This window comes from Furipterus horrens, unplaced genomic scaffold, assembly GCF_987537825.1.
Source record: "Furipterus horrens unplaced genomic scaffold, mFurHor1.1.pri manual_scaffold_8, whole genome shotgun sequence".
Lineage (NCBI taxonomy): Eukaryota > Metazoa > Chordata > Mammalia > Chiroptera > Furipteridae > Furipterus > Furipterus horrens.
The window spans coordinates 26,600,613-27,077,103 of NW_028327178.1; the positions used below are offsets into that span (position 1 = coordinate 26,600,613).

The 476,491-nt window shown below is 48.8% G+C and overlaps 1 protein-coding gene and 2 pseudogenes across 50 annotated transcripts; 2 read left to right on the forward strand and 1 right to left on the reverse strand.

Annotated features, from left to right (window-relative positions):
* Nucleotides 1-43,041: 43,041 nt before the first annotated feature.
* On the reverse strand, nt 43,042-44,491 carry LOC150002640 (keratin, type II cytoskeletal 8 pseudogene; annotated as a pseudogene).
* Nucleotides 44,492-112,206: 67,715 nt separating this feature from the next.
* Nucleotides 112,207-112,305, forward strand: LOC150002641 (U6 spliceosomal RNA; annotated as a pseudogene).
* A 59,857-nt stretch (nt 112,306-172,162) lies between these two features.
* On the forward strand, nt 172,163-464,688 carry CELF4 (CUGBP Elav-like family member 4). Of its 50 annotated transcripts, none has more exons than XM_090285580.1 (15): nt 172,163-172,864; nt 247,159-247,241; nt 390,934-391,012; nt 435,308-435,436; nt 435,793-435,872; nt 436,280-436,423; nt 437,513-437,660; nt 439,345-439,494; nt 443,267-443,332; nt 444,259-444,339; nt 448,894-448,977; nt 453,568-453,643; nt 454,060-454,231; nt 460,486-460,572; nt 462,535-464,688. In XM_090285580.1, exons 1-14 carry the CDS (start codon nt 172,579-172,581, stop codon nt 460,537-460,539), a joined length of 1,632 nt encoding a protein of 543 aa, XP_090141706.1. In that variant the 5' UTR covers nt 172,163-172,578; the 3' UTR covers nt 460,540-460,572; nt 462,535-464,688. The 50 variants fall into 50 exon arrangements, with proteins under 50 accessions (XP_090141706.1, XP_090141707.1, XP_090141708.1 ...); XM_090285581.1 differs by having other exon boundaries at nt 443,267-443,329; nt 444,256-444,339; XM_090285582.1 differs by having other exon boundaries at nt 443,267-443,329.
* The last annotated feature ends 11,803 nt before the right edge of the window (nt 464,689-476,491 follow it).

Here is a 476,491-nt window from a genome sequence, read left to right on the forward strand (position 1 = left end):
TCAGACCACATGGCTCTCTCTCCTTTCAAACTGTGTGGCCCACTCCTGCTTAATGGCTGCCCCCTTATTTTTAAATCTCTGACCAAGGCCTGTGATGCAATGGGCAGGACAATCAATCATGGCCACCCATGAAAATCTTGCAAAGGCCCTGTAAGCTTTTCATCACCATTCTACGGTCAAAACCCCTCCCATCTCCCTTGTGCCAGGCAGAGGCAATAGCTATTTGCATAACTAAGAAACTAGCTACTAGCTATAGATATGAAAGTACATTGAAAGCTGTCCCCTTCCCCATCTCCCAAACCACAAGCTGTGGAGAATTTTGGGATCCCTGTTACAAAAAGACTGAAAGGAATTCAGAGAGTAACATAATCCCCCCCACTCCTAGTCAAGATTCACTTAAATTAGCTCAAGTGGTCTTTACCTTTCTTTTAAATAAAAGTTAAACCCATCTTGAAAATCCCAGACTCTTAGAAGTAGAAGGGACTCCTTCCTGAAATTCAGCATCTTTGACAGATGGTTATACAGGCTTGAAGGGTAGAGGGGATGAGTTCAAGAGCTGCATCCCACATCTTTAATTTTCAGAAAGTTTTCATGTCAAACTGAAATCTGCTTCACTGTAACTTCCATCTGCTGTCCCAGTTCTGCCATTTAGAGCAACAGGACAGGTCTGCTCTTTTCCATTTGACATTCATTCATTCCTGATCCCCATCTCCCATCATCTCTCCTCTGTACTAAACACTCTCCTTCTCTTTGAATCTTCTCCTTGAATTCTGTGGCTTTATGCCCTTTACTATGCCAGTGATCTCCCTATGAAACCACTGTTCAGCTATGGTTTATCTTAAAATGCATCTACTAGAGCTGAGCTCAAATGTCCCAGATGCTCTCAGAGCCACATAGAGCAGTGAAGCAATCAATAGTTAAGAACAACAGCTTTTACAATTGGATATTCTTGGTTCCAACTTGTCCTAGCTTTGAGTCCTGGTATAAGTTAAATATTCAGAACCTAAGTTTCTCCATCCACAAAATGGGCATAACAATAAGGTTGTATAAAAAGCATTAAGTACAGTTCCTGGTACATAGTTAGTACAAAATAAATGGTGGCTACAAGGAATTTTGGTGTTATTTGTATTCTTAGACATGATATTCCACTAACTGTGTGAAATTTTTAACAGCTACTCATGCTGTTCATGCACAAAGTATGAGTTACCCAAAACACATTCTTCCCATAACATTGGGGAACACAATTTTTGTTGAGTTAGATCTGACACTTGTTTTTGACTAATTTTTGGCATCTGAATCCAAAAATGAGCTCAGTTTTTTCTAACACATCAACTTTTTAAGGTACAGGATACCCTCCCCTTATCCCAAAAATCATACAAAATGTACATACAAAGGAAAATAAAGAAAAAAAAAACCTGAATATACAGTTTCTTTAGAGTTATTTTATTCATATAAAGGCTATATATTGTTACTGTAAGTCAAATTGTGTACCAGTAGTAAAGTTCTGCTACCAAACATACATATTAAGGTATTTTATCTTTTCAAACAACAGGCTAGGAAATGCCAAAATGAGGTACTTGAAACAGTCTCCTTCAGTTGGCAAAGCTTTAACAAATGGCTTCATGAGATCCAGTTTTATGTGCAGAAGTGGGAATATAATGTTCTTTCTGTCAACAAGTGGCTCATATAGAATGTTTGAATCACCAGGTTTGAGGTCAGATTTTGGAGGCCAATTCAACTCCACCCAATGCTTCTCGTGGGCTCTGCTGTCCCACATACACAGAAAACAGGGATACTTGGTGTATCCGCATTGCTGACCAAGAAGGAAACAGAGCATTTTAAGGTCAACACAGATGATCCAATTGTGCTGTGATATTGCAACAGATCAACGACTCTCTTTATGTCTTCATTTTCTTCATGAAAACAAACTGAATGGCCAATTGGGACTGCACCAAATAAATTGCCGTTGTGGAGGAGGACACACTTCAAGCTCCACTTTGAGCTATTGATGAACAGTCGCCATTCAGTTGCATTATAGCTTGGAATTCCCAATTCCTCCATTAAACCATATATGTTATGGCAATACAGAAAGCTACCATCACTTCGAAAGTACTGCAGAAATGCACTTTCTCTTGACTGAAAGTAGGATGCCTTTGCTTTTTCAAGCCAGTTTTTCTCATGCAATCTTGATGCTAGGAGTTCTGAAGCCTTTTTGGATAGTCCCAAATCTCATGCCAAATCATTCAATTCATGCTGACCAAATCCCTTATGAACTGAGTCATCTTCAATTTCAAAATCTTCATCATTGCTGTCACTTAGTTCTTCACCATACTCCTGTTTTTCAAAAAAGGGTAGTTCAATGAAAACTGGCACTGGGATTTCAGCTGAATGAGACACTGGTAGACTAGGGTACTCTATTTTACATTTTATTTTTCTTCTTATATCCTGACATTTTCACTATACAAAAGTAACAGTCACTTGAATGATCTCTGTGCTCTTGCCAAACCATAGGTATACCAAATGACAATTTATCACGTGTTCCCTTTGTCCACATCCATAAACTCTCAACACACTGCTTTCACACCTTGTGAGGGGCCAAAGACTTATCTTGATCACCAAGTTTTACTTTGAAATATGCAAAATAGGCTTGCATGACAAATGCACTGATGTTTGTCCTTTGACTGGGAATGGTGGACTGCCACAAATATAACAAAACAAATCAGGGTTGTTTAGGCACTTACGATGAGAAATAGCAGAGGCAGACATGATCTGAAGGAAAGGAAATAGTACATATGTAAATAAAGAAATAAATTCTGCTAACTCCTTGTATACAGACAGGAACTCAGACTATACTTCGGAATATGACTCACTAAATAGAGTGGCACACAACCTCTCACCACACTGTCTCACGTGTAACTGAATAGTCTAGACAAGTATGAACCTGTCGCTGATCTCCAAGGTCATCCCCCACCCTCCCCACTCGAGGGAGGTTTGCTCTCAGCCAATAAGAAAGCACTAGTGCTTCCCTCGATCCAGATTCGATCCAGCCTAGAGTGGTTGCATTAAGATAAGCTGTACAGAAAAAAACTTGACATGATAGAAGAAAACTAACTGCAGTTTTGATATCAGCATGCCTATTTAAGTCTAAAACAGCTGAAAAATCGAACTCAATAGGAATTATGTTAAAAATTGTTCCCCTGTGTAATGTCAAGCAAATATCTCCCCTATCTTATCTTTTTGCAACTTGCAATTTTGACTGTATTCATGTCTATCTTCTGGTTCATCGTTTCAACATACAAATATCATCTATTTTGAATAAAAAGGAAAAGACCCTCCTTTGGCCAAAGCCCCAGAGGCTAGAGGCTTTTCCAACATAAGCGAGACCCTCATGGAGCTGGGGTCATCCTGCTTCATGTTTTCTTTCCCCACCTGGTACTCCAGTGTCCTAACGCCCACCATTATAAACATAACCTATGAGTTCATTGAACAAGTACAATGTATGTTTGTTGAATGGCTCATCTATGGCAGACAGTTCTCTTAACTGGCACTATGAGCTACACAAGATGGTCAAGAGCCCACTCTCATGGAGCACACATTCCAGAGGAGCAGATGGACAAGCAGAAGTGCATGCACCAGATAGCTCAGACCATGATAAGTGTTACAAGAAAACAAAGCTGATGGAAAGACAAAGAGGGACATAGATGGAGAGAGGATGACTAGACTGAGCAGTTCCAGAACATACTACCTAAAGCAAAGCTAGTAACTGCCAGACCCAAAAGATACACAAATCAGCACTTACTGGACTGTCTACCTGTTCCTTTTTTATGGACATGAAAGACACCGAAACATATGCCATAGAAAGGAGATAAATTGCTCTGTCTTCAAAACTTCTGAAAGCCTGGCCCAGGTTGCCCACTGCAAGCTCCTTGGGCCCATCAGATAGAACCTCCTTTGCCATTGCCAGGAAGGCCAGCAGCTCGGTGTGGTAATCTGGAGCACTGCATGCTCTTCAGAATCTATGGGAGTAATTAAAATGGGAAAACATACTTTCACTAAATTGATTCACTTGGAAAACAAATCTAATGGTATCCATAAGGATCTGGAGACAGTAGGTTTAATTGGTGAGGAAAAGTCTGGGAATTGTTTCTCTGGAGCTCAAACCAGGGAGAGCCCAAGCTAATTCCCTGACTGTCTCTGGGTCAGTCATCAGAGTATCACCATCATTGGACAAGTTGATTTCTCATGAAAAGAGGGTTCCCTCTTTTCTAATTAAAAGATTAGAGGTGCACTGGTGAAGAGTTTCTAATTCATATTATTATTCTCTCCTGGAGTTCCAGACAACCTTCCCACTAATAGCAATTTGGCCTGCTTTCTTCCCAAGGGGTCTCTAGCTTGCTAAGTGTAGGACTTAGCTGTTTCCAAACCCTATTGAAGTCACATGAGAAAATGAGAGAAGTTAATCGTGCTAATAAACACACCTTGGTCAGAACCTTGGGAGAATCTCCACTGATTACATGAGCTCTGGAGCTGAGATGCAGATTAATTTGGCAGGTAAGCTTAACATACAAAACAGGGCCATGGGTTTGAGGAGCTGGCCTTACTTTTTCTTGTAGAGTAAGTCTCACAGGTCTACGATCTACCTCAGCAGACACTGAGCAATGTGCCCGCTGTTGCAGAGAGGGGTCTTCTTTCTTAGGTCACCAGGTTGCTCTGTGCCCCCAACCCCACCCCACGACAAAGCCCTCAATGAAGCCTTCAATATACTTTTCAGAGTACCTCATCTCTGGAGTAATGCTAGGTGTTGTCCATAGCTACAGATACATGTATGTAAATTCATAACAAACTTTCTGGAAGGATTCACACAAAAATGCTCACAGTACAGCAGGTCCTCAAATAATATTATTTCATTCAACATTTTGTTATAATGCTGATGAGATGCATAGGAACTTGACACTTATTTGTATCAATTAGCCTATGGTAAATTGGTTTTATTGCATGTCTCCTCACTTGATGTCACAGAACCAGCAATGGTAAGTGAGGACTTACTGTAGTTACCTCAGGGGAAGGACTTGAATTGAGCGAAAGGTGATAAAATAGATTTTTATCATTTTTAATATAAGATCTTAATATTTGAAAGAAGAATATTTCAAGAATTTCTTATGCTATAAAACTTAATTGTGCAAAATCACACACATACTACTGGTATCTGGATAGAAATAAACTGGACAGACTATACAGGGGATAAAATAAGAACAGCTCAAACTCCCACACAGCACTGAATATGAAAACATAAAAGAATACATAGAATTACTGGAGAATTTTTACAACCAACCAACTGATCATTCTATTAAAACAACATACCTTCTAAATAAAATTTCTCAAAATCTATCAGTTAACCCAGTAGTAAACTGTTAATAACTTAGAATAAAAGACTGGGGTTCAGAAGAGACGGTGGTATTAAAATCACTTACATGTAGAACAGAGTCTATATTGTTGTGGGGAATGTGTATTCAAACAAAATGAAACATTTTATAATTGAAAGAATATACATACTATAAAAATAATAAATTAATAATATTCTGGTTCTGAAATTCCCCGGTAACCACAAAAAACGAACGAACAAACAAAGGGAAGTGAAAACATAACATGAAGTGAAACAGCACTACTTTCCTCAACTGCAGAGGAGGTTGTTGACAGTTTCTGCTCTATTTAGAGAAGTTACTTATACTTTCTGTGCTTCCTGCAGGGAGGACATAATGAATGTATATATATATATATATATATATATATATATATATATATAGATAGATAGATAGATAGATAGATAGATAGATATAGATAGATAGAGAGAGAGAGAGAGATACACACACACACATTGTTTAGCACAGTGTATGGCATATTTAAAACTCAATAAACATTAGCTGTAAATAATAATATAATTATCATTATTACATTGCTTTTGGTACTTATAAATATATAGAGGTAAATATATGTTAAACTACTCAATTTTTACTAGAATTAAAAACCAGATGCACACTTAGCAATTCACAAGAGAAAACAAGAGCAAATAAAATTTAATCTATATATGAATATCAGAAAGCCAAAAAAGAGAGAAATAATAAATTAAAATCATGAAATAAAGGTAAAAAAAAAATGAAAAACACACTGTGTCAGCTGGGTGCTCCTGGCGACAAATAGCAGAAGCCTTGATTTTAAGTGGCTTAAAGAATAATAGAGACTTCCAGCCAATATGGAGGCATAGATAGACACACTGCATCTCCCTCCACAACTAAGAAGGAATACAACTATCTCAAAACTAGAAACAACCAGAAGTTCCAGAAAACCAAACTGCATGTAAGTCCAGCAAACAAAGATATAAAGAAGAAAAACTCATCCAGACAGGTAGGAGGGGCAGAGCCCAGGCAGAGAGGACGCAGTGTGGTGGTGGCAGCAGCGACAGCAGCGGGAGGCTGGCATAAAGTGCCATCACATGTTTTAAAAAGTCAGCAGGGACACCTTGGGAGCATTTCCCAGCTCCTCATTGGACCACTCAGCTCACGTACCAGCACCAGGGAAAATTGGGCCTCATTACTTCTGACTGTGCAGACCAGTGGGGGTTAGGGTGGAGGCAGAAACTGCCTATCTCAGCAAAGTCCTCTTGTTTAAAGGGCCCCCATGATCCTGGACCATCCACAGACCCACCCACTCTGGGAACGACAGCCAGGGCAGCAGCTAGAGGGGCGCCACCCCAGTGCAGAAGTGGGAGAAGTGCCTGGAAAAGGGGCGAGTGCTGGGCTGGCATTTTGTTCCCTCTCAGACCCCTCCCCCACATACAGCGCCACAACGTGGTAAAACAGGTCGCCCTGTACTGATGAATTCCTAAGTCTCTGCCCCTTACAACATAACAGGAGCAACAGCTCTACCTGGGACACGGAGGCAAACAAACACAGGAGCCTGTCAGAATGAGGAGACAGAGAAGTATGGCCCAAAAGGGGAAATGGATCAAGGTTCCAGTGGGAGAACTAAGTGATGAGGAGATAGCCAGCCTAACAGATGAGGAGATAGACAACCTAACAGATGCAGAATTCAAAACACTGGGGATAAAGATGCTCACAGGCTTGACAGATATGCTTGAGTATGGCAAACACATAAGAGAAGAAGTAAAGGCTATGCTAAGTGAAACAAAGGAAAATTCACACAAAACCAATGGTGAAGGGAAGGAAACTGGGGTTCAAATCAATGATTTGGAACATAAGGAAGAAAAAAACAGTTAACCAGTGCAGAAAGAGGAAGCAAGAATTGAAAAAATGAGGAAAACTTCCCAAATTTTTTGAAGGAGGTGGACATACAAGTCCGGGAAGCACGGAGGGTCCCAGGTGAGCTGGACCCAGATAGGACCACACCGGGACGCATCATGATTGGGATGTCAAAGGTGAAAAATAAAGACAGAGTCCTGGGGGCAGCGAGAGAGAGGCAGAGAGTTGCCTACAGGGGGGTGCCTATAGGACTATCAGCTGATTTCTCAGAGGACACTTTGCAGGAGGAAGGGACTGGCAAGCAGTATTCAATGTGTTGAAAATCAATGTACAACCAATATTACTCTATCCAGAAAAGCTATAATTCAGAATGGAAGGGCAGATGAAGTGCTTCCCAGACAATGTGAAGCTAAAGAAATTCATCATCACCAAGCCATTATTATGAAATGTCAAAGGGACTTACTTAAGAAAAAGAAGATCAAAACTATGAACACTAAAATGACAACAAACTCACAACTATCAACAACTGAATCTAAAAAATAAAAACAAAATCCAACTAAGCAAAGCAGAATAGGAGCAGAATCATAGGTATGGGGATCATTTGGAAGGTTATCATGTGGGAGTGGGGAGGGGGAGAAATGGGGAAATGGTGCAGGAACTAAGAAGCATAATCAGTTGGTAAAAAATTAGACAGGGGGGTGTTAAGAATAATATAGGAAAGGGTGAAGCCAAAGAACTTATATGCATGACCATGGACATGAACTAGGGGGGTGGGATTGCTGGAGGGAAGGGGGGTACAGAGCAGAGGGGAACAAAGGGGAAAAAATTGGAACTACTATAACAACATAATAAAATACACTTTAAAAAAAGAATAATAAAGAACTGCCTAATTTTATACACTATAACAAGGATGCAAGATATAGGACAGCCACAGGGCCATTCATTCAGAAGCTCCAGGATGCCTCCAAGAAACCAGGTTCTTCCCCTCTCTTTGCTTTGCCATCTATGTGAGGACCTCACCCTAAAGTGAGCAGCAAAGAGCTCTATGCTCTATAGCAAGTTCAAGAGTCACATCCAGACATGATGAGGTCTAGCAGCAGAAGAGAGACTGCTCTTTCCTATAGCTTTCTTAGAAGCAAAGAAAATTTTTTTCAGCCCCCCCCCCACACACACACATACAAACCCGTTTCCTTTCTCACTATCTTGGTCAGAATGGAGTGCCCATTCCTGAGCCAGACACTGGCACAGGATAGGATTACATTTGGACAAATCGGGCCCACCTTGGAGCTGGGGTGGAATCAGGTTCTCCTGAAGCTAGAGGGGTGGACTCCTGGAAATATCTGGGCTCTCTTAGGACAAAAATTAGGGAAGATGCTGGGCAGGAAACAGCAAAGTCCACTGTATGTATCAGTTTTAAAAATAACTATCAATCTAACTAACTCCTTCATTAATCCACTACCTTTTTAATACACAAAAGCTTTTTATGTTTGGTCAAAATACAAAATACACAAGATACAACTCTAACAAGGTCAGAAATAAAGATTAAACACTTAACCGAGATATACACACACACACACACACGCACACACACACACAAAAAGCAGGGATGGAAATTGCAAACAAAGCATTAACTAGGCCAGGAGGGGCATTTTAAGTTGACTACAAGTGTAACTCACAATTAGGATACAACAAACACGTGTCTTCATCTGATATTATATGAGGTCTCTCTAGAATATAGCCAGTCATTGTTAATACAATGAGAATAGTGTGTATAACATCAAGGTAACCTGGCAGCCAAGGAGAGTGGACTGAAATGCACATGTGTGAACAATGACAACTTCACTGTACTAGTCAGTGGGGATGGTAGACGCCATTGAGTGAGCATGTGTACTGTGTGGCCATCACATTCAAAAGGACTGAGCAAGTAGAGCAATGAATCTGAATCAAATTTTGCATTAAGTTTGAATGTTCCTCTGAAAAAACTATTTGGATGATTCAAAATGCCTCAGCTATGGGCAACTGGTGATTAGCAGCTTCCCCACCACAACATGCTCACTCATGCATCATGTCTTGTGCAGAGATTTTCGGCAAAACTTCAAATCACCCAGCTGACTCAGGCCCTTACAGCCCAGCCCTGCGACTTCTGGCTTTTCCCAAAACTAAAATTACCTTTGAAAGGGAAGAGATCATTAATGAGACTCAGGAAAATAGGATGGGGCAGCTTCTGGCAATTGAGAGAACTGTATGAGGTCCCATGATGCCTACTTTGAAAGGTACTGAGGTGTCATTGTCCTATGTACAACGTTTCTTGTACCTTCTTCAATAAATGTCTCTTTCTCATATTACATGGCTGGGATACCTTCTGGACAGACCTTATATTATAGCATCAAGAAAACTGACACAAGGATGGAGTTGTAATAAAATGAAATAAAAAAGAAAATTGAGAGTGATATAATAAATCAGAGAAAAGCTGGACATGTTTCTCCCAAGTTTGAGCTGATTGTATTGTCAGAAGAGTAGAGGGTCTCAAATAATAATGTTTATTTAAATATTTCTAATTTAAATGACTCCTAACCACACTAGTCTGGCCTAAAATAAAATTTAATCTACAGCTCCATTTATCATCATTGTAAGCACCATGTGCCCAGGCAGCAATAACACCCTTGAAGTGTTACCTTATGGTCCTTTATAATCCTTCAAAGCCCCTCAACCCCTAGAGCTGCCTCATCAATACCACTGATGCAGCCCTCATACTCATCTGCTCTGGCTGTGTATGCCACTGCTTAGCATTCATCTTATTTGTAGCTGAGCCTGGTAAGGGTCAGCTCAGTTACCCATCTATCTTGTGGGGCCATTTCCCTTTTCCTTTCTTTTAAGATACATGGCTGAGAGCTCACTACAGCATTTAGCAAGTATTTACTCAGAGTACTTGCCAACAGATGCACTCACTCCCAGAGGATCTTGTCAGCTGCCCTTCCTGAGATTCACCTTCCTGTCCAGTTGTGCTCTATGTAACTCCCAGGCTAAGCTCCGCCTCCCCAGTCTTGACCACCCTCAGGCTGAAACCCTATCCCATGCAATAAATGACCATGGGAAGGTCAGTTAGATTCAGTTGAATCATTCCCTTCAATGACTGTATGTCATCTGGTCTCATTAGTGATACCAAACATTTATCTTCTATATATTATGTTTACAAAACTCTTAGAACTAAATTTTATCTTAGGGATCCCATACTGACACATACCTTATTCTACTTATTACCAATAGAGAATACAATATCTTTTCAAATGTTTGTCTCATTTTGGCAGCCTCCCTGTGTCTATTTCTATGTATTACATAGAGCTGCTTTGACTTGGTAGTGTAGCCTAATGTAGCAGGTGTCCTTTAGGGTCCAGTGGCACAGCCTCCCCTATCACCCAAGGGAGGTACGCAAGGTGTGCTCTTAATGAGAGGTGAGTACACCCTTCTCTTGTAGTTCAGCCTTGGTTGCTGTTGGCAGATCAATGAGTGGGACTCACCCAGGCTAGTCAGCTGCAAGGATTGGTTGTGATCACTGACCACCAACCTCAGCCCTCCATGGAAGATCAGCTGTATGGAATCAGGATAGCAGTACTCCAACGTAGGGTGTAGCTGTCCACTAGGTGCACAGGCTCTAGGGTTTCCCAGGTGTTGTAGGTCAAGGCCAGCCCCAACCTGTGTTTGACCCAGGACCACCCTGCCTGAGCTATAGAGCAGTGTGAGGTGGCTACTACTTGTGCTGGGCTTGGAGATTCCCAGGTGAAGCCAAGCTGTGAATCTAGACTAGTTGCTGCTAGTGCCAGGCCTGGGGCCACTTAGCAACAGGTACTACCATACATGGGGGCTCACTGAGGCTGGCTGTATAGCTTGTTGGAGAGGATTTAAGAAGTTGTGAAGCATGAGCCAAGACCAGCCATTCATATGGAAAAGCAACTTTGGTGGGCCCATAAGTTGGTTGTGGCAGAGTCTCTGGAAATCTCCAGGATGGGACACACAGTGTTAGCCAGGTTGATAGAATCTCAGATATGGCCCCAGCCTGCTGGTTCTGTGGCTCTGTGCAGGGAGGGTTTATAAAAGGGACAAGGGCCTCTGCTTGCCTTGATGCCAGACATTTTAGTTTCTGCCCATATGCTGCTAGTGCCTTCAAGCTGATTCCCTGGTGCTGGAGCTCAGAGGGAGTGAGTCTGAGTGGGTGAGTTCATGTGTTGGTTCTTTAAAAGGAACTGCTTGGGATTTCAGCAGTTTCTTCTATGGACTCAGTCCTTGCTGGTTTCTGTAGCCTAAAGTTATGTGGACTTATCTTCCTGGCACTGAAACCCTGGGCTGGGGAGCCTGGTGTGGGGCTGGGACTCTTCACTCCTGAGATATGCCTCCCAAATTTTTATTCACCACACATGGGTGTGGAACCAGCCCGTTCCACATCTGTGCCCATCCTACCAATCTAGATGGATGTGATTTCTTTAACTCCCGAGTCGGACTGCACAGCCATTCTCGGCGGTGCAGATAGACTCTTAAGAAGCTACACCATCGTCTCTCGAGACGGACGGCTGCCGACGACGACGTACTTGTCAGACTTCCATTCAACTCAATGTCTGATGGTTCTGAGTGATAGTTGTTCTCTATTTTAATTATAATTTTGATGTGTTTGTGCAAGGAGGTGAGCCATGTCTGCCTGTACTGCCATCTTGACTGGAAGTCCTATTCATAGGTTTTTTAAAAATGTACACAACAGTGATGAAAGGGGCAGTCCTCTAGGAAAATATAAGTGAACAAAAACTCAATCATAAAGAGAAAGAATATCTGAGCTGATCAAAAGCAAAGTGAAAAATCTCAAAATATTTATTACTTCCTAAATGGCACAGAAAAATATATGAGTTTTTTAAAATGCTCAAGAAACTAAAAATTTCCAACCTATATAAAGTATTCTAGAGTTCAACTTTATTGGGACATTTCCAGTTTGTTTTGCGCAATCCTGATACCCAAACTTGAAAGAGAAAGCACACACTTTCATACCCAGACATCCCACATACAACCATTTACAAACACCTACAAATGCTACTTTCTGACAATATGAATGCAAAAATCCCAAATAAAACAGCACAAATTAAAATCATAAGCCTGAGCTAAGAAATTTAAAGTTGCTATGATTTCAAAAATCTACCAATATATTAATTTTTAAAGAAAAATTAATATTTCTGATATATAAAGATACTAAGAAATAAAGCTTTCTTCCTTTAAAAAAATCTGCTTTAAAAAAAGTAGTGGATATTTGATGACATGATGAAACACTGAAGGAATCTATATTAGAGTGTGTAGCAGTACAAAGAATACCAGATATTACTGCTTTTACATAATATGTTTGAAGATATAGTTAGTGCCACACAACAAGAAAAAGAAATGTATTACATATTTGTTTGAACAAAGGAAGCAAAAGAAAAACTTAAGGGAAGCAATCAAAATATTTGTAGACAAATAGAAAATACACACATGTGCACACACATTCATATGCACACACCACGCAATAGTTTTCTGCAAAAATAATAGCAACTATATGAAATATCTCACAATAAATGTAGGAAGTAGGTAGCATTTGATAAAGAAAACTATTATACTTTACTGAAGTGCATAAAATGGCCTTGAATAAATTAAAAACAAATAGTATTCCTGAATAAAAAATATTTTTTTAAATAATATGTGTCACATTTCCTCCAAAAAGGACAAGTTTCAGTTCATTTCAATCAAAGTGCTCAAATCCCATGGAAAGGTAATACATAAATCCATCCAGAAGAACAAAGTCCCTTAAAAAGAGAGTAATGAAAGGAGACTAACACTACCAGATAATAACATTACTACATCATAAAACTCAGTAATTAAAGCAATGTGGTACTGAAACAAGAATTGTCAAATGAATCAATGGCACTGAGAAGCAGTTCTAGAAATAGACTCTAATACTAATTAAAGTTCAGCATTTGACCAAGATCACACTTTAAATCAAGGGAGAAAGAAGAGAATATTTAATAAATGGCTCTTAGACAACTGATTACATATTTAAAAAGAAAATGTTAGATGTCTGCCCTATACCGTACCCCAGAGGTATTGACCCATTAATTATAAAATGGAAGGTATAAAAAGAGGAAGAGAAGGAGGGAGAGAAAGAATATAAAACAGAAGTAAATGTGTATAATTTTAAAATGTGGTATAAACCTAAAAACAAAGAAAAGCATTGTTAAAGAAAAGGATAGCTACATTTTAATTCGTAAGTATCAGGAACTTTTGATGAGGGGTGGAGATTCGCTATGTAATTTTTAAACATAAACAAATACCTTGGAGAAAAATTTATATCATATATTAGAGCTCTACAAAGAAATAAGATGAAGTGTTTACAAATCAATAAAAAATGGCAAAAAAAAATAAGCTGGCCATTCACAAAAGGGAAACAAAAAATAAGCAATGATAAAAAGAAAGCATTTAGTATTTCATGCAAATTAAAACAATGTTATTTCTTTTTTGCCTATATTTTTATAAAAATACTACTTTTCCCTTTTTTAAATTCCATGCTTCAACCCTGGCTGGTGTGGCTCAGTGAATTGAGCACCCGCCTGCACACTGAAAGGTTGCAGGTTCGATTCCCAGTCAGGGCACATACTTGGGTCATGGGCCAGGTCCCCAATTGGGGGCATGTGAGAGGCAACTGATCAATATCAATGTTTCTCTCTCTCCCTCCCCCTCTCTCTAAAAATAAATAAATAAAATCTTTAAAAATAAAAATAAAAAATAAATTCCATGCTTCAATGCTGACAGGATTGCATTGGAAATATGTATCTCCAAATATTGTTAATGGGAGTCTAAACTGGTTCAGAATTTCTGGAACAACAATAAATATCAAGACACTTACTTTTTAAAAAACAAAAAGTCTACTTTTAGCAATATTTCTCAAGGGAATAATTTGAGATTTTCCCCCAAATGTATAAATGCACCCACAAATGCTATATTTCTAATTTTTAAAATTAATAAAGAACAACCTTCCTGCCTTCAAAACAGGGCTTTGGTAAATTACGTTCCCCAAAATTTTACAAACATCCTCATGATATAATGTATTAAGTAAACAAGTCTGATGAGTCATTGTATCATGTGTAGCATGAATATGAAATTACATTTGCAAAACAAAACGAAGGTAGAGGAGAGAGAGAGAGCAAAAGAACAAGAGAGTAAGAGGGAGAATAAACATACGAAATATTAGCTAAAAGGTGAGAATATAGATGTGTTCTGTTTTCTTCTTATAGCTTCCTGGATATTTGGCTTTTTGTTTTTAATTTAATAAATAAGCATTGTTTTTAATATTAGAAAAAGGGTTTTGTTTTAAAAATAGTGATTGTTTGCCTCACATCCTTTATGTAGGTGAAGTATTTGGATTAGAGTCAAATCTCCTGAACTCCATTTATGCCTTACATGTTGTGCCTACAAATAATCATCACCATCTTTATCCTCATAAACACACCTTTGTTAAGCCCATCTTTATTTCTGGTGGATGGTACGTACTGGAGACACAAATGTATAATAAATTCACCAACCTGAAGGAATTTGAAGCCCTGTTTGGCCTTGTAGGTGGGACTTGATGCTCCACTGAAGATTTTGCTTGTATTTATCTTACTTATTTTTCTTTCTCTGAGCTAGAAATAGTCTTTGTCTTCCTTAGGAAGTTAAGGAAGAGAACTGTGTCCCAGGAACTACAGCAAGGGTTAAGCTTGACTTAGTTTGTCCCAGGGAGCAAACTATTCCCCATACAAGATCCTGCTGAGAGTCTTCCTGCCTCCCAGGGCAAATATGACAAAGATTAATATAATTAATATAATATAACATAATATCTCAATCAACTTGGGCTACTATAACAAAGTACCACAGATTGGGTGGCTTTTAAACAACAGAAATTTATTGCTCACAGTTCTGGAGTCCGGAAGTCCAGATTAGGGCCACGTTCTGATAAGGGACCTCTTCCCAGTTCCTAACAGCCAACTTCTCCTCTGGAATCCCTTTAATCAGGGCACTAACACTCACCACGATGGCTCCAACCCTCATGACTTAATTACCTCTCAAAGGCCCCACCTCCCAATATTGGCAATTAGTATTTCAACATATGAATTTGGGGAAACACAAACATTTACTTCATTTATTAAGTGAAGAAAGCTGATACATAACTTTATTATGTATAGCATGAACACAAACTTAAATTTGTAGGACAACGCAAATTTTCCCCCATCCAGAAGTGGACTGCCAACAAAGGACTCTGGGGGAAGGGCTTTCAACAGCATCAAATGTGAAGAGCTGGACTAAGAGGAGAAGCCCATTCATAACCAAAGTACCCCCTCTAAAAGTCTGTCATTTAAGAATGAGATCTCCCCTTTCTGATTCTGGAAACTCTTCCAATTTAACTTTTTTTCAAAATGTAATCATACACTCAAAGTCTGAGGAGAGATCCCAGTAAGGATAACTACATAAGCGAAAGTGATGAACTTGAAATTCTATTGTATCTGTAAAGAACAATAAATGCTTGCATTCTCTTCCCATGTGTTTATTATTACAGTTTGTCTCTGCTCTAAATTTAAAACCTGTTTATCCCTCTTCACATCAGCATGTGTCAAAAAAAAATTCCATAAATTGCACTTACCCAATGGATTTGTTAATATAGAAACCATTTTTTTTCTTTTTTCCTTTGTTTTCTTCAAGATGTTTGGTCCTCCTACTTGGTTCCCAAATGGGAGAAAATAATAATCAATGATTGATTTATTTGTGTGGACAAAATGATTTGATGCTGTTTCTTGTCATTGACAGAATGATATGGGTGGAATTGCATTTCATTGATAAAACTGTGATGAAATGTTATTCGTTGGATAAATAAAGTTAGGAATCAAGAGAAATTGCTTTGGTTCGCATGATATTTTTTCAGCTGTCAGTCATTTCTTGGCATTTGATCACATCATTGTCTCTGCTCCCATCCTATTGACTCAGTTGTCTGTTATTAATTGAAGCATGACTTTTCTTTCAAAACTACAACAAAGAGCACAAGCTCAGGAAAATGGAAGAAGTTTCACTTTTACTTTTCCTAGCTCTTTGACTGTCTGTCCTCTCCAGAGTAACTCACCTTCCTTATTGATCTACTTCAAATATCACAAACAGATATGTCCTGCTTTTAAAGACATACACTAAAGGGAAACTTCCCATGATTTGACCTTATTTAGGATGGCTTCCTGAAGACATCAACTTATATAATAAGATTTTCTTGCTATGAAGAATACTACATGGCACCGAGAAATAAAAACTTGATAACATATCATAGCTTAAGTTCACCTCACCAGCATCATGTTGAGAGAAAGAAGCCAGATTAAAAAGATGCCTACTAAATGAGCTCATTTGCATAAAGTTAAATACCAGATGAGACTCATCATTGATGTTAGAAGTCATGAAAATGGTTACCCTTGGAGGCAGTAACTGGGACATAGCAAGAGGGTACATTTGCTCTGGTGAAGTTCTGTTTTTTTATCTGGATGGTGGTTACACAGATATGTTCACTTTTAAAAATCCCATCATGCTATATACTTATGACAGTTTTTTGCACATATGTTGTATTTTAATAAAAATTTACTGATTAAAAAATTTAGTTACTATAAAAAAGAGATACCGTTTTCCTTTTTCAGCATTCCACTGATACGATGTGGATGTGAGAAGAAAGCCTGTAGGGCAATCTCCAAGTTTCATTAGTGGATATGTGGATAGAGGACACAATAGAGGATTTTGGCTGGGGGCATGGGGAGGACAGGTTGCTTTAGAGAAGTTAGAGGTGTCTGCAAGTCAGGATACCCAGTCTAACCTTCAGAAGACAACTGAAATGGATATACATATAAATTGGAGCATATATTTAGGAGTTATCAGTACAGTGATAACTAGAAGCTGTAGAAGCTGTAGAAGCTGTGAAGGGATGGAACTACGAAAGGAAAATAGCAAAATGAGAAGAGGATGGCTGAAGAAGAAGCAGGAGGAGGCCATGTAGTAAACTACAAGTTTCTATCCCAGGGAACATAGGCAAAACCTGCCCCTGGGGCCCATCCCATCCAGCAGGAGATGGGACTAATCCTAGGGTCAGTCCCTTCCTCAGATTACCAACTGGACCTTGATCTTGACTTTTCCCATTCACACCTAAGCTTCTTTGAACATATTTGATGAATGAAGGAATGTCGCCAGATGAGTCTGCAGTCATATCAGCATAGCAAGGCTTTTCCAATGCCAAACAAAAATGAAATAGAAACTACAGGTGAATGCAATTGATGTGTGTATGTGTGTTGATGAAATGAGGGGAGAAATTTACAGCACATAACTGGAGGGAAATTATGAGCCATAGGTACAGGAGTTTTATATGGAGTTTAGGCAGAGTGGTAATGTATAGAAAGAGGCACAATTATTAAAGTTCTCTCATTCATAATTTCTTGTCCCCTTCTCTTAGGTCAGTTCAATAAGGACACCCATAAAATAAGTTTTTTATTCTATAGGCAGTCAATAATATCTGACAACAGGCAGGGCAGCAAAAATGACAGTTTTATCCACAACATGGAAATTACCAAAGGAAACCATTGTTTGTTTTGAAATTAATGCCTTTTAGAATCAATAATACTTTGGAAAATTGATGCTGATTACACTGTATTTTAATGGTTTTCAGCAGGGTTGCAGGGTCCATTGGCTCCCTTGCTACCACAGAGGTTAAATTAGTAAGAACACTAGTTATCTTACTATCCATCTCATTCTTGTAAGCTGCCCAACACCTAATAAGAGCTCGGGAAATATTAATAAGCATTGGCCAATTTGCATTTTGCATATTAGTGTTTTATCATTTGTTCGTAGGAAGTCACTGTGAATTAACCCTGACAACTATATTAAGGATTTGGTGTGTCTGTCGATGCCCACCTTGGATCCCACTCTGTGCTGCAGACCCTAAGGAAACTTTTAGATGAGACAAAGCCTCTCTCAGGGTCAGAGCCCAGCCTACCTGAGAAGGGCTTAGGCCACACCTTTTTGTTTTCCAGATGAGGAGAATGAGGACTGAAGAGATAAACGACCAAGTCTAGAACTCAGATTTGCTGAATCCCAGTTTAGGACATTTGAAAATATAGCATCAGATCTCTGTATCAGGAATTTTCATAATCACATCAGAGGAAACACAAAAAATATTTAAAGCGATGAAAACTAATGTGTTCATGGTGTGTGATTCATGCTGCACTGCTGATATAGCACTCACAGAGGGGAGGACCCGCAGCGGCAGGGTGGGGTAATGGAAAGCAATGGTAGTCTGCGAGTCACGATTCAAATCACAGCTCTGCCACCTGCTAGCAGAATGACCTGAGATAAGCTACCTAACCTCCCTGAGCTTCTTTTTAAAAAGGAGATAAAATATCTTCCTTACAGGTAGCTCTCAGGAATAAATAAATAATGTATAAAAAACAACCTACAAAGCACCTGGCACATTAGACACTCAATATATGTTAGTTCCTCCCTTTTTTTTCTTTCCCTCCTGGAGCAGCCAGTCAGAGGTTCACAGTGACTATAGACTGGAGATAAACCCCAAGCTATTTGTACGTTTTCTTTTTTCCCCTGAGTTGGCAGGTAGAATGTTGCCATCTCATATACATGGCTACCTCAAGACCTGAGCTGTGAATTCCACCCCTCAAAGGCATCCCTTGTTTGACCCTGCTTGCCAGGGTGTGGGGTGTCTCAGTCACACCCCAGCCTCCTTCTCTGAAACGCAATCCAGAAGAACAGAAAGCAGTTGTCCACCAGCCTTCCCGAGTACTGCATGCCACACCACTGGCTGTCAGCACACAGACCAACCATGCAAGACCAAGGTTTCTGTCTTCGTGTCTTCTTCAAAGAAATAGGTAACTTCTCCTAGGAAGCATTGAGAAAATCTGCATTTCTTTTATATATTCAGAGAACTGTCCCCTCAAAAGTCAGTGAACCAAGAAGAAGTTCACTGACTGCACCCAGGAGTTCTTGGGGGCTCCCTGGGCCTCTGGGTCACTGGGAACTGACTTGAACCTCATCCATGTGGGGCCTACATGGGCAGTCCTCATCACCATGCCCCACCCCCCACCCCTGCTGTAGGCTCCTGTTCTCCTAAGAATGACAGAAACATTTTGAATCCAGCCCCCTCTTCCTAGGCTGCAGACTGTGTCTCAGGCCTTCCAGCCTGTAATGGAGAGAATGCAGGGTATCTTCACTCTCTGTGGGCACTGCACGGCGATAGAACTGAGGAGTCACTGGCAGCACCCCCTGAGCTCCGCCTGTTGGGTGGTCTGCCCCCAGCACCTCCAGAAGGAAGGGTCCTGGGCTCAAAGCCCCTGTCTGCTCCATACCAGGGGACCTTTACCCAGGGATACAGGGCAGAGGGAACTGGCTGTGGCAGAGACAGTGCTAATTGGAGCAAAAGATTCTGCCGACTGGAAATAGTAGCTCTAGGCAAACTTAGACGCAAGGAACCCGGTGACACTCTCAGGGCCTGACTCTGGCCTGCGCCCCCACCCCCAACCCCCTACCCCTACTACACACACACTCTGGGGAAGATGGGACTGAATCTTCCCTAAGGCAAGGCATTAAAAAGCTCAAATGACTCAATTAATAGCAAATACGAAGCAATAAATACCTGTAACACTTTTTCTTTCCTCTCTCTGTGAGTTTTAAAGTCTTTATAAGAGGAGGAATACTTGCTTCAGAGCCTCAGGACTTGCCAGTCAGGCTGATTCAAGGTTCACCACTGAAGAGACTAACAGGGTCACCGATGGCCTTGGATGGGAGCTGTCACCTCACTCTCTGCTGCCTGCTGGGGCTGTGCTGACCACTGAGTTGGTTACTCTGCAGACCCGAGGACTGGTTTCGGTAAGGCCCAGCTTCTTCAGAATGACACCTTCCTGAGTCTCAGGAGCCTCCTCGCCTGGCTTACAGCCCTGCCTCTGAATCCCACAGCATGCGCTACACCTGGTCCCTTCCAGCCACCGTCACAGATGCATGAGGGGATGTAGGGTACACATTTGTATCCTTTTAGCCACTCAGTAGCTAGTCCAATGCTCTGCTCTGAAATATTAGATGGATGAAGGAGTGGAAAAATTAATTAGGAGTGACAGCTACCTCCCCTTTAAATATACATGTTTGCTGTCTCCTTCATCTTTCAATAGCATTATAGGGCCCGAAGGATTGCAATTATTAAGCTCATTTTATAAGCTAGAAAACAAGATTTGGATCTCTGACTTTTCCCATGGGCTGTGACTTATCAGTGGCAAAGCCAGCCTGGTGCTCCCCACCCTGGAGCACTGCCTCACACGGCCACTGGGGTTTGAAGAGCATGCTGGACACAGATCCCCACATGTTTGACAGCAGTCACTAAAACACCAAGACCAGATATGATTCATCTCTTCAATGGCAAATAAATAATTAATAGGAATAGCCACGTCAGAATTTTAAGGAAAAGACAGGAACTTCAATGTATGTCATTTGAGTAAAATATACAGACTGAATTCTACAGAATAAAAATTATTTTCTGCTAGAACTCATTTCCAAGGAAGAAAAGAAAAGCATTCTAAACCTAAAATATCTCTTGGAGGTGCCTTTATTTGCTGAGTCATTGACTAAAGACTCTCCCAGTGGCTCTCTGTGCCAGGCATGGCTTTGAAACTGGGATGTAGTGGTGGGAGGGGGGCATCAGAGCTTTCTGTCCTCATGGAGCTGACCTTCTAGTGGGGGACTTGGTAGACCATACAAACTAAATCAAATAAACATGTAACACAGCGTCAAGTTGTAATGAGTGCTGTGGAGAAAATAAAAAGGGTGGTATGATATAGGGCAACTGAGGAGCTGCTTTAAACTAGGTATCAAGAAAGGCCTCTTGGAAGAGGCGACATTGAACCTGAGACCTCCCTGACAGGGAGGAGGCAGCCTCATGGACATACAGAAGAAGAACATATAGGCAGAGGAAAAGACCAGCACCAACGATCAGCAGTCAGGACAACCTGGTGGCTTCTTAAAAACAAGGCCAGAGGAGGGACAGCCAAATGAGTAAAAAAGAGAGGGGAATAAGGAGACATGGAAGAATTGGGCAAGAACAGACCCCATGAAGCCAACTATGTGATGGCCTTGCAGGCCAGGGTAAGGAGCTTGGATCTTTGTCTCAATGTAATAGAGCAACATTGGAAGGTTTCGGCAGAGGAGTGCATGATTTGATTTATATTCTAAAAATGTCATTGACTTTGTGAAGAATGAATTTAAGTAAGAGGTGGAGGCATGAAGATGATTTAGGGGAAAACTGCTGCAATATTCCACATTGTGAAGATTGTGACCTGTCTCGGGTGGAAAAGGAAAAATTCATAAAGTTATAGAATATGATTTTAAGAAGCCAGTAGGATTTGCCAGTGAAAGTATCCAGGGACTAAATGAATAAGTTAAGTCAGAATGAGGTTTCTGAAAAGACATCCAGGGTATAAAGGAGCAAGCTAAATTAGGATTGGGCCTCTTCTTGGCTTCAACAACTGGACATAGGGTGGCATCAGTTACAAAGACCAGAAAAAAGGAAGTTAATGGAGGAACTCAAAAGCTTCCTTTCTGGGTGTCTGAGGTCAAAGATTCCTATTAGGCATCCAAGTGGAGATGAGAAGACTGTTGGATACATAAGCCTCAAGATCATAGAAAATGCCAGGCCTACACATTTGAATTTTTCAATTCTTGACATAAGCTTAGTAATTAAGGTGAAGAAATTTCCCTGGAAAGAGATAATATAATTAAGGAAGAAAAGAAGGCCCAGGATGATGCCCTAAGCACTCCAACATTTGGGTGAGTGAAAAGAACCAATATAGATGAGCAAGATATGAGCAGTGAGGCAGACGGAAACTTGGAAGAGTACAGGACCAGAGCACTGTGGGCTAAAACAATCATAAAAGCCTGTCCGGAGTAAGTGGTACTGAGGCCAAGCCTTGGAGACTGTGTAGAATTTATATCAGTGCAAAGCAATAAAGGGCACTGCAAGTGGATGTAAAAGTGTGCACAAAGACCTGGAGTGGAGTTGGGGCAGTGAGAATCAGTAGCAACATAGCAACAGACTGAAAGAGGGAGAGGATCTAGGATGACTGCCCATGTGTTACGGGCCCCCGGTGAGGGTCAAAGCGAAGGGCTGAGTGAAGGCAGGGAGAAGCGAAGGCCGACTATGTCTCCCACAGCCTACAGTCTGGCCTGTGCTTCACACACTTTAAATGCCCTGGGAGTTAGGCCTGAGCATGCAGGGCCATCGTTTCCTCCCTCCATAACCCCATCAGCAAAGGACCGCCTAGAGGGCTTTCCAGGACCCAGGTCCCTTGGCTCACTGTGCAGCCAGACCACCAGCCACCCTGGATCAACCCCTCCTTTAACTGCTGTCTGCTCATGGGAGGGATGCCATGGGGAGTCTTTAACCCAAGAATTCAGGAAATTAGCTCCACTTTAAGCTCTACTCTTTCCAGCCAACTTTCTGTAAACTCCTCTCTGCCCCAAATTAAGGTACTTTCTTAATTAAGGTCATCTCCCAGTCCCTCTGTAAGTGAAGGTGACTTGTCTCCAATTTTCCCTCTTACCCGCTTTAAAAGTTTGCTCAACAGACCAACTTTCTCCAGATTCTGCTTATTTTGTAGATAATTTACATTCTACTCAAAGAATCTGGGTTCCAGCTTGGGCAGATCACACCCCATCTGTAGTGTTCCCTAACACCTGTCAGTTGGTGTAAAGTTTCTCATCTTCATGCCTGAAAGCAAAAAAGAGTCTAGAGCTGGGCCTGAGATCCCACAGGGAAACTGGCAGACAGACCTATGGAGGTGGCTGCGTGGTTAAGATGGAAAGCTTCCTGGAAGAAGAGAGAATAAACAGGATTTCTGTATTAGCATTTCTAACCTCATTCCAGTGTGAAGGAAGTTCCTATAAATATGTGCGCACACACACACGCAAATGTGCATACATTACACACACAATCATGTTCACAAATCATAAACTTGTGCATACAAACCACTCAACTGATGCTATCAGAGGCCCCTCAAATATGCTCTCTTAATAATGTGCACACACACACACACACACAACTGAGCGGTATTCACTTTCAGCCTGACGTTCTTCCTTCAATAAGGGAGTACACTGAGTTTTCTGCCAACTAGTATGTACACTGTACCTGGGGCTATCTAGAGCTCCTCCTGCTACATTGCCACCTGACCTGGCTAGGAGCTGATGGGCTGACCCCACATGTTTGGGACATCCTGATCTTGGCTCTGACTCTGTCTAGTTCATTGGTTCTGGCTCGTCAGCTATAACCGTTTGCACATGTTAATGTCTTACTTGTGTTTTTTCTTGGGTCTTTTAAGTTTGCATGTATGTCCTAAGTACTGGCTTGTGGCAGATAGCACATCTTTAAAACTAGGCCAGGTGATCTGGGACCTCCCAATGTGCAGACTATTTGTCTTCCACCAAACTTGAGACACCTGGTGATGGTGCGCCACTTAAGCTGGAGTCTGCTCCGAGGCTGGGATCTTCACTTCTCTTTTACCACAGCCAGTTCATGGCTCAACACACAGCGGATACTCCCTAAGAGGCACAAAACTGTCTGAGGTCAGGGGAGTTATGGACTCCCTCCTCCCAAGTGCTGGTGTTCCATCCAGTCCTCTTTTCAGCCACCACACACAAAACAGTTGTAACAAGGTCCCAGTCCAGGTTGTGCTCCATAACCAGCTGTGACCTTGTGCTCCACATGACCCTGTGTCTGCATGGGTTCAGTTTCAGACATACCAGGAAAAGCCCTTGGATGTTCCTAAACCTTGTCCACCTGCTCACTGATGCCCATTTCTCTTCCATCACTAGGGATAAAACACAGAGGGCAAGTCTCCCTTGGAAGTTGACATGCTGATGCTGACTTTATCCCCTTTCACAGGTCAGTGCCTGATTTTAGCACCTCCTGGAGGAAAGAGTGTAGTACAAAAGATCTGAGGGCCTAATCTCATTGATGGTTTATGGAAACAACCTCCAGGGAAGGATGACTGAGTAACAGACCAAGACCCAAACCAAGCCCTCACACTATGTTGTACCTACCCTAGTCCTTGCACTTCTTCCTTTGCTACCTCTCCTCCACTGACAAGTTTCCCCCTACCACCCACCCAAAGTGTAATAAGGAATATCTAGAAGAGGCAAGATTATGAAGGTAAGCAAGAGTATTCACTGCTTCAAGAAGGTACTCCGTCTCCTAGACAAACTGCTCAGAAGAGTCAGGAAGTATAGACCAGAGTGGTCTGGGGTGACTTCTCCAGGCAGAGCATCAGCACCTCCTTTCTAGAGTGCTCTGACATCACTTTCATCATCCTGCTATTATAGTTGCTCATACATGGCATTGGATCCATCTGTTGACTGTGAGCAGCTCTTATAAATGGCAAGCAGCTTGACTAGGAACTGGATCTTATTCCTCTTCATATTCCAGGTGCGTAGCATGATCCCAACATGGTAAGCATTCAGTTAGTACTGATGAAAGAAATATGAACACAAGGAGGACTCAGAAAGCAGACTCTGAGATGAAGATTGGCAAACAGGAGGTACATTGGGATGTCCTTGGGACCCACACCAATGTGCCAGTATAAGAAGTAGGATTGGGCAGAGGGAGGAGTTAAACTGCAATACAATCATTGCAGGGAGTCCTGGAGATGAGAGGACCCTTCAGAGTTATAACTACCCCAGCTTTATTCTCCATCATCTACCAATCTCCACATGAGGGCTGGTCCAGGGCACCAACGCTCCCATCAGCTGGGGGAAGGAGTTCTCCAGTGCTGGACACCTGCCACAGTAACCTTAATGGAGTATCAGTAGTAAGGAAATGGAAAGAAATGTACTAGAATAAGAGTCATAGGATCCTAATCAGGAGCCCTGTGTGCCTGTTCATACATGTTTTCTGATCTTGGATAAGTGATAGGACTCTCTGGCTATTCCTTCTTTAGCTGTAGAATCAGGATATGGATTGCATTGGTGGTTATAACTGCTATTGTACACTAAAATCTCCTGAGAGATTTTTAAACATTACCCAACTCTGGTTCCCACCTCAGATCAATTTAATCAGGATCTCAAAAGGTGGAAGTCCAGGCATCAATGTTTTTAAAAATTTCCTGGTTTTAATGGGAAGCTGAGTTGGAGAACTGATAAATATGGTCCTTCAGACCCCTTCTAGATTGATTTCTACTGTCTAAATATTAAGTTTCTAGTAATCAATACTCTGTAACCAAGACCTGGCCCCATCTGTGTGTAGAAAAACCTAAGTGACTTGTAGTAGCGGAAGCCCCTCCAAATTCATCTCTTTTTATGGGCTGAATTGTGACCCTCCCACCAAAATTCATATGTTGAAGTCTAACCCCCAATACTTAAGAATATGATGGTATTTGGAAACAGGATCTTTAAAGAGGTGATTAAGTTAAAAGGTCATGAAAGCAGACCCTAATCCAATAGGACTGGAGTCTTATAGAAAATGAAGTTAGGACATAGATATGTGCAGAGGAAGACCATGTGAAGACACAGGGAGAAGACGACCATCTACAAGCCAAGGAGAGAGGCCTCAGGAGAAACGAACCCTGCTGGCACCTTGATCTCAGACTTCTAGCCTCTAAGACTATGAGGAAATACATTTCAACCCAAACCCCTCTGCCTTCTCTCTATTTCTCTTTCTGATTCTTTCCTCTACTGCCTCCAGCAACCAGAGCTTATAAACACCCTCAAAAGTTCCTTCTCCCTCCAGGCTCAAATACCACAGGACAGAATTTAGGAAATGTCCATCCCTGTGAAAGATTAGTGAGAGCCACTTGGCAGAACTGTTTCCTGGAGTCCTACCCTTTCTTTCCAGTCCATCAGTGAAGACACAGTGCATCAAAGCCCTTTCAAAACAGCGAGCCCCTTGGGCCCATTCTTAGTACAATCATGGAGATGGGTAAGAGGACATTTATAAGGGAAGTTCTTTTTTATGTGGCGCAGTGGTGCTATTCAAAGAGTTTAAGGAAAGCCAGCCTGCCCAAAATAATCCACACTACCAGTCTGTGACCATTGCCTAAAATTCAGCCATCCAGGATATCCTTGCTGTATTAGTCAAGGCCTCTATTACAATGTCAATGCCAAAGAAATGAGGGAACAAAGTCATTATACTTTAGGGTCAATTTGAAGTGGTCTCCTATGAGCTAGTTTGATTAATGGTTATTAGAAGAGAATTAAGGCATTGGCCACTTGGAAGAAAAACAGATTCATAGAACGTCTGCTGTTCACAAAGGCTGCCTGCTCAAAATATTGGCCACCATTGCCTTTCTTGTTTCACAAAAATTCCCCTGACAAATAAGCAGGAAGAGTTTCCCAAACTGGACTTATACTAAACAACCTTGGACAGGCATTCTTAAGTTTCTCCAGTTACACTCAAAGGGAGAACAATTGATTTGTCCAAATAAAAACTGTAAGTACAAAGTGTTTAAAACACAAAGGTGGGGGTAGAAGGGACTTCTGGTCAATAATCTATGGTAAGTAAATTTTGGTTTTGAACCCATTCCCTCAATGATCTGAAAGTCATGTGGGCACAGCCATACATTTCATAGGAAGAGTTTCCCCCTAAAAATGCACTCTCCTAACCCATCGCTTTGCATAAACATGAATAAAATGCAGAAAATTATGTTCCAAACAAGAGATGCAATTATTTTAGGTTCTTTGCCACAAAAATAAAAAAAAGAAAACATCATCCTGCTTTAATACTCTCTTTACTTCCCTCCCTCATTCTCTTCTTCTTTTCTACCCACTGTTTAATGAGCCCTAGAATTTTTCTCCAGAGAACTTTTCCCCGTCCTATAACACAACCTTGGAAATAAGCACTGGCTCCAATTACATGGCTTGAAAAAAAAACAAAAACCAGAATGGGTCTAAAGGAAAGTATCTACCATAAGGAAATCAAGCAAGTCTGTGCATTAGATAAAGCTGGATGGTTTCTGCTTTTTCCCATTCCCTTATTCAGGTAGTTACCACTTTAAGAAGGCATTCTAAGACTGACATTTGGCCTCACCCTCATACTTAGCCAACACCAGTCCTGGAGAGGCAGAGTTGCAGAGGCTCTTCACAATATCCTGGGCTCAGCACTGTTAACTTTAGTTAGTATACCAGCCCTTGAGCCAGGGAACTTTCTTCCATGATTCTGGTCACGGCTTTATTGCCTGGTTCCTGCGTGTGAATCCCAGTCCTGATCATCAACCCAATATCATGCCACTCCAGGATATGCCTCTCTAGACGCCAGCTGCTACCCACAGGGATGGCCTTGCTGTTGACTAACCCCATGCTTGCTTGCTGACTTGGCCTAAATTGGCTGACTGCTGGGTCCATCAGTTTTAAGCTGCCTACCCTCAGGGCCCCACTGCAGAGAAATAGTGGAGGGAAGTTGTAAAGAGCATGCAATCCAGTGAGCTAGCCTGGGATGGAGTCCTGGTCCCATTTACCAGCTGGGTGACCTGAGAATGTCACTGCCTCACTCCGACTCTACTTCCTCATCTGTAAAAGGAAGAGCCATATTACCTGTCTCTCGGGTTGGCTGTGAGAAGAGTAAATAGTTATCCCGTAGATTGCTGAGAATTGAGTCTGACACACAAAAACACTCTTGGACTGTTTGTTCCCTTCCTACTTGGTATCTGGCCACCATGGGCTGCTTGCCCACTGGGACAGTCCTGTTGCTGAGCACCCATGGCCACTAAGTATCAGAGTTTCTATCTCCTGGACTGAACTCCCCCCAGAATCTGCCATATGCAGTAGGGCCAATCAAATTCCAGGGCCTACTCCCTTCCAAGTCCTACCTACAGCCCCACCTAAGTTACTCTAGGTATAAATAGCACTGAATATAAACCATCTCACCCCAAAAATCATGTATTGAGCATTTACTATGTGCCAGGTACAATACCACATGTGAGAATATACCATGAAAAAGTTATACTGTCTTTTCTTTTTTGTTTAATTTTATTTTTTGATTTCTCAATTACAGTTGTCCCATTTTTCCCCCATTGCTCCCCCCTCCCAGCCCATCCCTTCTCCCACAATGATATCCCTCCCCGTTGTCCATGTCCATGAGTCCTCCATATACGTTCCTTGACTAAACCGTCTGTCTTTTCTTCTCAAAAAAAAAGCTTCGAATCTAATCTTCTATAAAACATCTCTAAAATCACAATGGAAGCTTATAGCAAAAAGAAAGCTTACTTCCTACTGAAATGGGACTACTGCATACATTTATATTCTCCCCCAAAGTTGGATATAGTGGTTCGGAAGGCTGAGTTCTCAGTGTTGACTGAGATGAGGATCATTGGGTCCCCTATTCTAGCATTTCATCTGAAGACTTACTTTCTCTGGGTTGCAGGATATATGGACCTATGGGGAAGAGACGCTGAAGAGGAATCCCTTTGGTGGTTCTCCAGGTCTCAGATATAAAGCCCTTGCTGCCAGCAAGAGATTGTGTTTGTGGTGGCTGTGCTGGGAACCAGAATCTTGCTGTAAAATTAGAAAACTAATGACATTGGTAATCCTTGCTTCTTTTCTGATTCATTCCATCACTGCTATTGACTGAAGGTTTGTGTCTCCCCCAAATTCATATGCTGAATCTAATTCTCAACATGTTAATATTTGGAGGTGAGGCCTTAGGACAGCCATGAGGTCCTGAGGATAGAGCCCTCCTGAATGGAATGAGTGACCCAGGTTTCTTATTGCCTTCCACCACAGCACTGCCTGTGAGTCTGAGAAATCACCCCTGCTACCCTGATTATTAAAGTACTGGGTGTTTGAGGTTGATTCCCCTACTCAAAGGATGGATCTCCAGGGTAGGCACAGAGTCTCTGCTGCCTTCTCTGAATCCTCAGAAGGAGGGTAGGCTGGACTCATCATGTACTTTGAAAGTTCTGCTTGGCCCTACTTGAATTAGAGCTGTAATCCACTTTCCAGAGGCCCCTTCTCAGGGCCACTTCTGAACTGAGAGCAGTGGCCTTAGACCCTTGACCACCATAGACCCTCCCTCAATTTGAACCAGAGGCACCTGGAGAAATCATCACTGTGCAGCTGGACTCCCATTTATGCCACAATTATGTTGCCCCAAAACCATGTGCAAAGTGGCTTTTCTAAATGAAACCAGCATATAGTGTTTCAGAAGTGCTCTCCCTTCTACAGAAAGACAGAAATCCAAACTCCTACTCACAGTCAAGGCTTTGCATGCCACAGGAAGGTGATGGCCTCTCATCTTTCCCAATTCCCATCTGTTCCCAGACAACCCTGCCCTCCCCCACCCACCCCACTCTTGGCCCTGCTAGGATCTGTTCTGGTGACAACATGTAGAAGCTCCAAGTCCCTGCTCTCAAAGTGCAAGTGACCTTTCTGTTCTCCCTTAACAAAGTCTGATTCATTGTCAAACCTCCCATGCCCCTGAAGTCTCCCTGGATTTCCCCAGCAGAGTTCGTCCCATCCTGACCTTTTTCAAAACTACAGTCTATGCCAGATTTTCCCATAGGACCATTCATACAGTTTGGGGGACTAAATAGAGTTTTTGTAGCAAGAGAGACCCCTTCCTGAAGCAGTCCTATAGGCAACTTTTAGGGAAACCACCTTCTCCCTCTGACACATACCCCAGCCCCAGGGTTGGCAAGTTGGAGTCTCCCACAGGGCACACGGAGAAGCTGGCTCTTGTACACCAGTGCCTACCACTAAGTCAGTTGATCCTCCAGAAACGTACCTTCATCACCAACCACCTCCTTAGCCCAGCCAGGCACACAAGTCTTACCTTTACTCTGCCCAGATGGGAACACAACAAGACTCAGGGATTGCATACGGGAAATAAACCGAGAGGCTGTGCACCTGAATAGTCTGGCAAACCAAGATGGTGACGGTGGGGACAACAGAGCCAGGGTTGGGACGCTACCTGTACTCCCTCCACACGTGGGTGAATTTAAGTGCACTGAGACCCTCACATTCTCCACAGTCAAGAGAGGAAGGCTGGAGAGGCCCAGACCACTGTACTCCCAACCAATGTTCCCATTTCCTGCGAAGAACTCACTTTTCTGCAGTAAACCAGAAATGACTGTGCCCTGCAAAAGACATCCAGAGTGTGGGCTTGCACTATGACTTCAAGGGCCCACCATATACAATACAATAATCAGTGAGTCCAACAATTATCCAAGAAGAAATTTCATTGAGGCAGGTAGAGGATATCATGATCTTTTCTTAAATCAGTAATTTTCAGAAAAGGCAACAGAGATGGCCACTAAATCCAAATTAATTAGGGACAAGTTCTACCATGTGAGTCTGGGTTTAAGAAAGGAAGCTGAGGTGTGTGGATAGTAAAATGCCCACCAAGAAGTGACAGAGTCAATAGAATGCACTGGTTAGTCTGGTTAAACGATTCCAGCTGATTTGTTAACGGGCTGGGCCCAAGGAGCCTCCCCACTCCTTTTCAGTAGCATCTGTGCATTCATGGGGCCATCTGGAGGGTGTCCTCACCTGATGATGATGGGATTCGATCTGAATAGCAAAGGGTAGCGCCAGCTGGTCCAGACCACAGGCCGGGACTGCCTGGTGAACAGATCTGCATAGCCTCCCCTATGACCAGGACACACAGGCTCAGCTCCAGGGCCAAGGGGGAAATGAGGGGCCGAACCGCACAAGGAGAGTCTAAGTATCAAGTTGGACATAGAATAGAGGGCAGCACAGGTGTGAGAACCTCATGAACAAAGGTTTAGAGCAGGGAATGATTGCACTGTCTTCTGGGCAAGAGGAGAGATTAGCTTGTTCTTCACGGGAGAAAGAAGAGTGGGGTTTTCTCTTGTCCCTTAAAAAGAAATTAAATATTCTTTATTGATCTCCCAGAAAGACCACTCATTCAATTACAAAACTTAAAATCTATTAGTAAACAGAAGATAAAATGTATCATAATGCAGGCCTGAATATGAAAACCCCTTAGGATATGAGGGAGGTGGCGTGGCGAGGATACTTTCAAGCAGAGGCGGTTTCCAGTGAGGTCAGAAAATGCCAGCATTTAAGAGTGTTGTGATGTAAGGATCATGTCAAGAAAATTTTCCCAGGACTTGAGAATGCTGCCCCAGGGAACAGCTCCTCTGAGTTTGCCCCCTGAAGTCCCATGTGTGTGGAGAAAGCAGGGAAGTCATCTTTAGGTAAGATAGGCCCACAGTTGCTGCTTCAGTGATCCCACAGGTGGAGACTCATATCTTTCCTATCTGTGTGATTTATAATAAATGCTGAGGGTTCCTGGAGCCATCTCTCTGCATTGCTAAGTGTGTGGTTCAGAGCTCTTTGGGGAGAGATGGAACAGTTGAGCCAGGTTTCCAGCCCATACAGGAAAGTGGACAGGGGCTATGAGATTTGCAGGGTAAAACCAGAAAGATCTTTTCCCCTCCTCCTTCCCTTGTCCCTCTTGTGACTCCCACCCCACACTCAGCCTCCTTACATCAGAGGCACAGTAGAAGGAAGGGTTGTACTCCCAACTTCCTGGACCTTTCCTGCTGTAAAGAGAGAGGAACAAGGTCTGGACTGGTGTCCTACAAATGAGGGACAGGGCCTACCTGGGTTGGATCTCCATTGAGATCCACCCCTATCCTACAGAGTAGCGCTGCCCAAATCCAGTTCATACAAGCAGCGTTGCTGAGACTGTGAGATTCTGCATCCTGTTCTGCTACCCCTTTGGTGCCTGTCTTCCTGGCCTTGGAGGTTGCTCGGTGATTTCTGTAGATTTCTGTTCCTACCTAATCTAAATTCCTCGTCTTAGTATTGCCAGCCAGTGCTCGGCCTGCAGGGAGCCTGGGAGAGACATTTGGACAAGCAAAGACCTGTGTAATCCACAGATAGATGTTACTTCAGATGGCCACTCTGTGTTGGCCTTTGGGATTTTGGACAAATTACTGCTTATTTCCTCATCTGCAAAATGGGTGTCAGAAAACCTAACTTGTCAAATAGCTTAAATGACTGGGATCATGCATGTGAAGCTGTTAGCCTCACGCCTAGTGCATATAGTTAGATCTTTCTTTACATTACTTATCAAATAAAGCCTGGATGGATGAAAGACTTCGTACTTTTAAAAAAAATAGAAGAAAAAATATGTTTATGATGCTGAGAGTAAGGAGAGTCTTACTTATAAACAGCATACGAAAGCAAGTCATTAAAGAACAGTGATATAAATAGACTAAATAAAAATTAAGTACATGTATAGAGCAAAAAAAAATGTATGGAAGAAAATATTGTCACCATATATAACACAGAAAGAATTATCCAAAATATCTTTTAAAAGATCTTCAAAAATAATCAAGAAAAAGAAAAGTAACTCAACAAAACAGTAGGCAATGAACACAACAGGTAAATCTACAAAAGAGAAAATGTAGTCAATAAATATATCTATAGTGGCTCAACTTCATTAGTAATAAGAAAAGTTGTAGTTAAAACATCAATAAAATTCTGATTCCTTTTACATTGCTTACTTGGCAAAATTAAAGTTAGGTAATGCAAAAGGATAATGACGTGGCATGAAAACACATCATTTATATAGAATTGATGGGACTGTATGTCTGCACAACCATTTTGGAGAGAAAAATGACAACCTTTGAGAAAAGTTTAAGATATATACATATAAAGATGTTTATCATAGCATTGTCTCTAGTTAGAGAAAATTTTGAACAATGACTAACTTAAATGTGGTATCCTCACAATATACAATAGTACAGAATTGCTAAAATGAATGTGGTACACCTCTATATTCGGAAATAAAATAATCTCTAAGACACATGTGAGTGAAAAGGATATATAAGTATACCATTTATACTAGATTAGATAGATACTTATATATGCTCTATTATTTTCTACAAGTGCATATGTGTGCATAAGTGCCTTTATAAAAATCCTAGAAGGCTGCATAACAAACTGAAAACCAATAAATCCTGGGAAGGAGCAGGAAATGGGGACAGTAACATAGAATATAGTTTTCACTGTAGTGTTTTAATTTTTTACAAGAAGAATGTAGTCATAAGTAATTAAAGTAACTAGATAAGTAATTAAAATTAATTTTAATTGAACAAATAAAATACAATAAAAGTTATACCTCATCATAAACTTCAAATTCTGATCTAAGGGATATATAATGAAAAGAGCTAAAGTTAATTGAGAGATGATCAAATACCAGCCCAGTTCTAAGTGATGTCTATGTGTGCCTCCTATCCTTGTATGTTTCTATATTTTCTATGTTTTAACTTTTACCTACAGAGCAACCTGAAGAGGAGGCACTGTTCTCATCTTTAATGTAGGTAAAAGTGCTAAAGCCATAGGAGATTAAGTACTGCCTACCTCACCACCCACAAGGAGTCGTAGAGCTGGGATTTGAGTGTCTCCAGTTGTTCTGGTTGGAGGATCCCAGCTCTCTGTGCCCTATACTGCCTCTTGGCAGATGGAAAAACATCTGTGGCAGCAGCCTCCTAGACACAGGGAGGGGGAGCCCTACCCATCTCAGGGCCTGACTCTTCCCAGAGGAAACCCGGTCTGCCTTCTTATGGCCAGGGCACCTCACAATGGGAGGATGGCTTGCTGAAGGGTGGACCTTGAAGAGTAAAAATAAATGGAGAGCCATTACAGGCAAATGGGACAAAGAGGAGGGACAATCCGAAGGCCCTGCATCAAACAGCCCATGGGAGCAGAGAGAGTCTGGGGCCCGGGAGGGCTCCCAACAGCCTGGTCTCTGCCTTCTCTGAGAAGCCAGATTTTCACCTGTAGTTCTTGATGGAGTGGGAGACCACACCATACTCAATTCTTCTAAATTGAACATGAATTATTCAAACAAATTTAAAAAGAAGAAAACCTCTATTGTAGTAAATGTGACTCTTATGGACTCTAATATCTGGTGATTAACAAGGGGGAAATGAAGCATTTGGCACAGGGTGAGAAAAATAAGTGAAATGTTTCAGTTGAGACAAATTCAGGGCCGACTCCAGCCTCAGGCAACCAAGCACCAGGGACTTCTCTGATTGCCATCCCCCTGCCAGTCAGACATAGCTCCCAAACAAAATTTGTTAACACAATTCCTCTCTCAGAAGCGAACCTCTACATGGGGATCAGGGGGCAGCATACATGCTATTTAGGAGCCACCACAAAGCACTGCTTCACCCAGATATGTCCTACAGTCAAAGCTTCCATGATTGGAAACCCTACCATAGACCCTATGAGGGTGGAGGCCATTGTCTCAAGAAGCCCCATCAAACAGTACCTGGCTAGGATACCAGAAGAAGAGGTTGCTTTAGAGAAGTTTCTCAGAACTCCTACAGCAGAATACTAATGAGTAGCACTTATTTAGTGCTTACTAAATTCTATGTGCTTTACACATATCACCAAACTTAATCTTCACACTAATATGTAAGATAACTATTAATATTAGCCCCATCTCACAGATGATGAAACTGAGGCACAAAAAAGCTAGGTAACTTGCCCAGAATTGTATATTAATTTGTAGATGTCAGTGAAGGGATATGAACCCAGGAAAACTTATGTGAAAGTCCACCATGCTCTACTTCCTCTAATCATGCAGGACATCATTAAAGTAGAAAGTCTAGGGACAGGACCAGGGAAACTGCAGTTTAATAAGCTACTCAGGTGATTCTCATGCACCCAGGATGAGAACTTTAATATATCTTGTGCCTCAGATAAATGAGTTGTTTCTTCGGAGCTAACTCTGCTATCTAGCTCATCTTACTATGTAGACTGTATTTTGTAAAGGAGCAATATTTTCACTTCATGACACCTTTGGCTCCTGCCACAACCCCAGACCCCAAAGCACAATTCCAGGCATGGAATCCAGTGAGTAAGTATCAATCCAGGGAGAGGTTCTGGACCCAGCATCCAGAAGCAGAAGCTCACATTCCAGCTCTTTATGAAATTAGCTTGGGCAGGTCCCTGCAGCCGAATTAGCCCCAGCAACCTCATCTATTCAATGGAGATAATGTCAAGAGGGGATTTTAAAATAACATTTGTTAAAACAGCTATCTTTTATTAGGTGTTTATTCTGTGACAGGCACTATACACTGACCCTGATTCTCAGGAACCTTCAAGGTAAGTATTATTATTCCCTTTTTTCAGATAAAGAAACAAGATTTCAGAGACACTGGGCCGCTTGGCTAAGCTTGCACAGCCAGCAGTGATGGAAAAAGCATTTTTACTCAGGTCTCTTTGATTCCACATCACACTCTTTCCCCCATACCACCCAGTGTGATAAGCCTTTTCTTTATCCCATGGATATAATGAGAGCCAAATGAGATCACAGATATGTCAGTAGGGTGGGCTGGGCTATGCTGTGATTTAAAAACAGCTCTAAATCTCAGTGGCTTAAAACAGCAAATGTTTATTTCTTGCTCTCGCCACACATCCATCAAGAGTCAGCAGGGCGTTTCTGCGCACTCAGGGACCGAGATGGAGCAGTCCCCGTCCTGGGTGTCTCTCAGGGGAGGCAGAGCCCAGACATGCAAGCCGCTGCTCAGTTAAAGGAGGTGTATATCACATCTACCCATATCTGATCAACCAAACCAAGTATGGACCAGGCCCAAAGCCAGTGGGTTAGGGCAGAGGAAAAACAATAATTCTGAACAATAATTAATCTACACAGAAGACCATCAATGTACAGAACAGTTTGAAAGGTACTCAAGTGAAACATCATGAAGTATGCTTTCTCCCACGGAGGCACAGTGGCGGCCCCATGGCCCCAAGCTGAGCCTCCACATCTGTAAACCCATAGATATCTCCTCTGTTATCAGAAATCTAATTATAACTCTCGTTTCTGCTCAATTATTAAAGACAAGGCAGTGAAGAGCCATGGAAGAGGGGGAAAGTCTGTTTTACAGCAATGACAAACCATATTTCATATGCATAAAGGGGAGAAATAAAAGAGCATTGCTTCTACTCTTATAATTGCAATTTCCTGCTCGTTTCCTTTTCAAATTAGTGGATGTAATTGTTTGGTAATAAAATATCAGCATAACATATTAGAGGTAGAGAACAGACGGGCTTAAGGGACAATTGCCAAGAACAGGAGGGAGAGAAAAGAGTAAATAAAATCAGGGTGTAAAACCGGTGGGTCTTCTGTAAAATGTATACCAGACTACATCCTGACCCTCTCTGTTCTCTTGCTTCTTGACTCTTCTTGAAGCAAATGCATCGTACAGACAAATCAGTATTCTCAAGCTACCTTAAAGTTGATGTCAGTACCAAGTTCATACCAGAAAGAGTTAGAGAGCAGTCATGAGGGTTCAGCAATGACAGAATGCCTGGGGGACAGAACAGTGTTAGGATCAAGCTTCAATTTAAGACCAGCTCCACTCTCCTTTGGCTGGGCCACCTTGGGAGGATTATTAACCTCTCTGAGTCTCCACTCATTCATTTCTAAAGGAGAAATAAAAGTGTCCTGTCTCAAGAATTAGGTGCTCCATAAAGAGCAGCTACTCATATTTTAGAAACTTAGAGCAGGTGGTTTAATATTCTACAGAGAGGACAGTGATGGACCATAGGGGTCACCGTTGGCAAAATGTCAAAACTAGGGAAGATTTTATTTGTGGACTTTGATCTATCATTAGCTTCCTTTTCCTCCATGCTGGCACTCTTCCCCACTTAACTGCCCCATTTTACCCCCAAATCTATTCCATGTCCTTGTGTTGCTTTCAGGTCAATGTCATATGCTGTTTGCCGTGTCATCCACTGACAACCAAGGTGCTGATGAAGAAATCCCAAAGAAGACTGTCATGAGGAAATGCAAGGCTCCTGGATCGAGGACATGTTTCCACCTCCCACAACACACTGTCAAAGCAGCCACCCTTTAATGCCTGCCCTAATTGAGTAGTTGGACCCCATAGGCGAGGCCTAAATTGAGAGCCATGGGAGGTTAGAAATTAAACAGTAGATTCAGTCTGTAACCTCAGAAACCTCCAGGCTGGTGCAGGGAGGAAAGGAAGCCAAGTCCGTCCAGTGTGGAGATTCGTTGCTTTGCTGCTCTTAGGTGTGGCTGCACTAGAAAGGCACTGGTTGTGAACGCAGGGGCCTGGTGGTCTTCCAGCTGCTCACATGGGGCTCCCAACCTTTGATGGTGGCAAATCCTTTCCTTATACAAACAGAGGTGAATGCAGATGGAAAGTATTCTCCTCTTACCCGGAATTTCACTGGCCGATTCCAAGGGAAGGGAGTGCAACAGCACCCTTGCGAGGAAGGTCACAGTGAGGGGAAGCTGGATCCCAATGAGAACTTCCTGGTTCAGCCCTGAACACACCAGAAGAATCAGAAATGGAGAAAATGACCCTCAGTCCCAGGTAGAGAAAGTTAGCCGACACATAAATTTTCTCACAATAAAAAACTGAGGCTGTGGGAATCTGGGAGTTCTCTCTCACTCTATCCCCAAATTTACCTCAATTAAAAGTGGCCCTAGTGGCAATTTGGTGGGAGTTTTAAAACAAATACAGTCATTTTCCTCCAGAGGTAGAAAGGCTGTGTAACAAATACCCAAAGGAAGACACCAGATCAATACCTGAGAAAGGAATGGGAAAGTGGAGAGATATGGTCAAAGGACAGAGGTTCCTGAGGAGTATCTCTGTTCTAGTGGGACCACTCCCAGAGGAGTTACTCTGTATTTCCCAACGCATCCCCTAGGGCCCATCACAGTCAGGGTCAAAGCCGGAGCTACCCTACATCAGCATGACCCCAAAAGTTCCCTCTCTAGTTCTCACTCAGTCACCCACAGATACTTACAGTATACCTACTATGTGCCAGGAAAATACACTAGGTACACATTAAGCAGAGCATAAAAATCCTGGAAGCATTGGACTCCTCGAGTGTAAGGACTGGTGAGTCCAAGGCCCTATCAAAGTCTTTGCCAGCATTAAATAGTTAATACCTATGCATTTGGGGAGGCCAGGACTCTGCACAGCCAGGAAGCCTGCACTTGATTAGGCAGTGAATTCTGGGGTGATAAACAATGGGTTCCAATCTTTTGGTGAACTTTTCCTGGACTACAGCAGCAGGCGGGTATTTCTCCTACTGAACCAAGCAGGTACTCGCTGTGCTCACACTCAGAGGGGTGGTTCCACTGTCCCCAGGAGTGACTATAGTTATTGAGTATATGCCTCTCATCTCCTGAGCTCCCTGAGAGACTGTACTTCTATCACAATGCCTGTAAGAGAGCCGTAAGTAAGGTGATACATGGTATATACATTTATATAACAAATATATTGATATACTGAATGAACAATTGGGAGTCTAAATGCCCCCACAACTGTCAGTGTGGGCACCCACACAGCTGCTTGCCCATGCTGGACTCTTCCTACAGATGTCTGCCCCAAGGGACCCTCCAGGATCACTGCTTTCAATGCCCCAAACTGTCTTCTGTCCTCTCATCTCTCTTATTTGCATCTGAGTTTTACATTTCAAGGGTCTCAGCTTGCTTGAGGATGAAAGGCTTCTACAAAGAATTTTTTTCTGATAAAATCTTTCTATCTCAACTTGCGAGAGGTGAGGGAAATCTTTTTCAAAGACCAAACCAAGCAACCAACCTAAGAAAGAGGCTGTTGGAATTCTCTGCTAGTTCATCTGCTTTAACACCACCAACAACAGCAAAGCTAACCATTATTAAATCATTATTTTTAAGTTTTCTTTTTACCATTTTTGACCCAACCTGAAGTCACAGTTAACGGAGTATTCCTACTCTTAGCATCAGTTTCAAAGGCTAGTTTTTGTCTGTTTGTTTTTGTAATCTTTCTTCCTCAGATACCAAATCCTCCTCACCTCCCCTACTCAAGATTTGCTTTACACACAAGAGAAGGTGATTCTGATACATGAGGAATTTGTTCAGATAGGTCACTAAAACATCCCTGATGCTCACATAGGAAAAAAAGAAAAGAAGAAGAAAGGGCAAATGACTGAAAACAACAACAAAAATAATAGTCTGGTTAACCTGGGAACTTGAAAGAGAAATGCAATTAACTGGCTCAGAAGTTGAAAGAATCAGGCTTGATAACCAAATGCAAATAGACCCTCGGCAGAGAAATTCTGTAGGAGGCAATAGAGAAGTGGAGAGAGGCAAGAAGATGGGGATTTCATTGGTACTTACCTGTGTGGCATCAACTTCAAGTTGTCTTTAAGTAGAACTGACGGCATTACAAACACAATAAGCACTTTTAGACAAACTGGAATAGCAATCACTTCAGGAGCCAGGAAGCATTCACAATTTTGCTGTTGTCAACGCTTTCAGTGGCTCTAATTTTCAATGGTAAGCACAACTTCTATATAGTGTTGTCAAAACCGCAATGAAGTTATGTCATTGAATATTAAAGGCCCAGCCTGCGGAATGCCAACACACAGATTTGAATTTCATGCTCGCTTCTAAACATCAAGACAAATATGTCTAATTTCATAAAAACCTGGCCAGCCCCAGGGAGACTGACAATCATATCTATTGTTGCCCAAGTCTGATGGAATAAAACCTGGCCCTGATCAGTGTGTGAGGCCAAAAGGGAGGAGGAAGAAGAGGAGAAAGAGAACTGGGGATTACCAAGAGATGCAACAAAAACTGGTCAACTTTGTATAAATGTTGTTGACTGGGAGCAGAGCTGTGATTGGATTTCAGCTGGTGTCTAACTTGACCACTTTGGATCTCACATTCCACATTGGTGCTATGACTTTACTCAAAAGGAATTCTTTGAGCCTAGAAAAGCGATATACTTCACCTCCAGAGAAATGTGTATTGAGTGTCTCCTACCTTATGTCTGAATGCACTGAACACGGTACCTAATGCACTGAGGTACAACAGTGATTAGAGCAGGAGGGCTGTAATGGAGATGGGTTTTAGGAGCCAGGGAAAGTTTGAGAGGCAGCTGGGAATAAAGGTGGGGAAGAGCTCCACTGGAGACTTTTCAGCAAGTATTAACATGTTAAATGCGGTGTTTTCAAAGATGACTAATTCTAAGATTTACAGGAGTTCAATTTGCTCTAAAAGAAAGAGGAAAAGGCAGGCAAGGACAAGTAGTGAGCCATTTATGAAGAAGATACTCTGAGAAAATGGTTATTAGAAGAGACTCTTCCTGCTCTTAACATTCATTTCAAAAGATAGACCCTTTGTAATCCCTCTTCAGACTCCAATTCCTCCATCCCCAACTGTCACCCACACCCAAGACCCACATCATAATTGGAATGGGATATCAATTATAAAATTTAACAACCAGAGTGTCAGATAATATTTTCAAGCCTTAGTAATCCATTTTTGCATCATGGCATTTAATATCGAAAGGTGCTATCACAGCTCTTATCCTATTGAATTCTCATATCGATCCTATGAAGAAGGTACACGAATGCTACTAATTTGATAATGATTTTCCCCAACCCATTTTTAAGATGCCAATATGATACCCAGAGGATCAGTGACTTTCCCATGGGAATACACTGATTTACTTAAGTAGGACCCCAGGAATTGTAACTCCAACACTAATTATTATTTCACCTCGTTTTCTCTTAGGTAGGGTTCCTTCCACAAACTTTATTTCCTGATCCAGCTGAGATACATGAAAAGGAAACCCACTATTTAATAAAACTTGCTTATTTTGTGAGAACTTGGGTCTTGATTCAGGCATGGTGATGAGGACAGATCTTAGTGTCCATTTAGAGTGGATAAATAATAAGTGATGTTTATTAAGCACTAATATGTGCTGAACTCTATTCTAATGTAGAGGCACAGAAGGCATGATAAATTGCCCGATTAGGAAGTGGTGGGTCCAAGATTCAAATGCTCAGACCCACCTCAACTGGAGTCCATGCTTCTAATCCTTGCACGGACTTGCTCTGTGATAGAGAAAGATAATGAGTCTGAGTTTAGGAGTTGAGTTAGGAAAGGAGAAGATGAAGAACAGAGAGTGAAAGAGATGTACCAAGTGCTTACAGAGAACAGAGAATACTGTAGAGAAAGTGAAGCCCTGGAGATCACAAGGGGAAAGATGTTTACCAAGACCTTGCAGTAAGGACATCAAGGTCATATGCTGCAAAAAGCAAGATAAGAACAAAAAAATTCCTTTAGGTTCAGCCCTCTGTTGGCCATTGGAGAATTCACGTGTATTTATTACCGTAAATTCTTATAGAGACTGCAGGGGATTAGGTAAAAGAGAAGTAATGAAAGAGGTGACAATCCTCAGAGTGGAAGGCAATGTAAAGGAGGAGAGATAAACCATCCTATTCTGAGCATACAGAGGTTCAAGCCATCAAAGAAGGTGGTTAAGGCAGTCAGGATACCTGAGAGATATGAAGAAATGAGCGAGGCAGAAGTGGGGGTGGTCAGTAAACATCTAAAGAATGAGGAGAACCTGGAATGATCATCTTTAGGAATGCGGGTACTGTGGGCATACAAAGCAGCTCCATGTAGTGATGTTTTGGAGCCACCATTGGTATGGGTACGGTAGGATTTTCTCCAGCTTGAGTACAGATATATGACTGGGTCCACAGCTGAGGATGTGCAGGAGGATTTTGTGTGGATATAGAGTTAGAGTGGATAAAGAATAAAGGAGACAGGTACATCAATCTTATTAAATAAATGAATACAGAAACGGATGGCTCCATAGATAGGTGACAAGTTCCTGAGTGTGGCTCCAGGAGTACATGTCCCCATCAGACCAAGATAAAGCAAGGACTAAGGCAAAGCAGAAATTCATGGCCCTCTTTCTAAGCAGGTAACCCAAGCAGTATAAGCTTCTGAAGAGTTCTGAAGAGCTTTTAAGTACAGCCAGCTATGCCTTAGGAAAGCTAAACCACAGCTACACCCTAAACCCCAGCTCAGAGTAGCCGCTACAGCCCAGGGCCTTAGGAAAAATGACATGGCAGCCTCTTCCTAAATTCCTCATGTTTAGGGGCCATTACTTTTGAATATAGCACTGGCATTTCTGTCCTCATTTCTTTTTTTCTCTTTCTCCAATATCCTAACTTCTTTCCTTTAGGTGCAGGTCAAATCTTGCTTCCTCAATGAAATCTCTCCTGTCCCTTCCAGCCCACATGGATCTTCCCTGGGCTGACTGTCCATCCTCTCATCATACAGAGCGTGAACTCCACTCCATTCAAGCCCTAGATTGCATACATTCTTAGCCTGTATGATTTTTCTATTTCATGGGTCAATGTGGCATAGCTGAAAAAACAATCATGGGTTGGAGCCAGAGAGACTTGGTTTTTAATTTCAACTCTGGTCTAGCTAGAATAGTCTCTGGCAGGTCACTTGGTTTCTTGGGACTCAAGTTTCTGTTGGTAAATGGAAGTCATAATACTGACATTGCAAGGTTAGTATGAGAATTGGAGATAATTTACATAGAGTCTACTATATGCTCCAATTTCCGGTACATACTAAATGCTCACTAAATAATAATTATCATTTTTTCATTATCATCATTAATACTGTTTTTCTTTTTTATATATATGTTTTTATTTTTTATTTTGGCAGAGCCAGCTGAGACTTTATTTTGGGAAAGAACACTTGATTTGGCTTTTAGTCTGAGGCATGGGTAAAAGGCTGGCTGCCAGGCAGTGAACTCCCCCATCCCAAGGGTGAGCTAAGGACTGGGGCTGAGCTTCAGGTAGGTCTCCTATGCCTCCTTCCCCACTTCATAGCTCCTTTCCTGCCAGCTTGGAGGACAGGAGGGACCACAATAGTTGTTCACGTGGGCAGGACATCAGATGACTCAGACACCAGCTTCCTATCTCAGGGTTGAATCTTCTTCACAATCACCATCTTGGAGGAGATTGTGCTCATGCAGCTGAAGGAACCAGGGCACCTGCCAGAGACTAAGCTGACCTGGAAAACCAGGCTGTAGTTGAGGTTCCCATAAGCTGGGCTCAGCCCATCTGAGTAGCTGCTGGTGGTCTTGGTATGGATATTCATGTTCTGCATCCCAGAGTCCAGCCAGTTCTCCTCACCCTCCAGAAGTTTGCAGTAGATAGCAATCTCCATGTCTAGGGCCAGCTTGGCATTCATGAGCTCCTGGTACTCATGGCTGCTAGGCCATGTCCTTCTTGGTGGTTCTCAAAGCAGCTTCCAGCTCAGCCACCTTAACCTGAGCATCCTTGATGACCAGCTTGCCACATTGCTTGGCATCAGCAATGGTGGCCTCCAAGGAAGCTCTCTGGCCTTTGAGGCCATCAGTTTCAGCTTGGATTTAGTTAATATTCCAGTTAATCTCAGAAATTTCCATCTTTGTGCAACACAGGTCATTCCTGTGCTTCCCAGACTATCTTTGCAGCTCCTCATGCGTGATCTGGTACATGGTCTCAGCTTCAACCCCGGCTGCGGTTGGCAATCATCTCGTACTAGGCCTTGGTCTTGGCAATGATGCTGTCCAGGTTAAGGGAGCAGTTGTTATCCATGGACAGCACCACGGATGTGTCAGAGATCTGGAATTGCAGCTTACAAATTTCTTCATTCAGCTGCCTGTAGAAGTTGATCTCATCGATCAGTCCTTCCAGATGGGACTCCAGCTCTACTTTGTTCATGTAAGCTTCATCTACATCCTTCTTGATGAGGACAAATACATTTTCCATCTCTGTGTGGTTGCTCATCTCATCCTTGTACTTATTCTTCAAGTCCTCCACCAGCCCCTGAGTGTTGCCAAACTCTGCCTCCAACCTCAGTTTCTCCTGGGTCAGTTTCCAGATGCCGCCGAAGGTGGTTGATGTGGCTCCCAAACATTGTCCATGTTACTATGAATCATCTTCTGCTGCTGCAGGAGAGTCCACTTGGTCTCCAGAATTTTATTCTGCTGCTTCAGGCTCCATGCCTTATTGATGAAAGAAGCAAACTTGTTGTTGAGGCTCTTGATCTGCTCCTTCTCTTGGTTGGGCATGGCCTGGATGTTGGGGTCCACCTCCATCTTTAAGAGGCTCAGCAGGGTCTGGTTCACTTGGATGGTTCTGATGGTCCTTATACTCCCAGCTCTGCCAAAATCCCTGGCAAGATTCATGTTGGTGCCCAGGCCAACCCGGTAGCCACTGCCCACATGGGAAAAGGTCGAGGTGCTGATGTTGGGCTCACTCAAGTACAAGTGGCTGCTGAAGGCCCAGGGGCCAAAGGTGGACAACTTGTAGATATTCTGGGCCACCCTCGTGGACATGATGGAGGCCAAACCAGGGATTTGAGAAGAAGCCAAAAAGCTGCTTATCTAATATTGTTTTCATGGTATGAAATTTCATATATCCCCAGCCAGTCTGGACTCCCCCCAAGGCAATGAACACACCTTCTCACTGACTCAAGCCCATGGCAGGGGACCCTGTGGTTGAAGCATCCAATCAAGCTGTCTAACCGAAAAGGGTGAGGGTAAAAACTAGGAGATGAGAATACTGGGAGCCAAATCTTGTCCCTGACTTCAGAGAAGCAGGACTAGAGACAGGCCTTTTTTAAACATGTTTTATTATTTACTTATTTTTAAATACATTACAGTTGTCCCAGTTTTTTCTCCTTTACCCCCTCCACCCAGTACCCCCATTCTCACTGACAATCCCCCACTTACTTCATGTCCATAGGTCATGAACATAAATAATTTGGCTACTCCATTTCCTATAGTGTTCTTAACATCCCCCTGTCCATTCTGTCTGTACCTACCAATTTGCACTTCTTAATCCTTGAAACTTTTCCCCCATTCTACCCCTTCCCCCTCCCCACTGATAAGCCTCCAAATGACCTCCATATCTATAATTCTGTTTCTGTTCTGCATGTTTGCTTAGTTTGTTTTTCAGATTCAATTGTTGATAGTTGTGAATTTATTGCTATTTTAATATTCATAGTTTTTATCTTCTTTTTCTTAAATAAGTCCCTTTAACATTTCATATAATAATGGCCTGGTGATGATGAACTCCTTTATTTTTGTCTTGGCTGGGAAGCACTTTATCTGTACTTGCATTCAAGTTATAGCTTTGCTGGGCAGAGTAATCAAGGTTGTAGGTCCTTGATTTTCATCACTTCGAATACTTTTTGCTAGTTTCTTCTAGTCTGCAAAGTTTCTTTTGAGAAATCAGCTGATAGTCTTATGGGAACTCCTCTGTAGGTAACTAACTGCTTTTCTCTTGATGCTCTTAAGATTCTCTCTTTATCTTTAACCTTGGCATTTTAATTATGATGTGTTTTCATGTGGTCCTTTTTGTGTTCATCTTGTTTGGGACTCTCTGTGTTTCCTGGACTTGTATGTCTATTTCCTTCACCAAATTAGAGAAGTTTTTTTTTTCATTATTTTTTCAAATAAGTTCAATTTCTTGTACTTCTTCTGCTTCTGGCACCCCTATGATTCGAATGTTGGTATGTTTGAAGTCCCAGAGGCTCCTTAGTCTATCTTCATTTTTTTAAATTATTTTTTCTTCTTGCTGTTCTGACTGAACATTCTCTTCTTCCTTATGTTCCTAATCATTGATTTGATTCTCAGCTTCATCCACTCCACTGTTGGCTCCCTGTACATTTTTATTTATTTCATTTAGTGTAACCTTCATTTTTGCCTGGGTCTTTTTCATGCTGTTGAAGGACCAAATGAATTCATTGGGTATCCTAATAACCAGTGTTTTGAACTCTGTATCTGATAGACTGCTTATCTCCATGTTCTGTTTTGCTGTTTTTTTCCTGGAGTTTTCCCTGTTCTTTCATTTTGGTCATATTTCTTTGTCTCCTTATTTTGGCAGCCTTCCTGTGTTTGTTTCTATGTATTAAGTAGAGACGCTTTGACTCCCTGTTAAAGCTATGTGGTCTATTGTAGAAAAATGCACCATAAGTTGGATGGGACAGAGCAGGGCAATCCATGTGAACCAGGTTGATGGAGTCTCAGTTATGGTGTTGCCATTCTGTGGCTCTGTGGGGGGGAGGGCTCAGAAAGGAGACAATGCCACTGCCTGGCCTCTGGAGTGTTGTCCAGGGGGAAGCTGTCCCCTAGCACTTGCCCTGATGTCAAGAGACACCTCAATTTCTCCCCATATGCCACTGGTGCCCTTCTAGCTACTGCCCCAGTGCTGAAGTCCAGAGGGAGTGAATTTGCATAAGTCCTAAGATTATTGCAGGCCCTCTAAGAGGAGACTCCTGAGAATCTTGCAGTTTCTTCTGCTCCCCCAACACCCACTGGTTTGTATAGCTGGAAGTTATGGGGACTTATCTTCCTGGCACTGGGACCCTGGGCTGCGTGGTCTGCTGTGGGGCTGGGATCCCTCACTCTTAAGGTATAATTCCCAATTTTTATCCACCACACATTGGTGTGGGACCATCCATTCCATGTCTCCATGTCTTCATGTTTCTCCGCCTCTCTGTACGTTTCCATATCTCTGTCCCTCCTACCCATCTGGATGAATGTGGTTTCTTTAATTCCTTGGTTGTCAGACTTCCATACAGCTTGATTTTATGATGATTCTTGGTGATATTTGTTTTGTAATTTTTGCTGTGGTTCTGCAAGGAGGTGAGAGCCATGTTTACCTTTACTTCCATCTTGGCCGGAAGCCTAGAGGCAGGCTTAAGGAAGCCAACAAGAGATGTCAAGGCACCCAAGGATTAGAACAAAGGAGATTGCTGCTACATTAGGCCCAAAGGGGATAGGGGAGGGAAGAAGTGATGTTACATAAACCTAGGAGAGTTGAAGTCCTGGAAGAGGGGCCACCTGGCAGGAACTGCAGGTGCAGAGAAACAGCGACAGCCAGAACTGCTGTCCAAAGTGGGGAGAAAGCAGAGCATATACACCCTGGCTTCACTCTCCCCACCCCACCCCCAGCATCCTGCCAGTGTCTCCCATTGCTGATCCCAACAGGAAGACAGACAGAGGGCTGCAATGGAGTCTGAGGGAAGTAGTGTGTGAGATCAGCATTGCAGGGCAGTGAGTAGAACAGTAAAGAGCAGACAAGGATGTGGTGGGGTAGCAGAAGGAGTGTAATCAGCACAGTTAGCAAGACCAAGAGTCAAGTGAGAGAATGTATGCAACATATCCATGAGGCAAAGAGTTAATATTCTCACAAAGGACTGAACACCAAATCTGTAGATGGTACTGACTGTAGTTGACTAAATATTTTCTTAGTATTTGCTGGGGACACACCAGGAAAACCAAGTTGAGCCCATCCAGACAGAGTAGGAGCAGTGCCAACTGGATGTGGGGATTTCATGACCTTGAGTCTAATTGCAAATTAAGAAAACCCTCTTTTCCAGTCTTGGTCTCATATTTGAAAATCAGCATCACATAGCAATATAATAAATTTTAAAAATTAAATGGAGGCAAGTCCCAAGGAAGGGAAGCAGCCCTAACTTTTGAAGGCTCGAGTTGGTGTCAGACAGTTAAACAGAAAAGCCTAAAGGAATGCTGGGGGGAAAGTGGCCATCCCTCTGGAGTCACTGGCAGCATAATGCAGATCAGGGCCACAGAGGCTCTGATGGCATGGGGAAAGAGGCTTTGATGTAGCTCAAGAACTAGTAGTTATTTTCTTCCTGGAAGGGAAAGCAGGCTGGGAAATAAGCGATGATGCTCAGGGGATTAACGGTGCTGCCCCTGCTGGGAACAGGTGGTGGCTCAGCGGGCTGCAGTGACTGGAGCTCCATCTCCCTTCCCCACAACAACTGCGAGTTTTATTAAGAGATGCTCAGATTTGATGAGAGTGGGGATTATGTGGAACTCATCTCACCACCCATTTGATTTGTTGATTAAGTTTCTTTCTCTAAGACCTTGCATCGTGAATGCTTGGTAGGCTGGTAAGGAAGGAGCCAGTCCCCCCGAATCCCCACCCCTTGGTAAGGACTCTAGGCACAATTTCCAGCTAGACTCTGTACCAGTGATCATCCTCCAAAAAGTGGCATATGGAAGAGAGATGATAATAGTACCAGCCTCTTCAATCTTTATAATTGTTCTTTTGTGATAAAATATATAAAAATGTTTTCTGTAAAGGCAAATACGAGGTACTAAAATAAAGGTCAAGAAATGTATCTTCACATAAAATAAGACATAAAGTTAGACTTTCCTCTGGACTCAAACATACATATACACAATACATGTATAATTATGTATTACTAAGCATCAGAATCCTTTAGTAGTACTTCTCATTTCATTCAAAGAAAAAAACCAAAGTCTTACAATGGCCTATGAGATTTCATGATGTGGTTCCCAATAACTCTCTAAACTCATCTCCTACTGGCTCACACTATCTCACTCCAGCCATATAAAATTTTGTACTATTCTTCAAACATGCTACACCTTAAGGTTTCAGCATAGGCTGTCCCCTCTTTCTAGATGCTTTTCCTGTTATTGCTAACTACCACACCTACTTCTTTTCCAATATCATTTAAATGAAGACTGATATGACAGCTCCATTTAAAATTACTTTCACCTCAACCTTAAGAATCTCTATATTCATTACTGTGCTCTACATTTTTCTCTTATTTCCTCAACACATCACATGCTATAATACTATTTAGTTTCCTTATTTGTTATATTTATTGCTTGTCCTTTGTTTCCTTCTCTAGAATACAAGCTGTGCAAGGACAATGATCAGCACATTGTTCACAAATGCTTAGAAAAGTATAAGGCATGAAATAGGTATTTGCTGAATTAGTGAATGAGTGCATGCATGCATGAATGAATGAATGAATTATTCCATGTGCCAGACCTCAATTACAGGTCTTTATTTTACTCCGCTTATTCATAGTATACATCTAGTCACAGATTAATATGTCACTAAGGTTAACTGATGATATCATTTATTCAACAAATATTGAGACCTGATTTTACCTAAAACATCATGAAAAATTGTACTTTCAACTGCCTTGTAGATGGACAATTGTATGACTAATTGTGCAATAAAATGTGAGCAAGAATGATATGTGTCACATCCAGGATGGGTCCATGAAAAGCACTAGCTACCACTATGACAGTGACCAAAGGCCCTGTACCCCAAGGTACAGTTATTAGATGCAGCAGGGCCACTTAGTGTGGATCATTAAACAAAGACCTGAAACTTCATACTGCTGAGTCACTGACATTTGGGCATTTTTGTTTCTGTATAACTTAGCCCTTCCTGGTTAGTGGGGTTCAGGGGGACTATAAAACTGATAAGAATAAGAACTGAATGAATAACTTTCATGAAGCTGGATGGAACAAGTGACCAGTAAGTGGTACAGATGATCACTGAAGCACCCATTAAAAGGTTGGAATGTTGGAGAACTGTTGGGTAGACTGAATGAAAGAACTGAGAACATTGTGAGGATGAGTGGAACTTAGATAAGCAGAGAGAAAAAGAGAATACTTTTGCTGCATTAACTGCCTAAAGGGAGGCATTAATGATAATATTGATGATGACAGGACAATAAGGGCGGAGTACTTAGTGAGAAATAAAGCTAGCTGAGATAATAGGAACATGCTGATGAACTTACTTACCAGTCAAGCTTGACTCACAGAAGCATCAGCATTGGAAGAGGCCTCAAAAAACAAACACATTTCCCTTCATGTAGTCCCACACACATTTCACAGGAGCAAATGTCACCTAAATTTTAATTCACCCTTTTTTGTTGATTTGGAGTGATATTTTGATATATTTTTAGCATTGCACATTATTTATGGCCATTGTTTCAATCGAAGTTAAAAGTGAAAAAGTTTACCATGTCCTTGATTTATATACACAGTCACTAACTGTTCCAGATTTTGAGCCTCTACCCTTGCCACATTTCTGGTGTAACATTTTCTCTGACCTAGTGAATTTCTTCTAAGTCATATCACTGAGTTTCCTGAACTTCTATTGTATGGCACTTCTCCCCTAAGACAACATTCCTACAGCTGAGAAAACACATCTTTTCTCAGTGTTTGAAGTGATAGAATGTCTGATAAGAAACACAATAAGCCAATAGGACATTTGTTTTCTGGAAATGGCATCAACCTCAGTGAAGAAAATTGTACTAAAAGCTTAAGCTGAGAATTTCACTTTGGAGTCCACTAAGGCTGGTCCCTGAGCAAACCTGACTTGTCCATGAACCAAACCTAACTTGGAGAAGGCTCCAGGCAGAGGCTATTTCTTCTCTCTATAGGTCTATAATGAATAAATCGTGGGGATCAAATATCAACCATATACCAGGCCCTGAGCTGGGAGCTATGGTAGACATAAAGAGAACAGGGTCCGCCCCCACTTCCTTCACAGCTCTATTTGCACACATACAATTAACCCTTATGTAAAGGAGGCCAATGGTGGCTTGACAGCAGACAGGTTACTCAGGCTCCCCTCCTGCTGTCCTCAGCATCACAGCTTCTGGTGGGCCAAAATGAGGAGTGGTCTTAGAATGAATTTCAGAGAGAATTTAAAACATAGACAATGAACAACAATAAAGATTACCTAAAGTTCTAAAAATGAGACTGGACAAGGTTGGTATAAACACAGTATATAAAGGAATGGTCTATTTTAGGAATATTTGTATTAGTGGAAATTGCATAAATTGTTAGAGAGATGTACCCTTTGAAAAAGAGGTTTTTCCTCTATTATAGGGAATCTGTCCTTCCAGTCATATTCTAGTATGAACCCTCTCTCTGTCCTGCATGATATGCACACAGACTGCCTGGGTTCAAACCCAGCTTTATCATTCTTTATATATGAGACTCTAATCAAGTTACTTAGCCTCCCTTTGACTTGGTATCCTCATTTGTATAATGGGGTTAATCATTGTATTTACTCTATAGGGTTCCTGTGGGAATTGGATGGAGTGATATATGTAAAATACTTAGAACAGTACCTGACTTGTACTAGTGTCAAATGTTGCTATTATGGTTTTTATTGCATTCATATCAATTCAGTGGGCAGCAAGATGATTCCTTGCAATATGCTAGAGCTGTGGGCTATAAGAGAATATTTCATAGTCTCCACTTTTGCAGTTGTTACAACTTTCTTGGCAGTGGATGACATTTTTAGAACAATGGGGCTGAGATCTCCCTGTAAAGAACGTGGGCTTTACCCAGGTGGTTAGAGGACAACAGACATCCCTGCAAAGAGGACCAGGGACCAGAGTAAGCAAAGTCATTGATGGCAGAACAGCATAGGGCCACTTGCCTCACTTGAGCCAAGGGGTTTGCATGGGAAGGAGGGAGCATGGTATGAAAGAATAAGAATCGTCAAAACAAATTGATCAGCAACTGTATTTGCCTTGGGGTCCTGGCCCCCTCATGGAACATTCCATGGGGATGAAGTTAAGGGCTAGAGGCACTTGTAGTCAGAACCCTGCCCTTGCACCTGATCAGAGACTACTTTTAAACTTTAAATGGTGCTATTCTAGAGCACACTCCTTCTTAAGAGTTGTATGTATATATGAATCTTACCTGCAAAGAAACCATCAGCTCCTCTAGGATAAGGACTGAATCTTCCTGGCATCACTTTTCCTTCTTACCACCCCCTTTCATCCCAGGGCAGAGCTAGATGCATAGAAATGGAGCTGGGTACACCTCAGAAAAGCCAACTCTTAGAGACTAGACTTGCAGGAGACCAAGGCTTTACTCTTGAACAAAATTTACTTGTGACTTTGAAAAATTCACCTAAATTCTCTGAGCCTTTGCTTTCTCATCTATAAACTGACACTCAGTTTATTACTTCTTTAATAGAAAATCAGCTGGAAAATGCTTTAAACTAATATAGGCTATTCAAAGCTTACATACCACAGACCCTGGCATTCACAGATTCTACTACTCCATCTTTGAGTGCTTGCAAGAGACCCCATATTAGCCCCATAACAGGAAGTCACCATTTTGTTGGCATATGATTTCCTTCGGGGGCCAATCAGGCCAGGTTAACTGTGTACCTCAAACTGAGCCTCACTGACTGTCCAGCATCCATTCCTCCCCAAGGGCAGTTGGTCTACCTTGTTGACAGGCATCCCACACCTCTCATTAAGAACCTGAAGGACCAATGACAGTTTGTATTTGTGGCATCTGTATCTTCATATGATGTCTTGAATTTCTCTGCATGCCACCACCTGCCCACCCTGGTCTTTCTCATCTCCTTTGGGCTGTGGCCACACCCTCTTAACTTGTTGGCTCACTTCTAGTCCTTGTCCCTGATGATATGTTCTTCACGCAGCAACTGGTGTCCTTGAAAATCCTAAGACAGATTCTGCCATTCCTCATTCACACTCTCCCAGGTCTCCCCAGCCTCCTTGTCATGCCCAGGGCTTTCTGAGGGCAGAGAGCACTGTGACCACTCATGGAGGTAACAGAGGAAATGTTTGTAGGACGAATGACTGATCATTGTCCTGCATTTGTAGAAAGGGGAATTATACATGACTGTTTTTCATGCATTTGAGATTCACAGAGGCCTCAGGATATAATCTCACAGATGTCAAGATTTTCCCATACTGCAATTGTAAATAATCCATACATATTTAATTGTATATGGAAATGAATTGAACAACACCTAAATCCACATTTCCAGACAATGCCCAGAATCAGTATACGAATAAATCCAGGATTGTGCATTGAAGCATGAGGTTAGGGCACATGCAACCCAAAAGAAGGTGGGGGTCCTGTGATGGGATGATAGTCCTGGACAGGCACTGAGAGCGCCACCACCCCCGCCCCCCGCCCCTGGAGCTGGCAGAGCAGTGATCACTGCCCACAGGGGAGAGGAGCTGCACCGGGTGACTTGCTAAGAGAATTCTGTGGAGTATGTTAATTTCTGTGGGACTTCAGAGGCCCCATAACTCTTTGAGATTAATAAGAATCTGGGAAGTATCTGTCTTTGCCGGCTGCTTTCGTTTGCGCAGTAATAAAGCTCGCCTTTCTTGTTTAATAAAAACAATGTGAAAACAAATGGTTCTGTGCACAGTGGAACTTTAGAGAAATGAATTCGGTGGCACGAAGGGAAACGTTTCATCACACTGCCGGGTCCCCAAATCTAAAACAGAAGCCATGTTTCCTCTTTCCCAGCCCTTCTCGCACACCCCAGTTCGTATTTTTTTGATGGTGCATCTGGACCACTTGCTGGTGCACAGAGCTGGTGGTTAAAATAGAGAGGGAGGGGCAAGTCCCCTGCCTCTGGGTCTGCACTTGCTCCTTAAACAGAGGAAGCCAGGGCTTGGTTCCTGGGATTCAAGTGGCTAGAAGAAGGTGAGGAAAAGCCCAGTCCCAAGCTGGCAATAAATATGATGAGGAGGAACTAGCTCTCCTTAAAGGGAAACCTGCCTGGATAGAGGAACAGGCTGAGAAGTGGTTTAGAGATATCACTGGAAAATGGATCGCTAATAAGTCACAGGAAAAAAATGTGGGTCCCATTGCCCACAGAGAGGACAGAGAGTCCCCATCCAATTGCCTCAGCCACTAACAGAGTCCAAGGGCCGGTTAAACAAGCCACCAACAGTGCTACTGATGCCCCACACCCTTAGTTTCTCAACTGAGGACACTTGAGCTCCCAGCATAGATATAGAATAAAAGTAACAGACTTTGCTAGAAGGTTATATTTCTTTGGGATCCTGTATGACCACATGGAAAACGGCACAAAGGCTGGTGAGAACTTAAACGATGCTTTATGATAAAGAGAAAGACGAGGGGACAGTCTCCCACTATGGGAGAACCCAGAGAATAAAGGATTTATTAACTGCCTACTATGTGCCCTGCCCTGCTGGCCACCATCCCCAGGGAGACACATGAATCACAGTAATGAATTAGAACCTCATTAAATTAGACAAGTAGGGGGTCTGGCCTATCTGCATTAATGAAGATCTGATTTATTAACTATCTTTAAAGAAATGCAGTTTTATTACTTTCAAGTACAAGCATTGATTCATATCAAGTGCCAACAAGTATTGCCAAGTGGAGGTCCTGATGGCCCTGCCTTAACAAAAAGATAAGATTAATTTGTAATTAACGGCATCCATTTGCATGCAAACAATTAATGGGCTGAAGTCCTCATAAAAACAGTGCAATCTATTAACTAGATTAATAATGCCCCTTTTACAATCTAAGATAACTTATTAGTTTTCTCCAGAAAAGGCAAAGGTTAGGTCTCCAGGAGCTGGGGTGCTATGCTAAGTTCAGAGAAAATGAAGATGCTCAAGCTTGTTGGCATGGTCCCCAGCTCCCTTATCTCTTTTTCCTTCTCAGTTTCTTTCAGTTGCCATTTGTTGAGGGCAACTAAAAGAAACTTAAAGAGAAATGAATAGGATAATCTTTGACCTCAAGGAGATTAAGGCTGGCTGGAAAGACAAGACACAGACATATTAGAATATTAGGGATCAATGCAAGTGCCCCCATCAAAGCAAGGCATAACTAATAAGTTCCAATTATGGCTGCTAGTCACTGTGGAAATCACTTTACATATGTATATTAATATAGAAGTAATCCTGGGACGTAAGCATTATAGTTTTCCTTCTCAGTCCACAGATAAAGAAATTGAGGCACGGAATTCACTATAATTTGTCTACATTCACACAGCTGATGCTTTAACTATCTTAAAAAATGTTACCACAATGAACCACACATCCTGGCATTCACATCACTGTGTGGACTCAGGCTACTAAATCTGGACTAGTTCTGACTTGCTTTTGACCAACAAGAGTATTGCAAAAGAGTGCTATGTGACTTCCGTGACTAGATCATAAGAAGCCTTACAGTGAGTGTCTGCCTGGTCTCTTAGAACATTTCCCCTGGGGGAAGCCAGCCACTGTGGAAGAAGTCCAACCACCCTGAGTCTGGAAGATTATGAAGAAGCCCAAGATAGCCCCATGGAAAGGCTAGGTAGCCAAAGAAAGATGCTGACAGCCCTCAGCTATTGTAGCCATACCCATGACATACTACCGTACATGCAAGTAGAAACTCCATCTTGGACACACAGCCCAACTGAGCATTCAGTTGACTCCAACACCAGCCACCATCTGACTACAACCACAAAAGGGACCCCCAACCAAGAACTACCAGCTGAGCCCACTCAATCCACAAAACTTGTAAAATAATGATTTATTTCTGTGCTTCCCTGCAATAGACAACCAGTCTGGCTGGTAAAATTTGAACGACAACAGTCCAATTCCAGAGTTACAAGCTTAACAGCCATGCCAGACCAGAAGTTGGCTATTATAGACCATTGTGGAATGAATGCATATATCTGTCCACCTTATCCTTCCTTCTTCCCTAAGTTGGAGGATCCCCAACAGGACTGCTCCTTCATTTTAATTCCTATCCTCTGAGAATGGTATTCAGCCTATGAGCATGCCTCAGAGTAGCTGTAGCCCCATCTAGCTCCTGTGGATCAGCATCCATGACACAGGCACTAAAACACAGAACAGAGGGAAACTGTACCTGTTTCTAAGACCCATTTTAATGCCCTCCTTGTGGCTGCTATAAACATCTATCCCAAGTACCCTATTTAAACTTACAACTATCTGATGTGAGTCATGGAGGGTCCTACTTTTAAGTTCATGCTTCCCTCTCCCTAATGCCCTGTTGCCACTCTGGATCCATTAAGGTTAGGCTGTTGGGTTCTGTAGGTGCCTAGGTTTGCTTAAGATGCAGAGCGGTGTTATTTTGAACTTTGAGGAACTTATCCAAAGTTTAACCAATCCCTGGACCTTGGTCTGTACTGGTAAACTTCTCAACAAAAAATGAGTTCTTGCATAAATAAAGCTTTCTCTTGTGGCCTCTTCCGGCTTTGGGGTCAACAGTGCCAACCACATGCTGAGACCTGTGCATATTAAGGTATACAAATAATGACAACATTATTACTGCCACAGCTTGCCACTAGGGAGTTATATTTTGTCAGAGTCAGTTTGTTAGTAATAAACTGCAGCTCCTGTTATAAAATTCCTGATATCCTTACATTGGGAGCTAGATACTTTGGTGAACTAGACACACAGGTATGAGAATCTGGGATGCCATAAAGGAAAGCCCTTCCTATATTCTACATGCATGGATAGGAGCTACTGTAGGTGAGCTGGAAGAACAGGCTTCCTGTCTTTCATACTTTTTCTTTCTGTTGTTTATGTGTGAAATTACTGTCCTACTGGGCAGATATAGCCAATGAGACCCAGGAGAGCCACATTGCTTTCAAAGAGAGGCTAATCCTAGGTTTTTCACCCCACTTTTATCTTGAGCACTAACTCAAGTTATTCACATTAAAATTACTGGAGCAAGGGCAGGGCCTCTGGGTGATGAAGGGTGCAACAGGGCAGAAAAGAGCAAGGAGGGAGCCAAGGGAACAGGCAAGGTCTCCAGACCATGGTCTGAAGGTGGGCTGAGCTGAAGGGCTTCCTGTCTCCATGTTCCAAATTAATATTCAGTTAGGGCTGGGCTCTCCACAAGCAAGGTGACAATGTAAAGGTATCCTACCCCATTCATGTTTGAGTCATATGAGACCTGATGCTGATATGTCTATTCAATACTCTGAGTGAACGGAGTAGAAGTGAAGGAGGTGGGCAGGGAGGGAGGAGAGAGTGCTCAAATGGTTACTCCCATTAAAGCCATCAGCAAGGATAGCCTTACACCACTCATGTCTCACCAGCTCACGGGGTACTGTTGAACAACAAGAAAAGGAGGCACAGTCGAGTCAAGGGACAAGACTCTGAGAAAAGGCATCTACCAAGTATTGTAGAAGCGTTAAATGTCAGGCTGAGTTACACGAAACTGGTCCCAAATGTAAAAACTGAATGCATGGAAAACAGCTCAGGTGGCTGTCGGTCTGAGAGGCTCAAAAGACAGGTGCCATTTGGACAGGATGAGTGGTTGGAGAAAGGTTTCCCAGGTGGAGGAAGCAGCTTGGATAAAGGCAAGAAGGTCAGAACAAACAAGGCATGTGTCCAGGTCAGATGCTCCCAATTCACATCTACAAATATTGACACACACACAACCCTAGTGCTGCCTAAGGTACAGGGAATTGAAGATTAGAAAGACTGCTCTCCAGAAATTGCCAGGTTGTTACCAGCTCTGAGAATCTAGGAGTGGCAAAAACTGAGCCAGGCCTCTTAACCCAAACAAAGATTCTTTACAGAGAACCCCAGAAGGCTGATAGTTTGGCTTCCACTCAGACATCCCCAGATAGATGACATAGGGTCATCTTGATCCTCTCTTGGATAATTGGATAATTGATAGGAAGCTTATTCTATAATAACTTAAATCCTCCCAGTTGTTCCCACAATCTGCTGTATTTGTTATCACAATCATCGTCATCACTATTAGGAGTATGCCTCAGTTCTCCATGCTTACTCCTCTCTGTGGACTCTTCCCCAGAACCTCATGGGATTCTGCAAGAGCACTGGGGCCACTGTTCTCCTGGGCAGGACCTGCACTGATGGCCCCTACCCTTTCGCAGGTGTAGGGGCCCCAGATCAGGCCACCACTTACTCCCAGCCCCCTTGGCCTCTCTGTTTTGGTCACAGTGGAAAGTCCATCTAAGGCTCCAGTTTGCAGCATAGCACATGTTTCTAACATCAAGTGGCCAGGAGTGTCATGAAAATGTTAAGTGGGATATCATGGAGCTCACCCCAGCCCCCCAACTGCTCTCCTTCCCGCCCTTTGGGCACAACCCTTCGAAATCTGTGGGAAGTAGAAGATTGCTTGTCTTCTTTTAATCAAGGACACTCTTTAAGATGCTTAAGTACAATACTATTTAAAAATTGGCAGTTTTATATAAAGGGAGGAAGAAAAAGTACAGCAGGAATGTACAGTATATCAGATTGAATTAGTTTTTGTGCCGCAACATGTAAACAAATCTGTTTAATTAGAACACCTTGTTTTTATTGCATTGTGAGCAATTTTTCAATGATGAGGAGAAAATAAGAGTGGAGACAGCATTTGGGGATTCCTCAGGGACCCCAGAGATCTTCTCTAGTCCCCTGATGACCCCAGCTCCTGGAGTGCTCCCTTGCATTCCCCAAAGTGCTCCCTGGCACCCCCATCCCATTTGTTCCCCTCCCCCAACAGCCTTCAAAATAACAAACTCCATTTGCAGAGATTTCAGCAGATTTTATGCACAGAGGGGAGATAAGATGTCATCTCTGACATGATAAAAATTGAGATACCTGCCCACCCCCGAAATGGAGAGGAAAACCTTCAAAGCCCCCAAGACTCCTGCAGAAGCTGGCAGAGAGGAGCAAGCCCTGAGCGGGAGCCCAGCACCTGGTTCTGAGTCTGGTGTTGGGGGGGGGCGGGGGCTGGGCGCTCTGTCGCCCTGCTCAGGCCTCTGTCTCTGCATTTGCATAGGGGAGAGCTTGGCTGAGATCCTGCCAACGCCCATACTTGGGGATTCAGACTTGTGCCTCGGACCTCATGCTAGCATACACACTTGTCTGGCACACAGAGGCCTAAATATAGGGAGCCGAGGAGGATTTATGGAAAGTAGCTGGTGGCCCCTCAGCCCGCTCAGAGCCCACCCCCCCCCCACATTCCCTGCCACAGCTCTCATCCCCAAAGTGCACAACCTAGGGTCTTTGCATATATACTCGTGCTTCTCCCCTCACCCCCACAGTTGCATTCACACCTGCAGGGGTATGAGTGTTTGTATTTTTGGTTTCTGGTTGGTTTCTGAACAAGCAGAAGATTTAAGCTTTTAATCCATCTGTTGGGTGCAAAGCATAATATATTCCGGGAGTGGATTAGGGGACTAAATTTGGGAAGTGTGCTGTCAAAATGTGGTTTTGCAATGCAAGCTTATTGACGAGGGTGTCATTTGGAGTCTGAAGGCCTTTTTGGGGTTGCTGTATGAGGGAGGGGTGGAGACTAAGGGAGCAACAGAACTCGCCATCCCCTGAATGGTGGAGACAGAAAAATTTCTTTGGGGGGTACCCTAGTAATGACTTTCTGACCCATTCCCCTCTCTTTGTCTGTTCTGTTCTGTAGCAGGTCCCACACCTTTCAGGATCCCTCTCCTCTACTGTAGCACTCTCAGGGTACTGACGTATAGTTAGTCACACTTAGGCATGATGTGTAATAATAAAACATAAACCTCTATTTCTTTCTGGGGTATGTGCATTTCAGTGATGTTCAAAACCTTACATTCTCATAGATGGAAGGGGGGCATCAAGCAATAGTCAGAGGTCCCCGGGAGGAGGGATAGACACAAACTACCGGCAGCCTCCCATTCCAGTGATCCCTAAGAACCATTTGGTCTTTAGAGTACAGACACCCTCTTGTACATGGATGTGGCCAAAAAAATCGCTTCATTTTGTTTTATTTCTGATACTACTCCCTGAGTCCCTCCCCTGTGCCCTTGGTCTCGGGTGGGGTCATGGGATGTGTAGCCTGGAGTGCAGAAGTCTGCTGCTGACTTGGAGTAGTTAAGCAGCAGCCATAAGATTACATGGTAAGAGGGTAGGTGGGACTGAGAGATATGGGGTGGTGATGGGGTAAGCAGCGGGAACCATTGCTCACTCATCCAGGCTAGGCTGGGAGCATCAGAAAAAATGAATAAGGTCCTTAGAGAACAACTACACAGTGTAGGAGGCCCATCCACAGTGTCCCTGACATGCACCAGCCTCAAAGAGACCATCTCCATTGAGGGAGAGCACACAGTCTCTCAGAGAGGCTGAGCACCATGCTGCAGGTGTCAACTGACTAGGTAGAAGAGAAAGGACTGACCCCTGCTGGGGATCATCAGAGATCAGGAAGATCAGATTCCAGCCTCCGTACAATAAGTACAGTAGAAAGGTTGGTGTCAAATCCCCCCATCAGCCCACTCCGCTCTTCCAGCTGACGGAAAGATGAGGCTGAAACGTCTTTCAGTTCCTGGGCTCTGCTCCTAGTGCACCCCTGTAAATCCCCAGCTGTGAATGACCAAGTATGAACCAATCTGCTATCCCACTCCAGGGAAGCACAGTGCTTTACAAAGCTCACAACTGACCTCGGGCTGGGGGCTGGGGTAGAAGCTGCACCCAAGACATAGAGATTGATGTCAAATGAAGGCAGGGGATGGAGGAAGGCTGTAGGGTGGAATTTGGGTGCCAGTTCCATAAAGTTAAGGAAAAAAAGGAAGACCCTTTAGTGGGAAGCCACAGACAATAGAAAGCCCACCCCTCCCAATACCACTGCCTCCACATTGCTTCTGAGTGGGACAGCCCTCACCTGCCCCATTAAAATCTCCAAAGCCACCAATCCCAGTTTGTTTCAATAGGACCTCGGTGTTTTAAAGTAGAGTATGTCTGTATCACCTCATGGACTAAGGTCAGGGAGTCCAATTCTGCTTTCTCACGGCCTTATCTGTGCAACAAAGGAAAACACGGAAAATGGTCAGGTTTCCATATTTAGAAAATAAAAAATGTCCTGCTTCTGCTGTGCCTTGAGTGGAGGGATAATAGACAATGACAGAGGAAACACTAATGCTAATGATGGGACTGAGACTACCAATGGGACTTGATGCAATAATTGGACAGGAGAGAATCATAATAATGTAATAAATATCCCTATCAGGGTAAGGAATACCAGGAGTAAAAAGCCGGAAAAGCTTGAGCAGTTCCTTTGGTGGTTTCCATATCAGTGTCCTTTCTCCTCTTCTCTCCTGCATTATCAGGTTTTCACTCCCTACTGGATTATTACCAACAGCACATAAACATGCCATTATGTCTGCCACTAAAATAAAACTCTCTTGACCCCACTTCTCTAACCACGGACTCATTTCTTTGCCTCTGCAACAGACCGGTGCAGAGGCAAAGGGTTATTTATTCTCTCTCAAATCCCTCTCCTCCCTTTCTCAAACACCTTTTAACCAAAACTGTTTTTATCATGATTCCTAGTGACCTACACATTGATGTACCTGCTCGTCAATTCCCTACTTTTATTACACTTGCCCTACCAGCAGCATTTGACAACACTGTTTACCTCCAGGACTTCATATTCTCTCTACGTGTTGAGTGCTCTGAGGCACCTCCTTGGTTTTCTTTTCTGCCAATATTCACCTCCTTGCTGATATGACCAGGTGCATGACTTCTACCACTGCTGTGGGCTCATGAATTCCAAATTTTTCTCTCCAGTGTGGATTTTGCTCCTGATTTCTACACATGTGTCTCCAACTGCCTAAGACTATCTCCACTTGAATGTCCAAGAGCCCTTTCAAACTGAACATGTCCAAAATTGAACACCTGACTTTCCCCTCCCACCCCAATCCTATTCTACACACCACCTTTCCTATCTCAGTCACTCCAATAAAAAACGACAGAGTATCATCATTGACCCTTTTTTCTCTTTTCTGTCCCAACAACCGTATTTAATCTGCCAGTAAATTCTATTGGCTCTACCTTCAAAACACATACAAATTCTAGATCTCATTACCTCTGTTGTCATCACCCAAACCCATAGTCATTACCTCCAACCTTGATGGTTCTCAGAATCTCCCTATCTCCTTGGAGGGATTCTTAACACAGCAGCCCACAGGCGCTTTAAAACAAACTTCCTGGCATTTGACATAAGAATCATATCAAGACCTTATAGCGGCACCCCACTTCACTAAGAATAAACTGGAGCTCTCACAATGACCTACAAGGCCTTTCATCCCCATCGCCTCTTCAGCTCAACTCCTATTACCCTTCCCCTCAGCCACGGTTGCTAGCCACACTGTCCTCCATGCCGTTCCTCAAACACGCTTTGCATCCTTATCTTAGGTCCTCTGCTCTGGAGCTCCCCTGACTACAACATTCTTTACTCCATGTCTGCTTGGCTCACTCCATCACCGCCTTCCAAGTCTCTGTTCTCACTATCTCAACAAGGCCCACTGACCACCCTATCAAATCCTGTCACCTGCCCCTATAGCACCATGCCCAATCCCCTTATTCTCTTCTACATTCTTTCATAGCATCAACATGCTGAATCATTTATCCTTTTCATGTTTTCATGTTTTTCTATCTGTGCATCTTTCCCTGGTGAAACATGAGCTCTACATGGACAGAAATCCTCGTCTGTTTCATTTTTGAATGTATCTTCAGTGCCTATGGCAGTGCCTGGCACAGAGGTATTCAATTAATATTTGTTGCCTGAGTAAATTTCCCTTCTCCTACCCAACACAGCCTACTTCATCCTCTTAGTCTGGCTAAGGTCTCTATGAGTCTTATTCTTTTGGATAACAAGTGTTTGCAGTTCTGAAAATAATAGTCATATCAGCTACAGTGGCTACAATTTATGCATTGATTACAAGGAGAAGTAACCTACCAACCATATGCAAAGTGCTCACAACATACCAGGTACCAGCTAAACTCTTAACAAGGATCATCCCTTTTTTTTTTTTCCAATAGTTCAGACAGGTAGGATAGTGAGATGCATTACTGGGTCCAATATTTTACCCCCACCTGCAGCATCCCTACTATTGGGTGCCATTATGGTGAACAGGGTGTGTTCCCTCTCCCCTTAACTTTGGGTGTAACCATGTGACTACTTTTGTCCAATAACATGCATGAAAATTATGACATCAAGTTTCAAATCTAGGCCCTAAGAGGCCTTGCATGTTTCCTGTTGTCTTCTTGCACTTTTGCCATCCCTACAAGAATGTGTCCAGGCTGGCCCACTGGTACTAGAGAAAGATGAGGGACATGAAGCCATCTGAGTGATACCCAGCCTAGACCAGATAGTGCTTATTGATCCTCAGCCACATAATCAGTAAAAATGATTGTTGTTTTAAACCACTGAGCTTTGGGTGGTTTGTTACACAGCAACAGTGAAGTAATAGAGATACCCCCATGCTTCCATTTTAAAGATAAGGAAAATGAGGCTTAGCTAAAGCGAGTACCCTACTCAAGATCTCATGGCTGCTGAGATCTACAGACCCCAGAGCCTGCACACTGACCCCTATTCACACTACAAACTCCTTCTTGCCTTCATGTTCTTTGTACCACACATTGTTTAAACACATTCTGAATTCTTCACCAAATGCATTTACTTATTCATTCATTTATACTTTCAAAAAATATAAGTTAAAACGCGACTGAGTACCAAAAACACTGTGCCTATAACTTGAAAGTTGCTGGAAATATTAAGATAGAAGCTGAATTATGTAAAAAGAAATGTACCAGAAAGGGCGTAAATACAAAAGAGTGAAGCTAGAGAGAGATGTGCCCAAATGAAACTGAGAACAATAACAAAGTAGATAGTGCTGGTGAAATTATTGATATGGCTTTTGGGCAAGATGCTTAACTAAATAATTCCTGTCCTGGGTGCTGTGTGGAGCACAACCCTCCCTCCTTACAGATACTCTTTAACCCCCACAATCTTTTGTTTTCCTCTCCCCTGGGAGTAGAATAAGACAAAGGAATATTAGTTATTGCCACTCAACATTAAAAACAGGCCAGCCATTTTCAGGCTTCAGCAAAACAGTCATAATGGGTCACTTATTTTTCAGGATTGTGAATATCCAAAAAATAGTAAAACATTCCCAAGCCAGCAAGGCAGTTTTCATTGTAATAAAATGCGATTCTTTATAAGCATTTGTGACTTGCCTGGTCCCATGTGGTCAATAAGTGGCATAATCAAAATGAGAACCAGAGTATTTAAGGATAAGTAGAGACAATGGATAGAGGAGGGAAGTAGGCCATTCTTTCCTCTTGGGTCAGTTGGAAAACATTTGACTCTCTGTATTAATAAATTAAAAACAATAGTACCTAGTTCATAAGGTTGTGGTAAAGTTTAAGTAAGTTAAAAACTAAAGGACCCGAAAAGATGTTCGGCACCAATTCTTGGGCATAGCTGGAGCATTGTGCCTTTTATTCAATAAATATTCAGCGAATGTCTACCAAGCACCAGGCTTATTCCATGGGAATGCCAAGATGTGTAAAATGGACCCATCCCCTCCATCCTGGAGCTCACAGGCCAGTCAAAGACACAGACAAAGGAAGCAGGCAGACATGACACAGTGAGCCATGGGCTCCATTGGTCTATGAACAGTAAAAGAGGGGTGTCTGACAGTTTGCAGTTTCAGACTTACACTCCCAAACCTGAGGCACTAGTCAAAATCTCAGAGGAAATTCCAAATGATAATTCAAAGAACATATTCATCAGGATGTACTCACCCTGTAACAAAATGAGCAGGACCCATTCCAAGCACTCTGATGACGCAACCATGGAATGAAGATTTCTGACCCGACGGAAAATGGTCCTGCACCATTAGAGCGCAATGAAATACACTGAATTGTATCCAGCTGGGATCTCTGGCTGTCCTCACCTGCATTAATCCCACCTATGTGTTGAATGCATACTTCACCACCTCCTATAATCCTCATAACATCCCTGTGAAGTGAGTGCTGTTATTTGTCCCCTTTTCACTGATCAGTGAATTGGTGCTTAGAGAAGTAACAGCTCAAAATTGACAGCTAGAAACTAGAGGCAGGGACTCAAACTTAGGGCCTCTTAAGCAGTTAGGGTCCTTCTCTCCCTTTTAGTGGGCCTGTCTGGTGGGGTAACTGTCCCTCAGCAGATAGTCTACAGGGTGCTCTTGCAGACCTAAGTCTATTTATGATCGCTCAGTTACCAAGAACCAAATTGGGGTTATAAATATCAGGGCTGTGGATGATCTATGCAGTTTGAGTTATTAGGGGAGACTTGGAAATAGAGTTAGAACTTTGGTTTGTGTCTGGGTAGAGAATAAAACAGCACTTCCATTCTCCCGTTCTGTAATTCTTTTGATAAAGATGCATGTTCTGTGCACTGGGCTGCAGTTTATTTCTTATCTGTCCGCTTTTGTCCTCTTCCTTAGAGCATCTTAGATGCATAAAGAAAGAAAACAACTGAGATGCTTCTATTACTGTAATTACAGCATGACACCATCATGATTGAGGAGTGAACCACCTCAGGGGCTGGGGAAAGAAGGGACAAATGCCAAGGGAGTCACCCATGCCTGCAGGAGGGCAGGTCATAGGGCTTGCAAACAAAGAATGAAAGTTCTCATTACATAAGATTCTTATCTGTTCCTTCTTGCAAGCCCAGCATGACCCTGACACAGAAACTCGTTATTAGTTCATGATTCTATCTGTTCCTGGCCCTCCTAACGGGAATAACTCTCTCTTCTCAGCCCTCCCATAACCCAGTTAACTATGCCTCTTTGGGGGGATTTGGCATTTTCTGTTCTGTATGAAATTTATATATATTTGCAAGCTATTACTGCTCAACTTTAATCTCCCTGAGGGTAGGGTCTGTGTGCGGTATCATTGGGTCCCACACAGCAGATACATGTGCCTACTATTGCATGCTTCACTAATGTTTATTGAAGAGATGGAGATACAGTTCTGTCCCTTAAGAAAAAGATATCTTAATCACATTGGCTTCCTCCGTGGATCTGAATGAAGGGGGAAAAAATTTTTGGCACTGTTCTCAATTTCTACACAAGAATGCCTAGCCCTTGGAAATGTCTTTTTATGTCTCAGGAGAGTGATAACTCTAAGATCATTTGATGAAGATCATGGGCAAGGTCTGAGAGGGACCTCAGATACTTAGACTCAAAGTCAACAATGAAGGAATACTGAATCCAAAAAAACCCGTCAGTGTCCTCCCAATATTGCTGACTCCCAGCTTCTCCTCCTTCCTCTTCATTGTCACAGTCCATTTCCTGACAGCACCTCATAGGCCCTCATCACTGTGTCCTATGGTATTGCAGAAGCTCCTGACCTCAATCACTCTCCTCTTCCTTCTACTTGCTCAGTGTTTCCGGATCAACTTTCTGAAACTCTTATTTTAATTATATTGAGAAAGGAATGCACATAGTGGTTGAACACGGAGCTTTGGAAACAGCCGGATTTGGACTCAGTCCCAGCCCTATCACTTACTAAGTCTCAATCTTCTCATCTGTATGATAATAATAGTACCTGCCTCATAGGCAGTGGTGAGTATTAAATGAAATATCATGTATAGTTACCAAAATATGTGGCTCCATACAAGCCCTTTAAAAAATGTCAAAAAAAGAAAAACAGAAAAATGTTCCTCTTCCCAAACCAGCAATAGTTCTCAGTGCCAACAAGGCACCTCCCTTTGCCTGGACTCCCAGGTCCTCCAGGATCGAAGTGCAACCGTGGGCAGCTCTACCTCTCACCCAGCCTAACTCCCACAAACCACCCTCTGCTTCAGCCAGACTCTCCCCACACTGTCCCTCCCTCAGAGTGCTGGACTCCTCCTCTAATCATCGGAATCCTTTCATCCAACATCTACATAAATATTTGGGAAACAATCTTTTGGAGATCCATACTCATATTTTAAAATATAGTTCAGATCGATTCAAAAATTACAAGTTTTTACAGATGTATGTGGCTACATTAATGTGGGGGTGGATGTTCATGTGAACACAAATAAAAAACAAAGTAAAATTAATCTGTTATGATTGTGACTAATACTTTTCATACATAAGAGCAAAAGAAATACATATAAATAAAAAGATACCTTTTATCACACAAAAACTAAAAATAATTTGTTTCATTGCCTATCTACATCTAAAAACATACCACAAAGCTGGAAAGCAAAAAAATCAAATGAGAAAAAAAACCTGATTGCACTATATATGCTAATCAAAAGATTAGTAATGTATGAAAACCTGTTACAAATCAATACCAAAGGGAAAGAAATGAGAAAAATAGGCAATGGACTTGAACTAGTAAATCACAAAAAAGGAAACCCAAAAGGTACAGAACTATATGGGAGGATGACACCAATACAGTTCTATCAATGAGACAAAATCAGAGTATAGCCGGAAGTGCCCCTCTGGTCTCTCAAACAGAAAACCGTCCTTTGCAGCAAGTGGCAAACCTGCAAGGGAACAAGGACTCTCACGCTGGCGGTGTTGTCAGCGAGCACACCCTGCCCTGGAAACCACTATGACAAGATGCCTGATAGGTTTCTTAAAACATAGATAACTTTTGACCAGCAATTCTACCTTTAGAAATCACTCCTAAAAGAATAATGAAAGATGACCACTGAGATTTCTGCATAAAGGTTTTCATCACAGTGTGTTTTGTAATGAAAAAGAAAGAAAGAAATGGAACTCCTTAAATTTCCAACAGGAAGAAGTTGAAAGTAAGTGGTGGCATATTCACAAGATAGAATGCTAAAGCATTCAAGAGTATATTTTAGAATAATATTTAATAGTTTAATAAAAGTCACAAAATATTTTACTTATAAAAAGTTAGGTAGGATTCCAAATTTATGATATTTTCCCAGGGGTGGGGAAAAACCTGGGGGAGATGTGCATGGAAATTTTAAGCAGTTATCTCAGTAGGAAAGAATTACCAATAATCATTATTTTATTATCATTTCTTTTCTGTGTGAGGGGGTGGTAAATATAAATAAGAATGACTAAATGGATCCTCCCCAGGCTTCAAAATGGGCTCACAGCTCTCCTTCTTCCATTAAGTCTGCTCTCACCGTTCCATACCTCACTGATGTGCTCATCCTTCACACTCTTTGAGCCACTGTTATCCATGTTATGCAATCACCCATTTGATCATATATGCCCTGTGTTGAGATCTAATTATCCGAAGTTTAACAGGATTAATTCTTCAGCGAGATTTTGTTCAAAGACCACTCATATCTGAGTCTATTTCACTCTTGGCAGGTTGTATTTTCCAAGATAGCTGCAACAGTTTCTCCCAACCTACATGCTCTCCTTACAACCGCATTGATATTCCTCCTATGATAAGGTACGGTCTATGTTCCCTGGCCTGGAATCTGAGCAAGACGCTGACTACACCAGAAGTAGTGCCACGTGACTTCTGAGACCAGGATATAAAAGAAGACACAGCTTCCACCCAGTAATCTTGGAATGCTATGTGTTGGAAGTCAGTTGCCATTCTGTGAGGTAGGCCAGGAGGGATGTTCAACAGGCTAAGAGCTGCAGCTGAAGTTTCAGTCAACAACCAGAAACAACCACCAATATGAAAGTAAGAAATCCTTTGTGATGACTCTGGTCCCACCTACTATCTGCCTGAAAATACGTGAGGAACCTTAAACAAGAACTGTCTAGCTGAGCCTTGTCAATCCCTCAACTGTGAGAGATGATAACAATAAAATTATTGCTATATTTTAAGTCATTAAGTTTTGGGGTGATTTGTCACCGAGTAATTGATAACTGAAACTTACTTATACTTTTTTTTTCTTTGCTGCTTCACAGATCTTCTCTCTGAAACACTTACAGTTCTTAGTCCCTTAGCTCTATAAAAATCAATCCATGTATATTTGTTATATAAGTGAATGAATGAATGGGAGTCCTAGCCATTACTGTATTCCTTAGCCCCAAACTTATGTATGCTAATGTCTTCTTAATAACATCCTGATCTAAGAAAACCTACAAAATAAATCCTTTTTATCTTTGTCCTAAACTTTGTTTACTTCTGCATAATTCTTTTCAGTTACACCTCTAGCTACCCCACATACACAAAAGTTTTACTCACTGAAAAATAAAAGCTAATGAAACAAGAGGACCAGTGAAGGAACTGACAGCTCTGAACGTACCCTTTTCTCAGGAAGAAGCCACTAGGGAAAGGTGGGCCCACTTTGGCAACCAACGTGCTGCTGCTATCTTAATACCCTCAGTCAATAGGATGCAAGTTAAAGAACTACAGCTCCAATCAGCAGACAAAATCCCTAGTCCCGAGCTGCTCTTGCCCTAGCCCTAGCACATGGAGCCTCTTATGTGGTGTTGTTTGAAGGGCAAAGGGCCTTCTCTGTGCTAATCCACCATTTCAGATTCCCTCATGGGGAAAGCATTTTCCTTTCCAGGCTCTTTCATTAATAAGAAACTCCCTTGGGTAGGAAGCGTGTCGATGTGACAGAACCGGCAGCAGCATTCTTATTTTTCTACCCTAATGTCTCAAAGTGAATGAGTTCCTGGGAGTTGGTTCCTGGACTGGAGGGTTACTTGTACACCACTTAGGCAGGGGTTTGTGGGAGAGGAGCTCCACAGAGAAGAAAAAACAATGTTTAAGGGAGGTCTAGGAATCAAGCTTCTCATGTTTCATAATTTCACCAAAATTGGTGTATGCTGCCAGTTCATCTCTTTACTTGATGGTAACTGACTAAATTTGGTTCATCATTTATTTTATGTTTTTGGTAATCAGTGAAATTGGGATTACCTGGAATTAGTGCCATTCCTCTCTGTTATTAGGCCTCAGGGCCTTCATTTGTCCCTTGCCGTTGGGGCTGCCACCGATGGCATGAGCGGAAGTCAGCTGGACCTCAAAGTTCCTTTGTCTTCATGCTGTTATCTCACTAGCTGACCCGGTGAGTTGGAAAGGCAAGGATGTTGTGATTTAAGGAAGAAAACAGGGAAATAGAAGAACTTATTATAAGTACAGCTTCACATGACTTGCTCTTGAAAAGCAGTAAGATTGTCTCAGATCCTGAAGAGTCTGATGATTAACTTTTCTCCTCCCTCCTTTCCAGACACTGTTCAAAGCAAGAAAATGAGGATAATTGGATCCTTCTTGTATTAACCCAACATTTGAGAGGTCATTGGTTTACTTGTGGCCACAAACATCAGCTTGAGTTTGTATCTCACCATACTCTGCTCTGGGCTCACTACATAATCCACCAGAAAGCCAGTGTCGTGGTACGTGATATATTTGACAATAAGTATTTGGTTTGACATAACTGACCACAGGCAAAAAAAATTTTTTTCTCCTTTCCCAGGGGCAGATATTTTGTTTTGCCAATAATCTACTTTTCCTGACAAGAAAATGAAGTTCAAGTTAAAGTTTGCTCTCCAGATTTCTCAACAAATTTCTAAAACTGAGCTCCCTGCCACTGTCACCACCATCACTATCACCACCCTCACCATGTGCCCATATGCTCCATCTTTCCCATCACCCAATCAGGTTGGCCTCATTACAGTCACCATCTCGTCATTAGTGCCAATTAATCACCATTATCCTCATCAGAATAATGGCCTTAGCAAACCCCAACTGGGAAAGGCCTGTTCCCACCACTGCAGGAATTTCCATATTAAGACTTCCAAGCCCGCGAGCTCTGGCATACACTAATGGAGAGAAACCGTGTTGGAACGACCCCTGGGAGAAGCTGGGAGGGAAAGCATGCCCCAGTCACCTCTCAAAATATCCAGCAAGCAGCCATCGGGGAGCGTGTGGCCGTTCTTTGAACTCCTTCAAAGTACCTTTCATCTGTTCTAAATCCAGGATCCTCTTTGTACTGGGCTTGCTGTTTCTGGATAAATCCTTGGCCTCTGTTCAAGCCCTGGACTATGGCAGGATGTTCCATAGACCCCAGCAGGAAAGCATTGCTAAACGAGCCTTTCCAGCGGGACCGCTTTCTTATGACACGGATTCCAAATCCCAGCCCGGAGCGTCTGTGCTCAGCAGTACAACGTGGCAGTGAGAGGCATCACATTCTCATTTCAACCCCATCTTCCTGGGGGAGGCCCCCCACACCCACCACAAGACAGTTCTTTCCTGAGGCACTCTATTTTCAGCTTCATATTGTATCACGGACTCTCCCTGTGGAGCAGACTGGTAAAACATTTTTTCCTTGCCTAAGCATTCGCCTCGTATCTGACTCAAATCTCTAACCTGGAAACAGGGAGAGCAAGCCAACGGTGGACCAGGAAGAGGGCCTCCTGCTCTGCCGGCACACCACACCTTGGTCCTGAGACTTGCTGTGTGCTGAGCAGCTGAGACCTTCCCCTCTCTGAGCCCCCATCTCACCTCCTGTTGTCAGAGAAAATTGTGCACCACCTGCTTCCCTGGGTGGGGCAGAAAACTAATCTTGTTCTCCAATGGGTATTATCAAAATTAAAGACTTCCCCCGGTTAGTTTGTTCTTTTTTCTGGTTGCCAAATGATCCTTTTTGAAACATTTTCCTTTGTAGGTTTTAACTAGCCAGGCATTTCACTGCATCACACTGCTGATGTCATCTACAATGTCATGGATGCTGCGGCCATCAATATGGCAACCCTAAGACTGTGCAATCCCCAGGATCTCTTCAATGTTTCCAGAAAGTTCTCTGGCTATAGAGCAGTGGTGGGTCTGCCAGGCAATGCTGACAGTGTCATCAAAAGTGGTATTTCCACTGAGCTTAATGTTTTCTGCTTCTGCTTCTTTCTGTCTCTGGGTGGGTCCTTGAAGACCTGGGTGATCAGAGCCAAGACAGAAATTACCAGTTCAGTCTGAGTCTGTATCTTCTGAATGGTGAGTTCTACTGTAATCCTTAGACCCTCCCAGGCACCTGCTTCCTGGACAAGGTCACCACCAACCTTTTCTGGACACAAGCCCAGGAGGCCAAGAACAGACATGGTCCCAACTTCCCCACAAATGCATCTCAAATGCAGCTCCTGATGTTTTTATACAGCCTCTATTTCTTCATGAGATTTTAATTTAATGTATCATGTAAGTACAACCAACACTGTGGGAAAAAGCAAAGTGGTCTTATTCCCATTTCACATATGAAGAAACAGACCCAGAGTAGTGGGTACCTCTCAAGGTCTGGGCTATCTGGATAGCAGGTAATTTGGGACTGGAACCCTGATGTCCTAACTGCTGGAGCTAAACTTACACTCCCACCACTTCCCTGTGTGGCATGAGCATGAGCAAGTCACAAAGTGAGGCTGAAACCAGCAAAGGGGAGCAAGAACACTATAAATGGGTTGCGTGTAAAACCCGAGTAGACTGTGAAAAGTATCTATTTAAATATGACTCATGGTCCTGTGTGGACACTTTCACTCTAAAACACAGAAGTGCCACAGGTCACTCAGTCACAGACATGCACTCAAAACATCAGTGCTAGAAGACTTAGGACACCTCCAATTTATAAACAAAAAGGGTAATCCCACAAGGTCACTGGCTAGTCCAGGTCACTCCAAGGTCAAAGACAAACTGGATGCCAGTTTTCAAAAGCTTCCCTTTCAGAACCTTTCTCCCTGCTTCTGTGGGAAGGACGTGACCTCTTCACAGTGGTAAAGGCCCAGGCATTTCACTGTGAGCGAGGAGAGTTGGCACTCAGCCATGGGCATAGGCAGAAGAAGTGAACATGCAGCCAAAGAACTTCAGAGTCGCTAGGAGCAGCATTCTATGAAATCATCTCTTCAGCAGCCTGCCACAATGACTGAACTCCCACCATTAGGTACCCAGTTCCGTGGATTATGGCGCAAAGGACTGCAGTCCAAATGTAAAACTGCCACACAGGATTATTGATTGCCAGAGCAATTTTTAGACATCAATAGCCTGGTATAACTTAATCAAATGATCCTTGGCAGAGAGCAGGGCCCTGTGGAGATGGAACACAGGACAGGAGTGCTTTGACAGAAAAAAGAGGGAATAAGTAGCCTCTGACCTGAAACTTTGAGCTTTGACTAAGGAAAGACTCCTCAATCTAGAGAATAACGCTGGATACTTGGGCAGTAAAGGGACCCAGGGCAGGGAAGAACTGATGAACTTACATGAACAGAGAAACCCTACTGGGCCAAGGAGTAAAGATCCACACAAACTGGCTCAAGTATTAATAAAATAAAATAAAATGCATTGGCTTATGAAACCCAAAGGTCCAAAGGTACAATGGCCTTAAGCCCAGCTGACTCTCTTCTCTTTCTGGCTCTGATTTCCTCCTCAAGGAAAACAAGACTGCCCATGGCAGCGCCATGCTCATGCTCTACCAAGTTGGCACCTCCAGCAGCAAAAGAGCTCCTCCTACTCAAAGTGCAGGGGTGGACTCTGATTGGTAACCTCAGTCAAAGTCCCCCTCCTTAACTAATCACTGAGCTCTGACTGGCTAGATATAGATCACATGCCCTCCCCACAGCTCCACTGGGCTGACAGCTACAACTTTCAATCAGAAGCCTAGTTCAATCTGGGCAGCACCCTCATCCCTCACCACCAGCCTTCAAAGATCTTTACAAGGGATGCTGCTACACAGTGAGGATCCTAAAAGACCAGCTCCCCCACCTCACCCCCACTCGGGAACATCGCTGCCTCCAGGACTGCCTGGGCTCCAGCTGCCCCAGGACCTTGGGCCTTGTCCCGGGGTGTAAACTGCTGAAAGAATCCCACTCTGAGCAGAACAGTTCCTCTAGATCTGGAAGGGAAATGCCATCCAGAGTAGCAATCTCTTTGTTGTTGTACCACCAAGAATGGGTGGTACCTGGCCCAAGGTACAGACTAAATAAATGTTTAAGCTCGTACCACCAAGAGTGAAGCACCCCTACTCAGTTCAGGCACTGCTGCTGCCCCTCTGCAGCTCAGGGACTGCTCAGGCACCTGAGCACAGCGCAGACACACAGAGGGGCCCTGTACTCCCTTCCCCGATCAGAGCCTACTTATACTTTGTGGAAGGTAAGCCATGGAGGTCTGCTTACATCAGAGCAATGTGTCTGCTGGGGGACAGCTGAGGGCAGCTCCAGGCGAGGTGGTAAGGGTCTGGGTGATTGAGACCACTGTGGGGCCGAGAGGAACAGTCACAGGCCAAGGGCATTGGGAGCATTCTGGGGCCGATATGGGAGGAACTCTTGCTGGTAGGAGAAGGGAGCTGAAAAGAGGAAGGTGAGATGGCAAATGGCCTAAACAAAGCTTTGTTCCCTCGCCCAGACCTCTCATTTCCGGTCTCTGGGAGACAAGGAGGGAGTGAGGGGAGCTTGCTTCTATTGTCTTCCTTTCTGCACAGACACCTGTAATCGCAGGCTCCATCAAACTCCCTGTCCTTGCCTGGAGGCTGTTCACCACAGTGAGAACCTCAGCTCCTGTCTGGAGTTGCCTAGCAACTCGGAGTCCTGAAAAGAAAGCAAGAAAGCAAAGGAGCCAGACAGGAAAGGACAGAGGGAAGGGGGCCTGGCAGAAGAAGGCGATAACCAGGAGTAAAGAGCCCTAAGTACAGGCTCAAAATGCAGCGTAGCTTCTCAAGTCCTTAGGACCTCTGCGCCCCAGCCTCCTGCCATCTTCTCAGCCTCTGTTAGGTAACCGACAATCCACCACTGGAGATATTTCCCTTTCAAACCACTTACCTCCCTTGAAATGCAAATCCTCTGGACTGGGCTGTCCCACTTCAGTGTAGGAGGAATTTATCTGGGTGAAGAGAAAAAGCAAATGTGGAAATGCAGTCTTATCCACCCTGTGCTTCCCACTATAGCCTATAGCAGTTCATCCATTCCATTCTTCTCCATTCAAAATCTGTCCATGGATACAAAGATGTCAGGATCGAGCATTTGACAGCAATCTGTATGATACTCAGTCACTTCATGGAGACTCAGTCCTATATAAAATAATTTCCAATCATAAAGTTGTCATCAAAGTTAGGCAAAATAGTGTATTTGAGAATACCTGTACAGTATCTGTCATGGAGGCACCACCCAGTATACCCTGGTTTCCCTTCCTGAAGATTGAAGTCATAATGTCCAGTCACTGGGACCCCTGGGATCTATATAGCCCTCCTACTTCAGTGCAAACTAAGCAGACTCTAACTTTGGAAGTGAAATTTAGCTCCAAGGCTGGGGAAATCCCTGGAAACCAACCTTGATTCAAAGGCTTGAATCCTTGCTCTTGAGAAATGCATCTCCCAGTGAGCAAGGTAGAACCTCAACAACCAGGAGTATCATAGAACTCCATAGGCAATGACAAAATGCTCTACTTCTGCATTAATCTGCTGTTCCATCACCTTTATTTTTCTAGCATCATTGGGGTCATTCTTGCACCTGGCTACTTTTGATTAGTCATTTCAGTTAAACTAGAGTGGTATTTATGGCTCAGTCTACCTGTCATCATGGCAGTAGGAGTCAGGGTAGGACCTGAGAATTTTCTTGGGATTAGGTTTGCCATTTTTTGGCTGGTGTTGGACCTCTAGACCAAAACAGGGCTCCATTCCAGATCCTGGGGTCAGGATTTAAGATCAAGATTGGACTAGCAAATGGAATTATTTTGTAAACTAGCAATCTTGTATTTATCCATCCATCTATCATTGTACTTAGTAAGTTGGGCTCAGTTCTGCATTAAATGTAAGGAATACATAAAAAATGTTAAACATTAAACTGATATTAAAGATCTGACTTGAAAATCAAAAGTCCCTAGAACCTTTGGAAACACCTGACAAATATGATTCTTGCAGGGCCTCTGTCTAGCTTTTGTCCTGGGATAATTGTGTGCAGCAGTAAGTCTGAGATCAGAGCCCCCTACCATGGCTATGGTTATAGTTCATATTTATCTCATGTGGGCTGGTCTCCTCTGCAGTGGGTGACCCACTTTCAGGGCAAGACATAAGACTTGGGCATCAGAAGTTTGGTCTCTGCCTGACATCTCTTGCCTTAAGAAAGGTGCTGGTGCTGGCAGGGAAGAATCCCTGTGGGCCACCCCTCTCTGCTCGTCTCTTCTGTCCTAGTCAGTAGAGTTCTCATTATCCCTAGAGTATGGCTTTTCACTCCAACTACTGGCCTTTGGCTGGGGTGCACCTTCCACCAAGAACAGTCTCCTCTCCTGCTTTATCTCTTCAAACTCTCTGTATCCTGTCTGTGGTGTCTCCCCACTCCACAGCTGACCCCTGCTGATCCCTCACTCACACCATCCACTCTCCACTATCTCCCCTCAGACGATGTGTGTGAACTTCTTTGTGTCTTCTTATTGTTTTTCTCTGGATTTTGTCTTTCTCAACGATGCACAAGATTACTGCAGCTGTGCTTCTGTCTTTGACACTTCCTTCCTGGGTAGAGTCCTTGGCTTAGGCCTGGCCCTTCATAAAACTTACTTCCTATAAATTAACTGTAGCAGCCCTGCTAGAAGATTCAAAATTGGATGACCTGAGATTTACATGAGCTGAGGACTTTACTGTTTACATCAACCTACTTCCTGTGAATCATGTAGTTGGAGCCTCACAATACCCCTTTGAGGAAGCCAGAAATGGACTTATTATCCACATGCTATAGATAAGGAAGGTGAGGTTCAGAGAGATTCATGATTTACACTAAAGCAGGTAGGTGGGCTAGGGAATCCAGCTAGTCTCTCTCAATTCTACAGATCCTATGCTCTTCTCTGTACCACAAATAGATAGGTGTTGCCTTGATGCCACTCATGTCCTCATCTCAACACCTGTGCTCACCCAGTGCCTTTGGGGTGACGTCCTCCCAGCTGCCCTTGATAACCAACACCTTACCCATGGGGCCAAATCCTTGGTCATATTTCTACCAAAGCCAAGTGAAAAGAGGTTTAGAAATTTGATCCCTGTTGTTAATATGTTGATAAAGAATTAAAATATCAACACTCATAAGGGGATTTGAGTTAGAACAATAATAATCCCTTAATCTACTCCCCTCCCCTGGCCTAAATGGCAGGATTTTGAAAAAGAGAGATTAGTTAAACCTGTTTTGTCCAATATGGTGGCCACCAGCCACATGGGGCTACAGAGCGCTTGAAAAGTAGCTGATCCCAATTGAGATAAGCTCTAAGTATAAATAAACATGGGATTTCAAAGACTTAGCATGAAGAAAAGGATCAAAAATATCTCATAAATAATTTTTTAATGATGATATGTTGAATTCAGAATATTTCAGGTGTATTGACTTAAATAACAATATATTAATAAAATCAATTTCACCTGCTTTTTACTTATTTTTAATATGGCAACTAGTAAATTTTACATTTCATATGTGGTTTGCATTTGTGGCTCACATTATATCTCCAATGGGCAGTGCTGATGTGGACAATAGGGTTTTTCCAGGACTCTTCAAATAACTCCATACAGATAGCCATATGCTCAGATTGTGCTTGAGGTCCCATAATCTGCAGCAGTAAGAATTCAGGAGAGTCTTTCTAGAAGATGGTGCTTGTCTCCTCCCAAAAGGTGGCCCCTAGCAGTCAGCTTCTCCAGCCTCCCAGGGTTGATGATGTCCAGCCCCACCACAGAAACACTCAGCGTCCCCAGTTGAGGGAGCTCAGACTGAATTCCCCAAGCGAGGTTCATCACATGGGCTGTGGTCTCTCTCACATCTCTGTCTTTCTGCACATTATGGCCTGACCCTGGAGGGAGGGAGGATCCCTAGGTTGTCATGCCTTAAAATTCTCCATGCTGCCATAGAGTACAGAGAAGCTCTACTCTCTACAAAATCTCTGATGTCTTCTACGAGGTTGTTGACTTTGGTTAAAATGAAAATACTAACTCAGACTAGTTCAGAGCCAATTAAGGTGGATCGACAAATAATAACTGACCTCCTGATTGTAAATTCCATCTGACTAGGTACTAGGTATAACATATACCTAGAATCAGTTAATATAGTCCTGCCCTCATCAAATATATAATAGTTAGATCACTCCTCAATAAGTAAAACTTACAACTAAAAAGAAAAAAATCAAGGCAATAATAGATTACTTTTTATCTTAGAATTTAGAAGTCTTCCAGTTAAATGTACAAACCTGACACAGCTTCTGTGGCATGATGGGAAGAGGAATTGTCTACCAGCTGAAGCTTCGAGTCAGCTCTGTCACTCTTGAGCAGCCTCTTGTCCACCTGGGCCTCAGTATCCTCAATCTTCATATCTTAAATGTAAGGCATGGACTTATTGATCTCTTAGACTATTTGTGACTCTGGCCTTCTAGAATGCTACACTCTACCGTTTAGCATCCTCACAAAGGTCCACAGTCACTGTTACAAAACTTTTTGTAACATGGAGCTCCCTCCTTGCAAAACATATCTGGTTATTTTGAAGTTCTCTTAGGGGTTAACATTTTGCCCTCCCTAACTTCCACCTGCAAACTAAAACCAAATGGATGAGCAGATACAAGTTGCTCTGGGTTTCAGAGGAGGCCAGAGCTTATCAAGTTGGAGGAGTGAACAGCTAGTCCAGGGAGGGGAAGAGATATCAGTGGAGCCTTGAATAATGGATACTATTGGACATGTAGAAAGCAAGAGGCTGAAATAAAACAAACCAATGCAAAAAAAAAAAAGAAAAAGTATATAAAGAATGAAAAGAAGAGCCAACATTTGGCCTAAAAGAGAGACTGGAGGGAAGATATAACAAGAGGAAAAAAGAGAGAGAGGGAGAGAGAGAGAGAGAGAGAGAGAGAGAGAGAGAGAGAGAGAGAGAGAGAGAGAGAGAGCTCACAAAGAAAAGAACACACACAACTCTTCAATTGCTCATTTTAGTCTTCAGAGTATTAGCTCTAAGTGAGATAATATTTATAATCATGATATTAAATATCTAACATTTGCTGAGTACTCACTATGTTCGAGGCACTTCATGTTATTTCATTAAAACCTCATAATTACTCCCATGAAGTAGGAACCAATGATTCCCATTTTACAGATAAAGAAGTGAAGTTTACTTGTACAAATGTCTTATTCTGGTTCCAAAAATCTATTATCTTATATGCTTCATAAAAATATTGTTTTTAATCTTCCTTTCTGTTGGCACTGACAGGTATCTGGAGATTGAGGGCAACAGATGGGGATAAAATATCTTCAGCAAATCTCCCACTCAAGAAATGAACATCTGTTTTATCCATCACCTTGGTGTGCATGCTAGTGGACACAGGGAGTGTTCATGGGGAGAGGACCACTGAGCTGAGGTCCACAGCCAAGTCCTGGACAGGAGAAACAGGGTCACTTAGGATGAGGTTCACACTCCATCCTGCATAGATGGCTCCCATTGATTTCTGCTCTAATGTCCACATCACCCTTAATAGGGTAGGGAAAGTCCCTGGACCTATAGTTTGTCTCCAAACACCCCACGTAAACTAAAGGAGGTCACTCTCAGAGTCCACTGCTAATCTCAACTCCAGTAAGAAGCTTCAAATGAAGCAAAAGTAGATACATATAAACAGCCATTTTCCAGTAGAGCTAAGTCTCAAGGCCCCCTGAAACATGAATCCACAGAGCTAAGGAAATCTGTAGATCCCTAGCTGCCCCTCACTCTGAGGTAGGGGTAAGGGTGTATAACAATGTCATTTCATATGATTTTTAAAATATTGCATAAATAGAACCAAGGAAAATAGAATAAAATATAAACTAAAAATAAATGGTTGAGTCAACTCATCTTTAATGCCTTTCCATGTAACATCTATTTTGTATAATGGAATACGACTTTCATACTTCGACTGCAAATTTAACCTTGGCCACAAGTTATGATGTACATTACAATACACTTTTATTATGTTACACAGTATTGTGGTAGGTTTTTTTAATCTATTGCTAAGCCCCTAACAGTATGTCTGCGTCAGTGAAGCCCATCTGTCACAACCACAGTGGAGACATTATTATGTAAATAGTTCTAGGGCCTCCTTTTGGGGGAATTTAATATACTGTCCTAATATCCCAGCTGGAAAAAAAAATGTTTATGAAAAATCCTTTTTTTTTTTTCCTTTGGTTTGTTTGTTTCGTCTACAAAGAAAGGCAGGTTGAGTTGTTGAGGGTTGTTTTGTTTTTTTTCCCCAATAATTCAAATCTCTTTTCTTCTCTCTCTCTCACACAATGTCTTTAAAAGCTAATGATATGGCTCCTAATAAAATAAAATAAAATAAAGTAAAATAAAATAAAATACATGAGAGACTTTTTTAAACACACCAGCTGAAGTGTAGAGCATTAATATCTCTCAGCCTAGTGCATTAGCCATCTTTTCTATATTACAGTCATATTTCAATAAACTAAGTTTTCTTAGCAGGTGCCATCTTGGATTATTTCTTTATTAAACTGAGTTATAAAATATGCAGAATGGTATGCTGAATTTTTTGTTATTTATTGCTGCTTTTATATCTTTGCCAAAATCCATACAACTAAATCTTCCTCCTTAGAGGTGGAGAGGCAACACCTGGAAGGGACCAGCAGGCACTTTCGCTTTCAGAGCTGCCGACCAGGTGGCTGAGGGGACGAGCACAGGACTGAACCTCTAGAGCATGGTTTGCAAACAGAAGATGCCAGTTTTCCAGACTTCTTAGTGCATCTTAATTAACTAAGTCAGGATTTTAGGGCAGCACAAAGAAAGGGGCTAATCATCAGGGAGCACTAGGTTTCTGGGACCTCCCAACCCCACGTCAACTGTGTCCCTGCTTGTACCCATTCTGGCATCCAAGATCTGCTGAGCACTTTTCAAGGGATGAATGCTTTGCAAGAAGCAGGTGAAGCAAATTAAGCACTCCAACTAGGAGCACCTAGTCGGGATGGGAAGAAGTGGCATCAGGCAGAGAACAATTCTGAGTTGTCAATTCTTCATGTTGTTACAACAAATTACCATTAACTGGATGGCTTATAAACAACAGAAACTTATTGTCCACAGTTCTGGAGGCGGAAAGTCCAAGATCAAGGTACTTGTAGATTTGTGTCCAATGATGGTTCATTTCCTGCTTCATACCCATCTTGCAGTGTCCTCACATGATGGAAGGGGCAAGAGATAGCTCTGGGGCCTCTTATAAAGGCACTTATCCCATTTATGAGGGCTCCACCCCCATGACATAATCACCTTCCAAAGCCCCCCCACACCTCCAAATAGCATCACATTGGGGTTAGATTTCAACAAATGAATTTTGGTAGGACACAAATATTCCCTCTACAGCACAAGTAAAAATGGTCACATGACTGTATTGATGGTTCCAACTAAGGACTGTAGGAATTGAACACAGAGAGCTATGGTACAGGACTGAACAATCAAGGGAAGATTCTCGAGGCAGTGATGGGGGCTTAGATGCACCTTGAAGGAGAATAGGATTTAGCTGGTTGATGCAGAGGAAAGATGCCACCAGGCTTTACTACACAGGCAAGCATCTCTACTCACTCACTCCAAGCTGGAGAAAGGGCATGATGTAGCCCTGCAGACAGAACAAGCACAGAGATAACAGAGAGGCACAAGGGTTAGAGTAGCAGACTCCCAGTTTTAGCTTTCTGGGATCAAGACAGGTCTAGAAACCAGGTCAGGTGAACCTATCAGGCAAAAACCTCTTTAAATAGGCAGTAGTCAGGAAGCCAGGCTTGGCCCAGGAAGAGCACAGTAGTGGTTGGTGGAGAAAGGTCATTATGAAGGCAGCACAATCTTTGTCTCTCACATGCACCTCCCTATCCAGCCACGTCTCAGGTCATAGGGTGGGGGTGGGGAGGGGGCAGTGAGCTACAAGTAAAATCCAGAAAAAGCCACTTCACCAAAAATGCTGCCAGCACAGGCTTCTCCTTGTGACCACACCAGAAGCATGTCACACAGGAAAATAGGGAGGCATCTTCTGATAGGCTGACTCCACACAGCTTTGGTCCCTAGAGTCCCCTGGGTCACGGAGGAGGTAGACACAGCAGTGGTGGTGCTCAGCAGCAGAGAGCAGTGGTGTGTGCAACAGGGGTGTTGAAGTGAGATGTGGGGCTCAGAGCAGAGGAGGCAGCAGTGCCCAGCAGAAGTAGGCGTACCCAGCACCAGTGAGAGCTATGCCTGAGGGGCGGGGCCACTCTCCAGACTTAGAGGAAAGTACACATGAAATACCAAAGTGCCTAGGTAGAAGGATGTTTGCAAGCACCAGCAGGTGGCCATAGTGAACATGACTCTATTTACCCACCAGCACTATGTCCTAGGGAAGCTCAGTGTACAAAGATGAGGGCAAAGAAAGGAACACGTACATGTTTCTAGTGTCAAAGACAGGGGTGTTGGCCTGTGTGGCAGCACGAGGCCATGTGGGCAATCCTATGTTCCTCTGCACTTTGCTGTCTTCAGTAAGGATCCAGATAAGCACCTTCATGAAGAATGACCCCCCCCCCCCACATGCCTTCAGAAAACCTGGTTCAGGTCAAAGACAGGCAAACGAGAGCCCAAGAGAAATCCCTGGGGCTTAGCTATGCTCCTGACTCAGTTTCTCCATCAACATGGACCTTAGCAAGAGTGGTCGGGAGTGATACCATGAAAGCCCTGCTGGTGCCAGCCAGGAGCTCCCGACGGAGGAAGGAGCCCCACATGAACAGTGAGCTCACTCGGTTCTTCCTATGCACCCTGCAGTAGCGCAAGACCGTGGTGGAAAAGGAAGGACGTGAAAAGTAAGAATGGGTGACCTTCTCAGAAGGGCTGAGTCTGGAGCTGGCTTTGAAAAGCAGCAAGAATTCAACTTGTGAGTAATGGGGGAGAACAGAGGACAGGCAGTGCCAGGCTGTTCCCTTTGTCTCATTTGCCCAAGCAGTCAGGATCCAAACATTCCAAGTTCTCCCTTAAAATCCCAGGGTCAAAATCCCAGCTCTGCCATTTGCTTGTGGTGTGATCTTAAGCTTACTTTCATAATCTTTCTGAGCCCCAGTGTCCTCATCTGTCAAAGGGACATAATACTCACTGGGTAGGATTGTTATGATTGGGTGGATGAATGATCAAACAGCAAGTAGTAGATGTTCAACAAATGGCCTTGTAGGTTCACTTTGATATCGGGGATTCATATCTCAGGAACTCATTTAAATATCCCTGTGGCATCTAATTACATCCACCTATGCTGCCCCCTGGGGTGGCGAATCCCACAGTTTCTCCCTTCACCGGGGATCATAGCAGGAGCTTCCTGGTGTTCAGACACACTCTTTCCGTGTCTCCCTCCAAGTCCCACTGCTCATCTGAGGACATATAAACTCCTGGGCTGGAGAGCTTTGAGGAAGCCAAAACTAAAGTAGACTGAGAATGCGTGATTTCAAGGGGCCACATGAACCTACACTTGCTGCTATACACAGATAGAGGCCTGAAATGCCAAGAAGAGACCTTTATAAACTTAATTTAGGTCCCACAATGTGCAATACTGCAGGGAGGGCTGAACTCTAACTCCACCCATCACTGCCCCTCTCCCCAAGAGGACCTTGGCAGGGTGGGTGAGACCAAAGAACCCAAAGGAGGGAAAGCTCCCAACAAGGGCAGTATCATTCAGGAATGACAGCTAGGCCTTGAACAATGACTTCACCAGCAGTTTGGCTGTGGCCAGCCCTGGAAGACCAATTACTGAGGCTCCTCTAGGGTTAGACCAACAACAGGAGCTGATGTTTGGAAACCGTCCCCCTGCGAAGTTTCCCCCACTGGACAATCATGGGGCTGAGCAGGTCCCCTGAGATCACCTCCCACCCCACACAAATGAGGCCCACTGTCCAGGATTCTCATCCCTGAAGATATCTTCCTCAGGTACCTCAGAAGCAGGGAAAAGAAGGCAGAGGAGGGAAAGGATGGACCAGGAGAACAGCCATCTGGGGAAAGAGCAGGATGGCCATTAAAAGTGAGACTTCTCAGGGAATAGCTAAACAAGAACTTTTCATCAAATTAGCACTTGGAATCTTCCAGGTCTTGTGTCAGCTTAACAGAGATTAATTATCTGTCAGCTGAGAGGTAGAGTGGGGCAGATGCCTGAGGGTGACACCCTGGGATGAGGGGCCCTAAAAGAGACTAAGAGGACACCATAGAAGCCAGGGGTGACTAGAGGACAAGCTTTTCCTCCTTACTGGGGCTTAAGGTTGGCCCTGACCCTGGAAACCATCTGGCACCCCCAGGAAGGAGATCATGGCAGGGACCCCTCTGGTGGGAATGCACCACAGGCTTGCAATGCTGCAGAAAGATGAAAGGCATTGAGCAGAGGATAACAGCTTTCAAATTTCATCTGAACTCTCTCTAGCCAAATGCAGGGACCAGGTAACAAAGAATGTTAAACTACGACTAAATCATTAGGAAGGACTGCAGCCCCTTACTTTATCGCTGATAGGACTGACACTCAAGGAGATTCACAGCTCACCAAGACCATACAGTGACTCTGCCTCCAGACCCTGACCCCTATGTCTGTCCCTTCTCACAAACTCAGTTATTCAAGAGGTCAGGGCAGTGTTGGTGCAGCCATCAGCTTCTCTGGTGCCTGATATCATGATGTTCAAGAGCAAACACTTCTGCACTTGGCTGACCCCAGGCTTGCTCAAATAGCTAACCCATTGGCCATGTTCAGAGCTGATTTAGCTGTTTGGGCACAAGTGGTTGATTAGTAAGAGGAAAGGCAAGCACTTTGGCAGGGGCATAACTGGGCAGGCATGCAAATGCATGGGGCAGAAGTCCAAGGAAGAGCCAGCTCCATTTGGAAACACCCCCACCAGGATGCAGATGTTCCAGCAGCTGGCTGGGCAGCAGGCCTGGCAGGAAGCTGCTCCAGCTCTGACCCCAAAACCCATGCCTCTTGCCCCAACCCCTTCTTAACCTTTCACTCCAGTTTTATCCCTACCTCTCTCACTCCCTTCCACTCTTTCTACTCTTCCCACCTCTTTCTCTGCCCTTTGCTACATTTCTCACCACCTCTCTCCCTTATACCGTCTCTCCCCACACACACACTACCTCCCTCATGTGTAGATACTCTGGTCCTGAAGAGCTCATCTGGGTCATCTGGAAAGAAGAGCCAACCTGGTAGTAGCTGAATCTTGTTCTTCTGGAAAAAAAGCAGGGCGTGCAGACACAAGCAAAATGTGCTCAGAAAGAGAGGAGGTATCTTATCTAAGAATACACTCCATTTTCATATTCCCTCTATTTGATAGACAGAAAAAGAGGAGATAATCAGCCCACTGAACAGTTGGAACTCATGGGGAACAGACATGAAATGATTTGCTTTTTCCCCAATCTCTGTTTTCAAACAGACTCTGTCGAATCCCCTTTCCCAAACATAATGACAATTCACACATATCTTGTTGCTGTCTAACAGCTTTCAATTATTAAAAAGCACAAATGAGCTGAGCTTTGTTAAGAACTTCATAATATATCCAATAATGCATCATCTCCTCCCTTCCATCAGCACTGGCTAGGGTCTGGCCCAAAGGATGAGCAGATGTGAGGGGGATCTTGGTCTACTCTTTGGACATCTACTCCACCATCTACCCTTGATGTGTTGGGTCTAAAAGGATAAACAGAAAAGATGGAAAGTGTCTTCTACAAGTGTGGTGCTCTAGTGGTCCTTCTTTGAGTTGACTGGCCATTGTTGTCTGCTGGCTTCTAAACCTGAGCTCACTTGCTCTCTCATGGTGGCCACATACAGTCTTTGGAGTCCACTCACAGGGCCTGTTCTTCACAATCTCCACAGGTGGAAGATTCTGCTACCCCTCTCCCTGTGTCTCCCTCTCATTATGCTCTCTACCTCTGCCACTGGGCTCTTCTCCCCAGGCAGCTAATCTCTTGGCAGAGCAATCAAACAATGGGAGGTGCTGTAGAGGCAAGTAATGCAAGATGGGGGTACAACCCAACTTTTACATTTCAGTATATTCTTTGGCTGGGAAATCCAGGGTTCTATGTTCTGGTTCCACATTAGCTCACTGGGTGTCAATTGACCTTTGAAAGTAATAGAGCTGAATTCAAATTCTAAGTCATAACTCACTGAGTGACTTTGGCCAGTTATCAGCTTCCTTTGTACCCCAGTTGCTTCATCTGAAAAATAGGAATAATAATATTTTCCAGTGCTGCTAAATATGGCCATACTTAGCATAGGACTGGCATAAAATCAATGTCCAATAACTACTAGGCACACTCTCTTGCCTTTTGGAACCCTAATGTTCCTCATATCTAAAATAAAGAGGAGGGTTGTGAGGTCCCAAGTTTCTTTTCAGCTTTCAATTCTCTGGAGAATGTATACATTTATATCCTCCAATGGGGTATTAGCTATGTTTATGCTGACAGGGACACAAATCTCCTTCTAGGTCTTCCCAAGTGCATTTATTGAATGATGAGGCTAGGGGGCTCAGCTATGCACAATCCAACCCCTTTGTGAGTCAGTAGCATCCCTCAGGACTTGGGTTACATGCCAAAGCTGGATCCCTCATTAAACCTAAGAAAGAATGAGAATGAACAAATCAGCATTGTCCATGAGCAATACTAGCAATGGGATACCCAAAGCACACTCTACTCAAAGGGGTCAGGACTTCTGTCTAGGAATCTGGAAAACAGTACTTTTTTCTGTGATTCTTTATTTCCTAAGTCACAAACCACACACCAACCATACAAGCTATTTCTAGGAGATGATTCAAAAACTGCAATATCATTCTTCTGCTATATTTTGGGGAAATGTAGAACAAAAAAGGAACTTCTTTGCCCAAGGTCATACAGTATCTAGAATTAAAACTCTCTTTATCCTGTAATTAGTCTAAGGGCTAAATTGCCTCTAAAGCACTTTTATCCCTCTCCTGGGCTATCCTCAGGCTCTGCTAGGAGCAAGGAGAGGAGGTCTGAGACCTTGGGAATGCCTTTTACTTTGTTCTCACACAAGCTGATCAGACTCTAGGAGCCAGAGACTCTGTGAGAAGAGAGCAGAGCTTTACAGGTTTGGGATAGGGCCAATTCATAGCATTCTCCACACTCCCTGGGTTCCCAGTGAAGACAAAACCCAACAACCTTGGGATACCAGAAAGAACTCAACAATGTATTGGGATTTCCTGAAAACCCATGAAGAACTTGGCCAAGCAAAGGACATGTCAACAATTTTTTGGATGAGTTCAATGTAAATGAATTAGAAACAGATGGATAAAGTTTCCCTTCAAGTACACATGTGCTGGAGAGTTACAGCTGAGAAAATGCTTAGACCTGTGCATTTCCAGGGACTGGGTCAACCCCAAACAGAGTGTGATGTTTTGCTGAGTCCCAAACGCTGGCTTCTTCTCCTGTCCCTAAAAATAACTGAGCTGTCCAGCTGCTGAATGGATATTTTCTCTTTTGGTTTTGTTTCACTTGGTTTTCTCACAAAGCACCAGGGTGATAAATGACTCCAAAACCTGATGGAATGTTCCAGCAGAATCAGGCATCCAGAAAAGTTTTTTAAGAATCTGCCACTCTGCTCACATCATTCCCCTCACCAGGCATCCTGACCCTTGAACATTACCTGTCATTACTTACCCATCCATCAATATCAACCCCAAGATATTCTTCCCCTGGGAAATCTTTTGGGATTATTTTGGTAATCGTGGATATAAAAATCAATCATTGCAATAATAGTTTGATCACCTAGTATGTGCTAACAATATTCTGAACATTCAGTGAAGGTCTAAAACAAAATTCTTGCCCACAGTGAGTTTTTTATCAAAATAAGAAGCTCCTAAAAACTTGTGAAGCCATTAAGAGATAATAACATGTGGTATAGAGGGATCAAAATTAATGATGCAAGCATTAGGTGGCTTTAGGAATTCGAAGAATGGAGAAGGCACTGTATATATTAAAGCCAGAAATAATGATAATAACCAACATCCATGAACTGCTGTGTTGAGAGGATCTGTACAAATGTTTTCTTTTTGGATCTTCACAAAAGCCCTTTAATACAGACAGGAATTGGTTTTACAGATGGGAAACAGGGACTCAGAAAGATTAAATGTCTTGTTCAAGGTCACACCACTAGTAGTGGCAAAGCAGGATGAGAGCCTGGCCCATGCCTTCTAGCCCAGGCACCTTTGCCTGTCTCACAGCACTTCTTACAAAGATAGGTTAAAGTTAGACAGGTGAGGCTCCCTGTGTGATTATGACCCTATCCTGGAATCACCCTGTAACTGGAATCTCCTAGACATTTCTGAATCTGTCCCAAGTTGACTTGCACATCCCACCTTAACATTTTGTTACTGAATTGCGCTTACCTGAGATTTTCTACTCTTTGCTCCCATTTTTAAAGATTCAGCAAAACTTTATACCTTGGATTTCCCCAGTCTAAAATGTTTTCTCCTTCTTTGAACAAATAGGACTTACTGGCTGTATCTCCTATCTGTCAAATAATTATGAACTGGGCTGCACATCACTTCTACTGTCATCTTGGACTTTTATTTAAGTTATCTTAGGTTATTGTTTAGCACATCAATGTTTCATCTTCTGTGGAGATTAGCTACTCTCTGAGGAGAGCTTTTAGCCGGATACATAATCCCAACTGTTTCAAGAGTGGCTCAATGCTATGCTGAGTAAAGATATGTTAATAAGAGTAAAAATCTCCACCCTGTGATGATGACTCCCACATCTTCAGCCCCGCCTTATTGTAGGACTGTCCACCTGTTACAGAAACAGGGGTGTTCCAAAAAAAAAAAAAACCCCAGAGTTTGCAGCTGGGGGATGGGGAGAAGGAAGCAGCTTTTCAGAATGCCTCCACATGCCTGAGGCCAGTGGCTAGTGTCTTTTTTATGCAAAATGGCTTTAATGCATCCAAAGCCTCAGGTAGATGGGAGGAGTCTTGAACCGGGGGACGGTATGGAAAGCACACAGAGCCTACGTAAGGGTCTGTGAATGGTCAGAACGGTTTGCAATGCCCACTGCGTCAGATGACGCAGTCAGGGATATATAAGCAGCTGTGGACATTTTAGCTCTCTCTTTCACGCTCACGCGCTCGGTCTGGGGCTCTCGCTCTCTCGCTCTCTTGTGTGCTCCCTCCACGTGGCTTGGTAAAGAGGCCTTCTCCATGTGACTCTGAGAGGGGGTCTCCAGGCTGCTTTAAGAGGCTCTTGCCATGCGGTTTTGAGGAGAGGAGATCCATGCGGTTTGCAGGAAGAAGGCAGTTTGCAAGGAGGCTGAGAATCCAGGCGGTCCTGCATTGAGAGCTGGAGGGCACCACAGCACAGAAAGGACCTCCCCAATCAGAATTGAGTGATTGGCAGCTGCTGGTAAAGCTGAACTGTGTTTGGAAAGTAGGGAAGCGGTTTCTCTAACTTTTCTAAAACTAGCCTGGTTTGGAAGTGGGGGAGGCAAGGATATGTGTTTGTGGGTATTTTAAAGAGCATAAGACTTAACAACAGAAATCCGCAAATAACTAAATCTATATAACTGTTAAATAAACAATTCTTTTTCTTTTCACCAAACTCTGGTATTGAGAGTTATAATTTTGGCGGCGGGCAATCGGGCCCCTAACTAAAGAGCCCGTGGGTTTGTTTTCAACTGGAGCAGCCCAGGGGTTCTGTAACACACCTGCATGTTCCACACACTTGTCAAGCACATGCTGAAAATGCTACTGTCTTTCCCTAAAACTAGCTTTGCTTCTAGAGGTTTCTCTTCATGTAATTCTCCCAACCAGACTCCAAAAGTAACTGTCAGTTTTGATCCTGACCCCCCTGAGTCCTGTTGGTTGTTCATTTGAAGTTTCTCGTGTGCAAAGGGGGCTGGAGATGTCGTGTGCTAGACGATCTGGCAGAGATGAAGTACAGATTCCTAGGTGAGCTCCCTGTCCAATGAAAGGACAAGATACATGGACAATCAGACAATAAGGTGAACCTTGTGCCATGAGTTCACACTACAAGCACCAGGAGGATGACAAATGCTTCCCTGAAGAGGATTCAAGTGAGCCGAGGGAACAAGGAGGGCTGAGTCGGGAGGAGAAGAAAAGGAAGGCTCTGTGGCCTCCCTTGTGAGGAGGGAAGAGAAGAAAAATGTGTGATTCCTGCTCCCAGGCATCGGGAGTCCTGCAGAGGGAAGGCAGGATAAGAGAGGTACAGGAAATGCTGAGATTCAAAAGGAGTTAAGTTATGTCCAATGGGGCTGGCTCGGGGACCTGAGGAAAAAATACTGGACTTCCTTTCCCTTCTCTTCCAGAACACAGCCAGGTGTGGTTTCTCCATGGCAGGATTCTGGGGTTGTTCTTACCTGACCATGACACGTGCTTCAGCAGCTACACTGTCAGATACAGCACTCAGCACAGGCCTTCCACACTGCCTTTGAGAGCCTTTTATTTTTCTCTCCTCTTAGTGGTTAAACTAGAAATTATGATTTGTATCTTTAACTTACCAAAGCCCAATGTTAATTAGAAACTTTATTCTTTTCCTGGGCAGAAACAAGATCTTAGAGCATGATTATTTTATTTATCCCTTGACTAATTTATGTGCCACTTTTTAAAAATCCTCTTCTGAGGACATGGTTATTGATTTTAGAGAGAGAGGAAGTGGGGGGAGGGGAGGGGAGGTAGAGGAGAGAGAGAAAGAGAGAGAGAGAGAAATATCGATATGAGAGAAACATCGATCTGTTGCCTCCTGTACATGACCAGGGATCAAATCCACCAGCTTTTGGTATACAGGACAACATTCCATCCAACTGAGCCAGCCAGGGCAACTTTTTCATTTATTTCAATTCCACATTAATTTTAAACCCCAATTGCAAAATTATCGTTTTTATGCAATCAATACTCATTTGTATTTGGGCATATATTTATTATGTTTTTTACTACTCATTCCTTCTTACATCCTTATTCTTTCATTTGAGGTCCTTTTCCTTCTACCTGAAGAATTCCCTTAGCTTTTGAATTAGTGTAAGATTGCTGGTGACAAGTTTCCTTTGTTTGTCTGAAAAGTCTTTATTTTACCTTTATTCTTGAATGATACCTTCTCAGGGAATAACAGTCTAGATTGGCAGTTATTTTCTTTCAGCAAATATTCAGAAAAATATTATTCTATTGTTTTTTGGCTTTCTTCCTTTCTTTCTCTTTGCTATTGTAACACTTTGAAAGTAATCTATCTTCCACCCATGACTGCTTGTAGAAGTTTCTTTTGTTTTTGGTTCTCTGCCATTTTAAAATGATGGGCTATGTTAGGTTTTATTTTTTGTTTGTGGTTCATAGCATTTTAAAATCTTGGCTTAATGTCTTTTTAAAATGATGGAAATTTTTCAGACTTTATTTCTTGAAATATTTTTTCTGCTTGATTCTTCTATTTCTGGGAATTCAATTAAACATATGAAAGAACATATTACTCTTTTTTCTATGTCACTTGTTTTCTTTTCTGTTTGTTTTCCACCTTTTATATGACTAGGCTTCATTCTAGATTTTCTTCTGATCAATATAACAGTTAACTAATTATTTCTTCAATTATGTCTAATCTTCAAGTAGACCATTCCACGAAGTTCTTAACTAAGAGTATTATTTTTTCCTACAACTTCTATATAACTAACTTCTAAAATCCATTATATCAGTTTTATAGTTGCTTGTTCTCTCCTGAAATTTCCATCCTGTTTAATTGCTTGAAAGTAGAAAATACAATTATTTAAAAGTCTGTGCCTAATGTAGGTTTTCACTCACTTTTTAAAAAAATGTATTTATGTTTTTTCTATTACAGTTGTCCCACTTTTCCCCCTATTGTTCTCCCCCCCCCCACCCTACCCACCCCTTTTCCCTTAGTCCATTCCCACCCTGTTGTCCATGTCCATGGGTCATTCATACTAGTTCCTTGACTAGACCTTTTCCCTTTCATTCACTTTTGCCATATACTTGAGAAGAATAACAACTTTGGATTATCTTAACCCAGTTACAGGTATCAAGAATATCTGGGCCATCCAACGGCTCAAGCTACACAGAGTCCTGAGAGGGTTCTCATATTTCTAGTCACCTGTATTCCTAAAGTATACCCTTTCAAAGTCCCAACCCAAGTTGAGGGTAACTTACCAGTGCTACATCTCTGGATTTTGATCATCTCGTGAGAAATTATTCACTATTTGTTAGCTTTCCAATGTCTTCAAACTACTCCTTTTTGTTGTTTTTGTTCATCTATCCTAACCCTCAGCAGAAGGATTTGTCCAAATTAACTAACTTACCAATTCTGGCACTGTCCCACATCTGACATCTAGAAATCCTATATTGCACTCTGACTCCAGAGAAACCTCTGCTTACATTCACCCCTTCTCTAAAGATATGTCACTGCCAAAAGGAGTTGAAAGAATTGTAGTTTGTTACTCAGGGACTCAACTACAAGTCACCTCTGCACCAATCCAGCCTTGGCTTCACATCTCAGTACTAATAACTGGGCTACTATCTTATTCTTGAGGCCAAATAATACCCACCTTGATTCCGGTAAACTCATCTATGTCCTTTTCCTTGTGCCTAAAGATATTCCCTGTTCTCTATACCTTCAGGACTGGGTTCCTAGCCTTGAACTACAGCAGCTCTGTGGTTACAATAAGGTCAGGACCCTGAGACTTGCCAATGTTCCTGAGATACCACCTGCTGGCCAGGTCCCTCCTGACCTTTCTAGGACTACCCTGAAGCTATGTCAGCACACTAGCTAGCTGCTCCTCAGCACTTTACCATAAGAGTCTCTCTTGCAAAGCTGGCCCTCCACCTTCCCTTGCCCTTAGGTTTGCCCATCCAGAGCTGTCCTCCATCTAGTTGGGATCCAGCTCCAGCTGGACCTGTCCAGGCTACTAAATCCTATCATAACTTCCCTCTGTGCGCCCAATCCCACCAGGAAGCAACCTGACTGCAACACGAGGTGAAGGGCCTGAACCACAATGAGGGAGACTGTCTGGCATTCATTCACTCATTCATTCACTCGTTTACTCATTTTCTTCTCATGACCTGCATCCCATAGTGAGAGGGGGTAGGCACCTTTGTTAGAAAGTAAAACATAACATTAAGTATCTAATAGGTTAACTACTCAGAAGGTATTGGCTTTAATCTTATCAAGCTGACTTTTCAATTTTGATTCTATACTGGTAATACTAGGTTTGGGAGATCAATATGTCCAGGACTTAGCTAAAAACTATAAAACCTTATTTCTATGATGATAACTATTTGAAATAAACACAGTGTCATTTTTATGTAAAGACTTTAGTGGAATATTTGCTTTATTTATTTTTCAACAAACCTTTATTTAGGCAGGCTCTGAACTGGGGATACAGAGGAAAAGGACTGTCCTTCCAGGTTTCCTAGTCTGTTACATCTTGCTAAGGGCTATGATGGAAGGTAGCACACACAGGGGCCCTGAGTCTCTACAGAATAAGAAGTCGGGAGAATGTTTTGAACACTGACACTGGGACTATGCTTGGCAGTCAGCAGTCAGCTGGATCCTTTCCCCATCCCCACTTCCTGCTTTCTTTCTGACACTGCTCACTGACTTTACAGATACCCTTTTCAAACTGCAAACGTAAAATTAGGCTCTGTGAGTCTGAGTTATTGCTTACTCTAAATTAGCAGTTTTAGTTAATGAGGTTTAAGAGGGTTGTTTTTCTCCTAACACTCAAGTGGGCCTATGCACTGCCCATGAATAGTATATTGTTTTGTTTCTTCAGTCCCTTACCCCACCTGCTCAGTTTTCTTACTCAAATGTCCATTTCCTACTGGACACGCTGACCTAAAGTCCTTCAAAGTCCCCATTAGGAAGGCTGGGAGGCCATACCCACTAATAACTCTGTTCTGTTTCTCCATTTATTTACCAAGCAGTGTATTTAATAATCTCCAACTATCTAGTTGGTCCTTAGATATTAAAGATTTTTTAAATTGGGTTCCTATGCTAAATATGCTTATAATCTAGGTAGGTGGAAAAGAGATATTTCATGATAACTTAGGTTGTACAACACACTTATTTATTCCACAAACAGTTTAGGTATTGAGGATGTGCAAGGCATTGCATTAGACATCTGAAGCCCCAACCAGAGGACAAATGGACACACCAACAGAAGATGACAGTGTCACATCAACTCTTGATGTGAACTAAGCATCTTATATCTACCTTAGAGAGTCTGAACAATGAGACCGGAGAGGCCTACTCCTCAGATGTCCAGCTTCCTGGCAGGGATTCAGAGAGGCCTCTCTGTCCGCATCCTGAGGTCTGAGGCCACCATGCACACAGGCTGTGCCCAAAAGCAGACGGTGGATAGAGACATGGATCATAATTCTTAGAACCCAATTACTTGTGATGAAAATAAGGTGTTACTCTGGAGGTGTGTGGCTGACAGAGGGGGCTGTTACAGGCCTGGGAGGGGGAAAAGGAAAGGCTCTCCCTAAGGAAGGCAGAATTTGGACCCTTCTTAGTGGCTGGGAAGAAACGGTCCATCCATCTGTCATCACCCTCCCACACTCTGGGACCCCAGATCTGGGTCAGGGCATGTGGTGATAAGAAGGCAGAGAAGTATGAGGTGACAACCCTCAGGTGACAAACAGGGAAAGGCCATGGGACAGATTGCTTCTCTGGGGGACACTGCAAACTGTGCCCACCCTTCAGGCAAATAGAGCTCGTATTTATACAAATACTCACAAGGGCTGTATGAGTTGCCAGAGGCAAAAAGGCAAGTTCTGAGGGAGGAGGGCATCTGACTTCCATTCTCGTTCCAGTTTTGACCTCCCTACCTTTCTCTCCTATAGTCACAAGGCTTTCACTGTTGGGTCTTTAGGAATCTCAGCCCCAACCACAAACAGACAAGAAAACCTTTAGCAGGGCCGGAGCTCCCTTTTGGGTATAGCCAGCCCCCCTGCATTTAGTCGCCAAACCTAGATACCCCATGTCCCTTCGCTGCCCCTTGCTGGCTCCACCCTGCTCTCGCTTCCCTGAGCAGCACCCCACGTTACAACCCTTTCTTCTCCCTTCTCTGTTTTCCATCCAGCTTATTCCTCACCTCAGGACGCTGAGAAGTGACTAATGCCAACGTGACACATATTTCCTGCTAAGACAGTCAAATGTCATACACATTTGAATAGGTAGCTTAACCTAAAGGATAAGTGTCTCATAAAAGAATGCCAAGCTGATATTAATTTTGGAAGAGGGGAGGCAGAGGCCTCCCCTGGGCTCCCAAGCCAACCACACAAGCAATCCCTCCCCTCACCCTGACACTGACAATGAGGACCCTACCTCAAGCTGACTCCTCTCTTCCTGGGAATCCTCCATTCTGCTTGTTAGTTTTTATTTCCCAAGTGGTTCTGCACCTGAGGCAACTCCCTTGAAGGAAAGAGAAAGACTGAATTTTTAGGAAATAACTTCCCTGGAGGCCTGACCAGGGCTGGCTTCTGGAATTCATTTTCCAGCTAAGCACTTTAGAATCATGTTCCTCGTGGTTATTAGCACGAGTGACAACAGCCTTTTCCTCCCTGAGCCACACAGATTAAGGAAACCTAAGACGACATTTCTAAAAGTGTTTCCATTTCAAGCCACAGAGAATCAATACAAGAGAAGAGCATTGCCTTAAACGCTAATGTTATCCAAACTCAGATTCATTTTTGATGGATTGGTGGTGGCTGGGTTTTCTTAAGGCGAGGCCAGGATAAATTTACACACTTTCTGAGATTCTTTCTTTTTTGCCCCACTTCTACCCCAGCACATGGACAGAGAGCACAGCAAGTGACACACGCTCACATCCTTGGCCCCTTCAGGACACAAACTGTATGGGGGAATTCAGAACCTATTCCTATCAAAGAAGTCCTGGGGCTCTGCAACAGCATCTGCCAGCATTGACTCAATGACTCAGGGATCTGCAGTCTGATGGGAGACAGGTGGAACAAGCTGCAGGGCCTTCGGCATGGGGTGCAGACGCACACACCGGGACTATCTGCCATCGTGGTTAGACCTAGCCCCATCCCAACTCCTCCCCACTGCTGGGATCCCTTGATTCCTACTGCTACCACCACTGTGCATTCAAGCCCAGCCCTCACCTGGTATTCTGGACCAAGCATGGCCTGAAGCAGAAGGGATTAAGAAAGGTCGAGTGCCACATTTTCAGGCTCAGTATCCAATTATTGCCGGCCTCAGATGTCTGCCTGGCTCTGCTTCTACTCCCTGAATGCCCATCTTCACTTTCTTATTCCCCAGGACTCAGCTCAGGCATCAAAACCCTCCTTCCATGACCTACTTGTTGGGTTGGCCTCTTCTGTCTCTCATAGGCACACCTCCTCTGAAATTCTGACCACTCCAAAATGTAAGAGGCCGTTTGTGTAGCTCCTGTGCTGCCATGTGAGCTGCTTTATGGTAAGGTCCACATCTTAGCAGATCTGAGACAGTGCCTGACATACAGTAGATTATTTAAAAAATAAAAAAAGGAAAAAATGAATGAAGGAAAGAAGGAAGGATTCAATGAAGCCCAGCCCAGACCAGGTACCAATTAATAAACAAAGCTTCTGTTTTCATTCCTGATATTACATTGAAAAACTTCAATATTTTTTCATTGTAATAGTAGTTCCTGCCATCAGGAGGTGGATGTTTTCTGGCCTTTCCCTCAGGAGTTGGCTGTGTGACTTGCTTTGCCCAGAGGAACATTATAGCAAATACAACCCCAGCAGAGCCTTGGAAAGCTCTGCTCAATGAACCTTGCCTCTCTTGCTGCTAGGAATCTTGCAGCTGCCACATAGACAAGCCTGAACCTTCCTACAGAAGGATGAGAAGCCCATGGTCAGGAAAGCCTGACCATCACCACCATTGGTGAGGCCCTAGTTTGTGAGTCTATTCTAGATGTACCAGATAAGAAGAACACCACAGAATCATAAGAAATTATAAATCATTGCTGTTTTAAGACACTAAATGTTAGAGTTGTTTGCAAAAACCAACAAACTGATAGAGTCCCCATAGCTATGGCTGCTTCAATAACCTGTTTCTCTCCCTCTTGACCATTCTCTGATCATTCTGAGCCCTTTTGGATTCCTTCAATAAGCCAAGCTTTTCTGCCTCAGGACCTTTGCATATGCTGTTCTCTCTACTGGGTTTCTCTCTTCTATGTTCTAAACCTGGCCAGCTCCTTCTCATCTTTCAAGTTTTGGCTTTCTTGACCATCATGCTAAATTTTGTTCTCTGTACTTTAGGTGGTTGTCCAACACCTCTGCCCCCGCACCACCACCAATTGTTTGCGCTCTTAAGAACTGTTTTTCTTCATAGATATTTTCATAATTTGTAATTATTTTATGCATTTATTGATTAGTTTTGGTCTGTTCCCCTCCAAGCTTCAAGAAAGAATGTCATCTGTTTGTATACCAGGTTGTCCCAGGACCCAGCAGAGTTACTAGAGTGTTCATTAACTTTTTGATAAAGAAAGTGAAGGCAGAAGGGAGGAAAAGAGCAAGCTATCTCAGTCCCTCCTAAGAAGGGATGCTTTTTGGCTGTTGGCATGCCACTTCAAATGCCAAAGGGTGTGTCTCTTGCTATCAGCTGTCCCAGTGCCTTGAGATACTTTCTGCCTTTATTAGTGTTACTTGTTCCAGTAGCCCACTGCTGACTCAGCCCCTGTTGCTGAAATGTAGTCTGTGACTATTGTACCAGTGGGGCACTGGGTTTTATCATCGGCCTGAATCTCTTTCTGGAACTTCCCTTGAGGTAGCTCAGTGCCCCCAGGCCTCTGTTCTCATTCCCTCCATGGGCAGCTTTGAATCCTACTCATTCTAGGTCTTTCACAACCCGATGGTCCCTGCTCATGCTCTGCTAAGTCTTCAGATATGTTACTAACAGAAAAATGACCCTACGTAAATTATAAACATGATACACTGATAAAACCAATTCTATACCCAGGAGGTGCAATATAATATCAGCATTTTTGATACATTGGAGTCAGTTCAGGCTGACCAAAAAGACAGCTTGGAAAATCAACACTAAAGCAGAGTTCTAATGGAAAACAGAAAAGGTTTAAGAAATTAGTGGGCTGGGGGACGTGTGTGAGTGGTGTGGGATGGAGAGGAAACACTGAACTACCAATCAACAAACATGACAGAAGATCTTCTGTGGGCCAGCCTAAAGATATCCATTCAAAAAAAGAAGAAGAAGAAGAAAGAAGAAGAAGAAGGAGGAGGAGGAGGAGGAGGAGGAGGAGAAGGAGGAGAAGGAGGAGGAGGAGGAGGAGGAGGAGGAGGAGGAGGAGGAGGAGGAGGAGGAGGAGGAGAAGGAGAAGGAGAAGGAGAAGAAGAAGAAGAAGAAGAAGAAGAAGAAGAAGAAGAAGAAGGCAAATACTAGCCATAATGAGAAAGTATAGTCACCTGCAGAATAATCACTAATTACTCTAAGCCACTGTGATGCTATCTCATACCATCATAGGGATACAGGGAGGATCAGGCAGAGGCAAATGGGGTGAGGGTGCAGCAGGTGGGCAGGCCTTGCTGTGAGAACGAAGCCTGGGCAGTGGTCTTGCAGAGATGTGCTGGGCCTAACCCAGGACAGGAAGCAGTGGGGTGTAGTGTAGATCCAGCCCTTGCCTAAATCCTAAATGCTAACCTTGGTTCAACCACTTCTCTCATTCTCTGGAGAAAGAGAAAGCTGGGATGCTAGCCCAGAAGAGAGCTACCTCGCCCCAGCAGCAGGACTTCATAGAATGTCCCTGCATTTTATCAGCCCTATAGTATGGCTGGGAAGGACTTACCTGGCAAGATTTCATCTGTGATAAGTATCTCCAGCTGCCTTCTTTCCTCCTGAATCTCCTGGTTTGAGATCCATGCTCTTCCAGTCCTGGAAGCTGTCCTACTCCATGTGAGCATCTGCTGTCCAGCACTAGTGTGACTGTCCTCACCTCTTGGGCTGGGTTTGATTTTTGTCCATTGTTTCTCCAGTACAAAACATACTGCCTCCAATGTGGTCATGCTGGATGTTTACTGAATTATAAAGCCATCACAAAGCTGAGTGATCTGCTTTATTGTCCTTATAATCACCGAGACAGAGCAGACCAGAGGGATGGCACAAGTTGTTGTCATCATCATGGTATGTGGAAAGTGGTCATTCACCTTCTCCTGGCACCATGGTGACAGTCAGTCCAGATGCCTGGCATGGCCATTGAATGGTTGGAAGAAGACCTGAGCCAATGACAGTGCAGATTCAAAGGTCAGTCTCTTGAAAGTTTGGCAGAAGTCTAAATATTCCACCTTCCTTGTTGATGAGAAACAAGAAAAGAAGAACAGATCACAAAAGCATCTTAGCATTGGTCTCAGTCCCAGATTCCTCGCACATGGCTGGGAACTGAGCTTGGGTTTAGGGCTCCTGATCCAAGGCATGGCTGGACCCCAGATCTCCAAAGGAGTAAACTCCTCTGGAGGCTGATGAGGCCTTTTTAAAAATATTTTATTTATTTTTAGAAAGGGAGGGAGGGAGAAAGAGAGTGAGAGAAACATTGATCGGTTGCCTTTCACACGCTCCCAACTGGGGACCTGGCCCACAACCCAGGCATGTGCCCTGACTGGGAATTGAACCAGCAAGTTTTGAGTCCACAGGCCAGCACTCAGTCCACTGAGCCACACCAGCCAGGGCTGATGGAGCCGTTTATAGAAGCTGTGTGACTGCACATTCAGTCACATCATGGAGTTTTAGGATGCAGTGACAAGACTGGGCCCATGGAATTCCAAGAGGACACTGAGTCACTGCATTCCTCCAGGAGACCCTGGCGTCTCTGTTGTATTAAGGGCCCATCCTTGGCCTGGCCTGTAGCTGAATGGAGGGATCCATGGTCCAAGAGAGTATTATTACACAGGGGTCAGAAATACCTAACCCTCTCTCTCAGATGGTTCACACTTTTAAAAGCTATAACCTAAGGAGGTACCACAACAGTGATATTTAGTAAAGAAATCAAAGTTGTACACCTTTTGGATGACATTTATAGATCTAAAATGTATTTCTTCCTGAGGAAACTCCTCACTGCTCACCATCTACAATTAATGACTAATTTTAAGTTCTCAGGAAACAAAGGTGACATCTTTTTAGTTTGGATGTTCCATAGCATCTAACCACGTAAATGGCAGAATGATGGCTGAGTGACTGAATTTGAGCGAAACTATGTGAATGACCATGAGACACAATGGGAACATTGACCCATGATTCAAATGTAGAATTTGTTGTTGGAATACCCTTTCTTTTCCAGTTTCAGATTTGAGATACAGTATTCCCTCACTTATCACAGGTATTATGTTCTAGACCCCCCCCCCATGAAGTAGGAACCTTACATTTATTCTACACTCTTAAACCTACATAACTTTAACAACATACGTATACAGTACCACAAAATCCCATGATATAGTGAAAAATCCACAGTAAATAATTAAGTATAATATTTTTTTAAAATCCTGCGATACAGTGAGGCCACAATAAGTGAACCGCAATATAGAAGGGACTACTGTATACCAACTTTCATCCAGAAGAATCAAAACCAAGGCCTCTGAAATAGTTCAGCCTAGCAGATATATTCCAGACTGTCTATGATTGATTTGTTCACTGATTCAATACATTTGTTGAGCACCTACTAGGTGTATGCAAAGAATTATGCCTGTCCACAAAACTGATGGAGAAACTGAGTGGGAGCTAGAAAATTCAAGCCAGAGACAAACAGTCCTAGGAAGAATGAGGCTAGGCAGGTAGGGAAAGAAGAAGCAAGGGCCTTCTTTTTGCATCACCATCGCATAATCCAACAGTTGATGTTTCCTTACACTTAACGCAAAACTTCTGCTTTCTCCAATTCCTACAGTCCATCCATTTTTTCATTCTACAATATTTATTCTATACTCTTTGTCTGCACTTAATCATGTCAATCTCATCTGGACAATTTCAAGAGTAAAAATCCAGTGTAGATCTCAGCTCCTCCTTGGAGCTAATTTCAGCCCCTTCTAACTCTGCTTCATTCAGTATCAGTATGCAGCTATGTCTATGACACCTGGTCTAGCTCCTAACTGTGATTTATCTTTAATATGCTCTATTGTTTCCTGTGAGGAATTCTAGGTCTCTATTTCTTCAAGGGACCAGTTCTTCTCTTGGTGTCCCTGTATAGGACAGAGTATACAGTTGGAACTTTAAAAAATTATCAAATGTATGAACCAAAGGGTAAATGAATGGATTATCTAATAGTTCCCCAGATGTGGAAGACCTTCTACTTGGTAACTGAGTCATGTAATAGTTAATTTATACTAAAATATAAAGGGTTGATCATTATAAACAGTTATTTCTACAGAATGACATTTGCATTCAGTCAGGGATCTCCAGAGTCTTAACCCAAAGAAATGTGTTATAGCTAGTCATTAAGTTAGACAAATGTAACCTAAATTCACAGTGCTGTCACCAAGTTAACCCACTGACAAATTCTGTCTTCCTTTCACGATATCATCACTGTCTCTAGTTGATTAGATAGTGGTATCATAAGAAGTCTGCATTTTCGATGAGACTCAAGGCTAGGAGACATATAAGTATCCTCAGTTCATGCTAGCAAGCTCTGACTTCCCCAAGGTTATGATGAGTGAGAAAGCAATTACCACCATGCCCAGCACTGCCTAACACACACACACACACACACACACACACACACACACACACACACACATACACACAACCATCCCAGGAACTCTTACTGTTCCCCACAGAACGGTTTCTCTCAGGAGAGAGTGGGTTTTTAAGATAAACTCTTATAAAGGTTGTGTGCCCACCAGCCACTAATGCAAGGAACATAATTAAGATGGAAAACAACCAAATCCTGAGTGAAGCAGAGGCAGAACAAGCCTGGGCTGCCTCGGTGAAAAGGCCTCTCTCCCCTGTGGCTCTGTGCTCAAGTGCTCTCCACAAGCAAAGAAATAAGTGAAAGTGGAAAGAAACACATGAATAAAACAAAAGGTATTATTTATGGAGCTCTGTTGAGTATTCCCTATACTGCTCCCTGCTGGCTTGAGCCCAGGGGTCACCTTCCCATCTGGGGCTGGGTCACCATGTTCCACTGTGTTCTTTCCCATAGGTCCCAGACATTGTGAGCCAAGTGAACTCAGGTGGAATGGTACTGAGAGCTCAGCAGCAGGGCAGGTGGCAAAGGGGAAGATGCCCAGAGGAGGGCTAAGGACATTTTGAGAACTATAGGGTCAACTTCAGGTCAGTGGCCAAGAGCCCCTAAGAGTTGTGACAAAGCCAGCCTTGGCTCCAGCAGGCCCTGGGAGCTCCAGAACTGCAGCTCAGAGGATGGAAATGGTCTGGACATCAGGGTGACCCAGATGGCAAGTGTTATAAAATTCAGGTGTGGGCAGCATCCTGGCATGGGAGTGTTTGAGCCAGAAGCTAGCCACCAGTTTGGGAGACAAGGAACAGGGTCCTGGCCTACAAAGACCAGGCAAAAACTTGCCAGAGAGTCAAGGCCAATCAGATAGCCTGGATTGCAAAAGAGCATTCTATCTCTTCCAAAGAACTGATGGCAAGGTAGAAAACAGTGACAGAAAACTACCCTGAGAATTGTGTCACTGGGCCTGAAGGGAACAAGTTTCAGAATCAGGTAGATGTGGGCTGGAATCCAGTCTGATCTTCATTTGAAAAATGGGGAGAGTAACTCTCTATGGAGCCGTTGTGAGACTAAATGAGAAAATAAATGAAAAGTGATTAATACAGAATTTGGCTCATATTCATACTATCATGATGGTGCTGATGGTAGAGATGAGGCTACTGGTACTGAAGGAAAATTTTTAACAATTACATTTAGGGCTACAGCCACACAATCTATTTCATATTCTACTGACTCAGGGCACAGAGGCACCCAATAGCTGTAAGCTGAAGCCTGCACCACCTCCAGTTGTCCACTGGTGGAGCTGGCAGAAGCTAGGCTTAGGGACACAGGCAGTTCATCTCTCCTTCCACAGATACCGCCACTGGCTCAGATTATAGAGTTAAAAGGCACATTAGCGATCAGTTTGCCCATACAAGGCCAGTGATCTGCACAAGATCATGCAACTGGTTGTAACTGAGTAAGAACCAAAGTTGAGGCCTCCTAACCCAGAGCCTAGTGTTCTTGCAATTCTGGTGGAGTGCCTTCATCCCCATAATGAGCAGGATGCAAGAAAGCATCCATGCCTAATTACCTCCTTTCCTCATGGCCTCTACTATCAGCACACAGATCTGCCCTTCCAGAATTGGGTAAATAGTCCTATGAGTTCCAGGCCTATGCTAATGAAAAGGCCAGGCATGGAGAAGCTACACACATTGTGTGCATGTTTCCTTCGTGGATGTGGAAGCCACCTTCTCACTGAGGCACAGGGACTGGTGATGAATTCCCCAGTGAGCATGGAGAAATGCCAGCTTTCCCCCAGGAATGCAGGTACCAGTCCATCCTCTTCTTCCATATCATTCTCACTGTCGTGAGACACCAGCTACTCTATTCCAAACACGATGCATGAATCAGAACAAAAATTATGTTTCTTAAATTCATAACTGAAAAACAACAGCATTTACATTTGTTATTTTTGTCTAGAATACAAGGGCAGTCTATGAATAAAATATACACAGTTGGAGAGGAGGAGCCTATTCATCCCACAGCTCTCTGCCAACCCAAAGGCCAACTGAACCAAATTCGTGACTTTCCATAGTTAAGAACATACTGCTAGCCAACTAGTGGCTTAATTAATGTTTGGGGTATTGAATTCAGTTCTTACATGAGCTGATTTAAGTTACTGATTTAAAGTAGTTAAATTGAAGTGATTAAGTTAACTTTGTGAGTTGCTTGGTTGAGTACAGGTATCTGAAGTAAAGTAAAATGAAGCGAACGTAGGTTAGTTCACTTTTAGACTCAGAGTAACCAGGGTTTTAACACTGGATTGGTAACCAATGGATATGGATGTTAACCTTGAGAAACTGAGAGCTCTGGAAAATTGGCATCAAGACATGGTCCTGGGGAAAGCTACTGTCAGCTCCTACAGGTAAGTCCCCTGTAAGGAAAGGCAATCTAGATCTGCCTTCAGGGAGTCCATCATGCATCACAGACCCAAAGATTAAGGAGAGACAGGATTCTGAAGGTGCTTCACAACTTGGGCAAATCCTATGAAATGCAGGTCTTGATCATACCCTAACCTCTGAATTTAATTCAATCTTCTCTGTTGCTATAGAATTCAATTGCTGGTCACAAAATTAAAAGCTGTATACAGATGGAGCTGCTGAAAGGAAAGCCCATGTGGAGCAAATCATACGAACCTAGAGACTATTTAAGGCATTCTCTCTGTGTCTTCTACTCTCCTTCTATTAGAATTAAATGTGCCCTACAAAGTGAAAGTTCACATCTACCCCCACCCACCAAGAACATGATTTCTACTTCTATCAATTCTTTCTTCCAATTCCCATTGTTACATAAGCAGAGTATCTTGGAAATAGGCATATGTCTTAAAAATAGGCCTATGTATATAATTTAGCTGTGAATATGGCATTCAAGTAGTCTCCTACTTAAGAGCAGGCTCTGTTCCAAAAGCTTGAGTGTATGTCAGTTTCCTGGTACTCAAAATGTATTTTCCCATAGAAACCATGTTGCACGTGGGGGTTAGGTGCCCAGGCAGCCCACAGATGCCTATTAAAGCCCCATGTACCTTGAGTGCAATTGTGTCATAATAGTACCCTAACCCCTGACATGTTTCTATGGGAGAACACATTTGGAGTTTTAACTGGGGGCTCCTCCCCTCAAAATCCACCCTTACTGCTTGCAGGAGGGGTCATAGGATCTCCCCAGGTTCTCAGAGAGATAGATCCTGCATCACAAGTTCCAAACCCCACCACTGGAGTTTATCAGTCTTCCCCTTGCTTCCACATCTTGCTGTTAACAGTTAAATGTTTTTGCGCACAACACATCAGTGAAAAGCAGGCAATTACACAGACACCCACCCAGGTTGTCCTGCCTTCAGGAAGAGAGAACGATGTAGAAAGGCCTCACCTGGGAAACAGATGGGTGGCTACTCTTCTATGCTGTATCAGGCTTTGGTATCTGGTGGAGAGAGAAAGGGAGGTCCAGAGAAGGTAGGTGGGAGGTTGCTTAAGACTCACTTCATTGTCTCAAAAATCACCCTTAGTGCCCAGAACTGCATCAAACACATCCAAGAAAAAAACAAACTATAGATGGGGGCTCAAGTTCAAAACGTAAAACTGTACATGTCCCTTTACAATGATAATCATCCCTGGGTACATTATTGGGTGAAAAACAGAACAAACAAAACAAAACAAGACAGGGTGAGAGAAGAGATGCCATGCCTGACTATGAGTGCCCTCTTGGGGCATCAGACACATCCATCATGTCCCCAGGGCTCTGTTAGCCCATGGTAGCTCTGGCACCCCACCCTAGAACCTGAGGAGAAGTTCCCTTGGGTTCTCCAACAAGGTGATTTTTCAATTGTTCCTGACTATAGTTTTTTTATTTTTTAGTTTAGGTTTTGTTTGGGTTTTAGCATTTAGCCTGAAGTCACCTATTCAAGGAAGAACTTACATAAATAATGTTTGGAGACATAGAGTCCATTCTTTCATTATTTATGAGCCATAAAGTAGATAACTCACCCTCACAGCTTTCATTAAATTCTTTCTATCTCCAGCTTCCCCTGTAGTATGACAGAAAGAAAAATAATTTCATACCCAAAGTTTTGGGACTACTTCTAATTGTTCAGAATTTCCTCTCCTTGGTAACTAAGCATCACAAATCTGTGGGAGAAACAACCTGATACCTCTTACACATCAAGAGAAACACAAGGGGGTGACTGAGCCCACCTGCCATCTCACACTACCTCCTTTAGGCATCATCTCTTAAAAAAAAAAATACAGGCATCTACCATCATCAGATGAACAGATAAACGAAATGTAATATACACTCACAAGAAACTATTATTATTCAGCTTTAAAAAGGAAGGAAATTTTAACACTTGCTATAACATGGATGAACCTTGAAAACATTATGCAAAGTGAAATAAGCCAGATGCAAAAGGACAAATATGGTATGCTTCCGTTTATATAAGGTAGCTTGAGTAGTCAAATTCATAGGGACAGAAAGTAGAATGGTGGTTCTCAGGGTCTGGGGGAGAGAGAGAAGATGGGGAGTTATTATTTAATGGGTTTAGAGTTTCAGTTCCAGATGGTGGGAAAAGTTCTGGAAGTGAATAGTGGGGATGGTTGCACAACAATGTGAATGTACTTAATGGCATGGAACCGTACACTTGAAATAGTTAAAATGGTAAATTTGATGTCATGTATATTTTACCACAGACAAAAATAATATATGGGCTTCCATCCTCTGCTTAAACTCTCCACTTCATTCCAAAACCACATAATATTGAAAGATGACTACATGCCAAGCGTTACTCCAGGTTGGGAGATGGGGAGGAAGATTGCAAGTTTAAATCTGATGATGAGAGGAAGACTCAAATGAAGGTGAAATCTGATCAAGGATTTGAAGTGGAAGAGTGAGTATGCCTTGCCAATATGTGGAGAAAGAATAGTCAGTGCAAAGGCCCTGAGTCACTTTATGCCTGGACTTTTAGGGACCAAAATGATGCCGAGGGAATTAGCATGGTTGTGATTGCAGTGGTACTGAAATTTCCAAGCAGAGATGTTCTGCAGGCAGTTAATCCTGGATTACTGAGTGGTCAGAGACAGAGATAACCAATCGAGACTCATCTAGGTGGAAGCAAGGAAGCTATGACACAGGCTATGCACGATCTTATTGCTATTTTCACTAAGGCACCACGCACCTTCTGTTGTGGCCAGCGATGCCGAGTTTGGGCCTCTGGTTCAATTCATGCCGAGACAACAGTTTCCTTCTCCTGCCTTGGTGTGAAGCTGGGTACTCCTTAAACAGACTTTCAACAAATCTTCTTTTTAGCCCAGCCGCCTCCTGGAGGAACTGCAGCCTTCATTTACCTTTTGTTAAATAAAGAAGTGAATTGCTTAACAAGCAATGTGCATGACACAAAGCAGAGTCTGGTGCTGGAACAGGTAGTTAGAATTCCAGGGTGCTTGGAGATCAGATGAGAGGGGAGAAATCACAGAAAACTTGAGAAGGATTAGGATTTGTGTTACAGGACAGGGGCTGTGCAAATGAAATACATCGTGGGGCCAATACCAAGCATGTGTCTGGAAAGGTGAGGTTGAATGGGGGTCCCTGTTGAAATTATGTCCTAGGAATTGAGTTCAAAACACCAGAGTGCATCTCATCCACATTCTGAGATTGTACCCAAGGGTCTCATCAAACTCTAAGTCACCTCTTCTTCTTAAATTCATCTTTTCTTGTTGGTGTTCTCACTGGAAAAGGGGGAGTTGGGAGTGCCTAGATATTTTCAAGAATTCTTACTACTTTAGTGAGCAATTCTGTTATATAAAGTTGTATTTGGCATCTGGAGTTCCAAACCATTTTGAGAGTACTTCAGAATATTTAATATATTCTATTTCACTCTGTTTCCAAATTATATATCACTCCCCTCATAAAGACCATGACCTCATCTAAGGAACAAGGATATTGTGTTCATTTTTGTATCCTATGTTCACAGCACAGCATTTAACCATAATTGGTGCTCAGTAAGTATTTATGGAATAAATCAATGACTATTACTGATGCAACCAGAATAAGGTTTCAGTGTGAGACCTTAATACCCCATTCTTTCTGCTATCCTTAGGAGGACTGGTGAGATGGTTCCATTTTACAGATTAGCGACATTAGGGGTTTGTTAGTTATCTATTGGTGCATAATAAATTACTCCAAAACTGAGCAACTTAAAACAATTAACATTCATTATTTATTACTATTTCTATTATTCCCCATTTTCTGTGGGTCAGGAATCTGAGAAAGACGTAGCTGGGTCCTCCACTTCAGGCTCTCTCACAGGCTTGACTCCAGGTGTCAACGGCAGCCAGAGTCATCTCGAGGTTCAAATGAGGCAGGATCTGCTTCCAAACTGACATAGCAGTTATTGGCAGGATCTGCACCTTCACAGGCCATGAGACTGAGGGCCTCCATTTCTCACTGGCACTTAACCAGTCTCAGGTCCTTGCCATGTTGGTCTCTCCATCACAGCAGCTTGTTTCATCAAAGCCAGCAAACCAGGAAGAGAGAATGCCGGCAAGCTAAAAATCAGTTTCTTATAACCTAATCTCAGCAATGACACCCCATCACTTTTGCAGTATTCCGTTCCTTAGAAACGAGTCACTATGTTCAGTCCACACAGGATGCAGGAATCCGTGAGAGCCTTTGAGAAACAGCCTACCACAAGGGGCACTGAACGTACCTAAGTCCTTCAAGATCATACAGATTTGAGGTTGGACTCAGTGATTGGAGATTTGAGCTCTCCACTTTCCTCCCTCCTCTCCATCCTAAATGGTGCTGTGGGGCTGGCCTGGAGTGCGGAACAAGCGGACTGGGAGGGAGAGGAGCAGAATAGTGAAGGAAAGAATCCTTTGACCCATTTAGTCAAATTTATACCAGAACAGAATTTATGTTTTTCAAGTTACCAAACAGGCAGAAATCAGAAGTGACTGCAAGTATGGATTTATTACCATTAATACAAAAGTTATTCTTAATAATATTTTAAAGCATTTTCATATAACATGGCTGTTCGGTTCAAATTTATAGTTGGGGTCTGGAAAGAAGTGTAGTGGCAGTCAAGGACCACAGAAGAGCTAAGTTTGTAGGGTTTTCGATAGGAAGAGGAGTTGATGGGGTCGCTTCAGCCTCTGACAAACCCATCCTTACACCCTTGGCCTAACACCCTTGCTCAGCTCTCGGAGTCCTATATGGAAAAAAAAAAGAGCTAGTACTGAGCCGGGGAATGGGATCTCAAATTGGACACCTAATTTAGATGATTCCGAACCCAATGGCCTTCCTCTCCTCCACCCATAATTCCCTCTGCCAGCCATTGTTGGCTTTGAAAATCAAAGAGCAACATGAGTCAAGGAATGTGGGCAACCCCTAGAAACTAAGAAAAGGCAACATAAAATAAAGACTCCAGAAGGAACACAGCCCTGCCAACATGCAGATTTTAGCCCCCTATGACCTGCATCAAACTTCTGACCTGAAGAACTGTAAGATGATAACTTAGTGTTATTTTAAGCCACTAAGATTGTGGTTATTTGTGAGAGAAGCCACAGCAAACTAACAGGAAACAGTGCATGGTTTTGTAAGTCCAGAGAAGCAGCCCAACTCCTCACATGAGGGGCGCTGAGAGGAGGGAGGCGCACCCAGCCCTTCAAGCCAGCAGACTGGCTTTCAGAGAGTCTGAGATAAATGGGTTTGCTCCTAAGTTATAGGGCTGTCAGTGCGACCCAAGACACAGCAAGAGAGGCTCTCAGCCCCTTTTGGAAAACAATGGAGTCATCATTTAAAAAAGGATTCAGGAACCACTAGCTAGTGACAGCCACCAAGAGCACTCTGCTTCTTTGACCCCTTCACCAGCAACATTGTTTTGCTTACTTCCCCTATAGTGAGCAACAATGGAACACTTTCAGGAAAGGGTCTAGCGATCCATTTCATGGACAACAGTGATAATGAAACCAAACAGCTCCCATTCCCTAGTCAGCCAGCAGGACTGCCAGGAACCTGGGACAGAGGAACAGTGCTGGCAACAGGGAAGACGCAGAATCCTGATAGAGCCTCAGGAGAAGGAAAGCACCTTCAAAGGCCAAGAGAAGGGTGTCCACACAGGCACAGAGCCAGGGCCCCACAGGACACCATGGGTGCGTCCCCAGGAGGGACGACTCCGTGCTCAGCTCGGGCCTGGCATGAAGTTGGCACACAACAAACATGTTCTGCTCTTATTATTTTTATTGCTTAACAAGAAGGATGTCCTTTAGATGATGATCATCAGATAGATCACCCACACATTCAAAAGAAGGCTTTACATTCTTTCATATGGTTATTTGATCTGATTCTCCCACAACCATGTTGACATGGTAGGACAGGTGGCATTTTTCTATTTTATAGATTTTAAAATATCAAAGTAAAAAACACATTCGTTTTACATGGTCTTCAGGGTTGAGGAGCTCAGTGGATACCATTGTCAAGAGTCTCTGGGGCAGAGAAGGAGGAGACACAGCAGGGTCGTGAGGACAATGGTCTTGCAGCACCTGGGAGACACCCTTTGTGACCTCCAGGACTGGCTGGGGAAACAAAGAGCCCAGCAATACTGACCCACTGTCTCCAGATCTCACAACTGGCCATTGATTAGACCTGGGCCCTGAGCTGTCTACTCAAATCCCTCATCACCCTGCTCTGGGGTCCCTTCCTGCCCTGTCTCAAGCTTTCTGGGAATGGGGCTCCCATCTTTCCTCTATGGAGGAAAGCCAACTGTCTGGCAAGGCACCCACCTTTTCAAGGCTCAGAGCAGCGCCCTGGCAGAGCTTCTAGCCTTCTTCCAGTTACCAAAGGGGAAAAAAATACTGATTGTAAACATCACTTTAAAAGCATGTCATCCGACAGCCAGCTCAGCTGCAATACATCAGGCTGAATTGTACTCATTTATGGTGAAGCATTTTATATTAATGTTTTCATTGCTTATCACAGACACTGGCTTTAAAGTGCTTAAGCCAGCTGTACTGAGTTATTTATTAGGATTTTTTCCCCAAGTTTCCTTTTCCTTAAATAAAAGTATTTGTTTTATGTTCATACATTTAAGAATTCCTCTTGTCTTCTGTCAATCATTTATGATGGCTGGTGTGCCTGTATCTCCTATTTCTTCAGGATATACTCAGAACCTGTGGGAGAAGTGGAACTAAGGTAGCAATACCCATGGAAGGAGCAAGGTTTGAGAGAGGAGGGTTTAGTCTGCAGAGCCACTTGGTTTCCCCTTCTTCTCACAAGTAGGACTCAACCTCCACTATAACATGGCAGATCATCAGTGGTACCTAAGGTCAACTGATTGGACTAGGGTCAATGCTATTGATCATCTCTCCCTTCCTTGGTTCACTTCCTGACATTCTGACTACTCCTGTGTCCCCTTCATTAACTTTACCCTGCTTCTCTTACCTTCATGTGGGTGATCTAAGACCTGCCTCCTTCAGAACTAGTAATTTCATAAAGTGAAGTCCACAGACTGAATGGTGAGACATTTTCCCCCTCCTTTACCTACTGGACTCCCAGGAGACTGATAACAGGACAAAAAGCTAGAAGATTTGTCTCTAGAGAGTTTGACATTGGTGAGTTAGCTAAGAAAATTTCCAGGACCTAGTCACTTCACACTGAAGGCCATCAGTCAAAAAGGACCACCCGCAACCCCATAATTCTAATCAGCAGCATGGTTCCTCACTCTGAAATATGAACAGATAGCAAAGGATCAGCAGACATTTAAGAAAAAAATCTAACAAAAAGCAAAAATTGGAAGTAAAAACCTTAGAGAAAACAAAGATAAAATAGGAAGAAAAAGAATTATTTTTAAAAAGGAACTATTAATATCCAGAAAAAAAAAAGATAGGCACCCATGCAACAAGAACAGAAAGCTATTGTAAAAGAACAGCCAGAAAATTAAAAAGAATGCATGGGTACTAAATATGAAATAATCTTAATAAAAACTTAAAGAGATTTCTAGAAGATTAATATAAGAAATCTCTTGAAAGTAGACACAGGACACTAAGATGAAATAAAGAAAAGAAATAATAGAAAAATTAAAGCATCCATCAAGGAGGTCCAATAGTCTCTTAATAAAAATTTCAATGAAAGAGCTCAGAGAGAACAAGGGAGGCAATTACAAAGAACGAATGCCAAGATTTCAATAACTGAAGAGTGTGAAATTCCAGATGTGAAGGATTCATCAAAAGGTCAAATACAATGAGTGAAAAAAGACGCATCCCTAGATATATCATCATCATATTTAAGGGATAAAAGTAGAGATAAAAAATGTTCAGAAAAGGGTGAAAACAAAATCAACACACAAGGCTAGGAACCAGGAAAGCATCAGACTTCTCAATAGCAACACTAGAACGTAGAATACAGTGCGGCAGTGATTTTCAACCAGTATGCCTCCGTACACTGGTGGGCTGCAAGAATTTTTAAAACATTCAGTACCTGATTATTTAGTCAGGGGCACTGACCTCTTTTCCCTTAGGCTGTCAAATTAAAAAATGACAACAGCCAACCCAACAATAGCTCTCTGGTGTGAACAAATCAAAATTATACCTATTCTTGTCAGATCAGCAAAAAGAATATTTTTGGGTGTGCCACAGAATTTAAGTAATTAGTGTATATGTCCCATGAGATGAAAAATCTCTGCAATGGAGCAAAGTATTTCCATCCTAGAAATCTATATCCAGCCAAATGATAAGTCAAATATGAAGAGAGAATAAAGACATGTTCAGAAATGCAAGCACTCTAAAACTTTACCCTATGTGTGTTTTCACGAAAGTTTCTAAAATAATTCTCACCAAAGCAAGAGAGGAAAACCAAAAGGACATGAGATCCAGGAAGAAGGAGCTCAGGAGAGGAGAGCAGTGCAGGGAAACTGAGACATGAGGGGTGCAGCATACCTACGAAGAGCCAGTCTAAATCAAATAGAGCTGGGGTTTGGGGCCCCTGGAGGGACAGTTTCAAGAAAAAATCAACACTATTCAGCCACCCAGCGGGCTTGACTGTCTAGAGGATCTTGGTAGCTCCACTGGAAAGTTTGGGAAGAATCAATGGTAGGTATATAAAAATCTAGGCAAAGTATTAAATTTGACATTTTTAAGTTCTTGGAAAAACAAGAACTAAAATTGAAACGATACAGAGATTAGCATGGTCTCTGTCCAAGGATACCATTAAAATTCGTGAAGTGTTCTATTATTTTTATAAGGAAAAAATTTTTAATTTGTATGAGATGATGAATGTTAGCTAAATTTATAATGGTAATCATTTCACAATACAGTAGTCCCCCCTTCTCTTCAGTTTCATTTTCCATGCTTTCAGTTACCTATGCTCAATCAAGGTCCAGAAATATTAAATTGAAAATTCTAGAAATAAACTATACATAAGTTTTCAATTGCACACTGTTCCAAGTAGCATGATGAAATTTTTCACTGTCCTGCACTGTCCTAGGACACAAATCATCCCTTTGTTCAGCATATCCACCCTGTATATTCTACTTGCTGGTTAGTCATTTAGCAAAATCTCGGTTATCAGATCAACTGTGCAGTATGGCAGTGCTTGTATTCAAGTAGCCCTTATTTTACTTAATAATGTCCCCAAAGCACAAGAATAATGATGCTGGTGATTCAAATATGCCCCCCCCCAAAAAAAGCCATAAGGTGCTTTCTTTAAGTGAAAAGGTAAGTACAATACTATAAAATATTTTAAATTCTGAATGGTGTGGCTCAGTGGGTTGTGTGTCATCCTGCCAACTGAAAGGTTGCTGGTTCGATTCCCAGTCAGGGCACATGCCTGAGTTTCTGGCCAGGCCCCCAGTTGGAGGCCTGTGAGAGGGAAATGACTGATGTTTCTCTCCCTCTCTTTCTCCCTTCCTTCCCCTCTCTCTAAAAAGTAAATAAATAAAATCTTTTTTTTTAAGTATTTTGAGAGGGAGAAACCACATTCACAAAACTTTAATTACAGTGTATTTTTATAATCATTTTATTATTAGTTATTATTGTAGATCTTTTACTGTTCCTATTTTATAAACTAAAATTTATCATAGGTATGCATTTATAGGAAAAAACAGTATATATAGGATTTATTACTATCCATGGTTTCAGGCATTCACTGGGGGTCCTGGAATGTATCTCCCACAGATAAAGAGACAACGATATTTGTAAGTCAAATAATTACGCTGTACATCTTAAACTTACACTGTGCTGTATGTCAATTACATCTCAATAAAACTGGGGGGAAAGAAAGGAAATAATCATATTTTCATTCCTTTGTGACTATCTTCATAGATATAAATATGAAAATCCTAAAAATTCACTTAACAGAAAATTGCAATATAACTGTACTGGGATAGTCGAAGAAAAAGCAGGCACAGTGTGTCAGCTCAAAGAGAGAAAGCCTACCGTTCTACAGATGGGAGTTAAAAAATAATGTCCTGAAGATAGAGCAATATAATAATATTATTTAGAAATATGAAGGTAAATGTCAGCAATAAGAGATTAAGATGTTGAAAATAGTGTTTCTGGGGAGTAAGACTCAGGAGTAAGGATGGGTAGGCCAAGGAAATACTAGGATTTTTTAAGTCTTGTCATAAATTTAATCATGCACATATAGTAGTTTGATAAAGTAAAAATTTAATCCAGGCTTATTATCTTAATGCTATATGCATAGCTGTATATTCTAGAAAGAGCACATGTACAGTGAGGAGCAAAAGCTGGTACCGATCCTGCCCTCCTGGAACCTCTCTTTAAGCATAGCATGCTGTCTCTTAACTATGGACAGAGCTTACCTGCACAGAGCTTTTCCTGACCACTTGTCTGTCTGAAAAATGCTGATTCAATTACCAATTTCCTTTCACACCTTCCTTGACTCCTGCCCCACCCCACACCCCTGCAGCCAGGCCCCTCCTAGGTCCTATTGCTCTTGGTGCAAACCTTCATTGCACCAACTCTCTCATGCTGAACAAGTGTATCTGCGGTCCTATCTCCCAGGTAGTCAAGCAAGGACCTCATTTTAACCCGAGTGTGTCCCTAATGCCTAGCACAGTGTCTGACTCTGTGGTAAAGCTCAGTAAGTGCTTGTCAAATAAAGGCATGTGTGAATGGATGGACAGATGGATGGATGGATGTGTGAATGCATGAGTAGAAGGCCAGGCTATGTTTCCTTGTTGCCATCTAAAAGAAAGAAATATTGGTTGGATTAGAAGACTGGCTGGAAAGAAGACAGAAAACAGGAAGTATCTGAGGAATTGATTGTTCCACCCTTTCTGGGCTAGACATAGAGGCTGCACAGAGTGAGCCATTAGCACTTAGTGGAAACTTAAGTACTACATTATTGCTCTGACAATACTTGGGGTCCAATGTGGTCCCAAACAGTGCACACAGAAGGCAGAAAAGAGGGAAGTGATATAGAAAGGGAAGCCAGGGACACCTTGCTATCAGTGGTAGTTGTCTTTGCTTGTGACTCCCAGTGGGAAGCTCAACTAGCTCTTGGGTGCTGTGGACTGTTGTTCTCAGCTAACAGTGATCACAAAGGAAGGAACCAGGTACCCTCCAGTAATGACATGCCATGTCCAGGACCTCAGGCTTGATGAACTGGTGGAACTCTTCTCAAGTCCAGCCTGGGGGTGCAACAGCACAGCTTAAGTTAATAGTTTGCATTTTTCCACAAAAGTACCCAAATAAATGGGACAAGAAGATGCAGAAATCATTTGTCACCCTCTCCTGCCCCTGCCCCATCCAACAGAGCCATTTCCTAAATCAGAGGCCTCAATTTCATTTCTGAGTCTAAAGGACAAGGGGTGTTTACCGCAGACTCAGAGGAAACTTCTAGAGCCCTACTGATTTCACTGTGTTCCCACCAAAAGGATCTCCAGTAACTGAAAGTTAAATGAATTTCTACACATTCATCCAACCCAGGATGATAGCTGGTCAGCTTTGCAGCATGAGTTAAGTAAGGGCTCTGAAAAGACCACACTGCCCCAAAATATCTCCCCACTGGCCTGAAATTCTTCATTTCACTTTATAACCATGCCTGAAATTCCACCAATTAGAAACGCATTTATAAGCCCCTCTTGTAAAATGTGCAAGAGTGATTAGCTTTATTTGATGCTGCTCCAGAATCTAAAATTAGGACCAATGGCTGGGCCTAATAAAGAAAAATTAATGGGCTTTAGTTTGACTGAAAAAGCCTCTTCTGTCAGTTCTTGCCCTTCAGCAATGGGACTGGCAACTGCCATGAATGACAGATAAACAATTGCTTACGACAAAATCTATTCTCCTTCTGAACAGCTCTAAAGGGGTAGAAAGTTCTTCCTTGCTGTGGATTAAAATTTGCTTCCCAACACTCTCAGCAGTTTGCCCTAGTTCTCTCAACAACACAAAGGGAGTCTAATCACCATCCCCTTGTCAAATATTCTAAGCCAGCCCTTCTCTCCCTTGGAGCTCCATTGGCCCTTCCTCCATGTCTGACAGCTGGGCAAAACGTGTGCGTTGATTTGGTTAAATAAGGATGGTTTCATGTTTCCTTGGACTGCCCACCAGAGAATGGTCTATAGTAGGGTAGAAGTTGCAGGGTGTCTTCAATCTTCAATAATAGCCTTGTAGTCTCTCCTTCCCACCAACAAAGCACTCTAGCATGCACATGGCCAGGTGAGGCTGGAAGACTCACCTGGGTGTTGTAACCTGGCACCGGTCCATGTATGTGGAAGTGAAATCAAAGAGAATGGATCAAGAAGGTATCACCATCTAGGCTGGTTGATTCTAACAAGATCTGTACCAGGGCACAGGAGGCCCTCAGGGTGCCATCTGATGACAAGCCAGTTTGCTCTATATTTCTCAATTAAATTTGTGCACTTGCAGGCCTAAGACCTGGCCCTCTATCCTGGATCAGCCCCTCACTATTTGGAGGCTTTGAGTGAGATTCCTAACTCCTCTGAGTCTCCATTTCTGTATCCCCTAAATTAGAACTTTTCTATCTGGCTCCCTGATGGAGTTTTGGGAGAATTCCATGAGATGACAAACTTGAGAATTCTTTGAAGGCTATAAATGAAAGCATTGTGCAATGGCCAGGGTTGGGGATCATGGTTGGCTTCTGTCTGATTGGGGACAGCCCAGGTTCTCCCATCCAAGTACTAACCAGGCCCGACCCTGCTTAGCTTCCGAGATCAGACGAGATCAGGCGCGTTCAGGGTGGTATGGCCTTAGACAAGCCCAGGTTCTCAACTGGAAATTATGGCCAGAAGGAGAGACAACACCCTTCAGTGAAGTGAATTTCTGATTAAGGCAGGATCCAAGGATCAAGTATTTCAGAAGCATAATGATTGATATATGGTCTCTTGAACCTTTTTGCAACAAAACAGTATCTGATGAAACTTTTCATGTTGTATTTTCTGACATGTTGCATGCAGCATGAATGTTGAGCTGGTGTCACAGTGTGGCCCATTGCTCGGAGATGCCTCCTTTGCCCCATGGGTGTACAGATCACACAGTCAGCCCTGAGTACAGACATCTGCTTGGGTTAATCACTAGTCTCTCTTAGAGAAGAGCCTTACTTTTACAGATATATGGGATATGGGAGCCAGAAAGGGAATTTGGAACTTCTCATAAAGGAGAGTGGAATCAGACACCTGAAAGGGGAAACATAATGAGGTTTGTAAGTAGACTTTCCAAGGTGGCCTCGATGGAGAGAATCTATTTGGTGACTTAATTCCTGGTACAAATCAAAACAGGGCAGTCAGGTGGCCTGGGTTCCTGCTTTTCCACTAAATGTGGGTGCAAAGAGGAGATTCCGTAGGCCTCAGGGTTCTCACTCGTAACTAAAGGAGCAGGACTATGTGATCTTTTTCTATAACTTTCTTTTTTTTTTTAATATTAATTATCTATTTTTTAACAAGGTTACTTTTATTTTTATTTTTATTTATCTGTTTTTAGAGGGGAAAGGAGAAAGAAAGGGAGAGAAACATCACTGTGCGGTTGCCTCTCATGCGCCCCCAACTGGGGATCTGGCGTACAACCTAGTCATGTGCCCTGACTGGGAATCGAACCAGCGACACTGAGCCACAGCAGCCAGTGCTATAACTTTCATTTTTATCTATGCATTCTACTCCCTTCACCCCCAAACAGAGCTATCTCCTGTCATTCTTAAGACTGGGCTCTACCTTTGCCTTCTCAGGAATTTCTTCCTCTTTTCCCTAGACCAGGGTAAAGAGCCTGCCCAACACCAGCACAGCACTGCTAGCCTCTCTCCCATCATCTCCATGGGTATTCTATGAGCAACCTATCTTTTTGTAGCCCAGTGTGCCTGGCAAAGAGTATTTTTGATAAATTAAAATTTAAAAGAGTTAGAGTGTGTGTGCTCTTAATAAAAGTGAAATCACCATCCCTCTTAGAATGCAAATGAAAACTAAGAAAGAGCCCTCTGCCCTAAGCCAAGTGTTTAACTACTCTGATTAATTGCAAGTAACCACAAATTCTTAGCAGCAGAACATATTCCATCAAGAAGTAAATCTGATGAATAGTATGTTTGACATCCAAACTTAGACCTCAGAAATCATGTAGCTCTTATCTTGCCTCCTTTGGAACCCTGAGACAATCCTGTGAGTAAGCACGAGCTAGCCTGCAGGAAGTGGAGACCCCAGCTGAGAAGAATCATAGTACCCCAGGCAACAGTTGGCCAATTCCTGGCCAATAGCCTACTAATGTCCAGACATGTGAGTGAGATCACCCTAAATCATGAAGTCACCAGCCAGCTAACCTACCAAACGACCACAGACACATGAGAAAATCCAGCAGAGATCAGCTGAACCAGTCTAGCACAGCCTGCCCAGTCAAACCACAGCAGTACAAACTAAATGGTTACCACGGCATTTTGTGGTGATTTGTTATGCAGCAAAAACTATCTGATAGAGCTTCTCCTCAGTCCTTTTTCATTTCATGTTAACAAGTCAAACTCTTGGCAAGTGTCACAGGAGGCAAAGGACATGGACTAAGCTGTATTAGTTGTATTGGAAGCCTAAGAGGCTTTTGAAGGGAACACAGCCCACATATACCCTGATCCCTGGAGCATGAGCTTCAGATGAGGGAACATATGGGACACTGTGATCAGTCAGGATAGATAATGGCTAATGGGCTTTTACAGTGCTTATTTTCATGCTAGACACTCTTCTATGGGCTTTATATGTACTATTTCATTTAATTTTCAAAGCAACCGTACAAGATGGGACCAGTTTATTTCCACTTTACAGATGAGAAAACTGAGATACACAGATGCTAAGTAATCCTCCCGAAGTCACAGTGCTGGGAAATGTTAGAGCTGGAATTTGGTGTGAGGTAGGCCACCCTCCAGAGTCCTTGATCTTACTCAGCATGCTACTCAGGCAAGGCAGGATGACTGGACCCTCAAAGGGGGCCTCCTACAAGGAAAGCAAACATGTGAATTCATGACCCATAATCCATCTAAGGGCCTATGGGGTTTCATAAGGACAAGGTGATTTGGGCACAGGATGTAGTTGAAACTGGAAATGCCTCAGGACCCAGGCACTCTGGAGAAGCACTTTGGAGAATTAGTGGCTCAGCATGTGAGAGTAAGGACCGAAGTACAGAAAACTCCATAAATGGTTGTGAGTATGGGGATCTGGACCCACAAGGGCATCAGCAGGGTGCCAGGCAGGAAGTCACAGACAAAACAGGCCCTGTGGGCCAGAATTCAGCAAAGACACTTGCACCCTCCAAGTAGCAGTGTCATAAAATAGACAGAGCTTTCAATTTTCACTCTCCCTGATTTTGGGACAATCTGTAGGTAGCAGGTAGGAAATAAGGAACTGTACTTCCTAATAATATGAGCAGTTGAGGTCTTAAGTGATTGTTGAGAAAAATAAAAAAGATGTTACCGTATGTGCACCTGAAGCAAGTGAAGTGGTTTAGTGGCTTCATAAGTAGTTCTCAAATAGAACCACAGAGTGTATAGTGTTTTCAAATTTTATTTGCTTCTCACAACAACCCTGCAAGGTGAGTAGCACAGGTATCACTGTCTCTGCTTTTCAGATGATGGGACTGCAGATCAGGGGAAATGCCTTGCCCAGGGTCATGGAACTAGGGGAGGCAGAGCCAAGATGCCAACCTGGGCTTTACCCTCCAGATCTAGAATTCCCTTCCACTGGTCCATGGCTCTTCTCTACACACATAAAAAGTTCTTTAACAATTAAAGGGGTATCAAAACTCAGGACAAGAATTCAAGGGAATGCACATTGGTGACTCATACCCAAAGAGTGGCCCAAGACTCTAGAGAAGCCAAGAGAAGGTCACTGTATCCCCCACGTAGATAGTGATGGCTACAAGGAAGAGGCCTGGGGATTAAACTTAATTTAATTAATTCAACCAACTCTGTTTTGCAAACAAATGGTTATTTGAAAAGTTGCTGATAAATTCCATCCAGTTATTTGTTTATTTTTAGCAACAAGTTGCTTGGGGCTGATCTGCAAAGTAGTCTGCTCTTTGATGTAATCCATTTTTCCCATACTGTTTTATGCACTAAACAAAGCATGGCTGTTTTGTTTTTTTTTTTCATGTCTGCTTGTTTGTTAGCTTAGAAGCAGAGGCTGTTCTATGGCAGCAAACACGGCAAATGCAGCTCCCAACCCCAACACCTGCCCACCCTGGGCCAAGTCCCAGCTGTAGTTATGGCTTTGGTGGCAAACACAAATTTCCAGTGCTCACTACTCAGCAACTGGAAAGAGAGACACTAGCATAAATAGGAGCCCCCACAACACAAGTCAGCTCCCTGGAAGTGGGTTTTTACTGGGTGTGGCAGAGAGAAATCGCTGAAATGAAAGGAATTATCACTTCTAGAGTCGTCTTTGGATAACAAATTGCTGAAGCCTAAATATCCACAGATTATTCTATCTGAGTTTATCTTGTTGCGACAGCTCCGCATGCTGTAATCAATCACTCTGCGTATCCATAAAACAGCTTGATAGTACACATGTATTCTTCTCAAAATAAAGTTGTAGCATTTACACATAATAACTTATTGGGCTGCGGGCTTTGCCTGACGTATGCTCAATATCATCTGACGTTTTATTGGATCCCACACAAACTTTTGCCTAATATAGTCATTCTGCAGAGAAAAGTTAATTGAAGTCTTGACTATAATAAAGAAAATTAAAAAGAAAGAGAAGGAACCGAGGCAAGCTTCTCTGGGGCTCAAGAGAGGCCAAGGTGGGGAGAACCTTGAGGGAGAAAGACAAGGCCCATTCAGAACCTGATGTCATGTCATCCCCACTCACTGGTCTTGTGCTACAGGACAAGTTGGTTCAGACTGCAGCTGCCTATCTGTAAAACCTTCAGCACTACCAAGTGTTAAATGTGAATGATACAGAGAAAGTGAGAGAGATTGAGGAGATTGGAGAGCTCATGGCAGGGGGGTCCTGGGCAGGAACAAGGCCTTATTGGCCAGTCGGCGGCGGCGGCAGCCGTCCGTCTCGAGAGACGATGGCGTAGCTTCCTGAGAGTCTATCTGCACCACCGAGAATGGCTGTGCAGTCCGACTCTGGAGTGACAATCCCTGCCACACTTGTTACAGGTGAAGGCAGATGGCCGTTGTTGCTGCTGTTGACGCTGCTTCCGCCTCGATCTTTTCTGGACCGCCTCCTCGTTGGCCAGTGCATCATGGAATATAAAAGGAACTTCCACTGACTTAATATTTAAGGTTGGGTGAGGTCAAAACAGTGTGAAAAGAAGTTTGAAGCTTTCTCTCTTGACTGTCACTCTTACTGAAATCTTTATCAACATTGACATATTACCTCTACCTCCCCACCCCACCCCAGACTATCAGTTCCATGAGGCAGAGACTTGGCTGTCCGGTGCACTGTGGTGTTTGCAGTGCCTATAGCTTATAGTAGGCACTCAGCGAGCAGCTGATGAATGAAAGGGAAATAAATGAATGACATAATAAATTAGGCCTGAAATACACTGCAACTGACACTTTCAGAGTACTGTCATGGGCATCCTGCTCTGAGCAGCCCCTCTGGCCAAAGCCCTGTGCTCTCCCTTTCTTTCCACCTCCATCTAAACTTGCCTGTGCTGTGCCTATGCTCTCAGCAGTGTAACCAAACCAAAAACAGCCAGGACCAACAATCATGCTGCTTTTTGTAGGCGAAATCAGGGTCCCTCTACTCTCCAGCCTGATAACAAGGCATGCAGAATGGGGAAACCACTTTGGGGGCACACGCTAAGAAACCCCAGAAACTAGGGTGTGCCATATAAGTAAGGAATGCTTTTAGTATTGCAAAAGTACTCCGTGGACCGGGTAAAATATAGAATTGTGCTAGTCATGCTCAGAGCATCAAAATCACCTGTAACGCTTTATCAACTCGACACCCCAGGCTCTACTTTTGGCAGTTGGGATTGAGTAGGTTTAAGATAGAGCCTGGACAGCTGTAGTTCCTAAAATTTCACAGATGATCTTGATATGCTCTGAAAATTCAGAACAGCAGGACCAGACAATGGCTGACATCCTTTCCTTCCTCAATTCCAAGTGCATAGCAGGAATAAATGGTGGTGGAAGGAGATTTGACTTGGGGTGGTGCACACACAATATAATACACAGATGATGTATTATGGAACTGTACACCTGAAACCTATATAATTTTATTAAAAAATATCATCCCCAACAAATTCAATAAATTTTTTTTAATTCCAAGTGCACTTTTTAAATGCCCTTTTGGGTGGTGGAGGTGATAAATGAATGTGGTTTTCTTAAAACTCAGAAAGTCTTGCACAAAACAAATGACTAAAATACTGTGAGTTAAACATCTGGTCCTTCTAGTCTTCACTGTCCATTGAGCATGCCACGGTCACTCCCTTCCCTCTCCTTGGTTTATGAAATTCTTCAGCCACCTACATTGCCCTCTGTGTCCTCAACAACCTCTGCAAATCACAACCATTTGCTTGGGGAAATGATTGAATATGGTTAATCATGTGAAAATCAGCTAACATTTGGACAAAGAACCTGTCTTAACACAATTTGCTAAAACCACTGAAATTTGCCTTGGGATGCCCCACTCATATTCATTCATTCACTGATTGAACAGACATATTTGACCCCTTCCTACCAGGAACTGTGCGAGGTGCTGAGTATGGAGCAATGAACAAACAGATATGGGGACACGATCCTTGCTTCATGTTTAAGCCTCACTGCTTAAGAGTTATTTGCAGTTTCCAGCTTAGTGCTTTAGGAAGTCGATGGTGTAGATAGCTCCCAAGAGTTTAAGACACAACTCTCATGAAAAATTGCAGACATTATCCTGATGATTATCCATTCAATCATCCAAGGTTTTGTTCTCACACCCTAGTTGGGATATAAGAGGGTGAGATTTCATGTGACTTTCTCTAGGTAGGGCTACTCTGTCCCTGGAAAAATACAAGTATACATGCACATCTCTTTTTATTGTGCTTCACAGATGCTGCACTTTTTTTACAAATTGAAGGCAAGAGCCTCCACCAGCAAAAAGATTACAACTCACTTTATTGCCATACTCATTTTACTGCAGTGGTTTGAAACTGAACCCTCAATATCTCTGAGGTATGATTACATACATAAGCAAGTTGAATTTAACTGTAAACTCAAGAATATTTGCCATGGCTCCTCTGTCCGGCTGGCTAGACCATGCTGATACAGGACTGTACTGTGTGTTTGCCTGGTTACCATGGCTACGAGGTGAGGAAGAAGGTCCTAGTGTGCTGGACACAGGTAGAAGTAAATCAGCCTGGTGAAATCATGCTGCTGAGATCATCAACTGCATCAGAGATCATAATTCTTCCTTCTTCCAGGCCAGTCTGTGTCCCTCGCACAAAGCAGCTGGAAGTGGTTTGTGTTGACCTAGGCCAACCTGGGTGATTGAGTTGCAAGCATAGACTCAGGAAGTAGGGACATGTCCCATGATCCTCCACCCTTATTCACAGCCACAAGAACACTTGGTTTTGCTCTTACCCTTCTCAGCACAGGCCATTCTTTCTCTCTAGAATGTCTGAAGAGCTCCAGGATGGCTCTGGACCTGCGATACAGTCCAGGTTGGGAGGGCTTAATCAAAAAATATTCAGCCTTTTCATCTCCCGATTCCTATGGCCAGCTAGTCCCTCCTTCCCTAGCCAGGACTTCTGCTATGCTCAGGATACACCTACCTACCACCACACTGCACACACCCTTTTCCTTTAGTTAATCTAAAGCCAGCCTAGGACTTTCAAAAGGAGCCCTCATTAGGAATCCCTGGGAGTACAAAGAGGAGAAACACATGAGTGCAATAATGCTTCACATTTGTATAGCACTTCGCAGTTTGCGAAACACTTGCACATTCATTACCTCATTTACCCAGCACGAATGCCTTATCCTAACTTAAGTAAAGCCTAGCCAGAGATTGGCACCAGCTCCGCTAGGAGTTTCCTCCACCCCTGTCTGACCACCATTCCCCAAACCCAACCCCAACATCTGGCAACAGTGCCAGCCTTCTTGGGTCCTGATGGCCTCCAAAAGCCTGATCCCTGGTCCCTGGTCTGAATTTGACTTTCTTCTAGAGGTCACTTTCTAGAAGCATTCCTATTAACTAGTTGCTAATTGGGATTCTAACCACTAAGGGGAGTGAAGTTTCTTATGTCCAGGACAGTACTACGTTTGCTCTGTCTCAACTTATTTTGGGAGAACGATAATACTGAGCATTTACTGAGTGGAAGGCATTGTTTTTTATGTATATTGACTCATTTCTTCCTCACAAAAATCATCAGGTAGACAGTATTATCCCCACCTTACAGATAAGAGAGGCTTAATGAACACAAGTCATATTGTATATTACAGAGGTAATCAACAGATTGAATGGAATGAAGGACAATGAGACTATAGTGTCCTTCATTTAGTCATTACTTTATGAATACATTCATTCAAGATGCATTTACCAAGCATGGCTGGCTGGCCAGCCATAGAAAAACAACAGTCATTCAGGCATGTCTCTGCCCCCAAGAACACCCTGGCTGGCTGGTCCCTATTGGCCTTATCACAGAAGCCCAAACCTGGTCTACGGGCCAGAAAAAAATGGTTCAGAGGACATGGCCTTCATGAGGAGGAGTATAGAGTACCCCAAGTTGACAGAGCAGCAGAAATAAAGGTTTTGGAGATAAGAGGGAGCAGGGTACATTCAGGAAATTCAGTGCCTCTGGTCAAGTTGGGTGAAGTGAGTTGTATACTGAGTTCAGGGGTATGGGCTTTATCCTGAAGTTGCTAAAGCACTATTGATGGGTCTTAAGCAGAGAAGTGATAGGAGGAGGATTTCCCCCTTAACTTGTTGTTTAAATTAAGTCCTCGCTCATCATGCTGCTGTAGTCTTGTAGTTGCCTCTTTCCAATAAAAGTAACTATGGCTCTCCAGCTATGGGGTGCTAATTAGCTAGTTTGGCCACCTTCCATTGGGTGAAAGGTGAGATGATTTTCTCAATCCTGCATCCTCCATCCTCCATCCTGTTCTCTCTCCATGACTTGGGGAAGCTGAAGCTCTTTTGCTACAAAAGCTAACAACACATTTCAGGCACATTTCCCTGAATACTTCTAACTTCCATTTCTTCTGGACTTACCTTTACATTTGGTGTCCATCTACAATAGTCACCTGCTGGTCCTATATGCTATCCAAATTCACAAATTGCCTACCACTGGCTACTGCCCATATGTTAGGCATTAATGGGGAACTCCTGGAGGCCAGGCCAGGGACAGGTTTGGAGGATTCCAGACACTGGCACCTCCTTGACCTTGGGGATCACTCTATTGGGCTCAGCATGTGATTTCAGCAGGCATGAGCATAGAGAAGTGAGGGAGAAAGTGGCTGTGGCTTGCCAGGTGGGCCCACCGAAGCAATTCTGAATTGACAGGGTTGCAGGTGGCACAGTCAGCTCCTTCTCATAACTGGGACGGTGTCTTGTATAGGTCTGAAATGTTCACAGCTCCCAGCCCTGAGCACATACATGGCCTTGTCTTTGGCTGTCCCCCTGTTCAGAAGCAAAGACCCATTTTGTTTCCACAAATAGTAGGGGCTTCAGAAATTGGACTCGGATCAACCTGTACTATGATCAAGACATGAGACCATGAACACTGCTCTCTTTGGGACAGGAAGTCTTTACACCTGGACAGTGCTGAAATCCATACGCAACTGTGTGGGGTAGTATGTAAACTGCTTTCAACAGACCCCAAAGGGGTCCCCACATTCCCCTCTAAAGGTTAATAAACCCTGATTTGGAGGAAACTCGCTGATCTGCACACATTGACCCTATTGTAACTCCCTGAGCCCAGGGAAGCCCTCCCTGCTGCGGGTCTACCCAGTCACATCCAGCTGACCCAACTAGTGCAAACATGGCAATAATTTACTTCAGTTCAAAGAAATGCAAATTGGGTTAATATCCCTTTCTCTGAACCATCACATATTCAATGTAAACTAATTCATTTCCATAGCAGTGAATTTTTCTAGAAACAAATGGTACTCTGTTCTGCACAATTCAAACTAGCACATTTTTTAATGCAACAAACATTTATAAACCACCCCCGCCCTCCCTGCTTCCCCCTTCCTAAAAATACCCATTGCAGCACCATCTTCAGGCCTACAGCCTGTCATCCCAAAGCGCTGCATTGTATTTTTAAAATGGAACTCTTTCAATCCCAGTCTTCAAATTACCCTGTTTATTATTATCCCCATTTTACAGATAAAGGAACTAGGACATGGAGAGGTCACCTGACCAGCCCCAACCCTTACAGCAGGACTATGATGGAGAAGATGTGTTTGCAGGTGAATGCAGCCCTGGGAGAGCAGAGGCAGACAGGCTGGCTTGTTATGCTTCTAGAGAAAGCAAGCACTTGGAGGCAATGCCTGCTGCCTCCCACCACAGGTCAGGGCCAACACAGAAAGATCCACAGCCAGCGACATGATAGGTGGCATCTTCAGCCAGTACACTGGACAGAATTGTGTGATTACATGCAAAGGCAGAAGTGTGCAAAGGGCAAGAAAAGGCTGTGGAGTTAAAAGGAGGCTTCTCAGAGAAGCAGCAGCTTAGGGCAGGCCTGAAGGTCTGAAGCCACAATGGAAAGGGCATTTGACCAGAGACCTGGGCGCTGGACAGCGGCTGCCACTCCACCTCCAGCCCTGACACAGCAGGCTAGTCCCTCCTCTCTCTGAATCTCCATTTCTCAGTGCAAATGATGGTGTGGATTCCATGACCTCCAACAGACTCCCAGGAGCATTAAAGGGGTCTAACCAGGGGCACTGTGTGAAAGGACTCCTGAAATTGCCCAAAGCCCCTCCACACACACACAGCTTGACATGTCCCAACCCAGGGGCCCCATACAAGGCCTTCTGCCGTCTGTCACAAAGCATCCCAGGCCTCCCACCGTGGCCTGTGAGGGTGCTGTGGGGCAGCCAGCTCGTTTGATAATCACACTAAGCAGATTGGAGGATGACGTCACCCTTTAAATATACAAAATTTCATGCACGTGCACGCACTCACACACACACACACACACACACACACACACACTTTTTTTCTGAACATAAAGCTCTTGATTTAGAGAACTAAATCCTGAGGGTGAGATTATTTCTGGCCTCCTTCCAAGACTATGAGGGCAGAATCTGGGGACTTCACCCTGGTGCCATCAAAGTGTCATATCCTGGTACCACCTACCCAAGAGCTGTCTGTGAGCTGTCAAGCTGCAGGTTCCACAGGCTAAGGAAACTGCTCCATTTGTCTCTGTCCTCACACCTGCACCCAAGCATGGCCCTGCGAATGTCCCAGCCCCAGGTCCCCTGCCACGCTGGGCTGCAGTGGCCGCGTCAGAACCACAGCCTCAGTGCTCTCCCGCAGCAAGATTTGTTATTAATAAACACACTGCTTTGAACATTTGCTCACAATTGTTTGATATTTCAGTTTTCAGTAATTTTCTCAGTTAATAATTTATTAAATGGATTATTTGTCATTTCAATTTATTAAAAATTGATAAAGGGCTCATTTCTTTTTTTTCCCAAGTGAGGACACAGGGAGAGATATACAGGCCAGAGTACAAATTAAAGGCGCCCCACTTCCTTCCCTCCCCCTGTCCCCACCCAGTCGTCTGCACTCAGAGAGCACCCCAGGTCCCCTTCCTGTGCCACTGCACCCAGAACCTGCACCCTGGTCAAGTGATGAGGCTAGAGAAGCAGGCTCCCACCCTTCATCAGCCACCTCTACCACCCATCCCTCGACTTCTTCTATCTGTAATCCCCCCATCCACACTGGAAGCTCGGGGCCTCCTGCTTCCCTACTAGCAAGGAGAACAACTTACAGGTTCTTCAGCATGCTGAGGACTGCACAGTGCCCTCTTCCAAGGGTGCTGCATTTTGAAGAAGAAGCTTGCAGGGAACACTCAAATGGCTATCTGCTCTCCTGTGGGTGATACAACCCTGACAGGCAGACAGCTCTCTTGTCTTTGGTGCTTTTAATTACTTCACGGTTTCTATATTCTGATCATGGCCCTGCCTCTACTTACAGGACAAGCATAGGAAGGTACTTGAGGAGAAACATAAGCAGAACAGTCTCTTCCTAGTCCTTTTCCTCTTCTCTCTCCTCCCCATCCACCTTTTCTCCCTGGGCTATATACTCTTCTCGTATTGATTCCTTCTCTCTCTGTCCACTCTCTTGCCATTGCCACAACCTTTCCAGCTTCTCTCCTCCTCCCTCTTTCTTCATTCCTCTTGCCCTTACCTTTTTTCTCTCTGCCCCTGCACAAGGATGGGGGGTGCTCACACAGGCGAGGAGCGTGAATTCCCATCTGGGAGCATGGCCTGTGAGGACCCTGTCTGGGGCGGCGATGGAGCTGTACCACCAGCTCCCTGGGGTCACGATGGGTCTGAGGCTGTTTCTGGGCTGAGAGCTAAACCCCAAATGCCTGGGTCCCAACCTCAGGTCCCAGAGGGCCCACCCAAACACAACAAGAAAAAAGGAGAGTGCTGTTTGAATCAAAGCCAATGCAGATGAAGGCCCACCCAGACCCTGGCAGAATCTTAAGGGCAGAGACAGAGGAAGAAATTGGGAGTGGGCAGGAGAATGAGCAGAGAAGCAGCAGCCACCTTAAAGTCACTTTACCCAAGAGGGTTTGGTCATCATTTTGCCATTTCTGTCTGCCTTCATGGGCTCCTTGAGGTCCCATGTATCACTGTTTTCCAGAGCACTTTTCCCCAAGATGAGTTTAATGGCCTTATAAAAGTCACATTGTGCACAAATTGGGAAGTTTCTGAAGCATCGTGCCGGCTCTCATGCATATACACTCGCAAAGTTCCCACAGCTGAGCAGGGAAGGCAATTCAAGGCACAAAAACATCCTTGGGTAAATTACTTCCTATTAGTATGTCACATATTTCTTAGATATGACTGTAGTTTCAGGAGGTGACAGCAGCAGTTGACAATAAAACTTTGCACTTCTTTTTATTTATATTTTCCATGCCTCTCTATTTCGTTTGTTTTGTTTTTTCTTTCCCCTCAAAGTTACACAGCATCACATCCAATTCATCATCTCCTTGCTCCCAGGGAAACAATGCCCACCCCCAGGTGTTCCTGGCTCTCTCCCCATGGCGTTGTCCAAATAAACAGGTAACTTCACCTGCCAAGAAGGAAACTCAAAGGCCCATTACAGAATCCTGTAGACAGGAGGTTTGGGCTTGAGGCTTCCTCAATTCCCCTCCTATTCCTCCCAATTGCATTGCTAACCACAGCTTCCTGCCTCTCTCCACTGAACAATTACCGTATGCCCAGACCTGAGCAAGATGAGCTGGAAGAAGTGAGAGAAGATAGGAGTTCATCGTGTGGTTAGTGAAATAAGACCCACCCTGTGAGACAGCCTCATCAAAAGAAAAGAAAATATACAGTAAGTGACAAGGTAAATACTTAACCTAACCAAATTTCAGGAGCTGGGATGAAGGGGACCAAGGTCGGGTTAAAAGAGGCTGTGACCTAAAGCTAGGCTTTGATGGTCAGGTTCTTTGCAAACACAGTTACACCTCTGCATTGAAGAAATGTATCTGGATGGAGAATGAGAAGATAGTGCTCTGGCAAGAGTCTCCAGCAGGGAATCAATCTCCTGAATAAGAACTTTCTCTCCTTTGCCCTAAAATCTTAAAACAGTCCCTCAAGCACAGGGAAGGCCCAGTTTGCCCGCCTTTGGGCTGGGAGTGAAATGCATGAGGCCCTCTAGCCCATCCTAAAATCCTTCATCTGCAGCCTAGACCACTCCCTTCTCCCAAGTCAAGATGCCCCAACATCAAGGAGATGACCTCTCGGGAATCTCTCTGTCCTCCAAGCAGAAGCTGAACGTTTTCAGGCCTTTTCACCTCCTGCTCTAGTCCCTCCTCCCACAGCCTAGAGAATTCAGAATCTCACACTCTCCTAGGAAAGAAAAAGTCTCACCTTGCCTTCAGCTCTCTGGCTCTCTGGTCCCCTTCCACTCCAATTCTCCCACCCATAGGGGCCTGATTCTGTTCCCCTCCCAAGCTCGAAACCACCTGTAGAGCAAATGGCAGCCCATACTGCTCCGTCCCAAGAACACCCATCTCATTGGCCTCAGAATCCAGGTCTAAAATCCCCCAGCTCCAGTTTATAGCTGAAGAAGTTTAGTTATTCTGCCTGGAATGTTGCAGCACTGCCTTTATAAAAAGATAGAATCTAGACCCTAAAGAAACATCAGAACCACAAAATGCAAATAGGACCCCCATCCACTGAGGAGAAAGATGGGTAGTGGGGTACAGGATGAGTGGGCTTTTTAAATGGGGAGCTCTGAAGTTGGTAGAAAATTAAGTAATTTTTTATATAATTAGACAAAGGAAATGAGGAACAGATTAAGGAATAATAATTAGGGAAGGAGGGTTAGGAAGTCGTTCTGTGTAAATGCCATAAAATTATTAATTTAATTATTTTTAACTTTTCAGTCAGAAGTTTTAATACTTCATTTATTGAACAATAAGGAAAGTCTGTCACTAAATAATAACAACACTGTCAGATTAATCTCCTAATTATGAAATCTCCTAATTATGAACTGTCCAATGCCATTTTTTTTTTGTCAGTGTAGAAACATCTGAATATTTTAGGATTTTTTGAACCTCAATTCTCTACTACTTATAATTCAAAATTGCATCTGCCCCTGCCTTCTCTCAGGACTCTTAATTTCTCTTCTTTCTCCACCATTATTTATTTAAGCCTTCTAACTGTATTATTTATTTTAACACCATATCTGTATTATTTATTTTACTGTAGCTCCATAACGATATTATTTAAGTCTATAAAATAAAGCTTTTTCCCTTGAACTCTCTGTGCAAAATAAAATTGTATTGTACTGAAACATTCTTTGAAATGCCCTTCTTTTCTACCACTGGATAATAATAATAATACTTCGCATTTATATAGTACCTTTCATCCTGGGATTATTTAAGTCTGCAAAAGCAGTCTGTCTGAATTCTCTATGCAAAAATCAAGTTGTATGATAATATTCTTTGAAATGCCCATTATTTTCTACCACTTGCTGATACAGAAAAGCTGTGTCTTTGTGCACTACTTTTCGCCGTGGAATTTCCAAGTGGCTCTCATTAATACTCTCCTACTCAGAAATGGCCATGTAAATTCTGTCCTCACTTTCTGAGTGATGGAAAGGAAGTAACAGGAAGACCTCCGTGGTTAGAACATATGTGTAAATCAGAGGACACCCCACCTCACAGCTACTCCCTGCCATTGGAAGAGCTCCTCACAATCTCTCTCCTCCCATCCATCATCCAGATTTACCAAAGAAATGGGGACTGAGTTTTGCAGCCAGACTTCCTGGATTTAAATCTAACACTCCCAAGTGGTACCTCCTGGGCAGGTCACTCCCCCTCTTGAAGCCCCACTTTGATCAGCTGTACTAAGCATCCTCTTCATACCTTGTGCTTGACTCAGGCCTTTCTCAGATCCTGAACTGTCCTTTCTACTTCTGCCACTTGTTCATCGGTCAACAGCCAACTCCAAGTCCACTCTAAGAAGAGCAAATGGCAGCCCCTTATGTCTCCAGTAATGGCAGCCCGAAGCCCTCACTTTCTTTTTGGATGGCCCTTTGGTCTTAAGTCTCAGGCAATGCATCCTGTGATTAGATTACATGTTATTTTTGCACAGTTTTTGACTGTTTCTTGTGAGTTAACTTCCATTTATTAATTGATTCATTCAACAAATATTATTGAGTATATACTGACTATGTACTGGGTACTCTTTTTGGCTCTAAGAATACAGCTGTGAGCAAAACCAAAAACCCCAGCAGTCTCAGAGCTTAAAATCACATGGGAAAGAACATCCACCATCAGGCCTGGAAAGCTAAGTCATAGCAAGGCTCCAGCTTCTTCTCTCCTGGCTCACCAAGTACTGAACAGAGCATGGTATACACAGCAGGAGAGCAGGAGAGACGTTTTACTTGATTTATAAAATATTAATGATAAGAAGATAGAAGTCTTTGAAATTATAATTTCAACAGTTTCTCTAGTTTCAGAAAACATTTTTTTTAAGTTTCCTCCAGTCCCAAACTGTTTATTAAGTCCCTAAGTACCTTTATAATGTTTTATTTGGTCCATGTAACTCTTCCCAGAAGTAACTATTACTGTGCAGTGGTCAAGTCTATAACCTTCAGTTGCTCATCTGCCATACGGACTGGTGCTGCCACATGTTACTGGAAAAAAATGACGAGACAGCCACTGTGGAGTAGGCACAGGCCAGTGCCATGCCTTGCACACAAGAGCAGTTTAATAAACCACAGCATTACATCCTTTCCCCTCTGGAAGCTCTGCTCCTACTTCCATGTAATAACTGAGACCAAAATGTTTGGGCTGATGAAAAGAGCTGTTTGCTCTCCCCAGTAAGTTTCCTTCTAGAAGAAACTCTAGAGCATAGGGCAGGACTCCTATCTCTTTTGGGGTTTATCCCCAAGCCCCAAGTGCTCTGCAGCCTTCATTGGAGTCACTGCACACCACAATGGGTTCTGGCCTTGCTCTTGGCCCTGTCAAACTACTTCCACCTTTATTTGCTCTTTCAAACCCCTCTCTTCACCGTTTATTGTATTCTTTGTATATTGAATTCTTTTAGTACTATGCATTCTTCCCCAGGATGTTTCACCCTAATCAATTTCCAGGCAAATGTTGCTCCTTAACAAATCCCATTTCCATCTTGGTGTGCCCGCAGGAAGAGAATGACAGTGATGCTCAATAAACATATTTTTGCATAGAATTTGGTTTTACTGTGTGAACAATATGAAGCAGTTATAATTGCCCCCACTTTAGTAAATCAGAAAGGGATATCTGCTTCCTCCAAAGCGTCCCTGACTTCCTGCCCTTGCTGCTTCCTTTCCCTTGAGGAAGGTATACTTCCTCTCCAAAGCTGCACATCATGTGTCCTTCTTGATCACCTTCTTCTTGCCTATAATTATGCTGGGTACTGAGGATACATTAAGGAGGAAATCACAGTCACCACAGTCTGGTTGGGAACATACAGAAACAGACAATCAAAACACTATGTGGATAAACCATGAAATAAAGCACAGGGTTCTATGGGGCCATATGCTCTGGTCTCCTCACAGTTTTGCCAGCTCAGAAAGGCTTTCTTCAGAACTTGGAGTGAGCCAAAGGTAAGGACTGGGGAGATGGTAGTCATTCAGGCAGAGGGAACAGTGCAGAGGGCCTGAGGTAAGCAAGCTGTTCAAACAACTGGAATAGTTCAGGGTCTCTGGAGCCAGGGCCAAATTCTAAAGGACCTCTTCTAAGCCCCCTTAAGGAATTCGAGCATTGCCCTGAGGTTACCAGAAAGACAATAAAGTCACTGAAACAGATTAATCAGAGAAGTAACATGACTAGATAGTCCAATGGGGGCAGAAGTGGATACCAAGAAGAAAGTCAAGGGGGCCCTAGCCAATATGACTCAGTTGATTGGAGCACCGTCCAGTAAACTGGGAGGTTGTGGGTTCCATTCCCAGTCAGAGCACATGCCTGGGTTGTGGATTCAGTTCCCGGTCAGGGCTCATAAAATAGGCAGCCAGCTGATGTTTCTTTCTCACATTGATGTTCCTTTCCCTCACTCTCTCGCCTTGAAGAAAGCCCCTTGAAGAATTAGAGGGGATTTACTTGGGAAATATTTGTTTAAGTAGTTCTAAAAATGATCTTATATGTAAGGAACCCTAAGAAGTCCACACACACACATACATTCACACAAACAGAGCCAATAAACAAATTCAGCCAAATTGTAGGATATAAAATCAACACATTAAAATCAATTGCATTTCTACACACTAACAATAAACAATCCAAAAATAGAATAAAAAACAATTCCATCTACAAAAATATCAAAAAGTATAAAATACTAAGAAATAAACTTATCTCAGGAGGCTAAAGACTTGTACACTGAAAACTATAAAATGTTCCTGAAAAAAATTAAAGAAGGTACAAACAAGTGAAAAAAAAATCCTGTTTATGGATTGGAAGACAATGTTGTTAAGATGTCCAGACTACCCAAAACAATCTACAGACTTTATACAGTCTCTACCAAAACTACAATACTGTTTGTTTGGAGTTTTTTTTTGCATAAATAGTCAAATATATCTTAAAATTTGTATAAAATATCAAAGACCCCAAAGCCAATACAATCTCGAAAAAGAACAAAGTTTAAAGTCTCACACTCCCATATTTCAAAACTTACTACAAAAGTACAGTAAGCAAAACAGCACAGTACTGGCATAAATACAGATATATAGACAACTGTAATAGAATAGAGAGCTCAGAAGTAAAACTTCAAACATATGGTCAAATGATTTTCACCAAGAGTGCCAAGAATACGGAATGGGGAGAGGTCAAATGGTGCTAGGAAAATTAGATATCCAAGTACAAAAATATGAATTTGGACCCTAACCTTATACTATATATAAGACAACTCAAAACAGATCAAAGATCTAACCATAGGAGATAAACACTAAAACTACGAGAAGAAAACAGGAAAAAAAAAATTTCATGACACTGCATCTGGCAAAAATTTCTTGAATGTGACAAAAGCCAAGCAACAGAAGCAGAAATAAATAAAATGAACTATATCAAAGTTTTAAATTTCTGTGCAATCAAAGGACACAATGAACAAAATATAAAGGCAACTCACAGAATGGGAGAAAATATTTGCAAATCATACCTGATAGGAGGTTAATATCCACAATATTTAAAGAACTCATACAACCAAAAATAATAATAATAATAATAACACTTGATTAAAAATGAGCAAAGGGCTTGAATAGACATTTCTCCAAAGAAGACATACAAATAGCCAAGAAACATGTGAAAAAAAGATAAATAACACTAACCATTAGGGAAATGTAAATCAAGACCACAATGAGATATCACCTCACACCATTATAATGATCACTATCAAAAACAGAAAATAAGTGTAGGCAAGAATGTGGAAAAATTTATACCCTTGTGCAGTGCTGGAAATGTAAAATGGTGTAACTGCTATGGAAAAACAATATGGCAGTTCCTAAAAAAATTAAGCACATGTTAATTACCATATGATCCAGAAATTCCATTTCTGGGTATATAATCAAAATAATTGAAAGCACAATCTTCAGAAAATATTTATACCCTCATGTTAATAGCAGCATTATTTACAAGAGCCAAAAGGTGGAGGCAACCCAAGTGTCCTTTGATAGATGAATGTATAACAAAAGAATAAACAATGGAGTATTATTTAGTCTGAAAAAAGAAAATTCTGATGCATGCTACAACATAGATGAACCTTGAGAAAATTATGTTAAGTGAAATAAGCCAGTCACAAAAACATAAATACTCTATGATGTCACTTATATGGGGTACCAAGCAGACTCAAATTTGTAGAGACAGAAAGTAGAGAGCGGTGATTGCCAGGAGATGAAGAGAGTTATAGAATTTCAGTTTTGCAAAATGAATAGAGCTCTGGAGACTGGTTGCATAACACTGTGAATGTACTGAACGCTACTGAACTGCACCCCTAAAAATGATTAAGATGGTAAAATTTATGTTACATATATTTTTCCAGTTTTAAAAAATTTAATGCAACTGCAAAAAACTGTTTCTAAAAGCCATTCAGCTTTGCTGCCAAAAGTCAATGTGGGGCCATTTTCTTCTCTATTACAATTTAGGTAACTAGTAACGCCTTTCCTCCCTGGCCCCCCAGAGCCAGATGAGGGTCCGACATGGGAGTCCAACAAAAGGGGAACAAATGATCAGCTCCACTGCAGCTAAGAGCTGATTAGAGAGCACAGCTTCAGCTCTGTGGCCAAGTGAGCTGGTTCATCCCTAGAGTCCCCACAGCTGAATAACCTCTGTTTTCTGCTCTGCATATCATGGTGGAAAAACAGGAGCTGGAATCCTGCAGACAGGCTGCCTCAGACCAAAGGGAGAGCAAGGCCTGAGCTCAGCACCCTCTACCACCACCCTTCGTGAAGCTCCTCATCTCCATCGCCCAACCCATGAAGGGAGATGGGGGAGAAGCCAGGGGTGTAGACACCCTCCACTTGGGAAGTGGGGATCATGTGTTCTCCTTAAGAGCTACTAGGCAAATTAAGAATTGGCCCAACTCAATGTTTTCAAAGTTTCATACTGAATTACCCATGGGATCTGAAATTCCTCAAAAGACTTGACACAGAAAAAGCAGCACATTTCTCAGATGTCTAATTTGAAAAAAGTTTCTTCAAAATCACCATGACATTGTTGTCAATGGGTGTGGGTTTTATTGGCAGTGAGATCTTCTTAATCCTACAACATCTGTTATGAGACTTCACTGTCTTTGAAGCTGAAGGACTTCGATGCTGATAGAAAGCACAACCAAAGGGCCCCACAGACTTGCTCTGAGTGGGGAGGGGAAGTATGTGAAGAAAACTTTTGACTGGTCAGCAGGCTCTAGCAGCAGTGAGGCCAGAGGCACTGGCTCTACTACCCCCATTCACCTTTTTGTATTTGCAACTGGAGGTTAAGGATGAGGGTCTGGATTCGTCTGTAAAAGCCCGACCCCTCCTCCTTGAAGCATGAAGTTATTGAAATACTCTAGACAGACTACAGTAAACCTAATCTAAGCCAAATGGCAAGAAAAGAGAGCAAGGTCCTTTTAAGAAAAATAGAGGCCACACTTCACTCCCGGGCTCTCCCAGGGGAGGGCAGTTCTGGAAGGGTTACTTGACTGGTGCTAGTCCCTTTTGCTAACCCCTTCTTCCCTGGTGCAAACACGGGATGAAAAGCTGCCCAGGAGTGAGAAAGAGACGTGTGATGCCTGGGGCCTGGGCTTTCTTGCTGTGAGGTGCCCCGGGGTCTGCGTGGGGGAGAAGCATCCTCTCTCATGTCTGGGCAAACTTAAGAGGCCCACTATGGTGAACTTGGAAGAAGGGAAGTAGGTAGGTAACTGATTCTCCAAACCAAGACTGCAGAAAAAGCCTGAACATTTTATAATAAGAATAACCTAAATTACTACTGAAATCATAAGAGCTTTTTTCCCATAACCCTTCAGATGCCTCAGAAATATGTTCCATCTTTTCCTGAGGCTTGACATCCCCCACATCCCATGGCCCACCCTGAGAACATATCAGTCTCAAAATCAAAAATGCCAGAGGGTATTTTCCTATAGCGCAGCCTCCACGCTACTCTGCACCATGGAGGCAGTTTGTGGAACTTTTTATAAAGCAGAGGAAGAGATCTTTTAGGTAGGCAACACAAATCAACATATCCCCAATTGCCAGGCCAGAAATCCACTCAAATTCCTCCTATAGCAAATGGAGCATCCCTCCCAGAGCTATAAGAGTGGAATAAAGAGATGTGGCATGCAGAAAACAGGAAGACATTGGGCTCCTAGGTATGTTTGTGGGGCTTTAGGACCAGGAAGGCTCATGATGTGAGAAGTCAGTTTCTGAAACTCAGCAGACACAGGGCTAGCTGCCAGCATGGGTCACAGGGCCAAGGAGTGGCTTTCTGAAGAACTGGGTTCAGAATCGATTAAGCAGCAGGACTATTTATTGACCACAATACATTCCATAGAAAAGGGAACAAAATAATCTACCACAAAAAAGAAATCTTATCAGTAACCCCAATAGGCTTGCCCACCAACTAACGAGGACAAGGTAAATTTGAGCTCAATTTACTCAGATAGATAATAAAACTTTCAATTATGGTTGCATTATTTGTTGCTATATGGTTGAAAGATTATGTGACAATATGCAAAAAATAGTTTCTTCATATTATAATATTTAGTAATGTCATTTTATTTTTTATATGTTTCATTAAATTGTTTTGTGGCTTTATTATCTACCCAGATGCACAGCCCAGAAATACAATTATTCAGATTTAGAAGCAATAAAATTTGGCATGCATTTTCTCGTATTCAAAATTCCTGCATGTTAAAAAGAAATTATAGCATTCTTCCCACATTGCACCACTCTGAGGCCCTCACAGACCCATTCATTAACCGAAGACATTACAGAAAGCACACCATTTAGGTTAAAGGGCCCTTCGGATAACAGATATGTATGCACGAAGCAAATATTTCAATGTAGCCCCGCCTTTTGATTGTGACAATAATAGAGGCAAACGGATATGCGTTTGCTGTAATGTGCTGCTTGGTGATGGATCCATTGAGTGGTGAATACTGTGATTGCAAAGCAGCACACAGAGAAAGCATTATGACAACAAAACCTATCTTTGTAGCTATCAGAAAGTGGGAGTTTTACTACTTGGAGAAAAAGGAAAGCTTCCTGGGGAATTGTATTTCCGAAGAGTTCTGAGATGAGAATCCTGAATATACTTCAACTGTCCATGGAGCCGTGGGTAGCGACAGATATGAGTTGAGAGAGATGGCGATCCCTCTGGCCAGAAATATTTCTTCCAAGTCACAATCCTAGGCCTTAGACCCACCCCTATTTAAGTGCAAATAAATACCTTGGGGATATTTCTCCACCATTGGAATCTCAACTCATGTTTAACACAATTACTTGAAATCGTGGAAACCAAAATGCAAATACACTAAGGAATATAACATAAGACTATGTCAAGTGTTGGTTCTGTTTTGAGGATAGTTGGTGGTGTCAAAAGAAGGATAAAAGGTACCAAAATGTGACTTTTATGCACTCAACATAGGGAAAGATGAATCACGAATTGGAAAACTATATTTGCCACACATACCACCAACAAAGAATTAGTATTGAGAATATACAAATAACTACTCTAAAACCATAAGGAACAAAGAAAATGATAGAAAGGAACAGAATATGTGAACAGCCATCTCACAGAAAAAAATACATATGGTCGATACACATTTGAGGAAACATCAAGAAAATGCATAAGGAGATGCCTTTGATACCCATCTGGTTGGCAAAATTAAGAAGGATGACAATATCAAGTGATAGAAATGATATAGATACACAGGATTGCTATGGGGAGAGTAAACTAGTAAAATGTCATTGGAAAAGAATTTGGCATTCTCTTATAAAGTTTAATAGTCATATATCCTACAACCCCAAATTCCATTTCTGGGTACGTACTCAAGAGAAACTTATACATATGTGCACCAGGAAAGGTGTACAAAAGTATTCATAGCAGTATTATTCTTGGAAGCCACAATTCTGGAGTACTACACAATGAAATATCATGAGGCACTCAAAACTAATGAACTGCAGCTACACACAACAATATGGTTGACTCTTGGCATTACAATATTGTTGAAAAAAAATTGGTTCCAGGAGACTGCAAGAAACATTTCTTTTTCTAAAAAATTAAAAATAACAAACCAAGCAATATAATCTTAGAAATGTACATATATAATAACACTGTTAATGGGAAAGATAAGCACAAGATTCAGAAAGGTGACTACCTCACATTGGGGGCAGCAAGCAATGAGCTAGAAAAGCCACACAGAGCAGTGGGCAAGTTATGCAGGAGTCAGTTCCTGTGACAGATATGCACTCTTGGGTGCTTATGACAACATACACACACACACACACACACACACACACACAAAGGAATCCATATAAAGATATATAGACAATGACAGCAGTGTGTCAGGGACCAAAAATTAACCTGATTTTAAGCACTGAAAATATTATGTGATTATTTAGTGTTCAGGTCCCTTCGACACATATTTGTATAAATATTCCATTACACACTCACCAGAAGAAAGTGTGAGTTACAGTATTTTTAAATGGGCAATTAAAAGTACTCTATTATTGTTTTAATGAAGATGAAGAAGCAACAAAACAGACATCCTATGCTAAAAATTCTAATCATCAAAACATAAGGGAGGGAGGGGGAACCTAGAAGAATCAGACAAAGACAGAGAGAGCAATAATGACCCAGCTCATGTAACTTACCTGCAGAGAAAAGTGTTCCCTCAAAAGGAAAGCCACAGAGGGTGTATGAGAGTTTAAGCAAGAGAGGACATCATCCAATGTGGTAGTCCTTAATCTCACTTGCCTCAAAAAGCAATGGGTGAGTTTTGAGAAAATACAGTCATCTGAACAAAACCCTCTGAAATTCTAAAATCCATTCAGCTAATTCAAGCTAATATCAGACTGTTTTTAAAAGTCCCAAGTGTTACTAATGTGTTACCAAAGCCGAGAACCACTAATCCTGGGAGGAAAACATTAGGCTTGGAATGAAGTTACCTAGGTATTCTAGCCCTGTGTCTTCTATTAGCTACAGAAATTTTGATCCAATCATTTTATCTCCCTAAACTTCTATTTCCTCATCTCTAAAATGGAGGGTGTCAGGGGCAAGGAGGAGGGGCCAGTGGACTCACGACATCTAAAGATCCTCAGAGACTAATTTCATGACCTCTTTTTCTACTTGTGTTCTAGACAAGAAGAAGAGTCATCTCAGCAAAAGGGGCTTCACTGGCTTCAATGCAGGAAGCAGGGAATTGTGAACAAGTCATCAATTTCCTGGCTGGATGATTGGATATTACCTAAAGGTGTGATTAATTAAAGAGGTTCTATAGTCTGGTGGTTAAAAGCAGGTGTTGGGAAATGTCCAGTCATGGTAACTCAATGAATTCCCACTCTAAAAAGCCTGTCTACTACAAGGAGTTAACTTCTTAAAACAGAAAACCAATAAAACCATAGCCAAGCTCAAAAAACAAAATAACAATTTCTGTGGACCAGTAAAAGGACAGAAAATCAAGGGATTGATTAGACTCATGGATTTCCTGGGTCCCAGAGCTAGAAGTAGGAGCCATAGAGTTTGACTTTTGTAGGCTGACAGAGACCCAAGGAGACCCAAGCTAGACAGAAAATCACCTAGGATCACTGCATGAAGCTAGGCTGGGCAGAGCTCTCAAATAAGTGAAAGGAGGCCGGGGGAAATGGTAGCCTGCTGACAGGGCCAACGGGTTTGTGAAGCTATTGGACGGGGAAACTGAAGAAAAAAATAAGTCATAAACTGTTGCCAGGAAGTGAGGCCGGACAACCACAGATTCTATGGCTGGATATGAGAGACATTGATACCAACACAGAACAAGAGCCCCAACACATGAATCCAGCTGGAGACAACCACCATATTTATATGAAGTGAAAGTATCAAAATCTTCTTCCCTAAAAACCACTTGATACAGTTTTAAAGCTAAATGGTAAAGCTACATGGAATAGATAAGTCATATTAGTTTATTTTATTTGTATTGTTTATACTATTACAGATAGCCCCATTCCCACCCCTTGCACCCCTCCCCCCTACACTTGCCACCCTCTTCCCTCTGGCTATCACCACACTGTTGTCTGTGTCTGTGGGTTGTGCATATATGTATTTTGGCTAATCCCTTCACATCTTGTATAAAATATTTGAGAAAAAGAAATAATAAGGGAGAGTAACCCATCTCATCAATACCAAACTGTGTCAAGGACAGTACAAGTAATCTATGAAATATTAGAATAAGAAAATTAAGCAATCTTAATGTACAAAAGACCCTGGCTGGTTTGGCTCAGTGGATTGAGCGTCGGCCTGCGAGCTAAGTGTCGCTGGTTCGATCTTCCAGTCAGGGCACATCAGAGAAGGAAAACTCTGACTCCAAAAAACCTCCGCTGCCTTGCGGCATACCTCTTCAGGGGAAAGGCTAAGGGAGTAAACCCCGACAGAAAATCTGGAGCCGGAGTCCCTAAGGCGGTTTGACGTTGTAGTCAACACCGGCAACTCCTGCGGCGCACCTGAAGCCAAGCTGTATTGACTCCGTCTTTCCCTTGGACCCTTCAGCTGCGAAGAGGGGGGGGTCTGCTGCATGGGCAACAGCAGACCCTCCATATCACCCTGCCCAGGCTCTGTAGCTTCAGCTTCACTGGAGAGGACACTCCAGCGTCATCGCAAGATGTCGATTCAACACGGGAGGAGACAGATACCGTGTCACTCCCGAGTCGGACTGCACAGCCATTCTCGGCGGTGCAGATAGACTCTTAAGAAGCTACACCATCGTCTCTCGAGACGGACGGCTGCCGACCGAATGTACAAAAGATAATCCTTAAAGAATGGTGTTTCTGTACACCAATTTGAATAATTAAAAAATTGCATTTACAATAGGAAGAAACACTATATGATTTCTAAAAATAAAACTAAAAAATCTGGGTAAGAATTTTATAGAGAAAAATTTCAAGATATTACTTAAATCATAAAAGAAACTTAAATAAATGGGAAGTTATACCATTTGCATGGGTGAGACGATTCAATTGCATAAAAGTGCAATGCCACCCCCAAAATAATATATAAATTCAAAGCAGTTATAATCCAAATTCTGACAGGGTTTTGGGCTACACAGGCTGATCTTAAAATGCATGATTAAGAAACCAAAATTATCTACGGGCAAAGTAGAAGAATAACATCAGGAGATGTGCCCTGCCCCTATCAGGTTTCATAATAAAGCAATGCATGGTGCTAGCACAGCAACAGACCACAAAACAATGAGGCAGAACACAGAACTCAGAGACAGCTTTCCCGTGGCACAGAAGGAGATGGACGAGGGTGAAGAATGGATTTGTGAGAGAAGTGTCCCAGGATAAGTCATTCTCCATTTGGGAAGAATGACAGTAGATCTCTACCTCAATCCATGCACAAGCAAATATCAGACAGACGTGATACCTAAGTGAGAGGAAGCTCTCTGAAAATGAAAAATAAAAGTCTATCTTGATTCTAGCAAGGGAAAACATTTCAAAAATAGGACTCACAAATCACCAGCCACAAAAATACCCTAAAAACATGAAAAAGCTCACCTCAAACATTTGATTACATTTAAATAAATGAAATGTACTGTTTGTTAAATATCATCATAAATATAGTTGGAATCCACAAAATTAATACCCAGACTTCACAAATAATTTATACATACAAAGTTTTAAAAGACAAATATCCCACATTTTAAAAATACCATAAATGTAAAGCAAACATAGCAGAATATTAAGATCTAATAATATTGGGGGGTGGGGCACAAGAGTATTTGTTGTGTTGTTCTCTGAAGTTTTCTTTGTGGTTGAAATAGCTCATAATAAATTTAAAGAGAAATAAAAGAAGTGCTTTAACATCAGAAAGGCCTGTTCTACTCAAGTTTCAATTCCTACACTTACCAGCAGCTAAAGATGATATACATGAACTTTCTAGTTGAGGAGCTCAGTTTCCCTACCTGGAAAATTGAAGCAGTAATAACATACACCTATGAGTAGAGGGCTTCATGTAGGGCTTGGCAATAGCTAATACTTAATGAAAGAAGTTTCTTTTGTGTTAATAATAATAATATAGTTAATCCAATCTTTTTTTCTTTTTTACACATAATGTCCTAAAATCTACCCCCACCCCCCAAAAAGCTAAGTAAGCTTTGACCCCGTTGATATAACATGATTTTAAACAGTGTGTGGGATGCATTTATTCATAGGAAGGCTGGGCAGGTAGGTCCAGGCCTGGGTAAAACCTAAAGCATAAAATGTAATAAGCGCTTGATACCTACACATCCACCCGAGTTTCCTAACAGCTCCAAAGCATTTTCCCTTTGCTATTTCCTGTGTAGGTGTTAACCCATAACAAGGTGTTTATATTTCTATGCTTTAATACTATTCTTAGAAATAAAATATCTTTCAGACCTAAAGTACTGATATCAACAGCAGATTTCCTAAACTCTCTCAAATCACACCACATAGGAATTTCTTGTAAAGTAGGACTGAAGCTGGAACTGCCCAAGTCATATATGTGCCCTGACTTTTGAGCCAATATTCTTGCATTTACACACACTTTTCTAACCCAACCTCTGCTTCTATACATAAGTAGAACCATCTAGAAAATACTGTTTATTATATCCTGATATCCTGTTGTGGTCTACAGGGTAAAGGTCTTGTACCTGGAAGTACACATGGTCTCCCTTGAGAGGGATGATCTCCCTAGAGTCAATTACCCAAAGAGGAGGCAGGTTCCCAAAAGGCAGGCCTCAGGCAGGGAAGAGAATCTTGTTTCTCTCAGAGGATCATTTTATAGGCACTGTTCTTCAAGGAGTCAAGATGCCTGGGGTGAGCTCCTGGGTAATAGATGCTAAAGTGATGCCCACCTCATGGAGACAGGCTGGGAGCCTGGATGAGATGAATCTTTTTACTTCCAAAGAGGAAGTTGTAGCCCTGGCACAGATTCTATAGCACAGCATTCACCCAGGTTTGTTTCTCTTTGGCTTCTTCCCAAGGCCCCAGAAAGCATTGTCGGAGCATGCCAGCAGTATCATCCTGCGTCCATGCTTGTCTTGTTAATGCACATTTATGTGTGAGAATTAATGGTAGGTCCTCCAATAAGAGCTAATCTTTTTATGTTTTTAAACTCATGAACTGAGAACAGGATTATGAAAAATGTTTAAACATGGAATTACATGTCTTCCTCTGATTCATGCCCACAGTTCTTGCCAAACACCCCTTCCTTCAATGCAGAGGCTTTTTTCTCTATTACTATCTAGATCCATTAGGTGTTTTTGTGGAACAAACCACTCCAGAAGTTAGTGATTCAAAATAACAATCATTTGGTATTATCAAGATTATGTACATGGGCAATGTAAGATGGGCTCAGCAGGGTGGTTCTGCTGGTGTCCCGTGGGCTCACCCATGTGGCTGTGTATAGCTCACAGGTGGGAGGGGGGCTTCTTGGTCCAGGACGGCCTCAGTCACATGCCTGGAAGTGTGGTGCCTATCAGCTGGGGTGTCAGGGGTCACTGGGCTGTATGTCTCTGGCAGGCTTGCCCCAGTTCATTGACAGACAGTGTGCTGGTTGAGGGTTCCCAAGAGCAGCAGAAGACAACTTTAATGTGAAATTGCTTTTCCATTTTCTGTTTGTGTCACATTTGTTAATGTCCCATTGACAAAAGAAAAGCACATGGCCAAGTCCAGAGTCATTTTAGGAGGGCAGTACCCAAGGGTATAAATACAAAAAGGAAATTATTATAGCTACCATTTTAAACAATCTACTAGACCAGCCTTGACTAGCCTGGATCTCCTTCTGTGAGACAGGGAAGAATTTTCCTTAGATACACAACATATCCACACACTCACATCCACACATGCCCATGAAGAGTCATTTCATATTCTCACATAAAAGCACATACACATCATCATCACACATGTCCCCAAGAGAGAGATACATAGAGATACATATAAAACTAGTCATGTACAGAAGCACAAAAGTCAATTTACAAGGCAAGGTTTTTGCTGTACACACTCAGTTTTATTTTAACTCCCTGCTTTTCTTTGAGAAAATCTGCCATGGCAAATTCTTGAGGAGGAATCTGCTACTACAACCCATCCTTTGATATGAAGGGTTAAGCGATTAAAGATGACCCAGGCTGCCAGCTGCAGGCTCATCTCTGTGGTCTGATTTCTCAAGATGATACAACTCACTTCCCAGCAGTGATTGCAAGATTTAAATCTGAGTCGGAGAGAGAAAAATGCAATTCTTAATATAATGTTAGTTAGAGCACAGCTAGAGATGGCATAACCAATGAACAGAGTTTTACCGAATTGTTTAACCATTTTACTAGATGGAAAATGAGGAAATATATTTTCATAGAACTTCAGAGCTGCAGAGGCCCCTGGTCTAGTTCCCTGAGTATCTAAAATGGATGTGCTACATTCTAGGAAAGATGCCACTTTTAAAATAAAGATCTCTTCATTTTCTACTGAAAGCATAAGACTTTGTTCTGTTTTTACATCTCTATGCATCTGTTATCAACAATTTCTAATTATAAGTGTTTACATTCATAAATTTTTAGTGACTATATTATTGAAAAAATATGTTAAAATGGGATTACATATATTTTCACTTCTCTCAAGTTTCTTATGACTGTCAGGGGAAAAAAATGTTTCCCTATAGGGGCAAAATTTCTAGAGAATTTATATCTAACAAGCCAAATGGGGTTTCAAATACAGAAAGCTCACCATATCTCCCTGTAGACTCCCAAGCAGGGCTGATCTATACATCCAGCCCGCAACTCCACCACCCTGCTGACTGCTTCCCTGATTCAGCCAAGTACAGCCCTGCCCTCTCCCCTGCCCAAGCCCACTGGCTGCTGGATCATACCCAGTGCCTAACTTAGTCTGCTAGGGCTATTGTAACAAAAATACCATTAACTGGGGGCTTCGACAACATTTATTTCTCACAGTTCTGGAGGCTGGGAGTCCAAGAGCAAAGTGCCAGCAGATTCAGTGCGTGGTGAGGGCTTACTCCCTGCTTCATTGTGGGCCACCTTCTTGCTGTGGCCTCACATAGCAGGAGGAGTGAGGGAGCTCTCTGGAGCCTCTCTTATAAAGGCATTAATATCATTCATGAAGGCTCCACCCTCATGACCTACCAACCTTCCAAGGGCCTACCTCCTAATACTATCACATTGAGAGATGGATTTCAGCATACAAATTTGGAGGGACACTAAATTCAGTGTATAACACCCATACTTTGAAATAAAGTGCAGAAACTGTAGGAGCTTGCAGTGTGTGGGAAATCACTGTTTTGGGTTCAGAAAACTGGTTGTGATAGGCTTAGGGAATAATTTGAAGTACACATAATACATCTAGCCTATTAACATAAGAGTACCCACAGAGACCCACTGGTGCATCTGACCAGCTCAGGGCTGCAAACTCAAGTGTTCAGAGGCCCAGGCAGGTGTCCTGAAGTGAGGAAACAGCTAGGCAGTGGGGTGGAACTCAATAGTACACGATGCCCTCTCCGCTCAGAAGCAGGAATAATGGCCTAATGGGTCCAGACCTTCTGAAGTCTCTGACTTTTTAAATCTTGGCAACTAATTAAAAGTATGTTGGTCTGCAGGCCAGAGCACTTAATTAATCAATCAATCAAACAATCAAAACAGCAAAAACAGTCCAGTTTCCAAAGCTCATACTCTGGTCTTAAGAATCCCAGTAAAACAGGAAAGAGCAGGACTGAGCCTCAAATGCCTTTATCCAAAGACATCTCTGATCTGGTTCCAAAGAACTGGATGCCAAATGCAGGCCCTTTCGCAGGGTTCCCTTTCTGCCCTCCGGCCTGAGGACAGCCTTTTGTTCCCCAGCTGGGGAAAGCAGCTTTGCCTGAGTACAATGCCAAGTTTAAGAACAAACACCTATTTCCCAAATTAAACCATGCCCTGGTTTAAACTTTAAAGTCCTCTAGGGCACCTCCCTTCAAGTTCTGCCTTATTCATAGCGAATTTTTAAAGTGATGCACTAAAGAGCCCCGAACCTCCTGATTGATGTATCTCAGCCATCTCCAGGTTCCTTTTCAGCCCAGAGAAACCCCTGTAGTGTGACTCTCCCCAGCATGCTTGGGCACACTCACACTCACACACACACACACACACACACACACACACACACACACACACACGGGAGGCATCCTGTTATGATGAACTGGTATAGCTGCATGTTAAAACAATAAATTAACTATAAAACTACTCCACGATTGTTTTTAAAAGACACCAAAAAAAAAAAAAAAAAAAAGAGTACAATCCACTCATCAAACAATCTATGAAAATGAAGATGGTAAAGCTGGTCATCTGAAGTTTAAATCTGAGTGAAGCAGCACTGGCTTCAGGCAAAGGGTGACGAGGGTGCTTACCCCTCACTCAGACGCTGCCCTCTTCCTCAAAAATGTGTTTCTGAACCCTCACATTTCCTCAAGTCATCTTCACACAATCCTGTGGGCCAGTCGGCAGCTGGTTATGCCCACAGGCAGAGGAGAAAACAGAGGCCCAGGGAAAAGAGATCACAAAGGAATCATGCTAGAGTAGAAAGGAAATAGCCTTAGCCTTGGCCCCTCTCCCACATCGGGAATGGCACCCCCAGCCTCCTTCCTTGCCTGTCCACACCTCCTACCACCTAGCACTGTCCTCGGGATAGAAGGCATATTTCCAGCTTCCAAAGGCAGAGCCTGAGTTTTCCACTTTTCCCATCTACCCCCAGAGCCTGGCACCAAGCAGGCTGCACACTGGGCCCTCCAGGGAAGACTTTGTGGTCAAACATACTGGGGAGTTCCTAGAGTTCTGCCAAATGCAATTCCAGAGTTGGGGAGGACAACAAAGGCTACTAGGAGGGGCGAGTGGGCATCTTCTCTGAGGGTTGGACATACCCTTTCCCAGAGGTAAGAATGTAGCAAATGTGCTCAGCACCACTCAAGCTCAAAGAATGAAATTTCACATTTGATTTTCTGTAAATGAGAATGTTCATTTTGAAGGGAAAAGAAGTCAACAGAACACAAAAGAGCTGCACGTTGCTAAGCCCTGCTTACTGTCTACAATTTCTGCAGCCTGTCCTCTGCTGGCTATCTCTGAGAAGACAGGAAGTGCAAAGTCCCCACCACTTGGAAGCTGATAGTTTAGTCTGGGAAGTTATTATGTGCATAAACATGAATTAGCACTGAGGTACCCATCTGAGTTCTCAGACCTTTAAATGCTCTTAGGGCTCCCAGTTCAGATCTCTAAAAAGTGAGGGCACAAAAAGCCAGGAGACCTTTCACAGGAGGTTAGATCCTGGGCCTGGGCCTCCAAGAATGAGCAGACTGGGATGGGGTGCATGATGGGTGGTAAGGGGCCATCACAGACAGAGGTGAGAGCTGCATGCTTAGGGGTGTCCAGCTGGAAATGACACATTGAACACTGCCTGACCACAGCACAGGTTTGAACTGGGAGTCAGAAAAACGATACTGGAGGGTCAGCAGATTCAGACCTCATGGAACTTGAATGCCATGATGAAGAAGCTGACCTATTCACTTGCTCTCCAAAAAAACAACAACAATGAGCCCCCTTAGTCCTTTCGCATTTAGCAGAAGTGGAAAGGAACGTAAGTCAGATGAGAAATCAAACAAACAAACAAAAACTAAACAAAGACCTACCCCTAGACCTAGATGGCGCCAAGGCCTAGTGTTGAACCCAAGGCACTTGCAAAGGGTCCCAGACAAGTCCAGTCTGTCCTGCAGTTACTAGAGCAGTTCTGTGTAGGTCTGTGGGGCTTACCTAGTGCCTACAGAGTGCCTACCCCCCAACACACACACACACACACACACACACACACACACACACACACACACACACACACATTCTTCAAGCACTTCTCAGATGGCTACGAGAGGGTAGTTTCGGCCATCACTCTGCAGTGGAGCTAGCTAGCAGTGGGAGCACCTAGTAGAAGGATCTGCCCCACAGAGCCTCAGGTTAGTGTGGGGCAGGCTCCAGATTCACTCAAATAGCTGTTTAATAGCCAAGGGTAGGAGATGGGGCTGGAGGTGGTGCCCTGAGATGATAAAGTCAGAAATTCTTTGATACTGAATACCCCTCTCCAGAGTAAAAGGGACTAAAAGAAAATTAAGACATTGAATCTAAGTCTGGTAAAATAAAAAAAGTTATTCATTTTTCATTTTAGTTTCGTACCAGGAAACGTAGTACATAGTTTGATTGTCATGACTAGCTGTACAAGAAAGTGGTAATGATCTCGGAGTGACTTGAGGAACATCTGAGTGTCTCATTAAAAATCTCCCCAGTACACCTGCCCCCATGCCTTTTTTTCCATTATTAAATCCTGACTGATACACAGTGCCCATTAGAAACTCCACAGTCTTTTTTTTAGGATTGATATAATTTATTTTATTTTTTATTAAAATATATTTGACATGTGACATTGTGTGAATTTAAGGTATACAACATGGTGATCTGATACAAATGATATACTGTAATATGATTACAAGTGTAGAGATAGTTAGCAACTCTATCACATCACATAATTACCATTTATTTTTGTGGTAGAAATAATTAAGATCTAGTCTCTTAGCAAGTTTAATGATTATAATACAATATTGTTGCCTATATTCACCATACTGTGCATTAGATTTCCAGGCTAGTAGTTGTAAGTTTGTGCTTTTAAACATCTCTCCTATTCCCCCTATTAATCACCATTTTACTCTTTGTTTTTACAAGTTTGGCTTTTTTAGATTCCACATATAAGAGATATCACATAGTATTTGTCTTTCTCTGTATGACTTATCTGATTTAGCAAAATGTTCTCAAGGTATGTCCATGTTATCACAAATGGTAGGGTTTCCTTCTTTCCCATGGCTGAATAATATTCCATTATGTGTGTGTGTATGAATGTGTGTGTGAAATATAATCCTCACCTTCTTTACCTACTCATCTGTTAAGGGACACTTATGTTGTCTCCAAATCTTGACTATCGTGCATAATGCTGCAACGAACATGGGAGAACAGATATCTTTTCAGTATTCTGTTTTCATTTCCTTTAGGTATATACACAGAAGTGGGATTTCTGAATCATATAGTAATTCTAGTTTTAATTTTTTGAGGAACACTGACAGTTTTCCATAGTGACTATACCAATTTACATCCCCACCAACAGTGCACAGGGTTCCCTTTTCTCCACATCCTCGTCAACACTGATCTCTTGTCTTCTTGATGAGAAACTCCAGTCCTATGTTACTGAGCTATGTGGGGTTTCCCCAACATTCCCCAACACTCCATGCTTTCCAGCTCACCAATTTTCCTGCTGGCCAGGACTCTTCTGTCCCTTGTTTGAGTTAAGTGGACTCCTGCTCCTTTTTAAACCTAGCATGGGCTGCTCCCACAGCACTGCATTGCCTCTTTATCACCTGCCTCATTGTTTTTTGATTATCTATGTAGATGCCTGTGCCTCCTCTCCCCCCATAGGAAGTCTCCAAAGACAGATACCATGTTTTATTTTGTATTCTAGGTCTTTATAGGGTGCACCTAATAAATGAACCCTAAATAAAAATGCCTTTACCACCTTTATCACCTACTGGTATTTTCCCTGTGCCAGTTTGTCTAAATAGGCAGGATTTGAAGCAGGAGACTATCAGGAACCAGACAGGAAGTTGTGCCTTGGAGGAACATATGTACTCATACTTCTTTATCTCATCAATGAGGTAGGTAGCCACAGACAGGATAAACTGGCAAGGGCTCAGGCAAGGCAGGATGCCCACGTAGAGAGACCCTCCCAACCTGACCACCAATTCGCAAAAGAGAAATAGTCACAATGGAGTAAAGTCTTATGATATTGACTGTCCACTTGAGTGCTTCCTGTTGCTCAGGTGCTATACCAAACATCTGATATGTCTGATCTATTCTAATCCATACAACAAAACTAGGAGGTAGCTATATTTATCCCGACTCCTCATGTAAGGAAGCTGACACTCAGGACAGAGAAGTAATTTGCTGACAGTCATGCAGCTGGCCCCTGAGAGAGTCAGGATTCAAACCCACTCATCTACCCCAAAACTCTTACTCACAACTATGCTGTTGAACAAGAAATCAAGCTGAAACTGCAGGTCCCATTTGGTGAGAAAATGTGTTTATGTACATTAACATCATCTTCCTCAAATCCTTTTGGGTCATAGGAAGGCATTAAATTACTGACTTAAATAAACAGAGATCATAATAAATTCACATCTATATACAACTGCCTAAAGTCAATTCTTCCCGTGAGCATGAGCCTCCCTGTGAAGTGAGGGATGCAGATGTCAGACTCCTGAAAGCGATGACATTATGCAATGGAGCAATGACATTATGATAGAAGGAGAGGACAGGCTGCAAGGACAAGCTGCCCATGCAGGCAGCTACCAGTCCTGCAGATTCTGTCTTCACAAAGCCCCTCTGCCACCCACAGCTACTGCTGGGATCACGGCCATGCTTACCCTCCACCCAATTACCTGCAATTGCCCAACAAGAATTCCCCTGCTCCTTGCCCTTTCCACCCCAACACATCTCATCAGTGCAACCTAACCTCGCTGAAGCACAGCTCAGATCTGCCCAAACCCACTCAAGGACTCCCACTGTCTTTTAATATTCGTTGTGATTTTTTTAATTCTTGTTTATTCTATTACACTTGTCCCAATTTTCCCTCCTTTGCCCTCCTTCATCCCACCTCACCCCCCACTCCCGCAGTCCATCACCACACTGTTGTCATGTCCATGGGTCATTCATTCATCCATGTTCTTTAACTGTTCTCTTCCCTTTCTTTCTCCCATTCCCTCTTCCCCATTTTCCTCTGGCAGCTGTCAGTCTGTTCCCTGTTTCCATGTCTCTGGTTCTGTTTTGCTCATTTGTTTATTTTGTTCATTAGATTCCTCTTATTAGTGAAGTCATACAGTAATTGTCTTTCACTGACTGACTTATTTCACTTAGCATAATAGTCTCCAGTTCCATCCATGTGTTCACAAAGGGTAGGAGTTCCTTCTTGCTTCTTCCTGCTGCGAAGTATTCCATCATATAGATGTAACACAGGTTTTCAATCCATTCATCTACTTATGGGCACTCAGGCTTTTCCAACACTTCACTATTGTAAATAGTGCTGCTATGAACATAGGGGTACACAAATTCTTTTGAATTGGTGTTTCAGGATTCTTAGGGTATATTCCCAGCAGTGGAATTGCTGGGTCAAAAGGCAGTTCCCTTTTTAATTTTTCTGAGGAAATTCCATACTGTTTTCCATAGTGGCTGCACCAGTCTGCATTCCCACCAGCAATGCACCAGCGTTCCCTTTTCTCCGCATCCTCCCCAGGACTTATTGTTTGTTGATTTGTTAATTATGGTCATTCTGACAGGTGTGAGGTGGTATCTCATTGTGGTTTTTATTTGCATCTCTCTGACAGTTAGTGCTGTTGAGCATCTTTTCATATGTCTATGGGCCATCTGTATGTCCTCCTTGGAGAAGTATCTAGTCAGGTCCTCTGCCTATTTCTTTAATTGCATTGTTTGTCTTCCTGGTGTAGTCATGTGAGTCCTTTATATATTTTGGAGATTAAACCCTTGTCCGATGTACCATTGGCAAATATGTTCTCCCATATAGTCGGTTCCCTTTTCATTTTGATGATGGTTTCTTTAGCTGAGCAGAAGCTTTTTAATTTGATGTAGTCCCATTTGTTTATTTTTCCCTTTATTTACCTTGCCCTAGGAGATATCTGAAATTTTACTGCCTATGTTTTTCTTTAGGACTTTTATGGTATTATGACTTATATTTAAGTCTTTTACCTATTTTGAATTTATTCTGATGTATGGTATAAGTTGGTGGTCTAGGTTTTTTTTTTTTTTTTTTTTTTTTTTTTTTTTTGCATGTACCAGTCCAGTTCTTCCAACATTATCTATTGAAGAGGCTATTTTTACTCCATTGTATGTTCATGCCCCCTTTGTCATATATTAATTGACAGAGACATGGGTTTATTTCTGGGCTCTCTGTTCTGTTCCATTGATCTATGTGTCTGTTTTTGTGCCAGTACCAGACTTTTTTGATTATACTAGACTTGTAGTATAGTCTGATATCAGGTATTATGATCCCTCCAACTTTGTTCTTCTTTCTCAAGATTGCCATGGTTATTTGGGGTCTTTTTTTGGTTCCCCATAAATTTCAAAGTATTTGTGATATATGCCATTGGTTTTAGTAGTAATTGTGTTGAATCTATAGATTGTTTGGGTAATATGGACATTTTAATAATGTTAATTCTTCCAATCCATGATAGGGTATCGTATTGGCAGCCCTCCGTCTCGAGAGACGATGGTGTAGCTTCTTAAGAGTCTATCTGCACCGCCGAGAATGGCTGTGCAGTCCGACTCGGGAGTGACACGGTATCTGTCTCCTCCCGTGTTGAATCGACATCTTGCGATGACGCTGGAGTGTCCTCTCCAGTGAAGCTGAAGCTACAGAGCCTGGGCAGGGTGATATGGAGGGTCTGCTGTTGCCCATGCAGCAGACCCCCCCTCTCTTCGCAGCTGAAGGGTCCAAGGGAAAGACGGAGTCAATACAGCTTGGCTTCAGGTGCGCCGCAGGAGTTGCCGGTGTTGACTACAGCGTCAAACCGCCTTAGGGACTCCGGCTCCGGATTTTCTGTCGGGGTTTACTCCCTTAGCCTTTCCCCTGAAGAGGTATGCCGCAAGGCAGCGGAGGTTTTTTGGAGTCAGAGTTTTCCTTCTCTGATGTGCCCTGACTGGAAGATCGAACCAGCGACACTTAGCTCGCAGGCCGATGCTCAATCCACTGAGCCAAACCAGCCAGGGCTATGATAGGGTATATACTTCCATTTATTTGTATTGTCCTCTATTTCTTTCTTCTGACTGAAGTCTAAAATCCTCAGCTCAGTTCATGGACTTCCATACATAGCCTCCAACCAACCAACCAGGCTTGGTCCCAGTTACTGAATCAGACACCTCAGGAATCAGCTTCAGGCCCAGAACACAACTTTCTGCATCCCAAATGAGCCTTTCTCTCCCACCCTAATGTTTCTCACTCTCTCTCTCCTCCTAGAACACCACTGCCTTCTCTCAGGCTGCCAATAAACATTTGTGAAATACCTACTAGGAATTAGGCACAGTCCTGGCTTGTAACATGAGATTTCTCCTTTGACACTTAGTGCAAATGCTGACTTCTGCATGAGGTGTTCATCAGTCTCCTAATGAGAAGTAACCTCATATTTCTCTATATGTTCAAATATTTACATTTGGCCTTGAGCCACAGGTATACACCTGCCTCTCTCAGCCCTGCAAGCTCCTTAGAGGCAGGGAGGATGGCACTGATGGCAGCAAGCCCTATCATTGATCATCAGCCCAATCTGATTTGGACTGATGGGCAGTTTCAATGTTCCTGAAACACCATTCCCTGCTGGCATGTAAACCACAAAAGAGAATGTATGTTATTGAAACAATAATCAAAATATCAAGGAATGAATTATCTGAAACATCTAATCAAAGACATAACAGAAAGTGCCCAGTGTCCCAGATAATTTTGATTTATGCACCTACACAATTAAATAGACAATGTCAATCTATAACACTTTGTGCTATTGGAGAAACTATGCAAGTCATGATAAAGAGCATCAAATATACACTTTACATTCTTTTGGGGGGTTTATATTCCAACCTCTAATCTTAAAAATAAAAGTTATTTCAGGCCTGAGGCCCATTCATTCCATCAGCTAGTTGGAAACCATATATTAAACACCTACTGCATCAAATATTGGACTACGAAGCACAAGTAAATGGACATAGTTCCTCCCTCCAGGTGTTTCTGCTCTGGTCAGGAATGAAGACTTAGCTATATGAAAACACCAAGACAAGCAATACATAAGCAAGGGACAGGTAATGGAAATTATTTACATGAATACTGGGGGAAATCAAGGTAAAAGAAAAATGTAAACAAGTTGAAGATAATCAAGAAAGATGCATTTGAACCATCTTACTTTCTCAGTAGAGACTAATATTGAGTTTCAGAAAACCCTGTATTAATCATCTTAGGGTTTCAAGTCCAGATGGTTCTGGAGGATAGAGTAAATCAACTGTGTAGGGCATCTAATCCTTTAGGCCTTTCTATTATTCATGTATTCCCCAATTTGTTATTCAACAAATATTTGTTGAGTGTGCCAGGACCTGTACTAATGCCCAGAATATGGTGGTGAAAGAGAGAGGTACAGTCCTTATGAACTAGCAGAATCTAGAATATACTACAGGAAAGGATCTTTTTTATATTGGAACTTCATGCTTTCAAATGTAAGTTGATATTCAAGTCAGTGGAATTCCTAGGCACAAAATGAATGGTGGTTGCAATGGAGGGCTAAACAGCAGAAGAAAACCTTACTGAGAATAAATACCAGTCATGATTTATAGCATTTCAAAGTTTAAAGGTTTGAGATGGAGGTTTAGGGAGCAGCCATGGGGAAGAAATAAGGAAAGGAGCTCCTGCTCAAAAAGGAGTCCACAGAGAGTTCTGCACCAGGGTCAGCCCTGATGCCCAAGCTAAAACTTGGCATTGCTGTCATGGATGGCAGAGCCAGGAAGTTACAAAAAAAAAAAAAAAAAAACACAACAATGAAACGGGGCTGCCATCAATGAGGAAACGTCGCGCAATGCCAGCATTTGATTTGGAAAGTATTCATAAGGCTTTCTTGGCTAGGATATTTAAGACAAAAATAGAAATATTCTCATCAATGATTTATAAGATTGCTTTAGAGAGATGGGGCAGAAACTAGTATAACAAAGAGAAGAAAAGCACTTTCCAAACTTGTCACTGGGCTGGAGAGCGCAGGCAAGGGGAGCAGGAGCCATGAGAGGGTGCTCCTTCTCCTATCACAGAAATTAGAGAGCTTGCAAAAGCTGATGAACCTCAGAACGTCAACCACTTTCTGGATTCTTCCAACTGCAATTTTATTTTTCCCTGGGGTAGAAGCTTCCAGATGCAATATCTGAAAGTTGCATATGTATTGTGGGAAATGAGAGTAATATTAACAAATTAGCAGCCAGTTAGATTGGAACATTATTCCAAACAGAGAACATCTTCTTCTGGATTCCACCCTTGGAAGGGGAAGAGATGGGGAACAAGGGATGAAATAAGAACAGATTTAGAAAGAGCAGAAAGTGAGAGGAAACCTTCCCATAATAAGGTAAGGTCATTTCAGTTACATGCTGAGCTTCCTATAAGCCCATTCCTGGACTCGATTCAGTTTCAGTTGTGCACAAACTGACTCCATCTCCTAGACTCTCCATTGGAAGCATATGGGACAGGAGAGGAAAAGTCATTCATTTTGGACCCACACTTCACACCAATACTGTTGTCAGTCCCCTGGCCCTGATACCACCTCCCTTCCTGCATGAAGCTCCCTAGCCAATCTTCCTGCAACTCAAAATATCAAGTCACCATCATAGTGGAGGCAACCTTCTGCCCCTATTACCCACTTACAGGACCAAGAGCGTACTTGGACAGACATACAGGAAGCTTCCCAGTCACCCAGTCAGACAAGTATTTATTGTGCACACGAAGTGCCAGGGGCTGGGGTGGAGAATTGACAAGAAAGGCACAGTCATGTCCTCAAGGAGCTTACAGTCTACTGGGGCAGGAGGAGCAGGGAGGAATCAGCCAGTAATTAATCAAATAATGGCAATCAGGCAGATGGCTATAAAAAGTGGGATATCATGGAAGTGTACAATAAGTCACCTATCTTAGCCTGTAGGGTCTGGCAAGTAAGGCCTCTCTGAAGCAATGATGTTCAAGGAGAGATGTGAAAAATGAGCAGCATTTAGCTAGGGGGAAAAGGGGGGTGAGAATTGCAAGTAAAAGAGATCATGGGGACCTGCAGAACTTGGTGGAACCAGGGAGAGTGAGGATGAGACAGGTAACAGCTGGGGCTAAGGACCCAGGACAGGGGGAAGAGAGAGGTGACAGAAACTGGGAGAAGTAGAGGAGACAGGGTGAGTTCTAAGGATTCCTGGAATACCAAGCCGAAAAGATTGGGCTCTATACTAAAGGCAATAGGGAGCCATTAAAGGCTTTTAAGGATGGAGCTGGCATGAACAGATCTATGTTTTAAAAAGTTCATTCTGTGTTCAGAGTAAAGTGCAGGTGGATCAGCGATAGGAAGGCCAATAGCAACGAGATAAGCTGGAAGACTGTGGCAATAGTGCAAGTAAGAGAGTGAGGGTTTCGCGTGGAGAAGGTAAAGATGTGGTACAGGTGGCAGGACTTGGTGACCAAGGGCATCTGCAGGATTAGTAAGAGGACATAGCTGGGAACGATTCACGTTATGGCTGAGATAATTGAGTAAATCATGAGGCCACCAACCAAAATAGGGACTTCAAGTGGGGGGAAATAGTTTTCTCTCTTGGGGAAAGAACCCCTGAGTCTGAAGGTCTTCCAATAAAAACTTCTAGAAGTTGTAAATAAGGACCTAAAGCTCAGTAGGGTAGAGGGGATTGGACATGTTCAGTTGGGACAATCAGTGTATGACAGGGGATTACTAGAATGTGGCAGCCCCAGGAAACTGTGAAGCATAAAAAGAAGAAAAATTCAAGGATGAAGCCTGGGTAACTCTAGTGTTTAAAGACTAGTCAGAGAACGGACCCAATTGAAGAGACCAGTTGGAAGTAGTGGGTATACAAAGAGAACAATGCATAATATTTCTTGAGAAAGAGAAGGAAGATATTTCAAAGAAGAGATTAATAGCATTAAGATGAAGACCAAAGAGGTAGCTACTGGATTGGCCAATGAAACCACTGATGATTTCAGTAAGAATAATTATGGTAAAGTGGGAGAGGCAAAGCCAGATCTAAATGTATTACAGAACGAATGGGTAGAGAAAGCAGCAGTGATCATCAACTTCAAGACCTGGGCGGGGAAAGGAAGGAGACATGGGACATTTTGAAAGAACTGTGAAATGGCAGGAATTTTTAAAGGAATTGGTCTGTGGCTGGAGGTGGTTAGGCAGACTAGAGCAACTTCAGGGATGCCAAAGCATGGGTTCTTCCAATGGGTGTGGGAGTAAATGAGATGACCTCTAAGCTCCATTCCAAATTTGAGGTTCCATGCCTCTCCAGAAATGAGGCGCATCAAAACAGTCATTTCCGCAGAATCTACTTAGGACAGGGAGCCAAACTTCAGCATCAGGAAAGCAGGATTAGAAGGGGAGAACTTTCCTCTGCCTCTTGGATATGAAGCAAGGAGCATGTATATCTTTCAGAAAGTGGTACCTGAACTGAGGGCAATATGGCTTGGGCTAGAAAAAAGGACTCCAGAGGGAGAAATGCAAGGAGATAACCCTGTTCCCTCCTCCTAAAAGAACGTCAACTCCTCCGGGAGGAAACCAGGGAAAGAAGATCAGGCTGAAAACAGATTGCCCAACAGTGGGGCCTACCCACCCTCCTGCCTCTGTGCCTCTTCACCCAGGACCCAAGCATTGCTCCCCAGGCTCCTTGCTAACAGGGAAGTAGGGAACACACTGTTGCCTCCACTCTCCCCAGTACTCCATGGACCCCATCCTGGCCGGCTGCTGAGGCAACGTTCTTGGGGCCCAGCTTCTCCCCTGCCTGTGCCACCTCAGCTCCTGGCCCAGGAACAAAGCAGGAAGGGGGGAAGAAAAACAGATAAATGGTGAAAGGAAGCACAAGGGAGAAGGAGAGTGAGAGAGAAACAAAGAAAAGCTGAGCAATGAGGAAATAGCCATCTATTACTATTAAAATGAGTAAATGTGTGCTTGAGAGAGAGACAGAGAGAGAGAGACACAGATAGACACAGATGAAGAGACAGACAACTGGATTTTACATCTGACCCTTGAGCAAATGACTTCACCTCCTTGGATGTGTAAAAAGAAAGAAGTGGATTATAACGTTCCTAAGTTTTCTTTCAGGTTGAAAATCCTGTGTTTCTTGAATTCTGCTTCTGTATATATATAGCACCCCCAGAGGCCAAAAGCACTCACAGCACAAAGAAAATACAATAAACCTCAATGAGGAAGATGTGCCTGACAAACACATGTACACACAAGCACACACGTGTGCACACACAGGACGGTGAGTGCTATGCTGAAGGGTGTGCCTATAAGTTATGAAAGTAGAGCACCCTAAATATAACATTACACATAAAATGTGCCTAATCACTTTACAGTCACGCCTCTTCTACATAGTGAGTAAATCCTAAATCTCAACTAACCTAAATATTTGACAAATGAATCATTTTAGATTGTCAAGCCTTCTAAGTAGCTAAGGATTTACTTTTCAAATGATGAACACTAGTTTTAGAAGCCACCCCAGAGGGAAATATTTGTAGGGGTTTTGCTTGTATTACAATTGTTTGAAGCAAATTCTGCCAAACCCGACTTCACTGTAGGTTCTTGATGGCCCTGGTTGTCTTGCTGCTCTTCCAATACATGGTGTCACATGCTGTACCCAGGCTGCGCTCACAGAGTGACTAGGCTATAGGACCATCCTCCAGGGCCCCCAGGCTGCGGGCAGAGGGTAGGGGACAGACTACAGAAGCCTTCCTGATTTGGGGAGAAGACCCAAGAGTGAAGATAAGGAAGGGCAAGTGTTCTCACTGCTCAGCTCAGACCTGCCACCACGGAGCTGGGCCTTAAGCTGAGAAGGGGGAGGGGGAGAAAAAGACACATTTTCAAAGGAAGCTGAAAGCTGGGGACTAGGCTCCACCTTCTGTTGGGGTGGCTCTGGGCAACCTCGGGCTACTACCCAGAGGGGTAAAAGGAGAGTGAATTTGGGCAGAAAGATGGGTTTAAACAGATTTCATCAATTCTTTCTCCCTGTTCATCAAACTTGCCTGATGTGTGGAAGAATTCCTGAAGCTATCTGGTTGCCCTCTGGGATGGGATTTGCAGGGAGAGAATGGGAAACTGGGGTCTACCCAGCCCTGAGAGGGGAGGGTGAGAGTTTGTAGTGAGGTACAGAAGGTGCTGGCCTGGGCCTTGTGGGAGAAAATCCTGCCAGCTGCCCACCTGGGGCCCCCAGGATGGAGATCATGGCTGCCACACCACAAGGAGCCCACTGAAGTCCCAGATGAGAGCACAAGGACAATCCAAGGCCCCCTCCCCACCACAGGGTGTGCGAGCTTCCCCTACCTCAGATGCTTTCTTGGCTAGAGGGGAGCAGGGGAGAAAGACCTCCAAAGATGAAAGATTTGCCCATACAAAACTGGGTTACCCTGAAAAAAGAGTGAGTAACCTTTAACTAGAACACTTTAAGTCATTCTTTCCCCCTGGCATGACAGAGACTGGGCCCTGGGACAGGAGTGTAAAATGGCAGAGAAAAAAAGGCACTGGGTCTTTGCCCCTCTCCATATAAAGTCCCCATGCTGCTGCAGGTGGTAGCTGGCATGGCTGATTCTGGCCCCTGTCCTCACCTGTACTGCTGTTTCCTGAGGATCCTTTCTCGCTCTTCCTGAGAGGTCTCACCCTAGGGCTAAAGGTCAGCTGGAAAGGCAGGGCAGGGCTGAGAGAGGCCAGAAATGTGGCACCACTTCGGGAGCAGGGAGGGTGTCGGCGGTAGTGCAGCTGGATGGAGGCCAAGGCAGAGGCCCATTGCCCGCCCCAGAGGCTGTGAATCTATGGAGGCAGGGAAGGGGAAGGCCGGCTCCTTTCTGAGCCACCGCACAACCCTCTTGGCAGTTCAGACTCAGACTTAACCTGTACTATTTGAGGGGCCAGAGAAGCCTCAGGCTACCCCAAAACTATCTCCCAGCAAAGTCTTCTTGCTTCCAAGACATAGAATTGAAAAATACAAGAGCCTGTGAGGAATGTTCAGACAAAGGGTGGTGAGTCTGGAAAGAGTAAGGGAGTGAGTGTTCCCCAGGCAGGGCTGGGCAGAATTATGCCTGGGGCCTGGAAAGGTGGTTGAACCCAACAAACCAGGCCACAGGCTTCCTGGACCTCCTTCACTCACAGCCCAGAGCCAGCCCAGAGCCAGCCCAGTGTGCCTGCCAATAAGACAGCAGCGAGGAGGCCCCTCTGTACATAGTGGCCTTCACAGCCTCTCTAAGCTCTCAGCCCCCAGGTCCTTCTCTCCTGATGGTCAAGAGACTCCTGACTGTTCATCACAGGCCCAGACAGCCTCCACAGCCATTGCCACCACAGTGCTCCAGACCATGTACAGGAACACACACATGTGCCCATTGACAAACAGACACAAGCCAAGACAACCAGCACTCAGGATAAAGGTCCCCAACTTAAGAGTCTGGAGATCCTCTTTGTCTCTGGTCATTTAATTAATAGATTCTAAGTGATATGGAAATACTGACACCCTCGGGTTCTGCCTTCTCCCAATGGTGGCGCAGGACCTGCATGTGCTTTTGCAGCCTAGAAATTGATCTTTGTCATCACCATCAAAATCACCATCAGCACCTCAGAGCTGTTTACCACACAGATGAGTCAGGAGCGGCAAAGATCAGGCTCCAGGAGAGATGCTCATAAGGGTACGAGTCACAGTTAAGGAGAAACTCAGGCAATGACAAAAGCCTGGTTGTGTCCAATCTGCACACGAGACACTTGTGGATCCAGATGGTAGAGAAGGACGAAGCAGGGGAACTCATGCTCTCCCTATGTAGGCCTGAGGGTACCTGGTTTCAACTCGAGGGCTGTAAGGGTGCACAGGGGCGAAGACCAGTGATAGTGCAGTGGTGGGGACAGCTTTCCAAAGGAGGTAGCACTAAGCAGAGCCATCAAGGCAGGTTAGGACTCATTATGAAAAGAGCTTAACAGCACAGCATAAGGATAAAATAGGTGAGTTGTGGAATCAGCTCCCCTGATTTTGAATTTCTACTCTGTTATTTCCTGGCTGTGTGACCCTAGGAAGGAAACGTAACCTCTCTGATCTTCAGTAGCCAGGTATGTAAAATGCCAATGCCTCCATTATAAGTCTGCAGAGAAGAGAAACTAAACCTGTAAAGGGGAGAGACTGTAATAAGTAGCTGGCAGTGTGTCGGGTAAGGGTAAGCAAAGCCACAGAAGCTGAAACAAGGACAGCAGGGACCAGAGAATGAGAGTTATGGGCAGCCCAGAGGGCCAGGCCCCCAAAAGGTGGGGCACCCAGGCCAGATGAGGCTGTGGCTATCAGGGGCTGCCTCTGAAGCTCCATCTCCAAAGAAGCTGCAGCTGTGGAGGTGGCAGTTCTTCCCCACAGGTTGTCAGTCTAGCCCCTCAGGGGCTTTCTTCCCATTGGCCAGGACTCTTGACAGAAACAGCAGGCCAGTGGTGCGGGCCTGGGCAGTGCAACAGAAAAGGCTCTGGGGACAAGTTAAGTGGACAATAATTGCAGGTTATTATATACCAGGCTGCAGCCAAAAGCCAGGCAGCTATTAAGTGTGATTGGGAGAAATAATCAGAAGGAGGGTGAATGTGAAAACCAGGTTGCTCTGTTCTCAGGGCTTCTCTGAGGCCAGGCTAGTGCAGAGGCAGGGGTGGAGTGGCTGGAGGAAGGAACCCATTATAACATATGTACCCTGCACCCCAGGAAGCAATTCCACCCTGGCCTCTGATCCACCCACTCCCGACAAGGTCTGAAGAGCAAGGATTACTATCCTCATCTCATAAATCAGAGAATGAGGTCCAGAGAGGGAAAGCAGGGGACCCAAGGACACACAGCAAGTCTTGCCTGAGTCCCATCAGAGATGCTTGAGCCCCCTTTGTTATTCGATGACCACAGAAGTGACCCCTGGTGTGAAATCCCATCCAGACCCAGCTCTACACTCAATGAGGCAAGGTGAGCAGGAATCATCTCAGAACTGGGACTGGAAGCAGTCGGTAAGACCCAACAGGGGCACAGATCTCACTGTGCGGACACCAGTTCAACAGTCAGGAACAGGACAAGGAACTGTGAGATGTGAGAGGGGGCATGTTTATAATAACACAACTGAATATTTCTTAGAGCTTTATATAGTCATTAGAGAACTCTCTGGGATAGAAGAAGAATTTCATGCCTCTTTTATAGATGAGGATACAGAAACCAATAGAAATTACATGACTTGTCCCAGGTAGCAATGCTGTCAATCACAGGGCCTGTGACAATTGCTGTTCTAAGGGCCTGTTGACTACACCAGTGACCTGTCTATAGGAGAAGACCTTGGCAGAGGGGATCCTTACTCCACCCTCTACCACCAGGCTAGGAGGACTGAGGTTTTATTCCTCCTGGCTAGAATTTCTCATTTCATCAAGAGGTGGTTTGTCTCTTTGGGGGCCAAGGATGGCATGACTTTCAGCCCCAAGGGGTGACACTGCCTTTGTAAGATGAGTGGGTCACACACCCCAACCTCCTGCCTCCCATCCCTCAGCTCCCCTAAGCCCATGACTCAATTTGGAAATAAGGATGAGATAGCCTCATCCCAAAGCACAAACACCATGGGTTTCTTCAAAGAGATTCCCAGAGACTGAACCACTTTCTTCACTATTTCCTAAAGGCCACTGTACAGAAACAGCTCTATCCTGATGGAGGCCAGTAAAGGCATTTGCATGTTGGTGGGTGCTGGACCAACCCCCAACTGCTCCAAACAAAACACTTCAGCAGACATCCAGGAACATCAGCTTAGTGCCATCCTCAGGTTCTCACTGCCTCCCCTCCCTCCTGGTATCATCTCTCCACAGCCAGGCCTCCACAGCCAGGCCTCCTCAGCCCCGGTCTGGAAATGACCCTGCTTTGGGTCACATGAGAGCAGAAACCTGGTGCAGGGAGAGATCAATTACATTGTGACTCAGAGAGAGGGCACAGAGCCAGGGAGTGAGTCACAGAGTTTGCCTACCCTTCCTCTTCCCCGGGAAGGGGGTGGGTCACACAAGCCTGTGTGGGAGCCTCCCATGTGCCAAGGCATGCAGATGTGTGGATGCAGGCTCTCTGACACTGGGGCCAAGATGCTAGGTGTTGCTATGGTGTGGACCCCTTTCTAAGCCTGAATGCAGGTGGGCATTGCTGAGCTGCTGTATGATGAGAAAGTCACATAGCTCCTCCCACACATGGGCTCTGCTCCCCCAGCCCACTCACAAAACACTGCACCCACAACTAGAGAATTAGATCCCGCTCATTTCCCCAAGACACTGGGAGAACCACTGAGGGAAAAGCCCCAACTCTCTGTCCTATTTCTTAGAAAATCTCCATGTCCTCTCACACATATTCTAAATGCTATTTTCTGCTTATATTTATACCTGAAAAGGAGAGAATTAAGTTTACTTTTTAATGAATGCACTCATAATAATCATAGATAACATTTATTGGGCACCCATTCTAAGTATTTTTTACCTCTTTTACTAATGTAGTACCTCTTCCTGACAATCATATGCAATGTTACTACATCCATGTTTCAGAGGAGGAAACTGAGTCTGAGAGCATGACTTACATGGCTGGTAAGTTTAAGATCTGTCTGGTTGCAAAGTCCAAACTCTTTCTGTACTAAATGGATAAATATACACACACACACATATACATATACATATATACATATACATATATATATATAAATATATATCAGTAATTTAAGTCTTATATACATATTTTAAGCAATAAATGCCCAGTTATATTTTAAAACTATATTTAAATTTTACTATTTGAACAAAATTTATATTAAGGTGTCTGTTTAGTAAGAGACCAGAATTTACATATACAACTTTACACATACACTTTGGAAGATTTTAAACTTATTAAATGAAGGCTGCCATCTGGAAATTATTTGAGGGGAGCATCTTCTTTAAATATTTCTAGGGGTAGAAAACTTCATCCTTCATCTTTTATATATAGAAATGATCTATGAAAAATGGGCCCAGAATGGTGCCCCTCCCACTAAGCACATGTGTGTTGGGTCAAGAGTGACTTCTCTCTTCTCACCCATCCTTCATAAATGCCCATGCACCTACCTTATTAGTCCTAGTTTTGTGCCATTACACTCTTCCATGTTCTCAGCAGCCATCAGTACGTGGTTGGTGAGTCCCTACCCCAAGAGCAGGCCCTGCTGCAAACATCCTACCCCACGGTCATCAGCCACCCCTGGAATGTAACTCTACATCCTTCCATGGTCTTCGGTGCCCAACTTAACTGCCCACATGCCCTCTCCATCTTAATCACCAGCCTCTCCTTCCCTCTCCCCAGGCTACATAGCTGCAACCTCCTTGCCAAGCTCTTGGCAGCACCCAGCTGCTAGGTGAATGAACAGAAGATACTCCACCCTCATCCCAGTGGGTGAGTCTGAGGTTCCCAAATAATAACCCTTTGAAGATCTGACCTGGTGTAAATGTCCTGCGGTCTCGCCTTCCTGAACCCCTGTTCAGTTGGGGTCCCCCTATCCCCACCCAGCCACCTGAGTCATTCATGTCACCTGCAGAACCTGTGGACACCGAATTTCTTAACCCCCTGTTGAAAAGATTGTGTTCTAGACTGTGGGAGCCTGACAGTGATAGGGAGAAAGGAGATTAGAGGACCCATATAAAAGCTGTAGATCAAACAACATTATCAGAGAAATAGTGGCCAGGATTAAGTGACATTTACTCACCATAATGTGTGTATAATAAATACAACTTACTATTCCAGTTCCTAAAGTGAGCCCAGTGTCTCAAAACCTCAGGGCTCATGTACAATAAATTAACATAATTAAAAACTAACTAGCAAAACATCACAATTAAAAGGATTTGCTGTGGCAACACCTCTCAGGTAAGAAGGGGCCACAGAGTGCCAGCAACTCCTATCTAAGGCAGGCCCCCAGAAGAGGCAGTGATGTGATCCATGCCCTTCAGAAGGCTTCCCACCCCCAGGTACAGTTGTACAGCATGTGAGGACACCCACTGCAGGTCCAACTCAGGCCCCAGCCAGAGGGGTCCACCCTCCTTCTCTGTAGAATGAAGCACGGAGGGTGGGGGGCAGGGGTGCCTTGGCAAGCTCTCAGACTCCAATGGCTCATCAGTGATGCTCCGATAATATTGGCTAGCCAGACATTGATCTAACCACTTTACTTGCATTTACTCATTTAATCCTCACAACAATGTTATGAGGAAGTTTCTGGTCCTCTTCTTATTTTACAAATAGGAAACTGAGCCACAGAGATGAAATAGCCTGTCCAAGGTCGGTCACAGAGGTAGTAAGTGGGAGAGGAAGGACTTGAAGCCGGGGAGTCTGGCTCAGCCCACTGTAACTAAATGCAACTGTAAGCACCTGCTTCTGTTGGAACGAATGTAAATTCTTTGGGAAAGGTAATGCGTAAATTCCTAACCCTTCGGTGCAGACAAGCTATCTTTATCTCCACTCTTCTGTAGCCCATTTGGACCCTGAGTCCCTACTTTCACCTTAATTTTTTACATGAGAACGTCAGTCCACCACCTCACAGATAAGCCACTGTCTCACCTTCCTGATGTGATTTGAGGAAAGGAGGCAGAAAAACAGCCCCGCAGACTCCATTTTACAGAGGAAAAAGCTGAAGCCCAGGAAAGCAACAACGCCAGTCCCTTCTACCAAGTTCCGGTTCTCAGATCCCCTTTATGCAGGGCGCAGGGCTGTGCCTTCCGGTGCATGACTCCCGGCCCCTTCATCCTACCTCTTGCGCTGCCTTTGTGTTCCCTGCCCAACCTCAGCAAAAGTGAGGTGGCCCTGGCTGGAGTGGCTCAGAGGATTGAGTGCCAGCCCTTGAACCAGAAGGTTGCTGGTTTGATTCCCAGTCAGGACACATGCCTGGGTTGTGGGCCAGGTCCCCAATTGGGGGCATGCGATAGGCAACCACACATGGATGTCTCCCTTTTTTTCTCCCTCCCTTCCCCTCTCTAAAAATAAATAAACAAAATCTTTTTTTTTTTTTTTTTTTTTTTTTTAAAGTGAGGCAAAGCCCCAGGTTGACCCCAGGTGACATGAGTTGACATGGAAGCCTGGAAGAGGATAATGGAGGGCTGGTCATGCTCAACCAAAGACCCAGAGACTTGCAAGAGCATTCCCCACCACGGCTCAGGGCCTGATTCCACCACAAGTCCAAGGCCATATGTCCCTGGGCTCAGCCACCCAGGAAGGAAGCCAGAGGCCCTTCGCCTACCCTGGCACTGGTCTGAGTTCCGAGGCAATTCAGTCCTTCCTAGGGAGCCCCTGGGTTTCCTAAAACACATAGCCTCCTACCTCAGATCTCTCCCTCTCTCTGTGAGTTTGCTCCCATGGCCAGGCCTGCTGTGGACCCAGAATAGGACAGAGGAGCCATTCAATCATCTACTCTGGGTGGCAGGAAGCTGCTAATGTTAACTGAGAGAAGGTAAGGACTGTTCTCCTCTTTCTTTCCACCTCAGTTACTGCTCTTTTTATCACTAAACCTTCCCAAGTTATTCAAGGACACAGAAGCCCTAGGCTTGTGGAGAACAGTAGGAAAAGATTTCCGAGGCTGCCTTCAAAGCCCTATCTTACACACCCAACCTAGCTCCACGTAGGAAACCCTTCCAGGAGCCTCCGTCTTCTTACTATCACACAGGAACCCAGAGCCCATTGCCTCCTCCAGGCCGGGCAACTCCACCCATTGCCTCAACCTCTCTCTTCTCTTCCAAGCTAACCCATTCCTTCCTACAGAGCCAGCCCTGTCCACCAGAAAGCCTTCCCAGGGTACCTCTAAGTAAACAAGCTCCACTTTCTCTGGGGTCCCCTAGCATACATCAATGGCACCTTTCACTAGGTTGGGTCATGCCTTTGTGTGGTTACTTAGCTCCCCGAGTCACTTTCTTTACCCAAACAATGCTTGAACTCTCTGAAGAGTGCAAGTGAGTCTCCGTCTCTCCAGCCTACCCTCACTGCCCTCTGCAGGTCTGGAAAGAGCAACCACTCCATAGAGATCATAGAGCTGTTTCTTTGGAGGTCTGGTCTCAGCTCTGTTTTCAGCTTGTTCTCAACATACATAACCTTGGAGAACCAGTGGCTTCTTGCCCTCCTAGCCTTACGGCCAGGCCATCACCCAGCTCTCTGGCCATCTACCACCTTTTGCATCTTGCCTTTACATGGATGTCTCTCTCCTCAAGGCTGCAACCCCCATCACAGATCATTATACAAAACTTGGACAGTTTTCTGTTCTCTCAAATGTAGAACTCCTCAGGCCTGGAAGACATTTAACCATCTGTTGCCGTTTGCTGTTCTGGGGTTTTTCACTTGGTATGACTTTGGTCTCTCTAACTAAATAGCGGGTTCTTCCCAGGCCTGTCCTTTGCTGCTTCCAGCAGGAGATTGAAAGGGCTGGATGAATGAAGAATGACTGAGTGGTCATGCCTCCAAGCCAAGCCACGTAGCCTTGAAAAGCTAAACTGCACTGTGTCCTAAACTGCTTGCTCACATCCTGAGGTCTGAACTCTTGGCAGACAGTCTGCCTGGGGCCCTGCAGCTCCCCATCCTTAGGGTTCAGATGAATGAATACAGCATTGCATACCGCCACACCCCAAAGTCAGATTAGCCTTTGGTGTCTAGAAACTCCATCTTGAAGACCCACTGTGTGCCCTTGTCTGTCAAGAGGGACTGCAGAGGAAGAGGAGCGGCCTGATTACTAGGCTCCCACCCTCTGCCGGTTCACAATCTAGATGGAGAAGGAATTCACAGGCAGGAGAGCCAGAGCAGGTCTAAGGGGCTGTGGTCACAGCCAGGGCTGGGGAATGTGTTTCAGTGGGTGCCCAAAGCAGGAGAGTGATGGCCTCAGCTTCAGGGAAACTGAGCACCAAGAGGGCTCCCTCTCCCACTGAGGGGCAGGTGGCAATAGCGAGGCCTGCATAACTACACCACCTGAGTCAAGAACCACACCACACAGGGCTTCCTGACACTCCCCCCCCATAAAAGAATCAGCAACAAAATGTAAACCCCAAACACAGAGAGAAAATGAGAAGCAACTGTTTCCAGCTCCCACTTCCATTTGCCAACCTTCTCCCTCTCAGTAAATGGAATAACTGTGGCCCCGAGTGGCCCTTGGAGGAGTTTTAAATCTGTTTAAATGTCACAGTAGTACTTTGCCCCCGTCCTTCCCTAATTACATTTCTCTTTGATGATCTAAGGTTAAAAAAAATTAACTCAAGTCTTCTGTAATATCAAGGGCAAGGAAATCAAAGAATCAACCCAGCACAAGTTCCTTACAATTTTCTCAGGGGTCCTGCTTCTTTAATGCATTATTTTGAGACACCTGTGTGTGTTATTTGATGACCAATACTCTGCTGTGGCAGAGAGGTGCTTGCCTAAAAGATCCAGCTCTGTACCTTTAAGAGATCAATGCCTTGGCAGAAGCTGCTTCTGCTGCTGTTTACACAGGGTAGCTCAGTTTTACGGGGCCTGGTGTCTTGGTTACTTCTGCCCCAGCAATCTGGGGGAAGGTGGGGCATTTTACCAAATACCTGCCAGTGAGTTACGAGGTGATGAATATTACCCCTAAAGGGAGACAGCCCAAATCCAAAATAAGCCATCCTCAGGTGGGAGAGATGGAAGGGTGAGGAACATTTGCCTAAGGAAAAAGGAGCCCTCCACAGCTTTCCATCCACATGTGGCGAGAGAGGGACAGGGCCATAGCACAGGGGACAGAGGCACAGTCCTGGAGGGAGTTGGCCCTATGCCATATGGAGTTTGCACAGGTATCTGAAATAACCAGATGCCCCCTATCATTAACAACTCTACTCTCCCACCCACTCCTACTCAGGGACTGCTTTTATTTATGTATTGACTATTATTATTAAGAATAATATGAATAATGAAACACCTGTGAATAATTTACTTAAAAGGGGGCATGAGGTGGTAGCAGAAAGAGTGAAGGGAGAACCTCAGACATCCTTCCTTGGGCAGGCCCCTCCTTGCTCAGCCCTACTCAGCTTGCTCTTTTCACTTCCCCTTGTTCTTGCTTCACTTTGAGGAGGCAGAGGGGCAGGGAGAGAAAGAGAGACCTCAAGTAGGAATCATTCTCCTAAACTCCTATTAGGGCAGAAAATATATTCCACTCCTGTTGTGAGATCCTGGGTGGTAAACACCAGTGCCACAAAATGATGTTGGAGGAGATATTTTGGACAAAGTTATTGGCCTCTGCTGATGTGTCCTGAAAGAAAGGGGAGGAAGTCTCAGCCTGGTGTGTACACACACACATGAGCAGAGTATGGATACAAACAGTTTATGTACACACCCACACTATGTCCACATAAGCACCCACAGCCCTGACAACACATAAGCACATACCTCCAAGCCACACACTCAGACCCTCTGTGTGCCTACCAGGGACAGGCTGCTCATTACAGCACTTCACAGGCACACCAAGCAAACGGCCACACAGCAGAGAGGCTCTCTATGTGAGTTTCTGTTTGATTCCATCAACTTGGATGATTCTTAGGCCATTATATAACACCGGAAATGTAAGCCCGGGAACCGAGTTATGAATCAACTATACTTACACACGATTACATCAAGCAAAGGCAGGAATATCTTAAACGAAAAGACGAAGTTCCACAGTTACAGAATTGTACTTGCTGTGCGGTTTGGGCCCAGGATCCTCCAGAAGAGGTGTCCCAGGTGGGCTCTGGGATTGGGGCTGCAAACCTCAGGGCCTCCTCAGGCCTCCTCCTGGCGCTGGAGAGCTCTGCGTTGTGGTTGTACCAAACGGGCTTGGTCTCGGTTTTCCGGCAGTTGGGGTCTCATTTCTTTAAATAAAATTTCTAATATATCGTCTAGTAACGTCATGTAAGACAAGAAAAGAGAAACCCAGAACATCCAAAAAGAGTGGTGAGGGCCAGGCCAGGGTCAGGCCAGCATCTCTGTCCAGCAACCCCGCAGGGGAGCAGCGCGTTATTTTAATTTGCCCAGCTTCTGAAGCCCAGAAGATAGTGTCCTGGAAAAGCAACTGCGGGAGAGGGTGGGGTGCAAGTTAATATCATTAAAATGAAAATCTGCTCTCCCAACCCAAGTTCACCACCAGCATTTACCCCCAGAGGCGGGACTGCTTGGACCCGCTCCAGCGTCAGCCACTCCCTCTCCAGCGCAGCCGACGTTCTGTCCCCGGCGGGCCTGGCGGGGAACCCGGCGGAGTCCAGGCTGGGCGGCCGGACCCTCGGCTCTCGCCTGCAGACGCGACTCCTAGCCTCGCACTCTGGAGCGGAAGGTGCCGCAAACGAAGCCTGCGGGGACAGCACACCGCGCGCAAGTCTGGGTCCAGCCAAAGCCTGAAGAGCGACTAGGGGGCTTTATTTCTTTGGTAGTCATTTAAGAAAAAAATAATTGTTTTTCAGTTTGAACCAGTTAAGCAGACGACGGCAAAATCAAGCCAGTCCCTCGCTCTGCCTCACTTGACCACCGCGCCCAGAGCCTGCTACCTTCCCCGGAGCGGGCCGAGGCACCCGGCTCCTACCTTCTTCCCGCCAGCCTCCTGCCGGACCAGCCGCCGCTCTTCGGGGAGGGAGAGGCCGTCCGGGATGGAAACACCCACCCTCAGCCTTCTCAAGCGGGCTGGAATGGGGATCGGGCCCTGGATCTCTACGCCCCTTCCCCCCAGAGCGGCCCAACTGCTCCCTAGTCCCGTCCTCCCAGGTGGCTTAGGTGGCTGTAGCTGCCGTGAGGGATGCGAAGATTTGGGGCTGCTCTGGCAGGTTGGGAATGCAAGGAGGGAAAAAGCGGAGACGAAGAGACAGAGCGCGCGCGCGCGAAAGAGAGCTCTTGTCTATAGATTTATCCACATAATATATATTTATGTAGCATTTTTTTCTCTCGACACTGATCAATGAGCACTCGGATAGCTGGGCGGACTCCCTCCCAGTCGGCTGGCTTTTTCTAGTCTAAATAAATAAAGGGAACCAGATGGGAGAGAAAAACACCCATTCTACCTTCGCCGCGCCCCGCCCGCCATCCCTGCCTTTGCTTCGCCCGTCTGGCGCCCTAATAGATCACAGCTCGGTGGATAACGACCCCCTACATACCCATACGAAAGTAAAAAACCTATGTTTTTGAAATACAAAAAAGTTGAACCTGCTGCTATTACAAAAAGAACCCCCCCAAAAAGCAAAGAGGAGGCCAGCAGCCCTGTTTCTAACAGGAACCCGCTCCCCGTGGCCGCCGCGCCGGAATCTCAGCGCCTCCCGAAGAGCCATGCGCCTGGCGCTATTTATAGCTGGGGGCCGTCTCGGACCGTACCACCGCCGCTTGCCGGGGCCGCCGACGGGGGAGGCGCGCGGGGCGGCACCGCCCCACGCCGCCCTGCTCAGGGCCACCGCCCGCCGCTGCGCGGGAGTCCCCCCGCCCATAGCTCCCTCTCGGGGCCCCACGTCCCCCTCCTTCGCAAGCGCACACTCGCCGCCCCCACCCCTGGTCTGACTGGGAACTTGAACCGGTCCAGCCTGTTTAAACGGAAAGGACAGAGATCCTGTCTGTTCAATGTAAAAAAAAAAAAAAAAAAAAAAAAAAAAATCAGATCAGACCGAAAGAGAGAGAAGAGAGAGAGGGGGGAGAGAGGAGAGAGAGCGCGAGCGCGAGCGAGAGAGAGAAGAGAGGAGAAAGAGAGAGAGAGAGAGAGAGAGAGAGAGAGAGAGAGCGAGCAGGGAGCGAGGTATAGAGAAACCGAGGGGGAGAGAACCCGAGTGTGTGTATGCGTGTGCGTGTGTGAGCGCGAGCGAGCTTGCGAGGGAGAGGAGCAAGAGAGTGCGAGCGAGAAAGAATAAAAGGAAAGAAGATTTTCTCTATGTATATAAAGATGGCCACGTTAGCAAACGGACAGGCTGACAACGCGAGCCTCAGTACCAACGGGCTCGGCAGCAGTCCGGGCAGCGCCGGGCACATGAACGGATTAAGCCACAGCCCGGGGAACCCGTCGACCATTCCCATGAAGGACCACGATGCCATCAAGCTGTTCATTGGGCAGATCCCCCGCAACCTGGATGAGAAGGACCTCAAGCCCCTCTTCGAGGAGTTCGGCAAAATCTACGAGCTTACGGTTCTGAAGGACAGGTTCACAGGCATGCACAAAGGTGAGTGCACCTTACCCTCCCAACTTTGCCCGGGAGAAGGAGCGGGCGGGCGGGCTGGCCGGCGGCGACGGACGACCGGGAGACGGCGCGAGAGGGAGCCTCGGGCGGACGCCGAGGAAGGAGGCGCTCGGGCAGCAGAAACCAGGACTGGGGTGCGTGGGGAGCTGTCTGCTGGGGCAAGGCTGGGTTTTAGGAAAGGAGCTGATAGAAGCCTTGCCGTGGGGAGAGCAGCGGAAGTAAAAGATGAAGAGAAAGAGAGAGGATCGAGGGGAAACGGGGCTTGTGTTTTTGGGTACAGCGACTTGAATGATTGGGATGGGGACAGCTGCACCAGCCAAGCCCGGGACGCTGAGCAGCAGACTGGCAGGCGCACGGCGGGCCGGCTGGGGACCGAGGGTGCTGTCCATCGCGGTGGTGCTGAAAATACTAAGATGAGATTCAGTGGTCTCCTCCTCCGCTCCGGGCCAGAGTAGCAGGAGCGCAGCCGTCTAAAAAAGAGAGAGGTGACAAATTCAGAGATATTTTTATTTCACTATCAATTTAACAGTAAACTCTCCCTGGATAGCAGTGTACCTCAACAATCCGGTTGTGGTGTGAGTGGGGGGAGGAGGGAGGTGGATATTTAAAGGAAGAAGGGACAAAACCTAAGGCAAGAATTAGCAAGAAACCAGCTATCCCCTGGGTGGAGTGGGGAGTCCGGGAAGCCTGGATGATCTCCTCTTCTCAGGAAAGTGGGGCTGTGGGGGGACAATCTGTGTGTGCAAGATATGCATTTTTAAAGGTGTAGCCTAAATTATCCCAAACTCACCATGCAGAGAGAGGTTTATAGTACATTATTTCTCTCCCTTTAAGCAAGCATTGCTAGTGAGTGCTTGGGGGAGGGGAGACAAAATAATCAAAGAATTAAAACCCAGCAACTTTTTAGGAAAGTGGTCATGAGAATTATCTGCAGCCTTCCTGTTTTCTCCTTGTTTTATTATCTTCAAGGCAGAACCCCAAATGTGTTCAGTTGTAGAATGTATGTGGGTGGCTGGTGGGTGATGGAATTAGCCCAGTGCTCCACTCTCTAACAGTAATGTATAGGATGTGCAGTGGGGATTAATCAGGGCTGGAGCTGTGTGGGCAAGTTAAATGCTTTCTGAGAGAGATTGATCGTCAGGCATGGAAGAAGCACCAGTCTAAGGAACTTATAAGGGATGTGTATGGATGTTCTGTTTTTAATAAACAGTAGTGTGGAGAGCTACTGAAGATGCTGTGTTAGAGCTGGTGGTTTTAATGATGAAAACACACACGCGCACATGCACACGCACACCCACCCACACAGAGAACAGCCTCATCCTTGGCCACAAATGGGCTATGAACAGAGCTGATCCTCCGGCACATTAGGTGCAGAGCGCAAAGCTGTCTGGCTCTCTAAGCAGCAGTGGTTTTCACTATCACAATCTCCCTCCTTCTCCAGCCCTCCCTTCATCCGAATACTAAGCACAGCTCCAAACTCTTCATAGTTGGAGTCCCAGAGAGCAGTTTTTATTGGCTTTAGCATCTTTCAGCTTGCCTGCTGAGGAGTAAATCTTAAAGTTAATGGCATGTTGAGTAGCACAAAAACAGCAGAATGGAAATATACTGGGTTTGTTGGGGTGGGGTGAGGGTAGGGGCTGTAATGAGAGAGAAACCAACATTTATCCAATATGGAGAAAATGTTCAGAAGAGAAACTGGAAAGGTAGAATAGGGAGGCAGTGTTTAAAATAATATTTGTCCCACCCTCAAATCAACCATATCTTTGTAGTTTTCCTTTTTCAATTGAGATCCTTAGAAGCTAATCAATGTTTGTATCTTTGTCATTCTAATATGTCTTCGGATTTAAAAAATAGTAATGATGAAAATTAAAAAGCATAAGTAGGGAAATTCTGTGCCCATCTTAATGATGAGTACTTGTGACTATTTGAGATTTTTTAATTAGAGAATAAACATCAAAACCCACTATAGGCAAAAGACAGTTGTGAAGAGCTGAGCTTCCTATGAGATCTGGTTTGGAGCACTTTATTTGCTGCTTTATTTCAAATGAAGATAAACTTTAACAATAGTCCTTGCTTTCTTCTCACCATCCCTTCTTGCTGGTATCAGCACTGTTTCTGATGTTATTTGGACTCCCTTGTATTGTAGCAAAGAAGTACAATTATTATCATTTGCACCAGGAAGGTAGAGAAGATTATAATATAGTTATAACATGCCATTGATATATATATACACATATATGTGGCCAGGATTCCTAGGAAAAGCAAAACTTCATTTTCTAAATAATTCTTCCCTTAAACTGACTCAGTCCATGTCAGGCAGGCCCGTTGGCTCCGGCATGCTGGGGGCCTCGTTGTCGCAGCTCACTCTTCCAAGCCTGAGCAGATATTTTTCCTCTGAAACTTCCTGCCTCTCCTTCCTTCGGATTTTTATAGGCGAGATTGGGCCACAATATCCCTAACAGTGCCTGGAAGCTCTGGGAGAGCTGAATAAATGAGACAGTTTCTGAAGTCTGTTTTATTCAGTCCTAGAAGAGTTTGAACTCCTCCTTCAGTGATACAGCCTGATTTATTAGCTAATCCTGATAAAATAAGCCTCCGGCCACCTTAAAAAATTACTCGCTTGCCATTGGTGATTAATTACTGTTAAGTCAAAAAGCATGATGAGGCTTGAAGAATAAGGGATTCATTTGGTTTCTAGATTTCCCCCAACTCTAAATTGACAACATGAGGCTAGGGATAGAAACATGCCTTTGTTAAGCCTGGTTTCAGGGCATATTTGTGGCTCTTTCTCTCCCCTTCCTGAATTTCTAACATCTAATGAATCACACCAGGATAAAATTGAGAGACATTACAGGATAGTGGCCTCCAGTGTGGATGGCATATGTACTTCATTGGTTAAACAAAAAAGAAAAGATAAGTAAAAATTAAATGAAATGCATGTGATTTCAGGTGGATATCCATTTGTTGGCCACCTGCCATTTCAGGTAACTAAAGAAGGAAGGAGTTCTAAGGGTTAATGGAATACCTGCCATGCGTAGAGTGAACCTTAAAAGGCAATTACTCCAGTCAAATTGGGAGTCTGTGGAGGAGGGAGTGGGTGGGTGTTGTGGAGCAAACCCAGCGATATCAGAGAATGCTGTTGGTCTGGGCAGCAGCAAATAGCAGTTGTGGACTTGGGTAATTACTGTAAAGATAAACTTGCCCCCTGGAGACCAGAAAGCAATTGGGTAGGGGGATATTTGGGTGCTAGGTTGAGAGAAAAAGAGGGGGAAGCCCAGGACTATAATTTGAAGAAATAACACCCAAAACAGAAAACCCAGTTTAATGCAAACTCTTACAGCTAACTCTGAGTCTTCTTTATCCCCCATTAGAAGCACTTTGAAAAAGACAGTTTTTCCAGACTCCAAAGAGAAAAACATTGTACTGTTGATTTAAAGAGGAGAGAGGCAAACTCCTGGGGCAGCAGCATAAGTGAGCTCAGGGCCAACTTTGCCCCTTTCTATAGAATTTTTCTCCTTTGAAGGAGGGAATGTGTCACCCATTAGTCTAATTTTTCCCTTCTCTCACTTTTCATTCATTTCTCTTTTTTTCTTTTTATTTCTTGGGAAACAAATAGAGTCAGTGACTGAAAATACATATATTCACACAAATATCCATGACTGCTATCACACACACATACACAACGGATCACACATGAATAAACCCGCAATCCATTCATAACTTTGGTTTTGTCTAGCAGGATAAAAAAACAGCAAAGACTGAGTTACAGGGAGACATAAAGACTAGTGCTCTCTGGATAGCCATATTATAATGTGTTATCTTTGAAGTCATTTAAGTCTAAGTGGTATTTAGTATAATATTTATGAATTAATGTAATCTAAACATAGGGCTTTCCCCAAAGGTTTAAACCGCCCTTACTACTGATGCGTGCTTGTTGCTGGAGCTTGCAGTGCATTTTAGTCTAAACAGCCACATTTACATTACAGTCCCTCTTTTAACCAGTCAGGACACATCTGTGGCCTGGGTAACCATTCTGCATTGAGATTCTCCCCTGTTACATGGAGGAAAATCTAGTCTACTGGTAGCCTTGGGGCTCCCAACCCAGGAGCCACAGCTATGGAAACTTTAGCCCCTCATACTTTCACACTATATCCAGAGGGAGGGTGGGGACAAAGTAATGGAACTTTCTGTGGATTGAGCACTAGAGAGTATATCATTTTAAAATATACTCATCACCAGATGCACAACCTCTCAGTTCAACAGCATCTAACTAGGAAATGCCTGGAGTCCCGTGTTTTGGGGTGTAGCTGGGAAAAAGAGAAAAGGCAAGGGTTCTGACTATCTTTTGGTGATTTGTGACCATCTTCATAGAATATGTCTTGTATTTTTCATGTAAGATGTAACAATTCTCAGAACATTGAGTTTCCACCGCTTGACTTTAGCTGAGAGGGCTCGTTATTTATTTATTTTTTATTTTTCTGAAATAGGTGAATTAAAGCCAGTGAGGTTCTATCTGATTTCCATTTTCAAATGAGTCTAAGAGACAGTGAAGCTGAAGTATCCACATGGGCATCAGCACAATTAAGATAAACTTCTTTTTTTTTTTAATTACTTTGAAAAATAAAATTTTTTTTCTGTCCAGGGAAAGACTGGTAGAACAGCTGGACACACACCTATAGTTTTTATAAGAAAGATATGCCTTGTGAGAGAGTTATGGAAAGTGGGATAGCTATAAAAGAAAAGAAGACAAATGTTTTTAAAAAATAAGTTTCACTAAAGAGAATAAGAAATAGCAATCATTATAAAGCTAAAGGAAACCAAACCTAGAGCCCCAAAAAACACTTTCAAATTCCAGGTGCTGATAACTATCCTACTTAAGAGCAAAGAAAAAATTATTGGAAAATTATTACTTTATTTAAGAGACTTGTGGTTATTTGTTGCTTGTGCATGATTTCATTTATCTTGTAAACAGACTTCCTTAGAATCAGCACACTGAGATAAACTGATATGCACATGAGTACATAAACGCATCCGTGTGCAAGCATGACTAAGCGCATCCCACACATATGGGAACCCGGGCTGGCCTAGATTTCCCTGCAATTCAGCGGGGACATGTTAACCCTCTTTTCCCCCCTCAGCTTTAATGGGAATTCTAGATTGGGTTGAAAGAACCCCCTTGGCATACTTTCACTCTCTCCACCTGCTCCAATTGGCTGCATATTCGTGGCTTCTCAAACACAAAACAAAACAATACAGAAGAGAACAAAACAAAAAGAGAAGCTTTTCTTGAATGAAGTCATAGCTTGAAAGCAACCCAAAGAAAAACAATTACAAAACTGCGTGCCATCAATATACCCCACACACAAATGTGTTGTAGAGTTATCAGTGTTTTCAAAGAGCTAATTTCCAGGGCATTCTTGATGTCCGATGATCTCTTCACACTCCAGAGACTTGAACATGGCCATCGTTGTCACTATTATTAGCAGCAGCATCCTCATTATTATGAGTTATTTACCGAGGTGGGAGAGGGGCTTCTGAATGACCCCTTAGAACATATGTAAGATGCCACCTCCTTGGCTGGAAACTGCTCTTACTTGCCTCAGATGGATTGGGGAAAACACTGCACAACTCACACCTCCCGCGTCATCAGAATGTAGTCGGTTCCAAAGTGCCCAAGAAGGGACCTCACTACACACAATTTGGAGCAGGTAGGCTGTAGAGGAGAGGGAGATGCAACCAAGAATGAAGCCCGACATCATGGGGGAAAAAAATAGGAAGACTGAGAGCTGTAGGGCCCAAATGCCAGCTGGAAGCTGGGAGCATTGGTCGACAGTGGCTGGAACTGCAGCAGCTTCTGAACTTGGAAGGGAAATCCCATGTGACATGCAGAGAGAAGAGCTAGGCAGTGTGAAAATCTGTGTGTTTCTGTGGGTACTGGAGGACGGAGGAAGGGAAGATGCAGCAGCCTGTGTGGGTGTTGGTATGAGTGTGTGTGTGTGTCTGTAGAAAAGAGATGACAGATGCAAGTGGCATGAAGAGGATGTTAGGGGTAATTTCATCCTGAAGGCTATGTGCATGATCAGGAAGATGGTTGATGGAGAAAAGGAGAGAATCTGGGGACAATGATGCTGTTCTTGTGATTCTATATTCATTCCACCTCAGAACTCGTGGCTTGGATTTGTCAATGATCTAAATTCCAGTGTGGAAATGTGCTCTTATTTATCTGTCTGGTATCTCCACCCAGAAGCCCAAGTTTTGGGGAGGGTTCCAGCAGCCCCCTCCCCATCACCTTTTGAAGGTTTCCTTGCTTCTACTCACCCATTGACTCATTTTAGAACTGACCTTCCATCCAGGAATGAGTGGTGAGCCACAGAGCCCAGCTCTCTGTAGAGATAATTCCCTCCACCCACTGTTTTCCCTTCCCCTTCAGCTCCCCCTTGACATCCCAGCCCTACTTTTCTCTTGTATTGTACACACACACGCACATGCACACGCACACACACCTTGGCCAAATCAGTCAAGCTGAGACCCCAAGCAGAATGCTGCATTTCCCCCAGAGGCAAGCAGGGTGTGGCAGGGATCCAGCTGCCCACATTTTGGACTCTATACAAGAAAAGCTCACTCACCCCCCCAGCCCTTTGCCTTTGCCTTTTCTTCAGGCCTTTGAATACACAGACTCTCCAAAAATCACAGGAAGCACCCAATCTTATCCAAATAGCCTAGGGGAGGGGAACAGAGCCCCACAACTTAGTTGTAGCCATTTTATCATTTTCCTGCATCTCCCTTGTTTTCTTCTTCTTACCATTAAAAGTGCACTCACAAACCCCAGAGTGAGAACTGGATAGGAAGGTCCATATTCCACCTGGCAACATAGGGGTGCAATTAAAGATGCCAGGGCAGAAAGACAATGATAGGGATAGAAGCTGTGGCAGAGGAATTTCCAGAGTTGAGGTGCATGCCCTAAGGGCATCCTTCTCTGCTCACTCAGTTTCCAGTGGCTCTGGATGGGTATAAAGCCACAGCCACAGCCCTGCCCACAAAAACCAACAAAGCAGCCAGGTGGGCAGGCCAAGGGTAATTGCCCTCCTTTCTGGGTCCCTCTGTGAGTAGAAGGGGATGTTTTCAGGACCACACATTCACAGAGCTTCTTCCCCTCCACCTGCTCCACATTTGGCTTCTCTTATTCTCCCCTGTATCTCCCCCCGAGCATGGGCTGACGAACACTCTCAAATGGAGAGATTCCCAGCAGCCCAGCTGAGGAATGCATCCTTACGTGGCCAACTGCAAGATGTAAATAAATGGGTGCCCTCATGGAGACAGATGTAGTTCTGGTTCTGTGAGGTTGAAACAGCTAAAAATATTGATCAAAGCTCAGGGGGAAAAAAATTGATAATGAGCTGTCCTCCAAGAATTTAAATGACCGACACTTCCAAAAACCAGTTCTGGACAGCATATCAACTCACGTGATGTTACTTTATTACAATACACTCAGCTTTAATTAATTATAACCTTTGTTAAGAGCATCTCCAGATCAAAGGTTTCTAGATACTTAACAGATCTCACTAACAAAGCCCCCATGCATTAGGCTGTCCCGCAGCTCCATGGCCAGGCAAGTGAGCTTCCTTTCCATTTTCTTTCCTCTCTCGAAGCTGTTGGCGTCTTCCTCTCTGCTAAAAGACAAACAATTCTTTCTGCATAGCCGCTCTGTCCCAGGATGGGGATTGTGATGTGTGTTGTCTGCTGAGGGCAAGGGGCTGCTATTCAGCAGCTTTTCCTAAAATTACATGACTGGGACTTGGTTTACCTTCAAATCTACCTGGCTAAAATGGGGAGTGTTGACAGAAGGAAAAAGCATTCATGGAAATGCAAAAGGTGTCTGTGTAAATGTGGTTGTGTGTGTGCACACATGCACAAGCACCAATGTGCACATCCACATAAATATTATGGATCAATACATTTCACACCCACTGTCGACACCTCTCAACTTCTCCCTCTTGTTTCTTGAGCACCTGTGCTACTGCCGTATTTCACGCTGAGAAATGCTTGCAGCTGAAGCGTACATAGATGATACCGTATTGAATCAAGCCATTGTTTGGATTTAGTTGTTGAGTCTGAATTTCCATTGAAGGATGGTTCTCACCTGGGGTGGGTGGTGCCTAAAGAATCCACTTCTTAAGATATGACAGGAACCTCACTCTCCAAAGTCCCTAAAACCTATAAACTGACAGGTGACTTACTTGAAAGCAACCTTTGGAGTCATTCTAGGCAGATTTGAATGCCATACGTGGCTGTTTGTTCATTATTCTAATTTAATGATGCAGTCACACCTAATTAATCCATGTCTGGTTTATTCATACACTATGTCTGAGGATCCAAAAGATCTCTCTAGATAGCTGGCTTCCCTCTACAAGGCTGAGTGAGGAGTCTCCCCGGCAAGTGAGTGTGTCTCAGTCCAAACAGGGGTGGATTACTGTAGACCTTTGATAGAAACACTGTCCCGGACACCACTGTCCATGCAAGTAGGAATGACAGCAGTCACAGAGATGTAGCAATGATATCTCTATGCTTAGGCAACACACACATGTGAACTCACAAAGCGTTCATTTGCCCACAGAACTCTACTAAAAGGCAATGTGTCACACCCCCACATGTAATGAATGACAAGGGCTTGTGGAGTGGCAAGCAATCCCACGACTGTGAGTTTCAGTGCAGAAGGTTGAGAGGTTGAGCTAAGACAACCTCCCCTCACCAGTCTTAAGAAAGCAGAGCAGGATTCATTGCTGCCGCTGCATGGAGCAAGAGACTGAGGCTCGGAGCAGCATGCCCCCAAATTCAAGTTTGCAACATGGCCTTCAGCGTACCTCCCCATGGCTAGTTCTGGCCAGACTGCTCCCAGTGAGTCCTGTCTCTTGCCTGGCAGGTGCATTGAGAGAACGAGGCATCAACCTAATAATATCCTTATAAGGCCAAGCCTCCTGCTCAAGTCCTAGGAGACAAGAGGCATCTAAAGATCAAACACTACATCACAGTGTATTTGTACGAACTCTCTGATTCTGCTACCTCCCTATAATGCTCTAATTGACTATTTGATCAGCTCAAAAAGGGCCGATGTTCAGGACAGACTCACACACACACACATTCATACACACATTCACATGCACACTCTCACACACATCACACACACACACATGCACACACACTCACCACACAAGCACACACCACTGTGCCCATGCCAGCTCAGCCAACCAGGGTCGCTTTTCACAGGAGCTGCTTGAAGGTGAGTGAAAAGCACACACCTAAGATTGTACATGCCCTTCCAGTAATGGGCTTATCAATACTTCTTAAAGAAATGTGACAGCCAGCCCAGAGTGATTCAGTTGTGTGGACAAAGGTCAGCATACAGATATCCATTATTAATAATATCAATATCTTGGTTGACCAATATAACCAGAAACTGTATCATGTCGCTGCTGATGGGTGAGGCAGGGAGGACTCTGTGGCAACAGCAGGAAATTATGCCCATGTAAAATTAATCATATTGACTGATTCTAAGAATATACAGAGAGGCGAAGATGTTGGGAGTGCTTGCCGTGGTGGGAGAGGGGGACCTTGTTCCCAGAGGCTTCATGGTCTTGAGCTCCTGGAAGGAGACCAGGGGCATGGAGGTGTCCCTGGGTGACTGATGAGAACACTTGTCCTCATCCGGCCTCTGCTTTCCAGTGGGGTGAGGCAGAGGAGAGGTGTTCTCTGAACAGGAAAAGAAAGAAATAGGATCCCCTAACCATTATCAGCCCAACATACCCATATCTCTATTTCCAATCAATACTTGGCTTGGCTTGGTCTCACACGATAAGGCACAGAGAGCATCCTTGCACCCACTGTGTGACGAGGTCTATCTCCGAGGGGATGGCGGGAGCCTAAAGCAACATTCTTAGTTATGTGATGGGGTACTGGCCCTAGGAGAGGCCAGTGTGGGCTCTAAAATGTAGGGGTCCCAGGAGGAGAAGCATCTAATCGAACCAACCAACATGATTTGGTTCTTGGGACCAGCAGAGGCAGGGCCTCAGGGCCCTGTCCCATCATCATTCCTGGTGGGAGCAGGAATTTTCTGGACTTCAGAATGCTATTGCTCACTGAGGATCACCTCCAGTCACAGTGAGTGGGAAGGAAAGGGAAGGCCATGTGTCCTTGGCCTTGGAATTCCCTCCAGGCATGCCCCTGATCCTTCCCTCCCTTACCTTCTGAAGCCTCTGCCCCAGATATTCCTGGCCTTTCTTACCAGCCCTGGGCAACACCTGGCAGGTTGTTCTGAGAGAGGAGAAAAAAGGAGGGAATCCCCGTGGCTGGGGGCTTCCTCAGAGAAGAAGAGAGGAACAGGACTGGCCAGGAAAGCCCAGGAAGCTTTCAGGTCATTCCTTCTCTCTGTTTTCAGAACTTATTGTTAAGGCAGCTGGAAGGGAACCTGCCGTAGGAGCCAGGCCCCATGGTGGGGGTGATGGTGATAGGAGAGGGATTGCTAAGGTGCAGGGCAGATGCCTTTGATTGTGGAGAAGGGCGAGAAACAGGTGCCTCTGGCTGGCATGTGAGAGGAGACTTCTCAGGGCCAGGCACTCCCCTTCTCATAGGGAGCACTTAGGCCTCAGCAAACAGGCCATATCTGACCCTTCCTTACCTAACCTGCCTCCCCCACCCCCACCCCCACCCCAGGGCTGCCAAGGGGCAGGCTTATCCCTTTGATTCTGCAGGGGCTTACTCCCAGCCCTCAGGCCAAGGGTCTGGGCCACTCTCTATGCTCTCTCCACAGTGACAAAGGCCCAGTCTTCCTAGCTGAGCCACAGCTCCTGCGGCCACCTGGGACAGTTCTCAGGTCTCAGAACTTGCTTCCCACACAGCACAGGCTCAGCAGGACCACAGAGAGCACATGGGGAGGATACATCTGGTGCTGAGGCCATCCTCCCTCCACAGTGCCATGTCCCCTCCTCAGCCCCACATCTGGGTCTAAGGAACACTGGAACAGCCCAGAAGCCAGGCCCCTCCTCTAGACCTTTTCCTACCCCAAACTGTGAGTGTGGGCGGGCTATCGCCTGCCCTCTGACGGTGACAGGGGGAACTTCCTGCACTCCAGCGAGGGCCCCGATGCCCAAATGCTGCTCCTGCTGCCGCCGTTGGGTAGGTGTCCAGGAGCTGCAGACCAAACCTCTCCCACACCCCCAGGGGCCAGGGTGGGTCACTCCTCTTCTTCATGGGAGCCCCCCCCCCATTTGAGTGGGCAGCACGGGACCCTGGGCCACATCCCTCACTGGACAAGTCACGCCTGCGCCTGGGTCACCAGCAGAGACCCACAAGACAAGAGGTGAGAATCAGAAAATCCAGACTGTATTGTAGTTTCAGTACAAATGTGAGTTTTGTTCCGTTTCGACCATGAATAACCGGTTTACGGTTTAGGATGCATTTTCATCTTAATCCCGTATGTTGGGGCACCATAACCTTCCATACCTACAACCCTGTGCCTGATGAAACAGACCTGGGCTGAGGACTGATCAGTTAGAGACAAATTGGCGCACCCACCCCCGGGTTGAGCTGAGGCCCCAAGGCAGCGACCTAAATCCAATCGGTCCTCAGAAAGAGAGGCACAGAGCAGGAGGGCCACCACTGGCTTATTTCAAGGCATCATTTTCTCTTCCAATTAAAAAAAATTTTTTTTAATTAAAACATAAGACCTTTCTCTTTACTCATCTTATTTCAATAAGTAAATTGTTAGATTTATTTTAGAGTGAGCTCTGTTATAATCGTGTTGGGCAAGTTTGAAAATCCACTGGAATGAGGAGTAAAAACGTGAGGCTAGGGACCAGTGGAGTTGGTCCCCAGAGAAAGGAGGGACGCAACACCTTACAGGGAGTGTCTCAGCGCAGGGGAGGCATGCCCTTAGGCTGCAGCAAGTGACCACTTGGCAGACCAGGTCACAGGGCAGACCAGGAGGGGAGCCAAGAGGAGCAGGGCCCCAGGCCGTATACAGGAGCTGGAGCTGGAGCTGGAGCTGGAGCTGGGAGCAGCCCCCACCCCTTGTCTGCGGCTCACTCTGTTTCCAACACTTTGGTTGGTTTCTCCTGAGTTTCTCAAGTTTCTCAGCCAAGCATTAACTCTAACTGTTCTGACTTGTCTCAGCTGAGCCAGTACTTAAAAAAGACTGGTCCACAGTGGAGACCACACCACAGGGAGGAGTATCCCCGTGGTGGCCACCGGCAGAGGCAGAAGCCTGCTGCGCTAAAACAACAGCAGCCCGTCATCAGCCCAACTGCAGGAGGCTTCCGGGACACCCTCCCCACCCTCCCCACATGGGGAGCAGGGCCCACACTCACGCCCGTGGGGCAGGGGCAGGTTTCTGCGAAGCAGAGAAGGTGGGGCATTACAGTTTTGTTGGGGAGACTCACCATGTTCCCCCACCTCCCTCAAAGAGTCCCAGATTCATGCGCAACTCAGGTGCATGAGGGTCAGGCTCTCTCCTCAGAAGGTGGGGACCTACCCTCACCACCAACGAATAACTGCGTGTGATAGGGGGCAGCAAACACACAATCATAAAACTATTCAAAACCAATGTCCTATGTGGGGAATGAAGGAGCCCCCAAATCAGAGTAATCAGAGACGAATACAGGCTCCCAGATAAGATAAGGGGCGGGCTGGAGAGGTGGGGGGGGGGGCGGGAGGCAAAGCTGGCCCGTGGGAAAGAGAGCAGGGAGGCTGCAATGCTGAGAAGCCCGGTTGTTTTGTTTCATTTCATTCCATTATGTTTTTGTCCCACTGCAGTGAAGTCTTATTCTCAGGCTGGTGGACAAAGGAATTTCGTACTTTGAATAAATCTCAACCCACCACCAGCCTGGCTGAGAAGAGGGGGGTCAGGGGTAGGTGAATGAGCTGCAGATATGGCCAAGCAAGTCAGTGACAGAACCTGCCAGGGCTGGCCTCACTGCTTTGGGGCTGCAGTGTCCTTCAGCTGTCCCAACTGCAGCCCACTTGGGCTGAGAAATTACTCATAGAATATTTAAACTCATGCCCATTCTCCCTGTCACCAAGGCAGGCATCTGTATTGTCCCCACAGGCTCACTCAGCTAAACGCCCAAGTGGTAAACTGTGGGGTTCCGGAGGTTAGAATCTCCCCATATCCTCCCCCCTTCCTCTGGGCTGGCCCCCAGCTCAGGAGCTGCTGGAAGCAGCCAGACAGTGGGGATGAAGCGGGAGCAGTGTTTCCTGGGGTGACGCTGGTCTTGCAGCTGGAAGAATCTTGGCAGACCCTAGGAATAACCACTCCCAGTGTGGACAGCACACCCTGGCAAGGGAGTCAGGCCCCTGGACAGCCCATTTACTGCTACAGGAGAAAAGTCAAGGTGCCTCTCCCATCTCTGGGAGAGAAACCCAGCCCAGAGGAACAGGAATAGATTAGCTGAATTTGGGGGCTGCAAACACAGGACTATTTGTGGCTGACTCCTTAGAGGCTGGAACTCCTCTCTTCTAGGCCTTCCATAGAGTTTGACCCCTGGCATCTTTGTGACTTCGAGGATTTCTCCAGGGTGGAGCAGAACTGGGCTGTGGAGGAGCTGGAGTGACTGCATTACTCCATACCCTGCAGGGACGTGGGGGACAGGGACATGGTCTTCCAGTGCCTTCCCAGCACACTGTCATCCAGCCTCCTCTGCTCTCCCCCCACCACCCTCAGGCCCCAAACTCCAAGCCCCCATGCTCTCAAACCTCCCAGACTTCCCAGGACAACGGTCCTCAACAAAATGACCTCCTTTTCCTTTCCTTTCAAAGCCCTGCCCCTTGCTGATCTGACAAATCAAACTAGGCAAATGTGTCCCTGGCGGCTAATGGACATTAATGTGTTACCATTTCTGGTGACCCGTGCCTCGTACGGGGACCTTTTAGAGTCCAGGCTGCAACCTGAAGAAACATCTCTAACAGAGGAATTTCCAGCATAGCGAAGGCAGAGGGAGACACTGTGAGGCTGGGAGGCCTCTAGCTACCCAGGGGGGCATGGGCCCGCCTGGCCTAAATCTGTGCCACTGTGGACTGGAACTCAACCTCCCAAGCTGCCGGACCAGAGGAACCTAGGCAGCCGAGGGCCTGGTCACCCTGCCCATCTCCCAGCAGGGCCAGCACACCCAGGAGGCTGCCATGCCAAAGGTCTAATCAAATATTAAACATGGTCAATAAACTTAAATCAGCATCGTATGTGGAGCACCAAGTCCCTCCCTGAGAGCAGTCCAGTGCAGGGGACATTTCCAGCTCAGCTTTGCTGGGGGCTGTGGTAGGGGTTTTTGGTTCATGCCCCATTGTGGGCAGGAAAAGGGGAGACAGACAGGGACCGTGGCAGGGAGTGAGGCTCATGGTTTTCCTCCTCCATACTATTGTTCATTTCCTCTGATTTTTATCTAATCTCTCTTGATTGTCCTGGTGAAACTTAATAGACAAAGTGAATTTTTATTACATCATCAATATAATCTCTAGCTAATCAGCAGACACAGGGCCACCGCAAGCCCTATAGCTCCTCATCTGGCTTCATAAATAGTAGGAACAATCACTGCGGAGTGAGACTCTTCCACCTCCTCCCGAGAGGCCTCCCCCTGCTGCTCCCCTTCCCCAGACCTATTCTTGGGACTTTTGCCTTACCACGATCCCCCCGCCCAGCGGGCCACATTGCTGGTTGATGGAGATATCCTCCCCATTTGCACGTATTTTTAGTTTTCTCCCTCCCAGCTTCAGCTGTTAAAATCACAAATCTGGAGCTTGTGTTTCGAATGCCAAAATAGCCTAATGTTGACTGATTTTTATTCTGCTTCCCTCTGTGCTAGGAATATGATATGTCATAAGATATTATATAATTCTAAGGATCACAGAGCATACTATAAACCATGTTATATATCCAGTTAAGTCATTATATACCATACCTATATAACAACCTATGAACCAAGGTGTTTTGGTCATTTAAAGTCAAACCATGTATCTTCTATACTGTATCACAGATGTTATTTATATGTTCATTTATATTATAGTATGCCTTCTATTTATATAGTATTTTAATCTGTAAAGTGCTCTCTTGTATATTACCACTGTTATGCATATTGCAGCCAGGTACAGCTGATTCCTTTTTTGTAGAGAAAAATGGAAAAAGGATCATGAAGGAAAATTACAACCTGGTCAGATACTGCCAGGATACAAGAGAGCAGCAGCTCAGACTCTGAACGGACAGGCGCCGGAGAGCCTGGGAGGGAGCCTGGACGAATCAGAGGGTCAGAGACCTGGCTGATCACCAGACAAGCAGATTCCTGGGGCTTGGCCCACTGGGCAGCCCCTGGCCAAAGGGCGACCATAATTTAAGAAATGGTTTGTTTGGAAGTTTTTCCCCACAAACCTGTTCAAAGTTAAATGTGAAACTCAGTGCACCCCCTTGCAAGACATCTCCTTGGGGTCTGCACCCATTCGGTACTGTGAGGCTGTCCTCTCCCCTGCTCTTGGGAGGCCAGGCCACACTGCTCTGCAGTGGTTTGGATTTGGGGAAACCGGCAAACACTACTTAGAATCAAATGCTATAAATAAAGTAGGTGATGAGGCTAAGGAATCCAGCTTTGTGCATCCAAACCCTGAACTCTTTTGGGGAAGGAGGAATCTGCTTCTTGCAAGCAGATCAGAGCTGGCTCTGGGAGTGACTGGCCACCCTTTGTGAAGTTATTCTTCCAATTCCTGTGCTAATAGCTGATTCTATGCATCTGTTCAGTGGATGGTCTGCATGCTTCTGGGGGTCATGACAGGGCTCCTCCAGTTTGGGCCTGACAGTTCGAGGAGGCTTGAATCCTCACAGGGGCCTCTCAGAGTGGGCAATAATTAGCCGTCTGGACATTGTCTGCTACAGTGGAAGTTGGCGCACCAAGATGTGCTGCATCCCAGGGCTGGGTGCCTGGGTCCTCACCCTGCCCTGCCGCCTTGCTCAGAGTCTCAGCTTTCCTGTCTCTCAAATCACTGCAATGACACCTGCCTGTCCCAGCTCTGGGATCATTGTGAGGGTGTAATGATCTGAGAGGAGAGAAAGCACGGGGTAAAGGTTAAACTCTCCAGGGTCATGGTCACGTATTAAGTGCCAGCACCCCCCATCAGACCCCAGGGAGCTCTGACAGTCCTGCTCACTCAGAAATAAGACACATGGGACAGCATCAGGGCTCAAAGATAGACAGGAGGAAATACTGACAAAGCACCTACTACACAGCACACACAAGCTTTCGCTGCTTTTATCACATCAAATCCTCGTGACAAAACCGTGACAGAGATGTCACTGTGCGCCTCTGAATGCCAAGGGAATGGAAGCTCTTAGAGCCGTAGCTCGAAGAGGGTTATGTGCCAGGGAGATGCAGAGCCAGAGTTTGCACCACAATTTGTCATTTCTCAAGCCCACTACATGTCCATGACTGCAGGTCCCTTTATGGAAGTAAATAAAAAGATTGTCTCTTCCATCTCCTTCCTTTTACAGATGGGGAAACTAAAGTCCTGCAACATTATAGGCTAATGTTTTCTTAAATCATTCCACACCATCTTTTATGAAGGCTCTGAAAACATGTACACCCATAGATGCACACACTACAAACACACAAATAACAGACATTCACACATGCATGTACACAGACATACACAAATAAATACACACTTATAGATATATACAGGAACACACTCAAATATGAACACTCATACAGATACCCATAAACACAGCCACACACACTAAAAAATACCGATACACACAAACACAACTTATAGACACATAGTGCATACAGACACACACAGAGATACACACAGAAACATAGATGCTTATACTCACAAAGACACACACTCACACACCACTCCTTAACAAGGTTTAAGTAGCCACAAAGCCATAGACACAATTTAGTCACAAAACTCTTTAGAAGGAGAAGTCAAACCAGTTGCTTTGGAGAAAGGGATGACAGGGGCCAAGCTTGGAGGTATGGAGGGGGCCACAGTGGGTCCCTCAACTCACCTTTCAGCCCTAGGCCAGAGGCCAAAAGTCCTCTTGCTCACACTTGTTTGACCCAGGAGCCCCATAAAGGCCTAGGCCAAATCCTCATTAGATTATAAACAAATAAACAGAAGGTGTTTGCTGAGAACGCTCCCTCTGCAATCTCCCTTCTGCGTCAACCCACAGGATCCTGGCCAAATTTCTGCTCATCTGACCAAAACCAAAGGCAGGTCCTGAAGACATTTTGAGCAAGCCTTCCAGGGGCCACTTAATCCCATGCATTGGCTACGGACAGGTCTCTTATAGGTACAGCCAGGAAAAGGCACCTCCGGGAAAGGGTGATTGGAAGAAAGGGAAGAGAGGAGTCTGTCCTGGAGGCCAGCGTTCAGACCGCCTCACTCTGTGGCTCCGAGTGAGGGAGGAGTCCTCTGCTGTCCGCCCCAGCCTGCCCCCAGCCTGAAGGGCTCCTGTTGGCCATGGGATCACACTTGGCTCAGACCTGGCAGAGAAAGCAGCCCTATCCATGTGTAATAAGAGAATACATACACATACACAGTGAACAAAGTGTTAGCAATGGCAAAAAGCTCATCAGAGAACAGGAAACCTATGGTTTTCTTTTCTTTGCAATTAAATCCTGAGGATCTGGGAATGAATTCACTAAACTTCTACCACCTGAAGACTGAGCAGACCATTTGGAAGTTGATGCTTTCGGGAAAATGGGACAGGCCTGTTTTGACATGCATGGATTTGAGCCATGAGTCCCGGACAGGAGAAGCCATGGGGGGCGTTGAAGGTCGTGTGTGCGTGGCCTGTCCCCCATGTATACTGTGCTGATGGGCTATGAAAGGCGTGGCTTCATGGGCACCTCTGAGGACTGTGGCAGAGAGAAGGCTACGAGTGGCTTCTGCTTCCGGCACGTGGTGTGTGGATGCGTGTCATCTCCCTATGTTCTGCATTCACACTGGTCCTGTGAGCCTGTGGTGTACACGCACAAGTGTGTTCATGTTGTAGGGCTCATGTGTGTGTGTGTCAGTTGTAGGAGAGCTGTGTTTTCTGCTCCGGTTCTGGAAAGGGAAAGGAGGATACAAATAGGGCTCTCTGTTTCCCCAAGGTTTCAAAGCTCCCGCATCTGGGACTTGCTGTCCAGGCGAACCCCACCCTTTCTCTCATGCCAGTTTCCTAAAGCTCTCTCTCCATCCTAAAGCTCTGGGTTTGAGCAGAGCCCAGAATCTGGAGCCCCTCCCTGTGACTGCCCTGAGAACAGTGTGTGTGTTTATGTGTGGTGTATATGTGTGCACGTGCACACACACCACCTCCATGTGAGCACATGGAAATCTCAGCTGACGAGGCACGGGAGGGAGATGGGTGGGTAAGTGTGCGCATACATGCCGAATGCAGGCAGCCGTGTGGGAGCTGTAATGGGCTCCGTGGGCCAGTTTTTAAGTGACAGATTGTGTGTACATCTATGACTGCCTTTTCTACCAAGTAATTGTATAAAACAGCAGAAAAAAATGGGTCCCACACCCTGGGTGGGCACTCCTGCAGTTCTCTGCCAACATGTGGAGTGTGGGTCTTTTGGGGGGGCCTCTGGCCAGGTATGGGGTCAGAGTGTGAGAAAGATCTGTGGGAAGGAAGGGTTCCGCACATGTGTGGTTGGGGGCAGCCTAGTTGAGTGGGACACTAAGTGAGACGGTGTCCTCCAGACACCTCGCTGCTTTCCTATACACACGGCTGGGCCATCTGTGGCATTTTCTCACATTCTGCCCACAGATTCCCCTGAGAGACTGGAAGAAGAGGGGGCCGGGCTCCTCAGCTCCCAGAAGGTAGCCCTGAACACCCAGCACCTTTTGGAGACAACGGAAAGTGCAGAGCCGTGTGTGTGCGTGTAAGTGTGTTTGTGTGTGTGTGTGTGTGTGTGTGTGTCTGTGTGTGTGTGTGTCAGATACAGAGAGAAACAGGCAGAGATGAGGGAGCTGGGGGGCAGCAGCTCTGGGAAGAAAGAGCCCCCCTCCCCACTGCCTCCATCTGGGTGGGAGCAGATGGTGCTCAAACCTGACCAGTGGGGCCAGAGGCAGCTCTTGGAAGCAGTGTGTCCTGAGGGAAGGACAGTGCAAAGGAGGCCCCCAGAAAATGCTCGCGGGTGGACTATACCTCTGCCCGCCTGGATCTACCATGCTTCCCAGACACACGGAGCCCCTGAGCCCAGCCCACACATCTCGCTACAGGGGCCGGGCTCCTATGCCTCCTCTCTGGGCCACTTAGAGGCTGATCCAGCTCCTGGCTGCAGACACAGTAGGTGGGCCCTCTCTCAACCTAGCCCCAGCATGAGCTCTCTCTGTTCCTTGGTGAAAGTAGGAAGAAAGCCAGTCCTACCTGCCCCCCAGTGGTCATGGGGTCTCAGACACAGATTTAGCATTTACCTCCTTTACTCACAGGGAGGTTCTGCTGTGCTGGCCTCCAAGGTCAGTACCACTGCTCAAACCTGGGTTGTCATTTGTGCTTTGCCTGGAAGTCCTCAGTAAGTAGCTCACAGGCACACAGAGCCCTTAGGTGAAGCCTACTTGTCTCTCTGCAGCCTCGGCTGGACGCTGACCATCCCTAGACTTTCCCAGGACACCTGTATCAGGATCCTGGAATCTAGTGAGAAGGGCAGATCCTGGCCTCTGCCCCAGACCTTGGAATTCCCTGAAGGTGGGCCAGGGACTCTGTGGTTAGGTAATAACTTCAGGGGTCTCCACGCATGCCAACACCCAGTTCCCAGAGCCGCCTATGGCCGCCCTTCAGCCACAGCATCAGTGTCCAGTTCAGATTATAAGAATGCTGCAGCTTCCTCCTGCCTCAGAGCGAGACACTCTCCCACTGTGCCCTGACTTCCTGTGCCTACCTTGTGGCCCCCAAGGCTCAGTCCTCTTCCCCAGGGGAATGGCCTCCCAGACCAGTTTATACCATAAAACCCTTCTTTGGGCTGTCTTCATAACTGCCAGAATGGACATGTCTTCCCCAGCGGTAAGAAGTGGGTCCTAATCTCCCAACTGCCATTCTTACCCTCACACACTTCACTTGAACATATACTGACACACACACAGATGCACTCACATACACATACACAGATTCTCTCACACACACAGCCACACAGAGGGACTCACATACAGGCACACAAATACACAGACATACAAATGCATGCACACAGAGACACACACTGATGCACTCACACACAGAGAATTATGTGCCCACACCTACACTCAACTCTGGTAATACATTCTGTGCAAGTTCTTGGTCTCACGGTTTAAGCCAGCCTCTGCCTAGCTCCATGGAGTCGTGGCCCTGCTCAGCCCCTTCCATGGCTTCCCAGACCTTCCCAGAGCCATTCAGTGGGAGTGGAGGTGGGAGGTGTAGCACAGAGGCTGTTAGACAGTGCTGAGGTCAAACCCCAGTCTTTCCACTGACAAGCTATGTGACCTTGGGCAAGTCACTTTACCTTCTGGGCCAGCCTCAGTTTCCTTGTCTAGCAAATGGAATATGTAAACTGCCTAAGTGGGTGATTTTTTAGTATGAAATGTAGTAATCCAGGCAAAGCACTTGGCACAGTGCCTAGAATGTGGTAAGCCTACGATAAATTGCAGCTATATAACAAATGAGAAAGATAAAGAAGTCAAAAGGCTTCACCGCCAGACCCCTCTGACCTCACTGCCCTTACAACCTCATGCTTCCAATCCAGCGAGGTCAGTTACATCTCTGCACCTCTGCTCTGGCTGGCTCCTACCTGGTGCACCCTCTTCCCTTCTGCTTCCCCCAGACCAGAGCATGTTCCTCTGCAGGCACAGAGCCTCCTCCAAGAAGGTTCTAACAGTGGCGGCTTCATCATCTCTGAGTTCCCCAGAGCTAAGATCTCCCCCGAGAAGGCCTCAGACCCACTGGAATAAGTCACTGAGCTTCTCTAGATTGGCATTTTCTCACCTGGAAATGGAAATGAAACTGGTCACCTCTAAGAATGCTCACTGTCTCACAGTCTGCCACCCTCTGATGTGAAGTTTGTGCTGGGTTTAGAGGCCAGGGTGGCACAATTAGAGACTCTTGGAGGCTGGAGGCAGGCACGGGAAGATTTGAGGAGATGCTCAGAGACCACAGCCAAGGGACAGAAATAACTAAAAATAGTGATTCTGTGTTGGGATTGAAGACTTTGTGACTAGGGCTTGCTCATGGATTAAAATGGAAGTGGGGTTTGATGGCTGTCCCTCATTAGCACCGGATTCTCCCCAGGAGCAAGGGAGGCAGCAGAGGTGCTTTGGGAGAACACTAGATCTGGAGTCCAAAGGCCTGAATTTTAATACTCGAGAGCTGGGTGACGACCACAGGCATTTTAGTCCCGAGCTCTGAGCTGTCAGCCTGTAAATCAGGACTAACAACACCGACTTCATGGGTTCTCATGGCAATTAAATGAGACTATGTAAAAACTTCTAGAATAGGCTTGTATGATGGTAATAATCATAATAGTAAGAGAAAAATGGTTACCATGTCTTTATCATTTACCATGTGCTCAGCGCAATACCAAGAATTCTAATGTGCTATCTCATTTAAAACTCCCTCTTCACCTTAGAGGAAGGTTCAGTTTCTAGCTCCGTATTTTGCAAACAAAGAAACAGAGGCTCAGAGAGTTTAAGTAACTTCCAAGGTCACGCAGTGAGGCACAGCAGAGCCAAGATGCCAAGCAAGTTCCTGCCCCCAAGAGTCTCGGGCTCGGTAAAGAGGGCTTGCACCTGTTGTGGTTAAGTCCCGTACCTAGGGACCAGGAAGTCTTCACGTGTGTAAACACCATGATGGAAGATCCGAACAGCCAGCTCCTGAAATTCAGTGGATACACAGTAAGCACTCAATAACGAGTGTTTATTTATTGCTTCTGTTTACAGCTTTATTCCCAAAGTGAATTGTTTGTTTAAGTAAGGAGCATTTACCTTTATTACAGTCATTGGTAAATAAAATTATATTTGCATTTCCACAAATATGTATGAGTTTAATTAGTCTTGCAATTCGTACACAAGAGCCAGTCCAGGAAACACATTCATGAACTCACACTTCCACCCCAGGCAAAAAGGCTTCTCAGACAAACACCATCAGGATTAAATAATGCATTCATTCACAAATAGTTATCGATCACCCACTCTGTGCCAGGCACGAGTTTAGTGGCTGAGACACAACAATGACCAAAAAAGAGAACTCCCATCTCCCCCGGAGCTTCCATTTTCATGAGCAGAATTAGATGCTAAATAAAAAATAAAAATTAAATACCTGATAGTAAATGCTATGCTGAGGATTAAAACATTTGGTGAGATATTAAGTGACTGGGGTGCTCTACATACTGTGTGAGCAGGGAGGGTCTCCCTTAGGAGCAAATAGTGAAACTGAGATCCAAACAATAAGCAAAGATGGAGGGAGAGAGCACTTTGGGCAGCGGAAACAGCAGATGCAAAGGTCCTGTGGCAGGTCCTGTTCAAAAGACAGGAGAAAATCCAGTGTGACAGTAACATCGTGGGGGTTACGGGCAGAGGTGGGTGGAAGGAGGATGGTGGGGGCATATGGTGTCAGGCTTGAAGGATCAAGGGTGTTGCTGGATTGTCTTCTAAGTACCGTGAGAAACTGGAAGGGGTGTGCGCTTACATTTCACACAGCCCTGTCTGGCTGCTGTGTGGAGAGCAGGGGTAGAGGCAGGCGGCCACGGGAGCAGTGATGGGAGTGTGGATTAGGGTGGGCAGTGAAGAAGCAAGAAAGAAATGGGTTCAAGATGTTTTGGGGTGATAAGGGGTCCCAGGACTTGTTGATTGATTGGATTTGGATGTGGAGTGAAGGGAAAGAGGGGAACCCAGGAGGATTTGAGCCAGCCAGTAGCATGCAATGCCATTTACCAGGAAGGGTGTAGATCAAAATTTCATTTCGGTCATTCTGAGTGTAGAATACCAGGTAGACATCCAAGTGGAGACATTAAGAAGGCAGGTGGATACATTTATCGGGAGCTGAGTGAAGACCTGGGCTGGAGGTATAAATGTGCGAGGCATTCATGTGGAATTTAAAGTCATTTATAATAGAATAAATTAAACAAACCTTCATAGATGTGATTATTTTTCTTCCAAGTCTGGTCTGAGCATCAATTAGGTCACAGGCTGCGATACACACAGGATGAGTCAGGCATGCATGAAGCCTGAGACAGGGCCCTAGGCGCCCTCTCCTCTCCACATCACCGCCCCCACCTTGAGGCAGGTGCTCACCAGTACTGGCCACCCCTGACCCTCATTTTGTCATCAGTTGCAAAGGAGACTCTTCCTCCCACCTGGATTCCACCTTGTACCATCTCCCAGAGCTCAGCTGGGTTCTGTCCTTCCCCTGCTCCCACCTATGTCCCTCCTGCTGTAGTTTCATTCCCTCTGGCTTTGCCAGAGCCACTGTCCTTCCTTGGAGCATCTCTTTCCCAGGATGCCAAGGTTGTATTCCACCCGGGAGGGAGAGTGGGAACTGTCCAGGGGTGAGTCAGCCAGATTCACAGTGGAGATGTAGGTCGCTGAGCTTCCTCCTCTCTCTCTCTGCAGTGGCTGAAGCCTCCCCACCAGGCCTGCTCTACCACTCAGGTCCGTGGGGCCTGCACACCCCTGCCCAGCCTCCCCTGCTGGCCTGACCTCGCCCGAGGCTTCTCTGAACCCCTAGAAGTGCCCCACAGGGACTTCTATTTGGCCCCCAGAACCACCACCAAACGCCTGAGGCAGACTGCTGGCCCTTTTTTCTCTCCTTTCAAGTTAAGACTAATAAAAACACACAATGAAATAAGCTGATGTTTTACTTACAAATTAGAGCTGAAATCATTCACCCAGGTACCTGGGAGGCTCCAGTAGGCTGGGCTGGGGTGAGGGAGCCTGTAGGCCATAGGACAACCTAGAACACCCGCACTGCTCTGCTTAGACACCCCAGAGCCAAGCCTGTTTCCTTGTCACCACCTTGGAGATGCCTGGGTCAGAGCCCACTGCCAGAAGGGTGGGTGGTCTTCAAAAGGCCCTTGTAAAGAGTGATGGGGAGATGGATGGAAGGACAGGTAGAAACATGGAGACAAGGCACACGCAGATGCATGTGCCTTGCCACTGATCTGGCAGTAACAGGACCAGTACACCTGTCGTTGAATTTTCCAACAGGCCAGGCTGCTCTGCCCACATGGCTGCACTGCCGACTTCATTCATGCCACCGTCCCGTGACATGGCCAGCTGGGCAGCCAACAGCCATGTGTGGCTCTTTACATGTACAGTTAATTTTACTTTGATGTAATTAAAAATTTAGTTCCTCAGTCTTATGGCCATGGTACAAGTGTTCAGGACTCACAGGCATCTAGTGGCTACCATGTTCCACAGGGCAGACATAAAATACCGCCTTCATCACGGAGAATTCTGTTACACAGCGCTCCTTTAAAATATCACAGGCAAGTAAGGCGCTGAAAGCACCGTGCATGCACACCTTCGCCTGAGTGCGGGCCTCTGATGGGGCAGCTGAGGGCTTCACTGGAGGTTCACATATGCTTAGCACATGAATCACGTGTGTGGTGGGGGGCCGGGGGTGTGAGAGGTGCCGAATCCTTGTCCACCACTCCAGTCACCCTGCTGCCTGAAGGAATGTGATGAACAAGGGCTCCAGATTCAAACTGCCTGGGTTCAAATTCTGGCTCTACCACTCTCGAGCTGTGTGACCTTAGACAAGCTTCACTTTCCTGTACCTCAGCTTTGTCTTTGTAAAGCAACAATAATAATAGAGCCATGGCAGAGTGTTGTTAGGAGCATTCCATGAGACAATACGTGCAAAGCTCTTAGCGTGGCTTCCGGCACATTGTGAGCTATTAATAAACATTAGCTCTTACTGACGTTTCCAGGAGGCAGTGTGTTTGCTGTGCTGGGGCAGCCTTGGAGGAATCATATAAGAGAGTACATCCAGAACTCTGATAAGATGGGAGGATCACCTCCTGCTCCAGCCCCATGTTTAGGGGCTGGGAAAGGGCTGGTGAGAAGCTGCAGGGAACACCACCGGCCCTGGGAAAGGGTGCAATGGCAAAGAGAGGCTGTGGGACAGAGGTGGGGACTGGGATGGGGGAGTGCGGATGAGGGGGTGTGCGCAGAGAACCGGGGTCAGAAACAGAGAAGGAGTTGGGCCTTAGCATGCATGATCTTTACAGCTTACATCTTCTGTCTTGCCCTGAAAATGTTCTGCTTGGTGAGGGAGAGAAAGAGAACCATGCACAGAACTGTTTTACAATGTCAAAATTGCTCTTTCGATTTAGTGAAGCATCAGGACAGTGATTCGCTCACACCTTGCCCTTTGGGATCTAAAGTCTCACCTGGGAGATGAGACCAGCCCACCAGCAAGCGACAATTGAAATGAAAAAGAATCAGAGCCAGGGAGGCACCTGAGGGAATTTCTTGTCCAAAGCAGCCATTTTAACACAAATCAATTCAACAGGTATTTGTTGCTATGAAGACAGCCTTACAGGGGATTCAAAGAAAGAGAAAAGTTATGAATGAGTCTCTGCCCTCAAGGAATTGTGAGCCTGAGAAAGAGTCCCAAGGCCTCTTGACAGCCAAAGGTTAGATTGACATTCCTGGGTGGGTGGGGTCCTGTGTGGGAAAGCTTATAAGTAGGAGCAGGTATTGGAAATGTGCTTTAAAGGATGGGTAAGACCTTATGGAGAACAATTTGAGGTCCACAGAGGCTGGGCAGCTTACCCAGGGCCACATAGCTAACGAAGACTAGAACCAGGCTTGTGGTCCTTCCACCACGGGGAGATGAGGAAAAGAGGGTGGATTCCCACTCAGGTGGTACAGAGAGCAGGCCCTCAGAGGTGCACAGGGGGAGAGAGGAGAGTCATCCCCCACTCTGCCAGTTCTGCCTGTCCTGGAAGTCTCCCTAAAGGTCCCACCCAGCTGCAGGCTACAGGCTACAGGCTGCCTGTGTTTTCAGACGTGGCCGGCAGAGGGCACCAGGACCACTGCACAGCCGCCCCTGGTTCTGGATTCAGAGCCTGGGGCCCTGAGGCACAGGGCACAGACTTCTACACATTCCCACACCTGGAGGGGTGTGCTTGTTATGGGGCACCAGGTGGGAGAGCTACCCAGGCAGCTGCCACGTGGAGGGTGGGGTTTGCAGGGCCACCCTTGGGTAGGGAAGAGAAATCCTGGTCCTCTCAGAATCTGGCACATCTGTACATGGAATTGAATAAAAGAGGTTTTTCCCAGGATAAGCCTGTGCCTGGTTGTGACATAAAAGGGGTGTGCTTTCTGTAGTTTCCATTCAAAGAAGGCAAAAGTAGGGAACGCTCCATCTATCTTCACCTCTGGGGTTCATCCCCAAGTCTCCCATAGCCAACCAATGGAGTAGGAAGAGCTGAAAGGCCGTACGTGTGGAGTCTGGATGGAGAGAGCATTTTGAAATGGTCCCCATAGAACTGCAGTTTTCACGTCCTTTTGCAGATGCATGACCTTTCACAGAGACACATGACCGGCCTGCCTTAATGATAAAGGCCACTCTCGGTTGGCACTTGGGTTTCTCTTCTCACAAAGACAACCACCAAGGACTTCCCAGGACTCCTTCTCTGGAATAGAGGCCCCCCTGGCCATGCAGCTCAGATTGTATACAGGCCCACTTCAGTTCAGCCTGAGTGAGATTTCCCAAACTCCAAAGGATTGGGGTCCAAAATTCAGTTGTTCTTCTCGCTCTGAAAACAGCATATGCCTGGTTTGGGAGATGACAGTTTGGAGACTCACAGGACGGTCATGATCAAGGTGGTGGAGAAGGAGTGCAGAAACGTGGTGGGAGAAGAGGAGGACTCGGAGGGAGAGGTGGGTTCAGAGGAGTAAATGACAGGAGAGTGGAAGAACGCACAGTGAGCGCCAAGAGGCCAGAAGGGCACAGGGAACATCGAGCTGATGTGGGTGACCAGCAGCGGCAGCCCATCCTGCTGTGGGACAGTAGCAGTCTGGCAATGGCTGGGCCACACCGGGCCACATCAGGTCACGTCTGTCCTCAGCTGTATGTGTGTGAATTGTGCGAAGTCCGTCAGCCAGAGCACCTTGGCAAGGTGGGGTGCCTCCTCCCTCCCCTCACAGCACACAGCTCACGCCAGCCGGGAGGTGTCATCCTCGCCTCTCTCCAGACTGCGGCGGAGCTTGGCATGCAGGAGTGTGGTGGGAGACGCAGTGAGCTGGGGAGCGAGCTGTCTGCAGGAGCCCGTGGCCTTGTGAGGCAGACGTGCACAGCTGTGGGTCCTGCGCGAAGGTGGGAAGGAGCTGCCAGGCGGGGGGCCTTGTGGGTGGGGGCATGGTTTTGGTCCTGTCTCCACCATTCGTTAGCTCACACCACTGTCTCAGGTGTATCAGAATTTCTTATGGCTCCATATCTGCCTCCGAAAATGCAAATGGTAACCCCTGCCTTGCTTCCATCCCACAGATGTTGTGACGCTCAAATTAGGCCAGGAAGTATAGGAAAGGCACACGCACCACACAGGTGGCCAGCGTAGGCCTGTAGCTAGAGACACCTAGCCCAGGCTGTGGAGACTGCTGTCGCTTGGCCAGTTCTTTCAGAGAAGGAGTGGGGAGACTGGAAAGTACCTAGAAGCTCCAGGGAAGCAAGAGTTCCCTTCGGCTCCAACCCACCTTTTGTCCCATAGCCTGTCCCCAGGGACTCCTGAAGACCACCAGCCTCACCCCATAGCCCTGTGGGCTGTGCAGGGCTCAGCCTTCCCTGGGTAACCCTGTTTGCCCCACCCAGACCCCTCTCAACACCTCTCCAGGGAATATCCTCCTACTTCCCCTCATGGCTGCAAACAGCTGTGATTCAGGGAGAGAGTCATTTCCAAGGAAACCAAAAAAAAAAAAGAAAGAAAATTTTTTTTCCAGGCGTCAGGGGAAATTTCAACCACAAAGCAAGTGGTTCCAGAGGAGCACTGATGGCACCCAGGACACAGCTTGGGGCTCCCAGCATTGTCAACACCATTCTCAGAGGAAGGGACATAAACAGGACATATGCGCTGGGGCATGGGGAGGGAGATGAATGCTTCCCCAAAGTGGAAATTAAAGTTATCAATGACATTCTGTTGTCACTGTTGTTCAGCCATGGGGCCCTTGCAGCTCAAGGAACCAGAAGGAGCAGAGCAAAAGTTAGAGGGCCTTTTTGCCAGGGATGTAGCTGCCTCTCCGCTTGGCTTGGCCAGTAGAGATTCAGATAGAGCCCAGAGCGGAATCCTGTGAGGTCAGGGCACACCTGAGCTGGCTCCTCTGGGTCATCCTGTTCTGGTGGCTGCCCCACTCTAATGGGTTGCAGGGTTGGTTTGGATCTCACACACGGGACCCCAGTTACTTACTGTTCCCTCGGAGCTCATGGTATATATATGCACTTAAACAGTATACTTGTATAGATCATTTATCTATAGTCCACACGTGCACACACCCATGAGTATGCATCGCAGTGGGTGATAGGACCCATTAACTTTTCCTATTACTCTCACCATGATTCTGTGCTAACATGATAAAGTGGGTTGGGTTCAGGATCTTGCCATATGCAGCCTCAAGTCACATGGGGCCAGGGCCCTGGGGACTGTCCCCTAGTTGGGAAGTCTGCACCTCAGAGCCATGGGGCCAATGTTCTTTGGAGAACAGGAATGATTACCTTCAGAATCTGTTCCAGATGGTGGCATTAGTCTTATTTTAACATTTCTGAAACGACTAAGAAAAACAACCCAAGAGGTAAATAAACCTAATAAGGGATATACTCTTTCATAGCTTTGAATGTAAAAAGTTGGACTTGGCCTCGTCCAAATCGAGCAGAAGTATTATTTTTAATTCCAGAATTGCCCATTGCAGGCAGGCAGGATGTCCAGCAGGGTATTCTACAGAAGGAGACGCCTGGGTGCAGGGAGGCAGGCCGAGGCAGCTGGGGTCCCAGGGCTAGTGGGCTTTCAGTTGGCTTCAAGAGCAGAGGAGCACAGAGCACAGCTTCCTGCCAGCCTACCACGTAGACAGCTCTGTTCCCAGGGGCTGCACCCCAGACTTCCCTTGTTCCATACAGTGTTGCGAGTGGCTTCAGCCCTGTGGGGAGAGGCTCGGTAAACACTCAGTTTGTACCCTCTGTGAGGCATGTGCCCTGTCTTCAAGACTGAAACCCTGCAGACAATAGGCCAGCTCAGGAAGAGTCTGCATTCATATTCAGTCCTCTGCCTTCCTCCCTTTTCTTCCCCTCCCTCTCCTTCCCCTCTGGCCCTGGGGATGTATTTTGCATCCTTTAAATGATCTTGTTTATTCTATGTGTCGGAATATAGTTATCTGAATATTAATTATGGCTTTAGTGAAGTTCATCGGTTGAATGCAGGAATTGAGAATTCTTCCTTCACTTTCAGCCACCTGCTTTGATTTCTCTGTTTATCTGCTTGACTGAGCTGAAATCAGTTTCTGTAAGTGAAAGTCGGCTGCTTGGAGCAGATGTTAATGCTCAGAAATAGTGTACGGTCTGCTATTAGCATAAGTAGCATGATGCTAATAAATAGAGGTGTGCGGCGCTGGTGGCAGTGGTGGTGGTGAGGACCAAGGGACAGCAGCCTGCCTGGTGGCTGAGCCTGGGCAGTGCCCAGAGGAAGAGGGAGACGCCCAGCCTGGGTGCAGGGCAACTCTCTGCCCAAGCCAGCTCCGCCCTCCCCTGTCCCCAGCACCCCTGTTATGCAGCCGGCTGGGGGCCGATGATTAATGACGGCAAGGGCTGTAACCAAATTGTAGTGCCATTAGCACCAAGTCACGACTGACAACTAGATACATCATCTCTGAGGTTTCTATCCAGCTAACTAATTTAACTCTGTGAATACGGGAAATGCTGCACTGATGCCATAAGGCAAATATTGCCAAAGCCAGGAGCCCGCTGGTAACGAATGAGAGAGGAGGAATCCATCAGGGCCCCGTGGCCAGGTCCACAGCCCTGGCTGGGTCAGCAGATCTGTCTATATAGCGTTTGTGCTTGAGGCTGTGGAATAATAACTCCACATACGCCCCATGGAGCCAGCTCAGGGGGAACTGGCCAGACCAGACAAAGCCCCCACCTCCGGGACCATCCTCACTCCCTGCGCCCTGCTCCCTGCTCCTTGATGGGGAGATAACAAGGCTTGCTTCCCAGTCAGAGAAGGATGGATTTGATCTTGGTGATGCCTTCATCTCTGCTCCCCGAATTTCTCCCAGTCTCTGCAGCTCCCTACTTTCTCCAGGAGAGGGACTTGCAGGAGCTTTGATGAGAAACAGGTGGGCCTTACTCTTCTCACAGGAACTGCTTCTGAAATAGTGAATGCAAATTATTATCTTCTTTTTTGTCATTTTTTTTTTTACAATGAATCCTATTTGAGATGTGCTGTTTGTTCATCAGAAGAGCCTTATAAGGAGTCCCTTTAGAAATGAAAGAATCCTCTGCCATGTGAATAAGTTGCCCTTTAATTCTTCTGGTTTATGAGCTTGGGGGTCCCACAGGGCCATGTTTCTAAAAGCCACCTGCTGAATTACCAGGTGATTTATTCTCTGACTCAGAAAACCCTTCATTCAAGTCACCTTCCTCCTGTAGAGGACAGTGGCTGGGGAGGTCATGGGGCAGGGACATCAACTCCATCATAGAAACCCTTGATTCCCAAACTTCTCACCTGCCCTCCTGCAGAGGATGACATCTAGCAGGCTCTGTGTGGCTCAGCAAATCCAGTTCCCTCTCCGAGCTTTTCCCTGACTCCCATCCAAGAAATTGGGGATGAGCTCACAGGATAATGTCTGTGAAAGCAGACATTTCTCAAAACCCAAGCACTCTACCAATCTGAAGAGACATTTGTGCATAAGCAAATGTGTCATTCTGCCTCAGACCTGCAGCCCCCAGCCCTGACCAGAGCTGAGGGCATGGTATCTGGGAGTGGTGGAGCCAGCCTGCTAGAAGGCGCTGCAGCTGGAAGTGGTCATCCATACCAGTAAGCTCAGAGGAAAGGAATGGCAACCACCTTGATAATTCTGGGAAATTTAACTTACAAGAGAGATAGCCATGTAATGTGGATGGGAAGAAAGACTTTGACACCTGAATAATTGTGCAACGTCCTACTTTCCAGAGAATGCACTGAAACAATAACTTCAGGTAACTGATAATTATCTAAATAGGTAATACACACCCATCCATAGAGAACTTTCTCCTTTTAAAGTTGTGTCTTCGCTTTCTCTCCTGCAAGCTTTGTAACTGCCCTATGAGTGCAGTGAGACAGGAATTATTATCCCAGTTGACAGATGAGAAAACTGAGTTTGAAAATTGTTGTTGAGGAAGGAGGCTAGTTATTTCAGTAAGACAAAAGGTTAGGCTCAGGAAATTAACTCGACTTCTTTTTTTTTTTTATTTTCTGCTTTATCTTCCAGATAATAAAAAGGTCAGATTCCTGACCCAGGTGCTCTAATCTGTTTATCACAGGTGCAAAAGCATCCATTTCCTCTGCATCCCTCAAAGAGGCTATTCTCATTTCCCTTAAAGATCTGTTCTTTAATCTAAAGGCTGTTTCAGATGTAAATGGGGTACAGTCTCCCCCAAAGATAGCATCTCTCTCCATTCATTATTCCACACACCGTGGACAGGGGTTACAAAAGTGGCTGAGCCCCAGTCCCTGCCCTCAAAATACCTACAAAGAAACAAAGTACAAAGCCGCATTTTCCCAAACTGCCACAGGAATACACATTCAAAGTGCCGGGAGCACTCGGAAGAAAAAAGGCTGTGTCCTGAGGGGATGACTTGGGGAGCTGCTGTGCGGGGTGTCCTTCGATCTTGGCCTTGATGAATGGATATGATTGTGAAATGCAAAGATCAGCAGAAGTGCCCTCTGCAAGGAGAAAGCAGTTTGAGTAACGGTGGAGAGGTGCTGGGGAGTGGAGCGCTGTCCGGCTGGGCAGGGCCCAGCCCCCGCGTGAACAGGGGAGGTAAGATGGCATAAGAGGTCAAGGGGGATGCTTGAGGAGAGTTCCTGGGGCTGGGACACCAGAAACTAAGACCACAGGTGACAGGGAGACCCTGAGGAAGGCTGGGAGTGGGCCTCACACACTCACCACTAGCAGTGACCAAGCAGACCAGAGCCCTGCCCTCCTGACCTCTTGCTGCCCTGCACTCACGGACCCCAGCTGCTCTGGAGTCCAGGGTGCTGCAGTCTGGCTCCCCCAACTCAGGGCTGCATCCTACACCCTAACAGCCAGGGCATAGGAGATCACCAACTCCACAGTGGAAACCCTCCGTTCCCAAACTTCTCACTCCCAAGACCCTCAGTGGATTCCCTCCCACTCCACCCCACCCCACCCCCAAGGGTCCAACATTTTCTTAAAGGTTTTGCCTTGAAAACAAACTGCTGTTATTAGAAAAATAATGATTCCCTCCCCCATTTTTTATTAATCAAAGGCTAATCAGAGCTGCAGATCAGCACACGCAGCAACCAGTGTTAGCCACATGGAGTGGACATAATTCTTGCTAAAAGCAGGGAGGTGCCATTTTTGTTTTCCCTGTGCAGCCTCATCAGAGGGACAAGTGCGATCCCCAGTAGGCTTTGTGAAATACTGAGAAAGAGCTCGGGTTTTGGGACTCCAGGTTGGCAAGCTCAGCTAAACCGTCCACACCCTCGAGGGATCCTGGGGGTCTGGAAAGAGGCAGTTTGAGGACTCAGTTCCTACACAGTGGGGACTAGGTGCTGAGAGGGAAGGGTCTTCCAGCACCTGGGAGGATGTCAGGACAGGCAGCCCAGGACTTGGAGAGCCTTCCGGGGCTAAGATTCAGGCTGGAACCTGCCCTGCACTGAGGCTGAGGGTCTGTCCCTAGGGCCCTCCCTCACGCCTGTGACTGCACTCCATTCCTGTTCTGCCACAGGCAGCCTCTACCCCAGCTCCCAACACAGCAGACAAGACACCTTCCCGCCCCCAGCCTGCACCACCCTCTGGCTTAGATACCACAGCAAAATCAAGGTTCTACTACCCGACCAGATCCTTATCAATCCTTTTTTTTAATCCTGCTGATTTCTTTCCTTCCTTTTTTTTTCTCTCTCTCTGTACTTATTGATCCCAAACGAGGAAAAAGTCTATTAATCCTAAACCCAGAGAAGATGGGAGATAGATCCGAAAGGGGTTGTCAGAACAGAGCCACTCGGGCATGATCTCTTGGGAAGGTGACCATGTCATCAGCAGGAGGAGAGAGGAACAAAGGAAGTGAAGTGGACGGTGGCAGCCCCAGGAAGCAAATGTGGTCCCTGGTCCATCTGGCTGAGGAGGAGCCTCCAATCTCAGCTTCTCACCAACCTCCCTCCCTGGGAGGTGGGAATTCAGGTGGAGTGGGGAGACAATAGTGATGGTAACACCCCACCCCTGCCTGCCCCTCTCAATTCTCAGAGCACCTTCCTGGACAGGCAGGGAGGGTGTTCAAGTTCTCGGGAGCCAAAGAAACTTGGATCCCTGCCTGGAGACACCCACCATTGAGGACAGCACCAGAGTCATAGCCCAGGCCTGTCCAATATTGGGGACCTAGTTGGGACCATGGGACTGCTGGAGTGGCATTCGGCAGGATCTCGAGAGGCTGGATGACCCACGAGAGACCTTAGACATCAATGGCTTTCTGCCTCAGTTTCCTTTTCTGTAAAACAGACACAATGATTATAAGAACCTTAAAGGGTCATTGTGAGAATTATGTTTATGAAGAACCCGAGTGTTAGTCTTATTATTAATAAAGAATTATTATTACACCTTTATTCAAAGTTAAGGAAGAGTGTGCCCCACTGTTCTCTCTGCAAGATGGAAGGGGTGGGGTGCAGTCTTCAGGGACAATGCAAGAGTGAAGTAGTGTGTCAGCACTGATGCCACCAAAAGCATTGGGATCTGTACAGGGACTGTCATCCACTCTTGTGAGTGAACCACATGGCAAACCCACAGGGCCTAGCTCATCCCTTTATTTTCTTTTAACCCTCAAATTGCAGCCCCTGGTGACCCAGGCTACAGACCTCAGCCCCCTCCAGGCCCCACTCTGAACTGAGAGCATCAGGATCCCTAGGAGGTGAGGACCAGGCACTGGCAGAGTCCTGCCCAAGCTCCTGTGGCTGTTGGGTGGTACCGAGGTGCTGGTCCCCCCTGGGAATAGACTCAAGTTTCCTGTCCTGCAACCAGTACCACACCACAGTCCCCCTCACAAAGCCCAGCTGCTTGCAAAGCAAATCCGAAACAGCTGGCTCCCCATGCCTGGAGGAAGGCGAGTCAGCAGCTATCTCACCTATCAGAGCAGCCTTTTCTTCTTCCTGGTGCCCTGTCTCCATTGCTTTCCGATTTGGAAGCTGGGGCTGGCAGTTTGGATGTGTCCTGTTTATCTGCCTCTCCTTGGGTCTCCCTCATGCAGTGGGTCTGCTGTGCCAGGTCTGCACTCCCTGAGGTCAGAGACAGTGTCTGCTGGCTCATGGGCACCTTGACCCACATTGTCTGGAACGGAGCACTGGACAGACGTGTCCTGCTCACCTCTAGGGCCTGGAGCAGACTCATTGGACCAGAGGAAGAAATCAGGGTCACCCACTGGAGACTTTCTGAGGATCAGATAGACCCATTATGTCATCTGTTCTCCCACAAACGGTAGGAGGCTAGAACTATTACTATCCCTATTTTGCAGATGAAGAGAGTCACAGAGCACTTTTGAGGGACTTGCCAGGTAAATACTGGGCTGGAGAGCCTGGTTCTTAGCTCTTTACTACACCACCTCCACCTGGGGTGTCCCACTCTAGAGCCTCCGTCCCCTGGGAAAGCAGCAATTTGGGGGTTAAAGAAATAAAGGGATGAGCTAAGAGCAGGTGGCTTGTTTCTTGTTTATTACCTACTTGAAATTATGACAGTTAGACTCCAAGTTACCGATTTAGAGGAGAATAAAAGCAAGGGAGGCAGTTTGGTACAGTGGGGAGAAATGCTCAGCTGAGAGACTGCAGTGTTAAGGTTTTTAATTACAAAAGTAACACATGCACATGGTAAAAAGTGCAAGGGGGTAGCAGTGAAGTGTGATTCTCCCTCCCACTCTAGACCCCAACCCTCTCGCCAGCAGGAGTAGTTTCCTGTGTATTCTTCTAGAAATATGCCAAGTACAGACAGACACATGCAAACACACCCACAGACACTTTCTGTTGTGGGAATTGGAATACGCTCCCCACACTAATGTACACCTTGATTTTGACTTTGCTGTACATCTTGGGTCTTTCCCAATTGACATGCCTATGGGTCAACCTCATTCCCTTTAGTAGTTGCATATCCATTGCACACATGTGTGACTCCCCCTATAGAATAAATTCTTACAAGTGAAATTACTTCAGATTTGAGTATTTTATATTTTGATTGATATTTGCTTCCAAAAACATTGTACCAATTTAATCTCATTACTTTTTTTTTTTTTTGAATTCCTGTTTTGCCCAACTCCTCACTAATATTGTGCATACAGGCATACCTCCTTTAATTGTGCCCCACTTTATTGCACTATTGCATTTCACAGATGTTGTTTTTTTTACAAACTGAAGGCAAGACCCACCACCAGCAAAAGCTTACAACTGGTTTTATTGCAGTGGTCTGGAACCAATCCACAATATGCCTGTAATCAGAAAATACTTAATATTTGCCAACACTTGGGTTTCAATTCCTGTCCTGACACTCTAGGCCTCAGTTTCCTCACCAATGAACTGAAGGTTAGCCTGGCTGATCAGTAAGGATCCTTTTAGCTCTACTTGTCTGTGATTTTTTTAAGCATCTACCAAGTAAGTGCCTGCTTTGTTAAAATTGTGCTGAAACCCATAAGTTCTCCTAGCCTAAAGAAACTTAAAATCTGGTTGAGGATTGGCACACACTCAGAGGAGATTTAAGGAGCAACTAGTCTGAACTCAAATGCAAAGTTGTACGGTTTCCTCCGTGGGATTGTAGAAGGAAAGTCACGGAAAGTCAAAGTGATCAAAGGGGCCCATGGCCCTTTTGGCTCCTTAGAGGAGGCAGAACTTGCAAGGAATGAGCAGGAAAATGCACAGAGCTGTTTGACTGGAAATGCTATGGGAAATATTTACCTCACCCCCACCCCCACCCCCACACCCACTCGGAGCCTGGAAAGTCAGCCAGCACCCTCCCCCCCGCCGCCCCACAGCTTGTTTTCTCACCACCGACTGAAACCGAGTGAAACATCAGGTTTGTCTCAGAGCATGGATGGATGTTCCAGTTCAGTGAGGATCAGTGCCCATCCCCGCAGTTTCACTAGTGTTGTGTACTTTTGGAGACATCAGTTCCAGTTTACTCTTCTAGGGAAAAATTACTACATAGAAACCTTGATTAACCCAAGTTCTCAGAAAACAGAGGATTCTAATTCATTCTGTTTTCTGGGTAATGGAGGGTAAAAGGGTTTGGGGGAAACTTGAGCTCCTCACTGGTTTCAGTGTCAGCCCAGGCCCATGCAGGTCTGCACACCAGGCCACCTCACATGCAAGGCTTCCTGTATCCAGAAGGTCAAAGGCTAAGCTGAGCATGATGAAGCTCATGTCAGGGAGCTCAGGCGTCATTTTCTGGATGTTAGACGGTTCTACAAAGCGCAGGGTTTGCTATTTTCTTCTTGACAATTGTGCCCATATACAGGCAGTTTGCTTCCTCTTCCGGAAAAGGGCATGTGAATATTGCTGTGGGTTGAGGGTTCTGCTAAACTGGTGTTATGCTATTTGGGGCTCACGTACATCAATAGTATCGGCCATGGTTTATCACCACGGGAGAGGCTCCTGGTCTAGCTACTCACTTGATAGATGAGGAAACTGAGGCCCAGAAAAGAGGAGTGGCTTGTTTCTGAACTCTGAAATAACCGGAGTGATGACTATACCCTACCAATGGGACTCATTCCTGACAGACACGCTGCATGACTTGGCCAAGGTCCTACACAGCCCCATAGGGTCTCCCTGGCTTTGGAACCTGTTTGTCTTTGGAGTCTATATTTTAAAGGGCACTTGACACGACCCTGAAGCACTGTTGGTGTGAAAGACACCACCCTATAAAAAGTGCTTCCCGTGGTCCAATTTTTAAAAATTAGTCTTAAAGAATCAACCTGCTTTTCATGCAAGTGGCTATGCCCCCAAGTCACCCCCTCCCACATGCTGAACACTCTTGAGAGAAGCCTCAAAAATCCAGAACCTTCCTAACCCCTACAGGTCCTAGGCAGACTCCCAGACAAGCAAATGCCAGTCACCTCTCCACACAGAATATTTACATTCATTATGGGGTGTTTGTGGATTGAAATAAAATGCCCCCTCTACTACCCTGACAGGCTAGGAGATAGTCCTAGACCTGGTCCTGCTACCATCTGGCCACCAAGGTTCTCTGCCACTGTTCCTTCAGAAATAAGAAGATACAATTGATTCCCCATCACCACCACCTCCCAGAGCTGCTGGGATAATTGAGGTCAGTAGTGCTCAAACTTGAGTGCTCTTCAGATTCCCCTCGAGGGCTTGTTAAACAGATGGCTGGGCCCCTCCTCAGAGTTTCTGACTCCATAGGTGGGTAAGGCCCAATAATTTGCATTTCTAAGGATTTCCAGGTGATAACCAGGGGCCCCTGTGGTCTGTCAGGGGACTTTAAGAACTCTGATCAAGGAAAGTTGTGAAAGGGATTGTTGTTATTATTTTAAATGTGGTCAAATGCAGGATCTTTCTTTAAAGTGGAGAAAGTACTATTTATTCCCTCCAGCACCATATCTGATAAATGTAAGCTTTCATAAATCCCATTTGCTTGTCTATGGAAGTTTTAGAAAATGTTATAAACCAATTGCCCAGTCACCAAATGAGCCCTCAATTCTCCCTGCCCCCTAAGACTGTCAGCTGAAGAAACCAGAAGGTTCTCTCCCAGGAAAAAAAGAGAACCCGTTAAATATTTGCTCAAGTCCACAACCTGTCTGCCCCCACACCCTCACCTCCACCTGCACAGACCTGGTCAGATACCCAAAGCCCACACTCACACAAACATGCAAGGTGGCTCCCACTCCCCTCCACAGGCTCCTGAAACCCAGCGGCAGGAGCACAGCTGGTTTCCTGTCTAGATGCGGGGGTCCTCTAACATGGGGCTATTGTCTGAGTTAGAAAGAGCAAATTAAAAATGAAAAGGGTTCCTAGAAGTCATTAACCCCAAATCAGAAAGGCCTGATGTTGGTTCCTGTTGTTGAAGACATGCTAATGGATTTGCAATCTGAAGGGAGGGGCGGAGGCCGGGGCCGTCCCAGCAGCGCTCCGAGCACCCCGGGGACGGGAATCAGCACCCACCCTGTGGCCAGCTCAGGACGGAGGGAGAGGCAGAAAAACACAACAGAAGAGAGGTACACCGAGCAAGAGGCAGGCGCCGAGGAAAGAGGAGAGGTGGTAACAAAGAGGAGGAGGAGGGCAGGATGATTGAGAGAGGGAGGGCTGGAGAGCGAGAAGCCCCCGGGAGAGGACGGGAGGCGCAGACAAAGCGCAGGAAGGCGAGCGCTGGAGGGGCCCGCGCGCTGAGACTCGAGACTCGAGGCTCGGAGCGCCGCCCGCCGGCCCCCTGGATCTCCCCGTCTCGCCGATGCGGTCCCTCATACTGACCGCCGGGGCCCGCGGGCAGAACGCACTGAGGGCGGAGCGGGGTCGCAGCTCCGCACCCCCGGCTGGAACCCAGTCTTTTTCCGCTCCAGCCTGGCTCCCTGCCCTTAATGGCTCGGTAATTGATTGTCTCCGCGTCCTATTTTCACCGCGGGCGGCGGGCTCCGGAGATCGGCTAATATCAATATTTCCCACGGCTGCTCCGTGGTCAGATTCCTCTTCTCCTGGCCGGCCGAAAATTTACCTTTGGTTTAACAAGAAGTGGGAGCTGAGTCAGGGATTAGGGCTTGTCAAGTGAAGTCAACACAATTAAAAAAAGAAAAAGAAAAAAAAGAGGGGTTGGAGGGGGTGAGAAAATGTCAACAAGGCAGGCGGAAAGCAGTAAGGACAGCCTGGGGTTAATTGCAGGAAGGAGGAGGAGAGACCAGGAACAGGCAAACAGGCAAGAAAGGGAACAGATGAATGAGTTGGAAGAAAGGGATTTTCAAAGCCCATGAAATTCTTATTCCTGGGATTGGCATTGGAAGCCATCTGTAATTGGCCATTTTCCTTCTTCCAACCCACCTTGTCACCCTGCAGCCACCAACACCACGACCACAGGCACCCCAGCAGCCTGACCAGTTTCCTTACCTTCCTGTGCCCCATAATATCATCTGGTCCTACGTTAAGTGGCCTTTCATTCCAACTAGATGTGACTCACTTAACATTTACGGAGGTATTGCTGTATGCCAGGCACTGTGCCAGGTGATAATCAAATATTAGCTCATTTAACCTCCTTCCTCCACAGCCTCAGAAGATAGACTGGCTCTATGGGTGCGGGGCAGGGTCTGCTCCCACAGCCCCCATCCACAGCACGCAGCACAGCCTGTGGCTCCTGCACAGGAAGTCTGTTGAAAGTTGTAATGAAGGTACAAGGGAAAGGCAGTAATGTGGAGGGCAGACATGGATGCTCAGCCAGCCTGTCTGTTGCCGAAAAAACCTCTCCCTTTTCCTCCTCCTTTCATCCTCACCTCTTCTTGACTGATTAATTGTAGATGATAGGTCAGTGGTTCTTTATTAAAGACAGTGTAGAGACTCAAGTTTCACAATGGGATAAAGGAACAGAAGGGATTGGTGGCAAGAGACTTGGTGAGATAAAGGGCAGGGGATCCCAGAAAGCCCCATAAGTGGGGCTCCTCTTAGCAGGCCTTGGGCTCTCAACCTCTCTTCCCCAAGACCCACTTCACTCACAGCCTGAGCTGCAGGAATCATCTGATGAGCATCTGTGATGGGCCTTTCTTAGAACCGAGCCTGGGGATGTCCCACTGGCTGCCTCTCCCACCAGTGGTACTCCCCCATTATGGAAGTGCCCTAGCTTGAGTCCCCAAATTTCTTACCCATGGTCAGGACTGCAGGATCCCAGAGCTGGGGACAGCCCAGGAGTGGGAACACCTAGCAGGCATAGGTGATAAACAGTGGAGCCTCCTGGAGGACACTGACCAGTCCTGCAGGGGAAATAGGAGGTGTGAATGGATTCCTAAACGAGACCTGGAGAACGATGAGAGTGGGTCCAGGTCATCCATCTCTCACATTTCGAGAGCTGCCCAACAACTCAGCCTCTTAAGACTTCTCCAGATCCATGCGGTCCCCACATCTGCTCCTACTCTGATGCAGAATGCTGAAGGAAACAGAGGAAGCAAAGCAGTCTCCTCTAGTTTTGGAGAACAACCCTGTCCACTGCCAAGCAATTACAGAACAATGCAAGGATGTGTGACAAAGAACATGATCCTGTGGTTCTTCACACTGGAAATGTCTGCAGAGTTCAGACACAGAAGCACTCTATGTTGCTGAACTGATGTGGGATGGTTTCATGAAGCAAGTGGACAGGGAAGGGGTGAATGGAATGCAAACTGATGGAAAAACCTGGGAGGTGATGTTGCCCAGCAGAGTGGGCTCAGAGAGGCTGGAAAGAAGCCAGTGATCAGTGATACGGCCCCAAGGCATTTGGCAGGCCCTGCCACCTTGTCAGCAGGTGTAAAGTGAGAATAGAACCAACAAGGTAGGTTGGAGCTTAAACAAACAATCCCGTACCTGTCGAAAATTCCTCCATGTCCCTCCCTCAGCCCTTCTCTCAACCTCTGTTAATGTAAGGAAGATAATGCATTTTACAGGGTCAATTCATTGACCACCCCTCAACACACACACACACGCACACATGCATGCACTCCTATGTAGTCAGACCTGGCAGATTCTCAGGGCAGAGATGGCTAGAGTTCCCCTTAAGATAGATTCCTGAATCCCAGTCTTAGATCATTCCCTTTGTTGGCCCCACCTAGCTCCTGGGCCAGGGCAGGGGCCACCGGGAGATGTGTCTGGAACTCACATTTTGCATAGGCCAGAAGCAGAGAAGGAGCAAGATGGTCACTGTGCTGATTGGTAGGTTCTGTATGGCAAGGGCAGAGGTATAGGGACAGGAAAGAGTTGCAGAGGTCAGAGGAAGTGAGACTCATTTAGAAAACAATCTAAGCACTGCTCTTTTCTGAGGCATCACTGTGTGTGCTGGGCACCTGGCTTGTATGATCTCATTCAGTCCTCACATTTCTACCCGGAGGGAGGTACCATTTATCTTCTTCCCTTAGAGATACAGAAACGAGAGTACTAGAGACCAGTAAAGAGATGGGGTTTGACCCCAGAGCTATCAATTCAGAAACTGCAACTCTTAAACTCACTGGGTACCAAGTGATGTTATCTTGCTATAGCCAGGTGGGTAGAGAGGACAGCAAAAGTCCCTTTATGACTTAGGAAAAATAAAGAGAGAAGCTGGATTTTCCTGTGTTGAGAGGTTATGTGGAATAGTGTTGACTGCTCTCTGAGACTGTCACTCCTCAAGCCCTCCTGCTTGCTTGGCAGGATGAAGGACAGGCTTTCACAAGCAGACGGGAGAGGCCAGGGTCACCGCAGGCAAAGGCACACCCAGCACTGCTCCTGCCACCTAGATGGGTGCTCTGATCCTCTGCTGAAAATGTCACGCGGGAGACAGGCACGCTCTGATCTTCAGAGAGCCGCGGTGCATCTGTGATGACATGTGGGCATCAAGATTTGCATATTTATTATAGATAAGCTGTCAAAATGTATGTTGTCAATTTCACCTTATACTCTGGATTTAATGGTGCGCGTAAAGGACAGAAAATCTTTAATATTAATATTAATATGATTTTAGATTATAAGACTGCATTGTAGATATCAATCAGCCAACCCTTAAGGACATGTCACTCAAGTTGATATAGTTTATAGAAAATTAATGTAATCCATCCTGTATGATCTATTACAGGGGCATGAAGAAAGAAAAGAGCGTGTGTGTGCTGGGGGCGGGGGATGGAGGGCCATTATTACTTGCCACAGTTCACTATACGTGCTAATTTGTGTTCATGGCGGAAACATCAGAGGGGGAATCTGAAGATTTTAGACTTGGCACGAACCTCAGAGATCAGCTGTGCCAACTCTTCCGCTTTGCTATGAGAAAATGAAGGTCCAGAGAGGGGAGTGACAGGGTCACAGTCACTCCTAATTGGTAACAAAGGTGAGCCTACAGCCCAGGCTTTGTGAAGGCCAGCCCTGCCGCTCTCCCTGCTTCCCAGGGACTGCGCCACACTTCCCAGGGCTCCCTGAGACACTCCCGTCCCACTCATCCCCATTTACAGGAGGCTTTCAGGGCAGATGGCTTCTTCATCTGTTTCAAAGATGCCAGGGACCCCCTGGTCAGAAGGACCCCTCCCCATGCACAGGGCCTTGGCAATGTGTAGATGGGCTTTCCTGGTGATTGCAGAGGTGCCAGAAAAGCCCCCAAAAGCCCCCACTTCTTGCCCCACCTGTGTCCCAATGCTTGAGGTCTGGAGTTGACATTCTCACTTAAATCATGGACTAAACATCTATTATGGGGATGGTAGTATGAGTGACCCCCAGAAATGCATGACATCATAAGACTGTTCTTCTGGGTAGGAAGGGATAATCCCAAGGACATTTTAGGACTTGGGCTAAAGCCTCTGCCCTGCCCCAAGGTGGTGCTAGCAGCACTGGGTGGGCCCCAGGGGTTTTGAAATGGGCTCAGTGGAGCTGAACAGGGAGCATCAATAGCCTCTGGGCTCCCAGCTCTGCCCTCAGGTCCTGTTATTCCCCCATGCCCACCACTGCCCACACACCCCCCCGCTGGCTTCAGCCATGCATGGGGGAAAACTTACTTTCTAGACAGTTGCTCAGTCTTTCACCTTCCCTCTACCAGCTCCTGGCCTTGCATGAGGGCCCAGGAAGTAGGCACAAGGCAGGGATTGCTCCCAGAGCTTGGGCCAGGGGTCAGGGGCATCTCTTCTTTTGGGGTCAGTCTCAGTTCACTTGGGTGTGTAGGGCTTAGGGTGAGAGAAGACAGACCCAGGAACAAGAGGCCTCTCCTCCCTCCTCCAAGGCCTCACTCTCTCTGGAAGCCCTAGTCTTACCCAAGGTGACGGAGGCAGCAATACCTTGGTGTACGAGTGTCCACAGTGACCTTCTCCCGGGGGTTTTCCCAGGCCTCAGTAGAACATCTGGCCTCCCACTGGTCTGCCAGCCCAGGAATCTGTCCCCCTAATCCCTGCTTAGGCCCCTCGGTTCTCTCACTCACTTGCCCTCTGGAGGATGGGAATCAGGCAAGTCCTGGCTGGGAGACTTCATGACCATGGACCTTCTGTACAGCTGTACTTCTTACCTGAGTAAGACAATGCCTCTCAGGTTTCCATAAATCACGGAGGCGGGCCAGGCCCTGACCACTGGTAGGGACACTTGCTGCTGGGGCTCCCCAGACAGGCAGAACCGCGCTCGGCTGCCCACAGATCTGGGCATCTTATTTACATACTGCTGCAGACTGCCAAACACCTGAAGCATTTTTCATCCTGTTCCAACTACAAAAGCCTCCTCGGGTACTTCTGTGTTAGTGCTTCCTTCCGTACAATGGCAAAATGCTGATAGGAGGATTTTTTTTTTTTTTTCTTATTTAATCTTTCACCCAAGCCTCCAAGAAGGATGACCCAGGAAAAGGGGAGGAAGGTGCAAACAAAGCTAGGTGAAATGAGGAGTGCATGCCATCCCTGAGCATGCTTCGTCCTCCAGGGAAATGCAGCAAGTCGGGGAGGAGGGGTTCCATCGGGAGAGTGTGGCCATCCCTGCCCCTGCTCCTGCCCCTGCTCCTGCCCCTGGCAGCTTGGGGACCCGCCTGCTCCCCTCACACCCCCTCAGAAGTAGCTTCTTCCCAGGTGTTGCTCTGCCTCCCAGCCTGGAAAGGTTTAGTGCTGGGGGAATGGGGACAAACCCAAATGTTCTGGAAGGAAGGAAGCTCAGATGGGGCCCGAGGGGCAGACCCTGTGTTCAGGCCCTGAGAAGCCTTCCCCTCTCTGTGGGCTCTGAGTACCTCCAGGTGGAAGTAACAGGACACAGGTCTTGGTCCTGTCCAAACTCCAGGCGTCTTAACCTAATGCCCTCAGTCTCCTGGGAGAGAGGCAGGACCGTAGATCAGTTTTCAGGGACCCAGTGCCCAACCCCCCGAAATTGTATGCAAAATTGCTTGTGTGTGTATGTGTACATGTGTGCGGGGATGCATTCAGGCATGTGCAGGCACTGGGGACATCGTTCTAGGGAGAATGCCTTTAGGGTCCATCAGATTCCCAAAGGTCAAGAGACTCCTGCGAAGCGTTCAGGAAAAAGCCACTGGGCTGCCCTGCCTGCTGCTCAGCTTTGGAGCACACAGGCCAGAACTCTGCACTTAGGAGGCAAAGTCCAGCCAGGTCACCTGGGGGGAGGTGGGCAGGCGGGGGACGCTCTCCAGGCCTACAGCTCTCACGGGTCCAGGGGGCTCTCTGCACTGGAAGGGAGGACAGGAGGTGTCCAAGCTAGCTGTGACTCTGAGCCCCTGGGTCCTGTGAATGTCTGGTCCCCTGTCCCCTGTTGACCGCCCGGAGGTAGTTGTCTCTCTCTGACCCTGTCTGTTTATTTGTGTGTCCCCAATATCTGTTTTTATGTATTCTCGGGTCCCCTTTCTTTCGTTTCCTCCATTAATACTTCTCGTTCAGGGAGGATAAACAGGGTCATAATCACACCATAAAGTGAGCCACGGGCTTCGTGTCGCTTATTGCCCAGGGGTCTGCTAATTGGAATTTATAAAGTTCAATAAAAACTATAATCCAATAAGGGCTGAAACGTTTCTTCATTTATCTTAAGGGTAATATTCCGCCTGCCCGCCCACCCGCCTGCCTGCCAGCCAGCCGTGGGAGGCCAGGGAGCAGCCACCAGAGGGCCCTCCCTGGGGCCGCAGGGTTCCTAGGAGCGGCTAGCACTCAATCCACCGCCAGGTGGCCAGGCCAGTGTCAGTGGAGGGCCTGGTGGGACCCGTCCCCTGCCGGCCAGCTGTGGTGGCCGTGCCTTTGAGCTTTAGGGGGACAGGGAACCCCACCGTCCTAGCATTATCTCCTGCACCATTACAGACTTACCCCTTCCCCAGTTACAGGGTACATGGGCAATCACCTCACCGCCCCCGCACCCCATCCCCCATCGCCTCCAGAAAGGCACAGGTGACCTGCTGCATGCAGGGCATCCTGTGTAAGGGGAAGTCCCCACTCCTGGGACTGCAGATGCCTTCCCTGGCCTCAGGAGGTCCCACAGAGCAAGGTGTTGCTGCGTGCTCTGCACCCAGCCACACCCAGCCACAGCTGGAGCCAGCTCAATCACCCAGCTGTGCCCTGTCAGGCACCACCAAGGGCCATTTCCACAGGAGACGCCACAGTGAGGGAGGCAAGAGAAGGTGGGAGAGGGGCGCTCCCACTGCCACGTTGAGTAGCCACACCTTGGAGACAGTTAGACAAGTTGTTAGATGAGATGGGGGATCAACAGTCCTGACTTTCCTGGGATCGAGCGGTTTCCTAGACACATGACCTTCTGTGCTAAAACTGCAACAGATGAGTGCAACCGAAGGAACACGCCAGGTGGCCACTGAGCGGTATGCACACGTGTGTGAGAGCGTGGAATACTCAGAGTAGAAGGGACAGTCCCTACAGCCTACCAGTCTCACACAGAGACAATATAGGCCATGTTATTGCCCCAGTATAGCTCCAGGAGGAAGGATATTTGGTCAAGAGGAGAAACAGGTGGAGAATCGCAGCGATGGGCCCAGGGGCTGAACTGTCAGGAAAGGAGTACAGTTGGCAGGCGCCAGCCGTGCATGCCACCCGCTCTGCGCCCAAGGCCCTCATGGCCAGGAGTGTCATGGAAATAGCTAAGACTTCAGAGCCAGACCTACCTGGGTTCTAAACTGGCTTTCTGCCACATCCATGGTGTCTAGTTTAGCCTTGAGTAAGTCATTCACTGTCTCCAAAACTTGGCCTGCAGAAACATGCCGTAACTTATATAAAATGCTGACCACAGTGCCAAATTCATGTAGAGTTAATTCTAGCTACTATTAAAAGTGATTTATATTTTGTGTGCTGCGTCCAAATGGCGATAAGGGTCAGTCTGTGACCAGGGTTAGGGCTCTGTCTTTCCTAAGTGCCCTTTGCTGGCCAAGAACCAGATTAGGGTTGGTGCACTGACAGAAGATGTAGTGAGAACTAGAGTAACCAGGGGACCTGTCTTGGACTTTGGGGTCAGGAAAAAATTTTAAGAGGAAGTGATTTCTAAAAGTGGTAGGAAGAGTGGTCTAGGTGGATGGGGCAGAGCCGCTCCAGCAGAGGGGAGCATAGGCCTACACGGGGCCTGGAATGGAGCAGAGGGCAAGCAGGGGCTGGGAGTGCTGAGGATGATGGGAAGTCAGGAAATGGTTTCTTTTTCTAGAAGAGGCAGTTTCCCATCTGGAACTTAAGAGGTCCAGTACCCTAAATCCTCCTAATGCATCTCCAGCCTCTCTACCCTTTTCCCTTCATACTCTCATCATTCATTCATTCATTCATTCACTCACCCACTCACTCACTCAGTCCACCAAAGGGCATCAAGTACTTCCAGGGACCTAGCCCTGGAGGGTGGTGGGAACACAGCAGTGAAGAAAGCAGACCAACCTTCTGCTTTCCCATGGGATGAAGTACCCTCCACCAGTCTAGGTCCTGTATGCTCAGCCTGTTCCTCCCCCCACCGCCCCGGAATGCCTTTTCTTTTCTCTACCCAGTCCAGTGTTTCAGGGTTACGCTGGGGTCCCCCACCTCCTCTGCGAAGCTTCAAGGCAGCACCACCACTTCTAACACCCTCTATGCACTGCTGAGGACCTGATCCAGCACCTGTCTTCCCCACCACTTCTCAGACGGGTCTGTTCCATCCCCTGGTCAGACTGTGAGCTCCATGAATGAGGAAGCCCTGCCTTCCTCCAGCGCTGTGGTCACCACGCTACCTCCACTAGGTGAGAGGAAAAGGGAGGGTGACCCTGCTTTAGGCCCCATTGGAGAGTGGGCCAAGACATGCTGTTTCCTACAACCTCTGTGCAGGAAGCCTCGGTCTGCAAGAGGTGAGGAGAAGGGAGAAAGACCTTAGTAGGGTGAAATTTTCAAGGAAGGAGGTCAGGCTTGGGAGAAGGGCTGAGGGGCAAAGAGAGGTGTATATCTGGGGGAGGAAAACTTATTGCATCAGAGGATGATGAAATGCAAAACAAAAAGGGAATAAGGAAAGTCACGGGGGAGGCAAGATGGAGTGTAATCTGAACTGCAAATCCACCTCCTCCAGGCTCTGTAAGGCTTTTACTGTACTATAAAAACCACTGCCAAACAGCAAGCCTGCTTGATGACAAAGAGAGATAATTGGCTCTTGTGCAGATTTAAGCCCAAAGTTATCAAATAATAATAGCACGCAGAAAGAGACACAGGCAAATGGGCCTGGAGAGCCGGCTTCTTCCAAAAGATGAAGATTTGTTAAAAGTATCTAAATTATGCTCCTGCAATGGAATAGGAAAATGGTGCATTTAAAAAAAATATTTTCTTTTAATGCTTGGATTCATTTTTAAAAGTTTCTTTATAATTAGGGCTGTAATTTATATAATTTATTTTTAAAATATCCTTTTTTTAATTTCCACCCGGTCCAGTTAAAGTTGAACTGAAAAGCCCACAGTAAATGATTTTTTTAATAAAACCGTTTAAAAGAGCCCCAACCTGAAACAGAGTAGATATGTGGATTTTAGAGGAGAGGGGGGAAAAAATCATATTGAAAAAATAAATTTCCTAACCCATTTTGCACCCCAGATTTTATTACCACCGGAAGGTTTTTAAAATTCCAATTCCCTTTGCTTCCCTTAAGCTGTTTGTTTACCACAGGGGACTCCTTGGGCAGGGGACCAGGAGCTCAATGAATGGATTTCAGATGAGTGGCCAAGGCATTTCTCTTCCCCAATTTCTCATGTGATTTGTCTTTTCATGCATGCATCATCAGCCTTGCTCTTCGAGTGAACTCTGACCTCCCTGAGGGCAATGCCATGCCCAAGGAAGAAATTGCCCTTCCCTTCTCTTTAGCATCTAGCACAGTGCTGTGCATACAGTAGGTGCTCAATAAATGTTTGCCAGTTTTGTCCCATACTGTGGAGGACCCACCAAACAAGTGGAGAGGGGGTCACATTTTCAGTTCTTAGTCAAGGACCCATCAGATGAGAGGAAGAGGAGTAAAGACAGATTATCTTGAACAGCAGGGCCAGAGAGCATAGAGACCAGGGGAGCTATAAACTAGAGAGATTGATGTCACCATCTTTCCAGGGACTTGCCTTAAGCATCGCTTATGTTTGTGGGCTCAGCAGAGCCATAATCTCAGAGGTGTCCACTCTATACCTGTCCCAAGGTGTGTACACGCATGTGCACATGCGCACACACTCACACCACAGTACCCGTATGAAAGGGAGAGAGACAAACTTAGGTCCTCGTGAACCAATCAGAGGGCACACTGAGAGGTAGTTAGGCATGTAACTGCCATAAGAAGACAAGGGGTGGAAAAGTTCATGATGCTAAGGGAGGCTCTGTAGGGGAGGGGGTATTTGAACTTGGCCTGAAAGCACAGGTTGGATAAAGATAAGCACAAGGACTGGGGAAGGTATTCCAGGGGCTGGGATCAGCATGAGCACCGGCATCGTGATGGGGATGAGTAAGAAGGTCTCAGTAACAGTAAGAAGAGCTGCTAAGCAGAGCCTAGTAGGTAAAACTGGGAAGTGAAGCAGATGTTAACTGGACTTATTAAGGTCGTTCTTTCACAACAGTATATATAAATATCGAATCATTATTTTGTACACCTGAAACTCATATAATGTTATATGTCAGTTATACCTCAATTTAAAAACTGAAGAGAGAAGGTTGGTCTAGGTTAAGGAGGGCCTGGAGTGGGTGTAAGAAGGGTCCATGCCTCTCCTCAGTGAATCTCTTCAGGACATAAACTTCTGACTAGCTGAAGCCCACCCTGCTGCCCATCCGTGGACACTCATTTGCTGAACACCTACCGGACCAGAAAGGGGCTCATAAGGATGAGTCTCGCTCCTACTCTCAGGCTGCTCTCAGCCTGTCTGGGGGACCACCCCACTTCCCAGATGACAGACGAGCCCTGAATGAGTAGACCTGGCAGGCGGCAGAGAAGGGCATGCTGTCAGAGTTGGGGTAGCCAGGGAAGGTGTCTTGGAGGAGGGGAGAGTAGAACTTGTCCTTGGAGGATGAAGGGACCCAATTGGGGCAAGGAAGGAAGGGCATCTGTCCCATTCCCAGTCTCCACAGCAGGACCACACACAGCCAGTCCAGGTAACTAGTGCGTGGGGGGAAGGTAGACATTTTCTTCTTTTCTGCAGAACTTTTAGGGGAATCAGTTTTTTCCCTTTTGTCTAGGTCCCTGTGTCAGTGAAATCAAACCATCCCTCTCCCAGCCTCTCAGACCCCCACAGAACTCCCAGTCTGCAGAACTCCAGGGAGAAGGGCATGTCCTGAGAAGACAAAGGTCGAGAGGAGGAGGAGGAGGAGGAGGAGAGGGGGGACGGCAGCCTCCTTAAACTAAGCCCCCACAGCGGGGCTGTCCCACAGAGTGTCTTTGCTCTGTGGGAAGTCGTCTTGGGCTGCGGGTTGTCTCCACAACGCTCCCATCCAGGCTGCCCACATAGATGTCTGTCTCTCCCTGCCCAGGACACTGGTCTGGAAATTATGAACTGCAGATGAGAGACCAATGGGAAACGCTAACGGCAGCTGAAGAGCAGCTTGAAAGCAGTTTTGGAATGTCCCAGGAGCGTGGGAAACACTCACACCTGGCTGTCCCGCCCGGCCCAGCCCAGGGAGGGATGGTGGAGCACAGGGCTCCAGACTGCTGCTTAGTTGGAAAGGAGACCATAGTTACCAACTCCGTAGTGGTATAGGGTTTTTTTCCTGACTTTCTTTCCTTCTTTCTTAAAATTCTGGGCCTGATGAACTGTGTTGGCCTGGCTGCCCCTCCCCAACCCCCAGGCGCTGACTCTGCATTTAAGGTTGGAGGGCTATAGCCTTTCAAAATGACAGATGCCCCTGCTTGGGGTAGGCACGGTGGGAGAGCAACCATTTGTCAAAGTATTTATAAAGTGGGCAGAGATGCTGAAGTTGTATTCCCTCCAGGTGGAAGGAAGGAAAGAAGGAAGGGAGGGAGGGAGGGAGAGAGGGAGGGAGGAAGGAAGAAAGAAAAAAAGAAAGAGAAAAGGCAGAGTGCTGTGAGGAAAGGAGTGATCGGTCAACTTACCTCCTAGACCAACTCTCCTCTCTCAGCAGTGGGAGGCAGTGGCTCAGTGTTCAGAAAGCCAGGGCCGCGGAGTCTACTAGAGCCATGCTCCTGCCCTCCAGGGGTTCACAGTTTGGGGACACTCACACGCGGGTGGTCAGAGGCAGCGGAAGGACTGTGAGATGTGTCCAACGGGTATGTGAGGCCAAGTGTGCCACGGGCTGAGTTGGAGAAGGGACAGCGGGGTGTGCGTTGAGGGAGTCTGGGCCTGAGGTCCAGGGGAGCAGAGCAGGGAGTGTGCAAAGCCTTCGGGGTTGGGAGTGAAGGGCTAGAGCCCTGTGCAGCGCCCCTGGAGGGGGGGATGTGCCTCACCCCAGGGAGCCCCATGTGCCCAGGGAGTTTGGACTCACACGCCTCTCTGCTGGCTGCCACACAGGGGGACAAGGCCCAGCACAGTCCCTGCCTGCAGTGGGTAGCTGATGCCTGCCTGTGGGAAAGATGAGTAAGTGAGCGACTAGGGATGGAAGAGGTTGGTGAGCACTCCTGAAAGAGGCCGTCCACCCATCCTTTGTTTGTCACTCACCCGTTCTACAAAGAGTTACAGGGTACCCCCTGGGGACTGGGCACCTAGAGGGAGCCTCCATGACCAGGACACAAGGTGATGAGTGTTAAGTGCGCAGAGGCCTCAATACACTGTTTGCTCCAAGTGAAGGGAACAGAAAGTCGAGATGGTCCAGGAGGCTGCCCCATCTCACTCTCGGGCACAGCCCCTGACTGCTGACATGTCTCCCTGGCTGCTTCAAAGATGCCATGAGAGGGGTCACATGCACACAGGCCAGATGGGAGCACCTAGAGAATGAGGGAGGATATTTCTCAAGGAGGAACCATATGGTCCCACAGAGAAATGGGCCCAGGGAGGAGAAGTCACTGTTGTGTGCCCTCACAAGGAAGGACCCCAAAGTCTTCCCACCAGACTACAGGACAAGCAGAATTCTCTATGGAGAGAGCCACCATCATCACCCAGTTAATCTTGGGACTTCTGACCATCCTCATGGGGCAGAGAGCAGGGCAGCTCATGAGGGTTGCCCCTAAGGAAATGGGAGATCCATCTTTGACCAGAGCTTGCTCTGTGGCTGAAGGAGGCTTGCTGGAGTCGCCGAGGAAGCCTGGGGGAGTAGGAGAGCCCCAGAGCTGAGGCACCCCAAGTGTCCAGGATGCATCCTTGGATGGTGGATCAATGCTGCTTCTGGGCAAGAAGGTCAGTGTCCCTGCAGTGGTTTGGCCAGCAATGTTGTGTCAGGTTGGGGCAAGGGCATGCCTGGTGTGCACTGAAGAGTGTGCTCAGAGATTCCTGGCTGGAATACTGTGCTTCTGGGGGCGGGGTGGGGGCAATGCTTATGTGCTTTCATGTGTTCATTTCCCTCTGATGCTTCCTCTTCTTTTCTCTTCTTTTTTTAATTACCCCTTAACCATTTTTTAAAGTGTACAGTTCAGTGAAATTTAGTATAATCACAGTTTTGTATAACATCACCCTTATCAAGTTTCAAGACATTCTCATCACCCCAAAAGAAAACCCCGTATTCATGAAACAGTTGGTCCCCATTCCCACCTCCTCCCAGCCCCTGGCAACCACTAATCTCCTTTCTATCTCTGTGGATTATGTATTCTGGATGTTTCATAAACATGGACTCATGCAATATTTGGCCTTTTGTGTCTGGCTTCTTTCACTGAGCATAATGTTTTCAAGATTCATCCACGTCGTAGCATGAATCAGAATTTCCTTCCTTTTTGTGGCTGAATAATATTCTATTGTATGGCTATATTACATTTTGTTTATTCATTCATCAGCTGATAAAAATTCAGGTTGTTTCCACTTTGGGGCCTTTGTGAATAGTGTTGTGAATATGTGTGGAGAAGTATTTATTTGAATACCTGTCTTCAGTGCTTTGGGGTATATAGCTGTTTGGAATGGCTGGATCATATGACTGGTGCCTTTTTATTATTTGTAAATTTCCGAGCTGACGTGTGTGTCTCTAGATCTTTAACCTGATTCAGATTAACTCAATGTGTAATGAGTGTCTACTATGTATCATGCCCTTACTAATCATAGGAGCTACCCTGTCTGAAACATTCTACCCACATTTCACAGACGACAAAGCTGAGGTTCAGGTACATCAGGACTTGGGCCAATCAACTGAGAGGTAACAGAAACTCAGATGTAATTGTCTGGACTTTTTCACCCCAATACATGTGGCTCTCCCATGTGGCCAGGACACCCACTGCCTGGATTTCTCAGCTTCATGGTGATCTTTGCAGAACTCAAGATATCTACATATTTAACTCCATGTGAAATCAGTATATTCTAGGTTCTATGATAGACAAGCAGTTGCAGGTGCTATTTTTTTCAGTTGGGGGGAGGACATAAGATTGATAACATTCTTCCATTAAATTTGTTTTGTGTAAGTCAGTGGAATGAAAACAAGCTGAAGTCCATTTTGATGGCTGAACCCTTAAGCCCTACTGGTGGGAGGGAGACTTGTGTTATATCAGAAAAGTCCAGACGGGCCTTTGGGGTAGAAAGACCACATCAGGGCAGGAGCAGTTTAAGCAGAAGTCTTAGGAGGCCAAAAAACGAGGAGGGGCAGCAAAAGAGGTGACCCTAAGGGCAGATGAGCCACAGACACATTGATGGCTGTTCTCTCCCCAGACATAGAGACTGTAATCTCAGGGCTGGTGCCGGCATGTACGTGGCTAAGATGGCCTAGCTCAGAGGGAAAGGACCCTCCCCACTTCTCACCCTTGCTTCCCCAGCCAGGAAGAAAGAGATGGTTAGCTAAGGGGACCAACCACTGTCAGTGATGGGGCTCTAAGCCCCCAGCTTACCAGACCATTTGAGCTCACAGCATGACCTTGAACAGCATACATGCAGATGTGATGGGAGCAGCTGGCTTGTGTCCCCTGCGGCTGCACCTGTGGCATTTGTCAGCCTGGAGAACAGGCATGCCCTACCTATGCATACCTAGTGCCATCCATCAGCCCAGGAGGAGGTGCCGGGGGGGCTGCCACTCCATGCTCGTCTTCCTAGCACTCCACCCGACCCCCACCCTGCCAAAGACCTCAGCTGCTGAGTGTGTGTCAAGACCACAACCCAAGTCCTGGACACCTGCCCTGTAATTCTGTCAGGCAATTAGCACAGCAAATGGGCCCAGAGAGGCCTGCCTCATGGGAGTTGCCCTCCTGACTCCTAATGCTTTCCCCTGGCTCCTCCCAGGTGCTGATTCCAAACTGATGGTGCAGGCAGCCTAGTGTTTGCCAACCAGAGGCCCTGATGTCTTAGGCTGGGCTTTGAGGTGCCCTAATCAAGCCTACCCTCTCTCATCTGCCAGGGCAACTCAGCACCAGATCTCAACTAAGTCAGGGAAAAGAAGTGGGAGAAAGGAGAGACCCCCTAAGGCCTGTCCAGGAACACTAGGGAGGAGGTAGCAACCCTTAGGAGCTGCAGGAGACAGACTCAGCGTGTGACAACAAAGTCTGGACCTAGGCAGGAGCAGGGTGGACAGAAGAAGTCCACTTCAGAGATGGCTAAGGGGTGGATGAGGATGAAGAAGCAGGATGTAGAACCTTCATGTTCCTGGGCCAATCTCCAGTGTGGGAGAACCCAGGAGAACGGGCAGATGTGGGCAAAGTAACGGGAGCCCCTTTGCCCAAGTTTAATATAAGGCACTAGAAGCCCTCCAGGCAGCAATGTTTAGCAGGTAGAGATGTGTCAGAAAGATGGACAATCAACCACTGTGGCTTAAGGGCCACATGGGAGCCACTGTGATTCCAGGTGACAACAGTGAGGGGAGGGACAACCAAGCATGAACGCAGATAGGCTCTTAATGAGGTGCCTTCTCCCCAGGGAGCCAAGGTTTCAAGTAAAGGAAGTGATGAAGACCAGTGTCATAAAGGAAATAAAACTGAGAAGTATGTGCTGATTTTAGAGGAAACAGAAAGTCACAGGGTTCAAAGCAAGAAAGTGACAGATCCAAACCTATCCTTAGGACAGTCACTGTGCTGGCCAGGCCCTGAGACACTGGAGGCCAAGGGACAAATCAGGAGGCATTGTAATGGCTCAGACAAGAGAAGATGGCTGAGGAGATAGCAGGCAGGAGCTTCCAGGGATCGAGGAAAGATTTCTGTCCTTAAGAATAAATAACCTTATACATCATGGTATGTCAATGCACCTCATCTAAGGGGAAGAGGTACAGGGCCATAGAGGCTTCCTCTGCTCCCTGGGCCCAACTCTCATTCAGGTGAGAGTCAGGGGTCTTAGAGACCTCGGACATGAGCCCAGGTGAACAGAGAAGGCCTCTGTGTTCGACTGGGGTCCTCTTGGATGCCTTGAGCAGCCAGGCCAGTTGTCCAGCCTGGTAAGGTGAGAAGCAGCAGCCCAATGTCAAACCCTGAACTGCCTTGCTGGTGACCGTGACCACTGGCAGATTATTTCACCCCTCTGGTTCCTCATTCCCTGTCTTTGAGACTGTCCAGGAATGTGGCAGTTTCCTCACTCCTTTTCATCTGTCATCTGGAAACAAGGGTGCCTGCCCTCCACCTTCTGGAAAGTGAGGACAATGAGAGGGAGCTTAGGAACTGGAAAAGTGATCAAGAAGGAAGCAAACTTTTCAAAGTTAGAAGGGCCGTAAAATGGGAGGCACAAGGTGCTTTGCTCTGCGTCACTGTGAGTGCGCCACTGGCTGTGCAGTGACATGCAGTGGGTGTCTGTTGGGGCTGGGAGTCTGCGTGGTAAAGGCAGGGGAGGGAGGGAAGAGAGACATCACGGGCCTGCTGGATGCAGGCTGCCACCTAGCAGGCCCCAGTCCAAGTCCAGGGAGGCCACCAGGGCTATGTGACCACAGGAGACTCTCCCAGGTGTTTCAACCTCCTTCCCCACCTGCCTCCATGGTATGTATGGCCTGAGACAAGGGTACAGATGCATTTTGGAAAGTCACCCCTGGACCCATGAGGGAGGCTTATCCTGGCAACAGCGTGTGTCAGCCCCTTTTGGGGGATTGGGTGGAGAAAGGCGATCCTAAGAGCAGGGCTCTTGACCTCAAGGGAGTTGGTCAGCCTGTCCACATCTCCCTACACAGTGGGTTTTCGTGGTTGGCTGCATTTTCCCCAAACAAGCTTATACAATTAGTTTCTTCTTGTTTCCTAAATTATTTTTGCCACTGCTAATTATTTCACACTCCATATACAAGAGTTATTGGGGTGGGTAATGGGAAGCAAGGGATCACTTCGCAGGAGCATCATGGGCTGCAAGACATGCAGGCAAGTTAGATTTGTTTTTCTGCTCAGCCGCCTGCCTGAGAGAAGTAACAGAGAATGCTGGAAGAACAGGGGGTGGTGCTGCAGGCAGAGGCGTGGGGGAAACACAGATGCGGTCTAGGGCTTTGAGAGATGCAGCCTGTCCACAGCCCAGGAGGGGACACCTACCGATGGGGCCAACGCCACTGCCCTTCTGTCCCATGGAAAGGACGTGTCCCAGGGCAGCTCTGGGAGGGCTATGCAACCCAGTGGACACCCTTTACCATTAAATGGTCTCACGAAAGGGACATGTGTGGGGCCTGGCACTGCACTGGAAGCATCCCGTGTGTCACAACAAGCCTATGTTGATTCTGTCAAACAGTTTGGAAAGTGAGACTCAGAGAGGTTGAGGAGCTCACCTGTGATCACACAGCCGGAAAGTGATGGAGCCCAGAGGAACCCAGGCTTATCTTATGCCAAAGTCCTATACCTCTAATTGCCCTGTTTCCCTCCTGCTGCTGGGTCCTCTTTGTTTCCTAGAATGCTCCCAGTGGGTGCTTCCCTGGGAGGAGGGCCGGCCCCTGCAAAACCCACTGTGCCCGAGCTCCAGCTGGACAGTTGTGCCTCTTGCCACATTCCCCTCAGGCAGTCCTCATGATGTATGCATCCCTTTCAGCTTAGCTCTGTCAAAGGGAGGTTAGACTTTTACCAAGATACATTAACCAGGAATCTAGGTGGGGAAGCAAAACTAGAAAAGATAAGAGCTGTTAAAAGGAAGGGTGTGCAAAGCCCACAGAACTTCCCTGACTCTGGCCTGGCTGGCTCTTGTCACTGGGCTGGAGGGTCTCATCCAGGTGAAGCCACTCAGACTTAAGCTGGTGATGCATCTGGCACTGGCTATGTAAGGATTCCGCTTCCTGCTAGGACAGTTGGCCCCTCCTCTCCTTGAGCAGGGACCCCAAGGTGTTCTTTCACCTCACTAGGCTCAGCCTGGGTGGCCCTCAGCTGCCTGAGAATGGGCGCTCCTGCTCACTCCAGGCCTGGGGGTGACCATTCCCACTTGCCTCAAAGTGTCTGTAGCTCAAGCACCCCTCACACCAGCCAGGTGCTAGGAGCTGGCAGTTAACTCTGCGGACACCAAATGATATCCATAGTTCCAGGCCTCAGCTCTCAGGACCCTCCACATGTTTCTCTCTCTCTCTCTCTCTCTTACACACACACACACACACAGAACCAGTGGACTAAGTGAGAAAATGTATACGAGGTGCTCAGCAAAGTCCCTGGCATACAGGAAGTGATTCACCCGGCTAATGGTGTCTATCATTGCCTATTTACCAAGAGCTAGCGCTGACCGAGCGTGCACTTCCTACAACCAGGTGCTGTTCAAGTGTCTGTCATGTATGTTCTCTTTTAACCCTCAGCGACCCAGTGAGATAAATGCTGTTAGTCTCCCATTTTGCAGGCGAGAAAACTGAGGGAGAAAGAGATTAAGAAACCTGCCCCAAGTTACACAGCTAAGGGCCAAGCAGTGTACCAGCTCCATTCTTACCCCCAACCCTGCACTGCCTAAAATTGAAGGGGCTGTGGAGATCAGTTCATCCAGCACCACCCCCCTCCTTACCAATAAGGTCTCAGGCTGTCTCCTTGATTTCTTTTTTAAGAGGGAGCTCTTCCCGGGGCTCCTTGCTCTGTGCCTCAGGAAGCGGCTGTCTCGGCCCTGATGGGGGTCTCCCTAAGACTTGCTGCTTCTCACTGGAGAGGAGAGCAGAGCTCTGGCCTTACTCATCCACCATGGGTAGGGGTGGGCACAGCAGAGCTCAGGGTGAGCATGAAGCAGGGTGCCTAGAACAGGGGCCTCCAGAGAGACACCTGACATCCAGGTAGCACCCAATGCTTCCTGCTGCTGTCTCCTTTGAGGCCTGCTCTACCCACTCAGGTCACGGAGTTGGGATATTGTGCCCATTTGATGGAGGGAGAAACTCAGACCCAGAGAGGTGAAAGGACTCACGAGTCTTGGTGGCAGAAATGGCGCTAGACCACTTTTACCAACTTTAGGAAAGTGCCCTATCCTGGGGCATGAGTCTCAGAAGACAGATGTTGAGGTATTTGGGAGAGGTGACTTTGAGCTGGGGTTCTGGCGTGAGGTGTCCCTGGGCACACAGCGAGGCACAGGATGCTTCAGGGGCTCTCCTAAGGGGGGAAACAGTGTTTCAGCTGGCCACAAGAGGTTTGTACAGCATATTGGGACCCCTAGCAGGCTCTGAGGGCTTTGTGGGCTGGAGTGAGGGAAACTGCCCAGTAGCCAGGGGTCATGAGCACTTGCTGAGCCTTGAGAAATGTAGGGGGAAATTCTCCTGCCTACTGGATGCAAGCAGTCCTAGAATGGAGGCTGAGTGAGCTTTGAGGCAGAGGTGGGCAGAAGCAGGCACTGTCCACAACTGTCCCAGGGGAGTCAGGAGGGAGGGAGCCTGGTGTCTGGCCTTTGGACACAGACCCATGTTTTTAAATCTCAGCCCTGCCTCTTCCTAAGTAGCAAGTGGCCATGAACATCCTGCCTGATCTTTCTAAACTCAGGCTTGTCCTTGGCGAAGTGGAAGAGAGGGCATCTACTTTGAAGGTGTACACAGTGCTGGAGACCCCATTCACTCAAGTGCCCAGCCCATCCTTGGCCATGAATGAGCCGATCCCAAGGAGACAAGGAGACAGAGTAGGCCCCATTGCTGAGTGTCTGGCCTAGGCCTCTGGGGTTCAGAATGGAGGGACTGGTGCTACCTAGAGAGGTCAGGATGAGTGGTTCCCCAGTCCCTGGCTGAGGATGGGGAATTTGCCAGGCAGAAAGCTAGAAAGAGGCCATCCGCAGTAAGGTAAGCTGGGATGAGCTAATCATGGGCCTATAGAGCCGTAAAGAAGACGAGGGTGGGGGAGGAATGAATAAAACCTGGAGAGGCCAGGGCGCTGCTTTAGCCTCCCAGTAGTGCCGGGAAGTGCAGTGGGGGCTCCGGCCAACCTCAAGCAGACAAGAACAGGTACTAACCTTGTAGGTGGCCTGGCCCCTCCCCCCAGGCCACTGCACTGTCTTATGTGACACCTTGTACCACCTTTCCTAAGAAAGCTGATTACATCCTTTCGGCAAAATAAAGAAGGAAGAAAAGAAGCCAAGCCCTCTTCTCCTCCCCCTCCCTTCCTCCCACTCCTTGTGCACCTCCCCTCCTCCCCACCTCCCTGTTGCTAAGTAGATGGTAGGTTTATTTGCGGCTGTCGGTTCCCAGTAGAAAAATTTCGTCTTGGAGAGCCGCCTGGATGGAAATGGCTTCAGCACTGATTTCATGGAGAAGGTCTGTGCAGTAATTAGTGTTCATGAGGGAGGAACTGGACTGGCAGGCTCCCAAGAAAACTACTCCCCAAAAGTTAGCTCGAGTCCAGAGGGCTACATGGAATCCAATTCCAGAGTGTGCCTCGCAGTCGCTATATATAGACCCGCAGACGGAAACAGGCAGTGCGGTGGCTCAGAGTTCACGGGGGATCTGGCAGCAGGAGGCAGCGGCAGCCTGCTGCCCACTGCACCCCCCGCATCTCCTCCCTTCCCTACCACAGCTCGCCCCAAACAGAAACTTAGTGAAGGGGGAAAGGAAAGGAGAAGGGACAGGGGAATGGGGAGAGAAAGGGGACAGCGCCATGGAAGCCAACGCTGAATGCGTTTCTAGAGAGCACACAGTCTGGCTGTAGATGCCCAAGCCCCACACTTGGGGCCCACACAGAGCAAGGTCAGACCAACCCCTAGGAATGGCCTCCCCTGCTTCTTGCTCCTCCTCTCCTCTACCAAGGCCCCAGAGGAGTCCCTCTGCTTCCTTAAGGACCCCCCTCACCCATTCTGTCCCTGCTTCTCCAGTCCATAGGACCCTTCTGCCCCAGGCTGGGTGCTCATGAGGCTCATTGTCCCACCTCCTCTGCTATCCTTCCTTCCCTCCCCAAACCAGGCCTGAGCAAAGAGCAGGCACCCTGGACACTTCATGAAAGAATTGAGGGCAGCAGCCTCAGAGGCCTGTCAGGAGCAGGGGACTCTACCATGTCCCACCTGAGCTTTCTGGTTGAAGGAGGAACAAGCAGAAGCAGGATTAAAATCTGGAACTCTGAATCTTTCTTCCCATTTTGATTCCCAGTGCCAGTCTTCTGCTTAGGTTGGGATTCTACAGACAAGGAAGCCAGCATCCCCACAAGGTCAGGAGCTTGCCAGAAGGGCCCTGTCCTGGCCTCTGATCCAACTTGCAGCGTCCAGCCCAGTATCTCTTTACGCGTCCATGCCATGGAGCCTTTGCATGGAGTGCGGGGGGGTCTCCTTCTGTCTGCACTCGTATCACTCCTGCCTTCTGTTCACTCCTGTCCTGGACCCCCCTGTTACACAGAGCCCGGCCCCTCATACCACTGGGGGCCTCTGAGATCAGCCCTGCACCTCACGGGGCGTGTAAAGCCAGGGGAGGGGCCTCTGTGCTCAGCTGCAGATGAGGGCCACAGCTACAGGTGAGGCCACAGCTGCCCGGGAGTGGAAATGCCAGGGAGGAGGCCCAGCGGCCGTACCTTTAACCAGCCCCCACCCCAGCTTTCTCCTTCTGGACCTCAGCTCTGCCAGCTGAACTTCTTGGCCACGGGGTACAGTCAGCTCAGCCAAGACAAAGTAAAGGTCTAAATGGAATTTCTAGGAAGCAGAGAGAAGGGTGAAATTTGAGGACACAGGACTGAGACATGGCCAACGGTGGTAGTCAGACCTGTCATAGAGGCGATAGTGTCAGGCCTCAGGTTGTCTCTGCCTGGCACATTGCAGTGAGTCCTGGCCTTGAGTTCCCTACAGAATCTTTTCTCAGCCCACTCCTTCCCACCCCAAACCCTGTCAAAGGCAGTGAAGATGGAGACTAGAACTGTACTCGCCTCTAGGACTAGCATTTTGGACCTGTCCCTCCCTCTACCCTGCCCCCACCCCAGCCCTGCCCACTGACCACCATCTTCTCAGGCAGGAACAGGAGCACTGAATGGACTCATGGAGAAGGCCCCACCTGCTCAAGTGAAAGTGGTCTCCTGGGTCCCTTCCGTTTGGTGCAAAGCTGTGGAGACACACCTGCATCTGTTGACTCAATCTGCTTCCTGCACATTCTGTCTGGGGCCCTCCAGGCTGACCACCCGACATCTGCTTGCTCTGTCCTCCTCAGGCTACACCATGCTCCCCAGCCCTCTCAGCAACTTGCTTGCATGCAACCCAGAAGGCCGGGCAGTGGACCTGAGCTCTCGTTCTCTCACTGACCAGCTCTGCGCTTTTGGGGCGATACATCACCTTCACCTGCAGACATATGCCTTTCCTCCTCTGTAAAAGCACAGCGTACATCTCCTGCTCCCTGCCTCCTGCAACTATCCACGTTGTATCACGGCTGTGCTAGGTGCTGGGGACACAGACTCATAGGCAGGGAGATCAAACCCATTTCACAGAAAAGGAAACTGAGGTCCAGAGAGACCCATTGATTTGCTGGGTGCCTTGATTTACCTGTCAAGAGATTGCCTTCAGTTGGCATTCTAAGGCCAAAGCAGTGCCCACCCCTCACCTGTGCTTCCTGTCAGCACTCCAGGCTGCATCAGGAGCAGGACATTCAGGGGTCCAGGGCAGATGGGGCTGGCCCTGCCATCTCAGAGTTAGCAGGGTCCTCTTGAGAAGTCAATGAGTGACATGGGGCAGAGTGCTCAATCCACATCCACGCCCTCCCCACCCTTGTGGCGTCTGTCCCTCCCTCCCAGGCTGTCCCATCCTAGTGCTGCCAGGGACCTGCACTGCTGTGGGGTGAGACACCCCCAGCTTTCCTCTCCCCAACCCTCCCAGCCCACATCCCCAGATCTTGACAATTCCCCTCACAAAAGAAACAATTGACACAGAGGTGCCTCTTACGGGAAGCATGAAGCCAGCTCTTTGTCACTCAGGTCCCTGCCAGCTCATTACTGCCTCCTGTCATTAGCATATTAGATACACAAGGTAAACAAAACACAGTTGCATCCTAGACTCTCAATGCAAACCACCAGTGGCTGTGAGCCCCCAGCGCGCTGGCCTGTGCGAGGGCAGGAAACAGACAGAGCCCCTGTCCGTGTGGTAATGGATGGGGGTGGGTGTAATCAAGGAAACGTTCAGGTCCCATGCCAGGGAAGCAGACAACACCAGGTAGCATAAATGCCAAAGCTATTTTTCACACCGTGGGGAGCCTTTAGCAACACATCACAACTGCCGCTACTGACAACGGTAGCAACAGCAATCCCCCCATTAATTATATCTCAGGCATCCTGCTGGATGCCCATGACCCCCAAGGTATCCCCATTTCCTGGGTAAGGATCCTGAGGGTTATGTAAAGCCAAACTATCCAGGTGCTTCCACAAGAAGGCAGAGGCTACTGTCAGAACAAAAGCCACTCCCTCCCAGGTGGCAGCCTTTTTCCAGGACTCCAGACACCCTGCTGATTTGAACAATGAGGACACAGTTAAATGGCTTTCCCAGAAGCACCAGCTGGCTGGTGTCAGAAACCAGGGGGTCAGATGTGACCCTTGTTTGGAGATGGAAAAATTGTTGCATCCTGGAGCCATCCAGGTGGGACTTAAATAGGTGGACAAAAAGAATATGGGGTTCCAGGCCTGAGGCAAAAAAGGAAAGAAAGGAGAAAGGAAGGAGAGAGGGAGGAAGCAAGCAAGGAAAGAAAGAAAAGGGTGAAGGAGTGGAGCAGAGGAGGAAGGGGAAAAGAAATAAGAGGAGGGAAGGACAGACAGGAAAGAAAGCCAAAGGAAGGTGATGAGGAAGGTGTCCGCAGGGGCTCTGAAGGGACAGGAATGGGCTCCAGCCTTCTGAACCCAAACTCACCCTGCAGCCCACACCACTCTCTGCCTTTGCACATGCAGAGCTATTTCCTCAGCAGCTTTGCCTTGAAGCTGCTCTAGGTTCAAGACTCACTCAGGTGGCCTGGTGCTGGTTTTCTCCATGAGCAGAGCCCATGGTTCAGGTCGTGGACTCTGCAGGCAGCCTGTCCTGATTCACAGCCCAGCTCTACCATGGACCGGCCACAGGACCTGGGCAAGTCTTTCACCTTTGAGTGCCTCAGCTTCCTCACCTGTAAAATGGGGATGATAATAGTACTATTTGATAGAGTTATTGTATTAAGTGACTCAATACTCATACAGCAGTTAGAACAATACGCAACCTATAACCAAACAGCAGTAGAGTTTGCTGTTTTCATTCATGCCACTGATGAGCCCTGCACAAACTTCATTCAGCTTTGTAGGTATGCTTGTCGCATGCATATCACCCAGCCTTGCAAGTGTGTTTACCTAGGGTCTCCTTTAAAGCATGTTTCATCATCTGGCCAATGGTGGACTCTCCATAAATGGTTGTGAATGAATGAATGAACGAAGGAAAGAAGCATTTTTCATGCCATCAGCAGATAACAATCCTGTCTAATCCCATTCACAACAGTGTTGTGTGCCATTCAATGAATTAATTAGTTCAGTCTTCTTGGTGGACTCTGAGGGCATGTGGGTGGGTCTCTGGGAAGAGAAGAAATAAAGCTGAATGCCAATCTCTGTCCCACCGCCCCATATAAGTCACCTTCCTCATTTGCCAATGGCCTCTCACCCACCTGCGAGGCTCCCAAAATCAAATATGAATGGTGACTATGAGCGGCTCTGGCCCTGCCCAGGATGGGGACTCTAAAAGGCCAGAGCCCCTACCACTCCTAAAATGTGAATGATACCTGATACATCCTATAGAGCCAGGGGAGATCCAGGGATTAACTCCCAGAGGCCAGCATCTTATCACATTGGCTGACTACTTCTTTGCCGCAGCCCTCAGGTTAAATATTGCTAAATGCATGTGATTGAACCTATCTTATTGATGTTGGGTGATGCCCAGAGCCCAGCCACAAGAGTGGCTGAAGTGACCGAGATCATGAGGGAAAGACTCCCTTTGTGAGAACTGGACCATAGCCTTCCAGGACTGTGTGAGATTGTTTTTCTGCTTTTAAAAAGAAAATCACATTTTCTAAACATTGATCCTATAATATAGGACTCCTGGCTATTGGTCTTTTCCAAATAACCTGTCTTGGATGCTGAGGTTGGAATTTCTTGGTCGGTGTGCTTCTATTTTTTTTTTTTTTTATTTAATTTAATTTAATTTTTTGGTTCTTTAAGTGAGTTAGGGCCTGTTAGAAAGGAGCCAGAGGAGAGGGGTGAGATTAATCCACCTCACCTGGCAGGTCCTGAGTGTCCAGGTGCAATCAAAGGGGCACGCACACACACCCACACACACCCTCCTGATTCTGCGCAGGTCAACATCTCTTATGAGACCTCCACCCTAGGGCTTGGTCGGGGATGCCAGAGGAAGGTACAGCCCATGGGCTGTAGTCTAGTTGGGGACACTTGGGGACACATGGTTCCCACCTGTAAAAACCAACAAAATTGTTTAACCAAGTGCTCATGTGTATGTTTCAGACCTTTGAACTGGAAGGACATTTTGGAAGGGGAATTGGTGAGGGATGGGAAGCTGAGGAGGGCTCTCTGGGTGGGAGGATCTAGAAGAGAACTCAGGAGCAGGGAAGGCATCCCAGGGAGGAGCCTGAGCAAAGTGACATGGAAAGGAGCTGTGGGAGAGTGTGGTTCAGTGTGACAAAGACATACACAAAAAGACATTTCAGTTCCCTGTCTTGCAGGTGTGATATCATCCCCTTTCATGGGAGAAAGAGGCATAGAGACAGTCCCCCACCCTCCTGAGGGTAGTCACTGTGACTATGGTGGGGACAATTTCTGGCTGGGGGTGGGGGCAGCAGCAACCTGTCCAGGAGGGACTCCTTCACACTTCCCACTGCTTGGGAAAAGGGATCTTACTAGGGAAACTGACCCCTACCTCAATTTAGCCAGACCAACCTCCATAGAAAGCTCCAAGAAGGGGAATTCTGCAACTCAACAAGCATTTACTGAGCTCCCTCTGTGAGCATAAGAACCACACATAACCTTGCAAATGCTGGGGGCCTCTGGGAGCTCAGGTCCTGTACCCTGTCGTTCCCATACTCTGAGGAATTCGGCATGTCTGGCTGGCAGTCAGCAGGGTGGCCAAAGTCAGCCAGAGAGGCTCTGCAGCTCCAATCGGAGAGACAAAGAGATGGGCAAGCCAGCGGGGGTTGGGGGGGGTCCCTCCCAGACATTAGATGGTCTCATTTTCTCAGAGATACTGCCTGTGCCCCTTTCCCACAGTTTAGCAATGAGTGAGGCTACACCAAGGGAGCTCCAACAGTCCCTTCCTCTGTGGCTCTCAGTGAGCCCGGGGCCATTCTCATGGAGTCACGCCACCACCTCCCAGCCCAAGCTTCTCAGCAGGTGCACCCTGTTCTGAGAAAATTCAAAATAGGAAGGTCTAAACTCCCTAACCAGGTTAATTAAAAGGGAACACAGTTCAGTTTCTTGGCTCTAGCATTTACCCCGGCATTCGTGTGAGTCATGAATGCCCACATGCATTTTAAATTCACCCTGGATACTCAGAGCCCTCTGTGGAGAAGCCTGACTTTGATTGACATTGGACAGGGCACCAGGGCTAGAGGGAGGTCAGGTGCCTGTGGCCCCAGAGACCTGGGTTCTTGCCATACTAGCACGAGGTCACCCCTGAGCCCCTGACCGCAAGTGCAAGCCATGGGGTGGGGGGGTGTGGGGGAGAACATCTCCCACCCAGGACCCTCAGGGTCCCCACTAACACTTCGCTGAGACACTGCCCAGGCCTCTAGAGGGGGCTTAGGGAAATCAGCCTCAAACCAGCCATCTGGGGGCCTCAGGGGTCTGCTCCACCACCGAGGCAAGTCACACAGGCTCTCCCAGTGGTCAGATGCTGCTAATGTGCCCCTGGCCTACTCTGAGGTGCAAGAATGATGAGCCTGTGGGCATGACAGCACTTGGACAGGTAAAAACCCCTGCGCAACTGAAGGCAGTGCTTCCTGCTGCCCTGGGGACCTGCGTGAGCTGCCGCCCCGAGCAGGGCAGAGCCAGCCCCTTGGCGGCGGAAACAAAACCCAGCACGAGTGTCAGCTGAACAGTTTGACTTCTCCCGGGGGCTGGGCCTTAGAAAGGCTGACACCTTCCCTGGGCCAGCCCCCATGCCCTGAGCCTCATGGGCCCATCAGCTCCAGCTGCAGACCAAGAGCTCTTTGCTGAGAAAGGGAAGAGGCCATCCGTATGTCATGTCCGCTTTTTGTCCTTTTTCACAGTGCCATCGCAATGCTGCAGTGCACACCGGACATGTAATTCTCCAGCGCCGAGACTGTAAACAAGGGCAACTGGCAGGGACAGACATTTGGCCAAAGCCTGACCGCTGGTCCTGTCATTCTTGAGCTGCAAAGTCACGAGGTCCCTTGGTCTGAACTTCCTGGGCCCTGCCCCGTGTCCAGCAGGAAAAGAAAAACAGGGCTGTCTCTGGGACTTCCCAGTCTAGGTCTCAGTAGATCTGGACCCCGGCCTTTGTGCCCATCTCTATCCTGTGGCCCTTGTGGCCGCCAGGGGCAGGAGGGCTGAGAGAAGCTTGAGACACATTACAGTCGCGGTGAGCTGGGTACAGTTTCCCACTTTCCACACCGTGCTTTAACTCTGAGAAACACTCCTCTGGAGTTTCTGCTTTAAAGAGAATTGACGCAGGAAGGCAGTGCTGAGCTGGAAAGCAGGGTGCTGGCCAAGGGTGGGGTTTCAGCACTGGAGCACCCTGAGAGGTGAGCAGGCCAGCAGCCCTGATTCATTGGCTGAGGGTAAGACCCATCACCCCATCTGGCTGACAGCCCCATCATTCCCACCTGCCAGGCCTCCTCTGGGAAGATGGATGGTTCCTGCCACTACCCAGGGCCTGAACCACGATGGTGGACATCCCAGGCCCTCTCCACAAACGTTGATGTCCCTGAAGCCAGCAGTCCCTCCCCTGCTCTTCAGCTCACTGTCACCCAGCCAGGGGCAGAATGCAGTTAGCAACCACTGCACTCAATGATGTCTGTCACTGGGGAGAGAATGAGTCTTTGGGGTCAGCAGCTCCCAAAGTAGAATATCTCCACTTGGGCAAACACATGTAAGCATGAGATAGACTAAGGTGTATATTCTGACTGCCAGATGAGAGGGGCCATCGCTAAGGGTTTTAAGAGATTTGGGGGTTGGGGTAGTCAGGGAAGGCTTTCTGGAGGAGGGGAGGCGTAGTCACTCCTAGAAGGGCATGAGGGCTCCAGAGGAGGGAAGTTCAGCAAAGGCAGCAGGGGAAAGGATGCTGTTCTTAGCCTTGGGTTCCCCCCACGGAGATGGAGAAGAAAAAGGAAGTCAATGTGCTATGGATGGGTGATCATTGCCCCTCTCCCGAGAGTGGAGTGCCAGCAGGGAGCTCTTGTGGGAACAGGAAGGAGAAGGGGAGTAAGGTCCAGGTAGAAAGGACTAGGGAGACTGGCATGGCCAGAACAGATCACCCAGTGTCTGGGCACCAGGAAAGACTGGCAGAAACAGGGGTAGGACTGCATGAGTTTTTTGCTGCCTGTTGCAAGGGCTCATTCTCAAGAAATTCACAGATTAGAGGTAGAGACTAGGTTCACCCTTAGAGCAGACCACAGGCAGTGGACAAAGCCATGGCCGCATAGGAATCCACAGAAAGTGAGACCAAAATGGCTGAGGAAGTTGCTTGGGCTTCACTGGAGAGCAGGGCTGAAGAGGAGGGTCTTGAAGGAGGTGTAGACTCAGGGCAGGCATAGCGCTGGGAAGACATTCCCAGAAGAAGAGTGTGTATATGAAGAAGTCCTCTGCAGCTGTTGCTCCCACGCGTGTGTGGAAGGGACATCTGCTCTAGAGGCACCAGGGAGGCTGCCCTTGACCACTCAGACAACAGAGACAGAAGCTGGTTGAGGGCACAGATGTGGCCTTAGCACACCAGTCACCCCTTTTTCAGGGAGGCTGGCAGAGTTCCCTCTGTTTCTCCCCCTCTCCACCTACACCCCACCCCATACACACACAGATTCTGCCTCAATTTCTCTGCAGTGGCCCAAATATGTCTTTTAAGTCCTCCAGATGATTCTCAGGTGCAGCCTAGCACGAGAAACACTCAGGAAAGATGCTCTGTGGATGGGATTTCAGGCACCATGGTAGGTCAATGAGTGGAGATTTGGGGCACAGGGAGACCTTCCTGGACCCTTTAAGGAGGTCACATGGAATAGGGAGCCCCCTATTGGACCCATGGGCCTGGCTGGTTGGTGGGTTGCCCGTTCCCTTCCCTCCCCACCCCAGCTTCCTCCCACTGTCTTAGGGCCGGAAAAGTGACTGGCCCGAAGGATCTGATGTTTTATTAAAGCCCAGATCTCCTCATTCGAGAGCCACCTTCCTCTGGATAATTCTCTAATTCAATTAGTAGGAAGCCAAGGCCTGGCTGGGGTAGGAGGAGGGAGCATATGGGGAACCTTCCCCTCCGTGATTACACCCCAGGCTTCAGCCCTGTTCAGAGTTGGGCAGGAAATTGTACTTCCTTCATTTCACAATGACAGGGCCTTTTATACCCACACACAGGGCTTTGTAAATTACTGCCATCTCCGTGCAATTAATTCTGCTGCTGCGCTGTGTTCTCCCCCACATGAGAGAGGGTGCCCACCCACGTTCTCAGGAATCAGCTGCTCCCCGTGCTCCATCATCCATACCCTACCCTGCTGGAGAAGGTTGTCTGCCACCACCCACCTACACCCCAGCCTGGTAACAACCACTGTTAACCTCTCCTGGCCACACCCTGCTCTCCTTTCCTGCCCTTCTCTGCATCCAGTGCTTCCTGCTCTCTCTTCAGCTCCCCAATTGTGGGTCTCCTTTCCCCTAGCCCCACTGGATTCTCTTGGTCTCCCAGCCTTCAGATACCTGAGCTAGAAGCTCACCCCTCCATTTAGAAGGCACCGTCTCCGCTCTCATGGAGTTGATAGTCTGTTCAGAGACCCAAGACACGAAACTGATACATAAAAGGGACAAGAATGGTGAGTGGGAAAAGGTTAAACAGCAGCATAAGGACATGTGAGTGCAGGCCAGTGTTCAGTGCACATGTAGAATTGAGCAACAGAGGAAAGGCAGGCCTGTGTGGGCCAGAGGGGTGGGCATGGGCGTCCGCCTCGTGCAGGGAGTCTAGGTGCAAATACAGAGTTGAGTGCATCAGCTGCTGATGGCAGCACTGTGGTGTAACTTTGTTTGGACTCCGACATTCCTCATCCCCTGGTTCCACCCCCGATCATTTTCAAAGTCCATTGCTACGCTGCCAGGCTGCAGTTCTATTCTGTTCAAGTCCATGATTCAGGAGGGCCTGTGATAAAAAGCGCTGACTCGGAGGGCTGGAAGGTTCAGGTGATGAGCTGAGGAGAACCATCGGAACAGAGGGATGAAAGAGATGGGAGCTCCGGGGCAAGGTCGTACCTCACCCAGACATTCCTGAGTCATTTCTACAGCTTCACCCCTTAGATTCTGCCCTCTGTGTCACACAGCTGGTAGGGCCCAGGAAGAATGGGAGCACAGAGGTGGGGAGGCTCTGTGAGCTATTGTGGATTGCATTCCCCAAACATTAACTTCTGGAACTTTGGGCTATGGGACCAAAATGAATGCCACTTATAGCTTGCTGGGCAGAGAGACCCTGCTTCAACTCTCCGAGCTCAAAGGAAGCTTTGAGGCAAGGGCATGGCATGACCCACCCACAATCATTTTCCTTATGAAGAAATTTCCAGGAAGCTGATACTCCAATGATCCTTGTCAGTTCAAAACAAATTATGGGTTCTGCCTTCTGTCTGGCTCACCCATTTTCACCCACCCCCTTTTTATTCCAGCCTTCGCTTTCAGCAAAGGTTTTTTTAATCTTTAATTATGCAAGGATACATGAATACATTCTACGTCCAACTGTGTCAACTAAAACGAAAAAGAGTTAGTCATGGGAAACATCCCCCAGCCCCCATATTCCCTGTTTCCAGCTTGGGGGGACCCTTCTAGACGGTACTGTGGTGCAAATCCAGAGTTGAGTACCTCTAGAACTCTTGGACTATGTCTCCATTGTATATACATGTCATATGTGATTTCAAAATCTGCTTTTCCCCTTGGACAATGTGTCTTTCCATGTTGGTTCGTGTAGGACTATTTCATCTTTTAAGCGGCTGTAAAATAAAAAGCTTCGTTGTACCGAGGGACCTTTAGGTAGTTTTCAAGTTTGACTATTCCAAACAGCCACAGGGGAGCCTTGCTCTCTCCTCTGTGGGCATAAGGATGAGTATACCTGTACCGCCAGGCCTTGGAAGAAAACTGCTGGGTCCGAAGGAAAGGAGAGGCTTCTGTGCCCCCATCACCAGCCTCAGAAAGGGTGCCTCCTTCTCAGACCTTCTTGGAACTTCAGATTCAGGGCCTGTGACAGCTTCTCTTCCACTCTGTCTTGTATGCGTATGCAGCTGCTCCCTGAGAGAATCCCATTTCCCAGCTAGACGGCGAGCTCCCAAGGGGCCTCACCGGGCATGTCTCTAGAGGCAGCTCAGCACATCCACAGGAAGGTGAGCTTGACAGACTTAGTGACTGCTGAGCTGTGGCCCCCTGCACCACCCTCACAGCTCAGGGCCCCCTCCTCAGCCCCTGTGGGGAATAGCAAGGAGCGACAGGAAGTCAAAGCTAGTTTTCCCAGGTGGGGGTTCTGTGTGTACTACCCACTGTCCCTACATGAAAAGCCAGTGAGAGTCCAGTGGGTGAAGCTTGGGCACCCTCTGTCCCCTGGATGCCCTGAACCCCACCTTGGATTTCACCCCAAGTCCACCATGCTCTGAAACACCCTGTGATGGCAAGCTTTCCTCGTGAAGCCACCCCTTCCCCCCCAGCGGCCATTGCCCCAGCAAGGGATCAAATGGGGTCAGCAGTTAGTAAGGACTTATCCATATCTGCCTTTTTAAAGAGCCCTAGTGAGACAACTCATCTCTCAGGTAGACTCTCAGACACAGCATCAGACCGGCTGAAGAGGTGGTCTGAACAGGCCAGGGCGGGTTTGTCCCAGGCGGCACCTGTGTAAGGCTGGTCTCCCCTGGCAGGGAGAGAGAAGGAGGGATCTTGCCTCGCTGACCTCCCCCTTCACAAGAGTGAATTTGTGTTTATGCTGCACTCTGCAATGAGAGAGCTCTGCGGAGGCTGTTCATACTCATTGGCAAGACGTCTACCCGCATGCCACTGAGAAGAATGACTGTACCCATTGACAGACAAGGAAACTGGGTTCACAGAGAGGAATCAGTAAGTGGGCCCTGGTTGGAAAGGGTCCACCTGGGCATAGCTTCCTGTCTGGAATAGCACATCAGCCTGTTCAGGCGACAATCACTTCAAGGAGAGGAAAGAGGAGTGACAGTAACTGGACTGGCAGGTGCTTCGAAAATAGGCTGGAGGAAGCCATGGGGACAAGAGCCCTCCAGCCGGTGCCACCTATCAACTCACAGGCAACCTCCATCCCCTACCACTATGTAAGTCCAGTGTGCCTCAGTGTCCCTAGAGCCATGGTCAGCTCCCAGCAGCCTCAGAGCACCACCTCTGTGTTCTCCCCCGACCCATGTATTGGTCCCCTCCAAAGCAGCGGAGGTGTTCAGGATTTAATTCTCTAGACAAATATGTGTTGAGCTCCTGTCCCTGTTCTGGGCACTGAGAACCAAGCAGGAGCAGAACCTCATCTGGGCATGGGGAGACTGCTAATCAAGAAACAAATATAAAGTATTAATATGTCAGGGGTGAAGGTGCTAAAGAGAAGAGTCGATGTGACAAGGGGCCAGAGAGTACGTGTGGGGGCAGGCTACTATGTTCAATGAGACGGTCAAGAGAAGTATCTCTGTGGAGGTCACATTTGAGCAGAAACCTGAGGGGACTGAAGGAGCAAACCATGCAGATAGTGGGGAGGGGGTCATTCTGGGAAGAGGGCATAACCAGTGCAAAGGTCCTGAGACAGGGTGCCTGGCAGGGCTGAGAAATAGGAAGGAGGCCAGGGGGTGAGCAAGGGGCAGGATGAAAGAAGGTGGGATCAAGGGATAGAAAGGTCAGGGGAGGTTACACAGGTCTGGGGGTCCCTTAAAGATCTGGTTCCAAATGCAGCTGAGAGCTCTCTCTCAAAAAATAAAAAAATAAAATAAAAAAGTAACAGAAATTCCTGAAAGCCAGACAAAAGCAACAGATTCTAATTTTTTTTTTTTTTCTGGAACCCTTTTCTTGTTATCCTCGGCCATGGAAACAATGTGGTCATTCTCTCTCCCTCCTCCTTCCTCCTCCTCCCTCTTCAAACCTGCCCCTGACCTTGTCCCGAGCTGGCTTGCCTGCATGCAGCTAGACAGTGGCGGCCTCCCAGTTGCAGGCAGGCACAGGCGGAGGACAAGGCCAGTGAGGGGACAGGAGGAAAAAGGCCTCCAGAGAGGCAGGCAGCAGCACGAGGGACGACGTCACGGGGGCCTCTGACCGCTATTCATTTCAGTCCCCCATGTGTCTCCATCAATAACCGTCTGCCATGACCAGGAGGGAGGAGCAGGGAGGGGGAAGGAGGAGGGGTGATGTAGGGTCTGGATGGGGAGGGAGGAGATGGAGTGGGAGTGAGGCTCCTTGGCACTCGCAGTTCCTCCCAGCCTGGAGAAGGAACTGGAGGTAGGAAGGGCAGAGAGCCCCGGGGGAGCTGAGAGTTTCTGTCTCCCAGCTTTCCCTCCCTGCTTCTGTCCTTCCATTTCTAGGTCCCCATCACACATATATTCCCGTCCAAAATCCTCAGAAGCTAGAAAGGGAAGAAAGGCAGGACCAACTTCTATATTGGAAGAGATGGGAAGGAGTTTCCCTGGATGGTGGAGGGGTCAGGAACTGGAGAGGACATTGGGAGGCCAGAGCAAGCCTGATGACAAGGGCTGGTGTTGGCACCAGGCTGGCACCACCAGCCGACAGACCTCATGAAAAGAGGGTCTGGGCCACCAGGCCTGGCACAGAACCTGACATGCAATGAGCACTCAGAAAACAGTTGATAAATGGCCATAAGAGTGATTAAGTGGTCAGTTCTGGATAGTTAAGGAAGGAGGCTGGCTTGAGAACCAGTCAAAGAGGGCTGCCTGGAGAAGGTAGACCTTGGTCCGATTCTTGAAAGATGGACAGGATTGGGAGAGGTGAGAATTCGGAGAGAGGCATACCAGTGAGGAGACTGTGGAAACAAAGGGAAGGGGGGAGGTGGTGAATACAGGTGTTGGGAGGTCAAATAAGATAATAAGAGAGTGAAACATGGGAGGGAAAGAAAACAGTGAAGCAAGGTAAGTGTCCAGCCTGCAGGGTGCCTTCCCTGGGGACATGGGCAGCACTGGAAAGTTTGAGGCCACTTGCTGTTGAACAGAGTTGGCTTTTTTTTTTTTAAGGTTTTATTTATTTATTTATTTATTTGTAGAGAGAGGGGAAGGGAGAGAGAAAGAGAGGGAAAGAAACATCAATGTGTGGTTGCGTTGCCTCTCCCACACCCCCAACTGGGGACCTGACCTGCAACCCAGGCATGTAACTACAAATCGAACTGGTGACCCTTTGGTTTGCAGGCCAGCACTCAATCCACTGTGGTCCCAAGCTTTGCAAACCTTCCAAGTCACATTCAGCCATGTCTGCAGGCAGAGGAAGAGGCCCTGACACTGGGCAGTACGAGGGAACTCTCAGAAAGACTCCCACCAGCAACAATTCTCTGTGCCTTGTCACTGTACCTGAAAGACCAGTGTTAAAAAGTCACCCCCCTGGGTTAGGCACAGGGCTCTTAAAATCCAGATTTCCTGGTGAGGCACAGTCAGAATCACTTGAGGGGAAAACTAGACTGAACCTTAGAGACCACTGGGTCAAAACTCTCAGTTCCCACATGAGGAGACTGAGGCAGGATAGGAGTTGGGATTTCCAGGGGTCACCCAGGGAATTAGAGGCCAAGCAAGGATCAACCTCAGGTCCAGCCTTGCCCATGGGGCTGGATAAGCCCAGGAAGTCCTCTGACTGGGAGGGGTGTGAAGATCTCACTGCAAATGTGACAATGGGCTAGTACAGGGGACACATGGGCAACCCCATTCATTTTATTAGGCCAGCCTGGCCTGGTCCTTCTTCCAGATGGAGCCTTTATTTGGAAGGCCAAGGGGGTCCCTCTGCCATCCTTGATGAAGCAGCTAGCAGCATTCCTAAGGGAGGTCAGAACAAAAGTTCATGGTTGAGTATGACTAGAGGTGCTGGGAGTGATGGGTGAAAGCTGCCCTTGGGAGGTACTGGGAAACAGAACAGCGCCCAGAGAGAGGGATGAAGGGAGGGAGGAAGAGATGTTGGTAGGGAAAGGGCAGAGGCACCTGAGGCACCAGGGGATGGGGACAGGAAGAGACCCTTGGGGAGAGGTGGCGTGGAGGGTGGGGGAGGTGCAGGGTGGGGAGATTTTGCCGAAAGAGCAAAACAGAATAGCAACGCGAGGGACGAGAAGCAGACAGGAAAACGCAGAGGCAGGAAGGCTGGAGTAAAGTGCACAGGAGAGAAAGAGAGGTGGGGAGAGTGACCAAGAGCAGGGAGGGGCTGGAGACTGGAGCGCGGCAGGAAGGCGCGTTGGCGGCTCGGGAGCGCCCCACTGACCCTCTCGCGGCTTGCTTCCCTCCCTAGGCTGCGCTTTCCTCACCTACTGCGAGCGTGAGTCAGCGCTGAAGGCCCAGAGCGCGCTGCACGAGCAGAAGACCCTGCCCGGGGTAAGTGGCGCCCGCCGAGGCGCGAGCGACGAACGCGCCGACAGGGGGCGACTTCGGGAGATCGGGCTGAGACGCGGCCGGCTGGGGGGGATCGCGGACCCGGGCGTGCCATCTGCCTCTGTTTGGGAGCTCGCGCCTCCCCTAGCGCTCCTAGAAGCTGCGAGGCGCAGAGCTGCGGCTGGGACTCTGGGCGCCGAGCTCAGATCTCGCCAAACGGCCCCGCACTCCGCCGTCCAGGCCCAACGGAATCCCGGAGAGGCGCGAACTTGGCCGTGGCCACAAATCTCTGGCCGGGCTCCTCCCCTGCTGATCGGTTGTCTCCTCCTCGCTCTGCCTGTGCAAGCAGCCCGAGACAGAAATGCCGGGTGTCCAGGGCCCCTGGAGCCCGGAGTTGCCTCCGCCTGCCCCGCGGGGCTCCCGGTGGCGGAGCCGCCTGAACACCAGACGATCGACGTCTGACACGGGCTGTTCCAGGGGTGGGGTCGGGGGCAGGAGGGGGCGCCTCTCTATCCAGGCTCCGCGCCCGAGTGAGATCACCGTGTTTATTTAAGGAGCCAGCCCTCATCTTTGACAAACTATCGCGCCTCAGCCCTGGTTTATTGCTTCTGTGCTGGGGAGAAGGGAATTATTTATGGCCCCCCTAACTGGGTGTGATATCAGCCATGGCTATTATCGAGGCTAGTTCATCACCATAAAATAAGAAGTGTTCCTCAGGTCAAGGGTCTGGGCCGTGTCTCCTGCGGGTTCAGAGAGATGGGGGTGGGGGGTGGGAGGCTGGAGCTGAGATATACAGCTCGCGGAGTATCTAAAAGATAAATGGAAAGATGTGCGTGTTTGTAGGCATAATTTAAAGAATTTATAAATATACCGTGTGTAAGCTGTATTATACAATAGACATTGCAGGGAAGTTCATGTGTTCTATATGTATGCTCATCAATGTTTACACATGCATGTTTATATTCTTACCAAGCCAACAGTATGTAAATACACGTTTCCATTTCTGCCCCACAGCGGGAAAGGTTAACCAGGTAGACAGAGAGAAAAGCAACCCCTGGCAGGGGCAGCCTTTTCTTTGTATCAAAGATCCTTCTTTATTCGTTTAGGGGTGGGGAGGGCCTTCCTTCCATTAAGACAGCCTTTGTGTTGTATTTTGCTATTTGTGATTGCAAAGCACAGGCCTGAGTCATCTTAATAACATACCCGTGCATGCAAATGTATGGAAATGGTACACCACTGTGTGGTTTTCTTTTTTTCTTTCTTTCTTTCCTTCCTTCCTTCCTCCCTCCCTCCCTCCCTCCCTTCCTTCCTTCCTTCCTTCCTTCCTTCCTTCCTTCCTCCCTCCCTCCCTCCCTTCCTTCCTTCCTTCCTTCCTTTCTTTCTTTCTTTCTTTCTTTCTTAGCCCAGCTCTGGCACCATGGCCATTCCCCAGTTAGTTTTTAGTGGCACGACTACATGCACATATATTATCGTAATTACTTTCTGGGTGCCCTCTGTAAGATGGCAGAAATATGCTCCACATCACCCTATGTTATATGTGAAGCATAAAGCTATATTGTAAGATAATCAAAGCTTCTGAGAAAGGTTTGTGCTGATTAATAAACTGTTTATGGTACTTTGTTTTGGGGGAGATTGTGATAGATATTTTAGAGCCACCCGAATGGAATAGAAAATACCACACTGTTATGGGAGGCCCTTCATCAGCTTGAGAAAGATTGCTGGGGAGTTTCGTGATGGCTAAAAGCCTGGAATTAGATGGGGAAACAGAAAGAGAAAGTGGGAGGGGGAGGCTTAGGATTTTGAAGAGGGAGAGGCCCAGGACTGGGGGAATTTCAATAGCAAGTGTGGATTGTTTGGGATCTAACATTAACTTGTGGTTGTTTATTTTACATATAACGGGATAGCTAAATGATGGAGTGTATTAGTTCTTTAATAATTTATAGAAATACTTTGATGTTGCAGTAATTACATTAAAGATCACATATCAAAGGTAATTTGGTTGAGCAGCTGTGATGGTTTCTCAGAAGCAATCAATACCACTGTCCGTGGTGCTGATTTCACTAAGGGGCCTGCCAGATTAAAGAAGGCTTATTACCAGGCAGAAAGGCCCAGGGGAAATCAGGAGCACATTGGAGCGACGCGCCGGCCCCCGCTTCCACCGATAATTAACACTGTTCCCCATAATCTGTGCTAATCCTTCATACTGGGAGATCCATGGTATTTTTCTGAAATCACAGAGATGAGCTGGGCAAGTTTGGAAGAAAGAACAGAAAGAAACACAAATGTATGGTGAGAGATAGGAGGGGTGAGGAGACAGTCCAACAGCAGAGCTAAAACACAGCCTAGAGTCCCCTTGAGGTGCCTAGAATGCCAGGATTTCTTCTAAGACCTCACAGAGAGACCATGGCCTCAAAGACCTCCTCACAATTCTCAGGGCTGACACAGCCCACAATGGGGGAGACAAGGAGAAAAGTCCAGATTCCAGCTTGAATGGCCCAGGGCAAATTGCCCCTGTGCAGACTCACATGGAGACAAATGAAAAATAAGACAAAAAATGACCAAAAAAAATTGTGCTTTAAGGTGGAGGCATTTGGATTCCAGAAAGCAGGACTAGCATTGTTATTGTTGGTTGGTTCTCTCCTTTGAGATCAGAGAATGTGCGCCACTGGCAAATGCAAGGACAAGACCAAACTATATGCTCCAAACCAACCCAGTAATGGGTGTTCCTGCCAGCTAACGCTGGGGCAGAAAGAGACTTCTTCTGGTTTGGGGTGACCACAGTAGGTGCCCCAGTGAGCTCATTCTATATCTGAATAAGGAGAAAGAAATTGAAAAAAGAACTGGAAAACTGGTAACCTCAGCAATTTAGGCACTATTCCAGACTTCAAAATCCATTAAAGTCAATCCATTAAAACCAGCTCTCCACTTTCTCAGTGAGGAGAGAAGGAGGGGAGGAGATAGTGCAGGCAGCCCACTCTGTTTCTTCCCAAGCAAGTTACAGAGCCAGCAGCCTATTGGCAGCAGGGAGAACAATCCCGCTGTTGTCATGCACAGACACACTGCCACCACCAAAACAACAACAAAGAACTAGAGGTGCCTCTCACATGTGTTCCATTTGGGGACTGAGGGGGAGCTGACATTTCTCTTGGAATAAGTGGAAGCTCTGAAACCAGACCACAGCGGCAGTTCTTATAATTCAGGGGTCAGTATGACTGGGAACCAGCCTAGCCAATGTCCCTTGGATGACTGATGGAGTCATCCCTGGACCAGTGTCACAAATGGATTCTTCTTTTTGAGTTTAGCATGACTTCAGTAGAATGAAATGACTAAACCACAGACCCTCATCAGGGTTTTTTTGATCAGTGTTTTCCACCAGCATCTAGGGAGAGTGATTCCACATTTCTCTCCACTCTCTGTCTTTATCTCTTCTTCACACTCTCAAACTCTCTCCTGGCTGCCCCTCTCTAACCCAACTTCTTTCATTCCCAATGTTTGTTGCACTACTTATAGGGTATAGTCAACATAGGGCAGTTCTCAATTCATCAATAAGTATTTTCTTAGTGTGTGCTGGGCACTGTGCTCAGAGACCTGGCAGACACGGGTATTTTTAAAAATGCATTCCCACCCCTCTTTGTAATATTTATTAAACACTTACTATCTGGCAGGCATGATGCAAATGTGTTATACCTCCATTGTCTCATTTTATCTTCACAACCACCCTATGAGGAAGATATCATGATTATTGCCCCCCACACAAGGAGACCCAGATTTAGAGAGATTAAACAATTTGCCCAAGGGCATGCCATTCATAAATTCCTAAAGTAGAACCCACATCAGGTCTACTATGAAAACCCAGGATGCACATTTCTTTTTTCTAGTGCCACCCGTCGCTTTAGAGGGGACACAGATGACTGTAGGATGTGGGAGTGTCTCTAAGGTTTTGTGCACAATATTCACAGGGTGGAAATAGAAAGCTGGGAGGAAGATGGATCTATCAGATAGGAAGGAACCTGGTCTGAGAACCAGCCTAGAGACAAGTCACATGTGACAGGTCAGGAGCTGCGAGCTGGGCAGCAGATATCCACTGAGAGCTCCCTGGGGCTAGCTGTACACAGGAAGCCTCTTGGAAAAATTCTGTTCCTTAAAATAGGTTCCTGCTGCTTAGTCCCAGCTCTCCCTGCCTCTGGGACTTTGCAGGGAATTGTCTTCCAGGAAGAGCCCATCTGTTTCCCAAGTTAGGAATGTACAGTCTCACAGGAGAGACTCTGATTAGAGAAAACCGGGTAACATGGCCAGCAGTGACCAGCACTGTGCACCCCTGGCATCAGAAAGGGCTCCTCACCAGAGCTGCTGAGGGGGGGGGGGCGGTCTAGGTCCAGTTAGCAGAAGGCCTGGAAGCAGAAGAGGGAGCTGGTAGAGGAGAGGGGAGGAGAGGGGGCGGTGGGGGTGGGGAGACTGGGAGATGTATCTGCTTGGTAAACATTAAAGTTCCAATCCACTAGTTAAAGATTGGCTTTTGTGCCCTCACTCTGGCAACCTGAGAATACAAAGCAAACCTACACACTCCTCTGGGCCATCTCCCATCCTACCCTCTCTGTTCAGCCCAGTAGACACGCAACATCACTGTCATCACATCTCCTGACTCAGGTCGCTGCAACTCAGGACAGGTCATGTCCATGGAAATTCAATGTGACCTTCTTTGAGTTTACCAGGAAAGATGTTAAAAATGGAAAATTAAAAAAAAAAAGAAAAAAGCTCAGTTGAATTTCTGGCATCACTGTCTGAGAATGTCTCTTCTGTGTCTCTCCCTCTTCCTCTCACTTTGGTTTTCCTGCATCCCATTTTGTCTTCTTTTCTTTCTCCTTTTCTCTCTTCTCTTCATGCTTCTTTTTCTCTCCCTTCTGGTTATTTTCCTCTTCTGCTTTTCCCCTTTCACTTTCTACCTTTTCTTCTTTTATCCTTTTCACTTGCCTTTTCTGTCTCCTCCTCCTCCTCCCCTCCAGCCTCCCTCTCTCCTTCTGCCCTCACCACCTCTAATTGGGAACTCTTGGGGACCTCCACCAGCTATCCTGGGGCTTCCCAGATGAAACCCATCTCCTTCCTGACAGCCCTGCCGTGAAAAGATCCATCTACTTTTATGTACAACTTGTAAAGATGAATGATAAGTAGAAAGGATGCAGGCAAGAACAAGATGAATAAATTATAAAGGGCAAATGATGACAAGACAGGGGTCCTCAGAGACAGTGATATGATAACAGAAACTAAAGATGAATTTATGATGGATGTAGTTAGCATGTACGGAAACTGTTAATTCTTCAGGGTAGTTTTCCAACTTCTAGTGATTGGAGAGGTGCTGTATTTCCACTTGTCTGTCTGTAGGCACAGTGCTGGCTTTTGTGTCTATATGGTGGGTCTGGGTCCCCTCAGCACCTGCATCTGCATCTTCACTCCCAGCTCCTGCTGCTTTCTGAGTTTCTGCTTCATATGGTGGAGTCACACACAAACCAGATCCACCTCCCACAGCCTGGTCCTGCTCTTTTTCTTCTTGCTGAGTGTATTATTTTGGGATCTGCTGTCACCAAGTACCACAAACTGGGGAGTGGGGGCTTAAACAACAAGAATGTATTGTTGTGTATTTCTCAGGCTAAAAGTTCAAGATCAAGGTGTTAGAAAGGTTGATTCCTCCTGAGGGCTGGGAGGGAGACTCTTTTTCCTGCCTCTCTCTTCATTTCTGGTGGCCTCAAGCTTTCCTTGGTGTACAGATGGTGTTTTTATGTTGTCGCAGCATCTTCCCTGTGAGCATGTCTGTCTCTGGGTCCAAGTTTCCCCTTCTGATAAGGATAATAGTCATATGGGATTAGGGCCCCCTCTAATGACTTCATCTTAACTTGATCATCTACAAAGACCCTATACTAGGGGTTAAGACTTCAACATCTTTTGGGGGAAATGCACTTGAACCCATAACAGTGAGAAGTGAGTGATCCTATTGCTCTTCCATGGCAGGGAGAAAAGTTTTCAATGGTGTTTGAGTCCCAGAGGTAGGGTGATGGGGTGAGGAAAAGGGTCCCGCCAGTGCTTCCTCCATGTCCCTCCCCAGGCCACATGCTTCTTTTTTCCCCTCTTGGGGAAATGACTGACCTGTCTTTCTTATTCCCCCATATTCCCTAAAGAGAACTATTCACCTGCCTTTGAGGGCAGTGGTACTAAACAGAGAGTAATTTTGCCTCTCAGTGTGCATTTGTCATGGTCTGAAGAAACTACCGACATCTAGTAGGTAGAGGCCAGGATGCCATTAAACATCCTACAATGCACAGGAGAGCCCCCACATCAAATAATTGTCTGGCCCAAAATGTCAGTAGTGCTAAGGTAAAGAAACCCTGTGCTAAGGCCAAGAGTAGATGGAAAAGGCGCCATGAGACTCTGGGGCTGAGCTTTCCTCTCTCTTTTACTCACTGGTTCTCATGCACTTAGGCGACAAGCCCAAGGGTCTGTAGAACGTTGGAGGTGGGGGCTCATTAGGGGGCATGTGCTCAGATGGTGTCCGCAAAGAGTGGGTAGTGCGCAGCAGAAGAGGACAAAGCTCATCTCCAGGCATTAGAGATCATTTCTGGTTGGCCAGTCACATACACTCGCTCACTTCTCCCATTTTACCCACATGGGATCTGATCCTAGTGAAATGAGCTGAGAATTTGCTTGTGACACAGCAGGGACCAGAGCCTAGGCCTCCACAGCCAGGCCACATGGGAGATTTCTTCAATCCCTCCCTTCAGAAGAGTCCCCATCCTGATAGGAAACAGATCTGGCAGGCATGTGCCCAGCCTGGCAGTCCCTCAACAAGTGACTTAGACCATGCCATGGATAGGAGGGCTCAGGCTGAGAGTGCGGGGACCCCTGATGGGCCCATTATGCAGAAGGGAACACCAAGGTTCCAAGAGGGAAGTCAGAAATGCTTTAAATCCAGAGACTGAGGGCCACATGGGAACAGAGGCTACATGTGCCACTCCTCCCCACCCCACCCTGCCCCAGATCTTTCCTCTCTTCTTCCCTGCCCCTGCTTACACTGGCCAGGGTGGGAAGATACCCCATTTTTCAGGCAAGACTCTCAACTCCCATGAGGACCACATCTTCTCTGTGGCCCCCAGGACAAAGCCCAGCTCTGGCCATGGCCTGTGCTCAGTGAGACCCACTAATAACTTGTCTGAAAGAACCAGTGAGGCCCTGTGACCACAGCCATCATGTCTAACTTGAGATCATGGACAGAACTTGGCCAAGGATCAGAGAACCTGGGCTCCTGGTTCAGCCACAAACAAGATGGGTGTCTTGGGGGGCAAAGCACTCAGCTTGGAATCTCCCTGGCCTTCACCGTCTAGGCTGTGAAAGGAGGCAGTGGCACAGATTGCCTCTGGAGTCCCTTCTAGCTCTGACATTCTTGAAAATTCTAAGAATAATAGACTTGGCATTACTCACATTACTTAAGATGACAGAGAGAGGAGGAGAAAGTGGGAGGGGGAGGAAGAGTGTCTCCTGCTCTCCACTGCCTGACTCCATCTGTAACAAGCGCAATGGAGCACTGTCAGCTGCATCTCTGTGATCAGACTGCAGGGCTGCTGGGAAGGGCTGGAGCCCCCATGGCACGTCCACCCCTGTCCCTCAGCCAAGCCCTTCTCACACCCTCAGCTCAGGTCTCTTTCTCAGGAAACCAGACAGACGCTTCACGGTATTCCTCAGTGCTTTCCCTGGTGCAGTTTGGATCACAGTTGCCGTCACCCACATCAGCAGCAACTGATGGATTACCTGCCCCCTGTAGAGTTCTTTTGTGGGAGGTGGGGTCCCTGGCATCAGACAAAAATGAGTGAGACAGCCCATTGCTGAAGGAGTATAGAGTTCAGTTTTGGGGGGCTAGTGTGAAGACAGCTCATGATCCAGAAATATCTTTAGGCACTGAAAAGGGTAGTGATGGGAGTTCCCAGGAGTTCAAATGAGAGAGAGTTTATGACAAACTGAAACGTCCTGAAGGAGCCCACACCACCACGGGGGCCTCCTGCTTCCAGACTCTCACCTCTCTGATGCATTCTTCATTGGGTGCCCAAGGTTATCGTAAAGGTCTGACCACCTGAATCCCCTGCAAGCTTCTTGTGTCCCCTGAGAATCAACTGGGCAGCACACTCCCTGTTTGGCACAAACTCCAAATCCATGGAGCTTGCATATCACCCTCCTTCAAGCTCCTCTTTTTTCCATGCCAGTCCCTCTGCCAGGGGAGATTCTAGTCTTCCTTGGAGGCCCAAGTCCAACATCACTTTCTCTTTAAATATTCTCTGGCCCCCTCTGAAAGCATTCCAATTCTCCTTGGTCCCACGCTGCTCTGGTTAACTCTACTTTTCACCTTTCGGTGTCCCTGACCCCAAAGCCGTTCTATACCTGCTCCTGTGCCTGCAGCTGTTCAGAGCTGGTGGGGGGTGGGGGCAGTGACTTCGCTTTCTACTAGTTGATCTCACTGGCCTTGTCACCTCCCAGTGGCGTTACAGCAGATCCATCACAGCTCCTGTCCCATCCACATTACCTCCAGGCCCCTCTACAAAGTGTTCAGCTTAGTTCACCTGCAGAGTTACGTTGGGAATAACCTAGGTCTCACTTTGCCGTCAGGCTTATAGAAAGAAAACACTGTGTGGAAAGTGCTTTGGCCTGGGCAGTCGCAGCTGGCACAGGTGTGTGTCTGGGCGGCAGTGACAAGAGTGAGGGAAGCTTTCCTGCACATGTGCATCAGCCAGAGGGGGTGTCCTGGGCTGCCAAAGTGGACATGGCTTCATGAGTCCAGGCAAGGCTTTTAAAGGGTCTATTGACATTTCACCAGAACATGAGGCTGGGAAGTGGAATGTCTGGGTGAGCTTCTGCCCCCAGATGGATGTGTTTTAGGATTGGAGATGTTTCTTCTAAAGAGTGTTTGCAAGGGCAAGCAGGGAACCCAGTGTCCATGTTGTTGACCTTTGTCATTCCTGAACAGTGAGCCGCCATGCCCCATCAACAATGGGCAACCCTGGGTGATCCCGGCAGAAAGCAATATGGCTCTTTTGCCTTCAGTTCTTTATGAAAATAGTTGTAAAGAAAAGGGCTGGAGTTCAGGAGAATGAGGTCTCTGAGGGCCCCAGTTTATTGTGGTTCCAGGGTGCTTTGATCAAAGTAATTTTTGGTGCTCTTCACGAGACCAGCAGGGGGTACCACGCAGGTAGCTTCATCTCCTGGTGAGCCTGGTGTGCCCAACTCTGTGCCCAGGACAGAAGAGGTAAAATCGTACCAAATGCTCCTTGTCCATGGAGGACACCAACTAGCTAGATGACTTGGGACAAGCCACCTGACCTTTTCTTAAGTCTGTAATGAAAACCTTATATGTAAGTCTTATGTATGCTGTGGAGTGAATGACAAAACAATGATGTGAGAGTGGATGACCTCAGGGTCCTTTGCCACAGTAAAATCTTCTGACTCCCAATACATACATGGAATAATTATAGCACAATAAAAATATAAAATGATCAAATGTGCAATTTGGACGATATTTCCCATTAGATTTCAGAAAAGGGAGATGACTGTGAGCTAGAATGACCAGAAAGGGCTCCGTAGAGGCGAGACAGAGTCCAGAGTGTATAAAAGAGAGGAAATTGGAAAGGTAATGAGGAGAGAGCTGGGAAAGTCTGAATTTTTCTCCTGGAATTCAGAATGAGAACAGGGAGGATGCATTTGGAGAATGAAGCAGGCCTTTCTCACACTGCTGCCCTTCAGAACCTGCCACCCCGTGCAGCCTGCAGTCCATAATCAACTCCAGGCAGGTGAGTCACCAACCTCCTGCTCATGCTGGGCCTGGCTTCAGACCTCAGCAATCCCCTGCTTCTCTTCTCCCTGGTAAGGCCTGCCTCCCTGCTGCCCACCCACCACAGTTTTTCCTGAGCTTCTGGACTTAGCTCTAAGCCCACGCCTTCCTCCAGGAAGCTCTCCTAGACTTCTGTAACTCACATTCATCCCGCCCTTGTCTGAGCAAGGTCAATAGCACCGGAGCTCCAAAGTCTGGTGAATGTGTGGACCTGGCACGTCACCATTTCTGAGTGCCCCACCTCAGGCAGTCTGAGTCATGTCACTCAGATTGCACCCATGGCACTGTAACAAGATCCCCAGGAGATTCATGTGCACAAAAAAGTTTGACAGCCACTAGCCTAACTTTAAAAAATATTGTTTTAGTCTGAGTGATCCCAGAAGCATTTGAGTGCAAGTGGCTTCATTGGCTGGCGACCCAAGAAACATGAGGAGATCATGGGGAAGTGCAACAGGGCAGAAAGAAACCAATAAAAGCTGTGTTATTGAGCAGATCACCTTCCACTCTGAGTGGTACTTAATCCCACTGGTGACTCCAGACCCATGTGGATCACAGCCCCCGGAGTCATGCTCCCAAGGGCAAAGGAGCTGGGGTATTTGCTCACCAGGTCCAACGAGTCTTTGGTTGAGGGTGTATGCAGGGATCCTTCAGTTCCCAGCTCTTCCGGTTTGGGCATGGTTGGCAAAATGGGTTCCATAGCCAGAGAATGCCCTCAAACAACAAGTGCTGTTGCTGGCAGCTGAAGTCAGGCCACTGTCACTGCAGGGAGAAGAGCAAGAGCTATGGGCAGATCTCTGCCTGCACCTGCTCCAGATCTACTCTGACTCTTGACTCTAGATTTCCAAATGGGAGGGCATTTAACAGAAGCCTTTCTCCAGCCATGGTGACAACTACCATTCACTGAGTAGCATGTGGGCCAGACACTACACAGCTATTATCTCATTTTTTTGTCAAGGCAGCATTGCACAGATGCTTCCAAGGGGACATGGCCAGCACTTTCCTGGGAAAGAGGACACTGAAGTGAAGGCATTCGCTCAAGGCCACGTGGCCAGGGAGAAGTCTGGCTTCAGGGCCACGCTCCTTCCACTGCATCCTGTGGCACTAACCTTTGGGAACCCTTGCTTCACAGAATGGTGTCATCTTCCTTGGTCCCTGTCACCCCAAGGCCAAGACCAGGCTACTCACATGGGAGGCTCCAGTACAACTGCCAGGGGGCCCTACGGGTGTCACCACACAGCAGACATGCTCTGTTCTGCAGGGAAAGCAGAGTCAGATTCCAGCCCCCGCTCGGCCTGGAGCCGTACCATGTGCCCTTGGGAAGCCACTTAACCTCTCTGAACCGCAGTTTCAACAACTACCCCATCAGTTGGAAGTACTTCTGGCTGTAGTGGCTTCAACAAATAGGGCTTTGGTTTTTTGCACATCACAGAGTCTGGGGTCTGGTGCTGGTTTGACAGCATGACCGTGTCATGTCAGCGTCAGAGTCTCCTCCCCTGTGGTTACAAAATGACTGCCCCAGCTCCACGCATTACATCCATAATCAAGCGGAGTAAGTCCAGCTCTTTATCAGCAATGCAAAACATTTCCCCGAGGCTCCTGCCCAGGAGACGTCTGTGTATGTCTCATTGGCCAGAACTGTGTCACATGACAACTCAAGCCGTAAGGGAGGCTGGGAAGGGGACATGTTGTCAAAGATGAGACATGTATTTGCCATGATCAAAACTGTGCTTTGGTTAGTGAAGAAGTGGGGACAGAGAATGAGTAGGAGCCAATAGGTTCTGTCCCAGCAGCCTCATAGAGAGGTTGTAGGGGTCACAGAAGAGCATGCTGGGCAGCACAGCAGCCCCACCCCACACACAGGCACTGTTTGCCTTCAGCTCAGATCATGACCCGATGCTTGTAGGAGGAGGCTGAGTCAGAAAGAGTAGTTTCACAGAGATGTTTTTTCAACTGCTAACTCAGCACATTTATTCAACTACTGACATGGTTGCAAACTCCATGGGATTCATAGCGAGGGAATGAAGATTTCAGCCCCTTGGGTACCATATTTTTATCATCTGTATCTTTTTTGAACTTCTGTCCTTCTATTCCTCTGTATGTGGCTTAAACATTAAAGAATCAAAGGCCACTGTGCCGACAGACTGCTGTCCCACATCACAGGCATTCTGTGGCCGTTTCCCCACTCGCTTTTTTGGGACCACAGCAGTGGAGGGCGCATATCTTCCGAAAGTGGCACAGCCAGTTTTCAGGGCCAGCACCATGGTGACAAATTTATTGTTCAGAGGCTGAAGCACAGCACTTCTGGCCTGGGTGCGAAGTGAGGTTGTGTGCTCTGTGTAAAGCCTGCCTGAGAAATGAGAATTGGCCCTCGCTGTAAGCTGCAGCTGGGCTGGACTGAGCCGGGAAGGAAGAGGTCGGAGCTGGCCCCAGCACTGGCCTGGGCACCCCTCTGTTCCCCAGGCCCTCTGTCCTGGCTTTCAGCAGAGGCATGGAGAAGGCCCACCAAGCCCTCCCCACCCCCAATGGCATTGGCTGCCCTGGGAGGTACTGAGCCTCTGGTGATAGAAGTGCTCAAGCAGAGTCTACGTCACTTGGAGGTAGAGGGAAGGGCGATGCAGCTAGTTCCTACACTGGACCAAGTTGCGTCCAGGAAGTGAGCCAAGATTCCATGATTTTATCCATGTTTCACTTGTTTCTTCAAATAAAAGGCCCCACAGCACCCCCAATTATCAGCACCCCTGCCGAACCCAGCTGCTCTGCATTCCACAGCCTTGACACAGGAGGAAGCCATCACGACCACTCCAACCCCTGCTCCCATCCTCTCCCTTCTCTGAAGACCCTCAGGACTTAGAGACCAGACCACCATGCTACTGGGCAGGTTCAGGCCACAATTTCAGCCAATCCAGCTCCACCACTCTGCACTGTATGACCGTGGGCAAATCACTCCACCTCCTTGTGCCTCAGTTTCCTCATCTTGACCTGTGATACCAATAGTGCCTTTACCCAGAGATGCTTACATGCAGCATGAGGGGCTGCAGACATAGTGCTGAGCACCCTGTGTACTCATTGTAAATGGGTAATGGTCTCTCCACTGCTGCTGCTGCTGTTGCTTCAGCCATTCTTTCTCTCCCCAGAGGAGCAAGTCTTCCTGCCTGGCTCCTGCTGATCTGCCCCCGGCCCTGGCTGCCCTGGTCTGGAGCACAATTGACCTATTCGGAGACATGACACATGGAGCCAACAAACTCCACTGACTGAAAGCCAAGTGTGGGCTTGGCAGGCAGAAGCATCCCCAGAGGCCACTGGTCCTCTCCCTGCCAAGGCCTGGCTCTGCTTAGGGAAGGTGCTTTGAGATCACCTCGTCATACCCCATGAGGGGTGTTAGCTACGTGTATCCTAATGGTTTGCAGTGCCCGCATGAGACTTTCATACCTCCCTCTCCACTTCACGTTCACTGACACCCACTCCTGGAAGTTGGGTGAGGGGAGCCCAGAAGAGCTAAAACCCTAACCGGTGACAACAGAAGTCGAACCATGTGGTTTAAGATGGTCCTGGAGGCCCTTCGAGGCAGGGCAACCCAGGGATCTGAAGTAAATATGCATTCAGCCTCTCCCAGCAGCCCTGACAGCTGGCAGCCAACAGCTGGGACTGCTCAGAGCCTGAGAGAAGGTTTATAATTTAATTTGTAAGTGTTTCCTGAGCCCCCACCAGGAGCATGGCCCTGTTCTGGGTGCTGGCTGGCAGGTGGAAGCCAGAAGAGGCCAAGGACCCCGCTGCCCTTGGGGCATTCTGTCCTGCAGAGGAGAGATGTATATGCCAAGCAAAGAGGAGAATGGGTTGAAGCTTTGGGCTGAAATTCAGAGGCCAGAGTGGTCTGGGAGCTGCAAGGCAGAGAGCGTTCACTGAGTGCCCTTCCCTGGGCATGTCACATGTACACTGGGGCACTGCCCTGGAAGGTTGGGCTGGGTGGATGAGGGGAGGCCTGTGCCAGTCCCAGTGAGAAGCCATCAGGAAGGGAGCTGGAGAGAGTGGAGAGCCTCCTGGACTCTCCCTTCACTGAGCAGCCTCAGGGGACAGAGCCGGCATGCCTGGGGCATGGGCTGGCAGAGGCTGCTCACTATGGGGAAGGCTGTGGGAGGAGGGCTCAGGGGAAATTGGCTCTCTCTGAGACCCTGCAGCTGGTGAGAGGAACTTGGCATCCGCCTCCCCCAACTACTTGGAGGACTGTTCCCATCTGGAGCAGGATGCAGAAGAGATTCCTAAACCACCTGACTGCACATCAGAGACACTATAAGACATTCAGGTTTGTAACACATGCAAAGAAAGGTAGATGTTCAATCTCTCTCTCTCTCTCTTTCTCTCTCTCTCTCTCTCTCTCACACACACACACACACACACACACACACAGAGGCATGAAGACAAGGTGTGGCCTGGGAATCCATATGTCACAAATGCTCCCCAGGTGATTTCAGAGCTCCTTCAGCTCCAGAACCCTGGACAACCCCCACTCTCTGTCCAGTGACATCAGGAAACCTTGATTCCTTCTCTTGGGCTAGAGGAGTTCGGTCCACAAATGAGACTCCTCTTTGCCATTGTGTCTCCCCCAACCCCTAATGGCCAGAGAACCTCAGAAATTATAGTGGGACAGGCCCTTAGCATCACCTGCTCTGCACCCCCTATTTTGCAAGGGAGCAACAGAAGCCCAAAGATGGCACAGCCTGCAAAGATGCTCAGACGTTGGGCACAGCTCTGTCGAGGTGCACGCCAGGATCCTTTCTCACTTGTAAACATGGCCTTTATCTGAAAAAGGCTCCTCGACTGAGAAATCTAGTTCAGAAGAGCTGGGGAGGACACCCACTTCTGTTAGCATCCATTTATGGGGTGTGCTCAGTGCAGTTTTCTTATTTTTGAGTAGACAATTCAACAGCGCTTCTAAGTTAATGTCCTGCCAAGTCGCTTTAATGAACAGATACAAAGCACATGTAATCAGCACCATGGTGGCATAACAGAAGTAGTGAGCCACTTGCAAACACTGTCTTCTCTTAGGTAGGCAACATATTCCTGCAGACGGTAATGTTGTCGACTTATTTGTTGATCAATTTTTTTTTTTTTTTTTTTTTTTTTTTTTGGCGCCGTAGATTTTGCCAAGTCTGACTTCTCTATAAGTCCACATTACCTTCTCTTCTCACTTGCTGGGTTCAAAATGTACAAAGACGTCAATCAACTCCTTAAGTGGTGAGCATCTCACAGATGGGAGAAACTTTGCAGTGGGTCACAGCCCCTACAAAAAGCCTCCCTTGGTGAAGGGAACCCCATTCTCTAACACACTCGCAGGGTTTCACTGGGGATCGTCCTATATTATGAAGTGACAGACTAGGCTGGATCCCATTGACACTCCTCACTCCTCTCACACCCCACACAGCTTTGCGTTGCTCCGTGTGCTTCAGCCCGCACCTGGCCTACGGCTCCTCAGACGCTCCCAACCCCTGTTACGTCACCAGGCGAGAACCTGATCCACCACCCATTAGCCCATGGAAGCAACCTCCCTATCTGGCCACTGCTTGGGCCCTCTCTGCTCCTGCCCTTAGGTTCTGGGAAGACAGTGTGCCATCTTCTTCTGTTCTTATTAAACGATTTATCTGGGGGAATGTAATATTTTCTTTTAGGATAAACCAAGCTAATACGATGTGCTTGTTTTAATTTGTGAGGTTAACTTATCTAATTATCTGTGGTGTTCAGTTAAATCCTTGTGCCTGGGCTGGTTGCAGGTGTGGGCTTTGAATCCTGCCAACAGGAAATCTCTTAAAACAGGCTGATCTAGCACAGCGGGTCTGCTGGTATGAGGGATTTTCTAATAATGCATGAATTTATTAACAGCCAAAGATAAATAGAGGATGTATTAATATTTACATTAAACACATTCACAAGGAACAACAATCTGCTGCTTTCCCACCCCGCAACCCATGTCACAGCCTGTGCCATCCAGGTTGAGCACAGAGCAACCCTGAGGGCCCCCTGAGACCACACATAGATTCCCTGCATAATGACACTGGAGGAAGCTGGTCTGGCAGGGGTTCAAGACCTGCAGCCAGCGTTGTCGCCCAGGTCCTGAAGCTTGCGCTGTCTTTGGGATTGAACAGGTTTCTCCCCTAAGGAAGGCACGTTATGCGCCCACTCTCTCTAAGTTGGAAATACTGTTCCAGATATCTGTGTTTGGGATGAGAGCTACCACTCCCGGGGCAGGTATGTCCAGGGAGGGTGACAACAAAAGGAGAAGGAAATCCTTCCATTTGAAGCTAGCTGAATGGCTAGTGACATCCAGCCAGAAGCGGGACAGCCTTGACTGATGTGTCTTGTGGCCAGATTGGGGTGGCAGGAGGAGAATTGGGGAGGCAAGTAGAGGGAACATAAGGAGTGGCCCACTCACATGCAAGATGTGTCATGAGGGGCTCCTGGCTTCCCATTCCCACCCTTTGCCCTGACCCATGAGGAGCTGCCCCATCCCCCACTGGGTGCTCTAGAAACCTCTCAGAGGCTGGGCCCAGGATGCTAGCACTGTCCAGGGGGTGTGGAATTCTAACTCCAGAAAGTCCACATTGTTCGAAAATCCTGAAAATCCCTCTAGCCTGTATTGTTTGGAAACATGGCTTTGGCATCAAGCCACGCAACCACCCCGCATTTGAAATGCATTTCCCATTACCTGAGGCCCAGACATCCTGACAGCATGAGTCACTCAGCACTGACCTGTTTTCAACCAGCGTCAAGCTCGCCCTCTTCCACATGAATGATCCTGGATGAAGTTGCACTTATAAAGGCACGTGTAAAATAAGTGCATGCGTGCAAAAGCACATGTGTACACACACATGCAGCTGTGTGCATGCACTTAACATTAAAACACGCACACACATCAGTGTTCTGTGACATATGTACATACACGTGCACACATACACACAAGACATGCACATGTGCATACATGACATGCCCACGCGTACACATCCATGCATACACATTCTTCCTCAGGCTCCTCTGGAATTGAAAGAGAATGTGGCTCTACAGGGACAGCTGAAGATAAACTCCTGATTTCTGATTTCCAGAGCAGTTCGGACAAGGTCCTCTGAAATGCATTAAAATGCTAATCACAGCATCTGTCTGAACCCTGGCAGCTGTGTGACTTGGGGGGAAATCGAAACAGAATGAATTCAGAAGCCTGGAACTCTTTGACTCTCCTTGCCTGGCTCTCTCTCCTTTGTCTCCCCACTCCCCTTCCTTGCCTGCCACCCCCCCAGGCCTGCACAAACAGTGTCCTCTCTGCACACTCATCTGCAGCCTGGGCCACAGTGGCTTCAACTCTGCCAGACTGATCCTCCCAGAGCACCATGGCTCCCCAGTGCTGACAAACAAAGCCACCACCCTTCTGGCTCTATCCTAAGTTCCCTCCAGGGGAGCTACCCCAGCATATCAGAAGACAGGCCTCCCACCAGCTGGCCCCACTGCTCCCCAGGGCCCCACAAAGCCTACTGGCTCCAGGCCTCTTCCCCCTTGGGAGAGCAGAGAAAGTGCCTGCATGATCAAGGATGAATGCTGAAAGCATGGTCGATTTAACCCAAAGGAAGAGTTAGAATTTCAGACACCGTAGCAGTCAGGTCAGGTAGACACTTTCTGACACTCATGATGGCACCGTCTACGGACAAGGGAATGGGTGCAGGGGAGATTCAGATACCCACACTCCTGGTAAACACCCCATACTGATTCTCCACACCCCCAGGTGACATCTGAGTCCTCCCCTACCCATCCCTGTTAGCCCAGCTTCCCTCCACCACTCCCTCCTGACACCAGGATCCAGGAACACCCCAGCATGCCTCTGTGAGGCTTCACACCCCGTGCTTTGCCTCATTGCTTCCCCTCGCCTGGCATTCTGCTACAGCCCAAGCTGTTTGCCAGTGCAGTCAGTCCCTGGTCAACAGTCCAAACTCAGCCTAGAGATCACCTTTTCCTGGAAGCCTTCCTCAATCTGACAGCTGCATAAGGTGCGCCTCCTGTGTTCTGGCGCCTCCCTCAGTTGCCAGAGTTGAATGTGACCTCTCTGTCAGTCCCTCCCTTTGGACCATGCACTTCTGGAAGGCACATTCACCCCTGTGGACCCAGCAATGGTGCAAGGATTGGCTGCTGAATGTGTGTGGGTGTGCACCTCCTTGGGCCCACAGCCACTTTGTGGGGCTCCTCAGTGGACATTCTGGAAGTATTTTGACCTCTCTGCTGGGACCTAGAATGGACTCTGGTCAGGCCTGTGTGAGTACAGGCCTCACACCAAGCTCCACATACCCCCACCCCTCACCCCCACCCCATGAAGATCAAAGCTTCCAGCATATCACAGCTCCATTTTCCTCTTAGGCATCAAACTGTCATTTCACTAAACACCATCTGGAGACTCCTGGCTCCAGCCCCTCACTTCTCCCAAACTCTTATTAATGTGACGGGTGTTTATTCCTTCTTCCTCCTCTTCCACTTCCTCCAGAACTTCTCGGCTCTGTGGCCTGCATTCATCTTATCTTCAGGCAGCTCTGCTCTGTTGAGGAGGGTGGCTACCTCAGGCTTGGCTTTAAGCAGCTGACAATGATAAAGAGCAGACAGAGCAAGAGTGAGGTGTGTTGGGCCCCCCTGAAGCCCAGTTCCTGCCAGGCCGGGAAGGGGGATGGCAGAGGAGAGTTGGGGAATAAACCTTGTTAAATGAGGTCTGCAGTGGTCTTTGACTCTGTTACATAGATCTTCCCAGAACCCCAAGACCTCCGTGACTCCCTGGTGCTACCAAGCAAAGCCCAGATGACAACCCTAGTCCTTGCAGATCAGTGTCCCACTGCCTTTCTTAGCCTCAGTGTCTGCCCTAGCCCCTGGGTGCCCATCTCTGCTACCCCTACACTGTCTCATTCTTCCTCCTGCTGCTGTGCCCATGTTGTGCCTCTCACTGAAATGAACCATTCCCCAAGTCTTACTTGTCCTCAAAAAAAGGAGCTCACACCTTTCTCCTCCAAGAAGCCTGAAGCACAGTAGATCAGCAGCAATGAGCCCACTGAGATGAGCCCCTCCACTCTAGGGTGCCTGTTGGCATCCTAGTGCTGGCAGGAAGAGCCCTCCCATTCCAGGCCCCGCCATGGCCCAGGCTGGCACTCAGAGGCCAGCTCACTTCCCCTGGTAGAGCATTAAGCTAATGCGTGTTGTGTCTCATTAGCAGTGTTCTGTTTGTGCCAAGGCCAGGCAATTTGATGGGTAGTTGATTGGATATTCTGTTTATTTATGGCAGGAAAAGCATGCTTTATTGAGGACCGGGCAGCACATTTCTGTCCCTATGGCACTAAGATCCTCTGGCAATCATGCAATTATAAATTCAGACTAAATAAATACTATATAATAAGCAATAGTGACCACACACTTGCAGGGAAAGAGCTCTCCTTGAACAGACCACAGCATCTCCTCATGGCTGAGCCTGGAGACCCCGCAGAAGCTCAGCCTGAGACACACCAGCCATCCCAGGTTCTTGGCCGGGTTTGCCAGTAAGGGGAGCATTAGCTCCCATGTGCTTCAGTCATAACACCGATGAGTGTCAGCACCTGCATTGACAGAAAACCTTTAAGTCTCTGCTGCCATAGATTCTCACAAAACCTTGGGGAAGCAAGGGGCAGGTATTATCATCTCCAATTGAAAGATAAAGAAATGAGGCGAGGCCCATGAGGTTGAGAGACCTTCGCAGGAGCACAGGGAGAGGCAGCTGTGTCTAGAATCGCAATGTTCCACCCTACACCTCTTGACCTTATGTAGGCCGATCAAGGGCATGAGGTTGGTGTTGCCATCTTTCCAAGGGTAAACTCAAATTCAACTCTCATGTGAGGCAGAAAAGTAAATACAGAGCTGCCCCTCTCCACTCATCATCATGCTGGGGCCATTCTCCCATCTCAGGGATACAGTTGAGTCAGTGAGAGATTGCCACCCTTGTTGGGCCTGGGGAGGCTGCGGGAGGTGGGGTGGGCAGAGGGAGAAGGTGGAGACCTGGGTCTGGGCAGGAGCTATGGATCTATGGCAGAGGACAGGGCACAGTTGTGAATCCACCAAGGCAAATGCAGGCCATCTGTGGTGTGGGGTCAGAGAAAGTACACTGAGTGGCTGGAGAGCTCCTAGAAGATGGGGTTTGCCTGTGTCCTGAAGCACTTAGGCTATGCACATGGCTACCTTACAGTGTATTAGGCCAACGTCCTCCTCTGGGCTGGTCGCCGGTGTGGAGTGGGCTGAGTGAGCTGAGTTTTGAAGTCTGAGATCACACTCTAAGCTCTGGCTCCATGTTAACCAACCAGGGCAAGCTGCAGACAGGACCTTCAATATTTCCCATCTGTTAGACACCTCCCTTTATGGGGCTGCTGAGATCAGGGAGCACTAGGAGCTCTGACATTGACAAGGGGCTGTGATTCTCAGCCAGCCCATCTGCAAAGCGCACCTCCACACCCAGAACATACCAGGCAGAGTCTTGAGTTGTGAGGCAGACATAGACAAAGCTCAAACATCTCCCCCAGGGCCCAGTGCAGTCAGTGTCTCTTCATGCAGCAGCCCCAGCCAGCGCCCTGGAATGGTCCTGCTGAGAGTCTGGGGTGGGAGTGGGAGAGTGGGGCTGGGCATCAAGGTGGGTGGGGGTCCTGTTAGACCCTGAAGCCAGAGGACGGGAGTCACCAGAGAGACCCTGCACTCAGGCAGTGTGTGTGGGGTTTGGCTGTACAAATGCAATCTGTATTTTACTCAAAGCACACCCCTCTCCCCCTACCCCCTTCCTGATTTTTCCCACTCCTTCCCTGCTCTTCCTTTTCATCCTTGAAAAAACTAATTGTCTCTCTCACCAGCCTGCGCCTGCCCGGTGCTTTCAAGAGGTTTATGCATGAAACTAATTATGCACCGCTAATTTGGAAGCTAGCAGCTTTCCCTGTTAACGTTCATTTGATTTGGGTTGTTCTGCTGAGTGGCATTTCTGTAAATATGCCATGGGGCTGGGGGCCTATTGGGGAAGGTAACCCAGGGGTCAGGAGGAGGGACTTGGGTGTTTGGGGGTGGCCAGTGTGGGGGATGAGACAGAAGGCTCCATTAACATAAACCAGGGGAGACCTCATTATAGGCCCTGGATGGCCTGGCCAGGAGGGAGGGAGGAATTTAACTGTAAAATGTCACTGTGAGTTGGGCAGGGGAAGAGTGGAAAATGGCCCACAAAGGTAAAGAAGTTCTAGTTGGTAGGAATTCCCAGTGGGCATGAGTGCTGTGCAGGGCAAGAGTAGGGACCCGCCCTGACCTCCAGGTAAGCTCTGGGCAAGGCTGCTCTGGAGAAGGGTGTGTGAAATGAGAGAGATCCTTGTTGCGAGGGACCCAAGCCCCAGTGGGTGATCCCATTGTAGTCCTGGAGGGCTGGTATCCAAGCTCAGGAGGGAATAGGGAGGACAGGGCTTGGAAGCTGACCTGCTGTAGCCAGGCTGGCTTCACAGGCCTGTGCTGCTCAATCACACAAATTCCTGTGCTCAGGAGGCCCAGCACTTGGTTTAATGCTATGCTGTTACCATCTTGAAATTCTTAATTTTTGAACAGGGGGCTCTGCACTTTCAAGTTGCACCCGCAGACTATGTGACCAGTCCTCTGGGAACCACTGAGTCTCACATGGACTCTGTATTCGTTGAGGATGTCCATGCATTCATGGTGCCTTCTGGGAAAGGAGCTCCCTAAGGACAAGGGTTGGGTCTTCTGAACTTGTCCTCAGAGTACAGGCTGGGCTCTGTGAAGTGTTGCAGCATTTTACTTGGTTTTTATACAATGTACAACGCTGTCCAAGATAAGTCACATCGGGCCATCTATTTGTGCACACTGCCTTTTTTCTTTCCCCTTAAGGGGCCTGGCAAGCATCCCCCAGCCATCCACTCCCTCTTACAGCAGACCTGGGAACCCCAGCTCCCACCTCAACAGAGAAGAATGGATGTCAGCGCCTGCCACAGCATTGGCTCCTGGATACCGACAGCCTTGCTGTCGACTCCCATCTCTGGTGGCCAGGAGCCCGCCAGGCTGGCAGCTCAGAGATCTTGGACATGTCCACAGGGGAGGGATTAGCAGAGAAGGCAGATGATGCCTGCAGGGCCTGAGGATGGCCAGCCAGACAGGAAGGCCTCCAGGGGAGTGCAGAGGAGGGTGGGAGAGGAGATGTGGCACCAGGGCTTTCTGCCAGAGAGAAGCAGGACACCCCCAAGAGGTCAGCAACCCTTGTTTCTTCTTTTTCCTGCCTAAAACCTCCAGGCAATACCAGAGAAGCCTTTCTGGGACAAAGGTGGCCAAAGGGATAGAGGGGTAACACTCAGATCTGCTCCAACCAATGCTAGGCTGGGAGTTGGGGTGGGGGACCATTTCAGGGAATCAAGTGCCATGGTAAACCTGCAGTTCCTCACCTGTCCTGCTCTGTTGCCTACTCTCTGTGAACCAAACATTGTATCACTTGCTACTCCTTGGTCACATTTCCTTCTCTGGTGAAATGAATTTGGTCCTCCTAGGAGCCCTTTCAGCAGTAACATTGTCACTGCCTCCTCTAAGTTACTCCCAATTCTACCTTGTCCTGAGTGTCCTCACCCACAGTCAGACACACCTGGGTTCTCATTCTAACCCAACCAGACCGACTGTGCAGCCTTGGAGCCAATCTCCAAACTTCTCTGGGTTTCTGTCTCCTTTCCCGCAAAACGCACACACTGAAGCCTTCCTCCGAAGGGCTGTGAGGAGGAGGTGGCAATGACAGACCCTCTCATGCAGAAGTTACAGCTGTGATGCAGTGACCACTCTGGTGTATAATAACATGGCTCGATGGAGCGGTTCTGGCTGCTGAAGATACTGCTCTTCTTCTCACCTACACTAAAACCTACTCATCTTTGACAACAAACCTCAACCCCTACAGCACTCAACAGTGAGTCAGCCTCCATGCCTGTGGTTCACTGGCCACTTCTGTGGGGTGGTTCTTGTCTTACAAGCCACTTATGAGCCTACATCTCCATCTTTGAGTCCCATACTCCCAAGCACACAGTAGAGAGCGAAGGAGGAGATGTTGAATCCAATGCTTATACCTGTGTGCTATACTCTTAGTCTTCCATACATAGAATGTGTTGTACCGTATGGCATTTGTTGCTGGTTTTTATTCCCTGGATGGGATCTCAATGTCATTTTCCATCAGGCTTAATCCATTCCCACAGCCAACCTTGGGATACCCACCTCCCACACTGAAGCAACACATGGCTATCACTTGATGTTGACTTAAGGTTCTGTTAGTTTCCAAGATTGCCTGAGAGGCAGGCCTCATGCTGAGCCATATTGGCCAGTGCGCTGTAGTAACTGGCTCTGGTAACCAATGCTGAATAATAGTTCAAATGGTAACCAGCATTAGCAAATAGTTCCTGGGATAATTGCAGCCTAATTTGTGTGTGTGCACATGAATTAGCATGCATCTGTATGCCATTAGCACTCTGAATTATCTCCTGAGCAGCAGCGCCTGCCTCGGGCCCTGTGGACAAAGCCAATAGTGAAAGGCATCTAAAGCTTAATTTCTTTTAAGAACAAAGAACAGAAAATGGTTTTAAGGAAGGGAAGATTGTGCCTCAAGTCCACTCCTACACTCACTCCCATATGCTGTACCTCAGGCCATCTCAAGGCCTGGAGGCAGAAAAAGTTAGGCAGGTCCAGACCTCATCACTCTTCGGATGTTGGTCCAGACCAAGTCCTCAGCTGGGACATCCCTGGACTTCCTGGGGAAGAAATGGACATTTCAGGAGTCCTTGGCTCAGCATAAGCTGGGTTGCTAATTGGGCTGTGGAGAGGAGCATATTCCATTTTAAATGTGTCCGGAGAGTTATTTGAAGTTTAGTGATCACCTCCTGCCTTGATTTCCCACAGCAGGCTTACTGAGAGCAGAAACCCTTCCGGTTAAGACCTCTACATGGACCCACTTGTGTTAAGACATGGCAAGCCCTAAGTGGTAGTGATACTTAAGAAAATTCCTAAAGAAGCACCAGTGACATCTGGGGTGATACCTTCTCTATCCCTCTTGGCCAATACAGCTTGTCCATTTAGAAGTGAACTGCTAGGGTTTTGTAAGAAGTACCTGGAATCATGCCATTCAAATGCTGCCTTCCAAGGTCATGTGTATTTATTTAGAAGACTGAGTCCCCACAAAAAACAAACAAACAAAAAACCAGCCTAGCACAAGGTTCCTAAATTGGTGTGATGTTAGGAACCAAATGTGTCCAAAGGTGACCTGGAATAACCAGGGTGGGCCAGCCATGGCCAAGGACAGCCTTGCACAACAATTTTCAAGACACACACCAGTCCTCCTGGGGCACAAGGGCCCACAAAGCAGAGCAGACGAAGATAGTCATGAGTTTTTTCACGCTCTGAGACCAAGGTTTTGTGGCCTCCAGGGCAGTGATTAGGGCTCACCTGTGACATAAATACCCCATTCCTATCTAGTCCTCATTTCTCCCTAGCCAGGATGTCATGTCCACAAATTTTATATGTATCTGTGAATACGGAAACATAAGGACAGCAAGTTGCCCAAAAGACATAAGATTATACTGAGCCAAAGATGAAGAGAACCCAGGTTCCTGGCTGGAAGTTCAAGAACCCTGAGCAAAGACAATGGGAAGGTTAGCTATATGGACTGTTAGTGCTGGGAAGGCAAGAACTTAGAGCATCTTGCCTTTAGAGAGGAAACTGAGTCTAAGCATTGAGCCAGAATTATGGGGCCATGTAGGGACCAGAGAGAACCATGTAGAGACTGAACTTGGCAGCCATCTTGGAGAGAATCTTAAACCCATACGTGCAAGAAAACACTTCAAAACCCGTTCGTGGGGACAAGCATCCTTAAAAACTCACCACAAGGCAGATAATCCAGTAGAATCAGAAGGTGTCTAAGGACACTATCATCAATGATGAACCCTGCAAGCAGTGTCAGACTTGCAAACAGCCCAGGCTCTCTGACCAAGAGGAGCTTTGCAGGCACTGAAGGTTCAACAAGCAGAGCCAAGTTCTATAGACGGCAATAAGCTTTGTGGGTACTGATGAGCTCAGCCTACAAAGCCAGCCTCTGCTAAACACAATAGACTCAACAAACAGTACTGGTTCTAAAGCTAGTGAAAAACTCAACAAACAAGGACTGACTCTGCAAACAACAGCCTCCACAAACTGCTATGGGTTCTACAAACTTTAATGAGCTTTACAAGCGATACTAGGACCTGCAAACCCCAAGAAACCTTTCAGGCGGAAACAAACTTTGTGGCTATAGATGAGTTCTGTGTGCAGTGCCAGGTTCTGCTAACAACAGACTCTACAAACAGCAACAGGCTCTAAAGCCAGTGATGAAACCTTTCAGAAACAGCTGACCCAGTAAGCAACATTAGGTTGTGCAAATGTCAATTGGCAGGAGTGAGCTGGGCAAGTAATACCAGAGGAGCTGCAAACTGCATCAAGGTCTTCCATGTCTTAGTCTCCAAAAATAGCAGGCTCAAGGATGTCCTATTCATGCCAAGAGCTCTATCCATTCCTAGTCATGCAGTGCTTTTTTCATGTAAGCCCACAGGTGATGACAGGGTTCTCTCTTCAGCAACACTTAGATGGGATGGCCAGTCCCCTCCATGAAGAAGTTTCCTCTAGTGGTGCACCCTAGGGTGAAAAACACCCTGAGAGGTGGGAGTTCCAGAATGCACTTTGAAAACTCAGAGGTGGTGCCAGGGATGGGTATGGACGTAGCCAAAGCGGGTGTTTAGACATTCATACTCTTGGGGAAGAAGCTGGACACTAATGGGAGGAAAAACTGCTTAGGACAGAGCAGTCCTAGCCATGGTCACTGGAAAGGACTATTGACCAAAATAATCCTGCTGTCTAGCCTACCTCTGATGCCTAAAATCCCACCATTAGAGTTTACACTACTCGAGTCAAAGCATGACCCTTGTTAAAATGATGTCACCACCCACCCACCCACCCACTCTCCTCACACCTTCATCCTGCCACCGAAGTGTGAATCAGCTTGTCATGTCCTCTCTCTGGTGACAGACATCCAAGAGCAGCATCGGAAGGTGTGTGGGAGCCAGCACATGCCTAGATCCTTAGAGTATCAGATGTTATGCCAGTGAGGGAGGGGCAGTGGTGGAGCAAGAAGATAATGGGTAGGTCAGACTTGAAAGCAGAAGGTGAAAGTTACAGAATCCTTCTAGGCCAGATCCTCCTGGGAAAGTTGGGATCAGTTGGTCATCTGAGACATCTAGCCTCTCCCAGGTCAGTGTATGCCTAGTAGGAGAAAAGAGGGGGAGAGGAGAGCTGGGCATGGTCTTCTGGTTGCAAGATGTGAGGTCTGCTCCCAGGCCGAGATCCCAGACCTTGTCAATAGCAGGAAGCCTTGCTCGGTTAATTAATGAGTTATTCAGGCTGACCCTTGATCTCTGGAGCAAATCAAGGGCTTTGTGTGGCTCCTATTAACTCCCTGGATTTGTTCAGTGACTGCCTGGGAGATGGGTTGTGGAAGCCTCCTCCCCCGCCCCTCTCCAAGTTTTCTGCTCACTGCTAGAGGCCTAAAAGGACTTAGCCCTGGGTTTCAGGATGTGAGGGTCCCCAAAAGAGCTGGAAGAGTGTCCTGGAGTGGGCTTTTAGGAAAGGAGACTCCCTCAGAAGAGGAAGAAGGTACACTCAGCAGTGGCTCAGGTTGCAGCTAGGGGCCACCACTGGCCGTCTGCTGGAGGCAAGCTATGGAGGTGACCAAGGTCACATAGAGCCAGCTCCTCACCCCACAAGGAAAACTACAGGCACTCAGAGGCCCTCACATTCCCCAGGAGACAGCCTGACTCCTGCAAGCACCCAGCAACGGATCCAGACCCCTTCCAATCACACTGCACCTTTGGGATAGGGGCAGGTGTCAGCCGTTCTCTCGGGAGAGATGCCACCACCCAGGGAGGGATGCTTCAAGGAAGTGCCAATGACAGAAGGCCTGGGAGAGGGAGGTCTGTGGGTGAGGCTCACTCTGCAAGCCTCTGAGGATGGGGCGCTGTTGCATCCAAGGATAAGGAAGGAAATGGAGAAATGGGACGAAGCCTGGATGCCCAAACATGGAGCCCTGGGGCTGGAGGAGATCCCCAGGTCTGACCTCAGGCCACACCCCTTGCCTGGTGAAAGCAATTGCTAGATCGGCAGCCCAGAGAGTGGACGAGGGTCTCTGCCTCCCACCAAGGCATGGCCATAGTTCATCGGGAACAAACCCCCGAGTGAGAATCCACAGGAGGGCACAGTCCAGGTTCTGCTGTTCATGGCTATGTGTCACATGACCATCCAGGCCCCAGCTGTAAATGGGGGCTAAGAAGACTCACCCTGCCTTTGACCCGGGAGAATCCAATCAGGAGATGGCAGCAGAAGCCCTTTGAGCAGGATGCAACCCTGTAGGTAACAGTCAAATTTGTCAAGGAGCTGGGTGGTCCTGAGCCCTTTGAGAGGGTTCACTTAGGGACCCCATGCTTTCTGAGTACAGGCAGGATGGGGGGGGTACAGGACAAGGCAGGTCACTAATCCAGGACCCACGACTGTAGAGCCAGAGCCTCAGTGTGCCTGTGGAGGGCAGAACCCTGGGCTGGTGGAAGCAGACTCGTCCTTCCCACAAACCTGCACTACGCGGCCCACCCCCACAAGGCCCGTTCCTGAGTCCTTACTAAGCACAGCAATGAGGGTGGGTTTCAGGATATAGAGATGGAGATGAGGCCTCAGGAGGGAAGAGAAAAGCCAGAGCACCTGCCCTGGGGAAGGAGGAGAAGGCCCAGGGATAACTCAATATGCGAAAAGCCTGGGGGCAGCTGGGAGCTAGATGGTGCTGGCACAGAGGCAGGACCAAGGCTCTGGGGTCCCCTCTGCCAACGGCCCCCAAGGGTGATTATAGACACTCCAGAGGCCTTTGGGAACAGGATCCACAAGCCCAGAATCAGCTACCAGCACTCACTCATTGCGATTCATGGCCCTGGAGATACAACAGTGAACAAGATATCTGGAGCAGCAGGGAAGGTTCCCCCTCAGAGCCCTGGGCAGTGAGGCAGCCCTCCTGAGCCCTGAGTTTATGATCAGCCATTCTCTGGGGAAGACCCCCTGCGATGACCCTATCTATGACCTGAGATCCTGTGTCCTCGAGTCTGGGTCTGCACAAGGACCCACAGTCCATCCACCATCGCCATCACCTAGTTACAAATTCTGAAACTCTCTCCACACCCCTAATTCCATGGGATGGGGAGAGAGCTCTCTGGGCTCAGACCTGCCAGCTCTGGTTACGGATCTTGAAAGGCAGGTGTACTCAGCCTTTGGGGATCCCCAGGCACGTTCCTTCCCACCAGGAAGGACGCCGGCTCCTGGCTGTGCTTTCCCAGGATGAGATGAGGAGACATTGGAATGAAGGGCAAGTGGTAGAACTGAGGAGGAAGGGAGGGAGAAGAGGCAGAGAAATTTTAACAAGAGGGACTCTCATTGTCAAGCACCCTCAGAATGAGTTAAATCGTAAAGCTTAAGACAAAGGAAGGGAGGATTTGTTGCTGCTTTTTTTTTTTCAAGGTGTGCGATGCTCCACACCACGTACCTTCACCCTTTAGAGGATGTGAGCAGGTAGGCCTGAGAAATCCAATGCTTTCCACCTGCTCCTCCTGCCTCTAAATGCATTAAATCCATCAAACTAAATGAAAGCAGCTGCTGTTTTAAGGAAATAAAAGGCTCTCATATGAAAAAGCCCAGAGATTTTGAGTGGGGAGAGAGAGAGAAATATATATGAATGTAGACTTTTTTTCCTCCCAAAGTACCACTTAGCAATGCAAACCCTGGGTAGCCCTGGAGAATGCTATCCCTAGCAGGTGTGGGATGAGGCTGGCTCCAGGGGTGGGTGCCTGTGTCCACCCAGCAAGAAAGGGGCCAATGGCTATTAGTTAACTGATGGCTGCTCTCCTCATTAAGGGCCTTAGCACATCTAAAGCCTATTTCCTGAGCCTGATAAGGTAGAAACAATGTGTTTAGTTGACTCTTTCATTCCCAAGGTTAATCATGTGATTTTTAAAAATATCTTTTAGTGTGTTGACAGCCCCAATGGAGACAGTTAATTAAACAAAGCATGATGTTAAGAGCCAAGTCTCCTTTGCAGGCCGATTCTATGTCTTTTTTCTTATTCCTGACAGTCATTTCTACATTGATAGGTGTCCACAACATAGTCCTGACTCACATCAAGGCCGTTCTACTGAACATCTTGCATGTTGCTGGGGTATGAGCAAGAATGTGGCCAAAAGCAAGGAAGATGAAGCCACCATCCTGCTTTCAAGGACTGTAGGGGTAGAAGAGACACAAGTGAGAACCAGGGAGAGCACATGAGGGGCTAACTATTCTCATGCAGGTGCTACGGGTGCAGAACTGAGGCCAGCTGAGGGCTGCTGCTCCCCATCCAACCAAGGATGGGTCACCAAGGGAGAGAGATGGCCTGACTGTGAGCATTTGAAAGGGGGTGAGACTCTGAAATTTCAGGGCTCCTCTGTAGAGCAGAGGCCTCCTGCCTTCTGGCACCTGCCAGCACCTTTAGTGGCAGCACCTTCCCGGGAGGTGAGATGCAAAGGGGGGGCAGGGTTTGCTCTTCTGCTTCCCAGGGGACAAACCTTTGCAAAGTTGTTTCTAGTTGTGCGTGGGGGGGGTGGTTGTTTGGTGTGTGTGTGTGTGTGTGTGTGTGTGTGTGTGTGTGTGTGTGTGTGTCTATTGTAGTTGTTTTGTCTGAATTACAACTTTCCCTTTCCTAATGTGACAGGTTTGTCTGGTGGCCAGGAAGTAGGTTTTGGGCTAGAAAGAGAGAAAGCTGGCAAGGAAAGAATGGAGGGTATGGGGTAGGGGGATGCTGCCTTCCAAGTCTCTCCAGTCCAACTCCAGGCAGGACCCACAGTCAGCCTGCCTGACAGAAAGAACCTGGGTTAGACCAGACCCAGTGTGGAAGGAGGACAGGATTGGGGAGACAATCAGTCCTTGCCTTTGGAGACTTCATGATTCCTTCTAGGGAAATAACCATCTCTATTTTACCTTATTTATCATTAGGAGAAAAGGAAGGAGAGAAGGTTCTCTGGGCATTTTATTTGAATAAAATATTTCCAGGCTGCCTCGAAGCTTTCTTTGGTCTGTCTGCATCCTACCCTCTGCCTGTTCCCAGAACCGGCTGGCCTCCTTGTTAGTGATCCCTGCTACCTGGTTCCACCTTCACGCTGTTGCCACTAAGGTCCCTCCATTTGAAATGACCTCTCTCCATCCAAATCTTTCCTAGTTCAAGTGTCAGCCCCTTCACTAACCCCTTGTCTGAAATCCTGTAGCCTTGAAAGTCTGGACAGCACCTTCCAGCCCAAGTGAAGGCTCTGGCAGGGGCCGTTCCTATCTGGGGAGGGGTACCCAGCAGGATCTCAGTGGAGACAGATGCTGTCTCCAACTAAAATCCCTTCCTTGAGGGCTGACTGGAGGCTCGTTAGAGAATGTTCATGAGTATTAGCATTGGGGAAAGGGTTCGGGAGTGCCCCGGAATCGCGGCCTGTTTTCTCTGAACTGCCCCTCACTGTTCATCTGTTCACTCAGCAAATAGTAATAACACACAGCATAATGTGGTTGGTTTAGTAAGACAAGTGCAGTAGGAGGTAGTGGCAAATAAGTCAAACCAGAAAGGAAGATGATTTCTGTAAGCAGAGAAAAGGGGGAAGGGCAGACAGGTAGAGGAAGCTTCCAGGTCAAGGGCCAGGTACAGGAGGTGTGTTTAAGAAACTGGAGGAGGTGTCAGAGAGGAGGCTGGGGGTCAGGCCTCCTCTGCAGGCCTGGAAGGCGACATGATTCTGCAGGCCAGAGGAGGCTTGCATAGACAGGTATGTGCTAGCCCTGCTTCAGAGCCCTTCAGGCTGTGGGGACAAGGAAGGGGCCAAATGCAACAGGGACCTGGCTAGGGACAGTGTTGTGGTCTCAGCTATGCAGAAAGGAAGGAGATGGGATTCCAGAGCATTTGGGAATTGAGAAAAGGGGGAAGTCAGGGGAGGCAACAAATCAAGCTGAAGAAATACTCTTTCACTCCTGAACTTACTTAGCAAGTGTTTATGGAGCACCGACTGCTGTGGGATCTGTGAGAGTGAGGCGGATTCCAGTGGGCTCGGGGTAAACGGGGAAATGGGCACTTTGATGGCGGCAGCACCATTGACACAGACTCTCATGCAGAAAGTCTTCCCCAGAAGCAGCTGCTTTGCTTTGAACACGATGCAGAAGGTGACATTTTAGTCCCTGGGACTTGTGGCCTCACTACAGCAGGAGGCGCTGGGGCCTGAGAGCCCACCGGCAAACCGCTCACCAGGGCCTCTGGGTCCACCCGATGGTCCATGAACACGGCCACCAAGAGAAGAGAGGCGTTGGTTGGGCAGGTGACACCGGTTTCCCCGTCTGTGCAAAGTTCAATCCTGACCTCCAGCGTTGAGAGAGAACTACACCATGGTATGTGCAGGGTTCTAGCCATGGCACCCGGTATGTGGTGGCCAGTGAATAAGCTGTTATTACTCCACTGCTATTATTACTATTATTATATTACCAAGTGTGGCCCAGGGGTGTGTGCATTCAACTGCCACCGTCACTGGTAGACAGCAGGGCTGTCAAATGCACTCTGGTCCCGGAGATCCTGCTCTGCAACCCACAGTCCCACCTACTGGCCACGGGCTGGCAGCACATACCAGCCCAGAGGGGTCAGTGGAGGCAGAGCCCTGGAATCGGGCACAGGTTAGAGGACAGAGCCTTGACCCCTGCCTGCCTAGCAAGAGGAGAGCTCAGATGCTGAGCAAAGTGGTGGATGGCAAGTGCTGGAACACTCCTTCACCTCCAGGTTCTCTTGGAGGGGGAGGGGCCTGGGAAACCCATCAGAGGTGGGATATACAAACCCACTCCATTCCAGCCCCACTGTATTCAAGAGCCGGGATTGGTTGCCCAGCCTCAGTGGAGGATGGCAAGGGACCAGAGTGGGCGGCAGGCCTTCTTGGGAAGCTCAGAGCCAGCCCACTTCTTTCCTGATGGCTCCTCAGGTTATGCTGACTGGGGTACTAAGTACTCTGCCCTCCCCGAGACCCCTGTCAGGACCCACTGAGCTATGAACATATACTCTAATGTGGCCCAGCTTGGAGTCCTGGGGAGGGGGGGTGTCTGTGGAGGGGAGTGTGAAGCAGGAATGTGGGACAGACCATACAGACACATGCGCACACACGTGTGATGCACACACACACAGCCTCCCCAACAGCCTGTATTGGGCTCACTTCCCTGGACCACAGTGGGCCCTGCCTGGCCCTCAAGACACCGGGAAGCAGGTCTCCTCTGGGGTTTCCTCAGTGGCCCTCTCCTCCTGAAGTGCCCACTAGGGTCTCCACCCTCCTTCCCTGACCTCCTTCTATCTTTTGCAGTGGGGCCAGAGGCAGCCTGATTCTGCGGTGGCCCCTCTGCAAACCGTGGCACCCTGGAGGGGGTCTTCGAGCTCCTCCTACAGCGCCCACCTCCTCCATGTACCCAGGGCTTATTCAAATAGAATTTGATTTTCGTGGATAAGCCTCCCACATCCATGGTGGGTGTGACTGTGGCAGGTCCACAGGTGAGGGGATGGGGCTCAAAGCACAGAGCTCTGACCTGGATCCCCTCCTTCCCACTCCCAAAACCTGGGCCTAGGCTGGTGACAGGGGAATGCTTTGTCCCTGCCTAGGAGCTTGTGCATCATTGCAGTAGACCCTGGAACATCCTAAGGAGTGGGAGAGGCGGGGGGGAGGGGAGGCACTGGGGACTGTGAGGTGTGGTGAGGTAGTGCCTGCCCCAGCTGCCCTGCCAGGGTGCTGCGTGAGGTCAGCTCCAGGGCCAGCAAGGCTGTGCAGCCTGAGGCCCCAGCAGGGAGTTCGGAGGGCATCATTCCAGCCACAGAGATCATCAGGGATCGCCATGGCAACGGGGGTGCAATTAAGGCCCGTTTCAGCTGGGAGCAGCTGTGCGCACTTTATCTGCCTTGAATAAGGAGTGAGAGAAAAAAAACCTGGGGAGGGAAAAGGGTGGGGAGGGAGGCAAATAGCAGTCCTTTGCAGGCCTCTTCCTGTTGTGAGAAAGAGAGGAGAGGGGGCGGGGAGGAGGGAAACCAAAAGAGACCTAGCCGGACAGAGAGGGAGACAGATAGACAGACAGAGAGGGAGACAGAGAGAGGAGAAGGGGAAGCTGAGAGTGAGACAGAGAGAGACAGAGACTCAGAGAGACCAGTAAGGGACAGAGACAGAGACATTCCCACAGACGGATGGACAGACAGACTCAGACAGAAACACAGACACAAACACAGAGAGGGAAAAAGAGAGAGAGAGAGAACAAACTCAAGTCCTAACTTGGAAGCAGACACATGGCCACAACCTCAGTACCCCTTTCCTCCTTTCCCATGCTTACCATTTTTTCCAGCCACAGTGGGGTCTCTCAGCGGCCCCTCTTCCTCCCAACACACACACCAGCCTCCAAGCCTTTGCTTCTCTCTTGCCCTGCCCCAGTCACTCCAAAGGCCTACACTCCTTGGATTCCTCCTCCAGGAAGCCTTCATGCCTTTCCCAGGACCACCCCCACCTTAGGCAGGAACTTCACTCCCCACCCCTCTGGCCCTAGTTCTTACTGCTCCAGGTGGGCATACAGTCCCTGCTCAGAGAAAAGAACCTCACACTAATTTAGGGACATGCCTCGAGGTTAAGAAATCAGGGCCTTGTCTCTTCTGTTCCTGGCTGGGTCACAGAATCCAAATTTTATCTTTGTATCACCTTTTAGAAAAGGTGACTCAGCTCTCTTACTGGCTGAGAAGAGAGCCCCCTACTCACTGGGCACCAAGCACAGGCAGGGGCCATGTGTGCTTGAGCAGGCTCTGTCTTAGGAGGGAGCTGAGGAAACTCCTATGGTCCACTTCCTTCCATAGGCTGTAGATGGTCTTCCTCCAGCTGGCCCAGCTCACACCTGCCTCAGGGTCTTTGCACATGCTATCCTCGCTGTCCAGAACATGCTTCTTCCACATATTCACTTGGCTCATTTCCTCATTGCCTTCAGGTTTCTTCTTTAATGTCACCTTATTCAGAGACGTCATTCCATGTAAGATAATTATCCCCTAGCCCCAGAGCCAGCATCCGCTCTCCCTCACACTGCTTCACTGTTTCTGTCACCACCCAACCCATTATGCCCTGACTTGCATGTTTGTTGCTGGTCTCCCCTCTACTAGACTGTGCTGCATAAGAGCAAGGACCTTGTTCACTGCTCTATCCCCAGATCCTGAAAAGGACCGGTCACACAGTGCTAAGGGCCCACTCAGTGAACCCTGTAAGACTAAATCAGTGGAGGACACAATTTATTTAATCTGCCTGAAGTCACACAGTCAACCTCATAGCAAAGTTGAGATTAAGCACCTAGAGTCTCAATGCCCCTTTTCCTGGGTTCCATATAGTCACAGACTGCCCGCTCCCTTTCCCTGTTCCCATGAGCCTACTGTCCGGGTCACACTGATCTATTCACTGTCACTTAAACGCAACCCATTTTTCTCCATGTCTTGGGATGACTCCCCTCCTCTTCTCTTAGGACCTGAAAGCCACATGTCCAATAGGGTTTCGGTGCCTCCTTCTATCTGAAACTCTCCCTCCTCTAGCCCTGGAGCCGTCATTCCCTAGCTTTCCTATGGACAGCTAGGCTAGTGGCTAGACTGAGGAGGTGCAGGTTGGTGGCCTGGTTCTGCTGCTAGCAGATTGTGACTCCGAGCAAGTCACGTCATCACCCTGGCATCGTTTCTTGCTGCAAAGCAAAGGGACACAACTGCGTCAGGGCCCCTGTGTTTACACAGATCCTTTGGGGGGGACGTGTTAGGCCTGTGTTGTGCTGTTATTGAGCAGTCAGTTGTCTCTGCATCCAGCTGACTGACCAGTGGCTGAAGCTTGTTGGCCAAGAGGTGGGCAGGGTAGCATCTGCTGGGTTGTGTTGTGGGAAGGTGGCCGGACATATCCTAAAGAGCCATGACCAGGAGCCAAACTGAGCTCTCAATGCTAAGGAGTCAGCAGCCAGGGCTGAGCACTCCTTGTGACGTGCACAGAGAGTCTAGAGAAAGGGCAGGCTGGGGCTGCCAGGCCCACGCAGGCGGCGGGGTGGCCGCATCTATTCCTGGCAGTGCCCTTGAAGGCGGTCAGAGCGGCTGGTGGCACTTCCCGCCAGCCTCCCAGATGCTGGAGCCCCGTTGGGGGCCAGCACCTGCTCCCACAGCCAGAGCAGGAGAGAAAGGGCATGGGGATGGTGGTCTGTCCCATCCTGGCCACTCAACAAATGCCTCTTCACTGGACATCCCCCTGCGTGGGCACTGAGGACAGAGTCAAGGAAATAAGAGACCCGCTCAGCTCTGAGGGGACAACATGGGCTGTGCTGCGGGAGGCAGGATCAGCCATGGCTGGGGCTGTGGTAGTCAGGGAGGCTTCCAGGAGGAGGTGGGCTGGAGACTTGACTTGCCCTACCTCCTGAGAAGGACCTATGACCTCCCAGGGGAAAAAGAAAGGATCCTCAGGCCACCATGGATCCCAAGGCCTCTGGTGATGAGAAACACACTCTCTCTGGGGTCAAGGCTGGAAGTACATGTGTGGTGACGCCATTTAGATTCTAAAGTTATCTGCACCAGCCGAGCCGTGTTCTGCACAATTGACCTCATGGCCTAGCTAATTTTAATGTGGGAAGCACTGAATTCCACCATGTGCTGAGACTTGGCCTTCAACAGGGTAGGTCTGAGAGAGGAGACAAGCTCCTGTCAGCGGACAGGAGGCTGGGAGGTCCTGGGGCAGGGGGATCGGGGGGGCAAGGTGCTTGTGTGCAGAGGCAAGGGGGACACACTACCAGTAGTGCCGGCCATCAGGTGCTCAGTCAGCTCGTGAGTGGACAGTGGTGGGACAAGGGGCTGAATCATCAAATGAGTGTCCCTCCAAAAGACAATCAGTCAAGAAGAAGTCGGGAGCATTTTCCCAAACCTGAAATTGGGGTAGATGCAAACCCCAGAGGAGTGGAGGTTGCCGATACCACTCCCCACCCCGGGGCCTACTTGACAGGCCCCAAGGACATGCTGAGTGGGCCAGGGCTGCTCAGAGCTCCTGGGACTGGGTGATGAGCCTGCACCTTGAGAAAAACAACAGCAGCCTCCTCCATCTGGCAACTAGAGAGGAAGGCCCTGGTGGGCACAATGGGACCTAAAGGGAGCCCCTGGGTGCAAGCGAGGCGGGGGTTCTGGTCCTAGCTGTGACAGTCAGTGTGGGGGGGACACAGAAAGTCACTTCCTTTTGGCTGGCGGTGGGCTTCTGGGCTCCAGAGCCCCCTGCCAGCTGCACAGGCGGCCCCCACGTCATGTCATCAGCCTCACAGTAATGGGACTTTGCTTTCATGAAATGGCTCTTTCTACTTCAGCTCTACTTAGCGCCATGGCAGGATTCTGCAGTATTTCCTCACCTCTGCAACTGATCCCACATGGCTGGGCAACCAGTGAAGAAATTGTCAATGGTGAGTGAGTGAGTGAGTGAGGTCACTTGTGCGCTTGGTGTGCTTCGCCTATGTGGCAGAAGCCCCTTGAAGGGAGAAGAAAGGCTGGTGTGTCTTGCGCAGATCACAGGGTTGTGCCATGAGGAAATGCCCGGCAGTGTTGCCGTCCCATCGTGGCTCCCAGTCTAGTAGAGACGCGACACCTAGGAGACACCCTGAAAAGTCTTGATGGTTTGGGGAGAACGATGGAGCTAAGAGGCAGGGGAGGGATAGGGGTAGAGGAAAAGGGAGCAGCTAAAGGAGCATAAATAATTATGTTAATGATTAAAGAAATGTTAATGAATATTTACGGAGTATTTGTGGTGTGCCCAGAATGGTGCTGGGTGCTTTCCATAGATTCTCATTTGTTTGCACGCCCTGGAGGCCAGAACCATTTTACAGGTGGTGAAGCTGTCCCAAAGAGGGGAGGGACCTCCTCCAAGTGAGTCAGGACTCAGACCTGACCCTGTGGTATACACAGTCCAAGGTTTCTGTGCCCTTCTTCATACAGGGAGCCTTGTGGTGGGTACCCACAGCCTGCATTTGGGAGCAACAAGACATTTTCTGTTCCCAGTTTGACCTGGCTTCTTGGCCATGTCTTCCCAGGGGAGCATCTCCAGGAGAGGACCCTGGAGAGCTAGCATTGTCACGAAGGCCTGGCCTGGCTCTTCCAGGCTGGGGCTGTGCAAGGGAGGAATGGGCAGGAGATGCCTAACTCGCCTGACCTCTCCCTCTCCTGGGGAGCCCCTGGCCTACGGACAAGGTCCTCACTGTCCCTAAGGAAGGTTTAAAGTGACAGATGGCTGTAGTATCTGCAGAGACCCCAGTCCCCTCCTCCTCATCACACACACATGCGTGCACGCACACACACACACACACACACACACACACACACACACCCCAGTCCTAGCCCATCTGGACAGAGCCTAACAGCCCAGGGTGGTCTCTCCCTGCGGAAGCAAACCTTCCATGTCTGGAAGCTTCCTTGGCTCAGCAGCAGCAGCAAGTGTGAGCGAAGACTGTACTAAGAAGTCACCAGTCAGAGTGCTACTTCTGTCCATGGTGCACTGCCCTTTTCCCTTCTGTATTTCCTACAAACACCTGCCTTGGGGGGCTGCATTGAGGATAGAAGCTGCTGTGCATGTGGTGCCTGGCACGGTGTAGACATTCACAGGGCAGATGATAATGAGGAGGAGAATGGCAGAGACAGCGACAGAGGACAGAGAGGGACCTGGAGGGGAGCAGGCGCTGAAGCTCCCAGTCTGCCCCACTGTGCGCCTGTGGGCTTTGCCTGTCTCTTCTCTTTCGGCTCCTTGGGAGAAGCTCTGTGGGAGATTTGAAATGAATCAGGCTCATCCGTCCCTTTGCTCCTGAATCCCCTTCTTCCCAAGTTATTGTCCTTGTGTCTGCCCCCTTCCCTGTCTCTCTGTCTCTCTGCCCCTGTGTCCGTCACCCCATTGGCAAGGCCCCGTGTGTTTCTTGCTCCCTGCTGCCTGCCCCCAACTCTCTCCTTTGCTTAATCATCTTAATCGTTGTGTCCTTGTAACTCAGCCCTGGATGTCTGGCGGTAGCAACACCCCACAAGGTGACAACTCTGAGTCACACACATCTTTGGATGCCAGCACAGTAACTGCCAGACCCCGGACCCCTTCTCAGCAGGCCCCCGACTCCCCTCTGGGACTCAGCACCCTGAGCACTGGTAGACCCATCTCAACTCTATTTCTGTTCCAGGAGGGGGGCGGGGGTGGGAGGGAGTAACAGCAGCCATGGATACGCTCACGGGGGCAAGGCAGCCTAGCGGCTGGGTCACCAGACCCTGGATCCTCAGGTTCAGTGCGGGGAATGAGGGGAGATACTGTCTCACCCAGCCTTTCTCAGCCTGTCGTCAGCCGGGGCCTGAACCAGCCAGCATTGGAGGTGCTGGTTGGAAGACAAGTCCCAGGCTCCCAGGGTCCCCGCCTCAGGCATACTGCATTGTAACCAGTGCACCAAAGTTAGCATTTCGTGGCCCCTCCCTCTTCCCACGTGACAGCCCCAGCCCAGGCCTCTGCACCTGAAGCCGGCAGGCGGAGTGCCTGCTGCAGGCAGCATGCCCAGGAGCCCTTGTCCCATTCACAGGTGTTCCAACAGCACCCTCTCCTGGAAGCTCTGTTTTTGGAGAATCAAATTCCCGTTGCTTTTGTTGACTATACCTAGTATCTCTGAGAGCGGGGCAGGGGAGAGAAGAGGAGGCAGAAGGGGTGGGGCCTCCTCTGGAGCGCCCATCTGAGCCTGTGAGGGGCCTTCAGGTGAGTCTGGTCACGTGCAGTGAAGAGAAGCACCCTATTCCCAGGAAGCCATGGCGTGGAAACTGCTCCTGTGAGCCCAACCCTGCACCTCCTTCTTCCCTCCTCTGCTGCTGCGTGTGTGCATGTGTGTGTGTGCCTGCGTGCGCATTTCTCCTGGACAAGGGCAGCTTTGTTTATTATGTCTGTAACCTTGACTTTTGGGTAGAGCAGGGCAGTAGGACTCTTTGGAGCCTGGAGCAAAACATTTAATATTCATAAGTGACCTCATCATAAATGGACTCCAGCACCCCTGAAAGACTCACTGATGATGCCTTCTACCTCCTCTCACAGTTGTATCTCTCGGGCATTCCATCAAAGCCTGAAGCAGCAGCTCCTGACTGACTGCCCACAGTGTCCCTAAACCTGCCCTGGGCTCTGGTCTCCTCTGTGCCTAAAGGTGCTCGCTCCTGCCCACACAGGGGCTCTGTAATGGGGTGAGGGCCCTGGGTGCAGCATAAGCAGGGGGTGTTGGCTCAGCATCTCACCTAAAGTCTACACATAGGAGGAACTCAGGAAATAACAGTGCAGTAGGTTCTGACCTAATCCCTTACGTATGTTAACTCATTTAATCATCACAGTGACCCATTTTATAGATGAGAACATTGAGGCAGGGAGAAGTTAAATTAACTGGTCCCAGTTCACACCACCAGTACATGGCAGTGTTATGATTCCAGGCCAGGCTTTACAGATCATGAGGGGAATCTCACAGACACACGTGAGTATGTATCATTGGGCCTATAGTCAATTACATGAACCTCTAAATTTTAGCATCTGTTTCACAGCTCCTTACTTAGAATACACACACTGAATGAATTTAGATGTCCGTGACTTAGAATGGTTCAACAATGGTGTGAAAGTGATAGACATAATAGATTATGTGAAATATTCAACACTTTATTATAAGACAGGATTTGTGCTAGATGATTTTGTCCAACTGTTGGTTAATTGAAGTGTTATGGGCATGTTTAAGGTAGGCTAGACAGACTAAGCTATGGTGTTTGGTAGGTTAGGTGTATTAGATGCATTTTCGACTTATGAGGGGTTTATTGGCACATAACCCCATCCTAAGGTCAGGATCATCTGTATTTGTTGAATTGACATCTTGCTGGGCATTTTGTGGTGGGCAGTAACTGTCTGGTAGATGAAGGCTGGATGAATTGGACCCAAAAGAGACTGAGCCTATGGGTTCAGTAAGAGGCTCAGACTCCATGTTGGTGACCCCCATGGTGGGGGAGAGGGAGCCAAGGACCTGGGGTTCTGTTGCCTACTCTCCCACACTCAAGACTACAGGGGCAGGGAGCCTGGCCCTCTTCCTGAGAGACAGAGCCTGGCAGCCCCTGTCCAGCACTCAGTGACAGCACCGTGTGCTGGGGTCGAGATGGGGTAGGACAGTGGTCCAGTCGGGAGACACTCCTCCATCTCTTTTGCTAACCCAGAGGCTGCCTGCCTCATGCATGTACTTTTGAACAAGCAAAATGATGGTGCCTGTTGTTTCTTCCTTCACTTTTGTAAGCAAAGGAAGGAGAGGGAAGAAATCTCAGTAGGTCTTGGGGCAGAGAGAGGGGAGGGCTTTGCCCCCTGCAGGGTCCTATGGTCTGGGATTAATTCACAGGAGAGGGGGCCTCACAGCCCACCAGGCTGCCCAGGGGGCACAGGGTGTCACAGAGAAGCAGGGTCCTCACCGCCCAGGAGCTCGCATTCGGGAAGACAAGAGCTACTCGCTGGAAACAGAAGCAGGCCCTGTGTTTGCCACGTGTGCTGTGGGAGTCAGGGAGGCCTCACGGATCGGGCTGAACTGTGGAGCACAGGCAAGAGGAGGATGGCAGATCTTAACTCCATGCATCAGGGGACAGAGAAGGCAGAGTCCTTGGTAGCAGGCATTGTGCAGGAAAGCAGGAGAGTCAGCAGAGCAGGAGGGGAGACTATGGAGCCCTGGCCGATGCCCCATGGTGAAGTCTGAGATTCCAAGTTGCTTCCGTTCCTGTGCCCAGGGCTCCCACTGCCCTGCAGCTGTCTGTGCTACTGGTTGCCCAGCGACTTCTTAACAAATGTCCAGAGAAGAGGCACAGCATGATCTCTCCCCTGGTACTTGTAAACGCACCCTGTCGACCAAAAGCCGCCTGTGTCTAGTTCCCTTCTCCCCAGAGTCACCACGGGGCCTTCTCGCAGCTCACGGTGCTGTTTGGGTCAAGCCTCACTCGGCAGTGCTGGCCATGACTGTCACCCGGGCCTCCAGCCGCCCGCCTTCCCTGAAATATTGACAAGGCCATCCCTTCTCCCTTCCTAGAGGGGCCTTGGCCCACCCAGCCATTAATTTGCAAATGGGCCATTTTCTGCTTCAAAGGAAAGATTTTTTTTTTTTCCCTAAGATCTGCAGTTTTAAAGTATTCTCAAATGACTAGCCAAAATCAATCTGAGATCTTAAGAGTTTGGTTCATGTTGAGATTGGATTCTCAACTTCCATCTTTATTTCTTTATGACAAGACCCAGTGAGCTGGCAGATGAATGAGGGACCCCAGACTCAGGGACCCATACAGGCCATGGTACTTGTGTTTTTATTTGTTTCTTCAACTGAGCTGCTGCTGATAATTTTTATTCCTCCCCCTCCATTCATTTACCCCGAGTCCTTGTGTAACTCACTCTCCCTTTCTTAGTCTGGTTGTGCCCAGCAGCATGTCCAACCCTGTGCCAGGCATAGGTGGAGCCCTGCCAAGGAGAAGCTGCAGTTGGAAGGTGCTGTGTGGTCAAGGGTCTCTCTCTGCAGTGCAGACATGGAGATTCGGAGGGTTCAGGAGGGAGCATGGGTGGGTGTGAGTTGCAATAGTCAGGAGGGATCCCCAGGGAAAGGGGCTGAGCTGGGAAGAACAGAAGTCTCCCCGGGGCCACACACACCATGGAGGATAGGGGGGTGAACTGGATGTCTCCCCTGAAGCCCCTGGATTAATAGGTGTCCCCTTCTGTCTGATGGGCCCCTTTCCGTGAGCCAGCAGGTGACTCCAAGGCGGATAGTCTGGCTCAAGATATTGGCCTCCTGGCTGCTCCATCATCTATATCGGGATGGACTGGGCTGCCCAGCCAAACCACCCTGGCTTGTTCTACCCTGTCCTTCCTAATTGCCCCATTACTGTAAATAATATCTTCCCATCCGATCAATTAGCCTGCTGGTTTTGAAGCTCCCAGTTTGTTTTTTCTGGTTCTCAGGCCCTAACGTTGGAAACACAAACACATCCGGCATCTGCCTGTGGTCTCCCTGAAAACAGCCCAGCCAGTAATGCTCTCACAGCCCCGTAGGCCTGCCCCTCTCCCCAGACCCTCCCCAGTTTCCTCCTCCTCCTGTAGCTGAGTTCTGGGAGGCTGGGAGAAGCCAGCTCTGTGTACAGTGTCTAAAACTGCAGGGAAACGGGGAGGGTCCTGGGCGGCTGGAGCTTCCTCCAGGATCTGCCCCACCACCCTCCTGGACTCTTCCTCTGGTGCTTGTGCAGTCATTGAAGAAAAAAAATATCTCAAGTCAGGAAGGGTTTAGATATGAGCGGTGTGGCAGTAATAGTGACAGCAATAATAATATACCCACCATCTGGTATTTGCACTCCTTATACCACTTTGCAAATCATCTTTGGGTCCATCTGATCCTTTCGATAATCTAAGGAGGAGGTTAGGGGAGAATCTTATCTCTACCTGCAACTGGGAAGCCAAGGCTCAAGAGAGTCTGCATGGTTGCCCAACGTCCGTTGCTTATCTTCAGCAAGGGATGACCAGTTGGGTGGGTGGGGAGTTCGGTGAGTGGGGACTGAGTGGGTGTAAGGAAGGTGATTCCATGGGTGAGTCAGGTGATTAGGTTGACGGTAAGACCAGATGACTTCAGCCAATATCCATCCCTCCCCTTCCAGCCTCCCAGGACAGTCATCACCTGCCCCACAGGATGCAGTTAGTTGTGTTTTAAATTAAGCCAGTACAGTTCACTAATTATTCCCCGAGGGTCTCACCTCCTCCATGGAAGAGGAACCAGCTTCTCCTCTGTCTCCCGTGACTGTATTTTTAGAGCTAAAGCTCCGGACATCTGGTCTGATGAGGAGGAAATGCTCCTTAGATGGTAGAAGTGAAATCGGAGCTGCCCCCAGACTGCAAGGTGAGCTTGGTTACTGCCCCACTGGGTCCCGGACGAACTGGGCACCCAGCCATGGTCAGCAGGGCCTGCTGGGGCTGAACGGGAGGCAAGGACATGCGTGTCCTTCCTCCACGGTTCTCTAGGATGTCCTCAGAGTTCCAGGGCGGGTGCACAGCCCAGCATCCCTCTTCTCCACCTGGTTGTTAGTTTCAGCACGTTCCCCCTCGCCAAGGCCCCCCAGCCAAGGCTGCCGGAAAAACTCCACCGGGAGCATGTACAGGACACCTTGGGTCTAATGTAACATTTAATGGCCAAATCTCCTCAGGCCCCAGCATTAATACAAAACTATTTTACTGATTCTAACCTGACAGAGTCACTGCTGCTAATGGCTCCAGGGCCCCGTCAGGCAGGAAGGAGGCAATGAAGGAGGCTGTGGCCATTGACACCTTGCTAGGGCCTTGAGTGCCAAAAGCGGGTCATTCCCAGGGCCAAAGGTCTCCATGTGACCTTTGAGGCAGAGCCCTGTAGTGTTCATTTCTACATCTTGGGAACCTGAGGCAGGGTCTTACACAGAGCAGCTGTTTAATACATACATGATGGCTGAAGGAATGCATGAATGAATGGACCACTGCGCTTAAGATTCAGGGGTTTTGGGAACAGATATTTCCCTAGTGACATGCAAAGATGGACATATAACTTCTCCCAGGTCCCCAACCCAGATCAGAAATTACATGACTCTGCCTGGCCAAAATAACCCTGCCTCCCAGACCGCCTGAAGGGCTTCATTTCTAACCGACTTGAGACCTTCAGGGATTTTGGAGATGGGGGATTGGGTGGAGGAAGCTTCCTGGAGAAGCCTGTGAAGATAAGGTCCCCAAGGAATCCAGACTGGCCTAGCCCCCACGGCCTGTGTCATGATCAGAAGGGAAAACTCCTTGAGAGAAGATAGCACAGGACAACAGAGAAAATAAAGCCCATGGGACACTGCAACAGGACTGCGTATTTTCAGAGGGCAGTGGTACAGAACTTGTGGGCTTCCAGTTACTAACTACACATGCACACACACAGATGCATGCATGATTAGAAAAAGGCCTCCAGAAATTGCCCTAACTTGGTCTTTCTTTGAGTCTATGGAAACTCTCCTTCCATAGACACCAAGGGGCAAGGGGGACTGTCCCCAAGTCAGCCAAGTACTTCCATGTCCTGTCTATGCCCCTTCACCCCTCTCAAGGTAAAAGGGGGCCATTCTGCCTCCAGTGCTCCCTGCATCCAGACCCTGGCTCAGCTCTGGCTCTGTGTCCAGCCAGCTGCGCAAACCTTGCACAAGTCCCTTTGCTTCTCTGAGCCTCAGTTTTCTCATCTGTAAAATGCAGGGCGGGCCTGGAGCGTCCCTCAGGCCCTCTGCAGCTTCAGCATCCGAACAGCAGGGGCTGCTGGGCTCTCGGGTGGAGGCAATTTCCCAGATCACTGAGCCCCACCTGGCCACCATTGTGTGAGGGCCTCCCATGGGCATTGGCCGTCTGGAAACACTGCCATCCATCTTTGTGAATATCTGGTTAAAACACTCACCTAATCCTAACCTAATCCTTTCAATTTGGGGAGAGAATTGAAGAAAAAAACGCAAGCAGCCTGAAGCCTGAATGCTAACAGATGGGGAAAAAGTATGTATAAATTACACCCGCTGCTGTCAATTCAAGCTCTCCAGATAAAGTGATATGAAAGGTGTTTCATTTATAGGGGAAATTAATTGCCAGCTGTATGACTGGATGGTGTGAAGAAACCACAGCCACACGATGTGTCCCATATATTTTCCTGGCTGGATTCAATACCTTCTGTGCCAAGGGCTCCTGCTTGACTCCAGACCTGGAGTCCGGGGGGCGAGGGGGTGGGCACCAGGGTAAACGTGACCCTAACCAACCATTTGCAAGTTAGGGTGCAATCTGCACCCTGTGCCCCTAGTTTCCATGGGTCCTCCCCCACAACCAACCCCATTAAAAGCCCCCACTGGTGAGGATGTCTTTATCCCTGAACCATTTCTGAAGGGTAGACAAGTGCTGAGAAGTTCCCAGCACTCCAACCCCATAGTCATGTCTCTGGATGCTCAAAACTGGCCCCAGAGCCCTTGCCCCAATTACGAAAGCAGGGAGGAGGACTCCTCCCCTCCCCACATGCCTCGAGCTTGAGAAACGGCTCTCTAGTTCTTCTTTCCCCACCTTCTCCTTCTTTCTTCCTTGGGTAGAAGGTGGGGTCTGCAGGGCACCACATATGCTCACACCCACCTGTGCATGCCCTGGGGTCCCCAGCGCAGAGTCCCAGCCCCGTGGTGTGCGCCCACCCCACCAGCTACTCGCCAGGCCTGTGAGGTCTTTCCAATCTGCCAAGGGAGGGGGCAAGTGGGAGGATTTCCATCCTGTGCCCCCCAAGCATTTATCAGAACTATTAGGACAATGAGCTAATATTCTATTCAGATTTAAATAATAAATTAATCTGCATTACACCGAGGAGGCCTGAGAGAGACTTAATTATCTGGTATACTATAGGGTGGAAACGGAGGTTGGGGATCGTGCTGGGAATAGATAAAGTTACCCGTAATCACACTGAGACAGGAACTTAGATGCCTGGCCCCTGGACAGAGGTAGGGAAGTGCCCCCCTCTTTCTAGCCTAGAAACTACCCCCAACTTGGAGAGGGTGCCTCTCTATCTAACCATCCCCCAAGGCAACAATTTTCAAACTTTTCATCTCACAGCACTCAGAAACTGATTACTAAAATTGTCAGTCACACCAAAAAGTATATTTTTGCGATCTGACACACACACACACACACAAAAAAAAACCTAGGTATAATTTTGACTCATTCACAGTGGATGGCTGTTGTTGTGTTGGCTGTTGTCATTTTTTTTTTGTTTGACAACCTAAGGAAAAAGAGGTCAGTGCCCTTGACTAAATAGTCAGGTGTTGCATATTTAAAAATCTTGCAGCACCGGGTTGAAATTGCTGCCCGAAGGGGCAACAGGAACACAGCTTTTCATATCACTTGTCCTGAACAGGAGGCAGGCTGATAAGGAATGAGAACTGGAGACTCTTTACAGCCTGAAGTGTTTGCTGGAGTTGTTGGGCCCCCAACAATTAAATGGAAATAAAAGAATGTTTTCCCAAGGGCCTGGGTCATTGCTGTGTGACCTCAGGCAGCCTGCGTAACTTCTCTGAGCCTCAGTTTCCACAGCTATGAAATGAGGGTGCTGACCCCTATGTCCAGCGTGGCTGGAGGAGCACGTTACAAGGTGTACAACTTTTAGCACAGTGCCCGCAGGCAGGGGCCCTCAGGAGACGAGGTGGTGCAGATGCAGGTCTGAACGTGAGAGCATTTGATTTGCACTGAGCCGCTCAGAGTGAGTCCGCAGTTACCTCGTCTTAAACAAATTTGGAAGTAAGTAGGGTTGCGTTGATGCTTATGTTCTTCAGCTAAGCTAGCAAGTGCCGAGCCTGTGGTTAGTTTTTCTCCCTGGCTGGTTCCTGCTGCTCCCTGGGAGCGAAGCTTTTCACACCCTGAGCCAGCCTGCCCAAGAGAGGACTATTTTCAGCCCAGCAGCTACAGCAACAAAGATGTGAAGTCACTCCTGCTGTCTCCAGTTCACCCCTCCCACCTGCCCCAGCCCAGGGGAGAGGTGAGTGAGAGGCAAGTGGGCTGCATGCAGCCTGAGGGTTCCTGGAGCACCCCACTCACCCACCGCCCCTCTGCTCTGTGGCCTTGGCATGACCCCACTCCCTGCCCCTCCTGGCTCCCTTTCCTCATATCCACTAGCTTTTCCTCTCCTCTGCCTGCAGGCTCTCCTGAGGTTGGGGTGGAGCTCTGCCTGGGCTATCAGGGTCCACCTGGATTCTGCCCCTTGGGAGGACCAGGGCATCAAATGAGGCTGAACCAAAGGCCATGGCTGGGAGGCCCCTGGGAAGTGGGACTTGGTAGGTGTGTGATGAGGAGGGGGGCACAGGGTGACACCTGAGTTATGAATCGTTGCAGAGAACCCAGGCAAGTGGCTGTTGCTAGGATCCCAAGCTGAGATGAGCTTGATCATTTGTTAAGCTCAAAACCCGTCAGTTGTCGCAGCTCTGCAAAGAAAACTGAGGGCTGGAGACCTTCCTGAGAGAGAGAAACTTAGTGGCCAAGGGAGTTGAGATTGGGCAAGAGGCGACTAGGAGCTGCCGCTGGTTGTGGCGGGAAGGGGGCGCCAATCAGGCCCTGGGCCCCTGCTAGATATACCATCCCTGTGGCTCCTAGATGCTTGTGTCCTTCTCTTGGAGAAAGTTCAGCTGGAGAAATTGCCCCTGTCTCAGCTCAGCTAAAAGAGGGTTTGTTCACAGGCAGCCCAGATGCTAAAGGTCTGAGCTCTAAGACGTGGAATGTGGTGAGGGGTGGCACCGTCCCCCCAGCCTCAGCCCCCGGAGCAGGCCCAAGGGAAGCCCAACAAGGGCTGGAAGAGGCAGGAGCTGTTAAAATAGGGCAGGGCCTGCTGTGGACCCTCGCCACACACCCCCTAGAGTCCACCCCCAGCCGTGGACTTGCCATTCCTTCCACCCTGGAGTTTTGGAGGAAGTGGTCCAAAGATCCGTATTCTCACCACCACCACCACCACCAGCCCCTACCATCTCCCCCTAAGGCAGACAAAAGGCAGCAAAGGATCAAGGAGTCTGTTCTCCCTGCTCAGGGCTTCAGCTGGGGTCAGGGCTGGGGGTGTTCAAGGGTGGGCCGAGGAGGCTGCTTCCCAAAGCAGGCATCAGGGGCACTTGTGGGACTTGGGTACAAAGACCAAAGTCTCCTCTCCACTCCCAGCCCTGGGACAGCCTGGTGGCAGTGGATGCTCCTTGGTTGCAGCTGTGGTTTCCTGCCATCAACAGACCAGCTGGTGGGAAGGGCGGGGAGAGACATGACAAAGCCTCTGTTTGGTCAGCCTGTTCTGCCCTTGGGGACAAGAGCCGCAGGCACCTTCACCACCGCCACACACAATGAAGATGATGGGTAACAGCACCCGCGCCCCCCACCCCCAGATGAACAGGAAGAGTGACTCTGGGCTTCTGACCATTGTGGGTTCTTGTGGATGGTCATTGGAAGTCAAATCCCAATGATCACAACTGCAGTGAAGAGACCACAAATTTCTGAACCCAGCCTCCAGACCTTTCCATGAGCCCTGCAGCCAGAAATGGGTGCTCCCTCCTCCCCAGAGCAACCCAAGGCCTTGTTGTCTATACCCATCATTGGGCAGCTAATAGCGTATGGCCTTAAGACATCACTTCTCTATTTATTGCAAACTATTAGTTAACCCTTGTGTTATTAATTTACTTTTTATGGTTTGTTTCAGAGTTTATGTGCAGCTTCCTTTCACCCCAACAAAACTCTAAGCTCGGTAAAGTCACACACCAGGCCTGATTTTTCTCTGTCTTACCTTTGGCACCCAGCACTATAAACCGCCCCTTTTACATAATGAGCACTCAGCTAAGGTTTCTTTATTTTAAACCTTCCAAACTCTGCCTCTTGCAGGCATTTCAAATCCTGAAGGAGCTGGCCCATCTCAAAGACTGCTTTCTACTAAGCAAGCCATCTTCCAGGGCTCCATCCTTCCTTCCATCCTCAGAGTTGCAGAATCATAAAACCTTTGAGATGGAGTGAAACTTAGAAATCACGTGGTCCATCCTCATACCCACTCAGAATCGTCTCCCCAGTACTTCTCACAAGTAGTCACCTGGTCTTTGCTCGCATGTACCTTTCAACAGGGAACTCCCACTTGCCAGGCGGCCCATTCCACGATTGGTCAGTGCTTACTAGATGCTTCCAAGACAAGAATAGTCATGGCCATAACATGGCATTTTGAGATAATTTCTAAGACTGGAGGTTTGAACAAAACTGTTTCTGATGTTAATAACACTATTAGCTGCCTGCTGTGTGCTCTGTGCTCTGCTGGATACCCCAGGGTCACAGGCAGAGTGGAAGACGTGATCCTTGCCTCAAGCAGTATTGGGTCTAGTTTGGGGCCAAGCATTGGAAAAATGGCCCCCACAGAAGAGAAAAACATCAACTGCTACATCGTGTTAGCGAGACCAGAGCACAGGACTACAGGCCATGCAGTGTCTAGGTCATGTCTCCATGCTCAGTGGCCTGATGTGGCTCCTTCCCTATGCACGCCCTTAGTCTCTTCACCTGTAGAAAGAAGGGGCAGGACCAGGTGATCTCTCAAGCCCTTGTATTCCTGGGAGCACAGTCACTTCTCAAGGAGAGCTCAACTTGGGAGACATTGAACACAGCAAGGTAAAGGGGTGGCACCCCACTGGGACACATCCTGACCACACTTTACATCACTCCTCCAACAGGCAGTTCATCCAGTCCACCCCCTCCATTAACTGGTTTCATAAAGTGTTGGAAGTACATGTGCATGGTGGTAGAATTCCTGTGTTGTATCACTCATGGATTGGGACAGGAGCCAGATATTAGAAAGAAGCTTGGCACTACTTGGAGGTTCACTGCTAACCAGGAGCAGATCAAAAGAGCATAAAATACGAAGACTATGAAGGTGCTGAGAGGACATAGTAAGAAAATCATCAGAAGCAGGAGGTTGATCCAAGAAGACTTCCTGTAAGAGGAGAACAATGGGGAGGGCATGAAGCAGTAAGTGGGAGACACTGGCCATGCATGTCTCAGGGACAGCAGACCTGGTCTTTCCATGGTGGCCTCATGAAAGTGGCAGCACCACACAGGCCTGCATCCTGGTGGCTGTCCTCCAAGGGCATCCAGGAGACATAGGTCTTGCCTTGAACAATGCCCCCAACCCTGAAGCATTACATGTAAGTGGCTCCTCATGCCCAAGTATGACATTCTTTGTACAGACATGTTTACCAAGCCACGTAAGTGAGAGTATGTTGTCTTCTAACATTTTCCATCCTAAACATGCTTGCACAGCATCTTACAGCTCTTCCCACCCCTTCCCACCCCTCTGTGCTAGATTTCCTTGGCCTGTTCACAGACAGCCTTCACTGCCCTTGGTTTGCTGTTGTTTATAAAGTTGGAGGATGGCATGGCCTGCCATTATTTGTGTCCTCTTTCTCTAATTTGGATTTTTTAAATAAGTTGCAGAAGAACAAACACCCTTTTTCCCACCCCACCTCCCAGCTCCCCATTCTGGGCCTAAGTGGAGTAAGCAGGAGGTAGAAACTTTCCTGGGATGGGGCCAGTCAGGGGGACTCTGGAGGCTGTCCCCACACTGTCAGGTCCTCACACTGTGCATCTCTCATCTGAAGTGAGATGTACAGACAAGAAGGTGATGTCCGCTGAAGGCCAGTGTCCTGCAGCGCTGGCTGCTTCTCAGCCATTGTGATCTGAAGGTCGGGGACCAGCGGGAGTGGACCCAAAGAAAGGACCAGATGGGACCCAAGGCAAAGTGCCTGGTCTCCCAGCCTCCGAGCCTCTCGGCTCCAGCCCAGACACAGCTATAGATAGATAGACATTCTTCATGCCCTCATTCCTTGCAATCAGTGGAAAATTAAATGTTCAAGGTGGGAGACCTATTTCATGCTTTTGCAGCTTTTCACAGAACAGAAGCCTAGGACTCCGGAGGCCTAATTATATAGCAGGCATAGGCTGCCCTCGAGGGCCACAGTTTTCCCATCTGTAGATTGGGCATGATGGTACCTGTCTGGACAGCCTTGCAGATGAGTTAGGAGGTTGCGATGGGAGAATTAGTAAGACAGCACTTTGAAAGGTATAGAGTGCTGTGCTCACCTGCCAGGGAAGGTAATACTTTCAGCTTATTGTGGTGACTGTTTTCTCCAGGTTTCACATAACTTCAGGGGGAGACAGAGAGGCTTCATAACAGAACAAGAACAGAAAATAGGAAGCCAATAGCCCACCAGGAGAAGAAGTGCTCATCCTCAGTATAATGGCTTTTTAAAAATCAATCAGCTGGCAACTTTTAACCTTGTGCCTACTGTATGTCAGAGAGTGAACTGGATGGTGGGCAGGTGACAGAGAAGGCACAGGCAGGGGAGAGAGCAGTCCCAGGCAGAGCACAGAGGTTGCTTCATGGCTCCTTCTCATTCCTGGCACACCCATCACACCCTGTCCAAGCAGGTGGGGTCTGGAGTCCTTTCCCTTACTCCTACAGGCCTTCAACAGTCAAGCCCAGAGCTGTGTTCCCCAGAACCTGGGCTGAGGGAGGAGGCTGGCAATGGAGGGTGTGTTAGGGGGAGGCAGCCTTACCCAGAGACACCTGCAGCTATAAAAAGCTCCTGCCCTCACCTGCAGACCAAGTGAGAGCTGCTGATGTGAGCACCCTGCCGATTCCCAGGGAACGCAGCAAACACCCCCCTGAGGGGCAGGGGCAGAGAGGGAAGCAGTATGGGCTGGGCAACCTGGAGGGGGTGGGCCCTTTGGCTCAGTCCTGGGGAGGGTCTCACTAATGGGAGCCTGACACACCACCTCCTTATCCACTGGGAGGGGGCAAATACCAGGAGGAAAGGTCGCATCCCCCCCCCCTCTCTGCTCAGTGCTTCTCCTATCACCCCACCTGCCACTTCTGGGATTATTCCCCCACCCCAGCCCAGCAGACTCCAGGTACACAAACTGCTTCTGTAGTCTTTTGTTTGCAAACTAGGCCCGAAACCATAGTGCCTGGGTCAGTTTCTGCACTAGGCTGGGTTTCGAGCCTGGCTCGGGGTTTTATTTAAAGCCCCAGTGGGCTTGAGCTTGTTGTCTGCTGTAATATACACCACCCTCCATCCTCCCTAGCTCGAGCCTTCCCGCCCCAGGTGTGTGTGGGGTGGCAGTGGGAACCCACTGCAATGCTATTACAGTATTTGCATTTATATGAGGCACAGACCCCAAGTCTCCCGTCTCTGGGTGCTTTTACAACCCTGTGTATACATAATTTATTTTTGTTGCTATTTAATCAGTCTCCGTGTTGAAATGAAAAGTTTCCAAGGGGCCCCAGGTTATTATGCAACTTTCAATTCCAGCAGCATTGACTGAGTGCATGGGGTCCCCAGTCCCTGCTCAACTGCAAAATGGGGAACAGGGGACTGGGCAGGAGGCCATGTGGTTTCTGCCCACATGGCAAGCTTAAGCTGAGGCCAAGTGGCTAGGGGCAGGGTGCAGAGCCAAGGTCCACTTCCTGCGGGGAGTGGCTAGAAGGGGAGTGGGCAGAAAGAGCCATGGGCCTGGAGGAAAATGCTGAAGGAGGAGGTGCCCTAGGAAAGGCACCTTAGGAGGAACCAGCTGGCCTGGACTTTTGGGAGTTGGGAGACAGAGGGGCTGAGCAGGGATGCTAGAACCTAAGTGGGAAGCAGGAACTGCATTGCAGGTGGGTGCTGACCCAGATGGCAGAGGGGGAAAGGATGCATCCCAAGTGCGGTATCTTAAACAGAGCTCAGTCCAAAGAGCACGTGAGGTTGTTCTGGGCTCCTGAAGTGAACCTTGGAGGAGAGCCTCCACACACGGCCAGAGGGGAGCCCCAGGCTAACTGAGATCTTCACCTCCGATCATTTGTGGAACGTGGTGGGTTATAAATAAATAACCAAACAAAGAGGCAGTGGTGTAAGCTCCAGTTCTTTCTTCCGCCCGTTACAGCTGGCCCTGGGAGGAGAGCAGTCCTGCAGGCCCCTGTGGGGTCACGCTGCCTGCTTGGAAATTCCAGAGCTCCAACATACACATACAGCAAATGTACACACAGACACCTTCAAACAGCGTGTAGATACACAGACACACAGGCGCACATAGACACACATACACACAGTTCTACATGCACAAACACACGTATAGACACATGGGTACACAAGACAGGCAGACAGACACACATACTCACACACCCCTTCCTGGCCCCCAGGCTTCCCTCTGTGGCTGGCCACACCCATGGGATTGTCCTCTCAAGAGGATGATTAGAGAGTAGGGACTGGGAATGTGAATACATGTGCTCTCCCTAAAAAAGCATATGGCAGGGTAGGGAGTAACGTTTCCAGCAGATATTCAGAGGATCACCCTCCCCCATGAAGCTTGACCCTTGTGTCCCACAGAACCCCTGCCAACAGCAGCTCTTCCCTGGGGTGCAGACTTAAATTTGAACAAAGCTGAGACTTCAGGGAATTAGATGATCCTGTTTGGGAAAACTAAAACCAGAGGCTTCATGTCCCATCAACTGGACTGGAGTTGGCCACGCTCCTTGGGATGACACCTTGTACACAGCCACACCCCAGCGGATACACTCACAGAGAAAATCTCTGCTTAGCTGCTTCCCCCAGCACCTCCTTCTTCATGGTCAGAAGTTCCGGTGAGAACAGCCCTGGGCCCCTCCTCTCACTTTGCAGGTGAGGAGACTGAGACCCAGGGCAGGAATGCAATGTTGCCTTCTTTACCCCCCCCCCCCCCCCCCCCCGCCTTTAGCTCATTGTCCAAGCAAGGCTGGCAGGGCCCAAGACCCAGATCACTCCACCCCTCTCCTCCTCCTCACTCTGCATTCACAAGGACTCAGCCACTGGCCCAAGCTTTTATTTTCCTCTCATCACCCTGATTATTCCCTGTTTAATTAAAATTTGTTTCAGCTAATAGGCCTTAAATTAGTATTTTCAAATATTGACATCTACAGGACCCTCATTCATTATTTTCGAAAGCTCTGGGGCTAATTGCTTTATCACCCACCAATTAATTACTCGTGCACTGGACAGGTAGCCACTGCCCCCAGAACATGGATGGACATCCTCACAGATAGGTGAAGCTGCATATCAACAGATGCACACAGACATGTGTGAGCAGGTGCACACATGTGCACACATGCACCTGCACACACACTGGGTGTTTTCCCTAGTGGAAGTCAGGCCTAATAGAGTGTGTCTGTGCCTAAGTTGGGAGACCAGGAGACAAACAAGGCATTGCCTAGCCGGGCTTTGGTCCCACACCAGCCCCTATTGTTGTCACACTGACAACCCTGTAGGACTGGGGTTCTCTAGGTCCCCTCCTCTTTGTGCTCCCTTCAGTGCCCAGGGAGCAGCAACCCTGAGAAGAGATTCCCAGAACTGAGAAAGTTGTCAAAAATGGCAGCTGGAGCTAGTAAGCCAGGGCCTTGAGAAGGGAGGAAGACCCTCGAAGGCGCAACTGAGAGAGTGGCGGGCACAAGGAGAGAGCCACAGGCAAGAGGAGGGGCTGTGGAGAGGGAGAAGCCAGGCCTACAGAAGCCTGACCCTGGAGGCGCCCAGCATCAGGCCCAGGTTGGCTTCTCTCCAACAGGGGAGGCAACTTTGTGAGGCACTCAGCTCCCCAGAGGGACCCAGCTAGGGACATCGGCAGATCCATCAAGGTCTTGTGCCATCCACAGAGCAGATCCCCATGCAGCCCTGGCAGGAGCTGGGTTTGGGGAGTTAAGTATCTGCCATTGAAGATAGGAAGAAATCCCCTTGCTCATAAACACAGTTCCCTGTGCTATTTCCCACCTGAGGCTACCGAGACCTTTAAAGAAAAACAGTAATGTGTTTCAGAATGCCACCCCAACACCCTCATCTCCCACCCTTGCCCAAGATCCTGCACAGCTACCGTGGGTTGGAGGAGGTGAGACCAGCTTCCAGAACAAGGATCTTCCCCAGGCCTCTGCCGGGATGTGCTCGGGGTTGCTGGAACCGTGGCTTCACCCTGGCAGGGAGGGAGGCAGCTTCCTTGTCTGTCCATGGCCCAGCCGCTGCCAAGGCTGAGCCTCTGTGAGCAGAGCAGGCCAGACAGGGAAAGGACTGGAGGCGGGTACTCAGCTCCATGCGGGCAGGCTTTTTTTTCCTCCTTGTAAACAGTCTGGAGTGATGGGGATTAAAGTCTCTTCAAGATGCTAGTATCACTTTGCTTTTCGGGAGAGCCAAGTAATCCATGGGGATTAAAGCAGCAACCATGCTCACCTCCCACAAATGAGTATCTGTCAGAGGCATTGACCTGTTAAAATAATGAATTTCATGTGCAGCAAACCGCACAGGGCGGCGACGCAACATGGCTTGGCAAATTGTTTTCCATGTGTCCTAATGAGGCTCTTAAGGAAACAGGACCCCCAGTGGGGCCTCCCTGCCCCCAGCCCTCCACACCCTGTAGCCTCCTTCCTCAGTGGCCTGAGCTGAGAGTTCCAGGGGCCTCTCTGAAGGAGGAAGAAGGTGGGCTCCCTAGAAACCATCAAGCCCGCCCTTGCTCAACCCACTCAGGAAAGGCAATCGTCCCTCTCAATTTTCTGCAGGTTTGTTAGTGGCTTTGTGGGCTCATGTGGCTTCCCCTAGCAGCTCTCCCATGGCTCAGTGCCATGTGGTCACCAGTCTCTGTCACTAGACAGGCTGTCCCCTCTAGCCGCTGGGCCTGCCCAGCTCCCCAACCAACCACAAAACCCCAGGACCAGAGCTGGGGGCTAGAAAGGCAGGCACCCAGGCCAGCGCACTCCTTTTATATAAGGGGAAACTAAGGCCCAGAGAGGGGACTTGACTTCCCCTCAACACCTTGAGTGTCTGTGGCAGACGGAGGATGGGTGTCCCGATATTCTCTTTCCTGCTCAGTTCTCTGTCTACTCTCTCTCTTCTGGGGACACTGACAATGGCAGTCTGGGCTGCCATCTACTAGCACACATCACAGCTCTCCCATAGTAAAACCACGGAGCCAAATCCAGGGGTAGGAAGAGGAGGTGGCCTGGCAGCCAGGTGAGGGACTGAGTGAGTGCCCACACCCCATGCTCATAGCCGGGACCCGTGCTTGGGATCAGACCCATAGCCAGAGTTGGGGCCGCATTCGCTCCAGGGCAGGGGCTGTGTCCTGCTCCGACTCCAGGGGCAGCTGTCTGTAACTGCCAACATGCCTTCTACCCCTCCAGGCATTGTTCAGGGAGGTGGGCATTGTTTATGGCCAGTCTGGGATCTGGCCAAGGATCCACACCTGAGTGAGGGCCAAGAAGGCTGGCATAATGAACCCCAGTGAAAGATCTGTGTGTGCCTCCACCATGGCCACTCCCGCTGAAGCCTCCCAAAGCTGTTCTCCTGAAAGTTCTAGTGGAGACATGCAAAAAGGAGGGCAGGCTTGGAGATGAGGGAGAGGAGTGGCCTCAGGAGCCCAAGGCCGTGGTTATTGCTGGGCCTTTGGGTACCTCCACTGCTTCACCCACCCTCCCATCCCTGGGGCTAGGGCTTGGGAAGGACAAGACCACCGGCCCAGGCAACCTTGTGCCAGCAACACAGGGAGAGTAAGGAGGCAGTCCTCCTGCTCTCTGCCAGGAGTGAGGTCACAGGTGTCACGCTCAGGCCCCAGCTTCTGCCAATAATATCTCTTAACCCCACTGCAGACCTGCCTCCAGCCCTACCTCCTCCAGGCATCCTTCCCAGCCCGACCCATTGAGTCAGTACCACACAGGACCTGAAGATTCCCAGTCAAACTCTTAGTGCCTTTCATTGCAAAAGAAGATCGTCCCAGCTCAGTCGGACCTGGATGAGCCGAGGACAGGGCCCACCCTGGTCTGCTTCCTTAGCCCCCAGCCCACCTTCTGGCACTCTCAGCACTGCATTGGGGTATTTCAGTGACTTATGTGTGTTAGGGGGATCCTTTCTAACTGGGGGGCCTGCACACTGTTTAGAGAGCGCCGCAGCCCTAGCAAGCAGCAAAGCAAGTGGCTTGGGGCAATAAGGCAAAGGAATGGACACCCAGTGAGCCCTGAAAAACCCGGGAGAGGTTTGGGCAGTGCTCACTGCAGACACTAAGAGGAGCAGGAGCTTTTGTGGGTCATTTCTTTTGGAGAATTAGTGCAAGGGAGAACTTAGGAGCCTTTTCCATTGACAAAAATCAAGTGTGGGAGTGGTCTCTGGACAGTTTCTGTGGCAAAACATGGCAGGCTTCACTGTGGCCACGATTATCACCAGAGCAACTGTCAAGGCAGTGTCCCTTGGACACAAGGCTCTCCCTCGCTCCCACTCACGCGTGCGCCCTCACACAGTCACACACACTCACACTTGCCCACTCCCACACGCATCAAACACACATTCCCTCTCATGGTCTTCTTCAGGTACAGCTGCTCCCTCCTCCTGGCTTCAGTCTCCTCTGTGGGTTCCCTTGCTTATTTCTGACACTCGCAGAGGTGACTTTCCTTTTGAATGGTGCACTGAATAAGGGCAAGGGTCTGGAATCAAAACTACAAGGAGTAGGAGGGAAGGGGGCCCTAGGAGCCACGAGCTTCTTTTTTCTCCCTAGTAAGTATTGTGTTTGTTTCACTTGCTGCCTGGCCAGAGCAGGGAGAAGGCAGCTTTCTTTTCTGATGGGCCACAAGGGTTGCCGCTGCCTGGCCATCCCAGCAGTGAGGCAGACTGCCATCCCCTTCCTAGCCTGCTGCACTCACAGATGGACAAGGGGATGCTGGAAGTGCCCAGTGGGGAACAGAGTCTGGCCCCAGCTCAGGTACTAACCCTGTCTGCGATCCTGGGGAAATCACCTGCCCTCTGGACTCTGTTTCCCCACCTGTCTCACGGTAATAATTTGTTGCCCACAGCATAGCAGCTGAATGGCATCTCTGACAGCAGAGGGATTTGAGTTAGAGACCAAGGACTGGCTTCTGAAAATGAGAGTTCTTAAAGGCAAGGATCCAGGAATATCTTTGCTCCGTGTTTGCTCACACTCTGCCACTTTCTAAAAAGACACCAGCGTGGGTGACCGGAGGGAGGTGTGAGGATTGCCTTCCCAGAGTGAATCAGGCCATGCTAATCCACACGGATGAGGAAGGCTTAAATTCACAGCAGACGCTTTACAGCTCACGTTTCACGGGCTGCACGTGACTGTCCTGGGGTGGCCTGACAGTTCATTTGCTCCATGAGCCCCTTTCTCTCCAGACTGAGCAAAGGTTAGCCCTGTCACCCTCGCGCCTGAGTCTCCAAGCCATTTATCAGTCCATAAGCCCCGCTGTGTCCCCACTGTGCGCTCAGGCTATGGGGATTCTGGAGAAGGGAGCATGTGGCCATGGTGGCAGGCAGCCAGGTCACTGTCTGGCCGGGGAGACATGACTCACACACATGACACAATGGAGAGCAGAAGGGAGCCATTCCTCAGAGCAGGAGAGTTAGGGTCGGACTCCAGGGCTGCCTCCTTCGTCACAGGCAGAGAGGCGGGTGAGCTAATGTGGTTAGAGAAGAAAGCTTTATGTGGGCCCCGGGTGACCGTGATAAGGCCCCCTGTATTTAAGCAGGTGGCAGAGACCCCGGTGCCCCGGAGGCTGGCTGGCCAGAGCCCATGGAGTCAAGAAGGCAGGCTGAGCGGGAAAAGCTTTGGCCTGGGAGCCGAGACCTGTGTTCCACTTACAGGTTTGCCTGTTTCACTTCCTGTTCAATCCTCCGAGCTTAGTTTCCATCTCTGCATACTGGTGGAGGAGGGAGATCCCGCCCCCTCCCTGTCTCAGGCTGGGAGACTTGGTAGAATGTGGGTGGGACTGAGAGAAATGTGAGGGAGAAGATGGGGTCAAAGGTGAGAGAGGGCCAAAGATCTGGTAGATCCTATACTTGGATCAAATGGAGAGAAAAGAAGAAAAGAGTGAATTGGGAGAGGGGGAACCTTGGCTAACGAGATGTGGAGTATCCTAGGTTCAGACCATGGCCTTACTCGAGTAGGACCAGAACAGGGCAATAAGACAGGGCATCAGGCTCTTCTTAGGGACAGGCAAGGCCTTTGGGTCTCTCCCAGGCTTCCACATGATTGAGGTGGAACAGGAGGCAGAGCCCTGGAAGATGGGAGCCTCTGGTCCACTGGGGGCACTAGAGAGCACTTTTCATGGTCAGTGGTGGATCCTCCTGGCTGGCTATTTGTGCTCAGAAAGTTCACTTCGTGGGGTTCAGGAAACTTCTACCTGTTTGCTAAAGCAATTATACCACTAGGCAGGCCCCAGTCCTCATGCTCAGGAAACAAACATTTGTCCCCTGCTCTCTGCCAGGAGCTAGGGGACCCCCCACCCCTGTCCTGCTGGACAGAGCATCTTCACATCATCTTCACTATTTGGAGGTGGAGAGCGGGCACATAGAACCTGTCCCAGTGTTTCCAGAGCTGTCCCACCTCCACACTTTGCTCACACAGTTCCATACACTTCCCTCTCACACCATTCAGTTCAAGTCCCACCTCCTACGCAAGCCTTCCCTGAGGATTCCCATCACAGCCAGCCTTCGCCCGGCACTTATATTCTCAGCACATCACACCCTCTCTTCCATTCACTCCTCCTAACAGCCCTGTGAGCTAAGTGCCATCATCCCTCTTACCAGATAAGGAAACCAAGGTGCCAAGAAGCTAAGGAGCATCCCAGAGTCACATGGTTAGTGGGGGTGGGGCCAGGATTTCGACCCCCATCCATCTGGCCACAAGGTCTGTACCCACTGACCTGAGGCCACACTGTCTGTCACACTGCTGCCTGCTGGCAAGCTCTGACCAGTGTCCCCTCACTCATGGCTGGCCTGTTTCAGGCAAGGGCAGGGCTTGGATGTCTTCAGTCTTCCCTCCCACCCACCCACCCACCCACCCCAAGCCTCCCAGCAAGGTGCAGAAAGCTGGAGAGTCAATGTGCTTCTGGATCAGAAGAGCAGACGGCTCACAGGAGCATGAGATGCAGCTGCCGAAGTAGCTGGTCTGTGAGTCCTTCACAGAAGACGTGCCTCCTGCTGACCCTGTGCCACCACAGGGCTGATTCCCTCCAGGATCCTTCCTGTCAACTAGCTGGTCATGCCTGAGGCTGAGGGGCTTGAAAGGAGGAACAGATGGGCCAGGAACCCCAGAAGAATTGTTGTTCTCTTTGTCCTTAAAGCAATCCTCTAGGGACCCTCCCCATATAGAGTGGATGGCTTTCTTCCCCTGAGTCCTCTCCTGTTAGTACCTGAGGGTTTTACTGTCTTCCTTCAACCAGATCCACCTGCCAGGGAGAAGGTGGCCAGAATGACTTCCTCCCCAGCAGGGGTAGAACTTAAGTGATCCAGGCCATGTGGCCACCTCCCTACCCTGACCATGCCCCAAGGCTACTCCTTGGCCATCTCCAAGCTAACTCTCCCAGACCCCTTCCTCTAGGAAGGGTGGGATAGGAGGCTCCCCCACCTCTTGTCCTAATTCATAGGGTACCTGTGATTCCCCAAGTAGAACATTCCAGAAGGACTAACCCCCTCCCCAGTACATCTTTCTTGCATTTCAACCATGAAGATACTTCTGGAATGATTTTAAAGAAATGGCAGTTTCATCACTTAGAACTGCAATTCATTTGTAAACCCATGTAATCAAACACAGAAAAGTAAAAACCAATATTGATTAGCAATTAGCCTATATGTTTCATCACATTGACTGAGTCCCTCCTGGGTGCTAGCCCTGCACTAGGGGCTGAGGAAATAAAAAAGAATAGGGCGATGCCCACCATTGAAGACAATGGGACCCTGAGTCCCAGGAGCTCACTGCCAGACCCATCAACAGAACTGCAGCCACATCAAAGGACTCCAGCAGGTCCCTTCCATCCTCCCCTCTGCTCTATGGGCACCAGCTCTATGCTAGACACAAGGTTAGCATGAAAAGCCTGCTGAGTCTTCCAGAAGGAATTGTCAAGTGCACCTATCCCTTTGGTCAGAAAGCCTGGCTCTCAGTGAAGCCACATGCTCACTACCAGCGGGTGCCCACTCAGTGATCTGAGAGGCTGTGTGCCTTCGGCGAGTTACTGAAACTCTCTGGGCACTAGTTCTCTTAAAAGACTGTTTAATGGTCTTCTTCCTGTCTGAGGGTGTTTTGCAATATTTTTTAATTATCCCCACAGCAACCTTATGAGACAGGCGAACATATGTTACTATCCTACTTTAAGTTTTGGAAATAAGGAAAATGTAAGAGAGGCAAAGGGTCACACAATAGCAGGAGTCGAGCAGACCTCAGCCTTTACTGCTCTTTCCAGTGTTGGCTTTGATGGTCTTTAAAGTCTCATGCACTTTGAAAATTCTGTGACTCAAAGGGGTTGGGATAGGGGGTGCAGGGAGAGCCCAACCTGGTAAAGCTGGAGGCTCAGAGGAGGCTGGTGGTCCTGAGGAGGAGAAAACAGAGCCACCAAAAGTGTGCGGTCAGGACAGGACAGACTGAACGCTCAGGGTTTATGACTCCACGTAAATCAAACCTGCCCGTACTTGACCAAGGTTGAAACCTCCGCAGGGCAGAGTAATTAGATTTTTCAACAATGTTCCCCCTCTGGTTTATTTATCCAGTGGTAATTACTGCCTGCGGCGCTGGGCACTGGGGCTGCTGCCTTCCCCAAGTGCATGGTTACCTTTCTGCATTCCTGCTCCGTCGGGAAGGGACAGAGGAGAAGTCAGGAGGGGACACAACTGGGTCCTTTGGTCAGACCATTTCGCCTTGAAGGAAAGGAGAATTTCCATGATGTCCAGGTGTTCAGGCACACCAAGGGTGTGGACAGGCACCCACCTATGAACAGAGGAGTAAGCAAAGGTACAGGAAGCCAGGGCTCAATCGTCCCCAAAACACTATTCAAACTATCCTATCAACCACACAATTCATGTGATTAGGTGACATTTCTTACCCTGTGGGTCTTGCCTCTGAGATGTCTCAGCAGGGAGAATGGGTGCCCGAGGGCCTGACAGCAACTACAGGATGTGGGTTGGGGTGGCAGAATCCCCAGGTGGCCAAGATTAGGATCAGTTTAGGCATTCTGGTCACTGTGAAGATGGCTTAGTAACCTGTCCTACTGGCTTTATCTCTCTCCATTTTGCCCTGATGGCTCCAGGGCAGGACATTTTCCTGAGAAGGGGTTCCAGCTACTGGTCAGACACTGAAAGAAGCACCTCACTAGATAACTGTGGGCCCCACCCTCAGGTCTCCACTGGGCTTGCTTTGTTTTGCTGGGCCGGGTCCTGGAAAGACATGTGCAGGAACCTGAACCTGGGGGAAAGGAGAATTGCCCATAGGTCAAGTCATAGAAATAGGCAGGCAAGAAGAATGGAAGTGTAGGGGAATTCTAGTGCTTTGTCTCTGGGCCATTTGACTCTAAAGAAGCTGTGGCTGTGAAGAGGGGAGCAGTTGGAGTAGCAGCCTGCTCCCCCATCCCCACCCATCATGAGCCATCCCCATGGGGGGGCTGTTCACCCCAGAACCAGCTCTCGGACTTCCCTGCCTCCTATCAGCAAGTTCTCTGTCCATGAGACCTGGAGAGAGCTGGGACCATGCAGGCTCACCAGGGTTTCAGGGCAGCCTCACATGATAAGAAGAGGCTTCTTCTTTATCTTCTATTTCTTTCTTCCTTTCCATTTCTTTCTTTCCTCCCAACTCTCCTTCCTTCCTTCCTTCCTTCCTTCCTTCCTTCCTTCCTTCCTTCCTTCCTTTCTTTCTTTCTTCCATTGATATTTTTCTTTCACTCTCTTCCTTCTTACTTTCTCCTTCCTTTCTCCCATTCTTCTCTTCCCATTTCTTCTCATCTCCTTTCCTATCCTCCTCCTTCTCCATCTCTTTCCTCCCTTCCTCCTCACCCCTTTATTCCCCAGGGAGACACTGCTGTCCCCAGCATTTCCACCTGCCTTGCTGCTGAGCCTACGTGATTTCAGAACTCTGTGTTTCTGCCTCAGCACAGAGCCAGTGCAACAGGGGATGTGCGGAGTGAGGGGGAAGAGGGAGGAAAAGGCCACAGTCCATTAACACGCTGGAGTCCCATAGCCCTACACCTCCTTGAGGGCTCAGTCCTGGACTTGATGCACTAGGAGACAGAGGGATCTCCCTGGCTGGCTTGGCAGTGTGCCCAAGGAGCCCCTGGGTCCTTTTCTAAAAGGCTAGATCCAAGACCCCAGCCCCAAAGTTGATTCAGAATGTCTGCGGTGGGGCTCCAGCATCTACCTTTTTGAAGAGCAGACCAGGTGATATGAAACAGGTCCCAAGATATTTTGAGACATCTTAGACTAAGGACACAAGGTACTCACGTGAAAATTGTGTTCAGTCAAGTGTGGACCCGCCTTAAACTGAGGGCTGGGGGATTCCAGGACAGGAGCTGGAGAAATGGGTCCTGGAGGTGGAGCCTTCGAGCAGGGCTCTGACAGTTGAAAGGATTTGCATGGGTTGTCAGAGGAGGGGGAGGATTACAGGCAAGAGCAAATTATTCGAGTCAGACACTTCAAATGGCAGGCAATAAATCGGATGGATGGATGGATGGATGGATGGCCTCAATTGGCCCCCACAGATTGCTGGGCTGTGCATTACTCCGGTGTATTGGGTACCTGTGTGTTCAGACCAGGGCTTAGAGTGCCAACACACTCCCCTTAACCTGACCTCTTACCCATTGCCACCACCGTTACCTGTCCTTTCAGGTTTTAGAAGAGGCAAAACAGGGGAACGAAGGTTAAATCTGGCTTCTTCCCCCTCCCTGGCCCACTCTGGGCCCAACGTTCAGAGAAGAGTTAAGTGACAGAGCCCCGTTCTCCTGTATGAATTAATAATTGATTCGGTAACAAATCACTAATATTGCAGTAGTCGTGGTGAATAAGATAATGAATGTGTTCTGTCCAGGGAGTGTCGTGTTGTGAGGATTCAGCTGAAATTATTCATAAATGTGCTACTTTTCCTCATCTCCAACTGCTGCTAGTTTAGCTCCTCTTTTTAATCTTCCTGACCTGTCACATTCAATGGTGGAAATCGTCAGGCTCCATATACAACAGAATATTAAGGGGGAACTGCCAGACATTATGTCAAATTTCAATAGGTAATAGAAACAAAGTGTTTGCAGACCCCTTCCCACTTCTCTTGAAGTTAAAAAAATAAGACTTTTAAAAAACTTTTAGGATGGGCTCTTTGTCCCATCGTTGGGAAGAAGACCCCCAGGTAAAGGAGTTCACAGCCTTGAGTTGTGGTGCCTGCTTTGCCACACACTTGTTGTTTGACTTTAAGCCAGACACTCCACCATCCTGCACCAAGGTTCCCATCTCTGAATGATAGGTGATGGTACCTCTGTGCTTGTGTCCTAGGGGCCATGAGAATCGCAAGGTGGTGGGAAAGAAAGTGCATTGGGCCACTGACAGATAGTTAGGCTGGATTTTCTCCACTCCTGCCCCCGACTTGTTCACTGCATGGCAGACATGCCGGGTGGTTCACCTGCTCTAAACATGCCTTCCAGGTGCCAACATTGGGAGGACCCTTCTGGTCTTCCTCCTTCTCTATGTGACCCATCCAGCCTTCTGGACTTGGTTCAGTTAACACCTCACTCATGAAACCAGTCCTGATCCCTGATCCTACCAGTCAGACCTGTTCTCTCTTTCTGTAAGCCCTCGCCAGAGTACTCTGGCCCTTTTTCACACTGCTCTTCACTTCCTATCTTCCTAGTACACCACAAACATCTCAAAAATGGAAGATGTCTTCTATATCTTTTAATATAATAAGAAGGAAAGAAATGTTTGTACAATGAATCCATTGAAAAGGGATGGATAGATGAATGGATACAAGGGTGGGTGGATAGAAAGATATATAGATGGATTGATAGATGGGTAGATGGTAGATGGATGGATAGGGACTAGGTGGATATATGCAAGAGTGTGCAGATGAACAGACAAATGGATGGATGAATAGATGGATGGATGGAGAAATAAGAAACTTGAAACTGGCATCATGCTGTTTTCAGCCAACGAGCAAGTGTCTGCCGAGTCCCTGCTGTGTACCTCATCTTGGTGTTTATCTCTGCTGCATCAGGTTGGAAAGCAGAAGTGCCAATGACCTGACACGGAGTATGCTTGAAATAAGATTACTGTGATCAGACTGGGGTAGAGAGTGGAAATCATAGTATAACAGCTAACAGACCCTTAGGATGGGCCTTCTGGAGGCCTTACTGTGACCCTTCACCCTACAAAGGAGACCTGGGGTGCAAAGAGCTTAAGCATTTAGCTTGACTACATAGCTGGTTATGCAGGGTCAGATCCTGGGCCTCCAGACCACCAGACTATTGTTCCTTCACACCAGAGGGCAGCATACATAAGGGGGGGTGAGGGGTCCACTGGAGAGGAGGAATGAGGTTCTGGTAAGCTATGGGACTTGAGTGGGAAGGAAGCACTTGTCTCAAGGGCTTATGCTGACTCTTCCAAGAGAAGGAAGGGGTGAAGGGCTCTTCGAGGACCTGGCCAGCCTCAGTTGACTGGGATTGTTCCCACATCTTGCCTATGAGGTTCTCTGGATGGGGGGGCCCAAACTAAAGAGGGACTGCAGTGGGTGTGGGGATGGGAATTTAAAAAGGATGGAGGGACAACTTTTATAAATAAATTTAAATAAAAGTTATCAAGTACAGCAATTAAAAAATTAAAAATAAAAAAGAGGGGCTGCAGAAGAGGGAGACCCCCCAGATCAGATGTCACAGCAGTGGAAGGGCATGAAGGAGGAGGAGCAAGGATTGACTTTCCTCCCCTGCCATGTCTACCTGTCCCCAGCACCTTTATCTAAACATATCCTGATCAAATAAAACCTTCCCAACCCACCCTAACACAGCTGGACCCACAAAGAGAAACACACGGAGCTCCAGAACAAATGTTGACACTCCACCCTGACAGACACAGAGATATTCCCCGGCACAGGTAAAACTGCTATAGACACCCACATAAACAAATGCAGAAATGCACCCCATAAAACACACACGTGTGACACACAGACATGAAGAAACACACCCGCTCATCCAAGCCTTCGTTCTGAGTAAGTTATTAAAAATGTAGACATCGCTGGCTCCCAGGGTCAATATGTTGTTTTTAAATTTAAACATGAATTTCCATTTCATTGAGCCTCCAGGGCTAACAAGATGTGCTGTGACAGGAGCAGCTAGCTGGAAAAGGCATGATTGAGGAGCGAGCCAATACTATGTGTGCAAAGCCTGGGCTGGGAGGGGCACCTCCTTTGCCCATCCCCCATGGCCTGGTATGAGCCATGGGCAGCACTGAGTGTCACTGCTAACCCTCAGCACTGAGTTCTGACACAGTTGCACAATCCATGCTTTCGAAGGTAAGAGATCAGAGTGTGAGAGAAGTGACATCCATATATCCATCCATCCATCCATTCATCCATCCATCCATTCCTACAGCCATTCATCCTTACACCCATTTTTCTCTACTCTATGAAAACCCAAGCAGACCTGAACAAAGGGCTCTGGAGGTGAGGGCAAGAAAGAAATGTGCTTTCCCTGCCCCCATCCCAGAAGTTTCTACTCTGATTGGGTAGGACATATGTTTCAGTGAACTCCAGCCTGGAGACTTCCCATGTGCTTCAACTGCCCCCTCTGTATCTCCAGACAGCATCAGACCCTCTGGTTTATAACCACATTGTTTGCTACCAGGCTACCAGTTCTCAGCGGGAAGGCATCATCCCACAATGGAGCCTTAGCACCTAAACCACAGTAGGTGCTCAATGACTGTTTGATGAACTTGTACGAGGTTGAATTGGAGTTCCTAAGGCAGACCCTGAGGTTTTAGGTGGTTTTGCCTTAACTTATCCCCCTGCACTTGGCTGACAGGCAGTGCCTATGGCTGATCAGTAGTACAGCAATGAGAGAGTAAGTTAATGCTAGCACACAGCAAACAAAGGAGTGCTGAGTGGGCAGGACGTGCTCCATGGAGGAGGTGCTCTCTCATCACTCCTGGCCACTGGAACGTGGAGAAACAGTGGCGACTTGGGGAGGCCATGGGCATTGCTCCTGGCTGGGAGTGAGGCGGTCACTACTGCCGAACTAATCCTGAGGGCTGTGACCCAGACACACAAGGCACCATGCCAGCTCCCCAGGCAGCCCCAGCCTCCTTGCTGCCCCACTCTGGCCCTGCTTCTCGATAAGCTGCTGGCCTGGCACTCATCTCTGATTCTGGGGAGAGCTCTGCCTCAGTGTTAGCTGTTCTGGGCTTCAGAGACCTCCAGTTTGGCTGGACTTGGTGGGCACTATAGGATTTCATGTATGTTACATGTCTCAAATGCCCATCAATTCCCAAAGTTCATTCCCTACCACAGAGGTTAGCGTGAGAAGAAAGGAGCCCCAGCAACTTGTGTGGACAAGTTGCCCCATTGCCTTGTCTCCTAGAGATGGTTTGAGTGAAGCTGGACCTCCATTCTCTTCCTTCTCAACACACACACACATACACACACACAACCAGGAACCAGTAGCTAATGTGGGTCTGGTCCGCCCAACCTCGTAGTCTCACATGTGCAGTTACACGCACACAGAAACATGCACCTATCTCCCACTCTCTTCTAGATTCTGAACTTGGAATACATTTCAAGACTGTTTCCTTAAAATTCAGGTAACTTGGGTTTCTGCCTTTGGGAAATCAGCCCCTTTCCTTATCACCGGGTGTCTGGGAATGAGGGAGCAGCCACTCCTGCAATCCAGCTCCTGTCCTGCCTGGGCAGAGCCTTCACGAGCACAGGCCCACATCCGGCCACCTGCACACTCTCCTCCTCTGCTCATGTTGGGAGCATGCGAGAGTGTGCTAACTATGCACATACTAATCACAAAGTTGTGCCAACACACAGGCACACAAAAGGCAATTGCTGGGCATACACGGAGCCTTCACATTCCACATCCCTCCTTCCCCAACATGTATATACATGCCTAAGCTATGTATGGGCCTGTGTACAGAGACATGAATGCACAAATGTATGCAGGATGCCCACACATGCCCTTGAGCACTCTGGGGATGGGCAGAGGGCAGGGGCTGCCCACACGTACCTGCAGGCCCAGACCTTCCCATGCCCAGGAACCAAGGCCCGGGCCTCTGGCCCTTTAAACATCCATTTAAAGTCTCGTCTCTCAAATAATTCAGTGGATGCATCAGCCAAAAGGGCACACTCTCCTTCCCTTGTCTTCAGGAGCAGGAGAAGGAAGGAGACAGGAGAGAGAGTAGATTAATTGGACCTGGAACAGGAGCCAGGGATTGTGTAAGCCCAGGCTGCCAGGGAAGGGGGGGCACAGCTCGCTTCTCTTATCGCCTTTTTCTGTCCTTCACTTGTCACACTCTCCCAAGGACCTCACACACATCTTCACAGGGAGGGGTAGCCTCTTCATCCAATCGACCCTTGAAAATGGCCCTGAGGTCGTCTCTGCCTCCAACACTCTCCTCAGCCTTTCTCATCCCCAACAACCAACCAAAACCTTAGAGAGGGAACGACTCTCAGACCAGGCCCAAGCCACTGTCCCTGCCCAGTGGTGCGCAGGGCCCTGATGCTCTGCGTACAAAGGGTCGCTCTGTAGAGCACATTCTGTCTTGGTTGCCCAGAGGCAGCCAGGGATGGAAGGGTTAGGCCTGGGCAGGGAAAAGCAAGAATCCATTCTGTAACCCAAGTCATGTCCTCCGGGGTAGGTCTCAGGTGTAGACCCCCAGTGCCTGCTCTTTCTGTCCCTATCCCTTCTCTCTGTCACAGGGTAGGGAGGGGTGGGAGGGCATGGCTGCCCAGGGCCTATTGGCTATACCCACTATGTCTGGCCCTTTCTGGATGTAGCCCCCACACTAGACTTTCTGATCCTTGATGGCAGGGTCAGGGCTGGGGTCTGCCTGGCCCGCTATCAGAGTATCTTGGAGTGTGGCAGGGTGTAGGAGAGATTAGCAGGCAGATTTAGCTCAGCATGAAGAGCTTGCTAATAGCAAGGTTGTCCCACAACACAGGCAGCCTCCTGTGCAGGGACCAGCTGCCCCACCCCAGAGGCTTCCCCGGGGGGACTGTGATAACCCCAAGTTTCCTCCCAAATCTAACCCTCAGCGAGTTGCCTCCAGGACCCAGTGTGCCCCCCAGTGGGAATTAAGGCATCACATTAGGAGGGGACCCTTCCTCAACAACCCACTGCGCACCTTCCACCCCAGCTCCCGGGAGTACTAAGCCAAGGGGCAAGAGGTGCCAATGCCATTCCAGGTTTGTTCAGTCATCTCTGGAAGCCCATGGGAAGTGTGTGTTCACATGGGAAATCACATCCCTGGGGAAAGCCACATTCCCCTGACATGAGATGTGTAGGTCAGGCACTGGTTCCATCTGCATGGCCACCCTCATGTGTCTGAGGAGAGTCGGCAGGCCAGCCGCCAGCCCAGACCCCGTAGCCTTCATTTACAGCCAGTTGTCCCATGTGCACCGAGCACTTGGTGCAGGGGTCCCACAGTGAACCAGACAGACATCTCCCCCAGCTACCCAGAGGGGCCCATGCAGGACTAGAACAGGAATACCTAACCTTCCAGACACCCCTCATCCTGTCCTTTGCTGTGCACCACCAGCCTCAAACCCCTCAGTTCACCCACTGCAGCCAAGAAACCAAAGCCTCTTCTGAGCCCAGCTGAGCCCAGAGCTGAGGGGCTATGGAACAGAGAAGAGGACAAAGATACCCCCAAACACCGCAGAACAGGAAGTAATGGGGAAGAAGAGCTTGACTGTGGGATACCCCCAGCAAAGCCCATGTCAGGGAAGTGTGTGCCCCCAGATTTCTCCAGGCCTGAATCCAGACTCGGACTTGTTAACTGTGGCCTGTGGACAGGGGACTCAGGTGTGGCAGCCCCAGCCTCCCGGTCCCTTCAGTGGGAACACTCATGATACCTGCCTAAGTGTTGTGGAGAGGGTTCACACTATGTTGACCATCACGCTGCCTCAAGCATCATTGAGACTCAGGAGAAGGGAGCCCTGAGATTCAAAGAAGGACCCAGGGGAAAGGAGCCTGGAACCTCGGTCTTCCAAGCTCTGCCTCCATGTCTAGAAAAAGGGAGGAATCACAAAGACGAAGCCTCCAGATTTTCCAAACCTATATGGAATCTCCAAGCCCTTCCTCTCACCTCCAGCCCCCTTGAAAAACCACCTTTTTAGTACTTTCCACTAAAATCAGGGCAGAAGAGAAGCAGCCTGTGTGGACAGGGCATGTTAAGGAGCAAGATTCTTAGGGAATTTGGGCTCTGAGTCCCTTGTGCTGCCCTTTGAAAGGGTGAAGTGTGGTTTCCGGTCTTTCTAAGAGAGAGGCAGCTGTCTGAGCTCAGCGTAGGAAGCTTCCCAACTCCTGGGCCCCTTACACGTAATTCTTATCTTGCGTGAGATAACATTTCAATGAACAGTCCTGCTTTCCAATAAAAAACAAAGGAGCTGTGTGTCTCTCCAAGCCCATCAGTCTAAGAGCAGAGACCCTGGAACGGGAGAGAGAAGGAGTGGGGTGGGGTGAAGGAGATCAGGGTCTTTACCAAATTTCATTGTCGGCCCTCCAGCTGTGCCCAGCCACTCTCCCTCACTGGTACTCTGTGCTAGGCAGGTTTGGGTACACACAGGGATGTCAGTATAACCAGGCCTTTAAAAAATCCTTTTCTCCCAAATCAATGTAAAAATATTCTGCGGTACAGAGCCGATTTAATTAAAAAGGGAAAAGGTTGCCTGAAATATGCCAAAAAAAAATTGAGCTAATGGGAATCTCATTCATTATTTAATCTCCTGCTTATCAGAACAGGACCAAAATGGAATCTAATATGGCATGTGCATAGTGTTGTCCTGGAGAGCAGACAGAAGGTAGGGAGCCGTAGGAGGGAAAGACGGATAAAGACTTGCCATTTCACTTAATATATTAAACTGGGCTGCAGGCTTTGAATCAGATTAATAACATAGTGGGCCTCAAAATACCAATAAACATGTACATGCATGTATATATAGATACACATGTGCACATGCACACACATGCATATACATTTATCTGGTATCCATTCTTCGCATAACACTGTAATTCATAAACTGCCATGCTATGGGATATTATTAAATACAAATAAAAGCGTCTCCTCTGGCAGCCGCCCTGGAGACGATGAGACCATGGAATAGCTGGGCAGCATTGTATCCTGCTCACTTATGCTGTGCTGGCAAAACCTGCCTTGTTGTAAAGAGGGCCTGGCGGGACCTGGAGCAGACACCCTGCAGTTTCTCTGGAGTAATGTTGGGAAGCAGGCCAACATCTGCTGAGAGTCCCCTCTGTGAAACCAGCTTTATATATCCCCATGCCTCTAATCCCCAGAGCAAGTGTAAAGACAGTATCATCATCCCCATTATGCAGGTAAAGAAACTGAGGCCCAAAGATGCAAAGAAAATGGCCCAGGTCCCAAGAATAATAGTAAGTGGCAGATCTGTCAGCCCTAAGATTCCTGCTCTTTTCACTAAACCATACACCTTTCTTCCCTAAGGTGGACCAGCGGGAGGCCTGGCATTTCACTTTTCATGGATGGATGGACCAATATGCAGACTAGTAGCAGCTCTTCCAAGTTTCCATTTTGTTTAGAGGGATCTCTTTCACCAACCCCCAGACATGCGCACCTCCACTCCCTGGTTCACCCCACTCCCCCTTCCCCACCCCATGACACCTGGCCTAACCTCTCCCCCAAAGGCGCACTTTAACCCTCCCCCCTAACCCCCAGCCTACAGTTTCTGAGGTCCACCTGCTGAGCACCTGCTGAATCCGAGGCCTGGAGAGCCCTGCACTCAAAGGGCCCTGTTGCATGTGCAACACCCGTGGCTTTGGAGCATCTAAGGGACTGTTACTGTGCTTTGTGACCTATGTAACAAACGGGTCAGATGTGTTGGGACAATTTCCCAGCAAATAGTCACCTTCCAAGCTGTCCATCTGGGAATTATTTATCATGCAGATCCTTGGTGTTCCCACTGACAGGCTCCCCGATGTCCATCCCTCTCTCGCTCCCATTCCCAACAGGTCTGTAGAGCACCTGGTCAGTCTAGGCTGAAAGAATGGGGACATACAGGGAAGGCAAAAGATTCTAACTGGAATGGTGCTCTTAATGCACTATCACGTGGGCTTATCCTGGGCATCTCCCCTCACTCTCCTTCGTCCCACCGACTAAGCGCAGATGGGAATGTGTAGGAAACACCCATGGGGTACCTGGCGTAGAGACACGATGGGCATTGTCCCACCTGGAACTTCTTTCCCTCCTTTAACACCAACCATGGACAACTCTCCTTTATTCTCATCTTCCTGGAAATCCAGCTTGAGCTGTAGCGGAGTTTAAAAATAAAAACAGAGCAGGGCACCAAACCACCTACAAAACAACTCAGCCAGGCAGTTTCTCCAGCAAACCTGCATCTTATATCTTCTGTGACAAAAAGATTTATAGCGATTTTTTATTAAAAAAGAGAGAGAGAGAGAGAGCTGCAGATAATCAGATCTGAGACGCAGAAATGGCAGCGTGGGGGTGTTATGCGTGTAAGTTATTTTAAAATATATGTTAGGTGTGTGATGGATTTTTCCGTTCTCAGCTGGAGCAAGGCCAAAGTGCCCCTCCCTCCACCCAGCCCATGCCTGGCCTCAAGTAATGGAAATGATGCGTGAAGGGGAAGGACAGGGATGGATGGGGGTTCCAGGAGTACAGGAACTCACCTAGTATTTGGACTTAAGGCCGAGCAGGCCTGTGTGCAGAGATCTGAGCTAGCAAGGGGGGTGAGATCACGTCACAGAACATTCCCCTGCTTGAGTCAATTCCCCACACACAGGAGACTTAATCCTGTGGGATTTGTAGACATCACTATAAAATGACTAGATATTCAATAGTGAAGATGACTGGGTGGTGAGGTAAAGGAGGGTGCGTTTGGTGGGATGAATAGAAGACATTTTTAGAGGGTGGAGCAAAATGAATAAAAATGCTGAGGCAAGAAAAAATATGGTACGAGGGATGGGCAATGCTTACCCACAAAATCAAGTGCTGATGGCGGTGTGTCAGCCACCAAGGCAGACTCACAGGGAAGACAGTAGAAGCGCAGGGGCTGTCCAGGTGCCTCAGGTGGCACTGTTGCCAGGTCTCCTCATTGGCCTTGGCCATCCCAGTTCCCTGAGCCTTTTCAGGACACCTCCAATTCCTCCGTGAGCCCAACTCACCAAGAACCAGAGCACAGGGCGTGGCAGGGCCAGATGACATCAAGGTGAAGCTACAACACAGGTGTGAGAGGGCCCCCTTGGGCAGCCAGGTGTGCACATGCCCCATCAGGTCAGGTGCAGATTCCTGCTTTCCAGTTCCACTTCCCCATCTCCTCTTCCCAGGCCCCATCCAACCTCTTTGTCAGTAAGTTAATAATCTGAAAACAAAAACTTAAATAAGTCTAGAATCACCCTACTCAAAGGAGCCCTGGGGGGAGTTCTGTGGGAAAAAGAGGGATCCTCCTCTGTGGTGTGTGGTCCAAAGAGCAGAGACATCTCCCATCCACTGTGTGACCAGGACCCTCTGCTTCTCCATGGACTAGTGAGTAGATCACGAGCTGGGCAGAAGTGAGGCGGGCCCACGTGGCTGACTGCTGTTGTAGCTGGAGGTGTAAACCTGGTCACAGGCTTTTTTGCTGGAGTAGCTAACGGGAGGCATGCGGAGACCTGGCCAGACCCCAGGAGGAGTGGGTGGTGGTCTAGATCCCACTTTAGATGGAAAATGTTGACTCTGAACCACCCTGGCTGCCTGGTGAGGGTTCTGCCTCCTGGACAGATGGCCTCACAGCAGGGGCAAGGCCAGGGCAAGGCCAACCATTGATGTACCTAAAATGAGGTGGGGGAGTGGCCTCTGAGGACAGGAAGTGAGGACTGGGGCCAAAGCTGGGGCAATCTGTTGCTGAGACATCTCAGAGCATGAGATAAGGGCCTATTTCTTGAGAGTAGCCCCAGCCCAGTAGTCCACATGCTGTCTCTGCCATAGTGGCTGTCTGTCTGTGTCACACACACAGGGCCCATCACACATCATTTAAATGTGCGTTTATGAAAATGCTGACATGTGTCATTCACGCTCCTGCCCAATACCTCCCCTCTGCCAGATCGGAACACACAGGATATTATCCATCACCCCAACTCTGGGAGGTCACATGCTGTCTGTCACTAGCTCCATCTCTCAGGCCCACATCGAGAAGGCGGCACACACAGTCAGGCACAGATGGGGCTGGGCCTCACCTCTTCGCACCATCAGATGCCTGCACAACAACATAGGCTGTCCCAGGAGCACATCCCCACGATCATCCCCAAGTCACACAGCGCCACATGTTGTCACGTGCCAACCCTTTTACCCCATTCCTCCACTCTAGCCACTTGTCCCCAGCCTTTCTGTGGGCCCTGCTAGATGGGGGGAGGGGCAGCAGGAGCAGCAGGAGAAGGGGTGGCCTCGCCTTCATGGAGGGTGACTCCTGGTGTTATTTTTAAACCTTCCCCTCATTTGCTAAATGAGGCTTTCACTCAGGCTCCCTTTGAAGCGGCTGCTCTGAACGGCGGGGGGTGGGGAGCAGTGGCCTGACAGATGCTTAAGAATTTATGGGTGAAACTTGCTGACTCAGGCCCGAATTACTTGCTGTCCCAGGACTGTATTTAGTCCAATGAGTGCTGCTGGCTGGCTTGCCCCTCCCTCCTCCGTTACCTTCTTCTTCCTTTTTCTGCCTCCCTCACTCCCTCCTATCTCTCTCCCCTCACTCTGGCTGTCTCAGCCCAAGTATCTTTCTCTACCCTCCCTCATCTTTACTGGGTACCCCAATGCCTCCCAGCGCTTCCCCCAGGAGAAGGCCAGCAAGCCCAGTGAGGGAAAAAGCCAGTCCTACGCAGAACCTGTGTGCGCATGGAGGGGGAGACCAGCGTGAGCTTCCGATTGGGGGAGGAGCTGGGGAAAGCTCCACTGGGGAGGAGGCCTTGAGCTAGGCCTGAAACAAACCTTGAACTTGGTAGGTGGTGGAAGGGCAGCCTGGTGCCAGAGGAGGAGCAGTGTCAGGAGTCCCCAGAGTAGACTAAGCTGAGTGTGAATGTGCAGGGGGTGGGGGCGGTGGGGAGACCCTAAGGGAGTTCTGTTAGGGGCAACAAAGGCTATTTTGAATTTGTAAGTTCCCTTTGACTTTTGAACTTTGATTTACTTTCTCCCTTATTTATTTTCTTTCCTCCTCACCTTTTCACCACCAAGACCCTGGCTCTTTGCTGAAATAAAGAATGACAAAGAGCTTCTACCTCCCCCCACACACCCCATCCCACACCTACATCTTTTCTGTGAGAAGGGGGCTGCCCTCAGAGCACAGGAGGGAAGGACGGGTGATGCTGTGACACCCAGGGCAGGAGGGGCTGGGAAGGGGCAGCTCCAGGGCCTAAAAGAGGTAGGTCACTGGGCACACATCCCAGGCAAGTACAATAGAAGGAACATTTAGAAACAGGAATGAGCATCCTGGGGCCCGATGCCTCTTTTCCCGCATGGGCAACATTAAAGACGATGGTAATTAAACTTAAATGCAAGTTAAAATGGTTCAAACCAAACACTTAAAAACTCACCTCTGCAGCCTCCTTACTCATTCCCACCAAATCATTTATTCCAGGAAAAGGGACCGATCCCCTCCAGGATAGTCCAGAAACAAGGAGCCCAGATGACCAGGGACTGGGTGGAGATGAGGCCCAGGGGCACAAGGATTTGTCCCAGCCAACAGCAAACTAGTGGCATGCACATAGTTGATTTTGAAAGGCAGACAACCCCAAGGAGGCAGCAAGCCATGACCAGGGAATGACACACCTGGACAGGCAGAAAGAGCTGTGGTCACTGCAGGTCCCCGGTCAGGTCAACTCAGCTCTTGAAGGGTGATGTTCCTATGTCTTTAGCAGGCTGGGTAACAGCTTGCACCTCCAGGGAGGTAAGAGGTGGCCTGTGTAAGTGTGGTTGGGTGAGAAGGATGCTGGATGGTCACCACCAGTAACAACCCATCACCTACAAGTGCCCTTTCTGAGCCACAGCTGGTGCCAGGGAACCCCCAGATCCATGTCATGTGGGGTCAGGACCATGTCCTGAAATGGGCTGTCTGAGGACTACATCAGTTCAGGCCTGGACAGCGCTTGACCTGTGATTAGTGCTCAGGCAGCATGAGTTAGTGTTAGTACCTGAGAAGGCCCAGTCACACTGGAAGACATTGTGCTGAGTCCTCCCTGACAAATGCACAGCCCACTGTCTCTTCCACGATGCTGCTGTCCCTGGCAGGAGCCCTGAACAAAGCTTTCACATGGTAGATACTTGCTGAGTTATGAGCTGCAAAACACAGCCAGCCATACAAAAGCGTTCACCAATGGGTCTAGCAGTTCAATTCTGAAGGAAAGAATGACCTGATGGGAAAAAGCAAGTGACATGACCATCTTTCCCATTTCTATCTCTTTCTTTTCTGAGTGAAGAAAACCTGTCCCCGGGGGCCCCAGTAAACCCAGCCATCCCAACAACCAGTTAAAGTCCTAGTCAGGGCCCCTACCCCATGACCTCGGGAACCAGGGGAGCCCAGCAGAAGCAACAGAAAAAGGGTCTCTACCACAAACCCCTGCCCTGAGCCAGTCCCAGGGCCCCCACCAGGCCCAGCACTGCATTAAGATGGCCCAAGACCTGCTGGGATCAAGCTGTTCCAACAATGAAGCACAAATCAGCCGCCCTCAGCCCTACCATTTGCCAGAACCAAATTCATGAGCCTCTGATAAATAATTCAGGCTTCTCCATCTGTGGAAAAGTTGAATTTGGCCTAATTTCTCTCGTAAACAAAGAACATCATCTGCTCAGAACAGTAAAACAGACACCAGTCAAAAATTTAAAATATATATATAGTCCAGTGCACCTCATCCATTCGGGGTCTGAGACCCAGGAGACCAGGTTGCCTTTGGTGGATCTGGCTGAACAGGGTAAACTGGGGCACCAAGTCTTATTTGAGAATCTGGGGCTGGGTGGGTGGCTCAGTGCAGAAGAGGAGAATGTATTTAAGACCAATGGTTGCACCTAACTGCAAAGGAGTCTCCATTTACTAAGCAGCTGCATGATTTGTTTCTATGTAGTATTTGCTGAAAGAATGTGAAAGCAGCAAACACATGTCTTTGGAAATGTTCTTAAGCCCACGAGTATCAGTCAGAGTTCTCTGAAGAAACAGAACCACATGAGACATACATATACATATAGACACACGAAGACTTACAAATACATATAATCTATATTTATAGATATTAAATGTATGCATAATATATTTTAATACATATTAAAAGATTTATTTTAAGGAACTGAGCCATGTGATTGTGAGGGGACTGGGGGGTCTGAAATCTGTAGAGCAGGCCAGCAAACTAGAAGCTCTCAGGCAGATGCTGATGTTGCGGTCTTGAGGCAGAATTTATTCTTCCTCCGGGAAACTCCATTTGCATATAAGGCCCTTCAACTGATTGGGTGAGGCCCACCCACATAATCAGGATGAATCTCCTTTAAGTCAGTTAACCACATCCTCCATGTGTCATCACAGCAACACCTAGATTAGTACCCGATTGACTGGCTGGGTGCTGTAGCTGAGCCACACTGACGTAAATGAACAACCTCACCCAGCTTGCCTCTGGTATTTGATTTTCCTTTGGTGTCTTGGCTGCCAACCGGCCTAAATCAATGAGACTCGCCTGCACGAGCAGGAAGCACAGCATCAGGCAATGTCTGAGCCTGGAGTTCTGGGGCCCCAGGTGGGATGTGATTGGGGAACTTGAAACCCAGAGGCTCAACTGGTTTGCTCAAGCTCACACAGCTGGGTAGCTGAGCAGGTGTGTTCAGGTGTTGGGATCACAGTATTCTCACCCGTCACCTGGACCAGCACTTTGCTGGCCTCTGGATCCTGGACAGACTCCTATGCCCAGGAAGGCACAAGAAGCAGCAAGGGCTCCACAGGCGTGTGGCTTAGTTACAGACCAACTCTGGGCAAGTGACGTGACCATGACTGGTGGGTCTTGGGCATCTTGTATTTCTGTTGTTTGGGGCCTTTGTTGCTAAGAGCTCCCCCAAAATACATGACACCCCATTGGTGATCAAGTATGTTTGACTAACGATGACTGTGAGCTGTTCTGTGCACTAATCAGCTAGGTGCCCTGTCATCTGGCAGAGGTGCATCCCCATAAATACTGATCTGAAAAAGAGGCAGGCCTTAACATAGGTGGGACAATCACATCCGTGATAAAACACACATGTGTGGAGTGTGAGTAGTTTGCAAGGTTCATGCACACAGTCTGTTAACCCTCTCAGTCCCCTGAGGCAACATGGTTGAAGAGCACCAGGATTAGCAGGAGCAGGGATCTTCCCAAGATGGTGGGGTTCGGGGCTTCATGGCAGCAGCTCAGGTGGCCGCAAGCACAGGGCACTGTCCACCAAGCCCGCCACTCACAGGAATCCCACACCTTGTAGACCGAGGCAAGTGACTCCACACAGTGTCCATAGCTGATGTTCATTCCTGGCCGCCTCCACCTACAAGTGTCCTTAGAAGGAGGACCCCTGAGAGCCAGGGAGGAGGGGGTGATGGAGGGTGCTGGGGCAGCCTTGTCTCAGCAGGAAGCCCTCTTTGGGAGCCAGCTGCCCCACTCCTGGGGCACATCAAGAGGCCTCCTCCCCCCAGTCCTGGGCCATCTTCTTCCTCGAGATAGACAGTAGGTCTGCTTTCCACGGCCCACACAGTCCAGAGCCAGGCCTTAGAGCCGCCATGTGTGGGGCTGTGACTGAGCAGGGAGGACTCCTTCCCAGCAAAGGTCATCGTCCAGAATAGAATACTTCTCTTGCTCCACGATGCACCAACCCATCCTCCCAGGACAAGATTTTCTCTTTGGCACACATTTCCCAGCCCCCACTCCCTTCTAACCTCCAAACTCCAGAGCTTCAGAGGAGGAAGAAATTTGGCCAGACTGTTATTGAAAGGGAAGGGGAAGCAGGCCTCATAGGCTATAAAAGCTCTCCCTGCCTCCCAGCAGCGGGGGCTGGCAGTGCCTGTCCCTCACCCGGCACACGTACGTCCTCCCTGAAGCACCTGCCCTTCACACTCAGGATGGGCCCTGGGCCCCTTTACAACCCTGCTGTCTGGCCCAGGCCTGGGCAGGGAGGGACAGCAGAGAGGACTCAGCCCATAATCAGGACAGAGGGCAGGAGGATCCTCTGCTTCAAAGGGCAGAGCCGACCTTGTGTCAGAACAAAGCACCTCCAAGGAGTCATGCACAGGACTCCAAGGAGGGACAGGGCTCAGAGTCAGGCCCCAGCTCCAGTCTCCGCAGTCCCAGTCCCAGCTGGGCTCCACACAGCTGGAGCTGGACTTGTTCCCTGATAAAAAGCCAGCAATACCTGCCTCGCAGGGTTCTCGGGGAGTCATTATTCACAAATACAGAGAGAGCCATAAACCAGGATATGTTCCTGGACCAGGCAGTGACTGCCTACCCTGGGCCTGGTTTTAGACAGCATAAGTTATGCAGCTCAAGAGGAAGTGGTCAGAAGGGGCTCAGAGTCCAGACCCTGCCACACACACACACACACACACACACACTCCCCAAGGCTCCCCTGTGCACTGTTTGCAGACCCCAAACAATGCCTTCAAGCTGCATATGAGAAAATAGAAGCCTAGAGACGACAGGAGGCCCTCCCACAGCTACCCAGGCTGTCCTACCTCGGCCCTACAATGTCCTCCCCCTCTCTAGTTTAGACTGGAGACTCTGGGAAGGCAGAAGTGGTCCAGCCCAGCACCAGACTGACCACAGTGCCCAGCAAATCTCCCTAAACAAATGAAGGGATGGCCAAGGCTCCCTGTGCACAAATGAACCCAGGCTCTCTAAATGGAGGAGTGAGGGGCTAGGTGTGCAGACATTACAGGGAGTTAGGAAAGCTAGGGCCACAGCCAGGCATTGAGCCATGAACAGCTGCTGCGTTTCGCAGAGGGGAGACCCCGGGCCTTGTAAGGGTTGGGAGGGGTGAGGGTTTGTGGGAAGCTGGTGGTGGCAGGGCAGTGGGGAGGCATGTGGCTGAGCTTCAGTGGGTCAGGTCCCCCTCACTCTCCTCCCCAATGAGCCCTGTGAGGCCACATGTCCAGCTGCCAATGCAGGCGGGCACACCAATGGCACAGCCAAAATGAAGACATCCAGACACGAGGCTGTACCTTCGGAGACGGAATCCTGGCTCTTGCTACTTTAATTAAGAAAAACAAAAGACATGAGCAGGGCAAGCCTGCCGGGGAGATGCCCAGGAGAGGTGGAAAGGATGGTTCTTGGCTTCCTCCAGGAGGGCTGTCTGCGAGGAACACTTGGTGGTTTGGCTGTGCTGTCAGTGAGACTGAGGTCACAGGTTCACACCCCACAAGCCAGGAAAGAACCCAGATTTCTTGTCCCAGACTGACTCCAACCACACCCTCTAAGTGACTGAGCTCCACGCTGTCTCTCACAAGAACACGGGCATGACAGAGCTGCTGTATCCCCTCAGCCATTGTTTATTGAGCACCTACTAAGCTGGAGCTCAGTGCAGAGGACAGTCAGTGCCAAGCTCAGTGCCTTTAGATGTGGCTCATCCTGCTCTTTCATTTGTTTGTGTTTGTGTGTTTCTAATCCTTTTTAAGCCTAGTCACACCCAGCATCTTGAGGAACGTTCTCAATAGCCAAAATTTACAGATGGGAAAAGGGCAGTACAGCGAGGACAAGAATTTGGACTCCAGCCTTGGAGCTGCATGTTCTTGGAGCCTTGTAGCGTGTGCTGCACGGGCATGGGGCTGGTGGGCTGCGCCCACGGGGCTGCACAAGGGAATGTGAGGCCAGGAGTCCTGGGGGTGATCAAGGGGTTGTGGGGATGGTGGTGAGTGGAAGGAGGAGAGGAGCTTCCAGCCTTGCAGGAAGCATCTCGCAAGTTCACTCAAACGTGCCTCTGCTGATTCCCCAGGAAAATGTAAGAAGTCAAACGTTTCTCTCTGGATGGAGAGAAAGGTCTCACCCTCACAAAGAAGACAGAACCTGGCCTCGGGCCAGGGGTTGGGTTTACCTAGACAGACAAGAACCAGGAGAGGTATCAGAAGGAAGAATTGTGATAAGCAGAACTTCCGAGGAAGTGGGAGAGAAAATTGCTGGATCCGTGAAACGAACAGGGTGACAGCAGAGCAGGAGGTCGGTTGGTGCTGGGGTGCCTTGGGTTTCGGACTGGGAGCCCACACTGGACACTGTGGGCTGTGGGATCCTGGAAGGCAGAGTGCCCCAGTGCCAGCCCCATGTGCAAGCTTCAGAATGGGGTCTGGTGCTGGGGTGTGCTGTTTGGAGTCCCCATGACCCGACAGGCAGAGCTGATCCCAGCCTACCAAGAGGTCCGTTGAGTTGGCTTCAGCACCCCTGCTTGCTGAAAGAATCTTCCCCAGGCTGGAAACCTCCGGGTAACACAGTCACACTTGGAGGTGGGGACCTTGGCATTCTTCACCCCTCCCTGACCTGACATCTCAGAGGGCTTGATGTTTTAACAAGGGTGGCCCAGAGAGGTGCTACTAGTTTCAGAATGAAGAATTGCTAGTGGTGAAAACCAAGATACTGTCTGTCACTCATTGTCTCAACGAATCTCCAGCGAGCACCTGCTGTGCACAAAGTGTGGGGCACAGTGACCGGGAAGGATGCAGAGACATCCCAGGCTCTGACTCACAAGAGGCTCTAAGTGAGAGGACCAAACGTGTCTGGTCCTTTGCACAAAGCCCAGCCCACTGTGGGAGTGGGAGTCCTCCACTGAATGGAGGTGTGTGAGAAGAAACTGTGGCAGGAGTGAACCAGACCTATTCCAGCCAAGGCCATGGCTGTAAATGCTGTGGGAGAAGTTCAGCAAGAGGCCAGAGACAGGAGGGAGTGAGCCCACATCCGCTTGTGCTAGGCTCTGCTGGGAAGTGTGGAGGTTCTATGGGAGAGGTGACCCAGTGAGGGCATATTTAGACAGATAGTGGGTGAGACCAGGCCTATGTGGTCACCCTGTGGCCATGGTACTGGAGGGCCATTTTCCATTATGGAGAAGACTCATCTGGAAGGGTATTGGAGTTGGGAGATTATTGGGGAGCAGAAGTGGAGACCCTGAGAGTAGTGATGAAACTCACTTATGGTCATGCCATTGGACAGTGGGAGAGGAAGTAAAGCTGGAAGCACTCACACAGGGCTCAGAAGCTAGGAGCTAGCCCAGTGGCTGGAACCCAGGCAGGTCAGGAGTTCCACCATGGGGGTGGGCAGAAGACACTTTGGGGTCTGGAGATAGCACTCCTTGCTGGACTGGCATGGGGTGGGCTTTTCAGTCCTCCCACCCTTCACCCCTCTGCACGCCCCCTAGCCCCCCATTCTCTGTCTACAGTGGAGTGGATGCTGGGGTTGCTGTGGGAGGCCCCTGGCATAGAGTTATTAAGACATCTGTGTCTCTAATGAAAAGTTACCCGTTGCAGGGCAGGGGAAGACACAAATCATTATGAATCAATTTAGCTCTGGCCAGCCATCTGTCCGGGCCTCACGTGGGGGGAGCCAGATCGCTGCAGGGACATGGGGAGATGCCTACGCACTCACCCCTCCCTCCCAGCCCAGCCTTTGGGCTGAACGCATTGCCAAGAGGGGACATGGGCTACGTACGCATCAGGCAGGGACCCTGGACCGAGGGCAGCCTGTCGTCTGGACCTGTCCTAGGGCCTGCATGGGGCAAGCACCCACCGTGACCCGGTGGTGTGCCCCAGGGTGCAGGCCAGGTCTAGAGGCCAGGCAGTGGTGTGTGAGCCGGACGGGAAAAGGCGGCTCAATTCCGCCCCTCATTCCTCTCTCCCTGCTGGCCATTGAGCCCGCGCCCTCCATCCCGCTCTTCGCGCCTCGTCCCAAGTGGCTGGCAGCGGGTGCCAAACCCGCTCCGGCCACAGTCACGGCTCAGTTGATATAGAGGCCGGCCCCGCCCACTTCCCCTCCCTCCTCCGCCCGCCCGCCCGCCCGCCGGTCCAGAGCATCAGCGGCCGCTGGCCCCTCCTGCGGGCCCCGGGAGTCAGCGCTGCCCCGAGGAACGCGCCAGTTGTCGCGCGTGCCCCGCGGCCCCCAACAAGCTGGCAATTTGTTGTTGTTTGTTGAGTGCTTTTGTCATGCAAATCCCAGAGCCGGCCGCTGGCGCTGTGCTCTGAGGAGGAGCTGGGGTGTTTTTGCTTTATTTTTTCTTCCCTTAGCCTTTGTGGTTGCAATTGTTAGTGTTGCTTTAAAAAATTTTTTTAAGGCAGGTAAAAATATCACTTATTTAATTTCATTTGCGCTCAGCGTTTGTAGCTCCCCAATGAGCTCCTCACCTCAGAGTTTGCCAAGGTTGGGGGTGCGGTTGTTGATTAGGAGGTGAAGGAATTGTTTATAGGGACACCCCCATCGCCAGGGCAGACTCAGACCCCTGGGCTGGGACATTGAAGCCCAACTCCCAAACCAGCCCCCTGGCAGTGGAGCCCCCTACCTCCCCACCTCCTCAGCAATGCCTCTCCTGGGCTTGTCCCTTTGAGGAGTTGCCTGGGGGTATGGGTCCTCGGGCTGCGGTCAAAGCCCTCAGTCCTTGGGAATGTGTTTGCCTGGGACTCCTGGCAGCCCAAGTGCTGCCTTGCCCACACTGACCTGGGCCTGAGGATCCAGAGGGCCGGTTCCCGCAGATCCAGGGCACGCTCTCCCCACGTCTTTGCACAGCCCCTCCTGAAGGTGTGAGCTGGGTCCCAAAAGGTCATTTTGTGTCAGATCATCACAAAAGGCAGGGAGAGAGCTGGTTCTCAGAAGGGATTTTAGTGAATTCTTGACTAACCAAATAAACCCTAAAAAGCAAACAATGTCCCCTTCATATCATTTACCCCATGTTAGATTTCCATGGTGCTGACTGGCCTGTAGCAAGTCCCGGATAAGCTCATCGGGGAGTTGTGGGGTCTGGGTAGGCTTTGCCTGCCAGGGGCCAGGCCAAACTTGTTATCCCTTGACTGTGCAGCAGTGAGTGGGAGGACACCAGGGTCTTCCCAAGAAGACAGAGCCAGTCTTCAAGCCTCTGCTTTATCCTCCAAATCCCATGTTCATTCAAGACATAGTGCCTTTCCCAGTCAGCCCCAGCTGCCTGCCGTACCAGAAAACCACAATCTGAGTGGCTTAAACAACAGAAATTTAGTTCTCACCATTACAGAGGCTGCAAGTTCAAGATCAAGGTGGCTAGTAGGGTTGGTTCCCTAGTGAGGGCTCTCTTTCTGGGATGCAGACAGCCCCCTTCTTCCTGTGTCCTCAGATGTTGGGGAGAATGAGGAGCAAGGTCTCTTGTGTCTCTTATGAGGGTACTAATCCCATCATGGGGCCAGACCCTCAGGACCTCATCTAAACCTAATTACCTCCTAATTACCTTCCTCACCTCTTTGAACCTTGCTCTTCCCTTCTTCAGGAAAGTCTCTCAGATGCCTGAGAATAGAGAGCCAGCTCTCTCTGGCAGCAGAAGATGCAGTGTGTGTGTGTGTGTGTGTGTGTGTGTGTGTGTGTGTGCATGTTCATGTGTGCATCACTATAACAGACAAAAATGGCCTGAGTTTGTGAATTGCAGAATGAGTATTTGGTGCATTCAGGCTCAGTGCTATGGGGACCAGGAATTTCTGGAAAATGGCCCACTAGGGATGGATGCCTGGCTGCACTGGGTAACATCTCCAGTCTGCCTGTGAGCACAAAGGAATTTTCCAAGTGCAGGGAATGGTATGTTGTTTGCTAAAAGCAGAGCCTGGCCTTGCAGTGGTCTCTCCTCCTCTCTTCTCTCAACTCAGTTGGGCTCTTAGTGGTCAGCATGGTCAGCGGTCAAATTCAACATGACATGTGCTGAGCAGAGGAGTCCTCACTGTGTCGCAGTCCATATCGCTCACAGGCTGTGCACATAAGTAGGAAGCATTTCAATGGCGTGTTTCGGGGGTACCCCTTAAGCAAAACAGATGGTCAAGTGCAAACCTGGCAGCTAAAACAAGGGTGGCTCATGGTGGCATTCTAGAGCACTTTCATGTGGGTCCCCTAGGGTGCGGGCTGGTGGGCAACATGGATGGAGGTCCTGTCATAAGTGAGGGACCTGCCATTGGACTCAGCTTCCAGCCTGCTCTTCAGAGAACCTGTCTTTCTCTGCTTTCCCTATCACAGAGAGAAGCAGATACACACTTGTGAAGCTGAATCTTTATCAATGAAGTAATCCTGTTTGAAGGGGAGCAGAGAGCCCACAGCCCCTGGGGTCTGAATTCAGTTCCTGTGACCCAGTTGCAGGCAGCATCATTTACCCATCCAAGCTCTCAGCTCCACACATGAAAAGCTGCCCTGGGACCAATTGTGCCCTGGATCTGGGCTCCCAGGGTGGGTACAGCAGGCACACACTGCAGCAGACAGTGCCCATCTCACTGCCTGCCTCCTGTCTGTGCTCAGCACACCCTGCCCCACCTCCCAGCCCAGCTATGCCTCTCCTCTCCTTGCCCCCAGCTCTCCTGCCCCACTCCCTGGGTGCCCTGCCTTCTGCTCCTGGCACCCACCTCATCTGAGACTCGGTACACAAGCCATTCTGGGAGCCTGGCCCTGTGCAGGGCCCCGAGGGAGCCTCAGGAGAGAGATGATGGAGACGATGTTGATGGGGCTTCAGTAAGAGTCTGCTCACTGAGCTAGGAGTTGGAGCCCCAAGAAGAGGAACTGAGGGACCCCACAATCTGGTGGGGCAGACAGACTCCTAAGCAGACTGCAGCAATGATAGACACTTTCTAGGCCTCCCCGTCTGGAGACAGGGCGATTCAAACACAAAGAATGTTCTGGCACATGGGACTTTGTCAAGCACCACTTAGAGCCAGGAGGTGCTCCCTGGGTTCAGAACAAGCAGGACAGGCAGCAGCCTCTGTGGAGCTTCAGAGAGGAGAGAGCTGCCCAGCCAGGGATGCCAGGGTAAATCCCTGCGGGAATGGGTGCAGCGCCATGAAGAGGGTCAGATTTGCTTGAGGATGTGTCCCTGGGTCCTAGATAATTAGGGAAAATTTGAAGGTCTCTGGTACTCTGCCCCTCCCGGGAAACAAATAGGAATTAAAGTGTAGGTGTCTTTTACCCAGAAGCCTCTCTTTGCCTGCTCCTTAGGCTTTTATGTCTGGTCACCTACAGGCTACAATTTAGTGCCCTCTCCCCAGGCCATCCATGGGCTGCCTTCTCCTTTCCCTGTCCTCTGTCCACTGGCAGCCTGGCCTGGCTAGACCAGACCAGACATGACTGAGGCAGGCAGCCTCCTCACTCCAGGCTCCTGTGACAGCTGACAATGTTACAAGGACGGGCGTCAGGGAGGACGGGTGGCCCGCTCCCTCCAGCGGCTGCCCCTCTGCTCCATTCCATTAGGATTGATCAGGCTGGGTCAAGGGTCCGCTGGGCCTGCACCAGGCTCCTGGAGCTTTCATTATGACTGATGGCAGTGCCACCACTGCAGCACCACCCCCTCCACCTGCCCGCACGTCCACCTAGCTCCTGTCCGTGAGCCCAAGCCCGGTTCCCTCCCTCCATGGCTCTCGTTCTAGCTCTTCCTTCCTTCCTCCACCCCTCCCTCTCTTCCTTCATTTCTTCCTTCAGTCCCTCTGCTCCATCCTCCACCCCCAACTGGAACTGCTCCCTGCACTTTGCCCAGCTGGTCCTCCCCAGCACACGCCAGGTGCTCCCACTCACGTGGCAGTAGGACTGGCTCTGCCAACAAGCCTTGGCTTAGAGAGGCCCCCGTCTCACTTTTAATTGGCCATCAGGCCCTGTGTACCCAGCAGAGAAGGAGAGCGGAGAAAGTGCAGTGGCGGCCCTTAAAAAGTTTCCCACCTGCACAAAACCGTTAGAAAATCAAGCCAAGCCTGGGCAGAAGGTGTAGGCAAAGAGATGGTAGGCTGCCACAATGCCCCCTGCATGCACCAAGGAGCCGGGCAGCGGCCCCTGGGAGGATGTCCTGAGGCCAGCAGGTCAGGAGGGTGCTGCCCAGGGGAGAGCTGCTGTTTCCTGTCTCCTGGGTGGGACCAGGCAGGCTGGAAGCCTTGAGTCCTGTAAAGAAGTGAGCCTCAATCCCCAGGCCCCACCATGGGCCCACCCAAAGGACCCATGGATCATGACTGTGTCCTGACAGTGTCCTCTGCAAGATGGTCTGGTGTGACTCTCTGTGAGGTGAGGTTGTGTGTGTGTGTGGGACCAGGGTAGATTCACTGTGCATGGCCTTGCGTGACAGATTAAGTCCGGATGGACAGAATATTTAGCTGGTATGCTTGAGGCTATGTTTATAAACACATCTGAGTGTGTGTGTGTGTGTGTGTGTGTGTGTGTGTGTGTGTGTGTGTGTGAGGTTCCGGTGCAATGGTGTGGCTGTAGGACTCAGGCCTCCCAGTTTATGGGAGGTGACCATGCTCAGTTGGCATCTACTCTGTTTTCTCCTGCTCTCCTCCTCCCCTGGGCACTCAGAGGTCCTGCCATGGTGAGCACAGCAGCTCAACTCCCCCTCCTTCACACACTTTTAATCAATTTGGTGCTTTCTTGTCAAGAAGACAAGCTATTTGCTTCCTGAGGATCAGATGGTGATGGATGAAATATAGGGAATAATTAAATTAGCAGTGTAATGGTGGTGCAAACCTCAATTAAAAAAATATTTCCATTGTCATAAAGTCTAGCCATAAATTTTAGGAGCCATGCATTCCCGTGGCCTGCAATGCTCAGCAGCTAGACCGGCTGCCCTGTGGATAGGCTTCCCATCAGATCTGGGAGCAGGGCTGGGCTGCTCAGGAGAGATGTGAAGCCTCCTCCCCCATTCCACACCCTCCTTTCTGCCCTGTCACTTCCGAGCCAGACAGTGTCAGCTTTAGGGCTGTTACTGGTTCCTGCCTAGTGTCTCAGGGATCCCCACCTCTCAGAGATCCCTGCCTCTCAACCGTGTTAACCCCTCTCCCTTCACATTTCTTCTCACTTTAAACTGACCATCAGGAGCCCTGTTTCACCAGCATAGGCTCCCAGGCCTGTTAGTGAGGTGCTGGCTCTCCCCCATGAGAGGTGTGTCAGCGTGCCCACCCACCCCACTGGAAAGCTCAGGAAGACCCACTGGGAGGGAGCCACAGCACCTGTGCACAGCAGGAAATCCCTGTCCTTGGACAGAATGGACCCTGGTCACCCTCCAGGGCACTGGGAAAGGTCTCAGGAGGAAAGAGGCACCAGGATGGTGAGTGCCAAGGTGCTCAAGCAGAAGCAGAGGGTGGGGGAAGGGAGTGGAGAGGGGGACCCTCAGGTGTCCTGTGGAGGCCCTGGAAAGGCCCCCCACTCCCGCATAGGGGGAATTGGCTACTCCTCCCTCCCACTAGCATTCATGGCAATAACTGCTCACTGTATGGCCCATTATACTAATGAATTACAGCAACAGACTTCAATGGGTGTGTATTTCCACCTTGAGCTCATTAGTAACCAAGGAGAGAGCCCCTGTGCAACAGGAAAGTTGGAGAGGGAACCGTGCAGGTCAAGTCTGGGCCAGGACAGTGCTGGTGCCGAGGAGGGAGAGAAGGGAGAGAGGGGCAGAGGGGAGGGGGCTTAGGAGGAGGGAGACAGAGAAGGGGAGGCAGATGGGAAGGGATGGGGAAAGAGGAGGAAGAGAAGGGAAAAAAGGAGAGGGAAAAGCCAGAGCAGCAGTCAGAGGCCCGTGGGTTCAGTTCAGGGAGCGGACAGTATTCCCACCCTGTCTCTTTGTGCAGAGCTTCTGGCTCCTTAGGGTCAAACCTGACAAATGCGCTAAGGTTGGCCTTGACCTCTCGTGCTCACTTTTCTTCTCCTTCGGAGAAGCCCTTTCTCCCACCTCAGATGGTCCCTCCCCTTCTCTTTCCCCTTAATAAAATCTTCCCCAAGGAAAGGACTGCTCTAACTCACACTGCTGTGCCTCCCAGGGAGTGTTGCATTACAGCAGGGACAAGGGCAGTGAAGGCCATTTCGGGATGCAGAGTGTCAGCAGCTGGTGGGAAGGACGAGGGTCTGGGTAGACACCATGGGGACAGCAGTCCTCCCCGAGCCCCAGGCCGACTGCCACTAGACCCTGGCTCTGCTGGGCTGGGGGGATTGCTGCTCTCGCTTCCCAGGACTCCATGGCCAGGCTTTGGCTTTGGGGAGCTGGGGTGTGTGGGCCAGCACAGATCTGTGAAGATAGAGGGAGAAGGAGCAAAGGGTGGGGATGGAAAAGCAGAGCATGCTGATAATCTGCTCAGGATATTGCTGGAATAGGGTCCAGCCCACAGGGGAGCTGCCGGGTACAAGGAGAACCTGGAGTTTTGGGGAGCCCTGCACTCTTCCACCAGCCTCTTGAGGCCAGAAAAGGTCCCAGTTCAGAGTCCTTGAGTTTCTAGTCAGTCTCTGGGTCTGTCCAAAAAAGTTCAGAAGGAGCAAATAACTCTAGTCCCCTGGGGGTGGAGTCTGGCTTGGCTCAGTCTTACGTCCAGCACTAGGGAGGTGCCCATCCTAGACCTCCAGGACTGGATACAAGTCACAAGTGGGAGGGTTAAAGAAGCAGTTGGCTGGCTGTGGTTCCAGGTGCCCAGGCCTCAGACCACAGGGCAGAGGCCAGCCATGGCCCAGAAGCAGGTTCTGAGAGCCCCACTGCTGGGTGGGAAGCAGGACCTGGGGCAGAGGTGTGAGTCCAGCTCTACTGAGGGACTCACCCTCTGAGTGCCCCCTGGCTGCCAGCCAGGCAGGCAGGAAAGGAGGGGCAGTGTCCAGGTTTCTGTTGAAGAGTCTAAGGCACAAATAACACACAAGAAACCAGAGGAATTTGGGGTTATCTCTCTCCTTGAGCTGCTAGGGCCTGTGCCTTGGGCAAAGGTCAAAGCAATACCTATAGGTCGCAAAGTGAGGACAGCAGGAGTTGGAGAGGTCCAGACAGGGCCGACACTGTCCCGGGAACCCCGTCTCTGATGCTACCACTTAGAGCTGAGAAAGTCCCAGGATGAGAGGTGCATTTTTCTTTTTTTTCTTTTTTCTGCTGGTAGTTTCTTCTTCAGGTCACTGCAAGAGAGTGCAGACTTATCTTATAGGAGGCAATAAAACTTTTCCAATTCAAAGAGAATTCACAGAATTCAACTCTGTACACAGCCTGAGGTGCCAGAGCAAAGGAAGGAGGTGAGCGTGTCATCAAGGGTTTCTTCTGTGAAACCCTGGAGGGGTAACTGTTTAGGAAAATAGCAACTATTTAGGACCATAACAGTTAAAGATTATTGAGAAAGGGACCGAATTGTACTTAGGTGGTGTTTTCTTTATAAGCTTCTTTTATAAGACTTTCCAATCTCCTGTTTAATGGCGCCATGTTCAAGTTAATTTGATTCAATCAAAAGTTCTATTTTGACTTTTTCTAAGTATAATTAGTGGGAACACATGTCTTCTCTTTTGGTTAATGGTTTCATCACCTACACTGTCTCCAGATCCGGACAGCTCATCATTGGTGTGGATTCCTCCCCACCCATCCCTTCTCTTATCAACCAGTCCTCTCTTCCTCCCTCCCTCCCTCCCGAGCCTCTGGGCATTACCGTCCTCCATCTCACCCAACGATCCTGATGCTTCAGTGCTCCAGCTCAGCTCTCCTCCTCCGAAGGCCAGCGCTCGTACCTGCCCCTGATGTCAAACACTCCTGTGGTTCTGTCTATGCCCCCTGTACTTCCTGCAGAGGGGAAATGAAAGAAAGGTGTTTCAGTTTCACAGGGGTTTGGCTTCTGCTCTTCTGGACATTCTCAGCCACATCCATTTTCCTCCCTCCCTTGCTGTTACCTCCAAGCCTTCTCTTCTCATTCTGTGAAGAGCCCTTCCCTCCCCAGAGACACATACAGTCCTGGCAGACTCTTGTTCTCTCCTTACTTGCCTCCCTCTGTTCCCACCTCTGTGACAGCTTCCCCTTATTGAAGCTAATTATTTCTTTCTCTGAGTGTTCAGAACACTTGTATTTCAACACATATCACATGATATTGTCTGTTATCCTCTGTACATCTATCAGTTCACCAGAGTAGACACTCTTTTAGGAGCGGGGGAGGATATGCCTGGAACACAAGAGCACATAAATTAAAATAGTAGAAAGATAAGAAAAATAAATACATTAATTGATGGTCTCTGGAAAACATGCTTAAAGCATAAAGGATGTATATTGTACCAAGGCATATATCACCACCTGGTGGCCATCTTCAGAATTGCAAGTTTAGTTTATTTTGATTAACTGAATGAATCCCTAAATCTAAATTTGTGAACTAACAATAAATATCACAGTTGAGCACTATGAGCATAACACTTGGAAATAACAGCAAAAATTGTTAGTTGATGAGATTACTTTGGAAGATTGATTAGTATTTGTTGAATACAAGCTACATATCTCTCCCTGCCAAGTACCATGGAGGAAAGAGCTCCCTACGTAGCTAGGGAAACAAGATTCACAAGTGAGACAATTAGAGAAACATTCAGAACTGCAGGTGGATTGCACAGTGTTTGATAGAAGTATTCTGGACAAGATGTCGGGGAGGGTTTGATACACTGGGCAGTGTTTGAATAATGAATCATATTAGCACATAGCTGGCCAGCAGGAAGATGTTGTGGGTTGAGGGGAGAGGGTACATTGTTTCTCATGGCTAATGGCCTGTGTGATCATTCGAGGGTATGAACCAGCTAAGGTAAGACTCGCTCTTCTCTTGACATCCATTGCAGCTACTATCACTATTGCTGAACCTGTTAGATGTGATCATTTCTTCTTAACAAATAATCAGACACAGGTCTGACAAATATAAGTGTATTAATGGGGACATAGGATGAGAAGGTTTGGAATGGGGGTTGACCTGGCAAATCTGAGGTGTATAGTTCCGTACTCATTAGTACAGAATGAAGGATATGAGTCCACTGAGGAGGGCAGGTGGCTGGCGGACAGGCAGAGAGAGGAGACCACCTGTCTGAGGATGGAGGACAGGCCCTGGTCCAGGAAGGAGCAAGTAAATCAGGCGGGGCTCCTTTAGCCATTCTTCCACCCTAAAGATGCTGCTACCATGGGGGAGACAGCAGCAGCCGCTCTGTCCAGCCAAAGTGTTCCGTGGCATTCCAGTCTCCTAGTACCCTCACTCCGCTCTGTTTGTCAGTACCAGCACCCTGTCTGGGCAAAGGCTTCTGCAGCCTCCCTTTCTTTGCAGGACACCCAGCATGGCTCTGGGGAAATCCCAGCACCAGTAGGGGCCAGAGTCCAATGTCTAGATTGTAGACTGAACCTGCTGAGTCTCACTCAGGGCTTTCCAGTTCTCCCATAGCAGGCCAGTTTCGGCTCCTGCCTGCCTTTGTCGGGAGGAGCCACAGGCCCCCTCCAGGCCCCCCTCCACCCTGCCCCACTCTCCTTCCCCCTCCCCAGTCCCCATTCCCAGCCCTACCCCCTCCCTCTCCAGAGCTGAGGCCTGCCTGAAGACAGATATTAATGTGCAAATTAGCACAACCCGACTGGGTCCAGATTGCCACTTAGAATTTGCATATTAATAAATGTTTTTGTGACAGCATTTAGCAGCTCAGGAAGGACAGAGAGTCTCCCTTCCCCCACCCCCATAAGTGAGATAATAAGACTTGAGAAACCAAACTTGTGCCCCTCCCATCACAACTTGTACATATTCCTCCCATCAAACTATCAATTAGTCAATCTATCTACCTACCTATCTCAGTGTCACATACCTGCCCTATGCCCCACCTTGAGTTGAACATCTCTGCCCAGTCTCACAATTAGATATGGAGAGGGCAGGACAAGCTTGGAACCAGGGATGAGGGTGTGCAGTACAGCTGGGGTACATTCAGTGTGGCCAGGGTATCAGGAAAGTCTGCCAGAGGAGTGTCTGTATCCCCGAACAGGACAGGCATGGTGGGCTGAGAGAGAATTCCTTCTCTCCAGAGATGCTGAGGGTCCCTGCCCTGCTAACCAGTGAGGAGAGAGGCTCTGGAGGCAGCATGAGCACTGGACTGGGAGTCAGGAGCCCTGGTTCTATGCAGCTCTCAGTCATAACTTACACAAGAGCTAATATCTCTTTGGGCCTTTATTTGCTCTTCTGTAAAATAATAGGGTTAATACCTGACTCCTCGCATCACAGGACTATCATGGGAATAAAACCAAATAAAGAATGCAGACGTGTTTTGAAAAGAAGGGCGGGGTTTACAGATGCCACATGGCATTTGGCATGGGAGGAAAAAAAATCCTGGGGCTGCATATTACAGACTTCTGTATTATACATGAACCATCTGGAAATTAAGGATTATGTATAATAGAGTTTTCAGCTGGCGGAGGATTGCTTCCTTCAAACATCAGAACTTTAAACTTCCATGTTAACTGCTTGGAGGGAACATCTTTCTGACATGCATTCCAATGCCCTTCCTTCTTGTTCAGCATAAAATCATCACTGGAAGTTTTCCTCCTGACCCGAGTTGTCTTTTGCAGGGTGGTGGCGTCAAGAATGGCAGAGGGGAAACGGTATTGTGTGTGGGCAGTGGCCACCCTTCACTGCTGAGTTCTGGAGGGTCTTGCTACTCCCCAAGGTGGTGGCTCTGCTCTGCATCTCAGTACTTTTGATTAAGTCAGTGGCCAATCAACTTTGGTGATGTAAACCAGGATTGTTAAGCTTCATTGGCTCACGCAGAGTATGTGTGTGCCAGACTGTGTTCCTGATGCAGGAAACAGTAGTGACCGGATGAGGGCGCTCACATTTCTGAGGAGGGAAACGGGGGAGTACTTCCATCGTGTTTATAAGCCAGTGGTTAATAGCCCTAGAGCAGGTTTTCTATGAGCAAAGTGTGCAGAGTTTTAATACATGGACTGTAAATATTTTACATTTGTCGAATCAATGAAGGGATTAATAAACCTTAGGGGCCTTTATGACCTACTTCCTGATTCTCTTGTTTTCTGAAGAGTGAGGAAACTTGCTTGCTAGTAAGTTGCATTTCAGATGGAAAAGTCACCATATGTGCACGTGTATGCACGTGCGTGCGCACCTGTGTGTATATAAATTCACTGGGCCTTTGCCAGTTGGAAGGAATGAACGGACCTCTGGAAGCAAGGGACCAGCAGGTGCCGTGCCTTATCTCCTACCTGGAACAAGGAGGAGGGGGAGTTTGCAGTTGCCATGCATGAAGTGGAGCCTGGTTGAGTTATGGACCAGCTTCCAGGGAGGGTGACCTAAACCTCCAGGATCTGCATTTTCCACTCTCTACAAAGAGCTTCTTCCAAGAAAGATGGAGCAGAAGAGTGATTAGAGCCTTCTCAAAAGTCAGAGTACAGACTTGACTGCTCATCCCAGCTCTGTAGGCCCAGGCAAGCAGTCTCATCTCTCTGAGTCTCAGCTTTTCCACCTGTAAAATGGGCTGGTAAGAGTCCCCCATCTTGTCACTGTGAGGATAATCTCTGCAAAAGATGCCAAGTGCTTACAACAGTCAGTGTTGGCACATAATAAGCTCTAAGTAAATATATGCAGTTTTTGTTTTTGCTTTAACTTCCTTACTGGGTCATTTTAAGGACCACAAGTATTCATGTTAAGAGGGGTCCTTCAGTGCTAGTTAGTACCTTTGGCCCACCTCCCAGGTCCGAGGCTCCTGCTCCAAGGGCTTGGAGCAGGGGGAAGCCTCCTTTACAAGTCCCTGGGCTTCCCCTCTTCTCCCCTCTTTCCCCAATGGGCCCATCAGTAAATATACAATCAGTGATGATGAGTGGTAGAGGGCTCAGGTTGAGGCTGGGACAGGACAGGGTCTTGCTGTGAATTCTCTGTAGATGCAAGAAGAGAACCAAGCAGGAGGGAGGGCAAGGGCTAACAGGAAGCTGAGCCTTAACCCAGTTGGCAGCTGGGGGTCAGCAACTTAATACAAGACTCCCTCTGAGCTCTTGTTTTCCAACTTTAGTCCTGGCTTGAGTAGTAGGAAGAGATGGGCAGGAAAAGAGGGTGCCACCCCTGCCATGGGGGAGATCCCATTCAAACAGCAGAGCAAGACGCTCCTGTTCCTCCTATTCTAAGGGAATGCTCATGTGACAGAGGGTTCAGTCCCTTCCCTAGGGCACCTGTAAGGCTTCCACCAAACAGAGCCCACCTGCATTCCGAAGCCTCCATATGGTATGATCCAGCCTTCGGCATTTTGGGATATTGGAACCTAGAACCAAGGAGCCTGAGCTTACCCAGACAGAGGGTAAGAACTTTATCCAGTTGTCCTTTAGAGCTCACTTTCTCCATGAAGCCTTCCCTGATTTTTTGACATAATTGCCTGATACACTGCAATATCACTCCTTGAAGAATGAGGCTGGACTTTATCCCAACACCAGTGCAGGGTCGGTTGTCAAGTAAGTTCTCAGTACTGGTTATTGGATGAATGGATGGTGGGTAGATGGATGGTGGTTGGATGGACAAATGGATGAACAGATAGATGAATGGATGAGTACATAAATGGATAGATGGATGATGAGTAGATGGATCGATAGATGGATAGATGACTGGGTGAATGCTGGATGGTTAGATGGATGGTTGATAGATGGGTAAAGTGGACAAATGGATGGTGAATAGAAGGAAAATGAATAAACTGCTTGCAGATGAGTGGCAGGAGAAGCAGAGGCCAGAGTAGAGAGGAGGACGTAAGTGTGGGATTGGGCAAGGACAGTGTGGAAATTCACTTGGTGGGAATATGGGGAGGGGAAGGTTGTATACCAACCTTCAGCCTGAAGCCCAGGAGAAGATACCACAGCACCGCGGGCACTGGGGAAGGCGAAGTCTCCCCCAGGGACTGGGGATCATCACAGATAAAGTGGGGAGTGTGTGAAGTAGTGTTCTGCAGGATGTGGGAGGGATGGCAGCTGGTCTGAAAGGGAGGTGAGGTCAGGGGATTTTCTCTCTGCATCTCCAAAATCACAACAGTTTTGGGGAGACCAACCCTATCACCCTTGGGATCAAAAAATATATAGGACTGGGCAGGAGGGTGGGGGCAATAACCCAAGCTGAAAGGAACCTCAAATCCAGGCTAATGTGAAAAACATGGACATGAGGCCTACTCCTGAATCCGCAGAGCCCCAGGACCCCTCAGCCCTTTTTTTTAAAAAAAAAAATTTATTTATTTGTTTGTTTTATTTTATTTTTTTAATTTTTAGAGAGAGGGGAAAGGAGAAAGAGAGGGAGAGAAACATCACTGTGTGGTTGCCTCTCACTTGTGCCCCCAACTGGGGACCTGACGTGCAACCTAGTCATGTGTCCTGCCTGGGAATCAAACCCCGCGACACGGCTCACAGGCCGACGCTCAGTCCACTGAGCCACAGCAGCCAGGGCTTAGGACGCCTCAGCCCTTTGAGTGGGAGGGTGGGGCCAGGGGTGAAGGGCCTCAGAGCAGAATGGTGGTTTAGTCTCCCTCGCTAAGGCTCCTGGAGAGCCTGACACTGAATCCATCCCTCTACCTCTCTTCAACACAATGTGCCCTGCACAAAAGGGAAGGAAGAGAAGGGGAGGGCCTGCAGGAGCCAAGAGACCTCTTGAATGTGCTCTCTCAGGAGAAATCTTTCCAGCTGTGCTCATGTCCCAGCATAGACAGAAAGTCCTTCCCTGAGTCTGACCTCCATCCCTCTTGGTGCAGTTATAAATAAAGAAACAGAGGGAGTCCAATTGGAGGTCCTAGAAGATAGTTCTCAGAATTTTCTAGAGCTTCTCTAGGATGAGGGCACATTGAAACATTTTTCTGGCCTCCATGGGACCCCAGATCTTGCTGGCTCATTTAGGAGACAAGGACTGTACTTCCTTTCTCTCTGTCTCTCTCTGTCTCTCTCTCTGTCTCTCTCTCTCTCTCTGTGTCTCTCTCTCATGGCCTTCTTATTTGCAATGCCAGAGCTGGCCATTATGCAGGTGATTAAATTTAAAGACACTGCAGTAAACTCCAGCCTACAAAAGGCAGCCAGCATCATTAACAGGTAATTGGAAGCTAAGCTTAATGAGGTAAAAGAGAAAAAAATAATATCCGTGGTCCCTTTTAGGATGGTCACCCTCTCAGCTTCCACCACACTTCCTCAGGAGCCCCAGCTACTGAGGTCTGGCAGGAGGCAGGCCTCATGGCTAGGATGGGCCACCAGGAGAGCAGGGTGGCCTGGTCAAACACAAAGACAGGAAGACCAAGGAGAGGGAAGCGGGAACAGGAGGTCGGTTAGGGTGGGAACAGTGGGGACATTTTGGAGGAGAGTTGTCAGTGCAGAGGACGAGTCGATGCCATGAAATTAGGGGCTTGGGAGGTGCTGGCTGCCAGGGGCTAGTCTTCCTTGACACCTCATGTTGGCCCCCATGTTGACTCTGTGTCCAGTGCACCCCCATGTGCATCAAACCTGAGCACACCCAACTGTGGTTTCAGGATCCTCTCAGACCTTCCCAACATCTGTGGGTTTTCCTAAGACCCTAAAAAATAAAAGCATGGCTAACCCCCAAGTGCTGTTTCCCTTTAATTTGGGGTTTATAATATATATGCGTTTATTTCATGGCAATGAATGCTTCCAAGGGACTTGCTCATTGCGAGCACTGCCTGATTTATTTCCTCTAGACGCTCTGAGAAGGATGCGGTTGTTAATAACAATAATGCCGCCCAGCTTACAGCACTCTCTGCTTTTCGGGGCATTTTAAAATCCATTATCCTATTTAATAGAATTGTAGACTCACAGAGAAATTGTAAAGTCGGGGGAGTTTGTCCTTGGCCGCCCCTCTGGCCTGCCAGTACCTCCCGCCCTCCCTCCCTGCACTTCCTGCTCCTCCTGTCCAGCTGCTCCAGCCCAGCAGAGCCACTGAAGCCAGATCCAAGCAAGGGGTGGCCAAGAATGCAAGGCCCTTTCCCTCCTGCGGGAGGGGTGTGCATTCTGAGGTGTCTTCCAATCTCCTCCTCTGGGCCCAAAGCTGGGAGGAAGGGCTCGTGTACTGAGGAAAGCAGGGCTGAAGGGGGGGATTTAGAGGCTGGCTTTGCCCCATCAGGGACAGGGGGAGTGGCAGCTGATCTCTTTGGTTTCTCGAGGGCTGTACAGGTTGTGGCTGTCTTCCCCCACCAGTGCAAGCCTCCTGCAAGTCCATCCTGTTCAAACACGGGATGTGCAGAAGAGGGGCCCTGCCCCCTCCTAGGCCTCTGCTGTCCCGCTCACGGCCTTAGCATTTCTCCCCCGTGCTCACCATTTCCATCCCCCATGGCTCCCTGTTATCCCTCCTCTCCCTCATCCCTCTGAGCTCCCCGCTCTCCCCTCCCTCTCCTAAGCACACGACCTAGTCTCCCTTTCTTCACTGTCCACCCCCCCACACACACACACCCAGTCCAACAGGGCACCATCTCCAATGGGCCTGCCCCTGACTGAGCCCTTGCAGGCATTCGATTTGAATAACTCAGAGTCATTTCCCCATGAGCATCCCTGTCTTCTGACAGCCCAGTTTCCAAGCCCATCTGTGAACATTCATGTCATTTTCTCTCTCAGCTATTTTCTCCCCATTTCTAATGCCTTCAGAAAGGACCCTTCAGCTGGCACCTGCCCACCCTATCCTGCATTCAGTGCTGGCATGTCAGAACCACAGAGGAGCTGAAACACATCCCATGCCAGGGACCCACATACAGGTTCCCACTGAAGTCTTCTGGGGTGGATGTTTTTTGTTTTTTCTTTCTTTCTTTCTTTTCTTGAAGCTCCCTGGTAGTTCTCAGTGTAGCCAGGCTGGAGCCCACTAAGACAGTGTTTTGTGCAGTGTAGACCTCAGGACCTTCAGAGGTGGTGGGGGCAGGAGGTCAGCTCCTGGAGACTCAGACAGTTGATGGGCCATCGCAGAATGTGGCCCACACCCACCCCAGGGCCAGCAGCCATGAACCCCTCAGCCCTCGCACTCCCAGCCCTGCTCCTTCCATCTTGACCCCTCTGCCCATCTCTTGTCCACTCTCTTCTCTCCCCTGACCCTCCTTACTGCACACCCCGCTGAAAGCAAATTCTCAGCATAAAACCACAGGGGTACCCAAGAGGTAGGGAGGCCCTGTCTGCTGCTTTCAAATTTCCATGCCCACCATCATGCACTGAACTCCACGTCATGACCGCCGAGGAAGGCTGGGCCTGTCCTCTCCCTGCATCCTGGGAGGTGAGCCAGGCCGCTGTTGCCTGCTTTGCAGGGGCCCCAGGGGCCTGGCCTGTTTTCAACCAAGGCAAGGCCAGGCCCCAAAATTCCTCCTGCTCTTCAGCCCAGAGCCCCAAGCTCCTGGGGATGACAGGTCATGCGAAACAGCAGTGGAAGGGGGCTCCATAGCAGCCAAGTCTTCCTCGTGGCCCTCCTGTAATTCTCCAGCTCCTAGCGCTATACAATGATGGAAGCCTTGAAGGCCAGAGGAAGACTGCGTTCTGACCAGAGGGATGGAGGAGCGGGGAGCACACCGGGGCAGGGCAGAATTGCAGGAGACAGCAAGAGAAGGGAGGGGTACAGGGTTTGCAAAGGTGCCCAGGCTGGGCTGCAGCAGGGGGCACAGCTGGGGAGGGAAGGATAACCAGACTAGCAAGGGGCTTGGGGAAGATTGCAGAGGAAGGAGGGCTGAGCTGATTGCTTGCGAGTCAGAGAGCCACCGGAGCTCCTGAGAGGCAGGTGGCCCCGAGAGGGACATGGTCTGGAGAAGTGGAAGGCTGCCAGGTCAGGAAAGGGCTGGACTAGGGTGTCCTTGTAGGAAGAGCTGAGTGCTGGGGGAGGGAGAGGAGGCAGAGGCAGGACTGGGGGTGCTCTGGACACTTCAGGTACACTCCTCATTAAGAACCTCATTTCTGCTCCTGAATAACCTGCCCCCAAGTCTGGGCTCAGTAAAGAAAATTGATTACTTTCCATTACAATTAACATCTGGTCCTGGGTCACATCATTAGGATAATTTGTTACAGGAAAAGCAAAGGAACTAGCTATCAGGTAATAAAGTTCTTGTGAACCCAATTAAAGAGGCCTCCTCCCACTCATGGGGAGGGTCTGGATGGGGCAGGCTCCACTAGGCCAGAGCCTAGGACCTGGGAGCCTGGGAGGGTCACCTGAAGCTGATATTTGGAGGTGAGAGAGAAGGGAAGCTTGAAGTAGCCCTGGCCCCATCCCCACACTCAGGCCTCCAGTCCCCGCCAGGCCTCAGGCAGCAGCTCTGGTTGGAGCCGGGTCTGGCCTCACACAGACTCAGGTTTGCAGCCTTGAGTCCACCACACAAGAAAGCTGCTCCCCTCTCTGTGCCTCAGTTTCTACCCTACCACACAGGGATGTGGAGGATTTCATAAGTGATTGGGAGTCAAGTTCTTTGTACAGGGCTGGAGATCCGAGACAGCTAGCTCACAAGGGGCATCGTGTATCTATTTCATGCAGGTGTCAGTCATGGTGTAGTCTAGGGGGGTGCTCCACAGGCTGTGTCCCTCCCTCCTTGCTGAGGGGGACAGCCCTGAAGGCCCAGAGGTTGGATGCTGCCCCGGGACCAGACCCAAGGGCTCAGTCACGTTAATGCTCCTTTCCTTCATTCTTCACCCGCATTGCCGAGCACTTTTGCAACCCCCCCCCGCAAAGTTACCTTTGCAATTCATTTGTTTGCCAGGCGGGCAGATTTATGGCAGGTATCCATATAAATATTTATACTCTGCGGCAAGGAGGTTTTAGAGGTCACACACACACACAAACACACACACACACACAGTCCTTGTGCTGCCCCCCTCCCCCTGCCCAGGCCACCAGTTGTAGCCAGCGGCTGAGTGATGGCCACCCATGCACACATGCAACCTGAAAACATGCGTCCAAGGCAGGACAGGCCCACACCACAGACACACGGTACACCCACATGCGGCCGTCACCCCGCTGAGCTGGGCCTGTGCCACCTGCTCCAGCAGCCACCACCAGGCCACTCCATCTCCATCCCACAGGGCAGAGGCTGAGGCTTCAGGAGAGACAGGCCCAGGCCCAGGCCCAGCGCTGCACGGCCAGTAAGAAGCAGAGGCAGGTTTGAGGTCAGCACTGGCCAAGGACAGCACTTCTTTGCTCTGTGCCCCCCTCCCATGAGGGAGGCGTTAGCCTCTGCAGGAGGAGGAACCCGGCAAGAAGGGACAGGATGGCTTTTCTAAGCCTTTTCCATCAGGATTGAATCAGAACAGCCTTCCCTATGCCCAGACTTGGGAGCACCTGGTGGGAGAGTGGCCACCCTGTGGACACCTGGGGGCAAGACCCAGGGAGACCCAGCTTCCATACGCTGGCCTGTTGTGGTCAGCCTACAGACCTGAGCAGCCCCCCGCAGGCAGTGAGCTCCATGGTGGTCAGAGAAGGGGGAGATATGTGAGGACAAAGGTCAACCTCTTGAGGGCAGGGAATGTGGGTACCACCCGCAGCCATAGGAGGCAGGGGCTGGAGGCCAAAGCACAACAAATGTGATCACGATGCAGGTAGCCAGGGCCATGTCTCTGTCACCTGTGCAGGGCAGCACAGGCCCCTGCCTGGCTGAGCAGAGGATTCCCAGCCCAACCACCTGCCTTTCAAGATTCATTCACTGAACTATGCACTTAAAAATGCTTAAGATGGTAAGTTTCATGTTATGTGTATTTCACCACAATTTTTTAAATTTAAAAATAAAATAAAATCCTGCCATTAGGGAACTTTGAGACAAAAATTTTTTAAAGGAAAGGGGAAAAATGAGCCTTGCCAAACCTGCGAGGGGCTGGCAAAGGGCGCGGGGGATGTGAGGCGGGCCTCAGGGAGCTCCTTGGCCGAGCTGTGCCGGGAGCTCAGCGGCTCAGCGGTGGGAGCAGCTGTCTCTCTAGCCTGTAAATTGCTGTAGATTTGGGTAAAATGCACACTCCCAGCTCATTGCTCACATCCCACGTTCTCGCCTCGAATTTTTCATTTGGTGAGAGCTGATGTATGGTGGCTCCTTGCTCCCCAATATTATTGTTCGATTAAAGCAGGCCTTTCACCCCATCTGCAGCTATAGATCATCCACCCGTCTGGGAGCCCACGGGCAGCTTGCCCAGGGCTGCGGTGCTGCAAGGAACCTGCCCACCTGGGCCTTGCACGTCCACGCATGCCTAGGACACCTGCACGCCCCTCCCACACACACACCTACTGGCAGGATGCCACCCAGAAGGCCTGCTCAGCCCCTCTCTGCTCCTCATTCCTTAGCCATTCTGACATTTCAACCTCCTCCCAAAGGGAGCTCTTCCCTTGGCTGGGAAGTGTTGGGGTAGCTCTGAGGCTGGGTGGACTTGGGCATGTGACTATACCTCAGTTTCCTCATCTGTAAAGTGGCAACTCGGTGCCACTCTCACAGGACAGTGGTGAAAATCCAGTGAGAAAACACACAGATCTGCTAATCAGCGGCAATGCCATTTATCACCATTACTATTTCAGGGTTCTGTGTTTCAACTAAGTTCCTCAAGGAGCCAGAGATTGTCCTGTGCGTGTAGCTCTTCAGCGTTGGGGGGCAGGGTCTGTGGTCAGCGGGTGGGGTGGTGGTGCACAGAGTTCAGTCGGCCCCCTCCATGTGGTTCTGCCACCACTTACCAGGTTTGATCCCGTCTGGCCGTCGTCTCTGTAAAATGAAAATTACCTTTTCCCTGAGCATCTTCCTCACCTGTTGTGAGATGTAGACATGACAGCGCCCATGAATGCACCTTTAAGAGTTAGCAGTAAGGGGAGGGTAAAGGGTGTCTGTTGTTGGATCAAGTCTCCTAGGTGGAAACCATCTGAGAATCGGGGCTCTGTGTCCCCTGGCACATCCCGCATTCCAGCTCTTAACAGGCCACACCAGTCCCTTGCTGAACAGAGTCCAGGCCATAGAGAGAACACTTCTTCCAAGGTTCTGCTATCTGCATGGCTTTTACCAAGCTTCCACTGCACACTGAAAAAGAAGGAAAGAAAAAAAACAAGCATGTGCTTATGTGTATCTGAATTCTGCCCTCCCCAGGCCAGTCCTGCTAATGCTCTGGCCCCGGAGGCTTGTCCTCCCTGGGTCCCTGAATCAGTTGGCTATCTCAGTCATTGCCACCTTAGAATAGATGGCATGTAGGTGCTAAGAGAAAGAAGTGGTGCTCCTTGGGCCTACCTAGGACTCCCCAAGAAGCTTGGCTGGACATTGGTTTCCTTCGCTGACAGGTCAATCTGAGTTGGCTGACCCTCTGCGCGTTTTCTCATGAGGATCTTGTAGACATTCAAGAAAGAGGGGCCTGGATGACAGAATAACCAGGTCCGTAATTGGCCGAAAACCTGCTCATAAGGCATATGGCAATTAGGAGAGCATCCTCCCGGGGAGCTGTCTCCAGGAGCAAGAACCCTGCCTCTGGCCTCCATCCTGCCCTAATCTGCATGATTATTGAGACGTGGCAGCAGGCGTGTCCATCAGACTGACCCCATTCTCAGGTGGCTTAACACAGAGAGGAAAGGTACATCTATCAGGTGACAGAATAATATCTCAGCAGTTAAAAGTGATGCATTGACTCTGACAAGATGAAGTTCAATAGGGAGAAATTTGGAGCCTTTCACTTGAGGTGGACATTCTAGCTACAGATACACAGAACAGAGCAGATGTGGCTTCAAGCAGCTGTTGACAGCTCCACTGGAGTCTCCAGTATAATACAGCTGCCCTGGCACCTAACTGCACCATAGACAGCATGAAGGCATGTGCCACATCTAGAAAGAGGAAGTACTGGCCCCCTTAGGCTCTGTGCTTTTGAACCAGTTCTGGGACCCCCGAGGGAGACTGGTCAACAGTAAGTGTGTTCAGATGTGTGTGATAGAATGTGGAAGACTTTACATGTATGACATATGACATAGTTTAAGGGAGGGAGGACCAGCTGGGAAAATGCTTATTCAAGGGTGGTCCCAAGGAATAGGCTTGTTTCCTGTGGATCCAAAGAAGGAAATTAAGGCTACGTATAGAAAGTACCAGAAGTCAGGTTTCAGGTAAATACTAAAAGCATGCTAACTTTCATTGCTGTACAAAGGATGTGTGGGAACTGTGGTGGGTGAAAGTTGCTGTATGTAGATGAACTGGGCTCATTTAATGGGGAATTTATGGCCAGGGTATGGAGAGGCCGGATGGCCTTAAAGTTCCTGACAAGTGCATCTGGGTTCTGCGATTCCTATTGGATGTGGAGAAACCCCAAGGGCACCTCTACCAGGCCACACAGTTCTAAGTGCAGCTGTTCGAATAATGCCCAAGGCCAAGGTGGGTGGGGCCTGTGGGAAGAGTGGAACCCCACCCCCTGCTTCTGAGCATCAGGACAAGTCGTTGGTCACATAACTCTGGGGAGGTGGCCCCTCCCTGACAGAGAGGCAGATGTCCTCTCCTGCTAGCGCCCTGGGCTCAGCCAAGCGGGGTAGCTGGTGCCCCAGAGGAACAGTGAAAGGGCTCTGCTTCCAGAGGAGCTTATTGGACTGGGAGCTGGGGACCTCAGAGGACCCTCAGCTTGTAGGCTTTAGGAGTTAGGTTCTGGGGGTGTCTCTTGCTTGCTGGTTTTCTCTATCCTTGCCTCTCTGGTTTTGGGCAGTAGGTGCCTCTGCTTTGGGGGAACGTTTGACTGAGACAAGTCCAGGAACAAGGTGAGGCTCTGAGGAGGGACAGCAAATGCTTTGCTTAACCTCACTCACAGGAATCTTTCTGCGGCTGGCACAACCCAGAGCCGCAGAGCACAGAGGAGACAGGCAAGGGGCTCGTGCAAGGGATACAGTGCATTGGCGCGTACCCTGGGCAGTGTATCTCAGAACGTGCTGTGGTGGCATGTCCTCAGGGAGTGTAAGTCCATGGCCTGGTCTGGCTGGAGCAGAAGGTGTGGATAGGGTTGGAGGAAGCCGTGGACCTGCGAGAGTCCCTGGGACCAGATCACAGAGGATGTGAATGCAGACTATTCAGAGCTAATCCTTTGGTACTGGGGAGCCATCGCATGTCTCTGAGCAACTGTGCTGTAGAGTCAGGCATCGGTGCAGGGCAATGAGGAGTGGAACTAAGGCAGCAGCAGTGAGCCTGGAAAGCAAGGGGTACGTAATTCCAAAGTGTTTGAAGAATTGCCTGGCCTTCCAGTGCAGTGAGGAGAGGGAGTGGTCAGGATGCTACCTACAGACTCAGAATACCCAGAGTAAATACTGGGTTGGCCAAAAAGTCTGTTACATGTTTTTCTATACAGATGGCTCTTGCAGTGCTTAGTTGTCTTTAACTTCATTTGAAACAATTTTGTTAGATTGTATGGTGACAGCTGTCATATCAGTGTGCACTTAAAAAAAAAATCAAAATTGGTCAATTTTTGTGCAGCCATTTTAATATTGAAAATGGAAGAAGATACACAATATTTTCAGTATATTTTGCTTTATTATTTCAAGAAAGGTAAAAACACAACTGAATTGCAAAACAAGATTCGTGTAGTGTATGGAGAAAGTGCTGTGACTGATTGAATGTCAAAAGTGGTTTGTGAAGTTTCTTGGTACTATTGACATTTTGGCCAAATAATTCTTTGCTGTGAGGCTGTCTTATACATTGGAAAATGTTTTAGCAGCACCCCTGGCCTCTACCCACTAGAAGTCAATAGTGGGAAACAGCCAACATACTCAAAATATTGATATCAATAGTTATTGGTAAAAATGAAAAATGTGTCTTTTACAGAAAAAACATAATGGACTTTTTGGCCAACCCAGTACTTGCACACTGTCAGGTGGAGAGCCCTCTGTACATCCCTCTCCTGCCGTCCCCAGAGACACTTGTAGATCTTTGGAAGGACCAGAGAGCCAGTCCTCCAGGAGGCACCGTAACCGTAGTACATTGGGGCAAGGAGGTTTCTGGGGGTAGGCACGGTCCTTAGGCAATGGCTGGGTGAGGGTTTGGGTCCCACCAAACCCCAGGACCCAGCCCAGCCTCCCACTGCCCCTTCCTGCAGAACATTGTTCTGGGAAGGAGTTGAGAGTTTACATGTTTCTTTCGGGTGCAGGTGGCCCCATGGTAGAGGCTGCAGACCAGGGGAAGGCTCAGCAGCTGGGAGGGGCTGGGGTGCAGGAGGCTTGTGTCTCTCTGTGGAAGCATCTCTAAGTGTACCTCACCCCAGCCAGCTCCTTCCTACCCTCTCCATTCTGGAATCTAGCTTAGTGCTACCCAAACAAGTGCATGGCTCCCAGAAGGCAGATGCTGCTGAGGTTTGCAGTGCCCATGGGCTCATGTGTGCAGGCCTGTGCACAGCAGGAACAGTAACAGGCAGGTCCACCCATACAGGGGCGCCCAAGTGTTCACCCAGGTCCTCAGGCACCTGCTCATGTTCACACACAGATGGTGCACACCCACCTGCACAGCACATGGCCCAGACTCCACAGGTATGCATGGAAAACTCAACTGTGTGCACACAGTTGCCCCTCAAGGACACAGCAGATGGGCAGTCCTGAGCTCACGTGCTTGCGGGGGGCAGGGCACAGATACCTGCTCCCTCTACACCAAAGTGGCCCCAAACCCTGGGGTCAGGCAGGAAAAATGACTTTGCTGGATGACAGTGACAAATGCTGGCTACCCCACAGAGAAGGAGGAAGTTTCATGGCAGAAAATTGGATTTGAAATCAAACCAGGCCTCTGGGAAGAGGGCCGGTCAGAGACTGCAGCAGTCAGGGTGGGCACAGGGAGGATAGGCCACCCAAGCAGGGAGACAGTGTCCTCCCCTCCCCCCAGGGAGTCAGGCCCCCCACTGTCTTACTCTTGGGAGAAGGATCAGGATCCCAGGGCCAGGCAGGGAGCCCGGGCTGAGAGCAGTTTCTGCAGACATGAGCATGTGGGTGTAAGGTCAAGAGAAAGGACCCGGCAGGGAGGAGGGGAGGAGGCTGACAGGGAGCTGGGGGCAGGAGAAGGTTGACTTCTCACCTAATGGATTGATGAATAAATGAATGACGTCTGTATCGTGGGACATGTCTAGTGTCACCATACCCAGATCACAGATGGAATCTCTGAGACCCAAATGACCCGTGGGCTGTGTTAAGACGGGACTGGAGCCTGGCCCTGAGAACCCCCAGTCCACATTCCCAGGCTCCCAGCCACCCCATCTGCTGCCTCCTCATCAAGCCCACCCTCCTCTGACCCTGCTGGGAGGCTGGCTGGGTGGGGTGGGGGGTGTCAACACAGCCAAACAATTAACTGAAATTGCACAAAGGGGAGGGAGAGGGAGGCACTTGGCAACGCCACGGTTGGTGTAGGGAGAGATGGATGAACTTTCCCACTTTGCTGGTGCCTGGAAGCTGACAGTAAATATCAGAGGTAATGATATTGACTTTAAGGTATTATGGCTTCAAATGTCACTTGTGCTCTCCTTCTTTTTCTCTCTCTCAAGAAAAAGAAAAAAAAAAACAGTCTCCCCATTTCAATTTACATTTTTCCTTTCTCTGCTTCCCTGTTCCTAGTGCAGGGAAGATGGAAACAGTCCCGCACCAGGTACCCGACACCATAGCTCCTCCAGAAAAAGTAAGATGTAGCTCCCTTGTCCTTTTCGTATCAAGTGTCTCATGCAGGACAAGGAAAACATCCCCAGAGCATCCTTTCCTTCCCTCTGCCTACCCCCACCCCAACTCAGGAACCCTCTGCAGCCCCTAGGCTGGAAGACTCAAGCTCAGGGGCTTACAGGGTCTGTCCTCAGCTCTTCCCAGCTACCTCTCTCCTTCCCACATCTGTCTCCAGTCAGGCTCTTCTTCCCTATCATTTCCACCCCCTTTGACTACACTGGTTCCTTCCTCTCGACCTGCTCCATCCTCTTCAACTCTTAGGTCACACCTCCTCCAGGAAGCCCCCCATCACTACTACCTGAGCCCCACCTCCCTCACTTCCTCATGCGAACACCCCAGCACCTACACCCTGTGACACCCCCTCAGCCAGTGGATGGCCTCCCAGGTCTCCTAGGTCTCCTCCCCCGATCATGTCTCTAAATCCAGGCTAAAGCTTCTGAGAGGCCAGGATCCCAGCATCCCTAGTCCTGGATCCTGCAGCACTTAGCATTTTCACTGAGTTTTCAGAAAATATCTTTTAAATGGGAAACCAGTAAGGAGCTACCCAGAAGAGCTCCGTGGGAAATGGAAGATGGTGAGGTAGGAGCTGGGCACCAGATTCATCTCAGACAGAGAGGATTTGCTGTGGCTGGAAGAGCAGGTAATGGGAGGTGGGCAGGGCAAGGGTTCTGAGGTCCCAAGGACACTATTACCCTCTGCAAGCCCAGCCCCCTGGTCTTACACTGAGAATATCTATGCATCCTCCAACTGGCTCTGTCTCCATAGGAACTGAGATGCAGGTTCCACTGATCCAGGAGAGGACCAGGCAAGGGGCCTCAACAGGGGTGTGGGGAAGACGGGTTCAGGGTCAGATAGAGTACAGTCCCCTACACATCCACTCCCACGTGAGCTACCCACCTCTGAGCCTCATTCTTTGTTTGCAAAAAGAGACAGAGACCTGTCCTGCAACACTTGTGTGGGGTTTTGAGCTAGCCGGTGGAAGTCAGGAGCAGAGGGCTTGAGACCCAGCAGAGTTGACATGTGGGCATGATTTGGTCACCCTTGTGGTTGTTCTTAATAACCATGGTAACAATAAAGGCTGGCCAGGCTGGTGCTCTGTGCTGTGAGCAGTTTTTTGGGTCCTCCCTGTGGTGTTTCTGTCTAGGCTGTATTCTGTTGGGCACCTCAAACTCTGGTCAGGGGGACCAGAGGCCATCCTTCTCGACAGAGCCAAGAGCTGGAGAACACAGTAACAGATAATGTCCCACCCAAGGCCTCTCCTTCTCAAGCACCTCCAGTGACAGGGAGCACACGGTCTTTTCAAGATGTTCTCTTTCCAGGTCAGGCAGTTTTAGGGGTTAGAAAGTTCTTCTTTAGTCTGCGCTAAAGCCTGTCTCCCTCTAAATTCTGACCAAAAACATCCATGTCATGCCCCTACAAATCAATCATTGTCAAGCAGAGGCCCTCAGACCTGATCACCCAATTGATTACCTGGACCCAGAGATAGAATTTAACTATTGTCCATGTCAAGTGTCATTTTTCAAGAATGGTGTGTTCTCCAGCTGTTCATTTAGTTGTAAATTCCTCCTATCCCTCTTCACGGGCTGTGATGGAATTCCTCTCTCTTCTGCTTCCTCAAGACCCCTCCCGAGCCCTGGGCCCCAACCTCAATCACAGGGCAGGGGATATGCTGCCCCCTTCTGGTGAGGGTTCCTGCCCCGCACGGAGGTGAGGATGGGAGAGGGGTGGGTCAGGAAGTGGTCAACCACCTCCCAACTTTACGGTAATCGAGCCACCTCCTCATATTCTCCTTGGGCTACATCCCTGCTCAAGAACCTGCACTGGCTGCCTGTTGCCTCAAGGGCTGAGCCTTTGAGGCCCTTGGTGCTTCGGCTCTTCCTCTCTCATAGGCCCGTTTGCCCAGCGCCCACACCTTACTACAGGGTGATCGTTCTCTGTTCTCTCCCATCTACCCCACAAATCATCCCTCCCCCATGGCTGCCATTTCCCCAGCCTTCCCCGTCCTGGAAGTCCTGGAAGACTGAGTGACTGCTCCACCCTCAGTGGCCTTCCTCTTCTCCCAGCTCCTCGTGCACCTGTTGTCTGACTGTCCTCTTCTCTCTGTCAGTGCTACAGTCTCCCCCCCCGCCCCCCTGCTGTGCAGGGGGCAGAGGCCCCGCCTCCTACATCATCTTGTCTTCCTGGCCCCCACAGCTGAAAGGCCTAGAGTCCTGTGTTTCACCAGGGGCTGACTGCCTTATGAGAGCGTTTGAGACTCGCTCTACCATGAGCACTCCATTTATTTCTCTTTCTTATTCTAAGTTACTTAGACCGAACCAGAAATGATACTGCATCAGAGTGTCAGCAAATCCTCCCTGTAGATATGCAGACACGTGGGGCTGGGGTACCGTGTGTGCTGCTGAGGGCCTGGCTGATGGAGACAGCTCCCCAAGAGCAGCATCGTGTGGACTCAGAGTTACAGACCACAGCCCCTGGACCAGGGCCACAGCCACCAAGCTCCATCCTCCAGTTACTGTCTCTGCAGGACACTGCTCTCCACCCCCCACCCCCACCCCCGCTGTGGCCTGAGTGTCTGACTCTCCAGAGTGGGTCCTGGAGCCCAGGTCAGGGACAGGGCCAATTCCCAGGGTGGCAGCCAGGGAAAAATGAGAGGACACTTGTCATTTCTCATGCTCCCAAGAAAAGGACCACAGTTGGGAAACAGAGCAAAAACCAAGAACAATGTGTTTGTGGAAATGCTGGCTGTAGAGAAGGGCTGAAGGAGGGGAGACAGGAAGCCAGAAGGAGAGGGAGGCTGGCCAGGGAGAGGCAGGTGCCCAGTGACGAGCTGAGTGTGAGGGGAAGTTCTACAAATCTTCCCAAAGCAAATCCCCTCCTGAGGGCCTGAGGGCCTGAGGGCCTGAGGGCCTAAAACCTCAGTTGTCTAGAAGCCTTGGTAGGGAATTTACTTTGAATGGCCACAGCTAATCCAGATTACTGGTAACTCACACACCCCTTTAACACCTTACTGTCCTTTCCCTGATCCACCCTGTAAGGCATCTGACGGCAGTTTCCACGTCTCCTAGAGCTCTAGGAATACCCGCTGCCCCTCATAATGTCCTTCCCAAGTTCTTGTGTGCTTGGAACCCAGAACTCCAATACTGTTACGGTTCTCCCTAAAGTAAGAGTTATAATGCTGTAAGAGAGAGCCTGAGAAGATCTATGATGTGAAAAATGTTTGTACTTATTTTCTTTATGTTGATTTTGGATACCTGGAAAAATGTTTCCTCCTCTGCTGTTTCTTGTCTATGTCCTGGTAGGTGATAAATTTCTGTACATGACAATATCGCCTAGGTGGGAAGTTCTCTTCCTTTTGCGAGGCTACTAATGGCTTTTTTTCTCGAGGCACAAAAGCATGCTCAGCATCTTCTACCCTCAGCCAGCCTTCCATCCCTCCTGCCACACATACCCAAGCACATGTTCAGGACCCTCCACAAAGACTCGGGGTGGGGGGCACCTGTGCGGCTCTGCTTGAGGAGCCCTCCAGGCAGCTGCCGAGAGGCGGGGTTCCTCTCTGTGCGGACGTGCAGAGGAATGATAGTTTCAGAGAGGATCAAGGAGAACATGGAGGAAGAAACCACAGGATCTAGAGAAGGCCTACTCTGTGCCAGGCTGTCTCCTGAGCATCTTGTCCTGGAATCTCCCCAGGGGCCCATGTGCAAATTTCATCTTCATCATCCAGACAGGGAAGCTGCCCAAACCACAGCTGAACCCTGAGCTGGTATGTTCAATGCATAGAGATTTGTCAGAATGAGACAGGAGGAGGGCCCAGGAAGGCAGGTGAATGGAGAGCAGGACATGGAGGGGAAGAGCTCAGGAGAAACAGGACCAGGAGGGGCATTGCAGAGAACTCAGAGAGGGCCGTGAGGAGAAGAGGGGTTCAAAGGGCTAATTCTGGCCTAGGGGACCCTCAGACAGGCCCAGGCAAGTCCACCCCAGGCCGGGGCAGCCCTGCGGTCCTCCCTGTGCCAGCAGAGTGCCCTGCGCTCGCTGCCCATGCAGCCCTGAGTCCTGGACCCCCACCCATCCTCGCCGCACCCCTTCCCACAAGCCCAGAGTCCGGCTGGCTACAGACCCTGGGTGGGTGGGATCTGTGGAATCACCAATTCCAGATCAGGTGGGACTGCTTCTCAGGCTTGGCCTTGACCTTCAGGAGTGGCTGGAAAGCTGGAGAGCACAGCTAGGCAACCCTGACTTGATTAACATTTAAATGCCATTTGGTGTGAGGAGGAGGAGCAGCAGTAGAGCTGGAACAAACAAGGCCTGAGCTGGAGCTAGAGCAGTGTGTGGCCGGAGGAGCCTGCTCAGCAGACACCCAGTTAAGAGTCCTTCAGGTACCTGGGGTTTGAGGTGGTGATGAGGGCCAGGGGGTCATGGCCAGAACTTCTTCCTTCCTCAGGGGCCTCCTGTCCCAGCTCTGCCTTGAGCTCCTGGCCCATTTCACCAAGACTGAGGACCAGTGCCCATCAGGTACACACACACACATTCAGTTCTTTCTCGGATAACTAGTCCAGGTGGGGTCTGACCCTCTGGCTTCCTGCTCCCAAAGCACATGGCCTGGCCCAGCCTTCATTCCTTAGGACCTCAGGGTTCATGCAGAGCACCTTCTGAAGCTCCTCCTTTGCGCCCTCTGCTTTTCTTCCCCAGCCCCTTTCACCCTCCCTGCCCTCCCCCTCTCCAGGCCTGCCCCTAGAACAGCTCTAATGGGCCCGGTAACTCCCCAGCTGGGCATCTCCAAGGGGAGTCTTTGCACTGAGACTTGAGCAAAGGCTTTAAAAGCCACTTAAAATGTCCTTGATGAGAGGGAGTGACCCCTCAGGAGGAAAAAGGCCAGAATGAAGCTTGGAGCTGAGGGGAGCCACAGGTCAAACCTGCCTCAGCCCCACACCACACTCCCCTTGGCCTGCGGGTGGGGCCCAAGCACCTTTGGAAACCACACCTCCTGGGGGTAAGTAGCTGTGTGATTGTAAACTAAGCAGGCTCCTTTCCTGAACCCCCACAGCTTGATTTGCATATTCAGGAGGAGTGCTGTCCTCAGAAGTCATTAACACAAGAGTCTAAGTAACTTCACTGATTCGAATCCTGCATTTCCCCTGGGCTTGCCAGCATGCAGAGAGCCTGGGCCAGCTGGGGCAGCTGCAATGGGAGGGGTTTGAGGGGTTAAGGTCCTGGGGCCCCACCTAGAAAGCCCATTTAGCAACATCAAGTCTGGTTGAACTCTACTCTTTAGGTGGCTGTGTTTGCTGAGCCAGGTCCTGGGCCGGAGTGCAGCACATCCAAAGAGCAGTGCCCTCGCGGAAACGCAAACACGCCTGTGCAATGGCAACTTGCTGGCCTGTGTGAACGGCCTCCTTGAGTCAAATCTTTCAAGGCTGGTGGTCCAGTGGAAGGCTGGTAATAACAACTAGAATTTAATTAGCACCAACGATGTGCCGGGCCTGTGCTAGGCCCTATTTTATAGCACGTGCCCTTATGGAGCCTCACCCCACCACTCTTCCCATCCTGTGAAGACCCCACAGAGACGGGCAAGGGCAGGTAGCCTTCTCACGGACGCACAGCTAGCTCCATGATTGACCTGAGATTTAACCTCAGGCCCATCTGGCTGCAAAACCCAGGCAGGCCCCAGTCCACCCACTGGTGCTTCCCCAGAACTTACTCCCAGATCTGCAGATGCCCGTTCAGAACCCAGACATCAAGACAGCAGGGAGCCTTCTGCTCTCTGGAAGGACACAGGGAGACTCACTAAGAGCATGGAGCATGGAGCTAGAACAGGGCTGTCTGCCTCCAGACTGCTCTCCTCTGACCAGCTGCATGTTTTGGGGCAACTACTTGCACCTGTCTGGGCCTCAATTTTCTTGTCTGTCCAATGGGGATATTATCAGCAGTCCTACCCTGCTTGTTATGTGCAGTGTTTAGAGCGAGACCTGGCATACAGCAGATGCTCACTCACAGTGTTAACCTGAGACCACACAGCTCAGTGGTTTCTCTGTGGTTTCTCCACTGGAAGGGCTCCACGGGGTGCCTTGGTCGTGCATAGACTCTGCTCAATGCATGCTGGTAGCTGTGCAGCTGGTGGGTGCCAGAGTTGGGGTGAAGTCCCTGGCCCAGCAGTGATGCCAGGCACCAGCCTGGAGTCCCCAGAGGCTCCATCTCTGGGTCACAGGCAAAGAGCCTGGGTGGCAGCTAGAGACTGGGAAGGGGCCTTGGGCAGGTGAGGCACTTGGGTCCACGCAGCTGTGGGCTGCTCAGGTCCAGGCAGATATAGCCACAGGCTAACCCTGCCAGACGCTCCTGACATCCTCCCACAAGGGCCAAGTCTTCAGCGTACCTGGCCTGGCCAGACTTTTGCTTTCTCCTTGAGGGACAACATCCTTTATTCATGCAACAGGCTCTTATTGAGCTCCTACTATAGGTCAGGCCACAGGGTACAAGTCAAGGACACTGTGCCCTCCTGGAGCTTACAGTCCACACGGAAACTGTGAGATGACTCGCCACAGCCTGTAAGAGTGTCAGGCAACAGCCTGAGGAAGGGCCTGCAGCCCACACCCCACATACCTGCATGGCACCACCAAGCCCATGTTGAGCCAGGATTCACAGCCAAGTGTGAAGCACACCTGGGCTAACGTAGGAAAGCACAAACCCTGCCAGCCTCAGTCCAGCCCCAGCTGTCATATTCTGCTCCTGCCTGTTGCACACACTCCCTCACCTTCCCTACTTTTGCACTGGCTGTTCCTTCCACCTGGGCCGCCCTTAGACCTTCATTTGCCTGCAGGCTCCAAGCACAGACCTCAGCTCCTCTGCAAACCTTTACAGAGAACCCCAGACCCTCCATGAATGTTTCCACTGGGCCTTGCACACACCTCTGTGGTCCTCATGGGCATTTCAGACCCAAATGACAGCAGACCACAAAAGCGCACAATGGGTGGGGAGAGAAGTGGCTGGAACACCGGCAGGTAGAAGGATGGGTGAGAGACGGCTCAGGGCAGGGAGGGCCAGGGGCCCTGCAGAAGAGCAGCGTGCAGGCCAGCGAGAGGGGAAGAGGAGAGGCAGGAAGGCCTGTGGGGAGGATGCTGTGGTCCCTGGAGGGAGCTGTGTTGCAGGGCCAAGCTTGGGCCGAGGCCCAGGGTACAGAGCAGAGGCGCAGGGCCAGACACCAAGTGCCTGACACAAACCAGGACCTCTGCGGGGTCAGGGTCAGTGAGACCAAGGTCAGCACGTGGCTTAGCTGGGGATGTGGGCGAGTTGCCAAAGCTCACTGCCTTCCATTTTTTTTCTTCTATAACAATATCATTCAGGATTAGTGGGAGGGTTTGGGGAGAACAGGCATGAAATATGCAGCTGTGGCAGGTACACAACCCCCCACCTGTTCAGACACTGGGCTCCTCCATGTGCCTGAGGGTCCGGGCTGGGTCTCTGCCTCTCTTTTCTCTCTGTGCCTCTGTCCCTCCTGGTGCCTCCTTCCGTGACCTTCTCTTGCTTGGAACCCCTCTGGCCCCTGTTTCACACTCCAGCCCCCCATCCGCTTTCTCTTTGCTGCCTCCCTACCTTTTTGTCACTCTCTTTTTAATGACCAAACTCAGAACACAAGATTATTTTACTATTTGGTATCTTTATTAAATCAAGTCTTATTTTCCCTGTTTTTCATTTCTAAAGTAGGTAAGTGCCACACTCTATTTTCCTATTAAATAGCAAAAACTAGACGGAGTAGCCTGGATGGCCACCAGGTGGTTCTGTCCATTGGTCAGTGCTCCGTGGTGGAAAATGGGAAGGCGCAGGTATCTCCGAAGCCACCTGAATTAGAAAATAAGGGCATCTCAGCACACCCATCGCAACACGTCCGGAGAGGCCCTGGGCTGGGCTGGGCTGGGCTGGGTGCTTGTGCTGGTGGAGGGAGAGGCTACAAGCTGACCAGCCAACAAGCAGGGCAGGCATTTAGAGCCTTTACAAAGGGGCTCATCGGAGATCCCTCGGACTGGAGAGGAGAGGTGATGGGAAGGCCCAAGCAGGCCCCTTTCCCTCCTGGAGCTCCTGATCCTAGGCCTCATCATCCTAGAAAGAACACACCCCCACAGGCCTCTCATGGACCACAGGGTGAGGAGTCAGGGGAACAGAAGCCAAAATAAGACCCCTTCATTCCTGAGTTCTCCAGTTTTAGAACTTCTCCCATAATGGACCGGGGTCTGCTGAGAGAATAGATTCATTTTTACCTGCCAATAGGGACCAGAATGTCTCTGAGTTTTCACATCATTTGTGGGCTCAGAGAAGCATCCCTAAGGGAGGTGTCTTGAAGTTCTCCCAGGCACCCCCAATAAGGATGGAAATATCTAGATCCTCTGTGTCTACTCTTCAATCTGTGGTTCCCATTTCCCCTGATGGTGAACTCGGAGGCCAGGCAGCATCGAGGTGAGGCTAGGCTTATTCTCCATTACTCTGCCTGACCTTGGAAGGTTACTCACCTAGCCTCAGTTTGGCCATCTGTAAAATGGGATGATAGTACTTCCTCTTACAGCTGTTGGGAGAGAAAATGAGCTCCCAGTGCACTGCCTAAAATGTAGCAGGTGCTCAACGAAGTTCAGTTTCTCCCCTAAGAGTCTAAGTCCTAAGAATAAAATTCCGAACCTTCATCCTAAGGACTAGTTGCTGTCATTCCACTGGTTCTCCCCATCCATTCCCCCCTCCTGACTTCCTTATTACTGTCAATGGCATTGCTGCCAGGAGTCCCCTTGGAAGGCTCCTGGTCCCTCCTGCATGCTGACTTGAGCCCCGGTGGTCCTTCACCTGCCCCATCACTGCCAGTCTGCTGTGCAAGAACATCCCTGCTGGCTCTTCTTATACTCGACACCGTCACCACAGACACTCCCCCAAGAGCCAACCTTGTTGCTCCACTGCTGTCCCCTGAGATTGTTCAACCTGCTCCCTTCCCCAGCCCCAGGAGTTTTTCTCTACCTGTAAGACTACACGAGGTCCGTCCAGAAGGTATCCAGCCATGTAATATGAAAAATAGAGATATTTATTGAAAAAGATGTAAGATACAAGAAACATTGTACATGGGACAATGACACCTCAGTCCCCATCAAAGTAGGCCCCTTAGGACCTCACACAGTTCCTTACTCACCATCAGCTGCCCTGTCATGTTTTCCTGAATGTCATCGATGTTCAGAAATCTCTTTCCTCTGAAAGGTGATTTTAGTTTGGGAAAAGCCAGAAGTCGCAGGTCACCAAATCTGGGCTGTAGGGGGGCTAAGTGACCTGAGTGATTTGATGTTTCACCAAAAAAGTCTACATGAGATGTGATGCGTGAGTGGGTTTGTTGTCGTGGTGAAGCTGCCAGTCACCAGGTGCCCGTAGCTGGGGCCTCCTGAATAACCCGAATAGTTTCCATGGGGGAATGTTCACGCTTAACATAAAATTCTGTTCTACTCACTCAGTCATTTGGAATGCAATAGCCACACAGTATACATGTGCACTCCATGGTGTCTATCACCCTCACTGGTGGATACAGTGAGATAGTCATTGTCCACGCACGCACATTCCAGTCCACTATCCTTGGCTGCCACACTACATTGATGTTGTGCAAACCATTCTCGTTACATTAATAATGGCTGGACTTTTTCCGGACAGAACTCGTATGTGTGATCAAGTTGACTCCTGGCCCCTCAGCTCCTTGAGAAAGGGTCTTCTCTGACACTACCTTTAACCCCAGCCCCTGGCACAGTGCCACAGCAGTGGCATGGTTCTGTCACTCCACCTCTGTGCCTTGTTTTTTCTCTTACCCTGCATTTTCTGGCGCCTACCCTTCTCTGAGTCCGGCACCCCCTCCCTTCCCTTCCTACCTGAGCTTCCCCACCCACCTCCAAGTGGAAGCTTCCATCCTCTGAGCCACTGATCTCCTGTCTCTGATCCAACTTCCAAACTTTCACCTGAATTTGGTGCTGAGAATGGCAACTAAGGTCACCAGCGCTGGGCCCAGGTTGCCCAGGTTTCAGACCAGGTACAATTACTTTCTGTAGAGTGGGGAAGAGGTGACAGGTGGTGATTGTGTGTCAGCTCTGAGGATGGTCCTAGCACGAGATGAACACTCAGAACTGGTAGCTGCCTGGTGGCTTGCTTGGTGTTCTTGCCCGGGTCTTGTCCACAGGGTGTGGGCCCGCACCCTTGCAGCTCCCAGGACTCTGTGTTGAACCCGGGCTAAGAGTTCACAGCTTGATGTTTGAAATGGAAAGACCAAGACGCTGCTAGCATCACACTGCACATGCTGCCTGTTTAAACTGTGGCTGTTAGCTGAGCGCCAAGAACCTTGTTGTACGTGCCGTCCTTGCTGTCTGGACTTCACCTGCTGGCTGCTCCTGGAGCCGCCTGGAGCTGCACCTGAGCAGTGAAAATTCCTCTTGAAAGTATTTTTTTCTAGAAATCAACTCAATCTCAGGGAAAATCAGCCCCTTCATATCAAAGGCAACCCATTTTGGCAAACAGTCCATTGGAGTGGAGGACCCAGGTGAACCCTTAGAAACCTGGGCAGGAGGTTTGGGGCAGATGGGGCCATGCAGGCTCTCCTGGGCAGGGGCACAGGCAGGCGGAGAGGGGAGAGGTGCACTTCTCGGAGAGGAGGCCGTATGTACATAATGTGTATAAATGTATATAATAATCATTAGCAGCGATTCAGCTGTCTGCCGCTGGTTTGCAAGATAAATTGCATTAATCAACACGATGCCTTCAGAACTTTTGGTGAGCCGTTTCTTATGCTAATTGGGCCACTTAAAGTAGACTGTCATTGTACCAGGATCTCTGGCTGTCAAGACAATTACTGACAAATGCAGGCTCCTCCCTTCTAACTCCCTGTCCCCCACCATCACCTTTTCTTTTTTTAAATATAATATTAATGGGAAGAGCTAGGCTAATTACCTGGCCAAAAATAAAACCTTGAAAAAAGAAAGAGAGTCATGGGTTAGGATGTGACCGACAGCAGACTTGGGTCACCTTAAAGACAGTATGGAGGGGATGCCCTCTGGACAGCGGGTCCCTGGAGGATATGGTAAGGAGGTCACAAAGACAAGCCTGGTCAGAGCTACGGGCCTACAGCTCTGCTGGGATGGAGTCCTGACTCACTTTCGCTCCCCTTGGTGACCTTCGGAACTCAGGTCAGACACACCATGAACCCTGGGACAGGGGATCTCAGAATCCTGGGGTCCTGGGTGAGAGAAACCTACAACCTCTGAACAGGACATTTCAGATCTTTTAGGTCCCCACCTCCTCTCTCCTCACACCCACAAGGAGAGCCGTGGCAGGCACCTGTGCCCCTACTCCCCACCCCCGGAGCCATGCCCCCCCCCCATGCCACTCACACAGTTTTATGTCTCTGGGCCTTTGCATCTTCTGTCCTTCTGCCCAAATGCCCTTCTCAGCCCGTGCTCCTGGCAACTCTTGTCTGTCCTTTAGGAATTCACTGCACCAGCCACCCTGGACCAGGTCACTTGCTGCTTCATGGCACTGAAGACCTGGCCCAAGCCAAGAGCTTCCCTCGGCTCCCCCCGCACCGCCCCACCCCACTCCCCTGACTCCCCGGCACTACTCGTTCACAGGCAGGGCCTGTCTTCTTCCAAGTGCACCCTTGGTGTTTGCCCAGCGGCTGGGCCACATCTGTGGAGTGGATGTGTACATCTTTCTACTGCCTTTTGAATTTAAAAAAGAAAAGGTTATTTTTTTTCCCTCTTAGGCCCATGGTAACACCTCCTGCTTTAATGTAGCCCTGTGTCCTCTGCTGGTTGCCGCCTTCCTCCATGAACCATGGCAGCCAGCTGCATCTCCACCCTGACAGGCCACCCGGGCCCCTGACCTTGACCTGGGAGCCTCCCAGTTTCTCCACCACCTCCAGACGGCTCCTGCTGGATCCTACACAGACTCCCAGAGGAGGGCTAGGACAGTGTCTGTCCCTGATTTAGGCTCAGGGAAGGTGGCCAAGGACAGACTCCCCTACCGTGAGTTCCATGAAGTGAGTTACTCTCTGACCATGACCAGCATTTCCCTCTGGCTTCCTGTCACCCCACAATGGCATGGCGGTTTTCTGCCAGGGCTCTCTTCACATGCCGCAGACACACCTCATGCCTTGTGATTTCTTTGCCTGGTCCACCGGGGAGAGGTCAGCAGGGGTCAGCAGGACACTCGCTCAGTGCCCCACCCACTCCAGCTTTCTCCCCAGAGTGTTACTCCCATGCTCCACCTCCTCCCAGGGCAGAGGGAAGAGCTGTGCCTCCCCTTATACAGCTGCGTGATAATAAAGCTTCCTTGAAGAAGAGGAAAAAGGGAAGAGGAGTGAGGAAGGAAGGAAGAAGGAGGGAGACATGGATGATCCTGGATTGCTTTTGTTGGCTGAGAGGACCCACAAAGACCAAGGCAAAAAAGAAACAAATTTTTCCCAGACTTTCAAAGTCTTGGGATCTGTCCCTTGAGCTAAAAGTCCAGGCAAATGGCAGAAGTGAGAGCCACCTGTGGACCCCAAGGCCTGTGGGGTGGGGTGAATGGGGGAGGGTTAGGGAGGGCCATGCCCCTCCCCATGCCCCAATCCCCTGCTGTGCGGTGGGGACGACAGGATCTAGTGTTAGGAGCGAGTGCGGTTGGGGTGTAGCCTTAGCAGGAGGGACAGGGCTCAGTGGGGAAATGCAGAATGAGCAGAGGAAGCCAGGGTGAGCTGGGGGAGGAGGGGGGCTTATGCGCAGGGTGATTTCCGGGAGGCTTGTGTGTGCTGCTGCACCTGAGCCTCCCCTCACCCAGGTCAAAGACATTCAGCCCTGCTTAGCAAACAAGGAAACTGAGGCAAAGAGGGGTCCAATGTCAACGGATTTTTGCACTCTTTCTGCAGAGCTGTTCAGACATGAAAAAAGATGGGGCTCAAGAGAGAAGAGCCAAGCAGAAGGCAGAGGGAGATGAGGAGAAGAGGGACCTGGAGACCCAGGGCATGGCGTGGGGTGGACAGGGGCGGGCAGGAGGCCAGGAGGTCAGGCTGGGGAAGAAGCTGCCAGGCCAGGCTCGGGCACCCTCACCCCAGCCAGGGCAGGCCCATCAGCCTCTCCCCCAGGCGCCAAGGTGGACCTAAGCCAGGAGCATTTGAATCAGCTGTAAGAAGAGAGTGCTCAGGGCAGACTCCACCAACTCCTGTCCCTGCAGGCCAGGCCATAGAAGGCAGGCTGAGGAGGGCTGAACTCTCCCTGCCAAACTCTTCTAGTCAGACCGCATGCACCCCAAACCCTCCAGACAGACCAGTCTGTCTCCTCATACATCCTGTTGGATCTCCCCTCCCAGGAGCCCCAGGGAGCCCCAGCAGGCACAGGGCTTGCCCCAACTCCACGCCAGTGCCCAGGTGAGAGGGAGGTGGGGCAGGGCCAGTGAGAACCTTGAGCAGAGTGTGTGCAGCTGCCTGTTTTGGGGGGTCTTTTTGGTGGGGGGAAGGGGCAGCTGCCCAGGTGGAGGGACAGGAAGATCCTCTCCAGGAGCCTTTCCAGGATAAAAGCAGACCAGAGGTGAGCAGGGTAGTTTCTCCCAAACCACTTCTTAATAAATGAGTGATTGGCATCGTGGTTCCCTGACTGACGACCCCGGCAGTGCGTCAGCATGTCCCACGTGAGGCCACGGATCAACCTTCCATGCGTGGCTGCCATTACCAACCCCCTTGGTGGGGAGTGATGGGAGAATTTGAGGACTCCCAGTGCCCCCCTTAGCACTCTGGGGCTCCCATTATCTTCACAGTGGTGTCTCAGAGCCCACGGGTATCTCTGCAGCCCCCACACCTAGGTTCCCCTGGAGGGGCCTTCACAGGCTCTTGCTGCACCTGTGGCCAACTCCCTCAGGCTTCACCTTACCTCCCGTGACCTCGCCCTCAGCAGGTCCTGTGGGCCCATCTCCAGGTCACCTCTCACCCGCTTCACCCTCTGCCCTCCTCCCCTCCACTGTGTCCTCCACAGCTCAGGGCAGGCAATTCACTGCATGGGATTCTGGGGGCCTGCTGCCACCCCCAGCCCAGCCTAAGCCTGCTCCTGCCCTCCACAGCCATCCTAGCCTTCCTGAAGCATCTCATTCCTGCCCCCTCCACCCCACCCCACCTGGTGACCACCCCAGGGCCTTTGCACAAGCAGGTCCCATCAGCCCAAGCGCTCTCCCCACCTCACCCTCAGGATCACCTCCTCGGAGATGCCTTCTCCACATCTCTTTCTAAACTGGGCAGTCCCCTCCCACCCCCTGTCCCTGCCCCTGTAGCCTTTCACAGGTGGTCATCATTCACACAGCTTGCTGATACGCACGATGTCCACCTCCTTTCTGGGACTGGGTGGTCCCTCAGCACAGAGCACCTCGCTAAACCTCAGTCATATGACGACTAAAGCATGTCGGTTCCAGGATGCCGGCTATGGAATTGGTGCAACTGTCACACCTGTTCCCCACTCTGAGTCCATCTCCCGCCTCCTCCCTACAGACCCAGAGATCTGTCTTTCCTGGGCCTCCCCACGGTGGGGTCTTCCTTCTGCCTTAGCACATTCTGAGCGTGTCACCTTCCAAGGGGACCTGGAGAAGGACATTGTGACTCATCCAATAGTGTCATGCTTCAGTGGTGGGCCAGTTGGAGGACGTGGGTGCTTTTCTGTCCCTGACCACACATAGGCGGTGACTGGGATGTCCCTGCTCCATGCCCCAGAGACGGCCTCCATGGCGGGCCAGGAGGACAGGTACAGCATGCCTCTCCCCAGGGAGGCACCATTTGGAGTAATCAGTTTTTTAATTACTAGTAATTAAACGTGTGTAACCTGCCCAGCTGCCACTCCAGGAACTGGGACAGAACTCCTGGGGGCACCGAGGGTCAGGCACACGCTGGGAGAGGCAGAGCCCACCCTGGCATAGAGGAGGGTGGGTGGGCAAGTGGAAGTGAGCATGAGTCCCCAAGTGCCAGAGAGGCAGGGGCTGTGCTGTAGAAACTTCAGTCTCAGTGTGGGCTGCCTGCATGTGTGTCTCAGGTGTCCCCAGCCTCCTGGGGGCCATTTCCATTTTTCCTTCAGCCTGGAGCAGCAAGATGCCTGCCTGAGTCCTGCCCAGAAAGGCAGGTGCTTGCAGGGAGGTCCTGCCCTGCATTGTCTCCTTCCAGCTTCCCAGGAGCCCAGCCACTCCCAAAAGAGTCTCCCTAGGCATTCCCCTGGCCACCATTCCACAGAGCAAAGGACGCTAGCCCATCACCTCATCAAAGCACTTAGTTGCTGTAAACATCTACGGCCTCAACTAGGCGCTGGCTTGTCCTCAGAGAGCCACAGCCCTCCTCCTTCCCATCCTCACAGCAGGTTAGAGTGAGGTGGGGGTGACGCAGCTGCCAGTCACACCTGTTCCCAGGGTTGACCCTCTCCTCTACTCCTGGCACCACGGCCTCTCCCTCCCTCGCTCTCTGTGCTTTTTCTTTCTTCATCTCACTCTGGCTCCCCAGCTTTATCCCTCATTTAGGGTCTTTTGCAGAACAATTAAAATCAGAGAAAGGCAGCCTCCTTGCTTTCTTGCCATCCCCTTTTGGGGAATGGGCAGTGGGAGTACCCCCTGTTGCAGTGCAGATCTGGTCCAGCCTAATGATGCTTTAACTAAACCGGTCCTTACAGGAGCACCACAAACCCCCAGTCCTGGGACTTCAGCCCCTCGAGAGCCATCAAGGGGTCTCACACCACTTGGCCTCTCTGCACCCCCTTGTTTCACTTCTCCCCACCCCCAGCCATGTCCTGCATCCCACACACATGGGCTTGTGTAGATTCTGGACAAACAGGAAGAGGGTTCCAGAGAGTGAGGTGGAATTTGGGACTGTGGGCACTGATGGGATAGGGGGGTCACACTCCCCTCTCAGAGTCGCCAAAGTGGAGGAAAAACTGTCTGCATCCCTGGGGATGAAATTCAGGAGGTCACAAGGCCACTTGCAGGCTGGGCCACCAGGGTGAAACCCCATCCCCCACCCCATCCGCAGATACATGTCCCTCCTCTGTCAAGCAGGATGGTGACAGCTCCTGTCTTCAGGCTCAGGAGCGGCTGCATGCCTCTTTGTCAACGTGTGACATGGGGTTAGTGCGTGCAGAGCAGACACAGTGGGAAAAACAGAAAGCCATGCAAACGTGCACAGCGATTGTGGCTGCTATCAACTCCCACGGGAGAAAGCTCTCTTGCCTCCTGTCAGACCCTCTGCTTGTCTCAGCGAGGATGAGTGCTTCCAGAGTCTAGCTGTAGTTTGTCCTGCTGCAGCCAAGGAACAGCGCCTGTTTTCCACACCTGCCTATGAAGCAGATGGTCCACCTTCGGGTCTTACACTATTCTCAGCATTACTTCAATTTTACTCTGCCCTTAGGCACCTCCAGGGCTCAGCCGCAGCCTGCTGGACCTCCAGGAAGCCACTTTTCCTGTGTCCCAGGGGCTGCCTGCAGGGTGTAGTCCAACACCCTGTTCTTGGCACGGGCTCCCTGGGATGCTGTGGGACAGGCAGATGGTGAAATGTGCTCCTGATAATCTGGCTTTTACCTGGCACTTACTCTGGGTGGCTGGCCTCTAACCCTAACCCTAACCTTGCCCTGTGAGATTCGGCGTCTCGGGAGATTCAGCAATGAACCATCTCAAGCAGGCAGTTGCTAAACATTGTGGTCCCAACAGACAGTCCTGGGCAGGGGGTGGTCAGAGAAAGAACAAAATCAGAAGAGAGGGCAAGGGGTTGATGCTGGGGAGATCTAATGGGCTCTCTAGAGGAGGGGGCTCTTAGAAGTCTTGGAAGAATGAGTAAGAGTCGGGTTGGAGGGAGGCCATTCCTGTCAGGGGAACAGTGTGAATAAAGGAGGGAGGGAGGGAGAAGCCACCATGAGGGGCTGCCTGGTGGGAGTGAATAGTGAGGGTCTGGGGAGTGTGGAGGCTGGGTGGCATCTGATTCAGCGCACATGCACCACCAGCTATCTGCATATGTATTTGGGGAGAGCCAGGGTGTGCTGTTTGCAGGGCATGGAGTGTGGGCAGTGCCCAGGTGGACACACACATACACACACACACACACACACACGCTACACACGCACGTGCGCGCGCTATATACACACCACACACACACACACACACACACACACACGCTACACACGCGCGTGCGCGCGCTCTATACACACCACACACACACACACACGCTCCCCACCCCCATGGGCTGGGGCAGGCTGCACACAAAGCCTGCCTGCCTGCCTGGTGGGACAACCCACAGCTTTCAACCCTTAGGCTGCACCAGGGCGCCATCTGGTGGTTGTTTGGAATATGCGCCCTCTGAGGTTTCAGGCTTCTTGGAGCCTTTCAGATGTCACATTGGGAAGTGATATCCCTGGTACACACACACACACACACACACACACACACACACACACACACACACACACACACACACTCATTTCTGGCCGGTCATGAGATGACCATCCCAACTCAAATGCATACAGGGGCTCACAAGAAAACTCCAGCAGATACACGTGGACCCAGATATAGTCATTCCCATTCACACTTCTTTTTAACTCTTCTCGCCAAATAAAATTTTTAGGAAGTAAGGGTAGAAAACACTCTTTGGAGCCCAGAACAAACATAACCACAGCGAACGTCTTCTGTGTGTCCCCAGTTGACCTTGATCTGTTTCCACATACCTTCCATTCTCCCCCATGACCAGACTGCACACAGTTTTAAGCACACATGGTTTTAGGACCCTCTCCTTCGATGTGAGAGCTGGAATTGTTCTGCAGGCAGCCCCTCCTGGTGTGTGTGCTCACACACACACACACACACACACACACACACCCCAGGGACCACACAGAGGACAGTACACTGGGGACCCATCACATGTTGCAACACAAGAGGCTTCCTTGCACTAATAGGAATGGTGAAATTAAACCCACTCTCCTGCATTGCTTTTGTCTCATGAGGCTCACAACACATCTTTACATTCACTAGCTCAAACACGAGCTATTACTCCCCTCCATTCCCTCCCAGAGGAAGGCACTGAGTTCCAGAGAGGTTGACTCACCCAGGGCCACAACCAGGAGCTAGCTGCAGTGACACCAGCCTCCCTTCCCTGTGCTCTGGCCTCTGCTCCCTGAGGACAGACAGCAGGGGCAGCCTGCAAAACAGAGGCTCACAGGTGACATTTCCAGTCCCAGGGAGGGGGCAGAGTATGGCTACAGAGCATGGAACAATGTGGATGCCCCCTCCTCACTCCTGTTTCTCACTGCCTCCCAGAGGCCTCCTCCACCTAGAAGGTGGTGGGGGGGACCCTTCCCCACCACGGCTGCCACAACAGAAAACAGGATGTGGGGCTGGTTATTCTGTGAGAGGTGAAGGCTTCCCTGGAGCCAGCTAGGGGGCCAGCCCTTGCATTCTTCAAGCTGAAGCTGCTCAGAAAAGGTTTCTGTATTTGAGGGGCCCCAGGGACAACAGGCAGGAAGCAGGAGGACGTGGGAGGAGGTAGAGAGGCTGCCACGTGCCTCTGTCTGTGTCTGTGTGTGCGCACACTGTTGTTTTTCCCCAGTCTGAATTCCTGTATGGATGCAAAGTGGCCTTTTCAGGACAGAATAACCAGGGATGGCTCTAGAAGAGTAGGTAGAGGGGGCTGGAGGAGGAGGAAAGAGGCTGCAGGTGGCACCCAGGGTGAGTTCCAAATGTCTTTCTATCCTTTGATGCTGGAACACACACACACACACAGCCCCACAGACAATGCAGCCTGCAGTCACCCATTTATGGGTAGACCACAAACAAGGAGAGTCTGTGAATCCTAGCAGAGAGGCCCAGAATAGTCAGAAAGGGGTGGCATTAATCGGGGCAGACTTCCTGGAGGAGGAAGGCTTTGAGTCTAGTGCCTCAGACATTCATTAGGGAAATGAGTGTCTGCTTTGAGGCAAGCATTATTAGCAGCTTCATGGGACTATCTTATTGAATACTCATAGTAACCCTTACTTGTAAGAATTATTTCCCTTTTTATGGATGAGGAAACTGAGACTCAGCAAAGCTAAGTCACCCATTTAAGGTCGCACAGCCAGTAAGTGGCAGAGCTATGATGGAAACCTAAGACTTCCTGGCTCCTAGGAGAGCTTTCTTTCATCATCCTGCAGTCCTAGTGTCAGAAAGAATCCAAGTGGTTGTTGTGCCCAAATAAGCATGCTTGGAGATGGCAGCACCAGGTTCTGCTGGAGTACCCTCACGGGACAGGTGGCAGTCCCCACGCTGCAAGGTCCCCTGGGTCTTTGTTCAAGCAGGAGACACTCCTGCCACATCCTGACCCCAGAACTGGGTGAAAACCCTTGCACCCACCAAGCACTGCTTTCCAGACCTTTGGAGACAGTACGATGCCCCTGCCCCTGCTCCTACCCTCCTGTAAGGAGACTTCCAGACACGCCCCCTAAAGGGTGGGTCCAAGTGCTTATTCTTATCCTGTGTCAGATTACCCTGCATATTCCCACCTAACTGTTGCATCCCTTCGTGGGCTGTGGGCCAAGCTTCCCCTCCTGTCAGCAGCAGTTGGAATCCTGAGCCAGATGCACTAGTGGGTGCTCCCTTCCCCTTCCATCCTCCAGGATCTCAGGGGCTGGTGGTCTTCCAGAGAGAGGCCAGGCTGTACTCCCAGCCAGGACCCCTGCAGGACACACAGCCACACCTCAGAGCTGGTTATTCACACCATGGATCAGTTTCCTGCAGGTTACAGCCAAATCTGCGAACACCTAGCTTACTGGTCTGCCTCATCCCACTGACACCACCTCCAGGGAGTCCCCACCCTCCAGGATGGTTCTCACCACCATCCCCAATTGAACCAATTGTCCTGAGGAATAGAAATTAGACATTTGCTATGTGAGTACAAGGGTACGAAGGGGTGGAAGCTGCAAGCAGCTCAGGCTGCAGCTTGATATCAGTGAGAGTGTGTCTAATGAAGACATTTGACTCACGGGTGGAGTGAGCACCCCGTCATGGGAGGCATTCAACTGTGATTCACTATCATCGTCATCTCCATCAGCATGAATACAGTTTTCAAGAACAAGGCATGTTTAGCACACCCATCTGAGAAAACTTGACAGACCTGCCCGGGACTCTGAGTCTGGTGGTCCCTGGTATAAAAGACGAGAAGGCCCCTGGAGTCCACCCTCAGGCCTGTGGGACTGGAAGACAGGACAGGGCACTTAGCTCTGAAATACTTGCTGAATGAATGAATGGTCAGTCACAAGACCTGCTAAATCCTCTGCCTGCTTGAAAGCTCCCCTCCCTGGGATTCCCCACCCTATGGGGCACAGCCCACAGCCTCATGAGAAATGCTTTGATGTTGCACTGGGGAGCCAGTATCTTTGTCACCAGCTGGCATAGGCATATACCCAAGAGCTCAGAGAGCCATAACCCAGCTTCGCCCTACAATGAATGCAGCATTTCTGAGATGAGAATGATCCCCCCAACACACCCCCAGCCCCCAGCCTGAGGTTTGTAAGAAAATGTGTGCTGACACCCACCTTGCAACCCCAGGCGCTGGCATGAGGGTGAAGGCAGAATGTACTGTATGAGGGAAACAATGGGACCCTCAGAATCCCAAGTCCCTGGGACTGCCAAGGCTGGGGACGATGCACCTCGGGACGCTCAGTGAAGACCTTCTCCTTCAGCCTCCCCTCCCTGCTCCCTCCTGCCATGTGTTCATTCACTGGCAGGAGCATAACCGTGTGTCCACACAAAATCCACCCTAGGAAGAAGCCCTCCAAGCCATTGCACTCCCATGACCATGCATGGGCACTTTGGGCATCCACACATCCGGGCGCAAGGGCCTGCACAGCCAAGGTGAGTGTCCATCCCCAGGCCCAGCACGAGTCCTCACTTTGCAGTAAAGGGATTCATCTGGGGGACAAACACTCCTCCTCCCCACACTGAGGGAGTGGCTTGGCAGCAGGGTAAAATTTATCATCATTATCCTAATATCATCTCCAGGCTTGACAGTGGCAGCAGCTAAAGAAAATACCAAGGCTTAACTTGGGGCACGTGGGAGAACGAGGCAGAAGATAGGAAATATGATTTATGATGGAAATCAATGCAATCATCATACTCTGTGCTTGTAAAATTGGGCTGCGCCTTCGGTGCCCACAGGCCCACTTCAGCCCTGCCTGTCAGAGGGTTTGGGGGACCCAGGGTGGGTGGAGGGACCCAAATGATTAGGACATGGCCCATCTCCTTTCTTAGCCTTCTGTGAAGGAGTCAGGGTGCAGAGCATTATTTAAAGATGGTGATGAAAGGAAGCAAATTAACCTATATCAAGCCAGGTGCTGGGCACTTTTGCCCACATGACTTGTTCTGCTCGCCACAGTACCTGTGAAGGTAGAGAATTCCATCCTGCATTTTTAAGTCCATGAAACTGCAGCACAGAGAGGTTAAGTGACTAAGTTAAGGTCACACAGCTAGGCATGGCAGACCCAGCTGTGCTGTCCCCATGGTACCCCACAGTTTGCTGCAGGTATAGAAAGGCTGTAAGGAGCTGGCTGTGCCATGGGGTGTGAGGGGCCCCCAAGAAGGACCCACCTCACCCAAAACATTCTTCCTGTCTATTCCAGCATCCAGAATTCTACCATTAGCAATATCACTTTGAGTTAAATCATATCTTATTAATTTACAAAATGTGATGGTGGTGACAAATAATAATGGAGGTGACAATGGGTGGGTGACAGTGATGGTGACAGTGGTGGTGGTAACAATGGTGATAGTTTTTCAGGTATGCTTGTCACTAACACAGAGCAGGAAGTCAAAGCAAAATACAGACAGGCATGGCCAGGGGTCCTGGAGATAAATTTATTTCTACAGTACAAATTTTTCTAGAAGAATGAGCCAAGAATTCTGCACGGTGGCCTGAGAGACCCAGAAACAGGAGGATCAGTCCTTCTTCCTTGTAGATTTGGACACAAACGTTCTTTTTTCAGAGTGGGAAATCCCTTCACTCCAGGACAAGCCATTTGTACTAAAGATGGGGAAATGGTGATGGAAAAATGACTTTCAAAGACCCGCCTCCTTAGTTCCTGCCCATTTCGGGGTAAAGCCGCAATAACTGAGGGAGCCGCCTCGCAGGGGCATTTTCTCCTTAACTCCTCTTAGATCGAGGCGGGGTTCCAGTCAAAGGGGGGTGTGAAGGCATGGGTGAAGGAATGAATGAGTGCACTTGGTGAAGTCAATGGCAGGGAGTGAAACTGGACCCTGGTACAGACAGCCTCGCAAGAGAGCCAGGTCTCTGGGGAAACAGAGGCTGAAGGAGAGGGGCTTGGAGACGGCCCGGCAGACTTCAGCCCGGGGGGAAGCTCTGAGGCCAGGACATCCCAGGAAGGAGACTTAAATCAGCCCTGAAGGTGGGGAGAATGCCGAGGCAGGAGCATGGGGCTCTCCAGTCTCTCCACCACATCCTTCCGTCTCCCAGCCTGGGGACACTGGTCCTGGGGGGCAGGGGGGCCCGGGGCCAGCTCTGCATCCGCAGTCAGCTCTAGTCCAGCAGCCCAGGGCCTCTGCAGGTGCCCGTAATCAGCACCTCTGAGCCACTAAGAAGGACATGGAGAGAGGCGACCATGCTCAGGAGTGGAAAGGGATGCAGGAAGGACATGGAACACCCAGGCCAGGGAACCGCCAGAGCCGGAGAGCGGGGAGCAGGGACTGGCCAGGGGTGAGGGAGAGACGTGAGGTGGGAGAAATGTAGCCGGACGCCGTGGGAGCTTGGGGTCACTGGGCGGTCTGGCGGGTCGGCTGGGGATGGGGGGGTGACAGCTCTGGCATTTTGAAGGGCACCGGGGGCCAGCGCCTGCCCTGACGAGACCTCAAGAGCTGGATAGACTTTCCAAACCTAATTAGTGTTTAATGGTCTGGAGAGACGCCGCATCCGCCGTCACCGGCGGTACCGCGACGTCCGCTTCAGATTCCTAATTAACGTTTAAGGAGTGATCGACTGGTGGCCGCCTCAGAGGCCACGTCCATCCTGCTTTGCATGTCGCCTCAGGGCCCTCAAGCTGTCCGGGGGGTAGTCTGAGGGTGACTTCAGCCACCCCCTTTCAGGCGGCTTTTTCACAATGCTCTGGCACACTTGCTCCCCCAGGGGCGTTTCGCCAGGCTGTTACATGGCAAGGGGCAGCAGAGCTGTGAACCACTCAGGATAGAGGAAAGAGAGAGACACGCAGCCATCTGCCCCGACGTTAGGGGGCGCAATTGGCACAGAGCCCTCCAGCGAACAAGGCTCCCAGGGGTCGATGGGGGTGCCATGGATGCAGCCAGAGGGGTGGCGAGACCACCAGACAGAGGGGGATCTCAGCGGGTAATGGTTCAGAGGCCTCCTGCTTCTTGCAAAGAATGTGGGACCAGGCAGGATGAGGGACAATCCAGGCAGACAGTAATGCCAAGAATAGGGTTAGATTCCACCTGCAGGCACCGAAGGTATCAGCGGGTGTAAGCCAGGTCACTGGGCAGTGGCAGCGACACTCCTAAAGCCAGGTAACCCACAGAGAGAGTCAGGCTTGGGGCTGGAGGTCATGCATACCTGTGGGACAGTCAAGGGAAAGTGAGGAAGAGGACCCACAATGTGACAGGGAAAGAGGGCAGAGGTGGCCATGTGGATCTGGGGATTGCTTGCAGAGAGGACCAACGGAAGAGAAGAAGCTGGGTAAAGTACCTGAGGGGAGACGGGAGAGGGCCGCAGCACCTGGGAGAGCCTGGTGTTGGGGATACAGACAGATGAACAGCAAAAGGCAGGTGATTCAAAAGAGAAGCAAAAGAGCGTGCGGTGGAGACAAGGAGGGGCCCCAGCACAGAGAGCCAGCCCGTGCACTCCAGCACTGCAGCCCGCGCCCACCACACCCTGCACGCACACACACATCACACGCACGTGATCACACCCACACCTAAGCCTGACACATTCATGGCCAGTGTGACTCAGAGACCCTGGCGTGTTCCGGGAGGAGGGCCATGATCGATGCTTATTAATGAAGCTGCCCCGGAGATGGCTAATTGATGGCGGTGTGCGGCTGTTGTCTGGAATTTAACCTGATTCATCATTTAGCCTGTTGGAGGCTGGAGAGCTGTGTTAATTAATGCCAGGAAAACAGACTTGGACGAGCTGGCGGTGCAGCCTCATATCAGAAAATGGAGAGCAAGGGGCAGAGGGAGGGAGAGGGAGAGGGGGAGGGGGGAGGGGGAGAGTGATTAAATCTAAAGCCCAGAGACAAAACAAATTCCAAAAAGCAAATGTCGGTGCCATTTCTAGGATGACTCAGATTTGCGCTTGGCCGGCATCATCCGGCTACGGTGTGGGGATTAAGAGCAATTTCCTCTAGATTTGTCATTTACTTGGTATGGGCTTTGGTTTTTTCTTTAACATGCCTGGGGACTCTGTCCAGGCCTAGGATTAAGCCCCAGTGAGACAAGAAAGAGGGGTCCCAGGTTGTGGGAGGGTGGGGTGAAGGGAAGCAGCACCCCTTATTGATCATGGCACCAGGATCCACAGTCCCAGGGCCGCCTGGTGGGGTTCTGGGGAGGATTTGGAGTATCTGACTCAGAGACAAGCTGAATGGAGACAAGGAGAAGCAGAAGGGACAGCAGGTTGTAGGTGACAAAGACCAGGGTCTCTGTCCAACCTCTGGGCCAGGCTGCCCACTCCCACCCACTCAGCTTATTGAGAGGCTCTGAGTCTAAATCAGGAAGGCAGTGGTCCCACTGTGGGCTGAGAAAAGTCAGACCCAGCTGGAGAGAGTCCCCGTCCCCCACCCCCATGATGCCCATAGTCAGAACCTAGTCAGGTGTGTGTTCTCAGGGGAAGCGCCAGAAACCTGTCGTGAAGGGAGGGCAGTGAGCATGTTTTCATGGGAGGAACTGAGTCTCAAGTCTGCATGGCTGAGGGCAGCTTTGGAAGATGGGCTTGACTTGCCTGTTGAGCTCTGGCACCAGGGCAGGCGAGGGGAAATGAGGGGAGGTGACCAGTGTGGATACAGGACACCCCATGCAGGAGGGAGCCCGCACCCCACCCTGTAATATGGGAGCAAATATGGAAGAGCCGCCCTCCAGAGCTAAGGAAGGAACTTCCATGGGAGCAGGTGGCTGGTCCCCAAGTGCGGGGCTGTGTGGTTGGGCTTTGGAGAGTCGGTTACTCTGCTGCACCGATGACGGAAGACTCAGGGCACAACTGGCACCCAGGAAGCGCAGGCTCAAACACCAACCACATCAGCAAGGCTCTTCTGCAGACGGGGCGGGCAGCTCCTACCAGGAAAGGCCAGTGAGTCGTTCAGGTTAGCTGTGCCACCATTGTGCCACCATTGTGCCAGAGAGCAGGGCCCGGCCCATGGTGGTGTTCAATAAGCATTGGATGGATGAATGACTGAATGAATGAGTGAACTTTGTGCCCCTTCAAAGCAATAGGCTCCTCCAGTACTGGCAGGCCAGGTAGAGAGGGCAGAGCTGGGGCAGAGGGAGGAGAGGCTTTGGGGAGATGGGGGAGCCACAAACCCCTGAGCGCAGGGTGTGGTTGCCTCAGTAGAGCATGGCCTCCCCCAGCCCCCACCTCCAGGCCTCAGCTCTTCCCCAGAGGCTGTCCAGTCCTTTCCATTCAGTAGAGTCCAAAAAAAAGTCCAAGTAATACAGGGTGGGGAGGAAAAAAATCAGACGTTAGGTATTTTCTCCAAAATGAGGGAAGTACTCACTAAGAGGAGAAGAGGGGGGAGCGGAAATAAAGGGAGCAGAGGAGAGTGTAGCTGTCACTCATTTATGGAGCACGCACTTACCAGGGGCTGGGCACTGTGTGCAGGCCTTGACCTGAGCTATCACATTCAGTTCTCTCCACACCCCGGGAAGATGGGACTCTAAGAGGCCAAGGAACTGCCCTCTCTCATACAATATAAGCAAGTGTATGGCAGAGCTAGGCCTGAAATCCAAGCCTCCCAGCTAAAGCAGGGCTTGTTTCCCCCAGAATAATCTATCCACTGCTGTATAAAAAAAATTAAAATTGCACACTCGTCCCCTCACCCTGAAAAGGGTAAGCAACCCAGACTGGCCACGCAGGCTAAAAAACTTGGTTTCCATGGAAGCGGATCTTAATTAGGACCACAAGGGTCCTCCCACCCTGGCCAAGGCAGCCCTGGTGTGTTGGTGGGAGCCGGTGAGACAGACATGGGCCTAGGAGACAAAGAGACAGGCTGCCTTTGGCCATGTGGACCCAAGGAGGTAGAGGTATGTGAGCGGAACTGCACTACCTCAGTGACTTCTGACTGTGTCGTCCCATCGACCTCACCTGCCTCAGCCCCAAGAAGCATCTACCCACGCAGATGGCCCCCAGCCCCCATCCCATGGCAATGAGGTGGAAAGCATGGGGGGCAGAGGACAAAGGAAACCAAAAAGCTGAACGAAATCCCCTCCCTCCTGGAAACCAGCAGAAGAGAACTTTTCTCTTTCACTCTTCTTAGAACAAGATGGGGTTTCAATCAAACGGAGGTCTGAAGGGATTGGGGGGCGCCTCCTTTTTGCCAACCCACCCCTGCCCTGTGGGTGGCGGAGTGGGGGGATGTATTCTGTAAACTTAGATTGCAGAAAACAAGGACAGGGTGGAGACTGGAGAGGGATGAGAGAGAGACATGCAGGGAGAAGGGGAGGGGCAGCCCCCTCAGCCCCACCAATAGGCTCCGTCGGTGCCTTCGCTGTTGCTGGACACTGCGGAGCAGAGCAGCCTGTTGCATAGCAACTGCCAGGGGCCCGTTTGTGGGGGTTAGAGCATGGAGGCTGGCGGGCTGCCAGGCTGAGGCTCGTGACCCACCCCATACACACAGCTCCCCACCCCACTGCTCCTGGGGTGAGAGTCAGCTCAGGCTGCACGCACCTCGAGAGGGTGTCCTCTCAGCCTCTGCCGTTTACTATGCTAGGATTTGACCACCTTTTCCTCTAGACCCCCTTCCAAGTGGAAGGCACACAAGGCCAGGCTTGGGCTGGGGCCAGTGGTCTGTCTAGAATCAAGAATTAAAGCCAAACTGGGGACATTTTACTTCGACCCATTGAGTCCATCCTATGCACAAGTGTTGGACTTCTGTCTTCCCAGAGATGAGCAGGGGACGAGGAGCCAAGATAATGCTAGATGTTTCTGATTTAAACGTTTGCCTAGCACTTCTCAGGCGCCTCTGACCCAGCTCCACTGTGCACCTCTCTGACCCCTTGCTCTTTCTGGATGTGGCCCGAGTGGAACGTTGTCCCTGCTGAAAACTGACTGGGGATGCCAGTGTGCACAGCACAAGCTCAGACCCTCCTGAGGCCACCCTGGGTGCCCTGCCTCCAGCTGACCTGCCTGCTCACACTCTGGGACCTCGCACACAATCATTGGCACCTACTGGCCCTTCCCTCAGGTCACCCAGGCCTCCTGCCCCTGAATGCACCTCTCCCCGGCCACATCCTACCCACACATGAGTTTGCTCTCCTGGCTAATTTGGCTTCCGAGAGACCAAAGGGTCAGTGCGAAGTCTGGAGCTTGGGAAGGACTTGATAACTGTCACTTGTCATGGTCCCATACTTCCTGGTCCCTCACCCAGATACATGGCTGCTTCCCATGCAGGTCCACACTCTCGTGTCCTAACTCAGAACCAGCAGGTCCAGGCCTGGGCCACAACCATGTCATTAAGACACAGCCTGGTGCCGGTGCTGCTTCTCAGCCCCCTTCCCTTCATCCCCTGGGAGCCCCTTTGACAGCAGTCAACCAACATGAGTGCAGGGGCCATGATTCGCAGAGGGACTTGTGTGACTGGGAGGACTTAATCACAGAGGGCTTGCTAGAGGAGGACACAAAGGCTAGGGCTTGACTCTTGAGACAGATGTGAGAGGAGGTGAAGACGAAGGTACGCTGGGAAGGGAGAGGGCCTTGCAGCCAGCATGGGGAAGGGGTGAGGTGGCACTGTGCGTGACTCAGAGGTGACCTCAAGCATTTTGCCAAGGGACCCACGCAGCGTCTTGGCTGGGAGCCAGCCCCACCCAGGGGCAGCTGGACGCTCTGAATGAGGAGAGGGGTGAAGAGCGGACAGGGCCTACGTGCTGGCACATGTCCAATGCAACAAGCATCAGATGGCTTCCTCAAAGAGGGCAGTGGGAGCAGAACCAGATTTATTTAAAAATCTTATCTGGAGGGTTTGCATTTCAATGGGCTGTGGGCTTGCATATTTTAACAAGAACCTTGGATTCTTCTGTCTGGTCTGCGCTCACTGGCTGCTTCAATAAACCCTTTCTAATCCAAAGGTACACCACCACTTTGCTGAAGGAGGGCGGATTAAAGGGCCTTTCTCTTGTGGGTGAAACAGGGATGTCTGACCTACTGCTTCTGGCCTCTGGGCACTTCAGCCACAGGCAAGTGGCTGAGATAGGAGGGAACAATGCTGGGTATGGGGCACAACAGAGGATTCAGGCACCCATTTTGTCACTGAGCACTTATTGAATACGTACTGTGTGCCACAGGAACAGAACAGGTGTGGGCCTTTCCTCATAAAGAGGAGGCCAGTACTGAGCGAATAAATCTACAAATTTGGGACCATAATGGTCCCTACTGTCCCAGGTTGTGGCAACGCAATGAAGGAAAGAATGGGGAAGTTGATGGAACTCCTAATTCAGGTGGCAAGGCCCAGGGGGAAGCTGGAAGCTGAAGAAGCTTGAGAGGTAGCCGAGCAGAAAAGGGAATCAAAGCTGCTGCACCCACAAGCAGCCTTGGGATCTGCCCCGCACAGCCTGGGAGGGGCACTGAAAACTGTCCTGGCCATGGTCAGGGGCCTCCAGAGAAGGCAGGTGTCCCTCTGCAATTACCACTGGGCGCATCCTTGAGTCAGAACTTGTTGGTGGCAACAGGCAGGCTTCCTTGAATTTCTAACCCTCCTCTATAGAATGAACCATATGCAGTTTATTAAGGAGGTAATTAAACTATCAATATATTTACAACGAGCTACAAATAATGCACACTGCTTCTGCCATTCCCCTGTGATCCCTTCTCACCGGGGACTGGGGCTAGGTTTCATTCACTCTCTCCAAGGTCACAGAGAGCCTACTATGCACAGCACTGGGCCGCCAACGGGGCACGTGATTCAGGATCTGCTCTCCTGGGGCTTTGAACAAATAATTTCTCTATTAATTAATTTGTTCATTACAATTTGCTAAGTACAAAGTCCTGGTGGAGGGCAGAGCTGCTGGAGAACCACCCCTCCTGGGGTCTCAATCGTGAGTTCTCTTCTCAGTCCAGGTTTGATGGTTGCTCCCTCACCACCAGCCTTTTACACTACAGGCTGGAAACACTCGGTCTCTTTTCCCAAAATTGTCCAAAGTACATCTTTAAAAGATAAGTCTGGAGCAACAATCTTTCTGTAACAGGGGTGTGTCCACAGCCCTGAGCTGGTTTTCAGGAAGAGCCTGGTGCCCAGAGCTGGTGTGGAGAGACACACCCAGAGTGATGGGGGCCCCGGAGGACATCATCTTCGGGCAGCTTCATGGACAGGCCACCTGTGCATCACACAGAGCCCCACACACAGAGGTGTCTCGTGCTTGGGGTTTAGTGCTCTGCAGTCTCCACCTTGAAATTCGTAAAATTCTGTCTTTGAACATGTGTTTTATCAGTGAAGTCGTAGGACGAAAGAGCACGTGTAGGGGTCCTGGGGCCTCTGCTCAGGCACAGTTCCACCTTTCACGGTGTGCCTGATCCACGCACATCCCAGGTCCCACATGCAATCGCTCTGCCCTCAGGGCCAGCCAGCAGTGGCATGAGTGCAGGTTAGGGGAGGGCCGGGTCCGCTCAGCTGTGGTACAGGCTGGCAGCGCTGTGGCATATCTGGCTGGCTAACAAAGGTCATGTCTTAGTGGGGTCATCCTCTTGCCCTGGTACCTAGAGAGTTCCTGGCACAGCATTTATAATACCCTTGAGGGTTTCCTGCTCACTGTGGGGATACTGTGGGCAGAGGTGATGTCTGGCTTGACTTCTAAGGGCTCACCCTCAGCTGAGATACAACATGTCAGTCTGTGGGCGGTGAAAGGGGGAACCCAGCCATCCTCAGGTCCAACCTGTCCCCCACGTTGCAGAGTGGGGCTCTAGGTATCTGTGGGAGGTTTCCATGCCAAAGGAGGTCCTCTCTTCTTCCTTAACCTTCCTGTGTCTGGCTGGGTTTGTCTCCTCTGGCCAGCTCAAGGCACCCTCCCAGCACATGCCCCAAAAAACAAATTGCATAATTTTGATGATTCTGCGTGGGACTTAAATGTTCTGATATTTGCATTTAAAACTAGCACTACACAAAATAAAGATGAATGGTAGAATCCATGCTAATAATTTGAAATTTATATTTTTCTTTACTTTAAATGACATCAAATAGCAAATAAAAATACCATGACACATCAAGAGAGAGACTGTGAGAGAAAGGAAAAGCTTTATATCTTAGTGATTTAACGATGCTTTTTTCCTTGCTTTTTCAACAAAGAGCCTTGAAAATTATGTCTCTCTCCCCAGAGCAGTGAGACTGCTGGAATTGGGGCTCAGACACCCCAGTGAGCCCCAGCTACTTCATGTTTCCGCGACCATCGTATGTGCTGGAGGGGGGGGCAGACAACATAAAACCAGAGTTCTCTTGGGTGCGAGGAGCGAGGGGTGGAGGGGGGGCAGGTGATGAAAACCAGCAGCGGGGATGGATGAGGACTAGAAGCCAGGCTCCTTGCAAGCACATGCAGGCGTGGGTGGGCAAGGACAGAGATGCGAGCTGCCTCCACTGAAGGCTACAGGTTTGGACTGGAGAAAAATCCGCAGCACCTCACAACTTCGTGACTTGGGAACAGGCAAGCTCTTCTGGTGAGGAGGGAGCTAGGTATCACCAGCACACAAACATCTCAAAAGGAGCCAGAGAGGATCCTCTGCTTTGAGGTTTACACACCAACCCTGGAATCCTATCTGGGGAGGGTGGTGCTCAGCTGCTGGCTAGAGAGCACTCAGGCTGTCCCCTCCAACTACCCCCTCCCCTGGCCCAGCTCTCCCTGAGGCATCTCTGGGACACACACTGGACAAAAGTGTGGAAGCTGAGATTTGTTGAGAGCAGCAGGCACTATACACGTTTCCTTCCTTATCTCCTTTAATCCCCAATCTACATGAATTTTTTAAAGATGTCTGTGATGTCACATAAGTACTGTATAACCATGCACATGTGTTTACATGCACACATACATGACAGAGGAGAGAGTACTGCAGGGCCAAATGTGACCGTGGGCTGAGAGATAACCGGGAGAGTCTCAGTGAGGAAGAGCAGGGTTTGGTTGGCCAGTGAGGAGTGACAGGGAACTTTCCAGGTCCTTTTATTTCTGAGACAGCTCTGAGTTGGCCATACGGGGACCCGGTGTGAAGCCAAGGGCTCAATGCCTGAGAAGACAGGTAGAGGAGGGCCCCAAGTGGTCCTGCGGGCAGTGAGGGCCATCCCAGGTGAGGCAGTGGCAAGTTCTTGGGTGGATGTCCCCAGAGCACTCACCAGCACTGACTTAGGCAGGTGTCAGGCAGAGGGACAGAGCAGGGCTCAGCAGAGGACAAGCCAGGTGAAGACAGTCCCTTCCTGATCTGGTGACAGAACACATCTGGGCTCTTAGGGGCCAGTGAACCCCCTCTGCAGGCTGGCCCTGCTCTGGTGGGGTGCTCATTCCAGCCTTGGGGAGCCACACAGACAGAATTGGGGAGAGACACAGACAAGGGGATGGCTCTCACAGAGGAACAAGCTGAGCATTGCCCGGGTTGTACCAGAAGGACAAGGAAATGAGTAACCGGAACTGCTGGTAAATCAGGACCATCTTCCCTGATCAGGGAGGGGCACTCCTCTTCCCTGGCTCCCAAGGGCAGCAGAGACCCGCAAACACCTGTGGGAGGTAGACGCGGCTGGTTGGGAACAGACAGGAGAGAGCCGGTGTGGGAGGGAGAAGGGAATCAAATCTAAGAGCCAGGATGGCCTGTCTGTCAGTCTGTCTGCCCACTGGTCACAGGCCTCACCTTCCGTGGGGAGCCATGCTGCATGGCCGGGTGAAGCCACTGGACCAGCTCAATCATCGTATTTATTCTAATTGTATCATAATCGTCCCCAAGGAGCCTGGTTCAAATGAGCTTGACATTATTAAAATTTTAATGCCCAGTTTTCATAGCTGAATGAATATTTAAAGGGTATGTCCCAGCTTAAGTTATGATGATGAAGAAATTAATGGAATGTCTTGTTTAATGCATGGATATGTGTTGATGCAAAAAGTGGCAGGGATGAGGAGGGAGAGGGGAGGCAGAATCCGAGCAGAAGGGGCCTGGGTGGGAAGCAACCACCCACCCTCTGCTGTGGTTGGGAGTGGGGTGGGGGATTGCCAAATCCTGGGCCAGGACCACACGTTCCCCCTAAGGGGGGGGGCCTCAGACTGGAAGCAGAAACACAGTAGACAAGAGTTGGTGATCTGTTCCCAGAGGCCTGACCTAGGGAAGGTCGTCCTGAGTCACCAAACCCCACTCAGGCACCTGGAGGCATGACCCAGGCTGAAAGCCACTGGGGAGCATGGGGGTGCTGACAACACCTCAGAAAGAGAATCAGCTGCGCCTGTCCCGCAGCCCAGGTCCCCACCAGCCCCCAGCCTCAGGCCCTCCTGGAAGGATGTTACAGTGGCTGAGGGGCGCACTGGACAGGGGAGCATGAAGTGGAGGGAGGGCTCAAAGTGTGGTGTTCACCTGAAAAGGATGCCCTGGGGCCTGTGTGGACTAGAGGCGCTGGGGCCAAGGCCAGGGCCCTAGGGTGCAAAGTTAGAAGAAGGACGAAGAGATGGCAGGTGCCCCTCCCGTCTTCTCCCCGTCAGCCTCTCTCCTCTTTGTTGATGTTCCCTTCCTCACTGGCTACCTCGGAGCCAGCTTGGCCTCCTGTCCCCAGGACAGGCTCCCTTGGTGCATACCTCCTCAGGGGAAACCAGGCTCCGCGAGGCTGGCTGGCACCAGAGTCTGAAACAGAGAAGGGAGCCCCTGACCAAGGGAGAAGGTCTCCCTTCAGGCCCAAAACATCTGTACAGAGCCTGATCCAGCTTAGGAATCTTCCCAGCTGAGCCTGATACTTGATTTCTGCTGAAAATCAAGAAAGCACAGGCCATTATTTTATCTCCCCATCCACCTGGCACCTCTCTTGATAGCCCCCAAAAGGTCGTCTTGCCGCTGACCATCCCTAGATCATAATGGGACATGAAAAATGGTGCAGGGGTTGCAGGTCCATGGGAAACAATTCAGTTCTGCTCCAGTCGTCTGTTCGGATCACCCCATGGGTGCCCAGCCCATGACTGAGGGCAGGTGGGAGGCTGGATGAGACCCAGAAAGCCCACGGTCAAAGTGGAGAGAAGCAGCAGGTCCTGTGTGCAGCCCTGAGTTGTGGAGGAGGTCTGGGAACATTGTCCTGGGCTGGCCAGGTCAGGGGGTGCGCCCGAAGGTGAGAGGCTGGGGACGCCCTGGGCCTAAGTTTGGAAGCCTGCTGCAGATCATTCATGAATGCACAGGTCCCAGGGACAGTGGGACAGCGGCTGGCTGCCCCCTGGGGTGGAAATTTCCATGCACAGGCAGATTCCTCTTGCCTTGTTTAATGTACCTTGGAAAACGGTCCCTATTCTATCAGAAACAACTCTTCCCCATCCCTTACTGATCCACAGAACTCACCCACCTGCTCTTGGACCCACATCGAGAAGACTGGCGATGGGGCACAGAAGCAAGATACCAGGGAGGACTCCTTCCAGCAATCCCTGTCCTTCCTAACATTGTCCCTAAGCATGGGGATCAGCCCGGGCACATTCAGGCCCTGGGCCTGGAGTCTCCTGTACAGCCTCCCTCCTTCCCTCAGCTGCTCAGTGGCAGAGCCAGCCCAGCGGGGTCTGGTTCATACACCTCTACCTGCCCCTCGTCAGCTATACTTTCCTCCCCTTCTTGCAGTGGAAGCCTGAATCCCCCATCTGGCCCCCTGCTCTCCCCTCTTCTGCTTTGACCTTTCCTGGACCATCCCCCAAACCCATCACGCTTGGTTCACAGCATTGCCTGGACATGTAGTCAGGTGTCAAGAGTTCTGGTTCTTCTTGATATCACCATTTACCACTTGTGTGACCTCAGGCTCATTTCTTAACCTCTCTGAAACTCCATTTCCTTGCTAGTTGCATGCATCATCGGGGAAGGTATGATAATCCAACAATGTACTGTATGCAGCAGCTTTCCGTGTTCCTCCTGTGAGTGTAGCAGTGTTGTGTACCCTAAAAGGGACCTGAGTTTCTCCTCTGGCCACTCAGTTCCCAGCCTTGACTGCACCTTTTATATGGAAAAGGGAGAATGTTTGCAGGAACCTTTTCTCTGGGATACCAGGAAGGCTTCCTGGTCAAGAGGAGGAGGCTGGTGGGGGTGTGGGAGAGGAGCTTGCAAATCAAGGAGTGGACTTGGGGGAGCAAGGCGCTGGGATGTAGGGAAGGGAGTGAGATGGGGGCAGTAGGGGCGAGATGTGAGGGGTCTGGCTGAAGAGGTTGTGTTCGATTAGATGGCCCAAGGAACCGGGCCCCAAACTCCCCTTGCCAGATGGACGTTGTCCTCACTACCTCCCAGAGTAGCTGGGGTGGAATGAGATAAATCATGGGCAGGCTGAGCCACTGCTGTGTTGTTAGCACCGTGCCGACCCATCCCGGCTGAATCCCCGACCTGCCACCTCTCGCAGCTCTGGCTTGTCATTGGTGCCAGAGCGATAACACTCCCTACCTCAGGGAAGTATAATAATTACATAAGCAAGAGAGCTGCAGAAATATGCCCAGGAGAAGACAAAGGCCAGAGCTGGGTCCAGGTCAGCGTTTCTGTAGGAGAATATAGCAGATTTGGGGGAGGCTTGGAAAAAGGGGTGATCTAGGAGGGAGGGACAGCCTAGGAAAGGGTTGGGTGCTGGGTCCCCAGAAGCCCTGGGTGGGAGACCAGGAGTGCCCTGGCACCTTCCCAGCGCCCTTCTTGCAGGCCAGACGCCTGTCCAGCCTTCTGGACCCTTCACTCAAAAACTGGAATGGAGGTGGTTTATGGGGGAGCGAAGGGACCCTCAGTGGAGTCGGGAACTTCATTATGTCCCTCTTCCTTCTCTTTCTGATTGGAGCTCTGCCTAACATGACAGTTTCCTCTGCTGGCAGAGCTTACATCCACAGCACCTCTCTTCCCTTCACCTCCATAAGGCGTGACAAGTGGGGACCATGCGCAAACAGCAGCAGCACCCTGGCCCCTCTCGGTGGACTGGCTCCCAGTGTCCTCTCTTGTCCCCCTAGCCACCTGGCTCCTTATCCTCTGTTCTGTGCCCTGCCTTCTGCCTCTGTCCTTCCTGGCGGGGAATCTGCCCTTCCTCGTTGTCACCTTGCTGACTCACCAGCACCCGCTCTCCCCCACCCAGTTGTCTTGACGCAGCCAAAACTCACTTTGAATCAGAGACCAGAAGGCCAAGGGAAGCTTGTGACTGGCTAGCCCGGCCTCTGGACACGAGGAAAATTGGCAACAAAGTCACCCAGTGCAGGACAGGAGCCCCAAAATAGCCCTGGCAACCCAGGTTTCCAGGCTCCCCCTGCCACTGGTGGCCCTGCCTCCGTTCCCCCATCTATAGAATGGGGTTGTTAGGACTGTCCCTGCCTGCCTTTCAGGGTTTTGTTGAGAGAGATGTGCAAATGTGATCAAGAATACGGGGGGCTGCTTGGCAGGCAAAAGCGCTGGCAGACACGTAGAGTGCAGTTCCATTTCTTGATTCCTACTGTTTTTATTGCTTGAAACATCTTGGGACGTCAGGGCTGGAGAGCCCACCCTGGCGCCTCCTGCATCAGGAAGGATTAAAGACAGATGCGAGGCTGGGCTGCTTGGAGTTCAGAGACCCCTAGTGGCCTGAACAGGGCATGGAGACAGATCCCGGAGAGAGGCAGGTGCCCTGGAGCTTTGGGAGTCAGGCGGTGCCCCAGTGTCCACCCAGACACCACGTGGGTTGAGTAATTGTGCCAACTCCACACACACCTCCAAGGGGGCAGCCCTGGCTGCAAGCCAGGAGCCCCGGCCCTGAGCTCTGCATCACCCAGGAGCTGGGTGGCCCAGAAGCTCAGGCAGCCAGGACCCACAGCCCACATCTTTGAGGTGGCATGGGGTGGGGTAAAACTTGCTGCCATGCCCCGGCCTGGGCAGGGGACTGCCTTCGGCAAGAGACCAGCTTGTTTTGGCAAAGCCAGCCGTGAACCAGGGCCGGCCAGAGGTGTGCTGCAGGGACACCTCAGATTCTGATGTCACAGGCTAGCAAGAACTGCTCAAAACTGGGACAGGGACACCACATGGTCTCCAATCCAGAGAAACTGTCCTGCAAAAAAGAGTGCCCTGGGGACCGTGTGGGTGAAGGGACATTCAGGTTTGCAGCTGCCTGGGTGTCTGCTTGTATGTCTCAGTCGATGTGGCCTGTGTGCCCATGTGCCTGGACACCTGTGGGTGTGGGTGTGTCTGTCCCCCGCCCACGTGCCTGCCCTCACCCTGTCCCCCTGTGCTCTGTTGCAGATGAACCGGCCGATCCAGGTGAAGCCTGCGGACAGCGAGAGCCGAGGAGGTAGTAGCTGCCTGCGCCAGCCCCCTTCACGTGAGGGCCCACTTGTCTCTGCCCCCTCCTCCCCTCCCCGCCTCCCTCTCCCGGACAGCAATGCAGCGACTCCCGCAGCCCCCTCCTGCCCCACTGCCCACTCTCAGAGTTGGGACGAGGTTCTGGAGCTCTGGATTAGGGGAGACAGTGAAGGTAAGGGGGTGACTGGGGTCTGCCAGATGGTGGGGTTCAGCCTTTTCTGTGAGTGAGTCCCCACTGGCATGTCCTGGGGCACTCTTCTGCTCCCTTTAGGACGGCAAAAAGGTGCTGCTCCCACTTCTGTGTCACCAAGGAAAACCCCACTGTGATGGAACCTGACCAGTTGAAAGGGTGCTGCGTTGGGAGGCAGGCCAAGGAGGGAGGAAATGGGAAGGTCCAGGCCAGAGCAAGCAAAGCTGGGACAGGCTTCCCACGGGGATGTTGGACTGCCCAGGTCAAGATCCTGGAGCCAGATTCAGGGGGGAGACGTCTGAAGGGGAGCGGAGCAGAAGCACACAGCCTCACACTAGATACCAGGCCCCCATTCTCAGAGAGGAGACTGTTCTCTCCACCAGTGGGGGCCCACGCCCAGGGCACAAGTGGGCTCAACATGGCCTCTATGCCCACCCACCAGGGCCCAGCCGGTGTCCTGCTGTTGCTCCTGAAGGGGTCTCATGTCCCAGGGCATAGACACACCTCCCCATGGCCCACTGAGAGCTTTCTGTCCTGATAGTGCAGATGGGTCAGTTTAGGGGTAAAGATGGTTCAGGCATGAAGGGCCTGAGCCAGCAGAACCTGCTGGGTTCACACCGCTGCTCCTGCCCCTTTCCTGGGCATCGGGGTACTTTGGTTTTGTCCATACACAGAAGCTCCTCAAACACCCAGTGCCAGGCGCCCTCCCCCTGTCGCCCTGGTGGTGAGAGGAGCCCTGTCCTGTGAGGGCCTCACGTGGGGCTTCTCCTCGATGGCCCATGGCAGAGCCAGGGCCTTCTTCTGGAGCCCGTCTGTGAGAGGCAGGCCCAGCAGGGCCTCAGCCCATGTGACCCCGTCATGCCGTGACTCACCTGCAACACCCTGTTCATGGAGTAGGATCAGGATGTAGCCAAGAGCCCCCTTCCTGACAGGTGGAGTAAGTGCCACCTGCTGTCCCAGGGGCAGCCAGCGGCCTTGGAGCAAGTGGCCCTGAAGGAGGGGAGATTCCACACCTGGAGAAGAAGTCAGCCCCAGGGGGGAGGCTCTAAGGGGGAGCAGCCCCCTACCCCACCCCCCATGTGCAGGGCAGACAGCTCAAAATCCAGGCAGTTTTTTCCAGAAGTGGAGCAGGGCGGCAGGAACCCTGCTGCCCGGCGAGGCCACGCTGAGCTCTAACTCACAGCCGCGCTCCCTTCCCTTGCCTCCGAGGCAATAGCTCTCTGACTCCAAGTTGCTAACCTCATCTCCTTTCTCCCATATATCTCCTGCCACTGACACTTGCCCCAAACCCGATTAATCAGCTCTTTTATTCTTCCTGTGGTAGAAAGGGGGAAAGCAGAGCCAAACCTAAACATCTATCTATTAATTGCATATTCAATATTAAACAGTGCAATGATCCTGAGTCAGCACTATCGCCAAGCTAGTTTTTAAAAAGCGAAAGTCAGTTTAAAATAATTTAATATCCATTAAATACTTCTTCTGGGTGGAGGGGATGGGGAAGAGGTGAGCATTTAAAAAGAGGAAAGACATGGGAACAGGAGAAGGGTAAGGAAGGCAGGGACCGGAGTGGGAGGAGGAGGAGGGCCGCTGTGGGAAAGTGAAAGGAAAGGGGCAGGAGGAGGGGGAAGGAGAGAGGCCTGTAAGGAAGGGAGTTGAGAGGTGGTGGGAGAGAGCTGGCGGCACAGCTGGGAGGAGAAAGGAGGAGGAGGGAAAAGGAGGTGGCCCAGAGGAAGAGGGTGGGCTTGCCCCACTCCAGCTCTCCTCACCCCAGCTCCAGAAACTGTTACAGAGGTTACAGTGTCCCAAAGGCCCTGAGGACATAGGACACATGTGCCCTTAGGACCACGAGCAGCACTCCAGGTGCACCTGAATGCTCAGGAGCAGCAGCAAGAGATGTGTTTTCTGCTTTGGATTTGGGGCGCATGCTGAGACCTTGGGCGAGGACAGTCTCACCCACCACAGAGGGAGGCCACGCCCACTGCTGTCACATCAGGATCCCAGCTTCTTGTTTCAAATCTTATGCTTCTAGAAGCATCCCGTAGTCACATCAGCCCATACTTGGAGGAGGCGCCAGGACAGGAGGGCTTGGGGCGTCTTGCTGGAGTTCTGTGTATACAGGGGCAGCGTATCGACTCCCAGAGCTGCAGACTCTCATGAATTGCAAGCTGATACTAACAGGCTGCCATCCTATCAGGAATGGTCAGGGGGTGGGGGGAGGCTCAGTCTTTTTTTCTCTAGGGTGGGCTTGGCTTCAACCTTACCACCAGAGAGGTTATAGGGCAGATAAAGGACCTATAATGTGCCAAATGTAAGGGAGAGGGGCTGGCGGGGTGCTTGACTGGGGCTTCCCAGAAAGAGTACAGAATGGCAGTTCTTGTTCTTGTCCACGGTTCTAGTCCTGTCTTTGCCTGGTGTCCCCGCTGAGTCCTCACCCTATATCCAGTGATAGGAGGGTTCACTATCCAGTAAAGCTGCTGTTTACAGAGCACCCACTGAGGTTTTAAACAAATATGTTCAGTCCATACAACAACTTTGTGAAGTTGAAGTTATTGGCCCCACTTAAATTTGCAAATCAAGACACGGAGAGGCTGCCTAAGTTGTTCTAAGTCACACAGCTAGAAGATAGCAGAGCCAGAATTCAAACCCTTGTCTGTCAGTCACCAGCACCCAGGTATTGCATTTCTCTGACTCCTGGGATAGTTGCTCTGACTCAGGGGACAGTGGGAAGATAACACAGGCATTTGCCAAACCTCTAGGCCCATTTTAAAGGTAATTGAGGGGAAAGTAGCAGGGTTCCAGGTGAGGGAGGCAAGACCAGGCTGGACAACGAGCTCCCAAACCTACCCATGAGACATGAGAGACTGTGGCTGGAGGAGATAAAAGAAAAAGAAACCTCATTTTGGCCTGGAACAGGCAGGGAGGGCTTCCTGGAGGAGGCGTGAGTTGGACCAAAAGGTATAGACTTGGCTGGAGACAGTGAGGGCTAGTGAAAATGGGGCCCTCTACCTAAGACCAAGAGGTTAGGCATGTCTCCAGAAGAAGCAGGAGCTCCTGATCCTGATGGGGAGGACAAGATAGAGAGAGGGTACCCCAGCTGTAATGTCCTTGGGCAGGAAGAGAGGAGATGGCCCCTTCTACCACTACAAAGAGCCAGGGCTCCAACTAGGCAGGGAAAGAAAACCAAAAGAGAAAGAACCTCCCCAGGAGCCACCCCTCTGCAAGGAGGACCTCGTTCACTTCACAGAGCTCATGGGAGCAAGTTGTATTTAAACTCAGATTCACCCCCATGTAAGCAAGCCAATTTATTAACCAGGGGAGTGAGGCAGACTGGGGACAGAAAGGTAAAAGGTGGAGGATGGAGGGTATGCCTTGGCCCGGCCATCTCAGAGGTAAGGCAGGCACTGTGGTGTCCTTTGCTTCTGAAGGCAGATGTACCAGCCCCAAGAACTGGTTCCTGGTCAGCATTTGAACTGGGTCTCCATGACAGCAAGCCCCCTCCAACCTCTTGGTTTCATCATGGTGGTTGCCCACAGGTGCTGTCTGGAGGCCTGACCCTACCCCCACCTTCCCTAGTCTCAAGACAAGCCTCTGACCAAGTGAGGCTCCTACAGCCAGGTCGCGTGAGTTCTGTTCAGAGTCAGACTATGAGCGTTTGGGGTCCCCCTGGGCTGAACTGGAAAAGGCTGGGGCTGGTGAGTGTGGCCATCCACTCAAAGGGCCCAAAAAGGTCAGCAGGCAGGTAGGGAAGGAGTGACAGAGGCAGGGGCCAGTGGCAGCAGACACTTGCCTGATCCCACCTCCCCCAACCCCCACCACTTCCAGACCCACAGCAGCAGAAGCAGCAGCAGCAGCAGCAGCAGCGTCAGCGTGCTGTCTCCCCTGACCCCTAGAGAGCCAACCCTCTCCTCTCCCAGTAACCATCTCCAAGTCAGGAGGGTTAGCTAAGGCGGCCTCACCCCTGCTGTGTTTGCAATCACACACCTCTCCTACTAGCATCACCCTCACCAACAAGCCGACACCCTCACTCTCAAAGGCCCCCGCAGCTGCACACCCCATTTCACACACACTCTTGGTAAGGTAGAAAATAAATGTGCTCCCTGGGGACACAGTGGCGGGGGGTGGGGGGGAGGCACACACAAGGGCCACCAGGATTTACCTCATCACCATGAAATGACAGAAGGAAAAAAAAAAAAAAAAAAAAAAAACTCAGCAAGATGGCTGGCTTAGAAGTTGGAGAGGTTAGAAACCAAGATGGCTTAGAAAGGAGTCCGGGGAAAGATGGGATTTGGAATTGCCAAGGGGCCGCCCCACTGGAAGGGCGCAGGGTGGCACTGTTATGAAACAGTCTTCCAGGGGCTGTGTCATGGCCCTTGCCCTCCTCAGGACCCAGGACTGAAAATCGCAGAGGCACAGACACGCTCCAGCCGACACGGGCCTTTGGCTGGGACATGTGAGGCCTGAGCTGGGGGAGAGGCCACGGCTTCTCAGCGCTGGGGACCTTCAAATGCCCTCCCTAGCCCATCCAGGTGCGTTTTCCTGGGGGGACCTCTGTCAGGCACAGGAGGAGAGGCAAAGGGGACAGCTGAGACTGCATCTGGGGGAGCCACTGGATGCAGGCCCATGATGTGGCAGGGCCTCAGGTGGATGCAGGCAGGAGGGCTGGGCTCCTGCTGTTCCCACATCAACTGCAGGGCCTTGGGGAGTCCCAGAAGGGGTCAAGGGCAGTAGCTCTGAGCTCTAGCCATGAAAAGAGCCCAGAAAAGGTAGCTGCAGTGAACTACTATCTGGGGACACCAGGGAAGCTTCTGGATGGTGAAGGAATTTCTTTTATATCTCCCCCAGGTCCTTCAAAATTACCCAGGGCTTCCATTCCTCCCTGGCTTCCATTTCCAGACCTGGGACGCCTCCCCACCAGCTCTGGCTCTCTCCATCCTGTCTGTCTCTGGCAGGACCTGGGCAGGGCCAGGAAGGCATGGGAGGGCTGGGGTCAGATGTGAGTCCTTCCTTTCCACAGGGGTCCCCAAGGCAAGTGCAGACCCAGTCACTTAACCAAGTGGCGCCCCTGTAGCCTTTTGCTGCCCCATTCATTTAACAGCATCTTCAGGGCGCCTGTCCCCCCTCACAGTGACCGGCACTCATGTGGCAGCAGAGTCCCGCTGGGCTGGCTAATGAGATTGGACACAGTGCCCGTGAACATGGCTCCAAGGCTCTCCTGAGGCCATGTTCCTCACCATAAAACTGTGGCTGATTCCATCCGCCCGGCCCCTCTACCATCTGTAGCCTCATTGGTTCCTGTGGCTTTTTAAATCCTATTAAGTTCCTCCAAGCATTATTTTACTTCCAAACAGACACAGTGCACTGTAAAGGAGGCCTTCGAGGGGCTGATGGGGACCAGCTGATGGGTATGACCCCCCCACCCCCCCGTGGGGCAGCTCCCTACTCCTGGAGGCCCTGGGGACCCAGGAGCCCTGTGGTCACACTGTTGACCAGCAGATGCTGGGTCTCTCACTTCTAGATGTTCTAGCTTTTCAGGCTCATATTCTAGGGAGGCAATTTAGTGAGCGAGCATTTAGATTATGAAAATTCAATATACAGAAGTTTCAATTTTCCTCTCTTAAAAGGCAAGAAAGCTTCTGGGTGGACAGGAACTCCTCAGGGTTCAGCTAGGAAGCCTGAAGTCCAGTGGGAGGGATGCACTAGAACGTAAAGCTAAAGACCACGGCTCATTGAAGATTAATCTGAAATTAGACTAAGACAGTAGGAATTAAGGCTTCATTTGACAGAGATGTAGTTCAGGGAGAAGGGTGGGGAAGGTGTGAGGAAGGCTGGACGGACAGGCGTGAACTCCCTGCAGGACACCCTGGGTGAGGTTCCCCTGGCCCCCGTGGGGTGTGGGTGAGCAGAGGCTCAGGCCCAAAGAACAGACTCATTTGTCCAGCTAGTCAAGTTCCACTGCAGGAGTCCAGCCACACCTTGCCCTAGTCTCTCCCCTGAGAGACCCCAGAATGAGCAGCGCTAACCCCAGCCCAGCCCAGAGGGTGCGACCCTGGGCTGAGAAGGGGTCCAGTGACTGAAGCCCTAAAGCAGCTGCCTGAAGGGGAAGGAGTCTGCATCTCAGAGCAGAAAATACCCCCTTCACTCGCCCCTCCTTCTGTGTCCCCACAGAAGCCCCTGGAAGCTGGGCAGTGCCCATACTTCACAGTGAGACCCGTGTGAATGTGTATGTGTTGGGGGGCGGGAGGGTTGCATTTACACTTCACCTCCAATCAGCCCTTGCAGATCCCCAGCATTCTCAGCTCATCCAGACAGCGACCTCTCCACCCTCCCTTCCCACAGCCATGGCTGGGCCCAGGGGCCTTGGGTAGAAGGTCATGGCCAAACTTTGGTTGCGGCATAGCTAATGGCCCTCTTGGCCAGGACATGGGAGCCCAGCAGCCTGGAACAGCCCCAGGAGCCATCACGCCCACCCTCCTCCATGAGCCTGCCTCTCACCCAGCCCCTCCTGTTTTTAAAAACTATCAAGAAGAAAAGCAACTGCACAGCCTCTCTCAACACAGCCTCCTTCTTCAGAGCTCAGGAACCCCGTTTATCAGCCTATCCTTCCCTGTTCCCCCCAGAATTTCTCAAGCTGCAGATTGTAATGTATTCCCTTGAACACCAGCCCCAAAGCCAAAGTCCTGGCAGATCTATCGTGTACTTGAATCCCTGATTTGTTTGGGACCGATCTTTAAGAAAAACCATCACCTAGCATTCAGCTTGGGAAGTTCATGTCCAATGTAAGGCTGCACAGGCCAGACAGTGCTGGTGCTCAGAGAGCAGCCGGGAGAAGGGCCACTGCGGGCCGGGCTAGACCTCAGACAGGTGCTCTGCCTTAGGGAGGGGCTGAAGGATTAGGCTCCTCATCACCAGGCCAAGCGGCCCAAGCAGGGCTTGCCTTCTTTAATGGGCAGGAATCTTTGTCTCCTTTCTTTCCCAAGCCCTGTTTAAAATTTTTTCTTTTTAATCCATGAAGCTCCTCTAGCTTATACAACTGAACTCGAACAACAGCTGCGTGAAGACAGGCCTTTGTGGTAGGGGAAGGAGGTGGCTGGTGGGAAGGGACCCTAGGGAGCCCCAATGGAGGCGCTAGTGGGGCAGACACATTATAAATAGCTCATAACTCCTGCCATAGGTGCGAAATTATAATTAACTGCAAACCTGCTGAGTTTAAATGGACTTTCCATTTTCAGCGGGGGGAAGGGGGTGTTGATTGATCTGCATTTTGTTTTTGAGGTTTTTAAAATCCATTCGGCAAGTTAAGTTGAGATCCTCCGCTTCTTGCCAAATTCCCTCTGGCCCCGGCTAATTTAGCAAAGGATTGTTTCAGGGGAAATGGGATATTAATCATTGCAAATGGGCTCCTGGATGATATTTAAAAGCTGCCTCCTGTGTGCCCAGGCTGAAGGAGCTGATGACAGGAATAGGAATGACAGAGAGAGGGGACCGTGGCCCTCTGGCTCCCACCCCATCGCCACTCCCATGGCGTGCTGTTGCAGGCAGTGTGTGGGCATGCAGGAGGAAGTTCCCCACTTCCCTGGGAGATGGGCAAGAGGAGTGAGGGGATGTGTAGTGCTGCATTGAGTGAGACCTGATGGGGACGAGCTGTCTCCAGTGCCCTCTGCTCTCTGGCCCACCTCACTTGGAACAGCCTGAAGACAGCATGGGAGTTGTGAGGTTGTGCAGGGGAACGTGTGGGGAAGCCAGGGAGAAGCAGCACAAATCAGAGAGATCGCGACAGGTAACACCTGCTTGGCCTTCAGAGGGAAGAGGATTTGAGCCAGGAAGGCTCTAGCGCCCCTGGTGAGAAAGTAACCTGAGCCAAGGCAAGTTTGCAGGGTCCCAAGAAGCCAGAATAAAGGGTCTATTCTGGGGCGAGGGCAAGATATGGAAGCACTAATATTCTAGAAGGTGCTTTAAATTGATGCATTTAAGCAAAGGGAAGCCATCTAAGACTTTGAGGCAGGGATTGGCATGGTAAGAGTGGCACTTTGTAAACAGGTGTCTAGGGACACTTAACCAAATGGAGGAGAGCGCCAGTGCGTGTCCCCCCCAGGGTGCTCTGACTACAAGCATCCTGCCTTTTCCACAGTGATGTCTTGCCACCTCCTGTTGCAAAGGGGATGATGACCCCCCTTTGGAGCTGTGGAGGTAGGACACAGTCAGTGGGTGATGGAATCCTCCCTGCTGACAGCTGCTGTGATTATTTTATTCTTCAAGTGTAGTCCATGGAAAAGTAGAGGAGGTGACAGGGGTGAGGACCTCTGACAAGGTGTGACCGACAGAGTGCAAATGGAAATCGTACTGTCAGAGCTGTATCGAGCATGTGAATTAGGCGGGACAAAGAAGGCTTCCTGGAGGAGGTGGTTATTGGAATGACAGATTTACCAAGAGGTAGCATCTGGGCTAAGCACCACAGGCAAAGACATGAAAACAGAGACAAGAAAGGCAAATGTGTGGCATCTTAGGTGCTTTTTAAATAATATAGAAGAATTGATGTGGCTGGAGAGGACGGTCCACTTTCTGGAAGACTCAGATTAGGGGCATTTGGGTCTCATTGCTCCTCAAATTCTAGGGCATGCACACCTGCGCAGACACAATGTCTGAATCTGGGTAGCTTGTCTCTTCTCACCCTTCAGCCCAAGTTCACCAGGCCTGTCCCAGAATCTGGTTTCTCTATGCAGCTGCCCAGCCTTCCTGCTGCCCCACCTGCCATGAGAGCCCTGCTCCTCTCCCCTCCCAGCCCAGCATGCGCACGTGGGATCTGGGCACTGCTGCAGCAGCTGCTGCTAAAACCAAGCTAGGGGTCTGGAAGGAAAATGGATAGAGCCAGTAGGGCCTCAATCCTTCCATGAAGTCATCAGAGCCTCCTGTAAGAGACCCTCAAGCTCTGTGACAGCCCCGCAATGTGGACCGAGCAGCATCCCCATTTGATGAGAGAAGAGGTGACTTGCCTAAGACCATGCAGCCAGCAGTCAGCCTACCCCTCAGCGCCTCTGTGCGACCTCCATGCCTCACTCCTTCTCACAGGTCTGTGCTGGGTGCTGATGCTCAGAGAACATTCTCCCAGTGTCAACACCTCCCATCACATGCACAAAGAACAAGACTTCAGGATGGGCTCTCAGCTCCTCGTGCTGCTCACCTGTGCCCTTTGAGAATGGGGAGGAGGGTGGATTGGGGAACTTGGGATGAGCCTGTCTGCAGTCCACCTGAGTGTGTAGGGTCAGCTGGGAGGAGCAGGTGGAAAAACTCCACGTCTGCCCAGCAGAGGAGAGCCAACCTGGGTGCTCAGAGCCTTGTCTGTCTGAGGCTGGCAAGGAGAAAGGCTTTGCAAAGGCTAGAGGTTAGCAGGCACCAGCCAGCATGGGTTTTTGTTTTTCTTTTTGGAGTTGTTTTTTTGGGGGGTGGGGGAGCGGTGTATATCAGACACAGACCAGTGGACCCAACATCACAGACATCACACTCCAATACTGGGTAACTACCCCAGGTGTCTTAGGAGACTTAAGGCTGAGACCTCGATGGCCAGCTGGAAGTGATTCAAAACTGCAGAGAGCTGGCCAGGAGAGAGAGATGTGTGGGGCTCCAGGAGGACATCTTCAAACCTTTGCTGAGCTTCGGGCCCTAGAGAAGCTCACAGTCTGGTGGGGAGATCAGGTTACAGGCTCCTGCGCACCACCTGGGCCATGGAGACAGTGAGCCTCAGCTGGCAATGGGGAGAACTGCGCAGACCAGAGCAGACAGGGAAGGCTTTCTAGAGGAGGCTGCATGTTGGAGCGGATTCAGGCTGAGAAGCCTGTGAGACAAGGAATGCAGGACCTCTGGCACAGAGCCTCTCCAGGCAAGATGAGGAGACCGGTTGGCCCAAGGAACACCCGGCTAAAGAGTTGGTGGTTTTCTGGGAGATCATGGGGAGTCCTGGTGACTGTGGAGGAGGTTGGTGTGTGATGGAAGCTAGACCTGGGAAGGCTGGCCACCTGCAGGGAGGACTGGACAGGGTGTCATGGAGACCAAGGAGGGACTGATGCAGCCTCCAGCTGTGAGAGGATGGGCAGGGGGCAGGGGAATTAAACCACAAGCTCCAAAACCCTATCGTCATCATGAAATACAAAGCCCCAAACCGTCCCGGTCCTACCCAACACTTGCCTTCAGATGTCCAAGCACACACCCACTTTCAGACATAGGGTCCTCTCTGACCCTTCCCAGCTGTCCAGCTCCACGTGGTCAGAGCCCTCATCGGGGTCCACCCTGCTGGCGTGCTTTCTCCAGTGGTTCCTCACTGGTCTTCCCAGCTTAGAAGTCCCTCCCCGCTCTCTGTCTGAGCCGTAAAGTTAGGCAATGGGTATCAGTTCCTCATCTCTTCAGAGAGACTGTGCCCTTCTTGGGGGCAGGCCTAGCCAGCCCTCCATGAGCCTGGCTGGGCCCCAGCCCTTCCCTCCGTGCTGGTACCATGTGGCCAGTCTCCCGCTTCTGTCTGTAAGCGAAAGCCTTCCCCACCATCCTGGCTCGCTGCTGGCCTAAAAACAGCCCCCTCTTTCGTCTCCCCAACCCCTCCAAAGTCAGGCACACAGGCAGGGGGCAGAGGTGGGCAGTGGGGAGGGCGCCACTGACATTGGCATTCTCCTTGCAGTGCATCTTAATAATTTAATGGCTATTAGCAGGGCCGCAGTGGTGGGGGCAGCGAGGGGGGGGGGCACAGGGGGAAGATTTATAGAGAGAATTCACTCCAGGTTGGGGTTTTGTCTTCCTCTGTTTTCCTGGCATTTATCATGCATGTTTTAATTTGGATCGGAGAGTTGCTACCATCTGGCCATTATCGCAAAGAAATATTCATTTTCGCTGAGTGACACAGGCTCCATTCATCATGGAGCGCGCTGATTGCCCCACAAGTGTGGGGCTCCGCTTTCTCCTTCATTCGAAATGAACCTTGAGCTAGGAGCAGGTTTGATTGGCCAGGGGCAGAGGCATGGGGCAGGCAGCTGCCACTGACACCCCAGCCAGGTGGGCAGGAGATACTTAGGGGAAGGGCCAAGGTGGGAGTTGGGAGAGCAGGCTCTCTTCTGCCATCATAGCCTTCCCCCCTTGCCTCTCTGGGGGCATGGGTTATTGGTGGCCCCCACAGTGTCTCCTCAAGCTTCTGAAAGCCAATGCCCCCACCTACCCTCGATTCCAAGGCAGTCCTTAGGCCAGACCACAGAGATGGCAAAGGTGGCCCCTCTGCCTGGTCCCAAGCCTTCAGTATCAGAGAAATGCCCTGAGCCTGTCTTGCCAAGGGTGGAATTTGCTTGAACAATCTTTCTGTAATAGAATATCGCTCTAGTGGTGTCATTTCAGGTCAGGGCCATGTGGGGGACAGAAGGGCCTCCTCATTCTCCACTCATCACGATATGGTGGCACCATCAGGGCTGGGCCTGTGGGAGGAGAGGTGTCTGCCTCCAGTTGGAGCATTTCCAGAGTGTCACCCTTGTGTACACTGATAGCTCACCACAACAGGCCATCAGGAGCCACTGCGGCCTTCTGTCAGCAGTGGGCGTGTATCCCAAGCATAGACCTGGAGAGCCGAGGGGGCTGTCATAGAACATTCCTCACCTCAGCTGGGCCCCGCTTTAGACCCACTCAGTGAGCAGGCATCCAGATCTACAAAATACAGAAAAGAGGAGATCTCTTTTCATGTGTCTTAAATAGTGAGTGGAGCACTCAGAATTCGTTGGGCCCTGCTGTGTCTGGGCCACCCCCTTCCCCCCACCACACACACATTCCAGGGAGGATTCAGTCTCACAGCATGAAGATATCAGCTGAGAGTGTCCCCCCAACCCCCAACGTTAGACTCTCCCAGGAGAGGAGTAAATGAGAGTCAGAAACGGCTTCATGAGGGTGATGTTTGATTTGCCAAAAAGGCAAATGCAGCCAGGAGGGCTTCCATCTACAGAGGTTCCCCGTCCCCAGGTCCTGGCAGGAGTCCAGGAGCCAGTTGACTTCCCTGGTTTCTGTCCTGGAAACTGTGGCCAGGCTCTGGACCCCTGACCTCCACTAGGACCCAGCCCAGATTTAGCCAAGCCCCAGGACCCTGTGCTGAGAGGTAACAGAGTCCAAGGGGAGGCCTATGCGCGCTCTGTGGACCTTCTTCCCCATGAGAGAAGAAAGCCCAGGCATCCTAAGTGTTGACTGAGCACTCCCCACCCAGAAGAGGTGCGCACACCAGCATTATTCTTGGCTATGGATGGGGTGGGTTGGGGGGTCACAACCTGTCTGGGCCTGGGGTGAAAGCAATGTAGCCATTAAGAAACAGGGAAAGACCTCAATTCAAAGCACTAAGTTAACCAGATCTGAGGGCCGTAAGGTGTAGTGCAAGAAACAACTGACCTTAAGGCGCCCTGCATGGGCCAGGTCATTCCATGGGTCACTCTGTTGCGTCCCTCTCTCCACGACTTTGATGTCATTGCTCCAGTGTAGAGATGAGGCAACTGAGGCCCAGAGGTTAACTTGCTGGGGTCACCAGCTGGTAGGGTGGGTGCCTCTGGGAAGAAACCCAGGCCATTCTGATTCCCAGCACCAGGCGGTGGGTCTGGAAAACCATGGGGGACTTTGAGGAAGAGGTAGCATTTCAGTTGGGTACGGTGGGAGCAGCGACATTCTAGGCAGCAGAACCTGCCTGCCTGTCCTCACACTCTGGTTTTTGGTCTGGCACTTGTTGAACTAAATTAACTGTCCTCCGTCCGACCCCTCCTCCCTTCCTGCAGCCCGCAGCAGAGGTGAGGTCCCCACTTCCCAGTGGAATGCAGGACCTGCTTAGCCCGGAAGGGCACTCCCCGCCAGCCAGGAGCGCGGCGCAGCCCCCTCCTCCCTTGGAACTCTTTCAGTGACACCAGCAGCTCCGAAACATCTGCTCCTCCGACCGGGACCCGCAATTTGAATAAATTACCCCGACGTGACGGCAGTCTGTTATTAATGGATAGAGTTTTATGAAATGCTTTGGTTAATAACACTGTGGCCTGGAGCTGCGCTTCTCCCAGATATTTTTATATTTCGCCTCTTCCCCTCCTCCTGCCTCCCTCCATCCTACGGCCACTTCCAGGCTCTGGTCCCTGGCTACAACATCCCTCCCATGCCACCCCTTCCTCTTGTGCTTCTGGCTCCCACCAGCAACCGGGGGACCAACTGCGCCCCATGCCGCTTGTCCCTGGCCTCACAGTCGCACCGCGTCCGCCCCTCTGGGCAACTCGCGCCCACCGCTGCGCCATGCGCCTCAAGGCCTACAGGAAGAGGGGACCCCAGTGGATGGATTGCTTCTCCCCCAAAGGAAACCCAAAGGAACAGAGTGGCTGAAGGCGGGGCAAAGCGCAGAAAACACTGTCCCCAAGCACCCGTGGTTCTGCACCCCTCATCCGTCAGCAGGGGCTCTGCTGCCTTTGGGGCCCTGAAGAAGCCTGGGAAACTGAACCCGCCTCTCCGCAGTTGGGCTGACCGTGCCTTCAGCTTGGCAGAGGCCAAAGCCTCAGCTTATTTCTTTACTAGTGGCCCCTGGCTCCTCATTCTTTTGTGGGTTTGCGGTCAGGCACCACACCCCTCCTACATGAAGCTCTCCCAGGTCACTTTTACTGCCTTCATGGGAGTCATTCTCTGCACCCAGACACACCCCTCTCCACTGTCCTCTGGCCTCTGTGGTCCCTCCCCACAGCCTTCTAATGGAACCCCCTGGGCCCTGGTCAGGCATTCTAGAAGATCACAGGTTTGATTAACAGTAGGTGCTCATCCAGTGGGTTTCTTCAAAAAAGCTTGTGCATCTCTGTGGGTGAGGCTTTGCAAAGAAGGGGTGCACTTCTTGCAAGGGAGAAAAGTGGGCCAAGGGGTGGGTGGGTTTGTTCATTGGGGATATTAGACAGAAATCACTGAGGTATAAATAGGAAGCCAGTGTAGTCATGTCCTCAATCTGTTCCCAGAAATGTAGACCACAGTCATGGTCAACAAGTGCAGAGAGGTAGGCTCCCTGCAAGTTCAGCCCACAGTTCAGGAAGCAGAGGGTACAGGCCTGGCAGGTTGGGCTGTGGGCCAGGGGGGCCCTTCTAGTGAGCCTCTCCCAGGGCATTGGCTCTCTGGGATGGGCTGGGGTGCCTGCCACCAGGAGGCCCAGAGTGAGTCTGGAAACAGAAGGAAAGGGTGTGCCTGTGTGAAAGGTGGGCAGTAGGAAGGCAGGATGTCCCATAGGCAGGATGCCAGACATGCCAGTCTCTGCTCCACCGGAGGGTCCTTGTGAACCCCCAAAGCCCAGACATAGGGCTCTAGGAGGGGTCTTAGAGAGCCCTTCTGTGCCAGGGCCCAATTTAATTGTGTAGTTCCCTGTTCCTAGGGACCCAGTGGTGACCCTGACATGGATCTCAGGGGAGAATGTCCTGATCCCTTTCTGTTGCCCCGACCCCTGTTCCCCCCGCACCCAGTTCTCAGGGCTCCCGGAGACCAAGGCGCTCACCACTTCGCAATTGGTCTAATATTATGGTGGGACTCTGCCTTTGCTAAGAGCCCCACTATTATAACATAATTACTGCTGAAAATGACCTTTTAAAATATATTTTAAATTCAAAATGTCTTTAAACCCTTCACTGAGCACCATTTTTCAATTTCAATGACTGTTTTCCTTTTTTGGGGAGGGGTATGAGGAGTGGGGAGGGAGGAAGGGCCCTCCGAGTGGATTTTAAATGTTAATCTCTCACTGTGGCAGAGAAAGCTGAGCAGGCCCAGGTGGTGCTTTGCAGGGGACCCAGGGAGGGGAGACACAGGACAGAGCAGGACCCACCATTCCTCATAGTCTCAATGTCTGGGGGCCTCAGGCTCTGCTGGCACCCGCCCGTGCCTCAGCCCCCAGCCCCCAACCTTCGATGTCCCTACTCCAGGGTGACCAATAAGAGGAAGTACGAAGGACACTGGGGTAGTTTGGGCCAGTTCCTCACAGCCCTCCTCCACCAGGTTTGCTTCCTGGTCTGGTCTCCTTCCAGACCCCCAATGCATACAGTGTTCAGTTCCTGGCCTGCTCAGCAACCTCTAGAACCCCCAGATCCTGCAGGATGCACCCTTTCCCCGCTTTGCTCACCCATGCCTCCATTTCAGGACCCCTTTGTCCTGACCTGGCTGGTGCACCCTGTCTCTCAGACAGCCTGTGCCTCTTCTTGCTTCTTCTGACCACTCTGTGACAGTGATCATCTGGAAGGAGAATAGATGAGGTAGAAGAGGGTGGTTTGCTCTTGGGCACAGCTGCCCCCACCCCTGCACTCCCAAAGGGTCTAATCTGCAGCCATGTTGCGCTGCCCTGCTATTGCTGCAGCCACCCTGTCCCCACCTGCAGCCTCTAGGAAACTGCTGTACCTCCCATCTGGAATGACTTGTCCCTCATTGTTATGTCTGTCCCTCCCCTTCACCACTTCCAGAAGACCTGGGCTGGGGAGTCCTGTGCTACCCAGTGTCACCTCAGCACTTCCCAATGTGGTCATTGACTGTGTCCTTCCTCAGAGGGGTCCTCACAGCAGCCTGCCCTTTGTTCAGCTTGCCTCCCCATTAGAAGGGGCTCCTAGAGGTTTCAGCTTGTCCCTTCTCTGACCTGAATGATCATGGGGTGGCTGCTTGTCTCAATGACAAGACAATAGAGCAGTGTGAGGCCTTCTGGCCCCTTATGCAAGGGGGTACTTTGGGGGGGCTCCAGTCTTATTGATACTGACAGGAACTGCACTCCCCCTGTGCATGGGGACTTAGCCACTCCCAGCAGCAGGAGGGGTAGAAGCAGGGCTGGGGGAGGGCTACTGATGTGGTAGGGGCCTTAGGAGAGGAACTCCATCCAGAAAGGAGTGGTCAGTGAGCATCAAACAGTTCTCCCAGTGTATTCTTGGGACTTTTCTTCCAATGGCCGAATTCCCATAGCATCCAACTTGTTCATTGTGAAGTCAGCATACATTCCAAAACCAAATTGTTATGGGTACTGCCCAGCTCTTTGGATCACCTGAGTTTTTAGATTGTCCATAGTTTTGAAATACCCCTGTCCTAAGCCATGGAAACCAGGATTCCATGCTACCTACCTTAATTGAGGTTTGGTGTATGGCAGCTCCTTGGCCTCCTACTAAAGAGCTCAGAGCAGGAGGGAGGGGAGTAAGGTGATAAGGGCTCCCAGAACTCAGAAAAGGGGGCCCTAGGGAGGGGGCAATGAAGTGGCATCCATAGTTGAGTCTCAGAGCCCTTGCTGCCACTTGGCAGGGCCCTAAGAAAGGTGGATGGCACAGGTGGATGAGACCAGACTGAAATGATGAGACTCCTTCAGAGAGCAAGGGGCCAGAGGGATAGAGCAGGGAACAGCACGGGGTGGGGACACCAGCCACCATCCTGGCCAAGGCACTCTACTTCCAACTCCTTGCACAATAACACCCTGCCCACCTCCACCAGATTAGCATTCTTCAAACCAGCTTGATATTCCATCCCCAAGCTCAGGAATCCACAATGTTTTCCTATTTCCTTTGACGGCCTTTCAAGAGTCCCCTTGGCCTGGCCCCAGCTGTTCATCCCCTCTATCATGAGTACAGGACAGGCATGGAGTTACTTAGGAGCAGCCAGTATGAAGAGTTCTAAGGCAATGCACCACGTGTTCAGAATAAAGGAGGTAATGGTTCTATTTGTGCTGATAAGATCACATGTCCAATTTACAAATGAGGGATTTGAGGTTCAAAAGGACTAAATTACTTGCTCACAGTCACAAAAATTAAATGGTAATACCCAGATTGGAACCCAGATGTGACTCCCAGATCTTGAGTCTTAGCCCCTTCTTTCTTCATTCCTTCTCTAAATACTGCAGAGTCATCAAGCCCAGCTCAAAGCCTTTCTCCTCCAGAAGCCTCCCAGGATTGCATCAGCCCTGCTTGTCCTCCCCCAGCCTCCACACAATCCTTTGTGTGTGTGTGAGTGTGTGCGTGTCTGTGCTCCTCAATGAGGTCATAAGTTCTCCAAGGGTCAGAGAGTAGACCCAGCCTGCACACTCTCCTGCAGGTCCTCCCCAGAAACAGGCCCTGGTAGAGGAACCAGAGCAGGTCCACCTTCCTATACCAACAGCCTGCCTCCTCCTCTGCTTGTCATGGCCCAGAGTAGACAGGAGGTCTGGACAGTGGTGGGAAGGCCAGCAGAAGAGGAAGGAGGTGGGAGGTGGAAGGTGGAGGGCATGCCACTCTGGAGACATACGTGCTCCACGATATATAGTAACAGAGTGTGCATCATTTCCCACACTGTCATAAAGATCATAGTTATAATATCAATTAAATGCCAGTGACTTAAATCATATATAATAGAGATACAGCCACTCAATGAACCATTATCAGAGTCAGCAACTTCTCACTCCTAGCAGGGTCTGACAGAGAATGATGGATGGGAGGAGCAGTGGCACAGAGCAGAAGCATGTCATTCTCCCAGTCCATCTCCCATCCAGGAGGTACAACTCAGGCAAGGCTGAGCTGGGAGAATCCACCTGGTCATTTGCTCCAACACCTTGCCTTTCATGAGGCAGCCCCCAGTGCACTGAAATGGAGCAAGAATGCCTGTCCTCAGGGCTCTTACCAATGCTAGCCCTGGGTCTGTGAAGGCAGCCATTTTTGCTCTCTGGGAATGCTATGCTGGGTACTGTGCTGGGGTGCAGGGTGCAATGCAGCAAGCAGTCAATGAACATATACAAGTGCAGGGAAACAGTGCCTGTCTCTGCCTTCTCATAGAATCAAGTCTGATGGAGAACAGAGAGGAAAAATCAGGTAGACTTCTGGACTCCCTGCAAGCCCTACCCTGTGGAGCTTGTATCCTACTGAGGAGTCAGATGCCAGGGCCAGAGTGAAGATGTCTGAGCAGACTCAGGGGGTGTCAGTGAATGAGTTGTGTGGCTTTGGGGCAGGGGCCACTCCCTTTACTTTCTCATGAAACTGACTGGCACCTACTCTTCATGGGAGATCCGTTAGCCCCATTCCCTAGGCTCCCAGTGGCCCCACCCTCCTGGATCCTGGTAGCTCTGCCCTGCCAAGGTCTGGAAAGAATCCAAGAAAGACTGAGTTCTGTGGCTCTGGGATAGGGGACACTCCCCCAATATTCCTCCAAGCCTGAATGGCACCTCCCCACTCCACCCCCCATAGAAGATCCACTAGCCCCATCCTTGAGACTCCCAGTGGCCCAGCCCTGCTGAGACAGGGCTACTGGCAGAATCTGGGACAGACTAAGTTATGTGGTTGTAGGACAGGGACCATTTTTTCCTCACATGCCCAACCAATGCAGAGCCCTCCCTTTACACAGCCAAATCTTGATCTGTTTTGGCTTAATAAACTCTGCTGGCCTCACCCTGATGACTCCCTGAGACCTCACCCTACCAAAAGGTATGTGAGGACCCAGTGAGTGGCAGCTAGACTTGGTATACCCTGGGGTATTTGTGAGGGGCCTCAGACCCAGCACTAGCACCAAATTTGAACCTGTGTAAATCAGGTAAACACCACTTGCCCCTACATGGTAATTCACTGAAAACCTACCTCAGGCAACTTCAGTACAACCAGAGGCTCTTTGACTGAGTCTAATAGGCAGCCAACAGGAAAAGGCAGGCAAAGGCAGATCTTGGGACTCCGTTGAACTTTTGCTGACTTGCTGACCTGCTGCCAGGCACAGTACTGTTAAAAACTGGCTTTGGTGTATAGCTTGGTCCATCCCACACACACCCAGGCCCAGAAGAGGCAGCCATACACTGTGGATTGCTTTGTAGCTCCAAATAGGTTGCTCAGGGCCAGTCACAGGCAGCATCTGACATTGGTCTGAACCAGGATCACTCCCAAGAGGATCCAAAACCAACATATCAAGAAGCTGTCTTCAGACAACTTCAGAGCAGGATCAAATTAGCTTCACAGGCAGCATACCCAAAGGAAAATCTCACTAGGAACCAGACCCTGCTGAGGCAAATTCCACTTTGCATGGTATGTGTACTCAGCAGTTTGTATACTGAAGTAGGGGTGTCAACCAGCCTCAGGGTTGACTCCATGTACAAAAAGGCCAATTTAAATCAAGACTCAAGTACAACAGGAGGATCCATATAACCCACATAAAGGACATGCCTGGAGCACCCAGGTCAGGTGATCCAAGGAGAGTGCCACTGGATCTCACAGGACACCTACTACGTAAGGCCATCCTACCAAGACTGGAAGTCATAGCACATCTACCTAATACACAGAAACAAACACAAAGAGGCAGCCAAAATGGGCTGACAAAGAAATATGCCCCAAATGAAAGAACAGGAGAAATCTCCAGAAAAAGAGATAAAAGAAATGAAGGCAGGCAATTTACCAGATATAAATTGCAAAACAATGATTATAAGGATGCTCAAGAAACTTAGTGAACACTTCAACAAAGAGATAGAAAGCATGAAAAAGGACATAGAAGCCATAAAAAGGAGTCATTCAGAAATGAAGAATATGATACCTGAAAGGAAGACTACAACAGAAGGAATCAACAGTAGGTTGATAAAGCAGAGGGTTGAAACAGTGATTTGGAAGACATGGTAGCAGAATACACCCAATCAGAAGAGCAAAAAGAAAAAATAATTAAAAAAAATAAGAATAGTTTAAGGGACCTTTGGACAACATGAAGCATAACAACATTCATGTCATAAGGGTACCAGAAGAAGAGACAGAACAAGGGATTGAGAGCCTATTTGAAGAAATAATGACTGAACACTTCCCAAACCTGGTAAAGGAAAAAGACACTCAAGTCCAGGAAGTGCAGAGAGTCCCAAAAAAGATGAATGCAAAGAGGCCAACACTAAGACACATCATAATTAAAATGGCAAAGATCAAAGACAAAGAGAAAATCTTAAAAACAGCAAGAGAAAGATAGTTAACCACAAGAGAGCTCTCATAAGACTATCAGCTGATTTCTCAACAGAAAAGTTTCAGGCCAGAAAGAACTATCATAAAATATTCAAAGTGATGAAAAGCAAGGACCTACATACAAACAAGACTACTTTACCCAGAAAGGCTATCATTTAAGATTGAAGGAGAAATAAAGTGCTTCCCAGACAAAAAAAAAGCTAAAAGGGTTGTTACCACCAAACCAGTATTACAAGAAATGTTAAAGGGTCTTCTTGAAGAACAAGGAAGAGAAGGAGAAGATGAAGAAGAAAAAGGGGAAGAAGAAGAAGAAAAGAGGAGGAGGAGGAGGAGAAGAACATAGTTAAAATAATAAAATGGCAATAAATATGTACTTAACAATAATCACTTTAAATGTAAATGGCTTAATTGCTCCAAAGACATAGGGTAGCTGAATGGATAAAGAAATAAGACCCATATACATGCTGTCTACAAGACGCCCACCTCAGAATGAAAGATGCACACAGAATAAAAGTAAAGGGATGGAAAAAGGTATTCCATGCAAACAGAAATGAAAAATAGCTAGGGTCGCAATGCTTATACCTGAGAAAATAGATTTTAAAACAATGGAGTAAGAAACAAAGAAGGATGCTGCATAATAGTAAAGGGAGCAATCTAACAAAAGGATATAACCCTTGTAACCATTTGTGCACCCAACATAGGAGCAACTAAATACGTAAAACAAATCTTGATGGACATAAAGGGAGAGAATGATAATAATAGTCATAGTAGAGGATTTTAACACCTCATTGACATCAATGAATAGATCTTCCAAACAGAAAATCAAAGAGAAAACAGTGGTCTTAGGTGACACATTAGATCAAATGGATTTAATTGATATCTTCAGAGCATTTTACCCCAAAAGAAGCAGAATATACATTCTTTTCAAGTGCACATGAAACATTTCCTAGGCTAGATCACATGTTATGCCACAAAGCAAGTCTCAATAAATTTTAAAAGATTGGAATCATATCAAGCATCTTCTCTGAGGACAATGGCATGAAAGTAGAAAAGAATCACAAGAAAAAAACTAAAAAACACAGAAAGGCACGGAGGCTAAATAACATTTTACCTAACAATGAATGAGTTAATAAAGAGATTAAGGAAGACATCAAGAGATACCTTGAAACAAATGAAAATGAGGACACAACAACCCAAAATCTATGGGACACAGCCAAGCAATCCTAACAGGGAAATTCATAGCATTACAGGCCTACCTCAAGAAACAAGAAAAATCTCAACTAAACAATCTAACTTTACCCTTAAAGGAGCTAGAAAAAGAACAGCAAACAAAACTCAAAGTGAATAGAAGGAAGGAAATAATAAATATCAGAGAAGAAATAAATAGAGTCTAAAGAAACAATACTAAAGATCAATGAAACCAAGAGATGGTTCTTTGAAAAGATAAACAAGATTGACAAACCTTTAGCCACACTCATCAAGAAAAAACAGAGGACCCAAATAAATAAAATCAGAAGTGAAAGAGTTAACAACTGACACCAAAGAAATACAAAGGATTGTAAGAAAATATTATGAACAACTATATGCCAACAAATTGGACAATCTGGAAAAAATGGACATATTCCTAGAAACATACAATCTTCCAAAACTGAATCAGAAAGAATCAGAAATTTTGAATAGACAGATTACAACTAGCACAATTGAAATGGTAATCAAAAAACTCCCAACAAACAAAAGTCCTGGACAAGATGTTTTTATAAGTGAATTTTGCCACACATTTAAAGAAGACCTAACACCTATCCTCAAACTATTCCAAAAAGTTCAAGAACAGAGAAGACTCCCAAGCTAATTTTATGAGGCCAGCATTATCCTAATTCCAAAACCAGATAAAGACACTACAAAGAAAGAAAATTATAGGCCAATATCACTAATGAACATAGATGCTAAAATTCTCAGCAAAATATTAGTAAACCAGAGCCAGCAGTACATTAAAAAGGCCATATATCATGATAAAATCGGATTTATCCCAGGGATGCAAGGTTGGTACAATATCTGCAAATCAATAAATGGGGTACACCACGTAAACAATATGAAGGATAAAAACCACATTATCATAACAATACATGAAGAAAAATAATGTAATAAAATCCAGTATCCATTTATGATAAAAACTCTCAACCAAGTGGAAATAGAGGGAACAAACCTCAATGTAATAAAGGCCATATAAGACAAACCCACAGCCAACATCATACTCAATGGGCAAAAACTTAAAGTGTTTCCCTAAGATCAGGAACAACACAGGGATGTCTGCTTTCACCTCTCTTATTTATCATAGTACTGGGAGTCCCAGCCACAGCAATCAAACAAGAGTAAGAAATAAAGGCATCCAAATTGGAATGAAAGAAGTAAAGCTGGCATTATTTGCAGGTGACATGATACTCTATATAGAAAACCCTAAAGATTTCACCAAAAAAACTACTAGCACTGATGAATAAATTCAGTGAAGTAGCAGGATAAAAAAAATAAATATTCAGGAATTAGTTGTATTTTTATAGACCAATAATGAATTATAAGAAAATGAAATTAAGAAAACAATCCCACTTACAACTGCATCATAAAAATATAAAATCCTAGGAATAAATTTATCCAAGGATATAAAAGACCTGTACTCAGAAAATTATAAGGCACTGAAGAAATTGAAGAAGATACAAATAAGTGGAAGCATACACCATGTCCATGGATAGAAAGAATTAACATCATTAAAATATCTAGATTACCCAAAACAATCCATATGGATTCAGTACAATTCCTATCAAGATAACAATGGTGTATTTCACATAACTAGGACAAATTTTCTAAAATTGTATATAAAACCACAAAAGACCACGAATAGCAACAGCAGTCTTGAGAAAGAAGAACAAAGTTGGAGGAGTCACACTACCTGATATCTAACTATACTACAAGGCCATAGTAATCAAAACAGCATGGTACTGGCATAAAATTATAAGTCAATGGAACAGAGTAAAGATCTCAGAAATAACCTCATACCTTTATGGTCAATTAGTATTTGACAAAGGTCAAGACAAAAACAGTGAGATAAAAATAGTCTATTCAATAAGTGGTGTTGGGAAAATTGGACAGATACAGGCAAAAAAGTAAAATTAGACTGCCTCCTTACATCATATACAAGAATAAACTCAAAATGTATTAAAGACTTAAATGCTAGACTTGAAAGCATAAAGATTCTAAAAGAACTTAAGTAGCAAAATTCCAGACATTGCTCATAACAATAATTTTTTAATATATATTGCCTTGGGGAAAATAAAATAAACAAATGGGACTATAGTACATCAAACTAATAAGCTTTTGCACAGCAAAGGATACCATCAATGAAATAAAAAGACAACCCACTGAATGGAAGAACATATTCAGCAATGATACATCTGATAAGGGGTTAATATCCAAAATTTATAAGGAACTTACAACTCAACAAAAAATCTAATTAAAAAATGGGCCAAGGGTCTGAATAGAGTCTTCTCCCAAGAGGACATACAGATAAATGGTCAAAAGACATACGAAAAGATGCTCCACATCATTAAGTCACTAATCATCAGAGAGATGCAAATTAAAACCACAATGAGATATCACCTCACACTGTCAGAAAGGCCATCATCAACAAATCAACAAACGACAAGTGCTGGCAAGGATGTGGCGAAAAGGGAACATAGTGCACTACTGGTAGGAATTCGGACTGGTGCAGCCACTGTGGAAAGCAGTATGGAGTTACCTCAAAAAATTAAAAATTAAAAATAGCCCTGGGTGGTGTGGCTCAGTGGATTGAGTGCTGGCCTGCAAACCAGAAGGTCATCAGTTCAATTCCCAGTCAGGGCACATGCCTGGGTTGTGCGCCAGGTGTCAGTTGGGGGTGTTCAAGAGGCAACTAGTCAATGTATCTCTCACACATCGATGTTTCTCTCCCTAAGAATTCAAAAAAAAAAAACAAAAAAAAAAACAGACCCAGCAATTCCTCTTTTGGGAATTTATCCAAAGAAACCCGAAATATTAATTCAAAAGAATATATGCACCTCTATGTTCATTGTAGCATTATTTACAATAGCCAAGATTTAGAAGCAGCCCAAGTGTCCATCAGCAGATGAGTGGATAAAAATGCTGTGGAACATTTGCACAATGGAATAGTACTCAGTTGTAAAAAAGAAGAAACTCTTCCTATTTTATGACACCATGGATGGACCTAGAGAACATTATGCTAAGTGAAATAAGCCAGAGTGAGAAAAATACCATATGATTTCACTTATATGTGGAATGTAATGAACAAAATAAACTAACCAAATAGAAACAGACTCATAGATACAGAGAATAGAGTGGAGCGAGGTTGGGAGGCTGAGTGAAAATGGTGAAAGAATTAAGCAAAGAAAACAAATTCATAGGCACAGACAACATTATGGTGATTACCAGAGGGAAAGGGGGATGGGTATCTTTAAAAAATAAAAAGAATCAGGCAGAGACAAGTGTGTTTGGACACAAGGGCCCGTGGGAGCCCCTACAGTGGCCCTTGTTCTAGCTAGGGCAAGTTTCCTACACCCTTCATCCACTCTGAGCCTCCTCTCTCTCCACGTCCCTTCCTTTCCATGTCTCTACCTCTCTGTGCCCCCACATGGTGGGGGCCTCCACTCTCCACATGGTGGCCCCATCAGAGCTTGTCTCTCTACTGCATAACTCTCTGGAGGCCTCTGGTCATCTCAGGTGGAAGTCCAAGGCCCTAGCCCACCCTGGCCTGCTGCCTCCATGACGCTACCTCCAGCAGCCCTCCCTCTCCATCCTTTGCTGTAGCCCCTTGCCTCATGGCCATTGCTCAAACATCCCCCCCCCCCTTTGCACAAGCTCTTCCCTCTGCCAGCACCTCTCACAACATGCCACTGCTCATCACATCTCAGCTGATGCGTGCCTCTCACCCAGCGCTGTCCTGACTTGCCAACTCATGTAGTCCCAGCTGCACCATCAGCCACCTTGTTTTATTTTATTCATGGCACAGACCACTACCTGGTTGTATCTTATTTGTCACTCATTGCTCCCCACTTAAAGAAGGGCTCCATGCAGATGGGACTCTGCATTTATTCCTCTCTGTGTCTCTGTAACTTGTGCAGTGCCTGGCCCAGAGCAGAGGCCCGGGGAATGAATGGCTGAATGAACAGAACAGGGGCCCACATGGGTGGTGCTATGCAAAAGCTGGGGTGTGAGCAGTGAGTGTCTATAATGCCAGGGTTATATATACCAGGCCCTGGGCCAGCTGCCAGGAGTCAGAGGTGAAGGGGGAAGGCCCCTCCTTTGAGGAATCTCCAGAAGCATAGAGGGAGCCCTGTGTTTGGGTCTTCCTTGTGGACTGGGAAACTGAGAGAGGTTTCTTGGTGGAGATGGAGCTTGCAATGGATCCAGTAAACTGGAGGCTCCAGGTGGTAGAGGGGAGCGGGCTCCCAGCCTTGGGCCCTGGGACAGCCTGATCCAAGCCCCAACATCCTGGGAGGATGGGCCACAAGAGGGTGTGTTTAGAAGGAGAGGTGGGAAAGAGACTGCACAGGGCTGGAAATGCAACTCACTCACCCTGGCCAGCTTCCAGAAAACTCTGTGCAATCAACCAGAGAAACACATTTGAGAAAACAGAATTGTAGAGTAACTTTGAAGCCTTGGTTGCCATGGGAACATATCTGTAAATACTTAACTGCAAACATTAAGTGACACACGGGATCCAGTGAGGGAGCGAGAGGCAGCAGGCTCACTGCGGGAGCTGGCCACATCTGGTGCCTTTCATCCTCAGCCAGAACCCACCAGCCTCTCCCCTCCCCACATTCCTCCCAGAGTGTCTGACCTGGGTCCTCTTCCTCTCACTCACTCCTCCTTGTCCCCATCAGCTGTGAGCACGAGGATTCTGACAGATCCCCCAGACTCACTTTCTGTCCCAGATCTGCCTCATTCCTGGTCCTCACACTAGGACCCTTGGACCCTCACTCCTGCAAGCTTCCCAGCCTAGAGGTGACCAGCCCCTGGCCGTCCTCCACCCTCACCCCCATCCACGTCAGTGTTAAAGGATGGGTTCTGGGAAGCAACATGTATATCAAGACGCATGTAATATGCATGTAATATGCAACAAGCATATTGAAGAGACTCAGATATTTTGCCTTAAGGAACTTAGGGCCTAGAGTGCCCATTCAGGCCCCCTCCTTCCTCTCCACTGCGCCTGCTCTGACCTGCCCTTGGTCAGGGCCACCTCCTTCAGGTCTGTAACTACATGGGGTCTGGTGGGAGCTCATTGCTCTGCCTGGCCTGAACTGACCTTCCTGCTCTGGTCCTGCCTAAAGGATTTTAACCTTTCTGGGTCACAGACCCCATCGGGAAACCGAAGGAAGATTTTCACATATCCATTCAATTGTGCAACTGAAGGTTAGTGAGCCAGGCCCTGTGCTGAGTGCTGGGCAATCTCTGTCCCCATCCAGGACTCATACATTAGGGGAAGGGGGCAGACAGGGAGCAAGAACCCCAGTCCAAGCTCCAGCATGTCAGCTGGTGTTTAAGGTCAGGACAGGGCCCCAGGGTGGCTGTAGTGAGACCAGGGAAGGGCTTGAACGAGTGGGTGTAGAGAGCATGGGGGCAGATCCTTTGTAAGATCTTGTAGACCCTTTTAAAGACTTTGAACTTTATTCAGAGTTCGGCAGGGAGCCACTGGGAGGCTTTGGGCAAAGAAGGGTCAGGCTTTGCTAGCTCTGGTGGCTGCGAGGGGACAGACTGTAGAGGACGAGGTGGAAGCAAGGGCCAGTTAAGAGGTCACTGCATTAACAAAGGAGAGATGGGCATGGCTCAAACCACTCACCTGTGCTTGGGTCATTTTATGCACATTCTCAAGAGGCTCCGAGACCCCACAGTTCAGCCCTAGTCTCCAAGGTCCTGTGACTCAGGTCCAGAGCCCACCCTCTCGGGCCTCTCACTTAACCAGCAAACGCTTCTACTCCTTAGCCCACTGAAGAGCTGAGGTGAGCAGGTCCCTTGACCCCAGTGCAGGCCAGGCACCCTTCCCTACTTCCCTAGGAGGACAGTTAGCAGTAGAACCATTGATATGGGTGACAGTGCCTCTGCCCCACACCCGGCAGGCTCCCCTGAGTGCCCAGAGAAGGCAGCGGTTGCATGGATGGGCCAGGGGCCCTGGGGCGGCCCGAGCAACATGGATGAATCCCACAGACACTGTGCTGACTGAAGGCAGCCAGGCACAAATGAGTACATTATGTATGAGGTTCTAGAACAGGCAAAAACAGACTGTGCTAAATAAAGTCAGAAACCTGGGTGCCTTTGAGGAGGCTGGAATGCTGCCCAGAAAGGATCATGAGAGAACCTTCTAGGAAGGTGGCAATGATTGATAGCTTGATAGAAGACTGGGGTTCATGGGTATTTTAAATTATACACTTAAGATCTACACATTTCACCAATGGTAAATATTATCTTTAAAAAAAATAGACCTCAGGAGGAGGATGTGCCCCATCCTCCCTAAGAGGATGCCCTGTCTCAGTGGGAAGAATAGTCCTCCCACCCTTGTCAAATGCTCCGAGACCCCTGCAGGCAAGAGGAACATGATCTGATAAAGGACTGTGTATAGAGATGTTAGCGGTTCACTACACGGGATAAATTTTGCATTTTCAAAGACCCCGAAGAGAGGATGCTCTAGTGGTGGGATTCAGGATCCCTTGGTAGGCAGTGGATAGGGGCCTCCCAGTGCCCTCACGCACATGTCACACCTCACAGATGATCTGCTCTGTGAACACGCAGAGAGAGAGAGAGAGAGAGAGAGAGAGAGAGAGAGAGAGAAAGGTTTATAATGATCCTTCCCCTTCCAGCTGCTTCTCCATTGTTCTGCCCCCTCTCCTCCCACCCCAACCTCCACCTGGCTGGTTTTTATTTCCCTGCTCCCCATTTATTTCCCCCCAGCTGTTGATACCACCCTAATTGATTTCTGGTCACAGATCAGGGCTCTTGCAGAATCTGATTTCAATCTGGTGTGTTTCTTACCCTGTTCAGAAGAAGCCTGTGGGTCTATGAGAAAAGGCTGGAGGGGAATCCTGCTCCCTGATTCAGCCCTTGGTTGTTGGGCTGGGGCGGGGGTCTCACATTCACAATGGACTTCCCGGTCCCAGAACCCTGACCAGACTCCCTTAGGAAAATGATGCTGGACCATGGGTGGGGCCAGAGTCAAGGGCTGTCCCTTGAGTAGGGCATTGACTGGAGCAGTGAGGCAGGGCTACCAGGGAGGGGTGTGGCTGGGTCTCCACCCCTTTCCTCATCCCACCACACTTCATAGGTTATTGCTGGTCCTGACTGTCCACCTGAGCCACTGCCACCAGGTAGCCCCTGGATTTTGCCAATGAGAGAGTTACAGGCCACTTGAAGAGAAATTAGAAATCCCAGAAGATCCATCTTAATAAGTTTTAATACAGCTTGCCAGTTTAGACTAATGACTAATTCATTGTATAAAATACCAGCAGTATATATTTTTTATTTTGTTAATTAATTTTCTCAAACAAAGGTGAAATTTGTAAAAGTATCCAGAAATGGTGCACATTGTAAAATCGCCTTGTAGCAGGAGATGAAATTATTACTAATATGGAATCAAATCATTACTGTATTGACTTAGTTACTTTATGACTTTGTAATGGATTTCTCCATTATTTTCTCAGGATTGTGGCATTCATGATTGTATTAAAGTCTGTTAATCTATGCAAATATCATTAGGCAGCACTAATAACCAAGCAACTTTCCTCCATTTCAGGGAATGCGCTAAGTACTTGTCCTGTCTGGGTCACTTCTGGACAGCAGAAAGGGAAGAAAGGCAGGCAATTGTGGAAGCAAGACCCACCCAAGGCAGCATGGTGGGCACTTCTGTAGGTAGGGCGACTTGAGGGTCTTAGCAAGGTCTTGTTGCCCCAAGCCAGCACACATACCCCGCCCACCCCACCCCCCGCCCCGCTACTATCAGAGGATGACAAGAAAGGAGGTTGTCCCCTTTAACCTTATTCCTTTGGGTCAAGGACCTTGTTAAAAGGTGCCTATCCTAGAAAGAAAACCTCGTTAGCTCAGTATCCACCACTAGTGCTCTGGCACCAACAAGGTGTTCGAGGGGATGCTAGGGCCTTGCCGTGTTGGGACAAGGGATTGGTCGGTTTTTACAAAGGTTAGAAAGAGGACTAGGACTGGATCTAATTATGGCTGCTGTCTGAAAAGAGTTGGCCAAAACAGGATGTTCTCAGGGACACCTGTGGACTATGGAGACCTGGGAGGGTCTGTTTCCATGTGGTGGGGTGGGGGAGGTGGGAGAGTAGAGATAACTGCCCAGTTAGCTGCCCCTAAGTCAAAACAATTCCACATCCCCATGGCCTTACCCTCCTGTCCTCAGGTCAGCCTGCAGCTTCGGCCCATTTATCCCAGTGCCCAGCAGAGGTGGTGACACCAGGTGGAGCCCCCGGTGCCAATCACAGAGCAGATCACAACCCCCTGCCATTAGAGCCAAAGTGGGATCCAATTTTATCTTGGCCGAAGGTAGACCCTGATCACACCAAGGTGTAGGGTGGAAAGTGACGCGTCCGTGGATCCAGGCTCCGCTCCCAAACTTGAGTGTTCCCAGATGAAAGCTTATTAATACGTGGGTTACTGTTATTCATTCAAACAGCATTACTGAGCGTGTATTACGTGGCGGGCACTCTGCTAGTCATCTCCTATAGCGGAAACACAGTGAGCTGATTTCCTGGCATCAACAGAGAGGCAGACTCATGGTCTTTAACTGCAAACTCTTGTGGGACTCAATCATTCCCACTCTCCTGGCCGCATCCAAGGACAAGCATGAGGATCAGGCTCAGAGAAGGGCAGACACCAGGCCCAGGTAGAAGTTTTGGGGGACTCAGAGTTAGAAGGAGTTTCCTAACTGCAGGTCAGGTTGCCCCTGCTGCCCCTCTCATGACCCTGGGTGGGTGAACTGGTCCTGCAGGTGAAATGCACCTGGCCCAGGATCCACCACAGCATGTTCTGCTCCTTCGGCTCCCGCTGCCCTCCTTGAATCAGCACGCCCAGGCTTTTCAAGGTTAGGGGCCATTTTTAACACCAGAGATTCATCAGCATCGCCCCTCCCCATAGGTGTTTTACTCTGAGTATCCATTGTTTGAGAGAATGCAAAATGACAATAAGCTACCTGGTGCTTTTAAATGAATTGCTACTTTTTAAATCACAACATGCATTTGAAAAAATAGTCACATTGTTATCTGAGAAATCCTGGTTCTTCTCAGCAATGCAGTAAAGAATTACAGATCAGTAAGCCTATTAGTGTGCACGCAAAATTTATTAGTGAATGGGAGAGCAAAAGCAAGGGTGGCCAAAGGCCAGGGTGGCAAGCTCGCCCTAGGGTGGCCAGAGGCCCTGTGGCCAGAAAGCCAAGAGCACCAAGAGCACCATGAGGGCCAAGAGCCAAGAGAGTGAGTCCGATGTCCTGAGGACTTATAGAGTTGGCAGGACGGGAGTGAAGACGTTCCATATGGATTGACAGGTGAAGGTGGTGCCAGTTTTCCAGCACTGGGGCATGGATACTTAAAGATGTTAATGGGCTTCTTCCTTTAGGCACTATGGGCTCTTTTCCTTTCGGGCCTTGGGATGAAAACAGTTTCAAAGGCTTTCCTTCCTAGACAGTGAAAAGGATACAAAATCCCAAGGACTTTCCTCTTCCCGTGCTAACATAGTGTTTCTTGTGATATTGAAACACCTGGCACTACCTAGGAGTGAGGTATTTCTGATGCAGTCAGCAGACCAAGCTTGAGGTGCCTGGGACCCCAAGGTCAGATGGCACCCTAGGCGATCTGGCTGCTGTATACTGGGAGGGAAAGGGAGGCTCCTTGCAGGGGGGTGGCTACTGTAGCCCACACTCCCCACTGCCTGTCGTACATGGCCCACACATCCTGTTACCATTACAACCACCCCCCACCCCAACTCGGCCCTCCCTCTGTGGCCTCCCAGCTCAGCCCCATCACATCCCTTCTCCCAGACACCCCCCACTCCAAGCCCCTCGCCTCCCTCCTCAGCCACTAATCCTTCCCCAGCCCTATGGCTCCCCTTCCAGCCCCAGGCACTGCAGGCCTAAATGCTTATCTTCTCCATCTGATCCTAGAGGACTTTTTCTGGCAAAAGCAGTCATGTTGAGGTGACAGGAGCCATCACATTTCAAAAGCCTCCTGGAAGAGGCCAATGCTGAGTCCAAAGGCCTAGACCCCAAAGGATGGAATCCAAGGCCCTAGGGCAGGCACATGTGAGTCATATGCTATTTTGCACATCAGAGCAGGTGTAGAACAGCCAGGGAGATATCTGGCATTAATCCTACCTACACCACTTCTGCCTGGTGAGCCTGAGCCTGTTATTCAGCCTCTCAGAGCCTCAGTTAACCCATCTGACAAACGGGGATATAATTGTGTTATGCTGAAGCATGCTAGTGAGAAGTGGGAATGCTTGAAAGTGCTCAGCTGCCACAGAACTGACCGGCAGGACATCCAAAAGGGCAGCCAGCACCATCCACTGCAGAACAGTCTGGCTGTCCCAGAGCAAGGAGAATGGCAGGGGTGTAACAGCCAGCTAGTGGGGTCTCCATCCCCTCCTCCTTCCCTCCCGACAAGCCTGCTCCACACAGAGCGCCAGCCCTGTGCTTGTCATCTCCATCCACCCCGCTCCAGGGGGTGGGAGGGTGTGTCTTGCTTTTCATCTAGACTCTAACTCCTTGCGAAGAGGCACTCCTGTTGAGCATGAGTCTTTGCATTTCTCCTGTCTCCCACCCCTTCCTTATCCCCACTCCTCCCTGCCCAACGCTTCACAGAAAGCAAGGCAGGGTGGCCCATTCTCAGTTCCCCTGGCCTCTGCTGTCATGAGGCCCCACCCCGGGCACACACTCCATGCTCCACACTCTCCCCCTGACAGACCCCAGCCTGGCCTGCCCCTGCACAGCTGGGCCACTCAGGCCACAGTCTGGAAGCTCTGTGACACAGGCAGCAGGTCTACTATTTGTATCGCCCAGCGCCATACCTGGCACATAGTTTGTTGACCAACTGCATGACTGATCAGTGAATAGTGGAAGAAGGGGTACAGAGTTGGCAGGAAGGTTTCTGAAACATGGGCTTTGCCTCTTTCTGTCACTCTGTAAATTGAACTTCATGGTAACCAAATATTGCCAACCCCTTTGAATGACGAGCAGGCTCTCTGGTCGGTCGTTAGCAATGCCAGCCACACACCAACAGTTAATATGCTGCCACCCTGCAAAAACAGTTTGTTCTCTCGGGGAAACTGACACTCCCCTCACAATCTCATTAGTCATTAGAAATAATAACATCTTGCAAATTGTGCAGCCCTTTCCAGTTCCCAGAGCCGTGTGTTCTCTTGAGCTCACAAGAGCCTCGCAACCATCTGGTCTGGTGAGCAGGGCCGGGGGGACCTTCTACACAGTGGAGGAGAGCTCAGAAGCCAGGCCACCTAGGTTCAAGTCCTGGCCCTGCTGTGATTAGCTCTGGGACCTCCAGCAAGTTACCAAATCTCTTCGTGCCTCAGTTTCTTCATCCGTAAAATAGGAGTGAGAGTAGTGCCCACCTCATGGAATCATAGTGCTCTGAGCAGTGTTTGTCCTGTGGCAAGTGCTCAGGATGAGTCAGCTCACTCTGTCCTCTCTGATGGCATGGACACCCCCAGGGGGTCTGAATGGATGTCTCTGTGGATACCACATGGGCTGACACCTGCCATCTAACTGAAGGGGCCAGTCCAGACTGTCCCACTCCAAGACCAGCCTGCTCTGTGGGGCTGGAGGGCCTGGCCTGGCCATTGAAGAGCATACACCTACGGGGAAGACAGGCCTCCCAGGAAGGGAGGTCCTCAGCAGGTACAGTGGGGGCTCAGAAGGCATCCCTGACCTGCCTGCAGGCTCAGGGAAACATCAAAGAGAAGTTTCAGGTGTCAACACAAACCAGCCCCACTGCATCTCCTACATTAACCACAAGCCCATCAGACATGTGGAGGTTCAGGGACCTGAGTTGAAAGAGAAGTGGGTTTAAGATAGGTGTTAAGCAGAGCAGGGTCCCTTGTTCTTCTGAGATCCAACACCCCAACAGGTGTGAGAGGCCTTGACTAGTTTTCTGACCTTTTGCATTTAGACTTCAGGTATCTGATGTCCTCAGAAACATCTCTGCCATCCATCCATCCATCCATACTCACCTATCGCTATTTATGTACCATCGATCATAAATCTATCAGCTTTCTGCAATCATTTTTCTCTCATCTGTGTATCTATCTATCATCCAACATTTAATCTGGATATCTAGCATCTATTAATCATGTCTGCCATCCATCTATCTCTGTGTCTATCTGTAGTCCCTTATCAGTCATGAGTTAATACGGTGTGTAGTTAAGAAAGGGCCATCTGAGTTCCATGCAGAAGGGGTAGGGGCAGCAGTGACTCCCGGAGGTCTGGGGTGGCTGGAACAAAGATGGATAGGAAGAAAACCGGAGGGCTGATGAGAGAAGAGCCTGGGACTCTCCTCTCAGAGCAGGGCTGGCCCGATGGATGGAGGGTAGAGGGATGGAGGAGAGAGAAGGAAGAGGGGAGGCTGACATTACCACTCAAGGGGTGAGCTTTGTGCTGACCCAGATAATTTCTTCCCACGTTCCTCTCTAAATTAGGATGATGTCTTTCCAGAATGACTCTGTGAGGGATGGAGAACTGTCCATGCTCTGTGCCAGGGCAGAGAAGTGGGTGCAGAATCCTGCAGTCTGAAGGGCTGAGCTTCTGCGGGCAGGCTGAGGGCCAGAGAGATGGTGCCCGAGGAGAGGTGGCAGGGGCAGCTTGGAGAAGACCCATCACACTGTTCCCAGCCCTGGCTGTGTGTTGGCAACACCTGAGCAGCTTTCCAAAAAATAAAAACAAAAATATTGATGCCTGGGCTGCAGACCAATCGGTATCTCTGGGGCCAGCCCTAGGCACCTGTATTTTTAGAAACCCTCACGTGATTTTCATAGCAGCCAGAACCCAGAACCTCCCTCTTGTAAGATCCAAGACATTTGCTGTTGTTCTCAGATGGAGTCCCAAGAGTGAGCAACCTTTTGTGTTCTAGGGCTGGGCTTGGGCTCTGGGCAGGGTTGGGCTCTCTAGGGTGGGGCACAGGGAGGCCACTTCCTTCTGGGCTGCCGCCTGGCATGGAGTCTAGTGAGACTTCTGCCAGGGCATTTAGGAAGCGTCATCTCCACCTTGGGTCATACTGGGGGAAGCTGGACCAGGTGTCCTTTGAAGACCTTACCCCATGGTCCCCAGAAATCCTCACCACAGTGTCTGGGGTGAGGGATGGGCTTGGTAGCTGCAGCTTCTGGGTTCAAGTGTGACTGTTGCTGTGTTAGACTAGCAATGCTGACCCCGAGGAGCTAGCACTTACCCAGGAAGATGGGCAGCAGGCAGTTAGAAACTGGTGTGCCACTCTCCACCCTGGTCTCATAAGAAGAAAAGCCCACCCCCCACCCAATATTAAAAATGGGCCATAGGGCAGCAGGGCAGTAGGTCTGCCTGGCTCCCTGGCACTGCATTCTGTCTCTGACCATGACCCATGAGGCTGTGGGAAATTGAGCACAGCTGGGAGGATCTTCAGCCAACATGAGGATCCACCTGTGGCTAGGGCTCGAGGTTGGTCTGTGGCTGGGTCACCTGCAGGTGGGTAGGTCCTTCTAGCCACGACTCTGCACCATAACTCTGCAGCTCCACCGCTCAGCTCACAAGCCACCAATCCACGGTTAATAGAGACAGGCTGCTTGAAGTGGGTCTTTTACTTCTTCCCCAGTACCTGTGGCCGCCTTGACTAGATTCTCTGCTCTGTCAACGAGATGTATTTAATGGCATTCTGTGGTCTCTCCTCCTCTTGCCCTGTCCCCCAGCCCCTACTACCCGTCACTATGGACCACCCTGCAGAATAAAGCTCTGCTTTGTCTGTCTCCTTGAGAGCCGAGGACAAACTGGCCATAATTTATGCTTCTGCATAATATAAAGGAAAAAATGCTTCATTATGCTATAAATTATCCTGTGATGGGTGAAATGCTGGAGTGTGCAGAAACCCCATTAGACAACAGGGTTCGGCTGCTGAGAGGTCCCCACAGAACTCCGTGCACCATGCGCCTGGTAAGGATAATGTAGCAGATCAAATGTATAATCAGTTACTTGGAAAGTCTTCAGAGCACAACTGCCCCAGCAAAAGGTGATTTCTACTAGAGCCACTGCCGTATCCCAGGCTCTGGCTGCGAGGCCTGGTGCAGACTCACTAGTATTAAGGTCAAGGGTCAGAGGGCCAAAGAGGAAGGCAGAAAGGGGTGTGGATGTGGCCTACTAGGCCCCTCACTAGCAGCCTATGTGTGGTGTGTGTGTGTGAGACCCTCACTCCATGTGCTCTTTCACACTCCCTGCTGCTCCCGGACCTGGGATGCCTGTCCCTTGCCTTTCCCACCCTGCAAGCCCTGCCCTCCATTCTTCAGGGTCCAGCTCAAGCCTTTAGACCCCTCTCTACTTTACCCCCACCACCCATGCCCACAGAGCTCACCATTCCAGGCTCTCTGCCCACACTGTGGCTGGGGGCCCCTCCTCTCCAGGGGACAGTCATTTCCTACTTTCTAAGGATTCCTGCAGTTCAGTGCCCTGCAGATGTCTAAGATGTGATCTCTGAGACAAGAGGAGGAAGAGTGAAGTGAAAATGCTGGGGGGTAGGGGTGTGCATTGAGTCTTTCTGAGATAGCAGGGAGATGTAGGGCGACCTATGTGACTGGAGCAAAGGGATGGAAGGATTGGGGGACACGTGGAATACAAGGTGCCTGTGTAGCCCCTTACAGGTCATCAGAAGACTTGGGCTTGTTTTCAGTGAGATGGGAGCCACTGTGGAGTTTGAGCAGGAGATAGACAAGATCTGCCTTGGATTTAACTGCCCCTCCTGGTTTCTGGGTGGAGAGCAGAAAGCAGGAGCCTGGGTGGGTGGCAGGAGACAATGAAGAGGTGACTCTCATGGCCTGGGCCCAATCCTGAAGCATTTGGAAGGCAGAGCTGGCTGAAAGAATGCAAGTGAGGGGAAAAACACATCCAGTCTTACCCAGGGACTAGATATGTTCCCCAGGCTCCTGCCTCCTCCCACCCCCAACTTCAAACAGAGACTGTCTGGAGGGAGCTCTGTAGATCAAGGCCTGGCACTGCCTCCCCTGGGATCCAGAGCAGCTGAGGGTCCTCATTTGCATCCCTAGTAGAGGAGGAGCCTCTCCTCAACCCCCACACCCCTCCCCATCCCCAGCAGCCTTTGATCTGGTTTGATGTCCCCTTCAGCCTTCTTCCCAGGCAGGAGGGCTTTTATCCCAGCTGTGCCCTGGCTCTGGCCCTGGCTCTGGCTCTGAGACGGTGTGTGTTATGGGACAAAGTGGGGGTATCACTCCTCTGCTTATGGTTTGCTTCATGCAGAGACCCCTCCTAGGCCTAGCCTGTGACCCATAACCCAGGGGAGGGGAGTGGCTCTCAGAAGGAGAGCTGACCCAACCACAGGACTGTGGAGGGATCTGAATCCAGGCCCTTTACCCTGGTGTGGATGAAAATGCTGGAGGCTGCTCAAACCAGCCGGAGAGTGAGCCAACATCTGGTTCCCAGACCCGAGGGGAGGGGCCTGTGGACCCCTGGCCCTGTCCTCTGCTCCCCTGCTTGAAAGGCAGGTCTGAGACTGTGTGCTGCCCACCTGGGGAGTGAGGCAAGGCATGCAGAGGAGGCCTCCAGACTAGGGATGGGAGGGTCAGCAATGTGGAAAATGGCACAGATTTAAATTCAGATAATCAGTTTGATCCCTACTGGTCCCTTAGGAGCCATTGGTGCTTGATGGGTCTGGATTAGGAGAATTTGTGAGAAATGGCACTTAATAGAGCTCAGTAACTTCAGGGGAAATGTCTCTTGTTTTGGTTCAATCCAGGTAGACCTCCTGGAGGAGGGTAAGGAGCATCTCAATGGTCCCCAAAATGCTGCCATTTGGTCAGGCAGGGGCACAAAGGGAAGCCTGGCTTCTCAGGCTGGCTTGGGAAAGGCATGACTTTGTTCAGTTCAATGTCCCTGGGTGCCCTCTCCACACCCTGAGGGCAGGGGTGGGGCAGGCATCCCCACCTACCAGCTGGCGCCCCTATGGGTAAGCAGCAGGAATATCTGCAACCAGCACAATAAGCGCAAAAACCTCACATCCCCCATTTAACCCCCCAACAGCCCTAAGAGGGGTGTGTGGTTATTCTCCCCTCTTACAGGTTTGACAAACAGCCTCAGTTACTATTTGTAAGATGCTCCCCACTCCTCTCCTGCCCCAGCTCCTCCTGTTGAGTCGGTGTGCCTCTCATCCCCTTGACTGAAGGTTCTTTCTGATCCATGGTGAAGTTAGCGAGAAAGAACGGGTTCTCCCTAGTCAGACGCACTGTCTGTGGGTCCTGGGACACCAAGATCATCTCCAGGGAGAACAGATGGTCCCTGGACCCAGGAGGCGCCCTGGGAAGTCCCCTAAGAGATGCCCAAGGGCCGGCCATACAAGGACAGCACTCCGGACTCCAGGCTCTGCCAGCAGTGGAGGGGCGGAGGTGCATGCGGCGCTGGGGCTCTGGGCTCCGGTCCCATTCTGCCCACCCCAGAGGCCAATAGCTCAAGAGCAGAAGAGAAGCCACAACCCTCATAGCCATTCATTCTCCATCCCAGTCCCTGGCCTCCGGGTCCTCCCTAGCTCAGTTCCCCCACACAGCCTCCCTCAGCAGCTGGAGGGGAGAGAACAGTAAAAGTCTATTGCAGCAATAAAAGGCATTAAGCATCTGAGCACTCGTCCTCAGTGGCCCCGCAGCCGTCTATCCTTAAGCAGGAAATATTGTTTAATGCCGACGGTAATGAGCGAATCAAATTTTGGAAATTAAACCGGAATTTGAGTGTTAGCACCAGGGCGCCGGCATTTGGCAAGTCAAGTAGTGCTGCTGCGACCCACCAGCTCCTGTCAGGGGACCTGTCACCCTGTGCAGCCTTCAAGGTGCTACGTGCCCATGGGGGGTGGGGGGACTAAGGTACCTCCCTGAAGTCTCCCTCATAGGCATGTCCTAAATCTGCTGGGGATGCCCTGCTTCTTTGTTTTCTGGGCTCTCTCTCTTTTTTAAACTTTTTAAAACCTCACCTAGGGACATGTCTATCGATCTGAGAGAAAGAGAAACATTGGTTGCCTCCCATACGTGCCTCAACCAGGGATCAGGGATCGAATCCACAACCTAGGAATGTGCCCTGACCAGGGATCTAGCCCACAACCTTCTGAGGTGTGAGATGACACTCCAACCAACTGAGCCACCCATGACAGGGCAAAGGTTGTCCTTTTAAAATGCAAATCCTTGCAGCTGAGCAGGGTTCTGCTTGGAGAGCCTGAGTGAGCCAGTGCAGGAATCTTTCTCCTTAGAGGGAGTAGTTCCCACAGGCTTTCACAAGTGCCTCTGGCTCCTCAGGCAGAGGGGGGAGGTGGCTCCCTATGCTTTTTATAGATTGAGGTTCTGGGAAAATAAAAGAGTGGAGGCCAGAGGAATGAGATCTGTGTATGTTGGTGGGAGAGGGAGCTGGCAAGAGGCCATTGGAAAAGCAAAGGGAAACTTCTGCAAGAACCCCTCTTACAAGCTCTGCCTCAGGCAGGGGCTGCTTGGGAGCAGGTGATGAGAGCAGCCAAAGAGGCCCTTCCACCTTTGAAACTGTGTTCTACTTCTGCTGTGGGCCAGCAGCCCCCGACACCTGTCCCCTGGACACCATAACTCCAGCCCACATCCTCTTGGGAACATTCCGGGTGTACCCATGTCCCCTCCCTCACTAGCCCCTTCTCGCCTGTGGTTCAGAGAGTTTGCATGTGACAACCAGGCCTGGCTGTCCTCTGTCATGAGAAAGGGGTGGGGGCTCTGTGGCAGAGGCTCTGGGGCCAAAGACTGGGTTCTCCAGGGACCTGAGAACCACGTACCCCCGAACACATTCATTGATAGAGTAACTACCCCCAAAAGGAAACCCAGAAGAGCTCCTAAGAAACATCTCAGACTGTTTAGCCAAGTCCTAGGCACACAGTAAGTGCTCAACAAATGCTGAAGGTGTGACCACAGGGTAGACTCAGGAGGGGTGACAGGTGCTCTGATCCAGTCCCTCCTCAGGTAGCTGTAAACACCTTCCTGAAATAACCGGGTATTTTCTTCATCCGTTATTTTATTGTCTTTCCCCATCCACGGCTCCTTGGCGGGGGGGGGGGGGTATAGACTACACCCACTCCTCCGCAGTGGTAGCTGGACTTCTGGGCACAGATAGCTGAGTTGCCCTCTCTGCATTCAGGCAGGGCTAGGACTAGTGTGTACCTTCTGTTGCCCAGCCTTTCTGGGGCACCACACTCCTGCTCCCCAGAACCCTGAGCATTCCCTTAGCCCCGCAGACGCAGGCACTCACATTTTAAAAGAGCAAGAAGTAGCAGCAAGGGATTATAGGATCAGGAAGCCAAGAAACCCTAAGAGACTGAAATTAGTCTGAATCCTAGATGAGTATCCTGGAACTCCCTTTCTGCCCCAACTTCTTTATTTAAAAGGATGGGGCCCTTGGTGTTTTCTGGGGTCCTGCCCAACTCTACCATTCTGTGGCCTTATCCCCCCTCCGCCCCCCTCTGCCCCCCGGGAAGGGCATACGAGTTCTGGGAGCCACTGTGTGGCAGCTCTGCTGGCTTTTGTCTTGTTTAGGAACTTCCTTCTTGTGGATGGCCTGTCTCCCTTTCCGGATGTCAGCTCCAGTGAGCAGACTCACCTTTTGTGTTTACTGCCTTAGAAGCAATGCTTGGCACAGTGTCTGGCACAGAGAAGTGCTCAGCAAATAGTTGTGAGATGACTGCCAGAGCCTGAGAGTCAATGCTTCCCCCTGCCAGCCACCAGGCTCAGCGCCCCCCACCCTACCCCTCCCGGGACTTGGAAAGTGAGCATGATGCAGCCTTTTGCCCTACACTGGGCTTGGCTGAGGGAGGATACAGGGCTTTAAACCAGCCTCCACTTACTCACTGCATGTCTGGACCCCATGTAGCCTCAGCAACCCACCACCCAGGAGCCTCTTCCAACCCTGGATCTGAGGTCTCTCCTGCCCTCACCTCCCTTCAAAGTAGCCTTCAAGGCCCAGTTCCAACAGCACCTACTGGGATATCTCGGAGGAGGAGCAGCGGCACCCTCCTACCCCAACAGCGGGCTCAGGCTGGGGGCTCTCAGGGGGAGAGTGGAAGCACTATAGCCCCACCGTCCCCCAGGAACTCTGATACCCCAGGCAGGGGGGCTGTGGTCAGAGACTGCTCAGCCTGTCCCAGGAGGTAGAGGTCTGTGTCCATGTTGGAGGGAGTAGGAACTGGCTGAGGAAACTGAGTCACTCTCTGACACTCCCCCTAGGTTGGCATCAGGTCCAAGACACCAGCCAAATCATGCCATTGCTCATCTGACACAGCTTGGGGACAGCCCCTTGGGAATGTGGCCAGAGGGGCAGGAGGACTCAGCGGGTGGGGGCACTGGGGAAGGTTGTCCTTCTCAGCTGGTCAGCCATGGCTTGGGTCTGGTCCAACCTGTTACTCTGACCTCTCCCCTTCTATGATCTCTGTCTCCTTCTCAGTTCAGGGCAGGGCAAACAGAGAACCCCACGTGATGGTTGTCACCATTGTCATTACTGCTGGCCAGGTTCTGTCCCTGCAGCATTTCCTGGAAGGCATGCCTCCACCACAAGAGGAGGGCCTCGTTATTCTAGTTTCATAGGCCTAAAAACCAAGGTGGGGACAGCTGTACAACTGGAACGCAGGGTTCCTGGGGGCCAGAGGAGGACATCCACCCTTGGACTCAAGAGTCCTTCCAGCCCCTGGTCTGAAAGACAAGGCTTAGCACCATTTACCCAGTGACAAAAGCCAACTGGAAATGGAGAGGGTATAATATGAACTCATTTGAAGATTTCAGAAACAAACCAACCTTTGCATTGGGTGGGGTCATCCAAGAAACCCTGGAAGAAGTGAGGCTAGAGCCAGGTTTCTTTGGTGTCTAGCAGCCTTCCAGAAGGTAAGGTTGGTTGTAATTTCCCTGGGGAAATCCAGCCAGGCAGAAAGAGGGAAGACTGGCCCCCTTTGCATTTGGAAAGTTTTCAGGGAGGGTGGGTTCAAGCCTAGAACTGAGAACTGCATAGTAAAGGGAGATTTCAGGGGAGGGGAAGAAGGAATTAGAGGGAAAAAATCTCTAGCAAACGGGAAGTGGCTGGATAGAAAGGCACGTGTGGATGAATTTTAATGCAATCAGAAGCTGTCATAATGATAATAAAGGAATATATTCAGACATCAGGAGAGAAGGCACGGGGCTGCAGTCCCAGCATCTAAATGAGGCTCAGGCTGAGGATGGGCCTTCTGTTCCCTTCCTTTTTCCTTCCCCAGGGAACAATTTGTAAGCCTGGGGGCCTGATATTAGCAGGGGGCAGTTTTTTTACTTCTTTGTCTTTTCTGGACTGGAGCCTTTAAAAGGCACTGGGGGTAGGGGTAGGAGTGGGAGAGCCCTGTTCTGGGCCTGGAGAGGAGTTTTAAATACCCCACTAAAGGCTTTAAAACCTCCCAGTTCACTTCCTGCTGTAGTTGCTTCTGAGGGTTAAACATAAGCCCTCCCACTTTCTCTCTGTCTCTGCCTTCTTTTTCTGCTTGTCTTTTCTCTCTGCTCTTTTTGTTTCACGTTCATTTCACTCTGTCCGTCTTTACCATTCCCCCTCCCTCTCTGCTTCTAACCCGGTCTCCTGCTATCCCTCTTCAGCTTCACCCCTTTCCACCGTCTCTCTTTCTCATAGTTGCCAGTCTTTGCTCCCCAAGCCCAGAGCCTAAAGTTGGGGAACCCTGGAGATGAGGCAGGGGTGTGCCCAGCCCTGCAAAGAACCAAGAAGCCTTACTGAGCAGCCCAGAGTGGGGCAGGTGGCAGGGTCAGGCCTCCAGGCCCAGAGCTTTGGCGGAAGCCTGCCAGGCTCCACACTGGTGTACCCTGACCCACGACTAGTACAGGAACTGGCAATGATGTCCTACAGGGCATGGGAGGAGTTGGAACCCAGGGCCACTTCATCACTGATAACTTGCCCAGTGCTGAGTGCTCTGGGTGAGAGATACCCCAGGGCAGCAATGAGGGCTTCCTGAAGAGGAAGACTCTGGGGGGGGGCTTGCGAAGGTGTGCAAGGGCCTAGAGGTTTCCTCCGCTTTGCTCCAGACACCAGGACAGCCCTTTAGCTCTATGTGAGCTCTCCTGGCAATGTGGACGAGGGGGACTCTCCGGGGCAGGAGGTACCAACCGCCCTGAATGCGGAGGGACCTGGTCCCAGAGTGCCCCTGCCTTCAGAGAAAACTGTAAACTCATGACCGATCAAAGCTTTTTGCAGGGGGTGCATTTCTGCAGCCTTGGCTGTGTGTGCCGCTCATTCACTACTCAGCAAACACCTAGTGAGCGCCTGCTGCATGCTGTCAACACAGGGTCCCAGTTCCAGCTCCTGCGGCTGCACAACATCTTAGCCCCAAAGTGAGGGGTGTAATACAACCGTTTATTATGCTCATGGATTCTGTGGGTGAGGAACTCAGACAGGGCTCAGCCTGGAAGGCCTGTCTCTGCTCCAGGATGACTGGACCTCAGCTGGAAAGTTCAAAGGCTGGGGGCTGGCATTATCTGAGGACTCATTCACATCCATAGCTGGTGGTTGATGTTGGCTGTCAGCTGGGGGCCTGGGTTCCTTGCTGTGTGCACTGATGGTGTGGGCCACTCTGGTGTTCTTCGCAGCGTAACGTCTGGCTTCTACAGGGAAAGCATCCCCCCGAAAGAGAACCAAATGGAAGCTGATCCCTTTTATGACCTAGACTTGGAAGTCAGCTGGCATCACTCCTGTTCTTGATTGGTTAGAGCAGTCACAAGCCCCACCCAGATTCAAGGGAAGGGACCATAGGCCCCCACCTCTCAACAGGAGGCATGAAGTCACATGGAAATAACAACTTGTGAGGTGGGAAATCTTTTTGAAGTCACAGTTGGTACAGAGCCATACAACCCAATGTGGTCTCTGTCAGCCTGAGCACATAGCTGAGTTATGTCAGTAAACCACTTGGTACTCAACACAAGCAAGGGGGAAGCTGTGGAGGGATCCCAGTCCTCAGGAACAAGCTCTCCAGAAGTGCCCACGGTTGAATTTTGCAGCATGAAAAAATAGGAAGGCCTGGACCAAGGAGCTAAAAATCTGTGTGATAGAAAGGAGATGCATCCCTGAGAATGGCATAGAGCACTCACTCATTCCTTAACTCTGTCCTGAGGGCCTACTATGTACCAGGTACTGCTACTCCGGTAGAAGCCTGATCTCCTCTTCAGGGAGTATACTAAGGGAAAGGGGGCGGGGAGGGGAGTCAGTGGCAGGGAGCTAGACAGAAACCAATTCACAGGCAAATAATTGTCCTTCGAAATTCAGGCCATGAGAGTGAAGGGCTGAGACCGAGAATAAAGGGGAGGTGGAAGGTGTGGCCTTGATGAGGAAGCAGCATTTAAACTGAGACCTAGAAGAAGAGAAGAAGTCAGCCTTGTTATGTGGAGGGTGTTCCAGGCAGAGGAATGGCATATGCAAAGGCCCTGTGGCAGACTTGCTTGTGTGTTAATTCTGGGATCTGTGGCTGAAGGTGGATGAGGAAGATAGCTTTTGTCTAAGGAGGGAAGAAGGGATTGAAGGGCTGCATGAATGACCCTTGTGCCGGACCAATGGCCTCACTCCCTCACTTTGTGGCCTGCCCTTTAGGCAGGAGGGGGCAGAGTTGCTGCAATCCAGCTCCCCCTTTACCCAACCCCTCCCTCCTGCACCTCCCCCTCCAGCTATGCCTACCCTCTCCCCTTCTGCCTTCACCCAGTCGTCCTTGCCCCGCTAGCTGTGCCCAACCCCAGCCCCACCCTCTCCCTGCTACCCCTCTCCCCCTCCGGTCCTGAGCCCTCCCCCACGCTTCTGCCCAGCTTCTCCCTCTCTCCTGAACCCTTCTCCTCCGGCTGGCCCAGCCCTGTTCCCGGGCCCGCCCCCGACGCCGCCTGGCCCCCCGGCCCGGGTAAGCATCTCCTAATTTTGTTCCAGAAGATAGAAAACTCTTTGTGGGCATGCTCAACAAGCAGCAGTCTGAGGACGACGTGCGCCGCCTCTTCGAGGCCTTCGGGAACATTGAAGAGTGTACCATCCTGCGCGGGCCCGACGGCAACAGCAAGGGTGAGTGGGGGTCGGAGCAAGACAGGGCGGGGCAGGGCGGGGGGGGGGGGGGCGGGCCGGCCCCTGGCCTATGCCTGGGTGAGGACGTGGAGTTCTGAGATGCCAGGGGCTGGCCAGACGGGCAAGCCAGGGAGGGATGCTTGGAAGGGACGAGGTGGTACAAGGTCTTTCTCTGTGTGTTTAATGGTGTTTCTTTTTCTCTCGGTCTTTATATCACACCCATTCTGGTTTCTTCTTGGATGCACCCTGTCCCCTGGGCCCTTCCAGTTCCCTGCCTGTCAGTCCTCCCATTTCTCAGCCCTTCCTCTGGGGCCTCAGGTCCTGACTTAGCTTCTCCTGTCCTCCCTCCCTCCCAGGGTGTGCCTTTGTGAAGTACTCCTCCCACGCTGAGGCGCAAGCTGCCATCAATGCCCTGCACGGCAGCCAGACCATGCCGGTGAGTGCGGCCACCCCTGGACAGCGGCAGGACGACACCCCTGCCCAACCCAGAGCACCCACAGGGCCCCTGCCTGCCCTCGCACCCAATCCATACAGCTCGAAACATGTGCTGCGCTCACTATGAGATAGGAAGGCCTTACCATTATTCCCGTTTCCCAGACAAGAACCCTGAGGCCCAGAGATGTAAGGAACTGGCACGTGGTCTCCCAGATAGAAAATGCCTGCAATTGTGTTCAAGACCCCAGACCCTTCGGCGTACACCAGTGCCTGTACACCCCCGCCCCCGCCCCAGCCCACAGTAGTGCCTCCTGGAGAGGGGAGGGCTTAGGTCAGGGGCATGGACAGCTGGACAGCTGGGAGCAAGCAGCTAGGGCAGGTGGGCCTCACGTGCAGTCCCGGCTGCAGGGAGCCTCATCCAGTCTGGTGGTCAAGTTTGCCGACACTGACAAGGAGCGCACGATGCGACGAATGCAGCAGATGGCTGGCCAGATGGGCATGTTCAACCCCATGGCCATCCCGTTTGGGGCCTACGGCGCCTACGCACAGGCAGTAAGTCGGGGCCTAGATGGGGGTGGGGGTGGGGGTGTGGGCAATGATCTCCACCTACCTCTGCTCAGAGCCCCAGAGCAGGGGCACCTAACTTTACTGAGGGGAGCCCTGTCCCCGGCCAAAGAATACAGCTCTAGCCCTGGGGAGTGAGGAGTGGTCCGGGATGAACAGAGGAAGTAGATGGAATTGAGAGAAGTCTGGTTCAATCCAGAGAGGCTGCCAGAAAGAGGTGGTTTGAAGTCCTGGTTCTTAAGGGGAAGAGATGGAGAGAAGGCTTCTAGGCAGGGCAGCATGGTGGGTTACCCTGAATGCTCCCCTGCTGGTCAAATTCTAAGAAGCACCAAATGGAGGGGGGGAGAGAGATTCAAGTATTTGGCTATCACCTCCCCAGCCCTGCCCCGACTCATGGAATGGTGTGCTCAGGCCTCTGGTCACTGCTGGCAGGGGCCCTGTGAGGTTACACAAAGCCCAGGGCACCAATTCTTCTGCTGCATGCCCCTGGCTCACCAACTTCAGTCTTCTACCTTGGGGCCCTCCCTGCCAGCATCTCTCCTAAGCTGCCTCTCAGGCTTGTAGCCACAACCCCCACATGGGTGGCACTGAGGGAGTCCAGGTTCTGGTTCTAACAATGCAAGCTCACCTCCTCACTCCTTTGCAGTGTTCAAATTTGTCAGTTTTACCAACCTCCCCAGCCTCCACTCACCTTTGTAAGAACATTTGGCCAGAAATCCATACTGAGGTCATTCTACAGAGGCTCATCCAACATGTCTCTAGAGCTTTGGGTGTCACATCTCCATGAATGACAGGCCTTCACAGGGCTGAACAACATCCATGGGGCCAGTCCCTTCCCCCGCCCTTTACAACAACTTTAGAATCTCCAAGATTCTACCATTACTTTGGAATAGTTACCTCTTAGGGAGTGGTGTCTAATAGCCATTGAGAACTAGTGCAGGAATTGGGGAGACATCAGGGTTCTCTGGGAGGTGGGGTTCAGGGCCCAGAAGGCTGGCGTCCAGAAGCTGAGCCCCCTGGTGGGGAGGGCTGCCCCCCCGGAAGTGCATGATATTTTTTCCACTCCCTCTGCCCCAGCTGATGCAGCAGCAGGCGGCACTAATGGCATCAGTCGCGCAGGGTGGCTACCTGAACCCCATGGCTGCCTTCGCCGCCGCTCAGATGCAGCAGATGGCAGCCCTCAACATGAACGGCTTGGCAGCCGCACCCATGACCCCAACCTCAGGTGAGCCAGCAGCTACCATCACAAGACCATCCTGTGGCAAACAGTACATGGTGTCTGGGCCCAAGCAGGCCTCATCTGCTGGCAGTTTGTCTCAAAAATGTTCTAACCCATGGGGACCCAAGGGAAGAGGAGATGTGGGCCCACAAAGTCCATGGTATGATTTCAGGGGGGTGGGAATTTCACTCAAATTGTTTTGGAAAGAAATTGGCATGAACACATCTCCCTTTGAGGGTCTGAGGTGGGAAGAGCCCTGCCCATCTTGTGGCCTTGTTTGGTCCTTGGCCCAAGCATAGAAGGAGCTGATTTTCAAATTTCCCTTTAACTCAGCATAGACTCACTGGCTTTTCCCAAGAGAACTACACAACAAGCAAGAGAGAACCACAGAGTTATTAAAGGACAGGGGGTTGGAAACAGCCCACTCACAAAGTGTGTTTTTAATTGAATCTTGGCTATTAGTCCATTCAGTGATTCTTAACTCGGGCAATAATTTTATGCCTCTCCCCAACCTGGGGATCTCTGGCAGTGTCCTGAGACCTTTTTGGTTGTCACAACTTGGGGAAGGGGGTGACAATCTAAACTAGTAGGTAGAGGCCAGAGATGCTGCTAAAATCCAACAATGCAAAGAACAGCCCCCACAACAAGGAAATGTCTGACCACAAATGTCAATAGTGTCAGAGTTGAATAAACCCTGGCTAGTTCCAAGGACTGGCCCTACAACCCAGGCTTTCACTCACCAGGCTTCCTTGGTACTCTGCACCTAGATCATAGCAGCAGCCTTCTTTACATCCAGGAGCTATTCTTTTCCCATATAAAATCCATGAAAACTGTGCCATGTCTAGGCCCAACTTGAGCACTTCCCCAACTTAGGGACACTCCTGAGCCCAGGCCAGGCTCAGGTTCTCACCCACAGAGAGACCCTGCTTCCTACATGAAGAGGAAGGCCCTTTCCGTCTTTGAGGTCTCGGAATAATCACTGTACCAGCCACACCTGGGGTTCCACCCACCTGGCACAGAGAGGGCACAGTGTATTGTCATCCCATCCCAACTTTTCCCTCACCATAATGAGCATCACCATTATCTCAACTGGGAGAGGCCAAGGTGTCAACTGTGGGTGAATAGGGCTGAGTCTGGACTCTGCAAAGTCCTCTCTCCCTCGTTGCAGGGGAGCTCCAGAATTAATACCTCCTCCATCCAAGTAGTAAAACTCCTTCCCGCAGAGGCATATCAGACCCTCAGTGATCCAGACGAGAGAGCAGAACCAGCAACTTAGAAGTCTGTTGATGGTTAAACAAGGACAAGCCCATCCTGACCTAGCTAGGGTGAGCAAGAACCACTGAAAAAGACTAAAAGATGGCGGCCAAGTATGACCCAAGTCAAGGTCACCGAGAAAGTCCATATGCTGTAGTTCTAAGGTTGATTGGTCAGTGATCAGGGAAGTCTTCACGGGGAAGGTGGGATTTGGACTCTGCCTTGAAGGATGAATACAGTTGGGATGAGTGAAACCACTCCATGCGTGGAGACAATCCAAGGCGTAACTCACAGATAGGATTGAGGTGGTGTGTGAGTGCCAAGCCTATGCCCAGGCCCTTGGAGCCAGGTGGTGGGGATCCTTGGGTTGGCCTTCCTCATTTTTTGTTCTGCTTGCCTTTCCTCCTCCTCCACCTCTCTCCACCACTGAAACCAGGTGGCAGCACCCCTCCGGGCATCACTGCACCAGCCGTGCCTAGCATCCCATCCCCCATTGGAGTGAATGGCTTCACTGGCCTCCCCCCGCAGGCTAATGGGCAACCTGCTGCAGAAGCTGTATTTGCCAATGGCATCCACCCCTACCCAGGTAAGCACATCTGGAAGCCCTTTGTTAACCATGCAGCACACATCTCATCCATTCTGTCCCTGCCCTTGCTGTTATAACAGGGAATGTGTGGCTCCTGCCCTCCATTTGTTCCTTGGTGGACCCCCAAATGTGATCAGGGAGAACAGCCTCTCCTACCTTCCCTCAGGGTACCTCTAGTGGGAGAGACCAAATTCTCATCTTTGGGGAAGTATGAGTCTCAGAGGTGAGAAAGAATTGCATTCCTGGGGCTCCTTCAGGGTAGAAAAAAAGGAATAGATGTAATTGTACAATCAGGTAAAGAGGCTAGTAACTGCAAATTAATTGAAAGTGAATTTGACCTATAAGAAGTAAGGGGATGGAAGCTAAAAGAATAATACTATTTTGTGTTAAGTAGAAAAGGGTTCTTTTGGGAATGCAGGGCAGATAAACAGGCTAATTTTATGGACAGTACATACCTACCTGTTCAGGTCCTTTGTGCACGCAAAACCATGGTCAGACCTCGGACAGAGGATCAGAACCTCGGACAGCTCCCAGGTCTCACTTTCATGAATTCTGGTACACAGAAGATCCCTGAGGCCCGTTTCTGATTAACTTTGTTCCTCTCAAACTTAGTATTTCTCCCACGGTGGGATTCTCCAGTTGACTTGAAGCAGCTTCTGTCTCTGTTCTTGAGGGTGGATAGAGCAGGAGAGCTGGGCCCGAAGCAAGGGACAGTAGACTAGCAAGGGGCAGTATATCAGAGATGTGAAGAGTGCTGTCCTTCTTCTTAGAGGGCGGATGACAAGGTTACAGAGCCTCCATAAGTACAAGGAAGTGCCCAATCTGTGCTGAATGAAAGGGGGGCCCCAGGAGGAGGGCAAGATGTAGGCCTATTATCTGGAAGGTCAAAGTCAAATCAGGAACACAATAGACATTGACAGAACGTTGAAACAATAAGCAGAATGTAGTGTGATCAAGAGTAAATGTTCTCCATCATGAGGTGCTAAAGGTTCAAGTGAAGGGAAAGCTTTGTAGGCTGAAGAAGCCCAAAGGAGCTGCCTTGACAGGTGGCTCAGGTTGGACTTTAACAATGGGTAGGGATTGGAGAGGATGGGATGAACAAGGAGTACATCTTGTGGAGCAGCTATCCTGGAGGCCCAGTGGGAGGAGGGGGGCCTGCCTGAAGGAGCCAGGGATGGTGAGAAGGTTGGCCCAACTAGAGCAAAGGAGATCAGCCTGGGGTGGATCGACAGTGGGGGGCAGAGTAACACTTCCTGCTCTGGTAGCCCTTCAGAACCCACTGTGTGGCTTTGTAAAACCACAGAAGCTCAGAGATTTTGATTTCAGTGTCTGGAGTGAGGCCCAGACATCCAGAGAATACAAAAGTTCCCACAGCAGCAGAGCACAAGGTCGCTGTGCTACAGCAAAACAGAAGAGAAGGCCCTGACTTTGGACCTGGAGTTGTTCTTGGTCTTGTCCTTGTGCTTACCCCTCAACTCACCTCTCAAGCAAAGAGAAGAAGCCAGGAAAGCTGGGAGAGAAGCATCAGATCCCAGAGGGTCTGGGGTGATGTTTCAGGATGAAGTCTCCAGGTTGGCCAGGGAGGCAGGGCAGGGGCTTGACAAGCTGGAGGCAGGGGGAGAGCCCACCAGTCTCAGGTTCCTGGGCTCCTCCTGCTTCAGGTTCATGGGCTGGGAGATACAGTCCCCAGCACATCTGGGTGGTTTCATTCACCCCGCCCCCCCACCTCCATGCCCACAAGCCCATCTGGAGCTGTGGATTTTGATGAACATGTTTGTTCCCCACCCCCACCAGCATCTGTGAGCTATATCCCTCATGGAATTTGGAAATGTTTCTTTCCCCTATTTGTAACAATCTGCCACATCACATAAACAATTCCCTGCCAGAGCAGTAGGGAGGGATGGAGGGAAGGAAAGGAGAAAAGTAGTACATTAAAAAAATTAATTTACCATCTTTAAATGCGGAGTTTGAAGCCGCTGTAATGAGCGAGATCCTTCAAAACGTTCACTCTTTGGCAGTTACTAATGAGGTCATTAGCAGAGAAGGAGAGAGGGGTCTCAGAAATGCGTTTCTCCACTTCCTAGCCCCAGGTGCCTTCTCTTTTCTCCCTTCTTGCTCATCAAGATCATCTTGGAAGCACACAGTGTGGCCTTTACTGCCACAGAACACCCCTGCAGGGGAGGCTTTATAAATGTTAAAGGCCATTCATTCTTCCCTTACCTCATAGCACTTGCTATAATCCTGGCACTGTGCGATGTGTTGTTGTTGGGGGGGGGGGGGGGTGACTATCATGTAAGTTGTGCAAGTTTTATTTCACACAGGACACCAAACTGTGTGCCCAGAGATGAGGCACCTTGCTTTGCTTTGCGTAAAGGCACTATGTGGGGGAGCAGCTGGAGAAACTAAGAGGACAAGCTGGCTGTGTGTTTCCCTCCAGAGAGCTGGAGCTGGTGGAGGGGTCAGGAGAGAGGAGCAGCAGGAGGGAGGAGAGGACACCCCATCAACTCCCCTACACCTCCTCAGCACTGTGCACTCCTGACCACAGTCACCACCATGGGGAAAAGAGAGGGGTAGGGATAGGACAGGGGCCTGCGTCCTGACCCACCTTCAGCTACTGCTCTGGCAGTGCCTTGGCCCAGCTCCCCTGCTGCAGCCCGCACTGTCTTTAAGGATCTCTGCTCCCCTGAGGCCCAGGTGCTATTGTTCTCATTGGGTGTTACTGAGGTTTGGAAATAAGAGCTCAGGAATGAAGTTTGGGAATTCTTGCTGGTCTCCAACTCCCTTAAGGTTGGCACTACCAGTTACCATAGTTTGGCTGGCGAAGGTCACCAGGCAGATACACCCAGATGGTTTTCTTTCTGCCTCCCTGTGTTATCCAGGTTGTCACCCATTTCCCTGGGCCTCCCAGGCCAGCCCACTCACACTGGCCATGGTCACCAAAGGCAGTGCCCACCATTGGTCCATGTACCAGGCTTCTGCCCAACCTTCTGAGGGTACAGCAGAGACCAAGTCTTTCCCCAATCCAGCTGCCCCCCATTTCTTGCCAAAGTTTCAGCATGAGGGTCCTCTTCTCACACAGGGCAGTAGACATCTAAGAGTCACAAATTCAGGCTGGAGGAGGGTCCTTGGTATGCTGGTTCTACTCCTCCCCTAGCTCCTGGGGCCAGTCTCGTTTGTGTGGCCAGTCCAGAGAATGGAAGCTTTCTTACCTTGTGCGAACTCCCTAAGACTAAAGAAGAGGCTCTCTCTGTTGGAGCAGGCATGAGTGGCCCGGCAGGACAGAGTGGCACGCAGAGGCCCCCTGTGCCTTTCCTTTTACCCAGCTGATTCTGCCCCTGACTTCTGCTGAGGATCGTGAGGATGAGGCCACCCTCCTGACAGCCCACCTTGCCCACTTTTCCACAGCACTTGTCCAGGGCCAAGTCCCTCACGCGTCCCCACTGAGCCCCTCATGGCTGATCCTCCTCCAGCGTCTCCTTCCCAGCTCCTCCCAGCCTTCTGCATAAAACATCCATCTCACCCTACCCCAGCCTGTAGGCCCCAGACAGGGTGGGCTACCTTCACCCTACTAAGGGCACTGGACTGGGGAAGAGGGAACCCCAGCAGGGTCCAGGCACTCAGGGTTCTGACCAGACGACTGCCCCAAGGCAGACACCACAGTGGCTGGGAAGGGCCAGCAATAAAGCCACAGTGTTATCTCCATCGGCGTGGTCGGGGAGGGGCTGGTTTGGGTGGGCATTACTGACTTCTGCTGCCTTGGCTCCCCCCGCAGCGCAGAGCCCCACCGCCGCGGACCCCCTGCAGCAGGCCTACGCTGGAGTGCAGCAGTATGCAGGTCGTTAGTATCCGCACATCCCCATGGCTCCCCCCAGCTTTGTTCATCTCCCCTCTCCAGGCCTGGGCTCAGCACTGTGTGGGAGGGGGAGGGGCAAGGGAGCGGTGGAGGGGGGAGGAGTGGGAGCTTTGGTGCAAGGAGGGAGGACTCTACTCCCAGAGACCCCTACTCCTGGCTGCCTCCCTCTCTGCAGGCCCCCCAGCATTCAGTCAGAATTTCCCAGAGGTGCCCTTGCAGTGGTGGGTGGTCAGAACTTCAGACAAGTTGGTGAGCCAGCTGAAACCTTGACCTTGCCATGCAGTTACTCATCTTTGAGGCCAGATTTCCTTTCCCCATGGGGCTGCCAGGCCAGTTTGTCCGGGAGCACAAAGCCACACAGCCCACCACAGTCCACCGTTGCTGGCCCTGGAGGCTTAGATACCTGGGTTTGAGGGAGGGAGAGACCCTGGAAGGGAAACAGTCTTATCCTTCCACCTCCCCCCACCCTTCGCCAGGATACACAGGAAGCAGGAGTTGGCCTGAGCAAGGATGACAGGGAACAAGGGAGGGTAGGCAGCCAGAGGGGGAAAAAGGAGGGGTGACAGAGGCAGCGCTGGGCCAAGTAGATGGCCTTGGGTCACTGAATGGGAACCGACTTGAGGAAGCCCAAGGCAAGCTGTCAGTCATGCTTCTCTCACTCCCACCCCTGGGCTGGGCGACACACTCAAACACCCATACACACACAAACATGCACACGCTTCTGACCTTCACTGTGCTGTTTCTCCCTGGCTCTTTTATCTTAAGTCGTTGACCTGGAATGCACTTTTTGTCTGGTCTGCTTTTACTGCTCAACACTGAAATCTCTCTTTCTTCCTGCCTCTCACCTTGTCTCTCTCCATGTCACTGTCACCGTGTCTTGCTCTTGCCTCTCCTCTGTGGCCCTCCAGCAGCCGCCTACCCTGCTGCCTATGGTCAGATAAGCCAGGCCTTTCCTCAACCACCTCCAATGATCCCCCAGCAACAGAGAGAAGGTGAGTCTGCAGGCCGGGCTCCCAGGCCCCTCCCCGCCCCCTTCTCTTCCCAAAGAAGCTCTCCTGGGCCTTTGGCTGGGTGTTTGGTTGGAAAGATGACCGTGCCTGTGTGTCGTGTTGAGGGTGGGGGAAGATGGCAGGATTATGAGTTGCGGCGCTCTCCAATCCAAGCATGGTGGTGGGCTTCTGGTGGGCAGCTCTGCAAACCCCAGTGGTGGGACCCTGGATGACTTGGAGTCCAAGAATCCCCTCTTCCCCAGCAGAGAGGAAGGGAAGTAGTAATGCTCATGGCTGGGCATGGGGGAAGTAGGGAGACCAGTTCATAATGGACAGAGTTGTACACTCTGGGTGACCAGGAAAGCCAGGTAGAGCTCCCAGAGCAGGAATCCATGGGCAGGGAGGATATGGGGGTGTCCCAGTGCAGGCCTAGTTGCAGAAGAAGATCCTGGAAAGCTAGTTCTAGAGTTCCTGATGTGAACAGGGTGGGCCTGGCAAGGCCAGTGGGCCCAGGGAGGCTGGGACTCATAAAGACCCCTCAGTGTCCTCCCATTCCAGAGCTTAGAGACCTTTAGGAGCTGGATAAACAAGCCTGATCTCGGGGATTCCATGGGCTTGCAAGGGTTCACTAACAAGTCCCTGTCCTCCCCATCCCCATGAAAAGGGTCACCTGCCAGCAAAGCCATCACACCTGCCCCAGTAGCCTACGTGGCCAGGGGGTTCCACTGGTCTCCGAATGGCTGACACAGAGGCCTGGCAGCAGGTCGTCCTGGAGCTGTGGGATATAGGTTAGTCCTGGGAAGGACCCTGGAGGTCTGCTGGTCCAACCCCCTTTGGTCAGACAGGCTCTGAACAGGCCCCAGAGCCTGAACAGCAGAGAGCCTGGGCTTGGAAGCAAACTCACTTGGTCTGACTTCCAACTCAGCCAAAGTTTCCCATCTCAGCCTTGTTGTCCTGCATAGTGAAGCCCCCAGCCCATGCCTGAATGACACATCTGGGCCACCATTGGTGAAGTGGGGGTGAGGAATGGTCCATCAGCCCCACCTCTGCCAGGGGGTCTCCTCACTGGGCTGTCGCCCTAAAGTCTGCCCTGCCCCTGCCCTCCTCTCACCACTCCAAGCCTTGCAGTGCCACATCAGTCAGATCTGAGCCCCAAGGGGTGGTGTCCAGCAGTCCCAGCGTTGCCTGTTCCAGACCCAGAACAGAGAGCTACTACTTTTGTGACTGCACTGCCTTCAGGCTGACCCACTCCCACGCTATAGTCAGCACCCTGCATCTCTCTGGTCTGTGGGCTCAGAGGTCTCTAAACTGCACCCTGCCCCCAACACACACACAGCTGCAGGTCAGCGTTGCTCTGACCAACACACACGACAGCCCCTACCACTGGCCTTAAATGCAGGCCCCCCCATCTGTTCCCTGCCCCGCCCCTCACCTCACACTGTGTACCACCCTACACAGCTAGCTCTGCACTCCTTCTCATACTGTCTCTATCTCTGAGCAGCTTCCGTTACCCACCCACATGCCTTGTTCCTTAGACCAGACCCTGTGTGGTCATTCACCACTGTAGCCACCCCTCTGGCAGAGGGATCTACCACTATAGTGCCCATTCTCCCTGAATGTGGTGCACAGGATGAGCGACCCTGGGGAACAGGGCACGGGGAGGGGTGAGATGTGAACCCATATACCTACAGAATCATGCTAAGCTCATGGTGCTGGGTGTGGGGGTGTCATGAAGGCTTCTGAGGTCTTCAGTATGCAGAGATGGGAAGACAGGAATTCCAGGTGGGGGAACAGTAGGTGCAAAGCCAGGGGTGTTGCAAAGGATGAGATGAACCAGAAGACGTGGGGGAGAGAGGCTGAGGGTGGGCTGGAGCCAGACCACAGCTGTGTCCAGTGTTGCATGAGGGAGGCACAGATGAAAAAGACAGTCATGTTCCTCCAGCCGTGGCCTCTCCACACATCATGGCCACTTCCCCGTGTGTAATGCCATTGAAATACCAGGAAACACTGATTGCTGGGGAGGACTTTCCTTCCAACTCCTTGTCTTTGAGCTGAGTCTGAAAACCATCAGATGCCTGGATGCCCAGAGGCTGTCTGCCCCACAGACAGGCTGTGGTTACCCTCAGGGTCGGCTCCATCGTTGGCTCTGCCAGGGGGCGCTGGATGGCCAGGGGTAGTCACTTTCTGCCTCTGGAGCTCCATTTCACCATTTCTCAGAAGGCTGGGTTGGACCAGATTGACCTCCAAAGGTTATAGATCCATGAATGAGGGACTAACATGAGGTCTCGGGGCAGCTGGAGTAAGACAATGTGTAGGGTCCCTGTTGAGGGGGGTGGGGCAGAAGACCGGTGGGGCTCAGCCACACGCTGTGCTGACAGAACTCAATCTACAGGCCTTGCCCTCAGAGGCTCCTTGTCTCTGTAAAGACAACAGATATAACATCCACATAAAGCAGCTCATGGAACTTGAACTTGGAGCGTGGGCCCCAAGTTCAAGGCAGGTGTGTCAGCATGGGGTGGAGTAGGGAGGGAAGCTCTGAAGAATGGGGTGGTTAGAGGAGAGAAGGCATGTACTGGGGGTTGAGGTGGGGGTGGGGTGGGTGGTGGATAGGAGGACAGGAGAAGGCAAATGCCCCTGCCCCTAGAGAGCGCACCATTTGTCCAGAGAGAAAACCTACCAGAAAAAGAGAAAGCCTCAGACTGAAGAGTATGGAGTATGGACTCAGGGATCACTGAAAGGGAGAGGGTGTGGGGAGTATCTGGGTGGGGGGCCTAGAGGAGGTGTGGCTTAGATTAGGCCTTCAAACTGGTTCCTGCCCCAAGGGGACTCACATCTAGCTGGGGACCATCAAGGGACACATTCATAGAGCATGAACTAGTAAACACATGTAGTTAGAGGGGATGGGCTAGGAGAGGGTCACCAGAGTTTGGGGGATCCAGTACCAGGGACCCCTGGAAGTGGGTGAGGGAGCATGCTTGCGCCGGTTCTGGTTCTGAATGCGCCGTCAGCTGGCAGTTTGTCTGGGCGACCACAGTCTGGGGGGGGTGAGGGTGGGGACAAGGACCAAGGAGGTCCATGGCTCAGAGGGGTGCTTTGGTGGTTAGAGGACTCTTTGGAGGGAGGAAGGAGGAAGGTAGGAGGAGAGAGGAAAGGAAGAGAAGAGCAGAGAGACTCTAGAGTGATCTCTTTGCTCCGGGACTGGCCTATCTGGCAGCCATACCCTTCCCAGAGAACCATGACAGTCGGTTCTGGCCACGAAAGCCACATATCAGACCAGGTCGGTGCCTTACAGCCTTCACTTTTGAGCTCATGCTTAGTTCCCACCAGCCTCTGATCATAACCTCAGCTCTTACACAACTCTGACAAATGAAGCTATTCCTTTGCATGTCCTTCATGGGTTAGAAACTATTGAAATGACCACACTTTAAAAGGTTAACTCATATGTAGCATACTATATTTAAGATGGCAGGAAACAGAAGAAGTATCTTAAAGAAATTTCCATTTCAAAGATTTAAAATTGAGCATTTGGGTTATTTAAAAAGAAAAATGTAAATCTTTAGCTATCTGGAAATGTCAGGAATCCAAAGACCTCAACTATGTTCATAGTTTCTGGGGCATTGAGATTTATGACAGATAGGCAGAGAGAGAGGAAAGCACAGACTGTGGAGGCAGATGGCCTGGGTCTATATCCTGGCTCCACCCCCTACTAGCTGTGTGACTTCTGTCAGGTGACTTAACCTCTCTGGGCCTCAGTTTCCTCATCTGTGAAGTGGAGTTGACAAGCTGTAGAAGTGGCAGGGCTGTTGTTATTGTAACGAAATGGGGAGCCTTTCATGTAATGAAGCTCATGGGTGCCCTGGCTAATTGTGGAGCCTTCCTGTGAAGACAAGCAAGCCCAGTGGAAGAGGCAGGATAAATCTTGATTTCTGCCTTGAAGACCAGGGCTGGGTTTGAGGTTTAAGGCAGGGGAAGGAAGGGCCGTTAGGAACTAGATGAGAAGGAGTGGCTGCAGGCCAAGGAGGAGGACGGGCTGCGCTGCCACCCATGGGTGCAGGAGGTGAAGTGAAGCTTCTCACCTACCCGGACCAGCACCACTCACATGGCTGCCCCAAGCCAATTCCCTCTGTCCTCCCCTGAGCAGGACTGCACGGGGAAGGGAGGCCAGCATGTCCTCTCAGGTCTCCCTACCTTTGCCTCTCCTCAGCACCTGATTTCCACTGCTGATCAGGCCTCGAGTTTGCCCCTTTTACTCATCACTTCTGCTCCTGGAGCCCAGAGTTACCAGCCAGGCACCCTGTTACAGATCCATTTTGCAGAAAAGGTGACTGAGGCACAGAGAGGTTCAGTGACTTGTGCAAGCACAGAGCAGAGACCAGAGCTCAGTTCGTGGGCTCAGCAGCCCCCACTCTTCTTGGATCTTGGATGAGACCCCCCTCCCTAACCTTGCCCCCACCCCTCCCTGCTGCCGCTGCCTAACTCGCTCACCTCTCCTCTGTCTCTCTCTTCCCCCACCCCGCCATCCCTCCTCCCCCGCCCCACCCCCTCCCCTCACCGCAGGGCCCGAGGGCTGTAACCTGTTCATCTACCATCTGCCCCAGGAGTTTGGGGACGCTGAGCTGATGCAGATGTTCCTCCCTTTCGGTAATGTCATCTCCTCGAAAGTGTTTGTGGATCGGGCGACTAACCAAAGTAAATGCTTTGGTGGGTAAAGATAACAAACCAACTAGCTTCACCTAGGACAGGGCGGTGCTCGCACCAATTTACCGGTGTCCAACTGCTTTTAACCTGCTCCTTCACGCAGCTCTCCACCCCCAGGTGCTCCCTGGGCCCAGCCTCCAGCCATCACCTCTCACTCTTCTCTTTCACTTTTGGCTTCTTGGCTTTCCCTGCTCACTCCTTGCCAAGCTCCCCATCACCCCATCTCCCCCTTCCCAGTTCAAGAGACAGGTTCCCCTCCCTGCTCCAAGTCCTAATTCTCACCCACTGAGAAGAGGGAGGAGCCACCTTGGGCAAGGGTGGGAGGGGGCAGCATGTAGCCCCTCTCCTCTCATCATCACAATGGCCCCTGGGTGAAAGCTGGGCGTGATCCTTGGGGAAGGGCCCTGCCCAGCAGAGGCCCCTCCCCTGCCTTCCCCTTGGCTCCCTCTGTCCATCTCTGTGTCCTGCCCCCAGCCCCCTTCTCTGTTTACCCTGCTCTTTGCTTCCCTCCTGCCATCCAATGAACTCTCCTTCCCCCACCCGCCTCTCTCAGGCCACCAGAGCCACACTGTTGAAGAGCCAGGAAGACAAAGATGGTCCCTGCCCTCAGGAAGCCTCAGATCTTAGCTTAGATGAAAATCACACCTACTCAACAGCAGTGAAATCTGCAAGGCACCAACAATGGAGTAATGAGAAGGGCAGGTGGATCTCAATAAAGCAAGGAATGGACAAGGGCCCGGGGCTGGGTGGAGATAAGTTGAGGTCAGTGAGTGGGGAAGCTGGAGGTTTTGGACAGAAAGGAGGGTTCAGGGGAGACCATCCGCGAGGGAGGGTCCGTGCTGGGGAGGGTTTTGATAGTTCAGATGAGGATGCTTCATGTGGAAGATGGTGGGAGGTCCTGGAGCTGATAGCAATAGAGTGAAGGTACAGCTTTCACGAAATTTTCCTGAAGGCAGGGTGTTAAGTGGGGTTGGGAAAACTTGGAGGATTTGGAGTGTGGTTGTCAGGTAAAATATAGGAGGCCCAGTTATATTGGAATTTCAGATGAACAATGGATCCATTTTTAGTATAAGTATGTCCCGAATGTTACAGTCAATATGGCCTATGTGATATTCGGGATATACTTCTGCTAAACAAGTGTTCACTGTTTATCTGAAATTCCAATTTAACTGGGCCTCCTGTGTTTTGATTTGCTTCACACTGGAAGTCCCACTTCCTCCCCACAGCTCTCCCCTCCATTCCTCCTTAGTCTCTCTCTCACCTCCTCTTCCACCTCCATCTGCCCTTCCTTCTGGGCCAGAGCCACTCATAGATTCACCAACGACTGCGGAGTCCAGTCCCCAGAGAGCTGCCGCTGGAACCAAAGCTGAGTCTGCCAGAAGCTCAGTACCTGCAGGCTGACCCCCAGATTCTGGGGCTTCAAGGACAGAATAGGAGCCTGTGTTGGCCAGGGAGCCCAGGTCACAGCTTGGGGGTGGGGGAGGGGAGATGGTATAAGAATATAGAAGCATCAGGAAGAGGATGTTGAGGAAATTCCAGTTTGGAGACCAACTTGGCAGAACCATAAGGGCTTGAGGTCTGAGAGTGTGTTTGACAGAGCAGTCAAGATCTTTGCTCCCTTGTCCCTTCCCCTGGAAATCTGGGGCACTTCGATAGCGTGGAGTTGCCTCAGTAGCTCATTTCTCTTTCAGTATTGGGGAAACAAAGCCAAAGTAAAAGACAGGATAGCGCCCCCGCCCTGTGTGACCAGTATTTCTTCTGACAAAGTACAATTACGTTTGTAAAAACAACAAACTGGAGATCTTTGCATTTGCTCTTTAAGTAAGCCTTAGATGTTACATAAATCAAAGAAAACTGCTAAGAGCCCACAAAGGGCTGGGCACCTGGGATAGAACAGGCTTGGTCTCTAGCCATATCCTTGGTGCATTTGTGCTGTCCCTGGCTGCCCCTGAGGTCAGAGAAACCCAGATTTTCAAAGGCATTTCCTTAGAGTCTGCCCAAACACTGCCCTCGCCATTAGCCCATTTAAATTCTCCAGGAGAAAGGCTTTACCTTGCTTTAAACAAAACAAAACAAAACAAAAAACTTCTGGTTCTACATCTACCCTGGTTCCTTTCTCTCTTCCTGAACAAGCTTCTAGCGCTAAATATCCACCTGCCTTGAAAAAGAACAGCCTCCCACCATGTTTGCCTGGCCCAGTGGTTCCTCATTGAGCCTCTTGGGTTCTGGTTTGCATCTGAGCCTTTTGCAACTTTTGTGTGAGAACCAGCTCCGGCACTCACTCATGGGCAAGGCATTTCACTCTCTGAGCCTCATGGGGGCTTTAGCAGTCAGCCCTCAAGGATGCTCTCAGGTTATATAAGATGGTATGTGTGAAGGCCTTGGCCAGAGTGGACCCTCAAGAAGTGCTAGATCTCTCTAAATTCCCCCAAAGAAGGTCCTATGTTCAGTGAATCCCTCAAAGGACCCACTCACTTTTTATGTGCATAAACGGAATCTTCCAGAGGCTTTTGTGAGCATATGTGCAGCAAAAATTGTTGCTAAGTTGAAAGAAGGCACCAAGAGGGCCTCCTACCTGCAAGCTTCCCATGGCCTGGGAGGTAGGAACTTTCTCAATGGTGGGAGGAGTGGGGAAGGGACTCTGGGGAAGGAAGACAGTACCATGGGAGATGGCACTCGGCCCTGCCAGTCAGGGGCAAGCTCCCCACCCAGATTGCGAGCCAGTTAACAAAATTGGTTGAGGAAGAAAGGTTCCCTCGAGCCTGGAGTCCTTCCAACCCCTGGGCCTCTGGAGACTCTAGATTCTTCCACGAAGTCTGGCCTTCCCTCCTTCAGGATCCCTCTGCCCCTTCTTCCCCTCTCAGTTGCTGTCCCTCCCTTTCACCACAGCACCTCCAGCCCCTTTTAGCTTTCTCCTGTCTCCTCCCCAGCAAAACAGCCACCGAGTGCAGGTAGCAAGGTAGTCAGAGCTGGTGGTGCTGGTGGGCCAGAGGGGGAGGGAGGGTTGTAGCCTGTCACCCACAGTGAGGCTAGCTTGTCCCCGCAGGGAGGGAGACATTATTTCAACCATTCTCCTTAATTGGAGGGAGAGCAAGGCAACAACAGACACACAATTCACACATTTGAAAACTGCTCCGCTCCGCTAACAGCGTGACTAGCCATCAGACATCAAGGTTGGTGGGGAGGAGATGGGCCAGGAGGGGATGAGAGGAGAAGGTGGGAGGATTATTCACACTAATCTTCAACTATGGATAATCCTAAATCTCTCCTATCTACTTTGGCTTATGGATTTATACAGATGTTGCTTATGTTGCTTTGGGACCGGCTCTGACCAGTTCCATCTGAGCTCACATGCTCTTGAGTGCCCTCACATGCACATACACACACCCTCCCCCATCTTTGATGGTGCATTGCTGCAAGAGCAAATATAAGCAAATGCAGGAAGGACACAAGAGGAAGAGAAAAGGAGCCACATGGGGAAAGTGTCTAGGACAAGGTAAAAGGGAGAAACAGCCAACATGGGAGAGAGTAAGGGAGGTACCAGGGACAGTTCACCAAGAAGACAGCTTCTACTTCAGTGTGTCAATACATCTACCCCTTATATATCTAATGCTATTCGGGAACAAGCACCCCAAATGAGACTGGTTTGCAAAAAGGCCTGGGAACTTTGCCAAGCTTAGTTTCATATATTTTGCGAGAAGATTTTAAAGGAGAAATAAATAAAAGGCAGATTTTAAAGGAGAAAAGGCCTCCAAGTCAAATAAATTCCAGGAAATACTAGGTTAAACAAAGAGATAAAGTTTTATTTATTGGAGAAGCTGGGGGTGGAGGGGGTGAGAGGGGGATGTTTTTGTTTGTTAATGTGCCTTGAACTGTCCCAAGGGGGCCTGGCTATAAACCTTCCTGACCACAGAAACCCCTTTCTCAAAGAGCACCTATTAGGGCCATTCTGGGAAATGCTGATGTAACTTGTCTCCAAGGAGATGCATTCAAAGTTTCAAAAAGGTGAATTCTAAACGGACTTTGGGAACCTGATCCATCTGAATCTGGGAACTTGGTGGTTCTGTATCCCGTCCTGGAATGTTGGGAGGGAGGAATGAAGGGGTGAAAAAAAAAAAAAAACTTCTGCAGGCTCTCTACTGATTTTTTACTAACAGTGTCCATTTGTACTATTATTGTTACAATACTATTATTATTGTTATGAGTGGTTCACGGGGGACGCATTAATTGGTGTGTGCTTAGTCCAGGGCAACAGCACCTGCTCCCCGGGCTTGGAATTTTACTAAATGAAAGGGAGATGCCGACAGCTCCTGGGTAGGAGGTGGTGGGTTAACGCGAGTCGGTCTGGATTGAACCCCAGTGCCCGCCAGGAGCCCGGCAGGGGACAGCCTCGGCCAGGACCGGAAGGGGGGGTGGAGGGGCCGCGAGGACTGCCAGCCTCTGCCTTCCCCTGTGGCCGGGCGGCACTCGCGAAGGTGAAGTTTTCTCCGTGGTGCCTCCCTCCCTCCCCCTCGCACTCCTCTCTCTCCCCAGGCCGGCACCCTGTGCCCTCCCGCTGCCAGGCCCCCTCCTGTCAGGGAGGACAGTGTCCAATAAACTCCACCCTCAGGTGTGTCCGCCCTCTCCCACCGCAGGAGAGGGCTGAGGTGCCGGGGCCGGCCGGGGTGGGGGGCGGGCGCCCGTCCGAGCCCCTCCGCGCCGCGGGCTCCCCGCTCGGGGGAGAGGGCGCTGCTCGGAGCCGAGGTGCAGCTGGGGAGTCCCGGCCGGGCCCCGCGGGTCGGCGAGGCTGGAAGCCTCGGAAGCGCCCACCCCGGGAGGGGCCCGGGGCAGCGGGCTGGAGGGGGTGGGGGTGAGGCCGGCCGGGGGCGGGGCCCCGGGGGAGGAGTTTCGAGCCCCGGCCCTGCCTGGAGGCGGGCGGGAGCGCAGGGAGGGGCCGCCATCGGCCCCCGACCTTCTCCCCACCTACCCCTCGCGGCCCGGGCGGCCCAGTGGAAACCCAGGCCCTCGTCCCTCGTGTCTCGCCAGGCTTCGTGAGCTTCGACAACCCGGCCAGCGCGCAGACCGCCATCCAGGCCATGAACGGCTTCCAGATCGGCATGAAGAGGCTCAAAGTGCAGCTGAAGCGGCCCAAAGACGCCAATCGCCCGTACTGAGCGCCGGCGGGAGTGTCCCCCGGGGGAGACCAGGACTCGCACAGGTAACCGGGGCCGGCCGGGGCGCGGGGACGGAGGTTCGGGAGGGGACACCGGACGGACCCGCCGCCTCCCCGACCTCCGTGGGCTGGACCCTCGGTGCTTGTGCCTTGGACCCGCTGCGCCCGTCTCCATCTGTCCTCGCCTGGTGCCTAGGGGGCAGGCGCAGAGCTGTGGTCATCCCGGGAGAAATGGGCAGGCCGTCCCCTGCCGCAGATCCAAAAGGAGCAGGAGGGAACCGTTCTGAGAAGGTGGGGCGAGCCATGGGCCTGCGCTCCAGGTCCACACTGGCCATCCTGTTCGCCAGATGGCAAGCTCAGGGCTGGGAGAGTTTGGGGGCGGCAGAATAGGCCCTGTGGGGGGATGTAGCGCTCTGCTGGGGCCTTGTCCCAGGATCCCTGTTTCTCCCTTTCCCAGCCCTCCTGCTTGGAGGGCTGGTGGCCTTTAGACACTTGATCCCCTCACCCCTCCAATTCCTCATAGCTCAGTCTGGAGATGAGGGAGAGGACTTTTCAAAGGGAAATTTACCAAAACAACAAAACTGGGTAGGACAGAAGCTGAGCACGGTGAAGGTGTAGCACTGGGGCCACTTACCAGGCCTGCTTTACAGAGGCCATGGCAATAGACAGTTGTCATCTCTTCTGCTCAGTCTGGGTCCTGCCTTGCAGCTGGACTTCCAGGCCACCTGTTTCCCTGGGGGAAGAGGCTTCCTGGAGAAGTGGGGAGAGGGGAAGTTGTGCCAGGACATTAGAAGTCCACCTTCAGCCTGATTTCCCCCATTGCTGTGAGCTCCTGCAGGGACAGCTCACTCTCAGGCCAGAGACGGGCTGCCCAGCCCTCTGTGCCTCTGTTCCTTCTGTGTACTGTGCACTAGGCACAGTCAGGTACTGGGGACTCAGCCCTCAGTAAGACTGATAAGAATCCTTGTCCTAAGTGGGTGGGGGGAGAGAGAGAGAAAACAATGACATATGATCAAAGAGTAAATTATACAGGGCATCAGAATTGTTGGTTACAGTTAAATCAGGTAGTCATGTCAGACCTTGTTGAGAAAGTGACATTCAAGCAAAGATGTCAAGAAGTGAAGCAGGGACCCATGTCCGAGTCTGGAGGAGTGCCTCTTCCATCTGAGGGGACGGCCAGTGTGAAGGCTGCTAGGTGAGGGCAGAGTGGTGTGTTTAAGGAGCAGTAGGAGGCCAAGGTGGCTGGAGGGGAGTAATTACAGGGGCAGGTTAGAAAGGAGACCCCAGAGGTGAGGAGGGCCACCTCATGGAGGATCCACAGGACTGGGGGACAGGGGGCCACTGGAGAACTTTGAATGGAGAATGATGTTATTAACGTGCATTTTAGCAGGGCCACTGGCTGCTGTGTTAACAGACTGCAGGGCCCAAAGCAGAGGTCTAAAGCATGGACCACTCAGTCCAGCTGACAGCAGTTGATGTGGTATGAGGGAGTCCAGTTTTAGACGTATTTGGAAGACAGAGCCAAGGATGCTGTTTGTAATGAATTAGGGGTTGGTGTGAGAGAAAGAGGAGCTAGGGATGACACCTGGCTTTTGGCCCAAGTGCCTGAAAGAGCAGAGTTGTCATGCCTGGAAATAAAGAGGGGTTAGGAGACAAATCAGTACGTGAGAGTTAAACATTTAAGTGGAGATTCAGAGCCTGGAGCCTGGAGGTCTGCAGTTTCCCATTCTCCCCTCAAATGCCACCTCTGCCAGCAGCACACTCTTCATCCAGCCAGGAGCAGCTGCCAGTGCTCAGCTTCTATCGCAGAGGGTGGCTGAGCCTCTACCCTCTGCAAGGCAGGAAAACCAAACCCACTTCTCTTGTCTCCTGAGTTCCCACCCCCTGACCATCTCTGGCTTGTGCGAAGCCACAGATACTCATGTTCATTCAGAGTGTGGGCACCTTCCTGGGCCAGGCACTGGGCTCAGTGCTGGGTCACCATACTGCCCACAAGGAGGCCCTGGCTCTGTGCACACACAGACATCAGGAGGCAGCCAGCAGATGGGTGCATGTCCATAGGAGGGGAGGGGCGGCTAGTGAAAGCAGCCCTTTCTAGATCTAAGGCATGACCTGGGCCAAGGTGCTTCCACTCTTGGGCTTCCACTTCTTTTACTGATGAAAACGAGGTGCTGGAGTCATCAGAGGCTTTCTAAAGAGGGGGTGTGTTCCAGGGTAATGCCCTGAGATTGCAAGGGGCTCCGGGGCTCTCTATAAGCATTCTGTTTTAGCCTCCTAGACCTCGAGACAACTAAACACCAAGAAAGAATAGGACCTTTCAGTTGGGGAAATTCCCAGCTGAAAATAATAGGAAAGCAGATTTGTTGTTTGGGACATGAGGTAGGAAGTGGCCTTCAAGGTAGAACCAGCTGATAGTCATACTTGGGATCGGGACTTGAGAGGAGTAGTTTAAACAGCAGAGTGGGTTATTTTCCCAGAAAATACAAAGGCCAGAAAGATGAGAATTGTAGACTTTCCCACAGTTCTTATCACGCAGGAGACACAGTTCCTGTAGGTAATAACTAACTGTAGGATATAAGAGCTGCAACTGCCTATCATGTACGTAGTGTTCTTGGTCCCATTTTATAGAGAGATTATGTCACCTTCCCATCAGCTACTTCAAGTAAAGAGAATGATAAGCCCCGACTGCTGTCATCACCCCAACCCCTCACCATAGATAGTCCTGAATATCAGAGGGGACATGTCAAGACATCCCACTTCTTGGGGGTCGGCCATCCAACTACCTCCTCCCTATTAACTCTATAATAAACTTGACCTTTAATTTCCATGTAGATGGCATTTAAACATGGTGCTTTCAGGCTTCCCACTCTGAGACAGTTAGAGGCTGTAACAGAAAGAGGGCGCTAAGATAAGGGCTTGGGGATTCCAGTGGGAAGTGACCACCGTGTAGTAGCCAGCAAGGGAGGAAACAGCATGCAAAAGCAGCTAAAACCTGCACAATTTTACAGGTTAGTGAAAGGGGATATTGACAAATGATAAATCCCAGGTGCTTAGAACAACAGGGCTAGCCTGAGCAGGGACTGAGGGACGAGCTGTCACTAGGAGCAAGGAGGTGACAAGGACAGGGATCTCAGGGCCAGGGTTGGCCACTGCAGTGGTAAACATGGAAGGTGCAACAGGCCTGGTGGCCAAGGCCAAGTCAGAATGAGAATGTGACAGGCCTGGGGAAGGAGGGGTGCAGCTGTGGGGGGCGTGGGCAGGCTTTGGTTCCGAAAGGTGAGGTTTCCATGGATGGAATTAGGGTTGGTCTCCTGAGAGTGTAGCTCTCCTTCCCCTTTGGGTTCCCGGCCTTCCTGCTGCCCCTGCATCTCTGGTTGCTTGGGCTCTTTATCTTATGATAAGATGGGAGTTTCTCCAAAAAATCTTTACCAGGAATCTAAGAGGAAGGTAACAGAGACAGGAAAAATGGGCAAAATTGTGGACATGGCCAGGTCTACAGCCATCAGCCAGAACACCCAGGTCCCTGTCCCACCCCAAGTTCGCTAGCAAGCTCTAGGGCCCCAAGCTGAGGGTGGCTCTGGCTTGAAGGACGCTGAGTGTCATGTCTGACTCCCATGGGAGGCCTATCCCTTCTGGGCCACAGGCTTTTGCACAGTGTTTGCTCTGACCTTTGTGGACATGGGTGACTTTGGTTTGGCCTGTGCAGCTGGGCTGTGGCTTGGGCCTGGGCCTTCCCTGGCTAGAGCCCAGTTCTGGTAGGACCTGGCATCTGAATTGGTTCAGTCTGGCCATCATTTCCTCACCCAGGTCATGAGTTGGAGCCTCCCAGGCCTGATTCAAGGTCCCCCGTGCTGGTCAGTGACCCTGCCACCATAGGGCTATGTTCTGTGAGGCCCTTCAGGAAGGTGGCGAGGAAGGGGGTCCCCCAGCAGGAAGAGGCACAGCTGTTCCCTAGTGAAGAGAGTGGTCAGCTGTTTACATGAAGAACCTTGGGGAGGCCCCTTGGGGGTCACATGAGTGTGCAAGTGTGTCTGTGTGTCTGGAGGAGTATATGAGGAAGCCTTAAGGAGGGGCTCTGTGGTAGGTAAGCTGGATGCCCCAGCACTCAGGACAGTGCCAGGCACTGAAGGGCAGATGGGGGAAAGCTGGGGGCAGGCAGAGGAGCACAGCAGAACAGGGAGGAGTGAGTACCTGTGAGCTGCTCAGGACTGGGGGAGGGGCGACAGAGATGGAGGGTTCCCCAGGGGTCCCTTAGTTGTACTTGCCATGGCTGACAACTGATGGCATTACCCTCCTCCATTTTAGGCCTCTTCTCCCACCCAAAGGGACCTGCCAGTTGGATGTCCTGGGTGTGTCTAAGGGCTGTCTCCTAGGAGGGGCTGGTAAATCAGGGTAGGGTGGCATGTCAGGACTTGGTGGGCATGCAGTGGGCCCTGTTCTGCATGAGGGAGATCTGCTGTTGGAAGAGCAAGAACCCAGCTTGGCCCAGCAGGTTGGACAGAGGTCTGGGGAGAAAGTGGAGCTGGGAGCTATTCTGTGAAGGCAGAGCTGAAGGCTGGGTTTGAGCTTAAAATAGTCACCTCTCAGCTCCTTTGCAGTTTCTCCACACTGACACTTCACGATCCCATCCCGGGCTTCCCTTCCACCCTCCCGTGAAGGAAAACAAAGCTGAGAGTGAAGTTGGCTGCAGCTGCCTGGTGGCTCAGAAGCTCTGCAGATAAACCCAGTGCCTGGATGCTGCTGGGGAGGGGGTGGGGAACAAGGTCAAGTGTAACCATGGATAGGACAGAGGGGTGGCACTCCCCAGATCCCTGGCTAGCGGTAAAGGACTGTGAAATTGTGAGGAGTGCAGAAGACCACTCAAAGTGGAATTATTTGATGATGCTTGATAGAGAAGAGAATCTAGCCTCAGCCTAGGGCTGCACCATTAAAGAAGGCAGCCAGGGCCTGTGAGACAGGTCAGCCTAGAAAGCTGTACATGGAGGGCTGTGGGTATAAAGGAATGGAGAAGAAGGTGGAGTGGGGGAGGTCAGCAGAGCAAAAGTGACAGCAGCAGAGCCTGGAGGTCAGGGCCATAGCACTCCCTTCTCTGGTGGACCGTCCTTGTTTGTGTCACCTACCCTGCAGGGTGCCCGCAGGTTTCCATAGGGCCTAAGCATGGGTCACAGCTGTAGAGCCTTTTCTAGGCTCCATGGGCCAGAAGCAACCTTCCTTGGGCCACATGGGCCACTTTGGGAGCAAAGCAAAGGGTGTGAGGTGATCATGAAATGAAATCAATAGTGTCAGGTCATGTTTGTAGATTTCTAGGAACACTGATGTGATTTCCTCTGAATCTGAAAACCAGACATGTTCATTTGCTGAAGGTTCTGAGGAAAGAGAGTTGAGGCAGAGTGGACGGGGAGAGAATCATGACATCCTACAGTTGGCTCTCTTGGAGAGGAGATGCCCTTCTCTGGGACAGTGGCCAAGGTGGGACCCGAAGGGTGGGAGGGCTGAGTTGCTGCCAGCATGGACTGTACTATGGGAGCAAAGTGTCTCATGGATGGACCTCATGGATCCAAGAGTCACCTTAGCCAGCTTCTGACCCACCCGGCAAATCAGGGTCACCCTGACAGCCCCCACCTGCTGATCCACAGGCTGAAGCAACAGAAGGCTGGGGAGGTGAGGAGAGCTTGGTGCCTGGGGGAAGAGAGAAAGAATCAAGGGTGATAGAAAGCAGAGGTGTGCTCCCTGATCTGCTTGCTGGCCAGGGTGGTTCGAGGGGCGATTCTATTTTTTTCTGGCCCCCTCACCAAACCGCCCATGCCCCCTCCCCTCCCCAACGCATGATGGGTGCCCTTAGTGGCCCTGTGTGAGGTTCTGCTACTGTTCACAGTGTACCATGTGTCTGCATAAACAGCTGTGAGTGTGTGTGTGTGTGTGTGTGTGTGTGTGTGTGTGTGTGTTGACGTGCCCATGTTGTTTGTCTGCCGGCTTCCTCCATCCTTTGAGTTCTTTTCAGTTCTCTTATGATTTGACTGCTGTTCTCTCATCAGAGCTTTTAGATTGATGCTGTGGTCTGGTGCTGTATAAATATTTTTCCTTTTAATTTTGTTTTAACTTCTTCCTTGCCCTTCTTCACCCTCCACCCAACTCTCCCTGCCCTCTCACACTCCCCTACCCCCTCCACCCTGCCCTGCCTCTTCCTTCCCCCTTGCCCACACTCTTGTCCTCTCTCTCTCTCTCTCTCTACATATATAAATATATATATAAATCTTTTCTTCTTTTGTCATTCAATCAAATTCCAACATCCCAACCAGGGCCAGTCAAATCCACCACAGTCTCGCGCTGAGCTAGGAATAAAGTTCACGTAATCACATGAGAGTGGAGAAAACAGTCCCCCATCCGTAAGTTCAAATCAACTCAAAGTTCACAGTGTGACATGATGGCGTCATGTAACAAGGCTAAGAATCGGTTGCATGACAATTGCCGTCAAGTTTCGTGGAGGTGCTGTGATTGGAGCGTTTTTCTTGGATGTTGTATCAGTTGATGATTGGCCAGTCATGATCACACGTGCATTCTCTTGACTTTTGTGCTGCCACGATCTTTTTTGCTGTGCTCATTTTTGTTTCGTTCTTGGTGCTTGCAGTGGTTTTACTTTCTGTTGTTTGGTTTTTCTTGTTCAGCGTTTTTTATGCTTCTCTAGATGTCACATAGAGAAAAAAAAAAAACAAAAGCACAAAAAAATAGTAAAAATAAAGATGAATTCCTAAATGATCGAACATAGGACCATTTAACAGTGTGCAAACCATTATTTTTTTTTCTTAAAAATAAGGAAAACATCTTAAAAAATGCGTGGTTGATTTACTTGCACTTGAAAATATTGTGATTTTATTTTTTTCTAGAAATTTGGGGGCCTTTTTCAATTGACACTTTCCTGGGTCTGGTCTTTTTCCAGTTAGGCCATTTTAAATCTCACTTCAAAAGGAAAAACAAAAACAAAAACAAAAACAAAAATCTACAGTAACAGAATGATACCAAAAAAATTCTAAACCAAAAAAACTGGAGTACAAAGCCAGAGGCCTCTGAGAGAGAGCCTGGTAACAATTATAAGGTTTGTATTGTAGCCACTTCTGCTAAATTAATCGTGGGGAGGGAAGGCTGGGGACTGGGGTTTCGGGAGGGTTTTTTGGTTGGTTTGGAAAAAACAGTACTGACAAAAGCAAAATGCACCTTTTTGTTTACAACTGAAAAAGGGTCCTCGACAAGTGTTTTTTAATTTTATTATTATTTTATTTGGTGTTGTAATTGTTTAGACTGCTGTGTACGGTTTGCTGTTTGTTGAATCAACAGTGTGAAAAACCTGCCAGCATGGATTGATATACGCATGACGTTGCCCCCTCAACTGGGGGCTTTGCAGTTCTAACTTTCTTGATGTAACCAGTCACCCCCATGTATAAGTGGAAGCTGCTTGCTAGAATGGAGATGAGTCTCATTTGTTAATTCACAGTGATTAAGCATTCTCCTTCTGATTCTAGTCAGATCATGATTTTTTTCCTTAAAAGCAAAACAAAACACCAAAAAGCCACCATTCAAAACAAAATTGAGAACTGTCTAAGTCTAATGATTAAATCCGTTCTAACTTCTTTTAGATTCTCCCATCCACCCCCTTGAAGTTCTGAATTTCCTCTAAATTCCCTGGCATGTATGAGAAAATTATTGTGTGTGTGTGTGTATGTGTGTATCTATGCATATACATACACACATATCCATGTATATCCACATATGTGCAGGTGAATATATGCTACACATATATCCAGATATACATATATATACATAGCCTCGCAAATAGTTACTGACTTTGGGAAAGAAGTGGTTGGCTGGAAATTGGGCAAGGATTCAGCAAAATTCATGTCATGGATCTTTCTTCCTTTTCCTCAAAGGGGGAGGAGTGGGCTGGGCTGCTAGATTTTTGCTGTCTCATTTGCTAGGCTTCTGTATACATATTGTATCTGGGCTAGATCCCTCAGATATCAGTTTAATTATGAATTCATATCCCACAGTCCCAAATTCTTCCCTTAGAAGCCACCCTCCAATTCAGAACTCTGAAGGAACGCAAATCGAGAACCCCTCTCCCAATAGCTAAACCTCAGCTAACTAGACCTCCCAGTGGTTTCTTACTCTGAATAGAAGAGTCAATTTCTTCTTTATGTATCATGATCATGACTAATTCTCATACTGGTCTCTCCCCTCCCTCCCACCATCCCCCAGAGCTCCCACCCTAACCCCCAGGCAGGTTCCTTTTGGTGTTTGGATGCATTTTGTGTTTCCTCTCTTGGCTTAATCAGCCCCGATTTTCTTCATTTTAGGGCAGGATGCTGAACGGGCTACATTAAAAAACAAACCTCTCTCTCTCTCTATTTATAAATGAGAACTGTTGGATGACATCTTTGACATATCAGCCAATATCAATCAAGCTGAGGACTCCAGACACTCTGTGACTGTAACATTTCTTCAAGGAAAGTATAGCGTCTATGGAGTTCAGAGGGCACGTGTTTGGGGGAAAATACATATGACATAAAGAAGAAGATGAAGAAAAATGAGAAAAAAATACAAAAAGGCAACTTTTAAAACAAAATCACTTGAGGCCAGATGGGGAGGCTGAAGGGCTGGGAACTGGAAAGAGACGCTGCTTACCGATCCCTGGGGCTTTTCCAGCCCATGGGCGCCTGAGGCAGGTTGGGGCAAGCGGTGTGGCGGGACCTGGTCCCCAGGGCGCGGCTGGGAGGCCGCCACTGAGCATCTCTATCTGTCATTCCTTTAGCTATTTAGGGACCAAAGGACCAAACTTTTTATTGCAGATGTGTAGCTCTATGTCAAATAGAGGGGGAATGGAGGGGAACCTCCTTCCTGCCTCCTGGCTGTTCTTGAAACAGCTTAGAGCGATTCTATGAAAAATGTAATTTAAAAAAATTAAAAAAAAAAAAAAAACACAAAAAAACACAAAAATACAAAAAAAAAAGAAAAGAAAAATAATGCTTAAATGCTTTTAAAACAGCAAGATAATAGTTCTTTGATACTTTGAGAGGCGCTTTGATTACCCTCATTCAAGTCTAAGACACTTTCCTACGGTTTTCTGTATTATATGTCTGGAGGGAGCTGTTAAGATTAACAAATTGGTGGATATTGGGGGAAAGCAACAAAAATATTAAAACTCATTAACCTTGAAGTGTGAGAAAACAAGGAGGGGAAAAAAAAAGGACTTACAAGGCAAGAGAATTGTGAAAAGTCTGTAAATGCTTCTAACTCTTACCCCCCTCTTAAAAACATAATAGTTGTACAGAATTTTAAAAAGGAGAAGTTTAAAATACCTATATCATAGAAGAAAAATTAGAGGAAAGCAAAAAATAAAAAAAAATAAAAAAGGAAAAAAAAAACTTATAGAAGTTAGCATTACTGCTAAAATCCCAGATGTTGTAGGACTGTACTTTTGTAGAGTTTAGACTGAGCATCAATCCCTTCTCCCCGCGAGTGCTGTCGGGCGACGACACCGTTGACCCCGAGGGCCAGGCGGACTGGCCGGACCTGTGGGCCCCTGGCTGCCCCCGCCCGTGGAGGCCCCGCCCTGGGCAGGAAGGCCCGCGCGGCAGCCGCAGCCGCCCTCGCCTCGCTTCGCTCCGGAGCTGCGTGCTCGCCCGCTCTCCGCAAGCCCTGGACACCTTCTGCTTCACTCGCCTTCCATGCTTGCTCCAGAGACTTTCCGGGCAAGGGAGACCTGGGAACTTTCATCGTAAAACAACGAAACAACACACACACACAAAAACCTTAAACAAGAGAGAGAAAAATAAACAATCTTTGAAGAATTTCTGAAACTGTTTACAAGGAATTTTGAAAAACAGGGATGTTTAAATGATGCCGGCTCTGTTTTTCTGTAAATAAATTTGCATATTTTGTAGGACTTTTAATTGTAATGATAGAGAAAAAAACAAGGAAAACTATTTAATGAAAGCACGATATTTATCTTTGGTAAATGACTTTAGAGCAGTTAAAAAAGACGTTGCTTAAAAAACTCAGAATCAGAAAAAACACTGATTTATTTAAGAACACATATATTTTAAAGTATAACATATTTATTATAATTTATTTGCACCGTTGGGAAGACTTGCTTTGGCATTCTGCCTCGATACCCTCCTCTCACTGACGTCCAGTTCATCTGGAGGCCAGAGGGCTCGCGGACCTACCATTATTTTCCTTGTTTTAGAAAAACAATTATCTGGTTCCTCTCAGGCCTCCTGACTTTCCTTTCTATTTTGTTGGTTAGTTATTTTTAAATTTTTCCTTTTCTTTCTCTTGGCTCCTCCTTTTAGGATGTCCAGATGTTGTAAAAAAAAAAAAAAAAAAAAAACAGCTGCAGTTCAGTACAACTGCTCTTTTCACACTCAACTCCCTAAAACTCCTTGTAACCTTCTGTAACTATTGGATGACGCTTTCTCCAGCTTAGCCCTAAATAAAGCACAGTTTAAAAAAAAGTCTCTTTTTCAGTGGTCTCTGCTTCTTGGAATCTGGCCTGCTGTGGCTCATGGCCCCAAGGCTGGCCACACGGCCCCAAGACTGGACACGGAAATAGCTGTGGTCCTTCTCCTCATGGCATCTGCCAGCAGCCCTCTTATACAGCCTAGATAGTGTGCAGGGCTCCTTGGGAGGTGATGGGAGCAATAGAAAGAGGTCCTGTCCATACTTAGAAACATTTCTCTCCACTGATGTGTCCCTGAAAGGCTCTATGACAAACCCGTATTTTTGGTTCCCTGGCAGGGATGGCCAGTGACCAAACACAGCAGAAAGTCCCCCTTTCCTCCCTAACGGGGGGGAAATTGAGGTCACTGACCTGAGCTCGGGTGGGAGCAAGGTGCTGGGAGGCAGTGGAGGCAGGGACCACAATTCAGGAAGAAGGCAGAAGACACGACCCAAAACTTGCCACCAACCATTTTGCTTTTGGTCTTGCACCTTCCTCTGTGTCGACGGTTTGCATGGATGGAGGAAACTAAGGATTCTGGATGGTGCCCTCAGAGTCAAGGTTCTGATGGGAGGGAATGCAGAGGGAGGAGGTTGCTGGGGGGATGGGGACTGCCCATCTCCAAACCCTGAATGCCAGGGGAGGTGTGAGAAGAAAGGTAATGAAGCATCAGGGGCCCTGGATCAGGAAAGACATGAACCAGGATGGGGGAGGGGGTGGGGGAGGGGTGGGGGAGGGGAGGTGGAAGAGAGGGGACAGCTTCTGAGGTGATGCACAGCAGCCACAAGCCTGCTTCAGGCCCCATCCTGGCCCATCTCATCCCCTCCCCCAGCCTGCAGTCCTGAAGCCTGATCTAGGAATGGGCAGACTCCCACCTAGGGTCCCATTTCTCTCTGTGTAAGGTGCGGGGAAGCTGTGTGGTTTCAGATGCCTGGTTGGGGAGACAGAGGTCTCTGTCTGTCTATATGTGCCCCACTTCTGTGGGAGAGAGGGGAATGGCTTCAGCCCTCACCTGTCTTCTCCAAGGGAGAGTAATAGAGAGCAGAGCTCCGAGATCCAGCTACAGAGCAATACCGAGAACCCCGTGCTGCATCTCATCTCCCTTCCCAGGGCCAGGGGCCAAGTCCATGTTTCTCGCACTAGCCCCTGAAATGTTAGCTTGGGGAGAAAGGGCCTTCCAGCAGAATGGGGCAGACCTTCAAGCCTGGACTTGAATGTGGAGATGGTTCCCAGATGAGTCTCCATATCCCCGAAACTAACCCACACCTCCTCCCTGCCCAGGGTCCCGGCTGCAAGCCCAGGGTCCCGGCTGCAAGCCCAGGGTCCCAGCTACAAACCCAGGTGACAGCCTGCTTTGCCCATTCTGGGGAGCCTGTGAGGCTCTGGACTTTTTGGAAGGATTTACTGCAAATTGCTGGAGGTCAGACGGGGTGATATGCTACTGTGTAAGTAATAGAAAGGTGTTTTCTAAGTAATTCTTTGCGTTTTAAGCCTCATACTATTCAAAACTGAGGTTTCTGTTGGACATTTGCAATCGAAAGGCAGTGAGTTTGCTGGAGGATGACAAACCTCAACATCCCCTCCTGCTGTCACTGTCGAAGACCCTGGGGAGCCTCACTGGCCTCCGCAGACAGCTCCTGTTTTTGGTTTGCACCTCCCCACGGTGTCCCCTTCTCTCCGGCATAGCCCGCCCACCTCCTCTGCCCCTGGAGCTGCCTGCAGGGACCAGAGCTGAGAAGCAGGTCAGCCAAATTCTGCTCTGTTCCAGGCATGGTCGACCTAGAGGAAGGATAAAAACACAGGGCCTAGATTATGAGTATGTCAGTTCTTGAAAGTAAACCCTCTATTTAAAAACCACATACAAAGTAACTAATGGATGCTTGGCACAATGAAGAGAGAATACAACTTGTTAACCTCTGGAGGAAAGCCACAGATTCTTTGAAAACTAGCTGAAAACTCTCAGGTCAGTTTTCACATTGTTGCAGAGAGATGGGGGTCCCACAGCTCATTCATCATCCCCTGGTTAAGAATTCCTGGTTTGCAGTATTAAGAAAACCCAAGACACAATTCTCATTAACTTCTACTTATGTTCTATGGCTTATATTCCTCTGCTGTTACTCTACCTGCAGCGTGTAATTCCTTTACAGCTTCCCTATTTTAAAAGACTTTTTCTTATGATAAATCTTTTACCTCAAATTTAATGAAAAGTAGAGATACCTGCATAAAGAACTTCTATGTACCCACCACCTACTATCAACATACATCAGCTCGTGAGTACTTTTGAAGCAAATCCCAGCTATACAGTCATTTCATGGGTAGATACTTCAGTTTCCCCTCATGTTTCTCGTTGCAGCACTGACGTCTGAAGGCTGGCTCTGGCCTGGGGGCCGCGGCACCCACACTGCAGCAGCATGGGGGGAACTGCAGCCCCACCCAGCCCTACTCAAGGGTGGGCCCTGGCTCCTGGGGTGAGCTCCAGGCCGCCCTCCAACCTGGTGCCAGGTGGCACTTTCAAAGGTCTTTCTGCTTTTCCCCTGCCCGCTTTGTGCTCTTCTCTTCTCTCTCACTTTTTTCTTCTCCCCTTCCTCTGCTTTCTGTGTGATGCTCATCTGAAAAGAGTCTGTTTATTGAGAACTTCCAGTTAATGGCTACCATCTCCTTGGTTTTTCTAAAGGTCTGAGTGTTTTCTATTCTGAGCTTGATCTCACTTAGTCTTGCACACAGAGCAATAGTAGAGTGAGACAGATGTCCCAGGGTGCCCCTACCCACAAGAGTGGCCTCGAGTCCTGGAAGGCAAATCTGCAGCTCCACCTGGTGTGGGGCCTGCAGGGCTGTCTTGGGAACTACACCGGGGTTGAACCCAGATGAGCATTCTCCTCAGGGTAAGGCGGATAAGGGACATTTGGGCAGTCAGGTCGGGGCCCTGCCCCACCCAAGTGACAGCATCAGGCTTGCTTGTGAATGCCATTTGTCTATCTCCCAAAATGGAATCTGCCCCAAATAAACATGATCAGCTACCACTGATGTCCCACCTCCGACAGACTGTTCAGCCCTGGCAGTCAGATTCTCGGTCAGCGTTGATTCACTGCCTGCCTGAATGGGCTAAGGAAGGAAGGAAAGAACAGATTGCAGACAATTGAAGGCACGTTCCAAAGAGGTAGGTCTTCTGGAAATGCTTTTGAAGTAATAACAGCACATTTGGCATAGGTGCCTACCTTCCTGGCTCTACTGCCCATCACTCTGTTTCTCTAAGCTGTCCTCCCTCTTGTTACCTGCCCTCCTCCCCCACCTCAGTCTCTGGTCTTCAGCACCGCCAGATGCCCTGGGGCCTGGCTAGTAAGAGCAGTGGAAGGCTGGACAGCTAGCACCAGTACCCCAGGCCCGTCCTTGTCACCCCAGCTTCACTTCCCTCATGCTAGCCTAACTCCTCATCTGCAGGGAACCTTGAGTCTCTCCACCCCTCTCGCTTTCTTTGTGAAGGTCTAATCAGATTTGCCCAGGGTTGGGGGCTGGAGACTAATGCATCAGAGTGAAAAAGGCATGGGCTTTGACGTCAGACTGGGATGCAAATCCAGTGCTCTTGAATACCTTCTGTGCTCCTTTTAGAAGAGTTACTTAACCTCTCTGAGCTTCGATTTCCTTATCTCTAAAATGGGGATAATAATACATACACACACACACACACACACACACACACACACAGAGCCTAAGAGTTATAAGGAATAAATAAGATACAGCCACACACGACTACATCCCACCCCAAGGATTCTCTAAGTTATAAATTCCTTTGTAATGCAGACACTCTGAATGAATAGTTCAGGCCCCAATCCCCTCCTCCTTCCCTTCCCTTTGTTACATGTTCCATTGACGATTCACGTTCCAACCGAAGCAAGCTTGAACTTGACATGAAACCATTTTAGTCATTTTCTGTTAAGTCCAGTCAGCTTGGGACTCCCAGAGAATCCTTGTTGTGTGGAGGTACACATGTCTGTGTCTCACTACTCACACCCTTTTCCAGGGACCCCAATTAGCTGATGCTCCTAGGCCCCTTCCTCTCACTTGGCCATTTCTTTTTCCCAAGAGCATTGCCTGCACCACTGTGGCTCTTATTGTCTGCAGCCATCCTCCTCCTGGTTCTTATGGCCTCAGGTTGCATATTAAATTTGGTCTTTGCAGGTTAAAAATGTTATCTATTTTTTTGAATAGGTAACATATCCATATATTTCAAAAGTCAAAAACTACGATAAAGTGTACAATGAAATCTCTTCCTCCCAGCTCCGAATCCAGCCACCCATTCCAGCGTGTTATTCATTGCTGTTTACCCTGGTCTCTAGTGTGCAGATGTGGGGTACACTGGTGTGAGGAACTCAGCCATCATCCTTTACAACAGAAAGACCCAGTGCCAGGCAGTGACGTGCCCAGGCTCCCACAACTGGCCCACGGGAGTCCCACAGATAAGCCTAGGCCCAGGGGTGCTCAGGACCCCACAGGATGGGCAGAGGAATCAGGCCCTGCCAGTCACACTCTTATCACTGGGGCTCTACTCTATGAGGCTTGGGGGTACCTGTCACTTATGGGTGCTTGCTCTGAGCTAGACACTGTGCTTAGAGCTGCTTGATTATAATCTCAACTAATTCTCTGAAGTAGGTGTCCTCCTATCTGATGAGGCAACAGGCTCAGGGAGGGTAAGTCCTTGCTGAGATGACTTAGGGTCAGGCTCAAGCCCAGCGCCGTCTGCAAAGCTGTGCTCTTGGTCTCTACATCCTGTGTCCCTGGGTTGTAAACTCTCGGCGCAGTTGCTCCCCTCCAACCCTCCTCTCATGTCTTCCACTTCCCTTCCCTTCTCCACCTCACATTTTTAAAATAATTCCAATTTTTACCTTTAAGAAATGGCATCACCTATATTGACTTAGTAGTATCAGTCCTTTCCTTCCCTTCTCTCCTTGATCATCTCGGCTGAACTTCTTCAAGGTGAGTGACAAGTTAGGAAACACATTGCTCAGGGGTCCATGATTCTCCCTGCCTGGCAGCACTTGCTGGGGGTAGGGACAGAAGGGAGAGCATGCAAGGAGAGGGAAATAACCCAAAGACCCGCTTAGCTTTCATTATTAATGAAGAGAGGAAATTTAATTGAAATAAATGTAATATTTATTAACGTTTTATGCGGCTACCTGAAGTTCACAAACCTTTTGAGCTGCATCAGCTCTGTTTTCCCAGTACACTGAACTCTGGAGAAAACTATAAGCAAATTCTTAAGGTCCATACAAATGTTCTCCCTCACAAAAATTAAGGGGCAATTTTAACCATTTCTGAAGGACCTATCCTCCTCCAAGTAAGGTATAGAGGTTCCTCTCATCTCCAGAGTCTTCATGGAATCATCTTTGCCATTGCCCCTCTTTCCTTAGCTCCTCCAGGGGCCCATCTTAGGGGGCCAGGGGCACTGGGATGGCAGGAAATCCAGTGGACCCAGGTGCTGCCAACCCCATGCCCCTTCCACTTTTCCTCTTGGGGCCCAAAGAAGAGCTTCAGAGTAAGGTGCCTGCAATTCATTTTCACCTTGCATGATGGAAAGGATCATGGGTTCCATGCCCCTGACAAGCAAAAGACCACTGCGGGATCATGTGGTAGAACGAGGCAGGGGCCCAGGAAAACGCTGACAAGGGAGGCAAGTAGCCCAGGTTGGGGAGGAGACACATGGGCCAAGAACTGGAGGGTGAACAGGCTAAACAGAGCCTAAGGGAGGGGGGCATGGAGGAACAAAGGACCCCAGACCTTTTGAAGAACTGCAAGATGTCTTAGGTAGGTGGGAAATATACTCAGGAGGACACAGGCCTTATTTAAAAACAACCCACTTACAGACCACCCAGACACTCATGCCATCTCAGTCAACCTTCTAGTTAACAACACTGGATCCTATTTTACAAACAAGCTGGAGTGGTGTGCTGAAAGTCACATGGTGCAGCAGATCTGGGCTTTGAACCTGGGTCCCTCGATGGCAGATTCCATGCTTGTAATCATTGTATTACATTGGAAGAGGTGACCACGCAAAATGCCTCTTTACTTGGAAGCCTCTTCACTGACTTGTCAAGCCTCAAAGACACACAGTCTAACCACAGGTGAGAGTGGAGGTAGGGCTGTCCTGGGGAGGTGCAGGCCTCCTTGCATAGTGAGCAGGTGTCCTGGGTCTCACAGATTCGGCCCAACTCCAACGAACGTGCCTCTCACTCTCCACTAAGTGCTGGGAAAGGCAGAGGAGGTGGGAGGAGGCTCCGGTGGGACATCATGACTGCCCTTAGTCTCGCTCTCGGGATGAGAGTCCCCTGGATTAGAGAAGGCCAGTGTTCACCCACCACTTCCTAATGCTTTCAGCTCTGGGCAGAGGATACTTGTTGCCTTGCCGGAGTGCTGAGTAACCAGAAGAGGTCTCTGGCCCCAACACATCCCCATTTAATCAAGAACTAGAGAGCATTTGTGCCTTCAGCACAGAACTCAATGCACATAGTAGGTGCTCAATAATGTTTGGAATGTATCCCAGGAGTCCTTCTGAAGCACCCCAGGCCCAGCACACTCTCAACAAGGCCCTTCAGCACCCCCTTGCCCCAACTCTGACCAGGGACCCGAAGATGCTGGTGGTTCCAGTCTCCTCAGTACCCTGGGGGCTCCTTGGATCACAAGCATTTGGGACAGGGTCTGATAGGGACCCTCAAAAATGGCTTATGGATACTGATTCTCATGTTATTCCAGGTTTCTGACAATTCCAATTCTCCCTGTCCTTAGTTCAGGGTGCACCTGCTCCAGGGGCCCCACTTCACAGGGCCTGTGCTCCCACTACTCTGCACTACGTGTGGGGCTCCCTCCTTAGCCGAAGGCTCTGAGGGTAAGAGGTGAATTGTCTCCTTTCCTGATCTGTCTCCTAGCACTGGGCTGGTGAAAGAGGGTAGTAAGAACACGGCACAATTCTGAGGGTTTAAATGGAATGTGCCAAATCATCAATCTATGCTATAATTAGTGGGTAAAGGATAGATGAGAAACAGTATTTACATAGTCTCAAAGTAGCCCCCCTCCCGCCACCAAAAACACACACACACAGGATACTTGTAAATTACAAAAGCAAGGTTACTGATTTTATAGTGGAGGAACCTGGCAGACATCATCTTAACCAGGTGATCAAAGTTAATATCACGTGGAGTTTAAGAAATAGCTATCAGGAGCCTCATGGTATGATTTACTGAGAAGGACACAGCGTCACTATTCTTGCTGGGAATGCAGAAGAAAACAAACATACCCAAACTGTGGAATATTCTACAAAATAAATGGTTTGTACTCATCTGAAGACACATGTCAGTTGAAGCAACTTAGGACCATAGATTCGATCCTGGGTGAGAATTTATTTTTCTTTTGTTAAAAAGCATATTTGAAGCAAGGAAACTTAAAAATGAAATGTGGAAAAATTGAAATAAGGTCTGTCTATTAGATCATGGCACAGTATTAATGTTAATTTCTTGATCGTGATCACTGTACTGTGGTTATGTGAGAGAATGTCCTTGTTTTTAGGAAATTATGCTGAACTATTAGGGGAAAGAAGAGTATTATGTCTGGAATTTACTCTCAAATATTTCAGAAAAGATGTGTGTTTATATGTGTGAGATTAAGTGGGTGAGGAGTGCACAGGGAATCTTTGTACTATTTCCAAAACTTTACTGGAAGTCTGAATTCAAAATGAAATGTTTGGAAAAAAATGAGAAGCCCCCCCAATATGGACATTAGAAGTGGGTGTCCAGGGCAGCATGATGAGGCCATGGTGCGTTCTGCCTGCAGCCCCTCAATGAAATGCTACCTAGCCTTGGGTCCTGGGGATGCCTGTCCCCACTCCTGTCCCTCGGAGCAGCCTGTCTAGCAAAGGCAGAAGACAGCATCATCTTCAGTTCTGAAGAGAGAAGGGACAGGTCTGAAAATACTAGAGGTGGAGAGTGGAGACTGGGGTGGGGATGGGGAGGAGGGTGGTGAGCGACCCACAGGACCCTTAGGGACGCAGGTGGACCACAGCTCAGGGGTCCCCACTCTGGAACAGCTCTTGACTTTGTTGGCTTACAGCCCTCAATGCTGGGGTCTCGTGTCAGGGCTGCTGAGGCAGAGGTGACCAGCACCAGCACAGGGGATGAGCTGAAGGCTCTGACAGTCTCACCTCTTGGGAAGGCAGCCCAGGCTGGTGGGAGAGGTGAATGGCATTCTAAAACCAGGGAAACACGCAATGTGGTGTTCTGCTGGGGGCCAGTGAGGGCGCTGGGAGTGCTGCCCGAGGTGGGACATGCAGCAGTGGGCAGCAAGGGCTGGGTTCACCTGGCTGTCACAAAACCCTCAGCTCTCCATGCTACCGAGGGGCTCCTGCTCCTTGCCAGCCCTCAGATTTAATTATAAAAGCACCTGATATGTTTGAAGTGCTTTGTAGTTGGTTACCCAGCAGGTGCACGCGCCTCCTTTCATTGCCCCCCACGCGGGCTGAGCCAGGCACTGCAGGTGTGCCTATGTGTGCTATCTACACTTTGCAGACAGAGGCACTGAGCTCCCACTGAAGACTTGCATAGCGCCACACAGCTACCGGGGCGGAGCCTCTGACGGAGCACCAGGGAAACTAGAAACTGTTGCCATGTACTGGAATCTCTGCAGGCCTCTCTCCATAGGGTCCTGCTGCTCCTTCAGGTCTAAACAGCAGCCTGGCATTCAGGCCGGGCCATAGGCTCACTCCCCTGGGGCTTCCTGTCTCCATGCTTTTGACATGTTGTTCCTCTGCCCGGATCACCCTTCCTTCCCTGATTTTGCCCAGCTCAAATGTCCCACCTTCTGGGGAAATTCTGGTTCAAGTTCCCTTCCTGGCGCTGCTGTTGAGGCCTCTGCGGCTGCACTGACTTCCAAGAGCTCTAACTGCAGTTCACGTGGTTCCAGCACTGCGGGTCAGGAACATCAGTGGGCCTTGCTTGGTATTGACACATAGCAGACAAACGTGCTTCAGATTTTAGCAAATACCAGGGATTCCTGAACTTTTTGGACTACAGATTCTTGTGAGAATCTGATGAAAGCTACGAATCCTCTGGTCCATGTGAGCATCCAGGTGAGGAGTGAGGAGAAAGAGGACTCTCAAACCAGACTGATGCTCTGGGAACAGATTTCACATCACGGGAGAGTTTTCATTTCCAATAGAGCCGACTGTGACACTGCCTCCTGGGTGGGACAGAGTCCACTCGGGTCCCTGGTCTCATTTCTCTGCCCAAAGTTTCTCTGAAGCTCAGCTGGGACATCTCAGGGAGTACACCCTTAGCCAGGCCCTCCCTGCTCCTCCTCGGGGGTAAGAAGTAAGCAGAGAGGCAGGAACAGTTCTTCTGGGGTCAGTGGTCCCAAGTCCTTTTCTCAGATTCATTGCTACTCAACTATTTTTTTTCTCCAATGCAGTAAATCTCCTTCTGTTATTCTCCAAGTTGATATAGTAAGCTGTGTCATTTTGAGAAGAAATACATAATGGTATATTAGAGGAATATCTCCTCATTCATGCTTAGAAAAAATTTATTACAATGTAAGAAAGTCTGAATAGCATGAATTTATTATAATGATTTAACACTTCTGCACTTGAGTTAAGAATGCCCCTCCATAAATAACTGTCCCTGGAAAACATAGCACATTTACACAGTTTACCGTTTCCCAATGTTATATAAATCCAACAAGCTTAAATCACCTCCAGCTGGGGGGAGAACGCTGAACACCGGCCTGTGAAGTTCACCCTGTCTCAATGGGCAGGGGCAAGAAGCCAGAGAGCATGGTTTCCCTTCCTCCAGCCCCTCAGAACTTAACGGGCTGACACGTGGGGGAGAGAAGGATGAGGAGGGAAAAACCAGTTTACACCAGTTTACACCTGCAGAACAGGTGAAGCGCAGTGGGCCTTGGACATCCTAGCTGTGATCAGGACACTGTCCGTGTGGTGGTGCCCATGAGGGACCAGCCGAGGCCGCCCAACTGTGCACAGCAGCAGGGGAGGGAGAGGCAGTGTGGATGCCCTTTCCAGGTGTCAGGCAGGGCCTGATTTTCCAGTCAACCTTCTGCTTTCTCACAAACTCCAACACTGCTCTGTCATCCTGGGCCTTCTGTTTCCTCCACTCACAAGCCCCTCTGAGTGCCCTCTGGCTCCCCTGGACATCCACCTAGCCCTGCTTTCAGGGACACTTCGGCCTTGTCATCCTGGCTTTCCTCCAGGCGACTTTCCAGGGTTAGGTCAGCATTCAGGGCACCAAACTTACAAGGTAGGGATTATCACCTCCATTTTTATGAATCACTTTATAAATTATTATCGCTGAGGCAACTTGCCTAAATGTAGGCAGCTCCCAAGCAGTAAGGCTGGGTTGATTCCAAGGTCAATATATGTTCTGCTTAGGCACGTGACCTTCTAACGGGGACAATATATAAGACAATACAGCACAGTTTGGGGTGGGCTCTAGCAGAGGCTCTGGAGTATTGCTGGAGCCAAGAGAAGAGTGTCTATAATGATGCCAGTATCAGGAAACATGAAAGCAGACTCATCCCAAACAGTAGGACCTGGGAAAGTCACACTGGCAGAAGAGAGCCAGGTGGCTTTGGGAGATAGCCAGGAGTTGTGAGTTGCAAGCAGAGCAGAGAAGGGAGGGTCGATAAGGTGCTGAACCCCGGTAGTGGCAATAAGAAGTGAAAGGGAGGATTTTAGAGGAAAGTAGGAAGTGTCCGCAAACCTCATACTCTGCTGGTGAGAGTGAAATGGTCAGGTTGTTTTAGAAAACAGTCTGGCAGTTTCTCAAAAAGCTAAACATAAAGTGACCATATGACCAGTAAATCCACTCCCAAGTATCTACTGAGAGGAATAAAAACATGTCCAACGACCACCAGGTTACCTATCCTGTTAGGGGAAAATCTGGGAAAATGCTGAGGAGCATCCTGGGCCACAAGAAGCCAAACAGATGAGACTGTCCCGATGAAGGTCCTGACACAGGTCATGCCTACTGGACTCCCAAGTACCGACCTGCTGGCTTTACTAGTATACCTGCCACCTCCACAGCCAAGGTAGGCCTCCTCCTCATTTTGGCCACTGTATTTTCAGAAGAGGGCTTACCTACAGCTAGAACAACCTTTATTATTTGGAGAAGACAGTCACAATCATTATGCTACTGGAGAGATTTGCCTTTTTCCCAGGGATATTGCTTTCAAGAGCCCTCCCATGGCCTCCACGTCTACCGACACAAATAGGTCCAGATGGCAGCACTCACTCCTTGAGTGTTAGAAACCTACAAGCCCCCAAGGAGTGGGCATGCTTAACATCTCACACATATATACACAGTTGTCCACATTAAAAATAATGTGTGTCACAGACTTCAGCTCCCTAGAGACTGTGACCATGGGCTTCATCCAATTCTGCTCCTTCAGGCCTGGCCCCTCCCCAGAGTCTCTGACCAGAAAATCTGTCATGACTATGGTGCTGGAAGCAGGACCAAGTGAAAAGAGTGGCTCTGAAGGAGGAGAGAGCCCCCCTGCCCCACCCCCCCGGAGCGTGCCTCCTGGAAGGGTGACTGTTGGTGAAAGCTTTTCCTTGATTAGCCTAGGTTTTCTACCCCAAGCACGTTGGGCACTGAGAGGTTCAACGGACACACTCTGTCCTTTTCCATTTTGCAAGCATTGATGGGTTTTTCTCTTGCAGAATGGTGGGTAGCAGGGGGGTGGGGGCAATGTTGCAGTACTACCTGCACCACCTCCAATATGTGCCCAGTCTTGTGTTGGGGAAGCGGCTGGAGGCTAGGCAA

Bases quoted from the DNA above. Each gene is read 5' to 3' on its own strand.
- CELF4 (XM_090285577.1), top strand. From the start codon at position 172,579: ATGTATATAAAGATGGCCACGTTAGCAAACGGACAGGCTGACAACGCG. The intron at 247,242-390,933 runs GTAAGTGGCGCC...GCTCTGTTGCAG, and splicing joins AGCAGAAGACCCTGCCCGGG to ATGAACCGGCCGATCCAGGT. The intron at 435,873-436,279 runs GTGAGTGCGGCC...TCCCGGCTGCAG, and splicing joins ACGGCAGCCAGACCATGCCG to GGAGCCTCATCCAGTCTGGT.